At 47.5% G+C, this 545,239-nt stretch overlaps 51 protein-coding genes and 2 long non-coding RNA genes across 108 annotated transcripts in view; 24 read left to right on the top strand and 29 right to left on the bottom strand.

Annotated features, from left to right (window-relative positions):
• Positions 1-787: 787 nt before the first annotated feature.
• Positions 788-61,801, bottom strand: LOC147156229 (glutamate receptor ionotropic, delta-1-like). Of its 5 annotated transcripts, XM_086064157.1 has the most exons (18): positions 61,387-61,801; positions 58,518-58,673; positions 33,145-33,432; positions 26,781-26,986; positions 22,793-22,846; positions 20,173-20,346; positions 19,588-19,749; positions 18,645-18,764; positions 16,344-16,445; positions 14,867-14,989; positions 14,718-14,792; positions 14,294-14,636; positions 12,917-13,061; positions 11,798-11,993; positions 10,633-10,799; positions 7,036-7,276; positions 4,186-4,318; positions 788-3,617 (listed from the first exon to the last, which is right to left on the bottom strand). In XM_086064157.1, exons 1-18 carry the CDS (start codon positions 61,472-61,474, stop codon positions 3,220-3,222), a joined length of 3,171 nt encoding a protein of 1,056 aa, XP_085920283.1. In that variant the 5' UTR covers positions 61,475-61,801; the 3' UTR covers positions 788-3,219. The 5 variants fall into 5 exon arrangements, with proteins under 5 accessions (XP_085920283.1, XP_085920285.1, XP_085920284.1 ...); XM_086064159.1 differs by lacking the exon at positions 33,145-33,432; XM_086064158.1 differs by lacking the exon at positions 4,186-4,318.
• Positions 61,802-64,991: 3,190 nt separating this feature from the next.
• Positions 64,992-65,808, top strand: atoh1c (atonal bHLH transcription factor 1c). Its single transcript, XM_086064970.1, has one exon. The coding sequence runs from the start codon at positions 65,216-65,218 to the stop codon at positions 65,735-65,737; it is 522 nt and encodes a 173-aa protein (XP_085921096.1). The 5' UTR covers positions 64,992-65,215; the 3' UTR covers positions 65,738-65,808.
• An 815-nt stretch (positions 65,809-66,623) lies between these two features.
• On the bottom strand, positions 66,624-78,808 carry waplb (WAPL cohesin release factor b). Its single transcript, XM_086064863.1, has 20 exons — positions 78,507-78,808; positions 77,295-77,782; positions 76,400-77,096; positions 75,646-75,998; positions 75,195-75,355; positions 74,015-74,110; positions 73,757-73,930; positions 73,538-73,674; positions 73,337-73,448; positions 72,474-72,755; positions 72,265-72,376; positions 71,486-71,583; positions 71,323-71,399; positions 69,761-69,915; positions 69,570-69,685; positions 69,284-69,478; positions 68,969-69,188; positions 68,190-68,278; positions 68,022-68,117; positions 66,624-67,732 (listed from the first exon to the last, which is right to left on the bottom strand). The coding sequence occupies exons 2-20, from the start codon at positions 77,758-77,760 to the stop codon at positions 67,667-67,669; spliced, it is 3,702 nt and encodes a 1,233-aa protein (XP_085920989.1). The 5' UTR covers positions 77,761-77,782; positions 78,507-78,808; the 3' UTR covers positions 66,624-67,666.
• A 1,292-nt stretch (positions 78,809-80,100) lies between these two features.
• Positions 80,101-86,150, top strand: plekha1b (pleckstrin homology domain containing A1b). Its single transcript, XM_086064289.1, has 12 exons — positions 80,101-80,252; positions 81,548-81,805; positions 81,878-81,934; positions 82,045-82,090; positions 82,735-82,832; positions 83,112-83,225; positions 84,106-84,234; positions 84,853-84,921; positions 85,012-85,076; positions 85,445-85,508; positions 85,691-85,780; positions 85,855-86,150. Exons 2-12 carry the CDS (start codon positions 81,665-81,667, stop codon positions 86,014-86,016), a joined length of 1,035 nt encoding a protein of 344 aa, XP_085920415.1. The 5' UTR covers positions 80,101-80,252; positions 81,548-81,664; the 3' UTR covers positions 86,017-86,150.
• A 1,902-nt stretch (positions 86,151-88,052) lies between these two features.
• Positions 88,053-94,251, top strand: LOC147156233 (serine protease HTRA1B-like). Of its 2 annotated transcripts, none has more exons than XM_086064287.1 (10): positions 88,053-88,655; positions 90,251-90,353; positions 90,445-90,559; positions 90,619-90,708; positions 91,227-91,421; positions 91,513-91,545; positions 92,244-92,358; positions 92,427-92,484; positions 93,270-93,365; positions 93,820-94,251. In XM_086064287.1, the coding sequence occupies exons 1-10, from the start codon at positions 88,181-88,183 to the stop codon at positions 93,986-93,988; spliced, it is 1,449 nt and encodes a 482-aa protein (XP_085920413.1). In that variant the 5' UTR covers positions 88,053-88,180; the 3' UTR covers positions 93,989-94,251. The 2 variants fall into 2 exon arrangements, with proteins under 2 accessions (XP_085920413.1, XP_085920414.1); XM_086064288.1 differs by having other exon boundaries at positions 88,054-88,655; positions 90,254-90,353.
• A 545-nt stretch (positions 94,252-94,796) lies between these two features.
• c20h10orf88 (chromosome 20 C10orf88 homolog) lies at positions 94,797-100,905 on the bottom strand. Of its 2 annotated transcripts, none has more exons than XM_086064742.1 (8): positions 100,589-100,905; positions 99,857-100,010; positions 99,572-99,778; positions 99,285-99,345; positions 98,559-98,759; positions 98,308-98,412; positions 98,039-98,236; positions 94,797-95,777 (listed from the first exon to the last, which is right to left on the bottom strand). In XM_086064742.1, the coding sequence occupies exons 1-8, from the start codon at positions 100,593-100,595 to the stop codon at positions 95,613-95,615; spliced, it is 1,098 nt and encodes a 365-aa protein (XP_085920868.1). In that variant the 5' UTR covers positions 100,596-100,905; the 3' UTR covers positions 94,797-95,612. The 2 variants fall into 2 exon arrangements, with proteins under 2 accessions (XP_085920868.1, XP_085920867.1); XM_086064741.1 differs by having other exon boundaries at positions 98,039-98,214; positions 100,589-100,886.
• asb3 (ankyrin repeat and SOCS box containing 3) lies at positions 96,772-105,994 on the top strand. Of its 2 annotated transcripts, XM_086064740.1 has the most exons (12): positions 96,772-96,900; positions 99,216-101,027; positions 101,133-101,352; positions 101,635-101,805; positions 101,884-101,996; positions 102,075-102,207; positions 102,778-102,955; positions 103,452-103,658; positions 104,532-104,636; positions 104,770-104,967; positions 105,350-105,483; positions 105,662-105,994. In XM_086064740.1, exons 2-12 carry the CDS (start codon positions 100,980-100,982, stop codon positions 105,817-105,819), a joined length of 1,665 nt encoding a protein of 554 aa, XP_085920866.1. In that variant the 5' UTR covers positions 96,772-96,900; positions 99,216-100,979; the 3' UTR covers positions 105,820-105,994. The 2 variants fall into 2 exon arrangements, with proteins under 2 accessions (XP_085920866.1, XP_085920865.1); XM_086064739.1 differs by having other exon boundaries at positions 101,635-101,996.
• A 515-nt stretch (positions 105,995-106,509) lies between these two features.
• On the top strand, positions 106,510-126,541 carry abca5 (ATP-binding cassette, sub-family A (ABC1), member 5). 7 transcript variants are annotated; one of them, XM_086064085.1, is made up of 38 exons: positions 106,515-106,838; positions 107,379-107,527; positions 108,533-108,719; positions 108,801-108,974; positions 109,058-109,155; positions 109,660-109,886; positions 109,959-110,100; positions 111,132-111,320; positions 111,515-111,662; positions 111,782-111,959; positions 112,193-112,251; positions 113,222-113,508; positions 114,370-114,489; positions 114,558-114,696; positions 114,775-114,865; positions 114,934-115,073; positions 115,168-115,287; positions 115,972-116,182; positions 116,324-116,490; positions 116,553-116,680; positions 117,183-117,320; positions 117,581-117,694; positions 117,790-117,945; positions 118,859-118,972; positions 119,183-119,320; positions 119,411-119,482; positions 119,800-119,891; positions 120,048-120,183; positions 121,175-121,292; positions 121,654-121,745; positions 122,427-122,575; positions 122,824-122,899; positions 122,986-123,080; positions 123,904-124,023; positions 124,098-124,250; positions 124,525-124,604; positions 124,696-124,751; positions 125,347-126,541. In XM_086064085.1, the coding sequence occupies exons 2-38, from the start codon at positions 107,414-107,416 to the stop codon at positions 125,500-125,502; spliced, it is 4,974 nt and encodes a 1,657-aa protein (XP_085920211.1). In that variant the 5' UTR covers positions 106,515-106,838; positions 107,379-107,413; the 3' UTR covers positions 125,503-126,541. The 7 variants fall into 7 exon arrangements, with proteins under 7 accessions (XP_085920206.1, XP_085920205.1, XP_085920209.1 ...); XM_086064083.1 differs by having other exon boundaries at positions 106,512-106,838; positions 108,533-108,974; positions 119,102-119,320; XM_086064084.1 differs by having other exon boundaries at positions 106,514-106,838; positions 108,533-108,974.
• Positions 126,542-127,406: 865 nt separating this feature from the next.
• chmp6b (charged multivesicular body protein 6b) lies at positions 127,407-130,368 on the top strand. Its single transcript, XM_086064086.1, has 8 exons — positions 127,407-127,664; positions 128,195-128,304; positions 128,906-128,993; positions 129,077-129,163; positions 129,252-129,317; positions 129,462-129,542; positions 129,643-129,715; positions 130,013-130,368. Exons 1-8 carry the CDS (start codon positions 127,602-127,604, stop codon positions 130,054-130,056), a joined length of 612 nt encoding a protein of 203 aa, XP_085920212.1. The 5' UTR covers positions 127,407-127,601; the 3' UTR covers positions 130,057-130,368.
• Positions 130,369-130,700: 332 nt separating this feature from the next.
• Positions 130,701-145,229, top strand: baiap2b (BAR/IMD domain containing adaptor protein 2b). Of its 3 annotated transcripts, XM_086064300.1 has the most exons (15): positions 130,701-131,029; positions 131,119-131,384; positions 134,555-134,630; positions 136,964-137,050; positions 138,334-138,345; positions 138,652-138,713; positions 139,343-139,414; positions 139,478-139,615; positions 140,737-140,823; positions 141,611-141,752; positions 141,883-142,096; positions 142,236-142,316; positions 142,680-142,836; positions 143,497-143,540; positions 144,238-145,229. In XM_086064300.1, the coding sequence occupies exons 2-15, from the start codon at positions 131,307-131,309 to the stop codon at positions 144,269-144,271; spliced, it is 1,284 nt and encodes a 427-aa protein (XP_085920426.1). In that variant the 5' UTR covers positions 130,701-131,029; positions 131,119-131,306; the 3' UTR covers positions 144,272-145,229. The 3 variants fall into 3 exon arrangements, with proteins under 3 accessions (XP_085920426.1, XP_085920427.1, XP_085920428.1); XM_086064301.1 differs by lacking the exon at positions 136,964-137,050 and having other exon boundaries at positions 130,702-131,384; XM_086064302.1 differs by lacking the exons at positions 136,964-137,050; positions 138,334-138,345 and having other exon boundaries at positions 130,704-131,384.
• On the bottom strand, positions 144,857-147,605 carry LOC147156239 (E3 ubiquitin-protein ligase TRIM35-like). The gene has a single exon (XM_086064303.1). It carries the CDS (start codon positions 147,470-147,472, stop codon positions 146,201-146,203), a length of 1,272 nt encoding a protein of 423 aa, XP_085920429.1. The 5' UTR covers positions 147,473-147,605; the 3' UTR covers positions 144,857-146,200.
• A 1,690-nt stretch (positions 147,606-149,295) lies between these two features.
• Positions 149,296-167,505, top strand: cep131 (centrosomal protein 131). 3 transcript variants are annotated; one of them, XM_086064073.1, is made up of 28 exons: positions 149,296-149,441; positions 151,088-151,293; positions 151,368-151,459; positions 153,029-153,119; positions 153,198-153,313; positions 154,149-154,253; positions 154,342-154,503; positions 155,016-155,133; positions 155,203-155,310; positions 155,543-155,720; positions 155,866-155,960; positions 156,031-156,138; positions 156,821-157,054; positions 157,203-157,364; positions 157,876-158,067; positions 158,964-159,101; positions 159,206-159,331; positions 159,790-159,906; positions 160,583-160,612; positions 161,094-161,196; positions 161,285-161,594; positions 161,689-161,806; positions 162,359-162,433; positions 162,530-162,672; positions 163,307-163,484; positions 163,705-163,901; positions 164,650-164,710; positions 164,789-167,505. In XM_086064073.1, exons 2-28 carry the CDS (start codon positions 151,102-151,104, stop codon positions 164,858-164,860), a joined length of 3,621 nt encoding a protein of 1,206 aa, XP_085920199.1. In that variant the 5' UTR covers positions 149,296-149,441; positions 151,088-151,101; the 3' UTR covers positions 164,861-167,505. The 3 variants fall into 3 exon arrangements, with proteins under 3 accessions (XP_085920199.1, XP_085920200.1, XP_085920201.1); XM_086064074.1 differs by lacking the exon at positions 160,583-160,612; XM_086064075.1 differs by lacking the exon at positions 156,031-156,138.
• A 1,461-nt stretch (positions 167,506-168,966) lies between these two features.
• st6galnac (ST6 (alpha-N-acetyl-neuraminyl-2,3-beta-galactosyl-1,3)-N-acetylgalactosaminide alpha-2,6-sialyltransferase) lies at positions 168,967-176,094 on the top strand. The gene is made up of 9 exons (XM_086064076.1): positions 168,967-169,649; positions 169,792-170,099; positions 170,538-170,676; positions 171,434-171,599; positions 172,359-172,533; positions 172,716-172,854; positions 172,928-173,031; positions 174,205-174,288; positions 174,363-176,094. The coding sequence occupies exons 2-9, from the start codon at positions 169,972-169,974 to the stop codon at positions 174,631-174,633; spliced, it is 1,206 nt and encodes a 401-aa protein (XP_085920202.1). The 5' UTR covers positions 168,967-169,649; positions 169,792-169,971; the 3' UTR covers positions 174,634-176,094.
• A 2,138-nt stretch (positions 176,095-178,232) lies between these two features.
• Positions 178,233-192,070, top strand: aatkb (apoptosis-associated tyrosine kinase b). Of its 3 annotated transcripts, XM_086063969.1 has the most exons (14): positions 178,233-178,464; positions 180,030-180,157; positions 182,456-182,603; positions 183,800-183,879; positions 184,280-184,398; positions 184,485-184,572; positions 184,652-184,788; positions 185,501-185,585; positions 185,653-185,774; positions 185,846-185,995; positions 186,067-189,259; positions 190,046-190,169; positions 190,236-190,454; positions 191,098-192,070. In XM_086063969.1, exons 1-14 carry the CDS (start codon positions 178,386-178,388, stop codon positions 191,124-191,126), a joined length of 4,701 nt encoding a protein of 1,566 aa, XP_085920095.1. In that variant the 5' UTR covers positions 178,233-178,385; the 3' UTR covers positions 191,127-192,070. The 3 variants fall into 3 exon arrangements, with proteins under 3 accessions (XP_085920095.1, XP_085920094.1, XP_085920096.1); XM_086063968.1 differs by lacking the exons at positions 178,233-178,464; positions 180,030-180,157 and adding an exon at positions 180,227-180,854; XM_086063970.1 differs by lacking the exons at positions 178,233-178,464; positions 180,030-180,157; positions 182,456-182,603; positions 183,800-183,879 and adding an exon at positions 184,009-184,172.
• Positions 191,376-193,383, bottom strand: LOC147156243 (uncharacterized). Its single transcript, XR_015091599.1, has 2 exons — positions 193,053-193,383; positions 191,376-192,545 (listed from the first exon to the last, which is right to left on the bottom strand). It is a non-coding gene; the product is annotated as an uncharacterized LOC147156243 (long non-coding RNA).
• On the top strand, positions 192,698-195,380 carry LOC147156244 (uncharacterized). 3 transcript variants are annotated; one of them, XM_086063971.1, is made up of 4 exons: positions 192,698-192,888; positions 193,413-193,581; positions 194,395-194,779; positions 194,890-195,380. In XM_086063971.1, the coding sequence occupies exons 2-4, from the start codon at positions 193,547-193,549 to the stop codon at positions 195,313-195,315; spliced, it is 846 nt and encodes a 281-aa protein (XP_085920097.1). In that variant the 5' UTR covers positions 192,698-192,888; positions 193,413-193,546; the 3' UTR covers positions 195,316-195,380. The 3 variants fall into 3 exon arrangements, with proteins under 3 accessions (XP_085920097.1, XP_085920098.1, XP_085920099.1); XM_086063972.1 differs by lacking the exon at positions 193,413-193,581; XM_086063973.1 differs by lacking the exons at positions 192,698-192,888; positions 193,413-193,581 and adding an exon at positions 193,667-193,968.
• A 3,034-nt stretch (positions 195,381-198,414) lies between these two features.
• On the bottom strand, positions 198,415-206,544 carry nploc4 (NPL4 homolog, ubiquitin recognition factor). The gene is made up of 17 exons (XM_086065154.1): positions 206,398-206,544; positions 205,339-205,419; positions 204,775-204,884; positions 204,467-204,703; positions 203,962-204,010; positions 203,669-203,763; positions 202,572-202,695; positions 201,699-201,878; positions 201,535-201,621; positions 201,392-201,463; positions 201,173-201,299; positions 200,933-201,093; positions 200,803-200,874; positions 199,883-199,975; positions 199,673-199,789; positions 199,478-199,580; positions 198,415-198,645 (listed from the first exon to the last, which is right to left on the bottom strand). The coding sequence occupies exons 1-17, from the start codon at positions 206,410-206,412 to the stop codon at positions 198,485-198,487; spliced, it is 1,884 nt and encodes a 627-aa protein (XP_085921280.1). The 5' UTR covers positions 206,413-206,544; the 3' UTR covers positions 198,415-198,484.
• A 772-nt stretch (positions 206,545-207,316) lies between these two features.
• Positions 207,317-209,897, bottom strand: pde6gb (phosphodiesterase 6G, cGMP-specific, rod, gamma, paralog b). Its single transcript, XM_086064729.1, has 4 exons — positions 209,758-209,897; positions 208,336-208,513; positions 208,163-208,203; positions 207,317-207,843 (listed from the first exon to the last, which is right to left on the bottom strand). The coding sequence occupies exons 1-4, from the start codon at positions 209,873-209,875 to the stop codon at positions 207,767-207,769; spliced, it is 414 nt and encodes a 137-aa protein (XP_085920855.1). The 5' UTR covers positions 209,876-209,897; the 3' UTR covers positions 207,317-207,766.
• A 639-nt stretch (positions 209,898-210,536) lies between these two features.
• Positions 210,537-212,230, bottom strand: oxld1 (oxidoreductase-like domain containing 1). The gene is made up of 2 exons (XM_086064730.1): positions 212,024-212,230; positions 210,537-211,195 (listed from the first exon to the last, which is right to left on the bottom strand). The coding sequence occupies exons 1-2, from the start codon at positions 212,066-212,068 to the stop codon at positions 210,884-210,886; spliced, it is 357 nt and encodes a 118-aa protein (XP_085920856.1). The 5' UTR covers positions 212,069-212,230; the 3' UTR covers positions 210,537-210,883.
• A 1,452-nt stretch (positions 212,231-213,682) lies between these two features.
• Positions 213,683-218,494, bottom strand: gprc5c (G protein-coupled receptor, class C, group 5, member C). The gene is made up of 5 exons (XM_086064494.1): positions 218,276-218,494; positions 215,823-216,823; positions 214,932-215,035; positions 214,736-214,855; positions 213,683-214,671 (listed from the first exon to the last, which is right to left on the bottom strand). The coding sequence occupies exons 2-5, from the start codon at positions 216,799-216,801 to the stop codon at positions 214,639-214,641; spliced, it is 1,236 nt and encodes a 411-aa protein (XP_085920620.1). The 5' UTR covers positions 216,802-216,823; positions 218,276-218,494; the 3' UTR covers positions 213,683-214,638.
• A 1,014-nt stretch (positions 218,495-219,508) lies between these two features.
• On the top strand, positions 219,509-223,617 carry btbd17a (BTB (POZ) domain containing 17a). 2 transcript variants are annotated; one of them, XM_086063887.1, is made up of 4 exons: positions 219,509-219,757; positions 220,718-221,039; positions 221,134-221,836; positions 222,195-223,617. In XM_086063887.1, exons 1-4 carry the CDS (start codon positions 219,619-219,621, stop codon positions 222,564-222,566), a joined length of 1,536 nt encoding a protein of 511 aa, XP_085920013.1. In that variant the 5' UTR covers positions 219,509-219,618; the 3' UTR covers positions 222,567-223,617. The 2 variants fall into 2 exon arrangements, with proteins under 2 accessions (XP_085920013.1, XP_085920014.1); XM_086063888.1 differs by having other exon boundaries at positions 219,509-219,706.
• Positions 223,618-224,826: 1,209 nt separating this feature from the next.
• On the top strand, positions 224,827-236,678 carry map2k6 (mitogen-activated protein kinase kinase 6). Its single transcript, XM_086063890.1, has 12 exons — positions 224,827-225,076; positions 226,058-226,121; positions 227,852-227,900; positions 227,971-228,084; positions 232,075-232,194; positions 233,334-233,450; positions 233,529-233,580; positions 233,662-233,789; positions 233,862-233,939; positions 234,078-234,217; positions 234,301-234,346; positions 234,409-236,678. The coding sequence occupies exons 1-12, from the start codon at positions 224,977-224,979 to the stop codon at positions 234,487-234,489; spliced, it is 1,089 nt and encodes a 362-aa protein (XP_085920016.1). The 5' UTR covers positions 224,827-224,976; the 3' UTR covers positions 234,490-236,678.
• Positions 228,666-231,301, bottom strand: LOC147156251 (E3 ubiquitin-protein ligase TRIM35-like). Its single transcript, XM_086063889.1, has 2 exons — positions 230,816-231,301; positions 228,666-230,659 (listed from the first exon to the last, which is right to left on the bottom strand). Exon 2 carries the CDS (start codon positions 230,519-230,521, stop codon positions 229,040-229,042), a length of 1,482 nt encoding a protein of 493 aa, XP_085920015.1. The 5' UTR covers positions 230,522-230,659; positions 230,816-231,301; the 3' UTR covers positions 228,666-229,039.
• Positions 236,679-246,716: 10,038 nt separating the features above from the next.
• Positions 246,717-250,574, top strand: kcnj16a (potassium inwardly rectifying channel subfamily J member 16a). Its single transcript, XM_086064511.1, has 2 exons — positions 246,717-246,757; positions 248,895-250,574. Exon 2 carries the CDS (start codon positions 248,903-248,905, stop codon positions 250,049-250,051), a length of 1,149 nt encoding a protein of 382 aa, XP_085920637.1. The 5' UTR covers positions 246,717-246,757; positions 248,895-248,902; the 3' UTR covers positions 250,052-250,574.
• A 1,062-nt stretch (positions 250,575-251,636) lies between these two features.
• On the top strand, positions 251,637-255,860 carry kcnj2a (potassium inwardly rectifying channel subfamily J member 2a). Its single transcript, XM_086063616.1, has 2 exons — positions 251,637-251,803; positions 253,541-255,860. Exon 2 carries the CDS (start codon positions 253,664-253,666, stop codon positions 254,891-254,893), a length of 1,230 nt encoding a protein of 409 aa, XP_085919742.1. The 5' UTR covers positions 251,637-251,803; positions 253,541-253,663; the 3' UTR covers positions 254,894-255,860.
• Positions 255,861-260,042: 4,182 nt separating this feature from the next.
• Positions 260,043-262,334, bottom strand: LOC147156254 (uncharacterized). The gene is made up of 2 exons (XR_015091501.1): positions 260,681-262,334; positions 260,043-260,385 (listed from the first exon to the last, which is right to left on the bottom strand). It is a non-coding gene; the product is annotated as an uncharacterized LOC147156254 (long non-coding RNA).
• A 1,018-nt stretch (positions 262,335-263,352) lies between these two features.
• Positions 263,353-271,759, bottom strand: exoc7 (exocyst complex component 7). 6 transcript variants are annotated; one of them, XM_086063614.1, is made up of 21 exons: positions 271,518-271,759; positions 271,325-271,390; positions 270,898-271,082; positions 270,706-270,811; positions 269,719-269,944; positions 269,070-269,237; positions 267,732-267,824; positions 267,042-267,113; positions 266,080-266,225; positions 265,837-265,989; positions 265,673-265,771; positions 265,494-265,556; positions 265,356-265,422; positions 265,056-265,094; positions 264,882-264,947; positions 264,693-264,813; positions 264,506-264,601; positions 264,353-264,416; positions 264,240-264,281; positions 264,017-264,150; positions 263,353-263,619 (listed from the first exon to the last, which is right to left on the bottom strand). In XM_086063614.1, the coding sequence occupies exons 1-21, from the start codon at positions 271,575-271,577 to the stop codon at positions 263,517-263,519; spliced, it is 2,169 nt and encodes a 722-aa protein (XP_085919740.1). In that variant the 5' UTR covers positions 271,578-271,759; the 3' UTR covers positions 263,353-263,516. The 6 variants fall into 6 exon arrangements, with proteins under 6 accessions (XP_085919740.1, XP_085919736.1, XP_085919735.1 ...); XM_086063610.1 differs by lacking the exon at positions 267,732-267,824 and having other exon boundaries at positions 267,042-267,110; positions 271,518-271,757; XM_086063609.1 differs by lacking the exon at positions 267,042-267,113 and having other exon boundaries at positions 271,518-271,756.
• A 466-nt stretch (positions 271,760-272,225) lies between these two features.
• On the bottom strand, positions 272,226-275,058 carry tvp23b (trans-golgi network vesicle protein 23 homolog B (S. cerevisiae)). Its single transcript, XM_086063617.1, has 7 exons — positions 274,933-275,058; positions 274,420-274,499; positions 274,192-274,336; positions 273,436-273,525; positions 273,225-273,350; positions 272,598-272,726; positions 272,226-272,497 (listed from the first exon to the last, which is right to left on the bottom strand). The coding sequence occupies exons 1-7, from the start codon at positions 274,942-274,944 to the stop codon at positions 272,471-272,473; spliced, it is 609 nt and encodes a 202-aa protein (XP_085919743.1). The 5' UTR covers positions 274,945-275,058; the 3' UTR covers positions 272,226-272,470.
• Positions 275,059-275,419: 361 nt separating this feature from the next.
• On the bottom strand, positions 275,420-282,965 carry trim16 (tripartite motif containing 16). Its single transcript, XM_086063615.1, has 7 exons — positions 282,537-282,965; positions 281,510-281,880; positions 279,429-279,758; positions 279,125-279,296; positions 277,361-277,456; positions 276,125-276,499; positions 275,420-276,028 (listed from the first exon to the last, which is right to left on the bottom strand). The coding sequence occupies exons 1-7, from the start codon at positions 282,670-282,672 to the stop codon at positions 275,805-275,807; spliced, it is 1,704 nt and encodes a 567-aa protein (XP_085919741.1). The 5' UTR covers positions 282,673-282,965; the 3' UTR covers positions 275,420-275,804.
• Positions 282,966-283,146: 181 nt separating this feature from the next.
• fads6 (fatty acid desaturase 6) lies at positions 283,147-287,178 on the bottom strand. The gene is made up of 6 exons (XM_086064591.1): positions 286,968-287,178; positions 285,942-286,108; positions 285,232-285,412; positions 284,971-285,158; positions 283,843-284,022; positions 283,147-283,724 (listed from the first exon to the last, which is right to left on the bottom strand). Exons 1-6 carry the CDS (start codon positions 287,161-287,163, stop codon positions 283,575-283,577), a joined length of 1,062 nt encoding a protein of 353 aa, XP_085920717.1. The 5' UTR covers positions 287,164-287,178; the 3' UTR covers positions 283,147-283,574.
• A 306-nt stretch (positions 287,179-287,484) lies between these two features.
• hid1b (HID1 domain containing b) lies at positions 287,485-294,455 on the bottom strand. 2 transcript variants are annotated; one of them, XM_086064444.1, is made up of 19 exons: positions 294,251-294,455; positions 293,473-293,622; positions 292,927-293,094; positions 292,292-292,432; positions 291,624-291,730; positions 291,436-291,546; positions 291,070-291,265; positions 290,883-290,939; positions 290,670-290,810; positions 290,358-290,448; positions 290,122-290,273; positions 289,976-290,054; positions 289,722-289,886; positions 289,421-289,642; positions 288,734-288,870; positions 288,453-288,560; positions 288,084-288,175; positions 287,692-287,850; positions 287,485-287,624 (listed from the first exon to the last, which is right to left on the bottom strand). In XM_086064444.1, the coding sequence occupies exons 1-19, from the start codon at positions 294,314-294,316 to the stop codon at positions 287,561-287,563; spliced, it is 2,406 nt and encodes an 801-aa protein (XP_085920570.1). In that variant the 5' UTR covers positions 294,317-294,455; the 3' UTR covers positions 287,485-287,560. The 2 variants fall into 2 exon arrangements, with proteins under 2 accessions (XP_085920570.1, XP_085920569.1); XM_086064443.1 differs by having other exon boundaries at positions 292,292-292,435; positions 294,251-294,454.
• Positions 294,456-294,705: 250 nt separating this feature from the next.
• On the top strand, positions 294,706-298,868 carry plaub (plasminogen activator, urokinase b). Its single transcript, XM_086064445.1, has 11 exons — positions 294,706-295,622; positions 295,709-295,778; positions 295,865-295,966; positions 296,097-296,250; positions 297,216-297,307; positions 297,410-297,463; positions 297,536-297,574; positions 297,663-297,858; positions 297,938-298,086; positions 298,169-298,461; positions 298,563-298,868. Exons 1-11 carry the CDS (start codon positions 295,542-295,544, stop codon positions 298,719-298,721), a joined length of 1,389 nt encoding a protein of 462 aa, XP_085920571.1. The 5' UTR covers positions 294,706-295,541; the 3' UTR covers positions 298,722-298,868.
• A 1,359-nt stretch (positions 298,869-300,227) lies between these two features.
• LOC147156261 (DELTA-sagatoxin-Srs1a-like) lies at positions 300,228-301,734 on the top strand. The gene is made up of 3 exons (XM_086064450.1): positions 300,228-300,395; positions 300,457-300,566; positions 301,209-301,734. The coding sequence occupies exons 2-3, from the start codon at positions 300,463-300,465 to the stop codon at positions 301,642-301,644; spliced, it is 540 nt and encodes a 179-aa protein (XP_085920576.1). The 5' UTR covers positions 300,228-300,395; positions 300,457-300,462; the 3' UTR covers positions 301,645-301,734.
• Positions 301,735-302,758: 1,024 nt separating this feature from the next.
• Positions 302,759-304,422, top strand: LOC147156262 (DELTA-sagatoxin-Srs1a-like). Its single transcript, XM_086064451.1, has 3 exons — positions 302,759-302,927; positions 303,717-303,839; positions 303,942-304,422. Exons 2-3 carry the CDS (start codon positions 303,739-303,741, stop codon positions 304,366-304,368), a joined length of 528 nt encoding a protein of 175 aa, XP_085920577.1. The 5' UTR covers positions 302,759-302,927; positions 303,717-303,738; the 3' UTR covers positions 304,369-304,422.
• A 1,781-nt stretch (positions 304,423-306,203) lies between these two features.
• Positions 306,204-310,039, top strand: LOC147156263 (C-X-C chemokine receptor type 2-like). The gene is made up of 2 exons (XM_086064446.1): positions 306,204-306,253; positions 307,319-310,039. Exon 2 carries the CDS (start codon positions 307,321-307,323, stop codon positions 308,404-308,406), a length of 1,086 nt encoding a protein of 361 aa, XP_085920572.1. The 5' UTR covers positions 306,204-306,253; positions 307,319-307,320; the 3' UTR covers positions 308,407-310,039.
• LOC147156264 (uncharacterized) lies at positions 309,177-314,982 on the bottom strand. The gene is made up of 6 exons (XM_086064449.1): positions 311,644-314,982; positions 311,503-311,571; positions 311,382-311,435; positions 311,104-311,205; positions 310,866-311,022; positions 309,177-309,484 (listed from the first exon to the last, which is right to left on the bottom strand). Exons 1-6 carry the CDS (start codon positions 311,960-311,962, stop codon positions 309,232-309,234), a joined length of 954 nt encoding a protein of 317 aa, XP_085920575.1. The 5' UTR covers positions 311,963-314,982; the 3' UTR covers positions 309,177-309,231.
• On the top strand, positions 310,575-314,985 carry ccr10 (chemokine (C-C motif) receptor 10). Of its 2 annotated transcripts, none has more exons than XM_086064448.1 (2): positions 310,575-312,845; positions 313,530-314,985. In XM_086064448.1, exon 2 carries the CDS (start codon positions 313,531-313,533, stop codon positions 314,578-314,580), a length of 1,050 nt encoding a protein of 349 aa, XP_085920574.1. In that variant the 5' UTR covers positions 310,575-312,845; position 313,530; the 3' UTR covers positions 314,581-314,985. The 2 variants fall into 2 exon arrangements, with proteins under 2 accessions (XP_085920574.1, XP_085920573.1); XM_086064447.1 differs by having other exon boundaries at positions 310,578-312,687.
• Positions 314,986-315,128: 143 nt separating this feature from the next.
• On the bottom strand, positions 315,129-329,660 carry LOC147156266 (SRC kinase signaling inhibitor 1-like). Of its 6 annotated transcripts, none has more exons than XM_086064440.1 (19): positions 329,387-329,660; positions 325,829-326,088; positions 323,623-323,649; positions 322,086-322,272; positions 321,696-321,825; positions 321,355-321,532; positions 320,036-320,823; positions 319,859-319,948; positions 319,732-319,772; positions 319,524-319,547; positions 319,023-319,198; positions 318,749-318,924; positions 318,327-318,457; positions 318,023-318,170; positions 317,726-317,924; positions 317,065-317,251; positions 316,773-316,903; positions 316,556-316,693; positions 315,129-316,373 (listed from the first exon to the last, which is right to left on the bottom strand). In XM_086064440.1, the coding sequence occupies exons 1-19, from the start codon at positions 329,406-329,408 to the stop codon at positions 316,236-316,238; spliced, it is 3,171 nt and encodes a 1,056-aa protein (XP_085920566.1). In that variant the 5' UTR covers positions 329,409-329,660; the 3' UTR covers positions 315,129-316,235. The 6 variants fall into 6 exon arrangements, with proteins under 6 accessions (XP_085920566.1, XP_085920563.1, XP_085920565.1 ...); XM_086064437.1 differs by having other exon boundaries at positions 316,984-317,251; positions 329,387-329,659; XM_086064439.1 differs by having other exon boundaries at positions 316,984-317,251; positions 329,366-329,659.
• An 808-nt stretch (positions 329,661-330,468) lies between these two features.
• grb7 (growth factor receptor bound protein 7) lies at positions 330,469-335,088 on the bottom strand. Of its 6 annotated transcripts, none has more exons than XM_086064376.1 (13): positions 334,518-335,086; positions 333,863-333,980; positions 333,324-333,480; positions 333,143-333,264; positions 332,919-332,993; positions 332,589-332,837; positions 332,394-332,492; positions 331,638-331,721; positions 331,452-331,559; positions 331,321-331,378; positions 331,157-331,247; positions 330,968-331,076; positions 330,593-330,900 (listed from the first exon to the last, which is right to left on the bottom strand). In XM_086064376.1, the coding sequence occupies exons 1-13, from the start codon at positions 334,622-334,624 to the stop codon at positions 330,754-330,756; spliced, it is 1,524 nt and encodes a 507-aa protein (XP_085920502.1). In that variant the 5' UTR covers positions 334,625-335,086; the 3' UTR covers positions 330,593-330,753. The 6 variants fall into 6 exon arrangements, with proteins under 6 accessions (XP_085920501.1, XP_085920500.1, XP_085920505.1 ...); XM_086064378.1 differs by having other exon boundaries at positions 330,983-331,076; positions 331,157-331,244; positions 334,518-335,085; XM_086064377.1 differs by having other exon boundaries at positions 330,983-331,076; positions 334,518-335,085.
• Positions 335,089-335,605: 517 nt separating this feature from the next.
• LOC147156268 (ADP-ribosylation factor 1-like) lies at positions 335,606-340,224 on the bottom strand. The gene is made up of 5 exons (XM_086063975.1): positions 340,057-340,224; positions 338,201-338,358; positions 337,601-337,711; positions 337,397-337,521; positions 335,606-336,774 (listed from the first exon to the last, which is right to left on the bottom strand). The coding sequence occupies exons 2-5, from the start codon at positions 338,346-338,348 to the stop codon at positions 336,613-336,615; spliced, it is 546 nt and encodes a 181-aa protein (XP_085920101.1). The 5' UTR covers positions 338,349-338,358; positions 340,057-340,224; the 3' UTR covers positions 335,606-336,612.
• Positions 340,225-341,207: 983 nt separating this feature from the next.
• Positions 341,208-347,285, bottom strand: map3k14b (mitogen-activated protein kinase kinase kinase 14b). The gene is made up of 15 exons (XM_086063974.1): positions 347,159-347,285; positions 346,189-346,377; positions 346,037-346,112; positions 345,129-345,564; positions 344,841-344,975; positions 344,642-344,771; positions 344,415-344,573; positions 344,057-344,161; positions 343,760-343,923; positions 343,101-343,251; positions 342,509-342,916; positions 342,351-342,436; positions 342,185-342,290; positions 342,012-342,112; positions 341,208-341,906 (listed from the first exon to the last, which is right to left on the bottom strand). Exons 2-15 carry the CDS (start codon positions 346,352-346,354, stop codon positions 341,742-341,744), a joined length of 2,388 nt encoding a protein of 795 aa, XP_085920100.1. The 5' UTR covers positions 346,355-346,377; positions 347,159-347,285; the 3' UTR covers positions 341,208-341,741.
• Positions 347,286-347,914: 629 nt separating this feature from the next.
• Positions 347,915-353,185, bottom strand: grnb (granulin b). The gene is made up of 14 exons (XM_086065224.1): positions 353,035-353,185; positions 352,771-352,848; positions 352,396-352,539; positions 352,187-352,309; positions 351,791-351,904; positions 351,556-351,721; positions 351,335-351,456; positions 351,158-351,266; positions 350,894-350,985; positions 349,717-349,944; positions 349,413-349,646; positions 349,111-349,344; positions 348,849-349,040; positions 347,915-348,673 (listed from the first exon to the last, which is right to left on the bottom strand). Exons 2-14 carry the CDS (start codon positions 352,774-352,776, stop codon positions 348,572-348,574), a joined length of 1,866 nt encoding a protein of 621 aa, XP_085921350.1. The 5' UTR covers positions 352,777-352,848; positions 353,035-353,185; the 3' UTR covers positions 347,915-348,571.
• Positions 353,186-353,651: 466 nt separating this feature from the next.
• fam171a2b (family with sequence similarity 171 member A2b) lies at positions 353,652-360,569 on the bottom strand. Its single transcript, XM_086065037.1, has 8 exons — positions 360,296-360,569; positions 358,802-359,029; positions 358,626-358,718; positions 358,124-358,288; positions 357,818-357,997; positions 357,468-357,581; positions 357,046-357,172; positions 353,652-356,972 (listed from the first exon to the last, which is right to left on the bottom strand). Exons 1-8 carry the CDS (start codon positions 360,378-360,380, stop codon positions 355,634-355,636), a joined length of 2,331 nt encoding a protein of 776 aa, XP_085921163.1. The 5' UTR covers positions 360,381-360,569; the 3' UTR covers positions 353,652-355,633.
• Positions 360,570-361,479: 910 nt separating this feature from the next.
• LOC147156272 (chromobox protein homolog 2-like) lies at positions 361,480-366,316 on the bottom strand. The gene is made up of 6 exons (XM_086064539.1): positions 365,778-366,316; positions 365,647-365,690; positions 364,444-364,509; positions 364,306-364,375; positions 363,805-364,166; positions 361,480-363,336 (listed from the first exon to the last, which is right to left on the bottom strand). The coding sequence occupies exons 1-6, from the start codon at positions 365,841-365,843 to the stop codon at positions 362,415-362,417; spliced, it is 1,530 nt and encodes a 509-aa protein (XP_085920665.1). The 5' UTR covers positions 365,844-366,316; the 3' UTR covers positions 361,480-362,414.
• A 467-nt stretch (positions 366,317-366,783) lies between these two features.
• cox11 (cytochrome c oxidase assembly homolog 11 (yeast)) lies at positions 366,784-369,577 on the top strand. 2 transcript variants are annotated; one of them, XM_086063636.1, is made up of 5 exons: positions 366,786-367,033; positions 367,378-367,694; positions 367,940-368,095; positions 368,151-368,276; positions 369,109-369,577. In XM_086063636.1, the coding sequence occupies exons 2-5, from the start codon at positions 367,395-367,397 to the stop codon at positions 369,295-369,297; spliced, it is 771 nt and encodes a 256-aa protein (XP_085919762.1). In that variant the 5' UTR covers positions 366,786-367,033; positions 367,378-367,394; the 3' UTR covers positions 369,298-369,577. The 2 variants fall into 2 exon arrangements, with proteins under 2 accessions (XP_085919761.1, XP_085919762.1); XM_086063635.1 differs by having other exon boundaries at positions 366,784-367,033; positions 367,940-368,276.
• A 530-nt stretch (positions 369,578-370,107) lies between these two features.
• On the top strand, positions 370,108-378,954 carry LOC147156274 (prolyl 4-hydroxylase subunit alpha-1-like). 3 transcript variants are annotated; one of them, XM_086064641.1, is made up of 15 exons: positions 370,108-370,287; positions 371,579-371,656; positions 371,878-371,974; positions 372,054-372,205; positions 372,294-372,431; positions 373,246-373,491; positions 374,063-374,220; positions 374,299-374,475; positions 374,612-374,682; positions 375,097-375,196; positions 375,276-375,329; positions 376,845-376,910; positions 376,989-377,057; positions 377,260-377,356; positions 378,235-378,954. In XM_086064641.1, the coding sequence occupies exons 2-15, from the start codon at positions 371,581-371,583 to the stop codon at positions 378,336-378,338; spliced, it is 1,605 nt and encodes a 534-aa protein (XP_085920767.1). In that variant the 5' UTR covers positions 370,108-370,287; positions 371,579-371,580; the 3' UTR covers positions 378,339-378,954. The 3 variants fall into 3 exon arrangements, with proteins under 3 accessions (XP_085920767.1, XP_085920768.1, XP_085920766.1); XM_086064642.1 differs by lacking the exon at positions 370,108-370,287 and adding an exon at positions 371,093-371,487; XM_086064640.1 differs by lacking the exon at positions 370,108-370,287 and having other exon boundaries at positions 371,566-371,656.
• Positions 378,955-381,096: 2,142 nt separating this feature from the next.
• On the bottom strand, positions 381,097-383,619 carry ppifb (peptidylprolyl isomerase Fb). Its single transcript, XM_086064643.1, has 6 exons — positions 383,344-383,619; positions 383,169-383,199; positions 382,495-382,583; positions 382,327-382,423; positions 381,541-381,616; positions 381,097-381,448 (listed from the first exon to the last, which is right to left on the bottom strand). Exons 1-6 carry the CDS (start codon positions 383,494-383,496, stop codon positions 381,313-381,315), a joined length of 582 nt encoding a protein of 193 aa, XP_085920769.1. The 5' UTR covers positions 383,497-383,619; the 3' UTR covers positions 381,097-381,312.
• Positions 383,620-384,011: 392 nt separating this feature from the next.
• LOC147156276 (zinc finger MIZ domain-containing protein 1-like) lies at positions 384,012-444,697 on the bottom strand. 7 transcript variants are annotated; one of them, XM_086064635.1, is made up of 24 exons: positions 444,511-444,696; positions 425,609-425,709; positions 403,090-403,207; positions 401,429-401,542; positions 400,797-400,902; positions 394,785-394,820; positions 392,605-392,740; positions 392,394-392,508; positions 392,094-392,311; positions 391,715-391,916; positions 391,385-391,648; positions 391,117-391,299; positions 390,946-391,023; positions 390,690-390,858; positions 390,478-390,619; positions 389,479-389,689; positions 389,304-389,409; positions 388,987-389,156; positions 388,836-388,903; positions 388,671-388,739; positions 387,655-387,890; positions 387,423-387,580; positions 386,469-386,747; positions 384,012-386,091 (listed from the first exon to the last, which is right to left on the bottom strand). In XM_086064635.1, the coding sequence occupies exons 3-24, from the start codon at positions 403,156-403,158 to the stop codon at positions 385,984-385,986; spliced, it is 3,237 nt and encodes a 1,078-aa protein (XP_085920761.1). In that variant the 5' UTR covers positions 403,159-403,207; positions 425,609-425,709; positions 444,511-444,696; the 3' UTR covers positions 384,012-385,983. The 7 variants fall into 7 exon arrangements, with proteins under 7 accessions (XP_085920761.1, XP_085920759.1, XP_085920762.1 ...); XM_086064633.1 differs by having other exon boundaries at positions 388,987-389,409; positions 444,511-444,697; XM_086064636.1 differs by lacking the exon at positions 394,785-394,820.
• Positions 444,698-461,060: 16,363 nt separating this feature from the next.
• On the top strand, positions 461,061-479,930 carry polr3a (polymerase (RNA) III (DNA directed) polypeptide A). 3 transcript variants are annotated; one of them, XM_086064296.1, is made up of 32 exons: positions 461,061-461,251; positions 461,919-462,054; positions 462,125-462,262; positions 462,526-462,697; positions 462,773-462,927; positions 463,062-463,301; positions 464,004-464,166; positions 464,281-464,417; positions 464,489-464,592; positions 464,667-464,808; positions 465,650-465,790; positions 465,875-465,944; positions 466,099-466,226; positions 467,095-467,233; positions 467,573-467,737; positions 467,829-468,001; positions 469,164-469,275; positions 469,762-469,880; positions 469,953-470,090; positions 470,890-471,060; positions 472,920-473,033; positions 473,439-473,474; positions 473,814-473,900; positions 474,807-474,889; positions 474,965-475,135; positions 475,276-475,369; positions 475,446-475,538; positions 476,030-476,194; positions 477,116-477,280; positions 477,405-477,536; positions 478,094-478,226; positions 478,672-479,930. In XM_086064296.1, the coding sequence occupies exons 1-32, from the start codon at positions 461,208-461,210 to the stop codon at positions 478,818-478,820; spliced, it is 4,209 nt and encodes a 1,402-aa protein (XP_085920422.1). In that variant the 5' UTR covers positions 461,061-461,207; the 3' UTR covers positions 478,821-479,930. The 3 variants fall into 3 exon arrangements, with proteins under 3 accessions (XP_085920422.1, XP_085920423.1, XP_085920424.1); XM_086064297.1 differs by lacking the exon at positions 473,439-473,474; XM_086064298.1 differs by lacking the exons at positions 477,116-477,280; positions 477,405-477,536; positions 478,094-478,226; positions 478,672-479,930 and having other exon boundaries at positions 475,938-476,075.
• A 189-nt stretch (positions 479,931-480,119) lies between these two features.
• On the bottom strand, positions 480,120-485,343 carry qrfprb (pyroglutamylated RFamide peptide receptor b). The gene is made up of 6 exons (XM_086064299.1): positions 484,884-485,343; positions 484,077-484,235; positions 483,452-483,513; positions 482,770-483,005; positions 481,616-481,713; positions 480,120-481,545 (listed from the first exon to the last, which is right to left on the bottom strand). The coding sequence occupies exons 1-6, from the start codon at positions 485,284-485,286 to the stop codon at positions 481,145-481,147; spliced, it is 1,359 nt and encodes a 452-aa protein (XP_085920425.1). The 5' UTR covers positions 485,287-485,343; the 3' UTR covers positions 480,120-481,144.
• Positions 485,344-485,408: 65 nt separating this feature from the next.
• Positions 485,409-491,674, top strand: tbata (thymus, brain and testes associated). Its single transcript, XM_086064277.1, has 8 exons — positions 485,409-487,085; positions 487,334-487,489; positions 487,601-487,689; positions 488,421-488,558; positions 489,358-489,439; positions 489,531-489,660; positions 489,744-489,787; positions 490,159-491,674. Exons 1-8 carry the CDS (start codon positions 486,932-486,934, stop codon positions 490,242-490,244), a joined length of 879 nt encoding a protein of 292 aa, XP_085920403.1. The 5' UTR covers positions 485,409-486,931; the 3' UTR covers positions 490,245-491,674.
• adamts14 (ADAM metallopeptidase with thrombospondin type 1 motif, 14) lies at positions 490,766-521,059 on the bottom strand. 4 transcript variants are annotated; one of them, XM_086064274.1, is made up of 24 exons: positions 520,511-520,739; positions 518,941-518,994; positions 518,465-518,841; positions 515,211-515,264; positions 514,951-515,107; positions 513,302-513,498; positions 510,886-510,969; positions 509,000-509,147; positions 505,541-505,646; positions 505,208-505,351; positions 504,981-505,113; positions 504,778-504,891; positions 503,751-503,899; positions 503,416-503,588; positions 503,197-503,330; positions 501,195-501,318; positions 501,005-501,085; positions 498,280-498,443; positions 498,035-498,200; positions 496,849-496,981; positions 496,559-496,766; positions 495,000-495,132; positions 493,952-494,050; positions 490,766-493,592 (listed from the first exon to the last, which is right to left on the bottom strand). In XM_086064274.1, the coding sequence occupies exons 1-24, from the start codon at positions 520,587-520,589 to the stop codon at positions 493,093-493,095; spliced, it is 3,711 nt and encodes a 1,236-aa protein (XP_085920400.1). In that variant the 5' UTR covers positions 520,590-520,739; the 3' UTR covers positions 490,766-493,092. The 4 variants fall into 4 exon arrangements, with proteins under 4 accessions (XP_085920400.1, XP_085920399.1, XP_085920402.1 ...); XM_086064273.1 differs by having other exon boundaries at positions 508,991-509,147; XM_086064276.1 differs by lacking the exon at positions 515,211-515,264 and having other exon boundaries at positions 490,767-493,592; positions 520,511-521,059.
• Positions 521,060-525,567: 4,508 nt separating this feature from the next.
• Positions 525,568-545,239, bottom strand: part of pald1a (phosphatase domain containing paladin 1a) — a 31,492-nt gene continuing 11,820 nt past the window's right edge. For all 3 annotated transcript variants that reach the window (XM_086064905.1, XM_086064906.1, XM_086064904.1), the window contains exons 6-20: positions 544,712-544,872; positions 544,538-544,613; positions 544,099-544,253; positions 543,494-543,596; positions 543,311-543,415; positions 542,882-542,977; positions 542,679-542,813; positions 541,714-541,830; positions 541,428-541,607; positions 540,733-540,930; positions 539,551-539,691; positions 539,399-539,470; positions 538,579-538,719; positions 530,412-530,567; positions 525,568-527,558 (exon numbers count right to left, since the gene is read on the bottom strand). In XM_086064905.1, the coding sequence (XP_085921031.1) occupies positions 527,403-527,558; positions 530,412-530,567; positions 538,579-538,719; positions 539,399-539,470; positions 539,551-539,691; positions 540,733-540,930; positions 541,428-541,607; positions 541,714-541,830; positions 542,679-542,813; positions 542,882-542,977; positions 543,311-543,415; positions 543,494-543,596; positions 544,099-544,253; positions 544,538-544,613; positions 544,712-544,872 (1,992 nt within the window). In that variant the 3' untranslated portion in view covers positions 525,568-527,402. The remainder of the gene's footprint in view (positions 527,559-530,411; positions 530,568-538,578; positions 538,720-539,398; positions 539,471-539,550; positions 539,692-540,732; positions 540,931-541,427; positions 541,608-541,713; positions 541,831-542,678; positions 542,814-542,881; positions 542,978-543,310; positions 543,416-543,493; positions 543,597-544,098; positions 544,254-544,537; positions 544,614-544,711; positions 544,873-545,239) is intronic.

A 545,239-nucleotide genomic window follows, 5' to 3' on the forward strand; every position in this document is an offset into this window, starting at 1 on the left:
GCATGAAAACTTTTTTTTTTAAACGGATTAATTCAATGCCCATTCATTTCAATGGGGAAAGATGATTTGATTTCAAGTCACGACTGTACCGCCACGACCATTACGCCAAAGAAACAGCGCAGCACTCTCATCCTATTTGCATATTTATGTTTAGCTTTCATTTCACGCCGCATGCTTTCAGTGCCAATCGGAGCTCCTCGCCGTCGCGCCGCCGATTTACCGCCATTGACCTGTCTCCCGACCAGGCGGCGTCTCGGCCCATAACTGCCCCTTCGCCGCCGCGGCAACCGGACCAGCTTTTACGGCCTCCAGCTGCTGCCGCTGGAGCGAGTAATGAGCGCATTTACCCAAAAGGCTCGGCGTCGGGGAGACAGACGATAGCGACCGCCATCTGGCGAAACGTAAGAGTGCAACCGACGGTAAAGGGGGGGGGGGGGGGGGTGTAAAGGTGGATCTGCGCGGGGAAAGCCACACCCCCGTTCTCATTGTTAAGAATGACAAACCAATGGACTGGTCAACGGTCCGTCCGTGTCAGGGCCTTCTTCACCCTCGTCAAAGGCGTGCACAAGGACGCGGTGTTGCTCCACCAATGGCGAGTCTTCCACGCCGACCCGCTTGTGCCCCGCCCCCCCTCGTCCGCCACCACCTTCCTCGCAGCGTCCTTTTCGTGGAGTCAGCGGCCGCGTTGGCGGTTGAGCGTGAAGCCGGAGGACAGCTGACAAGCCGCGGGGAGCCTTCGCCGGCGTTTGCCACGAGCGGTCGCGTTCAAAAGAAGACCAGCGCGGCGTGTTGTAAACATATTTCTTTATTCAAGATAAGAAAGTTCAAGCAGCGTGTCGATAAATAAAAGTCCTCGGGCGCAACAGCAAAAACAAGCAGAGCCTCCCGAGGACGCAAGCCAGTGGACGTTCGGCAAAAGTTCAACGGGCGCAACTGGACCGGTCGGTGGAGACGCTTCGCCTTGAAACCAAAAAGCATCTTCAAGGTTACATTGGAGGCGTGGCTATCTTGTGAACGTCGCATCCGTTGCGTAATACCAACTATTGTTAATTGCGAAAAGTAACAAGACCTGCTTTGACTTGTGCAAGTCAAATGTGAAAAAAATGGCGGTCAGATATTTTCATACTTCTGCTCTTCGCCGTCGGGCCCGGTTCCTTTCGCTTTTGAATATTGGAGGTCCGCTATATGATGTCTTGTTGCTTTACTGCGTATGCTCGACATTCGTCGACGGCAGGACACGAAGCCCGTCAAGAAAGCTGACATCGTTTCCAAACGACTGAAGATGAACATTCCTGTCACGACAAACGTAAAGAGCTGCAAAAACAAAATGTCAAATTCATCAACACGAGACAGAAAAAGGACAGAAGCCGGCGACATCCACGCTTGCCGTCGGTGAGCAAAATGGCAGCGCAAGCGAAGACGCCGCTTTTCATCTCTCCTTGAACCCGTGACGGATTCCAACAAAGGTTAAGCGATTGCAAGATTGAGAACGTCCTCCGGGTGCGCCGCGTTGCTTCCCTCTTCCCAACAAGACCACACGCGCGGCGGAAATATGAATAGGACGACTTGCGACACACCTGAAATGCGGCAAACAAGCGCTAAGAAGAGTCCAGTTGTTGCCGCTCAACGTTTGACGGCCGACAAGCGACGCAGACATTTGGCGAGCCCAGCTCATCTTTTCCAGCTGGCGGCGGCGACGAAAAGAACCCGGCAGCCTCAACTCATGTTGGTCTCGGGACTCTCATCATGGACTTGCGGGGCTGGCGGGGGGGGGGGGGGGGGGTGTGGGGCGAGTCGTGAGGCGAGGAGGTCGCGACCTGCTTATTGAGCGGGACTTTTTTTTTTTATGCTCACTTTGTGTTTCACTTGATTCTGAATGCACCAAATAAGCCGTGCAAACGTCACGGTTACGACGTCAAAGGAGACTTTTCCGTCCTCGCGATTTCAAAGAGTTATGCAAAGGGGTGTCTGGAGAAGCGCACGAGTCTGCCGCACGTTTTGGCAACGCAGGACAGCAACATATTGTTGCGCTTTCACCAAGCTGACATCCAATGGAGCACAATTCTCCTGGAAGTCCCCGCGACGTCACAAACACGCTGCGATTTCCGCCAGCATCTCCGCCACGCCACTGACATGTGACATGTGACGGACATGTGACGTCACTACCGCGTCTCCAGCTGGTCTCGGAGCGGCAGAGACGTCTCCGCACTTGGAGACGCAAGTGGTCTTCGCCATGTCTCGAGACCGACGGTAGACTTGTAAGAAAAAAATAATTTGGGGGGGGAATTGGGGCGTCGCTGAGACTGGAGTTGCCATCGGGTCGCCAACGAGCGAGTTAGGCCCTTAAACTTCAAAAAATGTTTCATGGGAGGACTAAACGGGCTGCCAGTCTTTGAAATCAAACAAACAAAAGGACACAAACGCACTCCGTCAATGTGCCTGGAAAAAACGTAACGTTTGCCTGTTGTAAAGTGAATCCGGCCCTTCATTCCTCCAGGGCCGCAGGGGGCGCTGCATGCCGACAGATTCCTTCTTGCACTTTGGCCGACGGCGCTCGCGTTTCCTCGTCGGCCGCGATGAATCAAAGCCACGTTTACGACACATAAATGTTTAACAAGAGAAGTCGACGCAGCCAAAAGACAAAAAGCGTCGAGTGTGTTCGGAGCAGCGTTGTCACGGCAACCGGGCCGAGCGTCACAGCCTGAAATCGAGTAACGCTGACCACTCAAAACATTTTAGTATCTAATGAAGTTTGACTTTTTGATCAGGGGGAGGAAATGAAGCGAGATGAACTTTGATTAAAGATAACGATCTGTCGGTTGCCACGACGACGGTGACATTAAAAAACGAATGCGGGACAGCGGATGGAAACATTGTTTGCCTTTTTTGGCCACTTCGAAAACAATCACAATGAATTAAGCCTCATTGTCTCATTTTCAACTAAATTTAGAAAACAGTCAATGTTGGCATCATGTATATATATATATACTTTATATATGATATATAATCCATTTTTATCTGGTTTTGTGTTTTTTAGAACTCAAGGTCAAAAATGGAGAATATTCAAAATACACTTTAAGCCCACTTGGTTCTTTTTTGTTATTTACACCAGAAAAGTCAAGTCAGGAGCGCCGGATAAAAAACATCTTCTTTCCTTCCTTCCTTGAGGGCGAGACTGCAAAAGCCCCTCAGGCCTAAATGGAGGTGCTGTGGGTGGCGTCAATGGCTGCGGTTATGGGTCCTGCCTGGTAGAGTGGCACCTTGCCAGGACTCTGCCGAAAGAGCGCCCCGTTGGGCGCCCTGTGCTTGCACTGCATGTTGCCCACGAGCTGCGGCGCTAGCGTGCTGCTGCCAGCTAGCTGGAGCGGCGGCAGCGTCCTGCGTAGGGTCCCCCCAAGGTGAGGGTGGCTCACAGGCGGCGGCGGCGCCCCCTCCCTGGGCAGGAAGGTGGTCACAGCGAGGCCCGGGGGCATCAGGCCCGCCGGGGTGGGCTGCATGCTGCCGATGTCCAGCGCAGAGATCTCGATAGAGGGGCCGGGGATCTGCTTGTGGACCAAGTCCTCGTCCAAAAGACTGTTCATACGCCGATGCACCTGTTCCAGGTTCACCTCCTTGTCCTACAGGGGTGGGGGACGGGGGGAGGGGAGGGGAGGGGAGGGGAGGGGAGGGGAGGGGAGGGGAGGGGAGGGGGACACAGAGGCTGAGATTGGCGATGGGCCGCTTTTGTCGCTTGTGGCTCCATGCAGTCGCCCCGCCACCCTCGCCACAATGCTATGGGACCGCCGCCGGGCCCCGCCCCCGCCCCCGCCATGCCCCGCCCCCGCCATGCCCCGCTGACACCCCGGCGCTTGAAATCAAATTTGGCCAATTGAAAAGTCAAGATTAGCGACTCAAGATGAAGGACTATTGACTGGGGACGGATGACGGCATGTCTGGACGGGGACAATGCCGCAGTCCCGAAGCATGCACTTTGTTGGAAAAAGTCCCAAGACCTTTTGAAGATTTAAGACTCAAGACTGAGGACTAAAACGGGATGCCAGGATGGGAACAATGCCAGACTCTCGTGCGCACTTTGTTGAAAAAATCCCTTTCGAGACGACAACCAAAGATGGACTCGTAAAAACGGGAGACGTTCAAGTGTATTTACTGTACAAGTCAGTCAGTGTATGTTTGCTCTATTCTGACCTGTGCCAACGGCATGCGCTTCCTGCCAGCTTCTCCCTCTGTCTGTCCAAATGTCCCTCCTCCCCTCGGACGAGGCAAAGTCATTATAAGTCAACGGACCCGAAACCAAAGCCAGCCTGTAATCCTTAGCGACCTGCACGACAGCACACAGCAAGCGGCAATCACAGGAGGAGACATGGAAGACACAACAGCAACCGCCGCCAACCGCCGCCAACCGCCCAAGAGACCCCCCCCCCCCAACTTCACCCCCACCTCCCATCCAAACCCGCCGCCGCCGCCGCCGCCAAATTAACGGAACAAAAGAGAGACGGACGAAGCTCCAGTAAGATTTGTTGATTCCACGTCGACGATTTGCCGAGGAGTTTTGTCGTATGCTCTTTTGACCGTTTACAATTAATTAGCCTGTGACTACATTTACATGCCGTCAATATTTGGGTTAAGGTCAAAATTCCGGTTGTGGGTAAATTTGGTCACGTGATCAATCCCCATTTAAACCGTGACACGAGGACGTCATCGCCGCTTTTCTACCGTCGATAAAAGACGATATTCTCTCGATGCACGAGTAACGGATCGGTCGTCGTTGGTCGTCATCGCTGCACTGTATTTATCTCTGCGTATGTTTTTTTGGGTGAATTGCGCGCCACACGCTTGGACTTCGATTATGGACACGCACACACGCACTCGGGCATTTCCGCAGAAAAGAATGTGAAAACGGCACAGAGAAATCAAATGTATTCAAATTAGGCTAACGTAAGATGGCCGCCGCACACACAAGTACTTCCTGTACTCGAAACATCAGGATTCCAAAGCAGTGATGCGTTCAAACGAGGCATTCCAATCACGTTTATGCGACCAAACGCGCGCGTCAGAATAAACATCGTCATTGACGCTAACTTTTAATTAGCGACTGAGCCCTGAAGCGAATAGCAATTAGCCGTGGCCCCAAAATGGCGTCAAATTGCCTCTTGATGCCACGAAATGGCGGCAAAGGACTACTTGTGTTGAAATGAAGCTCAACGTAGTTTGCGCCAAAGCACTGTAGTTGCTAAAAATACGGAAGACCGGTTCCCACAACAACAAAATCGATCTGCAAATAGACCACAGCTCGCTACGCTTAAGCTAGCTCACGTTGGATGTTTTCCCGTCGAAATAGACGAAGAAAATGTTGAAATTCGTGTTTTGTCAAACTTGAAGCGAAAATGTTTGATGTCGCGCACGTTTGGAATTTACGGGAGCTGATGGAAGCCCAATAAGACGCCGGGATCAAAGTTGTCGAGCGTTGCGTCGCGGCACGTTGTCATCATCCCGCCGCACGCTAAACAATCTCGCCGTCCGCCGCGCGGCTCTTTATGAAGACGTTACGAGGATCTCGGCCGACCGCGGGAGTTTGCGAGGACCATAAAAGGAATCTTATGAAGGCTTTTATGAAGACGTGTCGGACATTCCCGGCTCAGCGCGTTTCACGGCCGACTGAGGGGAATAAAACGGGAACAATAAAGCCGCGCAGGAGGCGCGCGAGCGTTGGCGGCTTTTAAAGGCGCCCGTTGGACGGGGGGGCCTCGGGGGGGCCTCGGGCAGGCGGACGCGCGGAAATCAAGCCAAGTTTGCCGCTGCTGGGACGGATGGCGTGAAGAAAAAACAAAAACTAAGAGCTCAATTACATTTCGAAGGTAGGATGAGTTACTTTGAGGGTTGAGATGTAAAAACGCTTCCTTCGACCTTTCGTATGAAATGAGGTCGTTCGTTGAACATTTCCATCATTTATATTCGCTATTTACTTCCAAGTTGACACTCGTGGAGTCAAAATCAACAGAAAACAGAAAAAGATAAAGACATTTGTTGGGGACCGAATTTCAGCCAAAGTTTACAACAAAGTGCACAAGATTCAAAACATTTCAATCCCAGTCGAAAAGAAATGATGAGATTTGGCGGCGGTGGAACTTTTAAGGAAATTGGACGGATGGCGGGATTAAAAAGAAAAAAGAAGAATCTGATGTTTTTGTATTTGAAGTCTGATGGCATATTTGTGAATGCAAAATTCTGAATTCAATTCAACGGCTGAATTTGCATGACAGGAAGTGGACGTGAATTCATTGCAGAAACTCCTTCTGGCCAAAATGTTTGAGCAGCCATTTGCAAGAGCAAGGTCTTCTGGGAAATGAAGTGCTGTTCTCCCATCAAATGAAACAATTTGAAGGCTTTTACAATTTTTTATTTGAGTCGGTTTTGAATGTAAAAACGATTTACTGTTAATTATTCAGTCCTTCAAATAATATGTGTATGAAATTCATGTTTTAAAAATACTGTAAATCTTGAATTTCGCAGCATGAATTTCTTGACATTTCAATTCTACTTCCTGCAATTGGAACTTCAATTGCAATTCTGCTTCCTGTTTGCCGCCTCAATTCTGCTTCACGTTTGAGAACTCGATTGCAATTAAGGTCTCGTTCTCAATTCACTTCTGAATGTTGTGGTGTGAATGCGTGTTTTGGTGCCGAAGTGTGTATTGTACGGTTTGTGTGTGTGAACGTGTGTAGTGTAGTGTGTGTGTGTGTGTGTGTGTGTGTGCATAGAAAACAAAGCGCACTGTTTTAATGAGCCGCATCGTGCGATGGGCAAAATAGCGCCGGCGTTGACGGAAACCAAATGGAACGACGATGGCGTGACACAGACAGACCAAAAAGTGATTTCAAGCTCCGGCGCCACCCCGCGGCGTTACGCGGCGCCCCCCGTCTACACCTGAGCGTACTGCAGCTCCACTAAATGGCGGCCGGCTCGGGCGGGATCCTTAAAGTAGAGCGAGGCGACGGCGGCGACGGCGACGGCGGCGCGGCGCCCGAGCTCGGTCACCTCTTTGGGCGCGCGGCGGCAGCACCCGTCGCCGCTCCACCAGGCCTCCAGGCCGGCCACCAGGCAGGCCAGCAGCAGCCCGGCGGCCAGGATGCAGAAGACGCCGGCGAAGCTGTGCAGCTTGAGCGAGCGGCCGTCCGGGTGCGCGCTGGCGTGGCTGCTCAGGTCGCAGCGGCCCGCGCGCGGCCACCACTTTTGCTTCAGGATGTCCAGGTCGCCCTTCTCCTGCAGCTCCAGGATCCTGGCCGGGCACAAACCGGGGTCAGCAACGCCCGGGACCGTCGCGTTCGCACGCACAACCCGGGACGTTCCGGGGACGCTGTCAGGGATGCAAACATTAAAAATACTCCTTAGCGAGCTCCCATGGCGCTCGTTGACCTGCTAGGGAGCTAGCTAGCTAGCTAGCTAGCATCAGGGGCTAAAGCTGCGGCAGGCTTTTTACTTCCTGGACCAGGATTGGCCACCTGAGTTCCTTGAAGACGGGACAAAGCGAGTGAACGTGCGAGCGGCCGGCGACACAGAAAAACAGGCCGGTCGAACGTGGCGGCCATCGTAATTGCGCCGCGCATGAGACGGCCATAATCAATGTTGGTGAGGAGGGGAGGGGGCGGGGCTTTTCAATCCTTTGGAAGCCATCATCATCTGCCATTAAGCGGCTGACGTGTGAAGCGGCTGGAGGACGTCACAACTTCACTTTCAGTAGGATCCATTTTCATTTTTATTCTCTACTCGGTACTTTGCCAAAATCGCCATCTTGCTTTTTTCTCGTGTATTGTTGTATGTGTTGTGCTCGGTGACGGTTCGTTGAAACCAAGATTAGACAGATATGTTTTTTGATACGGATCATTAGTAGTCAAGGAGGTTGCCGATAACCGATTTTTGGAACCGATACTCAGATTTGCTAAAAAAAATTAAAACATTTTTTTTTTATCTTAGACCATATGTATCTTCAAAATTCAGGTTTAGAAACAGAAAGTTCCCAGGGTCAGCAGCGTCTCCTATAAAATGAAGTGGAAATGTTAATAATAATTTGTTCCCTGAAGTAAACACAGTTTTGAATTGATCTCTTTGTCAAAATGCCAAATGTCTGCGGCCATCGTCTCGCCCGGCCAATCATCGCAACATTCCCAACCAAGATGGTGCCAACAAAAGCACTACATTTGTCTCAATGAAGCTCCTCAACTCCCATTAACGTAGTTCCTGTGTGGCAATGTGCCACAAGGTGGCACCAATGCACAGCTTTTGCCTAAATGAAGCTCCTCAACAACACGTCGTTCTCTCACGAGCGCGACAAGTAATGATGACGGCGTGTTGCGGACTAAAACGTTGACGAAGATGAAGACGATGAAATGAAAGAAAAGCAAGCCTGGAGAAATAAAAAGCCAGGATGAAGACGACGTCGTCGACGTTGAGGGACTCGAGAGGAAGGAGATGTTTTCCATGGCGGGGAAGCTTATGGCTTGCGGGGGCGTCCATCTTTCACGAGGAATTCCCGACAGGCATTAAAACGAGGGAGCAAACTTTGGGCTGGCTCGTCCCACAGCTGCGCCGTGAACCCGGCCGGTCGCACGCGCCGTGGGAGGCGTCACGGGAGGCGTCACGGGAGGCGTCACGGGAGGGCGGAGAGCGTCACGATCAATTTGTCCCGCCCGAGGCGAGCGCTCGACCTTTTCCGCTTCCATTTGGACGACGCCCGCGTGGAGGAATTGTGACGATCTCCCGCTAAACTCTCCTGACACCAAAGTCCCATCGCTCGCTCGCACGCTCGCACGCACGCACGCACACACGCACGCACGCACGCACACACGCTCGCACGCACGCGCGCACGCTCGCCCACCTCCACTTGTTTTTTCTTTGACACTTTTTACACTTGAGGGCTGTCGCTTGTCGCTTGTTCTACTTTATGTTGCGAGCTTCGGCTGCATCGTCGATTAAGCGCAGTGAACGAAACAAAACGGTGCAGTTCAGCTACTTGAATGCGCTCGTTTACAAAACAAAATGACAACAAACACTTCATGAGAAATATGTCAAAATGATTGAAAATGGCAGCCAGTCAATGAGTTAATAAAAGCATAAGATAACGAAAACATTTTTCAGTGGCTGGAACAGATGAATGGAATTTGAAGTGGTTGGGTGACAAGCGGGTCACGGGTCGACTTGAGGTCATAAGGTCGCGGCGTCGTTGCTGGTAACTTGTTGCCATGGTAACGAGATGCTGAAAAAGTGAAGGAAAAATCTTCCATCGTCCAGAATGAAGAAATAAGAAGAGCGGAAAATGTTGCCGTCAAGTCACCTTCGAGTGGCGCTACAAAGTCGAGACGCGTTCAAGGACCCCCTCGCTGTGACACGTGCAATGCGTCCAATCCTTAAAGTTTGTTGTCTTGACAGAGACAAACTCTTACGGATTGACAGCAGAAGGTCACATGAGGCCAAACCACCCGGGAAGCCACCGTCTGTTGTTTCCATAGCAACAGTGGCCATCTTGGACGGAAACTCGACAGTGTGACGTGACGCAGGTTTTTCCATTCAGACGGCTCGTTTGTCCGCTTGGCCTTCCCGCGGTCGATACGAGACGGGTGAGAAGTTTTGTTGCTGATGCAAAGTGGAGATTTAACCAAATGATTCCTCAACTCTCTTTGGGATCAATTTGCCGGCATGAAGACGGAGCCGCTCACAACCATTTCCTCCAAATGTCCAAATTGTCACAAAGAGTCGAGCGGCACCAACATAGTCCACTTTTTTGTCAGCTTCACTAACTTTAACATCAAATTCTTCTCACACGGTAAAAAAAGCCCCGTCATTTTATTTGCCTGCAGCTTTTTTCTCAGACGTGGCACTTCTCACCATTCGTCTTGGCTGTGAGGATCTTTGACGTCGTCACGGCAACAAGGAATTGCGGTCAAAAAACCTTCAATGAATCTTTGCGAAATTCTCGCACAGACGACATGAAGACTTGCTGGCGTTTTTCTGCTTCTCCTGATGACATCCTCACAATACTGTTATGGTGCGTTCAATGACACCCTTACAATTCAGTTGCGATGTGTTCTATCACATCCTCATGATTTAGTTATGATGCATTCAATGACTTGTGTTGCATTCAAAAACTGACAAGTATAGAAGCGATGCCTTTGAGGCATCCTCACGAATACTTGTGACGTGTTCATCGATTACATTTGCGCTGCGTTCAAAGGCACCCAAACGGATAGTTTTGACGCATTCAGTGACACTTTTACAAAACACTTGTGATGCATTCAAAGGCTCCCTAAGCCATGAAACAAACTTGTGCTGCACATCGGAGATTTGGCGGGCCGGTGATGCGTTCAAGGACAGCCACATCCTCCGATAAACGTGTGTGACACGTTCGGTGGCACCTTCACTGTCAGAGGTGGCAAATCCAAGTCTTGGCTTTAGCCCCAGGTGCTAGCTAGCTAGCTCCCTTGCTAGCTAGCTAGCTCGCTAGCTAGCTCCCTTGCTAGCTCCCATGGTGCTCGTTGACCGGCAGGGTTTGGACTTTCTGGACTTGGATTTGCCACCTCTGACCACGGATACTCGCGATGCCTTCAATGACACGGTGGCGACGCGTTCCCCGACACTTACTTTTGCGAGAAGAGGTCCCTGTAGGGGCTGCCGTGCTGCATGGCGATGCCGTAACCTTTGCTGCTGACGCCGCTGCCCGACACGGTGACGGCGCAGTCGTCGTCGGTCAGCGCCGCGTACTCCAACGCCGCCATGTCCCACAGGAAGGCGTACGCGCTCTTCTTGGCCTGCGAGGGCCGACGACGCACGCGCGGTCGCCGTGGCAACCGTCAGTTTGGGAAACTCATGCCACAACATGGCTTATTTGTTGACATTCAGGTTGATTGAAATGGAAAAATAATCCCCGAATGGTACATTTTTGAGTGATTAACAAAGAGGGTGAATAATTGGAAGTGGCAATTAGTAATTTGTGACTAATTATGGCAATTTGTGTCAATGTCAGTGCATTGTGGGTAATGTTTTGAGCCTTACAGCCTTTCTTTTTTCTTTTTCTCAAGTGCTTCTCCGCCATTATGGTCACGAGGCGAGCTCGAGCGCATCACAGCTGATTTTGATTTTGACCCTCGACTGGTCACCCTAAAAAAGTATTTAAAAAAATGTATATTTAAAATTGTTGGTTTTTTTTGCATTGTATATGATTGATAATACAAAAATTACCCAATTGTTTAATACAACAGATACAAATGCTAATTTATTTTTTGTTTTATTATTTACAGTAATCCAATAAATAAAGCTTATAATCACTACAAATGTATAAAAAAAGAGGGAAATATTGTAGTTTTTTGTACAATAAATAAATTCAATTAATATAATCAATTAAAACTCTGTGTAAGGCTTTAATTGTTTTAGATTTTTATGTTTTCATTTTTTTAAATACATTTATAATAGTAGATGAAAAGGATGTTTTATCTTTTAATTAAATAAATTGAGCAATTAATGAAATAAATGACTAAAACAAGTTCAAATGTGTATGTAATAACCATTTTAAATAATCATTCATTGTGTATTTTAATCCCGACATTATTATTAAACACAATTATAATGATTGAATCATTGTTTTATTAATAAAAAATGTCGTCTGTTATTTGTTTTTAAATGAACTCACTAATTATTACGTGTGGCGCCCCTCCCACAAGCCCCGCCCCCATTCCGCTTTCCGCTTTCCGCTTTGCGCTTTGCGCTCCGGCACGCGCACGCGGCGCCGATGCAAGCGTTTGGGTCTGACCTTGCGTATGCCCTCGGAGGGGCTGGACACGGAGTAGTCCAGGCCGCCGTTCTTGCTGACGGTCCTCCACAGCTCGGCGTACGTGCCGTCCTGCTCCAGCGGGTTGGTGCCTTTGTTGCGGAAGAAGTCGTACACGGCCGAGTCCCTCACCGTGCCGTAGTCCACGTCCATCTGCCGAGACAGGTCCTGGAAGGACCTGCAATGGCAATCCAGTATGCGCGTGCGTCATGTTGCGGACCAGGGCACCGGCAACACGTGCCGACTTTGCAAAACAGTTTGCGACTTGCGACTTGCGGGACCGAATGAAGGAATCGGAAGAAGCGAGGACCGGAGCCGAGTTTTCCTTCGGTCCACCTCCCCTCGCCTTCCCTTGAGGTGGTCTTCGTCCTGCAGGTGCGAGCGCTCGTACATGACGCATAAGACGGAAACGTGAGAGGCGGCGCGCGTCGTTTCCCGCCATTAGCGCGTAATAAGAGACTCAGCATGCCGGGCGGGCGTCCCGGGAAAATCTCCACTCGCGCATTGATTGGATTCGGACGAGGTCCAACTTGACACACGCCGACATCCTGATGGCGGGAGAGCCGAAGGAGGCACGTGACCGGGAACCTTCCCGCCGCTCGCAATCGGCCACTGACAAAAGAGTGACGGAACCAGGCCGCCCGTGGACAAAATCATGTCGCCCAAGAAAAGGAAGTGACGTCGCGTTAGCTTGGATGCGACGTGACAGACGCTCGCCAGCGTGGACGCGATCAATAAACAAAACAGGTTCACGCACGAGCACTTTGGGAAGACACGAGCCCTGCAGAATAACAAGAGGCGCTTCAACACAAAATCAACCTGCTGGATTTCGGCCATGGACCCTCGAGACTTTTTTGTGCGTCTCGTCATGATGAACGTGTCCAGCAAATTTCACGTCAATCGGTGATTTAAGTGTCGGAGGCAAAAAACAAAACAAATTCTCTTCAAAATTCTGAGAGTTGTCAAAATACAAGCTGTGGAATTCACCCAAAATGGCTGACTTCCTGAAGAGTTGTGGTCATGATAAACACAGCAACGGACTAAATAGAGACGTGTCAAGTTTTGGGTTATGTTGAGGCTCCTGCAATGTGCGGCGCTCACCGTATGGCGTGGTCCATCCGGGACACGGTCAGGTACGCCGCCAGGTTGGCCGTGTATGACGAGCACACGATGAGCGTGAAGAGCCACCAGCTGCCCATGACGATCCTCAGCGCCACCGAACCCACCGCGCCGCCGTCGCCGCCGCCTGCAAACGCACACGCACGCTTGCTTACCAACGGAAAGCCGCGGCTTTTTCTTTGCGACGCGTTTCTATTCCGTTCTTCATTTGTCTTCTTCTGAAAGCCACACTCGAGTAAAAGTACGAGAATCTCAACAGGAAGTAACTATTTGGACTGTTACTTGAGTCCTAAAGCGTCTGACATTTTCTCAAAACGTTGACTTTTATTGCGGAAAAGACATCTTAGAGCGCCTCGTTGTTGGCTCTGAGAAGGTGGAAGAGCGCAGGTGAAAACATTTGTACAACTCCGACGTGCATGTCGACTGGCGTGGCCGCTTTAGAGCGCCTCGTCGTCGCAGCATTTTGTATCCCAGCCACTGGCAGCTTTATTTTCAGATGGGAAGCAAAAGTGTGCTTTTGGATTGACAGTTGAGGTGGGCGTGGCTTGGCATTTGAGAGCGAAGACCACATCTGGATGTTGAAGCCTCCTTTTATGTACGTGCTGATTGTTGAATCATTTCAATTTGCCAGGCTTGTCAGCAACTTTCCGCTTTTATGACGTGTGAAATTTTAATTTCCCTTCAATTCATTTGTGGATGTCCGATCATTTATGCGATGACGCGTCCCAATCACATCCGAGCTTTTCATTGGCCGGCTGCAAGCCGAACCGGGACGAGCCATCGCTTTATTGGCAAGTGACGGCTGGCGGACCGTCGGGGTTTCCCTACCGCTGTTAGCGATCGAACCCGTGACTCTCGTTGCAGCGCAATCTACAAGGCTGCATCTCATCACCGTCTCCTTGGCAACCTGCTCGGACAGGGACTGGATGTGCGTGCGTGCGTGCGTGTCCTTGCTGATGTCTTAAGACGCCGACCCTGGGAAACGGCAACGTTCATCGCCGAGCACCTTCCCACGACTTCCCCCATCGAAAGCCTGATTTAAAGTTCGATGATTTCACATTTTCGGTGAGAAGAAATTTTTTCATGTTTGTTCTGTTTGGAGGGAAAATGCAAAAAAATCAGTCAGGAGCATCTCGAGAGCCTTTCGATAATCGGGTCTTTCCTGACCGTGATTACGGGGAACCGGGTTCCAAATCGACCCAATTTTTTCGTTACGATTTCCGAGCAGATCGAAAGATACGTTTCGCACCTCAGGATGTTCTTACAGACTTTCGCTATCTTCGATCTCAAGGAGACAACCGGGCTCCAAATGGGCCCACTTTTCCGTTTGTCTTGTGATCATCATGAAATGTGTCTGACCTTGCTGCACGAAGGCCCCGTAGACGATCCAGATGGCGCTGTGCAGCGGTCCGGAACCCGATCCGTTGCCGGGCTGCCCCGGCGGCGCGTTCTGGCCGGCGGACGAGCGCAGCGCCTGCAGCCTGTTGAGCAGGAAGATGAGCACGCCCACTACGGGGATGGCGGCGGCGATGCAGGCCCACACGGCCAAGTCGAACGGTACGAAGAGCGAGAAGATGTTGATCTTCTCTTCGGGCTTCCTCAGCAGGATGCCCACGCTGTAGTCCAGGTAGCGCTTGCTGAAGTCCACCACGTTCTCGCGCTCCGGCGTGATGGTGATGGCCGACACGGCCAGGTCGGCTCTCTGCCGGGCGGTTTCGGGACACAACATGTGCTTGAGGCGCGCCAGCCAATCGGAGGTCAGCGTTTCGTTGCGGGGAGTCACCTTGTTGATGAGGTCGCCGATCATCCCGTTCCACGAGCCGTTGGGAAGCCGAGATCCGTATTTGCTGTCGGACACCTGCAGGAACGGCGTGAAAGGCTTCAGACCGATGCGCGCGGGCCCAACAGGAAGTGGCGGGCGGGAGCGCTCACCTGGTAGATCTCGTACTTGAAGCCCAAGAGCTTGGCGAGGGCGTCCAGCACGTCCATGGAGAAGCCTTTGTAGCGTTTGGGCTGGCCCAGGATGTTCTCCGCCACCATCACAAACGGGTCCTCCTGACACGCGGACAATCCACACAACATTGACAAGAAGGACAATCAGAAGAACATTCGCCGGGAACGCGCAGATGAAGAGCGGCGACGGGAAAAGCACCGGGGACAACATTTGACAAGATGGAGACGCCAGGAAAAGAACCCCGAGCGGAACCTCGGATCTCTTGTCTGCTGCGGATGGCGGCAGTGTACCTAATGAAGTGTCGGCTTTGATCCCTCAAGCGGCACCTTGACCAGGCTGGACAGGACCCGAGGGCCCGAAGGCTGCGGGGGTGCGGGGCTGTCATCCCGCCGAGAGGCGGGGCGGCAACGAGGTGTCGTATCTGCGACAAGCTGCTAATGCGAGTGCGAGGTTTCGTCTCGCTCGCTCCAACTCCGGGAAGGAAAAACTCCAAAAGTCATCAAAAGCCGCTCAGGCTTGAACCATCGCACCAGCAAATAGAAAAAGAAAAAGAAAAAATCCATTTTTGCTGGCTTGCTTGTTGTTTTGCTGGCGTGACTTTCCTCCTCCAAAAACGTCTTCAAAAAAAGATTGTGCTTTGCAAAAACATAACTAAATAGAACTTAAAGCATGAAAACATGCTTGCGTGTGCCCGCCTTGGCCACTGGGGGCAGCATCACAAGAGTCACAAACCAAGAAGAGTCAACCCGTTGCCGTATTTGTCATTCTTCACAGAGGATAAAGAATATAGATATCAAGTGGTTTTTTTCAACACCTCTGTCAATGCTAAACATGAGCACATCTATGACGTTTCCCATCATGTGTTAGCATTAAGCTAAGCAGACTTTTGTTGATTTAACCCTGAAACGCCAAATGTATCATCATGAATACAAGACATTTTGAGCCCTCTATTTCATGAGTATAATGTTTTTTTCCCCACCACCCTAATTTATTTGATTTGGCACATGCAATGCACAGATAATCCATTAGAGGGCAGTATCACCCAGCTGCGGGTTTTTCCAGCGACCTTGCAAAATCGCCACAATTGAGAAAGGAGAGATTAATTGTGGGAAATGTTCTTTCTGATTTTGGGAAATACTAATAAGTTGGATATGTCTGTTTATTAATATATTTTTGACAGTTATAAATGTACAAATTCACTGTGACCGGATGTATCAAATATAACACAAATCATAAGTCATATGTGGAAGTTGATTTAAAAAAAAATATATATATATATTTTTTTTTTGTTGAAAAGGACCAATAAATATTGACGAAGAATCCGAATTTTCTCGCCTATATTTCATGGTTCAGGCTTTTTAGGGTTAAACAGCAAAGATGTTTATATGTAGGATGAGTGTATTTGACAAAATGAGGTGTCAGCGACCAGTCCGGGGTGCAAAACGATTGTCGTACCAGCAACGTGACCACTTTGACGGTGACTCCCTGCATGCCGCTCTCGATGCGACTCTCCTTCAGGCTGCCGTTCAGGCCGTGCACCGGGTCCCACGTGGCCAACTGGCAACAAGAAAAACAAGACAAACGGCTGTTACGGCCCTGGCGACCAATCCGGCTGCTAACTTGGCGCTCGTGTGTTTGCTGTTTGCTGTCACGCATGTATTTTGTGATCGGCAGCTTCCTGTGAGCCGGCGACCAATCGAGCCCAGCTTCCGCTCCCCGCTAGCTTAGTGCCATCGCGTGCGTGCGGCTCGGGTTCGAGAAGCCGCGTCCGTGAGTCACAAAGCGCCCGGCGGGCCGTCGGCAGCTGTTTTGCGGCGCGGAGGCACAGCGGACCCGCGGGCGCACGACGCCTGATTGTGTGTGTCAGCTAAATTCAAACGCGTCACTGTTGCCACGGCGACGCAAGCTGACAAAATCCCCGCCATTGAATTCGATCCCCCTCGTCGTTTGCTTTGTTTCAAAGTTTGCCGGCCGGCACCATCAGCGCCTTTTGCGCTCTTTGTCTTCATTGTGATCGCTCGCAACAAAAGACAACAAAGTGCACATTAGCCGCCGCGGCTAATGAGCAACGCGAGCGAGCTGAACCGACAGCGGTGGCGTGACGCGACGGGAGTTAATTAGCCTCGTTAGCTAACGCGGGCGCGTTATTGTTCCTTAACGACCATGCCACCCATTGTTAAGATGGCGCCGCCCGTAATGAGCGCGGGCTAATTAGCGAAAACAAGCTAACCAAGACGGCAGATGGGGAAAGACGCGTCTGCTTCTTTGGCTGCGTCCGCGGTGAAAAGGCGTCGGCAAATATGTGGTTGTTGAACCCTTTCACTTGGAAAAGTTGAACCCAGTCAAGCGCGACAACACCCGCACGTTTTCTGCTGAGAAGCTTGTAAGTGATTTCCTGGCAAAATGTTTCCACACGTGCACGCTTGCCACTGATCTTGCACAACGGAAAGTCAGTGTGGTCACATGACTGCGCAAAGACGTCCTTGGGCCCGATTGGACGCCTCCGACCGGACGCGGACACTCCATCTTGATGTTGTTGACGTTGGATTTAGCAAAGCGCCAAATTGCGGCTAACCTCGGGGAGTGCCAATCAGCGGCACCTGAGGCTCGTTTCCCGGATTGGTTGGGGGGGCGTGCCCATCACGTTTGCTCGCACCGCCAAACGGTCGCTGGGCCTCCGCGGTCATATGAGATGCTTTCAATGTTGCTAACGGCCTCGTTAACGACCGTTGGCCGTCGAGAGCGGCTCGCGCGCGGGACACATTGCAGCAAAAACAAAGCAAGACAAAAGACCGACAGCCACGCATTTCAAAGGGTTCGACACCCACATTGTTCCCGCTGTTATCAATCAATGAACGTTATGCAAATGAGGGTGTTGGAAAGCGGGATCCGATCGCGGCGATCGATTATGACGCGCTTCATCGCCACAAGTGAAAAGGAGCAAAACGAAAGCTGTTCAATCAGATGAAGCACATGCTGACATGTTAATGAGCGTGCATATTCATGAGGGTGCATGATAATGAGCTTGCATATTGATGAGCAGACATGTAAAACACTTGACTGAGCACCAGCCTGCTAATAACAACAATACGTCTTGGTGCTTCTTTGTCTTTCCATGAGTGCTCTATTAAGCGTGCGTGTGTGCGCGCGCGTGTTTGTGCACGTGCGTGCGTGTGTGAGAGAGAGAAGAGGATGGCCGTTATAAAGTATAGAGGGACTCATAACTCAGAGTGAGAGGCCAGATGATTAAATCTTCATTACTGCAGCAACTCTCTGCGTGTGTGCGTGCGTGCGTGTGCGCGCGCACGCGCTGACACGCGGACCCCACAAGCCGCTAAATCATAGAAATGGTTATGCATGCGTATGAGACCGGGTGTCAATTACACGTCGGTGTTTAATGAAAGTAAGCGGGAAGGAAAACGCACGAGCGCACGTCGGCTCGTGTTTTCCATAACAACACACGCGCACACGCACACACCAAAACAAAGTCGACTATAGCCTGCGTGCGCGTGCGTGAGTGCATGCCAGGCCATCGGGTGGCGCTGCGACTTCTGACGATGGCTGTCGAGCAGGATGAAGCAATGCGAGATTGATTTGCGCTGTGACATCACTATTGCCATGGCGACGAGACGTTGATGCCGGTTCAACGCTCATCTGTCGTCTGTTGACAACGTTGCCATGGCAACATCCTGTCCAAATGCTTACGCCATGCTACGCCGCCATTTCTTGCTACACAAACATCTTTGCACTGCTCACCCTCTTGACGTCCTTGCCGAAGGTCTCGCTGAAACTGGAGCCGAGGATCTCGAAGTGGACGTGAGCGTTGGCGCCGCCATCTTTGAAGTCCATGGTGCCCGTCAGGCCCGTGATGTTGCCCTGGCCGCGCAGCACAAGTTTAACGCGGACACGAAGCGTCTCAGAGCGCCTCATGTTAGCATCGCGCTAGGCTAATGACAAACGGTCGCTCAGTTGTGAGGAAATATATTCAATGCAGCTCTGCTTACCCGTTCAATTGCATTGTCACTGGCGAAGCGAGGTCATCAAAAAAGGATTTTGCATTTTCATACACAAAACAAAAACAATTCAAACAAAACTCAAATGGAGCATTTTTGGGGGGAAAAAAAGAAGAATGAACAAATCTGCTTTGAAAATTAATTAAAAGGACCTGAATTTGAAAAACTGTGACGGAGATGCGCTCATCAATAGTCATCAGCGGCTATTAGTTAGCCGCTAATGCACGGCACGTCCGAGCGGATCGCGCGCAGCAAACGTCGTCTTTTCTTTTTCTTTCTTTCTTTCTTTCTTTTTGCCGGCGGAAAATACGACATTTCGAGGCTTCCATTTGCTCTCGTCAGACGAGAAAAAGAAAGGAAAAAAACCTTCCTGTGACAGCAGCAAAGGTTGCGCCGGCTGTCAGCGGACGGGAAAAGTCACGGCAAACGTTTGGCTCACATGCAAAGTCGCGGACGCCTCCTGTCAGACGTCGGACACAAATGTATTTTCTTCACGCGCTTAAAAACAAAACATTCGTTATGCAGCTGCAATCCACACACACGTAAAAAAAAAAAAACACACACAACAGCGATGTTTAGTTAACTGTTGACAAACGTAACCGTCACATTGATTGATGGTTCCATTTTGAAATCAAGTAGTAGCGTCGCACTTTGGGGATGTGCTACGGCGCCGCGAGCTAACAAACCTTTTGGATGGTCTCCAGCATGGACCAGCCGCCGTTCCAGGGCTTGGTGGACTTCCTGATGCAGTTGAGGCTGGCCATGCTGTGCCACTTCCTGTCCTCCAGCTTCCGGTAGAAGGCGTTGGCCAGCATCAGCACGCTGTCGTACAGGTACAGATTCGACACCTGCCGGGACGCGGCGGCAAGTCAACACGCTGGAGGGGGGCGGGACTAGATAGACTTGAGCGCCGACTTGCTACATTTAGACAGAATAGAAAACTTGACACCGCCTTTGGTCAAATTGCTAACTAGCCATTTAGTTCACTTTAAGCCTTCGGAGAGACTAACTCGACGCCAACGAGCTCATTTTCGACCACTCTGGAAAGACTTGCCAAGTTCACACCGAATAGCGCTAACCATTAGCCAAAATTGGACTCTAGCAAATTTTAGACCAACGAGACAGAGTAGCCACGTTTTGACTGACGAGCAAGCAGCTAAGTTTAGCAAGTAGCTAAGTTTAGCAAGCAGCTAAGTTTAGCAAGTAGCTAAGTTTAGCAAGTAGCTAAGTTTAGCAAGCAGCTAAGTTTAGCACGAGGCGGCTCAAGCTACCTCCAGGTTGTGCAGGTATCCTTCCTGCGGGTCGCACAGCAGCGACGAGATGCGATGGTTGTTTGTCATGCATCGAGCGCCGCTGTCTTTCCACAGCGGGAAAATCTGCCGCACCACCGTCATGCGCCCCAGTGCACTATGGGTAAGCTCCAGGATCTCCGTGTCGCTGATCTCCTGCAGGAACAAAACAGGAATTCCATGCCGTACAAAAAGGTAGAGACGTTTTCCTGTCCCAATATTTTTGTCCGCACGATCTCCTCGCGGACCGCAGACACGAAATACAAATATGGATTTTCTTTTATCGTCTTCTTCCAAACCTCACCAAGTGCTCAATAAAAGATTTCCACGGGCGCGAGGACATTAAACACACGCACACACGAGCAAATAAAAGCGTAAGCAAACATGGCGCGTCATGATGACTTGATGGAGCTGATTTCTCGCGGCATGAAAAACAAGCTAATTAGCGCATTAGCATCCATTTGGCTGCGGCAAATGGATGCTAATGTTTTTGGCTCATCACACGCCTCGGCAAAAATAAAAGTCGGGCAGTTTTGGGCTGAGTGCACTCGACCGCGGATGTTGATGTGTTGATGTGATGTTGCCATTAACGCGCAACAAAATCACGGAAACAGGTTTTTTTTTTTTGGGTTCAAGGGCAGACTAAGATTCTGCACACAAGCCAGCAGACCAGTTGGCCATGTTACTTTCTAAAAACGGCCAAAGAAGAAGCTCGGTTTTGGGAATCAATCTGCTCCACAAAGTCCGACTAAAACCGGATTGGCTGAAATCCAAAGCAATGTTTGCCATTGGAAATCATGTCAATCCAAAGAATCTGTTCCAGACATCTAAAAATGTGGACAAAAATACATTTGATTTATTGAGGGGAGCTTTTCCTTTACATACAAAGTGTGAAATAAATGTAAGTAACTCATTTATATTTAACTTGACTTTTACTAGCAATAAGGACTCTTGTTGGCGTATACAAGTGGTGCTCAAATTATGGCCCGGGGGCCATTTGCAACCCGCCATCCATTTTTCAGTGGCTGGCGGCATTTACTGAAAATCACATTTTGTCGAAAAATAAGTCGATGTGTTCATGGAATGTAAATATTAAATAAGTCGTCGTGCGGCCCACCCGGGAAAATCATCTGCCAAGCTTTTATTTTGAAGGTTTTTGATGTTGCACAGATGTTGCCTGATTGCTGCACAGCAGACCGGGAAGGTAATTATCACTTTAAGCCGCTCATGAAGGCTTGCCGTCTGCTGAAGCCGCATCGGCTCAACACGTATCGATTCCAGGAAATGGACGAGTCACGTTGCTTTTGGACAAATGTTCGAAAAGACCAAAAGCGACTTCGTACTAAATGATGCTTGTAAGTAAGACCTTATAAGATGTAGAAAACAGGACCGACGTGAACCGGGGAGCATTTGGAGAAGAAAGATATTCTCCATCTGGTGAAAGCTTCTGGCGTTTGAAAATTCTGGATCATTTGAAAAAAAAACCACAGACGTCTTTTTTTTTTTTTGTCAGTTGTTATTTTTGCCCGCATTGTCCTCCTAATTGTTTATCAAAGAGGCATTCGCCTCTTAATCCTCCTCCAGAAAAGAAGCACCTGCCCCCATCTGAGTGCCCCCCCCCCCCCCCCTCTGGTTAGCGATTGGTCTTCCCTGCACGCGTTGGCGGATGAAAGGCGAGCGGAGGAAGACCGATGAGCGATTGGTCGCGGGCGGCTGAGGAGGCCGCCAAGCAACCTTTTGCGCCTTTTGTCTGCTAATTAGCTCATTAGCGCTTCAAAGCCTCACGCTAGCAACTTCCAAACAAGACTCAGGGGTGGTCGGGGGGGGGGCTACGGTCACATGACTTGATCGGATTTACGTCGTAAGCTACGTTAACTTGACTGATAGCTGGTCAAATGGGAACTTAGCTTCATATCGGTTTTGGGCTTCATTGGGAAGAGGATTTAAAAACAGACAAACAGATAACAGAGGCTGGTTTGCAAAAAAACATATTTTTTAAATGACAAAGTAGCTAAAATGCGCAATATATGTTGGGACTGAGCAAGCAAGTATGATTTGCAACGTGCTTCGGTGCTGCTGGAGGCTACTTTGTGGTTAGCATCTTTAGCATGTAGGATATCAGGTCATAGGTTAGCATGTTGGAGTTAGCGTGTTACTGCACATGATTGCTTAGCATGTTGTCGTTTATGTCCTCCTAAATAATCACGGCTACTTTTCATATTTAAATCAGGATTCAACTTTAGCATTACACGCTCAACATTTTCTTATCAGGCATCCTCGTTTTTTTCTTGCCAATATTTGAAGAAATGAAATCTTGAGGAAGTGCGAAAAGTCCGAGGCGCCTCGGGGGAGCGTTCACTCTTCATGTTCATTAGCAAACGCTCCGTGTGATTAGTTAAAGCGTCACTTTGAAGCTGTTGCCGGCAGTATGTGGCAAAACACGCGCAAACACACACACGCAAACACACACGCAGACACACACGCGCTCATTAAGAGCGCTAGTTGGCTGCAAACATTGACACTCGGACCATCAAAGACGACAAAAATGGTGGCGTCACGTTGTGTACATTGATGACGTCATAAAAGGTATTGACGAGCGTACCTCGTTAACGAACACCCAGTGGCTGTCCTTGGAGGCCAGATTGGTTTCCACCGCCTGCAGACACACAACAAGGACACAAACGCAAGGTTTGTTACGCAAACAAAATCAAACGGGGAAAGACTCACAAGCGGCAAAAGTATTGGGACGCGACTCTTGCTCAATCAATCAACCGATGAGTCAGTCAGTCGATGTTGTGGTTTGTCTCGTGTCGCGTCGTGTCGTGTCGCTCTATTGTGTTCTGTTTGTGTGTTCTGTTGCCGTACGGCGTTCTTTTTATTGTGGGGGCTTTTTCTGGCTTTTTGAGGCGAGGGATGTTGTTTTGCAGGCTTGATATTACGTCTCAGTCCTCTAAAACAAAAGCTCACACTTTTCTATACGTCTGCCTTTTATGGCATCGACAAGCAACACACACACACGCACACACACATCTAACGCCGCAGTGGGATGAGCGCACAGCCGTAAACGTCTTGTTTGTTTTTAGACGACATCTCCTCGGACACATTTCCATCTCATTCCACACAATCAAACGCCATCTATCGAAATGATTTCTATAATGATCTATGGATTGGTCGCCAGCCAATAGCCAATCGGACGTCTGGACAAAAACACGCCGGCTAACATGCTAGCTAACATGTCTTCGCAATGTGGGAGGGGAAAAAAAACACTTGCGAGAACATGCGGACTCACGAGAACAGATTCGAACACGGAACCTGTCAAGCTGCTAACCACTAGGCCACAGCGCTGCCGACATGCAAAAGGCACATTGAAGCCGCCGGGGTCGCCATGGCGATGGAAATGCAGACGAGGAGAGTGAACACACCTGTGAGCGCGTATGCAAATCACACAGATTGAATGCGTGCGTGTCCTTGTGCCGTTACACTTGAAAGCCATTTGCACCCAAGGCCTCGTGGGAAAAAGCTTCGCGACACACCGCGCACTAATGCGTGCGTGTGCGTGTGACTCTTGTTACCATGGAAACGTCAGCCACACAGACCAGCCAATCACGGATAAACTACAAATACACACAAGAGAACGTGCTGAGTCATCACACAACCTCACACGTGCACACACACGCACACAACTGAATGATGAGTGTGTGTGTGTGTGTGTGTGTGTGTGTGTGTGTGTGTGTGTGTGTGTGTGTGTGTGTGTGTGTGTGTGTGTGTGTGTGTGTGTGTGTGTGTGTGTGACTGACTGACGGATAGGTGTCATTTTGGTGCTGATCTCACAAGTCCCGCCCCCTCAAGTGAGTCTGTTGCTAGGAGACCACCGCCCATTTGTATGTAACATTTGTTCGTGTGTCTTGTCGCCATCCTGAGGCGTCTTCTTGCGTCTTGCGTGTGCGTGTGTGTGTGCGCGTGTGTGTCGGCTGCCATGATGGCGCCCGAGTGGCTGATTGACTCTCCCGAACAATATGGCCGCAGACAGACAAAAGCTTCCAATGGCCCGGCAGCGCCAAAATGGCCTCCTGGGACAACTTCGCACCATCTGCGTGTGCGCGTGTGCGTATCTCTGCCTGAGTATCCGTTTGTGTGTCCGTCCTAAAGTTGTGACTCCCAAAAATGTCCTCACATTTGTTGTCAGGCTTAAAGTGGATGCGTGCGCGCACACGCACGTACGTGCGTTATAATTGTGTCATTTTTCAGGCCTGCTGGCGAGCACATGAATCTTCCTAACGAGTGACAGCAACGTTGCCGTTGATCGCACTTCCTGCCACACGCCAGCCACTTCCTGTTGACTTCCTTGTCTTCGATCTTCTTCACGGGATGGAAAAAAGAAGCCGCCCTAAATCTTAACGTCTTGTTTATTAGCATGTCCAATCTTGAATTTAAAGCATGTTTACGTGCTATTTTTAATCATGCAAAATTTGGAGCTACAATTAACCATTTTTTCAATAATCGATATACCGATGAATTCTTTAAAAATGAAAAACTTTTTTTTTTTGAAAAGCAAACATTATTTTCAAATTGACGCTGCGGAAAAGGTGCAAATTGACGGCAACGGTCGAAAGACGGACAAAGGCGGAGTCGCCGCCGCCTGAGCGCTCGTCGTCAGCGAGCGCAATCTGCCGTAAAACGACGGGAAAAAGTCAGCCGTGGAAAAGTATCCAGTCGACGTTCCTCAAAATGTTCATTCCATGTTTTTTTCCTCCTGTTTGTCCAAGTTTTCATTCACTCCGAGGACACTAACACGTGTTTGTCTTTTAGCACACGTGCAAAAGTCCCCAAAAGGGATTCTTGTCCAAGACACGAGTCACGGATTGACGAGCAACATTTGCCTGGAAAGACGAAATCAGATGGATGCTGCGTTCAGGGCCCTCTTTCCAGTCGGTGCTGCTGCGTTCAGGGTCTTCTCATTGTCTGTGACACGGCATGCATGGTGGTGCGTTCAGGGTCCTGTTATCTCTACATGGCAAGTGAATGGTGATGCGTTCAGGGCCTTCTAATGGTGCGTTATCTGGTGGGGAAGCGGTGGTGCGTTCAGGGCCCTCATTGGTAAATGGTGGTACCTTCATCGTCCTGTTATCTTCATGAACCTGGCAAGTGAGTGGTGGTGCGTTCAGGCTCCTCTAATGTTCCTTTTATCTGGTGAGCGTGCAGCGGTGCGTTCAGGGCCCTGCCGGCTAACGGCCGCGCCGTGTGCCGTTGGTTGAGGTCAAGCAGGACTTTTGTCCACTCTGGAGTGTGTTTTTTTTTTATGCGCAGCCGGCAGAGGTGGTCAGAGATTGATGCCCTGTTTGTGCCCTGAACGCCTCCTTCCAATAAATCAGGCCGGCGCCTTCCCGCCTTCTCACTCGCTTGCGTCCGCTCCTTTCATTCATCAGCCTGACGAATGACGGACAACCGGGACGGGAACGCAAAAAAAAAAACCTTGGGTTGTTTTGGTTCGGACCCGCAACCTCTGCAACGTCGCAGGTTGCTTGCTCGTGTGCGTGCGTGCGAGCGTGCGCGGGCGCGCGTGTTAGCCAGCGAGCGTGCGCGGGCCAGGCTAAAAACGCGGCAGGTCTGCAGCCGATAACTCAACTTGATGTGCGTGTGCGTGTGCGTGTGCGTGTGTGACAGCAGGTGTGCAAACACGAGGCAGTCATGTGACTAATAGTGCGCGTGCGCGAGGTGGCGGTGGAGCACGTGGATCGGCGTGTGGAAATGTTTATCTGCACGGCGCTGTGAAAACATCTGCTTTTAATCCGTTTTTAATCCGCTTTGAATCTGATTTTGGTGTTTTTGTGTTTTTGTGTTTTTGTGTTTTTGGTTGTCGTGTTGAGCTTTGCCAGAAAGCCGACATGATGCCGCGTAACAGACCAGATGATGGACAGTCGCATGCTTGGGTAGGAACAAGCGACGTTCAATATCACCTTCTTTTTTCAGACCGACACAAGTACGAGTACTCGAGTCTTGAGTATTCACCGATACTAAACACCAATACAACTAATGGCCCAAAACAATGACAGAAAATGCTCATCTGTCATACAAAAATTACTTTAGTTCCCAAACAGCCACAAGAGGGCAGCCGATGCTGGCATCGGCTGCTGTCGTGAGTACGATACCTTGAAATAAGGCCGGTTATACCGATACCTGGTATCGATACTCGAAATAAAAATGCTATAAAATAACCCAAACTAAATGTGTTTACATCTCACATTTACAAAAAAATCAACTGTAAATGTAGCGAAAATATCCTTTGTTTTGGATTTAAGCGTTGCTACCTGAAAAAAATGAGCAAAAGTCGTAATTCCTACATAATATTTTCACTGACCTTTTTTTAAATTATTACTATTATCTCGCGCTCCAAAAATACTACATATATATTTTATATTATAGATGATTTTTAACAAAATGTGAGCTAATGAACCCCAAAATTTAATGAATGTAAAAAAAAAATTTTAAGAAAAAAAACGTCCCAAAAAAATACAAAGAAATGAAAAGCGTCCAAATGTCCCTCGTTGAGCAAAAGTGCGTCGTTAGCATGTTGCGCGCTCGCGTCCCACCTGCTGCACGAAGGTGTGCGCGGAGTGCGGGCTGAGCAGCAAGATGGCGCGGCGCAGCGTGTCGCGGTATCGGTTGAGCTCCTCCGTCCTCATGGACGTGAACAGGTCGCTGAACACCCGACTGATGTTCTTGTCCACGCGCTGCAGGGACACGTCCAGACCTTCTCGGCACGAGCGGTCCAGGAAGCCCTGCAGACCTCGCATATCTGAAACGCACGCGAGACACAAGACGTTATTCACTCTTTCATTCCTTGATTCATGCGCATTCAGCCGTTATTCAAGCCCGGTTGTTGCTTTCGTTGAGACGTGACTCACTTATTCATCCGTCCTTGATGAATCCATCCATGACTCGATCGCGCCTCCGTTCATCCGGCACGCAACCATCAAGTATTCATTGATTCGTTCCTCTTTCATCCATTCAGTTACATTCATTCATTCTGTTCAGCCATTCCTCATTTATTCCTCATTGATTAGTCCGCCCCTCATTACTTCATTAAACCCTTCAGTTATTCATTCACGCATGATTCAAAACATGAATTCATGTGTTCATCTGTGACTCACTCGTTCATCCAAGACCAAGTGATGAATCCACCCGCCGCATTACGTCTTCATTCATACGTGGCTCGATCTTTCATCCATTCATTTGTCACCTGTTGATCATTCAATTTCTTTCATCATGCGTTCATCAAGAAGAATTCATGAATTCATCACCCAGCCAAGTCTTTCCTGGCAGACGTCAAGCGCGCTCAGCAAAAAAGTGCAAGACGTCGCGCAAGTGATGTTGGCGTTGCGCTGCGGCGTCTTTACGTGACGTCGGTCCACGCGGCGTTCCGCTCACGTTGTTGTCGTTGCGTCTCGACAGAACCTCAATCCAATCGGCCGGAGGACCGACGCGACCTTCGACGTGAGAAGGTCACATTTTCATGCTTTCACATTTTGCCGCCTCATTAACAATTCTGCTTCCGAGCTATTGACTGCTTCGCGTTGCCACGGTTACGGCGAAGCGTTATCAACGACGCGCTATGAATGATTCCGAAGTTGCGCTAACGCCGCTCGTGAGCTCGGCGGCACGTCGGCGTGTCGTGACGCCGACGAGGCCAACGTGCAATGAAAGCCTCGCTGGCGAACGGAATGCAAAATGGCCGCCAGCCCGTCGAGGATGGAACGGTCGCCCGTCAATGTCAGGGCACATATAGACAAACTATGGATTGGTCCCCAGCCAGTTATGAGAAACAAAACGTGTCATGTCTGCTCTCATTCAAGGTCGACTGCGAGCCGACAGTGAATGGTCACACTTACGCACACGCGCCGGGAGGGGGAGGGGGAGGGGCCACATTCAGGCCCCTCACCGGCTGTTGTCCTAATCCCGAGTCTCAAGCGACCATTCGTCGACTTAATGGCGCACCTGTGCTCCAGCATGACAAACGCAAACATCCGTGACGACGTACTTCCTGACGGCAAAGTAACGAAACGAGATGACGAGTTTCTTCATCAGACGTCGACAAACTCGCTGAATATAAAAATGACAGCTGAACTTTTATCGGAGTGCATTTTTAACAGTAATGTTTAAGAATGAAGGTTTTATTCAACCATAAAATAAAAAACGCCTTTTTCAATTCCACATAATTGTTTTTCTACATGAAAAAAAACTTTTATGGATTTTACTGAACATAAATGGTCTACTTATGATTTAAATTGTCGTTCGAGACTCGACATAATATTACAAAAGCGTCTCACATATGGAACTGTTAATACTGTAATGGCAAAACGTAACATTTATAGTGCAGGCTTTATTGTTTATAAGTAAAAATAATAATAATAATCAGGGAGCAATTTTATCATCGGCGCTCGCAGCCCGAGGTTCGCATTCAAACAAGATGGCTGCATGGTTAAGAAGCACTTATTTGGACAAATGATCTGGCAATTATGTGGTGGTGCGTTCAGGGCCGCCTTATCGTCGTCCGTCTGGTGGTGCATTCAGGGCTTTCTATCGGCTCAGTAAGGGGCGGAGCGCATTCAGAAGGCACGAATCATCTTCTGTTTGGCAAATTAGCGGCGGTGCGTTCAGGACCCTCGAGTAATTGTGTCTGACAAACATGCGGTGGTGCGTTCAGGATCATTTATTGTGCTTTCTCTGGAAAGGAAGTGGAGGTGCATCCATGGTCCTCTTATTTTCCTCTGTCTGCTGAGTAAATGGCGCTGCATTCAGGGCCCACTTATCATCCTAAATCTGGACAGTATGTAATGATGCGTTCAGGGCCCTTTAATTGTTTGCTATCTGGCTAGAGAGTGACGGTGCATTCAGGACCTTTTAGTAAGCCTCTGTGGTGAGTAGGTGGCGGTGCCTTTAGGACATTTATCTGCAAAGTAAATAGTGGTGCCTTCAGGGCCTTCTTATTGGAAAGGAAGAGGCGGTGCGTTCAGGGCCCTTCGACTGTCCCCTGTCTGGCAAGTGAGTGATGATGTGTTCAGGGTCCACTTATCGTCCTCAACCGGGCCAGGATTTAATGGTGCGAGTGCAAGTAAGTGGTGGTGCGTTCAGGTCCCACTTATCCTCCTCCATCTGACAGGGAAGGAATGAAGGTTCGGATCCGGGGTTCCGCCCCGAAAAGCTTGTTCACGTCGGGTTTGCTTCTCAGTGGCGAGCGAGCCGATTCGACGGCCGTCGCCTGTCAATCAAACTGCTCGCCGCCGAGACGCTCACGGAAAGTTTTCAGCGAGGGGCGCCCGCACGCTGTTGATGGGCCGGCCGTGGTCACAAAATGGCTGCCAGTCGCACCTCCAACGTACGTCAACGGCCGCTAATAACGTGCTAGCATGTTGTGCTGTGATGTCACGCGATTGTTGCTCAATGTCGGCCGAGCGCGACGTTGTCCTTGCTATGACATCACAACACCACAGCTACGACATTGCGAGCTACGACGGTGCTCTCTAACGCCCACGTGGTGTGAAGGTTCAACTTCCCTGACTGAGACCAATTCAATTGCAATTGTGCTTGTTGGCTCAAACCCGCTAAAACCTTTTCGCACGCACGCACGCAATCAATTGTCTCTTTGGTCCAAAGCACAATTAGGCACGAATGACCTGCGTGAACTTTAGCGTCAGGTGTGTTTGCGGCGGCTCGTAAAGCGTAAAACATTCAATTAAAAGGTCAGCGCCGTAAAGCAGATTGGCGGCGCGCTCCACTGGAGACCTTCCTGATAAGTCACGCGCCGGATTTGGCGCGGCGCTTCCCGCAAGGGCGCGGCGCGGCGAGGACACGAGAAAACGCTCTCGCACGAAAAGCTACACGAGAGAGCAAAACAACGAGGCAGCGTGTTGATTGGCGGATGGACAACGGACGCTTCCTCAACTGATGATTATTAAAGAATGTGCAAAGCGACAAACTTTTGGGGACGCGAAAGGACCGTAAACATTCCTTGACAATAATATCTCGTATGCGACCGAAACACGACATCGCGATCAATACGACATTTGCGGAATATGAATTATCAAGCAAAATGCAGCCGTCGCCTGAAGATGACATCACTGTTGCTCAGGCAACCACCAATCGGAGCTCACCCTGTTTTCTGAAGCTGCGCTGTGATTGGTTGGTACCTGGCACCAAAATGGCCGCCGCCCGAGATGGAGAAAAACGGCTGGATTTTGCCGCTTAACTCGTATTCCACTCACGCGACATGAAATGAAATTTGCATATTTCGACGCGTGGGAATGCGTCGAACGCGTTATTGTCAAAAAGACGTTTTCGGGTTGACTTGCCCTCTAAAATGTTGCGGGTTGACCAGGAACAAGTCGACATTGAACAACTTGAGGGCGCAGATGTGCCTCGTCGACGTCGAGACGAGGAGCGCGTTGACGTCCGCTAGCTCGCAATCGACTCAACATGATTAGCAACATCGCTAGCGTCGCTGAGCTCAGGCAGTCTTTGCCATCTTGGGTTGACATTTTGGTCTTGAAAAAAGGAAAACCAAATGACGACAAGATTTTTGAACCATAACCCAACGATGGGTCAAAAATGGACCGATCCGCTACTTTGAGTCAATCAATGGCTCTCCTTTTTTTTAGTGCAAATATTGGTCAGATCCTTTACTTGGGTCCAAAAAATGGGTCATTTTGTATAAAACAAAAATTGGCAGAAAATGGGTTCAAATTTTTCATCCATAATTGGGTTACTTTTGACTTTTTCCCCCCCAGAAATATCCCGGCACACAAATATAGATATATAAAGTCGACTGCTTCTTCTCTTTTGTGAATTGTGAGCACCTTGGAGAGCATCGAACCAGCATCTCTCCAACCCCGCCATCAATAACGGCTAACGCACACGTGAACTGGCTGCCGGGCTTCAATTAAGGCCAACGTGCCGCTAATTGACTTCCTGTCTCCTCCGCAGTCGTCACCTTGAGCGCCGCGCGACACGAAAGGCGAGCGAGAGCCCGGCGAGGCCATCGGGACTTCCGTCGCCATCCATCGCCATCCATCGCCACTCGTCCCCATCAACGCGCGTTAGCCTGACGCTACGTCAGGCTAATGCGCGGAATACATTTATGAAGACGTAGCGTGGCTCCGTCTCACCCGCGCAGCCTGACTCTGGTTTCAAGGAAGGCGGGACGCGCTTTTGTTGCGCACACAAACATGAAAACACGCGAGCGGCGGCTAACAAATGTGTTTGAAGGCGAAAAGACAGAAAGAGCGAGTCGAGTCTCGTGAGTGGTCGCTCCATTTCAAGCAAAACGCTTCGTTCCAGCGCAGAATCGGGGAATCGCTCACAGCCCAACGCTGACAAGGACGTCCGTCCCCCCAAATTCAGAAAAGCCGGCCCACTCGGAACGCCATCCGTTTGCTCCGTTAGCTCGTTTGCTTTTGCAAGCTTCAACGCAATCAGATCTTGAACAGCCTCAACTAACTCGCGCAACTCGACACATTGTTACTCCCAACTAACTCTACTGACAACGACAACGTGATTGACGATTGGTTTGCTCTGGTATGTTCGGTATCGGTAATTAGCACACTTTGTAGCGTTTGTAGCGCTAGCCTCGCTTGTTATTGCATTAGTGGGGGTCAGAGGTCAAAAGGGGCCCCCTACGGACCCCGATCATGGATGGCATCTGTGCGGTGTATTGATCTCCAATCGCTGGATCAACCCATCGAAATTCCTCACCAGGAAAAACTCACCGCGAATATTCTTGGATTAGCACGGCACCAAAAAAAGGATAATAATAAAGCGGAGAGCGATTTCCGCTGGTCCTTCATTTTCAGTTTGGCAAAAGTATTCCAGTTTGCAGAAAAAGCAACTCTTCAACTATTTTTCAAGGAGAATTACAAAACGGCGGCACGCATTCATGCTAGCTAACAAGAATCGCAGCGAGAGAGTTGCTAGCGCACAAAATGTTTACTAGCGCATCCGGGCAACATTTGAACATTTTTGTAGCGAAATAAAGTCAACCAAATTTTGGGACAACTTGTCCAGGACGATGAGCAGCAACACAATCAGATCGCCAACAAGTCCAAAGGTCACTTGGACACGAAGTTACTCACGACTAAGTCTACCAACTAACTCTACCTTGTCTACACGAAGTTACTCACGACTAAAACTTCTGTAACATTCTCTTTTAAATGACTTTATGGAAAATACAAATACAAAAAAAGAGAATCAAACCCAAAATCAAGAACGTGCACGGCCGCTAGCTTTAGATGTGCTTGTGGCGAGTGACCAACCCCCAACACCCAACCGCCCCCCCCCCACCGACTTCACCCCCATGCGACCCCCCGAGCCCACATCAGTGTGTCTATGGCGTCCCCAGGGTTGTGAGTGACAGCTGATGAAAGGCGCTTTTCCCAGAGTGCATTGCAGCGTGTCCATGTGTGAGATTTCCCGTGTCACGCTCAGCCGAGCCTTGCGCTATGCGAGCGTGTGTGCGTGTGTGTGTGTTTGTGTGTGTGAGCTAACCCGTTAGCTGCTGCGCTACGTCCTCAATCTGGGCGCCTTCATGCGGACGCGCCATTGTTGTCCGCATCGATCCCGCTCGGAGATCCATGCGGCCCCGCGTGATTTCCGTTACGATTTCCCGCTGCTAAGCTTTTTTCCCCCCAACAAAGACTTTGCGCCGCAAATGGGAAAAGTGAGCAGCGGGAATCCGTCAGCGGCCTGCGAGGGAAGCTAGCAAACGTTCACGGCGAGCGCGGTTAGCTTCTCTTCTGCTCGCGTACCGGCGTCAACGGGACTCCATGAGTTGATTACGCGCCGCTCAGCGGACCGAAGATGTCAACGAGACACGATTGTAACTCACCCGCCATATTTGTCCGCCCACGAACCGGCGCGATGGCGTCGACGCGCTATTGAGTGGCGTTTGTTTGCGCGGCGTACCGTACTCGATGTCGTAGAAGACGATGAACTTCTGCCAGCGCAGCTCGTCCACCAGCGTCAGCATGACGTCGTTGAGGCGCACGGGCGGGCGCGCCGCCAGCGTGTAGCCGCCGCGACCTCCGGGGCTGGGGTTGAGCTGGCAGGCGGTCCTGGGCGAGCCGCCGCCGCTCCTCTGGACGTGCAAGTGCGGGATGTGCATGGCGTCCGTCAGCGACTGCAGCGCGCTGGCCGAGGCGCATCCCGTGGACGTCACCAGCGCCAGGATGCCTTGGTTCATCAGCTCGCAGGCTGCAAGCCAACAAAACACGCACACACGCGAGCTCACGTCAAAAGGTACCATTTCAAGTGTGACGCTTCGATGTCTTGCGTTTGCCGCCGTGCTCGGCCGGCGCCGAAATGATTTTCTAAAAACTGAAAGTCAGAATGGAATAAAGAAGTCATGCAATGTCAGCGTTACATGACTTTATTCCGCGTTGGCCTGCAGAAATGGCGGCGACGGTGACCGCGGCACGCCGAAAGCGTTTCCGCCCTCCGACCTCGTTTGTTCATCTGCGGCCGACGGGTTCTCGATCCCTCGGCCGCTTGACTGCGCCGTCCGTCGTTCCGCTCGTACCGCAGGACGCCGTCGGCCAATCAAGCATCAAGCGGTTCATCTGGGATCGTAATCGACACGCCGCCCGCTTATTGCGCCGCGTGTCGGCTTCGGGTCAAAGTCGGACGGCAAAAACTCGTCATCGATCCGATTGTTGTTTGCAAGAGAACGAAGCAACGGCGAACCGCAGGCAGAAAGTTCACATCCCAAAACAAAGAGGCTAACGATCGTCCGCCGTCGTGTGATTGGCTGCGGGGGGGGAAGCCATTAAATAATAAATAAGAGGGTCGGGTGACGGGACGAATCGATCCGAGCCTCTGCCGAGACCAAGCGTCGCCGCGACTTCAACAACTTGAATGAGTTCTTCTCACGCGTTCCCGTTCAATGATCGTGACATCATCGCAGCACGATGACATCATCGTATCGTCCTTACGTTGACATATTGTTCACATTACGAGATCATGTTCAAGGATCATATTGTCGGCGGGTCCTTTGCGGGCCCCCTCGGGGGTCTCGCCTCTCCATCGCAAAAAGACAGAAAGTAACCATGACGGAGGACGAACCTCAGCGGAAGGTAAAGAGCAGGACACGACGGGATCACGAGGAGAGATGAGAAAAAGAGGAGGCGGCTTACAGAAGCGTCGAAGATCGGCGATGAAGATGAACGACGAGGAGGACGAGGATGACGGCAGCGGCGGGTCGCCTGCACGAGGGAGACAAATGATGGACAAGATGGTGATCAAGAGGACAGATGCACTGAGGAGGAGGAGAAGGGCAGGTGATGAGGAAGAGTTGCCATGGAGATGACCTGCAGAGGTCAGAGCAGGAAGGAAAGCAGAAGAAGAAAAAAACGAGGAAGATGAAGGAAGAAGAAGAAGAGGAAGGAAAAGAAAAGTCACCTGTCCTCCACTTTTGACGAGTTGCGATTGGCAGACACTTCAGCCCACATAAAGGATGATGACCTCCCCAAAAACTCGACCCGGAACCCGTCCGGACCGGAGGCTGCCCGCTCGGCCCCGGCGGCAAAGTGACGCTCGCCACATTAGCCGCACGGCACGCTAACACGACAACAGGAAGCGACGCAACCTCGGCCGACCGATCCTTTGCTTGCCTTTGCTGCTCTTTCGCAGTTGGCGACCAATCACGCACCGACCGCTTCTGGCCACAATCGTTCAAGGTGGCCTTGGATGATTTCAATAGAAGTGGATGATTTCACTTGTTGCTATCCAATTGATGACATGGATTTGTCTGGATTCTTTCCGTTTGGATCATTCAAGTGATCTGGATTCTTTCAATTGTGTTAACTTGATTCTGATTTCAATTTGCGTATTTCATACGAGATGATCCATTTCTATTTCTCGATTTACTTCATCTGGATGATTTCCATTTCCAAATTCCGCGTCCTCCTCACTTTCCTCCCTCCCACTCTGGAATGTGCCCGGGACAAGCGAAGAGTGCCGGCGTCCCGGCGGACGAGCGCGCCGGCTCTCGCGGGACGGCTCGCGTGGCGTCCGCTCGCGAAGGCGCCAACTCGCCGGCGGCGGCGGGTGAGAATGGAATGAAAGACGCCGCCGATGTGTGCGTTGTCAAGTGTCAGGAGTTTTCATGTTTTAAATATGAGACGCAAGACAACCTGCAACCTGCACACGCGCTTTCATGTCTTGGACCCGCGCTCATTGAAGGACATCAAATGATATCCTGCCGTCTGCGAATCTCAGCCGGATACGAGGAGCCCCTTTTGAAAAATTCATGCACGGAGTTCTGCCGCGTGAAACTTTTTCTCTGCGACCCGAGCGCGGGTTCCAATTGAAATGTTGCCTTAACGAGCTTCCCGATTGTGGACGGGCAAAAACGTCTCGCTTTCAAGGAAATCCCCTTCCGATGCATCCTCTCCTTTTTCCGGGCGTCGTTCCAACAACACATAGAAATTATTTAGAATGAAATTCATATGAGATTTGAAAAATAGGAACTTAGAATCCAAAGGACGAAATATTGAAATGCTTTGACTTTTTTCTGATCTTCGCCCATCACAGAAGTAAAAAAGAAAAAGAGAAGAAAGAATCCGGTTGTGTGCAAAACAACGTGATGTGGTTTCTACTTTTGGGAGGTCATTGAGAGAATAAAAGAGGACCTAACCATGAGCCTTGTAGTACACCTTTAATTCAATCAAGTGCAGAAATGATAATAATGACATCAGATACGTCCATCGAAATGGAGATCCGGTCTATTGAAATCAACGGTTGAAACGTAAAATAGCATGAAATAAATGCAAATTTTCTATTATCCGTTTTGTTCTTAAAATACAGACAATATCATGACATCAAATAAATAAATGAAATTAAAATCAAAAATCAAGTGGGCCCAATCCAAACATCTGAAATGTGTCCGATGCCTTCACTTCTTCATCGGAAAGCGCCCACGAGAGGGCGCCGAGGAGTACCAATACGTTGCAGTAAGTTCGAGTATCAACTTGATACCATACTTGGTATCGGTACACGCTCATCCACAATCATCACCTCCATTCCAATCAAAAACAGCGCTGGTGCAAGACGGTCAGGAGTCCAAAATCGGGCGTGGGAAGAAAATGAAAATGGACGCCATCTCAAATGTCCATTGTTGATTGGCTCTGCTGTGAAATAAGCCCCTCCCCCCTCTGCTCGATCCGTTGCTGCCGTTTCCCAGCGCGCGCACGCACGCACACATGAATGGAGAGCGCCGTAAATATTGGAACGCGGAGGCCATTAAACACAACACGGACGCGCTCGACGGGTGCGTTTGTTTTGCAGCAAACGCAGGAAGCAGAAAAAAAGAAAAGAAGAAGTTTTTTTTTTTCCAGTGCTCGCAGCATGCAAACAACAAGTGGCGGGAAACAAAACAGTTGGACGCTCGTTGAGAGGACAAAAACAGGAAAAGGAAATCAAAGCAAATAAAAGCTTCCTCACACATTCAAACTTGTAAACATCACACGCTGGCCTTTAACGCAATCTCATCATTGGCGACAGCGGAATGCAATCACAAAGGGGTCAAAGGTCACACAGGTGACGGTGTCGCTCATGCTGGCTGACGTTGCCGTTATTCGTGCATCACGCGAGCTTTTCTTTGCGTGTTTCCGTGACAACGGCGACACTCGGCCGCCATTTGATGGAAACCATTTTTCTCGTCCGTCAACGTGCGCGCGTGCGGCGGGCGGCGTGTCGGCTCGACGCGGGCGCGACTGACGCGGGTCACGTGATCTTTCTGCTCTGATGTGTTGACGAGGAGCAGCGGGTGAAAAATATCAAACCTAAATGAGCCGAGATGATGAATTTGCTGACGGAATTTGCTCGAGAAGCTTTTCGTGGCTTTTCGTGGCTTTTCTGCTCCTCAATTTTTCAACTGTGGGAAGAAAAACGAAGAACTTCCAAGACAGACTTTTGAAAATGGATGTTTTGATTGTTTGGTTTATGTTGATCGCTGCCTGAAATAATGAAGATGTGTTCCCACCTGAAACTCGAACCCGCATCTCCTGACGGCGAGGCAGACGTGCCGACCGCTAGCGCACCGTTTCAAAGTCAACCCGAGTGACGCCAACCCATAAAAATGCCGCCTTGTTCCTCAAGAACTACTTCCGAATGACGCCGAGCGTGCGTCTTGATCGTCCGTCTTAACGTCAGAAAACTTCACTTCCCGTTTTCGCTTTTTTTTTTTTTTCCAGGCGCAAAAGTGGCGCATGTTGCTGATTTTGGGCTTCAGTGAAGCAGCAAACAGCTCAAGTCCCGACGCGCGGCAACAACAAACACGCACGCGCGCACACGCGCGCACACGCGCACACACAGCGTACTCGTCGGCAGTCAATGCGGAGGCGCATCCGCAAACAATGAACTGTTCGCTTCCCGCCGCAGTCGCGGTCGAGGTTCGCATCACACGGGAACAAAAACAACATTCAGATGTGTGATTTTTTTATTTTGTGGGCGGCTGAACAGATTCGGAGCCGGCGGCGCTCGCAAAGTTTGTCACATTTGCTGGCGTCTCCGAGCAGCTGCTGGAGGCCATCGTCATCATCATCATCATCTTCATCACCACATCATCTTCATCATCGTCATAATTGGGGATGACGCGCCGCCTTCTTTTGGAACTTTGTCGCCCGTTTGAGCGTTCGGATGCCGCGGGAAATATGCAAATGAGGGAGCGGACGACTTACAGTGTTGCCGTCATTTTCCCGCAACGTGAACTTGTTGTAAAAAATCCCCATCGAAGATAAGGACTGATAAAAAGCAGTTACAGGAAGGAAGCAAATGTGACGGCGAGCGGCGTCCGGTCGTCACGCATAAAAAATGGTCGTCGGCAGGTGCGATTGTCGCAAATGAAACGCGATCGCATCTCCTTTCGATTTGCACTGGCCGGCCGACGGTTCGAACTTGCGGATTGATTGCTTCATTCAGGGGTTCTTTATAGCAGAATAACGGATGAGCATAAACAAATGATCAATTGTTGCGGATCATTTCTGTGAAGAGAAAAATGGCGTTTTTTGAACCGTTGTCTGAAAACATCTTGGGCGTAATCGCAGTCGGGATTTTGACTCGACGACGCGACTTCCGCTCAAGACAACAACATTTTACACACACGACACTTTCAATAGTTTGCATTTAAATCGTGTCTGAAATATAAACGATTCTCTTTTGAGCACTGATGACATCATAAAAAGTAAAAAAAAAATGAATACAAATCCATTTTGGAGATATGTGCATGAAAATGTGGCATTACAAAAATCATGTTTATTTATGATTATTATTGTTATTATTTATGTTATAGCTGACCATTTTTGTAATAAGTAACATTACTTTAAGCGCCCTCTTCAGGTCAGAAGCTGCATCGAAGCCTTCTGTATGCTCTAGCATAAAAAAAACATAATAATAAAAACATATAAATACGTTTTTGGGAGCAAATGAGTTCATAAAATGTTGTTTTAAAAAAGGTTTGAATTTTTTGAACCCTTAACGTTACAACGTTTACAATGTTTAAGATATGAAGGATAGGTTGAAGGTTTGACTGGTTTCGTGACTTTGGGCTTTTGCATTTTGTTTTATATTTTTGCAACAGGGAGAGAAAGTGGCAAAGATCGGCCATTTCTTTTTCTTATGTTGGAATGCGGCAAAGTCAAACAAAAGATGTTTGCCGATGATTCTTTTTTTTCTGCCGATGAATTATTCCGGATCCACTTTAAGCGTCATTCTCGGCTCAGCCGTTGCCGGAGTCGTTTTGCCGAGCCCGCCGCTTTGCCAAAGGACGGCGCCAAAGCGATCCGACCCTCTCGTGCCGGCCATTTGTGGGCCGCGAGCGCGTGCCGGAGCATCACTCGACCCGACTGACGCCCACGCCGCCGCCGCCGCCTCTGCCGGCGCCTCTGCCGGCGTAATTGGCCTTCTATCCACTCGGGTCGAGCAGCTAATGGGCCGCCCGCCGGCACATTACGGAGCGCGCCGCGTGGCCCTCGACGAGAGGCCCTCCTTGACCGCCATGATGATGAGGGCCGGCGTACGCGGCGTACGCGGCCTCCGCGCGGGCGCCGCTTCAGATGGTTCGCAGGTGGAGGCGATGAGAAAAACATCCGCCGGCCACTTGATGTTTTGTGCCGTTACGCTCGTCAACGGCCGCAGGGCAGCGGCTGCATTTCAATGGCTGCCAGTTATGCGGGGGGGGCGGGGGGGGGGGGGGGACGCAACAGACTGGTTGCCAGTCAAAGGGTCGACACCAGCGACTGCTGGAGGGGCCACCATTTTGCACCACTGCTACTGGGGGGCCACATCGGGCCACGCGCTTCCTAAGCAGATGAAAATGAATGCGATCTTCGACACGGACAAAATACTTTCATATATTTCATTATTCATAATACATTTTTCCTACAACAAAATAAGTACTTTTTTTTTGTGGTGAAAGGTGATATTACAACTTCTCAGTTTGGCACCAATGAATTTGCAAATCCATCTTTTCTGGGACCCCCCCCCCCCCCCCTTTAGCCCCAATTTTTCATGAAAAAAATATATATTTAAAGTTTATCTGCATTCATTAAAGGATCTTTGTTCAGTATGTGACTTTTTTACTCGCAACTGCCACCTCTGGCCCAAAACGCAACTGCAGCATCTGTGGTGCTCCGGTCGATAAGGAGAAAGCGGAGACTGTTGGATCAGAACCAGCAACCCCCAACCCACTTCAATTCCACTTTCCAAACAGAAAGAAGGCAGCCGACTAAGAACCAAAAACACGTTTGCGACTTTGCTGGACAGGTGTGCGTGCGTGCGTGCGTGCGTGCGTGCGCGCGCGTCCATAATGGATGAAGTCGCAGCCGCGGCGAGCAGAACAAGCTCAACTGGACTCATTTCAAAACGCCTCCAACGCTGCTATTTATACTCGGAGCTGGAAGGACGTCAGGAGCAGCAGGAGGAGGAAGAGGAGGAGGAAGAGGAAGAGGAGGAGGAGGAGGAGGAGGAGGAGGACACTTGTCGCGCTACGGAGCTCAGGATTAGCGTTGCGCATTTCGTACGCGAGCGCAAGAACTCCGCATTTTATTTAGCGCGTACCTTCAACGTTGTGCGTTTATTGACGATGGCTCATTTCCCTTCGCTCGTCCATGGTGAGTTCTGCTGTACGTTAGCATGAAGCTAGTGGACTTTTGTTTTAGAATTTGCCGACGAGCTTCATGCTAACACGTCGTGGGAATGCCGTAGCATCGATCGTGTTGGATGTCAAGACAAAAAGTGGACAAACTCCGTGACAATCCTCACAGGCACATCTTCTTTATCTGCTCGGACAGCGTCTCGCTGCGTCACAGGACAGTTGAGAAACGCTTTGCATGGCTGAACTGCTCCACTGCCCCCAGTGGCCAGGATGAGTACACCAGAAGGAGCAGGACAACAAATGGAAGCATTATTGAAGGCATTTTACTTCTTGTGAAAAATCTTACCAAACTTATTTGACACTTTATTTGAAGAATCTTATCAATTTTGTTCATTTCATCGGCAGAAATATTTTGTCCCGAAATGAGGAACGAAAATTGTAATGAGTCTGAATTGACTTGATAAGATCTTAAAAAAAAAAAGTCTCAACTGCCAGATGACGACTGACGGGTTTTGAACTCCATCACACGTGCCGGTTCTGACCCGGGCTCACCGTTGACGTGACCAGGCGGGACGGGTTCGAGTCCCGTTGCAACAAGAAACATTTCATTGGCAAAGTCACAAAAGCAGAAACGTGCGTTTTGCGTTGGCGCTCCACTGCGGCTTCCCGCATCAAAGCTTTCGCTCGCTCGCTTTCGCTCGCTCGTCTTCTCCGTCTCGGCCGGTTGATTCCCGCCTGACGCTCGTTAATCGGTGGCAGGCGCCGATAAGGAGAAACGCGGCGCCGATCGGCGGTCTCGCGCGGCCGCTTCCCCGGAACATCCCGCTATCCTATCGCGCTTGACGCGATGCGTTCACGGGCCGCGGTTATTTGCGGGCTCCGGCCGGCCCGACGCGTTCCGCCATGCGGCGCTTTTCCCGCCTGTGGCTCATGGAGGCGGATCGACGGCGATTCAACGGAGCGGACCTCTTCAGCCGCCGCCGAGGTCGCCCGGTTCACTCCCGCGCCGCGCGATCCGACCGGCGTGGAACGTTTACGAGCGCCAGCGGATGCCGGCCCACGCAAAACAAACGACACGAGCGACGGACGCGCTCTAATGGCTGCCTTCAAAATAAACAAGTATTTGGAGTGTGGGAAGCTCGCGCCGGTCCCTGAAGAAACCGGGCCGCAACTCGCCTCCATCTTGACAGCAGTTTGGCAAAGAACCAGGCTGGAAATTCACCCTGGAAATGGCTGCCTCCACCTAAAATGGCCGACTTTTGTGCTTTTTTCGGGTGTGACGGCAAATTTGCTTAAACCGGCAAAGTCGGCTCTTTTGATTTGTTTCCAATTTTGAAGGCTCGCGTTTCTAATTTGTTACGACGCATTTGGGAGGTTGTGAATCTTTTTGCTTTTTGGATCCTATCAAATAAATCATATATATTTATTGGTGCGCTTGTTGGTGATCCCGCAGGCTTCGATTGGGATCTGCCCAACCGTCACTCCACAAGGTGTTTCGGTGGGCTGCCTCGTTTGCCTCCTCGTCGTTCACGTCGTCTCTCTCGCTTTCCGCGGCGCCGGCGGCCCACAATGCACCTGGGCGGAGGCGCCGCCTCGCTGGGGGTCGCTCGGGATCGCTCGGGATCGCTCGGGATCGCTCGGGTTCGATGGCCGCGCCGTTTGTGCCACCTTTGATTTCGATGCTCGCAGGCCAGAAGCACAACAGACAAAAGACGCTCTCGCAGGAACACTCGGAGACAAAGAAAGAAAATCTCTCTCACACAAACAAATCCAATCTCACTATCTTGCTCTCACACACACAAATTCTCTCTCTCACATTTACATGCACTCACACACAGCAGGCTGGATGGCAGCCATCAACAGGGCAAAGACTTGTCGGACAATTTGTCCACTGCAGGGGGTCAGCATATCTGCATACTGCGCCACAGTGACTCTCACACGCGCGCACGCACGCGCTCACGCACGCACGCACGCGCGCGCACTCAGCCGACTGCAGCAAAAAGATACGATATCTGTCTGAGCATGTTCTTGATAAGAAGCCGAAATCGGGCTACTACTAAAAATGTCAAATTCTCTTGCTGTTGTTTTGATTGTTTTTCTTCGTTTTTTTTTTCTTGTCTTGTTTTAAAGTTGAGAATCCAAAGAAGAAGCGCGGCCAACTGCCTCGTACGTATTTATGTATTCATGTCCTCTTTTTATTGCTCATCCTGCCGCTGCAGTGGGAAAGATTACGATAGGAAATGTCGAGCGGCTCGCGCGCGCACGCGCGCACGTGCACGTGCGCGCTGCACGCGCTGCAACGAGGGGCTAAAAGTTGGTCCCAATAAAAAAAAAGTGTGACTTGTGTGTGCGTGTCAATGAAGGCGGCCGAGTAGCAGAAAGTTTGACTGTCATCATCATCATCATCTTCATCATCATCATCATCATCATCATCATCATCATCATCATCATCATCATCATCATCATCATCATCATCATCATCATCACTTTTGACTGACGCTGAAGCCTTCATTTGACCCCTCAAACTAATTGACATTAAGGACGCTTATATTAAAATTGTTTACATTACGGATGTCACATCGTTCCAATCTAAGTGAAAACAAGTTACATTGCAGATCAGAAGATTACATTTCAAAATAGTCGTGAAAATGTCTTTCAAATTGCAAATAAAAGAAATCCAATTCAAATCTGTTAACCTGAAAGTCTGACGTTTCCATGACAACGAACGCACGTGGACATGAGAAAAGAAATTCAGGGAGCTCGCTGGACGTCAAGGTTGTTTTCATTTCTTGTGAGCGCGCGTCGCCTTTTGCAAATGCCATTTAGCCACTTAAGCTAATCGCTGACGGCGGCACTTTTATTAGCCGCTCTTCAGTTTTGTCTGCGTAACAAACAGCGAAGGATCTCGCGTGTGCGCGCGTGCGTGCGTGCGTGCGTGTCATCCCGACGCCGCAGCCTGCTAAACGCCCTCATTAATATTCAGAAAATTCGTAGCCTGGAGCTCATGAGCAGACTTTTGACACTAGCCGCTATGCTAAGCGTTACATTGGCGGGGGAAAGTTAGCATCGTGGCAGGCTGTCCAAACGTCCTGATTTTGAGCCTTGGGTCCAAACGTCCTGATTTTGAGCCTTGGGTCCAAACGTCCTGGCCGGCGGATTTCGCCAACCTCATTGTTTTGTCCTGATATTATGCGGGACCCGCTTTTTGTCCTTTTGCCGTCTTGCGCACGTCGATCACACACGCGAGAAACCCAAACGGATTCAGTCACTGTTTCGGTCGTTGTTTTCCAAAATAAAAGCAAATGTTTACAAATGTCAGTCTTCGTATTTTGGAGAGGCTGAAATGGGACGATTTGGACAATTCGAAGTTAAACAACGTCTCCGAACGATTGCTCGATCGTTCAAATAATTGTCAATCAATTTGATCGTCGATCGCTTGTCGATGAATTGCTTCATTTCGGAAGCGTCGGCACAGAACGAAAAAGGTTGCCCGCTTGCTCGCTTGGCGTCGTTGAACTGTCACACAAGATAGCATTTAGCATTAGCGATGACCATGCCCGGCCGTCGGCCATCTTTCATTGACGAAGATGGCCATTACATTGGACGACAATCGTTTTGTACTGAGCCGTCCCGCTTTTTCATTTTGGAAAATCTGCTCACCTGAAGTGGCAGTTGACTAGTGCTAGTAATAGTAGTTAGTAGTTAGTAGTCATGCTATCAGGCCTCAACTTTTGCTCGCATATTACAAGCCATCATAACACTGTCATAATATAGAACGCTGTGTGCGTGCGTGCGTGCGTGCGTGTGCGCGTGCGTGCGCGCATCTCATCTGGTGAACGTCCCTGCAAGCAATCTCACTTTCATTTATTGGCTCGCGCTGGACAACCCGATTGACATTTAACAACGGATCACACGCACACACACAATTTAATCATGGACCTGGCCTCGGTCTAATCCACATCAAAGATAAAATGATGTCTAATGCCGCCACTCGTAAATAACACGCACACGCAAGCAGGTGAGAAAAAAGTGCGTGCGCGCGCGTTGTTGATTATTGACAAGCGAAAGCTTTTAGGAAAGAACGTCACGATGCATAAAATTAAAAAGTAAGGTTTCAAGTTGGAAGACGTGCTAAATAAGTAAATGCGTGCGTGCGTGCGTGCGTGCGTGCGTGCGTGTGCGCTGGCTATATTTAACCGCCACTGACTGACGTCCGCTTTGACGGCGACGCGAGACGACGTGACCCGTCGTGTCGTCGTCTCCCGCCTGTCGCGTTTCTTCTTCGTTGCTCTCGTTGAAAATCTTTTTTTTTTTCAATCTGATCAAAGTCAGCAAAGCCACTTGAAGTTATTTGCGTCGTTGACCAAAAAAGACGACCAGAATAAAAATGGCGTCTTGGATTTGTGAGTGATTTGAAGGCCGCTCGCTCGCCTGCTTTTCTTTTCTTTTCTTTTCTTTTTTGGAAAGCTGATTTTATTTCGGTCCGATTTGTCTTTCATCCTTTTGTTGACTTATTTATGAGCGCGGCGCAGGTGGGCCTCGTGGGGGCGGAGTGACGGGGCACAGGGGACATCAAAACAAAATGGCTCCCCTACATGCGTCTCACTTGACTTTCATGTGGCGCCTTAAAAATCGTCGCAAAACAGCGAGACAAAAATGGACCAAAATATGCAAATGAGCCAGCACGCATTTTGGCGAATAATTACTGCAAAGCTTTTCTGCATAATAGCAACGTGCAGGTATTATTTTTGTCCACTTGGTGTTGCCGTCCTCACATTCGACCTAATGCGTGGCCTGGTGAGTGACGTGGGCGTCAGAGGAGAAAAATGTGCAAAATGATGGCCACTTTTTTTCCCGTATTTTTGTTTCGTTCCGGCTGCCGCTGGTTGTCGTGACGACTCAAGTGGGAAAAAGTCTGGGGAAATGTGTTGCCTTTACGTCCTCCATTTTGTGAATCTTTTCCAATTGGAGTGCAAGAAAGGTGGAAGGACGGATGACATTTGGACATTTGGACATTTGAATTTCATTTGCCGACGCGTCTTTGTGTCTTTGTGTCTTCTCGACACTTCCTGCTTCCAACTTCAAACTTCTTCTTCTTGTCTTCCATTTTTAGCCTCTTTGCACTTGTCAACATCTTCAAGCGCTTGTGGAATATTTCGGGACATTTTTTCCTTTTTTTAATTCAAAGGCAGAGGACGGTTCCGTTTCATTGACGGAAGTCGGGCTTTTGAAAAACACACATCATAATAATTGCATACTTTTGGATGTGTTTAAATTTGCCCCCCCCCCCCAAAAAAAAAATCCCACACCCGAACCTTATCTTAAATCTTGACTAACCCTGGTTTCAAACTCCAATTCTTTTTTCAAACTTCCTGACGCTCGCGTGCATCCAAAACGTTGTCACGAATAAATTAGAAACCTTACTTTGAACCTTTCTTCACGTTGACCTGACAAATTGCGTTCGTCCTTCCTTGACTTGAACATTTTCCTTCCAAGAAACCGAATGGTCGGCATTCGAAGGAGTCATGCTAAGCTAACCGCTAACGGCAGTGCGCTATCGTGACCTTGTCTGTCCGACTTTCGACTCCCTCGAGGAAAGAAACGAGCACCGAAGTTGTTTTTCCCTGCAGACCGTCGTCACGCACGCACGTGCACGCACACGCACGCACACGCACGCACATGCATGTTCATGTAAGTGGAAGAGCTCTTGATCTTCTGCAGTTTTTTGTTTGTTTGTTTTTTTGTCATGAGGGAAAAATATGAAAGTTGAGAGGCTGAAAGGCTGAAAGGACTTCGGGGGAGGCCGGCGGGCTGCTGATAAAACACGCGCGCACACACACACACACATACACGTGCATGTGCACACAAGCATGCTGCATGCATGTGCGTGTATGAGGATGTTCACTGGCTGCTTGCCTTGTTTCGAGATTATCCGCATTCACTGACACCTAAATTGACCGTGTGTGCGTGTGCGCGCGCGCGGTGCGCGCGTGTGTGTGTGTGTGAGCTTTCCAATCTCTGTATGCAGACAAGAGCAATAATAAATTGCAAATTCCTTCTTTCAACTTCCTGGCACACACACACGTACTCGCACACACACACGCACACACACGCACCATCATCAATACACCCCCCCCCCCCCCCCAGTAGGTAATTGGATTTAAAATGAGGAAAAGTCAGGCGATTGATTACAAAGGCCATTAAGTGTTGCAGCGAGCCGATTGGTTGACGGGAGGCTCCCGTGATAAGAAGGCGGCGGCAACAATGGCGGCGGCGGCGGCGGCAAAGTTGCTGGAGGTTCAAACTGAGGACTTTGCAAAACGCTGCAAAGCTTCATCGGCATTTCGCTGCCGTTGCCGTTAGCCTCCTGAAGCTAACAGCGCTAGCTCAATGCTAACATTCAGCAGGAAACACCATTTGCAAAGCTAACAGAACTTAACATATTTTTTAGTTTTTTGTGGGGTTTTGAAGGAGCAAACGTCCGTTTATCATGAAAAACACATACAGACAAATAATGATAAATATATATATTTATATTATAGACTTTTTTTGGACCAATTTTCCCAATACATTGCAATGGGCATAAATATGCAGCTTTTCTCCATTTGCGGCCCAGTACATATTTGTCCATATTTAACATTTTTGTCGTCCATCCTGTTAGGATGCGTGCGTGCGTGCGTGCGTGCGTGCGTGCGTGCGTGCGTGCGTGCGTGCGTGCTGTTGTGTGGCCCCGCCCAGTGGCGGGCGCTGATGAAAAATTGTCATTGCCCCTCCGCCATTGAATTTGCCCACCTTGGTCTTCTTCTTGACTGACACCGTCAATGATCTTGACCGGTGGCCCACTACTGCCCCCACCAGGCTAAGGCATGCAACACTACTGTACGCAAAAGGGATGCCACTTTCTCGTCAGCGCGTTTTCCATCGCATCGTCAATAAAAACAAAAGCGGCAGCTGGCAAACATGACACAAATAAAGTTCAACGCGGTCCGCGTGCGCTCTCAGCCCTCGGACAGGAAAAAAGCGGCGGCGGCGGCGGCCGGCGGGCTAAACGCCGCAGAGGGAAGCCCAGCGCCGTCTTCAAACGCGGCACGCGTCCCGGCAGAGGTCAAAAAGTGCAAGCCAGGCGGGAAAAAAGCTCCCAGCTGGAGTTGGGTAACGAGAGCCGGAGCGTGAAAGACGGAAACGCGCGCACGCGAGCGCGGGAATGCAAAAAGATCGCGTGCCAGTCTTCAACATGTCACACCAGGCATCCAAAATGGCGGGAAAAGCCTGCAGAGTCACAATTTTTTCGGATTTGTTTAAATAAATCATTGAAATTCAATTATTAAAGCAAAAAAGGGAAAGACGACTTCCCGTCCGACTTCAAAGATTCGTTTTAAATAAATCACAATTTGATTCCACATTCATTTGAATTAAAAACGCAACCTTGTGTCTGGACGAACACATTTGTTGGAATCAAATCGAGAAAATGTCATTCATGATATGAACTCCAACTTTGTCAAATAATTCAAATGTTCAAATGATTTTGCGAATTCAACGGTCGCACTTCATTCATCTTTATTCATTTCCTAATAATTTAAATAAAATAAAAAAATCCTTTCAGACTCAAGTCATCGAAATTGACAATAATAAGAAGATCATGGAAGCGTCTCTCAATTCATGCCTCTCAAATAAATTTGATGAAAAATATATTAAAACACAAATGTACTATTTTCATAAAATAAGATTTTCTTCATTTTAGAAAAATCATTCCATTTAAATGCATTTGATTTTTTTCCAACAATGCAACATAAATGGAGTTGAAGTGCTGATGCATGGAAGCTCACTGACCTCAAGTCGTACGGCCTCATTTTGCACTTTTATTTCAACATCCATCATAAGAACTTCACACGAGCGCACGAGATATTTGCAATATTATTGTTATGATGATGATGATGAAGAAAAGTCCAGGTGCTGTTCAAACACACTTTGAGAACAGTGGGCGGTCCATATGCGTTGTAATTTGCATATTTGACCAACATTTACGTCATCGTCTTGCTTGCATTAAAGTGTGTGCGTGCGTGCGTGCGTGCGTGCGTGCGTGTGTGTGTGTGTGTGTGTGTGTTGAGGTGTCAACAGCAGTGAGTTAATGTAAATACATTCATTAGTATTCATGAGCGTGCACACACACACACGCACGCACGCACGCACGCACGCACACGCAGCCCGGCGCACACGCTGGCGAGCCGAGTTGATGATGGCGAGAATAATTGCGAAGTGGATTGTCCGAACGTGGAATGAAAGCAGCTGAAGAGAAAAGAAAACAATCCGTCTTTTTGCTGTCAGCATCACACGCACACTTTTACTTCTTTTTTTAAAATTTCTTTTTCATCTCCAAGTGTTCTGTTCCCTCAGTCCAAGTAAAAAAAAAAAAAAAGACATCAATGAAATGTAGCCCCGTAGCGCAAGAGTTAGCTTTTAGCGTGGTACATTTACCGTCGAGCCGTTAGCGGGCGTTTAGCCTTTAGCATTAGCATTGAATTGAATTGCAGCCTTGTTTGCTCTTTTGCCCGAAGGCGTTTACCTTCCGCGAACTCGTCCCGGCGCACTTTGACGCTCGCTCTTTCCTGTGCGCCGTTAGCCGTTCGCCGTTAGCCACGGCGCTTGAACGGGCTTTTGTCTGCCGGTGGTTATTCAGCCCAACGTACGTCCTTTTCTTCGATCCCTCACACTTTTATCGGCTTTTTCCTTTGCTAGCTTAAATACGTGCCGCGTGTTCTTCTTATCGCGCTGCTGCTGATAAGAAGAACAAAGCGCGATGGCGGCGAGTTCAACGCGGGGAGAAGAAAGAAGGAAAAAAGAGACACGGGCCGCGTTGGGAATCCTTCCACTTTTTCTTGACTTCTTTCTCATACTTTTTTTCATAATCCTGATTTTGTGAAATCAGTCGAAGTGAACGCAAATGAGCGTCAATCCATCCCGATCAATCCATGCCCGGCGCGACCATTCATTTACTTTCGCGCTAACGAGGAAACGGCATCGATTGGCTGCCTTCGACGTGTCTTTGTGGCGGGAAACGCGCGCGCCCGTCACGTCTCGTCTGCACGGGAAAAGAAGATGGCGGCAATGAAGTCAGCATCTTTTTTTCGCGGCGTGTTTGTTCGGATGTCGTTAACTTTGTTTTACGACAAAGCATCGATGAGCAAAACGTCGACAACAGTCCGTTGATTCAAGCAAGAGCGCCGGGACGGGAGCTGGCTTCAGTCAAAAAAATGGTTTCCTTCGAGTCGTTTCGTGCGCGCACAAGCGGCTGAAGGTGCGATTGTGAAAAGAGGTGCGAAAATTCTGCTGTCGGAAGAACGCGCTTTTCATTTGCTGACGAACGCCAGCGCGGCGAACGTTGTCGGACATCAACGGGACTTTGTCGGGAGGTCAAAAGGTTTGCGGGGATTTCAACAGAAGGCGCCGTCGCGGCCGTCGCGGCCGTCGCCGCAGCTTCTTATCTGCTGTCGGCGCATCAAAATCTCTTCAACGGCAACAAGAAGAAGAAAAAAGCAAAGCCGCTTAGCTGGAATAAGAAGAAGCTTTGTTGGGCTTTTCTTTGCTCTTTGGCTTCCGTTCCCGCTAAGCGCTAACATCGTTTCACAAAGGACAGATAAGAACAAAGTCTGGAGCGACAAATTCAAGCCTTGGACGCAACCTTCCGTTCCCTGCAGGATTGCCGCTATACTTGCTATATAACATATACTTTACATGTTAAGCTACGTTGTGTTACGCTAGGTTGACAATTTGTCCCTTTGGAGAAAACATTTTTGACTAGCAAACATATTGTAATTTCATTTACAGTTCCTAATGATCTATTTGAAGAAAAAGCCCATGTGCTACGTCGCGGGCTAACTGGTGCCCACAAAAATGTATACTTTTTTTTGGGGGGGGGGGGGGGGGCTCGGATGCCTAAAAATTCAGGACATCTCTAAAAATATGTCGGCTATACATTTGAAAAGGGAAAAAAAATCTTGGGATGCTTGGATTTACTTTGGGGGGGGTTCCGCGCCCCACAAAAACGTGCTAGACACGCCTCTGCACATGATGTTGTGTGTCATGCTGGATTTTGTGTTGCGCTCGTTTGTGTGTTACTTTTCCAGACTTATTTCCTTGCGGTGTGTGCGTGCGCGCGTTAAGCGCACCCTGATGAGATTAGTGAGCTCGTTTCCCCGTGAAGAGTCCCGTCATTGTTTTTCCTTTTCCGCTCATGAGTCTGTCCCTTTTTTTTTAAAGGCCAAGCTTTTATTCGGGGGTCGGCTGCTAACGTTGGCTATTGTGCGCGCACAAAGGAGTCACGGAGGTGTAAAAGCGTTCATTACGGCGGCGCGCCGACTATCGGGAAAAAGGAGACGGATGGCGAGCCGGCGACCTTCCGTCGGGCCAAAAGAAGTTTTGCAATTTCCATCTTGGCCGGGTTCAAAATCGACACGCTTCGGTGGTCGTCGGTCTGCCGCGCGTTGCCGCGGCGACGCTCGAGGTGACCGAGAGGTCGCTGCCGTTGACCCGCTGTGATTTGGGGCCGTGTCAGAAACGCCATCTGCACATTTCACGGAGGATTTCGTTTCTCTTCTGACGATCGATTGATCGTTGACGGCAAAATTCCTCATCGTTTCCCGACAGTTTCGCTTTTCAATGTCTGCAATGTTACATGAAAGCAGACGTTGAATCCAAACTGCAAACATCTGCTTTTATTTCGGAAAGCAATCGGCAACATTTTTTCCGATTTTCACACGTTCGGATGTTATTGTGATTTTTTAGCATCCGCACGTAATTCTTCGGATTTACAGCGTTTGAATTTCCACTTGCTTCAAAATGTCCCGCCTCGTCTGATTTCGCGTTACTTGTAATGTAAGCTTTCATTTTATTCATTTGTCACTTAAGTCAAAACTTTTCATATCATTGATCTTTTCATTTACTTCCCACGCACACGCATTCAAATCGTAGCATTCAGCTTTTCGGCATTCCCAAGAAAGTCCAGTTGTTTCGTGAAGTGCAACGTCGGTCCCGTCGAGATTCAAACATTCATCGAAAAGATCATTGACAACGAATTCATTTCATTGTTGGAGGACGAGTTGTGAGGAAAGTCAGTTCAACTTGTATCTCAAGGCATCGCCGTCGATGAAAAATTCTTGATACGACCAAGATTGGCCAAGTGGGCCGCCGGCCCAACAGAACCAACTGACGGCGCAAGCGACACTTTTTTTTGTCAGTGCGGTTTTGTGGAGTTCGGCCGTGATGATTCCCTTCGCTCAATTATTCATTCCGCCGCCGCCGCCGCCGCCGCCGCCGCCGCCGCCGCCGCCGCGTGCAAAGCGAATGAAGACACGAGGCCTGCTTGAAAAATGCAAGTGACACAAAACACAATAAAAGCCTCAAGTGTGCATTATTGAAGGGCCGACGCTTTTAGCCGCGGACGCGTCGATAACCGGCGGTAAATAAGTCAGCCGGTAAACAGCAGCTAAGCGGATGTCGCGTGTCGTCGCCGTGACGACACGCGACATCAAAAGCGGAACAACAAGCGAGAGACGGGCAACGTTTTCAGGAACTTTTCAGGAAAGTTGCTTTTGCAAATTGGAACTTTCCGCATGTTGGAAAGCCGCTGCAAACATTCCCGTCCACGCGGCCCGTCAGCAATTGGGGTTTTTAGGACAAAAATGCGGTTTACGATTTCCTTTTTTTGCCAAAAAACAACATTACTCTTTTGTTTTTCCCGTCTAAATGTTTGCTTCATTTCATCTGATACAAAACTTGAAATTTGCATCAACTGCCACAAATCCTTTTTGCCATTAAAATGAATGGAAATGACGTTCATCCCTTCCAACCTCAACCCCCCCAAAAATTCGAGAATTTTGCATTTTAAACAGTAACAAAAGCACCGACGTCATAAAACATACAAAAGAATTCAATAGAAAGTAAGGAATGAAATTGTTTTAGTCACACTTTTTGCTTCGTTTCAGTGGCCATTGTGCTGCTCCTAATGGTGTGCGTGTGTTGGCCACCAGGGGGCAGCACAAGACAAATAGGGACACACGCAAGAGAAGAAAGGAAAGAAGGAAGAAGGAAGGAAGAAAAGGATAAGTTGCCCCTCTGCTGCCAGGGTAGGATTTTTTTTTTGTTACTTTTTATTTTTGTTCATCTGCACAGTTTCCAGTTGATTTGACGTCGTTCCTAACGAGTCGCTCAAGAAGCCATTCACGCTACTTTGCAAGCTGCAGGTTGACGGAAGGGTCGCTGTGCACGCCCCCTTGCCACTGGAGGCAGCGGAGGGGGGGGGGGGTGTTCGACGGCGATCGCTCCCGAGCGATCGTCACGGCGATAGCGCGCCGCTTTGTTGCCGGCGCCGAGACGGGCGCGATCTGCTGCGGCAGATCGGCCCGCCTCGGGGCTGCATGAATATTTCATGGACGGCGTTCCGCAGAAACAAGAAGAGCAAGAAGAAGATGACGGAGGCAAAAGTGACGGCAAGGAACAACAACACCAACAAGACAAGATGGCTACCGAGACCAGCGCAACAACACCTGCGTGACTTTTTGCTGAGTCACCATTTTCAAAGGGATGTTTGGGGGGGGGGCGGTTTTGACTTGTGATGCCCTCATAGGTGGGAAAGGAGCACCACATTAAAAGAGGCTCCTGAAAACGCTGCTGTCAACCACACTCGCACCCAGACGCTCACGTCCACTTGCTGATGTCACACGGCAGGCACCGCCTCTTAAAGGAGGGCACAATAAAGTGCTTGCTGTTCACGTCATGTCGAAAGTTTGTTTATTTGCGCCTGACAATTGATTGGCGACCAATCCAAGGTGGTGCGCGTTTCCATTTTAGCCGCCAGATCATCACCACAAACCTTTTACTCGCAACCTTTCACACCTCATTTAGCATGTGTGTGCGTGCGCGTGCACGTGCGTGCGTGCGTGCGCTGTCTTGAGCAGAAGTTCACACGCACGCATAAACATCTTATCTGTATCCTCAACCTTTATCCAATCACAGCAGAGTGTGATGACGCCGCCCATTAGCACGGAGAGACTTTGCTGAGGTCAGCAGAAAATCGCACGCGCACGCACGCACAAAATGTCCTCAGTCGTACCCTTGGGGCCTGATTAGCAGATGACAGAAGATGTAACCTCGGCCGCGCGGCAGCTAGCATGCTAAAGCGTCAGGAGCAGCGGGTTCGTTAGCATTTTAGCTTCCGGTCATCAACAAAGCGAGCGTTTGTTATTATAAGTTATTTGTAGATGAAAAATATCTTATTAATGTCAATCACACTTGACGAGCAGTTATAAGAATTAATCATGATTTTTTTTTTAACAAAAAAACTCCCCTCCGCCTCCCCTGGTCTCATCTCCACGGCGACGTCGCCATGGCAACAGGCTAAACAGTGATGCATGGCTCGGACAACCATCGCGAGCCATTCGGGTTTCATTTTGTGTCCCGGTGGCCCGTTAGCGCTTCTTCTTTTTCTTGTAAGGCGAACGTGGTGCCCTTGTGGCTGACGAGGGCGCCACACGGGCAGATTTATATTTATATATTTTCATCAGATGGGATTTTTCATTTTGGGACGATGAAGAGTTTTGGGGAAAAGCACGATAAGCAACCGATCGGATTGATTGGTGACTCGCTCGTCAACATGAATGAGGATAACGAGTGCTGAACTCGGGTGCAAGTCCAGCCACGAAGGAATGTAGAAACTTCATCTTTCAATTTCCGCACATCTTATTCTTATAACAAAATGTTATTATATTTCAAAATAAAAGCTTCCTTCCTGCCGGCTGCATCACATGTTGCCGTGGCAACGTCACCCGTCCGGCCGGTCGGTGCGTGTCCGCGCGGCGACCCGGCGGTCAGGCGGCCGCGTTTTGACGGATCGCTCCGGACATTCCGATAATGAGTCGCCAGGGCTTGTCGCTTCCGCTCGGCGAGGCTCGTGATTGGCCGGGCCGGGGAGGGGAGGGGAGGGGAGGGGAGGGGAGGGGAGGGGAGGGGAGGGGAGGGGGGAGCAGGGGAGGGCAGGGGAGGGGAGGAGGGGAGGAGGCAGCATGTGCGACGGCGATGGCGCCCGCTTCGCTTCGCTTCGGTTCCGAGCGACTACTGGGCCACGACGTCGGACCCATTTGGGACATAACGACTTCATGGGGAACCTCCAGCCAGTGCAAGACTCGTTATGCGAGCTCACACACAAACCAACACACACACATTGAAACACCCACGGAGACTCTTCACAGCGTGTTGATCTTTCCATGCGTGGGAACAAAGCATCATCATATCATATCACAGCATGAACTCTTGCATCACATGCACGCACACACGCACACGCACACACACGTGTATAAATAACGTCGATGTTTTGACTCTTTGGCTAAAGCTACAATGCGTGCATTCGTGTACGCGTTCCAGCGTGTGTTTAAATGTGTCGTGTGCGCGCGCGCGTGCGCGCTTGGTGGCGTGCAGCGGCGCGACAGGCCACCCTGCCACAAGCACATATTTCATTACAAAGTGTCCAAATGTGAGCGCTAGCCTGCATGCTAACTCGCTGCTAGCTGCCAGGGTTCATCTGAGGCCGAAACGACAGACGCACGCGCGCACCTCGAACCTTGCGTACGCGTAACCAGTGAGCAACAATGAGCTGTTGCCGTGGCAACACGCCGTTGTGACGCTTCACCTGCTTATGAGTCGGCCACGTGGGTGCGCGTGCGTTGTTGGCTTTTCTCTGTTTCCGTTTTGTCGCGCGCGCTAACGAGGCGGTCGTCGAAGCTTGTTCATAATTCATCAACGGCCCATCAAAGACACACGAGCGCTTATTAGCCGCCATCTTTCTTTCATTTCTTCCGGAGGCGCCGTGTCGTGTTGTCAACATATTGTCGGCGCGCGCGTGCAAACAAAAGCAGCACTCCGGCTTGTTTGTGCTAAATTTGCTCCATTTTTGGAGCACCAAAAAAACTTGCGAGCGTTTTCAACCTGCGCGCGTGCGTGTGCGTGTGCGTGTGGTGACGGTGCAGTTGCGCGCTTTTAACACAGTTTAATTGAAGGCGCGCTTGCGGAGGCATCAACAGGTGTCTCGCACACCGGCCGACTGCAGGCCACGTGGTCTCCCGGCGGTTGTCATGTCAACCGCAAACGAGCTTGATGTGCGTGCGTGCGTGCGTGCGTGCGCATCCCCCTGAGGGCTTGCCAGCGTGAAGATTGAGGCACTTGAGGAGCAAAAAGGGCAAAAGAGGATTTGCGGCGAAGGTTGGACACGCCAAAGAGGGGAGGAGCGCGCGCATCAGCACGCCAAGTGCGCGTGACGTGCATGGCAGCGCGGTGGGCACGTGATCGGCGGGACATCCGGGTTTCAATCTGCTCCTCCCACATTACAAAAACAGCCTAGCATGTTAGCCTCATTCAGGACCATAAACACATATTTATATATTTATATATATCCAGACATTCCGATAATGATAAATATATATATATGTAAATTTTTAATGAATCAGCCAATGAATCGTTTTTTTGTGTCTAGGCCCGCCCCTTTTTTACCAATCATGCAGCCTAATGTTTTACTGGCAATTATTTTGCGGACCCCAATCCACACGTTGGGGTCGGCCAGTTTGAGAATCCCGCCATGACAGAATTCAACACGACCGAAACACGCAAGCGCGCGAAGACGCCGCGAAGACGCCGCGAAGACGCCGCGAAGACGCCGCGTCGCCGCAGCTCAGGTGTCGCTTCCAAGTTGAGCGCAATTGCGAGTCGCGCGTCAACACGAACGAGCGCCGCGGGCAAACTCGGCACAGAAACTGGGACGCGGCGTCTTATCGAGTGGAAATCTCAGACCTGCCGAGATTTTACCGCCTTTGATTCTCCGCCACCTCAAAGTCAGAGTCACGCAGCGCTCGCACCGCCGGCCAAATGAGGTCAGGTGACGTTCGCCGAGTCACTCCAACCGAAGTCCATTCGCAAGATGACGCTTTTAAACTTTGCCTGTCAATCATTTTGCACACGCGAGCTTCATGATGTCATCACGATGATGTCATCACAATTTGCCCAAAAGTCAAAAGTCTTTCTTTCCCAGGCACATCAACAAGCATTTTGACTTATTGGCGGACGATTTGATCGCGTACCAGGTTCGATGCTGCCACATGAAAAAAAAAGAAGAAAGAAATTGCAGTCGAGCGCATTCCAATCAAAGTGCGTAAGAGATCCGCCATTGGTCGACAATGGCGGTTTAAATCCAAAATGTCAGACACACGCACGCACGCACATACACAAAAAATAAATAAAAAATAAAAATAAAGAGCAATGATGATGACATTTCCGAATGAACAATACTGAGCTCTTAAAAAAAAAAAAATAATAATAATAATAAAATGTCCGATTTTGGCTTCAATTTAGGACACGGGTCCCTGAGACGTTTTTATCCGTCCTGTTAAAATGGACGCGTCCGGCCAATTGCATGTGGATCGATCAGTGACCATTTTCTAACCTGTTCAGTTCCCGACGCGGGTCCTTGAGACTTTCCGACATTTCTCTCAGTTGAAGCGTTTGCTTGCTTTACCTGCCAGGTGACGCTTGAAGGATTTCCGGCTACGAGCCAAAAAGGCCTTTGATGGCTTAAGAATGACGATAAACACGACATTTCCGAGACAAGAACACTGTTGAATTTTTAACGTGGAAAATAAATTCAAGCGGCACGAAAGTAAGTCAGACAGTCAACAACGCTCACATCACCAGCCGGCGCGTGCGTGCGTGCGTGCGTGCGTGCGCGCGTGCGTGCGTGCGTGCGCGCGTGCCGCTCATGGCTACATTTCGTCCTTCCTGGTCTGCCTCAGCCACGTTGAAATGCGCAACGGCGAGACGTCTACGTGCGCCGGCGGAGGAATTCAACGTGCTAACGTGCTAACGTGCTATCGTTTGTCCGTCGATCAGCTTTTGCACCTCATCAGTCGCAAATTGTGTTGTGGAACGCGCACGGGCAACAAACGTTGACAATGCTGGGGAAGCCAAAAAACCATTTAGAAATAATCATCATCATCATCATCATTTCCACGATTCCATTTTGTGTTGCTTCAAATATCGAAGTGCCTTTTAAAAGTCGTTACGCGGCGTTCTGCAAATTGTTTTTTCTTTTTGTCTCCAAATGTTGATAATATTGCTCACAATTGTGCGTTGAAGGGCGAAGAAAAAATCGTGTGCTTCTTAAGGAGGTGAAAAAGAAAATGTGCAAACGTGTTCAGGTGGAAGAAAAAAAAGAAAGATTTCATGTTTGCTGTAATTGGACCCTAATTGGCTCCCGTCACACGGATCAGGAAGACAATTAGTCTCCTTTAAGCGGCCATTTTATCAAACCAAGCAGCTTATTAGAACGGGGGGGGGGGGGGGCAGAACTTTAGGGTTTCGGTACCAGTGGATGACATCGTACAAAAGCTCATCACATTTTAATACAGCAAATAGTTCGTCCTTACGCAAATAACGGAAACAATTATTGAAAGGATTCGATTTATGCGCATGAGACGGCGCCAACATTCGTATTTGGTCAACTGGCCACCAGGTGTCGCTATCACCACAAGATTGTCATCGCTGCTAGCGTGAGAAGCTCGAAGCTCATGGCCGTCACCGTGGCAACATCATCATCATCATCATCATCATCATCTTCATATCATCCGCCAACTTGCATCAGCAGAATCACCGGCAAGTTTCCACCACAGCAAAAACCGCAGCGACGGCCGAAACGAGTAAAAACCAGGACAAGAAGCAAAACCGAACCCGGAAGCAAAATGGAAGCTAAAAGACATTTGCAGCAAAATCAACGAGTCTCCTGTGAGGATGAAAAGTTTGCAAAGCGGACAAAGCACCGAAAGCCGTCAGTCTCTCGCGCCACTTGCCGGAAAAACAAAATGAGCCGACGGAAAACCCAAACGCAGACAGCGGGACGTTTCCGGGCGGGAAACGCAAACACTTTGGGGATGGGGTGCGAGTGCTCGGGCTTCACATTCATGATTGAGCAGATGGCACGGCGGCCATTTTGCAGCCACTCGCGTATTGTATCGACTCAATCGTTTTGCTGCTCAGCGCCAAGCAGAACTTTAACCACAACCAAAGTTAGGACCAAAGCCGAATCAGAACCAAAGCGGAAAGCACGACTGGAGCCAGAAGCAAAACGCAAGCAGAACCCAATCCGTCCGCTTACCTTCTTGGACGGCCTGGAAAGGGTTGTTGGGTTCGATGAGTTTGATGGAGTGCGTGATCTTCTCGCTCTGCAGGACGTCGTCGCTCAGGCTGAGGTCCGACACGGCCAGCTGGAACACTTCGTCGTCCCGGGCCGCGTTCTCCTCAAAGATGGCACCTGGACCACAGAGAAGCAGAAACCTGAGCAGCGCGACAAAACGGACCGCTTCTTAGGTTCTGACACCACGTGGTGCCCAAATCGTCATCGTCATCATCATCATCGTCATCGTCATCGTCATCGTCATCATCATCATCGTCATCATCATCGTCGTCGTCATCGTCATCATCATCGTCGCCATCGTCATCGTCATCATCGTCGCCATCGTCATCGTCATCGTCATCGTCATCATCATCATCATCATCATCATCATCATTGTCATCATCGTCATCATCATCGTCGCCATCGTCATCATCATCATCATCGTCATCATCGTCATCATCATCGTCGCCATCGTCATCGTCATCATCGTCGCCATCATCATCGTCATCGTCATCATCATCATCATCATCATCGTCGTCGTCATCGTCATCATCATCATCATCATCATCATCGTCATCGTCATCGTTATCGTCATCGTCATCATCATCGTCGTCGTCATCGTCATCATCATCATCATCATCGTCATCGTCATCGTCGTCGCCATCGTCATCGTCATCATCATCATCATCATCATCATCATCATTGTCATCATCGTCATCATCATCATCATCATCATCATCATTGTCATCATCGTCGTCGTCATCGTCATCATCATCATCATCATCATCATCATCATCATCATCGTCGTCGTCATCGTCATCATCATCATCATCATCGTCATCGTCATCGTTATCGTCATCATCATCATCGCCACCAACGTTTGCTCTATCCGAGCAAGTTTCTGAAATACAGAATTTCTGCTTTCGTAAAAAAAAAAAAACGATATAATAACATGAAATAAATAAATAAGACATCCAGTTGGTTACAAGCGTAAAAGGAGAGAGACGGTTCCAAGGTCAAGAGTTCAGCTCGCACTCGTCATCTTCGTTGCTATGCTAGCTGCGTGTTTGCCGATTTTGTTGTAGCGACCGATTGTGAACTGCACACAAACTCAACCGCGATTACACAAACAAGTTGTCGGCTGTCCAATCGGAATCAGCTCTTCTCGAAGCTCATCATTTGAATTGTGCTTATCTGGAAAAAAAAGTGGACGCGCTACCAAAAAAGTGAAATCGGCTTTGGAAGCAGCAGCACAATTTTTGTTGAAATCAGCATAAAAATCAAACGCAACTGATTTTCTTTTTCCAAATTGTCAGTTTTCAGAAATGGTCAGAAGTAGTGAGAGAAAGTTTTGCAAGTGTGAGTGATTTATGAATTAATTGCCTATGACGAGTTAACTCCGCTCGCACGTGTGACAAAAAGCAGACATCGTGTGACGGACAACGGACAGCGCTTCACCTCCCCGCCACTCGCGGCAGCAAACCCCATTCGTGTCATCATCACACTTCCTGTCCAAGCCCCGCCCCCAACCCCCCCTTTTGAAGTGTGTTTGATGACAAAGTGTGCCCGAGCAGCTCGCCAGGCGCCAACAGGGGCCGTTTGTGCTCTTTGTCATCGGCGCATTAAGATGAGGCGCACGTCCTGCTCGAAGTTGCGCCGAGCGAGCGAGCGAGCGAGGGAGAGAGAGAGAGAGCGGGACTGACGAGGGGCCGCTCCGTTGTTTGTCCTTATGTGCCCGGCGACTGACCGAGCGACCAATCGGGAACGAACTCCGCCACTGGCCCACAAGCTTGAATCGACGAGCCGACGAGCGGAAAAAGTGACTTCAGTCAAAATAATGGAGTCGCTCGTTAACAGGTCGCCTGTGTGGATGACCAATCTTTTTTTCGGCCTTCCATTGACGTGGTGACCAGTCCCAGGCGTGCGTTGCCTCATAAGTCGCGACTATTGCAATCATCACAAATATTCCGATGATCATCTTGCAACGACGGTTTATGTTTTTGACGAAAGATGATTTGGCGGTTACCGTGACGACGAGAAACACGCTCGCATCATCATCTTCTTTAAGAAATATGTCGCTCATGAAGCAGCTTGCCAATTTCAATTTGTTTTTATTTACATCTTATTTAGTACCAAATCAAATGTCATATTTCGACATCATGCCGTAGCATATTTGCATGCTAACTTTAGCATGCTAACTTTAGCATGCTAACATTCTATTCCAGGTTTGTGCATCTTGACATCGATTGTGGCGTAATTCCGTCATATTTCTCGTTTATACATTTGGTATGTTGATATCATAATTTCTGGTTTATACAACGAATGTGTCTTGTCTATGTTGACCTGATATGCTTGAAAATAGACTTTTTTCACATCCTAATTTGCATCTTTTTTCCGGTTAACACATTTGCAGCGATCGTATTTCAACACGTTTTCATATTTCAGCTTCAGACGGCAAATGTGGCACATTTTGGGGACTCAACTTGACATCTCATGTGTTGTAATTCCGTCACATTTCCAGCATGTTGACCTTCGATTTTACATGGCATTTGTCCCGTTTCAGGTTTAGACATCAAATCTGGCATGATGACGTCATGTTCGATGTTTCCACGTGACGTGCGTCTCATTCACATTCAAAAATGATGTTTACAAAAACCTGCAAGACTTTGAATGAAGCTGAATGAATGACTGAGCAACAGCTTGCCATCCTCATCACGCGCCAAAGAGGGGGGGGGGCATACTTCATCATCCCCCCACACCTCCAACCCACCAGCAGGCAGCATCAGGACCGCACCGCATGCCCCCCCCCCCCCCCCCGACCCCCAAATAAGAACAAACGGCGCTTCCTTACCGATGTGAACGATGGAGTCGGCGTGCAGCGTCGCTCCGCGCAACAGCAACAAGCACGCGCGCAGCGCAAGCAGCATGCGGAGATCCATGGCCGCCGCGTGCACGCACGCACGTACGCGCACGCACGCACGCCGACGCCGACGCCAGCCGCCGCGTCCTCAGTGCGCAAAAAAGAACAAAAAAAGAAAAGGAAGGAAGAAAAAAGGCAAAAGCAGGCAAGGAAAAGGAAAGCAATCCAAAGTGAGGCTGCGAGGAAAAGGAAGGAGAAAAAGATGCAGAAGAAGAAGAAAAAGAAGAAGAAGAAGAAAAAGCTTCCGGACTGCGGAGGAAGAAAAGCAGCTGAGCCACCAGGATGAGGAGGAGGAAGAGGAGGAAGAGGAGGAAGAGGAGGAGAGGCTTGCTCCGCATGCTGTGCCTCTCGCTACACTGACGAAAAAGAGAGAGAGAGAGAGAGAGAGAGAGAGAGAGAGAGAGAGAGAGAGAGAGAGAGAGAGAGAGCGAGCACTCTCTCACTCAATGGCTCACTCGCATCATCCTCACATTTTCGAGCTCACGCTCTCTCTCTCTCTCTCTCTCTCTCTCTCTCTCTCTCTCTCTCTCTCTCTTTGTCCTTTCCTTCTCATTATTTTGGGCAAGTAGAAGCGTTCGCCCAGGATTGGTCGCCAGCCAGCAGCAGGGCTCATGCAGACACATAACGGACTGGTCGCCGTGAGCTGCATTGATTGGCTAGCGCCGTGCGCTAGCGGTTTGCATGTGTGGCCCGACGGCTGAGAGGTTCTGCAGGGATCCGATCTGGGCCCAGTGCGGCTTTCGTTCAATATTTGCGTCCTAAAGTGACCTGTCATTGGCTGGCAGTCAGTGCTGTGTTGCACAACAGACTGGCGACAAGACCGCTCGAGTCACCTCGGATCAATTTGTTTTTTTAAATCAGAGCTTGAACGCCAAATGGGAACAAAAAGGACACAAAAACAAACACGAACGTTTAAATATATTTTAGAATATCAAATCAAATCTGGTGCCACACAGATTTGTGATGGGGGCCGTAGCCCCCCGAGGCCCCCCTGTCGCGCCACCCTTGGTCCAGTCACACGCGTTTCTTCGTCACAAAAATGATTTTGCTGAAAGTACGTCGCATAAAACAAGTCTTATTTATCCAAACGATCCTTTAGTAAAAGTCACAGCTAACTTGCTGGCGACCAGTCTTTTTATTTTCCATTGGCCCAGCGACCAGTCCAGGTTGTAAACTGACTCCCGCCAAAATCGTCATCATCATTATCATCGTCAATTTGATTCTAAAAATGAATGATGAGCATTTTCAACTCATCGGGGAAAAAAAGCATGAATTGTTTGGTTGGCAGAATGACGAGAGGACGTGGTTACCATGACAACAAGAAAGCGCATCATCAGCATCCACGTGGACCTGACGTCATCACGTGACCTTTGGCATCTTCATCATACGTGAAATATTTCACTAGCAACTTGACAGCAACACAAAACAATTTAAAAAAGCAACTTGACAGCAAAACGCTCACACGCTGTTGTCTTTTGGTGGAGACGTGCTCCCTCTGCTGGCCACAAGTTGGTATTACATGAGCGTCGGTCTCAACTTGCTTTGTTTACTTGCTTGTGTTTCAAAAGCACACGAGCCCGCACACGAGCCCTCACACGCACCTAACGCACGATTTTATCCAGACAACATCTCTCAACTTTTTGTCCAATCCTAAAAAAAAAATCCTTTTTTTCTTTTGCCTAAAGTTTTGAAGTCACACATCGTTCACTAAGACGCGATGTCAGGCTTGCATGGCGTCATCATTTCATTTGAGAACTTCAGTTGATGATGTCACCTTATGAATTCATGATGTCATAAAGTTGTGAAGTGACAAAGAAAGCCAGCACGAACCTGAACGTCATCTCCTCCTGCGTGACGTCAAAGGCCCGTTTTTTAGGAGGTTGGCCTCTGCTGCCCCCAAGTGGTCGGACACACAAACAAACAAATACACGGGCACACATTTAATTCTAATTCAATTATTACGCTCACGTTTTGTTGGTTGGTTGTTTTTCACGAGGCGACCGAACGGCTTGACGACGACTTGACTTTTATTTCGAGCTTCGACGTCATGCAGGAAACAAAAGTCCCAATCATGAGCCGAAAAGCTTCACAGAGCGCACACAACCACACACACACGCACCTGACACCGGTCATCTTAAATTGTAACCTTTGACCCTTGCAAAAGGACAAAACCCTGAAGTGCAGTAGCCACACCTCGTCAGAGGGGGGCGTACTAAACAGAAAGTACCGTGCGAAGGTGGTCGAGGCGTCCACAGTCGAACGACAACAAAAGCACAAATGACACAATCGTGCATCTCGATTACACAACAACACATTTGCTTTCTTTTCCTTTTGGACTTATTTGATCTCCACACTGCAAGATGGTTGTTTTCAGCACCGCGTGAGTTGCTGTCGGTGCCGGTTGAGGTCGCCCAACGTCTGTTGCGAATGACGTCAGCGGATCTGATGAGTGTTTTGTGTGTTTAATTAAAAACGGGCGCGGCGTGGCGACGATGAGTGACAGGAAGTGGGTTTTGGATGGAGGCGTCGTGAGGGGATTACAGACGCGGGCGTGTGCCAGCCCACGCGGGCGACAGGGGGGGGGGGGGGGGGGGTCCTTTACAAAAGCGAGCAGCGTGGAGGCGACCACAGCAGACGGGAGGACCCCCGACCCGGCAGGATTTTGGCTCACGCTTGTCGGGCCGCCAATCAAACGGCTCATTGGCGGCAGCGGCCGACGCGGGCGGCGGATCAAAGACATTGAGAAAGACCCCCCCTCACCAGAACCAAAACCAGCAAGCGGGTTGGGGTGAGGCCGCCGACTGGAGTTTTCATGAGAGAAAAGGAAAAGTTGCTTTTGCAACATCCAGGATGTTTGGCCAGCAAAAAGACGGCTCAGGGTACACACGCGCACACGCACACACGCACACCCCTCCTGTGGCGTCACGCCCATGCTTGATTACAGCCAATCAAACGGCTCATTGACAGAAGACTCGCATCACAGATCAAACCCGAAAGTCCACAGACGGGCTACTGCGCCTCGGACCAGGACAAACCATAAAGGATTGATAAAGTCCATTCGTTTGATAAATTTTGACTTAATTTCCGCATGATCATGTTTTTGTGTCAATTCGATAATTGTCTCAATACGTTTGGCAACAAAATGTGAACATCAAGTGCTGTGGCGTTCGGACGCCAGCAAAATAGTGAGGAAAAATGAAGTTAGGGACGCGCACCGAAACATCTCAGAGAATGGAGAGAATTCAGACAAAAATATTGGGACGTCTACAGACTTTTGACAAAAGTATTGGGACAGCATCAGTAAAGCAAAAGTAAAGAAAATGAGGAGTAATAAAGTTGAGACGCATAAAGAATGTTTAGTTTGGACAAAAATGGGACTGTTAGAGTGCCAAAAAATGCTAGCATGGTCAAAAGTATTGAGACATCTACAGAAAGAAAATTAGATTTTTTCTACCAAACCAAATCCCTCAAGAACGAAGATTTCCCCACGTGACGTCACGAGACGCTTGACTTTCATCGCTTCATCTGGTGGCTTTCCAAGGCTGCGCGTGCATGCGCAACCTCTAATCCCCTTTTGATGAACTCTCCAAATTGCGCCAACGGACTTCCTGCGGAGCGAGCGGCCGCCCTTCGGCTGCTGGACCCGCACACGCCCACCACCACGCGGCGGGCGGCAACCTGGGCGGGCGGGCGGTCGGGCGGGCGGGCGCAAGCTTAATTGTCACATCGGCGCCGTCCCCAAGGACACAAAGTTGACGACATGCCTCCGCGCAGGAGCCTCCTGACGCCTTTCTTGTCGCTCTTCCCCGACCAGCCGGAGCAGCTGCAGCGGCCCAAAGCCCAGGACGACCAGCCCGGCCGCCCCGCCCCCTGGGCTCCGTGCGCCATCGTGCATCTCCGGCTCGGCCAAATCGGCCAAATCGGCCCGCCGCAGCCGGAGCAGCGGCGGAGGCGCCTGGCCGCCAACGCCCGCGAGCGGCGTCGCATGCTCGGCCTCAACGTGGCCTTCGACCGGCTGCGCAGCGTCATCCCGCGGCTGCACGGCGACCGGAAGCTGTCCAAGTCGGAGACGCTGCAGATGGCGCAGATCTACATCGCCACGCTCAGCGAGCTGCTGCAAGCGAAAGGAGCGCCGGAGGAGGAGGAGGAGGCCAGCGACGGGGAGGCGCCCCCCCGGGAAGAGGGTCCCAGGCGAGGCGAGCGGACGCCAAACTGTGCGAGGAGCGCGCGCGCGACCGCGAGCGCGAGCAGCCCAGCGCCGCAAAATGACGTTTGGACTTGACTTGCTGCTGGTTGACGTGCGTTTCTTCATCGACTTTGCATTTCTCCTTCTGGGTCTTCGTGGGACCTGCTCGGTTACAAAGTGGGCACTTCTGAAAACGGAGCATCCACACTATCAACAGGTCTCAACTATTTGTTGCATTAACAGACATTTACGGTGAAAAGCAGATATTTGCTGACATTCCCGAAATGTGGACAATTTGAAGATCTCGACACCATGAAATCAATAAATCATTGCACCACGGCAACTTGAGTCATTGCTTGGTCCATTTCTTTTCTTTTTTTTGCTTTTGTATTGTGAGGCAAAATTCTCACAAACTTCACAAGCACTGTAATGCCCTGGCATGTGGGCAAGGAGAGCCGAAATCGCAGATGCGTTTGGGTTTTTTGGGGCTCTTTATTGTGGGACAAACAAACAAAATGAGAACGCTCGCAGGGGAAAAATGCTAATGTCTTTTTCTTATTTGCAACTGCAGCTCTGGATGTGACTCACAGGCCACGCCCCTTAAAGACAACATTTATTTATTTTTACTTTACATTGTCTACCATGTTTTTCTTATTTAAAACTTGACAATAAAGCGCTTTGTGAAGAAGAAAAAAAAGTCACAAAAATGTGTGGGGGCGGGGCTAAAACTTCAATGGCATTGCAATTCACTTCAATGGCAAAAAATTGTTATACAATTAAACTGATGTTGCTTGCTTGGTCACGGAATGACAAACAATTGAAGATACCACGGTACATTTGACAAATAATTGCATTGAACATAAGAGTGATTGAAATTAAAATGGGAACAAATTTGTATTTCCTGGTGAAATTAACAAATTCTACCGACCCTGACCCGCCCACTTGATTAATTTTCAAGCAACGAAAGGAAACGAGCAGAAGGTAATGAAAGTAGCAACTTTAATTCTTTTCAAAGTATGTACACGTAAGCAAAGACGGGTACAAACGCAGTCGCCCTGTTAAGAAGCCTTCAACTCGCAGGAGGAAACCACCACCCCCCCCCCCACCCAAAAAAAAAAAGCTGTAAAAAATTCTTAAAAGTAGTCCAGGCCTCTTCCCGCGCGGCCCAACACGCCCACTTCCCATCATGCACCGCTCCTCCGGCAACGTATGTACAAACTGTACACAAACATCCTCCATAAAGCTCTTGTAAACGTTTGTGCGTGTGTGCGTGCGTGCGTGCGTGCGTGACAATGACGTGAAGGAAATGTTTCAAAATGAAGGGAACAATCTGATGTCATGAAAAGAACCTTTAAGACCGTGAAAGGGTCGTTCCGCCATTGGAAGGAGAAATCTTGTCGGGGCGCGGCTGCCGCTTGACGCAACTCCGAAAGTTGCGCGCGCAACTAACGAGCCTGTCAATCGTGCTCGCTTCGTATGTGACGTTACAAGTCACAAAACTTAAGTTTGGTGCACATCCAACGTTGTAGGTCGCACGTGTAACGAAGTATGTTGCGCACGCAACTTACTAAATCAGATGCACGTCATGCGTTTGACACACGCAACCTACGTTGTAAACGATAAGCGGCAAGTGCATGTTTTAAGTTCCTAAAAAAAAGAAAGACCATAAAATCATCTTACAAAAAAAAAAATGTTCAAGCGGTCTTGCACTTTGTACTCACGTGTTCAAGGGCAAAACCGAGAGGGATGGGCGGGGCCACGCGACCCTCCGCATGACAACCAAGAGACATCAAACCAAACAGATTTGGGACGCGTGGACGGCGAAGACGACGCAAACCGAGCTGAAACAATTCGGAACTGACCTCAAATGTAACGAAAGACGAGGCGCTCAAGGAGGAGTCCAAATTTTAAAAATGACTTAAGTTGCTCCATTGATGGGAGGGCTGAAAATACTGACTGGAGGTGGACCGTGTGTGTGTGTGTGTGTGTGTGCGTGTGCGTGCGCGCGTGTAAGCTTGTGTGCATCTAGCAGTGCTCCAGATAGTCGATGACTCTGGAGATGGACTTTTGTCCTCCGGTGCCAACGTCACACTGCAGACACGAAGACAAAAAAACGAGTTACACACACCACAAACGATGACACGACACGTGACGTCACGACAAACGGCACCACAGGGGACGAGTGGGGGGGGGGGGGGGTTCGAGAAGCAGAATGAAAAGGAGTAAGACTGAGGAAAATAGTGCGTAAGCAGGAGGAGGAAGGGAAAAAGGAGGAGAGAAAGAAAAGGAAGGTAGGAGGAGGAAAGAAAGGAGTGTGTGGAGGAGTAGAAAGAAGGAGGTGCAGAAAGAAGGAGGTGCGGCACGCTGGCACGCGACTCACTGTGAGGTTCATGAAGTTGAGGAACTTCTTGAGCATCTCCGTCATGATGGAGAAATCCCCCTGAGGCAAGTTCTCTCGCACAGTAGTCACATTCATCTGAGACGCACATTAGCATTAGCGTTAGCTCGGTCCGGGCAAGGTAGACGTGCGCGCGCGCAGGTGACTCACGGGGCTTCCTTGGCAGAGGCAACCCAGCAGCAGAGCCGTGTAGGAGGCCACGATGCTGTCCTCCATGTGCTTGCCCGCATGCTGCAGGGCTGCAAAACACAACGTGGCACACTTAGCTTGATGCTACTAATTGTTAGCTTCATAATATGCTTACAGCTTGTCCGTTTGACATTGTAGCTTCCAAGCTTTCAGTTTGCAGTTTGTCGGGGCTTTTGGGTCCGATTTACCCCTTAAAAATTGTCAAGTTGAACTTTTTGCTCCGAGCTTGAATGATGGAGCTTTTCATTGCTACTTTTTTTTTTTGGACAGTATGAGTTACATGGTTCAGCTTTTAGCTCGTTGCAGTAAGCAACTTTCAGCTACGGCTTGTACTTTTTCGCTTGCAAATTTCTTTTGTGGTGTCCACAATATGTTCTGAGGGCCGTTTTTGGCCCACCATCTCTTTTCAAATGGCCAGCAGCGCATGCTCAAAACGACACCTGCTACGAAAACATTTGTTTTCTAAACTGTAGAGCTTTTCTCAATGTTTATATTTATAATGAAAAAAGTAACACCATTTCTCTTCATGGCACTGGTGACTAAAGGTACTACATTTTCCCTCCACTTTGTCTTGTGCCTTCGCGTTCGGTGCCTTTCATGAATTCTTTTGGTGTGGTTGATGAATGAAAGCAAAACAAATATTCAAGTTATCTTTTTGAGCTTGGAGCAAAATGTTTTTGCTTTTGCAACTGCAAGATGTCATTTTGCAGTCGTTTGAACGTTTTGAGCCGGCGTCTCGCCTTTGTTGAGGTCCAGCTCGCCGTCTTCCTCCTCCTTCTTCTTGTCGTCTTTGTCCTGGAGCGCGTTGTCCTCGCAGTGGTTGTCGTTGGCCACCCACTGGATCTCGCCGCCCGTCTCCTGCCACTCGCCGCTCTTGTCCGCAGGCTTGACCGGCTCCTTGATGAGGTCGTCGGTCCGAGCCTCGGCCTGGATGGCCGCTCGCTCGCGCTGTAGGAACAACTGAGGACGCACGGACGGACGGACAGAGACGGCGTCCTTCCTGGTTGAGGGGGCCACACCAACGGGTTCCATTTTTGGACGCTGCCGACACGTACCTGCACGAGCGCGGCAATGGCGCAGAGCGGAGCGCCGCCGCCATCGATGACGTCGCCGATGACGTCGTCCTGCTGGGGCGTTGGGAGCAGCACGGTGGAGTCGCAGGGACCGTGACCGCCCTCGGTCTCCATTTCCATCAGACAAAAGCGGTTCCTGGCGCTGTACTCCACCAGGTTGATCAGCAGGCCCAGACCCTACAACACACGCGCGCGCAATTGAAATGTGCTGACACGAGCGCACGCACACACACAAGCGCACACACACAAGCGCACACACGGGTCTCACCAGAACGCGGATGTCGAACCTCTTCTCCTGAGGAAAGTACTGAGGAACTCTGAGAACGCAGTTGAGCGCCGTCTCGATCAAGTGGTCCTGCTCGCCCGTCTTGGTGCTGCCCCACTCTGCACGCACGCACGCACGCACACGCATACGCATTTACCACCCGCTGCACTCGGCGTGTGCGAATGTGCGCTGACCGTTGTCGTGCGTCAGGTTGAGCAGAACTCCGATGACGGCCCTCATGCAGTTCTCCACCGCTTTGTCGACCATCAGGCCGCCGTCCGTGCTCACCTGCACGGTGACGACCTCCCTGCTGTAGCGCCGGATCATCTCCTCGCAGCGCCGCAGTGCTCTGCGGGGGGCGGCGGCAGGTTAACTTGTTTAGGTTTTCATTTCGTTTTTAAGACAGACAGTAATTTCTGGACTATAAGGCGCACCTGACTATAAATCGCGCTTGCTAAATTTACTGGAGTTTGTTCCACATATAAGCCGCACCCGACTGTAAGTCGCAGGTGTTTTTAATGTTACCGCACCGGGTTCCCGCTACTTTCTTTTCCATAATGAGGGCGCAAATTGTCTGTTGTTTGTTTTGCTCTGACGGACGCTCTTGCGCTTCCTTTGCAGTGCGCCCCCTTGTGATCTGATGGATAAGCCGCACCTTCGTATAAGCTGCAGGGTCAAATGCAAGTGAAAAAAGTAGCGGCTTATAGTCCAAAAATGACATTTTTGTTTGTTAGAATTTTAAAACAAATATGATGATTGTCTGAGATTACAAATAAAAATCGACATTATGCAAATCTGAAAAGTTGTTCAATAAACATATGCTATAAAGCATTCCAACAAAGAGTTGGAATTTATATGATTTTTTTTCTATTTTTTACGCAAATATTTTCTCCCTTTTACTGAAATTAAATATCAGCTCCAAATATCAGTTATCAGTCTCCTTGACTAGTAATAATCGGTATCAGCCCTGAAAAAACATATCGGTCTCTCTCTAATGAGCACTTGTCTGTTGTAAAAAAATAATAATAATAATAGCTCACCGTGAACGGAGACTGCGACTTACTAATAATTTAAACACAAGAAGAATGTTAACATTGATTTACACTTAACATGGTGCAATATTTCCTCTGTACCATTTTTCATTTTGTTTAAAAATAAGAAAGGTTGTGTTGAATTGCAAAAATGGAAGTTTTATTTACCCAAATGTTTAAAAAAGAAAAGGTAATTTTAGAGCTGCAATTTCAATACGGTGATTTGTTTGCTCTCAGTTATCATAGTGTCAGAATTCAATATGGTATGAGTGACAGCTGCGTATGTGGTGAGGACAATGATGATGATGAGGAGGAGGAGGAGGAGGAGGAGGAGGAAGTCAAACTGAAATTAAGTTAAAGAATTAGGAAACACTGCCTGTGTGTGTGTGTGTGTGTGTGTGTGTGTGTGTGTGTGTGTGTGTGTGTGTGTGTGTGTGTGTGTGTGTGTGTGTTAATGGCATTAAGAGCTCATGCAGCTGAAGTGGAGCAGAGCAGACGCGGCCCGCGTCACCCGCTGACACTGAAGCTCTTTGTGGATGCGTTCGAGCTCTTCATCCTCCTCCTCATCCTCAGGCGGCCTGCGGAACTTGCGGTTCAAAGGTCAAGTCACTCACGGGGCAAAACGGGGGAGACGTGAGCCGGCGAGTGGACGGTTAACGTCAACGTGAATCTCAAATATGACGATGGTTTCTCAAAAGCACCGAAAAGACGACTTGTCGACTCACTTGGCGCAGGACACGATGAGGGACGAGTCTTTGTAGGCGATCAAGTAGCTCTGATTCTCCACGTTGTGCACCGTCACCTAAACACACACACACACACATTTAGGCTGCGCTTGACACCCCAGGTTAGGTGTTGGGCCAACATGGCCGCCGCTGTCACGCTTACACTATCCAGCACGCGGAGACATCTCTCGGCTCCCCACAAGGAAGACACCAACTTGTCCTTGTCGTCCTCCGCTTTCAGGTTGCACACACACTCCTTCACTGTGGTGCCACACGCGTCGTTAGTGTCACACGTGCACACACCGAGCACCAAGTATTTGTGCGCGCACACACAAATGCATGTTAGCACACACACGCGGAACGAGACACACAAAACAAAATAAAAGCCCTCACACTGATACACGGAAATTAACAACAAAAAACTACAAAACATTTTTGTTAATTACATAAAATACCAAAAATATGCTTTTTTATAATAAACCTGAGACTAACTAAAACAAGCTTAATAATAATATAAAAATTAGCTTTTGATGTTTATTTTTTTTATATGGAATTATAATGTATTTTACTTTATTACACAATACTTAATTTATTTAAATTACTTTTTTATTTGTACTCTTTTTTTTATTTTGTATTTGACAAATACTCCATATACCTAAAAAAAAAAAAACTAATATCACAATTAAAAGCAAAACTAAAGTGAAACATTAAAAAAAAACTAATAAACTAATGCAAACAAAAATTTTACTCCATATATATATAAACTAATAATAAAAACCAAAGTGACGTCAAAAAATAAAACTAATAAATACCAAAACTTCCTCTAAAAACAAATGAAAACTGAGTTACAAAAAAAAAAAAAAAAGTCTAAATAAAATAATATAATGAACAATCCAGATCTACTACAACACACGCACGCACATGCGTGCGAGAGCGTGTCACCTTTATCCACGACGTGGTCCAGGCCCCCCAGGAGTCGCAGCTCCTCCTTGAACCAGTCCCCCGCCCGCTTGGACGTCAGCGACAGCAGCGTCTCCATGGCCAGGTGGCCCGTCTGCCGGAAGGAAAGCGGGACCAATCAGGTCACACACACGAACCCTCAACCGACGCGACGTGACATGCGTGTGTGTGTGATAAAGCGTGGGCGGCACCGTGATGTTCTGCAGGTCCAGGTGCTTGTTGTGCACCGTGTCGCAGAGCTTGCGGATCTTCTCCTTCATCTTGCAGATCTCCCTGGCACTCATCTGCGACGTGGAGTCGCCGCCGTCGCCGCCGCCGTCGCCGCCACCGCCGTCGCCGCCGCCACTGCCGCCGTGGTCCTGGTCCAGCTCCAGCAGGCGGATCATAAGGTCCAGGCAGGAGCGGTCCAGGTCCATGTTGAGACGGTCACGGCTCAGGATGTACATGAGGGAGGCCGTGCACATGGCCAGGTTCTAAACAAAAAATGTCAACAATTATTCTGAAATATGCTAAATGTCTCGTAAATTTCAGTAGTAAAAATGTGGTGAGGATTTGTCGTATATTTTGTTACATGTTGTAAAGGAGCTGAATGTTTACAAAGTACTACTTGTAAGACATCAATGGGGGGGTGTAATTGCACATCCACTACAGTAGATGGCAATGGCGTTCTCATTGTCAGAGAATGCGAAAGGAATATTAGCCATCTGCAGTGGTGTACTTACAACAAATTGTATCGACAAATGATCATATTTATAGTCGTGGCAGAGAGTTGGGGGGGGATATTTTCTTCTTCCAGGAGGGGGCGCAACAAAAAATAATTGAGAAGCACTGGCTTCTAATGAAAGTAATCAGAACTTTCATCAATGTGTTGAATTAATTAATTAATTATTAATTTAAAAACATTAAATAAATTATAATACTATGTTAACATTAATTGTAATTAATAATTAATATTAATTAAATTAATAATTTTATTTTAAAATAATAATACATTTAATGATGAAAATGTGTTGTTTAATTGTAGATTTTGCAGTGAGGAGACGAATGGACTCACGTGATGCTGGGCGGCGTCGTTGAGCGTTTTGAAGACCTGCGCCACCTTCCCTCGCGCCCTCAGGTGCATCCTGAAGCTGGGCATGGCGCAGCGCGTGGCCAGACTGATCACACTGCACGCACGCACGCACGCACACAGACAGTGTGAAGCAAAAGAGAAACGCGTGCAAGCGTGTTTGCCCGCTCCTCGTCCTGCTCGTACCTGAGGCAGCGCGTATTGAGCGGTTGCCCGCTCTTCAGACCGGCGGCCAGGTACTCAAAGTCGTCGGTGAACTCCTGGTTCTCGCCAAACTCCACCACGTCGTTGAAGTGCTTCACGTGCTGGACCACCGTGTACAGCTGACGCAGGCCGGGAGGTCAAAGTTGACAAGACCACACAAATACGCGCACATGCACGCACCCCCAACAACGGTCGCCGTACCTCCTTGTGCTCTTTGCGACACTTGAGGGTGGTGACGGTGTCTTGGTAGGGGTCGCTGGGGACATTGACGCACTTGGTGACCTTGGGAGGAGGAGGCGGCGCCTTGAATACACCGTTGTCCTTCTGCGCATTCGCCGGCTCGTCGGCCGACGCACCCACCGACGGCCGAGCCGCCTGCGGAACATACGTGGGGCACGGAGGGTGATTTGAGCGGCGGGGGAAAAGCATCGAAGGAGCCCTCGCGTGTCGCCGTCTTACGGGAAGTGGCGGCGGGCGGCACGTGAAGGTCGGAATGGGCTCCTCTTCGCTTTCCAGCGTCCAATGGCGAGCGTTGTACACTGCTTTGGTGGGAGACTGCAACACACACACGCACACACACACATATATATATATATATATATAGACATGGGCTGCCTCGAACTCTAGTGGGATTCGTAAGAACGCCTCAACGGACAGGACATCCGTCTGTCTGTCTGATACTGCCCTCAGGTGGCAAACCAGAAAGAGTGGCACTTCATTGATGCGGTACAACAAAGACGCTTTCATATTCTTTTGAACTCTGATCTGACTATATGTTTTTCAAAAGTTCATTTTAATGGAGATCTTTTGTTCCGTTTATATTTATTGCCATAAATTCTTGGATTCCAAATCGAAACGCCCGCCGCAGTGAATGCGTTCAAAGTGGAGGCAAAAGTCCACTGGGCTTGATTGGAGCCCATTGCAATTTGTGTGCCCCCCCACCCCCACCGCCACCCCCACCCCCACCCCCAAGCATCCTTTCTTTGCTTTGGCTGCCATCTGTGCGTGTCGGTGCCAAGCATGCGCTCGGTAGCTGTCACTCGTCACCAGAAACAAAAAAAAAATGTGGCAATGAATATCAGCGGGTGCGTAGCAGGGTTCATAAGTGGAGACAAAAGGAGCAGTGTCCTCACATGAGCCGCGTTGGACCGTGAACATGCTGCATGGAAGACACTCGCCACAGGAGAAGAAATGGCATTTGTATACAAATGTACTACTTGTTTCACTAAAAAGTATTTTGTCAAAATACACATTTAGACATCAAGAGTATAGAACTAGTAAAACACCAAAAGTCCTAAAAAAAAAAATCCAAAATACTCCAAAGTAGCTCAAAGCCAACCACCAGAATAAAGTAGAACAAGAGAAGTGCAAAATAGGAAATGAAAGCAGAAGTAGAAGAAAAGTTTAACAAAGTAGAAGTTTAAGAAAGTAGAAAAAGAAGTAGAATAGAAGAAGAAGAATGTGGAGATAAAAGTCGAAGAAAGTAAAAGTCGAAGAAAGTAAAAGAAGAAATTAGAAGTCGAAGAAAAGTTGAATTAAAAAAACAAGACGTAAAAGAAGTAGGAAATGCAATACATGCTCGTGGTGAAGGTCTTCATGAGAGTTTGTTTGTCCTGCAACTTCCTTTCAGGCGTCTCACCTTCTTCTGTGCGCTGAAGATCCTCCGCTGGGTGTCCTGGTTCTTGTCGGCCATCTTGGCCTGGGGGGGCCTCCTGGGGCCGGCGGCCACCACCCTCAGGTCGTCCTCGCAGAAGTTCAATACGTCCGCGGCGAAGCCGTCCAAGAGCTGACGAGTCGACTCTGACGACGGTGACATCAAACGGCATGAAAAGGAAGAAAGGGAAAATAAAACCGCGCAAATGCGCCATAGAAAGCCGTCCGCGTTCTAAATATAAACTCATGGACGCCGCTCGTCTTGCAGTATTCACGGAATGCCGCTCGACTCGAAATCATCACAAAAACGAATGCGAGGGGAGCTGAAATCGACATCGGCTAACGGAAATGAGCATCATTCTTTGCATTGTTAGAAAGCGTCAAACTAATTTGAAGACAAATAAGGAAAGGATGAGAAGCACTGAATTTGGACTGACCTGCTTGTAATGTCGCGTCCGGCCTCTCCAAGCAATTTTTACTCCGCTCGGCTACGCGTCCGGCAAGCACGTCGCAGTTCCTGACGGGCTCACGGTGCACGACAACAGGTGGCGTTTCCTCGGCAACCGCGGCCCTCTTGACCCTCGTCCTCACTTTCAGTCTGCCGCTGCCGCCGCCGCCGCCGCCGCCGCCGCCGTCGGCTCCGTCGCTATCACTCATGTCGTCGAAACCAAAGTATTTGATTTTGTATTTGGACGAGCCGTCCTCGTCCTCGTCCTCCTGACAGGTGTCGACTTCGTCGAAACCAAACAGGTCCGCTTTGGTTCCCTTCTTTGATCTGGACTGGTCCTGACTAAAGAGCAGACAAACGAGGGTGCGCTCACATTTTTTTCCTGGACATTTTGCACAAGAGCATGTTTCAAATAAATGTCCAGGTCACAAAACGCCTTTTCGGACATTTTCCTGGTTTCATTTTATTCCGGCTTCTTATGGACTAAAAAAGGCTGTGGAAAAATAAATATGAATTATATTGCTTTTACTTAACCAATTATTTAAAAAATGATATACAAAAAAATTCCTTGTATGTTAATAAATTTGTACTTAGTTTTTAAGTATTAGAATAAATAAATTAAGTAGCGCTATATATGTACAATTAGCCAATTTGAGGAAAAAATACAATATACAAACATATTGAATAAAATATAAAAACAGGCCTGTAAAAACCATCGCGCTGTGCCTGCGGGCCGTCAGTACCTGTTGTGCTGTTGCTCGTCCCTCTTTCGCTGCCACGCGGCGTCCACCTGCTCCACAGCACCGCTAAAGCTAGCGGCACTCGTAGCACTGGCGGGAGCCGCTTCACCGGTAAACTCCTTCACGCCGCCCACCTGATTGGTGACGTTACACATGGAAGCAGAGGATGGGTGCAGCACGGTGTAGTCCCTCGTCCTGCCACCACGAGTCAAAGTCATCATTGTGTCGGCGCCACCGGATGCCGACGCCAGCGACCCCTGCACCGAAACTCCGCAGTCCGAGGCTTTGGAGGCGTCGCGCTTGCCGGGCCTCCGGTAGGTCCGACAGTTCGAATTCCGCACGAGCGGCGACGGTGACGACGTCGTCGTGGTCCGGCAGTAGTCGGCCGTCTCCAAGCCAAAGTCGCCGTCTGGGTCAAAGCTCTCCGCGGGGCTCTGCAGGCGAGGCGGCGATGGCAGCTTGTCGCCCGCGACCGCCGAAGTCCAAGACAGCGCGGGGGCGGGGGCGCGCAGCTGCCGGCTGGGCGAAGGCGGTCGGAAGCCCATCAGGGCGTCCCAGGAGCTGTAAGTGGACTCGGCCTTGGCGGAGGTCTTCAAGGTGGCGGTCTGCGCCAAAGGCTTCCGGTCGCTCTCCGAAGCGTTCTGGTACCACGCGTAGCTGTGCTGCTTCTCACAAGACGGTGAGGAGTTCTGGAGTTTTCCTGGGTGAAAAGAAACAAGACAATAGGAGTGCTGATTGTTTCTAGGATTTTTGCAAACATCTGCTTTTACTTTGGAAAACAATTAACATTTTTGCCGATTTCCCGATGAAGATATGTTGATGCCGAGAGGTGCCAAAATGTCGAATATCAGCGCCGATGAGAAGCCCGACCCAAAGACGGCTTAGCCCTATGAATTACCTTTGCCGGCATGGCTGCTGTTGAAGAAAGGACCGCTACGCTCCGTCCCACTTGGCCGTGACGTCTCTTGCAAGGAGGCGTGGACTCCCCCGCGGGAGCTAGACCAGTTTCCAGAGTCCAGGGACAGTACCACTTTCTCCACCCGAGGGGCTTCGGCCGAGGAGGCCGCCTTGGCAGGTGACGACTTGCCGCCGCTGCGAGAGGACACCGGCTTGGACTCGTCGTCGCTGTCGAAGCCAAACGGGTCGTCCGAGCCGCCGCCCCCGCCGACTCGAGCTCGCTTGTGAGCATCCGGGAAGGAAGAGCCCCTCGGAGCCCCAGGGCGCTTGGATGCCACCTTGGCCTTGTAGGTTGTGTCGCCCCATTTTGTGCTCAGGGTGCCCCTCTTGGTGGACACCACTTCGTCAAACTTGGACGTGCCCTCTCCGCCCTTGCGGCTGTAGGTTTTACCAAATCTGGATGTCATTGTTGCGTCTGGCTCATATTTTCTAAGAAAGTAGAAAGATTGCAAGATTAGACGTAACCATGTGTTCAAAAACATCGTTCTTCACAGAATTTGGAGATACGTTGACCAAAAAACGATTCCTGGCAACCGACATATGGCGCTTAAATGACCTATGCACGGTCAACCTACTGCAGCCACGGTGAAATAGCCGGCCCGATTTACGGCAGGCAAAGAATTCCTCACTCCGGCGATTGACAAATTAGAGCCGTTCACGGCAAAAATAACCGCTGCCTAACATTAATGAGCGAATTTCTACTATCTTAGTTCCGAACCCTCGTTCACAGCGAGGCTATCGTGGAATGCGTCTTCTGTGTTTTTTTTAAAGTGAGTCAAATGTGTAATCTCAAATACAAAAGAGAAGAAACTTCCAGATTGGTGGGGCAAAGCAAAGCTAGCATTAGCAACATAACTAAAACTATTAAGATGGCGTCTTCTCCCTTTGGTTCTTGTAGTTAAGGGTAGTTAAAGGACCAGACGAGCGAGAATTGTGTGGCTTTTAATCGGTCATTTGCACCACTTTTCCCACCGCGTAAATTGTTAGCTTGAGCATTAGCACTCGAGCGCGCTAACGGCTAACAATAAACGCCATCCCGTCGTTCCGGGCCGCAGCACGACAAACACACAGCACAGACCAGCACTTGAGTTTCAAAAAGAAAAGAAAAATGATTTAAAATGGAGGGGAGGAAACAGAGTGTTTTGGAACTTACTTGGTGAGCTAATGAGCCGATGGGGACAAACCAGCGGAGGCGTTAAACTGGCATCAGACCGGACCGGAGGCCTGCTTGGCTGATCCCAAGCGCAGCATAAACAAGGCCGGCCACGGACACCGGCAGCGGCCAAAGCGATCGATGGCAAACGCCGCACACGCTTAACTCAAGTGCCGAGGCAGTTCGGTGTCATTTAGAAGCAAGAAGGCATGAACAATCGTCCGGCCTGGAAATTAAATTACACACAATTGTTTCCTCCGGCTTGGGCGACCAAAGCCTTCCATTCCATTGGACCCACTTACGTCAAGTTTGACAGCAAACCGGAAATTCCGTCAAACCTCTTCAAGAATTAGGTGGAGAAAACCTCAGAGCGACACGAAGCGTTTGTTATATTTAACCATGTCGATACCCGTCAACACACACACATATATCAAAAAGAGAATTACAGGCATGAAAACATGATAAAATTCCACAGGGGAGCAATACCACAAAATAACTTGGGACACTTATTGTGACAATTCCCACCGGAAGTTCTTGTTTGCTCTTCAGCCTTACATCAAGGATGGCGATACTATTGCGGCGTTCAAGTGCTTGAACAACATTCGTAAATTATCTCTTACACATGACTGCATACAAATGACGAAGACGTACACAGAGTTGGAATTCATTTGATTAGTTGATCTCTAGGTATATTTTTAGGGCAGTATATATGATACTCATACTTAACATTGTTAAGAACACGGTATACATTTGGGGATCAATTAAAAAAAAAAAGGCAAAACTACATTTTTCTCTCTTAATCCATAATATGTAGCTAACTTAATACATAATTATGTTTATTGTTACTTTCTTCATATACAGTATGTATATTAATATTACTGTACAATATTTTTTTCTAAATCTCCAACATCATCACTGACTGTGTCGTAACATGAGATGTAAGTGGAATTCTTTTCAGAGCACTTCAATCGGCTGTGAAGTAACACAATTTCCTGTTAGCAGGCAGCAGGGGCATCACAACTAAATGTGGGCTCAGGCACCCCAGCCCCCAACAACAACATTCAATGACAGCGGAGGGGTCGCTGAGCGGTATTTTCCCGTTGGCGCAATCATGATGATGATGATGAATCTCATTATGTTTGCTACTAATCCACTGGTCGGGCTGGGCTTCCCTTCTATATGTCGATACTGATAGATATTTGACAAGTCAAAATTGCTTTTATAAATAAATTGTTCGTTTGGACGGGAAGCAAACGAACGTGTACGTATTGGATGCTGCTGTCATATTTATGTGTTGTGGGGCATCTTTAATAAGCGAAGTGCGCGTTACGTTTGCTTAATGCTAACATTATGCTAAATTATGAGGATAAAAATAAAATAGGCGGAAGGTGGTCCGAATTTGATGGGAGAAAAGTCAACATTTTAAAGGGGAAAAATGAAAATGGAGTCATCATCTTATCAAAACAAAGTGGGACCATTGCACATATGGTTCTGTCCATCCATCCATCCATCCATCAATCATATACCGCTTATCCGGGGACGGGTCGCGGGGGGCAGCCACTGGTAACGATCATCGCGCTCCGTCTACGGGCAGCGCGTGCCACATCCAACATGGCGGCACCATCCACGCACCTTTCGTCAGTCAACACCACATCTACACTTGTCGTGTGCGTGTCTGACTTTGATGTGACGCTGCTACCTGTTCAGCTTTCATCAAACCAAGTCAAGTCGAAGTGAGCACAACTCGTAAGTTAACGAAACTCGGATGTTTTATGGACTCAACATCCATTTGATGACGAATTTGCTCGCTTTTGTCCAGCTCGGATGAGATACTTGCTCATTGTTTTGTTTACAAGTTTTTCTTTCTTTCTTTTTGGAAGATGCTAACACTTGCTTTGTACAGGTATGGAAAGCCCTTTGAGCATTTTATTCTAATTTCCAATAATCGTGTACGAGTGCGCTCCTTGGCCTCACTATTTTTGTCCTTACAATTTGTAGCGTACTAGCACAACTACAGTGCAACTAGTAACGTTTTTTTCCAGTCGGCACGACATTTCTACACGCGAGTTCTAGCAGAACTGTCGAACGCCTACGTTTTCATGTTACTGGTTTGTACTCAAGTGATCTGTGTACGCAGTACTACTAGTACGACTAGTAACATGTCCAAATGCAAGTAGTTGAAATCTCGCACTTCACTAGTAGTAGGACAAACAGGCGTACTAGTTCAAATGCTCAAAGGGCTTCCTGTAAGTCGTAGGGCTGGTAGAACGACGACTAGTTGTATTTTAGTGAGGACGAAGTGTGTACTTACTTGGACTTGGACTATTTAGCAAATTAACAACTGTTAAGCTAGTGAGGCAAAACAAACTACTATACACTAACAGTTATTTTAATCATCAATAAAATTGTCACTTATTGTTTTGATTCGTCAGTGATACAATGTAACTACTTTAAAAAAAAAATATATTTTTTTATTTTATTTATTTCCATCACTTTACTAAAAACAACAACAAACATGAATTAATTCCGATTCAGTTACTGGTTTGGTCCGTAACATCTGTCGGATAATCTGCAAAAATGTTCAGTACTTTTTCCATAAGTAAAAGTATGCAAATATCTTATTTGGATAGCGCGCAAAAATTATCAGGCAGGAAATTGGACAATATTTCCTATTGAGACGCTCAAATCCGAGCATTTAATTAAATTTTAAATTCAAACAGGGCTCTAAATCAGGGGTGCTCAAGTTCGGTCCTCAAGAGCCCCTACCCAGCCTGTTTTCCATGTTTCCCTCCTGCAGCACAGCTGAATCTAATGATCAGCTAATCAGCAAGCTTGGCAGAAGCCTGATAACGATCCTGATCATGAATCAGGTGTGTTAGTGGAGAGAAACGTGGAAAACAGGCTGGATAGGGGCTCTCGAGGACCGAACTTGAGCACCCCTGCTCTAAATGATTAATTATCATCCAAATAGTTGTCAATTAATTGATTAATTGTTGTGTCTGTAAGCCACACACGTACACACAAATTTGCTGTGCTGTCAGTTTCCCGTTTGGCCGTGATTGGACGTTGTCCCGGCGCGTCGTCAGCGACCTGTGATTGGTGCCCGGCGGCGTACCTGTGATGTCACGGCGTGGGCGGAGCCGTCAGACGTGGTGGCCATGCCGTACGTGGACCGACACAATCGCATTTGCGGCTTCCTGGACATCGAGCAGGCGGAGGGCAGCGGGAAGTTCCTGAGACGTTACTTTGTCCTCGGCGCGCAGCGGGACAGCCTCGTGTGGTACATGGACAACCCGCAGGTGTGTGCGTGCGTGCCTGTGCGGATGTTCGACGACACCATGTGACACTATCGCGTGTATTCCCTCGCTCAGAATCTTCCGGAAGGAGCCCAGCATGTCGGCTGTCTCAACCTGTCTTACATCTCCAAGGTGAGCAAGCACACGTAGACGACAAACAGGAAGTTCGGCAGCGTTTGGACTTCCTGTGTGCTGGGTCCGTTTTCACATCTCTTTTTTTTTCTCTTTTTTTTTGTCCACAGGTGAGCGACGGCACCAAACTGAGGCCGAAGGCGGAGTTCTGCTTTGGTGAGTTGCTGTCCGGAAGTCGCGGAATCTTCCGGAATGAATGCGGACGTCAAGGCTTTCTCGTTCTTTCTTTCCGTTTTCCATTGGCAATTTTCTGGCTGTAGGTTGAGGTTTAAGGTTGTCTTCAATTGTGTTATTTTATTTTTTCATGTGCCGACCACGCTCCGAATCAAAACATCTTAAATCGTATCCCTCCATTAAAATGAATGGAAATGCCAAAAATCTGTTCTATAAACTCGATCAAATTGGCTGAACCCTGAAAATGCAGATTTTTTTTTTCCCCTGACAAATACTCTTTGAGTCTGAGTGGATGAAATGGAGGATCCCCCCCCCCCCCCCCCCCTCGCGTTCCTCCTCGCGCTTCCTCCAGTGTCCGTCCGTTACTCAGTGGGACAAAGCAGCACAAACCTTCCTGACGGTTTTGCGTCCTCGTGCCAAATGTGCTCCGCCCAGTTTAAATGAGCGTCTTGATGCTCGTTCTCCGGTGGCGGGCAACGCTCGCCAATTGACGGGACTCCAGTCAGACGGATGCAAGTTGCTCATTTTAGGACGTGAAACTTGCTTGGCTAAATGTTCTGAAAAGTTGACTTTTTCGTACCACCGGTGTGACTCATTTGCACCTCTGACGACGTCTCTCTGTACAGTTATAAACGCGGGAATGCGCAAGTTCTACCTGCAGGCCAACGATCAGCAGGACTTGGTGGAGTGGATTGCGGTTCTCAACAACGCCATCAAGATAACCGTGAGCCTTGCATGTGCACGCGCCGTTCCACCTCGCACAAACGACATTTAAGGACAGCATCCAGGATGTTCCGTCTCACAAAAGTCCACTAGCTTAATGCTAACATACTGTATAATCAAAATGATCATCAATTTCATAATAATTCTAAACCTTCAATTAAGTGTTACTTTAACACGCACACCGACCAGCAACACAAACACTGGTAGTTTTTCTCTGAATTTTTTTAAATTTTTATTGTCATTTCCAACCAAATGCGTTTGATTTCTCGGCTGCTGGCAGGTGCCAAAGGTCACCGAGGGGGCCGACCCGCCTCAGGAAGTCTTGGGAAGCTTGAAGCAGGTCTCCTACAAGACGGAGATCGTCGGCGGCGTCCCCATCGTCACGGCCACTCAGGTGAGGCTGGGCGGGTCCCGACCTGTGCGAAGGAATGCCGCGTACGCACGCCGCCGCACGCAAGAGCGCACGCCTTGAATTCCAGACTTCACCACGACTCCAACAAGCGCTTTGCGGCCGGGTTTGGAAACACTCGCCAGCCCAACGCTAACTAACGATTAGTCACCGTGGTTGAGAAAGTTGCAACCTGTCTTTTATGCTCAGACGAAAGCCATCCAAATGTTGCTTTGGTGCCATCTAGTGGCACCTACTGGCAGTTGCAGCACGGCGTCAATATTTGTGTTTGTTTTTCTGGTATGACAGCTCCTCGCAGATTGGCGCCATTTACGTCCACTTAAAGGCAAGTTTGGGGAATCACATGATTGAAATATGGCCAAACAATTATTTCATTTATCAGTCTGTGGAATCTTTTTTTTTCAAACTGTTTTCAACTCCAAAGTGGTATTGTGACCCGTTTTGCACTCGAAAAACAGTTGGATCAAAAAATGGACCGATCCTCTTCTTGGGTCTATTTGACCCAATTTTGAGTCAATAAATGAGTCTTTTAGTGTAAACGACTCCTAAATATTGGTCAGATCTTTCAGGAACCCAATTCCCAAAAAGTTGGCACACGATACAAATTGTGAATAAAAACTGAATGCCAAAATGTTGATTGTGGTTTTGCAACGTAAAAGCAAATGTTTGCAAAATTCTTATTTTGAAATACCACAAAGACCGTCAGTCTGCTTTCATGGAGGATGTGAGAGATCGGAGAATGTGTTTCACCTGAGATCGATTTGGACAAATTCCATCAGGTTGAACGATTAATCGCTCATGAAAGTAGACGTCGAACTGAGTTTGCGACGTTGGGCTGAGCCGTTCCTGTTTGTCTGCGTGGCAGGAGCTGGCGGACGGTCCGAACGGAGACGAGCGCGAGCGCGCCGCTTCCGGCAAGGCCTACTTCCTGTCCAGCCAAGTCCAAGAGCAGGATGTCATCAAGGCGGGCTTCTGCGTCAAACAGGGAGCTGTGGTGAGATCCTACAGCAGGAAAGTCCCCTTAGCTTAATGCTAACAAACAATGGAAAACACCATTGCCATGCTAACAGCTTTAGAAACGGTGACTATTTGAACACAAACAGTGGCGCGACGCACATCACTATTTGATCAATTCTTGCTGTAGCGTGGTGCCTTGAGATACAAGTGACCTGCACTGTCATATTTTATTTTTTTGTGCTTGGACCCACAAACAAACATTTGAGACGCAAGCGTTGGAAGGTGGCGACTCACTTCATGACAAGCAATAGTTTGGCAGAGGGAATTAGTAAACATCCATCCATCCATCCATTTTCTGTACCGCTTGTCCTCACAAGGGTCGCGGGGTTGCTGGAGCCTATCCCAGCTGGCTTCGGGCAGTAGGCAGGGTACACCCTGTACTGGTTGCCAGCCAATCATGTTTTTTGTTTTTTTATATAATTGCTATGTAAAAAAAAAAAAAAAACCACAAAATAACCCCCAAGACATCGAACGTTCACACAGCCTTCGCTAGCTTAATGCTAACACATCATTTAAATCAAGTTGAGCTGAGCATTCGATCATTGTTGAATTATGATGGAAGGAATTGTCATTTCCAAATGTGCGTGTTTGTTAGATGAAGACGTGGAAGCGGCGCTACTTCATGCTGGATCAAAACGCCCTCAGATACTTCAAGACCGACTCGGTGGGTTGCCGACTGCGTGCGCGCGCGCGTGCGTGTGCGTGCGTGTTAATCCAAAGCATCTGCTGTACATTTGTGTGTGTGTGTTGGCAGGACACGGGTGCGCTGCGCGTGATTCCCCTCAAGGATATCTTCAAAGTTCAAGAGTGCAAGCAAAGGTGATGAATGAAAAAAAAAAAGTCCATTAGCTTCATGGCAATTTGAACATTTCAAACCCAAGGCCTCCACTACGGGAACAAAAGCATAAATGTGAAATCTTTTCTGGGAAACATTTTCATTGCTGTGACTTTGAAGGCTTCACGTGGTCGGGAGACGTTTGGATTACGAGGGAGGTCCTCGACCTTGGACCCCAAACGTTTGACAAGTCTTGTTGACGGAACTTTTTTCTCATTTTTCACTCGCAGCAGCAGAGGGCGCTGTAAAGATAATCGTTTGCCGCAAAGCAGAAAATGACAAGTACAAGCGCGTGCGTGCGCAAGGGATTTTTTTTATTTTTATTAACGAGGCGTGCACGTTTTGCTTGCAGTGAACTGATGATGAGGGACAACCTCTTTGAGATGCTCACATCCTCCAGAACGTTCTACTTGCAGGTAAACACACGCACCTGAACAAGATGCTCTCTTGTGCAGGTGGGTGTGTCTTTACACAAGTGTGTGTGTGTGTGTGTGTGTGTGTGTGTGTGTGTGTGTGTGTGTGTGTGTGTGTGTGTGTGTGTGTGTGTGTGTGTGTGTGTGTGTGTGTGTGTGTGTGTGTGTGTGTGTGTGTGTGTTAGACCGACAGTCCCGAGGAAATGCACAGCTGGATTCAAGCCATCAACGGCGCCATCGTGGCCCAGCGTGGACCGGGATGCTCTACCAGCTCGGTGCGCCTCTCCCTCGCCGTCGCCATCTTCATCGTCATCATCATCATCATCATCACTTGCTCTCTTCTCTGCAGGACGACAGCTCGCCCGCCGTCACCTCCTCGTCCACGTTCTACTTGGACTTAGATGAGGAGCTCCCTTACCCACAATCCTCAAAAGATGCCCAAGTCCAGCGGATGGCGGCGGGGGACGAGTCGCTATGGAAACGGTGCAGCAAGGAGGAGATGGATCTCTAACCCGAGTGATTTGATTTGACGACGGTGGGGACTCCTCAGCTTCATTAACTTTTTTCTTACTTGGAGTTTGCTCTGCTCCTGATTTACATTTTATTTTAAATCATGTATTTATTATTAAAATACTCCAAATAACACCCAAAGATGTCGCTTTGAGGTGGTAACTCACTCTTAGGTTTTTTCCACATAGAGAAAAAAAAAAGTCAAAAACCGCAACAACCGGGTCAGCAACAAGTAAAAAAAATAAATAAAAAAAGACTCAAGAATAGAAAAATAAAATTTTAAAGAATGCAAAATTCATCAAGTTAAAGACAAGTCAAAAGCAATATAAAATACTGAATAACAATTGAAAACCCAAGAAACAAGAAAATGATCCAAGTAAGGAAATGAATGGCATGAAAATGTCAACCAATAAAAGTTTAGAAGCACAACAATCACGTAAAAACAAAGAAATGATCAAAATAGAAAATAAACAGGAAAAACTAGGAACAAAATCAATGACATAAAAAGAAAGCAAAAAACTGCAAATGAAGACCTCAACTCCACTTTCGTTAAAAATGAAGGTCGAAAAACGTGTCGAGAAGCAGAAAAAGTCCAAAAGCAACAAAAAACCAACAAGCCACAAAGAACAACATGAAAAGTGGAAAACGGAGATGAAGAGTGGCTGACAGCAGCTTCAATGTGGCACCTCGTCCATCTGAGCACGACGACGACATCATTGCTGACTGGAATTTGATGTTTTCGCACGCGCACGCACGCACGCAGGGTTTCTGGGAAGAAAATGTTTGGACTGGCCTTCAACACACGTGAGGACTTTTTGTTGTTGAAATCTTGGATTGGGGGGGGGGGTCATCTGCAGACCACCAAGTGGGCAGAGGCAGGCCGCGACGGCGGACGTGCATTCAACAGCCGGAGAACATTTGGAGGGTCCGAGTGGCTGTCAGGAGCGCGCTTGTGGGCGTGGCCTCTGTTGAGGACACGATTCGCCCTCATTTACCGGAATTGGTCCGGGTCGGCCCGCTCCACAGCCAAACAGCTCGTGACGCCGACGCCACACGGCCTGGAAGTGAAATGACACACGCACGGCACGGAGGACAGGGTGTTGTCTTGGCGTGCGCTGCATCGCTAACTCTTAAAATATGTTCACTCGCACTGACTGAGCTCATTAAGCACAACATGTACTGTGTGTGCGTGTGCGCGTGTAGCAGGATTACACAAGTGTAATAAAAACATAGGACGTCGTGAAATAGAATGTCGACAATTGAACTGTTTTTGTCACATGTTTTGCTTCAGTTCAACAGACGCAACAGACGTTGTGCTGCTCCTTTTGCTGTGCTCACCTTGGCCACCTGGGGGCAGTATAAAGGTCAGTTCATACTTGACGCTTCCTCTCCTGACTGCATGCAGCAGACGTGCTGTTTGTTGGCTCCAAATAAGATGAACATTTGCTCATTATCTTATTGCAGAGTAATGTGATATTTAATAACAAAAATGACAGCAAAATGATTGTATCCAATTGAGTAACACACATTTCAGAAAGTCATTTAAGCTGAGCATGCATTTTTATGCATGGGGGAAAACATTCTAGTGGGGGGGGGTGCTTGATGTAAATGCAAATAAGATGTACACATCATCAATAACCTGTTTGGGGGTGGGGGGTTAGTATGTTTCCTCTCCAAAAACAGTTTGGAGTGAAAAATGCTTTAAGAAGAAGAAAATACTCATGCCAGTAGTTTACACAAAACACAAGGATGAATTCCGCCTCGGAAATATTTAGAATTGCCGTGACTTTCCCCCCCTGAAAAAGCTTAAATAAGTTCGAAAATACTTCAAATAAGCATTTTCTATACACACCCAAAATGTCACCCTGCCCCCAAATTCAATTTGAATGTTAATAGGTGAATCCACGGAAAGTGAGCCGCGAATAGGCGGGGGTCCACTGTATAGTCGCAATGAAGTCGGTGGTTCGCAGCCCCACCCTGACTGGAAACGTCACAGGCGGCAGCCAATCACACGATGTGTTTACTCGGCGCTTTAAAAAGTGCACCGGGGCAGCCCGGCGTCATTTGGCCGCCAGCTTTGAAAGCTTTGACAGTTGCCTTCTGCGAGCATCCGAACTTCGTCTTCTTTCTTTCCTTCCTCGCGCTCTTTTTTCGTCCCACGCAAGATGATTGCGCTCGCGCTCGTGCTCGTGTGCGCGCTGCTCGCCCCCGCCGACACCTCCAGGCTGTCCAAGCGCTCGGCCGCCGCCGCCGCCGCCGCCGCCTGCGCGGTGACCTGCGAGCCGTCGCGGTGCCCGCCCCCGCCCTCGCCCGCCGACTGCCCGGCCGGGCTGGCGGCGGACGCCTGCGATTGCTGCCGGACGTGCGCGGCCGGCGAGGGCAAGCCGTGCGGCGGCGGCGGCGAACGCCGCTGCGCCGAAGGGCTGACGTGCGCGGCGCCGGACGACGGCGTGGCGCCCACGAGCACGGTGCGAAGCCGCGCCAGGGCGGGCGTGTGCGTGTGCGCCGTCCCCGAACCCGTGTGCGGCAGCGACGGCGTCACTTACGCCAACGTCTGCCGGCTGCGGCGCGACGCCGTCCGAGCGCTTCAGGCCGGCCAGCCGCCGGTCATCCTCATCCAGAGAGGCGCGTGCGGCCGCGGTGAGTTGAGTTGCGGCTCGTGGGCTCGAGCGCATGCGCGAGTGATGCTCGACACAGGTTCGACGCCATGTGCGTGAGGTGTCACACTAAATGGAATCAAATCAAGTTTGTTTAGCGCAAGTTTCTCGCTAAGTGCATTTGTTGTCATTTTGCGAGTAACTTTGCAATTGTTCTTGGCTTTAACTAACTTTAACGAACACTTTCTTTCTTTGTTGCCAGTATAGTGTGTTGCTCAGTTGCTAATTCTTGCAAGAACAAAAAAGAAGTTAAGTTTGTGTCATTCCTCCTGGAATGTTCCACATAGTTGAACATGGCAACATGGCGACGTCGCTTTGTCATCTCACAAGCCAAAAGTGTCTTCAAGCGAGTCAGCGAGCTTCTGCGAGCTGCAACGAGCCCGAGCCCAAAATCATTTTGCAAGAAATTGCACATTTCAAATGTTCAAGCGTGGAGCAATGAGCCAATCAAGCAACGAATGGAACTCCTGAGCATTGACCCAAATAAAAGCGCTTGACCTTCCTGCATGGGAACAGTTTTGCTTCCGTTGCCAAACTTCATCTTTGAAATGGCTGATGTTGTTTTGTGGACCGCAAGTAGGTCTGGAACACGTTTGCCGCCGTGACTCATGGCTGAGAGACGATTGGTCGCCGGGTTGAATGTGGGTCAGACGTTATTTAACCCAGATTGGAGCGACTGCGAATGTTTTTCTCGGCGCGCAGACAAGCTGGGATCCGCCGGCAACGCGGCAACGCTTGCCGCGCTGCTGACTCACCGCTCTCAGGAATCTTCCCCAGTCCGGGCTCGTCCGCTTCCTGATGGGATCGGAGAGCGCCGTCGATTGGCTGATAATCCTTGTTGGGAAAAGCAACGTCGTGGATACCGTTGAAGCGTTCGCCAAGTGCGTGTCCTCATTGGACCTCATTTTAGCGCACTCTCGCCTTTACGAGTCACAGCACGCCGCTAACCCACGTTTCATCACACGCCCGCCTTCTCACAATCAGTTAGCGCGTGCTACGTGCTACGTGCTACGTGCTGGCCAATCAGCATCGAGTAAAAAGTTTGATACCGCTAGAAAGACTATTAGAAATGATGCCATGAAGTCAAGTCTCGTGGTAGCCAATAGTTAGCTCACTTGTCAGTCTTTCCCGTTCCGACCAATCGCGTCTCACTCGGCCATGGAGTGTGTGTTTGTCTTGTCAAACATTTGGACGGACTTCTGCGCGTCTCCTGAGTGGTCGCAGCTGTTGGGAGCGGTCGCGGATGTTTTCAGCATTTCTCCAGCGTGAGCAAGCGCCAAGCTTACGTAAGACAAGACTTGACTCACATCCTTTTCGTTCTTGTTTGCGCGGCTGAAACCTGTCACAGCGCCGCCCTGCTGCTGCGGGAGCGACATGACACTCCAAGTGTAGAAATGTGGGCCACACAAAATATGGGGGGGGGGCTTCTTTTATATTGATTATGAATCATCGATGCGCCTACTGTTGTCAAAACTAACAACAAAATTTGACCTCTGTTGACCTTGAAGTGCTCTCCGGGGCCCCCTAGTGGTCGCGGCGTCGTACGCGTCGGCGCCCCTGACGTTCTTTTTGCATCAGCAGGACAGAAGAACCCCGACAGTCTTCGCTTCAAGTTCAACTTCATCGCCGACGTGGTGGACAAGATCGCGCCGGCCGTGGTCCACATCGAGCTCTACCGCAAGTACGACGAGGCGGCGGAAGTCAGGAAGTCAGGAAGTCACGCGCGACTCATGGCCAAGGCGTGGCAATGATTGTTTTCTCTGCGCGCGCAGGATGGTTTATTCCAAGCGGGAAGTGGCCGTCGCCAGCGGCTCGGGTTTCGTCGTGTCGGAGGACGGCCTCATCGTCACTAACGCCCACGTGGTGGCCAACAAGCATCGGCTGAAGGTGCGTAAATGGAGTCCGGCTGCGCGACGCAGATGTCACCTTTGGCGTCGTGCCCGCAGGTGGAGCTGAAGAGCGGCGCCACCTTTGACGCCAAAATCTTGGACATCGACGAGAAGGCCGACATCGCTCTCATCAAAATCAACGTCCACGTGAGTCATAAGAACAAGAATAACCTTGACACGCACGCAAAGTCAAAGATGAAATGAAACGATGCGTTCAAAGTCACGTCATTAAGAGGTGAAGGCAAACAGGCAACTAAAGATGCTAAATCCAACGTGAAATCGCCAAAGATTAAATGAGCCTTTGCGTTGGAAATCAATTCAAAGTGAGGGAATCAAAGATCAAGTCAAGCAAAGTGAAATCAAAGATCAAGTCCGAGATGCATTGAGTGAATTTCAATTCGCAAACTTGAAGGTAAAGTCAAATGCGAATTCATCAAAGGGGATTCAATCGCAGATGCCGTCGCATTTAAGTCAAATCAAAGATGAAGTCAAAGAAATAATCTAAATAATCGAAAGTGAAATCAGCAACGATGAACGCAATGATTCAATCAGAGAAGTCAACGTGAAATCGGAAGATGACATCAAATCGAAGCTGATTTCAAGCTGAACGCAAAATGTGAAATCTGCGTTCCGACTCGATGATTGCGGCTTTTGCGGCCTTTCAGAACAAGCTGCCGGTTCTGCTGCTGGGCCGCTCGGCGGAGCTGCGCCCCGGCGAGTTCGTGGTGGCCATCGGGAGTCCCTTCTCGCTGCAGAACACCGTCACCACCGGCGTCGTCAGCACCACGCAGCGGCAGGGCAAGGAGCTGGGCTTGCGCAACTCCGACATGGACTACATCCAGACGGACGCCATCATCAACGTGAGAACAAAACGCGAGCGGGCGAGCGAGCGAGCGAGCGAGCTAGCACGTCGCCCGCGTTGACGCTTTTGCTCGTCTCTTTTGCCGGCAGTACGGCAACTCGGGAGGGCCGCTCGTCAACCTGGTGAGTCCTCGGGCGCCGCTCGTCGCCGTAGAGTCGAGCCACGCCTCCGAGCAGACCACATTGTTCTCCTCGTTCCGGCAAAAGCAAAACTGCTGGAAAGAAGATTTGGAGTGCTAAAGCGCCTTTTCCAAAGCGTTCGCACGTCTTGACCTTTTGACCCTTGGACATTTACAGTCGCTCACGTTACCTCAAACACAACTAAATGTTTGGGGAACCGCAACTTTAAAACAATTGTTTGTCAATTTTTTATTTACAAACGTGGAGCTGTCTAATATTTGCATTTTAACTCTTCAATTAATTAACTTTTTAATGTAAAAATTATGTATTTTAACAATTTAAAAAAAAGGCTTATTTTTGAAAGGTATTATTAGTCAAATAGTTTATTCATAGCCAACTGAATACGTAATTAACCAGTTATTCAGTAGAGTAGAACACATTTAAAAATACCAGTTTTATATCAAATAATTGATTTGAATAATTCATTCAAATTCTTAATTTTTTATCTTTATTTTTTAATAAGATCGAATCACTCAATTGTTTAATTAAGTAAATAAAAACGTTGTACAAATAAAATAGTCATGAATGGTCAAGTTGATCATTTATAATCAATGTTATTTGTATTAATTAACCAATGACTTTGTTAAAAAACACACACGCACACACACACACGTGTAAACTAGTTGCGTGTGCGCGTGCAGGACGGCGAGGTGATCGGCATCAACACGTTGAAGGTGACGGCGGGAATCTCCTTCGCGATCCCGTCCGACAAAATAAGAGAATTCCTGGCAGAGTCGCACGTCCGACAGGCCAAAGGTAGCAACAAACTGTTTTTACGCATTACAATCTTGTTTTTATTGTCTTCATTTTTATTTTAATTTTAGGCAGTAACAGCGGCAAGAAGAAGTACATCGGCATCAGGATGATGAGCCTCACGCCAACGTGAGCGACACACGCACACACGCACACACACACACACACACTTGTCTTTGTCTCATCATTGGGACATCTCATTAACATAATGCCTTTCCTAGCCCCGCCCCCTAACCCCAAGCATCAAAAAATAATTGCTTACCCTCAACCATAATTCCAACCTAAAGTCTTGACCCTCAAAAAGAGCTCTGATCTTGTGGGGACCACCAAAATGTCCCCACAAGTTCAAGTCGGTCCCCACAATGATAGTTCAACCTGGAAAAACACGCGTGTGTGTTCCCCACAATGTCGCAAAGACAAAGGCACACGTTTTGTGAGGCCGTCAACGTGGCGGCGGGAGGAGATTCTCCAAAACGCAAGAAGAGCACGTGGTCAACGCCACCAGCATGATTTCTACTTCGAGCGGCTAACATTCGGACCTGTGTTATTACCGGGCCGCACTCGTGTCTAATGACAGAGCGGGCGAAATGTGACACAAATGTTCTTTGGACGACATGAACGTGCGAGCGGTCATCACATTTGTCACAATCGTGCAAGCCAACACGAAGCAAGAACCTTTTTGTGCTGGACGATCGAAATGGAGTCGAGCAATGCGGTGGGAAATGGAAAAAACATGTGCATGAAAAAAAGAAAAAAAGAAAAGTCGCACATGGACAAAAGTCAAACCTGCTTAATGTTATCGAAATGTTATTTTTCCCATGAAAATCACACAAATGATTATTTCTTGTTGCAATGATGTAAAAGTGACTCATTTCCTACCCCCCACCCCCCCCCCCCCTCCCTCCCCCCTCCAGTCTAGCCAAGGAGCTGAAAGACAGGCAGTCGGACTTCCCAGACGTCACCTCAGGCGCTTACGTCATCGAAATCCTCAGCCGGACACCTGCCGAGGCGTGAGTGCACGAAAACAATCGGCGTCGGCGAAACTCGATTCGAAAACAACATGGTCACGAGTAAACAAACAGACACCAAACATAACAATGATCACCGATGGAGCAAAAAAAAAAAAAAACGGAGCAATCAGCTCAGCATGTACGACGGCGTATTAGAATTACGTGTATTTCTTCTAACTTTCTGACTTTTTGTCCTCGCAAATCTGCCACTTTATAAACTCACAAAGTTGCCTCTTTATAAATTACGAGGTTTTTTTTTCTTGGAATATTGCCCCCGTCCTCCAATTTTTTTTTTAATATATATATATATATATACGTGGCCCTAACACGCCGTTGTATCATGGCTACCGCATGTATTTAGTGTCGTTTCATGTTTTTCATTTTGTTGTCAGATTGAACTTTGACGCATATTTGTAGTAAGAAAACGTTGACTGGCGTCTTTTTTCCGACGCAGCGCCGGCTTGCGCGAGAGCGACGTGATCATCAGCATCAACGGCGAGCGCGTGACGTCAGCCAGCGACGTGAGCGCCGCCATCAGGCGCGACGACAGGCTGCGGCTGGTGGTGAGGCGCGGCAACGAGGACGTCATCGTCACCGTCGTGCCCGACGACGTCAAGCCGTGACCGGCGCCAACGCCCGCCCGCGCTTCCGCCGGCCACCGACGGGGGGCGCCAACGCCTGTTGACTTTAAGGACCTTCCGGGCGGACTCTCCAGACCACGCGTCGTCACGAACGCACAGCGAAGACGCACACGCAAGCAGTTGCTACTTGTGTGTCCATCAAGTGGTTGCTAGGTTACTGTACCTTTTGGGACTTGTATTTTGGAAGTTGTTTTTATGTGTATGACCTTTTTTTCTAAAGAAAATACAATTATTTTTTAACAGAATCCTACTGTGTCTGTGTTTGTTTTTGCTTTTTTGTGTGTGTGTGTTCGCATATTGTTTCTTTTATTGTCTGCAGGTTTTTGTTGTTTCCATTGTGCCTTTGAAGCGTTGTTTTTTGTGTCTTCACACTTATGAAAAGGCACACTCGATATGATTTTCAATGGACATTGCAAACTTTCTTTCGCAAGTGGAGCCGCCCTTGTGGCCCGGGGGTACACATTGCGCCCTCCTGTAACATTTGATATGAAGTAACAACAACATGTGTACATTGGATTTGTGGTGAATGTGCTTGCAGTGATTTAAGCAAACAGGAAGCTGCCCGGCGGGCCCAAATAACTCAACAGAACCATTCGGCCGGCGCCAAGCGAGCTCGCCAAAGCTGCGACGGGTCAGAAGTGCAAGAGTGAGTATGACGTCATGTTTATTTCTTGATGCTTCCGACATGATGTCACTGTGCTTCAGCTCTTGCGATGTTTTGGCGTGTCGCTGTTTCCGAAACATTCAGTGATGGGAAGTAACCAAGTACAAAAATACTCTACAGTGTTACTGTACTTAAGATTTTTTACTTTGAGTATTAATTTTACTGTGACATTTTTCAACCTCTGCAGATAACAAGAAAAGATGAAAATAATAATTTAAAAAAATACCGTTTTAATTGATATGCCTTTATTAAAAAAAAAAAATGCATCATTTGAAATTGGCTAAAAGGCATAAACATAAATTATTATTCAGTTCTGTAACATCTGTCAGGCAATCGGCAAAAATGTCGATCGTTGTGATTTCCAAAGTAAAAGCAGCCGCTTGCAAATGTCTTATTTTGGAAAAACACCTATATCATCACTTTGCTTTTATGGAATTGAGAAATTGGAGAATACTTCCTGTTGTGAGGCTGAAATTTTAAGTTCAACAGCATCTCGAAGTAATTAATCGATTTATCAAAAATAGTGATCGATTATTTGGGTAATCAATTGGTGGTTGATTAATTTAGAAAGTGGCCAGCTTCTGCCATTTAAAAATGGAATCTGATCATTCATTTGATTTTTGTTTCAATTGTTATCATTTGCTAATGTAGCAGTTTTGGTTGGTTAGTTGACATGGTTAGCAAAGCTACTGTGAGCAGTGACCACCCCCCCCCCCAGCCCCCCAACCCCTTCTGAATATGAGCATGATGCAATTTACCACACAGTTCGTTCCATGTGAGTGTCTTCTCCATGCTCCATGCAAGTGTGTTCATTTCGTATTTGTCCCGTTCGAGAAATGTCCCATAAGTCAAGTTAGCGCAGAATTCCACGTACGTTACTTGAGTTAGTGCACACGTTTGGCGCCGTCAGCTTTGCCGTGCTAGGACTTCTGGCCGTCAGCCTCACGCGGGTCCGAGGGCGGCGCTGCGGCAGACGCCCCCTGCTGGAGGGCAGCGAGCAGCACTTTGTCCAGCTTGTGCTCCAGAGCGTCCAAGCGGCGGTCCACGTGCTCCTTCAGACGCCGCTCCATTTCCTCCAGGCGACGCTCCATGGACGCGTCTGCAGTCCTGAGGGACAAACAACAAACAAACAACAAACAAGTCCACTGTAAGACAGTTTGCTGTTTTTTTCCAATGAGTCTTTGTCGTGTCTTCACGTGGATTTGAACATGTCTTAGGTGTTTTGTTCTGTGGTCGGCGTGTTGTTTTTCCAGGTATTTTTATCGTGTCTTTGTTGTCCACGTGCATCAGTGCCAAGCAGGGATGCTAAGCTAACGCTAGCTTACAAACAAAGTGCTGATGTTTTAAGAAACGCTCTGTCAATCGGTCCACTTGCTGACTCGGAACAATATATTCTTGGACGTTTTCTGGGTTTGTGTGATTGACGTTAAGCTCAAAATAAAACACCCGCAGGAAGCCATGCTGACCAGCAGTCTTGGCATTCGCAGAACTTGTCACTCGCTGACCGCCACAAAAACTCTTTGGAGAGACCGCCACAGATCTGCTTCCAGCTGTGGGACACTTGAAGATGTACAACAAAACCTCACGCCTGAAAAAACAACAAGAAGAAGGCGTTCACATGAAAGGAAGACTTGAAGCAGATGTCAGAGTTGATGTTCCTCCAAAATGTTTTCACTTGGGCAACGCATAATCCCTCACAAAGGCGGAAAAGACAAGTCCAAACAGATGTGCTGAGCGATGAGATCAGCATGTAAAAACACACGCACACAAAAGAAAATCGTGTCAAACAGTATACTAGCCACCAGTAGAGCTGGAAAAAGAAAAGAAAAAAATACTCAGTTACTCAACTACAAAAATAGGTGGAAACAACATTTCTGCCTCGAAGATTTGCCGTCATTGTTTCCTATGCGGACATTTCTTGCAAATGTGAGCATTGCGATCAAGTTAACTATTTATTCATTTTTTTATTGCTCATTTATGAGTACACGGAGCTCCCCCAAAAGAGAGCGAAAAAGAAATGTATCCTGGATCTGCCACGAGCAGCACTCGAGGCTTTGGCTCGGTTTTGGATGTTCACCACTTTACCAGTGGGGGGCAGCAATGCGCCAAACGTGCCCAGTCTGTCGGAAATCATGAAGAAGAACAAGAAGGAAGCTCATTACCCGCATTGTAGCTAACAGGCTAACTATGATTTCTTCTGGATTGTTCTTGTGGAAGCATCGTCTGTAACGTGAGTTTGAAGACACAATTCCAAATGTAAAATACAAAATATACTGTACATATGTGAATGGTAGTTAGCGTTTGCTGACCTAAAAGTTATCACTAGCCTGCTAAATGCTAATCGCGATTGCTAACCGTTTAGCAGAGGCTAATTTTAATGGCAGAGAAGAAGAAGTAAAAGGTAAAAAATGCACTTCAATTCATGTCCAACCTTAATAAGGAAAAAATATGTATATTTATTCTAAATGCATAAAATGAGTAACAGTCACCAGGCATTGACAGGCCACTATAGACAAACACGGACTGGTCGCCAGTCAATGTAGGGCACTTAAAAAGAAAAACTGGACTGGTCTCTGTGGTCAGCATCAACCAATCACAAGTTGAACAGACAAACAATCCCATATAGACAAACAACAGACTGGTCACTAATCGGTGGCAGGGGACATATAGATAAGGAATGGACTTGTCATCTGTCAGTCACCGACAAACCACGGAAAGGACTAGTCGCCAGTCAGCGGCAGGGGGCGCATCATAGGATGACATCCAAGCACTACGTTTGTCACAAAGTAGCACCTCAACTCACTTCAAAATGGTTCCTTGGCCTTCTTGTTCCAAGATGCCGCCAAAGTACTCATGTAAATCAGTGCTTAACAAATAATGGAACGGTCGGCAAACAGATGAAGCCAGTACGTAAATGACAAACACACACAAGAAGCAAAAAAGCAAGACTCACGCTTGAATTTTGGACGTTAGTGGGGCGTCCCTTTGCGGTTCTGAACTCGTCCGGGTGCCGTCACGCTCGGCTGACTCGCCCGCTATCAAAGCTCACATTGTGGCGCCACAACCACATCTTTTGTTCGCCGTTTGTCACGGAGGAGGTGGGTTTCCCGTCACCATGGTTACCAGAAAAAGCGACACAATTCAGATGGAGTCTATCCTCGCAAACTTTGGGTTACGCCCTGGATTGGTCGCCAGTTAATCACAAGGCACGTGCAGACAAACAAAGCACTGCTTGACAGTCAGTCAAGGGACCAAAAGATCAGATTTTTATTTTCCTGCCAACTATCGGAATCTGCGTGAAAAAATCTCCACCAGTCTGACCCGAACTGAACCTTGGCATGTGTGTGCGCGCAAGTGGCGTAACTTACTGTGCGTTGCTGTGGTCCACCTTGAGTCGCGTCAGCTGAGCGGAAAGCTCGTCGTGCAGCATGTCGGCATCGCGCCCGCTCGACAGGAAGCGGCGCATCAGCTCGGCCAGCCGGCCGTCCGGCGCCGGCCCATTTGGTGCCGTTCGGGGGGCGGGCCCGACCGAGTCCACTGGGGGCTAACACGGTGAAATTAAAATGCTGAATTCATCGGTTAGTAGATCAAGTTGACATCCACGTTAGCGTGTTCAATACGTGTGCGGTAGCGGTACCTGGACGGCGGCAGCGGCGGCGGCGGCGGTCCCGACACTTGCCGGGGGGCCCAAAGCGGATAAGAGGCCCCCGCCCATCAGGAGCGGCAGGAAACTGCTGTGGTTCTGAGTGGGGAAGGGGCAAACAGAGTGTTGTATGTCACCATACGGCGGCCATATTGGAGGGGGCAGGCCCAAATAAGAGCCATGGCTTTAACAAGCTTGGATGTAGCAAACAAGTGGCAAGCAAAGTGTCGCGTACGAGGACGTACCTTCTGCTGGAGACGCACCATGTCCATCAGGTTCTGAGCCCCCGGCGAGAGGCTGCCGCCCATCTCGTCCACCAGACTCTGGACCTGCTGCAGGTCGATGGCGCCGCCGCCGCCGCCTTGGGCCGGGCCGGACCGCAGGGGCCGGAGCGCCACCACCAAGCCGCACAGCAACACGCTGCTTCGACCCGCCAGAGAGAGCAGCTGAGGGGGAGCCAGGTTTTGCAAGCCGTTAACAAAAGTAAATAAATCCAAAGGAAGCTTTCTTTGGACACTTGCAACAAAAATGGAAGAAGAAAAAAATCTTTTTTTTTTTCAAAAAGGAGTTGCCAGCAATTGGTTGACGTCATTTCATATTACAGGGGGAAAAAACAACAAAGAAAATGACTTGTCTCAAAAATATGCAGCTCAAAAAATTGGGGACATTGGATCGAAGTCTTATTTGTGTGTTTTTTAATTTTTATTTTATTGCTCTTTTTTGTTCAAAGTTTGAAAATATTGGAGAAAATAAAACATTACTGTAGAGACAACAGCATATGTTTACTTCGTTCTTCTTCAGCTATATTTAATAATTTACTTAAAAAAAAAGGTTTGGTTTGTTTCGGGTTCGATGTGATATTTTCTACCTCACTTGGTGGCTTTTTTCAATTTGTGTTGCAGGCAAAAAGTTGGCTGCGCCAAGAAATTTTTGAAAAGGTACAAACAAAGCGAGCGCTCGTGCTTCGTCACCTTGACGTTGCATGACGACAGCGCGTCGTCCAGGCTCAGCTGCTTCCTGTAGAAAGGTCCTCTGCACACACAACGACAAAATAAAACTATTTCACGATATTTCAACAGTTTTCTCACAATAATGATTGATCAACACTAATAAACAATGTAGGAATGATCAATATGCAACACTTAATTCCACACAACCTCCGCAGGTGTTTACATTTTCAATGATCACGTCTACAACATTCCTAGGAAATCACAATGTCCCATCCCTGTAGTAATTGGAGGGCTGGCTTATTATTGACCTGTCGTCGTGCCGGATGTGGTCCTGCTTGTGGCCCCGGACCGTCGCGCAGTACTCGCCCGTGGGCAGGTACACCTCCATGGTGCGAGCCTCGCTGACCAGCGCCAGGCGGCCAATGGCGGCCAAGCCGGCGGGGACGCAGCTCAGCGTCAGGACGCAGGGCTCGCCGCTGTCAGCGTCCGCTCGCTCCAACAGGACTCCCTCGCCCCTGAGACATGGATGTGGGGAGGGGGCTCCTTATAAACTTTTACTTGGAGCCCCAACTTGGTCCGCGGTGGCTTCCTACCCAAGTCTCTGCCTCAGCTCGTCTTCTTCTTCGCCGACGCCATCATCCAACGCCGTGACGTCAACCGCCAGCAGAATGTCGGCCAGGCCGAGGCCTTCGCTCCGACACCGCCACGCCGCTCCCATCGTCACGTCCACGTTGGCACCAGACGCCGCTTTGACGGGGAGACGTCACATCATCATCATCGTATCACTGTCATTTTCTCATCATCAAAAGCTTTTTTCAAAATAATAGTCACCATATTTAAAAAATGATAGCAGGCCACAAAGGGACAAACTGATTGCTGGTAAACGGGAGATGAGGACAAAATCTATGATTTAGTCAAATAAGCTTAGCAAAACATTGCTTTTGACTTGATCCTGCTTTTATTATGAGTGTGTATTGTGCATTTGTTTTCATGAAAGCCTGGTTGTTGATGGGATGACAAACAAAGACTTCTCAGTTCCAGGAGGGGTTGTGAGCATTGCGCGGGCCGGTCCAAAAATGCCGGTGCCCATTTTTTGTGCCAGTCTGTCCCTGGGCAAGACACACTAAACAATCAATGGACTGATCATCACAGTCAATCACTAAGCACATAAAGAAACACAATAGTTAGGTCGGCGGTCAGCGACGAGTCACATGAAGTCAAGCAATGGACTGGATTTGGTCTCGGTAACATCAAAATCACATATCGAGCACGTCCATTCAGATGATTGACAAGATGAAGCAGTATATAATATTCATTCCTAGTACCTGCCATGTCTCCCGCTTCAAAGTGTTAATGACGCCGATTTGTCCTATTTCATCTCGGAATGTCTTCTGGCTCGTTCGATCATCAATCGACTCCGCTGTAATAGTTTAATCGTGGAAAGTAAATAAAATCGGAGGCTTTTCTAGTGGATTCTGTTCAAGCTGGGGAGAAAACGCGTCTTGCTGCACTTCCGGGGCGTTGCGGTGACGTATTAAAAGCGCGACTGTTTGTTTTTGATAGCGCGTCTTATGACTTCTGGAATCGTCGATGCCGTGCGTTTTCCCAACCATTTCGCCGTCAATGCTGCCGCGTTACAGGACGACAAAGTGACACCAAAAAAAAGGCGACTTGACGTCAAACGTTGAATCAAAACTTCACCGACTGAGCTCGCTGATGGCTTCATTGAGCTGCCGCAACTCACTTCAAGCTTCTTCCGCTTCGGTAAAGTCGCATTTTGAATTTCAAGTACTGCGTTTTGTTTTTTGTTTTAATTCACATGCAACATCTCCAGTATGGCGAACGTAACGCAAAGGTGTCTTCGTTTAGCGTCGCTTAGGGATGGACTTCAGCGAGTGCTACGAGGACTCCGTGTCCAGCGTGGCGGCCGCGGTTCGCGGCGGCTGCAGGAAGCTCTTGAGGCGGCTGATCCGCGAGGGTCGCAGCGTCGACAGCGCCGACAACCGCGGCTGGAGAGCCGTCCACGAGGCGGCCGCCGCAGGCAGGTGGGGCTGCCTCAAGGAGATCCTCTCTGCGGCCGCCGTGACGGGTAAGCGCAACCGCAACATGCATGCTGCTATCAATGTCTTTCAAAACGTCAAGGTCCCAGTCGAAAACAAATCTTTTTGACAGCCTCTGGTTTTGATTTGCATCCTGAGGACCAAAATGTCTCATTTTGGACGGAGAGGACACACCTGCACCTACCAGACTCGTGCACTCTTTGTCCTCTTCTCCAGACAACGAATTCACCTGGAGAACAAGGGTGCACTGTTGTCAGGCAAACTCGGCATTGGTTCCTTTAAAAGTGTGCTGTTTTTTTCCTCCCATGCAGCCGGCTCGTCGTCGGGCTTCCAGGCGTACGTCAACTCGGCCACCCACGAGGGAGAGTCGGCCTGCTTCCTGGCGGCGAGACATGGCCACTTGGACGCCGTCCGCCTCCTCCTCAAAGCCCGGACCAACATCGACCAGCTGACCAACGACCTCTCGTGTCCCCTCTACGCAGGTAAATGCAACCTTTGTGTTTGGGTTGGTGGCGTGCGTGTTGAGTCGAAGCCGCTAAGTCGCAAATGCGCTCCGGCAGCGGTCAGCAACGGCCACAAGGACGTGGTGCAGCTGCTGGTGACCAAGGGCGCCAAGTTGAACAGATGGCACACGGCCTCCTGCTGGACGTGCCTTCATCAAGCCGTCTATCAGGTCGTCCGCTCACACACACACACACAAAAAGTTCTCCATCCTGCTTGGAATCTTTAGCCCCGATGTTTGCTCTTGTAGAATCACGCAGACATCGTTCGCATCCTGGTGCAGTCGTCCGACCTGGAGGCGCGCGACGACTTCAAGATGACGCCGCTCTTTGTGGCGGCGCAGTACGGACGGCGGGAATGTCTGGAGATCCTGGTCCGCGCCGGTAAGCTTCTCACGTTCTGTCCGCTTTGTAGTAAGGTGGCCGTTTTGTAAGGCTGTTGTTGGAATGAGCTCAGGTTATTCTGGGGTGGCGCAACTTTTGCCTTTATTGGCCACATCTCGAAAAGTGGAAGGATTGTACGTCTTGCTAATGTTTTAGGAAGACTTTTTTGGGGGGGGGGGTGTTGACTGACTGACTGACTGACTGAGGAACTCCTGAAGCTTGTTTTGTTTTTGTCTCAGAATTGTAGGAAAATGTATGCTCTGTAAACACAATCATGAAACCACGAGTACCTTTTGGCTTGTTGGACACTCTAAAAACAGTTGGGTCAAAAACGGACCGATCCTCTACTTGGGTTTATTTAACCCCTTTTAGTGTAAAGCAACTCATAAATATTGGTCAGATCCATTACTTAGGTCAAGAAATGGGGTCATTTTGTATAAAACAACCCAAAAGTTGGGTCAAATTGACCCATAAAGTGCATCGATCCATAATTGGGTTACTTTTGACCCAACAGTTTTTAGAGTGGAGGAAACAGAAATGTGTGTTTGTTTTTGTTTGTTTTGTAATCAGGCGCCAACGTGAACACGCAGGCCTCGGACCTGGCCTCGCCGCTCCTGCTGGCTTCCCAGGAAGGTCACCTTTCTTGCGTGAACTTTCTGCTGGACCACGGCGCCGACGCCAACCTGGCGTGCAGCCGCCACTGGCCCCAGCTTCCCATCCACGCCGCCGCGCAGTTTGGCCATCTCGGGTAGCTGCTCGTTCCCGCTCGAGCAAACGGCGAACTCGGGCCTCTGCTAAATAATTTGCAGTGAATTATGTGCCGTCATATTCAAAAGCGCACACCTGCATGTGGGCACCGCCGAGATGAAATAAGGTATTATTTGTGTGGTACCAAATGTCACCAGATGACGTCAGCGATCATTTTGGCTTTGGCCTGACAACAAAAATAGTGAACTGCTTTTAGGATTATGAGGAGTTCCTTGAAAAAAAACGTCTCTCTTGGTCCCAGAATTTTGAGAGATTCAAATTGAGAAAACTTTATATTTTCCTTTAGGACAATTAAAGGAGCAGAGTTCACACCATTCAATTAAGGCTCAGGGCGTGGCTAATTTTGGGGTGTGGTGGAAACGATCATCAGTACGTTAATCTCTCAAATGTGTTGACATTATTGGCCAGTCACTTCTTATATGCTGTATTTTTCATTTGTCCTAAGTGCGTTTAGTATTGTTGGACTCCGCCCACAGGATCCTCAGGCGGCTGGTGAGCGCCACGGAGCGCGCGTGCGACCGCGGCGCGGGCACGGTGAGTCCGCTCTACCTGGCCGTGCAAGGCCACCAGGCGTCCAGCGTGGAGCTGCTTCTGGCGCGAGGCTTCAGCCCCGACGCGCAGGACTGCAGCGAGCTCTTGGGCCTGCACTCGCCGCTCTCCCTCGCCTTAAGCAGCGGACTCAGGCAAACAAGCGCCCGCGCAGCGTACACACACACACACGCCACCGCCACCAGGGGGCGACCTTCCCGACCCCCTCTTGAATGCTGCGTTCCAGGACGCTCACAAACTCGGTTATATCCGCGTTCCGACCTGAAAGCGTTTGTGGTCGAAAGTAAACAATCAAAATGGCGGATAGCGATCAATTGTTTTTTATTTTGGTCCTCAAAACTCATTTTGGCCTTCTCGCAATTTTGCTTCATTTCTTGTTTTTATCTTATTTCATAAGGATTTCAGACAGTTCAGAAGTATTGTAGAGTGACGTCACTGAAGTCGGGGGTCTTCCCCCAGCCCCCCCCCCCCCCCCGACTTCGCAAGTGGAATTTTTGAGTTCCCGTACACACTTCCCGGTTTGAACTCTGAAAAGTCCGACTTCCGACCATCCTCGAATGCATTTTTTGCATATCTTGGCATTTTTTAAAGAGCATTAAGTCATTAAATGAGATCTGCTAAGTTCAAGGCCTTGAATGTAATGAAGGAGCGTTAAATACGATGTCGAGAGGCATCGCAATTTTTAATACAATTGTTGCTTATGCTTTATTTGACATACGTTGTACAAAGGAGTCGCTATAACTCAATTTAGCAATAAACATATTTGTGGGGACTTTATTATAATTTACAGTGGACAAAATGTCCTGGAGTTCACAAGTTGCTTCATGTTCCAAGTACCAATTGCTCCGAATTGGATCATAGAAAAATGTACTGTTCCCATCACCAACATGAAACAATATTGCCGCCTAGTGGCAGAAAATGACATCAACACAAATGTGTGACTCAATGTTTCACATTGGTTTGAAACGTAACTGTTAACTTCATGAATTACTGTGCGCTCGCCACAGCGAGGCGGCCATGATGTTGCTGGCGGCGGGCGCTGCGCTGCGCCAGGACGAGTGGAGGCTGGTGTTGGCCCGGAACGACCTGCTCATGCTGGTTCTGGATCACAGGTCAACAATAGTTTTCAAAAACAATTCTTCCAAACCTTAAGCACACGCCCAGTCGGGGGTGAGCAGAAGGCGGGGCCAATGGGGGCGTGGCGTTGATCCTCCGAATGAACAAATGGGGCTTCCTGCCTTGCAGGTGGATTTCCCCCCCGCGACTCTTGAGCGACGACTCTGCGGCGGCGGCGGACGTCGGTCAGAGCAAGACGGCGTTGAGGCCGTCCGAGTTCAGCGACATGTTGACGACGGCGCTGGAGCGGCCCGAGTTTGCCGCCAGCTGGCTGCCGGCGCTGCTCCGTGCCGGACTGAAGCCCGAGTTGCTGCTGCACGTCAGCTTGTGCGTCGCTCGCCTCGTGTCGCTTTCAACGCCGCTTCCGACGTTCGCTTGCTTTGCACAAAAACACACGCAGAAATGTTCCACATGCTCACACGACCATCTTTTCTTTTTTCTCATGGTAGTTTTTCTGCAGTGAACAGTTTCCGCTTCTGAATTTGAAAAGAATTGCTGAAAACGTGCAGACAAAAAAAAAAAACTAGGGCTTTAATGGATCATTTTTTTAATTAATCAATTTGTAATTTTTGATTCAAGTGAATTAATGTCTTCTTTATGGAAGAATTGAGCGTTATTTGAAATGACAGGACAAACGCACTGCGCAGTCACACATTTTTGCGCGTCCAACATCATTTCCACAAATGAACGTACATTTTTGTGCTTCCAGACTGTGTGAGGCGGACAGCGAGATTGTCAACTTTCTGCTGCAGTTGGTCAACTGGTCAATGTTGGCGCCCCCTTTGAAGGGCATCCTGTGCCAAAGACGGGCCCAGTTCACCTGGCAACCATTCCCACAATTTGGTAGTCCCACTTTTCCATGACATGACGATATTCCATTGCACGTTGTTTTCCTCAGACTTCCTCTAAATTGTCCCGAGGGGTGTCTCCGTGTGTCCTTGTCTCCGTGTGTCCGTCCCCGTCCCCTCGGCAGCATTGGCTGGTGATTAACATTTTCCCTGCGGTCTCCTCCTCCACACAGACTCCATCCCCGACCTGTCGCACCTGTGCCGGTTGCAGATCAGGATGTTGATGGGACCGGACGTGGTGGCGAGGACGGACCTGGTCCGGAGGCTCCCCGTGCCAGCGTGCGTCCAGCACTTCCTGCAGTTCCGTGACATCATCGAGCATTCCCTCTAACGCACTTTGGTTCCGTGACCTTTTGAGGATGATTCTGCTGCAGTGGCCGGATTGAATTGAGGATAACGTTGTTGGTGAATGTTAAATAAATTCCTATTGAAATTTGTTACAAAAGAATTTGCATTATATTTTTGTTCTGCGTCTTAAATAAAGTGTTGCTTGTTATACATTTGGAGCAGGCGTCAAGTGTGAATAGTTTTGATCAAACTAGGTGTTACACTGATGTTCAAAGTGCTGGAATTTACAGTTACTTTAGGGGGGGGGGGGACTCTTGTTTTCATGTTTGTCACGTTTGTGATGCAAACTTATTTCTTAATACTCCTTTATTTATATAAGGAAATAATGAGGGGGGATTTTTTTCTGGAGGTCAAAATGTGTTGTGATAAACCAAAACAATTGATCGAAATCAGCCAACTTTGTTTACATTACAGAGAACTCCGATGTCCCACTTTCCTCCAATGCAGCATCACGCCAAGAACGGACAGCTGTGATTATTGAATGCAACAAAAGGAAATAAAGCTGGTTTCAACACATTTGCAGCGCATTTATGGCTGTGTGAGGTTTAAGGACTTTTTATTTTATGTCACTACGGCCTGTTAATTTGCGTCTTTTGTTTTTGTTTTATGTCACGTTTATGACGTCAAAACTTGAGCTTTGCCAATCATACAAAACAGCTCTGCTTGGTTGACGTCGTGGGAATTAGAAAAGACCAAACTTTTTGGATTCAACTCGGAATACATCGACGACCCTGTGAGGGTTCAAGCGAAACACTGGATGATTTTTGTTCCACGTTAAATTTCGTGTTTCTTTCCCGTAATGTCACGTTTCGGACGTAGCTTGAGACGATTGGCGGCAGCCTGTGTCAATCATACCAAGAGCAGCTCTGATTGGTTGACGTCGCATTTTTGGGACGTGCACTTTGACAACAGGAAGTGAGTGACGAACGCTACGTGAGACAAATAAAAAACAAAGATCCCCTCGCAAAGGCTATAAATGTCTTAATAATCTTGATGTGCTACGTGAGTAGGTCAAATGTATTCCTTTTTTTCTTTTGTCGCGAAGATTTCGATGGTGTATCAGACGTTTGCTAGCTTGATTGTTGTTTTAGCTCAGTGGTAGCAAAAGAAACATTGATGACATTATTATTATTATTATTATTCTTACTATTATTACAGAAATTAATCTGCTGATAAAGCCAAGAGGGCAGTTTGCACAGTAGCTGCTTGGCGGGCCTAACGTTTGTTTATCTTGCTATGATTATAATATATAGTTCGAGTGAAACCAGGCTTGGTGCTTGCTTTATCCAATTTCTTTTTAAAGAAGTGCGAGTGACCAAAAAACAGTGCGTGTTTGCTTACTGCTGGGTGAAAACATCAAAGGAATGAACTCGCATTCTTCTCTTGGTCTTTCTGTGCGTGCATTTATGCATTTGTGTGTGTTTGCATGGGGATGGATGTGTGTCTTGTGTGTCTTGCGTGTCTTGCGTGTCTTGCGTGTCTTGCGTGTCTTGTGTGTCTTGCGTGTCTTGTGTGTCTTGTGTGCTTTTGCACGTGTTCCAGGTGAGGCCAGCAGTTGGCAGACGAGCTGTGACGTCATGCACGCCAAGCACGCCGGAAGGAGCAGAGATGCTGCAGTGTGGCAGCAAACCCGAAGTCTCCTGTACAAGAACTTGCTCATCAAGTGGAGGACCAAACAGCAGAGCTTGCAGGTGTTTTCTTTTGCACCCCCGTCATTGAAGCCACGGCAGAATCGAGGTCATGACCTGCTGGTGTCGCTGTACAAAAACCATGTTCACTTCGCGCCTGTGAGTGACTTTTGAAGGGAATTGAAGTGCAGAAGCCGCGTTTGTGAAGGCGAGTTGGGCTTGCAGAACTATGAGCTGAACAGAATCAAGTTTGAGTGGTTTGAATCGGTCGAAATCGGTAGTTAAAAATAATAATAAATAGGGACAGGCCAATTATCGACGTGGCCTTTTTACGAATCTGAAGGCCGATAAAGCTGGCATCTCGCTGAGCGGCGAATGCTTGCGAACGTAGCAAAAAAATAAGATGTTCACAGACACTTTTTACTTTTCGCAAAACCATTTTGAACATATTCAGACCGATCTTTTAAAACCTTTTACGAACCTTGACGGAAACCCCAAATTTGCATTTGCATGCATTTGTCGCTCAGTGAGACACTGGAAAGTTTTCATTTATGGATTGATTAAAATTTCCACTTTATACAAAAACTATGCTGATACACTAGGAACTCCCTACACTTTTATTTTTAAAAATAAAAACAATAAAATTCAATTATGTTGACATTTTGGAAACCATTATCTCCAGTAGAAAACTTTAGGGAACTATTTACTTGCTTAGTTTTTAACTCGGTGTAACACATGCTCATGAAAAATGTTCATGCTAATATTTTCTTTTTGACTGAAAATGAATATCGGCATGAAGTATCGGTTATCGGGTGTCATTGGCCACTAATAATCTGTATCAGCCAGGAAAAAACACGTATTGGTCTATCACTAATATTAAAAGTCCAACATTTCTGGATTGGCCGGCAAGCAGTTGAGGGCGTAGCCCGAAGCCAGCCGGGATAGGCGCCAGCACCCCCCGCGACCCTTGTGAGGACAAGCGGTTAAGAAAACGGATGGATGTATACATTTTGAGTGTTACTTGGAAGGGCCGCGTGACGACGTTGCGCTCTCCCGCCGCGCTTGCAGGAAGTGATCCTGCCGCTGCTGCTGCTGGCTCTGCTCATCGTCATCAGCATTCAAAATCCGCACGTGTCCTACCCCGGCGTGCCCACCGTGGAGCTGGATTCGTACTTCAACGCCTTCGCCGGCCTCGGCTACACGCCCGTCACCAACCTCACCAGCCGCATCATGGACGAGGTGGCCCGGGAGCTGCGTAAGGCGCGCACCCGCGTCGACAGCAACGCGCGCGGGCGGTCAGTGGGGGGCGCGTTGATGTTTTGCATGTCACCGGCAGACCTGCCGGACGGTTTGGAGATGTTCAGCAGCGAGGAGGAGCTGGAGAACGCCAGCGCGCACGAGCCGTCCAGCTTGGTGGGCGTGGTGTTCGCCGAGGCCACGCCCACCGCCTACAGCATCCGCTTCCCCTACAGCCAGCTGCCGCAGCCCAGCGACTTCACCGAGGCCGTCGGTAACGTCCGGGGCGGCGTTCGGGGCGGGGGCGGTCCCCACGCGGCCCCTCCCTCGCCATTCATCCGTCCTTTTGGTCCGCAGGCGACTGCGTGAGCGGCGAGGGCAACTGCCGAGCGGCAAACTACTGGCACTCGGGATTTGTCCGCCTCCAGTTGCTGATTGATGCCGCCATCATCCAGGTGAGGCGCGCCTGGCAAAAAACAAACTACAACAAAACAGCGTATGGAAGGAAAAATGCAAGTGCGTGTCTGCCGTTGAGAGGCTGCATCAAAGCCTTCTGTATGCTCTAGCATAAAAAACGTATAAATATGTCTTTGGGACACTTAAAATATAGAACGTTTTTATACGTTTTTGGCAGCAAATGAGTTAAGTAGAGTAGTAAGTAGTAGTGACATTAACCAGACGATTACTTTGATGCTCCTGTTAACTAACATCATGACTATGTTTTAAAAACACATATTTAACAGTCGGTTAGCTAATGACGGGTTTTTAACCGGCGGTTAGTGTAAAATAACCGAGAATTGACTTTTTTTTTTTTTAATTTATATAAATAAAGGGATCATAATGTTTTATCGTTAAGCAACAGAATAATGTCTAATTGACGTGATGGTGAGTTTCAGGTTTGGCCATCGAGCCGACGTGTTTTTCCGGCGTTGCGACTCCGCGTTTGCGTTTGTGTCCAGCTGCAGACCAAACGTCCGGCGTGGAGCGAGCTGGACGTGAAGGTGGTGATGATGGGTCGGCCCGGCGCGGCGGAGGAGCACAAGTTCCCGCACGCCCTCATCTCCGTCTACCTGGTGCTGGCCTTCACGCCCTTCGTCTCCTTCCTCATCATCAACGTGGCGGCCGAGAAGGAGCGGCGCATCAAGGACACCATGACCATGATGGGGCTTTATGACTCCGCCTTCTGGTAAGCCGCGGCGACCGCTCGCCCGCTCGCTCGCCAGCCGGCGCCGTTTCAAGCGTGTCGACTCGCCGGCAGGATGTCGTGGGGCCTCCTGTACGCCGTCCTGGTGAGCGCCATGTCCGTCCTGATGGCCGTCATCGCCACGTGCACGGCGCTCTTCCCCAACAGCAACTTCCTGCTCATCTTCCTCCTCATCTTCCTCTACGGGATCTCCTCTGTGAGTGGCGTCCAGCGGCATGAAATGCACTCAGTGGCGCTTTTGCAAATCAAACTTCAGTTCATTTATGGCCTAAAGATGGCAGCATAGCACTACTTTTATCAACAATTTACTTCGACATACGCAAAATGGCGTCAGTCGTACCTTTTGTCTAAAGGAACCTCCCCAACTCACTTTGATAAGACTTTCCTTTGCGTCAAGATGCAATCCGACAGCGGCAAAGCACTATTTTTGTTATGAAAAAAAATAATAATCAACTCATTTCACCGCTGCTCAACTTTTGTCTCTGAAATTGCTCAATTCACAATTCACATATTTTATATGTATAATATTTTTAGATTTCGATTCACAATTTTGATTAAAAAATGATTGATTAAAAAGAGAGGGAGAGTCCACATTTATTAGAGAGACACGTAAAAAAAGGTGTTCAAAAAAGACCTACAAATGTAGAAGAAGAAAAACCCACAAAACGATCACATGCAGTGAAGATCTCTGAAAAAAATATTTAAAAAAAAGGCAGAAACGAAAATGTTCAAAAATAAACCATAACATGTCCCAAAAAGGAAGAAGAGAGCAGAATATGTGCCTAAAATGTCAGAAATTGGACAGAAAGGTGTGACAAACAAAAGTATATTAAAAAAATCATCCAAAAACAAGAGGAGAGGTCGAAGAAAATGAATCTGTACGTGTTAAACGTTGCATATTTTGTGACCTCACGACACAAAACGCAATCTTGCAATCTTTTGCGTCTCCAGACAGATTTTGTGTTCTGGCTCTCAAGACAGGAATGTTGGCTGAACCCTGGTCTAAAGGAACCTCCTTGACTTTCCTTGGCACCAAATAGTGGCGCGGCACTCCTTTTGTCCAAACGGAATGCGTCGGCTCACTTGAAAATCGTTGCTTGCCACCAAAAGGTCACAAGATGGCCTCCATGTAAACCTTTGGCAATTTTCCTGAAATACGCATTTGGGGTTGCCGTCCACCTTAACGAACCCATGTGAAGGCGTGCGTGCGTGCGTGCGTGCGTGCAGATCTTCTACTCGTTCCTGATGACGCCGTTATTCAAGAAGCCCAAGTTTGCCAGCACGGTGGGCTCCATGCTGACGGTGGTCTTCGGCTGCCTGTCGCTCTTCACCATCCTGATGGAGGATTTCCCGCAGCCGCTGGTCTGGATCCTCTGCCTGCTGTCGCCCGCCGCCTTCTCCATCGGCATTGCGCAGGTGACGCCGCACAACATTTGCTGCTGTGACCAAACGTTCCGATTCATATGAACGTGCACTACTAAACTGACCGCCAGAGGGCGCTCGAAACTGCACAAGTGGGATCCAAGCATTTTCAATCATGCGAGCTGTTGCTGATACGGCGCCGACCCGAGTCGCCGCGCACGTTTGATGTGTGATTGGCGCGATGTCAGGTGGTGCACCTGGAGGCTCGAGGCGACGGCGCCGTCTTCTCCTCGCTGTCCAGCGGGCCGCATCCGCTGTCTGCGCCGCTGCTCATGCTGGTTTTGGACTGCATCCTGTACCTGCTGCTGGCCGTCTACTTGGACCAGGTGCTGCCAGGTGAGCGCTCGCCTTTTCGGGATCAAACTCTTGATCCGACGGACGCGGTCGGCTGATCTCACGAGACTAAAACGCCGCATGGCTGCCGCCCCCCCCATTTTCCGTGGATCGTGCCGCAGGCGAGTTCGGGAAGAGGAGGTCCTTGCTGTACTTCCTCAAGCCGTCCTATTGGTCCAAGCGCAGCAAGCGCTATGTGGAAGTGAGCTCGCTGTACGACGCCGAGGTCAACGGCGCTCCCGGCGGAAGCCAGTCGGAAGAGCCCGTCTCGCCCGAGTTCCGAGGCAGGGAGGCCATCCGGTAAGTCTGCGTCCGTCCTGGGGGCGAGCGGCGGGAGGCCCAATCGCTTTTCTCACCTTTGGACGCTTGGATCACTTCTTTTGCCAGGATGACATTTTTGGTTTGTCTCAAAATCAAATTTCTTTCAGTGGAAGCAAAACAGGACACGAATCAAAGCAAGTGTTGACTTTTCTTTCTCTTGCGTGTGTGTGTGTGTGCGCGCGTGTGCGTGCGTGCGTGTTGCTCTCTGGCAGCATCACCAACATCAGCAAAGTGTACCATGACAAGGACAACAACGTTGAGGCACTCCGAGGTGCGTTACACTTTCACAAAGCATCAAAAACGACCAATATTACGTTGGTGGAATATCAATGAACTCATTTGCTCCCCAAAACGTATAAATACGTTCAATTTGAAATGTTTTAAGTGTCCCAAAGACGTATTTATACGGTTTCTGTGGGTTTTTTTGTATGCTAAAGCATACAAAAGGCTTTGATGCACGGTTGAAGAAATGGTTGTTATTACACAAACGGCCAGCAGGTGGCAGCAGAGCAAAAGAGATCAACCAGGGCCATGTTGGAAAAAAAGCTCTTTTACTCACCATTTCTAAATAAATTTGTGAATAATGATGAAACTTTATTCTATATGCTAATTGCTGCTAAACGGAAACGGATATTAATGTACTTTTTTTTCCTGATGAAAGAAGAGACTCTCATCTTTCTCTTGGTAGGTTTTGATAGCAATCAAACACAATATTTTGTGGGCCTTGCAAAATCAGTCCAAATCCAGTAAAACCGCCAGGAGCGAAGGGGGTTGCTTCAGTCAAAATGGCTGCGAGTGAATGAGTTAAGAAGCAGAATCCAGGGGGCGGCCATTTTGCCGCTTGCTGTCGACTGAAAACGACATCACAGTTTGCAAACGTCACATGACCAAACCCAGAAAAGAAAGTGAGCCGCGATCGGTCGGTACAGCAGGTGGCAAAATGGCCGCCCACTGCATGATGCCTCTTAATTCATATTCCACAAGCGTAATATTCACCCGAATGCTGTCCTTGCACAAGTCGGGTCGCATAGAACATACAAAAGGTTTGACTTTTCCTGCAATTAACATTTAAAAGGCGAAAATGAAAAAAATGAAGGCCAGCTGACAAACTCGAAGCCATTTTTTTTCTTCTCGATTTTCCCACTGGTTAATTCGACCCGCAAGATGGCAGGAATTCAAATCATGACAAAACGCGTTGTCCCAATCGTTGTGATGTGAAATTGTGAGCTTCCCGTGCGCAGGTCTGACCTTGGACATTTACGAGGGCCAGATCACGGCCCTGCTGGGCCACAGCGGCTCGGGGAAGTCCACCCTGATGAACATCCTGTGCGGCATCTGCCCGCCCAGCGCCGGCCGGGCCGCCATTTACGGCTCGCCGGTGAGCGAGATCGCCGACGGGCCTGAGATGAAGCGGCTGGTCGGCGTCTGCCCGCAGTTCAACATCCTCTTTGACGTCCTCACCGTGGAGGAGCACCTCAGGATCTTCGCCGCCATTAAAGGGATCCCGCCGGCCGACGTGGACGCTGAGGTAATGGCGACACCTTTGTTTGTCAGCTGCAGTCAACCGACAACATTTCGATTTTTTTTACTCGCGAGGAGAACGGACGGAGAAGTGCTCAGTTACAACCTCCTACCAATCCAAGGCACTCTTAAATCTCTCGTAACGTGGAATTTTTTTTTACGACACATACGCAAAAATGAGCCAAAGTTTGGCTCACTATTGGAAGTGTGATATCAAGTTTTTTCTGAATTATTATTTTTTTTAATGTTCAGTGGCATCAGACCAATCCATACATATATAGTTTTTATTTATTTGTTTTTGATGCCGTCTATGGACAATAAAAGCAATATTGTCCAAAGAGCACATCACATTCATCACATTGCTGCGTCCGCACACGCTCACGGGCCTGAGCTCTCGATCACAACCGTGCCTTCTTGTTTTGGTACGAGAATGGGGGCAATAGGAAGCACATAAGTCAGCCCAACCAAAAATGATAGTTAGCTCTCTAGTGCCATCTGGTGTATAATGGCTTTTATGACTCTAAAGCCCCCCCCCCCCCCCCCCCCCCAACAGGTGTACAGTGCATCAAAAAACATGAAAAATTATGATTTATAATGGGGGTCCAAATTTGGACATTTTTCCTCATGTGTACTATAAAAATTTGTTTCCCACATATAATAATGAGAAAAATAATTTAGAAATTTTGGACTGCCATTTTGAAGCTCAACATGTTTTGGACAATCGGGTGCAATTTCAGCTCAGTCAGTGATTATTTTTTTTTTTCATATGCTTTATATTTGATATGAATTTGAACAAAAGGCAAACATGTGACATTTTCCTCCCGAGGCTCGATTGCTCACGAATGTGTTGTCGTCCGTCCTGGGGAAGGTTTCCAAAGTGCTGCAGGATCTGGACTTGGACAAGATCATGACGGCGCAGGCCAAGAATCTGAGTGGCGGCCAGAAGAGGAAGCTGTCAGTGGGCATCGCCATCCTGGGGGACCCCAAGGTACGGCGGCGTGCCAGCGCCGCACGCGTGTCACGTGCGCGGAGGTGACGCGTGCGCGCGTTTTGCAGATCCTGCTGCTGGACGAACCCACGGCCGGCATGGATCCGTGCTCCCGACATCAGGTGTGGTCTCTCCTGAAGAGTCGCAGGGCCGGCCGAGCGCTCGTGCTCAGCACGCACTACATGGACGAGGCCGACATCCTCGCCGGTGCGCACGCACGCACGCACGCACGTCACGCCGCGCGTCGAGAACTGAGAGTTTCAAACGGCCTCTGCGTGTGTGCAGATCGCAAAGCGGTGATCTCGCAGGGCCGTCTGAAATGCGTGGGCTCGTCCTTGTACCTGAAGACCAAGTGCGGCGTGGGATATCATCTCAGGTACTTTGCGCTCGCGTCGCCTCCCGCTCGCCGCTCGCCGTTTCAAGCCGCTCGCCCCCTCCCGGCAGGATGTCCATCGGCGAGCGCTGCGATGCCGAGCAGATTTCCTCGCTGGTCCAGCAGCACCTGCCCAAAGCCAGGCTGACTCGCCGGCAGGAGGCGGAGCTAAACTTCACGCTGCCTTTCGAGAGCATGCACGCCTTTGCAGGTACGCCCGGATGGCGGCCGGCAAAGTGCTACTTTCCTATTTGACAGGTCTACGGCCTGGCACTGGATGTTTTTCCGCGTGTTTGTCTGGGCAGGTTTGTTCTCGGAGCTGGACTCTCGATCCGACCTGGGCCTGGTCAACTACGGCGTTTCCATGACGACGCTGGAGGACGTCTTTCTGCGTCTGGAGGAGGACGCCGAAGTGGACCAAGCGGGTGAGAGCGCCGTCAAAGCCGCGACATCCGCGACAGCCCAAAAACAAAATGGCTGATTTGAATCCATTTTGTTTTCCATCCTTCATAAAAAAAGAGAAAGCTAATGAGCATCACGTTTTCCAAAACAAGTTTTTTTCTGGATACGGGCTCCCGGGGACCCAACTTGAGCACCCCTGTGCTCGAGCATACAGAAGGCGTTGACGCAGCCTCTGAACTGAAGAGAATGCTTGAAGCAGTGGTAGTTATTACATAACTGACCAGCAGGTGGCAGCAGAGTATAAGAGATCAACCAGGGCCATGTTGCAAAAAGCCGTTTCCACCCACAATTTTCAACAGATTTGTGAATATTGATGAAACTTAGCTATATTCTAATGCTAATTGCTGTAAAACGGAAACAGATACAAATATACTTTTTTTTTCTTGATGAAAGAAGAGACTTCCATCTTTCTTTTGGTCGGTTCCATGTTTTTATAGCAGTAGAACAGAATATTCTGTGGGCATTGCAAAATCAGTCCAAATTCAGTCAAACAGCCGGGAGTGAAGGGGGTTGCTTCAGTGAAAATGGCTGAGAGTGAATGAGTGAATATTTTCTTCCCGACGGAGCATCCGTAGACCGTTTGCATCGGGACCCTCCCATTAGTTTCCAATGAGTCCAACTGTTGTTGTCCTGTCGCTGGCTGGCAGAAGATTTCAGCGTTTTCAACCGCGAGGTGGAGCGTGACGGCGCGGCGGCGGCGGGCGGCGACGACGGCGACGAGACGGACCGGCGGCTGCTGATGTTCTGGGACAAGTCGGAATTGGCGAGAGGCGGCGCCTTGTGGCGCCAGCAGTTGAGTTCGGTGGCGCGGCTCCACGCGCTCAACTTGTGGCGGGAGAGGAAGGCCTTCGTTTACATGTGAGTCCGCGCGCGCTAGCAAGACGCGCTAGCAAGACGCGCTGCCCAGCCGCTCGCATTTCTTCTCGCTACGACGACATTGACGCCGCCAGTATTCATCACGAGCACAAAGCTAAGGAGGGCGTGCCGGTTGTCCGGCAGTCTGTGTCTGGTGCTGGTGTTCGTGGTGGCCATGCTGGTTCTGTCGCTGTCGGTCGGGAGCATCCTGACGCACGCGCCGATGCGCCAGTTCCAGCCCGTCTACCTCCTGGGCAGGGACCAGCCCCCCCGCAGATACGCCAGCCGGCTCCTGGTTTGCAACTCCACAGGTGAGCCCTCGCAAAGTGCCGGCGAAGATTTGCGCTGGCTCAATATTTATTTATATATTCAGGGACGGACATTTCGGACTTGATCCGCAACCTGGAAGCGCAGGACATCGCGGTGGAAGTGAGGAAGGTCAGCGACTACATGGCGGCGGCGCCGCACAGCGCCGCCATCAACGTGACGGGATCCAGCAAGGTCACCAGAGGATATTGTTATTTCTCGCACGTTTTGGTCTTGCTTTCAACATGTTGCAAAAATGTTCTGCATCGGCGCTACTATTTTTCTCATTCCATAAATTCCCGGTTTTCCCAAAATGTCACCCCCAAATTTTTTTCAAAAATTTCAGTACAGACGAAAAATTCTGATAATCTTTTTTGTTTTTCTCGCGACTGCATTTTTAAAAATGCAAAAATGAAGATCATTTTTTCAAACCTTCATGTGTTTTCCCAGCAGCAAAATCCCTCATCAATTTTTTTCCCTCAACCGATTTGAACATGTTCCATCGATTCCAGGCCGTCATTTTTATTTCATTCAATATCGTTGCGCAATTTTTGCCTGTCAAAAAAGCCTTGACATCAAATTGCGTTCTCTGGTGAAAAACGCTTCTGCCGGCTGTTTAGTGTCTAATTGGGCGTCGGCCGTTGCGTTGCTCGCCGCTGGTTTGCGCTCGCCTGACTTGAGCGTCGTCGCGCTGCAGGGCTTCAGGTTCAACGTGGCCTTCAACAGCACCACGGTCCACTCCTTGCCCATGACCGTCAACATCCTCAGCAACGCTCTGCTCCGAGGTCGCAACAGCAGCGCACGCATCCAAACTTGGACCAAACCCTTCAACTACGTGAGTTATTTTGCATGTTGAGGTCTTTTTCCTTAAATTTGGTTTTTATTTCCTGAAGTCCAAATGAAGTCCAAATGAAGTCCAGGGATCCTTATTTGATTGGTGGGAAAAAAGAAAAGTTGCAGGATTGTCCGTTTCGCATTTCGGCCGCCTCTCTCCTGTGCTCCAAGTAGTAGAGTGCCTCGTGGTCTGGCTAATCGGCGGCCGCTTGGCAAACATCCGTTGGGGACGTTATTGTCTTGTTTGCGTCCGTCCCTCAGAAAATCCCGTACGCTACGGCGTACATGCTGGGCTTCATCGAGTCGGTGCTGCTGGGGATGCTGGTGGCCGGCATGCCCGCCTACTTCGCCATGGAGCACCTGCGAGACCGCGAGGTGAGCGCCGAGCGCAGTTTTACATCCGCGACGCTTCCAAAATCGCTTGCTCTGAATGTGTTTTTTTTTTTATTTCCGGCCGTTCGTCTCCGCAGCTGAAGTGCCGCTCGACCCTGCGCGTGTCCGGCCTGCTCCCGTCGGCGTACTGGTGCGGCCGGGCGCTGGTGGACGTGTCCTTCTGCTACCTGACGTTGTTGTGCATGAGCGTCGTCCTCTTCTCCTTCCAGCCTGCCAGCCACCTCGGCGCCGTGGTCCGTGCCGCCTTTGCGCGCCACATTCGCACCTACGTGCCGCTTTCCCGCTTTCTCGCTTTTATTTTCTGATCTGCTGATAATGTTGAGGACGCTTTTTCCAAATGCACCGCGAGGTGAAGCGCGCTTGCCGTTTATTGTCTTTCTTGTCAAAACAAAAGCATATCAAACATTCTAATCTTGAAAGCGGAACGCAAGTTATTGAGCGCGCTTCTCCAAACGTTCGACATTTTGATAGCATAAAGCATTTTGGGGGCAAATCCTTTTTCTTTTTTCATGTTATTGAGTTTTTAATCACAAAACTTATTTTGTGAAAAATAATTAGACAAACTTAAAATATGTCTTTTGTGTGTGTTCAGACTTCCATAATAAACCGATTCTGACTGTTTGGGAGAAAAATGTCAAAGAGACTCAAACGATGCCGATACTCCAAATAATTCAAGAAGAGCTTCAAATGTACTTGAGTGCAGCTTTTTTAGGCATTTTTGGCAAAAATGGCAGGAATGATAAAGAGGTTAAAAACATTAGTATTCTGTTGTGATAAAATAATCATGAATTCACAATTAATAAAAACATCAAATGTAGATAAGTCCAAATTTAGTTTTATTTCTTATCTCGCATTTGTCTTTCTTTTTTCTTTTAAGAATAATGTTCTTGCTGTAACCCGAGCCCTTTTTGAATTCTGACACCTGAATCCGATCCATAAAAAAAACATACACAATTGCAAATTAAAGCAAAATCTGCTTGTTCGATGTGTTAATTTTTTTTATCATTCTGAGTTACTGAGAACTAATTCCTAAATGTATTTCAAAAATGTTTTCACCAACACAGAAAGTGTCCTAACGTCTGGAATATTAATGTTTGTCAATGGTTTTAAGAATGACCCGTGGTGACCTCTGCGTCCGTCTCTCAGGTGGGCTGCGCCGTCGGCTTCGCTCCGGCCGTCGTCCTCTTCACGTACGTCTGCTCTTTCGCCTTCTCTCGAGTCCAAAGCAACAGAGACTTCTTCTCCGTCATCTGCATGATGGTGAGCGACGTCTGCCGGCCGGGGCGCTTTGCTCATCAGGGTCCGGACCACTTGCTGTAGTTGTCGCGGCATCAACGTCTTTCACCAATGTGCTTTTTGTTTTGTTTTTTTAATTCTTTTTAATGTAAGAAAATGAGGAAGGGGGAGGGCCCAATGTTTTTCCCCGCGCCACTTCATGTCTCGTCATTGACGTCCTTGGCAACACGGCAGGTGTGCGTGGTGTCGGCCTCGCTGGTTCACCTTCCTCTGGTGAGCAACAACCAGAAGGTGTCGCAGTGGCTGCACGACGCCCTGTGCATCTTCAACCCGCTCTACCCGCTCATGGGCTGCCTCAACTGCATCATCAAGGTACCCGCAGCCGCACGCGAGCGGCGGTTCGAGTTCGTATAAGCAACAGCGCGCTTGATTTCTTTTGTTTTTCTTTGCTTTTCTGGCCAGGCCGACTTCCTCCCAGCTAACAAGTACGACCAGGATTCCGTGCGGAACAGTCTGCTGGTCTCGGTTTTTGCTGTAAGTCAACAAATCCGCTACCGAAATCTTCATCGTCATCATCATCATCATCATCCAAAGCGCCACATTCCAAAGGAAAAAGAAACCAGTGCGCGCGCGCGTGTTCGACATGTCGGAGGGTTCATTTGAATAAGAAATGATTTGCTCATTATCAAGGTTTTTTCTTCTGATATTTCTATTTTGAGGCGTCGTAAAAAAGAAAGAAAGTTCTCCGCAAATGTGCTGATGTCGCACGTTTGTCATTTCCGTGTTTTTGCGCGCTGAAAGTGGAAATGACGCCGCCGCCGCCGCGGTTTTGTTTGTTTGCGTGCGCTCAGCCGTACCTGCAATGTCCGCTGCTGATGTTTGCGCTGCGCTGGCTGGAGCGCCGTCACGGCGGCAGGACGGTCAGGACGGATCGCTTGTGCAGGTCAGTGGCGCCACTTTGGCAAAGACGTCCTGGTTTTGTTGTCTTCGTTGTCCCGTGCATATTTCAAATCAATCAATTGACCTCACGCTTAATGCGAAGACATTTGGAACGCATTGCAAACCTTTTTCAAGTCAACTTTGGTGTCCGCCGTGTTAGGTTGTCACCGGCGACGAGGCCCAAAGTGGAGCGCAACCCGGACGAGGGCCCGGACCAGGACCGGGACGAGGATGAGGACGTGCAGACGGAGAAGGCAAAGGTCAAGGAGGCGCTCGGCTGCCAGTCCTGCGACGAGGTCAACAAACTATTGCAATGGCAAAATCTTCCACCAAATCACTCAATTTTGTTGTCCTTGGCTTTGAGATGTATTTTGATTCATTTTTTACTTTGTGCTTCTTCTTTTTTTTTTCATTTACCTTCAAGTGTCACATTTTCAGTTTGCATTTATGTACACTACGCTCAATACATACATTTAATTGATTTGATTTCTGAACATCTGTTAGCTTCATGCTAACATAGAAAAGGCTAAATGTAAATGATCCAACACGCAAAGACCAGAACATCAGAAAAAGTCGCTACATTTGTGGCTTTTGACAAGAAACTTCTTCGGAAAGTGGTCAAGTTGGCAACTCTGACGTCCTGCTCTGCTTCTTCTTGTCTTCATTTTTGCCGCCTTCAATTTCTGTTTGAGCTCAGTGCTGCCAGACATGTTGTGGCACAATGCGGTACGACACCAATGGCGCTCCAGACTCAAAAGTAGGACCTGATTTGGCTGAATAATTCATTTACAACATATATAATGAATCAAATCCTTTTTCTTTTCTTTTTTTTGTCCCTTAGTGCTTACTGTAGAACAATCAAGAGATGAATGACAGGCAAAACAATTGCCCGTTTGACAAGACTTGCTGTGTCCTGATGTCCACGCTTGCCCCCCCCCCCCCATTTTTTTTCATACTTGCGTTGCATCCGCTTGAGTCAACGTCGATGTTTACTACTTTTCAGAGTGCATTGTGGGTCATTTTGAGTGCATTTTTGCTCCCTGGACATTCGGACGCCACTACAAAATGGCGTGACCGCTCAGGAGCACAAATAGGGAGCAGGGTGCACATTCAAACACAGCCTTTGTCCTTTGGGTTCAAAATTATTATTGTTTTCATTATCTTTGTCTAAATGTGTGGAAAAAAACAATTGACAATAATCAGCCCATTTTCAAACGGAAATTCCTGCTGCCGAATTTGCCGGCGTGCCGCTTGAGCTCCAACGTTGTTGTTTTTTGTTCCCCGCAGAAGCCGCTGCTGGTTGCCAGCAACCTGAGGAAGAAGTACAAAAGTCGCAGGGACGGTTTGGCTCTCAACAAGAGTGGCAAAGTGGCCACCAAGAACGTCTCCTTCTGCGTTCGCAAAGGTCGGTTGCAGTGAAAAGTCCAAATGATGAGCATGAATGTCAACAACAAAAAAAGGAGATTCATGCTCACAAAATCAAACAAATGCGACATCCGACCAAAAGTTTCGCAATTACTTGCGGCAGCAATACTTCGATCAAAATCAATGAATGCAGCTCACTTGAACATTTCGGCAAAAACTGAATTTGTATTGCTTCGGTCTGAACACAAGGAGAAAATGAAAAGAGTCCTTTCCAACGATCTGTTGGTTTAAAGGTTTCTTTTCTTTTTGAAAGTGTAATTGTAACAAGATTTCAAGCTGACAGTCTTGACGATGCAAGTCGTCGTCGTCGTCGTCGTCGTCATGTTGCTCGTGTTTTCCAGGCGAAGTTCTGGGCCTGCTGGGCCCAAACGGATCCGGCAAAAGCACCATCATGCACATGCTGTGTGGCGAGACGGAGCCCACGGCGGGACAGGTGCGTGCGTGCGTGCGTGTGTGCGTGCGTGTTTTTTTAACATTGAATTGTCAAGGCAAAAAAAAAAAAAAGTCATATATCCTATGAAGATGTGCCATCTGAGTTTCAACTTAATGAGCTTTTTCTTTTCTTTTTTGCCCTGAATTTTTTGAAATATTAAATTAAATTTTTTATAAAAAAAATACATTTAGCATTTAGATTGTAAGAAATGTCAGTGTTGAATATTCAATTAGAATTTCTCAAATCTGTGACGTCTGAATTTGAATTAAATTGACTTAAAATTTTTCTGACGTATTTTTTTTCTACATGATTTTTTTTTTCAAATCATTTTAAATATGCCAAATTTTTCAATTGGGACATTTAAGTGGTGAAAAAAATTCAGTGTTGAAAATTCAAATGGAATATCTGAAAGTGTATCTAAGACTTTTGTGCATTTAATTGTAAATTTATTCTTCATCTTTTTTAGCATGCATTTGTAAAAATAAAAAAAAGTTAAAAAAAAATCTTTGACAATTGAGAATAAAATGAAAATTCCAAAATCCTTGAAATTTGACAATATTAGACGGCTTCAATTGAAAAGTGAACGTTTGAAAGCTTTCAATGTGGAAAAGTTGGAATACGATCAACCGGCGACGTTGTTGCGATGAGCCACTGCACAAGTCTGGTGTGAGGTGCGTTCAGGTGCTGATGGGCGAGCCGGGCGCGGAGCAGGTGGGCTACTGCCCGCAGGTCAACCCTCTGTGGCCCCGGATCACGCTGCGCGAGCACCTGGAGATTTACGCCGCCGTCAAGGGGCTGCGCGGACGCGACGTCCCCGGCATCATCCAGCGGTGGGTTCCGGACGCACTTTCCACGCTTTTCGCACTTCTGACTTGGACTTGACAAATGTCGTCGGTTCACGTTTGAAAATGTGCCATTTGCAAATGAATGGCACATTTTCAAACGAACAGACCGCGTTGATGACATTTGTCGTGCGCGATCGTTAACGGTCGTGGATGACGACATATTCAAATGTTTTGAGTCCAAGATGCCGATGAAGTGCAGAATGTTTTTTTTTTGTTTTTTTTGTTTTGTGCAGGGTGGTGAACGCTCTGGAGCTGAAGGAGCACGTGCACGAGCAGGCCAGGTCGTTGAGCGCCGGACTGAAGAGAAAAGTCAGTGGGTGGACAAAAGGCTGACTTTGACACGGACGGACGGACGGACGGACGGGCGGGTCCTGACCTTTTGCTCCTCTCGGCAGCTGTGCTTCGCACTGAGCATGATCGGGAACCCGGAGACCGTCCTGCTGGACGAGCCGTCGTCCGGGATGGACCCCAAGTCCAAACAGCGCGTCTGGTCCGATTGCACTTTACACACTGTCATATTTTTATTCCTTCATCAAATACACACAAATGACATTCTTCATTGTTCTCTGAGATCTTAATATGTATATTTTTGCAATTATTTGCATTAGAATTCTTTAACCAGTAATGTATTTTTTTAAATGGGAAAATGCGTATTATTATTATGCTCATTATTATTATTCTCATTGTTTTTGTTTTGATGTATAATTCATTTCTAATAATTAACCATTTTACATTTAAACTATTTAATATAATCCATAAGTGTTAAATGTCTTTGAAATATTTTAATAGTGAATTTATTTATTTATAAATTGTTTCTTATCAAAAAAATTTTTTTACTTTCTTAGACTGAAATAATTCTTCCTCATTTTTATATTTCTACAATATAAAAAATGTTAAACTACATATGCAAAGCAAATTTTTTATATTATTAGTGACAAAATTACTGACTCAAATTAATTTAACAGGTTTGAATCATTTCTTACTATTAAATGAATTAATTTGAATGTTAATTATTTATGATTATGATGATTTAACAATTTAGTTATTCAAATCAAAATATTATATACTATAAATGTAAAATAATTGATGTGATCAACCAAATAAAATCCATTTTCTTAATGTGAAATGAAAACAAAACTATGCTATTGAAATAATTTTCCAAAATAAAAGGGCGCCTTCTTTCTGTTTTGTCCATTTTTTGAGCAATTATGGAATTAAATGTATATATATGTATGTATATATGTTTATGTTTGTTGCTGTGATGAGCGAACGTGGAGCGGCGTGTGCGCTGCTGATGTTGCGTGTGCTCTTAGGAGGGCCATCCGCGCCGCCATGAGGGAGCGTCAGCGCGGCGCCGTGCTGACCACGCACTACATGGAGGAGGCGGAGGCCGTGTGCGACCGCGTGGCCATCCTGACGTCGGGCCGGCTCAGGCGCGTCTCGTCCCGTCTCGTCCCGTCTCGCCGTCCGAGCCGCCAGAGTTTCACGCGCCGTCTTGTTCCCGCAGGTGCCTGGGCTCCATCCAGCATCTGAAGGCCAAGTACGGCCGAGGCTACGGCCTGGAGATGAAACTCGGGGAAGACCTGACGGGGCTCCAGCAGGTGGCGCTGCTGCACAAGGAGATCGTCGCCATCTTCCCGCACGCCTCCAGGCAGGAGAGGTGAGGCGGATATTGAATTTGCTCGTGTGGAAATGCCAACATGGCGTCAACGTTTTGGACTGGCGAGGACGTTCGAACCTCGCAAGTACCTTTAAATGGATTGAAATACGGATTTGCTTGCGCCCGTGCAAAAAGCAAAGGAGAGGGAAAAAAAAGCCTCCCTAGTAGTATTAATGGTTGTAGTTCGAGTTGAAATGTTGAATCCAGAGCAGCCGGCAGCGACCCGACTCGAATTTGTGTTCGAGAAGACAAGACTGCTTGTTTGTTACGGCAGCTTTACCACGCTGATGGCGTACAAAATCCCCACGGAGGACGTCCGCTCTCTGGCCGCCGCCTTCTCGCAGCTGGAGCGCGGTCAGTTACGCGCGCGCACGCACGCACGCACGCAATGTGCCGCATGCTGTGATGTCATCAGCTGGATGTGATGTCGTGTTTGTTTGTGCAGTCAAGCAAACGTTCAAGATTGAGGAGTACAACTTCTCGCAGTCCACGCTGGAACAGGTGACACGCCCGCCCGCCCGCCTGCGCGCACTACACGAACGTCGGCCTCGTCTGTGTCAAATAGCGAAAGATCATTTCTGACTCCTGAAAATGTCAGACTTATGATCAAGAAAATTCTCAACAAGGTCATAACATCTATTGAGTTTATTTCCTAAAAAGTACTCGTACTCGAGTATTTCTTTCGGTTACAGTACTGCATAGAGATACAAAATAATGCGTTCTGTTAGGGCTGTGCAGTTAATTGAAATACAATTTCAAAATCAGCTTAATTAATGAATACTCATTTTTTAGGCGTTTAAATGTATACATTTGTTCCTTTTTAAATTTTTAAATAACTAGTACATTTTGTTTCATCCAAAAGGATTTTTTTTTTTTTTAATGTATTTTTGTTATTATATATTTATTTGTATTTTATTTATTATATTTGTTATTTTATTTGTATTTATCGTATCCCATGATGTGTTAGCATGAAGCTAACAGGGTTTGCTTGGGGAGCCGGGAATGAGTGAAGGATTGGTTGCGGATTTGCGGTGGACGTTTGAGTGACGCGCCCGACGAGCGTGACGCCCCACAATGTGTTGTGACGTGTCCGCAGGTCTTCCTGGAGTTCGCCAAGGAGCAGCAGAGCGAGGACGAGGAGGCGGGCTCGCTCAGCACCACCTTCCAGTGGCGCCGTCTGACAAACGACCAATCCCTCGCCGACCGCTCCCTTAGCGACAACCACGGCGACAGCGTCGTGCGACAGCTGTGACCTCCCACGCGCAAATACGCATCTTGAGCACCCCTTTCACGCTGACCACCAAAGCATTTGTGTCGTCAACGCATATCCGCCACGTTTGGGTGAAAGACAGAAGGTAAAATGCCGGCTCTACCGTTTCACACCGATAATGCGTCACTTTTGCCGACAAACAGCAGGAAAGGAGGTGTTTTTTTCTTTCAAAAGAATTGCAAACCGTCCAGGAGAAAAGCACCAAAGCAGCGTGTGTAAGACTTCTTGAGCCCCTTTCACACTGCCAAAAAACTACCCTTGAGTGATTGTTGCTGTCACGGCCACTATGGACGAAAACGTGGCGGTTGAATAATAATATGGTGACAGGACAGCGTGAAAGGGGCTTTTACTATTGGTAGGAAGCCATTTGAAAGGGAATGCAAGTTGTCCAGAGGCAGCGTGAAAGCTTTTTTGTTGATGTTCCCACAAATCCACAAGAAAATCCCCTTTCTTGGCGTTGTTTGAAAAAGGGCAGCGTCAGAGGGGCCTATTTCGTGTTGTTTTTTTTTTTTAATGTGAGCCGTCCAAGATGGAAGCATCGTCAACACGTGACGGCATGTCGGTAGCATGATCACCACACTGGACGCTTTCACAGCCACACGGACGGCGCGCGGGAGGCGCCAGCTGACGTCGTCCGTGTAGCACACGTTAGCCGGGACGCACGCCTCGGAAGAATTGATGGCTTATTTATTATTTATACCAAGGGTGGGCAAAGTATTTGGGAGGGGCGAGCGGGCAATGCTTGATGTGTTTTTGTCTCTTTCCCCTTGAATTGGTGAATTAAAATGTATTTATTCCATTTTGTTGATTTTGCCAAATTGGACTTGTACGGCACATCCCCTTTTTTTAACCCCCCAAAAAAGACATTTCAATTGATTGAAGCTTCAAATGGAATCTCTTTTTTTTTCCTTCTAACAACATAACATTTTTGCAATTGTCTCATTGGTTGTGGCAGTAGGCAAGTTGCACCCGGAACCGCTTGCCAGCTGATGGATGAATAAAATATTTGTAATAATCTGAATATGTGCTTTCAATTCTATGAACTAATTGCTTTCACCAAAGTCATTCTAATGCACTGAAATGTCCAAATTCTGGTCAAATGTACTTCTCAAATTTGTTACACCCACCCAAGAAAGAAAACTTTTTTTAATTGTCCTAAGTACGTCTCTTCATGACAATGTATACTTAACAAACTGTCAAATTTGGGAAAGCATTGTAAGCGCATTCTACTGCAACACAAATGTAGTCCGTGTCTTGAGGCGGCCATTTTGTCTTGAAATGACATCACACTGCCAAGTGGGCTCAGGTAACAACGACCATCACGGATGACCTGTTTTCCTCGTGACGTCATTTTCAGTCGACAGCAAGTGGATCTCCTGAGTTTTTATTGATTGATTTTAATATCTGCATTTGTGAATACAAAAAAATCCCTAAAAGCAACAAAACATTCAAAACAAATTCTAATTTCTGTCAGGGGGAAATCAATATTTTTACAATAATTTCCAATAGAGAAGGGCTTGTTGTAGAAAATCTGACAGTTTGACCGGTAACGGTCTACACTCAAAAGTCACATCGCAACAGAAATTCAATACTCCCCACTTTTTTGAAGATTACATTAGGAACAATAAACCAAAATAAATCCTGATTCGTAACAAAAGATTTCAGCCATTCTAACTTCAAGACTCCATTCGTAACATCAAAATCAATGGCATTTATACCGCCTTCTTCATACCCTTTGACCACGTCATTTCCCCCCCTTATGTACAGGCATCTGTTCCTCCATATGAATCTAAAATGTAGTGTTTATCATCTTAATTATTTTAGACGAAATAGAAAGTATGAAAGTTTCCATTTCCGCTTTCGTTTCAGTCATGTTTTGTCCCCGCGCGGCCTCCATCTTACTTCCGGCTGTGGGTGTGGCCCTCAGGTAGCGGAAGTTAGCATTTAGCTAGGTAGCATTTGCTGCCTCGTCGCTAGTTTGCTTTTTGTGGAGCCGGAAAACGATCAAAACGATCGTGTCAAGGTGCCGCACGCTGATTTTAGTGGCCGGCCGCCTGTTGCGGCTGTGATGCTTTGTCACGATGGGGAATTTGTTTGTGAAAAAGAAGCAGAGTCGAGTGACGGAACAAGACAAGGCCGTCTTGGTAAGTTATGGCTGAGCGCGAAGCAGCTTTGGAAACTCCCCATTTTAGACTTCTTTCTTACTGTTCGCGCATACATGAGTATTCTCACGAGACGTTTATTGCATATTACTACGTTTTTGCTGTTGCTTTATAATTCGGCGAAATGCGTTTTACCATTTCTGTCTGTTTCTTGCGCCAATCTGTGATGTGTTCGACTTGTTTTCCGGAACAAACATGATTTAATTGACATGGGACCAACGTTATGAGGTAGAACTTTCATTTCCAAGACCAGTCAAGATTGAATTTACAGTGCATAATTTTTTTCAAATATGTGGTACGGACATTTGTAGTTCATGCAGTTCATGAAATTAGCATTGAAAACTGTTGTTTTTTTTGTATTCGCAGCAAGTCCCAAAAATCACACTTGGCGAAATAACTGATTGTCAACAATAATTTTCGATCAACGTTGCCGCGAAGGCGAAGTACAAGCGGTTTGATCGCTGTTGGTAGACTTTCGAGACGTTTAACAAGAAGTTTTTGCACCTTTGCAGCAACTGAAACAGCAACGAGATAAACTGAGGCAGTACCAGAAGAAGATTGACCTGCAGCTGGAGAAGGAAAGACTTTTAGCCAAGCAGCTGCTGAAAAATGGCAGGAAAGAGTAAGTGGCGCTGGGAAACGTGCACCAGGAACACTGGCTGGCTAGAAATGCGATAAGAAGCTCACAACCGTTTTCAAAAAGAATCTAATTGTGAAACAATTTGTCATGTAGGCAATACATTTATGTGTATTACAAATAAACAATATCAGATGTGTTTTGGTCTTAGACTAATATGAAAACAAATGAACCGTGGATGAATATGAAAGCGTACATTTGTTGTATTTTGTTTATGAAACGCGCTGACTTGCAGTTTTTGGTCCACGGTGACAATTTGACCGAATTTGAGCACGCACGTGTAACCTGAACACAAGCCAGATTATGCAAACAAATGTGCTGCTTTATCAAATCAATAAATTCATTAAAATATGCATAGAGGTCAAAATAAAGCCAAGTGACTGACTAAAAGCAACTTCTTTTTTTTTTCATTGTAGCTTTTGCGATTTGCGAACTGCATTCGACTACGTTGCCATGTCAGTTTGAATGTCATTCATTATGTATCTGCTTTATGATTTCAATATAACGACAAATAATGGTGATGGGTTTTTTTTTCTATACTGGCCGAGTCGTAAAGTGACATTTGTCGTGCATTTGTCATGTTCAGCAAAGCGCTGCTCCTGCTGAAGAAGAAGCGCTACCAGGAGCAACTGCTGGACAAGACCGACAACCAGATCAGCAACTTGGAGCGCATGGTGGGTCGGCGGCGGCGGCGGCGGCGGCGGCTCAACAACGTGGCGCTCGCTCAGCCTCACCTTCTGTCTTGGCAACGTTTCAGGTTCAGGACCTGGAATTCGCCCAGATTGAGAAGAAGGTCATCGACGGCCTCCGAGTCGGAAACGAGAGCCTGAAGAAGATGCACGAGGTGAGCGGGCCGCGATGATGTCATCATAACCGATGATGTCATTGCAGGCCAATCAGGCGAAAGACCACAATTTTTGCTTTCTTGCAAGGTGATGTCCATCGAAGAAGTTGAGCGCATCTTGGACGATACGCACGACGCCGTTGAATACCAACGGGTGAGTGGACGCGGCGCGCCGCCTTTGAAATATCAAAAGAAAAATCTCTTTATTTATGATCAACTTGAAATATGAGCACTTTTTTGTAATTCAAATAAATGAACGTATGTTTTTTTTGTGTGTGTAATCGTCTTCTTTGTGCAGCAAATCGACGAGATGTTGTCTGGCTCATTTTCCCAAGAGGACGAAGACGCCGTCCTGGCCGAGCTGGAGGCCATCACGCAGGTTCTTCATCATCTTCATCATCATCATCATCGGCTAATAATTCTGATTGCGATGCCGACGATGCGTGTGCGTAACCCGTTTTTCCGTTGACCTGCCGCAGGGAGACGTGCCGCTTCCCGACGTCCCCTCGCATCAACTCCCGGACGCTCCCGAGGCCGCCGAGGACAAAGCAGGTTTGTCATCGGCGCCGCCTTCTGGAAGGACGACGCAAAAACACCAACAAAGATTCACTCGTACCCATGCAGGACTTTTGATATGGTGGAATTGGAAATCCTCGGTCGTGATTAGGAATGCGCTTGGTCATCATTCGCTCGGTCCCGACTGCCGAATTACGGCGGACACGTTTTCATATCGTGAACTATGTTTGGAAAGACAACAACTCTAATTAATAACTTTAATAAAATAAGTTTGTACATCAAGCGATGCGAATTTCATGACGTAGCACGTGACTGACCCGTGTCTCCTTTTAGCGACCGCCGGTCCACGGAAGAAGGCGGAAATGTTGGCGGCGTGACGGCGGGGAGACCACCTGCAAACGACCTTCGGCTTCTGCACGACCTCCAGCGCCGAGCGCGACGCGGTCCTTACGAAAAGGCTCACCGCGCTATTGTTTGGTCAAATCCAGACGCACGCACGCACATACGTACACAGACATTTTGTTTTTTAACTTCAAAACCTTTTTAATGGCATGTGGTGCCAATTTAAAAGAAAACAAGTGGACTGGAAGATGGACGTTCATGGAAGCATTTTTTCTAAAAGTCCAACTGGTGCGAGAAGCTCATTAAGTGGATTGGTTTTACAATAAAAATGCGCTTTCCAAACGTGTCTTCTGCTGCTGTTTGTTTTGACCACAAGGGGGCATTGTACTAGTCCTTCATATCATTACTCAAGTAAGCGGGTCAACTCGTTCACAATTTTGGGTCACTAGTAACATGCAGTCTGACCAACTTCTCTTGCTACTGAGGACAAAGACTGTACTAGTAGCAGGCAGCAGTCTACTAGGGCAGCTTGTTGTTCTACAAGTTGTAGTAGTGTTTTGGACCTCCAGGGTGCAGCATAGGCGCGTTTTGTGTTTTTCTCAGGTGATGATGAATGGCGCGACTGCCACGCGCGCGTGGGAGTGGGCGGTGCATGAATCACGCGCGTGGATGTGGACGTGGACGTGCGTCCTTCAGGTGACCTTGGTATTTGATACCTTTTTGCCGGCATTGTATATGTTGGTCTGTGACGTCATCGTCAAGTTCAGCCATTCACGCGTTTGCTTGCTTCGGCGCCGACTCGTGTAACTTTGACAGCTTGTGTGTGCGTGTTTCTGTCACGTGTCACGTGAGTGCATTGTGTGTGTGTGTGTGTGTGTGTGTGTGTGTTGCGTAAAAGGTGCGATGCTCCTCATCCATCTCGTCGAGGGACGCAGTGCAGTGGGCGTGGCCAGCGACGCCGACGCCGCTTTGACTGACGCCGTAAAATCACATTCAAAAAATGAAAATGTAAAAAAATGTGGCCACCCGCGACTTCCTCGAACCTTTTGCCTTCAAAATCTGAACAGTCCAAATTGCAATTCGGTTCTGTTTGTTAGCGTGTCTGGGCAGCGGCTGGTACGTCATCAGCGTCCGCCTCTCCCAGGGTCCGCGAAGGGGGCGGTGCACGCGCGCGCGCGTGCGGTCGCGCACGCGTGGGTTCGCCGGTGCGGTGTCGGCGGGACTTTCCTATAAAAGACGACAAGGACGCACCGGCTGAATTCTCGCCACGCGTCCAAGCCGGTCCATGAACGCGACGCCGTTTCCCGCCAACAACATGTCCAGAACCGACGAGGTCCACCGGATCACCGAGAACGTCTACAAGGTAACACGCACGCCATTCATTCCTGATTGATTATCGATGATTGATCAGTTCTAGTTGTTCTTTATCTTATTATATGTTTTGTGAGTTGGACTTTTTTATTTTTTATTAGATTTTTGCTCCTCTTAAATTAGTACAGTCTATCTGCTTATCATCTAAAGACGGTGTTTGTTGTTGTTGTTGGAATTGATGTCAAAATCGTGGTGCGGACTATTTAGGGCACCGGTGTCAAACTCAAGACGTGGGGGCTTAATGCGGCCCCCGCATCAGTTTCGGGTGCACTAGCGTAAACTGAATATGCATTGGATTATTTTTTTTTCATTTGGTCATAAAATCTCCAGCAAAATGAGATTATTGATAATCTTGTAGATTACAATATCATCTCTGACTTCTTTAGTTTCCAACTAAATTTGTTGCAAATCAATTTTGACATAATGGACAATTGTTTATTGCATTTCTAAAATGGTCACCAAACGAAATCTCTCATTCTTGCCATTTCTTTTACAACAGAAGGCAAAAATAATGAAACTCAGACTCCCACCCCCACAACTCCTAGGACCAGACCCTAGACCGAGTCGCAAACCTAAACCTCGCACGAGGACCGCAATCGGAGAGAGCGGTCCTCGTTCTAAGAACCACACTGTAGCCCAAATAGCAGGGCTTGATCTGGAACGGAACTTGATCTAAGACCAGAATTCAAATGACAAATCAGTTCAAATAGGACAAACAAAAGTACCAGATTTACAGTAGATCCACACCTAAATCTAGACCAGGTCCAGAGCTGGCATGAGATCCAGAGATGTAGTCCATACCAGAACTAAAAACAGGACTAGTCCAAGTAATAGACAAAGATCAACAGTTAGATTCAGGACTAGATTAAAATCTAGATGCAGGACTTGGTCTCAGGACTAGTAGGAGTCTTGTACAAGGACTGAACTAATAGTCGTAGTTTTCGGACTCAATTATGAGCTGGATCGAGTGTTGCTTTTGCTCTCTGTGGTAAAGTTCATCAAAAATGCGAAATCGAGGTAACGTCCGCCTGAGGGGAGCGTAAACGGGGGGAAATTGATTTGGACACACCTGCAGCAATGGGGGTCGAAGGTCAAGTTGGCAGCACAAACGCCAGCGGCATTGTTAGCCCCCCCCCCCCTTTCATGCAGGCAAATTCTTTCCATTGGGACGGACCAGCAATTTGGACACATCCAATAGTTTGGAACCGTTTGGACCCGAGTTGATGTCTGCCGTCGAGTGGGTGGAGCTTCATGGAGATGCGTTTTGAGTTGCGTGTTCTTGTGTGTGTGTGACCTCGCGACCTTTCTGCTGTCAGTTTGGTGGCCGGCAGAGATGCAAACGTGCACACTTTTCCATGACTCATGCTGCGCGTGTGCGTGTAGGCTGACCCACTGAATCGTGATGATGATGATGAGGAGGAAGAGGAGGAGGAGGAAGAGGAGGAGGAGGAGGAGGGCCCGGCCAGTGTGTAGGGAGTTTTGTGCGCTGGTGGAGGTTGTTATTGTTGTTGTGACAGAAAGACAAACAGACAAACAGCATCTGCGCTCCCTCGCAGTGCCACTCGAAATCCCAGCATGCCGCACACACGCACACGCACACGCACGCACACACGCACACACACTTAAATTGACTTCAACTTTGAGAAGATGAAAAGCAAACGTCCTCACTCTCACATTGTGCCAACTGCCCCCCCCCCCAACCGGCTTGTGGCGGCGCCACTTGGCGCTGCAGCAATTTGCAACCCAACATGATGCCAACCTGCTGATCTTTATGTAAGCGCTGACTCATCACGCACACGCACGCGCGCGCGCACGCACGCACGTACACATGTGCATACACACACGCACGCACGTCGCTCCTTACATAAGATTCGATTCCCGCACACGTCGCTTCGTCCTACTTTTGTTGTTTTCTTTGCATGTCACCACAACGTTTGCGGTTTTTCTCAGTCCAGAAATCCAGCGGGGGGGGGGGGGGGGGACCTCCATCTAGATCTTCATCAAATCCTAGACCGAGAGCAGCTATAGGACAGGCGACGTAGTCTTACAGCGAGAACGAGCTCCGGTCCAGTTCCATCATGAGTTTCTGCTTGAGGTTCTTCTCATATCGAGACGAAACCCAACAAAAGGTCCAGGACTAAAATTCAACGTAGTTGCAGTGCGAGCTCGAGAAATAAGACGCGACGGAACCAGACCGAGGACGAGAAAAGAAATCTTCCGTTTGAAACAGAATAGAACTTGCACAAGCACTGGACTTTAAACTCGACCTAAAACTAGTCGAGGTCCAGAGCGAGAATTAGATCGAGATGTGTCGTACTAGAATTACAAATAAGATTAAGTCCTAGACAAGGATCTACAGTAGTACTAAGTCTAACATTAGATTCAGGACTAGAATTTCACGTAGACGCAGAACTACAGTAGGTTCGAATAAGAGGAATAATCCGAATACAAGAAAAAAAGTATATATTATATGAAGATGATTTGGTTTTAGGACTAGATTTTCAAGTGGAACTCGTGGTAGGACGATAGTCCCTAAAATAGGACGAGTCCAGAGAACAAAACCAAGGCTGGGACTAAATCTTGCATAAGATCCAGGACTAGTATTAGATCGAGTTGGAGACCTACATCTTGTGTAGAATTAGTCCAAGTCCTAGGACTAGACCCTAGACCTTGTCGCAAGCCTAAACCTAGCAACAGTTCCAGGACTGCAATTAGGACAAGCCCGAGTGCCGGGACTCGATCTGGAACGGAACGAGAACTAAATCTATCAGGTACGCAATTGGAATTAGCTTGAGGTGGAGGACCAACACAAGAACTGGACTGAGTCCGAGAGCTGAATCTCAAATTAGGTTTAAGGCTAGAATTAGATTAGATATGTAGAAAAAAAAAAAAAAAAGTCCGCCTCGTCCAAATAACAGACGAATGTGGACGACTTGACGTCGTGCTGCGCTCGCCAGTCACGTGACTGGCGATATCCAGCAGCAGGCGCAAATTAATTAGCAGGCGCGGCGGGTGATTGGGCAAGGTCGCACGCTCGCGCAGCCCCTCCTACCGTGCGTGCGTGCGTGCGTGCGTGCGTGCGTGCGTGCGCGGCCCAGTAAAGCTTGCTGAGGAGATTTTGTTTCTGCCTGCCTAACTTGCGCACGCGTGTTGTCGCCGCAGTCCATCATGGAGCAGTTCAACCCGTGCCTGAGGAACTTCGTGGCCATGGGGAAAAGCTACGAGAAGGCGCTGACCAGTGAGTACCGTCGGCAAGTGGGCGGGGGGTCGGGAGGGGGGGGGGGCGTCTCCCTGTCCATCCGTCCGTCTGTGTCAACTTGTCCAATGTCCTGTTGCATCACTTCTTCGGCTTTCTTTCATGTGTGTGTGCGTGTGTTTTGTCATGAGCGCTAAGCCACCCTAAGCAATCACAGAGGAAATCTCCAAACGCGTTTTCAGCTGTCACTTTAGACCAAACCACAACAAAATGCTTTACAGCTCACAATACTTCAGCAGGAAGTTGGTAGGGACGTTCGCGGGGGGCCCAGAAATCTCATGTGCGTGCGTGCGTGTGTGTGTGTTTCATAGTGAGGCCAACATTTTGGGATTTCACAGACTTGTGGGGCCCACCCGTCCATGTGGGGCCATTTTGCTGCGCCCCGCAAGTTAAGACCTCTTTTTGAGTGTCAAGACTTGGTTTAAGAGTTTAGGTTTGAATTGCTTTGGGTAAGGAAAAGGGGTAGGCAATCATTTTTGATGGTTGGGGTGAGGGGGAGGGGCTAAGAAATGCATTATGGGTATGAGATGGCCCCACCAAGATAGTAAAACAAATCCCTGTGTGTGTGTGTGTGTGTGTGTGTGTGTGCACATGAGTGCGTGTGACAAAAGACTCGCATACGCCGGCAAGTAGGACAGACGGCGTCGTGAGAATTGGGAAACGGGAGCAGGAAGCGCGGAATGGCGGCCGTTTGGATGTCGGGCGGCCATTTTAGGCGACGGCGACTTCGGCAGCCATCACAACTAAGGGCAGGACGATCATAAGTGTCATTCGATGATGGGCGTTTTTCCGGCAAAATAACGGTTAGCATCATTAGCATCAGATTGACTTTCCCCCCAAAAATAAAAAACATTTATTTTGTCATTTTTTTCTTTAATGAACCGTTTCACGATGATGTCATTCACCGGCGTGGGAGCGTTCTCAACTCCAGGTTTCTACAACCACCACAACGATTGACAGATGCCAGTAGATGGCGACGTTGTCACTTTTGGTTTTGACAACAGCTTTTGCCTCGAAGATTTTCATCTCATTTCAGCCATAACAAGTAAAAACAAAGTTGAACAAAATGGATCGCATCTAACATATATTTCGCCATTTTTTCATGCCGTCTTGTTCTTCTACTTGTAATTGTCTCCCGTACTGAAACGTGTTTAAATTCTTGTTGACAAAAAGTTGTTGATGATTTGAAATTTGAAGCGTTCACTGGCAATCGTGAGTGACTTTGTTGGTCGACTCAAACGGACTTTTTGCATCAAAACATGCAAATCGCGTGAGTTGCGCAATTAGCATGCGTTGCCCTTTCAACTCTAAAAGCCGTTAGGTAGAAAAACGTGGCGGACGAAGGTCACGCTTGTCCGTCGGGTCTCGTCGGAGCGTTCGCAGCATCTCGCGTTTGCGTTAATCTTCTTTTGCAAATCCGTTGGTGTCGCACGCCTCCGAGCCGCCCGCTCGCCGCCCGCCGCCGCCTCCCGTTTTGATTGACAGCTGATGTTTTGTTTTCGCTGAGCTCCTCGGCCGTCTCCATTTTGGGAACGTCGGATGTTTTTGTCGCTAGCTTGGCCAGCCAAGAACAAGAAAAGTTTTTCCGGGAGTTGAAAGAGGAACAAAGTCATCCCAAGAATCAAGTTGAGGAGGAAAAAAACAAACAAATAGTTGGCATGAAAAAAGTCCAAATAGAACGAGAGAGAAAAAAATGAAACAAAAATAACCCCAAACTTTACAGGGAGGAGATATTTCAAGAGAAAAAAAATCTGCATTATCAAGACTAAAGTCAGAATATAATAAGAATTATGAAGTATGCCAAGAGTGAGTAACCTTCAAATAAAACCCCAATTAGGTCATAATATTCCATGAAAAATTTTTTTTTTTACAAAAATATTATGAGCTCAAACTTGACAAGAATAAAACCAAACTTGATGGCAACTCAAACTTTTACATAATAACAAATAATAATATAAAGAAACAATATATATATATATATATAAATGATTCTAATTAATTTTTTCAAATAATAATAAAGGTTTCAAGCAAATTTCTCTAAATGCTGAATTGCAAAATGGAGTTGAATACACGTGAAGTGTGCTTAGCCTTTTGTCGTAGCATTAGCATGCTACCTGCCGCGCTAACCGCTTTGATAGCATTTATGACTTCATGCGGATAGCCTAGCGGGCTCAAAGAACCTGACGAGCGAGACACATTTGTACTAGTGCGCCGACTCGTCCTCTGGTTTGGGACACGCGGCGTACTAGTAGCCGGACCCGGGCCTGGATCGGGATATGACGGATGTGGACGTTTTCCATATTGCGTGTTTGCAGGTGTCACGTCCGCGGCAAAGGGTTACTTCCACGCTCTGGTGCGGATGGGCGAAGTGGCGAGCGACAGCCAAGGCGCCAAGGAGCTCGGTGAGTCCTTGTGCTGGCTGGAGTCGGACATTTGCGCTTCTCACACCTTCCAATGCCGGCGGCGCCAGCGTTCCCGCACCCGCCTTTGAAAGCATTTTCGGCCCGCAAGGAACCATGATTTGAAAAAGTCCGCTCATCTGTGGATTATTTCATCCATGATTGGGATTTCAAAAAGCCTTTTTATTTCATGGTTTTCGAATTGACGCCAAAACATCAATTCAATCGGATTCAGTTGCTGGTTTGGTCCATAACAGCCGCCATGTTGTTGTCACGGGGGGAATTCTTTGTACTCAATCCAACTTATTACAAGACGCATATTAGCAAGCTATCATTTTGTTGTTGTGGTTTTTGGGGGGAAGGGGTTGATGACATTTGCAACCTTTAGAATGGGGGAAGCCACCACTTCATTTTGCCATTACGTGTGCGCGCCATTCAGTGTTGTCATGCGTGATGGCGACTGAGTGAATGTGAACGGCGTTCCCGCCCCCCTCGTTCCCGCCCCCCCTCGTTCCCGCGTCCTCATCTTCGGCGCGTCTGCCTTCGCCCCCGCTCGCTGAACGCGCTGGCCGCTAAAAATAGACGAGTGGCGCTCCTCTGGACCAGGAGGAGGAGGAGGAGGAGGAGGAGGAGGAGGAAGATGGACGGCTGCAAGCGTCGGGTCTTCCGTCGCCGGGCCCGCCAAATATGGTCGCGCAGGGGAGGGGCAGGCAGAGCGGGAAGCTCCCGCAGTTCCGCTTCCCCTCGTTGACCGTATAAGGAGCCGGAAACATCCGCTAGTGACGTCACTGGCAAAAGATGGCTGGCAGCCTCGCCAGCGTTTTCGTGGCGAGAAGAAGACAAAGATCGGGGCTGCTGCTCGTCACCCCCGTCGCATTTGCTCTCATATTAAAAAAGATGTCCAAAATGTGTGTGTGAGAGCATTTCAGTTGCGTACATGAACGGAAATGAAATGTCAGCAATGTGTGAGAGTGCTTGAATAACGCGCCTGAGAGCATTCGGGTCATGTATATGAGAGGTCATCCCGATGTCATCCCATCGTGCGACTTTTTCCAGTTGCACGTGTGAGCAAACATCAAAAGAAGGCGTGACTCTCATGCATTCCCGCAGGTGCGACTTACAGGTTGCACTCATGCGATGACGATGACGTGAAAGTCGCCGTTGTGATGACGTGAAAACTTGCTGTCACGCGTCACGTCGCCTTTCGTGTCAACTGGAGTAGAAAGTGGGAAGAAATATTTTTTTCTAAAAAAAATGTTTTTTGTGTTTTTTGCAACGCATTTCAGAAGAAACAGCATGTAGGTAACACACGCACACGCACACGCACACGCATGCGTCATGCTGCACTGTGTGGATTATTTGTCATCATCATTTTTGATTGGTTTGCACATTTGTCCTCATCTTCCTCCTGCTCCGCATCCTGCTTTCACCTCCTCTTCCTCTTTTCTTCCATCGACCCTCCTCCTCCTCCGGCCGAACACTGAGCCCCCCCCCCCCCCCACACCACCTCCCCCCCGAGTCATCTCTCGCATCTTCTCCCCCGCATGCCGTCGCCGAGGTTTCCCGCCGCAAATGTGGCCTGATGGCGTTTTTGTGGCCCGCAGGGGAGGTTCTGTTCCAGATGGCCGAAGTCCACCGACGGATCCAGGTCCAGCTGGAGGAGATGGTGAGCGCATGCGGCAGCCATTAAAATAAAATAAAACTAAACAAAAAATGTGGCCTTTAAGTCATTCACTGCCATTGACGCCTATAAACGTCAAAAAGTATTTCTATTAGTTTAACATTTTTTTTCCCCACTTTTGTTAACTAGAGTATGAAAATCTAGGCATTTTTTTTAATAATCTTTTTTTTTCTGAAAAAAGAAATGAAAAGATGATTAAAAATTAGGGGCTTCAGGCGATTAAAATTTTCAATTGTAATTAATCACATGACTTCAATAGTTAAGTCACGATTAATCACAAATTTTATATCTGTTCTAAATGCACGAGAATTTTTTTCTAGGTTTTCATACTCTTGTTAACAAAAGTGGAAAAAAAGTTTTAAGCTAATGAATTTTTGACGTCTATAGCTGTCAATGGCAGTGCCTGAGTTAAATGAATACATGGGGGGGGGGGGGGGGTGAATTAAAATTGGAATTGAAAATCATTCTAACTTTCTTGTGAAATGATCTCGCATTCATTTTGAAGTAGCAATTTTCTGTATTTGTTTGGCATTAGCAATATTAGCTTGATTGATCGGAGTTGATTGATCGGAGTTGATTGATCGGAGTTGGCTGCATTTTGTGTTTGTTTGCAGCTGAAGTCGTTCCACAACGAGCTGCTGACCGAGCTGGAGAAGAAAGTGCAGATGGACGCTCGCTACCTCAACGTAAGCATTTGGCGCTCCGTTTGTGTCGGCCGCCGACTGACCGGCGCTCTGCTGCCCCCGCAGGCGGCGCTCAAGAAGTACCAGACGGAGCACAGGAGCAAAGGCGAGAGTTTGGAGAAGTGCCAGAACGAACTCAAGAAGCTGCGGCGCAAAAGTCAGAGCGGGAAGACGCTGGTCAAGTACGGCGACAAGGACGTGCAGGTCGGTGGCACGCGGCCGCAAAAAACGCCCACTGGTCGCCATTTTAATGTCAGGTCACACGTAGACGAACGATGGACAGGGTTGCCTGTCGACATAGCGTAGCTATGCAAATTCCAATTGGAATATGCTAATGAGTATGCAAAGGAGGCGCGCGGGTGTTGCAAAACAGTGCGTCGTGATCTTGCTGATTGGTGCCTTATATAAAATAGTGTGTGCGTGTGCGTGCGTGCGTGGGCCGTGAGTGGCGCCGTCTCACACTCGAGCGCCACTCGCTGTTACGTGACACATTTCCTGTTGCGTAACGACATCCAGGAACTTTTTCCATCCCTCATAAAGCATACCTTCCTCCACGTTGCCCTCAGGTCAAGTTTCAAACCTGTGACCTGCGAAGCATATGATTTCAAAGTCGGGTTTCAAACCGGGTCAGGATTGGAAGGAAAGGTTTCAAGCCAAACGTTTTGGGTTCAAATTGGTTTCAAACTCAAGTTAGGGGTTTGCATTAGGGTTGCTTGGTTAATTAGGGCACCAAGTCCATGTTAGGCTCTTAAGTGAGGGTTTGGGTTTCAAGCTTCTGTTAAGGTTTTCAATTAGGGTTCCAAGTGAGGCTTTTCGGTCAAATGACAGTTTGATAAGATGATAAGGTTAGAGTTTGTCTTCCAAAAAGTAAGGATCGCAAATGAGGGTTTCCAATTGTCGGTTGACTGCCAAATGATGCGTTCAAGCGTGTGTTAGGGTTCAGAATGAATGGTCGCCCGTCAGTCTCTATATGTGCCCTGCGATTGAGCGAGACTGGTCTCCCCTTGTTGGAAGTCGTCCGGGTGGGCTTCAGCGCTGAAACGGGAGGCGGGCGTGAAGTTTCACAGCCCAAACTTCCGTTTGGGGTGGCCCGGCATGCTGACCTACTTTTGGTGTTCGCGTGTGCGAGCGCGCGTGGGCGGGCGACGCTGAGATGGAGACAGGAAGTACACAAGGCGATGATGTAACTCTCAAGTCTTTCCCGATCTGGAGGAGACGGCGTTGTCATGGCGACCAGTCTGACGGGAAATCCTCTGTGTGCGTGTGCGTGTCTGTTTGTGTCGGAGCGAGCGGCCGTTTAAACGCAAATGTTTGCTCTGTTGCAGATGAGCGGCGCCATGCCAGACGCGGGCGCCAAAACTCTGGCCGGACCTCCGCAACTGGCGGCGCTACGAAGCGGCGGCGGCCCGCAGGTGCCTGAGTTCAAGTCCACTCACTGGTCGCTTGATTAGGGACACTAACTAACGGACTACTAATTAGTTAGGTAGTTAATGTCCCTAACTCATTAGGGACACATACTTAATAATTTCTAGTTAGTTAATTAGTTAGTAAGTTGGTTAGTTATTGTCCCTAATTAACTAGAGACTAATTAACATACTACTTGCCTTGCTAGTTATTAGAGACATTAACCTACTACTCATTAGTTAGTTAGTTAGTTAATGTCCCTAACTGATTAGGGACACAAACTTACTACTTTCTAGTTAGTTAGTGTCCGTAACTGATTAGGGACACTAACTTACTACTTTCTAGTTAGTTAGTTAGTGTCCATAATTGACGAGGGACACTAATTAACTTACTACTCGCCTTGTTAGTTATTAGAGACACTAACCTACTACTCATTAGTTAGTTAATGTCCCTAACTGATTAGGGACACGAACTTACTACTTTCTAGTTAGTTAGTTAGTGTCCGTAACTGATTAGGGACACTAATTTACTACTTTCTAGTTAGTTAGTTAGTGTCCGTAACTGATAAGGGACACTAACTTACTACTTTCTAGTTAGTTAGTTAGTTAGTGTCCGTAATTGACTAGGGACACTAATTAACTTACTACTCGCCTTGTTAGTTATTAGAGACACTAACCTACTACTCATTAGTCAGTTAGTTAGTTAGTTTCCCTAATTAAGTGACCTGCGAGTTTCCTTCCTTTAAGTTTTTTATGATGTGAATTTGCTGACCGTGTTTGTCACGCGTGGCCGCAGAGGCTGATGGAAGTCGGCGCCGAACACTACCAGCAGTGGCCCGAGTCCAAAGTGGCGGCGGTGCCACCGCAAGGCAAGACCGCCTACTCCAACACGTTGCCCATACGAAGGCCGGCGCCCGCCAAGAGCAAAACCTCGCTGGGTAAGTCATCACACGACAAACAAATCCAACATGTTTCAAGTCACATGACACGAGAAACACGTGACGCCACGAGACGTGGCGTCAAACGAGCCATGTGAAGCGTGACGTGCGTTTTTCTTGCGGCCGGCAGCGGAGCCTCGCACGCTGCCGCGTTCCAGTTCAATGGCGGCGGGCCTGGAAAGGAAGGAGCGCGGCGTGCGGACGGCGCGGGTGCGGGCTCTCTTCTCGCACGCCGCCGGCGACAACAGCACGCTGCTCAGCTTCCAGCAAGGCGACGCCGTCACGCTGCTGGTGCCCGAGGCACGCGACGGCTGGCACTACGGCGAGAACGAGAAGACGCGCATGTGAGTTAGTCCGCCCACCTGCCCGCCCGCACACACACACACACACACACACACACACACACACACACACACACACACACACACACACACACACACACTGGCACACGCCGGCCTGACGCTAACCTCTTGACCTCCTCAGGCGAGGCTGGTTCCCCTTCTCGTACACGCGCGTCATCGCGGAGGATGACGGAGACGCCGACAGCCGACTTCCTGTTCACAAGTACGCCATTTGAGTCCAATCTGACATGAATTTGAATAAGTGTGATTTTCGGAATGAAGCCTCCCTGATATAAAACTGTTTGGTGTCATGTGACATGTTTTTTTGTTTTGTTTTTGTAACTCTTTATTTTCCATATTTTTTAACCTACAAAAATGGAAAACTCACAGTTAACAAACAAGCAAACTCGCAGGCAACAAGCGCTCAACATTGCAAGAAATTACCAATGTATCAAATAATAATAATAATAAAATACACGGGGTAAAAATGACAGCATGTTTTTAAGATCACGTGTGTGACGTGTTGTGCGTCGCATAACGCTCGCTACGTGCCAGCAGTGAAAGTCTGACGTCTGTTTGTGCGCAGCCTCCATCCTGGGAAGAGCAGCAGCACGGGAAACCTTCTGGACCGAGACGCCGCCGCCGCCGCCGTCGCCGCCGCCGTCACCTTCGCCGACTACCACGTCCACCCGCTGGCCAGGCAGCCGCGCCCCTACGGCGCCACCGCGCCGGGCTTCTCGCAGGTGCAAAACACGCGCCGTCGCGTCATGTCAGCAGAAAAAAAACCTCACAATGTCACACCAAGAAATCGTGTCACGTGATCAGGACAGCGAAAGGTTGACGTGGGAACATACGAGATGAATTTAGGCCGTTCAAAACATGTCAGCTGACTTTTGGCAACCAATCAGAGCTTGGAGTGCTTGACTTTAGTTTGCCGCTTCAGCAGAGTTACATCAAGGCTTGAGGGTGGGGGGGGGGGGGCGTGTGGTGGGGGTGGGGGGGGGGGGGGGTTTGTTATCAGGTGCGTAGGAGCGCACGGTGACACGCGTCAGCGGCCGACAAAGACGCTTATGCAAGCGCACGCTTGGCGCGCGCACCTCCGCGCTTTCCTGACGAGCTCAACACCCGCCTGATGAATTCCTTCCGGCAAACACGGACCAAAGAAAGCCACAAAAATAAGCAGGGATGATTTTGTCCTATGCCGAGCTCTTTTCCACCATTCAGGAAAACGGAAATGTCCAAACATGTCAAGAACGTTTTGGGCTCAGCGGTTCTTGTCGTCTGCATACGTTGACTGTCACTGCGTTCTGACCTCCGTCATTCTTGCCGATTGATTGATTGATTGATGGCTCGATTGATTGCGTTGGCCTCACCTTTCTCCCCGTTTGCGTTTGTGCGGGCAGGCAGCAGCGGACGAGTATGATCCGGCATCCCGGTTTGCTGGCAGGTGAGCAACTTTTGCTTCTTGTCTTCATATCAAGTCAGCACTTAAATATGTTTTGCATTTTTACCATTTTTCTTATTGTTGTTGTTATTATTATGGCTGGAAATGTTTTGAAGGCTCTTTGATGATTTTTTCTGTACGACCTGCGCCGTTGTTGAATCGGACCCTTTGATATTTTACGTGACTAAAAGTGAATATCTTTTGGGGACTGTTGGTCAATTAAATCACATTGATCTATTTAATTATCTCTCTATTTTTAAATTAATTTATTACAGTGAACATTATGATAATTGATTTTTTGTAAAAAATAAAAAAATAAAAATGGGAAAAAAATGATCATGTCTACATTTAACCTTTGATCATAAAAGTAACGTGAAAAAGTCAACATTGAATTCATGATAAATCCTGCAATTAAAAAATGAGAGTGACTTCTTATGTTATCAAAATAAAACGAATAATTTTGCATATCTCACATTACAAATGCGTGTTCCATTGTTGATGATTTTAACCTCATTTGCGATTCAGATGCTTTCTGGGCACAAAAGTTTCAACAATTGTATTTATTTTGGTATCATTTTCCATCTTTTTCTTTTACGTAAATTGCATTAGCAGTAGTAGCATTCATTTTTTTGTTTTTGTCTTTTGTTACCTTGACTCATTTACATTGAACTCTTTTGATTTCCTGTGTGTTTGTGTGTAGCGCTTCCGAAGTCAAACTAATTTCCACGGTGTGAGAACGACCAGACAAATCGACCTGCTGATTGCCAACAGGAACAGGAAGTGACCTCACCAGGAACCAGGAAGAGGTGGCGTGGCGGCAGTCGGTCGGTCGGTCGGTCGGTCGGTCGGTTTCCTACGTAATGTGCAGGTGCAAACGTATCTTTCATCCAGGCACTGAATGACCAAATCACAACAATATTCCAAAAAGTGTATGCGTTGCTATACATGACGAGCGCGCGCGTGTGTGTGCGCGCGCGTGTATAATTCCACACACGTCACGTATGTTGTGAATTTCCATCATATTTATCTTCTATGAGCACTTTTGGAAATTCTGTTTACGTTGATGATATTCCCACACTGTGATGGCTGAAATTCTCACATGGATGATGTTTCATGATCAAGACATTTATTATGTCCACTGACGTCATGCACGTGAAATTTCCGTGATTATGTACAGTATATTTATTTACTTGATGATGTATTGTGGCAATATTACGTGTTACGATGACTCGCCTTGAGTTACACATACATTCAAATCAGATATTTATTTATTAATCACTTAACGATGCCCCCCCCCCCCCCCCCCCCCCGTCAGCACCCTGAAAGATGAACGGCACGTCCTTTTCTTTCGCAAGTCTGTACAGAGGAAATGCATGCTTTTGAAGGCAAAGCCACAACAACAACATGTAAGGCTGGTATCAATAAAAATTGACAAATGTCTTCACCCTAAACGATCGGTGCCGCGTGTCAATCGAAAGAAGTCATGAAGTGGACAAGTTTGTTCTCGCTGTGCGACTTGAAGACGGACGGGAAGGTGCCGTGACGCAATCAGAGCCTGGTGGGACTCCGCTTGCCTATGTTAGGATTCATAATTCTTATACCAACGATGAATGTATTTCTTTAGTTCCTTTTTTTCAGATGTTTCTCATGTATTGTTTACAAAAAAATAAAGTCACAACTAACATAACATGACATTATGTTATGTATCTTTAAACAAAACATTTTCAACGCGCCTTTCGCTAACCTTGGAGGAAAAGGTCACGGGTTCAAGGCCATATCCTTTGCCGGATTCAGAAGGTTTTCCTCACATCCGGGCCTGCTTGTCGTCAGCCCGGAACAAACTTCAACTCTCAAATGTAGTTCAAACATTCTCTGCGTTGAGTTACACTCATTGTGCAATACATAAGCCAGCTCAAGGTGAATTGTTATGGATGGCAAGTGTGTGCCCCCTAGTGGTGAACATTGCATACAACAAAATCATCATCTGAGTCACGAAAGATTTTGTACACCGAAGAAAACAACACGCGTGTGCAGACAATTCACAAATTGACATTTTTGTTTAGAAATTTGTCTTAAACTGTGATTAATTTAAAAATGGTTACAGTTCTTAACAGGTCTATTTATGCCAAATAAACATCCCAAAATCTCATACAAAATCACATACCATATTTCATTTCATTTGACACCCCCCCCCCCATTCCCTAAACTTAACCCCTTGCAACTTTAATTTCAAGTGTTGCTTTCTGTAAGACAATTCTTGAAGTGAAAACACTTCCAACGTCATCATTAACTGCGTCGTAGCGGCAGGTGGAATCGCTATTATTTTCAGAGGACTTTTATCCGTGGTATAAAAGTAAGGATTCATGTTGTCAGAAAAACGTGGCCAATCAGAATGCTTCTTTCTTTTGTATAATTGTGCGCTTGTAAGCGCATCCGAGAATAAAATTGACCTTTTTTGAGTGTCTACGTGAACTCGGATCCTCTGCAGTCCTACCGATGGATTCCAGGATCCATATTGGGATGAAAGTATTTTGTATTTGCCCTCACAAAATCCAATGGTCCATTGTCGCATGCAATCCGGCAAGCAAGGGTTCACGTAAGCCACGCCCACTTGCCAGGTTGTGTGCCAAAGCAGAACCCAACACCGCCTTCCACTTGAACCTTTAAGGATTCGTTGGACGTTGCTGTCCATCTTGACGACTCACACTGGTCTGACCTTCAGGCAGACTCGGTCCTGGAGCGGCCGTGTTTGGTTCCGGGCTGACGGGACAGGAGACCTCCAGCTGCTTCATTCGCTTCCGCACGCTGTCATATTTTTGTGGTCTATCTTTCCTTTTAGACATCCTCACCATGGAGTGGGCGTGTATGGGTCTAGGAGGACGGGATGGGAAACGAATTGTTTCTTCAGACATCCTCACCATGGGGCGGGCGAGTCTGGGTCTAGGCTGGCGGGCGAGTATAGGAGGACAGGATATTAAACTAATTGTTTCCATTCGCTCCCACACCCTGTCATTTGTTTGCCATTTATCTTTTATCTCGCTGCAAACGTCCAGTTTGGGATCTGCAGACTGCAGGACTTCCTGGCGTTGCGGTTGGTCGTATTCTATTTCCACCATGCTGTGGATATCCTCTTCAGACAGACTCAGTCCTGGAGCGGCCGTGTTTGGGTCCAGGCTGACGGGATGGGAGACCACCTGCTTCATTCGCTTCCACACCCTGAACTTGAGGTTGCCCACGTGCTTGGCTTCGTCCAGCAGAGTTCTCCGTGGGATCGGCACCGGGTTGTCGGTCAGCTCTGGGAGTCTGCCAATCTCATACTTGCAGTCCTTCATGGGGGAAGCTGGCTCGGATCTCAGCAGCTCCTCTGTGCTTCTGGTCGCGTTTGCGAGAGCGGCCATCTTTCTGTCAAGAGCCTCGATCTCCTCCTCCATCATCTGACTCTTCTTCTGCTCATCCTCCCTCACGGCAGCCAACCTGGCCTCCTCCTCAACCTGCAGGAAGAGACGAAGCTCTTCAAAACCCTTCTTAATCTTGCTTTCAATTTGCTCCCTCTGCATCTTGATGTAGTTCCGATTTTTTTGCCATTTATCTTTTATCTCGTTGTAAACGTCCAGTTTGGGATCTGCAGACTGCAGGACTTCCTGGAGTGGCGGTTGGTCGTATTTTATTTCCACCATGCTGTGGATATCCCCCGACAACGGCGAGCTTCCTTCGTAGACCTTGCAAACATCCTTCAGGGCAAAGTTGGGCGGCGCATCAAGCGAGCGAGACTTCGCCCGGCAGACTGGACACCATCGATCTTCTTTCTGCTCCTTCCGCTGCTGCACGCACTCGCGACAGAAGCTGTGACGACATCGCAATACCACACGATCTTTCTCTTTCAAGACTCGCAAACACTCTGGACATCGGAGATTCTCCTCAACGTTACTAGACATGGTCCTTGTGGAGACACGTCTCAGTCCAAAAATGTAACGCTCACTTTCAAGTAGCTGGAAAAAGTCTGCTTTTGTCCGCTTGCATCTGCCTCCGAGTGTTTTGTTCAGTGACAAATGTAGGTGTGCCGCCCCCCTCCCGAAATGGCGTCCAAGAAGAGTCACATCAGCCAAGCAGACATTCAAGTTGTTCAGGTTCAGGTTCAGGAATCTCTCAAAGTTCAAGTTGTTCTTTATCACGCACACGCGCGCGCGCGCGTGCACACACACACACACACACACACACACACACACACACACACACACACACACACACACACACACACACACACACACACAGAGGAAAAAGCCCCTCTCACAGTATTTATTTGGTCAATGTGATAACTTTTTTCCCCCCACAGACAGACTTGTTTTGTTTTTATTTGATGATCAAAAATAAATGCATGTTCAGATGTTGGTGTGTGTCATGTTTTGGGTTCTGTTTTCCTTGTGTGTCTCCCTTGGTCTTGTTTAAGTGTGATCCTGCCCTTCCTCGTGTGATCCAATCAGTGCCCTCAGCCACGTGTGTCTTGTTTTCTGTCAAGAAGGGGGAGCTTGAGGACCCAAATGCGGGAAGACAGGGCAAGGAGGCAGAGGTTCGATCAAAAAAAAAGATTTTAATTTCTTCAAAACAAAAGGCGAGCTGAGCTCTAAATTGCACGGAAAAACATAACATGGAGAAAACAACAAGGCAAAACGGGCAGCATCACAGGGGGAAATACAACAATGACCCGACACAGACAGAGGGGAGGCAGCAGACTAAATACACAGACTAACGACACAACAAGACACACCTGGGGCAAGACACAAGTGGCTGAGGGCACTGATTGGATCACACGAGGAAGGGCAGGATCACACTTAAACAAGACCAAGGGAGACACACAAGGAAAACAGAACCCAAAACATGACAGTGTGAAAGGGGAGTGAGAGTCTCTCAAGCATCTCACGGCAGCACTGATTTTTTTTTAAATAAACAGATTTTCATCCATGCTTTAAATTTAAATGTTTACCTCATGACCCATATGTCGTTTAAAAAAAATGGAATGTGTCCCGTGGGTGCAAAAGTTTGCCGGCTTTGTTATGGCGTTTCAAATGACAAAAAAAAGTAGAAGCGTGTCAATTGTGTTGTGGCTTCCAGTCTAAAGGAATCCTTTCTTTCTCCAGCGAGCTTCCATCAAAGTGTGCCGACCTCCCCAAAGCCTTTTGACTTGCACGACCCCCCCCCCCCCTAAAAAAAAGGTCACCATCTGCCTGCTTTACTCGTGGCCTGGCAGCTGGCAGGAAACTTTCCTCCTCCTCCTCATGACCACCTGACACACAAAATAGTGAAAACAATTCCAAAACAAACATTAAAAATCTCACCCACTTGAGCCGGTGTGGCTGGGTCAACTTTCATGCTCCATTTTGAAACTGGACAGATGGCCCATGTAGCTTCACATGTGATCAGAATATGTTTTCCCCCTAATGTGTATGTAGAATAGTTGATTATATTAATGCAATAGTAACAATCCTAATTTTAATTGTATTTATTAGAATCCATTAGTTCAAATATATAAACCAAAAAATATCAATATCAACCCCCCTCTTCTGTTTTTGGCGTGAGACCACGTTCGCCTGAGCTGTCACGCCTCCTCAGTAAACTACGGAGACAACCAAACCCTCACTCGTATTCCACGCCCACTCGGCTCCTCAGTAACGTACAACTGGGATCAACTAATCAGAAGCAAGAACGAGAGCTGATGCCAACCGCGAGCCAATAGGCTCGCGCAAGAGGCGGGCCTAACGGGCGTCTTGGTGAAGGGAAGATGTTGACTTTTAGTGTTTGCTTTGCGTTCTTTTTTTGTCGCAGTTGACGGCCGGAGCGAGTTGATTGAACCCTCAAGTGGACATTTAAATTCTCATGTCAGAGTTATGCTGATATTCCCACGCTGAGGTAAGTTCTATCGACGTTTTTCGGCGTCGAAGACTCGAGGGAGCGTTAGCTTGAAGCTTATGCGTTCGGAACGTTAGCTTGTGCTATTTGGCTTTTTTCCCCCTTTTTTAAAAATTCGTTTTGGAGCACAAAAGATGAAAAATGTTCATCTGGAAACTTGTGTGCAAGTCAAATCTTCTCTTTTTCGCCATTTAACGTCACCGTGTGGTGGTCATCGTCGTTGTTAGGAACATTTGATCATTTAGTATCATACAGGTTGGCTTACTGACTTGTTTTTTTTTTTAAATGAGCGCGTTACTTTTACATTTCGTTACGTTACACTTTCACGTTGCCTTTACTGTGATTGCTTTGCAATGTTGTCGTAGCTGACTTAGATCATTTGTGCAGCTTTGCATCCACCTGCTCTGGAAATACTGTCAAGCCTCGTTACTCGCGATCAGCGGCCAAGAACCAATGCAATAGCTAAGACAAATCGCGAAGAGTTGACTCCCCCACATAAACAAGTTTTAATTATGTACTACATACACCCCCAACTATGATCCCAAAGCACTTTGTCTTGGGGGAGGGGGGGGGGGGGGGGGCTTAATTTGTCCAAAAATATTAAACCACAATAGTTAACGATTTAACGTTACCAATGTTTTGAAATGTAACCAAAAAAATGAGGCACATCGAGCACATTATGTCATTAATGCTCCTTGTCCACATGGGGACCGTATTTGCTGAGGAGAGCGCTGAAGTGAGTTGCAGTAAAACTTTGCACAGGGCTGTGAAATTATTTGAAATTTAATTCCAATTCCAATTATTACACTCCACAATTACAAAATCAGCATAATCGTAAAAAAAAAAAAAAAAAAGGATTATTAATACACATTTTTGAGTTGTTTAAATGTATGCATTTGCACCTTTATTATTTTTTTTATTTTAAAATAACAAATTTAATACATGTTGTTTCATCCAATCGGAACTTGCATAATTATAGTGTTTCAAAGAATTGTATTTGTCTTAATATGTTTTATTTGTTTTGTTTTTTAAAGTTTTTGCAAACATAAATACGTTATTATAAATAAACATTATTTATATTTTTTATGTTTATATTATAATAATATTATTATAAATTCGGTTTGGTCCAAAAGGAACTTACATAATTATAGTGTTTCTATATATATATATATATATATTTTTTATTAATTGCTGTTAATATTTTTAAATGCTTAAACATTTTCCTGTTTTGTACCAAAAAATACATAATTGTTTGAATAATCGTGATTTCAATTATTGCCAAAATAATCTTGATTCTTAGTTTTTCCATAATTCAGCAGCCCTAATAAAGAATATATGCGTGAATATTGTTGTATGGTGTTACAAATGTGTACAAATGTTTGTGTCGACAATTCTGTGACTTAAAGGCTAACAACACCGCCAGCTAAATGCTAATTGTCAGTCGGTGAGTTTCCTATTGGCCCATTTGAGACTGACCGTTCGGCAGCATTGAACCGGTTATGTGGAATTTGTCTCGTTAGCTGCACGCTAACATGAGTCAAGATTTCACCAATATGAGCAGAATGCAAAGATCACGTTTGTTGTTGGTCGTCATGGTAATGGGAGTCGCTTTGTTGTCAACAAATGGCCTGTCGTCTTGTGCGTAGGTGATAAGTGAAGGATGCACGCCGCGCGAAGCCCCTCGTCCATCTCAGCCACCCCGCCGGGGGACGCCCTGGACCTCAGCTTGTCCGGCTCGCGGCTCTGCTTCTTCAAGAGACCCGGAGCCGGTATCTCGCCCGGCGGGAAGTTCTTGGCCCGCTCGGTGTCCGTGTCAGCGCCGTGCGAGGCCCGAGGGAAGCGCAACACCTTGGTGAGTAGCTGCCACTGCGACGTAATGAAAACTTGCGCCCGTGTTCTGGTGAAAGCGTGTTTCTGTCCCTGCAGGGAGACGGCGTTGGAAGCCCTCGCTCAGTCAAGAACCTGCGGCGCTCCAACAGCACCACGCACGTCAACCAGCAGGCCCACTTTGCGCTCAGGTACCAGAGTCAGCTCACTTGACACACCCACACTTTCTACTTGACGAGTCCTTAAAAAAAGTATTTATTATTGTATTATTCTTTTAAAAATTTTTTTGCAGTACTAAAACATTTTTACAAATAAAATATTTTTTACAAAAAAATCTATATTCACTGGAGTATTATTGGAAAAAATATTTTTACTTGAAACTTGTGGCTGATTTTTTTATTTTGATCTTTTTTATTACCCAAAATACTATTTTGAGTTTTTTAAATTTCAAAATCTGTATTTATGCGGAGAAAATGATTTTTACAATTTTTGTGTGTACTATTTTACAATTTTATGTACAAATTAAGTCCCACACAAATAATCCATCCATTCATTTTAAAATAAAATGAAATACACATTTCTATGATTATTGTTAAAAGAAAAAGTATTAAAAAATAAATTGACCAAATAAATATTAGACACTTTACCCTAGAAAAAAATTACTAAAGGGGTTAAATATCAAATATAATTCCCCATAAAAAAATTTTACAGTTTAAATATGTAGACATTTAATTTTACACAAATATATTTTTTTCTTGTATAAATTTTTTTTTTTTTTACAAAAAGTGTTTCAAATTTTCAGTTTTGACAAAAAATGTAGTTTGACAAAAAAATACAAATTAAAATGTTTTGTTTTTTTACAAAAACAACCAAATCATCATATAAGAGCTCAAATATCTGCATGTGGTTCCTGGCGGGTGCGAACAGCTGGCAGGCGCGAGGCCTCGGCATCCGTGCTTGTGGACAACGTTGGTGTGACATGATAAGCTACCCCGACCGTAACAATGGCGTCAAAAGGCCATAATGAGATGCCGCTGAGGTCGCAGGGTGCACTCTCTTGTTTTGCGTGGGCTCCGAAGGGAGGGGAGGGCCCTCGGGGTCAAGTTACCCTCACCCGCCCCCGCCCGGGGGAGCCAGTGAAAGACGAAAAGTGTGCGCTCTGTGCACTTATTGTCCCGCATCTGTTAACACCAGGAGCCGAGGCGCCCCCCACGCGCAAATCTTCAAGTTGAGGAATGTGCGGACTGAATTGCGTTACTTTGGGTAGTCGCGTTTTCAACCCCTCCCCCGAAATGTCCTCAATGCAGAGTTGCTAGCCGTTCGCTCGGGTTTACAATCCCAACATGATAAAAAGGGTGGGAAATGTGGGGCTTATGTTTACATGATTTGTTCTTGTAGGTCCAATGCCATCTCAAAATCCATTTTGTCCACTTTTTCTGCACACCGTCAGTCAAAACGAGTGTGAAACCTGGTCAAAGTTTGACATCTATGCTATTGTATGCGATAGCCGCTAGAAGGCTAAAGGCTAGCAAAACGAGCCGCTCAGATTTTGTTGTCACCGTGACGTGAAGTGGACACTCCTTATTAAGTGTCCGACCACTTGCTGGCTGCTACGCGCCTTCGACGTCTTCGGAAAAGTCAATTTTAATCACTTGCAAAAAATTAAATAAAATAAACGAGCGAGTGAGACACCAAGCCATGCAAATACATGAAAAGTATATATTTGTTTGTGCATGAATGTGATTTGCACTTCCTCCCAGTCCAGACCACCAGAGTGGCGACTACCTGACCGTTTTGGACAGCGGCGCCGATGGCCGAAAGAAACCAGACGGAACCACCTGGAACATCTTGGTACCGACACACACACACACGCAAAATCCTTGTCCTCCAAACATTTAGTTTTCACACGTGTCCTTGCCATGACATCAGGACGAGCAGCCCCGGACGCCCGGCCCGCTTCCGGGCGCCCGCAGCAGTGCCAGCGCAGACCCGCCCACCGCCATGAAGAGACGAGACCCAGCCGCATCATTCACTGCCAACAACAGGTGGATTTTGCCTCAGAACATTTTTTTGGGCCGTCAAACGACAGTTTTAAGGAAGGCAACGCTTTCTAAAGTCTTAAAATGATATCAAACGCGAGGGACGATTTGTTTCTAAATACATTCTGCTTCTTTGAAGAAATCAATTTTTATTTGAAAAAATAATAATAGTGAAATCATTTAATACAATTAAATGATAATTTTTGATTAGTGACAAAAAATTTAAAAGACTAAATATAATAATATAATTTAAAGACATATATTATTATTGAAAGACAAACTATTTTTATGAAAAAAATATTTTCTTAAATAAAAAATATTTACAGTCCCCCCAAAAATCTATTTAAAATTTTTTTCCAATTTTTTTTTTTTTTACTAATCTCTTTTTGTTGTCAGTTATTGTTACAAAATCTATTTTCATGGGAAAAAAATCATAAATTTTTATTGTAATCGGTATAAGATATTGCAATCAGTTTGATTTCAAATATTGTTGCATTCTATTTTGGTATATTTTACAACTTATGAAATCAAATCTGTTTTGATGAAAAAAAAATCTGGTTTATTCCTGGGGGATGTATAAAAATAAGAAATTTTTTGGTTTACCAAATAATGAATCATGCATTTTTTTAAACAATATTATTTTATAAAACATTTTGAATAAATCTTATTTTTGCAAAACAAAATTCTTACAACAAAAAAAGCAATTTCTATGGCCGTTGCGAAAAATCAACATTATTGTTATTTTTGGTCCCTGCAGTGCAAAAGTTTTGCCAGGCCTGATGGGACACACAGGCCAAATTTTAACTTTGTCCCCAACTTCTTAACACCTTTTCTCGGTCAGGAGCAACAAGGGCGCCGTGGGGAACGCCGTCACCACCATCTTGCACAACAACCACGGCGAGAAACCGCTGACGCCCAAAAGCTCCAACCAGAGGCCGGCCTTCAAGTACGCCGCCCCGCGCCGCCCCCACCCCAATGTCAGTTGGCACCTTCCAGCTTGTCTGCATTCAGCTCTCGGACGCTTTTTGTTTCAGCAACCTCCTGAAGGCCACGGCCAATGACGACGTCCCTCTAGAGAGCGGCTCCCTCACCAAGTCGCAGAAGAACTTCTCGTCCACGTCGTCCAACAACAAAAGTCCGGCTGGGCGAGGCAGCCCACAGCGCCGCAACCAAGTCTCAGAGGAGGAGGCGGAAAGGTATCACCATGCAACCTTCAGATTCAAGCTCCCGTTTCTCCCACGAAAATATAGATATCTTTTTTATTTTAATCAGTCATTATAGGGAGACAAATTTAGCAAAGTTAAATTAGTCATTAAAAAAATCACCAATACAGTTAAACTGCAGTATGGTGAGGGACAACAGTAAGTGTAAAACTGAAACAATTACCGTCATTTCTGGACTACAAGCCGCTACTTTTTTTCACTTGCGTTCGACCCTGCGGCTAATACAAAGGTGCGGCTTATCCATCAGATCACAAGGGGGCGCACTATAAAGGAAGCGCGAGAGCGTCAGGCAGAGCCAAACAAACCAAGTGAGCCCAAATAAAGTAGTAGAGAATACATATTTTCAACAATTTCTTATGAAATGAGCTGTCAAAATAAGCTCACCCCCCAAAAAGAGAAAAATCAGTGGTCAGGTGAATTTGCATATTGTGAACCCTGAATTTGTAAATGTCCTTCTAATTGCAACTGTGCGCCAAACCTTGCAGGTTCATCCAGCAGGTCAATCAGGCGGCTGTCACCATCCAGCGCTGGTATAGACGTCACGCCAGGCGGCGCCGTGCCAACCGGGAAGCACTGCGACGCATCCTGGACAGCAAAAGAAAGGTCTGCAAAGAATGAACTAAGCTGGATATGAAGGATGCGGAAAAAAGCTCAAAGTTGCTGCGGTCGCAGGAGTGGCAGGAGCGAGCGGAGGCCGACGGTCACCTGGAGATCCCCCGAGACGACAGGAAGCTGATTCGGGAAGAAAAAGCTCGCCAGGCGCGACTCGTTGCTATCCAGGTCAGCACCAGCATTTCTGGAAATCACAAAGGAATTCTTTATAAGGTTTAGGATCTTGTAATTGAGCTGCAAGTAATCAGCACCAATTATCATGTCATGGAAAATGAATAACTGAAATGATTTACTCAATTGAGCAGTTATTTAATGACAACAATTTGAAACAGTTTTTGAATAGAATAATACGTTTTTTTTCCTTACTGTGCTTAATGTCTCCCCCTGATGGTCACTGTAGGAGCTGCAGCAGAAAAGAGCCCAGCAGCATCATCAGGGCGCAGAGGAGGACGCGGAGCCGCCCCGGAGGCCGAGCGGCGCGACGGCGAGCAAGAAGCAGGCCAGGATTTTCCCAAGCAACGCATCGCCAACCAACACCGTCAACATGTCGCCGACACACGGCAAAACCAACAACACAGGTGGCCCCTTTTGCTTGGCGCGGGCGGGGGTGTGCATGTGTCAGACGTGTGCGGGTGTGAGCTGTGCCAGTTTGAGACATGCATGTGTGTGTGTGAGACACGCATTCAGTACCCGCATGCCTGCCTTGTGTGACCATGTGGACAGACCTCCATGGCAACTTCGCGGCCGACGTGAGCGAAGTGAGCTTCAGGGCGCTTTCTCCGACGCTGTCCAATCACAGAGCTTCGCCGTGTGCGCAGGTATTACGTCATCTCCGCTTTCTAGCGCCTTTGTGGGCCTGCGGCGCTTCTCACCTGTTTTGTCCTTTAGGAGCGTGGCGCCGTCGCCGAGGGAGAAGGCGGCGATGACAGGAAGTCCATACGTCAGGCGAGACCTCGATTGTCTCGCCTGACGATCCCCGAACCCAACGCTTGTGAAGTACGTACGTACGTACGTACGTACGTACGTGCGTGTGTCTTAGAAAGCGCCATCTTCAGGTTTAGGCCAGCCGTGAAAAAGCAAATCTGGGCCTGTAATAGTTATGGCATTCATTTTAAGTAAAAAAATAAAATAAAATCTAATTAATCAAATTCAATAATTATTTCATTTATTTTTTGGGATGTAATGCAGTAAAAAAAATAATTTTTTTTTACATATACTGTACATTTGACATCTATTAAAGTTATTAAATATTTTATTTCTTGTGAATAATATAATATAAAATATCAGTAAAGTTCACAAGTGTGTATACTTATTTTATTGGTTTATTTTCAAATAGGTAAATAAAGCATATTTACATTGAATTTTAAAAATGCATTTTACTAAAGTAACTTTTTAAATAACGGGAAAAATTGAAGAAAGCTATTTTTCATTGGTCAATTAATGTATTTGTCTTCTTTTTAGGTACTAAATATTTGTTGTTAAACATGCATTTTAAAGCAGGCTGTCATGAAATAATTTCCTCATCATTATTATATTTAAAACTTATTTATTATGACTGTATAATGTTTTATGTTTGATGCAAAAAAAAATCCAAGTACAAATTGCGAGTAAACAAGCACGAGTGTCTGTCATGATGCTGATTGGTGCGATGTCTCCCCCTGTTGGTGGTGTTGTGCAGGACCTGCTGTTGTCTGCCCAAGCTGAGCCAGAAACCGTCAGGCCGACCACGAGCGCCAAATTTTACCCGTGCGCCAGAAGTCTTTCTTCGCCCAGGAACATCAGCCCCGTGTCGGCGACGGCGGACGTCAAGGCCAAGAACGGGCGGAACCTTCCGGCTGAGTTTGTCGAGCTGTCCTGTTTCCGAGCCGTTTCGCCCTCCCTGTCCAGTCGCGGAGGTTCTCGGTGCTCTCAGGTGAGCGGCCGCGCCAACCCCCCGTCTTAAATATACTTTTGCTTCTTCCCACTCTTTTTTCTTTTTCCCCATCAAATATACATTGTACATTTGTGTTTATTGATTTTTTTGTTGATTCAATCGGTGTCCCTTATTGCACGTGGTCCAGGAGCATCCTCGCAGGCTTTTGAGCGGCGAAGAACGATCCTACGTGGCGTCCAAGTCCACCCTCAACGACCTGCTGGACACGCTCAAACTGCTGGAGGAGGAACCCGAGCGCCTTTCCGAGGCCAAAAGTTACAACAAAGACAAATACGCTTGGCTCGACCAGGTGAGACCGCGTCCTTTTGGAAAGCTGACTTTTCAATGTCTTGTGCAGTCACGCTAGAGAACTAAGACCTGCCGCAAATTGTGAAAATCGGCCAGTAGTGTTTGCGCCAAACTCCCCCAAAATGTTTATAATTGCTTCCATTAGTGCAGTGATGCCTTGAGGTACGAGCACTTTTTGATAGTTGTCAACTCGCAATTAGCAAGTAGGAGTTTGTCATATAGTGAACAATTCATCATCAAAAAAATCTGCAAAAGCTGATTGCTAGTGCTAACGGCTCCGCCGTCTCTCCATGTGTATCTGCACATATGTATTATACTGCCCCCATGTGGCCGTGGTGTGCACATGAGAAGGAATTACACATTGTCCATTGAATTGAAGCCAAAAGTATAAGAAAAATTCAAATAGTTGGGCTTGAATCAAACTCTCAATCTTTTTGCTCAAGACGGATTTCAAACCGTTCAAAATGCGGTGGGCAAACGAGGTACGTAAGACTTGCGTGTCTTCTTGAAAGGACGACAATGCGGACTCGCTGACGGCAGACAACCTGGAGCGTCACGTCCAACTCAGCCTGCCGCTGCCGCCGCCGGCCCCGGACGGGGCGGCGCTGCTGTCGGAGGCCAAACTGCAGAGCATCATGAACTTCCTGGACGAGATGGAGAAGTCTGAGCAGGAGCGGCCCCGTTCCACCGCCTCGCAAAGGGAGGTTGGTCACTCGCAGGCTACCTGGCGACTATTTCGATTCCCCGCGTGGTCAGGCCACTTGAGTCTCGGTTGGCCAATATCAATCTATGAAACTATAATCCATTGTTATTTCCCCTCATTGAAAATACATTAGAAAGTTGTCAAACCCAGCTCTATCGCAGTTCAGCTTTTGCTGCCTCTGTATTATGCATTGTTTCTTGTAAAAAAAATAAATAAGAAGAAATAATAAATAAATAAAAACTGCGGGTCATTAAATGGATTTTGCTCAAATGAAGGCTTTAAATGGCATTAAGAAGCGTTAATACAATGTGGTTCATGCTTTATTTTGCATACAATGTTGTGTAAAGGAGTCACTAGAATGCTATTTAGCAGTAATAAATGTGATAAATATATATGTATTTACGTGTGAGGACTGGCGACTAGTTGTCATTTCCACTGAACAAAATGGCCTCATGTTGCAAATCCCAATTGCTCTGAATTTGAAAAGAAAAACACACACTGGTCAACACAAATCTGTCTCAATGTTTCACTCTTTAGTATACCTTTTTAATGTCAAATATCTTTATGAATTACTTACTATAAAATTACTGTATCAACGGTTGAAAAGATAAAACCACAACTATCAATGTGTATATATATATGTGTGTGTGTGTGTATGTATATGTATTTATACACACACACAGCATTAAATTCTTTTTAAGTTGCATTAAAACATCATTAAATTAGTGTTGCTAATACCTGCAGAAACCCTTTTTGAACTAACATACATGTTAACATTTATTAAAAAAAAAAAAAAAAAAAAGCTTTGGATGTATTTCTATTATCTATTTTCTGATAGTCCACCTTATGAAAACCCAAATCTACTGACACCGAAGTTTCTTCTTGGCATGTGTTCAGGCGGCCTTTTTAGAGGAGGCGGCGCCCGCGTTGGACCAGGCCTCGGCCACCGCCGCCCAAGTGTCGGGCTCCATCATGAGGATCAAGATGGAGCTGGAGGAGAAGAAGCGCGTGGTGGAAATGCTGCAGAACGCGCTGGTGAGGACTCGCCGGCGGCCCATCGGCTCGCGCCTCCTCCGCTCGTCGTTGCCTTGCGTTCACGCCGAAGCCCCGTCCCGGGTTTTCCTTGGCCTCCTCTTCAGGCCCAGCAGAGGGAGCTGACGGTGCAGCACGTGAAGGAGACGGAGAAGGAGCTGAGCCGGAACCTTCAGCTGCAGAGGGACCAGTACGAAGCCACGGTGCAGAGACACCTCACCTTCATTGACCAGGTAGACTTCTTTCTGTCCCCTTTCGTTTCTTTTGCTTTACTTTGAATTTGAATATTGCTTTATATTGGCTTTTTCATTTCTATTTACTGTTGACAGAAAATGTAAAAAGATCTTTCAAATTTTAATTAGAAAGATCTTTTTACATTTTCAGTTTGAAAATAAACGATGACTCAATTATCAAAATAGTTGCAGGTTAATTTGATAAACATTTAGTTTTCGATTTAATGGCTGAATTTGTCACCGTGTCCTCACTCTTGCATTTCATTTCGTCTGCTAACTTCTCTGATTGGCTGACGAGCTTTAGTTGAAAATGTCCACCAATAAGCTGTTACGGATGGAAAACTCGGCTTCGATGGGCCGACACAAATCAGCATTGATGTCGGCTCACGTACAGCAAAAGAGAAAATTCAACTTTGTCTCTTTGTGTGAAATTCGTGCGTGCGTGCGTGCGTTCTCAGCTGATCGGCGACAAAAAAGCTCTGAGCGAGCGCTGCGAGGGCGTCATCGCCGAGCTCAAGCTGGTGGACCACAAGTACACCAAGAAGATCTCGCAGATGCAGGAGCAGCACGAAATGGTGACCGCCGCCACCGGCTCGCCGTCGCCTCAATGTGGGAAACACTTTCAGCATTTATGTCCACCTTCACGAGTGCACGCTTTGTCCTCTCGTCGGATGACTGCAAGTTCCTAGTGAGGGAACAACGGGGCACGAGTTGAATATTTTTTTGCTCTTCATACCAGTAGGGACATTAAGAAATTGCACGAGTTGACATATCGCACTCAAGTAATATTACTCCTTACGTTTACATATCACGTGAGGGTGAGCGGCTAACCAATGGGAGCCAAGCTCATTTACATATTGAATATTCATGAGAAAAGGGCCTGTTCGAAATTGGAAGCAAATTTGACCAACAAAATTAGTTTAGAATCGTCCTTGGCAATTTCCAACTTTGAAATCTGCTAAAAGGATATCAAAGTAGATTTATTTATTTTTTTGTAAAAAAAAAATTGAAATGATGTCATAAGAGCGCTAAGCGTGTTTCTGATGCATTTTGAATAAATGCGCAAAGTGTTTTTCACAGAGAGTCTCCGTCTTCTGCTGCGCGTCTGTCTTTCTTCTTTGCTTTAACGGCCTCTTCCTCCTCCTCCTCCTCCTCCTCCTCCTCCTCCTCCTCCTCCTCCTCCTCCTCCTCCTCCTTGTCATCGTCATGATCGCGGCCGCCGCTGAGGCCGCTTCTCCTTTCCCGTGTCAGGTTTGGCAAATCCTGGGCCCGCTGTGCGAGGTAACGCTTCCGCTGCGCCTCCTCCATGCCGCCATCTTTTCTCTTTTTCCTCTTCACTCGTTTGTCCCGCACGCCGTCCGTCCTGCCGGATGCTCGCTGTGCCTGTGAGTCTTCATCTTCACCATCGTCATCGTCACCGTGGCTGAGTCTTCATCCTCACGCCTTGTTGCATGTTACCAACACACACGCGACACCACATGAGCGTCCTCTCGCGAGTGACATTGCGTCCTCCTTGTCTTTTATCTTCTTTTCCTCCTCCTATTTCCTCTCCACGCCTCTCTCCTTCCTCATCGCCTCCCAATCCTACTCCTTCTCCTCTCCTTCCGCTCCTCCCTTCTCCTCCTTTTTGTTCATCCCGCTGCTGCTCTTCCTATTTGCCTCCCTCCTTGTGCTCCCCTTTTCTTTATTTCTCATTCCTTCACCACCATTTGCTCCTCTTCCTCCTCATCCTCCTGCGCCTCCTCCCTCTCCCCCCTTACAGGAGATCAAGAAGCTGAAGGAGCTGATGAGCGTCACGGAGAAGATCCGGCGGGAGAAATGGATTGATGAGAAAACCAAGAAGATCAAAGAGATCACAGTTAAAGGTAAAAAGAAAAAAAAAGGCGTGCACCTCATGCGGGTCCTCCATCCTTACATCTTTCTTCTCCTCCTCCCTCGCCTCCTCCTGGGCAGGTTTGGAGCCCGAGATCCAGAAGCTGATCTCCAAGCACAAGCAGGAGCTGAAGAAGCTGCGCACGCTCCACGAGGCCGAGCTGCTCCACGCGGAGGAGCAGGGGGCCGAGCGCTGCGCCCGGCAGTGCGAGGAGCTGCGCCAGCAGCTGGAGAGCGAGAAGGAGGAGCAGTGCCGCAAGGAGCGAGACTTGGCCCGCCGCAGGTTTGAGAAGCAGCTCCAGGAGGAGGAGCTCTCACTGCAGCAACACAAGAAACGCGTCCAGAAGGAGTTGGCCGAGGAGAAGGAGCGGCTGGCGCAGCTGGCGGCCAGGTACGAGCCGACCACCAGCGGGCGTAGACGGCCGGGCGCCGGGTTCGCCATCGGCCGCATTCAAAGACCTCCGCCCTTCTTCCGGCGTGTGCAGGCAGCGCTCGGAGATGGAGGAGCTGCGTCGGCGCATGGAGGAAAACTCCAGCGTGGCCGGACGCGTTTTCAGGGAGGAGCTGGACAAAACCCGAGAGGAGCAGGAGAGGAGACATCAGGTGGGACCGCCGAGACGGCGACGTTTTACAAAAAGCACTCATCAGTGTTTCCGGTAACAGTTTTGTCAACGGCGGCGCTCGATGGTGGTCCGTGGGGGGGAAGTGGGGGGTATTGTAAGATGTCTGGCGTTAACAAAGTAATTGGTTCACGCAGCCTGGAATGCCGACGGACACTTAACCGCTGGTTGACGGTATTTTTTGATAAGTCTTCATGCACAAATCCATCTTCTGTATCCAAATTGACCAGCAGAGCAATTTCTCCATCAAACATGTCAGGTTCCCCCTCGTCATTATCGGAGTCTCGTTGCCGTGCGGCTGTTTAGCAATTTTTTTAGGGGTGCCAAACTTCTTTGGCACAACACCGGCAGTATTTTGTTATCTGTTCCTGCTCGGTCTCGCGGCTGGAGTAGGGGTCGACCCCCGCAAGTTGCCAAAAAGGTGGGGTCCAAACGGGGTGGACGGAATAATAATAACTGGTTGCGCTCCGTAAAAAAAGCGCTATGACCTGAAAGCCCAATTAGGCATTTGATGCGTACTTGATTGTGTCACCAGGCGGAGCTGAAGAAGCTGCAGGAGCGTTTCGACCAGGAGAAGATGAGCTGGGAGGAGGAATACAGGAAGAAGCAGGTGAGACCCCCCCCCCCCCCCCCCCCTTGCACCGCACCTGCCCATGCCCGTGACGTGCTCCTCGCTAATGATGCGCACGTGTGTTTTGGCGCTTAGGAGGCGGGGCTCCTGAGGCACGAGCGCCAGCTGCGAGAGGAACTGCGGCAGGAGCGCGACAAGGAGATCCAGCTCGCCATCTGGACGCTGGAGGAGGAGACCAACAAGGACAAGGAGGAGTGCGAGAGGGCCGCGCAAAACAGGTACCTGTTTTTCTGTGTGTCATCCTGGGCAATCTGGCTATATTATCAAATATCTTCTTTTTTTTCATACACAAAAATCGAATTTCCATTTTTCTTAACAGTTCTTTTTCCCTTCACTTACAGAAAAGTAAATGCCAATATTATTCAAAAGCTTTTTTTCCCCCCAACTTACTGTGTGCGATTTTTAGACTTGCAGGACTTTACCACAGAAATAAAAGAAATAAATATTTCTATAACATGAAAATAAGTCAGTCGTCATGGAAAAATGTCCCTTTGGTCAAAATATCAACAGTGTTGAAAAATGCTGTTCAAATGTCAGATTTTGGTTTTGTTTCCACTTTTTATTTTTATATTTTTTTGGATCTCGTTTTTTATTTATTTCTACTTTTTTTAATGTATGTATTTATATATTTTGTGTTTTAATTTCCATTTATATTATTTTCTTGTATTCATTTAAAAAAAAAAGTTATGTCTGCTTTTATTTTCACATATTGATTTATTTAATTGGACATTTTTGGTCGTCCATAAAAGGCCTGCTCTGCTGTTTTCAATGCTGACGAATTTTGTAAAGCAGCTCGTGTCTGTCGGCAGCCGCGGGACGCTCTTCTCAAGGTTTGTCTTGCCGTGTCGTCAGGGTGAGTCGCGCGCGGGAGTCGTACGAGGCGGAGCTGAAGGAGCTGGATCGTTCTTTGAGGGAGGCGCTGGACAAGCAGCAGGAGCTGAGGAAGCAACTCGTGGACGCGCTGCAACAAGTGGACGCGCTCAAGGACGCGCTGCGCCACAAGGAGCAAGACCTGCAAATCGTCACGCAAGTGAGAAGCCACACATTGCGTGACATGTTGACGACGTGACATCACGGGATAGCACATGGCGCTATTTCATCAATTAATTGACAACTAATCCATAATCAAGTTAATGGAATTTTTTTTATTTATTTTTTACCGATTCAGCAAATAATAGAAAGTTTGATTGTCAGATGAATGGATGATTAAAGCAATCCGCTAACCTGAGTCGTTTGTTGGTCGTGCTCAGAACCGGGACCGGCTCCTGGACGAGCGCCACGGGCTGGCCTTGGTGATCCGGCAGGAGTTCAGCGCGCGCCTGCTGCTGGCCGAGGAGGAGGCGCAGAAGGCCAGGGCGGAGGCGGAGGAGGTGCGAGCGGCGCTGCAGGCGGAGGTGGACAGGATCACCAAGGAGAAGGAAGCCGAGCTGCGGGAAGTGCACCAGCGGTAACCGACCGGGGGAATCGCGCCGTCTCCAACGCTGTGTAGACAGTTGTCTGTTTTCGAGTGCTGTGTCGTGACTCGACTGGAGGTTGAGCCGTCAATCAGCAGCGCCGAAACAGTCCAGCAGCTGCGGCACTTACAAGGCGAGCACATCCACGGCACACCTGGATTGTCATTGGGGAAGGGAAGGCGGTTGAGCGAGAGCCAACAAAGTACCACTGATTGAGTGAAATTGCGTTATGTGATGCGCACGTGTCGATTGTCCCAGCTCTCACACGGTAACATATTGTCTCGTTGCCATGGAGACGGCCTCGGCTGGCCTGATCAGGAACACGAAGCGCAGGGCAATACAAAACAAGCTTTAACTTGTTGCAAATCTGAAAAGTGGTTTAATGAAAGAATGCCTGAAGGCTTTGAAACGAGTCTCTCGGTTTGTATTCTACCAAATTTTAAGGCCATTATTTTCCCTTTCACCATAAGTGAGTCTACCCTCGATGTAGCCCACAATTCATCTTAAATTTGCGATGCCTGGCTCAGATTGGAAAAGATGATACCAAGCAGATACATGCCATATTTGCCCACCCCCAAAAAAAAAACTGCTGTTGGCCAGCAGGGTGAAATGAAAGTCGATGATTTTGTGAGATAAGCATCAGCACTCCAAAATGGACAGCTCACAGTGTAGCAGATAGGAATGTCTTTTTTTCTAAAACGTCAGCCGTGGCGCTCACTGTGATGACATCATCACCTGCAGAGTCAAGTCGGCCATCTTGAAGAAAGACGAGGCGGTCAGCGCTCTGCGGAAGCAGCACGAGGTGAGCGGCGCCATTGAGACCTCGCGATTGGCTGGCGGAGGACGGCCGTTAACGCTGCGCCTTGCTGTCGTCCGATAGGCTGCCCTGAAGAGGGCGGAGCACCTGGAGGCCTTGTGGGAGGAGCAAAGGAAGCAGCTGATGGAGAAATGAGCGCAAGACCGTCGACCTGCACTCCTGTCGATCCAGCTCCCACGTAAACGCATACTGACGTCATACTGACACTCAAGCGACTCAAAGTGGGTTCAAGTCTTTTTTTGTGTGTGTGTGTGGACATCACAGAACTGTTGGACAAACCAGGCACGTTGCTGTCAGTGTTTTTTATGCAGCAGATGACTGTTTTTATTTTGTCCTCTACCGCCCCCTACTGTCATGTACTGAAATTGCGGTCAAGTGCCCTCAGGTTAAACGCATTGCCATCTTCGGGGCTCACCTGCGCCATTCGCAATACGAGCCCGACGGCCGGCAATTTCCGTCACCAACAGCAGAGGGCGGTAGAAGACCAAAATGGCCGCCAAGGGAGATGGATGAAAACGGGCGGATTCGTCTGCTTTATTCTTATTCTACAAAAGGCAATTTTCATCCGAATGACTTTGAGTGACTTGAAAGCGTCACGTAACGCAAGCCCAAGTCGTCTCTGTCAAGTCTGAAGTGACACGAAGGACCAGCTGGAACTGACTGAAAAGACCCCCCCCACCCCCCCCCCCCCACACACACACACACACACACACACACCCCCCACACTCCGCGACCTCTCCCCCAACGGAGCAAGAATGCCTCCGTGTTCCCCTCAGATCTTTTCCAGATGTTTCTGTGACCAGCCCGGGCAGGCCTGCGTCCCTGAGGGGGTGGGGGGTGCGTAAATCATAGTGACTGGTGTTTTGTCTGTGGCGAGCGAGCACGAAACGAAAGTTAGTCGAGCGTTTTCAAGAGACGAAGTGAAAGGAGGAGACGAGGACGTGTCGGGAAGGACGGCGAGTTTTGAGGTGGCCTGATTGCAGTGCGGCCGTCAAGACACGCCAGCGAGGGCCGAGAAGAATGTGCGGGCGGGAAGTGGAAAAAAGTTTGAAGCGAGCATGCGAGGGGGGGTTAGCGGGGGCTTTTCCAATGCAGGTCACGTGACCGCCACTGTTACGAAGCAGACGAGTAAATGGCAAAACCGAGGCCTGGTGTATATATTTTCACTCGCTATTTATTGGGGTAAGAAAACCATTTGGACCACCAAGAAAGTGTGTGTGTGGGGGGGGGGGGGGGGGGGGCTTCTGTATTCGGGTCCATCCTCTTAAGATTTGTTAACACTTTTTCATTTGATTAAAAGTGTATGGATTCTTTTTGTACTGTAATATCTCAATTTTATGTAAATAATCGAATAGCAAACTTTCATCGGTACAAAATATGAATATAGTGATTATTGAATGAATTCCAGTTCAATAATAAATGACCCCGAGACAAATGATGTGACTTTTGCCGTTACCGAGTCAAATGTTTGCTATGCGAATGAAGGAATTGGTGATCTTAATTTCTTAACTTCCAGTTTGAAATGATTCTCGTACTCATCGTACTTCGTTACTTCATTTCAAACCTGATTTAAGATATCGGAAAAGGAACAGAAATATGGACATGATCACAACGTGGCTCAACGAGGTGCGTTAAATGGCTCGTAAGAACCATTTTGCAGGAATCTGTATTTGAAAATATCTTCAATTCTCCGGCCTTGTTGATATCTGCAAATGAATTGTTGGTTTCTGTTATGGCAAAAACGTTTCCACCTGAACGGCAAAAGTGACATTGGTCATCGACGAAAACTGAAATGTTAATTATGGATGGGAAGAATGTAGTTGCGGATTTGTCAAACGTTCCTTTTTGACTAACAAATGTGATCGGTGTGTGCGGGCCAGCAAGGCTTCGTTGCCGTTTGCACCTGCTTTTCAAAATAAGACTCGAACTCAAGGACGTCAGGGGGCCGCTCTTTCAAAGCACCTTAACAGGACTGGATTTTTGTTTTTGAACTTTGGAACCGGCAGCTGCTCTTTGCCGCCTCCAGCAGGACAAAGCGAGACGTGAGTGGGCGGGACAAAACAAAAGTGTTTGGAGTCTTGTGACCCACTTCGCTGTCAAGCTGGTCTCGTCTTTCAGGGGATTTCCTTTCTGCCGATGAAAGCTCAGATGGCTGTCGGGCAGGCCGCCTCGACGCCACACACACACACAAACAAAAGAAGCTCTGTCGCCACGAGCAGGTTGTGACCCAAACTCCAAAGACTTGCGAAGAAACACTCGCGACTGCCTGCACGGCAAGAAGACGACTGGTGCAGTTGATTTTCAGACGTGGAAGTTGCATCATCAAAAGGCCCTTGTGGTTGTTTTCCCCCGAAGATTGCTTGCTTCAAATGGACTTTTGTTTGTTTTTTTATCTTCGTTCTTAAAATTTATTTCTCAAATCATTTGTCAATTTATTTAATATCATACACATGTTTTAGTAAAATAATTTTTTTTGTTTTTTTTACATTTTATACTTCATTAAATTGTTTGATTAAAATACAATAAATGTAATTAAGATTAGCATATTTTATTGGACATAAAACAATGACATACAATACAGTTCAATTCAAATGTAAAATTAAATAACTGAAGAAAGATTGCTATAAAAAAAATAAACATTGTTTTGTTAATTTTGCCATTTCCCGCTGATTGTTCAAATACATTCCCCTTTTTTTATTATTGATATCGCTTTGTCAAATTGATTATAATGTTTGAAATAATAAAATAAATGTATTAAAAACTATTTTACATTACCGTAACGAATTGCATTAAAGAATTGGTACATTTATTTTTATTGGCGATTTAATGATTCAAATGAAGCAGGTTATTTGTTGCATTCATTTGGAAACGTTCCCCTAAAATTGACGATTTCAAGTATTTCGTCCCTTCCCACCAAGAGTAGAAGTCAGCTTGAGCATCCGCGTCCACAAAGACGGGAGACAAAAAAAGAAAGAAAAAAAAGAAGAAGAAAAAAAGAAGTCCTCCCTCGGAGTCACCCGCCCGCTGCGCTCCCATTGGCTGCAAATTGTCCCCTCCCCACTCCTTTCCCACTGCTGCCAGCAGCTGTTGCTCTCTCACAGTCAGTGGCCCCACCCTACGGGACAAGGCACCCCCAAACCCCCCCCAGAAGGCGGTCCTGGCAGCAGCCGGGTGTCGTCGAGTGCCTCCAACTCCTCAAAGCGCCTCCAAGTCCTCGGAAAGCTTGGCTGAGGGACCGTCGAGGACCGTCCGGACCAGGTGAGGCCTTTGAACACCCCCCCCCCCCCACCCCCACAACCCCCCCCCCCCCCCACCCCCTCCCACCACAGACGCACTACGGCAATCGCAGAGCACTTGAATTGTTCAAATCAGGTTGGAATCATAATGGATTTGAGATTACAGGCGTGATCAAAACATTTCAGATTCCTACTTAATATTCCAGATAAATGCTTTGAATCATGGTTAGAATGATCTTGTAATGAAACTTTCAATCTTTGTGATTTGTCGTGTTGAAAAGTCATCCATGAAATCGTATTGCAACCCTTTCAAGTCCATGTTGGGAATCAGATTGGAGTCGTGTTGGATTTGTGCTTTAGAATCATTTTTCATTGTCAGAATCTTCTTGTTGGAATCCTGTTGGCTTGATTGGAGATCATGTTTAATTCCTGGGCTCAGTCCTTCAATTCTCGCTTATTTTAACCACCGTTTAACCCCTAACCGGCGGTTAAATTCTTAACCCGCCGTTAACTAACTGGTTAAGTAGATTTAACCAACCGCTAACGTTAATGGCGCTGTTATCTTGTTGTTAACTTTAACCGGCTGTTAACTTGCTGTTAAAGTTAACTTTTCAACAGTGTGGTTAACTCCTGTGTCTATCGAGGGCTTAACTTTGACATTGTTGATTATTCGGATGACGAGTTACGCGCACGCTACCGCTTAGCACTAATACAATGCCAAGTCTCATGCGGAGTCCAAAGAGAAAGAATAAAAATGCTTTTTTTAAGATGACTTCTAAAAATGGACAGAGGCAGCTTGCCCAACATTTAGTGGGAGGTGATTCCAAAGAGAGGTTAAGTTCACCGGCGGTTAAATCGACTTAACCAGCGGTTAAGTTTTGAACAACCGGGCTCTGGTTGTTAAGCAGTCTGAGGTAAACAAACAACCGCTGCCTTGCCTTCCAGTGTACTTGATTGTTCCAGGAAAAGGACGGGGGGACGCGGGGGGGGGGGGGGCTGCGTCAGGCTGTGTTTCACTCTTAACGACTCTCGCCAGGTAACAGTGACGCACGCACGAGTGGAAAAGCCGACACTTCTTGGAATCAGGTTGCCTTCATGGTTACAATCGTCTTAAGAATCATTTGAAATTCTTGTTGGAATGAATTGTGGAGGAATCCGATTGATTGAATGGGACAAGAAACACGGAGTCGTGGTGAAAAAGAAAAAAAACAAGTTGGAATCACTGAAGGATCATGTTGGAATCGGCCCTTTAATCCTTGTAACAGTGATGTAGAAATCATGTTCGATTCGTGCTTGGAGCCATGTTGACTTTAAGAGTCAAAATGAGTCGGAATCATATTAGAAGCAGCTTGCAGTCGTGCTTTGAGTCGGATTCGAATCCCAACAGATTCAATTCTGTTTAGCGCGCTTAAGTTCTTGTTTTTGGTTTTGTTTTTTTGCTCCGTTTCTGCTTCCCGTTCTGCGCACGCGCGCGCGTGCTCATCGCCACCACTGCCACGTTTGTCACGGCCGCTATGTGTCGACGTGACTTATCAGCACTCGGCCGAGCAACAGGAAGCCAAGCTGGCAAAACAGGAAGTAGATAAAGGACGCGGAGAGTGAAAACAAGTGGCTTCGACACTTTGAAGGGCACGTTTGCGGGCAAATAGTCCAGCGGATGGAATGAACCATCGTGTCAAAGTCGGAAGGTAAGCAGATCTGCGTGTGCTAGCACAGATTAGCCTTAGCAATCAAGTCAAGTCCTCTTCATTTCTAGCGCTTTCAAACAGCTGTAGTTGTTTATGACGACCAGTCTGCTGATTGTCTTCAACTTTTTCTTGTTGTCCGCAGAGAATTCCACCAGATCTTCAACTTTCTCCATCGGCCCCAAGGACGCCTTCACGCCTTCACGCCTTCACACGTACACAGAGCACACGATGCACCCTCAGTGGAGTCGGGGCGGGGGGGGGATGCATTGAAGCTCCCAACTTGTGAGTGAGTGCGGCCGTGCCAAATTGCGTGCCGGCAGGGATGTCGGTGATGCGGCAGCTGGCTCTAGCCGCCGTCACCGCCGCTTCCGTGCTATGCGTCTACTTCCTGTCCGGGAGCCTGGAGACCCCCCTGGCGCTGTCCTGGGCCCACCTGGGGTCATCGTGGAGGTCAGTCTCACATCACCGACTTTTACGCTTGAGTTTGAAATCGGACACGTGCACAGATCAGCTTAAAACATAGAATTGAATGTGGATATAAAAGAGTTGAATGATGAAATAATTGTGTTGTATTTTTACAATAAATGGAATTGGATGAATAAATGTTTTTAGAATGTTTTAGAATTTGGGGGAAATAGGTTTTATTTTATTGACAATTATTTCATTAGATAAATGACAAATGATGAAATAATGAAATATAACATTTGAATCAATTGAATGCTAATATTTAATACAAGTTCTGATTGTCTACTTTCCAACCAATCACAAACGATGTACTCCGAAAAATGTATCGCAATGATGAAAAGCAAAAAATAACATAACATGTCGACTCTCCTCATGATGTCATCAACGTGCGCCGCCAACTGACCAACGTTTGACCTTCCGCAGTGAACCGCGAGACTTAGCGCTGCGGACGACACCGGCGCCAGCCGCTCGCTCCACCTCGCGTCAAAACGTTTCCCCAAAGCCCACCGAACCCGACTTCATTGGAGACGCGTACACCAGCGAAGACGTACCGCCGCAAACTGTAAGTGGGGTGCAAACTTCCTGTCGTCTCATTGGTCCAAAAATCTGCTTGAATTCATGATCACAATCATCATTAAACTCCTGTGAAAATCCGCTTGTAATCAAGAGATCCAATCATGTTGAAATCTTGATGGAATCAGGCGAGATCCCAATTCAAAATCGATTTGGGAGGAGCATGTTGAATTCATGGCTGCTCATCGTGCTGGGATTAGCTTGCAATTATGTTTCAAATCATTTTAGAATTCATGTGAAAGTCATGTTGGAATTGTGTTCCAATCATTTTAGCAGCCAACTGTCACATGGTTGCTGCCTGTCGCCTCATGCGGTTCACCAAAAAGTGAACCCACGCCCAAAAAAAAGCTGTTGACTCGTTTGGTCTCCATGGTTACAAGATGATGTCACAGGGCGGCGCCGTCATGCCGATGACTCGAGTCGAGCGGAGCCCGGCGTGATGTCAGAATAAGATGCAGTTGAAGGTGTCGCAATCGTGCTTCGAGTTGCGTTGCAATCGTCACCAAAATCTGCTTGATTCTTTGTTTTCAAATGACTTTATGATCGTGGCTAAAATCATCATGTCGGATTCAATGTCAGAATCGTGGAATCGTGCTTGGAATCCTGTTTTGTTGTCATGCCGAGAATCCTTTTCGAACCTTGCTGAATTCAAAGTTAGACTCTTGTTTGAGATGCTGTTGTTGGGATGGTTTGGAATTGATGGTCGTTCGTAAGGATGAGCTCAACGTGCCACTTCCTGTGCGCAGGACTGCCCCGACGCCATCCGAAGCCGCGTCCCGAAATCGGACGTGTCCGGGCTCTTCCTGAAGAACGTCCCGGTGCTGCAGTGGTCCAAGCACGCCACGCCCGCCGAATACCGCCGCCTCAGTCCGTACGTGGGCGCAAACGGCTGGGGGAGCCTCACCTACCAAAGTCAGTAGCAGCACGAGTGCATTTTCAAATCTCTTTCTGAATCATCAAACGCGCCAGAACAAAAAGAACGGTCGCCGTCGTCGTCGTTGACGAACATCTTTCAAACATTTCCTTGAAACAATGAATGCGTCGTCTTCATTGACTCTTAAATGTACTTTGAAATGAAGACGGTCATAAAAAAAGAAAAGTCTTGAAGTCGGTCCAGGACTCGAAGTGCTCGGAGCAGTAAAAGGTGCAGTTGGGCGTGTCCAAGATCAATAACGCGAAAGCTGCTCCTTTGTTGGATGTTTGAGAAACACGCTTCTATTGACACAAGGCTTGACGTTCGAGAAATGCCACAAAAAACAACAACGTCAGTACTTTGACAGAAGACTGCCACAACTCGTTTGTTCTGCATCTTGATTTTGGGTGCCATTCCATTGTTGGCCACTAGATGGCAGCAGACTGTTTGGTTTCAAACATTTAAAAGGAGAAAACAGGAAGTATTTCAAGATCAACCATTTTCTGCTGGAGTTTATTCAAAGTTAAATCTGCGTCAATCTCGCTTTTTAGAAAGCTTTTTTTTTTATGTTCGTCAGCATTATACATTCATGAATAATATGCAATGAGGAGTTTGAAAAAGAAAAAAACTGCTTCAAGTTTATAGTTCAACAGATAAGTTCTTCTCTTTTTGCAACGGTCCCATTGATATTTCGTTTAGTATGTGATTTCTGCTGCAGACTTTCCTCCAAGTAAGGTTTTGTTTTTACTTCTGGACAGCGTTGTCAGACGCGCTGGCGCTGCTCAACTCGTCCGCCAACGGCGCGATGTTGGACGACTGGGATGGTCGCGACAACTCGTCCGGCTGCATCCGCTGCGCCGTCGTCGGAAACGGCGGCATCCTCAAGGACTCCAAGAAGGGGAAGGAGATCGACGGGCATCACTACGTCTTCAGGTGACTTTTGGGGATTTTGCACGTTCACATGGAAAAGAAAATCCAGCCAAGTCCTAAGTTTCAGTTTAAGTGGGACAGTAAAAGTTTTCGTCTTGAGTCCAACATCAGCGACAAAGTCGAGTCATCATCGAGGTTTGCGTTGTCCTTCCTTTTAACGATGACGTGACACTTTGGTGTCGTAGGACGAACGGCGCCATCCTGGCGGGCTTCGAGGACGACGTGGGGACCCGCACCACCCACTACACCTTCTCCACCAACACGCTAATGAACTCCATGAGGAGCTACGCCTCGGCCGGCTACCGAAGGCCGCCTCAGTCTCAGGTGAGCCGAGCGCTCGCGGAAGTGGCCATCGGACCCATGACGCTGACATCCCCCCCCCCCCCCCCCCGGACAGGAAACGCGTTACGTCTTCCTGCCCGACCACGACCGCGACTACCTGCTAATGAAGGCGGCGGCCCGGCGCACCCTCGTTGAGCAAGGACGGGAGCGAGGCAAAGAGTCAGTGGCGCACACCGGCATGCATATCGCTAATTACATCTTTGCTGTCAGCTTGTGGAGCTTCTGGAATGAATATTTGCATCAAGTCACTCAAACGCAAAAACATGTAAAAAAAAAAAAAATTTTTTAATACCTTCACCCCCAAAAACGTTTTTAAACGTTTTTAATGCAAGGCTTTGATGCAGCTTCTGACATGAAGAGGTGGCCTAAAGCAATTGTAGTTATTACAAAAACTGGCCAACAGGTGGCAGCAGAGTATAAGAGATCAGCCAGGGCCGTGTTGCAACAAGTGTTTTCAACAGATTTGTGAATAATGATAAAACTTAGCTATATTCGAATGCTCATTGCTGCAAAACGGAAACAGATAGAAATATACTTTTTTTCTGATGAAAGAAGAGACTCTCATCTTTCTTTGGGTAGTTTCCATGTTTTTATAGCAATAGAACAGAATATTCTGTGGGCCTTGCAAAATCAGTCCAAATCCAGTAAAACAGCCGGGAGTGAAGGGGGTTGCTTCAGTGAAAATGGCTGCCAGGTAATGACTTAACTAAGATGTTTTTCTTAATTGACTTAATGTGACATCAATCTAATCAAAGTGACTTTGAGCACCTAAATGTGACTTGAAGGTGCTTAGAGGGACGTCAAGTTGTGAAAAGTGACTTAAGGCCGACGCCCCCAACCAAAAGTCCAATTCACTGCTGGGCCGTCAGATTCCCACTTTTTAAATGTTTTTATTTTGCAGTGAGGCATGTCGTACCGATTGGCAATAATATACGACAGGAATGCCGACAAATTTAAAACAAGCACCGCTCTTTTCTCCAGATGGAACAATGAAAAGAACTGAGGCCCCACAATTGAACCCTGTGGAACACCAAACGTTCTGTTTTACATGTGAATTCATAATGCAAATATTTGTGCCACCACTTTCTTTTCTTTTAATTTTACTTGACATAGTTCGTACAAAGTCAAACACCTTGAATGGGCATCATGTGACCCAAATGGGCCGAAATGACTTCAGAGTGGCTTGAAGTCATCAAAGGTAACTTGGATTATCACCTGATGAGTCAATTGGCCCAAAGCTGAAAGAGTTTGTGTTGCTGCGGTGATCAGTTTGTACGTCCTGTTTCTGATTGGATGCTTTTTTTATCCGGCGACGTCATTTTCCCCGCTCAGTCCGACCGCGTATTTCGGGAAAGACGTGACGGCGGCCAAGCTGAAGATGTACCATCCCGACTTCATCCGCTACGTCCGAAACAGGTGAGCAAGCCCCGCCCTCCCGACCGCTGACGGCGGCAAACCTCCAAGTGAGCACGCAAATGTTCTCCTTGCAGGTTCCTCCCGTCCAAAATCCTGAAAACCAAACACAAGAACATCTACCGGCCGTCGACGGGCGGCGTCATGCTGCTGGCGGCGTTGCACAGCTGCGACCGCGTCAGCGCGTACGGCTTCATGACGCCGCAGTACAAAAAGTACTCGGACCACTACTACGACAGCAAGTACCACCCGGTGGGTTTCTTCATTAACCACGACTTGAAGTTGGAGTTGAACTTGTGGCAGCGGCTGCACCGAGCCGGCCTCATCACGCTCTACATGCGCTCTTGAACGCGCACAAGTTTCGAAAGGCTCTTCAATGCTCCTCAGAGCTCCTGAACGTTACTGAACACCGCTCAAGCTGCTCAGTGCTCCTCTGAACGCTCCTGAAATCTTCTGAACGCTCTTCAACACACCTGACTGAATGCTCCTGAACGTTACTTAACGCCCCGTAAGGCTCTTGAACACTCCTGAATGAATTCTTCTTGTGGGTCCCTCAATATTTTTGACCTCTCCTGAACGCACTTCAAATCTCCTGAATGCTCTTGAATGCCTCTGAGCGAATGAACATGACCGAACACTCCTTCGTGAATATTTTCAACCACTTGTGAACACGCTCAAGAAGGCTTTTGAACGTGCTTAGTGCATTTTTCGGAGTGCCCTGAACATTTCTGTCGACTGCTGAACGTCCCTCGGTGTTCCCGAACGCTCCTGTACACTCTTGAACGCAGCCGGATGAATGCTCTTGAATGTTTCTGAACACTCTTGAGTGCTGAGTAACAATCCCGAACACCACCTGAAGGTGTCGTTTACTTCTTATCAGCAATTGTGCATGTCCTCAACCACTCGTGCTGGCCACCGACGGCTCGTTCACAAGGAGGGCAAGCAGGCGCCTCCCGAGCTAAGCAACGTAGGCAACACGCTAAGCTGAGCGTGTGTTCGCCATCTCACGTTGTGCTGCAGCGGCTTCCACGTCGGCCAGTGCCCGTTTTTGGATGCGCGCCGACGGAACCGCAAGCAAAAGCAGCCTGCTGAGCCAGACTGTCTGCTGACCGGTCGCCGTGGCAACCGCCAACTGGACTCTCCTGTTGCTAGGATAGCAGCAGATTGGAGCGCTAGCCGCTAATTAAAAAACGTTTGCTTGTTGGTTTGCTTTTTTTTAAAGGTTTGTTTTGAGATGTTTTTTTTTTTCTTTTTACATGTTTCTACTGAGACAAGTGTTTATTTGTTTTTCCCAAAAAAAACGTTTTAACATTTTTCTTTTTAGAAGTGCTTTTAAAAGAAAAACGTTTAAACAAGCGCTTGACATGATTTTAAGATGTTTCCTTTTAAGACGTTTATTATATATATATTTGTTTTTTATGTGTAAAAACATGTCCTTATGACATGTCCAATTTTTTAAGCATGTCTAAAAATAAAAATAAATCTTCAAGCACAAAATATATATATATATTTTTTTATATATATATTTTTTAGACATGCTTGTTTTAAACTTTTTTTCTTTTTCTTTTTTGGGCAGTTTTTTTTTAAGTGCCTTCATGACTGGCAGTGAAAGTCACGTGACTGAAGTGACGGGATGCGGCGAGTGCGTTTTATTGACTGTGACTTCCATCATCTCGGTAACTTATTATATTTTGAATGTTCCTGTTTTGTGTGTAATGAAAGAATTAGAAACGCTTTTCAAGTGTCAAGTGAATGAATAACTGGAGTGCGCAATAAAAGCGCTTGTAAAAGAGCGCGTGTGAGGGCTGACGTGTCACACGGCAAATACAACAAAAGTTAATCATAAAACTTCACGGGAAATCCAGTAAGTCTTTACTCAAAAATGTTGCCATGTGTGTTTAAAGGAGGTGTGCAATCTTATAGCAAACAACTTTTTAACATCACACGGGAAAAAAATGGTTGGGGAAAAAGTCCATTTTAGAGTAATAGATTAATTTTCTAAGTGATCTGAAAATGACATTTCTGAAAACGCGTGTATGAATAAAACCTTGGATAAAGTCCCACAGCGAACTTAGCCCGAAGCACAATCATGTCAAAGTCCAAAGGTAAGCAGAGCTGCAGCGTTTGCACAGATTAGCATTAGCTTTGGCTAAAAATAGTCAATGACAAATTGTGTTTGCCATGTCGTGCGCCACACCGCTACATTATTTGACAAGTGTCATTGTGATGAAGTGCTGCCTCCACAAGTCACCAAAAAAAGGGGGTGGCAGGGGCACGTATCTTCTGAGGTGTAAGAATTCTGATGGATGAAGAAAACGTACATATTTTTAAAAATCCATACTGTCTTGTCTTTAGTGTCTGAAGTAGTTTGTATAGATTCCTTTTTTTTATAGGCTTGACTGGGTCGCCGTCTAGTGGCGATTGTATCTCACTGCAGCTCTGCTGCCTTTCCGTGTCTTTCGTGCTAATGCCGCGTTCCATTTTGGGTTATACATTTGCTTGCAAATGACCCGGAAGTGAATGTAATGCTTATGAAATCTGATATGACGTCTCCCCATTTTCGTGTTTGTTTTCTTCCTCGTTTTGCTTTCGTATGGCGGAGACAGGCAGTCAAAATTTTGGACACGTTGTGATGTAACTTTGCTGCCCTCTATCGATCACCACGAGCACTGCTGCCTTCAATTGCTCGTCGGACTTCATTTCCCATAATGCCTCTGTGCTTTCGTCAGCTGGATTGAGACGTTCAAGTTTTTTTTGTTTTTGTTTATACAAGATTTCAAACTTTATTAAATAATCTTAGTTCACATTCAAACATAAGGTAATCAAACTTAGAGACGTTCAAGTTTGTTCACTTGACTGAAAACAGGAAGTGCACGCGAAGCGTCTATCGTTAGCATTAGCCACACAGCTAGCGCGTCCTTTGAGGACACTCAGCTGGTGTGTGCGTGCGTGTGCGTGTGCCTGTGTGTTACACAAATTTGTGTTTAGAGGGAAAATAGAAGGTGATGTTCATCTGTATGAATTATAAATGCGCTGATGATTACATAAGAGTAAAGGAAAGGCAATCATCCTCATTGTGTGTACGCGTGTGCAATGTTTCTGTCTGTTTGTATTTGTGTTACCGGTTTCGTGTTTGTGTGTATCCTGCTGCAGGACTCCTGCAGGTGCCGAGCTATGGTGGCCACATCGAGAGGGACATTTTGCTCTCTGTGGCTGTCCTCCATTTTCATTTTCATGGATGGATTGTTAGAGATAATTAACCACACTGCAATTATACAAAGCGTGTATTTAAAAAGCACGACTTACCTCAATGCAAACTCTTCACAAATGGGCCTTTAATGAATATTATTGATTTGATCCTTTTTCAAAGTCAATGAAGATCGTGACTTTTCACAGCATAGCAAGCTAACAACATGGACACGTAAAATAGAGAAACGTTTACGATTTTTGCGCCATTGTGCTTTTTCCAAAGGACTCAATGAACAGGCCAAGCAATCAAAGTATGCAAAATCGATCACTCTGATTGGCTGTTAGCGAGCAAATCAGTGCATGAGGTAGAATTAGATAGTACAAGCGACGGATAACGAGTGAATGAATCTGATATAAGAATCAAGTTACAAGCAGGCGGCCAAGTCAAATGTTGCGAAATCCCGGCTGCCCCCCCCCCCACGGAAACATTTCTGCGGAGCGTCTGCGCGTGCCTACGCAAGTGTGTCTTTCCATTTTTGTATTTTGTGTGCGCGCGCGCGCATGCGCGTTAATGCCCCTCAGCATCCCCCCTCCGCCCCTTCCCCCAGCATTAGCGAGCAAGATGGCGCTCGCAAGCAGGACCGCGGACAGCACCAGCAGCCCCCCACCCACCCCCCACCCATCCTCCTCCTTCTTCTCCCCGACATCAGCGGACCCAAATCACGCAAGCCCGCGTCTGATTGATTGACTGATCACCCCCCCCCCCCCACTCTCTCCCCCCACGGGGAATGTCCTGCTCCACGGAACCTTCCTGACTCCTTTGAAGCTTTCTTCCTTCCCGGAGATGGACGCGCCAATCGGCAGCTGGCCGGGCTCGGTTCGGAAAGGTTGAAGATGAGGATGGAGTGAAGATGAGGATGAAGATGAGGAAGATGCTGATGATGCTGACGTGCGCCGCGCTTTGGACCCGCGCCGCCGCCATCGGCCCAGGTGAGACAAACATTCCAGCACTGCGGTTCCGTTTCGGTGTGTGTGTGTGTGTGTGTGTGTGCGTGCGTGCGCGTGTGCGTGCGTGACAACGTGTATACGTGTGTGTTCACGTGAGCGTCTTCTTGCTGTCGCACGCGCACATGCAGCGCTTCATTAAGTTGATTAAAAATCCTGTTTTCGTCCTCATCAGGAGCTAATGATCCATCCTGTCTCGTGATTACGCAACAATGTGGTGCAGCCGGTTGCCATGGCAACCGCAGCGCCGGCTTGCTAACAGAGCAGAAAAACAAACCATTTCTATTTTGGGCATCCTGTCAGTCACCTGACGGTGATGATGACGTCATCATTATGTGACGTCATCATCCCGTCATGTGATCCAGAATGTGCGAATTGAATGAATTTGTTAGCTCACTCAGCTAACCGAATGCTAACGTTATCCATTTCAATGCTTGCGCTACATTTGAAGGCCAATTTCGTATTTTAATGCTCGGTCACATTTCAAAGCTAGCAAAACGTTAATGCTAAAATCACTTTTGAAGTAAACAGAATGCTGTCAAATGAAAAAACAAACTAAACATGTTAGCATAAAATTGTGACGTTACCTTTAAAATGTGACATTATTTTTCAAATGTGCTGTTAGCATTAAATTGACATGTGATGTAAACAATCCAAATGTCAAATTAAGAAAAGTCGCCTGAGTTTGTTGATGCGTCTCTATTGCCGTGTGCATAATTCATATGCTAAATTATTGATTATTGCGAACACATTCATATCAGCGGCTAAAAATAGACTTTGCTCACGTGCGCGTCTTGGCAAAAACAGCAAAGGAAGTACACGTGGTCACATTACGACTCCTCATTTGCATGCAGAAAGAAATGCCGCGCTGATGATGAGCGCGTCGTCGTTTTTGCAAAAGAAGCCGAAAAAGGAATTCATTAGTTTTCTTAGAAATTCATTTTATACAATAGGAGGGGGGGAATTGGGGTTTTAGACCTTTTGAATGATAACAAGTGGCAATAATTCAAATATCTGTGAAATCAAATGTTTTTGACCAGGAATTTGAAATTGAGTGTCGAATGTTTTCCGCTGATTGAGCCCAAAACAATTTCATCTTGAGGATGACGCTCGTCTGAATGTGGAAGACGTTGGAGGCATCCACGCAGGCCGTCAGACGAGCTGCTCAGTCGCCACCCTGCAAAATCCTTCCCTTGAGCCTAGCCTAGCCTAGCCTAGCCTAGCCTAGCCTAGCTTAGCTTGGTTGATGCATTCGAGGTGGAGGTGGAAGCACAAGCAGACGCTCGCAGGAAGGAAGGAGCAGCCCGCCCGTTTCCATGGCAACTGCATCCTCCGTATCCGCGACGGATCGCCGACGGATGCCTCAAGAACGTGACGACGATCATCTCACAAGTGCATTGTGGGTCAGCGCCAGGAAAAGAACTCAAGTGCACACAAGTGCAAGACGCACTCGTGTGTGCGACTGTTTCATAAAACACACACACGCACACACAAAAACGTGTAGTTTGGCATTCCTCGCAGTTTGTCCTGATTGTCGATGCGTCCGGCAGGTGCGGACGAGTGGGCGGAGCCGTCGTGGGCGTCGGCGGCGTTGGCGTGGGCGTCGGCCGCGTTGGGTCTGCTCGTGGTCCTGCTGGCCTGCTTGTGCTGCAAGAAGAATCGCGGCGCCGCATTCAAGGTCAGCGCCAACACACGCGCGCGCGCGCGCACGCACGCTCGCCAACTGATGCTAACAAGCACCAACGCGCCGTGCACGCTTAAAGGTGGTGTCGCACGCACACGTTGCTAACGATGTGACGGCTGTCAATCAGCATCAACAACAAACACACACACTTGCATGTCATCAATGTGTGTGTGTGTGTTTGTTTGCAGAATGTGTTTGTTTGTGCGTTTCTTTTGTGTGTGTGTTTTCTGTGTGTCTGCATCATTCTTCATGTGTTTGAGTTTTTTGTGTTGATGTGTGTTTATTTGCGTGCGTGCGTGTGCGCGTGCCTCCCTATTTGTGTTTTTGGCTAGTTTGTCTCTCCTCATGTTTATGTCTGTGTGTACGTGTGTTTCTGTCATCTTGTGTGTCTTTCTGCCTGCATGTGTGTGTGTGAGTGTTGCAGATGTGCGTGTGTTGTGCTGATGATGATGTCATCCTAACACTATGTGGATCCCCCGTCCTCTCCCCCATTTTTTTCTCCCTTGAGGGGAGGGAAAGGGAGGAGGGTGGTGCGACCCCCAACCTCTTAGCTCCTCCCACTTCCGTCCTGGGGTCTTTCTCAGCCTTCCTCACACGCTCTACTGTCCTCTTCGTCGTCCTCTCAACACTCCGACGTCGGACGACACCGATTGCGTGTGTGCGTGTGTGTGTGTGTGTTGACTTGAGGAAGGTAAGTCCTTGTCACACTCCGGAACCTTCTTCACTTGCAGGTGTGCTTGTGTTGACCCTCTTGTTGTGTGTGTGTTACCTTCTGAGCAGGTGAACTTGATGTATGTGCACGTTGTCTTCTCGACACACACACACACACACACACACACACACACACACACACACACACACACACACACACACACACACACACACACACACACACACACACACACACACACACGCACGCACGCACGCACGCACGCACGCACACACGCACGCACACACACACGCGCGGCCTCCTCTTATGCACGGCTGTTTCTCAAGCGCAGTGTGAAAAGTGCAAGTAGAGAGAGAGAGAACATGTTGAGCGAGGGGCGAGCGGGGCGTGTGAACTTGCGTGTGCGTGTGCATGTGAGGGTCACAAGAGGAAGAACAAGAAAGATGAGAAAGAGAAAGTGAGGAGGTGAAGGAGGAGAAAAAGTCAGAAAAAGTCCAGAAGAGGAGAAAGAAAAGAAGGATCCAAATGTGTGTGCGTGTGTCGGGTGTCGTCAGGTCGCATTCTTGAGGTCTTTGGGGACCTGTCCGAGTTTCCCGCAACTTCCTGTGCGGACTCCAGACTTGACTTTGCCATTCGAGGCTGACGCGCAAAAAAACTCAACAAATCAAAATCTTCCAGCCATCGTGTCAGCAATTTTTGGCAAAATGTTTTCTTTGTTGTCTTTGGCGTTCCCCTGTGTGTGTGTGGGGGGGGGGGGGGGGGGGGGGGTTGTTCTGAGTCCCGGGGCCAGGCCTGGCCGGCTGGCTGGCCAGAAAGCAGGTTTTGATTTTTGTAGACTAGAAAACTGTTTAGTTTTTCTCTCGTTACTTGCTGGCGTCTTCTCAGAGCCAAAACTGCAGACATTACCTGCCAAGTCCACTAGGTGGTGCTAAACACCAAACGCAAGGAATCCGCCAGAAAATTCAAAGAAGAAGAAGAAAACGGTCCAACGAACATCTTATGGCTTCATCCGTTGGATTTGATTGAGCGATTGATTGATTGGTCAACTGGTTAATTGGTTTGGTCGATTGGTTCAGTGGTTTAGCAGGTCAGTTGATTGTTGTTGTTTAGGCGTTCGGTCGGTTTGACATTTGGTTGAGGACTCATTGATTTGATTAGTTAGTGATTGCTTGGTTGATCAGCTTGATTGCTATATTTCTCATTTCATTAATTGATTGCTTGGTTGGTTTACTAGCTTGGCACCCTTAATGATTTTCTTTATTATCAATTGGTTAGTTGGTCACTTAATTGATGGATTGATATGTCAGCCATTTGATTGGTTGGTTGATCAATTAATTGCTTTTTTTGGTTATTTGGTCACTTGATTGATTTAACGTCAAATGGGTTAATTGGTCACGTCAGTGATTGGTTGATATGTTAGGTCAGCCACTCGATTGGTTGGTTGATGAATTGATTGGTAGTTTGTTTGATCTGTGGTGGGCGTGTCCCCCCATTGGCAAAACGGCTCGTTAATGTCCAATCTTTGGCGAGATGTCAGAAAATGTTTGCTCATCGATGCTAATGTCGCGTCATCAAGCTACGAGTGCAAGAGAAAAGTGTGACGCGTGTTGCTGTCGTTTCAGGAGTTGCGCAACGTTGCTGATGGCGAGGCGTACCACGCGCACGCGCACGCGCACGCGTCCACGCCGGCCTCGCCGGCCAGCCCGGACGTTTACGTTCTGCCCCTCGGCGAGGTGGCGCTGCCCCTCGCCAGGCGGACGGCGCCACCAGGTGAGTCAAACGCTCGCCGGTGTGGAACGCGTCACTGCACACGCACACGAGCAACACCCATGAGCAGAGATGCGCGCGCGCGCGCACGCTGGAATGTGCGTGCGTGGTATGCAGCGCGTTTCCTCCCCGTTGCAGTTGCGAGTGGGCGCGTCTCCTCACGAGACTCGTCGAGCGTGAGAGCCGTCGTGATCTTGGCGGACGCGCCCTCATGCAGCTGCTGCGGGGAGGAAACGCGGGAAGAAAAAAAAAAACAAACTCAACAAACGCGCACGCTGCACCTCCGCGGAAAGCACTTTTGCATCAGCACACAATTGCGCGCCTTGTCGTTGTGCGAGTGCAACTCTTATTTTGCGACTGCGCTTCTCTCATGTTGTCTTATTAGAGAGGCCAATGCACGCACGAGTACGCGCACAATTCGGACCACTCGTAGGCACAAACGCATTTGTGAAGCGCCTCAGCTAAAAAAAAAACAAACAAAAAAAAACACTCACACGGGATAATGGCCGGCCGGTCCTAAAAGCAACGCTGGGTCCATTTGGAGGCTTGCGCTGCTCATCCCGTTAACGACTTCCTGGCTAGCACGCCGACGAGGCCCGACGGAGGCGGCGGGCGGCTTAGAGCACCCGCGCAAGTATTGATTAGCAACAACAACAAGACAGCGGCCCTCAAAGCACACACACACACACTAACACAACATCTTCGCTTAGCTACATGCTACATGCTTAGTGAATGATGGCGTCATTGCTGATGGTGCTAGCTGGCGCTTGCTAGCCGGTGCCAGGCGGCGCGGGCCCCAAAGCTACCGATTCCAGAGAGGACGTGGGCGGCTGTGAGGAATGAGCAGCGTGGGGGGGGGTGACGCCATGTCCAGGATGGACAGTGGCTGGACTGTGTGTTCTTTTAGGGTGGGGAGGGGGGGCTTGCACGATGGGAGGGGGGGGGGGGTGCAATTCACAAAGGTCTGTTTGTCTGCTCCTTCACCCACAATGAAAGACGGATGGACGGACTGAGTTTTTGTTCAAGGACGTCGACTGCGATGCATCACGGAGTCCGACAGTCCGGCGTCACTGGCGGGTGGGGGGTCGGACCTTGGACATTCTGGGATGTTCCGCGTCGGAGGCCCTTCAGTGGACACTTGAGAAAGCCGATGTTGTCCGATTGACAGCCCTCACGTGGACTGTTCTGTCTCCTGGCAGCGCATCACCTGAAATGGTCCAACCTGAGCCGCCAGAGTCTGCTGTACCTGAAGGAGATCGGGACCGGCTGGTTCGGGAAGGTAAGACCGCCCGCCGGGTGCGCACGCTCCGACGGTCGTGACTACGCTTGCAAAACCTTCCGTGGGAATTAACAGGGAAGCCCGCGAGCCTCACGAGGCAGGTCAGCATGAAGATTTGTGGGAGTCTCTGATTGGTTGACGTTGTACGGGAAAGGGGCAGTTCCTTTCAAACTCCGGCATGAACATTTGCAATCGGAATCACGCCGTCTCCAATGTTTGCAAGCAGATAACATCTTCTTCTCTCCATCCTCGCTTTCCACATTCATCAACATCCGCGTTATCTTCATGGCCGGGTATGTCCATCACTGTGTCCCCCCCCCCACCCCCACCACCCATTCCAAACGACCTATTTGTCCGTGTGTCCTCCTGGTGCATTGGTGTCCATATGTCCATGTGGCAGGTTCTTCTGGGGGAGGTGAACGAGAACCTGAGGACCAATCAGGTGGTGGTGAAGGAGCTGAAGGCCAGCGCCAGCATCAAGGAACAGATGCACTTCCTGGAGGAAGTGCAACCCTACCGGTATACAGTCACCCTCTTACTTTTTGATGGTTGTCCCTGACTGATGACATCACTTCCTGTGTGGTGCCTCGCTTCCCGGTCCTCAGGGTGCTGCAGCATTCGGCTCTGCTGCAGTGTTTGGCCCAGTGCACCGACGTCACGCCCTTCCTGCTGGTCATGGAGTTTTGTCCGCTGGTACAGTTGTGCTTCCGCAGACTACGCTGCCCCCCAGTGGCCATAGGTGGTAAGACGTAATGGTGTGTTGCATTACCAGGGTGACGTGAAGGCTTACCTGAGGAGCAGCAAGTGCGTTGACGGCGTTGGTGTCCCCGAGCCGTTGATCCTCCAGAGGATGGCCTGCGACATCGCCTCAGGACTCAAACACTTGCACGCGCACAACTTTGCTCACAGGTACCACATCCATCTGTCCGTCCGTCCGTCTATCTGTCCATCAGTCCCCGTCTGTCCATCCGTCCATCCATCCAGTTGTTATTCTTGTCTTGTAGACGGCCACTTCCTGTAACAACATCCTGGTGCTGCCCGAGTGTTGCTGAAAAGACTCCAGCATCAGTGATTTTGTTGCGGGCGGTGGACCCTGGCCACCAGACTGCAGCGCCCTCTGCAGGTCCAATCGTGGATGTCGTCACGCCACGATTTCCAGGATGGGCCAGAGTTCATGACTTGCTTGTTAGCCGTACTTCTGCAGTGGCAGGCCGAGCATTTGGTTCCTTGAGTGGGGACGAACCCATTTTTGGGGCCGTTGCTGGATCTCCGAGAATGCCAAGTTGAGAGTATAATTTAATACGAGTGCCACTTATGAGCCAACAACGGCCATAACAAAGACTTGCTAGGATTGGTAAGTTGTTTGGTTGTAAGTGTTGTGGACCAGAAAGACCGCGACGGCTAAGATCCGAACAAAACCACAGTCCGCTTAAGAAGTGAGTTGGACACATGGTCTCAGGAAAGTCATCAAGATTGTTTATCAGTCGCGCTTAGCGTTTCTTTGATAGGATTTTGTGCTAAAAACCAAAATCGAGTGAGTGATGAATTCTGTCCGGCTCTTGACATGTTTGCAATTTGTGACATGCGACATCTCTAAGTATGTTGTCACGTGGATCTACAGCGACTTAGCTTTAAGGAACTGCCTGCTGACTGCCGACGTCACCGTGAAGATCGGCGACTACGGCTTATCCCGCACCAAGTACAAGGTAGAACTTGCACCATCGAAAAGCAGCCATTCAAAGAGGGTTCATATTCCTCCTGCTTTCCCGTCAGGACGACTACATGGTCACACCCGACCAGACGTACGTGCCGCTTCGATGGATCGCTCCTGAGCTGGTGGACGACGCGCACGGAAACCTGCTGGTGGCCAAGCAGACCCAGCAGAGTAACATCTGGTAAGCACCGCTGTCCTATCACGGGTTTGGGACCGTGAAGAAATGCGACTTAGTCCCACCTGTGGTGTCAGGTCTCTGGGTGTGACCATCTGGGAGTTGCTGGAGCTGGGAAAGCAACCCTACGGTCATTACTCTGACCGGCAAGTTCTGTCCTACGCTGTGAGGGAGCAGCAGCTGCGACTGGCCAAGCCCACACTGCAAGTTCCTCTGGCTGAACGCTGGTTAGCGCACGAACACTCCACGCATGCTGCAGATATCTTTTCCACTCTCATCATTTGCGCGTGACTTTCAGGTTCGAGGTGATGCAGTTCTGCTGGCTCCCACCTGATCAGAGGCCCAATGCTGAGGAAGTCCACTTGCTCTTGACCTATCTGTGCGCTAAGGGGGCCAGTGAAGCCGAGGAGGACTTTGAGAGACGCTGGAACTCCATGCGGCCCAGTGTCGGACACAACGTCCGTCGCGGCCCCCCGCTGACGACGCACCGGCAGCCCTCATCCACTTTGTCATCGTTCCCTCTCCTCCAGCAGTTCTCACCTGCTGATGGCTACCACTCAGAGTCCGGGGATGACATTCTGACTATCACCGAGACCAGCCACGGCCTCAACTTTGAGTACAGGTGGGAGCAGGCCAGGGCGCAAGAGTCCTTCAGAGGCCCGGACTCCTCAAGTGCCCTCAGTCAAGTCAGTCATCATGAAGCTTTTTATCCGCCAGCGGGCATTGTGGGAGGCTGCCCCTTGGAGAGCCAGAACCTCAGAGCTTCTCCCACTTACTACCAGCCAAAACATCTGCATGTCCCAGGTGTACTTCCCATCTTCAGCGCCCACAGTCCGTCAGTCAACAGCGAATTTTACATCCGCATCGAAGAACCGGTGGACTTCAGCATTGAGCCTGACTACACCATGTGCTCCTACAGCCCAGACTACCAGAGCAGTGGGAGCTTCCTTACTGGGAGCGCCGACTCCGGGGACTGCATGGTCTGTCCGTCGCAGGCTACGAACTGTGACACCTACTGGTCAGCAGATATCCACGACGTGGACGTCTACGACTCCAATGACTCCAGTCCTGCCATCTCCCTGACAATGGAGCCCCTCTTAGGACAGGGGTGTGATAACAGCCCTCTACCACCCTGGGAGTCAAGTCACTACGTGTCCTACAAAGACCGAGATGGAGGTTACTATTACGAGCACTCCCCACCTGTGGACTTTGAGCACTACCTAATGGGAGATGAGCTGGCCAACGAGCATCTTCAAGAAAGTTGGGGGTCAAGGAGCCTTCGCCAGGCGTTGGGCGAGCTAGAGCACCCAGCAAGAATACCCCCCTCCCTCAACAGTTCATCGGAACAGGTCTACGGAGACTCATACTTGGACTTGGACACGGGCCATTCGTCCATCATCAGCAAAACTGTGACCGGAGGCTACTACGACATGATGGGCTCCCTGAGGAAGACCATGCCGAGTCCCGGCAGGCGCGGCTCGGTCAGCATCAACATGGACGCAGAGAGGGCGCTCTTCATGGGGCGCAGGGAGAGCGACTCGGGGGAGGAGGAAGACGTATTCATCGAGAAGCACACGTGCAACACGTGGCCTTCCAAACATCGCCATCGAAGCGTCGGCCACCAAAGGCGAGCGAGTCAGACTTGCAGACAGGAAAGCTACGTGGACTTTCACTACACCATGCCGAGCACAGACATTGAAGACTCCTGGCCGGAGGAACTGGGCCTGCAATACCACAGCCTGCCTAAGAGTGTCACCTACCTGGAACCCCGCCAGGCTAAAGACAACAGCAGCCGTCTGAGCGGACACCCGCCCATGGTGTCGCCGGACCGCTGCGACGCGATGGGGAACTTGCGCCACCAGAGCGACGCCCACGTGGCGCCACCGCGGGAGTGCTGCCACGCACACTTTGTGGACCCGCTCACAGGCTTGCCGGTGAGTAACGGCTACAGCTACAGCCACAACAAAGTCATGGACATCCCGAGCAGTGACGAGATGATCAACCTCTCACCAGCGCCAGGAGGTCCAGTTGTATCCAAACCTGCCTCGATAAAGCCTCAGCCATATCTGGATCTTAGAGCAGAAGACGCGATAAAGCAAGACATCATCACAGAACATCCTCTCGTGACCAAGCCCAACATGGAAGACGTGAGCCGAAGTCCTCCAGCGCCCGGAGACAACAAACACGTGATGATGGTCCCGACGGATCCGCTGTCAGAGACAAGTCAAGCAGAAGATAGCGGGTTGGACCGAGGGGGTTCCAGCGTCAGCCTCGCCGACATCCTTGACAACTGCAGCGACAACGAAGACGATGACGTCACTGATATCACTTCAGGGATCTTTGCGGAGGAGTCCGGCGAGCGGAGCGCTTCCCCTGCATTCAAGTCACTTCAGAAGCAGGTCGGAACGCCAGATTCCATCGAGTCCATGGATCTACAATGCGTTTCCGGGTCCTGTGAGGGCTCCAGCCCCGCCTCACGCCCTTCCTGTTCCCCCAAAGCCATGGACAGCGGCTACGACACAGAAAATTACGAAAGTCCCGAGTTTGTCCCAAAAGAACCTCTTGAAGCCAAAGACCAAGACGTGCCTCAGCCAGCCGTCCACGCGAGCCTGGAGGAGGACCGCGGTGTCGGTGCCCTGAAGGACGAAGCGTCTTGTGAAGACCTGTCATTAGAGTCATGCGAACACACCTTCTCACCACTCAGTCAAGAGACACCTTACAGGGACTCCGCCTACTTCTCCGACTACGAGAACGAACGCCAGATGAGGAACGAGCAGGAGCACCAAACAGACGGTTTTAAAACTGACGATGAAGAAGCACTGACAGACACTGTGATGACTTCAGCAAGAGAACGAGGAGAAGATGGTTTGCCAAAACCAAGCGGGACAAACCAAACGGAAGACTGTGACCATGAGGACTTGTTGGACGCTTCAACGGCTGAAGCGGGCCTGGATGAGTGGCCGTCCCAGGAGGAGAGCTCGTCTCTTGAAGACTGGGCGGCAGAAGTGGTGGGAGCCATGGAGGAGGCTCTCGATGCCCTGAATGAAGGACACAAGTCCATCGGCCTGTTAGAGGAAGAAGAAGCAAAAGTGAAGGACAAAGCGCCGGTGCTGCACGTCCTACCCAAAGACGAGGTGGCCCTGCAGCACGCGGCCAATTCCAGAAGGTCGTCTTCGTCTTCTCCTCCGCCTCAGCCAGCTTCGACACAGGACCGAGATTCTCCTCCGGGTGGGGACGACGCGGACAGGGAGGACGGCGACTCGGACGACAGCGACGCGTCGGACGAGGACCCGCGGACCTTCGGCGTCCGGGAGGAGGAGAGCGAGGACGAGTGGCACCCGGTGCCCGTCGTGGTGAGCGACGACAGCCACGCCCACGCCCTGCGGGGCCTCCTCAAGACGGCCGCCGTGCTCGAGATGCGCGAGGAGCTGGAACGCAAGAAGAGGAGCGTGTCCTTCTTTGACGACGTCACCATTTATCTCTTTGATCAGGTGAGCAGTCATTAGCGGCAGGGGTGGGCGACTCGGACCAGACTCCACTTTTAGGACTTGAGACTTGCTTGGCTAAAACTCACTTTCGTCAGGATTCCATCCAATTGTTTGGAATTGTTCATGCAAATTTACTGAAAATGCGCAAAAACGGACATTTTTGCGAATATTGAGAGGGGACTCCACCGCTGTAGGTGGCGCTATACACCATAGAGATGTGATCCCCAAGTTTGTCATTCTTGACCGCAACATTTCTTTGCTGTTTTCCGTCTAAAATAACATGAATATTCGTTTCTTTAATTCATTCCAAAAAGACTTCCGTTTCGAACACAACCGACACAGTGTTGAGTGCAGAGGCCACTTCGGGGTTTGGGGTTCGAATCTTGACGCGGACCTTCCTGTGTGGCGTTTGTGTTCTCAAGATACTCCAGCTTCCTCCCATGTTCCAAAAACATGCACGTTAGCCTCATTAACGACCTCAAATTGTCCATCGGTGTGAATGTGAATAATTGTTTGTTGACGTGTGACGAGCTGGCGACCAGTCCGCGGCGTTCCCTGCCTGCCTTTCACCCAAAGTCAGCAGGGATCGGTTCCGGCTCGCCCACCATGTTAATGTGGACCGGCATGTAAATACGCTTAACTCAAGTAATGACTTGATTTTTTTCCCCACAATTGCTTGAAGGTGAAGTCTTAAGACTTAATTATGCGCCTTGTGACCCAATTAGTTTGTAATCCAGCCAAAACATCAGGAAAGTCTGGAGCTTCTAACGTGAAAACTTTGCGTCCCAGGAGAGTCCCACCAAGGAGCTGACGGCACACGGATTCCCTTTGACCGTCGAGGGCTCGGGCAGCAAATCTCCCGAGAGCGCCAACGCGTCTGACGACTCCTCGGACGGGAACGTCTCCGAAGAGAGTGAGTGCGCCGTTCCCAAGTGTCGGCTTTCCCGGAACGCGTACTCAGCGCGCGTCCTTGTGGCAGGCGCAGGCTACGAGTGGGAGGACGACTTCCCTCTGCTCCCGCTGCCGACATCTTCCACCGCCTCCGACTCGCCGTCCCGCGCCGCCGCCGCCGGCGCCATCGGCAAACCCCAGGAGACCAAGTCTGCCGCTCGGTTCTCCCGCTTCACCGTGTCGCCCTCCAGCGTGTCCCGCTTCTCCATCACGCACATCTCCGACTCGGATGTGGACTCTGCCGGAGGTGAGGATGGAAAAATCGGAATTCCAAGTGGCCAACATAACACGATGAGCTAAATTTGCATGGATGTTACGTCATTCTAAAGCAGTGGTGTCAAAGTCCGGTCGTGGAGGGCCCGAGTCCTGCATATTTTTGAGGTTTCCCACGTTCAACACAGCTGATTCATATTTGAGCTCATCAGCAAACTCCGCAGGAGCCTGATGAGGATCCTGATGAGGATCCTGATCGTTGAATCAGGTGTGTTACATGCGCAGCATACAACAACACCGGAGTTGGGGAACCCGGGTCCAGAAAGTAAAAACCCTGAAACCGTTTGTCTTTAGTCACAGACGTTTTCAAATCGCAGGTAAACGAGCTCGTCTCCACCTGTTGAGTAGAAGCACCTGTGGCTAAAACCAAACTCTGGCACGGTTCTTACTTTCCGGACCAGGATTTGTCATCTCTGGTCTTGGTGCTCTGTGGAGAAAGCAAACATTAAAATGGCAAAAGACGCTCCTGGGTTGCTCTTCTTCTTCCTGCTCTGAGCTGAACTGCATGTCTTCCAGTGCAGCTCAGTGCTGCCTGGCATGCTGTGGCACAAGGTGGTACTACACCGAGCACAGCGCCTCAACAACAAAACTCCAGACTGTGTTTGTTTGCTTGGCAGGAAGCAGCGAGGACGGAGACAAGGAGTGAAGGACGGACATTTACAAACAAATCGGGAACGTCCACTCAATGGACAACGAGACGGTCGCTCTCCAAGCGTTGCATTGGGACTTTTCCAACTGAAGACGACAAGGTGACCTTTGCGAGACTCGTACGAGGAAATGGAACACATCGAAGGCGGACGTTTTCAAGATTCATGTAACACGTGCATGTTTGAAGACGAGGACGACAAAAGACGCACAAGTTTGTCTGACGGGACAAAAGCTTCAAGGTCGCTGCTTTGAAATTGGACTTGATATTTACGATGATTTATTTTGACAATCTCCTGTTTTGCTTCAAGTCTTCAAATGGAACCACGTGAGACGTATTTGATCAATATTTATGATTGATGGAGGCGTAAGCGAGACTTCTCAGTGAAGTGAATACTTTATTGACAATTTGTCACCCTGCTCGTTTAACTGCTGCACAATAACATGAACGACATCACCATCATATGAATAATGATGACAATAATAATAATAATAGTGTTGAGTACTGTCGTGCAATTCAGGGGTGGGCAAAGTCCGGCTCAGGGGCCTCTTCCGTTCTTTAATTAATCGGGCCCAGCGAGCATTTATGTATTATTTGTGTTTATATTTATTCGTCCTTGATTTTTGCAGGTAAATGAGTTGCGATTGTCGTTTGCGAAGCCGATTTGGCAAATATCAACATCCAGCAATAGCAAGACGACTATTTCTTAATATTTATTGGATTGAATTAGCCATTTTTCCCTATGTTTTTTTTTAACACACATTAATTATTTTGTATTCAATCATCTAATTAAATGTATTTGTTGTAAATAACAAAAAAAAAGACATATTTAGCATTTTTTAATTAGTGTGGTTAAATAAGTAGGTTCATTAATTACATTCATTATGAGATCAAACCACGAGAATGAATTATTTGATTAGTTAAATAAACCTTTACATATTCAACATGTATTTATTTTTTATTACTCTCATTCAGTCATTGGTTAATAATTGTAATGAAGTAAAAAATGGGAACTAAATATCTTCACTAATACATTTAGGAATTTGCATTGACAGCGTTTTATTTAATGATTGGTTAAATAATGATGACGTAATCAAACGGGGGGACAAATGAGAGTAAACTATTTTATGGAAAAAAAGAAGACATTTACAAACAGCATTTCAGGTTCAGGTGACTTGTGTAACTTTGAGTTCCAAGCTGGCAACATTCGTCATGTTTGCCTTTCTGTTGTTTGCTAGCGCGCTGCTAACCACGCGTTGCCTTGGCAACAGGAAGTAGAAAGCTCGTCTACGTTTTGCTGATGTTTCAAAGCTCGTCATTTGCTTTTCTGGACACGATCCTTCAAAAGACGTTGTTGTTGCCGCGGAGACCAAAACAGCGGCGAGGCGCGAACGCCACATCTCGGAAGACGGACTGGACCTGCAGGACGCCAAGAAGGAAGTTTGTTTGTCTTTCGGCAATTGCTCCCAAACATTCACACGTGTGTACCTTTGATTAAAAAAAACAAAAACAAATAAAAGTCCCTTTTACACATCTGAACAAATTCACATTTCCCTTCTTGAACTGCAGCCTCGTGGTCATGTGACTTAGCTAGCAGGCTAACTAGCATGCCAATCAAGCTAGCCCACTTTGTTAATACACAGTTAACCTGACGGGGGTTGGGGGTGCGAGTGATGGAACGCGACGCTGAATTGTGAAACACGGAAGTCCGTGGCATCTACTCCAAACATCCCGTGACCTTCAAAGCCGAGATGGTCGAGTGGTATACGACTTTGCCTTTGGTTTACTTGTTTACTTGGTTTGCTTAGGGGAACCCCCAACCTTCACCCCTCCTCACCAGCCATTAACATCAATAGATGCTTTTCTCTTTCTTTCTTTCATTTATGTATTTATTTATTTATTCTTATGGGTATTACTTTCACTTACCGCATCCACATCCTGGTAGTCGGCTATGTCATCTACTAAAGTATGAAATCAACGATTGTTTTATATATTAACAAGTCACGAACAAGTCAATCCTATTCCCACCCTGAATGTAGTTACTCCAGTTATCCACAGGAGGGCAGTACTGCGCCGTATCTCAGTTGGTTCTCCGTTTTCTTCACCACGACTTTGATTGAATGACCAACCACGCGGATTCTCAACGATTGTTCGTTTTTTTTTGTTGAACTATATTTCATTGGCGGCTTTAATGATGCGCGTCATGCTTATTGTTTTATCACATTAGTGAACAATTACAAACGAGCCGAAACCCAGATATCCTAACCTGAAACGTCACCTTTCGAGGGAAAGCACCATCTGCTGGGGACAGGTGGTACTGCATCCAAGTTACTTCTGTGTGGAGGTCCCCCCCCCCCAACTTTTCAACCCAATTGCATAGAGCAGTGTTTCTCAACCCTGGTCCTTGGCGCACACTATCCATGCCTGTTTTCCATGTCTCCATATTCCAAAGCAGGTGAGGATCATGATCAGGCTTCTCCAGAGCTTGCTGATGAGCGGTTATTGGAATGACATGCGTTGGGAAAAGTGTTGGTCAACATAAAGCACAACACATCATGATAGATGATTTTTTTTTTGTTGTTGCACAAAACCGAGATCAGAAAAAGTGCATGAGGTGAACACAGAATACTTGAAGAAACAAAAAAGTTAAGACGACGCCTTTGGCCACACCCCTCAAGGAGCTTTGTGTCTTTGATGCTTTGTGACATTTTTCTCTTTTTGGCGAAATGTGTTTGTAGTCACGCTCCCACTCGACGCTTCTTCTTCTTCTTCCTATGTGACTTTTTTCTTGCGGCTTTGCTGTTTTTCCGGTCGGGTTTCAAATCAGGGTTAGCGTTTCAAGGTAGGGTCTGAAAGTCGGTCCCGCTTGCAATCTACAAACTCCAGAGCAACTTTTGGACACTCGGAGCACAGCGAGCGCCAAAGCTAAAATGGCGTGGCCGCGTCAATCTGGACATTTTCAAGATATCGACCAGCTGAAGTTTGTCAATATGAAAAATAATCTTCCATATTTATTTACTGGTTGCGCGTGTGCAAGTAGATGAAAAATTCAGATTTGGGGGGCAGGCTGGAGCCCTAATGTATATACATACGGTAGGCATACAACATGGCGTATAGAACGACTCCGCAAGCTAACGCGCTAGCACTCCTGTGCCCCGAGTTTCTTTTGTCCACCGACTGTCCAACATTCCAAAGCGTCCATACAGTGCAAAAGTGGGGAAATATTTCATCTGTATTCTTTGTGTCCTCCCTCACGTGACGTTCTCAGCATGGAGTCCAGCTGCGAGCCGCTCGCCTTTGCGGGCGACAAGACCAGCTGGACCGGACGGCAAGTCGGGCAGCTGCTCCGGAACGCCGTTCTGGCCCATTGCGCCGATCTGGACCGGGTGCGCGCCTTCTGGATGGAGCAGTTCGCCGAGTTCCAGCGGGCCCAGGACGCGGTCACGAAAGCGGCGCTGAAGGCCGTCCAGGACGAGTGGGTCCGGCGGTGGGCGCGGCGCGAAGACCACCTTTCCCGCCGCCTCCTGGCCATGAGGGAGAGCGTCCGGCTGCACGTGGAGCGCCACTGGGACAACATGGAGTGGCATCTGGACCGGACCGCCGACGACTGCGAGCGAGAACTGCGCAGCGTCAAGGCCGCAATGGAGCAGAAGGTACGGAAAGACCTTGATACCCTTCGGATAATGGACGGCTTTGCACGCCTATGAGTTATGTTAGCGGGACTAAAGCACCTGACCGACTTTCCCGGCTTTCCATCGGGAAGATCCGGGAGAAGGAGGAGCAGCTGAGCCAGCAGAAGAAGCTCAACGCGGGCGTCCTGGCCAGCCTGGAGGAGAAGAAGGAGCAGATGGGAACCGTCAAAGACGTCCTGCTGCTGCTCAAGTCGCGGCTGGAGGAGCAGGAGGAGCAGAAGGAGGAGCAGAAGCGGCACCTGCGGCGGCTGCTGGCCTCCGTCGGCCGGCGGCTGCGGCGGGAGCGGCGGGAAAGCGCGCGCTGGCGCGGCTGCGCGCGCGAGCTGCGCCGGCGTCTGGACGCCGAGCGGGAAGCCGGCGCCGACGCCAAGATGGACGCCCTGCGCCGCCAGCAGCGGCTGCTCCAGCGCGTCGACGACGTCAAGAGCCTCGTCGAGGGCTTCGTGGGACCGAACGCCGCCGTCAACAACAATCAACAAACAAACTTCGCAAGTTGACTGTCAAACTAAGCAGACACACGCAAGGAAAGCCCGCTTAGCTTGATGCTAACAATGCCGCAAAATGCCATTGACGTGCTAAAAGAGAGACGATGCGCTGTGGCCTGACAAGCGATTGGTTGACAGCTGTGACGTCTTTTGCTTTTAACAGGACGACGAAGACGGCGGGAAGGACGACGCAAAGCAAGAGAGCCAAAAGAACAAGCACCGCGACGGAGAGAAAGAAAGGAGGGAGCGGGAAAAGCCAGTCAAGAAGAGAGAGAAGAAAGAAAGGAAGGAAGGAGCGCCAGAGGAAAGAAAAGAAAGAAAAAGAATGACCACCGTGAGATCGAGCAAGACTTGGAAGATGGAAAATACGGAAACGCTGACGAGTTTGGTTTTCAAAAAGGAAAAGAGGATGTAACAAAGCACGAACGGAATGACAAAGAAATAAAAAGGCATAATAAAAGAATGAAAATACATTTGAATTGATAAGACAAATGAACGTATTTATGGTGGCGGTGGAGAGCTGGTGGTGCGAAATGGGTCCGAAGAGAATTGTTGATGCAAAGGAAGGCGAGTAACGCGTCGCTGGGAAGCACGAAAGTTACCTTCGGAAACATAAAAACAACGGAGTTGATTTTCACTGCCATTTTTTTATTTCATTGGTATACTTCCAATCCTTTAAACCTTTAAGTAATAGCGATAGAAAGTTTTAAAAGGATTCATCTCGGTCTTATTTTGAAATATTACAACAAAAGGTCATTCAAACGTGTGTCAACTTTTTATACACACAAGCTTCCTTTCATCTCCTTTGTTAATAGTTGTGCGTTGTGTTTTTCTTTTAATGGAATCATTTGGGCAATCTGGTGGGCGAGTGGTTTTTCACGTCCGCCTCCCAGGGCAGAGGACGCGAGACCGAGTCCGGGTGGAGTTTGCATGTCGTCGCCGTCCGCGCCGGCGTTGCTTTTCTTCCGTTTCCTTCCACATTCAGAAAAACGTTGTAAAAAGAATTGAACCAAAGTAATTCAGTTGCATTTTTAAATTATATTCTTTACAAATGACTTTTTTTTTTTAATGGAAATTAATTTCCACACAATGACACGTATAAGACTGAATTATTTGAATGAAGCCATTTTAGGGGAAAACTGCAGAAACTAATGCCGTCATCACATTCATGTTTCTTGATCACGTCAAAGAGCCACAAAAGCATCAGAATTAAGACTTGAATTCAATATTTCATCAACACTTCAAGAGGAAGACCAAAGCAATTTTCAAATTTGAATTTTTTATTCCTTCAAATGAAAATCACGTCAAGAGGAAGCTGCCCACTCATGTGTCAAAAGCAACAAATGTCCAGAATCACCTCAACTCAAATATTTTCTCACATCAACGCAATTGTGGTCAAACTCGCCAAAACGCCACTTTTGGACTCGGCAAAGTTGAGCCCAAGCGCGTCCGTTTCCTTCCTGCTTTTGGGAACGTGGCAAATCCTGGCAAAAGCACGTCCCTTCCTCAGGGGGCGCTAGCGAGTCGCAGGCGGCACTCGGCACATGAATTAGCATGTCTTCTTCAACTCCATTTAGAAAAGGAGCCGCGCTGAAGTGCAACTTCGCAAGTCAAACGCGTACTTGACGTATTTTGCAAGCTCAACTTAGCAAGTCATCATTTTCATTTATCTTGCAAGTGCGACGCCGCCTAAAAATCTTGCGCAATTGATGTGACAGCGGCGCGTTGCGTAACTCTGAAAGCGAGGGAACCCTTTTGCTGCCGTGCGACGTCCTCAATTGTGAGCGACGTATTCATTTGAATATCGCAAGCGTAACTTCGTCCTAATGAATCTCGCACAACTTCCAAATCTCACGAGTGCAGCTTAATAAGTCGCCTAATTTATTCACGTGGAAGTCAACCTTAAACATTTCGTGACAACAATATGTTATATGTGACCTCACTAGTGCAAATATGACATTCTGATTAAGATTGTATAAATGAATATTATATTTGTGGAATGTGAGGAATGAATCAAAGTCCAGCCCTTTTTCTCCATCTCAGGGGGGCGGCCATTTTGCCACTTGCTGTCGACTGAAGATGACATCACAGCTCACCTGCTTTCTGAAGCCGAGCTGTGATTGGTTGCTGTGATGTGACTTTGACTGGGACAGCAAGTGTCAAAATGGCCGCCTTCTGACATTGATTCCAAACTGCTGGATTGCGCTGCTAAACTCGCATTCCACGAACGCAATATTAAACAAAATGTTGACTTTAGACGAGTGGGGCTGCCGCTGCGTAGAATAGAATACTGTCCCAAAAAATCCAATTGGGATCGTTGACATTCCCCTCTAAGTCCAAACCAAGCTTAAAAACCCGTCAATTGTAACGAAGTTGAACATTTGCGTATCTCATAAGCACATTTTTTGCACCCATGCCTTGTTAATAAATTCCACGGGTTCGACTTGCAAACTGGGCACGTAACATTCAAGACGCTCGCATTTGTGAGATTTCCTTGCGAGTTGTATTTGCAAATTGGCCGACGAGATTCCTGACAGTGCTGCCTTGAGATACGAGTACCTCCATTTACAAGTTTTGCGATATGTGCACTTCAGATCCCCACCACTAGATGACAGCATTTCACAACAGGCAAGATTGATTTCCCTGCAGTGGAAGGACAGTGCCACTTGATGGCGCCATTTAGCTGTCTTTTATTGTTGGGAGTGTTAAGGGATCAAAAAAGAAGTTATTTTATTCGTTACTGTATATAGTTTTCAAATGAAATCAGATTAGTTATCAGAATTGTTGCCAATTTATTTTGCCCTTGTAAAAATAATTCTTATGAAAACACATTAAAAACAAAATTAACTCGATTTGTTTCTTTAGATGAGCTCAGCGGACAAAAGCGATTTGAGATCAGGAAAGGAATGGAACTTGTACCTCAAAGCAGCACCTTTGCTTTTTGGGCTCGTTCAGATCAACCAAACGTTGAGACCAGGAAGCGGCGAGCACTCGTTGAGTGAAGATGAAGACGAGCGACGCCGTCCAATCACACATCAGATGAGCTACAGTACGCGTTTGGCCCCTCCCAGTCCAAAGCATCCCAGCAGGAAGCGCTCAATACTGACAGCACAAGGGACCATCATCTTTTATTAGAAAGTAAAAGGGAGGCTTGGGGGGGGGGGGGATTGTTGGTGTGTTGTTAAGTGCGGGGCAGCCTGCACATTTCACAGTGCTCGGTCCCGGGCTGGTTCATGAAGGTGCAGTGCACGCACGACCACATGGCGGAGGAGGACGGCGGCGCCGACGGGTCGCCCATGCTGTCGAAACCCACCGATGACGACGGCTGCCCCCCCACCGTGCCTGTGGGGAGGGGATGGAGACCACAAACGTCACGGGAAGGAAAACGCTTGTCCACGTTACACAACCCGACTTTGCAATTTGGGCATGAAAACAATTTCACATCGCGTTTTTTGTTTTTTTCTTCTTTTATGAAATTGCTGTTTTAAAAATAACAGCAGGGAAATTCGACATCAACTAGTCAATTGTAAAATTAATTGCCAACTATTATGATTAGCGCTGCTTGATTATGAAGAAAATATTAATCACAATTAATTTGGTCATAATTGAAATCACGGTTAGGACAATCATTTTTTTGGGATAAAAAATAAGAAAATGTTTAAACGCTAAGATTAGCAAGACAAATACAATTCTTTTAAACACTATAATTATGCAAGTTTATTTTGGATGAAACAATTATTATTAAATGAGTTGTTTAAAAAAGGTACAAATTTAAACAACTCAAAAATGAGTATTAATAATGTTTTTTTTTTTTTAATTATGCTGATTTGAGTGTAATAATTGAAATTGTAATTGATTGTTTCAAATTGTACAAATGTTGAGATTTCAGCCTCTCCAGCGTTAATCGGCTCCGATTTGTGTGGGACAAAGATGGATTTTTTTCCCCCAAACATCAGTTTTCACATTTTTGACGCTTTTCCCGATGGATGTTACACAACAAACAAGGAACACAAACAACAATTGATCTTGCTATCAATTTGAAAGCAAAACATGTTTAGTCTTATCCAATTGATTAATTGAAAAACGAATCAACGGGTTTATAATCGGATCTACGCGATGTCATATTTTGACAGCTGAACGTGCGCTTTGCGCGCCTGCGAGGAACTGAACTTACCGCACAGCTGCTCGATGGTGGCCCACTGCTCCGACTTCTTCCACGTCTCGGCGAGGTCCTGGTCGCGCGTCCTGACGGCGTCCAGCAGCAAACCGATGCTGTCCTGCAAAAGGAGGCCAACGCGTCAGGCGGCCGACGGCGCTCACCGGTCGCAAAAGGCGGCGGCGGCGGCGGCGGCGGCGGCAGCAAACGCACCCTCAGAGGCATGACCTCGTTGGTGACCAGGAAGAGAAGCAGATGGAAGTCGGACACGATGTCCAGGAAGGACGTGGAGGCGCACTGCGACAAATACGTGGACAGGCTGTGGAAGTCCTGAGGAGAAAGACGAGGGAAAGGATTGGCGCCGTTGGCTTTCTCAGGGTCGACCGCCAGCGAGCGAGCGAGCGAGCGAGCGTGCGTCCTTACTTGCGTCTCTCCGAGGATTTCTCGGTTCTCGATGGGGAAGCGGTGAGCGGAGGTGAAGGTGAACTGGGGGTCCTTGGGGAAGGTTGTGGTGATCTGGCAAGCAAACGAGACCACGCAGGCCACAAACCAGCTCGAGGAAGACCACAAATACAATCTGGGATTTTCGTTTTCCCCAAACGTCTCTTCAGTTGCTTACTTTTTCTTATGTATACGCGCTGCCGTCCGGCAGTTTTCGTGCTGTCACTATCCAATATTTTAAGAATCGATTAACCATCTTAATCTGACTCATTTTCATTTTTCATTACAAAAAGCTCTGATGAGTTTATGAATCAGTGATTGGTGTATTTTTATAATGATTAAAAAAAGGGGGTTTGAGGTTTGTACGATGTTAGCAGTTCGGTCATTGTTTTCCAAAGTAAAAGATGTTTGCAAATGTCTTATTTGGATCAAACACAGAAAATTCTTCTTTCATCAAGGATGACAGAAATCAGTCAACAACGACTGTTGATGGAGCATTTGGACCAATGGAATGAATAAAATGGCTTCAAACTGGATTATTAAAATAGTTTGATGGTCGAAAACTCCCAAGAATTTTGACAGCTCTAATAATGTGATCATGTGACTTGGTGTTCACTGAGCAGCCAGAACATTGTGGCGGCAAAAATAAACTTGCTTGGGAAAATATTTGTTGCCGCCTGGAAGGCAGGCAGACGCCATCGGGAGGACATTTTGCTTTTGATGGACAACCGCTTCCTTATTTCTTGTTTGCGAGGTCGACACGTGAGCAGCAAAAATGATGATGTCACATTTCAATTTGTGACACTCGACCTTAAATATCTTAGTGGAGTGAACGTTTTCACAATGCGAGCGATTTGATCTTTGCGTCTGACAGTCAAGAGATGAAGCGAGAAGGGACTCACATCGATGATGAGATACTCGACGGGAAGAGGTCGTGCCAGGAAGGTGACGTCGTTTCCAAATTTATCTGTATCCTGTTGGCAGAAGGCCGCCTTGAGCCAAAATGGCGACCGGCGACGGGACGAGCGTTACCTTGAAGAAGACGTCCGGGATGTACTGCTCGGGACTGGACTCTTTGGCGTAACCCAGCTCGGGCGCGTCCTTGCAGGGCAGCAGGCACTCGTCCCTCACCAGTGCCATGCACTGATTGGACACCTGGTAGCCCTCAAAGTGCACCTGGTTGTCCGGACCGCCTGAGGAGCAGCGCGACAATCGTGACAAACGGGCAAACGGCGCTCGGGCCGGGCGGGGCGACGGCGGCGGCGGCCTGACCTGTGGCGACCACCGTTACAAACTTGGATCCAAAATGCCCGTCGCGAGAGAGCTTGCAGGGGTTGGAATGTTGATTCTGGAAGAAGCCCGCCGTGATGCACTCCTCGGAGCTCAGGAAGTGAGAGTCCTGTCGCCAGAAGGCAAAATCGGTCATCTTTCTGAGGAAGCACGGCGGCGCGACTTTTGACACGCGTCAGCCGCCTCGGGAATGTTGGCCACCTGGTTTCTGGTGAAGTGGACCGTCCCGATCCTGGTGTCCTCGGAGAGCAGGTCGGAGAAAATCCAGCCCACCTGCCAAAAGCAGTTTGAGGCGGAGGTGAAGAAAACGGACAGCGAGCGAGGCCGGCGCCAAGACGACCGACCTTCCGAAGGCCAAGTTTGGCGGCGATCTCGTCCACGGCTGCGGCTTTGGGGTCCTCCAGCAGTTCCAGACTGTTCTGAGTGGCGTTCTGAAAGCGAGCACGCCAGCGTTGGCAGACTTCTAACGGAAGAGGCGAGGGAGCCCGACGGACGGTCGCTCGCTCACCTGCGGCGGCTCGTAGATGGCGGCCACCTCGGCTCGGATGCCCAGCGGGATGTCTTTGTGCTCCGTGTACCTGCCGTACAGGTAACCCATCCGCTGGCTGCCCGTCTTGCGCCAGAAGTCCAGGAAGCGGTCGGCGATGGTGTGGTTCTCAAACATGATGTTGTCCACGTGTCGGTATTTCTGAGGAGCAAACGCGCAAACTGGGACGCATGGAACGTGATGGAAAGACATTCCACACTTTTGCGCGCATGCTCACATTCGAACCCACCGCCGATCTCAAAACCAGTTACAAATCTCAGCCCAAAGTGGGGAGGGGCAATAAATCAAAGGAATTCGATTCATCGTCATTTTGAAAATTTGATAAATTGTGATATGGAATTTTGTCTTGTGGATTATTAAAAGGTGTTGTTGGTTCTGTTCCATCCAGATGTTATCGTCACGTGTCAGAATGCTGGTTGGGTGCTTTACAAAGACACGTTAGTAATAGCTAACAACTACTTCATTGTGACAATCAAGCAAAAATCGGATTTAGAATCAGCATACATTATTGTTGTCTGGACGTTTTGCACAGGAATTATTTTTAAATAAATCTTGGTTGGGTTTATTACATTAAAATCAATTTAAATCGTAATCATCCTGAACGACTTGGAAAAATATATAAAATATCATCCCAGCCCTGCGCAAAAGCTAAAAAATAAAAAAGCAAGACGCAAAAGGAGCACAAAAAGTGCCGATTGTTCTTGCGCGATGTGAGCCATGAGCGTGAAAAGTCCTGCCGGCAGCCGCTATTTTTTCAGCAGCGCCATGACTCGCAGGATGAAATCCGCATGGTGGACTTTGGCGGGGACGTGCCGACGGCGGCGTTTGTGGTACCTGTCTGTTGAGCGTGATGGCGCTGGGCTGGCATTTGGTGCAGATGCCCTCCGGCCAGGGCGGGTGACCCTCGCAGCCCGACTTGATTTTGCAGCTGATGTTCTCCAGGGCGGCAAACTTGCCCCTGAGACGTACAAGATTCAAAAGCACGCAGGTGAGGGACACAACATCAAAATGTTGGGTTGTTTGTTTGGGGAAGGGGCTTGAACGAATTGGTAGCATTTCGATTCGATTTCGACAACTCGGCAATGGCAATTTTCTTCCTTCTGAGATCTGCTTGACGTCTCCTGACACCAAAGTAACTTTTTTCCCGAGTGGTTAGCGCGTGTGGCTCACACACGTGAGGTTTTGCCTTCCTGTGCACGTTGTGGGTCCGCTAAAGATGCAGCACATGCGTGCTCGATGCCGGCAGCAAAGATATTTTAGTTAACAGAAAAACGAAAACTAAAATTGAAAAACCAATTACGTTAACAAAATGAAATAAAGAACGAAAACTAGCTGAAAGTACATTTTATGTTTACAAAACGATAGCGAAAACGTCCTTCGTTTTAGTCTTGATTTATTTGGATATTAACCAGAATAAAGACGTTTAAAAGAGTGTCACACAGAAGTGATGTCATCTAGCAGCAGCCAATAGAAAAGCCCCTTCCGATGATGTCGCTCCTATGGGCAACACATTTGTCTGCTGGACTGTTGGCTCGCATGCTTTTTCATTTTACTCAGCCAAAATGCAACGCTAGGTCAGAAACGTGTTACTTTTTTCTTTTCTTTTTTACCATGGTGTTTATGAAATATTGCGCACAAGTAATACACGTTTTAAAAAAACAAAAGCCAAAATGAAAACTAATACTGAACCGAACTAAAACTAAAACCGAAAACGAATTCAAACTAAATTAAAAAAACAAAATGAAAAGTAACTAAAAAGAAAATTCCCAAACTATAATAATCCTGGTGATCATGCGCTCGCCCCCTGGTGGTCGGCCGACTACATCGCAAGTATAGGCTTGATTGCGCATGATGAATTTCCCATCGTGATCACGGTCACTAACGAAGGACAACGCGATGAAGAAAGTGGCACGAATGGCCGATGCGCTCACTTGTCGGCTCCTCCGGTCAGCTTTCGCAGGTACGCGTGGAACGACATGTGCTTGACGGGCGGGTCCAGGTGGTTCAGGTAGTCTTCGTCAAAAGGCTGCCGGAGCACAGACGCCGCAAGTACACGTCACCATCCAGACAAACGAGGAGAGGAAGAAGAGAAAGAGGAGAAGCGAAAGGAGAGCGAGAAAGGAAAGGAGAAGGGAAGAATGAAAACACGGCAGACGGGAAAATGGAGAAAAGGAGGTCGAGAAGCAGGAGCACAGATAAAGAAGACCATCAGCGGTTGTCTGACCTCCAGCGGCACACAGTGAACGCACTTCCCCAAGGCGCCATGGCGACATCTGCAAGCACAGACGACAACTTCAGTGAGCTGAGGACCTTCATTCGGACAAAAGTCAAGCTTTGCCGCATTTCTTTAGCATGGCCACTTTATGGGGAGGGCATTTTTAAAATGCACAGCAGAGCTGTAGTTCCACATTGTGCCACAGCGGGCAGCACCGAGCTCTTCTAGAAGAGCCATAGCGTCATTAAAAGTCAGAAGAGGTAGAGAAGGTCCCCAACTCAACTGCAGTAAGACTTGTTGTTCTTACGTTGCAAACACAATTCACGCTTGTGAGCATTCGTCGTATCTCTGCTTGTGTGTCTTGCGGCTCCGTGTATGTCAAACTTGTTTGAATGTTTACAAATGCCGTAACATCGATGCTAATTTCGGCTAGCTTGTGTACAGCTTTTCACATTGTATGTTAGCATTAAGCTAGCACTTTGCATGTATCTGGATGTCGCGTGCGCCTCCTCACAACTGCGCGTCTCGGTTCCTGTAGATCTTGCCGTCCTGCTTGGTGAGAAACTGGTCGATGTCGTCCTCCTGGATCTGCGGCGCCGGCTGGGGGCGGGGCAACAAGAAGGAGGAGGAGGAGGAGGAGGAAGCGGCCGGCACGGACGAGGACGAGTGCGGGGCGGCCGTGTCCATCACCTCCGTGGACGAGGAGGCGGCCGGCGAGCTCGAGGGGAACAAGAAGAGCATGTCGCCGTGCCTGCGGCGGCAAAATGCATCTTAGTGACATCACTTCCTGTCCGGCAGACTTTCACGTCAGCCGATGCTCACTTGATCTTCAGCAGGCTGAGGCTTTTGTTCTGCGAGAGGATCTCTCCGGTTTTGTTGCGGTTCAGGTAAAGGGAGAAGCGGTTGGAGTTGAAGCCAAATTCTTTGGCCACCTGCGAACGGAAACAAAAAACGATCCAACAAGTCAACTCGCACAAACGGCAACAAACTGGAATTGCGCTGGCGGGAAAAATAAAGAACACAAAATTCCTGAATTGATCAATTCAATTAGGAAAGAAAAAGGATGGCTCTTTTTTTTTTGCAACCAAATCCCAAGTGAGCAAGACCAGAAGGAGAAGCACAATGTTCATGGAGCGCCAACAGAATGTTTGACTAAAACGCTTGAAAATAATAAGGATTCATTTAAAAGTGACATTAGAAATTGTAGAACATGTGATGTGTGACATATTGGGATCTTTATGAAAACATTGATGTCCAAATAATATCATTTTGACAAATAGCAGCTCGGTTAAAAATGTTGCAGTTATACGATTTGAATCGTTTCATCTGCATGAAAAGTGAAAGATGAAAAACTGCAAACGTTGTGATCTACTGTTCGAGTCGTACCTTCTTCAAGAAGGCAGCAGCCGTCTCCCGCTTGCTTGAAGGGACTTTCTTCATCCCGTCTGGGGACTGGACTCGGATGACCTAAAAAGACAAATTCTTTTACGCTCATCTGACGACATTTAACAGGTGATCCACTGCTTCCAAATGTCCACCATTTCCCAAAATGTTGCCCTGCGATTGGCTGGCAAGCAGTTAAGGGTGTAACCCCGCTGGGATGGGCTCCAGCCTGCCGCGCGCCAGCCACCCTCATGAGGATAAAAGCGGCTCACAAATTGGATGGCTGGATGGATTTCCCAAAATGTCCGCTTGACAGACGACCGTCACAAACATCAAAGACAAGTCAAATCGTCTGCCAAATGATGGATTTGCGCGCTCAATCAAAGGCCTGCCTGCTTGTGACTTTGCGCCTTCGATTTTCTGTACTAACAACTTGGTTTTGAATGAAGGGATGATTTTTTTTTATGTATAAATTAATCAAAATAATCAACAAAATAATAAAACTAATTGTTACTTGCATTCTTAGTCAAATGTTGTGCCTGTAATTTAGCTTCACCTTGCAAGTCTCAAGTGAGTCATAATAACAAGTACAACAACAGCACAGTATGGCAACGATGACAGTGCCACAATAAAATAAAATAAAAATAAAATGAGTTTGGTGACTAGTTTGACGAGGAGTTCATTGAGGTTAATGACACCAAATGCGACCAAAAACAACTTTCCAAAAGGCGGAACGTTCCAGCTGGTTGTGCTAAAATCGAAATAATTTCCACTACAACAAATGGACGTTAAAGATCATTTGTTAAACACTCTCCAGACTCCAAGAGACATTTGTGTCGATGAGTCCAAAGCCAACATTGCCTTTAGCCGGCCGGGCCCGTCTACTTTGAACGGGCCGTCACGTTAGCCAGCCAGCTAGCTAGCTAGCTAATTGTGCTGCCTCATCACTACAAACACTTGCCGCTACGGCTAATGCTAACCCGGCTAGCTCGCCTTCGCCGAGCCCAGCAAGCCACAAACGACACTTTTTCGTGAGTTGCTTGCTTGTTTGTTTCTACTTACGATGGTTTCCGCCATGCTGTTGTCGTTTCGTCAGCTGCTACAAATTGAATGGTGGACGCGCTTTGACGCTGTGTTTGTTTGTCAACGAAACTCCATCACACAGCGGGTGCAACCAACATTAGGGTCCGTCCGATGCGGCACCGCTGGTCAACCCGATAACCGTCCCCCTGAAAACATGTTCATTCAAACGTTCCGGTCGTCTTAAAAGAATAAATAAATAAACTACATACATACATACACATTACCAAACACTTTTCACACGTCTTATTATTCATTAGTAGAGTTTAATGCAGCCAGCTTTATGTACAGTATATATCAAAATGTCAAAATGAGGTGACGTCAGCTTGTCACATCATAAATATAATATTAGTCATTGTATGTATTTATTATAACGTTGTTGTTTTTTTAAACTGTAGGTGTAATTTGTTTAAATATGTCCATTATTTGTAATAATTTTAACCATTTACAATGAGATGATGAAAATTATTTGTCACGTGTCATTTTATTGTTTTAAATTAATTGAATTGTAATGATTTCCTCATTTAATACAATAATTCTTAAATAATTATTAAATGTTTTAAATCCATTTAAAACGATTGGACTTATAATAAATTCATCAATTGTTTAATACAAAATATTTTAAACCTTGAGTTTTATCTTCTTCACTAAATCACAATTTGATTTATTTTTTCCAAATGTTTATTTTAGAAATATATTTACTGTATGATTTGCAAAAATGATTTAACCTATTATTGCAATGAGATATAAGAAAAATGATAGACTGTAAAAATATATTCTCATTTATTTCAGTAATAAATATTAGTAGATTTTTGACGCACCCTTGCCATTAACAAGAACAAACAAACATTTGAATTCTCCTTTTTTTTATACCGTAAAGAAGGCAAGAAAAGAAAAGCTCTCCATCAACAATTGTTCTTTTATTGAACCTGTCATTTGCAAAGCCAACCAGGCTGCAGGAAAAAAAAAAAAAAAGCACAATGAAAGCATTTAGAAATAAGCGGCAAACTGTGTGAGTTACTCTGCACGCATAAACGACGACGATGATGATGATGATGAAGATGGCAGTAGAAAAGGAACACTTCAGCATAAAACTGAGGATGCATGCAAACACGCTAACGACAAAGCAACAAGTTCAGAGTTGACTGTGAGGAAAGACGGACAGACGGACAGACGGACAGACGGACAGACGGACAACGACAACACAACGGCAGGCAAAGTGTGCAGAAGAAGATCGCATCCTAGATACGAGCAGCTGCTGTGCCATGACAACAACATTAAAAAATATATGTTTTTTTCTCTCTCTTTTTTGTGTGTGTTTCAGTTTTGTGTTGACGAGTTCCGCGTGAGCTCAGATGATTCCGTACTGGGCCAGCTCGTGCAGCTCCAGATGATTGAAGGCCTCCCACGGGCAAATCACTGTAATGTCTGAAACAAACACACACACATCAATGTGTAACATGCATGTGGACGACATGTAAATATCGTAAACTATGAAATCATGCATTTCACAAACACTCGAATGTATTTCACGTTCATTTTATTTTGCCAATTTCAAGAATATGCTGGGGGAAAAAAATCTCTATCGGTCGGGCCCTATTTTAGTTGAGTCACGTGACTCGACTTGATGTTGTGTACTCGTCCGCGCTTTGTCATGACTAGTGAAAAAAAAAAGGAAGCAGATGCTTCCAAAAAACACATTTGAACATTTTGCCAACATGGCGTCCGTGCGTGTGGAAAGACTCACCGGTTCCTAAGCCTTCCATTCCCGGGATGTCATCGCCGAACCTGCGCGCAAAGGACCACCATGGTGACAAGACTGACAACAATTAATCATGACGAATTCAATTGCTGATTCAATTCAATCGTTGATTGCCGAAATTGCTACTTTTGCAAAGAATGCGGCACGCACGCACGCACCCCTGCACGCCCTTCTTGGGGGGCTTGCTCTTGAACTGGCGCGTCTGCCTCTGCTTGAACTTGGGAGGGCCCTTGCGCGGGGTGGCGGGGCCCCCGCTTACCCGCGTGGCCGACTTGATCTCAGCTTTGGGCGCCTCCAGATTCATCTCCGTCCGTCCGTGTGTGGGCTGATGCTCTTCTGGGGAACGTTAACATGCGCGTAAGCACACGCACGCACGCACGCACGCACACACACACACACACACACACACTAGGGCTGAGTATCGATTCGATTTCGACTCAAGTCACTTAGTTCAACCCTATAATGAATAATTATGGAACATCAAACCTTCTTAAATAACAAGGACTTGATAATAAAAAAAAACATTAAACATTAAATTCCAAATTATTTTTTGCAGAGGCAGTTATTAATGAAAATAACGTGTTACAATCACTTACACAAACATTGACATCAGCAAGGATGAGATGAAAATGTTTTCATAATTCCAATTCAATAATCGTAAATGTCAATTAAAAATATTCTGAATTGTGATAAAGTGCAATAAGTCTGATCTTTCATAAATGTAAGAAAATACTTTTGAATTCACGTAAACAGCAAATTTCAAGAAATGAAATCAAATACAACAAAATTGACCCTTAAAATTCTACTTTCTTGTTAATTTATGGAAAAAAGAGATCACAGATTCATTGTTACATGAATCGATATCGTGTTTGAAAAGGAAAATCGATTTGATATCGATTATTGTATTTTCTTAAACCCAGCCCCAACACACACACACACACATAAAAAAAGGCATAATCTCATAAATCAGCAAAATGTGTCTTTTTACTTGGACTTGTATTATGAGTTGTGTTGATCGGATTTGAGGATGCGTGCATTTGATTTCCTGAAAGGCTGCCAGAGGATGTGCGATAACAAACAACGACTTGCATGTGCACGTGCACGTGCACGTGCACGTGCAGCAAGACAAACAGTCAGGGCGTTTTTGTTGTTTTTGTTTTCTGCGACAACGCAATGTTCTGTCAGCGTGACCCCGAGACAATACGAGCTCATCCTAATCCCGGGCTCACTTTACTAATCTGCCTTCAATCTTGTTAGCGAGGACGAGGAACAAATGCTGAGCAAACACTCGCGCTCTTAAGCCTCGCGCTAACATCTCAATGACAAACGCACGACAACACAAAACATTTCCTTCGCCCGCTGAAATGACAAAGTCGTAAAACTACTGTCATTCTTTTGACAAAAAAAGACCTTCACAAAATGTCAATGAGCGTGGTTATGTGCTTACGGGAAACGTGCGCATTTAAATTAGACAACATTTTTTTTAATATTTAAAAAGTGCTTCACAATAAAATGTGTCAAGCGCGCGCGAGGACGGAAGGTCTGAAAAACGGTTCCTCGGGCGGACGCGATCTACTCACGTGCTGCTTTGCTCGCGTGATCGATGGCCCGATGACAAGACGGCAGATGAGCGGAAGACGATGACGAGTCGCTCTTATACGGCCGGGATGAGCGCGGACACGCCTCGTGTCGTGTCATCGCTCGCTAGATGGTCGGAGGGGCGGTCGGATGCATCACGAGGGAGAGAGACGGGCGGACAAACAAACGGGGCTCCAGTTTCATGAGTGGCAAATCTGCGCAGGGGCGGGTTAGACCAAACGTTGGTCATTTCGCCGAGGCACGTTTGAAAAAGGGAGGTTTTTGCCATTGTGGGTGCGAACACAGCCGAGTGCTCCTTGGAAATGTGCCACAGCGGCAGCATCACGTGGACAGAAAACCGATCAGCAATCTGTGGTGCATCGTCCATGCTTTTGCCGGAAGAGAGCAATTATTACAGAATGAGCTGCTGACTACTCAGATACGTCTGCGGACTTCATTCCGGACGGAAGGACACAAATGGAAGGACAGATGAACAGAAAGATGGAGCTGCGTGGATGACCCGATTCAAAGATAGATTTCTTTGATGGATGCAAAGACAGACAAAAAGTAGAGAGAAAAAAAAGTCAACGACCACCGAGGGATGCAAAGTGACCTGAGGTAACCCTGCCTCTGCTCCCGATGATGACGATGTCACTAATCTGTCATTTTCCGTCACGTCATATTCAGCGGCGGCGTAATCCCGACAGTTTCGCGTTGCCATGGTGACGAACCATCAACAACAAACAAGTTGCACCTGCCACTGTTTCATTGACAACACAAGTGCAATAAATACGTGCGTGTTTTATTCACAACAATAAATAAACAATGGCAAACAAAAGTGCAAACAGACTTGATGGCGAGCGGTGGACCGTCTCCGGTGGCGCGCTACTCCACCGTCTGTCGGTGGTTTTCCGACAACCTCCGCACCAGATCCAAATCCTCCCTCCTGCTTCAGGCGTCTCCGTTCTGGAAAGTTCTCCATTTAGACGATCGGCCACGTCATCGTGACTGATCGACGAGCAACGGTCGACGTTCCCACGCCAGTCGGACCGTCGCGCTTTCATTGTCAAAAATTCCCACTGGAGGTTGCGAGCAACGGCGGCCTCCCAACTCACCACAGGGGGGCGCTCACGTCTTCTTGAGCAGTCGGATCTCCATCTTCAAGAAGGCCTTGAGGTTGTCGTCCAGCACGGTCTCCTCGATGGCGGCCAGCGCTCGCTCGCCGCCGTCGTTGTAGAAGGCCAGCAGCTGCTCGGCGTGCTCGATCCACACGCAGTTGTGGCAGCCGCTCATGCAGCAGTGCGTGGGGGCGGCGGGGGGGCCGCCGGGTGACCCGCTGCTCTCCGGGGGGGGCGGCGGCGCGCGGGGAGGAGCCACGTCCGCGCACCTGCTGCGGACGTTCGGGTTGAGCAGACCCCGCCCCCAGGACGCCATGCACAGCTGCAAAACCACAACATGAGGCAAGTTAGCCGCATTAGGGACGAGGACCGATGCCGCTGGTCTGAATCCTGCCGTGTTTCAAACATCATTCCACTCAACTCAACCTCAGATCATTGTTGGTTATTTCGACAGACAACATGCACAGCTGCGACAACATCGAGTAAACAAGACAAAATGTCACCTTTGGCCATTCTATAAATGTATATTTTTAATCTTCCCGTTGTAATGTTTGGACGATGGCGTGTGTTGATGTCGTGATGAGGCGCGACACAAGCTCCATTGCAATTTATACACAATAAAACATGATTTTAGCAAAGTTCTATATTATTATGTTATATGAACAATTGTTTTTCTCCATGATCTGTTTGAATGAAACAAAAAGCTGTGAAAACATAAAAATGTTACAATATAGCTGTCAGAGTTTTGTTAACGCTGCATCTTCTACATTTTGTATGTGTCCTTTTTTTTCCTTTAAATGTTCCCTGGCGTGTTTTGAGGAAGTTCTAAACCGTTTCGACGTTTGACCTTTCTAAATGTTCTGCATAGCATACTTTGTTTAAATAAAGTTTATTATTTAAAAGAAGAAGAAACAGAAATGGAACGGTGATATTATATTACTGATTTTGAGCTCGACTTTGAAAAGTCAAAAGGCCGAATTTAAAGCAAAGGCTGACTTTCGATAGAATTCATTCAACGTCATCTGACACAACGTAGTTTTTGTGCTGCTATGTTATCTAAACACAAAGAATACAACGAATTTATTTTTGTCACGGACGGGTGGAAAAAATAGATGATCGGTTACGTATGAGGCTAATGGAGGCAACCGACCTTTCGTAAAGACGCCGACGACCTCGTCGCAAGCAAATAAACCATTGTGAGAGACAACAAAAGTCCGATTAGGACTCGGATTTGTTTTCAATGCTATTAAACTTGTGTCCTAAAAAAAACAACAACAAACTATCTGAGGTTTCCTCGTCGTAAACGTGAATGTCCTTTCATTCTCCCGGAAGTAAACCCTTGTCAACAAAAGCATTGATTGGCCGTGAGCGACAAATATGAACCAATCAGGAAAAAAAACAATTGCCGTGCGTTACAAAACATGCTCAGCAGATGGCAGTACTGTACTGTTTGTCATCGTTTCCTTAAATTTCCGCTAAATGCGGGCCTCCATCGAAAAACACAAAACTATTATTGTGTTGGGCTGTATGTCCACCTTCTGCCTTTTAGTAAACTAATTATGTATTAGTTGTAGGAAATACATAAAAATAATTTCGGGACCAGTAAAAATAAATAAATAAAATAAAAAATAGAAATTGGATTCTCTCTGCCAAAATTTTTAATGTGCATTTTTTTTAAATCGATGTTATTGTACTTTATAAAATAATGACATCATTAAATAGAATGGCAATCATTAGTTTTTACAACACTTTCTGCTTCAATTCAATGCACTTTGGTGCATTCTAGTGTGCACATCTTTGCCACCTGGGGGCAGTATAATACAGACATCAATCATACACGGAGATAGCCACAACATTCCACCGAGAGGATAAGGAATATATGCCTACGAGTTATGTTGCACTGTACTATAAAATACATATTAAGTATCCGTTTGTATTTTTCACGTTTGAGTTCCACGGCTTGCTCGTATGTAGGAATCTTTGCGAGTGCAAGTCCAGCCACGGCTTCAGGTGTTGTTTGTCCTTAACGCGCGACACCTACCGCGCCCTAACGCCGGCCCCGGGAGCCTGCGCTGATGTGTGCTTGCCTTCCCGTGGGGGAGCCTTGCTTGTTTGCAAGCAAGCCTTCATGGAAACGCCGCCTGACGACAGAAAGAGAGAGAGAGAGAGAGAGAGAGAGAGAGAGAGAGAGAGAGAGAGAGGGAGGACAGAGACAGAAAAGAGAGAAAGCCTCTCGTCCGCATCATTTCTGAGTCAGCTTGAAGTCACGTCAGCGACGTCGACAAAAAATACATCACACATTGATCGTGTAGTGCGGTGTGTACTTTTGTGTAGTGTGCGTGTGCAGATGTGTCGCTCAGGTGTCCTCGCTCAAGGTTTTTCTCACAGCGCCGTCTTTGTCCCGAGAGCACAAAGGGAACATTGTGCTCCACGCTGCTGTTGTTGTTCCTCTTGCTGCGAGAGCAACCAAAAACTCAAAAGAAGGAAGAAGAGTCGGACTCGTTCTGTTTTCTGGGAGATGAGGAACATGCGAACTACTTTTCAAGTACTTGTGTTTGTGCAAAACAATCATTTGCCCAAGCTTGCAAGCGCACACGCACACGCACACGCACACACACACACTAGGGCTGCGTATCGATTCTAATTTCCTCAATCGATTCGATGTCAATAAAACAAAGTTCAGTTCGATTCGATTCAATTTACTTAGTTCAATCCGATATTGATTAATTATGGAACATCAATTCTTGATTTGATTAAAAAAAAAACCCACCAACATTAAATTCCAAATTATTTTTTGCAGAGGCAGTAACTGGTTAAATGGTTTATTTATTAATGAAAATAACATGTTATAATCACACACACAGTGTTTATTAAATATTTCACACAAGTAATACACTTAAAATAAAAACTAATGCTGAAACGAACTAAAACTAAAGCAAAATTAAGCATTTTTACAAGAAGTAAAACTAATATGAAAAACGAGCAGAACCACCGTGCAAACGAATTAAAACTAACTCAAATTAAAAAACAAAACACAAAACGAAGTCAAAATGAAAATTCCCAAACTATAATAACCTCGTCCCACACACACACAAACTCGCTGATGCACACACACGGGCGAGCGAGAGAGAGAGAGTTTTCCAATCAAACGTCCTTGGACGACCTCGACCCCTTTCCTGAGGCGGCATGAGTTAAAGCCAACCCCCCCCCCCCAAAAAATATGTTTGCTGTTTTCTTAAAATGTAATCTTCATGGGAATTTCAAAGTATTTTCTTCCATTCCTGATAAAACGGACTTCTTACACAATTCAGAATCTTTCCAATTTATGATTTCAATGAAAAACAAATGAAATATGATGAAAAAATGCTGTCTTTTCGAAATGCGAATCGATAGCCGGCCCCGCTTTGACTCTCGTGTGCTTCCGCCTCGTGTCGTCGTGCGCTTAAGTGTTGTTTTCAGCACAATCGAGTTGACTTGTGCAGTTTAGCGTGACCCACCGTTGCCGTGGCGACGTCAACCTGGACGCAAACTCGTGAAACTTTGAACTCCCGTGACCGCCAAAGAACGCAAAAGCCGCTCGTCCAACGTTCAGACTCGCGTCGCGCGCGCTCGTCACATGACCACAAAGGAAATACGTGGAACAAAAACATCTACAATAAGCCCTCGATTCTTGCCTCCATCACGCCGGAGAGGAGGTCAAAGGTCAAAGGTTGTCACAGTCCAGACGACGTTCAGGGAACGAGACCAGAAGCGGCGTCGGCGACGTCACCACTCACGCGTCCCGTGCGACGCGTGACCCTGATGATGGAAGAAACAAATTCAGACGAGGCACGCACACACAAACAAGTCGGCGCGAACCTACACCGCTTCCGTTTGCGTAAGCCACGTTGACCGCGTCCGCCGCGTCCGCCACGTTGGCCACGCGCACGTCTCCTCCGCCGGCCGCCGACGCTCTGGGGATGGCCGAGTCTTCCGCAGGATTCTGTCGGGGGGGGGGGAGCAAGGAAAATGCAAACCCGTGCCAGAAGGTGACCCGGGACCGAGTCGTGCGTACTCACGGAGGCCAGGCGTGTTTTGGTGATGAGGGCCAGCTCGGTGGGCTGGTACACGCAACTCCTCAGCTGGCCCGTGTAGCCGCTGTACGGGGACACCATCTTGGCGCCTGCAAGCGCAACACGACAGTCAACATCTGGCCACAGCAGCTCCACATCGCCACTTGCTCTCATTTTACAAGCCACGGGCCTTTCCCTGCCCGAGAGTGGATTTCGGCCTGTTTTACTGCCGTTTCTCCTCTGACCTCCCCCAACCTCCCCCCCCTCCCCTTTCCTGCTGTGGCAATGATTGAAGTGAGGCTGTTGCTGTTTAACGCAAGCAGGGACGCGTCACCACGGAGACCACGGAGACGTGCGGCGCCGGGACGGGGTAGGGCGCTCAGGCGCGACGATGACGCATCAAGAGGAAGCTGACGTTGTTGTGCCCGCTTCAACCTTGTCCAAGGTCAAACATTCATGGCCGTCAGCAAGAGCTCAAGTCAAGCGACCTCGACCCAAGCAGCAGGTGGCGCCATCACATTTGAAAACCGCGTTCAAGAACGGTTGCTTGTCTTCGTGACGTGAGTCGGGTCCCACGTGAGTCGGGTCCCATCCCAGGAGAGTTTTCTTCATCTTCAGGTTTGGAAGCAATCTGAGGAACTCGCAGAAACCGGACGGAACCGAGATCCAAACCTTGAACTGTCACCCCGACCACCGGACCAACACGCTGACCTTCGTTTTCTCAATCGGATTTTAGGAATAGGAAAAAAACAATCACATGTCAAATAATCAATCTCAACAACCAACTGATTATTAAGTCGTTGAATAATGCAATGAAGTCCAATCAAACCAAAATAAAAATAATCTTTGCAAAACACTGCAGCGACCATCAAAAATGAACGGTTGTAAAAAACGTACCTGTCGCGTTCTCGTCCATGCTGAAGGCTTTGTTGTCGATGTTGTCGGCAAAGACGTTGCGAGTGTTGTGCTCCTTGAGGATGTTCTCGTAGCAGACGCCTCCGCGCGGGTACGCGCTCTCCCCGCACTCGCTCTCGCTCTCGCCGTCCGCGTCTGCGGCCGAGCAGCAGACTTGCGGGACGGTGATCAGCGCCAGGAAGACCCAAGCGTTGAGCACCAGGGCGACGGCCAACGTGGGGTCGTCCCACCGGGGCCCGCGGTTCCCGTGGACGTACATGGCGATCCACGCCGCCCAGATCCCGACGGAGACGATGCCGCACGCCGCCACGAGGGCGCCCTCCCTCCTCCACCGCTTGCGATTTCCCGCCATGACGCCCAGGCCCGCGCCCAGGGCGGCCAGCAGCAGCGCCATCACGTAGATCAGCGCCATGGCGAAGTCGGCGTTGGCCACGTCGCAGGGCACGGCGACCGCATCGCCGCCCGGCCCCGGCGGCCGGCGCGCCACCGTGATGATCAGCCACTCGGCGTTGATGAGCACCTCCACCGACCACAGGGCCGAGGCGGCGAGGCACGAGGTCCACGCCCGCGGCGCGCGCTCCGTCCTGGCGAGGGCGTTGAGTCGCACGCCTTGAACCAGCAGACACGAGAAGCAGCCGGCGAAGAGGACGCCGAACAGGAAGCGACGTGACGCGCAGGTGGAGAAGTTCTTCCCCACGATGAAGGCGAAGGTCAGGCCGAAGAGGCCGGCCGTGCACGCCAGGAAGCCGGCGTGAAGCGCCACCGCGTTCCTGCGGTGGCGGTCCCGCGTGAAGGGCACGTTAGCCAGCAGCGCGATGAACAGAACCAGGCTGACCGCCACGCCCGCCGACGCAAAGGCCTCCACCGCCACGCCCCACGCCGCGTCCAGGTCGCACAGCGCAAAGTAGAGGGGCCACACTTCGGGACCGCAACCTGCCGGCTGGCTCGCGTTGGACGCCATCGTGCTCGTCGGCAAATGCTTCCTGTTAACACACACACGTCACACAGGAAACTTGCTCAGCCTGGTGGTCAGTGCGAACAAAAATCAGTCCGCCAAAATGGTGGTCAGGGTGGGTGGGGAGACATGCAACGATTATTATTCAAGTGGGGACAGACCGATTATCGGCCAGGCCGATTATCGGCGCTGATATTGTAAATTTGGACGAAACATAATTTTTTTTTTACATTTAATTTATTCATACGAATGTATTCATGAATGTAATTCATGTAATTATTATATTCTGATTTATTTTTATTATGATTAAATATTACATTAAATGTATATAGAATAATTGAATATTAATACATTTATTTTAATTAATATTCTGTAAAGAATGTAATGTATGAACATATTTAATTAGATGTTTTATTCAACTCATTTACTATTTCAGTTTTAACTTTATTGACGCTAATCACACACCAAAAAAACTTTCATATATTTAGAAAAAAACTTGATTTACTGTAGAAAACTCGAGGAAGCTATTTGACTTGTTGAAGTTTTTATTTAACTTTTAAATGCATACTAATGACCCTGAACTTTTTGTTAGAATTTAAAAACTTTTCTTTTTTTTTTAAATAAATAAAATCAACATTTTGAAAATCTGAAAAGTGGTTCAATATAAATATACTTAAAACATTTTTGACAAAGTTAATTGTTGGAGTTTGTATTATTTTTTATTTGGACACCAATATTTTCCCTTTTTCGAGAAAGTGAGGGTGGGGGGGGGGGGGGCGAAAAAAGCACTCACACATCCTGTTGACAACTGCGAGATGAGGCGACAGAGAAACATTAATGTTTAACTCAAGTCAAATATTTCAAGTTTGACGCGGGTGAAAGTGCACAAATGTGCTTCGGAAAAGTCAACACAGCGGACGTGAGTTGCTGTCCACTTCAGCGAACTCGACTTTAATGTTGATTACTGTGATTTCATCAACTGTTAAGCACTTTAATTGAGTGTATTTTTATTTTTTTATTTTAGCACTGTGTAGTTGAGTGTACTGCAATAGTGCATCCTTTTGTTTCGTACTGTTGTGTGGCGTTGTTCAGCGTTGTTGTGTAGCGCAGTCACGTGACCTCGCGTCAGCCACGCCTGGGCGATAGCAACAAGGTCCCTGTGACGGTTGCCATGGCGACGGCGCACCTTGGCATGATTGGCATTCGTCGAGCATCCCCATCCCAATGATGAACGATGCTAATGCTAACGGAGCTAGCCGCCGACCAAACAGAAGTGTGAAATAACAAAAAAATACCAAAACAAAAAACTAGAAATGAGTTTCAAATCTAAAATGTACTCGCGTCCACGTGACTTCCCGACAAAAGCTTCCCGAAAGTACAACTAAAAAGTACAACTAAAGAGACCGGAGTGACAAATAGAATTGGAAAAAATACATTTTAAAGCACTAACAAATGCAGCGCGAGTGACGCGTTGACGTACCTGACGGCCGAGCTCAGGTTGACGTGACGAGTCCAGTCAAGGCGGGAAGCCAAAGTGGGACAAACGTCACATTCAGCTGCTCTCAGGTGGCTTCACTTTCGTCTCCTCTCCAGATGAAGCGCAAAAGGAGAAAAAAAGGAAAACCCTCGGCGAGGTCCGAGGAGGGTCCTGCACGCTTGAACGCAACGAGCTGCGGCTCCACGCGAAGGCCCGAGTGAGGGTGGAGCGACGCCTGGTGGTCGCATCCTGTAATGAGGAGAAAAACGTCATTGCACGTACAGACAGGGGAAAAATGGCGACGAGCAAATATGACTATTGTTCCATTTGTTTTGGGACGTGATTTGAAAGAAATTGTTTGTAAACTCTTATTTTCAAAATGCAATTTGGGAACAGATTTTCTGCCAAAACAAAAACGACTTTAGTGTTGTCGGGTCATCAATGTACAAGAGGAGCTCAAATGTAGAAGCATTGTGATTTCCTAGGAATGTTGCAGATAGAAACAGTGTTACATATTGATGAGTATCTATTCCTATTTCACATAAATGAGTATCATTAATGAAAAATAATAACATTTATAATTCAAACAAGTTTCTTAATGGGCTCTCTACACAAATCCATCACTTCCTGTACCTTCATTTGCATTTCCTGTCTTTCAAGGCGATTCATTCAGGTGTGCCTGACCTCCGTAATTACGACGACTTTGGCCAGACACACCTGGATTAATCAGTTTGTCCACTCATGAGACAGGAAACAAAGAAGTGGTGTTAAGTTCAGGAAGTCGTCGAGCTGTGCAAAGAGCTCAAAGAGACGCACAGGAGCGTAACTGAGTAGCGACGACTTGCTGCTCTCTAGTGGCCACCTTGTGTAAGTGCAAGCAGTTTGAAAGCCACTCACGCTCTATTTTTATTTTATGTTCATCGATTTAAATTTCATCTGAATATATTTGAAGGAAAATATACTGTATTGAAATGTATTTCTATTGGCTAATATGACATACAGTTTATATGTAGTATCCATGATGTATTATCCTTTATACAACTTTTACCATACAAATGAAGGGTGCAATGTTGTCATGGCAAACGCGCACGCGCACGCGCACAAACTTACTTTGGGCGCGGGAACTGCCCATTCAAGTTCTTCCGTTTGAACCCGCGCGTCACGTTCTGAACTGGAGCCGTCGTCCTGCTGAGCGCCACGGTGGCGTGCGCGCGCGCGCGCGTGTGCGGCCCCCCCAGGACAGGCTCCACCCAGGAAGCGGGCACGGCCGATGACCCACATGCAAAAGTCCTCATCATCCTCATCTGCATCAGACGCAGGCAGGAGAAGGACGCTCAGAGAAGAAGATGATGAAGATGATGAAGAAGATGAAGATGATGAGGGCGGCGGTGCAGCTGCTGCTTCAGGCTGCGTGCGTGCTGACGGCGGCAGCGGGTGAGACGAAACCTTCAAATTGGCAGCACGTGACCGACAAAATGGGTGCAGGTAAGTTGCGCTCGGGTTGCGGCAATCTCCAACGTTCATGTTGGCTTCATCCGAGACGCCAACTTTGTCCTTTGGCGTGAATGCGTTTGCGAACGTTTGCCATGTGATTGGTCGGCGACCCGTCTGGGAGGCGGAGTCCGCGCTCCAGTTCGCTCCGGCTGGAGAAAAGGAACGACTCCTGCAGTTGATCATTTTGGAGTAGAACTCGATCGAGTTTTTCACCAGGAACCCAAAGCATGAATGTGCTGATCGCGCCGGAGATGAGCCGCGAGAAGCCGATCAATAACGACGCGGGGGGCCGAGTTTTAATTCGATGTGACCCACAATCAGTCAGCAGGCCAGCGATCGATGACCTCATGGCTGTCCTCGTCACAGCGGGCCGAAGATTGTCGCTCAACGCTTTTGCGACGAAACAAAAACTCGAGGCAGAAAGGACAAGTCGTGCTTTTGTGTCTCGGATCTCGTCCCGAGATGAGGTCCGAGTCCCCGGAGAAGGTTCTAGTCCGGAGCTCACGTTCCCAAGTGAAGGTTCTACAACAAGTCCGTTCATTTCATGCTATTTTACTTCACCGTCAACAACTTCCAAAACAAATTGCATCCACTAATTCAGGCTTCCCCAATCCTGGTCCCCGAGGGTGGGAGGAGCCCTGCAGGTTCGAAACGTTTCCGTCCTCCAACGCAACGGATTCTAAAGATCGGGATCGTTATCAGGCTTCTGGCTGCTGAGCTCATTATTTGGATCAGGTGTGTTGGAGGACGGAAACATCGCAAGCCTGCACGACTCCGGCCTTCCAGGACCAGGATTGGGGAAGCCTGCTCTAATTCATCCCGATTTCATCCCGATTTCATCCCGATTTCATCTTGTCACTTGATCTTGTTCTCAATCGTTATTTCCGAGACGTTCTCTCTGGATTTGCACCACGGCGCTCTTCAAAATAACCTTGTCTTGCCTCGGCTCAGGGTCCCTGAAGGTGGACGGCGGGCCAGACGGCGGGCCGGACGGCGGGCCGGACGGCGGGCCGGACGGCGGCGTGGACACCCTCAGCCACTCTCTGGCGCTGGTTCAGCGTCTGGAGGCGCTGCTGCTGCAGGGCAACGGCAGCGACGTGACGCTGCGGGTGGAGACGCCCAACGCCGACGAGGTGAAGCTGATGGCGGTCCACGCGCTGGTGCTGTCACTGCAGAGCCCGGTTCTGGAGGACATGCTGCGGAAGCGAAACGACAGCGCGCTCACGCTGCGCGAGAGCCCGGAATGTGCCGCCGTCTTTGACAAGTTCATCAGGTTGGAACCCGCGCTGCGGACGAGCCAGCGTTGACAACTGCAGACAATTTAAAGTCTTCAGTAAAGCTAACGTGTCTTTGGCACGCGGTTGCAGGTACCTGTACTGCGGCGACCTCTCCCTGCGACTGGACCAGGCCAGCGCCTTGCACCGCCTGGCCAGCAAGTACCAGGTGGTGGCGCTGCAGCAGGGCCTGACGCGCTACATGACTCTCAACTTGGCCCGCCAATCGCCTTCGGGCCACGTGGCGGGTTGGTACGAGTACGCGGTGGAGGCGGGCGACGCGGCGCTGCGGGACGGCTGCCTCCAGTACCTGGCCTGGAACCTGTCGTCGGTCCTGCGGAGCGCCGAGTGGACCGGCCTCAGCTCCCAGCTGCTCATGACGCTTCTGCGCCGGTCCGATTTGGTCCTACACAGCGAGATGGAGCTCTTTGCCGGGCTGGAGGAGTGGATCTCGCACAACCGCCCCGACGGGCTGATGGCGGAGAATGCGCTGAGGGCGGTGCGCTACGCCATGATGCCGCCCCGAGAGCTCTTCCGCCTTCAGACCCAGTCGGCGGTCCTGGCCCGCTACCGGGAGTCGGTTCGCGATCTGCTCTACATGTCCTACCAGTTCCACGCCGCCTCCCCCGTGCACATGGCCAAGTACTTTGACGTCAACTGCAGCCTGTTTGTGCCCAGGAACTACCTGGCAACGCTGTGGGGGTCCCCCTGGGTGGTGAGCAACCCCACCCGCGACGACCGCAGCACCAGCTTCCAGACGCAGCTCGGGCCCAGCGGCCATGACGCCAGCAAGCGGGTAATCACTCATTCCGTCTCCCCGTCGACTCTTTTGCTGTATTCTGCTCATGTGGCCGTCGCGTTCCAATCGAAGGCCGTTGCATTCCACTCGAAAACTGTCAAAGTGGGTCAATCAAAAGTATTTGTCAATGGTCACAAATATTTGTTGGAAGCCGCTCCAGGTGATATGATCCGACCTGGATTTAGTCAAATGTTCTGGCTTTACTGGGTCATCCAAGCCCACCGTAAAATTCCTCCCCCCCTTTTCGGCTCAAAGACCCCAAATCGAACTCCCGCCTGTCCCACTTTGAGAATCTGTCAAAGGTTGCGTCAATTTCGTGCTGCCGAGCTGAAAATGGAACCCTGTAAATGTGCAGGTCACCTGGAACGTCCTGTTCTCGCCCCGCTGGCTCCCCCTCAGCACGAGGCCCGTGTACACCGAGACGGGCGCCATGCAGCCCGCGCGGGCCGAGGGCGGGCGCCCCCGCGTCATCGTCACGCCCGCCACCTCCAGCGCCGACTTTGCCGGCGTGAGCTTCCAGAAGACGGTCCTGGTTCTGGCGCAGCAGCAGGGCCGCCTGCTGGTCAAGCACGTGTACGACTTCCACCAGAGCACCGAGGAGAACGGGGACTTCCTGCTCGACGCCGACCTGCACCGCCGGACCTCCGAGTACCTGGTGGACGGGTCCCTGATGCTCCACGTGCTGGTCAAACCCATGTACCAGAGCCTCGTCGCCAGCAAGGACTAATCACGCGCACGTGCCAATCGAACCCTCACCCTTCCCGCCTATCGTTGACTTTTCCGTACGCACAAAATCCGGCATGGACGGCAAATCCAGGTTCGCAAGGTCAAAACCCTGCCACCGTTTTGGCTTTCGTCTCAGGTGCTTCTCTTCAACATGCTCGGGGTTTTTGCTTTCTGGACCCGGATTTGCCATCTCCGTCTCTACGTCGGCAGAGATTGTCGGCGGTCGTGTTAAGTCGCAAAGGTTGAACGCCGGCAACGGGAATCCTCGTGTTTATTGAAGGCGGTTGACCTCGAACCCAAAAAGAGGCTTCTTCACCTCCGGGGAGGGACGTGTAAAACCTTCGTCACGTCTTGTCTGCTCGCAACAGTCCTAATAGCACAAAGGTTGACCCTCATCACGGGAAAAGCGGACGCCAACCAACCATTTGGCCACCAGGAGGGTGAAAAAAACGATCGCTATGCAAAACGGTCTTTCGCCAGCCGCACAACAAAGACGACAAAAAAGTCCATTTGGATCACCACCAGGGACAAAGAGAAAAGTCCCAAATGAGGAAGTGAAGAAGCCTTTTGGTTTAAAAGTCAAACGTTTTAACGACCAACAAGACTCTGGTTGTCTCCATCGAACCTTTGCAGTTGATCTGGTCTCATTTTCGTCCCTTTCGTCTTGAGCCAGTAAGGTCAACCATTTGCCTTCGATGACTATTTCGGAACACGCGCCCCCCCCCCAAAAATCCCAGTTCACGAACAACTGAGCAAAACATGCGCAGAACTCTCAGGCAGCCGAGAGGGTTCCGAAGAAACGCGGCCTTGGCAGCGTTTCCGCTCCACATTTGCATAATCGGACGGGAAAGCAAAAAAGGCGGGTTGCCGATGGACACGTTTGCGCTCTCGATTGTCGTCGTTGTCGTCTTCCCGCCACGTGGACGTCGCGTTGCCTCTCAAAAACGTCTGGTGCTATTATTTACTTTTGACTTTCATTGTCGATGTTTTCCCTTCAACTCGTTCTACATTTATTTAATCGTACACTTGAAACCGTCTCTGAATTTGACAAAAGCAAAAACAATAAACTTGTTGAAATTGAATTCATCCATGAAGTTGTCCTGTTGGATTCTTCCAGAATTTAGAGTGAGTTAAGTCAATAAGATTTTTGTTGAGTTCGCGGCTCTTTTCAAATTCAAAACTGATCTCAGTTTTTCTCGATCACGTCAAGTTTTTGAACGACAGAATCAACGTTTTCTTGGAAATATGAAAAATACCGAAAATTCCACTTAACAGGCTTGTGCTCGTTTGATAAAAATGAAGTATGAATGCTTTTACAAAGGATGTGTCCTAATTGTGTGCAAGGTCAAAAGTTCAACTTGAGGACGATTGCGTTTGATGCTAATCGGTTGAATTGTGTTTATCTGGAGGCTAAGCTGCGGAAACATAATTGACGTGCGGGAAAAAAACCGGATTGCAATTTTGGAATCAACATAAAAATCAAACTCAACTGAATTTTTCAAAATAATTGTTTCCCAGTGTCATAAACAATTCGGGATGAGTGAGTACCGATACAAGGTACCGTTTTGGGGTCGAACCCTGGGCCTTATTTCAAGGCATCAGGACTCACGACAATATCGGCCGCCCTTTTGTGGCCGTTTTACAATCAAGACCAATAAACAAAAAAATTGAAGAATGGAAAATTGCCATTGATTTCATGCAATTTGAAGGGCAAATGCTATATTGGGAGTGTAATGGTATCGGATCGGTCCTTGGTTTTGGTATCTGTGACTATTCAAGAGTTGAGTACTGGTAGACTCGTACTGGTATCGGTCTGAAAAAGTTGGGATCGAACATAAATAATAATTAGGGAGTGAGGTATCAGTGCAGCCGCTTTTGATCAAATTCATGTATCGGGTACTGATGAAGGCTGCTGATATGAGGTAGTGATACTCAAGGCAAGAAAGAGGAGTAGGTCCTACGTGCCAGGAGATGGCGCTGCTACGCTGCGGCGGTCTCATACATCAGCGCATGTCACAAAGGAAGAAAAGGTTACGCATCACAAGCATGAGCGGTATCGGTACTTGGCATCGGTAATCAATGGAGAGGATCGGTCTGAAAAAAGTTGGCTCAAGTATCCGTCCAGCCATGACAAATAATAATCCATAAAAGTTAACATGACAAACATACAAAGTCAACGTTATTGTTGTGGAGAATTGTCATCATTGTTCTTCTCCAGTGCCAGAAGGTGAGGACTGCATCTCCCATGATGCCTTGCGGCCACCGGAGCAGGAAGCAGCTCGCCAGTTGAGGCTTGGCAGCAGCCCCCGCCCCTCCTGCGCGCGCGCTGCCTTCTCTGCAAGATTCCTTCGTGCACGAGGCGCAAATCCGAGCGGCCGACGTGCACGCGGATCGTCGTGCACGGTGCACCTATGTGCGCCGCCAGAAGCTCGCTGCAGCAGGAGGAGGAGGGCGAGGAGGGCGGCCCCCCACCTCCCTCCGGGGGGCCCCACCCCGGCAGAGCTAAGGGAGGTAAGCGCGACGTCGTGCGGGGGACACACTTCCGCTCAGATGACATTTTTGCGCGTGCAAACCTGATGCTGCGTTCGCTCGCTTGCACGCGCGCTGCAATTGGTCACGGGACGTGCATTAAACAAAAGTGTGTGTGTGTGTGTAGGGGGGGGGGGGGGTTGGCGCATGACCCACTTGCTGCTGTCAACTTGACATTTTTGGGCGTGCACATCCTCTTCTGCACGTACACTTCAACTGTTACACAACTAGCGCGCGTGCGTGTGCGGTACCTCCATAACACTCAGGTGAATAAACACACACGTACACGTGCAAATGCACACTTAAACTCACAAATATGCACGTGTATAACGCACGCACGCATGCATACGTGCACATCACGCAAATACAAAAATGCAAGCACACACACTGCAGGACGTGACCAGGTAGGCCCCGCCCCTTCCGGTGCTGCCAATCAGTGTTGACATTCGATTTGAAGTCCTTAAAAAAAAAGTTAACGTTTTTCTTGACGCAAGGAAACCGTCGGGAACGCGCCAAACATCTTCGCTCGTCCTTGTGGAATTCCTTGGAAGAATGTTTGGAATTCCTTCTGACTTGCACGCATGTGACTCACTTGGCACCTTGCCCATTGCTTCACATTTGAACCCTCAACATCACGCTGCGTTTGTTTGTTGGTGACAAGCAACAAACATTCAAGCTGCCACCTTTGAGGCGCGCCGTTGCCGAGTCAGCGTACACCCTCGATTGGTCGCCAGTCACATATAAGCAAGCGATTGACTGGTCGCCAGTCACAACAGCTCAGACAAAAAACAATGGATTGGTCGCAGACTTGCGTTAACGCTCGAGCAGTCGTTTGGTCGTCCGGTGACTAACAAGCGAGTCCAGCCGGGAACCCAGAACCTCCGACTGCGAGCCGCACATCCAAGCCACGAGGCCGCCGTGCCGAGCGACTGGACTGACGTTGTGTTTTGTTTACGTTGGCAGGCAAGCGGAAGTTGGTCCTCGCCCTCCCCAGGGAAGTCTTCCAACGAGCGCCCCCTCCCGCACTGTAAGCTCATCTCGCCACATTTCACTTGGCACCCGACACCTGACACAACAAGACACGCCCACCGGACAACGCTCCGCTCTCATTGGCAGACCCCCACGGCAATCACCGGGCCAGGCCCCGCCTTTTAAAGCCGCGCACGGTCAAGACGGTGTCCAACGTGAGGACAGAAATAAGACATGACCTTTAACTGAGATACGTTCATTGATTTTTCATTCTTTTGTATACATCAATATTTAATTGATTGAATAAGAAAGATAAAAAAAAAATACATGTACATCTTTAATCATTCATTTTTTAAAGCTAATATATCCAAATAAATACTGTCGAGGTGGAACAAAAACGATTTGAATGAGGAAATTCGTTTTGACTTAAATGAATGAATGAACATTTCATTTGGATCATTGGCAAGATTAATGAAGAATTCAACATAATAAATATGCAACCGAAAGGGTGACGGCGGAAGCAAAAGCTTTTCATTTCTGTGCCTGCGTCGCGAGCGCTACAAAATATAATATTAATAATTGTACATTTGATGAAGCGCCAAATCAAAACAAGCGGCTCCGCGGCGAGGTCTGACCTCTGACCTTGCGTGTACTGACTTGACAAAATGAAAGTCATTGTTACACTTTTAAAATCGTCCCACGGAATCCTCTCCCATCCCGAGTATCGACAATCCTATTGAATCCTATTTGTTCAATAATTTGACCTTCTCCACTTTCCATTAAACTTCCCATTTTTTGGTTACATAAAAGTGCTTCATTCATTATAATAAAATTAACTTTGGAAAAGAAACCCAATGGTCATCACTCGTGTTATTATTAATAACAAACTACTTTGTACATATATTTTGCAGACACGTGAACATCATGTCACATCATCAACTCATTGACTGGCAGCCATTTTGACTGAAGCTCCCGGCTGGATTTAGACTGATTTTGCAAGGCCCACAGAATATTGTGTTCTATTGCGATAAAAACATGGAACCTGCCAAAAGAAGGATTCGAGTCTCTTCTTTCATCAGGATTTTTTTTTAAATATTTCTATCCGTTTTCATTTTGCAGCAATTAGCATTAGAATATAGCTCAGTTTCATCATTATTCACAAATCTGTTTCAAACTGTGGAGAAATCCGCTTTATTGCAACGTGGCCCTGGTGGATCTCTTATACTCTGATGCCACCTGCTGGCCGTTTCTGTCAAAACGACCATTCTTCAAGCACACTCTTCAGTTCAGAGGCTGCATCAAAGCCATCTTTATGCTCAAACATAACAAACGTAGAAATACGTTTTTGGGACACTCAAAACATGTCAGAACGTGTTTATACGTTTTTGGGAGCAAACAAGTTCATAAATGAGCACCCAAAAATAAATGAATGCGGCATCAAAAATTGATATCAATATTTGTCAATATTTAAAGATTTATTTTAAAATGTAACTATTTCAAAATGTACCGATTGAACTATTTAAGCTTTAGCTATTTAAATATTTATTATTTCAACATTTAACAATTTAAAAAATATTTATTTTAATATTACCATGAATGATTTCACTATTTAGTTAATTCTTCTTCTTTTCCTTTTGGCTTTTCCCTTAAATGAACGAATTCAAGTTTAGGTCCAATTTCAAACTAAACGTGTGACCATTGGTAACAAAAGTCTGCACACCCTTGCAATAGTGTTGGGACACAGCCGTTAATCAAACGATCAATCAATCATGTTTTTGTGTGCTTCAGCCCGCCGAGAGATTTAGACTCCAAAGCGTGCGTGACCATCGGCGACAAGGTAACTTCCTGTCTGTCTGCCTGAACCTGCTTGACTTCCTGTGCCTTCACCGGGTTTTGTCGCCGGGCAGAATTTCGAGGTGAAGGCCGACGACCTGGAGCGCATCGGCGAGCTGGGCCGCGGCGCGTACGGCGTTGTGGACAAAATGAGGCACGTGCCCAGCGGCGTCATTATGGCCGTCAAGGTGGGCCCGACCGCGGACGCCTTCAAAATAAAAGTCTGCATTCTTTTCACCACTAACTTTAAGACCATGAAGACAATTACCTCAGAGGTGGGCAATGTGGGTCCCGGAGGGTTTCGGAGGTTTCTCACTTCCAACGCAAGCTGATTCCAATCAACAGGATGCTTATCGGGCTTATGCAGAACTTGCTGATGAGCCGATCATATATCAGCTGTGTTGGAGAAGGGCAACGTGCAAAACCTGCACGACTCCGGCCCTCGATGCCCACCTCTGCATTAACTCATTGACTGGCAGCCATTTTGACTGAAGCAACCCCCCTTCGCTCCTGGCTGTTTTATTGGATTTGGGCTGGTTTTGCAAGGCCCGCCGAATATTTTATTCTATTGCTATAAAAACACAAAGCAGAAAGATGAAAGTCTCTTCTTTCATTAGAAAAAAAACATATATTTCTATTTGTTTCTGTTTTGCAGCAATTAGCATTAGCTAAGTTTCATCATTATTCACAAATCAGTTTAAAACTGTGGGGAAAAGAGCTTGTTTGCAACATGGCCCTGGTGGATCTCTTATACTCTCTGCTGGCTGTTTTTGTCATAATTGCTTCAACCGTTCTCTTCAGTTCAGAGGCCGTATCGAAGCCTTCCGTATGCTCTAGTATTAAAAAAAAACACATACAAATGTGTAAATATGTCTTTGGGATACTGGTAATATTTAAAATAAAACGTATTTATATGTTTTTGGGAGCAAATGACTGTGAATGTTATGCTGAAGCGAGTGGAGGAACTTGAGCGTATCATTCACATTCAATAATTGTAATCATTGACAAGAAAACTCTTCAAATAATTTCCAAACAACATTTTTTCTTACATGGTCCAAAACATCTTCGACAAAATGACATTTCAAATATCTTATTCTTATCTCGTACATTTTAATGGTGCATGTGAAACGATCAATCTCATAATCACGGACTTGAGGTGGTAAGACGAGGCGGAAGCGGAATTATTTGCAACGGAATCGTATCCGTCGTGTAAAAGTACGGATACACGTTCATGTTGTCCGATGAATGTGGCCAATCGGAAGGACTCCTTTTGCACAATATTGTGTTTGTTTGAGATTCTGAGAACGTAATTGATCTTTCGTTAACGTCCACGTGAACTCGGATCCTCCGCAGTCTCGATGACGGATTCCAGGGTCCGAGTGCGTCGGCCAATATTCTGTACTCTCCGTTACAAAACCCAATACTTGATTGTCGCATTCTCCTTGGCAAACAAGGGTCCCCCCAAGCCACGCCCACTTTCCAGTCGGCGTTGTCCCCCACCTCGACATCCCACTTGTGTGCTGCCGAGACCAAGGCAGAACCCAGGACCACGTCCCCCTTTAGCCTCTCGGCGTTGCTCGGACGCTGCTGCCCGACTTGAAAACTCACGCTGGTCAGATTGTCGGACAGACGGAGTTTTGCACCGGCCGTGTTCGGGTCCAGAATGACGGGACTGTAGGAGAGCGTCTCCTTCATCCGCCGCCACACGTTGAACTTGAGGTTGCCCACGTGCTCGGCCCGGTCCAGCAGAACTCCGCGCGGGAGCGGCTCCAGCTTGTCGGGCAGCGTCTGCGTTCTGACCGCGGCGGTCTGGAAGTTCTTCACGGAGGAGGCGGGGTCAGAGGTCAGCTGCTCCTCCGTGCTCCTGATCACGCCCGAGAGAGCGGCCACGTCTCTGCCGAGAGCCGCGATGCTCTCCTTCATGCGCCGACTCTTCTTTTGCTCTTCGTCCCGCAGGACAGCCAACCTGGCGTCCTCCTCGGCCTGCAGGAATCGGCGAAGCTCCTCGAAGTCCTCCTTGATCTTCCTTTCAATTTGCTCCCACTGGACCTTGATGTATTCCGCTTGCTCAATGCACTTGTCTCTTTCCTTTTTGGAATATTCGAGCCGTCTCCTGACATACTTGAGGTTTTTCCGCAGTTTCTCCTGGCGACCTTTCACAACTTCCTCGACGGGACGGAACTTGTGGCCGGCGTGGATTTGCGAATCTCTGCAAATGAGGCACACGCGTTCCTTGTGGTCCCAACAGAAGAGTTTCAGTTTCTCCTTGTGCAGGCCGCAAAGTTCCTCCGACTCCAGCGAGGCGCTTGAAAAGGCCTCGCACACCTTCCTCAGCGCCAAGTTCAGGGGCGGGTCCGAGGACTCGAACTGCGTCCGGCAGACTGGACACGATCGGCGGCTGTTCTGCCGCCACCACCGCCGCACGCACTCGCGGCAGAAGCTGTGGCTGCACGGCAGGATGACGGGATCTCGGAAAATGTCCAAGCAGGACGGACATTGGAGATGGTCCTCGACTGGGTTAGCCATGGTCCCTCGTGAAGACACCAGCGTCTCGCAGACTTTGAACGTTCGCTTCAAGCAAGTCAGTCCGGTTGTGGCCGCCTCCCAGTTTGGCCTCGTCTTCATACAGGTTGTGTTCTTCTTGTTTCGAGAAATGACATTCGAACCAGTCTATGGCACCGGGAAGTCCATCGCAACCAACAAGCAGATATTCCAGTTGGTCAAGATCCTTTTTCACGCACAAAAAACTCGTGACCTCACCACCTTCAAAGAAAAAAAACATCACGTTATCAGCTTGTTTTTTTGACGCGATGCAATTATTTGTCTCAGTGAGACTTTTTTTTTTGTAATCGGTGAGAATGTTCAAATTGGTGTGCATGAATAGAAGCTGAACACAGAAAGCGAAAAGCTATCTCAAACCTTAAATGCCAGCTGCCATAAAACGAGTCCCATCCTCGGTCTCCTCGTCTTGCGTGTCTCGCCTTCAGTTTGACAACGAAGACGAGCTTCCGCCTCCAGTTTGTGTCCCCCGTCGTCATTTGTGTCCGCACGTGATCGGGTTAGGACTTTAGCAACACTGTTCGTGTCCTCCTATTGTACAAGAATACGCCAGGAAACGTGGGACGGCGGTCTGCGGTCGTGGGGGCGTGGCCTAACACAATCGGTATTGTGCACAAGACCAGGAAGACGTGGACAAACCGGTTCAGACTCCAGATCCTGTTCTCACCGTTGGCTCGGATGAAGAAATTCAACAGCTTTACTCGAGCCGCTGATGTAAAGTCATGTAAAGTTTGTTCCTTCTGTGTATTGTCGTGATTGAAGTGGTCCGGCTCACGTGTGTCGTGCATGGGTGCCGACGTCACGGCGGCTGGAAGGAAGCGTTCGTACGGGAATAGAAATTGCTAGTGTATGAAATGTATTCATTTCCTCCACAGTATGTAAATTTCAACACGGGTGCCAGCGCAAAGTCCAATTAGTCGATGGAGATTTTCTGCCACCAGGTGGTGATCTTTGCACTCGACAAAATCTCAAATCACAAAATCCATCAACTTTCAATTCATCTGTAATCGTCCATCTTTTCCTGACAGCGCGTTGCTGCATGTCAATCAAATTCCGTCGAGCTTCCACAGGAGGTGCACGACCGCAGCATGTTCTTGAGGGCGTGACCCGAGAACGGTCCGTATGGCGTTGCAGGTTTCTTGCAAAAACAAGCCTTTGCCTTGGTTGTCCTCTTGTGGGATTTCATTCTTCTGACACCAAAGAAACTCGGAAGCGTTTGATTTTCACACGAACTTAACAGAGAACTGAACTATTTCAAATGATTGTGTGGGAAAAAAAAAGTCTCTTTTGTCAAAATAGGGTTTGTAAACACGATCCTTAATGCAGGAATACGTGAAACAAGTTTGGATGGAATGAGCTGCCAAACGGTCGCATGCTCTGTTCCAATTTCAAGTTGTGAGCCACGTTGGCAAAATGGTTGCAAGCACCGACCTTGGGTCAAAGGTTCCCAGTGGTACTAAATGACTGCTTGAGCAAAAATGCTCAAAATAAAAAAATCTTACACGTAAAGAAAGTCAAACTAATCAATACACTTCGCATTCCTCGGAAGTCTTTTCTGTCTTCACCAAAATAAAACTTGCTGATGCTGTTGATGTGTTTTTTTTTTTTTTCTCTCTCAGCTGATCCGCGCCACCGTCAACACTCAAGAGCAAAAGAGGCTGCTCATGGACTTGGACGTCTCCATGAGGACTGTGGACTGCTTCTACACCGTCACCTTCTACGGGGCGCTCTTCAGAGAGGTGACACACTTCCTGTCCAGTGACCAGATGTCCTCGTAGCACTTCCTGCTCACTGGGACAACGTCCTTGGAAGACATTAGCTGTGTCCGAATTCATAGGCTCGAGCCGAATTTGTCTGCCATGACGTAACATCTGGCACAACTCGACTGCAAGTCGGCGTCCAATTTCACGCTCCCTGGAAACCGGCCTTCAAACCTGGTCTTTGTTTCCATGGAGACGGGCCCTGAGAGGACGCTACTCTGCTCCTCTTCTAGGCCAACTCCTGCGTGAATCCCAATTAAATGACAGTACCTTCAGTCAAGTCCCTCCCCCCTGCCTGACGCTGGCTTCTGATTGGTCGTCCGCAAAGATTCATGATTGAGTGACAGACTGCATTTCTGTTTCCGCTGCCAGTGGACACGCGCATCTGAGATCAAATTAACAGAAGGCCTTTCCAAATTGGCCACGACTTAAGCAGTCCACAAAGGCTACACGGGGGAGGAGCCTTCGAAGGGCCCGGCAGGCGAAGGGTCCTTCGTGGACCCAGACCATGAATGTGGACACAGCTTCTTCCTGGCTCATTGGGACAGTAAGAAACTTCCTGTCCAGTGAGATGATGTCTTCGTAACGCTTCCCGTGTTGTTCTGTAACTCACTTCCTGTTTATTGGGACATTGTCCCGGTAAGAAACGTCCTGTGTAGGGACAGGACGTCCTTATAACACACTTCCTGTCCAGTGAGATGATGTCATCGTAACGCTTCCTGTGTTGTTCTGTAACTCACTTCCTGTTTATTGGGACATTGTCCCGGTAAGAAACTTCCTGTGTAGGGACAGGACGTCCTTGTAACACACTTCCTGTCCAGTGAGATGATGTCATCGTAACGCTTCCCGTGTTGTTCTGTAACACACTTCCTGTTTATTGGGACATTGTCCCGGTAAGAAACGTCCTGTGTAGGGACAGGACGTCCTTGTAACACACTTCCTGCCCAGTGAGATGATGTCATCGTAACGCTTCCCGTGTTGTTCTGTAACACACTTCCTGTTTATTGGGACATTGTCCCGGTAAGAAACGTCCTGTGTAGGGACAGGACGTCCTTGTAACACACTTCCTGTCCAGTGCGATGATGTCATCGTAACAGGTGAACATGTGCGCTTGCCAGGGAGACGTGTGGATCTGCATGGAGCTGATGGACACGTCGCTGGACAAGTTCTACAAGAAGGTGATGGAGAAGGAGCGCACCATTCCCGAGGATATCCTGGGAAAGATGGCCGTCTGTGTGAGTACGCGCCCTCGCCGCCACCGCGTCTCATCCTTCTCCCTATCGTTGCGTCAGGCTGCGCCGGTTTGCTTTCAGATCGTGAATGCCTTGGAGCATCTTCACAGCAACCTGCGAGTCATCCACCGAGGTGGGTCACGGCGGCGGCGGCGGACTGCTCGCGTGTTGTTGCGTGCGGCGTGTGGTCACGCGGCGTGTGCTCACAACGCAGACGTCAAGCCATCCAACGTGTTGATCAACAGCCAAGGGCAAGTGAAGATGTGCGACTTCGGCATCAGCGGCTACCTGGTGGACTCGGTGGCCAAAACCATGGACGCCGGCTGCAAGCCTTACATGGCGGTGAGCGCAAAACGGGCACGCGCGCGCGTGCGCCGGACGACGTCCCTCGCTGATGTTGTTTGCGTCCTTCAGCCGGAGAGGATCAACCCCGAGACCAACCAGAAAGGATACAACGTCAAATCCGACATTTGGAGTTTGGGGATCACCATGGTAACCAAAGACAACCCTTACTCTTCCTTTCTTTCTCCTCCTCTTCCTGCTTCTCCTCATCCTTCGTCCTTTTCTCGCCCGTCCGGCCTTGACACGCCGACGTCCCGGCTGGTGTCCACGTCGAAACCGCGAGTCCAGCTGGAGTTGGCCGTCCTGGGCTTCCCGTACGACTCTTGGGGTACGCCCTTCCAGCAGCTCAAGCAGGTGGTGGAGGAACCTTCTCCTCAGCTTCCTGCCGACAAGTTCTCCCCAGAATTCGTCCAATTCATTTCCTTGTGGTGCGCCACGTCTACGTCCTTATTTTGTCTTTCATCAGCAAGGTTGTTAAATGTCCTTTTTCTCCCCCCGCCTTCGTGTTCAGCTTGAAGAAAGTGTCCAACGAGCGACCCACCTACGCAGAGCTCATGGTGAGTGCGCGCATCAGACACCACTGGGGGGCGCTGTCGCACCAACGGCTTGTCCTCCTCAGCAACATCCCTTCTTCACGTCCCACGACACCAAAGACACCGATGTGGCGGCCTTCGTCAAGATCATCCTGGCAGACTGCTGAGCTCTGGGCCAATGGCAGCCCTTCTACCTGCGGTTATTCCGTCCCCTTCCGACAGGAAATGTGTCAATTTTCAACACTTGTGTTTGTCACGTTTGTCCGCTGTCACCTTTGGTGGTTGTAGAAAATCCTAAATGGATTTGTCGGATAACGGATTGATTGTACGCATGTCTTTCTTATCAACGGCTCTTATGTGAACGTCCCCAATGAGCTGGATGTCCACATACTGTAAATTGGTCCTAAATTGTGACGTGACTTGAGAGAAAGTCACAACAATCGACGACCTAAATGACGAGCACGCAAACAATCGTATGTTTTCCATGTTTTTGTTGAAATGGAAACGGAACGCCGGTTTCGTGACTTGGGAACTTAAATCGTCCTTCAGCAGCCCCGACCTCAACCAAATGTTTCCTGTAGTGCTCACAAACAAATTTGGACCATTCCTCCATTCCTAGTTCAGGCAGAACACTGAACAGGTGGTTCAGTTCTGAGGTTCCGGGTTCAAATCCCGACTCTGGATGTGTGTGGGTTTTCTTTTGGTAGCTTCCTGCCATGTTAGAACACGTAATGTTCGCTTCATTGAAGACTCTAAATGTTCTTATGTGCCCTGTGATTGGCTGGCAAGCAGTCAGCTGACAAAGGCCTGCGCTCACTAACGAGGACAAGTGCTGTTTGACTTGAGCAATATTCTCGGCATGCGAGTCGCTCCCTTCGGCTCATGCCGCAGCATCTTAACAGGGTTGACTTCAGAACTCTTACCGGGCCGCTCCTCAAAGCCTTTTTGTTGTTGTTGTTGAAATGTTCGTTACTCATTTGCTCCCCAAAACGTATAAATACGGGCTATTTTAAATGTTTGCATGCTCCCAAAGACGTAGACTGAAGCGAAAGCAATGGTTGTTATTACAAAAACGCCCAGCAGAGTATAAGAGATCAACCAGGGCCACGTTGCAAAAAGCTGTTCTCCCCACTGTTTTAAACTGATTTGTGAATACTGATGAAACTTAAGCTAGATTCTAATGCTAATTGCTGCAAAACGGAAACAGATCGTAATATACAAAACAAAATATGCAAAACGGAAACAAATAGAAATATACTTCCTTTTCCTGATGAAAAAAAGAGACTCTCATCTTTCTTTTGGTAGCTTCCGTCTTTTGATAGCAATAGAACACAATATTCTGCGGGCCTTGCATAATCAAGTCAAAATCCAATAAAACAGCCGGGAGTGAAGGGGGTTGCTTCAGTGAAAATGGCTGTTGCGAGTGAATGAGTTCAATTCTGCTGCAAAATCTCTCAAATCATTTTGCTCTAGGCCCGAGGAACCAAAAGCAGCCCCACACATTTTACGACACAGTTTGGATGAGGTTTGAAAGGAGGCGTGCTGTGTCTTCTTTTTGTTGTTGTTGCTTCTTACAAACAATTGAAGACACTTGGACACAATAGCTTGAAAATAGAGCGTTTTTTGGGGACAGAAATGGTGTCCATTCACATTTGACTTATAATAGATTTGCCAACAAAGACGTTGGCATGTTCTTCATTTCTGTACATTTTTAGCTGACAGATCTTTTTCTCTCTCCATGTTCAACACTGTGGACGGCCACTCTGATCACTATTTATTTCCAAACTGTCTCACTCACTCACTGTCTCAATTTAGAGAGACTTTTATGACCTTTCCCAGTTTCACAAAATAGGTTTTGTTTGTTTGGTTTTGGTCTGGGGTCAGCTGGGGTCAGCTTTAATCAATGCTGACGGAAACGTGACAATCGCGCCTCGCGTGTATTGTTGTGACTTCTCACAATTTAGGGCCAATCGATGTGAAATCCAGGAAATGAAATAACCCAATTGCGATCGGCTGCTTATTGTTTGCGTCCTGACATTGAATAGCGAGCAGTCTCACCCGCAACCTAACGAGGATAAATGTCGTCGAAAGTGAATAGATGGCCGCTAGTTTGAGTTTTTACTTCGAAGCATCTCTGACCTCCTCCAGGGAGTCAAATTGCTGCATTTGTCACTCGTGTTTGTTTTGCCTTGCGTGACTTTCAGACATCTTGTTGTTTCGCTGCCCGGCGTTTCCTTCCCAAGACTCTCGACTGTTGACCAATTTTTACTCTTCTTGCTGATTGCGCGTGCATTTGTAATCAAGATCCCCCCCCCACCTCATTTAAAAACAAATAAATTTGAAACTGAGGAGATGATATGGACTTTTTTTTTTTTATGTCGCGCATGAGGTATTTCTCGTAAAATTCACTTTTCTTCCATTTCATCCCAAAATTCTTTTTAAAGCAATACTTGATTCATTGAGCCATTTTCAGCAGTAAAAAGTTAATATTTTGTCCAGAATTAATTTGATAACTTCATATTTTTTAAACATATTTTTCCACCTGCAGTTGACTTCACCCGTGCTGAGAAAATAAGTAACGACCAATCGCGGCTCACCTCTGGGTTTCTGGGTTTTGTATAAGAATGATACATTTACATAGAATACAAAAAATACTGCTAACAAATCTTAGCAGATGCTGAACGTGCTATTCCACAAGTTCGCCACTAAGTGGAGCAACAGCACGGCATTCATTTTCCCAAATTGGGAGTCCTCTGGACTTCTGCTAAGTCTTTTGGACCCCTCCCCCTCACGTCTTCCACCATCATCATCATCATCATCATCATCATCATCATCATCATCATCATCATCATCATCACAACAATCATGGCCATGCTTGGGATTCTTCCTCTTTCCAACTGGCAATAGAACACATTGATGGCAATTTTGTTGCGTCCTGAGCCTGATGGCAACGACGGACCAAAACGCCAACGAGCAAACGAGCAGCAACAAAGAACACACTTTACACAAACAAGCATCTTTTGACTTAAGAGGCAAACATTTCTTACCTGGCTGGTGTCTTTGGCGGACGGAGGAAATCTTGGCAAACGCGTCCGGCATTTTAAATATGGCCCACGTGTCCGCCGCTAAGTGGGTCCCAGCAGAAACACGCGCTACAAGAAAAGCGCCCCGCCCCCCCCAAAAAAAAAACTTCCCCAAAACGGGACAAAAGAAGAAAACGCATCTGCACAGTAGACCTCATCATCATCATCATCATCATCATCATCATCATCATCACTTATGTGTGACCGTGCGTGCGTGTGTGTGTGTTTACTTCCTGTTTGTGTTTGGGGTGCTAAGAGGAAGGAATCTATCCCCTTCCCAGCCGGACGGTCATACATCAACAATTGGTGGAAAGGACGGCGGCGTTGGCGCGCACGTGAACGTTCACGTGACGTGAACCTTTCAACTTGTCCCGACCTGCCGACGGCTGCGAGACGGACGGACGGACGCTTTCAGACGTTTCAAAGGCGGCCTGGCAGGCTTTTGGCCTTCGCCGGCTTTTCATCAAGGGGTGGGTGGGGCTAACTTAACCTAAACTACAAGCCCAACTTGAACCCGGTAAGGCAACGGGTGGCCATTGTGTGCCCCATCGTCATTCGGAATGAGCCCCAAGGAATGTGTGTGTGCATGCTGTGTTTGTGTGTGCACGCGTGTGCGTGTTTCTTGGGCTTACGATCAGCACGCGAGGTTGACGTTTCTCGCCAATTTCTCCGCAGTGGCGTGCGCTGGACCCGCAGGAAGCCGACACGACGTCACGCCGACGAACGAGTCCTGGCAGCCGAACGGACGCATCTTTCAGCGGCTCCGTCTGGAAGAAAGTTCTGGAGCCGAGTAAATGTTGTGTCTGCGAGTGCGCGCCAGAATCCGTGCGGTCGCGCCAATCATCGCGCGGCGGACGATCCATTCCACACGCGTGTTGCCGTTAACGCACGCTTGGCCAGGAATCGGACGGCCGCAAACGCTCATCAACATTCGCCGTCACGGAAGCCCCAAGCGCGACCCGGGCCGGGTCAGCGCCGTATGAGACGCACAAGAGGAAGTAAGCGGCCGAAGCTTCTCAGTCGTGTGCGTTTCTGCCGTTTGTGACGGATGTATTCAGTATGTGAGTAAATAATTCTGCCGTATTTTTTGTGAGAGAGCATTTCAGTATTGTATGCGAGAGCTCGGCAAGCATGTCTTGATGATGACAGAAGTTGTCCCTCACCTGTCCTCCACGAGTGTCCCGGGGCCAATGGGACCCGAGGGACCTCAGCGGTTGGTGTTGATTCAGTTGCCTGGCCTCCGAGGGGCCCGAGGGGCCTCTGGCGCTCGGGTCCTCCCGGAGGTCACGCCCCCTTCCAGCTGGGGACCGGAGCGGCGTTGGGGCCCCCCGATAGAACTTGATTGTTGACCTGCAGCGGGACTTCCTGGAGTGCGGCACACCTGACATGGAACACGCCAAAAACAAACTGAAGAAAACACGGCAAGATGGCGTGTTTCTCGTCACATTTATGTCCTGCCGTGTCGTCTCTTTTCCTCTCATTGGGTCAATAACGGTGAAATGTCAAAAGTTTGTCTCATTTTGTTGTGCTTGATGAAGTCAAAAAGTTGCATCCTTTGACTTTTATGAAGGTTTTTCTGCCATAAATGATTGTGGAAAGAGATTGAAGTCCCCACAAGCGCAGGATTAGCAACACACACACACACACACACACACACACACACACACACACACACACACACACACACACACACACACACACACACACACACAATCCATCAATGAGCAGTCAAATGTGTGTGAATGTCAGAGTTGAGTTTAGCGACCGCACCTGCCCACTCATGTCCCAAAAACGTGCCTAAGAACTAACAGACAATCCAGATAAAACACAAGCCTGTGGCAGCCCCCCCCCCCCCCCCCCCCCCTGGGAGGCCAGCGAAGTGTACAGGAACACACTCGCCCAAGTGGACAATGGAGTGCGGGCCATTTCCCAGGATGCAGAGCGGCGCCGCACCAATCGGCGGCCTGGGAATCGGCGTGCCGAGTTTCCTCGACGCAAGCGTCACATTCCTTGGTGAAAGAAAAGAAGGACCGCCGCAACCCCGCCCGCCACTGAGCCGATCACGTTACTCACACACACCACCACAATGTACACACTGATTGGTCATATTCTCGACTGGAGCTCAACTTTGTGTCCGTTCCAGAACGTTGAACAGCAAAAGTGTTTTGAGTCTTGTGAGCAAGGTTGACCGTTTGCCGGCATTTACCGTCAATCGCCGGCATTCCAAATCGTCGGCTTGTCTGTAAGAACGTTGACATTGTTGACGCATTTGTTTAAATAGAGTCAATAAAACATGATTATTGGCAATATTTGCATTTTGAAAGGCCATGTGACCAAAATAAGACCCACTCAAATATGAATATGAAACAGAATTTTGACCTTAACCCAAATATCGACCGCAAGTAAAACGTAGTCACCGTAAACTTCAAGCTAGCATGTCATGCTAAACGGCATCGATGCAAATTAGCGGCGATGCGAAGCGTGATTTGGCAACTTCAAGCAACTCCTCCGAACAGATGGGAAAGGAGAGCCAGGAGATGTAGCGGGCGGGACAACGCCGTCCTTTCATGAAGAGCAAGTGTGGAAAGGACGCGGGGTCACGCAAAACGCGACCCCCCTTTCGCACTCATCTCGATCCCATCGCTCAACTATTTTCTATCGAGCCGGAGACGAAGCTCAGCTGCGAGGGATCACAACAATCGCACGCCGTCACGCACACGCCGCGGGATCGGCATGACGACATCTGCAGCGGGGGAATCTAAACACCGCCGATTACGATTCTCATTCATCACATGACGTGCGTGCGTGTGTGTGAATGCGTGTGCGTGCCAAATAAACATTTACAAGAAGTGGACACACAAAGTCGAGCCGCGCAAACACGAGAAAACGTTTAAGGCCGGAACGGTCGGAAGCCGCGTGTCAGACATCTGAAGGCTCCTGACTCACCGCCGCCGACGCGCTAATTCAACACACACGGCGCAAACACGCACTCGCTCACGCTGGATGGATGCAACTTGTTCAGGGGTCAAATGGAGGTCATGTGAAGGGCATGGCTCCTTTCCTCGCATTCTGCATTTGGGATTTATTTGTTTCGTCCCAGCTGTGGAACAGCGGACTGGCTCCGCACCCTCAGTAGGGTTCTGGAAGGCAAAAGGGGTCTTAGCCAAACAGTCTACAAGTTTCATGGACTCGGAGAAGGTTTTCGACCCCTTAAGCAGTTCTGTGGTGGGACTGCCCTGGGAGTGCGAAACCCGGTACAGGTTGTCCGGTTCCTGCACGACCGGCATCAGCGTTGTAAGTCGGATCCAGTGAGGGTTGGACTGCCCTTTGTCACAGATTCTGTTCAAAACCTTTGTGGTCACAATGTGTAGGTGGAACCGAGGTGTCCAAGGGGTCCGCTTTGGGGACCTCAGGATTGCGTTTCTGGTTTTTGCAGAGGATGCGGTTCTGTTGACTTCAAGCTCAACTTTCACTGGAGCATTTTGCGGGATGAGAATCGGAACCTCCAAATCTGAGGCCATGGTTGGTCCTCAGTCAGAAAAGGGCGGAGTGCCCTTTTTCGGGATGGGGGACGAGATCCTTTCCAAGTGGATTTCAAGTCTTGTTTACGACTGAGGAAAGAACTGGGGAGGCCACCGCAGTTATGCGGGCTCCGTATCACATCTCCGGTCCATGTTGATCTCTAAACACCAACTGGCAAGACCCCCCCCCCCCCCGCCCAGCCATGGCTCTCTGCTCACCATGCATACCACCACTCTCTGTTCTAGCAGTTTTATTAGTCTATTTGTTAGCCATATTTTTTTTTCTTTCCCAAATGACTAGAAAAGTTTTCCACTCTCACCTGGTCAGGAGCTTTGGGCCATTTTGCTTCATTTCTTTGTTATTCCTTTTGAACAATGTTTTGGTCATTTATTTTAACAATGTCATTTATTTGAAACATTGGTATTTATTTGAGGTACGGCGAGCATGTTAGCGACGAGCTCCCGTGGCTACAAAAGTGGCCGCGTTGGAAATGAAAGCGAAATCGCTTTTGGCTGCACTCAACCACAGACGGGACTTGGCAGGACTCACCGTTACTTGGCCGTACTCTGCGATACCGGCACAAATGCGAACGTCCCAGCGTTGGCGAACGTCCCGGCGTTGGCGAACGTCCCAACGTTGGCTCCACCGCCACGCCGACTTTTCCGTCAGGAGCCGGACTGGCGTTTGTGCATTTTACGAGGCCGTTAGCGCCTGAAGGTGCCGTCTGCCGTGGGATTAGCGTCTGCGGCTAATTAGCTTACACTCGACCATCGTAAAAACAAGAATGGCGATCACAAAATACAAATGAATAAAGACTGCCCACAGATGGATGACTTTTAGCACACAGGTGTACAAAGGGATGAGGAAGAAGTCAGGTCAAAAATAAAAAAGACGTTAGGCTGACCAGATTTTCAAAGAAAATCGAACACACACATTTATAACGAGTCCATCTGGTGACAGACTGGGAAGTAAATTCAGCATTACCTTAGCTAATGCTAAATGCTATCTTGGGTGACAGTTCAAGGGCGTTAAACAATCAATGCACTCGCCATTCTGCAACCTTTTTTTGCTCGGTCCCGGCAGCTATCGGAAGCCGGCTGTGCCTCGCGCCGGTGCCGCATCGCAACATTGCAAATATGCCGCCAGAAAAGCTCAGCTTTGCGTTGGGTCTGATTAACGACCGCAGCATTAGCTTAGCCGCTCGTCGGGCTGCATTTCCCATGATTCGTAGACAGGCGAGTAGTTTGAGTTCCAGTGCGACGAAAAGACGCCCGTTAGCAATTAGATGCCGATGAGGAGGACGTCAACGTAAATGCAAATGGGAAGCTTAAAAGCACGAGGCGGGCAGCGGGTGCGTCATCACTGAAGACATTTTGTCCTTTTACACAAGCATGTGTTAGAGTAGACAATATTAAGTATTGTACTCTTTGCGTGTTCAATTAACTGAATGGTGAAATCCTGGTGAAGAAGTCCCTTTGCAAAGGTAAATAATTATCAGAAGCTTCTGATGACAAAAGGCTGACGACACTGAAGCCGTGTTCCATCAGGTTGTCTGTCTCGTCCAACGTGGGGCATCAATACTTATTCAAAAGTGGGAGAATAGAAATCTCCGCCCATCAGCCCACAGTACATTTGTTTACCACTCAGTGAATACAAGAGAATCTGTTCCCATGGGTACAAATCAGATTAGAAGAAAAACAATAAAAATAAGCCTGACTCCCTTCCGACCGGCAGAGACCGGTCCTCCCATTTAGAGATAGCGAATGAATGTATGAACTCGTTGCCCTTCTTCTGAGAGTGAGACAAATAATACAATTCTATTCATTGAGCCATACTCTATAACTAAATCCAAAACGGCTAAAATATAAATTAAAACTGAAAAACAATGTTAATAACTCATCACATGTTACTGCTTAGTGGTTTAACCCATTATACACTTTTCTCATCGAGGCGTTTACATTTTCTCACATTTCTCTCTTGTTTAAACATTCATACATTTTATATAATAGAAACATTACTGTAAAAAAAAAAAAAAAAAAAATCTGCCATACAGCGAGTCCGCGAAAAGTGAACTTATTCATTTTTTAAAAAATGTCCTCTTTTTTTGACCTTATGGAAGTGTCCACCCTAATGACAACTTACATGTGGCCCAAAAGTGGGACGCCGGCATGCGACCTGCGCAAAAGTGCGGCAAAACAATGTAGCCGTCGAAATTCACCAGGATTTGGGACACAAGGCTCAAAAGCAGGACTGTCCCGGATGAAACCGGACGTGTGCTCGCCCTAACATACATTCAACGTGCGCACGTTGGCTGCTGCGCATGTGCACACACTTTTACAACACTCACACACACACGGTACACGGGGGTGCATGTACGTTCAACACAAACAACAATTTCTCACACACACACACACAGGAAGATGCTAATGAGCTGTACTTAGCTGAACGGAAGAAGCTAGTTTGTTAGCTGGTAAACAAGTTAAGAAGCACAGTTGCCAAATAAACAAAAGTGTCACAGCTGCAGCGTTTACGCGCACGCTCGGCTGGTAATGAGCAGCTAGCACGTTAGCAGGACACAACATGGCAGACGCACAAAAGGCCACACACACACACACGCCGCGTGTGCGTGCGGCTCCACTGCTGTTGTTGTGACACCGGCACACGTGTGGTCCATGTGTGCGACACACAACGGCGACAACACACACGCAGCCCATCCAACACATTCTGCTTCTTTTCCAGTCTTCATTTGTGATGTGATTAAGGAGACAGGAAGTGGTCACTGCGCTGACAGGAAGTGATCGGCCAGCTGTTGATGCACACGCCTCACGGCGCGTTAGCAACAGGCTAACGAGTCAGAACAGGCGTAATCGTCAGCTTCCACCGTTTGGATTGGCTCGTTCCCACAAAAGTGCAGGACGCGTCCTTCGGCGCCAACATTCATCCACGCCATGCGCTGCTTTTCCCGCCAAACAGCACACACGCACGCACAGCAGCTGCAAATAATAAAAGCCGCAGAACACGATAGTGAGCCTTCAGGTGTTCCACAAGCGTGGGAATTTCAGGACCCTGGCCTGTTGGCTTTTTTTTTTTTTCTTCAAATAAAGCGACTTTGACATTTTGGGAATTGGCAGCCAACAATAATAAACAAATGGCTCCTCCCTGTCTTAGCTTTGGGCTAATTAAATGCGCGGAGATTTGATTGTGACAGATCAGCCCTTTTTTTGGTGTGACCACCGGCCCCCCCAAAATGTCCGCACACTTGCCCGTTAACTCTACCGGCCGACCGTAATCGAGCGAGCGAGCGAGCAGCGCTTTCAAAGTTCAAAAAGTGGCACATAGCAAAGCGTTCCACGTGACGCGTACGCGGCGAAGGTGTTAACGCGCAACTGGCGGCGCCAGGCCCGGCGTGCGTCACGGTTTCAAGGTCAGCGTGACCTTGTTTTGCGCCCGCACCCGAGTTTGCGCGCCCCGCCGAGCATAGCGGGACGCTAACGAGCGCATGCTAACATGCTAACGCTCCTCGTTAAAAGCTACATTCATAAGGCGCGCGAGTTTGTGTGTGTGAAAGGTTAATAAGGCCGTTAAAAGGCAGCGGCGGCGGCGAAATGTTGAGGAACGCAAAGCGATGACAGCGCCTGCAGCCACGCTGGAAAAATATCATGGAAAATATTAGAGCATCGGAAAATGTTACAAGCGGCTGGAATATTGTAACAATATAATCAATGACGCGCGCACGCACACACAATTTCATGGCAGCAGATGAGATGGGCACCGAACTTGGCCCCAGTGCACCCTGGGAGAAAGAAAAAAGCCGTTTCTCGAGGTTAAAAAAATAAATAACTTGTGTACGAGAAAGTTTATTTGAAATATATCAATATAACAGATTCATGTTCTATACATTGATTTTGTATATACTTCCAATACTTTAAGAACAGTTTTATCAACTCAAATTTATCGAGTGTAAAAAAATAACTGCAGACTAAGCCAAGTGATGTTTTTTTTTTTTTTTAAAGAAAACAATAAATATACTTTTTATACTGAAATATTACATGACTATGAAATAAAAAATAATTCTCATTTGTAATTGTATTATTTCTAATGAATTTGAATATAATTGTTGGATAAAACCAATTAAAAACAAAAATGCGTATCACGTAAAAGTTTCTTTTGACCATGATCATCATTTTATCATGAAGTAATTTTGGATTATTTAAATAACTGATTAACCAATTAATTTAAAAAAAAACATCAACTCCAGTCCTGAGGGCCCCCGTGCTTTATGTTTTAGATGTTTCCCTCCTCCAACACAGCTGATTCAAATGATCAGGATCGTTATCAGGCTTCTGCAGAGCTGAATGATGACCTCATCATTGGAACCACCTGCGTTGGAATAGGAAGACGCGGAAAACAGGCCGGATAGTGTGCCCCGAGGACCAGGGTTGAGAAACACTGCACTCGAGTACAGTTGTACTCGAGTACGTCAGAGTGCGAACGCGCTGATGTGACGTCACGGATACGCGCCGCTAAGCTCAGCCAGGCCTTTTGGTCTTGGACTTCTTTTGACGCCCGACGATCTTTGTCACGATCGAGCTGAGAGGACGAGGTCATCGGGTCGAGGAGCGCCGGCTCGTTAGATTTGCAATATTCGAATGGTTGCTAAATGATTACACAAGTCCAGTCAGACTTTGACCGCGCGTCGACCGCCTGATCGCTCGCAAGCGAGCAGATCGTTCAGACAACCGCTCGAACGTCCGCCCAAACGTCCGCACCAACTGCGACAGCGGCAAAAAAGCCAGAAGCGACGCCGGAACCGTCCCTGGAACGACCACCAAAAATGAAAAACACCTGAGCGACCGCCTGAATAAGCGACAAGAAAACTTTTCCCAGAACCAGAACTTTCTGCCTACAAACCAACATCTGGTAGACCTCCTGCCTGGAATCTTCTATCGGAACGTCATAAGTTTCTACTTGAACGTTCTCCTCCTAACTGACCAGAATCTTCTATTAGAAAACTTGTACGAAAACCTTCAACACCTGAACAAGCAAACGACCATCGGAAGGAAGGACCGCCTGCATGACTGCCTGATTGATTGCCGCACAAACGCCGAAAACCATCTGAACAAAAGGCCTCAACAAGCCCCTCAAGAACCAAATGAGTGTCGGAATGACCGCCGCAAGAACCTCTTGAACGATTACCTGAACGATTACCTGAACGATTATCTGAACAGACACCCGATCAACCGGCACTGGTTTTTCGCTTAACACGCACCAACCTTTACCAGGTTAGTGACACACGCAAACCCAACAGAACCTTTCACTAGGGCGAAGGTCCCGACCCGAAGAACCGCGACGTGACGGCGCTTTTAACACAGAAGAGAAAATCGTTAATCGGCGTCACTCCAGAGCTCCGTTGTTGGATTTTTTATTGGGAACAAAATATTTTTTTTATTTTAAGGAGAGTCCACTTTGTGCTCTTGTTAGCTTGCACGTGAAACTTTTTTTAGTTGGCTAAATAACCGGACATGTACAGACCAGAACCCGCCCCCGCCGTAAACCGTTTTTGTGAGAATTTCAACACACTGACTGATTTATTAGTTGCGCAACACAAACCCACGCCGCAAAGAACAGGCCGGTTTGTAGCGAGCTTGTCACACGATGCGAGTCCGAGTAGCTGTTGAGGTTTATTTTGAAAAGCCGGCGAGGGCGTGTCCTGTTGGGGGTGTAGCCGGGCCAGGTCACCTGCATTTTGGGAGGTGTCACTGTTGCGTTTTGCCACGACAGGTGTGTTGTTTCATTCCAGCACGCCTGCGGAGGCACGCGCAAAGCTCAGGTAGCACTTGTTCTCCTCATCCTCCTCTTCCTCTTCTTCTTCTTCTTCTTCTTGTGCTCGGTTTTTGTTTTGAAATGAGCCGTTTGGTCACAAAAAGTTGACGTCCGCCAAAAGATTTGACTTAAAAACTTCCTACCAGAACTTTCTACAAGAAAACCTCTACTAGAGGCTTCACTCGAACCTTCTACTAAAAAACTAGAACCTTGATGTCCTAACCTTCTACCTCTGCTGGAAAACTGCAACTTCCCACATAACCTATCAAAACTTTCTACCAGAACTTTCAGCGAGAAAACTTCTTGAACCTTTTAGAATAGAACCTTTAATAACAAAAACTTCTATTAGAACCTTTTGCTTATAGCTTTCTCTAGAAATGTTCTAGTAGAATCTGCATCTTACCCTAGAACTTCATGTCTTAATAGAAGACCTTTTAATAGAATTTTCTAGAAGAAAATGTTTGCTCGAACCTCTTCATTTAAATTGACATCTTCCCTTGATGTTCTACAAGAACAGGTTTTACGAGCACAAAAACCTCCGTTAGCGATTGAGTGTTCTGCTCGAACCTCCTACTTCAATAATATTGCGGCCTGCCTGGAGAGGTTTGTGTATGTCATGTCCAACATGTGTTGGCGACCGGTGTCATGGCGACTGCTTGCTAATGGCGTGCTAATAACATGCTAACATGCTGGCGCGCTCAGCAGAGCGCGAGACGACCAGCGTCAACTTGTAACGACGTTTTGCAACACTCGCTGTTTGCGTGAAACAGTTGAAGGTCGTCGTAGAAGGTGGCCGCGGGCGAACTCGCAGCTTATGTTGTACTCAGCCAAGGATGGGGGGGGGGTGGGGGGGGCACATTTACCTCCCCTGCCTGGGGGGGCACAGCACCACTGGCAGCAAGTGAGCATGTAATGGCGTAATAATTGAGGGAATCACGCAGTGTCCAGGACTGCGGAGAACGTTGAAGGCTGCAGTGGAAAGTTTGCGGGGAAGGTCAGCATGTGTTTTGTACACAGCGGCGGCGGCGGCGGCGGCGGCGGCGGCGACTTTGAGGTCAAAAATGCGCCTCAAAGACACGCCACCCGCCGCCGTGTGGGGAAAACAGCAGCACATCATGGCCCAAAAACATACACAAACCTTCTCACCCCAGGGGGGCAAATCCAGTATTCAGCATCGTACAAAGTCAACTTACAGCCCGGCAGAACTGAGACATGCGATGGCAACACAAGTGCTAACGTCCAATTTAGTTTCCGGGTCTAGCTTTCACACAAATGTAAAGAATATGACAGATTGGAGCGTAGTACAAGCGGTCCAAATATAATGTTGTCCAAATGTACGTATAATGTAGTAGAAAAGTCTAGTGCAGTGCAGTGTTGTAGTTCTCCAGACGGGTCTTGGTCTAGAGCAGGGGTGGGCACACTCGGTCCTCGAGGGCCGGAGTCCTGCAGGTTTTGGATGTTTCCCTTCTCCAACACAGCTGATATATGATCAGCTCATCAGCAAGCTCTGCATAAGCCTGATAACCATCCTGCTGATTGGAATCAGCTTGTGTTGGAAGAGGGAAACCTCCAAAACCTGCAGGACTGCGGAGGACCGGAGTTTGACACCTGTGGTCTAGAGACCCCTTTTTAAAAGTCTGGGTCCTGTTTCGGAATGGAAGGCATTTTTATTCAGGCTGGTTTTGGTCTCGGACAGGGCGGAACTCTCTGGATTTTTGATCAAGACCGGTACTGCTGTGATCAGTGAGAAATGCAGAATGCAGCTGCTGCGAGTGCCACGCCCCCTAAATGCCAGATTATTTTCATTGTACTATTTCAGGAGCAACATAACAGAATTTGTTGCAAAAAAAAAGACGCCATTTTGTTCTATTATTTGGGTGATTTTTTTAATTGAATTTTTTTTTATTTTTTTTATTGTACAGTCTTAGCCTTGTCTCGGTCTCGACCTCCAAAAGTCTTGGTGTTGATACTCGATAATGTCCTGGTTTGCATACGGTACAAAGGACGAGTAGCGAGCAAAGCAATAAAGCCACTAAAACCCAAACTCAAACTCAACTAAAAGCCCGGAACTTGCAGCTGCGTTAACATTTTTTGTTGAACGGTGCGAACGTGTGACTGGCGTGTTTCTGTTTTACGTTTGCCAGCCGCCAAGATGCACAAGTCGTACCGAAGCGTTGACCACGGGGACGACGTGACGGCGGTGAAGACGGAAAAGGGTCCCGAGCGGCGCAAGCAGCGCTACGTGCGCAAGGAGGGCAGCTGCAACGTGGTTTTCCGCCACGTTCCCGAGGAGTGGCTCCTCTTCGTCACCGACATCTTCACCACGCTGGTGGAGATCCGCTGGCGGATGATGCTGCTCATCTTCGCGCTGTCCTACATCCTGTCCTGGCTCTTCTTTGGGATCCTCTTCTGGGTCATCGCGCTGGCTCACGGCGACGTCCACGACCTCAAGACGGCGCCGTGTGTCTACGAGGTGCGCAGTTTTACCGCCGCCTTCCTCTTCTCGCTGGAGACCCAGACCACCATCGGCTACGGGTCCAGAGGGATGTCGGAGAACTGCGCCGTCGCCATCGTGGCGGTGATCATCCAGGACGTCGTCAGCTGCTTCGTCGACACCTTCGTCATCGGCATCGCCGTGGCCAAGATGGCCTCGGCCAGGAAGCGAGCGCAGACGGTGGGATTTAGCAACTGCGCCGTGGTCAACCTGCGCGACGGCCACTTGTGTCTGTCCTGGCGGGTCGGCGACTTCCGCCGCAATCACCTGGTGGAGGGCGTGGCCCGCGCGCAGATCGTGCGCACCGACGCCCACGCCACCGGCAGGGTCGACGTTAGCTACCGGGACCTCGACATCCAGCAGCCCGAGATCGTTCTGGTGGCGCCCACCACCATCTGCCACCGCATCCAAGATGGCAGCCCGCTCTACGGGATGAGCCCGGCGGAGCTGCAGCACGCCGACTTGGAGGTGGTGGTGTCCTTCACGTACACCGACGACAGCACGGGAACGCTACACCAGACGCGGACCTCCTACACGCAGGACGACATCCTGTGGGGTCACGTCTTCCAGGAGATGATCCGGGCCGGCAGGAGGCGCTACACGGTCGACTACGTGCTCTTCAACCAGACCGCCAAGGTCCTGGTGCCCCAGATCAGCGCCGAGGCGTACCAGAGGCTCAAAAGGCGGCCGCGGCCCTCCCCGCGGCCCTCCCCGCGCCATGAGGTCCCGAGCCGCGCGGAAATGCTAACGGCGCCGTCAGATCCCCACCGCCAACATCTTGACACGCCAGCTCGTGCGGAAAAGTAGCTGAGGTATCAAAACATACGCTAGAAAACCAACGGAGACGAAAACAAGCTTGCCACCAACACGTGGAAGACTTTTAAGCATATTATTAGATCCTTCACCGAGAAAATGTTTCTTCTTATGGAGTTCTGTACTATAACCTTCCACTTTTTACCACAACCTCCTCCTAGAAAACGTCTACTCGAACCTTCTACAAGTTCAAGTTAACCTTCTACTACCTGCTAGAAAACCTGTTAGAATTTCTTATTACAGCATTCGACAAGAACTTCTAATAGGACCTCCTCGTAGAACCCTAACCAGCAAACATTTGCTAGAACCTCCTACAAAAACAAAAAAATCTAATACATGACAAGATCGAAGCTTAAGATGAAAAAAGTAAACGTGCGGCTGCTTTGCTCATGTAGCTCGAGCTTGTTAGCGCGTTTGCTACTGACTTCTGTTTGTCGTCTCATCAAGACTACTAGTTTTGAATCTTTTTTTTTTTTTTATCATCATAATAAAAGTTGAGAAAGACTTGAATGAAGAACTGAACCAAGTGAAACTTTCATTGTGGGCTCACATAAGGTGCGAGTGTTGACACAAAACAAAAGCGCACTCGCTTGATATGAAAACATCACCTGCACGTGTGTGGCTTACTGCACAGGTGAGTGAGTGAGACAGACGGACAGACGGACGGACAGACAGACAGGCAGGCAGGCAGACAGACAGACAGGCAGACAGACAGACAGACAGGCAGGCAGGCAGACAGACAGACAGGCAGACAGACAGGCAGGCAGGCAGACAGACAGACAGACAGGCAGACAGGCAGACAGGCAGACAGACAGACAGACAGGCAGGCAGACAGACAGGCAGGCAGGCAGACAGACAGGCAGGCAGGCAGACAGACAGACAGACAGACAGACAGAGATTGTGAGCGTGTGTACTGCATGAGTTCGTTTGGAGGGTCAACGACCTGCAAATTTCACTCCACAGCACCTCCTTGTGGCTAACATACGCACACACAAACACGCAAATGAGTAGCACATGAGTTGTTTTTAAGACGTTTGACCTAAATATGCAACATAATAAAATAATGACAGCAATTATGTTATATTAATTTAAAAAAATAAATAAATCTTATTGCTATGGCAGGGACAACGCATAATTAGCATACAGGTGGCAGGTGAATAAAACATAAACGACATTTCAACAAGTAAGAAAATTCTTCAATAATTCATACTTTCCTATTTCATCAACAATGTAAAGCACATACGTGCAAGTGGTAAAGTGCATATTTACAAATAATTGAGGATTATCAATCATCATCATCATCATCTGCCTTTGGAAACAGAAGGTGCACCTGTTTTCATCATTTGCACGTGAATGAAGTGAAAAAGAGGAACATTTTGGAAGTCAGCCTGGTGGTCACCTTGCCTGTGCGGCGCGTGCACGACCAGCAACGTCATGCACGCGCACAGCGGCAGTATCATCGGGGGTTGGTTACGGGTGGGGGCTCGGGGTAAGGGAGGAGGGGGGGGGGCGTGCCCAGTCCGTGCCGTGCGTTTAAAACGCTTCGAGCCGGACCTGCGAGACACAGCAAAGGCAGACACACACGCGCGCACACGCACACACACACTTATTGGCGCGGTTCCGGAAAAGCGGGTGGGTTTTATGTCGGTGCGCTGAGCGAGAGAACCCTGGACAAGCACAACAACCTGGATGAAGTTTGCCGGCTTTGACGTGCACCAGCAACGTTTTGGACCCAAGTCCGCTACGGTGAGCCCCACACACACACCTCCTGCGCGTGCACGTGGACTACGTGTTGGATTGCAAGGCCGCCGCGAGCGCGCACCTGTTGTCAACATTTGTCGCGGGCATTTGCGCAGCCTCGATCGGCACGCGCACACGTGTCGGGTACGAACAAGATGTGGATGGCGACGAGGAGCAACTCGAACCAGTGCACTAGTCGAAGATCGATTTACTTTGTTGTTGTTTTTTCTCTCTCTCTTTTTTTTGTTGCTGTGTTTTCTCCTCGTGGAGCTCGACACCGACTGAAACAAATGGAAAAACTCAAAGAGGTGATTTTCAAACCTTATTTTTTTTTTTTTGTCCCTCTTCAAGTTGACTCGGGTTGAAAAAGGGACAAACTACCTCAATAATTGATTTCAAATCACACTTTTTATTTATGGCAATTACTTAGCAAAAAAGTTAACATTTAAAATGTAAGGCGGCATTCGTACCATTTTTTTTTCCTTCCAGCACAACTCCAGTTAACAATAAGGCAAAACGGAACTTGATGACATCTGTATGCAACTAGTAAAGCATTGGACGTTCACTAGTACAATTGCATGATGTCACTAATAGTGTTAGTAACAGTTTTGGATTACTAGTCCTCCTAGTTCACGTAATTGTTTTACTAGTGAGGACAAATCATCTACTTAAGCTGGATACGGGAACAATTTTCATTTATTGCGCGAACGACATGTTACTACAAGTGCTAAAGTGTTTTACGAGTGAGCGCAAAGAGCGTTGCAGTACGTGGACCTTAAGATATTAAAAATATGGAATCAAAGCTCAAAGGCGTTCCACGTGAAACCATTTCCGCATTGAATTGAGAAGGAGGGTGCGAGTGCTTTACACACGCCGACTCGTCGTGTTACAAGTGCGGGGACAGTCGCTTACTAGAAAGGTTTGTTTGCATACTAGACCAAAAAGTGGCAGTGGGAAAAAAAACGTCACTAGTACGACAGTCATCCTACTAGTGCAGCCCGAAGAGCGGATGCGGGAAAATGCTCTCACAACTTTTGCCATCTTGAATGAAGCAGAAATGAAGTCTGGTGGAGCGGCTCCGATTAGGGCCCGGTAGCCATGACGACGGCGCCTAATGAACAAGTGTTGCGCAACTCCACGGGGACCAGCGAGCGGCTCTTGAGGAAACCTCAAAGGCGTTGACAGTCAACAAGTCCCTCTTTCTCTTCATCTTCCTCCTTTGGATGGACGGGAAAGAATTTCATGGCAAAAAGCGTTGATTCCTCGCAGGTCGGACCTTCTGCCCTGCAAGTCCAACACCGGCTCACTTTAAATGCAGATGTTTGTCTTGTAGTGCCCCCGGTGGCCAAGAGGAGCAGTACAATGCATTTCATCCAAACAAGCTGAAGGTGCAAGTGCACGCTTTGCTCCTTGCCAAGTTGGAAGATGTTCGACTCGGCAGCGGTGACCCGCAATGTCAGTCGGCGCATTTAACAGGCGAGTGATGTCAGAGTGCTTACGAGTGGGGGGGGGGGGGGGGTCAGGGGGGGGGGCAGCCATGCGACTTCCTGGCAGGCCGCTAAGCCATCATTTCCAAATACGGGCAAGCTCGCACCCTGCCCCCCATGGTAAAAACCAAGAAAAGCAAGTGCAGTGTGAAAAGGCCTTTACACTTGAAACATGTTGTCCGTGGCACCTCCGAAACGGCGGCTCCGATCCTGGCGTACGGTCGTTGTGTTCCTAATGATGTGTCCTCCTCCGCAGACGGCACCCATGACGGAGCAGTGACTCCCATCTCATCTCCCGGCATCGTTTCCCCGAAGCGAGCGTCGTTCCTCAAGCGATTCCAAAGTGTTCCTGCGCAAACCGCGACTTTGGGCCCGGGCCATGGGCCGCTACGGCGGTACGGCGTCCTCCGAGGAGGCGGGCATCAAGCCGGCTAACGGCTACGGCAAAGTGTGCACGCGCCCGCGCTGGCCGAGCCGCTTCGTGAAGAAAGACGGCCACTGCAACGTTCGCTACGTCAACGTGAGCGAGAAGGGCCAGCGCTACCTGGCCGACATCTTCACCACCTGCGTGGACGTGCGCTGGCGTTGGATGCTGCTCATCTTCTGCTCGGCCTTCCTGCTGTCTTGGCTCTTCTTCGGGTGCGTCTTCTGGCTTCTGGCTATCTTCCACGGCGACGTGCAGGTCCACGCCGGGCACAGGTGCGTCTCCAACGTCAGCACCTTCACGGCGGCCTTCCTGTTCTCGGTGGAGACGCAGACCACCATCGGGTACGGCTACCGGTACGTGACGGACGAGTGCCCGGCCGCCGTCTTCGCCGTGGTCTTCCAGAGCATCGTGGGCTGCGTCATTGACGCTTTCGTCATCGGCGCCATCATGGCCAAGATGGCCAAACCCAAGAAAAGGAACGAGACGCTGGTGTTCAGCCACAACGCCGCGGTGGCCATGAGGGACAACAAGCTGTGCCTGATGTGGCGGGTGGGGAACCTGCGGCGAAGCCACCTGGTGGAGGCGCACGTGCGGGCGCAGCTCCTCCGTTCCCGCACCACCGCCGAGGGCGAGTACATCCCTCTGGACCAGACGGACATCGACGTGGGGTTCGACAGCGGCGTGGACCGCATCTTCCTGGTGTCGCCCATCACCGTGGTGCATGTGATCGACGAGGACAGTCCCTTCTATGGTGTGTCCAAGCAGGACCTTCGCACCTGCGACTTTGAGGTGGTGGTGATCCTGGAGGGCATGGTCGAGGCCACCGCCATGACCACGCAGTGCCGCAGCTCCTATGTGGCCGGCGAGATCCTGTGGGGGCATCGCTTCGAACCCGTGCTCTTCGAGGAGAGCAACTACTACAAAGTGGACTACGCCCGCTTCCACGCCACCTACGAGGTGCCCGGCACGCCGCGGTGCAGTGCCCGCGAATTGGCGCAGAACAAATACATCATGTCCGCCTCGGGATCGTTTTGCTACGAGAACGAGATGGCGATGGACCCTCGGGAGGACACGGACGAGGGCAACGGCGGCAGCGTGGGACCCGACGCCGCGCAAGACGCCGATCACGACGGGACCCCCGCCGCGCCGACCGTGCCGCTCAGGCGAGAGTCGGAGATATGAACTGCGTGAACCTGCAGCTGACGGCCGCGCCTTGGAAGGCGAGCTTCGTTCCGGCTGGCGGGACGCAAGGAACGCCCCCGTTCCGCCATGGTGCCGGACCAGACATGTGACTATAATAGGGGGCGTGTCTAATGGCGGTACAAGCGGAGGGCACCATTGGCCGGCTGGTGTCGAACCTTGGTCAACGTTGTTGTACAATTTGCTGCTAGCGCACCTCTTCTTTGCCTTGCACTCCTCAGCCTTCTTTTTCTCCTCTTCCTACCGTTTCGTCTCCTTTTTATTCTTCTTCTCCTCCTACTCGTTTCCTCTTTCCCTCCTTATTCATCTTTCTCTTCCTACATCTTGTCCTTCTCCTCTTCCTCTCATCAGTTCTTTCTTTTCCCTTCCTCTCCTTCTCCTCCTGCTCCTCTTGTCATCTCAGCTCTTCCTACTTTTGCACTTTTCATCTTGCTCCCCCCTCCCCCCCTTCTTCCTCTTCTACTTACTCCTCCTCCTCTCCTCTTCTGCTTTTTCTCCCTTGTCCTCCTCCTCCTCCTCCTCAACCTTTTCATCATGCTATTTTTTCTTTTTCTATGCTGGATGCGAACGTGCCAAAGACTTATTATGAATTCTGATTGTGATTCATATTCATAACGAACAATCAAACGTGTTTTTTCTTTTGCTTTGGGAACGGTACAAAGACATTTCTTCTGGTTTCCGGGACTTTTCTTCTTCATCTTCAGTCCTAACAAGGTGACCTCCGCCAAGGCGCTTTTGAATCTGAAAAAAATATTCATGCCATCGGTAAAAAAAAAAAGTTCATGGAGGATTTATTATTCCGGCATCTTGGGATTTTATATTTAAGGACAAAGCGTGTCCTTGGTGGAGGTTAACAAACAAAAAAAAACAGTTGTGCTTGTTAGTGAGCAGAACTCCAATCAGGGGTTGTGTCACGTGGAAATATCTTCACAGTCTTCCAAACGTTCACTTTTCTACCAGAAATAATATTTTTATTATTATTATCATCATGATTATTTGTGTCTTATTTCATCATGCCTCTTTTTTTCCAATAAAAAAAAAAATCTAAATAATGTTTGTCATTACTGAGTTGATATATTAAAAAGGTGGCCATTTTCAAGTGGCCTTTCATTGTGGGCAGCCTAAGGCACACCTGTGCATGAATCCATCCTGATGTGACATAACTGAGTTGCATTGATTATCTCATAAAAGGAAAAGGCACATTTACAAAATATTTTCAATAGCTTACCAAACTTAAATGTTGCAGTCATCAAATTAAATCATCATCATCATCATCATCATCATCATTATGACACAATTAACAATAATGTAATAAAAGAGACTAATGCTAATACAAATTATCATCAATAATTCAAATGATACAAATAATGATCATAAATATAATAAACAAAACAAATGCTACTAAAATAGAATACAAAAATAAACTGAAAATGACCACTTTTACTACGACTACTATGATTTGTCACAAACAATAATATAGCCAATAAATGATAAAAAGGCTAATGTAAACAAATTAAGATAGATAAAATAATAATAAATAATAGACATAAACAACAAATAAAAGACACTGCGGTAATAATGATAGTAAAAAGTATAATGAAGCTAATAAAGATGAAACATTTAGCATGAAGATGATGAAGATGATGATGATGAAGATGATGATGATGAACGGAAGTTGACGTGAAATTCTCGTCAAAACCAAATCACGAAACGCTTGGTCTGTGATTATTGCTGTGACTCCGCCCACATTGCGAGGGCGGAGTCACGTGAGCGTCACGCTTTTGCTTTTTTGCGATGTCGATGCTGCTCTCGGCGCTTCATTACGCTCTCACACAAACACAAATGTTCTGCTTTTTTTTTTTTTTTTAGCCCCCATCAAATTGGAAAGTTGTGAACAGGAAGGGCCCGTTCAGGAAACTTCCTGTCTGAAGGGAAGCATTGTGCGAGTGTGCGTGGGAACACGAGTGTGAAAGGCCCTCGCTGACATAATTCAAGATGACCTCTCACACGCTGCTGAAATGCTCTCATATCGCACTACTGGCAAATATCTGCTCACATTCACTACTGAACTCAAGCCAAGATGGAAAATGACGTGTTGAACGGCGAGCACATCGCTGGCGTATATTTTTACGTATGGAAAAAATATGTTGTCAATCCCAACATGTGTACTGCATATTCTGCATTTGTTTGTCTCGATGGCCCATTTTCTAAACGTTGCCGTTGGAACGCCGAGGCACTTGCGGCACTCGCTTTCGTACCTGCGGCCGAAGCTCAGCTGGGAGCGCAACGAAGCTTCCAGAGTTGGTTGACCAAATTCCAGGCGTGATCCTCCTTTTATGTCGCGGCCGGCACAACAATGTGCCCCCCCCAACCCCCCCCCCCCCCCCCACCTCGCTGGCAAAGCAGCCCAAGAATGTCTGCCGTTGGCTTTTTTGCCACTGCGGCAAAAGATTGACAAACTTGACTGTCAAATGGCATTGGCTTGCTTTTGTCTTTCTCCATGTTGGGATTTCTTCGTCCAATCAGATTTCAGCCTATCTGTGTTGCCGGGTCAATGTAATCTGCCTTCAAATTCATCCAGCCCAGGGACTGTTGTTGTCATCAATCCCGGCTTGCGATGTCCTCAGCATTTTCCTGCCCTTCAATCGGCGCAAAGGAAATTTGCATTTGTCGTCAAGCAAAACGTGCCTGAAGCGAAAAAAGCAGGCGAACTTCTGGTTTTCGTTTGCTTTGCTGACATTTTATTCACCGATGACGTGAGAGTCGCATCGCATTGTTTTTGTCTCATTTGGCTGCTTCGTAAGGTTCTGAGGCGACGGCATTGGCCTGGTCTCGATCGCCGTTGTCCAAAAGTGGCGCCGGGCCAGCATTGGCGCCGCGCGTGCCGGTACGAGCTTCGTTGCTGCTCAGTGTATTGACCGGCGCCAAAAAACAAAACAACAGCTGACGCCTTCTGCCTTCTCCACTTCCAACTTGACATTTAGATCGAGTTACGCAAAACACAAGGCAGCAGGTAGCTCCGGCTAGCGGCGCCACGCGGGACAACGTTTCATGACCTTTCCCGTGGAGGGTCAGCGAGCAATATTGGACACGTGGAAGCTCGGCTGAAGAACAACCAAGATCGACAAACATCTCTCCAATCAGAAGCGAACATCACTAAAGGCCTTCTGGTGGTTCTGCTGATGGTTCAGCTGATGTCCAACGCAGACTCTTGATTTGATCGCCGTGTCTTTCTGGTGACCTTTTTGGCGGTTGTGGCATCGAACCACATCAATTGGTGCGTGATCAAGTTTTGAAAACCTAAACTGCATAAAGTGCGTTTTGCACGCCACGGCTCCTGGCGGTCTTTTCCCGGTGGAGCTTCATCTGGCGTCTAACGCAGACTCGTGGTGGCGCCGTGTCGTTCGCGCGATCTTCCTGGTGAGTGTTGTGACGGGCCGCTGGCAGCGTCATGGCAACGAGCGCAACGAGATCAAGAGTCCGCTCGGACCTGAGACAATGTCAGGAAGCCTTTGGCTTTCCCGCCATCCCAGGCCAGCTTTTGTTGTTATTAGGGCCGCCTGTGGTCCAGGTGTCGCGTTGCTGGCCCCGCACCTTCCTGCCACACGCGCCCAAACACTTTGGGGCGTCCTTCACATGGCAACCAGGCGCTAAAAGCGGACGCCGGCACGCCCTTTTTCCCCTGGCAGCTGCTCGAACAACTGCCCGGCTCGGCTGGAAAAACTCAAGTCAAGTCAAGTGTGGGAAAGCCCGGCCAGGATGAAGATGAAGAGCGTCATCGTCGCAATAGCCTCAAATCTGCTCACCTTTGCCGAGATACTGCTCATAAAGTCACTACATGACTATTCAAAAAACACACACACACACACACACACACACACACACACAAGTAATCCAACATTTGACTGCAGCAAAAAAATAAGATTTAAAAAATATCAATATTCATCAATTGTCTCAAACCAGAGTTATCAATAGCCTGTAATAGATTGAAATTGAATGACATGTAGACGGCATTTGAGGTCAGATTTGAGCTTGTGGCCCTTGGAAAATTGATTCCAAATCAGACTTTGATCAGGATTTTCAATGCTTGGCCACGGGGGAATTGGATCAAAATCTGAATTCAATGAGGCGACATGTTTCACAATCCGATCGTGACACATTTCGCACGGATCGGATCAGATTTAAGAAAAGTAAGCGCCGAATCCTACTGAATGCGATTGTCAGTCAGTGTTCATTTCAAATCGGATCAAATCGGGATTCATGCCGCATCTTCTCACCTGCATACACAATACACATTTTGCACAAATCAGAAGAAAAAAATGCAAACGATGCTGATCATCCTGAATGGGATTTAGACTCAAATTGAATTCAATTTGGACTGAATTTGGTTTCATGTTACAGCTTTGGACCTTGAATACAAAAAGGCAAAATGTACAAATTGGATAAGATTGAAAAGAGATGTATGGTATGATCGTGTTAAACGGGATAGTCAGAGGTACGTGTGTGTGTGCGCGAGCGATTGAAATGAAATGGGATTTGTTTGCGGTGTAAATAGTCGGCAGTGAGGACGAAGCCCAAAGCCGCTGAGCGGCTCAACGGCGAGCCTCCCGTCAGCCTGGAATATTTTCCACCTTTGACAGCTGCGATCTAAATTTACGCCAGCGGCAGGAAAAAGATTTGCACATCCTGCCGTCCGCTTCCTGTCACAGTGACCTCCACGTGCGCAAAAAGTTGGCGGACATGGAGGTCAGAGGGACGGCGGGAAGCTGCCGCCACCTGCCGTCTTGACGTTCCCGCGTGCCGACGCCAGACGCCTCCTCGCGCTCGCTTCCTGACACTCGCCGGCCAAACACAAAGACGACTTTTGGAAAAACCTGACGCAATCTTGATCTGACATCTTGCATATGTTTTGTTTGGTTTGTAGAAGTGCCGTTGTAACGCTTTAATCAAGGTGGGGCCACCTGAGACGGGCTCCGCCCTCACACATTTTGCGTGCACGCCGCCGTCAACGTAGCGACGTACTCGCTTCTGCGTGACGTTTTTTGTTTCAAACTCGTTTGAGTTGATGGGTCACTTTGACCTAAATTGACCTCAAGTGGGCCGGACTCGAATAATTCAAACCAAATCAATGTTACAATAACAGCATTATTTATGTGGTTGACAAAAATAATAGTGACACGATGCACACAACTCGAAACCATTCAGCAAAAAAACGCAATGAGTTCAATATTCAATGTCTCGTGTTCCAAATGTTGGTGTTCTCCTTATTGATTGTCCACAATATTAAATCCGGAGTCTTTGAGAGTCCGCTGCTGTGTAGCAGAGAAAAACTGGAAGATCCTACCAGGTTTGAAGAAAGGACAAAACGCTGCGGCGCGAGGCACACTTCAAGCGGTTCGCGGGTGGGTGGCTCGCCATCTTGGTCCTCCAACTCCGCGATTTGTTCACAGGTTTCTCAGTCAAACCTTAATAGCCTATCATAACAATAAAATATGCATAAATAACCCAAATAGTACATCTGATAGCTTAAAATACAAATAAATGTTTGTACAATTACAATACAATTACAATGACGCAGTTCCAAAATGGCGGTTGGGAACAAAAAAAATCATGTACTACGTCCCGTCCCACATTCAATTGAACACAAAATCGCCATTTACATCCATCTTTTTAACATAAAACAACACCGTAGCTTCTTTCTCATCATTTGACCAGTACAATATGATAACATGTTTGTTGCATAAAAGAAAAATACCAGTCGAAACTCACCAAGTTCCGCTTAGCAAAGTTATGTCACCAAAGTAAGGATAGAGTGAAAAACTCGAAAATAGCTCCTTCACGGTTCAAAAACTCCTCAGAAAGCTCCTTTTCTTCCATTTTTCACTTTCAATTAGCAATTAGCTCCTCGCTAACTTTACTGCACAGATTCGTCTCTCGTCGTCAAGTATGGAGGGAAAAAATAAAGTGTACTTTTACGTTCACATTCGTCACGGGCCTTTCAAAATTAGAGTGTTCGTTTGACCAACATGTTGCTGCTGTTCCAGTTTTGTTATTTGGTCTTGCTCTGACTTTTGTTCTTGTTTTGGCTTTGAAATTTTGTCGAGGAACTGTCTCAATTAAGTCCTAAACAGACATCAAAGTTTAAAGGTCATTATTTACCTTAATAGTTCATCTGAGCTCCTTTAAGCTACAAGTTCCTTAGGGCCAAACATCCACTTCCTGTGTCAAACATCTACTTCCTGTGTGTACATCCAAATTCGGGAGACCCCCTCCCCCTCCCCCTCCTGAGTATAGTAGCTGCAATGCTTTAGTTTGATCCCAAAACAAATGATGATGTTTTAAGTCGCTGGTCTAACGTTTCAAAATGGAGGCAGGTGGCCTCCGCTGCCAGGCTATTTGCAGACCAACAAAACAAAGTGACGTGCGCGCGCACACACACACTTTGTTTCCAAGCAGGCCTTCACCAAATGAACATTTATATACAGTAGACAGTGGTGCCTTCAGGTAGCCACTAATATTCTTCATATGTGTCATCAGTTAGCCATTAGCATTAGCACGTGTCATCAGTTAGCCATTGAAATTTAGCATGTCAATCTTGTTGTCTCTGTTGTGGTTTTTGGGCTACAATGAGCGTGCGAATCTTCTTTTCACGACAGCGTACAGGAAGTGAATTGCAAACAAAAAGTGACACACGCTCTAAATGTTACAAGCTGTGTGCAGGATGTCCAAGCACGCACGCACGCTCAAGTCATCGACTTCCTGTAACAGTTCAGTTGTATTGAACACAAGTACAGTGACTAAAACCTTGGCTTGGCCTCACTGTTGAAAAACACTTTTGTATTATTATTATGTATTATGGTGGGACTTTTTTTAGAGTGATTTTTTTTTGGGGGGGGGGCATAGCCTACTTGGCGTAAAACATTTGGTTTGAGAGCCGCTTGTCATCCAAGTGACAAAACTGTTCTGGTGTTCAAATGCAGAATTCCAGCCTTGGGGCACAGAACATCCATCCAGACATCCAACCATCCAGCCATCCATCCATCCAGCCATCCATCCAGACATCCATCCATCCAGACATCCATCCAGCCATCCATCCAGACATCCAGCCATCCATCCAGCCAGCCATCCATCCAGCCATCCATCCAGACATCCATCCAGCCAGCCATCCATCCAGACATCCAGCCATCCATCCAGCCAGCCATCCATCCAGACATCCATCCAGCCATCCATCGTTTTTCCGAACCTCAATAGTGCCAATAAAAGAAACATACTGTAACAGTAACCCAATTTGGTGTTACGGCAAAACGTTTTTAGTCCAGCATCACGTCCACATGCACATGGAACAGTTTGCCTTTTTCTGGAGTAAACCAACCCCTCGAAGGGAGTAGCCTACAGAAAATGGACCTTGGACTTATTTTGGGGACTTTTGAAATGTGCCAACTGCCAAGCGCATGTTAAGACCTGCAGAGAAACAAACCTGTAAACACGTACTATGATGACAAAGCAACAAAATTCCAGGTCTTTTTGTGTTGTTTAAAATGTATTTATTTTAATCTATTTTAAGTGAATTTCCTGCTCTTGAAAACTTCCCAGCAGCGACAAGAAGCTGACTCAGGATTTTTAGCTGTTGTTGACTATTTTTGTGACGGAAGGAAGCAGGAAGTGATGAAAAAGATGAATGGACGGGAATTTTGTGTCTCTGTGTGTGTTTATTTTGAAGTACGTGTGTGTATCGTAAAGCGTATCTTCAGAGGATGTTGTTGGACTTTCAGATCCTGTTTGTTCCCATTTCCCAAACGCAGGTGCGCACACCGAGGGCCAAATTCCTCTTCCTGCCAGAGGGGGGCGCCAAGGGACGAGGCTTTAGTTTTGTGTTTTTTAAACCTGTTGTTCCTTTAGTGGCTAACTAACGACCGCGGATTTTCCTTCAATGTAATACGGAAAAAATAAACAACACATCAAAAATGTAAAATAAGAGAGAAAAAGAAAACACGTGATGCTTCGCACCTTGTCAACGTTGGGCTGCTGTACAGATCTTACGTCATACAGCTGCCGCTTCTCCTCCTCGGATTCCTGCTGGGATTAAAGCGGGTTGTGCTCACGTCACGTGTGTGAAGGTCGCCGCGTGCGTCGTGTTCACCTCGACGTCACACGAACAAACACCTGCCACGCGCAGTGCTGTAATAATTGAATACTTGCCGACGCATTTGATCATATATTTAATGAGACCTTTTATGTCGCTCATTTTGCCATCCTGGTCCTCCACAGGTGAAGGCAAAACGTGCACCTGCTTTGGATGGAGCGTTTCTGCCACCTAGCGGTGAGCATTGCACACACAATCTGTTCTTTGAAAATAAATCACAAAAAGGATTTGGGTCTGGAGGAGTCATTGAAAAAAAAAGAAGAAGAAAAGATTGTTAAAAAAAGACATTTTGCTCAGATTGTTTTTTTCCTTCTAACACGGCTTCAATCTGTAAATATGTTTTTCTAATTTACTAAACCAGTCAATCCATGTCAAATATCCCTTTTGCAGGAAAATATCAAATATGCAAGGGACACTTTGTGACACCTTGCTGATTTATTGACGGCGCAAAAAATCAATCCCTCAAGCCGACGTGTCGAAGAGCCGGTCGATCATGTTCTCCACCTCTTCCGGGCGGTACTTGTGGTACTTCTCCGGGTTCTTGGTGAACGGCAGGTTGGCGCATCTGCAAGCACGAGGCAAAAGTTCACATTTGCAAAAGTCGGGAAAAGACGAAAGAACGCAAGCTAAGCGTTAGTAATAAAGTGTTTTTTAAAAAGTACGCCATTTGTCAGTTCCCCAATCAAACATTGGCGGGCGGACGATTGGAGGGAGGGGCCAATTCCTTGGACTGCCTTATGACCAAGATCCAATTGTAAGTTGAAGCAAAAGATTTGTGATGTCATCGACCGCATGTTGACGCACGTGGCAAGAAATGGACTTCTGTCTCGATGGGCTTCGTGCAACAAATATTAACAACCCATCACAGAAAAACACATCAACTTATCAACTGCCTTTGTAAGGAATTCGTACAAATGATCCACGACTTTATGGCCGTATTTGTTTGTTTTGTGTGCGCGCACCTGTGCAGGAAGCCGATGTAGGCGTGCGTGACGGCTCTCTTCTGAGCCAGTCGGATGAAGTCTCGCTGCTCCTTGTCGGGGACGGCCCAACCCTTCTGGATCTTGCACAACTCCTCCAGGCCCTCGTTGAAGCCCTGACACACGCGCACGCCACCGTCACACACGCACGCACGCACGCACACACGCACGCACACACACGCGCCAGGCCGCTCGGTGCTCTGACCTTGAACTTGTCCTTGATGACCTGCCGTTCTTTGTCCTTGAGCTGAAAGGAAACAGAGTGGGTTGCCATGACAACGCATCCCGGGCCATATTGAGATATTTGGCGAGCCTGACCTTGGCGCCGGGCTGGAAGGCGGGAAGGTTGCGCTCCGTCAGGTGCTCCGTCACTTTTAGCCAACTGAAAAAAAAGAGGACAAATTGCCGGCGGCTTCGGCAGGAAAGAACGCCAGGAAAGAAGAAAAGGAGGAAGAGGAGGATGAAGAGCACCTGCGTTGGTAAACGTGTATTTGCTGCTCAATGAGTTCTCGGTAGGAACTCTCGGCCCGCTTCTGCGTCACCGTCACCAACTGGATCAGCTCCGATCTACGCACACACACGCGCGCGCGCATTAACACGCGTGCTCGGTCACGTGAGGCGTGCGAGTGCGTGTGCGTGTGCGTGTGCGTGTTCGGACTTCTCGAGAGACTTGAGGATGTAGTTGTAATTGTTGTGCAGGAAGATGGCGCTCAGAGCCGAATCCTCGTACACTTTGGACTTGCTGAGCAGGTTCAGCTGAAGGTTGCCCAGAACTTTACCTGAGCACACAAACACGCCCGTCAGGCCGCGTGTGCGCGCGCATGTCAATTTGTGCGTGCGTACGTACAGATATACGTGCTGAGGAGGCGCTTGTTGAAGTCCGACGTGTAGCTGCTGGACGAAGAAGTGGACTCTGGGAAAACACAAAGGCAGCATGAGTGTTACGGTTGCCATGGTAACGAGCCGTCCCCTCATTTGCCGTTGCTGCAGAAGCACAAAAGGGGGGGGGGGGCGTGCTTACCTCGCGGGTCTAAAGGGATATTGTAAGTGTCCCCCAGGACTAAAAGGGGAAGCACCCGACCCGATAGTCCAGAAGAAGAAGAAGAAGGAGATGTTAGTGTACAGGAAGTAGAAACATCAGCAGCGGGCGGAGGACAGGAAGTGGCATGCGGCAAGCAGGAAGTGGAAATGAGGACGAGAGATTTTGCGGAGGTTGGGTCCACACGGGGGCAGCAGAGGGCGGATGCTAACATGCTAATGCTAACGCATACCTTGTGGGGCAGCGGAGGGCGGATGCTAACATGCTAATGCTAACGCATACCTTGTGAGGCCAGCATGGCTCCCGCCGTCTCGTGGAAGTCCAGCAGCTGTTGCAGGAAGAGGATGGCCTGCAGGGGGAGCCACAGAGTCAGACAGGAAGTGGACGTCAGCCGGTGGACGGCAAAAACGTTGCGCTTACGTTGCTGGTCAGCTCGTGCACGGTGCCGTCCTTGGGCATGTTGTACTCCTTGTCGGGATCGTTCTGAGGACACGCACACACAACACCGTGAAGAGGAGGACCCAGAAGAAAGACGAGGAACAGGAGATGAAGGATGAGAGGATGAGGATGATGAAGAGGCAAGGAAGGCGCCTTCGTGCCTTGATGCTGTCGGCGAACTCCTCGAGCGCTTTGGCGCCGATGCTCTCCATGGACGTGATGAGCGCCGGCAGCTTGTTCTTGGTGCTCGCCGCCGTACCCTGGACAGACAAACAGGAAGGCGGTCAGCACCACAGACCGACCCCGCCCACCCGCCGCCGCCTACCTGCAGTGTGGCGTCAAAGTCGGCCTTGTTGATCTTGAGGTGCCTGAGGACGGGGAAGATGGCGAGCACGGCCGAGTAGTCGTGGCGCAAGATGGCGCGGCGGGCGGCGCCCACGATGTTGTCGCCCTCCAGCATCACGTTGTCCAGCGCCTCCTGCGCGAGCGGCGCCGACGCATTCGCGTTTAAACATCCGCTGGCGTTCTCCGGTAAAAGATGCGGCGTTGGCGTGCGAGGCGCCGTCACCTGAATGAGCGAGTCGAAGGTTTTCTTCTGGTGGTGCTCGGGGATGACCTCGCTGAGGAGGGCGTACTCGCTCTGCGCCAGCTTGACGAAGGCGCTGATGCAGTGCACGTACGCGTCCATCTCCGCGTCCAGACCGTCGTCCTTGCCTGCCGAGCACACGCGCACGCGGGATGAACACGCGTGACACGAAGACGACGGCTGCTCTCGGAGCAAAACGTGTTTTTTTTTTCTCATCATTTGGTTGCTGGATTGATATTTTGAAATAAATAAAATGGAAATCAACGTCACACATTGAACAACTACATCATTTGTAATAATATACCATTAATAAAGTTTCAATATTACACAAACTATGATTCCAAAATGGTTGAATATTATTTCAAACTTGTCTCATTGTTTTTACTTCATCTTGTTTATTTAGACTTTATGTGTACGTCTTTTTTTTTTGTCATTCGTGCAACACGCAATTAATTACGATCCATTATTCAATTCTATTGAAATTATTTGATTAAAAAAAAAAAGAATTATGTCTGTGAGTGAAATATTAATATTCATTGTGGCATTCACTGTAATTGATTAAAAAATCATTATTGTATTCTGACAAAAAAATACCATTCAATTTGATGTCTATTCATTCAGCTGAATAATTATAGTTAGTGTAAAAAAATGTTTTTGTTGTGAATTATTTAAAGATATAATTTTTCATGTGATTATTTCTTTTATCTTTCACTGATCTCATCAATAATGAATTTGTGTTTAATTGCAATGATTAAAATGAAATCATAACATTTAAAATGAGAACAAATCATTTGGACTTCTTCTCCATGAAACCGTTGAATTTTGTTATCATCCGAAAGTGTCAAGTGTCCCCTGAGGTCCAAAGTTGGCCCCCGTGCGCGTCTTATGCTAAAGTCTGTCCGATAGAGAAAGGCTGGGCACGGGCGGGGGGCGGGGGGACTCACCTGGTGGGCCACCGTGCTTGTCGGCCAGAGCCTCAGAGATGAGTCTGACCCGCGGGTCGTGATCGAAACCTGCTGAGACGGACCTCGTCAGACCGCAGTGCCAACACGAGGCCCTTGGGGGAGGGGCAAAGCTAAACTCCACACTGGCCCACCACCGAACCGAGCACCCAGCCGTAAGGGGGGGGGGGGGTGAACGCAGGTCACAACAGCTCGGCCGCACCACCACAGCCCCTTTTCACCTCCACTTACCGCAAGCGCGACCACAGACGACATGCGTGAGGGACGAGGAGGAAGAGGAGGAGGGTGACGACGAAGAGGAGGAACAACAACAGTAGATAAACCAATAAGAGGAAGAGGAGGAAAAGGTGGAGCAACAATAAGATGAAGAAGAACAAGAGGAGGAGGAATAGTGGGAAGGCAATAGGAGGTGGAGTAGGAAGAACAGGAAGCAGAAAAGGAGGAGGAGCAAGAACAGGACGAGGAAGAGATGACGAAGGAAAGGAAATTTTGTCTCCTCTCGGACTGGCACCAAATCTCAATCCGACAATCACAACAAGAAGGCCGAAGGGGCTCAAGTCCAAGTCTCAAGTCTAAGGTCCAAGTCCCCAGTCCCAAGTCTGCCGTCCCGCATCAACGCTGTTGTGACCGTCACACCACGAGAAGAAGATAAAGAAGACGTGCGCCGGTTACCTTCCAGAGGTGCCAGGTTGGACCCCCCCTTTTTGCCATCCAGCCCATGCTGTGAGTACTGTTTCAGAAGGTTCTGAGCCTTGCGAATGGTCCCTGGGACCCCAAGAGCAGGAGGAGGAGGAGGAGGAGGAAGGTCAGCAAGGTCAGGAGGGTCCCGACAGCCAGAAGGAAGAAGAGCAAGTAGAGAAAGCACAGCCGCCCAGTGAGAGACCACCAAAGACCACCAGAGGGCGCATGCCGCCGAACACCAACACGCACTCGCCATTTCGACAGTCAACCCTCGCCTCGTTTGCGTGCGCGAGACTTTCCACACTTGCGACAAAAATAAACATCGCTTCATCTGGCCAGCAATCGGATCATAAAAACACTTTTTTTTACTTTCCATCCCATCAATCAAAACAAGACATGATTTCGAGCAGACATACTCTTCCATATCTTGAGTTTTTGTTCCTAAATATTCATTCATTCATTCATTCGTAGCTTCGTTGAGGACCTTATCTGCCTTTTCTGTCTTCCAGTGCAGCTCAGTGCTGCCCCACATGTTGTGTGGCACAACGCGGCACTACACCGAAGAGCCGCAAGGCAAAATTTACATTTCACGATCTGGCAGGCGAGGGTTGACTGTCGTTTTTATTCAACTCATGCACGCATGCACGCACACGCATGCATTGTCGTCGTCACCATGACGACTGAGGTGGTCTCCTCACAAGAGACAAGTGTCAGGAACACAAACTTGAGAGAGGCAAGCCAAGGGTTAATAACACGCCGCATCGCGCGCATCACGAGTACACGACATCAGCGTTGACGCCATGTTGGATGTGGCAAAGCGGAAAGGCCGGTGCTCATTTCACGTCAATTGAGGACGACAACTACTTGCACGAGTTGACCAATGAGGTTGTAAGCTAGTTGCCATGTGCCGCACTTGTAGCGTTACCAGCACACAAATGTCAACTATTGTCAAGTCTGTCCTGGTGGTGGGCAAAAATATCAATGAATGTTTGCATGAAAATATTAGGAACTTCCAAGAACTTTTTTCCTCCAGACCGCTACTAAAAGTATTCACTCTTCAGGACTTACAGCGGGTACTTATACCGCCAGAACTTTGGATCCGCCTGCTTCTGGACGTTAGTGCCCCCCCCTTAACCCCCTCCCTTCCTGTGCCCCAATTAGGTGGCCGAAGGCTGTCTCCGTGGCAACGAGACGATCTGCTTTGGTGTAACTGACATGGACACACATTGATAATAACATACGGAAAATGCACAGCCTACCCCTGCCACATCCAATATGGTCGCCATATGGTAGCAATAGGCCAACCAGCGAGAGGAGACGGCGTCTTACCGGGCCTCTTGGGAACCCTCTTGGTGGGCGTGTCTTTGCGCTTGGCCTGGACGGCGGGCGAGTAGAGGACGCCCGAGGACGCGCTGTTCTTGCGAAAGTGCTCCTTTAGACCTTTGATGGAACGATCCAGCTGACTGGAGCGGATTTGGAAGTAGACCGTCATGAAATCTGCCAGACGGAGAGCAGGGGGAAAAACACTCACCACGACTTTCTTGGGTTTTGGAAATGTAACCCAAATGCCAAACTTGAAAGTGGACAAAGTTGAAAATGGACCGAAGCACAATCATGACTTCTTTTCATATTCAATATGAAATTTTTCTTAAATAAAAATCAATAAATGTTAAAATGACTGATTATTTGTTTTATATATATATATATATATATTATATATTTGAATTTTTGGCTTAATCTGCGTGTCATTCATTTCACTTCATTCCTATTTTCAACTGGCAATCGAAAAGCAACTTTTTTTTTTGCCACTTTTGTTGTTATTAGATGTTCTTTTAAAATGGAGCATTCAGATTCCACAAACACAATCAATCCTTCTGTCCATTTTTCAAATTCATATTTCAGATGTGAGCCCAAAACCCCAGGATGAGATTTGGAGCGATCGAAGGCCCGAGCGTGCGTGCGTGCGTGCGTGCGTGACCTTGATTGCGTCCGTATTCCACCAGCCAGCCGCCGATGCAGATGATGTCGTGGAGGACGGCTTGCGGCAGGTGCTCCAGCACCACGTCCTCCTGGACGTCCAGTTCGTCGTCGGCCGCGCCGATGGCGTCCAGGATGAGGACGGGCGGCACCGGCTTGCTGTAGCGGGTCAGGAGGCTGCGGAACTCCGCCTCCAGGAGCTCCTTGCCCTTCTCGAAAAGTCCTTTCTGCGGCGACATCGCAGTTTAAGAAACATTCCTGCCTGCCGCGCAAAAGCTGCGCCGGCACGTACGGCCTTCAAACAACAGCTGCCATTTTTTTCCCCACCGTAGAGGGGTGGCAAACTTCAGTGCTGCCTCGCTATTGGTCGAAGGCAGGGGAGGAGCCTATACTGTAGCCAAATTTGCAAAGCAACTCAATTTGGCAGCAAAGCCACAATTTTGTCTACATGGAGCTCATCAACTTTCCTCAACATAGTTCCTGGGCAGCAACGTAACATACAATGACAGCAAAGCACTACTTTTGTCTCACTGAAGCTCATCAATTCACTCCAACGCTGTTCTTTGCCACAGGATGGCGCCAAAGCAATACTTTTACTCCACGAGGTGACATTGTGAACGGCAAACCACGCATGTAAAGGTTTAAGGTTATGATCACTTTGGGATTTTTCATTATAGTATTTTGATCCCATTTTGACTTTTTTCTATTCAGTTGTTATTCGACAGCTTAATTTTGATTCGTTTTTTTAATGGAGCATTTGTCAAGTCCACAATAAGTATTGTGCAATAACTTGCAATACATTTCAAATGAAGCCCAAAGCTATTGTATGATAATTATTGGCAGAGAAAATTTTTGCTATAACGTTTCAGTTTTAGTCTTGGTCATCTTGTTAGGGAACGGAGACACACTTTCAAAAGGAAAAGGTTGGCGAGCCGTCAAGCGAGATTCCATGAGAAAAGCGTCTGAAAGCGCGAGCGGCGAGTCGTACCACCGTGTTGAGTTCGGGGCTGTCGGGATTGTTGTCCTGGAAGTACTCCACGGCCTTCTGGATCTTGGCGATGCACGCCAGGTACTCGTCCAGGCGGCCCGTCGGTCTGGAGTGCAAACACCACAGCGTCAGGACGGGCACCCACCTCTGTTAAGCCAACGCCCCCTTCACCGCCACCCCGCCACTCCTCACCCCTCCCTGACGATGCGGTCCGTGTCCTTGGCCACGTGGTAGTAGCTGATGACGTGGTCCATGCAGGACAGGGTCTTGTCCACGTTGTCCTGCAGACGCTGCAGGTTCTCCGTCTGCTTGTGGACGGGAATGATGGAGTTCTCCAGCTGCATCAGCCGGCTCTCGAACGACGACAGGATGGACACCTGACACGCCATCACCATCAAACACAGTTCACAGGTGTGGTCACTCAAAACATGTCTGACGCACACGTTGGGCAAAATATGCCAAGGATCAACAAGTCTACGCGAACAGGACACAAGCATACAAAAAAAGCAATTTGCTCAGTGTGTGTGTGTGTGTGTGTGTGTGTGTGTGTGTGTGTGTGTGTGTGTGTGTGTGTGTGTGTGTGTGTGTGTGTGTGTGTGCGTGCGTGTGCGTGTCTGACCATTCCATTGGTCAGCTGATCACTCTTCTCCAGGTTCTCGCGGATGAATGCCAGAGTCTCTTGTTCCTGTACAAGAAGACACGAGTGGTCGCGTTAGTTTTGCTTGTGAAATGAAAGCGAGTCGAGGACAATCACACAATTCCAACAACAACAGTGAAAACCATCACAGTTTCAATTTGTGAGCTCGCGCGACCTGCTTGAGTTTCTCCTCGATTTCTCTCTTCCTGGCGGACGCGTCTTCGGTGGGGATCATCTTGGCAACAAGCCGCCGTCAAAGGACGCCCACCTGCCGGTTGAAAAGCAACAAACTAGCCCACTTGGATGACCAAATTCATTATTTGGTCCGAAGATTGCGTCGCGAGAGGATAGGCTGCTCGAGCTAGCTGTAGCTTCAGACGCTTCCGGGTGCGACTTCAAAGTAAAAAAAAACATTTCTACGAAAAGTAAGGTACGCTAATGAACAACATGTCAAACAATTGCTGAGTTCAACTATAACGGACAGAATTTATTATCAGCGCGGAGGCATTTATATTCACGTTCTGTATAGGGTTGGATTCCGATTATACTCTTATTTTGAAAGCGCAATACATTTTCTTCCGACAGGATGCGTTGCGCTCATGAGGAATCAAGTTTTTTTTTTTTATTGGCCAAATTGATTTAATTCTGTCGTGGTTTCGTGGCAGAATAAGAGCAAAAATGGCCCAAATATGATCTAAATTCATTTTCGGTGTACGTCACGCGTGAGCAGTTACCAATTCCTCCACATGGGGTCGCAACTGCTACGGATTAATCAGGGTTTGATCATAAATTCACCAAAACTCAATTTAATTTATTTAATGCCTGTTTAAACACAACGTTTGACTGCATTACTATGATTTGTATAAATAATCAAGTTCATGAATGTATGTACACAAAAATTGTTTTATTTATATTTTTACATAAATAATGTCCTGAACTACTTCCCAACGTAACCCTACAAACTGAAGCATTGGAGTCAAGAGGAAATAAAACACAACGATGTTCTTCACCCAAATCATTTCAAGAAGACAAGTAACACAAAGCAACAACTGGAAAAAAAAAACTGGAAATAAAATGATAACGTGCGTTCCGTTTGTGATGAAATGAACTTTAAAGAGCCGCCACTCTTTAAGATTCCTCCTCCTTGGACAAAGTCTGAGGAGGAAAACACAAAAACATGGGCCACATCAGGCAGACAAAAAAACAACAACAACCTTTGAATCAATCAATCGATGAAACAAATGAATCAAATCACCTGTTTGAGGAACTGCCTGCCAAAGTAGTTGGTGGCCATATTTTTGAATTCCGTCTTTCCTCCCACTTTACACCTGACGTATCCGTAGAGGTTCGCCCCTTGCAGCACCAGCCCCATCAGCACCACAGGCTGCACGCGAGACAAACGCATTGCCATCACGTACACCACCAGAACAACAATTCAACTAAAAACTCGGGCACATTTTGAATGAAAGCCGCACTTGCAAAGGCTTCGTGGCCAGTTCAACTATTTCAACCTTTGTCAGACTCCTTAATGTAAAGGAAAGTCCTTCAATGCTCTAATATCAAATGAATACAGAAGATAAATGTGTTAAAAAAATCCTTTAAAATGTGAAAAGTTCTAGGAATGGGAATGAGCAGATGTACAAATATCAAAGTTGAAATGGTTTGAATCAGTTAACATATTTGTATTTGTTTTAATGGGAATGGTGTGGACAGAAAATGATGTCAAATCTATTTGTGTAAATATGGGACTTTTGGCAGACTATTCCTTCTCAATGAATTGGTTGTATTTGGGGGGGAAATGCGTTGCTGAGGTAACACATCATTCCTAAAATAACAATCCTAAAAAGAAGAAGAATGCCCCCCCGGCCCGCAGCAGCCTCACCAGCCACTTAATGTTGATCCGAACGAGGGCGCTGAAGGCGAACACGACCCACACAAACGGGCACACGATCAAACCCAGCCAGAAGATGCGAGATTCAGAGTTGGAACTTTGTCTTTTCCTCGGCCCCTGCACAAAAGCAAAAACATTTTGTCAGCAGCTTGTGAAGCCAAGCGGCGGCCGCGCGATGGCGCCGGCGCCGGCGTCACGTCACCTTGCGCGACTCGAACACCCAGTGGCTTTGGCCGTCGTCGTCCACTTTGTTCCACCAGCGCAGTGCCACCATCAAGCGCCCGCTGATATTCTGCACCAGCACAACAGCGGAAAGGCTCCACATGTGACTGACAGCCAATGTTATTGACACACGAGCTGGCAAAACGTGCACACACACACACACACAATACGTAGACCAATATATATTTTTAGGGCCAAGTCAATACCAATTATTATTAGTGTCAATGTTACTGCTATTTGCAGGCAATATTCATTTGCAATAAGGACGCAAAAGATGGTGTTACAAATTTGAATAATACAAACTTGTTTTGAAGGCCTCAGAGCTTTGCGGATTTTTTCAACACATTTATTTATTTATTTAATCTTAAACACAATAAATCTATCACAAAGTGCAAAAGGGAAGCTCTCAGGCTCAGTAGCATGTCTTATAAAGTTAAATGAAAACTTAAAAAAAACAAAAACTATCAACTCCAGTTTACGAAAGAAAATAGGCAAAATTTCAATAGAAATTTAATGTTCATCTTTCACTTACCTTCACCCCTAAACTAAATTGATCTCTTTGCAGCAATCAGTTTTGTTTTTGAAAAAGGCCAATACAACTACGTGTCAAAATGCTGCCAGGACGCTAATCGGCCTATCCCCAAAAACACACCCAGAATGGCCACAGACATGCTCACGTGCATGTGGGCAGCAGGCAGCCACACGGGCACGGACGGGCACGGACGGGCACGCCCACCTTGACGGTCCAGAAGTCACAGGACAGCAGAAGGATGATGGCCACCATGCCACCGATGGAGTCATTGCTCAGAGCCTCGCACAGCAAGTAGACCAAGATGGCGCAAACCCTGAAGAACAAGTGGAAGAAGGATGCCACCGGATGCCTGCGAAGAGCGCCATCATCATCATCATCGTCATCATCATCATCATCAACACTCCATCTTTTTGACGAGGCAACTTGACTGACTTGAGGTTTTTCTTCTTGGCCACTCTTTGTCCGGCGTCCTCCTCGGCGTCAAAGAGAGCAACATCTTCATCGTTGTTCTCCTGAGGGAGCGACGAGGACGGAAGACACAAATCATCAGCTTTTCTGCGTGACAACTTCACAGCATTCCCAAATGCACTTTCGCGTTGTTTCCAATTCCATCGCTTTTCTCCTTTGCCGCAATAAAGACTAACAAAGCCCCGAGTTGAACGGCTAAATGATTGTGTTTATAGTGTTTACTGATACAATGCAAGCGTGATCTTAAAAAAGCGATTGTAAAAAAATATATATCTAAAGCTAATTTCTACAAATGTATGATACTGATATGTACCAGTGGCATTTAACAACAAAACAAGCATTAGCTAACTATCTTTTTCTATCATGTTAAACGTCACACTCGGTGAGCAGGAAAAATTTTTCACCATGTTCTAAACATCGCTTGTTATTGGAAAGGAACGAAAAGTTTCCTTTGTAAACATTGAAAGGTTCACTTACGCCTGTTAGCATATCGAAGCTCGAGCCAACGCTTCCTGCTTACATGCGAGTCTGAGGACACGTCACCGGTCGGCATTGCCACGTGACTCGTGCGTGCAAAGTCACGTGACCGGCGCGGGCTAGACGAGCGCATTAGGCGTAGTAGTGACGATTGACAAGACAAACTAAACTTGATCGTTTTTAACACCCGATTTCATTAAAAGCACACGCGAAATTGTATGTTGTCTGTTAGCATGTTGCCAGCCGAGCTAACACTTCCTGGTTACAAGTTTACACTGGACGCCGGCGTGCTCACGTGACCTGAGCGTGCCCATGTCATTGGCCTAACGCTAACGAACGACAACGTAAACACACGCACACCAAAATACTTAATACGTTGTCAAATCCAGAAATAAGTCGTTATTACTGTGCTCTTTTTGTCACATTTGTTTAGTACGTGTTGAAATTAAGTGCTTTCATTTAATAAAAAAAATTAAAAAAACAGGACGCCCATACTGTATCATTTTATTTGAATCATCTTCAGTCAGTAAACGTTAGGTTGAGCTGTTTTTCTAAAAAAATAAAAAATCCATTTGAGAGTGTAAACTTTTTAATAAGATCATGCCAAGTTCATGTAAGTTTATGTCAAACACGTATGTAGGCTAAATGTGTCATTGTCATGTGAACCCTGATACACATAATGTATATTTGATTGGTTTGTCCTTGAAGTATCTGAAGGTTTGAGCAGGAATTCTCATTCTCTGCAATTCCATGGAGAGATGCAGGAAGTGTGTGTGCATGACAGGATATAAATAGACAAACACTTCCTGCCGGGTCACAAGTGACACATGAGGCGGGAAGCTTCCCGGACGCCAGCCGGCGCTTCTTAGCCTTTACGGAGGAGGGACGCCGTTTGCGGGGGACGTGGGCGGAGAGGGGCTCTTGAGGGGCAAGGGCTCGCCGGGCGGCACCAAAACCACCACGTTCTCCTTCTTGGGCAACCAGAAGGCGGGATAGAGCGGCTCCAGGAACTCGGCCTCGTAGCGGTGGATGAGCGTCATGGTTTCGTCCACGCCGTAGAAGGCCAGGAGGCCGCCGGCCGAGTCCACGTACACGCCTGAAGGAACACGTTTAGTACACAAATTGCTTCCAGTTTGCACACGACGCTGGCGTATGTGACCAAAGGCGAACGGACGCTCTTTTTCATACAGACCGACTCGCGTGAACTTTTCCACGCTGAGGGGCGTCTCCACGCCGCTGTGCCAGGCCGAGAAGGTGCGTCCGTTCCAGTGCAGGCACCAGGAGAAGTTGTTGGCGGTGATGCAACTGCTGCTGTCGTCGCCTTTGCGCTGGATGCTCTTGTAGGTCAGGCCCACGTGCGTGCCCTCGCCGCCGATGTCCGCCTCGAAGTAATGGCGGCCCAGGTAGAAGCTCTCCACCGCCAGCACCTGCCGCCAGTCCTGGAAGCGCTCGGGGAGGTCCGGGTAGGGATGCTGCCAGGGCGTGGTGTTGGTCACCTTGCGGTTGTCTTCCGTCAGGCGCAGGAAGACGTGAGCCGTGTCCGCGTCCAAACTCACCGAAACGCCGTCTGCGACGCACAAAAACACATTACGCTCTTTTCACCCGATTTTGGTCAAAGGCTGTTTTGAGAGTCACAAAAGTTTTGCGTGATTATCTTTTTGTCCCGTTATGGTAGTGGTGTCCAAACTACGGCCCGGGGCCAGTTGCGGCCTGCCGACTCTTGACTTGGAACAGGTACACAGTTAATCGAGTAAATCCCGAGGCACAATTTTCCAAAGCATCTTTCAAATTCAATTTGTTGGTAACCCACTGCATTGCCGTCTTGAAGTGAAAATATGAGTTGACAAAATATTTTAGTGATTTATTTTTAAATTATTTTATTTATTATTATATATTACTTTTTATTTTATTACTATTTAGTTTTTTTAAATGATATATCATTTTTATTATTATGTATTTATTTATTAATATTTATCAATCCGATTTTTCACCATCATCACGACCCTCTGAGGGAATCCAAAACTATGATGTGCCCCGCGACCAAAATGAGTTTGACGAGATGGATTCATTTCATACAATAAATGAGATGAAATTTGACATCAGACAGGCTGCTCGGGTTCAGAGGTAGCAAATCCAAGTCCAGAAAGTAAAAACCCTACCCAGTTTGCTTTTAGCTCCAGGTGCTAGCTAGCTAGCTCCCATGGTGCTCGTTTACCTGCTAGGGAGCTAGCTAGCTAGCTAGCTAGCTAGCATCAATGGCTAAAGCCAAACTATGGCAGGGCGTTTACTTTCTGGACCTGGATTTGCCACCTCTGCTCGGGTTCATGACTTTGATGAAAATGTCCAAAAAGACCAAAAAGGTCAAGTCAGGTAATGACGTAACGGTGCCACCTGGTTCCGTAAGGTTTGTGTCTTTTGTCACACTTACACTTGAGGAAGTCGTCCCGCGTGACCGGCTTGGGAAGGCTCATGTGCTGTTTGGCCGCAACGATGGCTTGGACCGTCGTCTTGATTCCGACCTTGTCTGAAAAGCAAATAAGTCGTCCTTCACACAACCAGCACGTTCACATGGCAACAGCTCACATCCACAAAACAATACAGACTCTTTTTTTTTTAAAGGCCATTATTATGATAATACGTTCACATTTTTGTGAGAAATATCGTCATAGTTTCTTTTCCAGATTAAAAGTTTTTTTTTTTTTAATTCACTTGTTCAAATATGACTTTCTTTAAACATTGCTATATATTGATATTATATCATAATAATAATTGTATTTTCATAAGATCACAACTTCTTATCCCCAAATATTTTCCCACTTTTATTTATTGCAAAATAATGACTATTTTCATAACATGACACATTTTCTTCCCTAAAATGTTGAATTTGTTTTTGCAAAGTTACAATATTCTTTCCCCAAAAACTGTACTGACAACGTTTTCATTCTGATGCCGTTTCGCACGATCGTTACAAATCTGGACCCAAAAAGTTGCTTTGAGTCTTGATTGAAGCGAACGTGCCTTTTGGAATGCGGGAGGAAGCCGAAGCATCCGCAGAACACGCAACGCCACGAAATATGGAAAGGCAGAGTCCGGATTCTGGCACATGACCTCTGAACCAGGAGTCACACGTGCTAACCGCTAGCTTGGAAAGCCAACGCAAGTTGAATGGAGACTGTTTTTGTTTAGTGAAAATGTTTGTTTGTTGCCGTGACTTCAAAAACGTTGATCTTCAACGAGCAACGAGTCGACTCGCCTTCATTCAACCTTTTGCAAACTAGCGCGACCCGACTTTCTTATGGCAAAATGCTCCGGGCGGGTTCCGATGGTTTTTCAGCCGAGTGACGAGATCTTTTTGGACAGGGGTGACGCTCCACACCTGCGTGTGGCCCCTGACACGCAGGCGCAACATTCCACACGTGCAAGAACACGCCTGCGGAGCTTCAAGCTGCGTCGGGAATCATCGCTTGGGTCCAAATCACTGCACACGCATTTCCATGGCGTGGACGTACACTCTATAAACACTTGGGGTCAAAAGGAACCCAAATTGGGTCAAAAAAGGACTGACCCAACTTTTTGGGGTTATTTAATTAACCCAAAAAGTTTGGTCAAGTGAATAACCCGCAAAATCACCCCAAAATTGGGTTGATTTATTTCTGGGTTATTCATTTAATTTGACCCAAAATTTGGGGCTAAATACCTCGAAAAAATGGGTTCATTTTTGTACCCAATTCAATTGGGTTAGTCAACTAACCCCAAAAAAGCTGGGTCAAAAGAATAACCCAACCCAAAGGGTCGATTTGTGGGTTTACTTTATGGCTCGGTTGATTTGTGACCCAATTCAATTTAATGGGCTAAATGGTACCCCAGAAAGATGGGTCGAATGAATAACCCGCACAACACCCAATTCATTTAATTTGCCCCAACTTTTTGGGTTAAATAACAAAAAAAAAAGTTGTGTTGGACCATTCTTGACCCAATTTGGGTTATTTTTGACCCAACTGTTTTTCGAGCGTACAGTCGATGTTTGGTTCCGAAACGTCGACGCGACTGCACTCGTAATCATTCCGATTCCCAAACCCACAAAAAGAGATTTTTGAAGGAAATCCTGTTTTGTTTTTGTGTGTGTGTTTCGGTTGAAGCGCTTGTTTTGTTTTTGTGTTTTGTGGCGACGTGAGGCGAGTTGCCGACTGACCGGCGCTGCACGTCTCCTTGACCTTGTCCATGTAGGACGTGGCCAGCGCCTCGCACAGCTCCTGCGTGACCTCGGCGATCACGCGGCTCACCGACTTCAGGCCGTCCATCAGCCCGATGTAGACGCCGGGCAGCGAGAGGTCCGCCGCCGCCTCCTTCCACTCGCAATACTCCTGCACACGCATGCACACATCGTCAGTTCCCCGACGGAGCCATTCTGTCTTTAATTCTGATCGGATGCCAAAGTGTCCCACTTGTTGGAACGTGTGTGACTTTTTGCGTGAGAAATATTGCGTGCGCGCCACCTGCAGGAAGTCGACGTCGTTCTTGTTGCGCGAGAGCTTGTCCAGGTGCGCGCGCGCCTTGTTGAGCTCGCCGCACCTTTGCTCCAGGTGGGCTCGGATGCCCTCGGCCTGGCCCAGCGCCTGCTTCTCCTCGGCCTCCAGGAGGTCGCTGACCTCCCTCTCCGCCTTCTCCACCGCCGCCCGCAGCTGCTCAAACTGGGCGCGGACGACGGCGCGCACCTCCGTCACCGAGTTGTGGATGGAGACGATGTTGAGCTGCAGCTTGTCCACGGCGTTCTCCGCCGCCGTCACCGTCTTGCTCATCTCGCCGCCTTTCTCCTTCAGCTCCCTCTGAGGAGGAGCACACGCACACGCATTATGGCATATGATTTTCCTGTTTATGAACATGTCCTGACCCGATATAAATATATGATGAAATGACGACAAGGCATTTCGAGCGCCCCGACATTCACAGTCAAAGGAGGAAAGCGAGCGTGTGTCCCGCACATTTGACACCCTTTGTGGAAACGATCCTGGCTCAGTCACAATCTTTAGCACATTCCTCATTTAAGCCAACGTGCGCGCGTGCGCGTGCGTGCACGTGCGTGCACGTGTCATTGGCGACGACGCGAAGGTCAGCGACTGCCCCGAAGAGACGCAAATAGCCGAAGCTTGATCTTGTCGCACGTCAGCAAAAGCTTCTTGATGCCAATCACTCAATTTAACGATCCACCAATCAAGCAAACAAAAAGTCAATCATCCAATCAATCAACTTGAAAATCAATGTCACAATCAGGAAGAGGTCAAATTCCACTGAGCTCGTCACATTCGAACATCAAACTTATCACGTTGAGAAGTGAAACGTAACACGTTTGGAACGTGTGACACAAAACTTTCCACGTTACGTTAATGTTGAAATTCATAATTTGTCACATTTGATTGTTGACCACATTCAAATGTTTGCAATTTGATAGTGAACTTTAGTTTTCCTTGTGCGGCAGCAATACATTTCCTCAGTTGTTTTTCTTTTTTCTTCTCCCACGATGGATGCGAGACTTTTCATAGATCTGCTAAATCAGATTTTGTGCCAATTTTCCTCAACTTTCCTTCCTTGCGAAACTCGTAAACAAGCCGGCTTGAAATGTTCCGACCTGTCAGGTGACCCCGGAAAGAAACCCGCCAACGGCCACAATCACGCATACTCACATGGAAAGTTTCGTTAGTATACACTTTTAAATGAGTAAATATTTTTCAAAATTACAAAAATAATGGAAATAAATATTTTTTATATAAAATTATGATATATAATGTATAATATAATACAAGAATCTATATTTATATTTTAATATTTTTTTAAATACAAATTGAAAGAAATATTTTTATATGAAAGTAATAAATATAATATATATTGTATAACAGAACAATCTATACAATTATATTGAAATTAATACATATTTATAAAGAATTACAAAATAATTCAAATCAATATTTTGATATAAAATTAATATATAAAATATATGCATAATAGCACAAAAAAATCGATACAATTATATTTGAATAAATCAATATAAAAAAATATTTAAATAAATATTTTTCGATATAAAATATACGTATAATAGAACAAAACAAATGATATACAGTAAATAAACAGCCATGTGGCTCTGTTTCGAATGGGTTATGTTTTTTTTTTTAAACGGATGATGTTTTTTAAGACCCACATTGTGCTTCACACTTTAACAAAATGTTGCCATATTTGCCAACTTGCACAATTCGTCGGTACTCTTTAATTATTTATTATTATGTAGTCTCGTTTGTATGTGCCTTTTGATTTCGTCATGCTTGCACGATGACAATAAAGATTCTTGATTCTTGTTTTTTTTTTTAAACTCGCCGATCGACGATTGGCTGCCGTCGAACTCCGGTGGCGGAAGGCCGCCGTCTCGCATCTTTGACATACCAGATTCATGAAAAGGATCCTGATCATTGGGTTTAGGTGTGTCGGAGGAGGGAAAGCTCAAAAAGACGCAAGACCGCGGGCTTCCGCCACCGGAGTTCGACGCCTGCCGAGACACGAATGGGCCGGCGCCGGCCCGGCGACCTGCCTCGAGCTGCGTGCGCGCCTGCGCGACGGGGACGGTGCGATGTCCGCGGTGCTCGTCGTCCAGGCAGTCGCGGCACAGGCAGCAGGCGTCGGCGCGGCAGAAGATCTCCAGCGGCCACTTGTGGATCTCGCAGGTGCGGCGCTCGATGTCGCGCAGCGGCGCCACCAGCCGGTGGTTGTGGAACTTGGCGTTCTCCAGGTGCGGCCGCAGGTGCTCCTCGCAGTACGACACCAAACATGTCAGGCACGACTTGAGCGCGCGCCGCGGACGCTCCATGCACGAGTCGCACACCACCGCGTCCTCGTCCGACACCTCCTCCTCCTCCTCCTCCTGCTGCTCCTGCTGCTCCTGCTGCTCCTGCTTCTCCTTCCCTGCCCAAACAGCGACAAGCGTGGCTCGCGTCTATCCACGTACTAGGAGCTTCTTCGTCCGCACTAGTAAACTATTGCAGGCTCCATATTGAATAAATGCAACAACTAGTAGGACATGTTACAAGTGAGGCAAAATCACTAGTAGCATCTCGTAGGGTCCACTATTGCATGGCAAACAGCAACAAGTTGGGACTCGTAATGCTACTAGTGCAACACTAGTATCTTGTTCCACTAGTGCGCTGACTAGTGAGGGTAAAGAGCTTGCTAGTACATGGTTTTAGTGCACTAGTGCAATAAATGTGTCTTACTAGTAAAAACAATTTCCACTATGACATTTTACCATGGAGGCAAAACAGTGCACTAGTGTACATCTGTCTACGACTCGACTTGTATGTGCAAAATTGTACACGAGATGCCAACTAGTGTACAATTTTGTCTCACTGGTAACATGTCCCACGAGTTGCTCTACTAGTTTTACAAAACTGACAGTAGCGGAAAATAAAATTTTGAGTAAAAAAAATGATAAAATAAAAAAAAGAGGTGCTCTACTAGTTTGAAGGTTTTGTGTACTAGTCGCTAAAGAGTGCACTAGTCCATGGATATGAAGGATGTGGAAGAAATGCTTCCGCCTTCACTCGCACTTTCTTGCTCCTCACCCAAGTCCTTGTCAGGAGCTCCTTCCACTTGGGGGGTTCCGTCTGGGGCGCTTTGGGGGTCCTCCTGGTGGACCTCTTGAGGGTCTCGCTGAGGAACCACGACCCGCTGCTGGGGCTCATCTTGCGCGGGCTCCATGTCGCTGCTGCGGCTCCAGCTCGTCTCACTTCCTGACTTGCGAGTGGAGGAGACGCGAGGCGGCCACACCTCGACGACGTCAGCCACAAAAGTGGAGGAGCTCGGCCCTCCGACCGGCCCACTCGCCTACCGCGCGGGCGGGCGGGCGGGCGGAGCCCAAAAAGCGGCTGCCGAACCGGCTGACAAGATTCCATTCCGCTGACATTCCTGCACTCAGGTGGAAGGCGTGCGCGCATGCGCAGAGACAGTCGGCACAAAAGTGCCCCGCCCAGCCCGTCCGCTTGCTCGCGGAGATGTTATGGAAGACAAATCGACTTCCGGTCTGAAGGCTCTGACTTCCTGTCAAACACACGTAGGAACTACAAAAACAAATACTTCAATACAAGAACATTGACACGCACACAGCACACAAATAATTTTTAAAAAGCACAATAATACACAAATACACAAGCTTTATTAATTCATCATGTGGTTGTCAAAGCAAAAAAGAAAATTATTTCATCTTATTATTATTATTATTTTTTTTTTAAACAGTTTCCAGATCTGAATGTTTCATCTAGCGACAGCTGGGGATTTTCCACATTTTTTCAAATCATCTACTGAGCGTTGCAATTTGGCGGAGTTTGTCCCACCAACTGGTCAATTAAAATGTCTGTAATGTATTTGTTTGTCATTTCATGCATTCATCACAGAATTTCATTTCATTGATGCAAACAATTCTTTGACACGGACAACAAAGTAGCTGGCCAAACCAATTCTCATTTGGAAGAATCCAATTCAACCTCTGAACGCAAACGTCCGCCCACCAATCATTTCCAGTGACAAACATTGCAATTGTTCAGCGGTGACGTCCAATTGAGCAGCAAATGTGGATGGTTTGCTATGTGGCGTTCGTCCCGTCATCACTGGATGCCAACCAGCTGGGTGATGGGCGGGGCGGCGACCATCAGTTCCTGATACTGGTGGAAGAAAAGACGAAGGCGGGAAATGTAGCCGTCCTGCTGGTACGGGAGATTGCGATCGGACAAGTAGCGACACACCACAGGTTTCACCTGACACGGGACGTCACAAATCAACACGCACACAAACAAAAGGACGTCTGGCTTCTATCTATCAAATGTGGCCGTAGCAGCAGGCGGATGCTGCTGTTGCCGTGGCGACGCACGCTACCTTGAGACACATGTTGTCGGAGAGGAAGGGGAAGAGGTGGTGCTCCACGTGGCAGCTGATGAGCGAGTGTCCGAAGGTCCAGTCCAGCAGGACGTTGCGCGGGAGGTTGAGGGCGCCGTGAGACATCTGCAGCAGACGCGCCGGCCGAGCCCAACGGCTGAACATGGACAAGCCGATGTGCTGACAAACAAGCACAAACTTTAGCCAGATTCAAATCAAATTGCAACTTCTGACACCAATTTTATCCAGCCAGCGTTTGGTGAATTCTGCTTCCCAGTGATTGGAAGACTCAACATGGCCGCCAATCAGGGGGAAGATGTTAACATCATATTGTATATTGATGAGAATTTTTTGACATTCAACTGGAATGTCTCGAAAAAGGCCATCCTGAGCAATTCCAACACAAATCTTTTAAATCCAATAAAAGGACATCTGAGATTGTCATTAAATAACAAAACAAAAACAATAGCGAGGGCATGGGAACTTGAATTCAAATCTGGAAAATCATTTGCTTTTTTGACATTTTCAAAAGGTTTGCATGCAGATTTTAGCCTGAATAGTTTGAAGGTGCGACGTGTCAGCCGACAAGAAGACGCTACGAGAGGTACGAAGACAAAAGTGTGTTCCGAATTGATTCTCAAAGTGTGCCACGAGGTGCCCTCTAGTGGTCTGCAAAAGAATCACTGATTTACTACACCAGTTGGATTTTTTTTTTTAATCTACGTTTGCATCACATCTTTACATCTTCAAAAAAAATAGTTTGAAGTTTGTATTAATTTATTTTTCACTTTTATGTGCTATACATTAAAGTTTTGAAATTTTGGTTTTAGAGTGGCTTACGTGATCTAAAACATTTTTTGAACTAATTTTCTCTTTTCATTTAATATTTAGATTTTATTCTTGTAAAATTGTTTCCTTAAAAAAAAGAAAAAAACTTATGACAATTTATTCTACATTTTGACGTTTGTCATGTAATATTATGACTTTGTTGTTTCATTTGGAGTTTTATCTATCTTGGTGTCAAAATCTTGAGCGATACCTTCTGTTGCTCTCAATGCATTCCATTTAATTTTTATTCCGTTTTTTTCCTTCGTATTCATATTTCAAGCAAGCAGGCCGGCGACTCACCTGGAAAATGTTGACGTGTATGAAGGGCAGAGAGAACATGGCCCTGGTGACCAACATGCAGAGCGCGGCGCCCAGCGGCGAGCGGAAGCCCGACACGGCCAGCAGCAGCCACAAGTGCGAAGCCACGCCCAGCAGGATCAGAAGAAGCGTCCTCAGCGCCAGCGCAGCAGACGCGCCGCCCACTTCAGCTGACGGCAACAAGACGTCCGTCAATTGCGCAACTCAAACGACGGCAAACGCAGAAAAGTGCGGCACACTGACCCAGGGCGACGAGGGGCGTGATGACGGGCATGGCCAAGGGCGCCACGAACAGGTAGAGCAGGCGGGGGAGGCGCGGGAGCTTCCACGTGCTGGAGTCGCCGAGGCCCAACACGTTGGTGTGAGCGTGGTGCAACTTCACGTGCGCCGACGACGACACGTGCGCCGAGAAGGCGCCGCAGATCTGCGCGCCGCGCCGTCATCAACAAACAAAACAACATAAAAAATATCGTCTACACAACAGCCGTCAACGACAACAAATACAACACGCGGAAGTTCTCAGGTGGTGGCGAGCCAACAACGTTTTGGTCAAAAACTGTTCCTGAAAACACATGTTGACTATACGTTATATTCTCAAACACGCCGTTTCAAAGGAGTGTGACGTACTGCCGGAAACATTTTGCTTGTTTTTTTATATCGGCTTTCCAGAGGCTGAGCTGCTCTGCATTTGTTTACTGGTGGCGAACGCACGAGGCAGCTTTCCGGTGGTTTGCCACATTTGTCCCAATTGGAAATTTGCTATGCTTCTGCGCTCTACTGCAAATACCCAAATAAGAATGTTGGGGGGGAGGGGGGGGGGGGGGTTCTACTCGCAACCACGACACACCAGCTGAGAACCCCGCGGAAGAGCATCAAGACGAACAACAAACGCATAAACTCAACGGAACACGACCATCATCATCATCATCATCATCATCAACGAAGAACGTGACCTCGATGAAGAAGAGGGCCCAGAATCGGTTGGCGGCGGGCGATTGGCTGAGCGCGCCGTGACTGGCCAGGTGGCTCCCTTTCACCGTGATGACGGCGTGGGCCACGCCCATCAGCAGCAGCCCGCACGTGAAGCGCAACCAATCGGAGCAACGCAGCAGCAGGAAACCTGAAAGGCGCGAGCAACACACACGTTGGCGTCGCCACGCAAAAACACCAAGCAACAGACAACTTGTTGAAATCACGTGAACTGAAGTTCGACAAAAGTGAAGATCAAGTCAAACATGCGGAAGAAGAGGAAGAAACAGGAAAGAGGATGATGGGAAAGTGAAGGAAAAAGGATAACGCGCGATGCTTGGTCAGCCATGGATAGTAAAAAAAATGTTAAAAAAAAAGAGGGCAAAAAGGATGGGCCGGAAGTCGACAGGCAACTTACTTTATTAATGGGGGGGGGCTTCTTGGCGCTACCACGAGTCACAATCAAGCGTACTATTCTGCATGCGACCGCCCAAGTCCACAGCATCAAATACGTATGACGTGCACTGACGGGCAAAAAGAAGTGCCAACAATAACAAGCAGGCGCCACCTTGTGGCGCGGCGCCATACTGCGATTTGTTACAATAGACAAGGACAAGAAAGAATCAGCAAGCTTTTTAAAAGCAGAGGTGACCAATCCATGTCAAGAATGTCAAAACACTCCCACATTTGATCTTGTTTATCTGCCGCTTGAGTCGAAAGAAGCGCAGGCGGCTAATGTGGCTAAAGCTAAACTGTGGAAGGGGTTTGATTTTCTGGTCCTGGATTGGACACTGAAAGGGACAAAAACAAAATAACAAATGAGCTTGCTTTCAAATGATGACTTCAACAACATTCCTAGAAAATCACAATATCCCACACTGATCCTTAGGGGCAACAGTGAGCACCACATTGGTGACTCCTGAAAGAGAAGAGGAGGAATCAAGGAAGGCGAAGAAGGAAAAAAAGAGAAGAGGAAGTAAGGAAGCGTCAGGACGGGACGAGTCACCGACCGGCTGGCAGGCAGACAATGAAGGCGCCGGCCAGGATGGCGCAATCCAGGCCCCTCCGCTCCCACCAGCTGCTCGCCTTCACCACCTCCTCCACCTTCCTCTTCAGATCCTTCATGCTGCCTTCCTCTACATCCTTCTTCACCTCCTCCTTGCCTTGCCGGCTCCTCGCGCTCGTCGTCTCGCGTTTGCCGTCCATGTCGTCTGCTGTTTGTCTGCTCGCCAGCGCAGTGCAAAGTTCAAAGGTCAAAAGTTCACGTTGCCAACGACATTCATAAACACTCCCCCACGATCCCATTGCCGCTCTTTGACGTCTTCTTTTCTCTGGAACTTTGCAAGACAAATTTTTTCCACACAAAAAGATTTCAAATAGTCACGTTTGACACACAAATGTTATTTTTGTGCCTCATCTGCACGAGAAAAAAAAAAAAAAGTCATCTACTCGATAACTAAGAGCATAAATAATGTCTTATTGATTTCTTCAAGTAGACGAGAGGAAGATTAGGACGAAACAAGCGAGCCTCTTTGATGACATTTTATTTCACAACTTTTTTTTTGTTTTTACACGTCCCGAAGTTGATGATGAAGATGTGCTTTTAAATCTTCTGGATCTCAAAGAGTCGGATGTCGGTGTCGTACCAGACGGGAGGATCCAGGTTGCTACGGCGACCAGAAAAACAAGTCAAGGCCAGGCCTCGTCGTCCAAAAACCCCAAAAAAACTCTCACCGCAAGTAGACGACGCCCCACGTGTGCGTGTGGAACCACGAGGACGTGATGGCGTTGACTTGGTACTTGCGGATCAGGATGGGGTGCGGCACGGGCAGCAGGCCCACCAGAGTCCCGTGCTGGAGGAACTTGAGGATTTCAGACTCGTCCGTCAGACCCCTGAGCAAAAAGAAGGAGGAGGCTGTTGACGTTCAAAAAAAAAAAAGTAGTTTGCTGCACCCACATAATGTTTACAATTCAATTCACAAACGTTCATCAACTCACCTGTTTGCCAAGGTAAACAAATCAAATACATTTGGACATTGGTTACTGACGATTTGATCTGATTTGAGCAAGGCAATAAAAGTACAACTTTGGCGCCATCTTGTGGCTAAAGGATGGAAGTGCGTTACTTGTCAATGCAGATTTTCTCCACTTGAGGCACCAAAACCTGCAAAAGTCGCATGATGGTCTGCAGAGGAAGTTTGGACTTCCACGACTGCACCTGAAATCACAACCACGTCTCAACTTTGGACACACATTCGGCTTTTTTCTTTTTTTCTTTTTCAAGGACATGTATAAATTTAAGAGTTCTTACTAAGATTATATTCCTGTAGCACTCGATTGATGTTCATATAAAGTGAAATTCAGTTTATTTTTGCCCGTTTAGTTGTTCTCACGTTTGAAATAGATTTCTTTCATTCAATGCAATTACATGAAAAACGTCAAAGGTACGATAGGTGAACAATAAATGACTTTGCTGAGAGCAAACGCAGACCGACCCAGTCCGGCGTGGCGCTCCAGGCCGCCGAGGCAGATGGCGGCGAAGAAGATGGCGGCGAGGCGGCGGCGGGAAGGCCAGTGGCCGCTTCGCTCTCCGTCTGCGTGTCCTGCCACCAAAACACGCCAGACAAGTTGATTTTGGAAGCAGATTTCTTTGCTTTCCGTAGGAACAAAACTCAAGTGAGTGAAAATGGTTTCATTGAGACAAATTTGCCGAAATGATTCCAAACGCGGTCACGGCGATGGCGGTCCGGTATATCGTTAAGCGGAATTTTCGGACCTCGTGGTCTCTCTCCGAGTTGGACTCGGTGTCGCTGGCCCCGCCCACGACGCTGCATTCAGCGGCGGCCTGCGGGGCGTCCGAAGGCAGCGCCACGTCGCCGCCAACTTGAGGCACTTGGCTGCTGTTGTGGATCCCTGAAGGAAGAGAGGTCAGAGGTCAGAAGGGAACCTTCACTCTCTGTCATCACGAGTAAGACTTCTCCTTGTGTACTAGTAAAGTTGTGCCTCGAGGTACAAGCGCTTCAACTCACTTAAAAAGCAGCAGTTTGGCAGAAACTATTTGTGAGCAAACTAAGCATGAAGCGATTACATGTTATTTAAAACAAATCTTCCGTTAGCTTAATGCTAGCACGTAATAGGAAAGTCTATAGACGGGCTAACAGTTAGCATCTATGTGGCAGTGTAACAATTGTGAATCGCGGATATTTAAACACAAAATAAATATATTCTTGATCCTCTGCCAAGAACGACTGACATTCGTGAGGAATGAGGACCATAAAAATTGAAGTGTGACAAAAACATTTGAATTCTTTATATTTGATTTAAATAAGTACAATACTATGAATTGCCTTTAAAATGTTTTTGTTTTTCCAGGAAAGTTGAACAGACAATTTCTCGTAACGCTATTCGCCACGTGTCAGACACAAGTCGCCTCCCGATGAAGTGCCGAGCGGGTTTTCCATACGGGTGCGATGCAGATCCGGCACGTCCTCGGGGGCGCCGGGTTGGGCCGACTCGTCCCGTCGGGGTCTCGGCCGAGCGTCCGCGTCGCCGGCGCTCTTTTTCTTCTTCTTCTTCTTCTTGTGCAGCAGAGCCGCGTGGATGGCGTCGGCGTCGGCCTGGAGGTTGGCCAGCTGCTGGAAAAGGTTCCGCCTCCGGATCAGCGAGTACACCAGGTTGCTGTTCCCTGCGAGGAGGTCGACGCAATGGGTTGGGGTTCGAGAGGGTTTTGCTGCACGTGAGACTCCGGTTGAAGCTTTTCTGACCGTCAAACTGGTACTGGATGAGGTTGTTGAAAACCTCCAGCAGGAAGAAGACCAGCTGGTGGTTGCGCGGCGCCGAGAACAGGAACCACGGCCAGGTGAAAACCTCCAGCAGGTGCAGAAGCTTATTGGCCGACACCATGGACAAACTCTTCAGGTACGGAGAAACTACAACAAGCGGCGGAAATGGTCGGCAAAACGACGGCCGCGCGACGCAGCCGGGATAAACAAACGGTGGCCACAAAATGGCCGCTCACCGTTGACGATGACGGTGAGCAGGCAGTCGAAGAGCGGCTGCAGTCGCTGATGTCCGCACGTCATCATCCTGTGGAAGATCTGCGGAGGACATCGCAAGCAGTCAAAGTGTCCCGCCCCTCCCGTCCGTCTTTGGCTGCGGCGTTACCACGATCAGCAGGTCGGCGTGCGTCCCGCTGAAAACGGGGACATCCATGGGTACGCGCAGCGTGAAGGGTTTGTTGAGGCGCACGCCGAAGTTCCTCTCGCCGCTCAGCAGCAACAGGATGAAAACGCCCATGTGGACCAGGCCCGCGCCGGCTGACCGAGACACGCAAGCTGTAAGCGGGGTTCCCGGGAAGGGAGAGGGGGGTGGGGGGGCTCGGGTTCGGTCCAGCCACTCACAGGCATCGGCGCGGGCTTCGTTGAGGTAGAACAGGATGGGGACCAGCACGTCCAGAACGTCGCTGCTCTTCAGCACGAAGAAGAGGAATTTCTGGGCAAGCGCAACACTAGCATTAGCATTAGCATTAGCATTAGCATTAGCATTAGCATTAGCATTAGCATTAGCATTAGCATTAGCATTAGCATTAGCATTAGCATTAGCATTAGCAATAGGGTTACCATTAGTGTTAAGGTGAGCATTTACATTAGTTAGCATTAGCATCAGGGTTAGCATTAGCATTCCAGTTAGGTTAGCATTAGCATTAGCATCACCTTGTTGAAGTCGCAGAGTTTCCAGAACAGGACGAGGAGCTCCTGGTGGAAGGTGATCTTCTTGGCGGAGTTGGGCAGGTAAGTCTGCACCAGAGGATTGCTGAGGAGGCGACTCACACCTTTTAGGATGAAGCTCAAGTCCTGAAAGACAAAAAAGGAAAGAGAAGAAGAAAAGCCTGCCTGCGGCGATCGACACAAGCCTCACCTCCTCACCTCTTCTCGGTGGATCCTGGACAGGAAGTTGACAAACTGGTTCTCAGGACCACCAGACTTCAGAAGGCAAGATGGAGTCCAAATATTCGTTCAGTTTCACCATTAAAAAAAAAACAAAAAAACAATTTTGGCTGTATTGGGAACCAAGCTGCAAATCTTATCAACACAGCGCCGGCGTCGTCCTCACGTCTGTCTCGTCCTCGACGGCGGAGGCGACGTGGGGTCGGCGCTGCTCCAGCGCGACCATGAGAACCTGAAGCGCTTGTTCCACCAGCAGCCGGCGCTGGTCCGAGAACAGCAGGTGGTCGTATGGGAGGCCCCATCCCGAAGGCTCGTAGGCGCACACCACGTTCAGCAGCGACGTGAACAGCGGCAGCGCGTGTCTACGTGCGCGCGCACACACACACACGCGCGCGCGCACGCTCAAGCATTATTTGGCAAACGCTATCACTCGCTAACAAAATGAAACGCTCGCCGACAACAATCTCACATACGGCTCAACGCACAAATGAAATGCTCTAGCAGGGTTAGCGTGCGTGCGCGCGTGCGCTACCTGTTGGCGGCGGAGCAGAAGAAGCGCACCCAGGGGTTGTGGCGATGCTCGGCGGGCGCCAGGTAAAGAACCTCGGAGAAGCACGTCAGCAGCAGCTTGAGAAGCTCCGTCCTCAAACGCACAAAAAGCGCCATTGACGCAAACAAACCCATGGCGAGGAGAGGCGTCGGGGGCGGGGCCTCGCTCACCTGTTGCTGTCATGGGCGCAGTTGAGCGGCGGCGACTGGGAGAAGCCCACGCCCGCCTCCCAGATCAACTCGCAGCTGTCCACGCCGTCCGCATCCACAGCAACTTCCTGTTAGCCGAGAACATGCGCTGTTAGCGGTTAGCGTCAAGACTTGGCGGATTACGCTGAGCAACGCCAGTTTTGGTTGACTTTGACTTTTGTTGACATGTTTTGAACTCATTTTTGGGTGCGGAACCTAAAACTGATATCAGCTTTTCGCAATCACGTCAAAACAATGCGAACAATGAGATGGAATATTTACAAACTTTTTAAAAAAGCAGTATAAAAGTCATTTCCAAGGTTAAGAGTTCCTCTTCATTGCTACTATGCTAGTTTTGGGGGATTGCCCCCCCCCCCCCCGGGCTCTTAGTATGTTTACTCAGGTTGTTGAGTCTCTCCGCCCGCTAGTCAAACATTTCTGCTACTTCTTGACTGACTGCGGAAGGCGCAAATGCGATAGCCGCTAAGCTAACAAGTAGTTTCGTGATGTGAGCAAACAAACACGCCTTGTTAGCTTTAGCTGCGGGGCTTCAACAAAATCAACTGAAAAACAGCCTCGTTTTGCTCAGAGGCTACGCTTAGCCTAGCTTCTGGAGCGCAGTGCATTGTGGGTAGTGGGGGACAACTCACCTGCCCGACACGTTTGCGGCCCTGAACAGTGAAGTCGGGACAGAAGAGAAGGTCGGCGACGGACAGGAGGAGCGTCTCGGCCAGGGGACGACTTCCGTCGGGACCCTTGTCGTCGAGGTCGCCGTCGTCGTCCGGGCAACGCTGCTGGAAACAGGAAGTGGACGCAAACGAGATGCTGGGAATGGCCAACGTTTGACGTGATCAGAACTCTTTTCGTACAGATCAGGGCGGGGTGGGAGGTCTTTGGGGGGGGGGGGGCACAATACAAGCTGTGTTTAGACTGCCCCCCCCCCTCCTCCATCAAGCAGGTAACCGGAGAACAGGTGTTGGGGAAGAAGGGCCCAGCAAAGGAGGAATAAAAGGGGACTAAAGTAGTGTGAATGGGTGCTGAAGGAGGGAGTGATGACATGTTGGAGGGGGGGCGAGAAGGGGGTGAAGGAAGAGTTTAACTTGGGGACAAAATGGGGGCAAAAAGGGAAGTGAAAGGGGGAGCTTGGAGAGTAAAACTTGAGAAAAGATTTAAAAGGGGAGGAAAAGGGTGGATGGGGACGTAAAGGGAGAGTGCAGGAGGTGTTGAAAAGGGTTTCAAGGTCAATTCCGGATGGTTGGCCCCGGCAACGTGTGGGCAGTCGTACCTGCTTGCGAGCGGCGGGCAGGCCGGCCCACAGGAAGCCTCGCCAGTCGGCGTCCTCGAAGACAAACGGCAGCAAGCGCGTCAGCAGACGCGCGCAGTTCAGCACGGCCACGCGCTCTCGTTCCGACGGGCAGCCGCGGGCCGCCGCCCAGGACAGTTTCTCCACCACCTAGCCCACACAGGAAGTGAGGTCACGCGGGTCGGCCACGGCAACTAGCGCGCGACCCATTCATCGCCATTTTATGATCGGCAGGAAAATAAAAAAAGTTCATTCATGATGCATTTTTTAAATTAATTGTCCGATGAATCGGTTCCCGCCGCGGGGCCGACCCAAGACACGCTGGAGAAACGTCTTTATCTCGGGAACGCCTTGGGATCCCGCCAAGGAGCTGGTTGAAGTGGCTGGGGAGAGGGAAGTCTGGGCTTCCCTCCTAAAGCTGCTGCCCGCGCGACCCGACGCCGGATACGCGCTAGTAAATGGATGTTTCAGTTATCAGAAATGTCTTTGGCCTCCAAAAATCCCATGTCTCGATTTGCACGCACGCACCTTATAGCACAAGGTTGCCAGGTTGGACGGCGACTCCTCCCTCAGCGCTCGAATCTCGGCCGCCGGAACCAAGGCGAAGATGTCCTGGACCGACATGCACGGCTCGGCCCAGAACTGCTCCCAGAAGACCCCGTCCGACGCTTCCACGGGCTACACACACACACACACACACACACACACAAATTGAAATTGTTTTGATCACCGATTAATCGTTATAAGCAATTTGTTGAACTTAAAATGGTCAAAATCTTCCAATTTCTTCATCCTCCAAGAAAGCAGACCGATTATTTTTGTGTTGAATCCAAATAAAACTTTAATTAATTTATGTTTGTGCGTTTCCAATGCAGAAATGAAAACATGTTTCATGTTCATTGGTTGACACATCCTTGAGTTATTAAAATAATTGTGACTTGCAGCCATATTTTCATCATTCAACAAATGAAACGGTCCAAAGTCGAACAGTGACTCGAAGCCGTCCATCGACACATTTTAGTCACGTGTTTGGGTGGAAAGCGACACATTTCACAACACAAAAGTCCACAAAAAGTGCGTTGCGCGTGCGTGCGTGCGAGATGATCACGTGGGAATGAAATGAGCGTCAAGTGCATCACAGTCCACTGACTTGCGCCTGTCAACATACGTCGTCGTTCGTGTGACAGGTGCAAGTCAGTCACGTGACGCTTCGCTTGCCAAGCAAGACAAACTTGGTGTTTGTCGTGCCAGCTGTTGGCGTCCTGTGCCTGATCCGGTTCCGCGGTTTCGTCTGACCTGACCGGACCTGAGTGGTGCTGGTGAGCTGGATCACAGCCTTCCTGAAGTGAAGTTTGCTGTCGCCGCTCCCCATTTCTCGGCGCTGTCGGTGTCGGTGCGGGTTCGGCTGCAGGTGCCTTGCAGCGACTGACAGCAGGTCCGCTGATGAGGAGGCGTTCAGGGCCCGCTCGGACACTAGACGACTCTCTCTCTCTCTCGGAGGCCAGCTGCTCGCCCTTCTCCTGTCTAATTAGTAGCACGTGACTGAACCACTTGTCCTCACTCATGTGTCCTTAAAATGTATATGTATATAAATATAAATGTGCTTTGTTGTACATGTTTAAATTATATCACATTTGTAAAGTGTTTATCAACACAGCTTTAGAGAAGTGTTGAGTGGTCTAAATTCCGATGGCCGTAGAATGCAGCACCATCCCCCGAGCAGGAACTCAGCTGGAAGACTTCCGGGATCTAAAAGTTTTTTTTGTTTGTTTTTAAAACTTTCCTCCGCTCCTTGGTGACGTCACTCTCAGCGCGCCTCACGCGGACGTGCGGAGGTTGTGGCAGCCGCAGCTCGGTGAGGGGACGTGAACGCCTCACCGGCCAGTCACGTCATGCAAACGGGAACGTTTTGGCGCGTATTATTGGGACGTTAGCAAATTGACGTCACAGTGTTGCTACAGGGCCACGCATGGACAGAAATGTGTGTGGCTCACAGTGGCGTTCAGGTGTGTGTGTGTGTGTGTGGACCATATTCCGGGGTTTTAACCATCATTGTGGGGACCACTAGTGCTTTGTAGACATTTTGGCCGGTCCTCACAACAAAACTCTTTTTGAGGGTCAAGATTTGTTTTTATAATTTAGATTTGAATTTGATATTTTGTTTGGGGTTAGGATTAGGCAGGGCTGGACTTGCCATTTGGCATTCAGGGCACATACCCGGTGGGCCCGCCTCTTTTTGGGGCCGACTAGTGCTTGAATCCAGTTCGGATATCGATAGCAAACGTAAACATCATCAATAAACATCAGTGGCAGAACGACACGTTAGGCAGGAGTCAAAATGCCGATCGGGTCGATTTATTTATTTATTTGTTGTGTCAGTCCAGCCTTGGGTTTAGGCAATCAGTTCTGATGGTTAAGGTTCGGGTAAGGGGCGAGCAAATGCGTTACGTCAATGGGACGTCCATATTAGGCATGACGTGTGTGCGTGTCCACATCCGTGCGTGTGCTTTTTGTGTGCAATTGTATCTCCAGTTTGTGTGTGCGTTTGAACTTCCTGGGAGGCCCCTCTGGTCCCCCCGCCCACAAGTTGGGTGGTTATGGAGGACGTGAAGCGGCGCGCTGTAGCGTTAGTTCTCCTGGCGTTGGTGTTTTGCTCCTCATCGGCAGGTGGCGCCAGGGTGAGCGTCCCGCCGCGTCCGTCCTCTGGCCGCCGTTGCCCGACTTTGGCGTGAAAACGTCTTTTTTTGTCCTCTCTCACCTTCAGGGCCGGCGGCCCGAGCAGCCGAGAAGACGGCCGCGGCGGCAGGCGTCTCCGTCGTCGCGGTGGAGCTCAGGTGAGCCGGCGTCAAGTCGGGACGCGTTCAAGCAGGAATGAGGCCGACGGGCTGCGGTCGGTGAACGTGCTGTGATGCGTTGGCAGGAATCTGCCAGAACGGAGGGACGTCCGTCCCCACCGTGACGACGGGCCGTCACATGTTCTGCTTGTGTCCCGACGCCTTTGAGGGAACCTTCTGCCAAACGGGTGAGAACGACGCCACCGCCGCTTGTCCTGCAAGGACGACAAGCCCGCCGCTCGCGTCGGTCTTGGGAGGTTGTCCTGTCGGATGGCGACCTGTCTCAGACAAAGCGTTTCCTCGTTTCCTTCCTGGCAGCTAGCGGCGCCGACTGCTACGAGGGCGTCGGCGTTTACTACCGAGGCTCGCGGTCCGAGTCGGAGAGCGGTCGGCCGTGCGAGCCCTGGGACGCCGACACCAGGCAACGCTACCTGACCTTGGACGTGGACGGCGGCAGACACAACTACTGCAGGTCCCTCGCACAAATGCGTTGCCGCGGCAACAGCGCACCGCCGCATACCCGACTGCGAGTTGACACACTGAAATGTTGGAGAACGGAATTGAATTGAATGGCAGCCATTTTCACTGAAGCAACCCTCTTCGCTCCCGGCTGGATTTGGACTGATTTTGCAAGGCCCACAGAATATTCGGTTCTATTGCCATAAAAAAAAATGACCAGAAGAAAGATTACAGTCTCTTCTTTTCATCAGAAAAACTTATATTTCTACCTGTTTCCGTTTTGCAGCAATAAGCATTAGAACATAAACAAGTTGCGTCATTCTTCACAAATCTGCTCAGAACTGAAAGTAAATCAGCTGGTTTGCAACATTGGCCTGGCTGATCTCTTATACTCTGCTGCCACCTGCTGGCCGTTGCTTTAAGCCACCTCTTCATGCCAGCAGTTGCATCAAAGCCTTCTGTATGCTCGAGCGTAAAAAAACGTAACAAGTGTCTAAATGTGTCTTTGGGACACTTAAAACATTTATAACGCATTTATACATTTTTGGGAGCAAATAAGAAGTAGAAGATGCAAATTCCGGAGAAAGTACAAGAACGGTAGACCTAGCAAGCTGTTTTCATGGACTTCCAAGGCGCAGGGTTGAACCTTTGGCTTCATTGCGGCGCAGGATTCTACGTAGCCTGGAAAGTTCTTTGAAGAGACAAAAAAGTTGAAGCGGACGTTTCAGCGTTTTTAGCGGCTTTTCTTCAAAGTCACACCCGCTCCAAAAAATGCCATTTTTTTGGAGGCAAAATGTGTTTGACAAAAATCGAAACTCCCGTTTGGAGTTCGCTCAAAACTGCGTGAGTTCTGAAGGTTGCACGTGCGTCCCGTTCGAGAAGTACGACGGGATAACGAAGCAAAATAGAAAGTCGGCATCTTCCGGAATTGCCGGCGCGCGTGTTTGTGGGCTAACCGCATCGTCGCGTGTCCAACAGGAACGTTCGCTTCAAGCGCCGTCCGTGGTGTCACGTGTGGAAGGAGAGCCGCCTGCTTTGGGAATATTGCGACATCTCTCAATGCCACTTGTGTGAGTTACGTTGGTGTTTTAGCGCCACCTGTTGGCACACACTTGCAATTAAATGTTTGCCGCACCAGAATATTCCAAATATTTTGTGATGTGCTCTCGTAGCCCAACCTTTCATGATGCCGACGCCCGCCAACGCCCCGCACGCCACGGCAACAGGTAAGCCCCGCCCCCTCGTCTGTGTGTGTTGTCATGTTTGTGATGCGGGAACATTTCCTTGCGTTGTTGTAGTGCCAACAATCACTCAGCCCCCACGGACCACCCCGCCAGGTAAGCTCCGCCCCCTCAATGATGCGCGTCTATTTGTGCGTGAGAGAGCATTTGTGTTGTCGTCGTCGTCGCCGCCGCCCCTCGCCAGCGTCGGCCGCGTGCGGACGTCGTTCGCGCCGGAAGCAGATGCGGATCGTGGGCGGCGCGGTGGCGCCGGTGGAGTCACACCCGTGGCTGGCGGCCATCTTGTGGCGCGGCAGGTCCAAAGAGAAGGTCTTCCGCTGCGGGGGGAGTTTGATCGCCACCTGCTGGGTCCTCACCGCCGCTCACTGCTTCCCTGACGGGTAGGACATCCGCGACATCACTTCCTGTCCAGGGGCAAAAAAAAAAACGCGTCAAGCTCCTGGCCAACGTCTACTTCAGATCCCGCGTCAACGAGCGTCGCTTCCTGGTGTCGCTGGGAAAGAGCGCCCTCAACCAGAGCGACGCCCTGGAGCAGACGTTCCGCGTGGACAGGATCGTCCTGCACCCCGACTTCAACAACCAACAAGGAAACTACGACAACGACGTCGGTAAGCGGCTCGTCTCTTTCGTCTTCTGCCGGGACCGCTTTCGATGGACGCCGCCGTCCGTAACGCCTGACTGACTGCGCAGCGCTGCTGAAGCTAAAGTCCAAAAAAAATGGCCGCTGTGCCCGGGAGAGTCCCGGCGTGCGACGGGTGTGCCTGCCCGAGGAGGGCCAGAACTTCCACGCGGGTCTGACGTGCGAGATCGCCGGCTTCGGCAAGGAGAAGCACGGCTTGTGGTACCACTCGCAGTTTTTGCGGCGGGCGCACGTCAACCTGCTGGACGCCGGCGTGTGCGCTCGCCACGATTACTACGGGGACAAGATTACCGGCAACATGTTGTGCGCCGGCCGGGACGACTGGACGCAGGACGCCTGCGAGGTAATCCGGCCGCAAGTCAGATTTGTCCCAAACGCCATCTTTGCTCCTTCCGCACGCAAATATTTCCAGTATCACATTTTGCCGTGCCATGTTGCGTTCAGGGCGACTCGGGCGGTCCTCTGGCATGCCAAGTGGACGGGCGTTTTGTGGCGGTGGGCGTGGTCAGCTGGGGCGAAGGCTGCGCCCGCCAGCGCCGGCCCGGCGTCTACGCCAAAGTCCGCAACTACAGACAATGGATCCGACAGCACGCCGACATTTGACCACTAGGGCGGCGACATGCGCATGCTGATGTGTTACCGTAGCAACCAGTCAACACTTTTTCCATGCTTTGTGTTCCTGGTAACAAAGTCAAACGGGGTTTTTTCTCCCCATTTCAAAAATTCTAACATTGAGTCCATTCCAAATATATTTACAATTTGAGCATTTTTTTTTACTTTACTTTTTACTTTAAGTGAAAATAAAAAGCAAATAAAAATTTCTTTGAAAGTGTGACTTTTTCTTAATTCTTATTACTAATTTTAAAAAAGTATGACAAAGCTACAAGTTATTAGTATTGGTGTAATATTTATTTTCTTCAACAAAAATACAAATCCAAGTTTATTTACAATTGTAAATAAATAAAAGGCAAATGTTCTTTTTTTTTTACCTTTTGAAAAAATAAAAAGTGAGGATAAGTGATGTCGTAACATTCAACTTTTGTTGTGCAAGTCAAAAAACATGACTCAGACGTTTGTCAAAGAGCAGGTAAAGATTCAGCTAAACATTCCAAAGTAGTCCTTTTTCCAGTGTCTCTCTTCCTTCGTCAAGACATTTCTGGATGGACGCAGCGCACGCGAAGGCGACCAGTTGTTCTTTCCGTTTTGTGTCTGTTGCCCAACGCAGTCCTCGTAACAGGAAATCCGCAGCAACGACAAACACGCTTCGTTAAATCCTCAACGTTCATGCGCTTGAAATGGTGTCCATTGACTCCTGTTTGGTCTCCGGGTAACGCCCCCCTGCCCACAATGCACTGCGCGGTCCGAGATGCGCCCTTCGCTTCTTGCTCGCTGAATATTTTATATTTATAATTATATGAAAAGTAATATAAGAAATGCTTGTCATGGATCACGTGGCCACCGCAGGAAATGACGCCGACGACGAAGAAGAAATCATTTTGCTCACCAGTTGGATTTGAAAGCAGGAAATTCCCAAGCAAGCGAATGAGAAGTAGCTGACATTGTCCAGCAGAGGGGAGTGTTGCACGCAACAAGCACAAGACGGCAGTGAGCAAAATGTGAAGAGTTGCCCCAAAAGAAACGGGTAGTGGTTTCTTGCCATGCCCAGCTGAATTTCAAACAAGTTAGCCGCCTTTCAGTTGCTAATGCTAATTAGCCTCTATGTTGTGGCACTCTAACCCTTTACGCAACAGATTGAACACTAACGGTGCAGTAACACATGGAGATAGAAAGTAGCAGGAGTCAGTCAGATATCGTTTATCCTCCACATAGAACAACCAACAACAAGTAAGCAGCGAGCACTAAAGACGCCTCAACGAATCGCACAACCGCCTTCTGCTGCCCCCAAGAGGTCAGCGCTACAATGACCTTACAGATTGCTTTTTTCCTCTCTTGAAAACACAAAATTCTTTTGCCGTTTTTTTTTGGGGGGTGGCTCGACTGTCTGGATCTGAACAAACGGACGCGGACTTTGATTTGCTCCCTCACCTAAACTGGTCGGACCTGTGTGCATACCAAACCCGTCTGAGAAGTTTTCTACGTTTTCCGTATCCTCAACGGCAGAGGGGAGCGGCCGGACCCGCCCGTTCGGCTGAGGCGTGTCCTCTGGATCGTTTCCACGCGGACCGGCAAGGCAGCTTCGGCAGACGCAAACCGCCGCGTGGGACTCAAACCGTCTTTGCTGTCGTCTTTGCCGTTGTTGTCGTGACCTCCATCAAAGTAAGTAAAGGGATGATTCGTGATTCTTGATTGATGGTGACGACGACGATGATGATTTTAGGCCATCATGCCCGAGACGGCCGAGTCGCACGCCTTCCACCTGACCACCAACCGCAACTGCACCATCGAGGTCCTCAACCTGACCTCGGCGTTCTGCCTCAACAACCCCGTGTGAGTTGCGACATCTTCTTTTCTTCAGCAAGTCGTGGGAAGGGGGGGAAAAAAATCATAAGGAAGACATTTTAAAAAATGCAAGTCAGTGAGCGGGGAAAGCTGGAAGGAAATCCAAACAGACAGCAAGAAATGGAGAGAGCTGATTGGACGATCCAGACAATCAGCTTCTTTTTGTAAAACGAGGTTTGACCTGATTGATCCCGGCGCAGGCAATCGTCCGGGTCCAGACGGATGCTCGGCCTCAGCGAACACTCAACACGACAACGGGGAAAAGAAATAAACACATTTGAGACTTACGAGTCAATCGAGTGGTTTTCAGCACAGGACAAAAATGTCCTGCCAGAATTTCCGTCATTCAAATACAATTCCTTGAACTTATTTGTCATTATTATTCATCCATTATAAAAATAAGCCACTGAGACATTGCGCAACGTGCGCATTTGAATCCAGTTGACTAAAAATCCTGCTGCCGTTCAAATATGCGGTGGCTGAAATTCCATTTCAGGCTGCTTCCAAAAAAAAAAAGAAGAAAGAAGTTGAAACTCTTTCAACTCCTTTGCAACTTCCCTAAACATTGCAAGTTTCCTTCTGAACAAAAGAGAAGCATTTTGCTCAGGTGATGTCTGCGTTGCGGTTTAGGGTGCACATGGAGAGCGGCTTCCCGTACAGCCCGCCGCAGCCCACCGTGCGCGTGGGCCGCGGCGAGGTTTGCTCCTTCACCAAAGACGACAAAACGGCGTCGGGCGCCGTCGGCGTGCTCACCTACGAGCTCTTCCACATGCACAAGAAGACCTGCGACCAGATGCTGGCCGTCATGTTCTCCGTGCCCTTCGACTTCAACATCTACAGGAACTGGATGTCCGTGGGCGTCTTCCCCAAGGGCAAGGTCACCGACCACGACCTCTACACCACGATGTACGAATCCAAGGACGCCAAGGACACCAAGTACTTTGTGCGCCACAAGGCCGACGGCTCGGGCGTGGAGCACCGCGGCAACGATGTGGACTTGGCCGCCTGCATGTCCGACGAGGGCCACGCCATCATCAAGCTGGAGATCCACGACAGGAGGGCCTGAGGGGGCCCTGGGGGGGGTCTGAGGGGGTCCGACACCACCCAGCCCGCCCATCTTCATCTTGCTTCAATAAAAAAAAACATGTCAAAGCAACGCCCGGTCTCTTCTGTCACGCATCGTTAACGTGCGCCCTCCAAACATGACAAACAACACGCTAAGCATGCACTAAACACATCAAAGCCAAATTAAACATGCACCAAACACATCAAAGCAGGCAATAAGCACATGATGCGTGTACTAAACATGCATGGAACAAACACACGAACATTTCACGCTAAACATGCTTTTAACACACAAGCAAGCAGTTAGCAAACACATTCAACACGGAACACCCGAGAAACAAATGGCAGAACCCAAACATACAACATGAATTAAACGCGCATAACACACACTAACAATTCATCAGCAAACATGTAACTAAACATGCCTGTAACATAAATAAAAAAACATACGCGGACACACAAGAGGCACGCATAAAAACGTGCAAAACATTCAACTAACATGAAAAACACGACAACACAGAACAGACACAAAACATAGGATACATGTACACATGTGAAACATGCATTACAGACACAGAACATGCATCATACACACTAAAAATACACTAAACACACGTGCACAAACACCAACTTAACATGCCTTGAACATGCGGTTAAACAAGGCAAAAGAAACGTACGCTACAAAACATGCTACATTTAGCATTAAAGATGTACGAACGCACATTTAAGACACACATGAAATAAAGCTCAGTCTGGACTTGTTTGTTTCTGTCCCGTCTGGTTTTCCTTTCATGTTTGAAACTGTTTCTCCGTTGTTGGTCATCGTTCGCTTCTTTGTCTTTTCCATTTGGTTGGAACACTTTTGGGATTCCGTTCGGAATGTGACATTTCTTTCGCATAAACGTGGACCGAACACGCATTGAATGCGATGAGCAAGTCAACATCGAGTCCATCCGCAATAAGATGATGGAATGCGGTCTGATGAGACCGCGCCGGGGCAGGCGAGGCACACCTTGGCCACCTCATTGCAACAATGTCCCCCGTCCGGTTGCGTGCCGGTCGAGCGGGACCTCGCAAACGGTCGCCAAGGTGCGGCACAGCCGGCAGGAATGCCAACACAACCGGTTGAGCATCGCACACAAAAGTCCGTCTGTGTGGCCCGACCGCGCCCCGCCGTGGGCGGAGTCAACGGCGGTCCCGCCGGCAGCAGAGGAAACCAGCGGCGGCGGCGTTTTGCTCAGCAGTTGCCGAACCAGCCCGCCAGCGCTTGTGCCGTCGTTCCAGGTAAGCGGCTTTTGTGACAACCAAACACTTTTCTGTGAAGCGAGAGATCCCGATGATAGGTCGCCGGGCAGACAGCGCGCGGCGTTGTCCCTGCACGCTCTCCAAAACGTTTGTCACGTCGAGATTTCAGGATGAACACAAACGCCGACAAAATGTTTCAGACTTGTCGGACAACCGGGAGACGCAAATTTCACCGGCAAAGGACCAATTGGTGTCCTGGACGGCTTCCAATGTGGTCTTGGTTTTGACCAGAGGCGGGGCTTGGTATTTGGACTTTTTTCATTTGCTCAGCAGTTACTGAAGCTGGCGCTTTGGCGGAGTGACTTGCCACTTTGCCTTTTTACGCTTTTGCCGTTACGCGCAAGCAACTCGAGCAAAACAGCTTGAAAGGCTTGAGAAGCGGGACGCCTTTTTTTCTTACTGCTCCACTTCTGTGCTTTCCCTCTTTTGTTCTCTCCAGCACGGTTCGACGGGCGTGGCTTCACTCTTGCCCCCCGACTGGTGCACGCTTGCTGAAGCAGCCAACACACATTCCCGCTTATTCTGAAACTCAGATTGATGCTAATTAGCGAACCGTTGCTAATTTACAGATCCCGACGAAACGGTTGGCGGTAAAAACAGAATCTCAACGCTGCCGCTTGCGGGTCTGGGCGCGTCCGAAACGTCGTTTGCCGATCACCGCTGCGCAAAATTCATGAATGTTTTTTGTTTTTCTTTGGGCTCGTTCCCAACGCGGACGAACTATCGAGCTCCGTTATGTAAAAATGGCGACTCATTTTTTCCCCCCAGAGGTCACCATCGCCATCCATCCATGGAGTCCGCCGAGGCTTTAGCGGCCACGCAGAAGAGCCGCCGCAACGTCACCATCGAGATAACCAACCTGACCGGCGGCTTCGTCCTCAGGCACCCCAAGTAAGACTCACGCACGCACATCCAGAGATGGCGACTTGGCGAGGACGTCGGCGGCGGCCATTTGCTGGTTTGCGAGTGTTTTGATGGCGTGTTTCCATCCAGGGTGTACCTGGACAGCGGCGACTGCCACAGCCCGCCGCAGCCCACCGTGCGGCCCATGCGCACCGAAGTGTGCAACTTCAACAAGACGGACGCCGCCGCCTCGGGCGCGGTGGGCGTGCTGACCTACGAAATCTTCGAGGGCGCGACGTCCGTCGCCAAGCTGGCCATCATGTTCTCGGTGCCCTACGACTACACCTTCTACAAGAACTGGGTGGCGGTGGGCATATTCCCGCTCAATTGCGAAACAGACGAGAAGCTCTACAAGAAGATGTACAATGACAAGAAGCAAGATGGCTTCGTGCGCCAGCAGGCCAGCGGCACCGGCCTGACCTTCGAGAGCGGCAAGATGGACGTCAAGGTCACCATGTCACCCATGGGCAAGTGCATTATGAAGGTGGAGCTGTGGGACTTGCACTTCCACCCATGAACGCCGCAAACACGGCCACTCAATCCATGACAAATTAAAAACAAGTTGCTCTTTTGTCTGTTTTTTTGCTGGATGATTCCGACAAAACATTCAACACGCAACAAGCACACAAGAAAAGGCACACAAATGCACCAGGGGGGGGGGGGGGGTCAAAGTTGAAAAGCACCTCATAGAACTTTTGAGGGTTAATATGAAAGGCATTAGAAAATAGAACAAGGCAAAAAGAACACAATTAATTGCAGCGTCCTTGCATTCGTCCACTCATGCCGCCATGTTAGGTTAGTTTTGTTTCCACGCTTAGGCACTTTCGTCACGGCTGCAAATCCCGCCCACAAACACAATAGTTGCTTTGTGATTGGTTCGGATCGGTACAAGGTGAAATCTACAGTTTGTGAACTCACAAATACCACGAGAATTCAGGATTCAAGGATAGAAAAATATTCTGTAAAAAAACACAAATATCCGGATTTTCTTTCTCCAAAAACAGCAAAAAAAAAAATACTAAATAAATAAAAAAGCCCACAAAAATTACTCTGGAAAAAAATATATCTTTTTTTTTTCAAGTGAATGCAATATGCTTCCGTACAATTCAAACAAAAGAGCTTGAGTTTATTTCCCTTACCACAAATAAACATCGGCACTGGGAAAAAGAAAAAGAAAGCTCACATATGATGTCGACGTATCTCCTAATTTGTCGCTCCCTACTGGACAATTGGGGAAACGCATCCAAGCGCTGAGGTAGAGGGCGGGGCTAAACCCAACGGACACAATCGCTTCCTCCTCGAGACTCCTGCAACTTTTCCATGCTTCAGCGGATTCATACAATCAATCAGCTCATCCGCAAGCTCTGCACAAGGCCGATAAGGATTCTGGTTTTTCGAATCGGCTGTGTTGCAAGTCGGACTGACAACAACAACAAAACCAACTCCGAATTGCGCCTCTTGGCTCGAGGGACACCAGCAGCCTGGCAGATGTTGAGGGTTGCTCATGAGAATTCCACACAAATTGCACGCGCTCGTGATATCCACACGGCCACAAAATAACATCTTGGGGTCACAAATAAAAACAATGAAAAACATGCCGGGGCTCACATTTCTTCTCTCAAGGTTTTTTTTTTTTACTCCTCAGCGCAGGAGATCGGAATCAATAACGACTCTACACTTCCGTGCGCACGAGTCAGAATTCTTTTCGCAAAGTGAGTGAGCAGCCGGCCATTTTGAAGTTTGTCCACGACCCTTCATGGCGGTGACGGGAAAACAAGATTGGTCGCGGCACGTCGGCAATCCATTTGGAAAGAAATGCAACTTCCGGTTTGTTTGCTGCTCACCTGCAACGTCATCGTGGGACTCCAACACCTGTTGAGTGATGCATTCAGGAGCAGCTCAGAAATGTGTCCAGTCACATGATGAAAGCAAATCCAATAGCTTTGGAGGCTGTAAATGAGAAGGTGGGGAGGCGGGGGCATTTCTGGTCATTGCTCGGGGTACGGGGGCACGACTGGGCCATCGCGAAGAAATCACACAAAAAACACTTATTTTCAAAAAGCACAAAAGAAAAATGTCTGAAATGAGAGGACGAGAACAATTTGAAGTTCAACAGTGGCTCCAAACGATGATCAAAATGGATGCTCATGAAGTTACTGATTAACCAAATTTAAAAAATCGTAACCAGATTTTTTGCTTGAGAGTCAAACTGATGATTTGGAAACGAGCGTCTGATTGCCAGCGTGGCGCGTCGCCACGGAAACACATGGCAGGAAGTGGGCGGGTCTTGGAGGAGGAAGTGTCACGTTGCATAGCAACAGGAAATTGGGAAAGGCGGCAGAAGACATTTCGCACGTCCAACTGTCTTGCTCGTCAATCGTCTTCTGGCGACACATCAGCAGGTGAGTTGTTGCTTTCTGTCTGCTTTTTTGCTAAACGGCAATCCGCTTCCTGTATGCCGACAATAACATAAACTTCCTGTTAGCCTTAATCCGCTTAATCCCAAGCAAAAGTGAATTGCTACTAAAAATACTGACAGCTCTCCTAAAAAGAATCAAAATGGCCTTATAGATGCCAGAAGATGGGAGCAAAGCACTACTTTTGTCTCAGTGAAGCTCTTCAACTCAAATCTGTTTCGTTGCTTGACACCAAATTGACCTTTGGGATATTTTTCTTTGGTGGTGGGCAGTGACATTTGTTTTCTAATGTGAAATATCGGTCTTGACTCAATAGAGTGGCGACTTCCTGTGCAGCCCCAATCAACTTCCTGTGTATTTTAATCAACTTCCTGTGCAGCCCCAATCAACTTCCTGTGCAGCCCCAATCAACTTCCTGTGTGTCCTAATCAACTTCCTGTGTATTTTAATCAACTTCCTGTGTATTTTAATCAACTTCCTGTGTATTTTAATCAACTTCCTGTGCAGCCCCAATCAACTTCCTGTGTATTTTAATCAACTTCCTGTGTATTTTAATCAACTTCCTGTGCAGCCCCAATCAACTTCCTGTGTGTCCTAATCAACTTCCTGTGTATTTTAATCAACTTCCTGTGTATTTTAATCAACTTGCTGTGCAGCCCCAATCAACTTCCTGTGTGTCCTAATCAACTTCCTGTGTATTTTAATCAACTTCCTGTGTATTTTAATCAACTTACTGTGTATTTTAATCAACATCCTGTGTATTTTAATCAACTTCCTGTGCAGCCCCAATCAACTTCCTGTGCAGCCCCAATCAACTTCCTGTGTGTCCTAATCAACTTCCTGTGTATTTTAATCAACTTCCTGTGTATTTTAATTAACTTCCTGTGTATTTTAATCAACTTCCTGTGTATTTTAATCAACTTCCTGTGCATCCCCAATCAACTTCCTGTGTCCTAATCAACTTTGTGAAGATACCAATAAACGTGTCCGTCCCTTATACTTAAACTTAAAGCCTCGCACGCCCCCCCCCCCCCCCCCGCCCCCCCGCAGCCATGTCCGACTCCATCATCGTGCCCTTTGATTTTGGCGATTACGTCGACGTGCTGAACGACTCGCACGGCCCCCGGTCCAACCTGTCGGTGTTTGTGGTGGACCCGGACACGCTCGCGTGCGAAGCGAGTCCGCTGGGCCGGACGGCGGCGGCGGCACTGAGCGCGCTCCTGGCGGCCATCTTCATGCTGGCCGTCCCCGGCAACCTGCTGGTGGCGCTGGTGATAGCGCACCGTCGCCGGCGGCTGACGCCGTCCGACGTGTACCTGTTCCACCTGACGGCGGCGGACGGCCTGATGGCGCTGACCGTCCCGTTCTGGGCCACGGCGCTGACCCGCGGCTGGATCTTCGGCAACGGGCCGTGCAAAGCGCTCAGCCTGATGTTCGAGGCCAACTTCTACACCAGCGTGCTGTTCCTGGCCTGCATCAGCGTGGACCGCTACCTGCTGATCGTGCGCGCCGGCGGCGGGGACGGCGGGCCGCAGACGAGGAGGCGCTGCAGCCGGCTGCTGTGCGGCGGCGTGTGGGCCCTGGGCACCGCCCTGGCGCTGCCGGCGCTCTTCAACGAGGCGGCGCGGGCCGACGTCGACTCGGACAGGGTGACGTGCGCCGAGAGCTTCGACGTGGGCAGCGCCCAGGCGTGGCGGGTGGCCACGCGCGCCCTCCGCCACGTCTTGGGCTTCCTGCTGCCGCTGGGCGTCATGCTGGCCTGCTACGGCGTGACGGTGGCGCGGCTGCTGCGCACGCGCGGCTTCCACAAGCACCGCGCCATGCGGGTCATCACGGCCGTGGTGGCCGCCTTCCTGCTGTGCTGGACGCCGTACCACCTGGTGCTGATGGCCGACACGCTGATGAGGGCCCAGCTGGTCCCCTTCGACTGCGGGGCGCGCCGTTCGCTCAGCGCGGCGCTGGTGCTTAGCAACGGCCTGGCGCTGCTGCACAGCGGCATCAACCCGCTGCTCTACGCCTTCGTGGGCCAGAAGTTCCGGCGGAACGCCAAAGCGCTCCTGTGCAGGGAGCGTCTGCCGGGATCCGGCTTCAGCAGGTCCACGTCGCAGACCTCCGACGGCCAGGGCGCCGTGGCATGAAAGGCGGCGTGGCATGAAAGGCGCCGTGGCATGAAAGGCGCCGTGGCATGAAAGGCGCCGTGGCATGAAAGGCGCCGACGACCCGCGCGGCTGACTGGCAGCTCTTTTTGGCCCGACGAAAGCCAGACAGATATTCTGTGACGAAAGCATTCAACGGAATAAAACATTTGAAAAAAAAAACATCTGACCGATCGCTTGAAAAAGCACAATTCAAATATCACCAGTCAAAAACGAAGATAACAATTCGAAAAACAACGAGTCCGAAAAAAAAAACACTCAACGATCACAAATCGAAAAATGACAATTCCAACAATTCCAAAACTATGACTCAAACAATTGCAACTCTAAAACCTACGGAAGAGGATTAGGGCCAATGAAGAGAGGAAAACAAGTTTGGCAGAATTCTGACTTTAATCTCAGAATTTTGTTTTAAAGTGAGAATTTTGACAATTCTGAGAATAATCCTCTACCGTAAAAAGCGACAATTGGGACTCAAAAACAATCACTAAACAATAAGTATTCGAAAGCTATCACTCAAAAACCACAATTCAATAACCCCGAATTTAAAAAAAAAAGGTCCAAAAACACTTTTTTTTTAAAAATTACAAAAAATTCAGGAATCAAAAAATGACTCAAAAACCCTGAATGAAAAATCACCCATCAGACAACCACAAAAAGCAACATTTGAAATCCTCAACCAAAACTAAGACGACAGAAAACGCCACCGTTGAAGAATGCCGGACTCCAAAATAAAAGTGCGACTCAGCCAATCAGGTGTCACGTTTTTTTATTCTTGCTTTGCGGCAGCGACGCCTTTTTTGGCGGTCATTTGTCCGCCTTGCTCCTCCTGCCGACGGCGTAGACCAGCAGCGGCACGAGGGCGACGGGCGCCAGCGTCAGGCCCAGGACCAGGTTGAAGGGCGCGTCCTCCGGGTGGCGCTCTTCCGACCGCGGGGGGCAGCGGCGGAAGAAGGCGGCGTGGACGCGCAGGAAGGCGGCGTGGACGGCGGCGTTGGGGTAGTAACACCCGCACCAGTGCGAGAGATTCTCCAGGCACACGCTCAGCTGATTGTAGGCGCTGCGGGCGACACCCACCGCCCTGTCACGCTTGATGACATCATCGCCACCCAAAGCAACGCACTCGCCGCACGGCTCGTTCCCGACTCACGAATGGCGACCGCGAGCTTCCTTGCGGAGGGACGACCTTTTCGGCAAATCCGCGAAAGGTCGTCGGGCCTTGACAGACGAGTGACCCCCGCTTGGTGTACGCGCCAAGATTTTGCGATCTTCAAAGAATTTTCATCCTTGACAGAAAAAAAGGGTTTTGCTCGCATTGAGTGGCGTTCTCCAAACGCAACGCCGCACGCGCGGACATTCCGTCCACCTGCGGCAGTGCCGGCCTTTCCAGGTACTCTGAGATCTACAAGAGCTTCCGAGATCCTGCAAGATCCTCCATCAAAAATAAAAAATGGCACGTAAAAAATCACAAATCCAAAATGATGAATCCAGAACCTTAAAAATTCATATCCTGAATAAAAAAATAATGCCTGGAATTAAAGACGCAGCACAAAATAATCACAACTTTAAAAAAAAATTCCCTTCAGATTCAGAAACAAAATTATGAAAATTTGAAAAAAAAAAATTTCCCTTCAGATTCAGAAACAAAATTATGAAAATTTGAAAAAAAAAATTCCCTTCAGATTCAGAAACAAAATTATGAAAATTTGAAAAAAAAAATTCCCTTCAGATTCAGAAACAAAATTATGAAAATTTGAAAAAAAAAATTCCCTTCAGATTCAGAAACAAAATTATGAAAATTTGAAAAAAAAAAATCCCTTCAGATTCAGAAACAAAATTATGAAAATTTGAAAAAAAAAAATTCCCTTCAGATTCAGAAACAAAATTATGAAAATTTGAAAAAAAAATTCCCTTCAGATTCAGAAACAAAATTATGAAAATTTGAAAAAAAAAATTCCCTTCAGATTCAGAAACAAAATTATGAAAATTTGAAAAAAAAAATTCCCTTCCGATTCAGAAACAAAATTATGAAAATTTGAAAAAAAAAATTCCCTTCAGATTCAGAAACAAAATTATGAAAATTTGCAAAAAAAAAATCCCTTCAGATTCAGAAACAAAATTATGAAAATTTGAAAAAAAAAAATTCCCTTCAGATTCAGAAACAAAATTATGAAAATTTGAAAAAAAAAAATTCTGTTAATTCAAAGTGTGTAGAAGAAGTCGCGAGCGGGGTCACTCGTATGTCAAGTTGCCGCTGCAGAGCGCTTTGGATGCTTCCCGACTCGCCAGTCAAGACGCGGGGATTCTTTTTCTTTCTTTTTAAAGCTTAACGTGGAGATTGTTTGGGAACAAAGCAGGTCCGCCGCTACGCCAATCCCGCCGCGCCGCCATCTATTTGTGGCCGCACGTTGATGACATCATCACTCAGCGCAGACTCTTACCCGATGGTGTTGTCGAGCACGCAGCGCGCGTCCGCCTCCAACAGCGCCATCTGCTGCTCAAACGTTGAAGCGCAAACGGATGCGCTCAGCTCGGCCAACTCATCCGCGCGGCAAGCCACGCCCAGCGGCGCAAATTCCTCAACTTCCTGAAAGTTTTCTGCACACATACGCACGCACGCGCGTGACGTCAGCGAGCGGTCGCGACTTCGTCACGTTTTTTTGTTTGCCGTCAACCGACCGTCATCTTCGGTGGTGACGTTTTCCTTCTCAAGTTGGTCCTGGATTCGAGTCAGCTCGTCTTCCGATTGGCCGGCGTTTTCCTTTCCCACCTGCGGCGCATCTGACCGCCCACGAGCAACAAACAACACAAACGTGACTCAAAAGACAAAATCAGCACTGAAAAAAGCACAAATGAGAAGAAAAAGATGTCGGACGGCAGACGAGAGACGAAAACGTCAATCATGAAGATCGAAGTCGAGTCGCGAAGATGAAAAGTGCCGACTTTTCGATACTCACGTGTGCTCGCGTGATGCCGGCCGGCGGACGCTTCTGGAAGGTTCCGGACGGTGGCTGGAAGGAGACATGTGACATCATGACATCATCGGCCCGTCAAAGAGACAAAAGTGGACGTTTTTACTTTGCTCCAGGATGCTTTCGTTCGCCGGCAGAACTTGCGTCTGTTGGAGCGAGCGCACACTCAGCAAACCTGCAAACGCAACAAGTCAAACGAGCGAGCCGGCGCAAACGCGGCAAAGCGTGCGCGCGCGCTCGCACTTACTTGTGACGGCAAACACGACGAGCTGCGCCGACGCCATCGGGATGCCAACATACAATCGCAAAGAAAACGCAGACGGCCGTCGTCGTCTTCGGGAGATCGTCTGGAATGTGGAAACGTCCGGCCGGGCAAGCGGACGCCGGCGCCGGCGAGGGACAAGCCCTGCCCTCTCTGCTGCGTGTGTGTGTGCGCGCGTGTCTTTATGTGTGTGTGTGTTTGTATATTTGTCAATGTGCAGATGTGTATCTGGGTGTGCGCATGCATGAGGGATTGACCGATTACCGGCAAGGCCGATAATCGGCATTTTCATCAACATCGGCATCGGCCTTTGATGGCCGATTTCAAAGTGTGAACTTCAACTCAACTTTTGACATTTTCAATCAACTTTCTATGAAATCTGGTGTCGTCGTCGAGGATGACAGCGTGTAGCGTAGCATGCTAGCAGGAAGAAAAAAACACCACCACAAAGTCTGCGCGGCGGATAAAGTGGCGTCGACGAGGGCCAAGGGCGGCACCTCAACTTCCTGTTGGCACTCAGAGACCCCGACAACCTCTTTAGGGATTTCCTCCCTCGTCAAGTGGCTGCACAGTGTGTGAGAAAACACACACACACACGCACGCGCACACGCACACAGACGTGTTGCCGTTTTTCAGGAGCAGGAAATTAGCGTGCGGCTAATGGCAGCAGGAAGTTGCGTTGGCCTCACGCTGAAAGACAACTCGGTCACTTTGTTTGTCTCAACTTCCTGGGTAATGTGATCAACAAACACACACACACAAAAGTACACACACAAAAGTACACAACGAGCCGAAAGTTTCAACTGTGGCTTTTTTTTTTTTTTCTGCGGTGGAACGCTCGCTTGGGTGTGACGAGCTCGAAGGCCCGTCTCCGAGGTTGAACGCAGGTTCAACTTTCGGAGGTCAGAGGTCAGTGAAAGCCACCGGCCGCCCTACGCAGCCGTGTCCTGATTGGCTGACGGAGTGGGACGAGATTGAAGACGGCGCCGACGTCCTCGACACAACTCGGCGCGACTGCACAACGTCAAGGTCAGGATGACACGCACTCGATACACACTGGAAATATTTTTGGACGGACGTCGTGCGCTTGAAAACTTGCTTTGTCTTTTTCCGTTTGTATTTTGGGTGCGATTTGATTGATTGACGAGGGACAAATGAAATGAAAACAACTCAAGTCACTCAAAAAGGTAAACAGCAGCTGTAGACATTTTTTTGAATTTAAAATTTGCTAAATGTTTGTAATTAAAAAAAATATTTTCATAATTCATTCATAATTCATCACAACACACAAAAAAACAGAGATGGCAGACATAACCAATACATTTACAACTTCCAAGAAAAGAGATCTAATATTGGGCTAAAATTTGGAATAGAATTCAATAGGAAAGCCATCCGCTCCCGGGGCCTTTTTTTTTGTGGAAATGACTTTCAAGCTCATCGCCAGTAAATGCGTTACGTTTTTGTTGTTGTTCTGATAAAAAATTGAATTTGACAGACTTAATAAATGATCCTGGACCGTCACCTTGTCTATAAATGTTTATAAAACTTACATTTTGTATTAACTATATCATTATTTAAATATCACCTGCTAATGTTAAACTTGCGCAATTTATAAATGTATCATTTTTTTTAGCTTTTGGCATTCTTGATACCAATAAGTTGCTAAATGAAGTTCGTCATTCGTAATTTGTACTCCGATTTTCGTGTTCGTCTGATGTCATTACACGCACGAATCAACACGTTCCGAACTTGCGAACACGTTGAAATGTTTTGGTCGTCGTGTTTTGGCGTGTCGTAGTGTCATGTGACGAACATGACAGCGGCCGGCAAGACGCGGCGAGATCGTTAACGCGCACGTGCGCTGTTGGCAGGATGTCGTCGGGGGTCGGGGAAGAACTCGCCGACGAATACGACTTTGCCGAGTACGCCAACTGGTCGCTGGACAATTGGCGGCCGACGGAGGACGACTACAACTACGACGATGACGGGTCCGACTGGTGCGAGGCGAGTGAGCAGGAGTCCGCCATCAAGGTGTTCCAGACGTGTCTGTTCGCCGCCATCTTCCTGTTGGGCGTGGCGGGAAATGTTCTGGTGATGGCGACCTTCGTGGCGTATCGCCGCCGCCGCACGCGCTCCGCGACCGACGGCTTCCTGTTCCAGCTGGCGCTGGCCGACTTCCTGCTGCTGCTGACGCTGCCGCTGCAGGCGGCCGACACCAACGTGGGCTGGATCTTCTCGGCGCCGGCGTGCAAGGCGGTGCGCGCCGTCTACGCCGTCAACACGTACTGCGGCCTGCTGCTCCTGGCGTGCATCGCCGTGGACCGCTACCTGGCCGTGGTCCCGCGCCAGCGCTCTCCACGCCGCCGCGCTCGGACGGCGGCGTTCTGGAGGTCAATGGCGGCGGCGGCGGTCTGGCTGGCAGCGGCGCTGCTCAGCCTGCCCGAGATCCTCTTTTCTGGCGTCGCGGGCTCCGGAGGCGACGCCTACTGTGGCACGCTGGCCGGCGCCCGGATCAAAATGGTCGCCGACGCCGCCGCGATCGGCGTTTTCGCTCTGTCCTTCCTGGTGATGGCGGCGTGCTACACGAGCATCGCTCGCGTCCTGTGGGCGGGGAGCGGCGGGGGCGGGGCCAAGCGGTGGCATCGCCAGCGCACGTTAAAGCTGATGGCGGCGCTGGTGGCGCTCTTCCTGCTCTTCCAGCTGCCGCACAGCGCGGTGCTGTCGGTCAAGATGGCGCGGCCCATTTGCGCCCTGCTGCTGGAGTACGTCACGCGCAGCCTGGCGTACGCCCGCTGCTGCCTCGATCCCGTCATGTACGTCCTGGCGGGCCGGCGCTTCCGCGGGGACGCGCTGCGGCTCCTCTGCCGCGCACGCCGGGCCCACGTCGCCGCCTCGCTCTCGTCTCCCACGCGTGCCACATAATCTGACCGACAGTATTTGAGCGCGTGCATTCGAGTCGTTTGATTGCATAATTTTCTGAAGCCATTTCATGCATTGTAATCTGATTTTATGTAACGGAAAGCGATTCCTTGCATTCCATCTGTTTTCATCTGGTTCTCATCCCATGCATTGTAATCTTAAAACCTAAATTGTAGTCTGATTACATGATGTAATCCGATGCAATCCGATTACATACGTTGGAGTTTGCTTCCATTTCTTGTATTCTGATCCAATCTGATTTCACGCATTTAGATTGGAATTCATTCATTACAATGCAAGTCCATGCATTGTAATCGGATTACAGGCATTGTAATCGGATTACATGCACGTATTCTCAGGCAAAATGCTTCCATTTGTTGGTATGAAATCATTAAATGCTTGGATTCACACCAGATTCTTTGACTTCCGCTGCCTCTGGCGTCAAACTCGTTCACGCCATTCCCACGTTCGCACCGGATTCTCGCGGTGTGAAAGCGGTTCAAGTTGACGGTTGGTGTGAAGGCGGCGGCATTAAAGAGCAGACAAGCGCGTCAGACGAGCCGGTTACTTTTATTGTCACAAAACACGAGGAGGACGTAGAAAAAAGTACAAGGTTTCGTTTTTGTCCGGCGTTGCGACGCGTCACGAGGGACCCACACGGCGAGCATCACAATTTCAAGTTTCACAGCAAACTTTTTTTTTCTTTTATTCCCACTTTGATAGCGATGAATAAAATTCTATCCGGCCGTACACGGGACACTCAAGTTTTGACCACAGAATTGGTGACATTACGATCACGATGATGATGATGATGATGATGATGATTATAGTTGTCGGTACGAGTATCGATCGTGCACGTGTACAGTTCGCATGCCGCTTGGATTGGATTCTTGTGACGAACATCAAGTTCATGGAAGCTACTCGAGGAAGATGATCAACGGACGGACGCTCGCCATTTCACGCTGCAAATGGCCGACCCGCAGAGTTTGACGGTTGGCCCAAAAAAATAAAACATCTCTAAATCATAAAAATAATCCTTTACACAGTCGATGTGTTACGTGCGTATAAAAATAGAAAACAAGTAGAAAACATAGATGGCATTTGTCTTTTCTTTTCTTTTTGTACATCTTCGTAGCACAACAACATCGAAACGTTCTAAAGTCTAAATCAACACCGCTGCGTCGCCGGCGATGTCATCGCCGAGGACATCGTCGGCGGCGATGACATCACCGAGGACATCGTCGGCGCCGATGACATCACCGACGTCGCAAGATCGCCGAGGTTAAAGGTCAGCGGGTCATCACGGGCCGACGTTGGGGCTGATTATGTGACTACGGATGAATTGTCATGCAAATGAGTTGAAAGGTCATCCGAGTCAGAAAAGCGGGAATGACCCCAAATGACCTTTTGTGCTTATTATCGAGGCGCAAATGAGGCCAAGCGGGGCTTAACGTCTCTCGTTGCCTTTTTTTGTTTTTTTACTTGGAAGAAGACGACGAATGTTGAGAAGTCGATTATTGCACGTTAGCATGAAGCTAATTCCAAACAAGACGCAGAAGGAAAAAAGAAGCCAGTTTGCTTCGGGAAGGCAAAGAAGAAAAAAAGCGGCAAAAGCAACGACGGCGCCCCCCGCCTGCCGCCGAGCGCCACTGCGGCTCCTAGAAGTGGAAAACCTGCTGCTGGCCTCCCGCAAACATGTGGACGTCCTCTTTGGCCTTGCGTCCTCCTTGTTCCAGATGTTTGAGGCGGGCCGCCACCGTCGGACCTTTGATGGACGCCGGCGAACTGCCGACAATCTGCAACACAATCGCACATTTCACTTTTTGGCAAATATCTTACATGAGCGTTCAGGGCTTCATTCGAAATGGACTTTTTTTTATTTTGGACTCCTCGCCATGATCGTACTCATCAACGACGTCACGTGCGACGCGGACGACGTTCATCAGCAAACAAATCAAGAATGTGGACAAAACGCTACCTCCTTCTCCGCGCCGTCGTTGTCGTCCCGAATGCCCGACGGCGCCACGGCGGGCGGCGTGGAGGCGGGTCGGGGCGCGTCGGAGGGGGCAGTCCGCCTCAGCTTGACCAGAGCCGCGGGCAGCTCGCCGTCCTCCATCTTTCAAGGCGACACGGACAACGGCGTCACCTAAAAGCCGGCAGACGGCGGCCGGCCTTCAAACGGCCCCGGAGCTCACCTTGGCGCTCTTGTTGTCGTCGGCGACCGTGCGGTTGGCAACGAGCGCCGACGGGAAGCTGCGGCGAGGCGGCGGCGGTGGCGGAGACTTGGACGGCTTGTCCGTGCGGCACCGGGACACGCCGGCGTCCACTGCAAACATGCCCACAAGCAAACCAGCAATGACACAATGTCACATGACGCGTGTCAGTTCTTGTTTTCTCTACCCGAACCTCGCTGGGAGGCGGCGCCCTCCATGCTGTTGAGCTTCTGCGCCGCCAGCTGAACTTTGCCCGGTGGCAGCGTTGGCTCACCGGATGCGGCGGCGGCGAGGAGCGGTTTGGGGGGCACGGCGGGTTTGGTGACAGTCTTGGCGGCCAATTCCAGGTCGGGGATGGCCTTCAGCAGCTCGGCCTGCGTCTCCTCCAGAAGACGGTTGATGTCCTGAGCGCTGAACTGCGTCAGGCTCGCGCGCTTCTCCGCCCAGTCGCGCTCCGCAGCCTGATGCGCATCAGCTTCATCATCATCATCATCATCATCATCATCATCATCATCATCATCGTCGTCATCATCATCAGCATCAAATATCTACTGCTTGAATGGCTATCAACACCGTCACGCAGATGCTAATCATTAGCCTGTCTATGTCATTTTCTATGACGTGCTAGCATGAAGCTAGTGGGAGCGTTCCTATCTAATACACAAGGTGCCAATTTTTGTTGTCTAGTTTTTGAGTCAACTTCAGCTGGGAGTGGCAACAAGCAGCTTGAAGACTCATTGTTGGTAGAATTGAGTGGAGTTGAGTTGACTGCCCCCATCCAGCGCTCTTCTCAAGTTTGACCTCACAAGTCAAGGTAAAGAAAAAAATTGGACAGCTCACATCTCAAAAATGGAAAAACGGGCCCCCCAAAAAAGTGGACTCAAAAGTCAATGACTCGCCCGATGCCGACCAGCCGATCTGGTCATGTGACTCACCAGCGTGACGTCAGCCGACACGTGCGCGTTGAGGCCCTTCTCTGCCCCAACGCGACTTCGGAAGCTCAGCGGCGGCGTCTTGTCCGGCTCGGGAGCGCCGCACGCCACCCGCCCGTCTCTCGGCTCGTCCGGCAGGCTGAGGGGAGAACTCGTCTGCGATTGGTCGCCTGCGACTTCCTGCTCCTTCTCGCTGGCCTGCCTGCGCCGGTTGGTGGGCGACATCAGGAAGGAAGGATGCGAGCAAGAGCGGCGTTGCGGTTGGCTCGGTGGCCGTGGTGCGTGCGCAGCCTCGCTTACCTTCGAAGCGTGCAGAGCGTGTCGCGGACGTGGTTGCAGCGCTGCAGCAGCGCGTCCAGACGATGAGGCTCCTCCTTGAGGAACTTCACCGCCTCCACCTCCACGCGCAGCACCACGCGCATCTTGCTCTGCAGGCCCGGGAACTGGCCTGGCGCCGGCGACCAATCGGAAAGAAAGGACGAGCAAGAGGAGGAGGACGAGACGACGTTTCATGCAGTGGTTTGAACCGGACGCACCGACGCACTTGAGTCGTGTCTGTAGAGTACTCGAGTCGTCGGTCCCCTTTGTACTCGAGTATACTCACTCTTGAGGCTGCCGAGCGTGTCGGCCAGCGTTTTGAGTTCTTGCGTCTTCTGCTGAAGGTCCTGCTGGCTCACCGGGAGCCTCGCCGCGCTGGACTTCTTCTGCAGGTCGTCCACCCACCGCTCCAGGTCGCTGCCGGCAAACCGGGTCAAAGGTCAGAGGTCAACATCAGGTAAGACAAGAAGGGAGGCAGGAAAGAAGAAAGAGAAGGAGGGCACACCCTTAAAACGGCTGTTTTCAAAATAACACAACTTTGGTCAAAAAAGGAAGCAACTCGCTGCTTGAGCCCATTTTGGTATAAAACAAAACAAATTGACCCAAGTTGGGTTATTTTTGACCCAGCAATTTTACGGGTGTAGGAAGGGAAGCATTAAGGAAGGAGGGAGGGAGGGAAGGCGGGTGCGAGGCAGGAGGTGAACCGACTGCAGCTTGTGCACGAGCGTCTCCTCCTGGTTGAGGTACTTGAGGCGCTCCTCCTCCACCAGGAGGCGCTGCCGCTGCAGGGGATCCTCTTGAGTGCGCGCAGAGTCCTGCATCAGCACGCTAAGCTCCGCCTCCGTCTGCCTCAGCAGCGACACCACGCAGTCCTGATTTTCCAGCTGGCCGCGCGCGCACACACAAGCGACGCTTTAGTTAGGAACGCGCACACATGCATGCGCGCACACACACACACGCACACACACACACACACACACACCTGCATGTTGCGCAGCTGCGAGAGTTGCGTCCGCAGCGCAATGGTGCTCTGCTGCAGGCCCAGCAGGTGGCGCTGCATCTGCACGCGGGACACGCTCAGCGGCTGGTCGCCGTCGGCGGGCGCGGGCGCGGACGGGGGCGGCGGCATCAGTGCCAGGGGGCCCGACGGCGTCACGGCTGCCGCAAATCAACATTTTGCGTTTGCCAAACACACAATCTCGCTTCTTTTTGGGGGTTTGACAAATGGCAGCCAAAACGACACACTTGTTTTTTTAGCATTTTCATTTTTTTGCTGGTGGACATTTTCAAGTCATGCACGTTTGCGTACACAGTCTACACACACACATACACACACACACACACACACACACACAGAAACAAATACATGCTAACAGTGCACAACACCCACTAACACTCTTCTACACGCACGCACGCACGCACGCACGCACGCACGCACACACAGCAATGCAGGCATGCTTGCCAAACGACAGTTGTTGTGTACCTTTCTTTTTTTTAGCGGCTCCAGCTGCAACAAGAAGCATGAGCGGCAGTTACATGCTAGCAGCAGTTAGCAGAGTGGAGGTGCGCGCGGGTGCGCCGCACGTTAGCCTTTACAAGCTAGCAGTCGGCAGTTGCACACTAACGGCAATTAGCAGCTACAAGCTAGCTGTCGGCGGCTACATGCTAGCATCTCTGTTCAGTTGACTTACGCTCGGTTCCGGAGCCGTCGCTGGCCGACTCCATTTTGTCCCTGCCGGGAAACGCAAAGGCAAGGATGCGATTAGGGAAGGAAGGAAGGAAGGAAGGAAAGAAGGAAGGAGGGAAGGCGTGTCTTACGGGCTGTGGTCTTCGGGCGCTCTGCTGAGAACTCGCTGCAGCAGTCCTGTCAGGCTGGCGATCTGCTTCTCCATCACCTCCATGCGCTCCCTTCACACCCACGCACATCATCATCATCTTCATCATCATCATCATCATCATCACCGTCCTCATCCTCCTCCAAAGACTTCACCTCACCTGGTTTCTGTCTCGTCTCCTCTGACCCCGCCCCCGTCGCCCACCGCCGCCGCCATCAGGCAAAGCTGCTCCGAGGTCAACCCTCGACCTCTGGGACTGTCGCCGCCCACGGACGACATCGCTGAATCGCGCCGCCGCTCGCCCCTGGCGGGAGAGCCGCGAGACGGCAGCGTGCTGGCGTAGGCGTCGCGCGCGTCGGGAATCTTCTGCGGCGAGGAGGGCGGCGGCACGCGCAGGCCCACGGCCAACATGGACGCCGTGTAAGCGTCGTTGTAAATGGCGCCGCCCGCTCTGTAGAGGCCGCCGCCGCTGCCCTCCATCAGGGAACACACCGCCCCGCCCGCTCCTCGACGGTACAAGGAGCCGTACGGGTCGCTCCGGCCGGCAAGAGGAGAATGCGGCGCCCCGGCGAGCCCGACGCGGGTTTCCATACCCAGAGAGTAGGGGTCGGCGTAGATGCCGCCCCCTCCGCGCTCGTCGGCCCGCAGCAGCACCACGCCGTCGTCCGGCTTCACGTCGCGACGTTCCAGGATGGCGCTAGAGGAGGAGGCGCCGAAGGCCGGCGACGGGGGCGGGGGCGAGTGGTGCGCCAGCGACGCGGCGTGGTGGTGGGGCGGCGCCCCGGCGTACGAGGAGGGACGGACGCCGCCACCGCCATAGAGGAGGCGCGTTCGCGATGGCGAGCCCTGAGGCGGCGAGGACGACGCAGAGCGATGCTGAGAGGACACGGCCGACGTGGCCAAGCGTCGGCCCGGCGGCGAGTCCTGGGGGGCGTACACCATCTCGCGCTGGAGGGGACAACAACGTACAACCTCTTAGACCGCAACAGGCCGCCGTCATGCAGGAAAGAAGGAAGGACAGAGGGAAAGACGGCCAAGGATGTCACGCAAACACACAAAGAATTTGTCTACACGGTCCGAGAAACATCAAAATAAAACAAAAAGATGAACAACAGAGGGAGACACAGCAGGAAGCCTGGCGGATCAATAATTAGTGCCCCAAATTTCTTACATTAAAAAAAAAGGATACATGAGGAAGAAGTGAGGAGGGGAAAAAACAGAAAGGAAGAAAGTGGGCAACAAGGTAAGAGAGAAAGGGAAGAAGGAGTGAATGTGACATGGAGCAAGAAAAGAAGGGAGGAAGGAAAAAGGCGGGACAAGCGGAGTGGCGGAAAGAAGGAGAAAAGGAGGAAGTGAAGCGCTAGCAAGACGAAAGCATGAGCGGACGGTAATCAGACCTTGCGGAAGGTTCGTCCTTGATGACGCGATGGCCGTCAAAGCAGGCGGCAGTGAGGGACGGCGCGGCGCGGCGTCACTCACCCTGAGGTCTCCGTTGGCCAGCAGGTGCGAGTTGTGGCGCTGGCCCGGGTATGTGCCGTAGACGGGCTCCTTGCAGTAGATTTTGATGACGCAGCGGTCCCGAACGTCCCGCGGGTCTTCCAGCTCGTAGAAAATGTTGCGGCTCTCGTCCTTGATCAGAAGCGCCGTGCTGGGGGACCTGAAAAGCGGCAGGAAACGCCAGGCAGGCCCGCGTTGACAAACGTTCGTTGGTTCGCGCGGCGGACCCTCGCCCCAAATGTCCGCCAAGAGTCCAAATGTCCGGATGGGGCCGAAGGGAACGAGCCAACGGACCGGCGGACGAAGACGAAGGCGGAGCCTACCTGAGCGTGGCCATGCTGAGCCTCTGCGGGAACATGTGCACGATCAGCGCCCGCAGGGTGTCCAGGCTGCTCAGCTCGTGCGTCAGGTGCACGCGGCGAGTCTCCTCCCCCAGCTGCAGGAACAACATACCTGCCAAAGGTAAGCAGGGAAGGAAGGCAGCAGTGGAGGAGGGATTGAAGGAAGGGAAGAAAGAAGGACGTTCAGATCGGAGGGGGTAAGAAGGAGGGAAGGAAGAGAGAAGGGAAGGCGGAAAGGACGGAAAGAAACGAGGAAGGAGGAAAGGAAAAGAGGCAAGAATTGAAGGAGATGAAGGAAGGAAGAAGGCAAGGAAGGAGGAAAGATTTGAAGGAAAGAAATAAGACGGCGCGGTGTCGATTTTTTTCTGGTACCCGGCGCGTGCAGCTTGGCCTGTCCGGCGGAGGTCCGAGCCAGCGGGAGACTCTGGCGCAGGCGGTTCATGCGGTTGAAGGCCACGGGAAGCTCGCGGTCCGACATGACGTCCAGATGCTCGGCCGACGAGAAGGAAACTCTGCCGCCTCGCGTCGGGCTCAGCCGGCTGGCGCGCGGCGTCCGACTCTGCCGCGGCGACAACACAAGCCATTTGGGTCACTCGGCAACGGACGCAGGACGCACGCGGGCCGGATCTGTGTTCTCGTTTGTGGCCTTCCCGCAGCACGGACCGCACCGCCGGACCGGCGCCGACAGTCGCAATGCGAGCCTCGGGAATTGCGATTTACGATTATCAGCTGGCGAGCAGCAAGACAAATCCAAATCCTTCAATCCTCCAGCCGGCTCGCTGGGACCGATGAGTCCGGGTCGAGTCCTTCCCAGACAAAAGTTCTTCCGGGTTCTGAATGACACTCATTCGGAAAACATCGAAAAGCATCCTGCATGCAGAGTGCACGGGTCCCTGCGGGGGGGGGGGGGGGGGCGGCAATGTTGTTGCGGTGTTGACGTTAACAAGCACCGGCAAAAGCTCACAATAGAGGAACAATTATTGATGGACGCGTTCGCCATCTACACTCTGGGAGCCCCCCCCCCCCCCCCCCCCCACACACACACACACAGGTACAAAATGGAGCAAAGAAGAGGAAATCCTTTGCTCACTTGACACCATCTGTGGTAGCACACACCCATCCTGTGTGTGTGTGTGTGTGTGTTTTAGCAGACATGATTGCAGCTCGCCTGCACGGCCGTTGCCATGGCAACAGCGGTCACGGTGCCATCTTGGCGAGCCGAGTGAAGGATTTGCGTCGCTGGCTTGTCAAGTCATGATTTTTGTTGAACTGCGGCGCTTGTGGATGCAATTGCGCTTTTTGTTTTTTTTTGCATTCTTGTGTGACGAGACGTCAGAATCGAGTGCAGTACCACATTCTGCCACAACATGCGGGGCAGCACTGAGTTCGACAACAAGACATGCAGCGGAATAAAGAGCAAGAGGAAGGATTTGTATTTATTTTTGTGGTCAAAGTCCACCACATTTCTTTTGTTTTATGAAAGAATTTGTCTGCCACATCAAAAAAAGTTGAGTTTGATGTTTTAATTGAAACCGTTTGAAGGTTTGCCGTGAAAATGGGATCAATATGAGCGATTGCTTGCGCTTCTGCACAAACAATTCGGATCTTTCTGTTTTGGACTTGCCAGCAGAATGTATGCAACTGGAAAGTTTGATTTGCGAGAGTTGAAAAGTGAGCAGAAGTGAAAAGAAATTCTTTGTGCCAAGTTTGATTTTTAACGTCTTTGAACGGCAAATTGTTCACTTTGGACATTTTTTTATCTTTTTTTTTTTTTATTCTGCTATGGCAGCTTCCGGAAGTTGAATAGAATCAATTTAAAGGTTTGAAAAAGTGTTGAATTTGTTGATGCGGTCCGAGCGCGCTCGCGTCGCATGTAAATGAGATGAAGATGAGGAAGACGAGCGCTGACCTTGAAGCTCCAGTAGTTAGCTTGTTGCTGAGGAACAAAAACAAGAAAGCAGACAAAAGTCACTCAGCTTCACTTGCTACTAGTGCAAGTGCGACAAGGCAAGCGTCGAGGCTGCGAGTGCGCCTCGTCAGACCGTTCAGAAGACGAGTCGAGCGTCCGCGCTTTTCACGCCAACTTTTCTGCACACTCGTAAGAAGGACGTGCGAGTTGAATGAACGCCAACGAGTTGAAACAAGGACGACACAACTCCAGCAACCGGGATGCACTAGTAGCATGAAAGTCAAGTGCACTTTTTTTTAAATGAGGTTAGCTGACCGGATCGAATGTGTGTAACGTTTGCCATCGAATTCTTCAAGATAATATTCAAATGCCAAGCGTCCATTATTTTCAAGTATTGGGTACTCATGCAGGCTGCCGACACCAGTTACACCGATACAAAAATGGACTCCTTGCCAGTAGTTGGCGCCATTTGACACATCAGACCATCATCGGAAAGCGAAGACCTTTTTTGGACAATTATCATTTCATGTATCAAAAGTACTCGTGGTATCGCTACTTGGTATCGGTGTGCACACTCGTCTTGGTATCATTTTGAAAAACAATCCCCATCATCAGATTTGTGCATGTTTTCGTGCACGCCAGGAAGTGACATCATTGTCAGCACAAACACACACGCAGCACGCAAGCAGCCATCTTGGTACACACCCTTGGTCTTCCTCTGCGGCCAAAGGCGCGCGCGCGCGCGTGCGCGTCTTCACGCCAACATGACGCACACGCGCGCCATCGAGACGACGGCGCCGGCCGTCCTTCGTCCTGCCAGTGCGTGCAGACGGTTGCCGTGGTTACTCAACGAGCACGCCTGCCGCATCCGTCGTGCTCTCTCTTCCTCTTCCCGACGCTCCATTTTTGTCCCCGCTGCGGCTTTCCTCCTCGCTGGTCGCTACGGCGGCGGCGGCGGCGGCTGGGAGGAGATCCGCATCCTGTTCGCCTCCCTCGCTCTCTCGCTCTCTCAGCCGTCTGTCACCGTCTCTCGCCCCTGACAACAAGCCCCTCCCCCTCCCGCTGGCCAATCCCATCGCGCCAACGCTGGTTCTCGTTGGCGCGGCGGCCATCAGGTAACGGACGTCGTGCAACAAACACAACAGCGCACTTTGGTGTCTTCGCACGACGCTAATCGCATCGCTAGCGCGTTTGTCACTTCGTACCAGCGTGCAGAAAAGTGCCCTGACGCAAACGAGATACGCTCAATTATTTTCTCAGGAAGAGGAAAATATTTCGCATTCGTGGTATGTGGTCCAGGGTCACGAGTCGCGTCGAACAAGGCCCGGTATCAGGTTGATACCGATACCTGCTATCGGTACTTGCCGTAAATACTAAATAAATAATCATTTGGAACATTCAAGAAAACCAAAAACTCAACTTTCTTACACCAAAGAAAAACTTGAAAGAAAATAAATACTACAGAAATGAAAGCACTACTGCCACCTACTGAGCTGGAGGTGCAATTACTCTTCGGTAAGGGTTAGCCATAAACCCACCCAAATTCTCGGGCTGAATTTTGGTGAAGTGCGTTCCTGGTCCTCCCCAAGGTGAAAAGTGTCTCGCAGGGCCGTTTGATATCAGATATCAAAATGATTGGGATATTTCACATGCTACTAGTTCACATCCTTCCTTCTCAAATAGTGGGGGCGCATGGAACTCCAGGGGGGAAAAAAATTATGTTTTTTTGGCCGTAGTAGAAAAAAGCTAAATTGCACATCCACTCCAGTAGGTGGCAGTGGTGATCTCATTGTTTGAGTTTTTGATCCTCTCCATGGACATTTTTACAGACAAACGATACTAAGTAGTGGCAGCAAAAAGTTTGGGGGGGGGGGGGGGGGGGGACACAATTTTCTGTCTTCCACTTGGGTCACAAAAAAAGAATTGGGAAGCACTGACTTAAGGAAATGACATTTTTATTATCTAATGATTTTGTTTTTGTGGGAAAATCAGCAGGCCTGGCGAGCTAAACAATAATGAATGTATTTCAACAGGAAGTGACCCGGAACACGACGGCTGCTGCAAGCCGTCATGCGGCTTTCCACCTGGCAAACGTCAGCAGTCACATTCAACATTTTCACACGTCATTACGGCCGTGACGACATCGCTATGATGCGTTAGTAGCAAACGGTCTCGCTCGTGAGAACTTGAGCGCGCACAAGCGTACCTGTCGTCCTTGAGCGGCGCCCCCTAGCGACATGGCGTTGTCGGCATCCCTCCGCCGCTCGCCATCGGCCTGGCGGATGCCGTTCAGGTTCTGCGGGCTCCCGTCCGCCGACGCGTCGCGACGTCGGTCCGGCGACGGGGACGCCGACCTCCCGTTGGCGACGAAGCGCCGGCCCCCCCGGGATCCGGCCGGCGCGTGGTACTCTGGCGGGAATTCGGCATCACTGGCGGAGATCATGGAATTCTTTCTCTTCTCTAGACCTGCGCGGGAGGCGAGAAGGCCACGCGGCGCCGTCAGGTGACAAAACGTCAGACAAAATGGCGGCCGTGGGGGCCCGCTGAGGCATTCAGCCTGCAAAACATATTTTCAAAACGACTGTCCATGTGGGTTGAATGGGTTGTGTAAGCGTAAAAAGCAGGATTGAAGATTGCTTGACATTCTCAGATCAAACTTCCTCTTTCCTTTCCTTCTTCTTCGTCTTCTTTCAAAAAGTAAGTTGCACCATCTAGTGGCCAAAAGTGTCATTACACAAAGAAATTGGGGGGGGGGGGGTTGTGCATCCAATTGACAAAAGGGGGGGTGACGCCCCTGTTGGCACCCCTTTGCGCAACATTGACCAACTCCCGCATACACACACGCATGCCGACGTTTTCTTAAGCCAACAGCCAATCAGATTGCAGGACGACGTTGGGCTCGTCTGTCGTAGCCTCGCTCTGCTTTTGATGTTAACGAGCGTGTGCGCGTTTCTCATCTGCGGACGGGCTTGAAATGAAAGTCGAGTGCACGCACACGCACGCGCGCAGGTAAAGATGTCAGCAGGTGCATGACGGATGTTTCATCCGCAAAACCGCGAGCGACGGCTGCTCTCGGCGCTTCTCGTATTTCAAACACGCTGGAGGACAAACGTGCGTGCGTGCGTGCGTGCGCGAACGAGCCGGGCGCCATCACTTTGCTTTTATGGCTTGATACGGCCGGCTGGCTGATCCGCACTGCCGGCGGGGCGTCACGCAAACGTCCGAGTTTCCTTGAACTCGCCGCCGCCGCCGCCGCCGTTCAGCAAAATGTGTTGCCAATCCTCGAGGTCGTTTGAAGGACAAACAGCAACTTGAGCTTTCGCTTCATTTTGGAGCAGATTTGATTGATGATGATTGACTTCCTGGTTGGATTCCACCGGCAAAGCGGCAGAAATGTTGCTGATGTTTGCAAATGTCTTCTTTCGGAGAAGAAGAAAACATTTATGATTTATTTTTGCTCTAACGACTTTTTGGAACTCATTTTGGCTGCAAATCCAAAACGGATCTCGCCTTTTTGGCCAAACTTTTCTGCCACATGATCTCAAATTTCCGAAGAAATGTGAAATAAAAGATGAAGACGCATGAACGGAAACTTTGATCCAACGCAACCAACCAATTGTCTTGATTGCGACGATGTTGGCTGATGTTGCTGCCGTTGACCTCCTTGACCTCTCTGTTGACCTCTTGGCAGACGCACGCCAACGCTCACTCGTGACCAACCAGCGCGATTGCGATCGTCAGGTCCAATCGGAATCGACTGAATTTGGCTTATGTGGAGAATTTTGTTTGTTGCCGTGCTTGAAAAAAACGAGTTCAGTTTGGGAATCAGCAGGCAATCGATCAATTATTCAAATGGCTGTTGATGATTTGGATCATCAATTATTACCGACGATTCAATTAACCGCCGCAGCAAAAAGACAACAAAAGCGTTTAAGGAAAGGGAAGTGTTGGCGCAGCGGCGGCGGCGGCGCTCCGTCACAAGCCTTTGATTGTCCGCCAAAAGTGCCGGCGATCCCACCGGGATCGCGCGGCGGCGGGACGCTCGTTCTTCCGGCATCGCTGCTGCACATGAAGCATCCGCGTGCACGCTCGCCGCCGCCAAATCGTCTCAGCGGCTCGCCGGACTGCGTTTGTGGCGGCCGCGTGCAGATTGAGACTTCAAAGGGAATTTTCACGCAGGCGGGAAAAAAGAGCGACCAGTCACGTTGCGTTTCTTCACGTCAACGTCTTCCAAACAGCAAATCACGTGACACGCGTCCAGCATGGCCAACAAGTTATGGCAAGATGGCCGCCGCACGTTTTCCATGTTGGCAAAACGCGTGCACACTCAGGTATGCGCGGGTTCGAGGTGGCACGGGAAGGCCTGGCGGCACACGGAGGGGAGGGAGCGGGTCGGCGCCCCCCGCTGGCCAAATGTCTTCTTCATGCGTGTTGAGTGAGGACGACTCGCCGTCCTCTCCCTTGCCGCCCGCTCGCTCGCTCGCTCGCTCGCACCCGCCCTCGCTCGCCGCCTCTTTAATCCTCTCTGGCGGAGAATGAAGCAAAGCTTCTATCTCTCGCTCCACTTTTCCTCCTCCTCTTCTTCTTCTCTATCTGAGCGCCGCACATGTGCCCCCAGCGGGCGCCCCCCCTCCCTCCCCCACGCCAGTCAATGATGCCGCTTGCTCGCCGTCTTGTGCGATATCGCAGTGCTTCTCGCTCGCTCGCTCGCTCGCCCGCCACACTTCCAAAAAGATGTGGAGACGCCAAACGACTTTCTGGAAGTGCGGCGTCACAACTTTTGCTAACTCCATCATCAAATCAAATGGTGCATTCAAGGAAACTGGGAAGTTGGAGGACTGTCACCTCAAAGCGCTCGAAGCGAACGTCAACAACAAAGATGGTCGATTCCCAACACGTTTGTTCTGCTGAATGCGTTGAAGAACGTCAAGTTATTCATTTTCAATAAGTCAATGAATCTTAAATTAACTAAAGCGACCAACGGAGTCAATGATACGAGGGACGCCATTTTTGAATGGCGTCGGATTGAAGGCCGTCTCCTCTTTTTTTTCTTTTCTTTCCAAGTTGCCAACTGCGATCTCCGAGTTCAAAGGGGCGTTCCCGTGCAAATGTGGGAAAAGTCCAATTTCCCACATTCCTTGAATGCAGCATTAAGAAACTTGCCTCCATACGGTCGCACAATTTCGTTTCGTACTACTACAAAGTATTTGTTTATGTTGGGTGTAATGACACTTTTGGCCACTCGATGGTGCAACTTCCTTTTTGAAAGAAGACGAAGAAGAAGAAGGAAAGAGGAAGTTTGATCTGAGAATGTGAAGCAATCTTCAATCCTGCTTTTTACGCTTACACAAGACGACAGCGGTTGCTTTGATTTTTTTCATTTTTTTTACGCAAATAATTTGTTAGTTGTTTTTTTTAAAGGTGATTTCTTTCCTGTCAACGGGATTGCTGGCGTCGCGCTTTGAACAACATTCTTCTCAATATCAAAACGTTCAAATATGCGAGCATTGTTTTCAACGTGCGCTTCGAGACCGTCACATGCAAATATTTGCGGCTCTAAAAAGATCCCGAGCGAGTATTTGCAGAGCGCTCGTGAGGTATCGGCGCATTGGGACACGAGAGTGAAGCAAGACGCGGCAGACGAAAACTGGCTGCCGCAGCAAGCCGCGGACGGCGGGGACGCGCACGTGAGAGCGCACGTGAGAGCGGGAAAAGTCCCGAGCGCCTGCAAAGTTCACAATACCTGCGGCGGGCGGCTACATGCCTGCGAAGGACGAGTTGCCCATGCCGGGGAAGACTCCTCTTCCTCTTCCTCTTCCTCCTCTTCCTCCTCCTCTCGTCACTGTTCACGCCGCCGCCGCCTCCGCGCTCGTCATGGTCTCGCCATCTTCACGCAGCTCGTCTGCCAAGACGATGGACGCGGGATAAAGTCGGCTTTTATGGATGCGCATGCCCCCACCCACACGCGCGCGCGCGCGCACGCACGCACACACTGCAGCCTCTTAAAGGGACGACACCCCAACTGCACCAACTTTCATCTCGGCACCAGTGTATGCGTGTGTGTTTGCACCTGTGTGTGTGTGCTTCTGCGTCTGTTGATGCACGTTTGTGTGTGTCTGCGTGCAGGTTTTTGTGTACGCTCTTAGTGTGTGTGTGTGTGTGTGTGTGTGTGTGTGTGTGTGTGTGTGTGTGTGTGTGTGTGTGATGTAATCTGGAAATTGAGGTGAGTGTATTTTTGGGGGGCTTTCAGCGCTTCAAGCGCTTCGCTGGCAATAAATAAATAATAAATTGCAGCAAAAACCAACATGTGTGTGTGCGCGCGCGGGCGTCAGATTTCTTACGTCTGTGATGTCATCATGGCGGCGTCGGCGATTGCCAGTGACATCACAGATATTGTGGCGTCCTCGTCCAGTGGTGCGGGGTCAGAGGTCATGGACGCATGGTGAAAGGGGAAGATTCCATCCAGCCAATCCAAAAGTCACTTCCTGTTGGCCTTGCACACCAACCACACGCACACGCACACACGTTGCAATGGATATATATCATGCGTGTCAACTCGCCATAGCGTCTCCCAGCCATCCATTCATTATCATCTTCAGTCCATATGATGTGAACGGGCAAGTATCGATACCGGATATCGGCATCGGGTCGATACTTGTACAGATGGCGGCAGTCGTATCTTGTTCACAATCAGGAACGAGAAAGCACACATGACAAGAATAGAAAATTGATAGTAATTGAATTTGGCAATCGTGATCGGCCCCAAAGATCCTGATTGTCAAAATATCATTTGTACGGCTCGTTAACATATGAAGACGTTTGCTATTGTTGAGCAGAGGCAGGAAATGAAGTTGCGGTAACAAATATTTTATTTATTTAGTTAAATATGAAAAATGTGTACGCTTCCATTTACAAAAGTGCAAAAACATCAACAGGATGTGGGAGAACTTGAAGTCCGTGTATGACGTCATCGCGTGTACTACTACTTTCCTGGATTTCCATTGGTCACGTGACCCTGCAGGAGGTCCACTCGCATGACGGGATCGCACGTGTGTCCGTCCGTGCGTTCGTCCACGTATTGATGCAAGGGTGGGCGGGGCCTAAAAGTAGGCGTGGCGGCAAGGTCAGAGGTCATAGGGTCACGCACACGCACGGGTGCTTGAGGCAGACGGGCAGGATGCCCTTGTTGATCTGATGGAAGTCCACCAGCTGCAGCAGGTCCGAGAAGAGCGTGGCGCCGTCGTCCATCGTCACGTAAGCGCGACCGCCGTCCTCGCACTGGAAACACACGCGCCGTCAACACGCACGCGCGCGCACACATGCAAACACACACACACACACGCACGTGCGATGCGCTCACAGGGATGACCAGGAAGTGTTTGGTCTTCATCTGGAAGCACAACGACAACACGAAGCACTCGCCGTGCTGCTGACTCGTGCGGATCAGGAACGTCCTGCGCGCACGCACGCACGCACGCACACAGCGTTAAGTAGGGCACGGCGATGCGGTTGCCGTGGCGACCTGGCGGCTCACCCGTCGACGAGGCCCTGCCTCTCCATCAGCCTGTGCGCTCGCATGCGGGACACGGCGCCGTGGAACCACGGCTGGCCGGCGTGCAGCGCTGCTGCCGGCCACAAGGACAAAGTCAGACGCAAAAATCGCCGGCACCCGGACGGACGGCGGTGACGGCAACTTACGGGCCGGTCGCGAGGACGAGCTCAAGTTGGGCAGGCTGCAACGAAGAACTTCCCGACGCTGACGACAACAAAACAAAAGAAAACAGGTTGTTTGAAGACAGCGCTAGGGATAGGCCACGCCCCCTCCTCACCCTCCACGCTCGCCCCTCCTCCCACTCGGCTTCGCTCGGGTCCTCCATGACTCGACCGCCCGAACTTCCGGAAAAGTCCATGGCCACCAGGCTGGCCTCCGACTTGGCCTGCACGCACGCACAAAAAGTCCCCATCAGTGTGTGCGTGCGCGCGCAGCGCGCGCGTGCACGTGCGTGTGCGCTCACTTTGCCGTCCGTCAGGTTGGTTGCATCCAAACTCTGCCGGTTCCAATTGGACCGTTGGAAGTTGCACTGGAGCTGCTTCCCATACTGACAAACGCACAAAACGGGTCACATGTCATCCATGCTGAGAGCTGATTGGCCAAAAGGAGGGAAGTTCCATTGCACTTTTTTCACACAAGTATTAAGTAGTCATCAATACTGATACCAAATACCAAGACCAGTAGTACATAAAATTACCCCAAAAACAACGACAGATCATTTGAAAGAAAGAATCTAAATATATTATTCTTCCATAAATGAATGGAAATGTTCTCCTTGTAGTATTGTAAACCAGCCACAAGAGGGCAGCTACCATTGCGAGTACATACTCTATTCTTGACGCAAGCTCAATTTCATGTATGGCAAATTTTGAAAAAAGTTTCAAAAATCTAACCCCGTTTTTCAAAATTTTGGAAACAAATTTGTCATTTTAATTAAGTTTTTAAAACTAAAGTACAAATCATATCATATTTTAAAGAAATCCCCTCATTATGTCATTTCTTGTCTGAAATGTCATTTAATTATTAGTGTTTTATTTATTTTCTTTTTCTTTTATGTATGTAATTTACAATTATATGTGTTTGACTTTTTTTGTGATCGACTGTATGTCTTACAGCAAATAAACAGTTTATTTAAATAAAAAGAAAAAAATTGAGTCGATGTCGATACCGATACTTGGCTTGGGTACTCGCCCATCAGTCAAAAGCATCCGCGACCAACCTTAAACAATCGGAAGGCCGACGTCCAGCACGTTCGGCTCTGCTCGCTGTCAGAGCAAAACATCTTCACGTGGTGAAGGCGGACCGGACTTCCTGAAGGCTGCACACACGCACACGCACACGCACACACACACAGATGAAGCCTTGTGGCGTTTTGAAACGGCGTTGACGTGCGTCCATGTTGAAGGTGACCGACCGTGACGGCGAAGCAAAAGTGGTGCGGCGCGGCGTAAAGTTTTTGCGCGTTGACGACGTTGTAGGCGTGAAGGTCGCGCAGGTCGGCCACGCAGTGCAGATGTCGCGGTTCCTTGGACACGCCCTTGGACGAGCAATAAAGACCCGAACGGCGCAGGAAGAAGTACGCGCGCTTCCACGACTTGCGTGGCGAATCCTTCACGTGCAGGAAGCCTTGAACCTCCGGACACGAGCCCGACTGGACCAGGTCCTGCGGGGGCCGCCAAAGAAAACCTCACACACACACCAGGTGTGTGTGTGTGCGCGCGCGTGTGTGTGCGCGTGTTGTGACCTGCACGAGCTGTTGCGATGTCATCCGCTTGCCGCCGTCGGCGCTGTCGGAGATCATGGCGTCTGGAAAGAAAAGCTGAGAGAACACAAAGGGTCACCTGACCTGACCTGTCAATCGCTCAGCTGAGCACCATGACTTCATCATGATGATGTCATAATGGCGCTGATGTCATGCTACGTGGTGAAGATGCGGTGACGATGATGAAGCGGCGAGGTGGTCCGTACCGCCGGTTTCCGGAAGAACTCGTACTTGGCGTAATTCTTGCAAAAGACGAGCCGCGCGTCGGCCTTGACGGCCCAGCCGGCCTGAACCTCCAGCGCCGCCTCGTGGTCCTCCAGGCACCTCTCTGGCGAGACACGTCGGCTCATTGGTGCGCTCGTACGCGCGAGGGTGGGCGGGGCTTACCCAGGCCGAGCGCAGGATGGACCTCCATGAGGGTCCAGTTCTCCGGCTCGCTGCAGCGCGCCGTCGTGGCCAGCATGCGGCAGACGTCCAGCGCCGTGACGCCGTCCTTCACGTGAAGCGAGCGCCCGTGATCGTCCTCGCCGAAAACTTTCAGCAGCTGACGCACAACAAAAACACACAAACAAAAAGGTCACACGTCATTCCTGCTGAGTGCGGATTGGACAAAATGGTCTCCTCCAATTTGCCGCTCGTCTTCCACTCACGTGATCTTAAGGCACCATTGCGGCCATTTTGTTTAGCTGGTGAGAAAGAAGGCGGGGCCAATGTCAGCCAATACAAAGACGGCGACCGGAGAAAGGAGCGGCAAACCGGCCCGACCAGGAATTTCAGGCAGCCAGTCACGTGCCCAACGCCGACCGGTTGGATGAGTGCGTGCGTGCGTGCGTGCGTGCGTGAATGTTTGTTTGTGCAAAACCGTTGCCAATCATCAATGAGGATTGGTCGCACATCAGACAAACAACAACAAGCAAACGACTCACATGTTTGTCAGCAGACGGTGGCGAGAGCGTCGCCATGGCGACGGGAGAGCAGGGGGTGCCGCACAACTCCGGGAAGGGGTCGGGGACGGGCGGAGCTGACGACGACAACCGCTCGCTCCTGCAAGACAAACGGCAACGTGCGCCATGGGAAAGGTCGCCACAACTCCAAAAACCAACAAGCAACAGACTGCTAGCCACTCAAAGCGAAAGCATGAAAAGATGCCGCAAATAAGGAATGGTCGCTGCTCACTGTCAGGGGACTTATTATTATCATGATTATTATTATTATTATTGAGCTACACTGTTTGTCCTGCATGTCATACCAAATAAAAGAAAAGAAAAACAATCAGGCAAACTCACGTTTGAGAAGAGCTAATGTTAGCACAACTAAGCCATGTCTGCCTTCTAGTGGTCACTTGTGATATTACAACTTCAAACGACAGTCCCGCAGACTCAATCCCCCCCAGTAGTATTGCATATTTTATTAATATTTTATGGCATATGCAGAATTTTCTTCCCCATTTCTTGTACAAAATGCATCATGAATGTTTAGCAGCATTCTTTTTTCTTTTCTTTTTTTATAAAAATAGTGATTTTCACAAAGGAGTGGTCATCACGTGCCACCCAATCAAGGGTCCGTGACGTCATGACGCACCTGCTGTTGCCGGACGTCCAGCTGGCGCAGGCGATGCTGATTGGCTGGGAGCGGCGCACTTCCGGCCGTGTGACGTCGTCCTTGTCCAAACTTTTCTTTTGGGACATCCTGAAAAAGACCAAAGTCCTCGCACGCTTGCGAGCGGCCGGCGACCACTCACTTCTCGCGGCTTTCCACGTGACGTCACCGCGCAGCGGTAAACGCCACCTGTGAGCGCGCAATAAACACAACACGGCAGACGCTCGACGAGACAAACTACACGCAAACAAACAAAAATACCCGCGCGAGTCAAGTGGCGTCTGTCTCCGTTTGGTGTGCGGCGACCTGTCCTTTCGCTCGCAAAAGAACGTCGGTCGGGCGGCTCGCACGCACGCGACTCGCCGCCGCTCAGCTGTCAGTCATCATGGCGACGTTGACGTCACCTTTGGCGGGTCGGCTGCGGGGGGAGGAGCCACACGCAGGCAGGTGAGCACGTGACGTGGCAGCTGCCGACCCTCGAAAACAAAAAACGAGTAAACGACGACCGATTGAAAGTCAAAACAACTTAAATTAACTTTCAACCCAATACAAAATAATGGTTGTCCAAATAAATATTTGAATCAAAATAATTACAAATTCCAGCCATCCATTTATACTATAAAAAAATAATTAAAAGGAATCAGTTATTTACTAATAGTGTCTTCAAGTGATCGATGCAAGTGACAAACTTACAATTGATTACAAATGACTGGCAAAGCAATGAATGTTAATTATGATTAAGAAAAACGTAAGCTCTCGTGCATGATTTTCTGACCTGTCGATTGTTTGAATAAAGTATTCAAACTCTTTATTGAAAATTAGTAGGAATTGTAGTCCATATTTCTAATCATGAAAATTGTAGCAACTTGTGAAACTTACTAAAATTGTACAGAGGATGAAAAATAAATAAAAATGGTATAAATGTACATAAAAAAGGCCTTAGCTGCACAAAGAAGCATTTATTATAACAAATAATGTCATTAAAATGTTCTAATCATATAATCGACTATTTAATTTCTAATGCAAAGTGAGTCAAGTCAGTCATGTGATGTGAAATGAAGTGAAAGCACTTGTGTGTTGTACAAATAAACATTTATTCGGATGAAAAGTGATCCAAACCAAATGAAAACGCAGACTGTGGTGGTCCAAATGAACTTTTCCAATCATTGGCGCCACCTGGCGGCCCGATTTGGTACACAACCTGTTGGAACGGCGTTTGCGGTGCGTGATGACGTCATGCGCGTTTCTTTCTTTTTCTTTTTTTTGGATCAAATCATGTTTTGATGTTCTTTTTCTGTGTTAAGGAAAGCCCACACAAACAGTTTTACACATTTACAATCAGTGCGGCGGGCGGGCGAGGGACCGCGCGTGCGGCCCCTGTGACTCCGCCCCCGCCCGCACACCTGGTGCCCGTCCGTAGCGGCCGTCTCGTCGGGTGCCCAAATCCTTCATTGGCACCAAACGGCGACCGCCGGCCGGCGACTTGAAAGCTTCCTGTTTTGTTTGGTGGCGGTTTGTTAGACGCTTTTGGTTGGTTGCGCAGTCACTAGTACAAATCAAATCAATCAATCAATCAATCGACAGGAAGAACAAGAAGAAGAAAAAGAAACAAAAGTTTGTCTGAAATGTTTTGACAATGAAGCTCGTCACAGTCTTGTTGACTCCTCCACAAACGCGCCTTGTGCTAGGGGGGGGGGGGGGGGGGGGGGTTATGATTCCAGAGACAGCATGATTTTCATGATTGACAGCAGGGGGAGGTGGGAAGGGGGGTTCGTGAACTCTGACCTGATACAGGTTAAATGCTTCTTACAGGACTGAAATGACATCTAGCAATCAGGCGCTTAATACAGTGAAGGGGGTGGGCCGTTGAAAATCATGCTCCCTCTGGGTGGGGGGGTCGCAACGTTGTTTCCCATCCCAGCCCACAGAGGACCCCCAAAATGAAAGGGGAGGGGGGAGCGGCCGGCCTGGGGAGGGGCTCAGGCCGATCGAGGGTGGGCGGGGTCGGGACGGGCGGGGCGCCGGCGCGGTGAGCGGAAAGAGAAGAAAGAAAGAGGAGGAAGAGAAAGAAGAAGGCTCATTTCTGGTTCTTGAGCTGGTTGGAGAGCCAGTCGAGACCCTCGTAGAGGCCGTCGCCGCTGGTGGCGCACGTGGCCTGGATGTACCAGCTGCGCTGGCGCAAGGAGTGCAGGCCCAGCTTGTCCGTGATCTCCGCCGCGTTCATGGCGTTCGGCAGGTCCTGCAGGCGGACAGACGGCGCCAAGCGTCACTCCACAGACAGAAGGACACGAGCAGCTTTTGTTTGCTCCCCAAACATGTCGTCATAACATTGCAAAGATTGTCAATGATCAGCTCAGTGACAATATTGATCAAAACTACAGGTGCAATGATTAATTGACAACTAATCTATCAAGTTAATCAATAATCCTTTTGAATTTAGTAATTGTCCCAATGCTCTGAATTTCAGATCCTCAACAGCATTTATTCTCCAATTATTATTTTTGATCTAAAATAAAACAATTGCTTTTACTTTGGAAAACAATAATCAACATTTTTTGAACTGGTCGACGGGTTTCGTGATCTCGTTTAACATGAAAATGTCCAAACGTCTTTCAGATTCTCATTGGAAATATTTGGATTTGTTTCCTCCTCCATGAAAGCAGATGGATTATTTTTGAAGACATTTGCAAACTTTGCCATTCATTCCACAAGTGAACCCTCATCAATTTGTATTATGCAAAATTGATTTCATATTTTCTGGACAAAAAATGAATATTTGGCCAATTTGAAATCATGTCCTGATGCTATTATTAGTTGCCATCAAGTGGCCAAATGACGCGTGTGTGTTGTTGTGGTCGTACCTGTTTATTGGCGAATACCAGCAGGACGGCGTCTCGCAGCTCGTCCTCCGACAGCATCCGGGCCAGCTCCTCGCGAGCCTCGTTGACGCGTTCCCGGTCGTTACTGTCCACCACGAAGATCAGGCCTGCGCACGTTAGCACACGCACGCGCACGCACGTTAGCACACGCAAGCGCACTCACGTCAGCGCACACGGCAACCTGACCTTGGGTGTTCTGGAAGTAGTGGCGCCACAGCGGGCGGATTTTGTCCTGGCCACCCACGTCCCACACGGTGAAGCTGATGTTCTTGTATTCTACCGTCTCCACGTTGAAACCTGCAGTCAACACCAAAATGTGACGCGCGTCCAAACATTTCCAGTCGCTCGTCGCAAATGAAGCTCATGAACAACACAAAACGTTTGAGGAGAATCTTTGGCGTGAGGGCAACATGTGGCACGAGGGCGCCCCCTGCTGTTACGCCAAAGACTCACCATTCAATGTGTGCCAAGTGGCTTCAACTTTTTTCTTTTTTGTAATCCACTTGTCAAGTCCAGTCCAGTTGTATTGAGCTCTTTCATACAATTTGCAGTGAATGTTGCTTAATGTTTCTCTGCAATGCATCGGAATTGAATTATTTGGGACGTTACAGTGTCTAACATAAAATAAATTTTGCATCATTTTCGATGAACACGTTTGACTACCTGACTCAATTTCTGCTCAATCTAATTCAAAGGAGTCATTTGACAACTTTTTTTTTTTTTTTTTATCTAAATGGAGAGTCGGACTCTCGACAATACAAGCGTTTCCTTGGTGTGGTGACGTACCGATGGTGGGAATGGTGGTGACAATTTCTCCGAGCTTGAGCTTGTAAAGGATGGTGGTCTTCCCGGCGGCGTCCAAGCCCACCATTAGGATCCGCATCTCCTTCTTGCCAAACAGGCTCTTTAAGGCGTTCGCAAACATATTCCCCATGGCGACGGCGCTGCAGGGAGGACCAGAAGGAAATCATCAGGTTAGCGGACCGACCCACATGACAGACAGGAAATGGAATTCATTCATCGTTTGACACTTATAATCTCCACTTTTTAAATTCAGCAGTCGGAAGCAAGACAAATTCTTCGTGGTGGCGACGGAACGGCTGCGTCCTAGTTTCAACCAGTGTCGGCAAGATTTACTGTTATTTTTGCCGACTTATGTACGAGTAACGGCATGAATAAACGATTCAAGTTTTTCTCTGCTGCGCGTCCTCCTCCTCCGTACAATTGAGCTTACTTTTGCAACAACGGAAGACATCTTGTGGAGGTGCTGTCTCACTGGCAGGCTGCAAACTCTCCGTTTTTACGCCCCGGTAGGCTTCGACGTCAGCACTTCCAAATATTGGCACGCGGGAAAATGCTCACTCGTGTTTCTGTGACTTTTTAATACTGAGCAAGTGCAGTGTGAAAAGGGCTTGACGGCTTTTGGCCAGGTCCCTTGAGATGTGACTCAGAACTGCCATGATGGCTCATCTTTTCCATCGCTTCCAAGGCTAATTTCACAAACAACAAATGCCTCTAAACTGTGTTATATTTATTCTTTCCTGTATTCTTTTTTTTAATAGCGCGTTTGTTCTTTTTTTCTACATGTTTGAGTGCCAAACTTCATCACACTACACACACACGCTACGTTATTTTGTAAACTTGTGCCGTTATCTTTCTTGAATTATTTTAAGAAACAACATAACATTGGCCAAAGGTGACTTTGTGACCAAATGTGTTTGGGAGTCTGGCTGAATTAGCCCCTTCAACTTGTGGACTTAGTTCCCTAAAATGTCCACTTTCGTGACGATCGCGATTAAGGAATGAGTGAATGATGATGAGTGGATGAATTATCGACGTCCTCGACTACTGATCATCGGTATCCGGTAGTCCTGCTGCTCTCGTGCGAATCTTTGACATTTGGCCCACGCGCCGACATTGTTTACCTGTCAGCTCCAAACAAAAACCTTACAACTGATTGGCGTCACGCATTTGCCGGCCCGCCGGCTGTTCAAGCGTGACGTTCGTCGTTGACGTCCGTCCACGCTGACGAATCGTTTAAGCGGCCCGCTAGCCCACAATCGACCCTTGAACGTCACCAAACGCCTCACGGGCAGCGCAAAGCACAGACGGAGCCTCAAATGCTGCCTCGCATTTTCTACATTTTATTACAGCAGGAGGGGAAAGACATATAACTGTGGGTCATTTGTGTCCTTTTAAGATTTATTTTTAATTTTTTAAAGATGAAATTGTTGGGCGCTAGCCGCATTAGCTTCCCTCAGGGCGGATACGTTAGCTGTTAGCATTAGCTGCCCCATAACTGGCGTCATCATGAAAAATAAATCACGTTTACCAAACGCGGTGCTGTTTGATGGCGATTGATGCATCGGGTAGGGACATTTAATCACAGCACCACTGGACGAAGCGAAGTGATAACGAGAAAAAGAAAAAGAAAAGCTTTCAAGACGAATATTTTCGAATGGCCGGTTGAGAAAGTGTTAGCCTAGCCTAACCGCTAAATGCCGCGTCACAGCACAGGCGAGCGTCACCTCACGCCAAACCCTCAATTAAAACGCGGCGTTCGGATGCGTCGACATGTCGTCTGGCGGCGGCGGCGGAGGAGCGTCGCGGAGCCGCCGGGGGTGTTTCGGGTGCCGATTTACCTTGTCAATGGCTCGCTTGCGGAGCTTTCGGTTCTTTTCCGTTAGATTGGCCGTTACTCCAAAATGGCGTCTTGCGCAACCGGGTATACGCCGGCGCTCCAGTGCGTCTTACTATCGGATGGGAGCCAATCGCAGAGCGCGTAGAGTCCCTCCGGTCCCGCCTCCTCGACACCGCCGTCCAATCGCAGCGCGCCCGCCAGGACGTTGTCTTGAACGTTGCACAAAATGTCGCGGAAGCGCACACAAGAAACGTTCTCAGACTCACGATTTTGATGACTGAAATACTTGTGTTAAAAAAATAAGTCATTCAATTCCTGAGTAAAAGTACAAACACTGAGATGTAAAAAGTACAAAATTACAAATATTCGTTTACTCTCGGTAGAGGAATAGCACGGAGCGATTATTTGAAGGGTACAAGGCTACATTCAAGGGAAGTGAGAACAAAGTCGGATTTGCGTCACTCGGAGCGTCCCATTCCGGTCTCAAACCGTTGGAGGCCAACATAAACAACAAAGATGGCTAATTAATTACGATTGATTGTTGTTCTGGTTCACACAGTCAATACAAATGAAATGACGCTGTGTTCCGTGAAGTTAAATATTTGAAATAACTAATGTAATAATAAACAAAAGCGATCAATCGTGTAACAGGTTTGCCATTCGCGGTCTTTGTCGAGTAATGTCAGATTGAAGCTGGTCTGGATCCTTTTTTTTTTCCCGATTTAGCAAGTCGGACCTCCCAGTTCAAAGGTTAATTACTAGTTAGTAATTTGTATTAGTTAATAACGACAGCCGAAAAAATACTTTCCCAGATTAGACATAGAATTTTTGAAGACCAGGCAAAGGTCATTGCATCACTCAGGGTTGAGATGAGGGGATGTCGTTAATATTTGTCAACTGGCCTGGGAAGCCCTTTGAGACTCTTAATTGTGATTAAGCCTTGGAGAAATAAATTTGGCTCTCGACATGACTTTTTCAACAAATGAACATTTTGGGAGCCTAAACATTAATCCCCCAAAATGTGGACATTTTTGCTCGTGTGTGTGTCCTGGTGGTCTTTGAGTGGCCCCCACCCCTTCTTCCTCAAGTTCCCTCAGAAGCAAACCCCCCCTCCCCCAGAACGTTGGAAAAAGGATCCAGTTTCACGCATCAACACCAAATTATATGTGCATGTTTACAAAATGGCTTCAGGGCACGTGCCGCTTAAACAGTTCATTCTTTCTGCTAATGGTTCGAAGTCCGGGTGCATTCATCTCTGCTTGTAGAATAAATTATTATTATCATTATTTACATTTATTCCAAATAATTGTCTTACGCAACAGTTGAAGCAGGTATCATCACAAACACGATCAATAAGATGTTGCCATTTCCCTCAGTTTGACACCTTATGAGGTGACGAAAAAGTCACTTGCTCTTTCAAAATGCTTCAAATGAGTGTCCAGCATTTGACTTAACAATTTGAAAAAGGCGAGTTCCTTTTCAAACACCCTGAATCACGTTTGCACATTGAATGTCACAAGCTAGGCTACTCGCTAACCTTCTTGAAATACAAACAAACTAAAATCCGCATCTTTGGACATTTATGGCAGCGACTTTGATGCTAAGGAAGTTAGCATTTGTTCCTTTCCTGCCGTAGCTCAACGAGACGGCGCCCTCTGCCGGCCTGGAGTAAAACATCAGTCCGGGTCATTGGCGGACTTCCAGTTTGCCGTCTCGAACTCGCCACGTCCATCGCGGGCACGAGTCGGGCGCGTCCACGCAGCGAAGCCACAGACAAGACTCGCAGATCTCCCGGCGGAAGCACACCAACTTCCTGTCCAGCATCTCCAAGGTGAAGGCGTTCGCTGACATCTGATTGGACAACAGCAAGTGATGTCACCAATCACCTCATACTGTCCACGATGAAAGTACGATAAAACTTCGTGAATGGGGACCGAAAAATTGCGTGGTCGTCACCTGCTCGCTGATTCCGACGGCCACGTGCCCGACTCGTACCTGCCGCCGTTCCCGAATCCTCACGCGCTGCCCCCGAGCGTCCTCGATCCAAACGTCCACACCTGACGGGGTCACATGACCAAACGTGACACTCGGACCGCATCCCGCCGTCGACTGCTGTTGTGTGGCGTTACCTTCCAAGCGTGGGGGGGACCCCCGTGCCCACGCCGGAGTGTCGGCGTGACCGCCGCTGGAGGAGAAGACCCCCGAGCTGACGTCGTCCGACGAGCCCTCCGAGTCCTGCGTGAGGCGGAAAAACATTCAAATGGATCCAGCGGACGCACGTGTGTGCGCACGCACCTTTTGCGAGGCCTGTGACGAGCTGCTGAAGCAAGAGGGGGGGTCGTCTCGCGGCTCGGGCGAGGGGGTCCGCGTGTGGGCCACGCCTACGGGAACAAAGGTCACGTGTGAGAGCGAAGGGCGCTTTAGTGATGTGTGCTTTTCATCTGCTTGAACACCTGGAAGGGTTTGCGGCTCGCGGTCCGAGCCGGTCCGAGCGCCGCCCGTCCACTGGCCTCGCCGCAAAACTGGGAAAACATCCAGCAGGGCTCGGAGGTATCGCGTGGATGACTCGTCCTCGTCGTCCTCGTCCTCCTCGTCCTCGCAGTCCCCCTCGTAGTCCTCGCGCTGGCCGTTGTCCTCCCCCACGTAAATGTCCTCCACGTCCGAATCCGAGTCCGAATCCCAGGCGGGCCCGTCCCGCAGAGACATGGGCCGGCCTTCCCGCTCCAAGGCCAGCGAGTCGTCCTGGTCCTCGTTGGCCGCCGCCGTCCGCCAGGTGCTCACCCAGCGCATGGCGGGCGCCGTCCGGGACGCGGTGAGTTTGGCACGGGCCGTTTCCAACGAGGCGCCACTCACGCCGCCGACTGCGCAGCCAAGAAGAAGACAGAGTGATCATGTGACATCTTTCGGCAACCGCCGATCAGGTTGCAGAAGCGCCTTGGAGATCTCACACGTGCCAGCGAATCAGAATCACAATCAGATTTGAATTTAGCAAAACCCTCGCGGGCTCCTGGAAATGTTTTTTCTCACGCACGCACGCAGACAGACCAGCTGCGAGGGCGGCGGCGGTTTTCCTCCTGAGCTGCGCGGCCGAGGCCCGCCTGTCGGGATCCTTGCGCAGTCCGGCACGGAAGACTTTGAGAGTGAAGCGGTCGCAGTCGGACGGCACCTCCCACAGCGGCGCCGGCTGCGTGACGATCTGACAAACAAAACAGGCGGCGGGTCACGCGTTTGGAACGAAGGAATCGTTTATTTCGCCTCCATACGGACGACCAATCCAATTTCCCTTTTTCGAATTTTCTAAGTTTCCTTTCTCAATCTAGCAATTTGCAATGATGTGGTGGTGAATCGTTCAATCGTTCTGCCTCCCTCTGCCAGAGCAGCTGGCAGGGTTTTTACTATCTGCAGCTGGATTGGCCACCTCTGCCCTCTGCTAGTCTTTGTTTTTCATGTTTGTTGAACAAGCTGTGCCTGTTAAGTCAATTTTGTTACTCTGTACGCTTGTGCAATGACAATAAAGATTTGTCCATTCAAAATGCGCTTTGGGTATCAAAAAAGTCGGGCGGTCGGGTTAGCAGTTAGTTTGGTATGTTCATGTTCCTTGCAAGTGTTGTCATTTTCTATTTGTGCCTTTGTCCTGTTGTTGCATCGGTAACTGTGGCTCTCCTTGCCCGCATGTCAGGGCATCTCGTCACATTTTGTCTTACGTGCAGACAGAGCGGCTGCGCGAACCGCCGAATCCACGGATGTCGCCCGTTCAGCAAGTGCAGCAGCATGCAGCAGCCGCTCCAAACGTCCGCCTTGGCGCTCGGACGCTCGCCACGCGCCACCTCGGGCGCCATGTGACTCTCCGTGCCCGGGAAACACGCCCCTGCACACGCACACGTTTGCAAGAAAGGAATTCGTCTTTTTGTCTATTTGTGCTCGGCAATCGGCTGGCGACCAATCCGGGGGCTCGCCAGTCACATGATCACTAAGGAGTCATTTCTGTGTGTGCGTGTTACCCATCATGTCGTTGGCGCTGCGCTCACTCTCGTCCAGCACACGAGAGAATCCGAAGTCACACAGGAAGCATTTGGTCAGGTCAGCTGACAGCAACACGTTGTCCACTGCAGCGACACGCACACACACGATGAGACACATAATAATAATTAATAATAATAATGAATTGAATTTATTAGCACCTTTCAAGACACCCAAGGACACTTTGCAGAGCAAAGAAAACTAAGAGTTACAAACAACCCCCCCCCCCCTCCAAAAAAAATTGGGCAGAATATAAAAATAAAATAAAATAAAATAAAAGGAAACATGATGTTAGGATGAAGTTGTGAGATGATGAAGTGGAGTCGTCATCGTCGTGACCTTTGACATCGAGGTGCAGCACGTTCCTGCTGTGGAGGTGTTGCAGCGCCCCCAGAGTTTGATGCAGGTAGTGCAGGGCCAGGTCTCGGGGCATCCCACCGCCACCGCCGCTGCCGCTGCCGCCGCCGCCGCTCGCCCCGAGCAACTGAGCCAGGCCAGCTGAGGAGCGAGCGTTGCGCAATGGCTTCAGTCAGGTGAGGGGAAGAGGGGCAAGGGTCAAAGGTTACCTGGCTTCATGTCCATGAAGAGCATGACGTTGGGACCCTCCCTCACGGCACCAAACAGATGGACCACCCGCGGGGACGCCGCCAGACTCCACGACGTCACTTCCTCCTGTCGGAAGCGACTCACGGGAACCTGAGACCACAAACACACAAACTGAAGGACACGTACACAAACACACACACACACACTGATGCGGCTGACCTTCTTTGCGGCACACGTGAAGCGTGTTGCGCAGTCACGCACGCACACGACATCGCCGTATGCGCCGCTGTGGATGTGGCGCAAGACGTCGTACTCGCAACCTTCTCTGTACCGGCCCACGACGGGACGCAACTTCTACACAACACAAACACACAGCAACACTCGTGCTCAGTGCTGTTGTTTTGTGTGTGCACGTGTTGAATGTGTATTGTGTTTATGTTGGTGCGTGTGTGATGTTTACGTGTGTTGCATGTATGTGTGTTGTCGTGTGTGTTCGTTTTTGCCGACCTTGTGCAAGAGGAAGCCTTGGTTGAGTTGCGCGTTTTCACTCCAGTCCAGCAGGTGGCGCATGTCAACACGTGTGAGGGAAGGTCCAAGTGACACCACATTGCCTGCAGGCAAGGGGGCGGAGCCAAACTCTCTGTGAGCCAACAGGGGGGAGGAGGAGGAGGAGGAGCTAAAAGTGCCAGACGCCCTTGCTTCCACACTGGGCGACCAATCACTTTCACTTTCACTTTGGCTTGGCTGGGACTGACGGCCGCCAGTCAGTTGATGGGCGCGTTGCGATGAGTCGCCGCCGTCGTCACGCGAGTCCTTAAACTGAAGGTGCGGAGCGATGATGTCACAGCACGACATCATCACTCCGCCGTCCTGAACCGGCAGACTCGTGAGCACGTCTCCTTCTTCTGTTCGTGCCTGGAAAATCGCTGGCTTGGCTTCTTTCCTGCGTACGCGTGGAAACACAACAGGTGACGACCGGTCGCCCGCCACTTTCAGGGCACAAATGATGTATCGAGTGGTCGAACTGCCACTGAGTTTTGGACTCCAATAGGCAGGGCTGGACTGGCACAAAAAAAAAAATCAGTCCTGGCATTTTGACTTAGGCCCACCGGCCCAGCCCGGCCCGACTCCTGCCTAACATGTCGTTCTGCCGATGATGTTTCCCTTTGCCATCTATATTCAAAATGGATTAACGGACTGGTCTCTAAATTGTGGGCCAGTCTCTTTGGGTAAAAAATAGGAAAATAATATTTAATAAGTACTGCATCGGCCCCAAAAGAGGCCGGCCCACCGGGCATCTGCCCTATATGCCTATATGGCAATTCCAGATCGGGACCCGGAACCTGCTGACTGCGAGGCAGACTTGCACGCCGCTTGGGCCGATAGCATCAAGTGTAACGCGTGACGTCACTTACGTGAACAGGTGGAGGAGGCCAAGTCGCGAGTCGCAATGGCGGACGTGCGTCGGGCTGAACTCCTGAAAGTCTTCGCCTGTCAACACAAGTCACGCTCGTCCCTAAGTCACCAATTTGTGTGTGTGTGTGTGCGCAGCGTGCGTGTGTCTCACTCTCAGCCTGCGCCACGACGGACAGAGGCAAAGGTTCCCCGGACGCTTGCCCGGACGTTTCCGGCGGCTGTGCGGCGTCCTCCAACAGTTTGGCGGTTCCTAGCAGCATGGCCCGTCCGACCCGCCGCCGCCACTCGTGTCCGAACCCTCGACCGGGGTCCAGCATGCCCCCCAATGTTGACTTCCTGCCTGCCGCGTGCCAAACATAAGAGTGACGTCATCATCGGGCCGAGAATAGCCGCGTGGGTTTTGACGTCGGTGGGCAGCTGTCCAACTTTGTCTTGACCGATCAGTTTGCTTTTTAGACGGTGGACCCAAAGTCGACGGTTTGCAAACGTGGCGCTGCTTTGAGACCCGAGTGAGCCCATTTGGGATTTTGCCAATTGCCGCACTTGGCTCTTTTTTTTCTCTTTCCTTCAAGACGCGCGCGCGCTCCAGACTCGACGACCGGCCGCCGTCAATTCACGTGAAACGTCACTTGGTGGCGCTGCTTTGACAACCGCCAAACAACAAGGGAGGACAATACATTAGGTACACGCGTGCTTTTCCGTCTCAGCAAGTTTCGCCGAGAGCAAACGTTCTGTTTTGTTTTTTTAAGCCGGTGAATGTCTGCCAATTCCAAGCGGGAAAGACGATTTCACGTGTTGAGTGCGGTTACGGAATAATTTCAATTCCTATCTCGAGGCACAACTGCATAGCCATGTCTGCTGCCCCCTTGCGGCCAAGGAGCGCATAGCAGGAGCAGCTCAATGTCCATTGAATTCACACACACGAAAAAAACAGGGCAAAAACTTTAGATTTTTTTTTTTAAAGTGTTGTATTTAATTATGTGTTGTCTAAAGTAGAATAGGGGGCTATTTTATTTATTTCATAACATACTGTAAACAAGACAAATGTTATTAACGTAGCGTAACGTCATCATTGGTTTTGCAACGACGCGGTTGCCTCACTTTGCGTTTCCTCCACTTACCCGTACGTCGTCGATCCTCCACGTTGGGCCGGAGAGGTCGCGGGGGGGTTCTTGCGTGTTTGTCAGGCTGGACCGGCAGACAAGTTTTGAGGCGCTGGTTCTTCCCAAGTGTCTGGACGCGTCTTTGTGGGTCAGGTGTCACCTCGTCGCTTCCTGCCCACCACCAAGGCTTCCCATTGGCCCAAACAACTTTTGACGTCCTCAACAAGTCAGCCCCCCCCCTCGACTAAATTTTTGTGCACCCAGTGACACTGATACATGTGCATGTTTTCTTTCCTTGGCAACATGCAAAGAGGGCGCTTTGGTGGTGGTGGGGGCCGCGAGGGGGGGGGGTGCTGTTGGGGGGCAGAGCAAGGGGCCAATGGAGACGCTCAAGTTGTGTCAAACGTCAGCGAGTTGTCGCTTTGCTCAGCTGTTCAAAGTCCCTAAACTGCTTCTTCGCTCCAGATAATCTCACGCTGGCTGCTCAAGCTAAGCTAACAGAAGCTAATGTTCAAAATAGAAAGAATTTTAAATGTACAGAGATCATCTACCTAAACATTTGATATTGTAAATCAATCAATCTTTATTTATTTATATAGCACCTTTCATACATTAAAACGCAACTCAGGGTTCTGAACAATTAAAACATCCATTGTACAATAAAAAAAGATAACTCGGCGTCCTCATGCTCAAACACACACAAAACACAACATGGCGGGGCACAGAAAAACCCTGTGAGGAAAGGCACCCAGGAAGAGCTCATCCACACAGCACTTAATTAGTCATTTGTTTATTCACAATTCAATTCAGGATGCTGTGGAAAAGCAAGACAGCTGTTTAAATACAACTAATCAACTATCACTATTGTTAATTAAAATTTTGGGGATTTTCTGCCAAATGTTACGTCACAACTGCCTCGGCATCGCTCAAATCATGTCCTGCTTTTCATTCAATGAGTGGAAAAACAACAACAAACTAGTCAAGGTGTCACCGATTTGTATTGATCCAGGTATTGTCGATGGTTTAATTGCGTTGCAGTGCTTGTATAAAATATTGTTTGCCGCATCACGAGCCCACTTCCTGCCACAATATCAAGAAAAACCAGCAATGTGCAACAAACTTCAAAAACTGAAGTGGGCAAGAAACAAACTCATTTCACTGTGGACAGAAATGTGATGCAAAACGACACGTGTTTTGATGACGGTCCCACACGCCTCAAAACCCGTTGAAATTGTCAAAACAAAACAAAACGCTTAATCTGTGCTGAGGCTCGATTTGATTGGAATTCAACTCGGATCGTTTGTTGTGGCGACGAGCGGAAGCTGATTGGCTATCAAATCATAACATCAAAGCAGTCTAGACTTCCTGTTGCCGAGCAACACAGAGGAGGCGTGTCCGGTTGGCCTTTGCAAACAGGAAGTGGCGCCCGCATCAGACGTGGGCCCACGTGGGTGCCACCCGCACGCAGCCGGCGCTCGGGTCGCACGAGTAGTGGGCGGGACAGCAGTGCTTCATGTCGGCGCAGCACACCGCCTGCAGACACCAACGCCGCGTTAGGACACGCCCACACCCCGGCAAGCGCGGCCGCCATATTGGATGTGGCAGGTCTGCCCTGTCAAGTCGTGCGACTAAAGCGGCGCCTTGACTTGCGAGTTCAGCTTGTTGCTTCAGTTAGTCGGATGTCAAATCCAAAAAGTTGAAGCGGTACCTGGGGGGAGGGGCAGCAGGCCCATTGGGTGGCGGAGCTCCGACAGCACGTCTCTCGCTCAGTGCAAGCGAAGGCCGCCGCCGCGTCGCAAGGGACCATCGTCTTCGTCATCGGCTTCTCGCAGGTTCCCGTGGCCATGTTGCACGAGTATCCTTGCGGGCAGCAGTGCTCGTGATCGTCGCAGCAAACGGCCTGCGGACGCAAAAGCCACTCACGCATCCTACTTCCTGTCTTGAAAAGGTGGCGAGAAAATACGGCCAACCTTGACCAGCGGGCAGCACCCCCACTCTCCGCTGGGCAACTTGCAGCAGGTGGTGCCCGCCGCGCAGCTGCTCTTGTCATCGCACTTGACGTCGGCGAGGGCCGGCGGCCGCGTGACGGCGGCCGTCTTGGCGAGCCAGGGGACGTCACGCTGTCCTCGGGAGCAGGACGAGCGTTGCGGCTGGCACGTGTGCCCGGCGGGGCAGCAGTGGGACCCGTCCTGGCAGCACACCGCCTGGAGGCGGTCAAAGCGCGTCAGGCGACGTGACGACTGACACGCCGGTGGACGTGTGGCGAGCTCACCTGCGGCAGCGGGCAGCAGCCCCACTTGCCGGCACTCTTCATGAAGCAGCAGCTGGCACCTTTGGGGCAGCTGGTGCGCTCGTCGCAGGCGTTGACGTCCGGCGTCACGGCGGCCGTCTTGGCCAGCCAGGGGAGGGGCGGAGCCACGCCGGACGGGTCGTCGCAGGTCTCCGCCGCCAGGTTGCAGCGTTTGCCGTGAGGGCAGCAGTGGGCGCCGTCGTCGCAGCACACGGCCTGCCGGGCACCAAATCATTGACGGGCCGCATTAAGAGGACGCGGCAGCCGTGGCGGGCGCCGTCTTTACCTGCTTGAGGGGGCAGCAGGCCCAACCGCCGGCCACGTTTGGGCAACACGTGGACGTTCCGGGACACGTCATCGACGCGTCGCACTTTGTATCGGGGGGTGAGGCGGCGCGGACGGCGGTGGCGCGGACGGAGGCGGAGCCATCTGCGGGGTTGTCACATGTGCTGGCGGCTAAGTTGCACACGGTGCCGTGAGGACAACAGTGAAGGTGGTCCGAGCAGCACGTGGCCTGCACGCGCACACACATCCGGAAGGCGTCAGTCAAACGTTTGGCTTTTCAAAACATGCTCACACAAGCAAGGAGAAAAATAAATAATAAAACACATTCATTTAGAGTTGTCATTTTCATTCTATTTAAAATGATACGATTCCTTAAAAGAAATCCAGTCAACAAATTTGAAGTCCGATACATAAAGAAATAAAATGCAATGTTAATTGCAGAATTATTATTATTTTTTCTCATTCTGTAACTGTATTATTTATAATCCACTAAAATGACAAAATTGTGTAGAAATAAAAAGAAAATGCTCATTGTATGAGCTTAATTTACTCATTAATAAAATTAATTAATTAAAATGAATAACTCAAGCAATAAAAAGTACATTTAAATTGGAGGGAGGGGTTAATGCAACAAAGCAAATAAAAAAAAGATTATAATTTTTTTTTCATGCTCATTTTTAGAAGACTTAAAATTCCGTTCATTAGAATTCCTGACGCAATCATTTTGTACAATTACATTTTTTTTTATACATAATACTTATCTTACTGCTAACCATAAATCAATAATATATAATTTGATATGTTAAATATATATATTAAATGATTGAATACATTAACTTACTTCTAGAAAAAAACCCTCTATATTTCTGTAAGAATAACATAATTGAGACTCATTTTCATTTGAGTGTGTATGATTGGTGGCCAGAGAGGGCGCTGTAGTGGAAATGTGAGGTGAAGAAGAAGAGCGTGTGAAAAAGGATCATGAAGACGCCACGTGACGATGTTGCACTCCAACGAAAGCGAGATGAGGACGCGTCACTTTTTTGGATGTCGAACAGTCAATCAGGTTTGTTGATTTTGATTCTCTTCACGCCATTTTTTTGTGTTTTTTTTTTTTTTACTTTCACGTTCGGGGCGGATTGATGTTTGCGTGTCAAAGATGGCGAGCGTCGTCTTACGTCGGGCATGGGGCAGCAGCCGTAACCGCCCGAGCTCAGTTGGCAGCACGTGCTCTCGTCCGGACACGTCGACTGCTTGTCGGGACAATCCACTGACGCGCGCACACACAAAAGATCACACGTTATTCTTACACAATGGCAGCAAAACCGCAACGACGGGAAAACCTGGTCTATGTCATGGTTCGGATAACGATTATGAGGGAAAATGTTGACAGCTCACATTCGCACAAAGTAGGAACAAAATAATGTTTTCTTCCTGCTTACCGTCTGTCGGCAGCGTCGGATGCCCGTGGGCCGGCCGGCAGATGCCACGTTGCAGGTCGCACACGGTGTCGCTGGGGCAGCAGTGGGCGCCGTCGTCGCAGCACACCGCCTGCAAGATGAGCATTTTCACAGACGCTGCCGGGAGGCCAGCGTCGCGGCGGCAACCGGCTCACGTACGTCGTGGTAGGGGCAGCAACCGTAGTCGCCGCCGGGCTGCAGGCAGCAGGTGAACGTGTCGGGACAGCTGCTCGCCCCGCCGGGACACGTCACCGACGACGCGTCGGCCGGCCTGCCGCCGGCTACGCGGGGGCAAACGAGAAACATTTTCACTCGTCTGTTCCAGCCTCGACGACCGGCGATTGCGGCCGATGTCCGAAAGTCTCCGTCCATTCACCTACCAATCAATTTCCTGACTGGAGCGCCGGCACGAGGCCTGGCGGGAAGTTTGTCCATCAAGGGTTGCCAAGCTCGCCAGTCCGTGCCGGCCGACACGCATCTGTACTGGGCCAGATCGCAGGTGGTTCCCTCGGGACAACAGTGCCGGTTGTCGTCGCAGCACACCGCCTGCGGGGACGAGGTCACGGGTTCAAACGCATGCTAAGCGAACTGCGCTAGTGAGCGCCGGTGCGTCACCTTCGCCATCGGGCAGCAACCCCAGGAGGTGTCGGGAAGTTGGCAGCACGTGGTGGCGTCCGGACACTCCGAGTGCTGGTCCGGGCACAGCACGGCCCACTCGCGCCCGCTCGGCTAAAAACACACACGCAATCTGATTTTGTGCAATTTAAATGAAGTCAGGCGTGCCTTCAGTGTAGTACCGTGTTGTGACACAACATGCCAGGGCAGCACTGAGCTCTACTGGAAGCATCATCAACAACTGCTGCACTATTTTTGAAGCATTCAAGTAGCACAATAAAACTAACATCTATGCTAATTTCATGAGCCTGTCTATGGCGTTTCCTTTATAGATGTTAGCATTGAGCTAATGTCACTGTCATTTCCTCCTGGCATGTGTTCAACTTGCGCCCCCACCTGCTCGGCAGGAAGTGACCTCCTCCAGGGAATAGACAGTGTCTCGTTGCGACAAATGGCGTGTTGCAGGTCACACGTGGAGCCTTCCGGGCAACAATGGAGGCCGTCCGAGCAGCATACGGCCTGTGCCACGCACGCACGCACGCACACACACACACGCAAGTCAGGGCGCCATGTCTGAAGACACGTGCGGCCCTGTGAGGACTCACGCTGGGCAAGGGGCAGCATTCGAATCGTCCCAGGGCATCCTTGCAGCACGTGCTTCCGTCCTGGCAGGCGCCGCCATCGGGACACACCAGCGACACGCTGGCGCCGAGCAGACTGGACACCAACACGCACCACCACAGCAGCGCCTGCGTCAAGGAAATCACAATAACTCTCCTGGCCTGGCTTCAGATGGCGACCAGTCCATCGTTTGTCCTGACAATGGCTGGTGACCAGTCCAGGGTGTAACTCACCTCTTACCCAAAGTCACCATTTCAAAATGTTTGCATTGATTTGATTACTTTGAAATTCAAATTTGGTCTCATGCTAGAGGGGACTTCTTATACGCTCACCGATGACGTCACTGGGCGTCGACTTACCATCATGTGACGCAGATGGCAGCTGATGACGTCAGTGATGCTAAAAGTTCCTCACGCTCATGTGCGCCCCTCAACTAGCTAGATAAGATAGAAAACAGACAAATAAAACATTAGGATGTAGTGTAAGACTTTTTTGTTTCCGTCTTATGTCCTCGCTGCGGCTCGACAAAGTGCGAGCTAACGGTGGAAGTTAGCCTAGCATGTTAAGTAGCTAATGGCCGAGCTAACAAACAAAGGAAGAGGTTGAATGAATTAATTTCGTACTTCACGGCTCGTTGGTCTCATCGGAGTCAAATCGGATCAACAGGGCGAGACGACGCGGACAGAAAAAACACAAAGGCGAATGATTGACTTTTATGTCGCTCAAAGAGGTTTTGTGTGAATTCCACCAGGGTCACATGACTCCGCGCCGGCACGTGACACCTTGTTTCCGCTTCTTAAAGAGACACGAACGCATTGTGAAAGTTTTCTTTCTGATGCATCTAGAAAGTTAAAATTACTGCTTTATTGATTTGTTGAAAATAGTTGAACACGCAAATATAAACCATTTTCCAATTTCCTGCATTTTACAAGTTTACAATTTGTTTCCCTCAATTTAAAATTCATGTGCCACATTATATAACTGAAAATAAACAATTTTGGATAAACAGACAGTAATGCAATGAATCTATGAAATGATTGGCTACTTAATGAGTGTAATTATTACAACTAATAATCGAACTAATTATTTTATTACTTATTATTAAACGTGTTTTTTTTTTTGGTCCATCTGAGATTTAAAAAATGAAATTTTGCCTTTACAAGCGAAATGAATATTTCATCCAAAGTGTTCAGCACGCTTGTGTGTTGTGTCCTTTCACAATAAAATGTCCACCAGCGAGTGAGTGAGGGAGCACATTTATTTTTCGTTATACTTCGTACACAAAGGTTACACTTGTCACGTGATGAAGGCCCGCGGGTGGCTCCTCATCCTCACAACCACAAGAAGAAGTAATAAACAAGTGCAGCGGTCATTGAGGTTGATCGAAAGTCGTCAACACAAACACGACAAAACAGCACTTGAAAGTCAGCAATACAAGTCCAAAAAGTTTGGATTTCCAACACGATGAAGACGACGACATGAGTGTAAACTTTGATGACCGGAAGTCAACTTGGTTACCTTTTCAAAGGAAACATGCACGCGGGCGGTCAAAAGTAAGATTTGGCGGGCGGCGGGCGGTCCACGGTGGGAAAAAGGTCGTACGTGCCGACCGTCCGGCAGGTGGCGCCAGACGCTAGAAACCTCCAGGCCAGAGGAGAAGGCACTTGGACGGAGGAGACGGCTGGTGGGCGGGTCACGACCATTCAAATGAAGGCGTGTCTTGGCACAGGGGGGCGTGTCCGGTACATTGATTGACATGCAACCTTGCAGACTTCTGATCGCAGAGTGAACCGACTTACGAGTTTTTCAAATGGCGAGTCCATTTTTTGCTTGGTGTTGTTCGCTTGCGGCTCCAAGTAAGGTTCAGGCACGCTGCCGCGCGGGTGAAATGGAAAGATGGTGCCATGCCCTGGCATGTGGGCAAGGACACAAATCCAAAATGACAACACTGGCAAAGGCGAAAGACAAAATGTGAAAAAACGCAAATAAATGAGTCCAGCTTCAACCGGTTCGCACTCATTTGCAGGACGAGCCAATCCAGTTGGGAGGTTGCTCGGGACTCGCTGGCGCCTCGTGAGGAAGGAGATGGCAACCACACCAAAGTCACAAGTGCTTTGAAAATGGCCGCTTCTTGACCTGTGACCTGTGGTAGGGTGGGGTCAAAGTGCAAAGCCCCTTAGCGCAACCTGGCGACCAATCAGGACCCAGCGTGGCGTGCTTGTGCTTCTTGTGACTGAGAAAATGGAAAGTCCATCCAGCACTACTTCCATAGCCTACTAGTGCGCTCAATTGTCCTATACTAGTACGCACTTTGTCCTCACTCGTAAGACAATTCCACGCACTCGTAGATCATCTCACTAATGATGTTTCTTCCTCTCCAACATGTTTGTGTACGAGCACTACATGCTACAAGTGAGGGGAAAACCCTGTACTAGTTGACATCTGTGCACTGCTAGTACGGCTTACAATATGAAGCACCCGACTGCTTCGAATTTTAGAATGTGGCGAGTACCGCAAGCAATTCTCTTACGTCATTTGAAGTTAAAACAGATACACCAAACCGTTAAAAGGAGTCGAGTCCTACATTTTTGTGTTGAGGTAATTTTCTGCGGCTAGGTGGCATTAGTGTTTCATGTTGGGCATTGGTGACAGGAACAGTACCTTTTCTCTTTTCCAATTCTGAGCAATCGTGATTTGGACCACGAAGTAACTCGTGGATGTTTTGTTCATTGTAAAGGACAACAGTCCCCACAAAGACGTCCTTTTTTTCCTTTTTGAATCACATTTATTCTTGGCAAATTGGGTTCTAAACGACTAAAGCATGAACTGATGTTTTTTGATGACATCGAAAGGTTGAAAGCCTCTGGACATCGTATTTCACGCTTTTGAATCCATTTTAGGCTTTCGTTTGATCAAAATCCGTTGAATGACTTTTAATGACCCGTGGAAATCCTGTTGAATGTCACGAGTCGTGCTAGCACGCTACGCTAGCACGCTACGCTAGCACGCAGTTGTCAACTCGTTTTGACCTCAGACGTAACGCCGAGTTGTGGGACGAGTGAGGACGAGGATGTGTCCCAGGAAGGGAAGGAAAAAGTTTTGCGACTTTTTCTACGATTGTGCCGATGACGAGTGAGCGGTTGTCCAAGTGCTATAGAAGAAGGTGAAAGGTCGTAAAGGGGCCAACGGGCTTTGCAGAGCGCTAAGGCGGGCGCCGCTTTTTCACTTCCTGGGATGGAAGACCATGAGCGGCCTGTCCTCGATCTTCTGCCAGGGACTCTTCCTGTTCTCCTCCTTGTCGTCGTCGTCGTCGGGACTGGTGGGCGAGTGGCGGCGGCTCTCGCCTTTCCGGGGGCCGGCGCAGGCGCGGGAGGACGGGCCCTGGTCCAGAAGCGGCGTCAGGGAGTTCTCCTCGGGGGACACGGGCCGGCCCTCGCCGCCGCCGCCAGCGGCCTCGGCCAGGTCGGGGTAGGCCAGCTTGGAGTAGCTTTTCCCCGCCCCGCCCTTGCGTCCCGCCTCCCAGCGCTCGTCTTTTCCCTTGCGGCCGCCGCCGCCGCCGTTCTTGCGCTCGTGAGCCTCCAGGTTGGCGTCTCTGGGGGAGCTTCCGCTCAGGTCGTTGCCGGCCTCGATGTAGGAGTGGCGCACGTGGGCGTTGGCGCGGCCGTCCAAGGAGATGAACCAGGCCCGCGGGTTCTGCTTGACGCCGAGCTCCAGAAGCTTCTTCTCCGTCAGGGCCTGCAGTTCTCCGTTCATTTGGGCCATGGTGGAGTCGTTGAAGAGCACCGGGATGGTGACGGCGCCGCCGGGCGAATCCGACGCCCAGCCGGGGTCCTGCGACTCGTCCCCGCGGGGGCCTCCCTGCGGCGGCGGCTGCTGGGCTCCTCCCCCGGGGACGCCGTCCTTGTCCCCGTCCTTCTGCTCTTTGCCGTCCTTGGCGGCGAACTCGGACGGCAGACGCATGTAGTGGGCGGGGATGACCAGCGTGGGAACCATGCTGCGGTACATGTTCTCCTTCATCTGGTCGATGGAGCTGCAGAAGATGATCTGACCCGGTTGGGTGTTGAGGGAGGTGGGCCGGGCCAGGCCGTCGGCCGCCGCCGCCGAATATTCCGGAGGTTTGTCGGGCTGGCTCGGCACGTAGCCTTGGAAGCGCGGCGGCGACGGCGGGTCCGACGAGTAGCCGCGATTGTCGTTGGCGCTGTGGTGCCGGTGATAGTCGGACTCGCCGCCTTCCATGGGACCGTAGCCCCGCTCGTAGTCTTCGCGCAGCAGCGGGTTGTCCAGGTTGTTGGTGTCGGTGGCGCGAGTCACCTTCATGGCGAAACTTTCGCCGCGCTGGCAACCCGAAGCGGTTTTGCCGTGCCGCAGCTTGTGAGCGGCGACGTGCTTGGTCAGGTCGTCGCGAGACGGGGACAGGTCCGACTTGGCGTCGGACGGACCCGACTCGGCCGGGCCGCCGCAGATCAGATTGAGGCGTGACGTGGACGTGCCCTGGTCCCGCTTGGCGCCGTTGGACGGGAGGGGCTTGCCCGGCTGCCGGCGAGGTTTCAAGCATCTTCGCCTGCGAGCGACAACACGTTTGCGTTTCAGTGCAGTCAAAAGCGCCGTTTTGGCGCCCGACCGGCGGCTCGCACCTGCAGTAGTAGAGCAGGACGCAGAGCAGGATGAGGACCAGCAGGGCCAAGGACGCCAGGATGGCCAGCAGGAACAGCGTGTGGTAGCTGGTGATGTCCCTCAGGCCCGGGTGGCTCGGACCCAGTCCTGAAAACACAACGGCCAAAAGTCAACACATTTTCTTGCTGTTTTCTTGTTTTTGTTGACACTCGTCCCTCGCCATAACTAACGCCGTCGCGCTTTTCGCCGTTTGTCTCACACAACTGAGCTCGACGTCATTCGCTAGCTTCACGTAGCCGAGCAGCAACGATTTCAGAGTCAGTGAAGAAGTCCAATCGGTACCAGAGTCCTTTCTCAACACAAGTATCTGTACTTGTTATTAAAAGTACTCGAGTACTTTTGCCCACCCCGAGGAAGAGCGCAAAGGTTTTCCTCGGCTTACCTGAGGAGGCGGGGAAGGCGGCCAGCCAGTAGCCCGTCTGAGGAAGCACCGCCTTCCACACAAAGTGCGAGCCTTCCTTCTGGATGTAGCCGGTTCCGTTGCGCACCCACAGTCCTGTCACGCACACGCACACGCGCGCGCAAGAAATCATCAGACGCAGAGCGAGAGTTGAACAACACATTGAAAATGGAAACCATGCGCGGAATGAGAAGGAACATTTCGGTCAGGTGAGAAATATGAAATATGAGGTCCGACATGTCCGGAATGTTGCGACTATTTTCAAACTGCCTTAAATGGGAATTTTCCGAAAGGCAAATCTTTTTGGAAGCAGGCAAGAAAAGTTTGCTGACCGCTGCGCTGCCGATACGTCCACGTGGGCACGCTGGTGGCCATCTTGTTGCGCGTGTCGGACGGAAGCGGCACGGAGACGCGGATGGAGTCCGACACCAGGACGGGGCGGCCGTCTTTGTCCGACAGCTCCACGCCGACCAGCGCCAGTGGCGTCAAGTCAGTCCAACCCGAGTCTGCGCCTAAACACCAAAGCCAAAAAAGCACTCTCAGCGCTGCCACCATTTTCAACGGCAAGGCGTGGACGCGGCAACGATCAACCGACGCCAGTAGAGGGCGCACTTGGGGGCGAGCGCGGCTTTTCGGACCTGAGCTGTTGGTCTCGCGGCCCAGCATGAAAGGGAAGCCGCCCATCTCGTCCTGAGTCCTGGCGGCGGTCAGCGAGGCCGCCAGCATCGTCCCGTTGGAGTCGGGCGGCAGGCGCAGCGACTTGCGGGGAAGCTGAACCACGGCGCGCTCGGCGCCACCTGCCACTGAATCGCAAAAGCGCACTCCGTCAACGCCGAACGTGCCACTTGCCATCGCCGAACACACACTCAACTCGCCACATTGAAATGAATTGACGCGCAAAGGTCGATCATTGCCGACGGGTGCCGACGGGTGGCGTCAAGGCACTACTTCTCACTTCAACATGTTATAATGGCGCCAAGACACCTTAAGGTGGCAATGCAAATATTGCCTCGGCACAAAAACAACAATTACATTTTTCTAGCGACTGAAAACAAAGTCCACTTGAGACAGAATTTTTTGTTATGTTTTCAAACAACCAACAAAGTGGAAGGTTGGATTTTTGATTAGGATTTTTTTTACCTGGCGAGCCGGACAGAACCTGAAGGACGTCATCGTAGAGAATCAGCGTGCCGGGTCGATGAACCAGAAGGTACAAACTGACCGAGGCGTACACTGGCGGAGAAGAAGAACGTAAAGAAACGTCAACGTGAGCCGGGCGCCGCCAAATAGTCGGGGAGCGGGCGAGCCTGTCTTACGGGGCGGGCGGCCCGAGTACCAGGGCACCGAGTTGGTGACGTAGTTTGCTTTGGTGGCGCTGATGATGACCCAGGTAGCGGCCCGGTAGCGGAAGTCCACCCTCACCGCGCCGTCGGCGCCGGCGCGAGCGCTCGCCAACACGCTCTGGTTGCCGTGGACCTCCACCAGGGTGTCGGCCAGCGGAGACAGGTCGCTGTTGTCAAACACCTGGACTTTGATTTGGACTTCTGCAGCGCAACACACGTGACAAGTGACATCACATTAGCATGGAATGTTCTTATGTACGCTCATTAGCTTGAGGTTAGCTTTTAGATGTTAGCTTTTAGATGTTAGCTTTTAGATGTTAGCTTTTAGATGTTAGCTTTTAGATGTTAGCTTTTAGATGTTAGCTTTGCCGCGTTAGCGTCTACTTGTTAGCTTTATGGCAGCTTTGCGTCATGTTAGCATTTAGATGTTAGCATCTTCGCCATTTTTAGCTTCATGCTCGCTTCTTCAAGTTTTAGAGACGCATTCGCTTCACATGAGTTTCTCCGCATTCGCTTTTCCTCATTAGTTTCATGTTCAGTTCGTTCTTTTATTTAAGCAGGTGAGAAACTCATTGAGAGTCAAAATCACACTTCCAAGAGTGACCCGTTGACAGGTTGCGACAAAAGGTTCACTTCTCCTCAGAGCTGGCGGCACCCGGCTGACCTCACTCTCAAGTCTCCCAATTGACTTTTGAAAATGATTACTTATTAAAAACGACTGTAATTGAAAATTAGAAACATGTTTCATCGACCGTACCTGACTAGCTTTAAGTTGTAATCACGGCGTTCGTCACTAGATGGCAGACATCGCTTAATCGGGTTTCAAGCTTACATGCGAGTGACTCGGCCGATCAATTTGGGGATTTTGAATGATATGCGGAACAATCGATTTTGTTTTCAAATCTTTCAGTGAGCTGACTAAATTCTTGCACTTTTGGTGCCATCGCTAAATAGTGTTTTTTTTTTTTTATCAACAAGAACATTTTACACTGGGAACAAAAATAATCACAAAATATGGCCATTTTTTGTTGACTTATCCATCAGTGTTGTCATGTTTGTGAATATTACTGTGTGCTATTGTGACGCCGTGACGTCACCAAGCACATCAACCGCCATTTTAGCCTCCCTCCTATTTTGCTCTTTGTGCTTTGGCGCGCGTGCACGTCAGAACGCGACCCAGCTCCATCATGACGTCATGCCCCCACAAGCATGAACACAACATGAGACTGACGACGATGAAGATGATGACGAAGATGATGTTGAAGCCGATTATGGCGGCGTAAAATAATTGAGAAATCGCCCACGCGCGCGCACACACGACGGTCCCTGCGCGTTCACGTTCGCAGGACGAAGATGAAGCTGAAGATGAAAATGAGGCTGAAACAAAAGCGAAAGCGAAGCCTCGCTTGGTGCTTGCGACCACTCCCATGGCGTGCGCGCGCGCGTGCGCACGAGGCGAGAGCTTACCAAAATGCTCGTGCACGGACTTGGCCTCCCAGAGCGCGCACACGCACGCCAAGACGAGCACACGACACACGCGCACGGCGGCCATCGTCGCAGCTACATGTCATGACGGACGGACTGACTGGTGGCCTCCTCGGTACCGCCCGCCCGGGGGGGTTCTGGTGGTTCCGCTCACGCTCCTGGTCCAGGAGGCTGCGACGAGCTGCCGGTTCGTGTCTGGGCCGCGCCGTGATGCTGCAGTGCGCGCGCGAACGCACACTGACGCGCCTCTTGTTTGGATGGCAGCAAGAGGCGAGGGCCGGCAACATGGCGCCCTCTGGTGGTCGCCCCGCGAACATGTCGCACACACTGTAGTGAGGTCATTAGCCAGCGTGTGTGTTTCTTCCGGTCTTTCTGTCCTTATGACCACAAATCTCAAACTTTGCATTTATTTATTGTAATTTTAAGCGCCAATTAAATTTCACTCGTTTTCAAATGGGTGAAGTTGATTTCATTTGGAGTCACTGAAGTTATGAGCTTGGCCAAAAACCTCAGCAACAAGATACCACAAGGTAGCGCCAAAGCACTACTTGTCAATTGTTGGCACCATCTTAGGAAGCGCAAAAAGCAGCAAAAAGGCGACTTTTCACGTGAATAAAGGGAGGATGCCCCAAAATCGTGAGCCGCAGACTTGTGAGTGTTTACGCAGACAAGCTCGCTGTGAAGTCGCCGCTTTTCACGCAAACTTATTTGAGGAAAATCCAACCTCTGCAGCAGCAACAGCTCATATATCATCATTTAATTTCATTTAGTTCGGATATTTAATGCTAATGAAGATCTCTCGTCTTCATTTTAAATATAGCAAATCATGCCTTTTTAATCAAACGGCTTATCACACCAATTTGATTGTGCCCACCACACATCAAAACGGAAGAAATAATTGAAATATTATTTTGAATTTTGGTCTAATTTGAATGTTCATAAATATGAAAAAAAACAAAAACATTTCGAAGTTAATTGTAATCACGATGTTGTATTCGTTCCACATTTTGAGCCGCTTATATGCCATCAGTTTGATTCTGGCAATAATCAATTTTCCAATTTTCGATCTTTTTGTCGTCTTTGCAGCTCGACAGCGCCCCCTGCAGCAGCAGCAGCAGGTGAACGCCATCAATGATTTTTGAAATGTTGAAAAATGAGGCACACAGTTGAGGTGAATAAAAAGATATTTACAGTATAAATTAAAGGATCAATCGTGTGTGTGTGAAATACTGCTGAGGAGGAGACAATTAAATAACATTCATTAGCACCTTTGGTCCAAACACGCAAACAACACAAAACAGTCAAATTGGCGATCACAAGAGTTTTTGAGGCACTGATGACTTCCTGTTTGCTCAACTTGAACGGAGAAAAAACCCGTCCACATTTGAAGATTTGGCGTCTCGGTCTCCGTTTCCTCATTGGTCCGTTTCACGCCGTTCTCCCGGCAAATTGCCGCAAAAAACGGTAGAGCCGAGCTGGCGTTGGTTGACTGGCTTGTGCCGCTGCGGGTTCGCTCATTTAGATGACGACATGCCAATTAGCTGCGCGCGTCGCTTTCAACGCAAAGCGGCCGGCGAGTCGCGGCTGTTGATCTCCCACTTGTTACAACGCTGCGTTCACTCAGCCATTGCGGCTTCTCGCGTTGAGATCGCTGCTCGGCAAAATTTGCTTTCAACACAAAATTGAGTCGCAAGTTTGAAACTTCCAACCGCCATCCCCCGTCGCTACTGAGAAAAAACGCTGGTGGGCTTCGGACCTCACCCAGCCGTCGCGGCTTCACACATTCAGATAATTAGATGCGTGGCGACGTTTGCCTTCGTTTGGATCTGCTCGCTCTCACAACGTTGCACTTTTGTTCCGGTTGTGTTGAAGATGGCAAATTGGCAGATTCCCGCGTCGCGACCTTTCACGCAGGACGGTGAGCTGGGATTATTATTATTTTTTGCCGGTGGCATGAAACGAGTCAACGCCGTTCCCAACAGATGAGTCTCGACTTCACGCTCTGGTCGCAGTTAACCCCTTACACGCCGACAGCGCAAATCAACAAATTTGCAGGTGGACTGACCCCGCCCCCGCGGCGGGGCGGTCAGCGCGAAAGGGGCTAGTGGTTGCGCGGGTTGAAGAAGCCGACGCTGGTGGGCGACTCTTTGACGGTGACGGTGATGAAGTTGGCGGTGACGTCGGTGACAAACACGTGTTCCAGAAGGTTCCGCGTGGGCCGCCAGTCCGTCTCGGCGTCCGATTCGGTGGCGGCGTCGCCCAGGCTGGGCCGTCCGTGGCCGGGATACGAGGCGGCGTCCCGCTCCCATTCGCCGCTGCTGCTGTCGTCGTCCGAGTCGCCGGTGCTGAGCTCGTTGAGGCCGCGGTTGGACTTGCGCTCGTCCGGAAGACCGGTTTCCTTCCTGCCCTTGTCGGCGGCGGCCCCCGCAGGCAGGACGGGCCGCTGTCCTCCGGGAGTGACGCAAGAGTCTCTGATGACCACCAGGCTGCCGCTGCGCGAGCTGGAGCGCACGGCGGCGCCGCTGTTGCCCTGATGGCCAGCAGGCGGCGCCTTGGTGACGTTCTGCAGGTTGAGCACCCGCAGGCCGAGCGTCTGATTGGTCGGCCGCTGCGAGGACGACGACGGCGCCTTGGGGAGCGCTCGCTTGCGTTGGAGTAGCGCCGCGTGGCCGTCCTGCCTCCTCGGAGGCGGCGCAGGACGCCCCGCCGTCGCCTGGCCGCCCCCCAAGACGGCTTTCACAAGGGGCGGCGTCCCTTTGAGGGCGTCGCCGCCCCGGCCGCCGGGACCCGACGCGGAGCGTTTGATCTCGCCGTGCGACGTCTTCCTTTGCGGTGAGCCGAGGGACGGCGAGGAGGCGGGTGGGGGGCGGTTCCAAACGCAGCCCCCTTTGGACGGCGCCGACAACTGTGAGAACGCCGAGCTGTGGGCGGCGGCGTGGTGGTCTCTGCCGCTCCGGCCGAGTCCGGTGTAAGTGAAGCTCGCCGGCTGCAGCGGCTTCTTCATTCCCGGCCGAGGCTCCGCCCTGCCCAGGCACAAACGACACGTACGGACGTCAAAATTGGACCTCGCCAGTCTAAACGTGACCTTCTGATTAATATGACATTTGCGGAATATGAGTCATGCAGCAACAACCAATCACAGCTCACCTGTTATCTGAAGCTGAGCTGTGATTGGTTGTTACCTAAGACCTGAACAACTGTGACGTCGTCTTCCGCCGACATCGATTGGCAAAATGGCCGCCCCCTGAGATGGATAAAAACGACTGATTTTGATGCATAACTCATATTCCAGGAACGCAATATTAAACAGAATAACATATTTAGACGAGTGTTGCTGCATACAACAAATTATTGTCAACAACAAAAAATTGGGAGTTGACTATCGTCCAATAAACGGCGCTTGTTTGTCTGTTTACGTTCAAACTCACGAGCGACATCATGCCAGGGTTCGCTTCATTTGGCCCGTAAACATAAGAAACCCGATTGCGTACTTTCCATACTTGCGCAGGAACCCGGGCAGCATCTGGTGGTGGCTCGGGGCCGAGGGCAAAGGCGGCGTCCTGCTTTTGGCGCGCCTCAAGGCGCCCACGTCGGCATGAAGCGCTTTTCGCCCGCGCTTCTTGCGAGGAGGCTCGGCTTTGGCGGGGAGGATCTGAGGCCTCTTTTGGGGGGCGGGGGGCGGGCGGGGGGCCGCCGACGCCGCCGCCGACGCCGCCGGCTCCGCCCCCTTAGCTTTCTTTTGCTCGAGATCCGCCTCGTCGTCTTCCTCTGACGACGACGCCGCTGACGAAGACGCGCCGGAGAAGGACGACGAGGACGAGCGGCTGTCCTTTGCGGCGGGGGGGGCAGGAAGCTGACAACAAAACACGGTTTCAAATCAAAGACAAGATTCGAACTATTATTCTTACGGTGCTGGCACATTTCAAATGACACAAAGACAGGAATCTTTTTCTCTCTCTCTTAGTTTTGTGACAAAAACAATTGTAAATTACCGGAAATTTGCGTGGTCGTCCTCTTGGCCTCTTTCCTTTCTTCTGGAACAAATCTTCTCGTTCTTGTTCCCTAAAATTGAAGACAGAATGAAATCAATGCGTCGTCATTTTAGCATTGGAGTACAATCGGCCGCTAACCTTTTGTGAAAGGCTGCCAGTAACCTCGGGTCCAAAATATTCTCCTCCGGCTCCCAACTGTTGTGCCTAACACAAAAACATCACGACGCATCAGTGAAGCGCCATCCATTAAAACTCACAGGAAAAAAAAGGAACAATAACAACAATACCAAATATGCATGTGAGGTGCTGGTATTTTTTTTGTCCACTTGTTGGCGCCATCCTCACGTTTGTACACAGTAGTCAGCGAATGAGAGCGTAACGGTGGCTGTTGTCAACGGACTAGCGATGCTAGGCTATACCAAATTAGCGAAGCATGTTTCCAACATAGACGCGCTGTCGCGCAACGAACTTTGTCATCTTCTTTTAAGTGGTTTAAAGAGGGTCTGTTGTGTTGTGTTTGATGTTTGAAATATTGTTTCTATCTATATGTGGAGGAAATAGACACTCATGTTGACATATGTACATATTGGCTCAGGTACTGTATCATGACGTAATAATAATAATAATAATAATAATGTCTTTGCAATTGAAATACTGCTTATGCATTTACGGTTCGATCCGATCAGCATTTTTTGCTGCCTTGTTCATATGTCTCGTGTCAATAAAGTTAAGTGTCCATGAAAGACCGCCAGTGCATAACAAGCCTGTCATAGCAACAAAACAACACAATGCACGTGAAACAGCAGCAACACACGGCAAAAACACCACAATAAGAGGAAAATGTCATATTTGATCACGCATTTGTTATTGTTATTATTAATTGAATAATGCTTATTATCGTTTTAGTGCACCAGAAGAGGAACAATATGACCGAGTAATGTAATTCCAAATAAAACCGCTGTCGGTCTGCATGTAAACAGAAGCATCGCGCGCTTTTCGTTTTCTGTAAAAGCTTCAGTCGTCGAATGAGTTGTAGGAAAGCAAGCAGCAAAAAAGATCATGACAAAACGAGCAAAAACGGCGGAAGCATTTATTTTGTTGTTGTCTGCTGAGCTCGTCGAGACAAAAAGAAGGCGACACCTCGCGCAAGGTAAACCCTCCGCACGACAGCCGAGAAAAGCAGCGGAAATGTTGCCGATGTTTTGCTCTTTTTTCCTTTTTGTCATAATGTTTACTGGCCGTTTTGTCGCCTTGCTAGTTTTACGTGCGCGCGTGCATGCGTGTGTGTGCGTGCGTGCTGGATTAGCCTCGGCGGCTAGCTGAGACATGCTAGCGACTTACTTGGACGACCACCCTCTCCACTTGACAAGATACTCGTACTTGCCCTGGGAAAGAAAGCACACATGCGAGCTTAAACGAAGCTCCGGGAGAGCCGCCGGTTCCGTCCCGAGCCGCCCGGGCAGCTCGCTCACCTTTCTCGGCCGCTTGCTGAGGATGCATTCGGCATCAAATACCTGGCCCACTGTCACCCCCTCCATTGCTCGCCTCGCAGCAGCAGCAGCAGGACGGCCGGGAGGGGAGCAGATTGCAGGCGCCTTCTTGGCCACGCGCGGCCACCGTAGGCGCTTGACGCTGCTCGCGTTAGCGGCAAAAATGGATGTTTTGTTAGGGCAATTCCGTAGTCACACAAATGTACTCCATGTTTTAAGGTATTTTTGATTTATATTTCTCTCTTGAATCTGTAAAAAACAAGAATGGTTTAAAGAATTTGGAAATATATTCTCATTTTTTATTTGAAGTCTCTCTTTTAATTGTATTTTGTGTTACCAAATTAATTTGTAATTTTGCTTTATGATGATGTGACATTGAACGGGAATGTCTGAGTTTCTCATTTGTTGTTATGTTGACAAAGGATTTGTTACTGAATTGTCAAATTATATTTTTTGTCAATAAAAAAAAGTTTTTTTTTTTTAATCAACTGTCATTCATTGTCGTTTTAATACAACCCACACATTATTAAAGGTGACATTGTTGCAATTGTGTTGTAATAAGTTCATAACGACTAATACATAATCGCGCGGGAAAACACAAAGGAAGGTTCCTATTTTTGGACGGGGAAAAAGACAGGAGATCAAAGTGTTGCACGCTCGGTAATGCTGCACCAGTTATTATAAAATTATTGAAAACAGGGAAATATTGACATTGATGAATTAAAATAGGCCCAGCGTAACAGACTGAGTGTGAAAACTACATGCTTTATGAGTTGATTAATCCTTAAAAAAGAATAAAATATTTTTTTGTATTCTCTCACAGAATTTTGTCCAAAACGACTCGAGAAACTAGGTTTTCATTTTAATTTACTGAATCCATGCACCAATAGAAAAATACATCACTTATTTCCACGTTTACGCCACTATACCAACCAATTTTGTTGCCAACTTGTCAAAACGGAACCATATTTTTGTGACCGCTGCCGTTGACGGAACATTTTCTGCGTAGCACGCCGGTTACTTGTGTAATGTGTTGCCCTCAAACATGTCCGCTGGTTTGTTCTCCTTTCCTGCTGAATGACAACAAGCTTTATTCGGAGTTTAATCAAAATTAGCACGTGATGGTTTTATTATGTAAATTGGGTGTATTTATTCCGTGATTTAATTCACGTACGATTTTTGTCCCCCCCTCCGTGCCGAGCGATCGGACGAGCTCGACCGTCCGTGGACACTTTCAGGTCAGAAATGTCCTCATGCTAACACCTCGAATGTTAAATTTCAGCAGCGCTTTAGATTTGTAATCACATTGTAAACCTGAATTATTTCCATTGCATTTGTGTGACTTGAAGGCATAGATAATGACGTCATCATTGACAGATTTAAGCACAGTGTGTGTGTGTCAACAATATGTGTCCTGATCAGTCCGTTGTTGCTCTGAATGTGCCCTGCGACTGCACCGGCGACCAGGTTAAGGTTGGTCAAGGTGCACTCCGCCTCTGAGCCACTTGGGATTGGCTGCATCGCACCTGCAACCCTAACGACGACGTAGTAACAACGACCCTCTGTGTTGTCCATCATGCAGGCGATCCACCTCCTGCCATGCTGCTCTCCTCGCTCCTGCGCCGGTCGCTGAGCGGCCTCGGGGGCTCCGTCCTCCCGCCTCCCACATGCCTAAGGGCTCTTCACTGCGACGCCAGGCGGCCGCTGCACTTCCTGTGGCGGAGGCTGCCCCTGCGCCCTCACACCCAGGGCCGCGGGCTCAAGAGCAGAAAGCGCCCGAGCTACGAGGAGCAGCGGAACGCTCGCAACAAGACGGTGCTGACGTACGTGGCGGCCGCCGGCGTGGCAATGCTCGGCCTGTCTTACGCCGCCGTGCCGCTCTACAGGCTCTACTGCCAGGTGAGTGCGCACGTGAGGGTTCGAGGAAGGGATGCTTTAGGTGTGTCCGGAAAGTTCCAGGACTGGCGTCAATCTTGTTGTGTGGTCTTGACGTATAGCATTTGTGACACCAGCCCTGGAACTTTCTTGGGAAGAGCCTCCAATACTGTAAAAAGTTAAACGCATTCAACGAATAAAAAAAAGAAGAAAAGAAGCGGTGCACCGCGGCCGTCGTGTTTGCGACGCTGATTTTGCGTCCCGGGCAGGCGACGGGACTGGGCGGCGCGGCGGTGGCCGGTCACGACTCAGACCTGGTGGCCAGCATGGAGCCGGTGAAGGAGCGCGTCATCAAAGTCACCTTCAACGCAGACACGCACGCCAGCATGCAGTGGAACTTCCGACCTCAGCAGACGGAGATCTTCGTAAGGCGCCCGTCAGACCGCGTTTTTGGCCCAACGCCGACGGCTTGTCTTGCAGGTGGTCCCGGGCGAGACGGCGCTGGCCTTCTACAGGGCAAAGAACCCCACAGACAAGCCCATCATTGGCATCTCCACCTACAACGTGGTGCCTTTCGACGCGGGACAGTACTTCAACAAGATCCAGGTCGGCCCGGCTCGCTTAACTTTTGTGCTCAATGGCTGCATTGGATTCTTAAAATGGACGCATCGGCAACATAAAAAGAAAAGAAAAATAGCTATTATGTGAAATATGTATTTTTATTTTCATTTTTTTAATGACTAACCAATTGCATATCTATTTTTTTTAAATATCTGTAATATACTTAAAATATTTTTTTAATATACATTTTTTAATTGAGTAGCTTTTTTTATTTTGCTAATATTTTGTAGGCAACTTTATTATTTAAAATAAGATCACAGTCACAACTTAATGAAATAAATGACTTCATACTTTTACATAAAAAATTAATTGTTTGTTTTAATGGAAAAAAATGTTGCTATATTTTATTTATAGTTATTGAATTGAGCATTTATTTAATTAAACAATTTGTGTGGGCCAATTCATTATTATTATTATTTTTACATTTGTAATATAATAAATAGTTCAAATATGTTTTCATATCTATTTTTAAATTGACTAGCTTTTTTTAAATGTTGCTAATATTTTGTAGGCAACTTTATTATTGAATAAAAATCATGTCACAACTTGGGTAAATTATATAAATTGCTTCATACTTTTACATAAAAAACCCTCAAATAGTTCGTTTTAATGGGAAAAAATGTTGCAATCTTTTACTTATAGTTATTGAACTGAGCATTTATTTAATCAAAAATTTCGGGTCGATTAAAAATGGAAACGCGGCGCCCGAATGTGTCCGACGTACGCGCGTGTCGTACTTTGGAGGTCGCGAAAAAGAAGGTTTGCCGAGAAGCTCGCGAGCGTCACGTTGCGTCTCGCCGCTGGTGTTTCTGTTCAGTGCTTCTGCTTCGAGGAGCAACACTTGAACCCTCACGAGGAGGTGGACATGCCCGTCTTCTTCTACATCGACCCCGAGTTCGACACGGACCCCAGGATGGCTCGCGTGAACACCATCACGCTGTCCTACACGTTCTTCGAGGCCAAGGACGGCCACAATCTGCAGCTGCCGGGATACGGCCACAAATGAGCGCGACGCGTTCGCAAGCAAGACTTTTTGAGCTCCGAGTTCGCAGACTGAATCGAGTGAAAGTCGGGAGATCATCGTAAACAAAATCGAATGGAGCGGAAGCAGAGACGTTTGACGACATTGGACTTTGCGTCACTGACAACTTTGTCATTTCGTGAAAAGACTCCATAAATGATATCAAAATATGTATCCGTTGAAGATGCTGAATTTTGTCATCAAATTGCAACTGTGGACATGTTGAAGTTGAAAACATTATAACGAAATCTTTTCAAAAATGGAATGCCTTTGTCTTTTGAGTGTTTTTATTTTTTTATATGAACAAGCAGACCTTCGAGTTGTCGGGAATTCTTCGGACATTTTTACTCAATTGTGACTCATCTTTCAAAATTCCATTTTTATCTCAAGGCAAAAAAAGCTCCAACAACATATCCAGAAAAACGTGTAATTCTTGCCGTATTGTCAAGATTTTTGTGGCGCCGCGCAATCACTTCTCGGCATCGACAAGCAAAACAACAGCAATGCGTACTAAGACGACCTTGACGCGGATCGGAAAGATGAGCCGATCATCGCCATCGATCTTGAATCAATCAAATTGATCTTGAATCAATCGAATTGATCTTGAATCAATCAAATTGATCTCGAATCAATCAAATCTCGAATCAATCAAATAATCATAAGAATGATGTTGCTTCGTTGAAGAACGCGATGACGTCACCAACATACTTGCGCGTAGGTGTGGCGTGCATTTGGCCGTGAGCTGTGACCAATATGCAAATATGAACGACAGCCAAAAAAGGTCCACCTTGATTCAACCAGCGCGAACAAAAGCTCCCAAATTATATTGAATCATCTTCTGCAACAGGTAAGTCCAGACAAACTTGTTCCTGGACTTCTTAAGTCTCAGCAAACAGCAAAAGACGCAGAAGAGCAGCTGCGACCGACGGACGACGATCAACTTCATCGAACGGCTTCAAGTCGGCAGGAAAGAAGGTAAACATGGGAAAAAAAAACGCACACTGGAATTTGTTGAGCCACTCGAGCGGCGCTTGCGACTTTGTTTGGAAACACACCTGGCGTCATTTGGCACAAATGAACATCAACCTGGCCGAAACCCGAGTTCGTCTCTCTCGACGTTTCATTGCCGCGACGCCTGATTTCAAAGTGGAGAGCATCATTTGTTTGTAGACTTTTGTTATGGAACGGATCCTGATGGTCATCGCACACGCACCAAAAAGTACAGAGCAACCACACGAAGCGCTGCAATTTCGGGGGAAAATGCGCGGGAAAGCGGAACGCTTCTGAAGTCAATTGAGAGATCAATTATGAAATGACGACCTCCGGGTTACTGGACCTTTGGACAGTTTAAGGGAAAGTTGATATTTCATGTTAAATGGTGGGAATCAGACGATGTAAACCCGAGAGACGTGAAGTGTTGAAGCAAGTTGAAATTGGAACGGTTGAAATCGGACGTATTACGTTGGAGTTGTTACGCGGCAAAAAAAGTGCGCAGAATGAAAATCACAAGAACAAAATTGATCGTCCAAGAAACATGCAAAATATTGCCCAGCAGGGGGAGACAGAACGGAAAAAGCGCGTCCATTCGCCAAGATGCTGCCTCCAGTTCTTACATTTGACAAAAGAAATCACGAGTATGTTGTAGTGGACGTGTTTGTGTTAACGTCCCGTTGCCATGGAGACGCCTTTCTCAAATATGTTGTCACTTTTTTTTGCTTTCATGTCTTTTAACCCTTTCATTTGTGCAAAAATGGAGTCATTTGTTGAGAAATTCAAGTCAAGTAACATTTCACTTGTTTGTTTTCTTTGTGGCTACATTTCGTTCATTTTTCTTTAGTTTTACAAGCAAGAACTCTGAACTGACACGATAGCGGCGCGGCGGCAGAGAATCATTTGAGGTTGCGTCCTGTCACTTGTCACGCAAGATTCTTGAATGACAAAGTGGACGAACTGGGCCGGTCGCCTTTGAAGACAAAAAATAAAAGCGTACACGCCGATCTTCACGCCCAACCACATCGGCCCGTTTACGCTCCCACTTTCAGCAGCTCAGGGAGGATCGAGCGTGAGAAGTGGCCAGGGTGCGGAGCTCGAAATGTAAAAAAAGCAGATCCTATTCGTCACTTTTTCAGCCAATTGGAGCTGGCGCAGGTTGAACGTGCCTTTAATGAGCCCAAAGTACGATTGGGCTCTTCTGCGAGGCTTGAACAATTATTTATTTATTTATGAATAATGGTCCGAAAATGATGACGGTCTATGTTGCTTGTAGATATGGCGGTCAGTTGCTTGTTGCTGATCTTCATCAGCTTTTCCTTCTCGGCCGCCAACGAATTCTTCACTTCCATCGGTGAGTCTGCTCAATTCCCATTTTTCACTCCAATGCAATTCTCCTTCTGTTGTACTGATGCTTTATGATCCTCTCCATCAAACGTTGATGCCATCAATGCAATGGGTTTATTACCAGGCCATAGGATTCTTCAAAATGGCCGATGCCAATATTTGTCTAAATGCCGAAAATCGGCCCTACCGATAATCGGTCCGTCCCTTGCGACGTGCGTTTGCCATCAGGTCAGATGACGGAGCTGCTGCACACGGAGCGGGAGCTGTTGGCCTCGCTCGACGATTACATCCACGCCGAGGAGAACAAACTGGAGCATGTCAAAAGGTTCGAGACCACCACGCGCTGTCAATACCTTGTCGTTTGGTGCCGCTGATTTCTTGCGCGTGTGCGTGCGCGTCCTCAGGTGGGCTGCGAAGCTGTCCAACCTGTCGGCGTTTGCCATCCGGGACCCCGAAGGCTTCCTGGGCCACCCCGTCAACGCCTTCAAACTTCTGAAGAGGATGAACCGAGAGTGGAGCGACCTGGAGTTGCTGGTGCGAAGCAACGTGTCCGACGGTGAAAACACGCAAATCATGTCCTGAAATGTGAACCGTCGGTCCGGAAAGTAACGCAGAGTTTGGACGTGGCGTCTGTTGTGTTCCAGGTTTCGTGTCCGACCTGACCGCCAGGAGGGCGCAACTCCCCAACGAGGACGACCAGATGGGCGCGGCCGAAGCCCTCCTGAGGCTGCAGGACACGTACGAGCTGAACACCGACACCCTTGCCAAAGGGCAGCTGCCGGGTGAGAAGGCCCGACGAGCTTTGCTGACGTTTTCGCACGTGCCGTAATTTCAATTCGTCGTAGAGCCACGCGCTTTTTTTTCAAGGCCGATACTGATGCCGATTACTGCGAGTCAAGGAAGCCAATGAGTGAGATTGCAAGCCGATATTCATTTGCAGTAAAAGAGAAAATATAAAAAAAATCTTAAAAAATAAAATAATAATAATAATAATAATAATAAAATAAAAAATAAAAAGAGAAAATATAAGTGTCAAAAAATAAATACGTTCTTTTAATGTTAATCACATAAAGAATTGACATATTGCTTAATAAAAAAAATTGCAGGGAGCTTGCAGGCTCATCAACGTGTGTTAAGCAAAATTAGAAACTAAGCAAGTAAATAGTTTCTTAAAGTTATCTACTCTAAATCAAGTTTCAACATAATTAATATTTTTAATTTTTTTTTTAAATAAAAGGTGTAGGGAGTTTCTAGTGTCAGCTTCATTTTTTATAAAGTGGAACGTTAAATGGATGGAACGCATGCGAATGTAGCTCATTTGGGGTTTTCGTCAAGGTTTGTCAAAGCTTTCAAAAGATCTTTGCAGAAACTGTCTGAATATGTTCCAAATGTAGTTACAAATCCTGATGAAAACCCGAAATCCGCTATGTTCACAATAGCTCAGCGAGTTACCAGCTTTATCGTAAAAAAGGCCGATATTGATCAAAATGCCAAATATCGGCACCGATAATCCGATATCCGCAGTGCGAATGCACGTTGCCACACGTTTGTGCTAGAATGGAAGGTTCCTAAATACGCTTGCCGCCCGTCGCACAGGAACTTCTGGGCTCGACGTCGGACTGACGGTGGACGACTGCTTCGACGTGGGCATGGCGGCGTACAGGAACAGGAAGTACCACAGCACCGAGCTGTGGATGTCTCAGGCCCTCAGGCAGCTGCAGGAGGGCGAGATGCCGGCAAAGGTGGACGCCGTCACCCTGCTGGACTACCAGGGCTACTGCCTCTACAAGCGAGGAGATCTGGAACGCGCCTTGGTGTCCGCCAAGCAACTGTTGGAGATTGGTGGGTGGAGGTCTGCGAATTTCTCAAAGCAAGTTGAAAATGCTTGGCTTTTATTGCAGCAGGTACAGAAATTAATATTAAGAGGCAGACCGATATGTTTTTTGCAGGGTTGATTAGTCGTCAAGGACGTCGATATTTGGAGCTGATATTCATTTTCGCTCAAAGGGAAAATATTGGCCTCAAAATTTGAAAAAATACAAACTCCAGCTCGGAATTTTTTATTTATTTAATTTAATTAAAAAGAACAAGTCAAATATTTAAACAACTTTTAGAGTTGAAACTAGAATATTGGTTATTGGAAACAATTCTGTTTTTGTATTAAAAATCTGACAAAAATGTCTTCAGAAGTTCAATAAAAACTTCCATCCATCCATTTTCTTTCTCCGCCTTCTCCCATTGGTCTGTCGTGGTCGACGCCCACCTTCAACGTTGGCTCCTTTCCAGCTTCAGTCGCAGCGCCGGGGTCCGTTTGGATCCTCGGGCCGGTCGAGCGGGTTTTAGCGAACTTCGGACTTCTCCACGAAGGCTCCTGTTGGGGCTGATGCTTTTCTTTGTGTTGCTGTTTGTTTAGATCCAGAAAATGAGCGAGCCCTAAAGAATCGCAAGTACTACGAGCACCAGCTGGCGAACGAGTCGCGCGAGAAGATGCCAATGGCGCCCGAGAAGTCTGCCACTTCCTACAACGACACCTTGTACAAGCAGCTGTGTCGCGGCGAGAGCTTCGAGTTGGTGAGAAGACGGCGTGAAATCCCCGGCGTGGGTTTCAAACCTTCAACCTGAAAACCTCTCGGCTGGTCTTTGTGACAGACGCCGCGCCGAGAGAGCCGCCTCTTCTGCCGTTACCACGACAACCGCCGCCATCCCAACCTCCTGATTCGTCCCGCCAAAGAGGAAGACCTGTGGGAGGTCCCGCGCATCGTCCGCTATCACGACGTGGCGTCGGACGACGACATGGAAACAATCAAAACCTTGGCCAGACCAACAGTCAGTACGACATTCCAGCAACATGTTGATGAACATGAGATGGATTGGGTTTTTTTTTTGGGACTGAAAAGTGAAAGGGACTTTGCCTCTGTGTCTCTGTCTCTGCTGGTCAACAATGGCGTGGCGGGTGAGCTAGCTGGCGCGCTCCAAAGTCAGAAACACCACCAACAACTCCAATTACGCATCTCGGGTCCGAATCTCACAGAAGTAAGGACGACCGACGGGACGCGAACGCTCACACGTTCGCGGAATCGCGACATTTACTGTCCGTTGCGCTTACTTGAGTAATTGTTCAGTAATTATAAAGCAATGAATAAAGGGATCAGTACATAAAAACACAAGCCGGGAAAAAACTATTAACAGCCTAACCATGAACCGCTAACGTTAGCCACAATTAGCGCTAAGACTGTCAATTCCAAATGGCCTGCTTTTTTGTGCTGCTTTTAAAAGTTCATTTAAGAACATTTCTTGCAGATACATTTGCCCTCGTTTACAAAGAAATCTAATGTATGCATTGTTTTAGCCCCGCCCCCTTGGAGGACGACTTCTTCTTTTTGCCTGTGATCAGCATGACTGGAGTACTTGCCGTAATAGAAGGCGGTGTTTCCTCTTCCTCCTCAGCTCGTGGCTGCAGAACAACAAGCACCCGGTGGTGGGCAAGCTGATCAGGAGGGTGGGTTACGTCACCGGCCTGGAGATGTCCACCGCAGAGTCCATGCAGGTCCGGTCTTCCCGCCCTAAATGGAAAAAAGTAAAAAAGTAAAAATGGACAGTGAGCATTTCCCTTTGTGTTTGTGCAGGTGGCCAACTACGGCGTGGGAGGAGTTTATGAACCTCATATCGACTTTCAAAGGGTAAATATAAGCTGTTGCTTCTTCGTCAGTGACGCAAACTATATTTTTAAAAAAATAAGTCATTTTCAACATAGCCTTTATTACTGGCTACAGACCGATTATCGGCGCCTTTCTATTTTGGATGGCCGATATTTTATTCATATAAAACGGCGTTGGCCTCAGGAAACAATTTATTGATTGATTTCAGTTAACTTTATAAAAGATTCTTCTGAGCCCACAAACTCTCTGCCTCTTTTGTTTTTGTTTGAAAGTCAAACAAAGATACCTGAAAGTTTGAGTTCTTTAGAAATTTTGGAATAATGTATTTATTGTAGAAAACTGTAGCGAGCGACGACATTTACTTGTTGAGGTTTTCATTTAGTTTTTAAAAGGAACCCCGACTGTCGTGACAAGTTTGCTCTATATTATTTATTTGGTTGTTACTAACATAACGATGAAATTCATTTTTGAAAAACATTTATTTATTTGGACCTACGCCTCCATTGTTATTTACGTGGCAACGCACTTAGCGCATAGTGACGTCGAATGGCGGCTGGCTCTCTGCCAGGAATGTGAACCGCGTATAAAGAAAGCAAGGTAAGCCTCCGTAGCGTTCCTAAAGGGACGATGAAAACTCTTGAATGTGTGAATGGCGAGAGCGCGGCGTGCGGGATGGTGACTCGCCCCATCGCATGTTGTTTCTTTAGGAACGCTACGAGGCTTACCTTGCTTTCTTTATATGCGTTTCACATTGCTTGTTTTAAAAAATTTTTATTAACAAATTGAAATTTAGAGCCAAAGCATGGCAAACACTAAGCAAACATGCGTTTCACATGCGACGTAAATAACAATGGCGGCGTACGTCCAAATAAAATTTCTACAAAATGTATTCAACTGGAAAAAATTGTTTTTAAGTTATGTTAGTACCAACCAAATGAATAATAAAGAGCAAACTTGTCATGACAGTTGCGTTCCTTTCAAGACATACTTATGACCCTGAGAGCTCCCTGAAGGTTTTTTTTTAAAGACATTTTGCAAATCCGAAAAACTTGTTCAATAAACATATGCTTTAAAGCATTCCAACAAAGTTAAGAGTTTGATTTTTTTTTTTTTTACACCAAGAATTTTTCCCTTTTACTGAAATTTAATATTGGCTCCAAATTTCGTTCATCGATATTCCTCGACTAGTAATAATCGCATCGGCCCCGAAAAAACAACAACACATGGCTCTATCTCTACTTAATACATGTTAATAAAACCTTTGAAATATTGGACAATTCAACATCAGTGACCGAACAAAGACTTAGCGACGGGGAGCTATTTCCAGTCAGTATCATAAATGATGATGGCCAAATGATTTTATTCTGTAATGTTTGGTGAACTTCCTGACGCTTTTATTGCGAAGTCACACTTCCGTAAGTAGTCTGATAAAAAAAATGTACAGTCAGTTTGTATGTACCTTTCGACACCAGCTGCTCCCACAGCCATGTGGATAACGGACTGCTTTTAAACAAACATCGTGTTGTGTCTTCACAGAAAGAGGTGAAAAATCCTTACGCTAACTTGGGAACAGGAAACCGAATCGCCACCTGGCTGCTTTATGTCAGTAAAGCCCACTTCACTTCACTTGAGTCACGTTTAGCTCCGCTTTGAATGCTTTCACTGTTATTATGCTTGCAGTTAAGCCATGTGCCGGCAGGGGGCGCCACCGTCTTCCCCAGAGCGGGCGCTGTTTCTTGGCCCATAAAGGTTTGCTCTTCTTCTTTTCCCGAACGACACGACACGCAAGCCCCTTTGCAGTTAACTGGGCTCTTGTGAGATCATAATCAATAAATAATCAATTATGACACAACGTGGTCGAACGTCACTTCAGAGTGTACCTAATCAAGTGGCTGCTTGCGTCAAGGGTTTCAATGACACGTTGCGTGTGCGTGTGCGTGTGCGTGTGCAGGGCTCGGCCGTGTTCTGGTACAATCTTCACCCCAACGGAGAGGGAGACCATTACACCCAACACGCCGCCTGTCCTGTGCTGGTGGGGAGCAAGTGGGGTGAGTTTGGGGTCACTTTTTTGTTTTTTTTTATTTAGGGGGGGGGGGGGTAATAAAATTTACTAACATGTATTACTGCCACACCAGAAAAAAAGTTCTGTAACAAGTTATAACTAGGGGTGTCCAAATGAGTGCGTTCATTTTGAGTTCATTTAAAGTTCCTTTCGTGCCATTCATTTTTTTTTAAGCACAATTAATGAGCGCCCTTGACTTGGAAAGCCGAAACTTTGGGAATTCCAGTCACAACGCAGCAGACACGTACACGTCAAAATGTAGCAGTAATAAACGGAATAATAATGCATATATTTGTGGAGAGATTGTATTTTTGTTTTACAATTTTAAAAATGTGCAGAATTTCACAAGTTACTTCAAGTTAAGATGGGATAGCTCTTCGTATGAAAGGAAAAAAATGCACTGAGCTGTCATCGTCTTACTGCAATGCAAGTATGCCATCTAGTGGCAGGGAAAACGACCAACACAAATCAATATCATTCTTTATCATTTTAACTCAATTTTATGAATTATTATGAAATGATTGTTTCAATGAGTAAAAAAAATGCTGCCATATTTCTATTAGTTTCTTTTCCCCCCCATTTTTGTTAACACCAGTATAAAAACGCACTTAGAAAATAATAATTTAATTGTACATTTAGAACAGATACAAAATGTGCCATTAATCGTGCGTTAGCTATTGAAGTCATGCGATTAATTACGATTAAAAATTTGAAGCGCCTGACACGCCAAGTTATAATTCGGGATGTCGGGAATGAGTGGATGATTTCAGAATCATTCACTCATTGCCATGGAATTTTTTTCTGGAACTGTCAAGATCCACTATGTAAAAATGTTCTGTTTTTTTTTTTTGTCTGTTTGGTCAGTGGCCAACACGTGGTTGCACGAGAAAGGTCAGGAGTTCAAGAGGCCCTGCGATCTGCAAACTCACACTGAACTCGGGTTGTTAGTCTGGGAAGGCGACAACTAGCCGCGCTGCCATGACGACCATCAACTGTAGTGCTTTTAAAAAGCATCGCATGTTCAACTTCAGCTCCTCAAATTGTTGATAATATTCATAATGCTGTTGACATTGAATTGTACCTTTTGGCAACTTCTGCCTTTCCTAATGACATTGTTTTCATTTGTTGCTGGTGACAACTGCCTGCGTGTTACACTGTCTTGACTCACAATGGACTCTATGCATGCACCATTTCTGCATTTGGGGCACGACTGTATGCTCATTTCCGGTTGCTAGGCTAAAGCTAACAGTAAGCCAGTAACGACGACAACATCAAACTCTTCAAAATATACTTCATGACTTTATGGTCACGTCCAACCTAAACTCAAGTCTTAGCGAGTGGCAACGCAAAATGGCCGCGAGTGGCAACGCAAAATGGCCGCCAGCGGCTTCAGTTTTTGCTAAAGCAAGTAGGCGGCGTTAGCGTCTAGGGTTATTTAAACTGTTTAAATTAAATTCATCCGTGGCTTGGGCCGTCGCCCATTTTTGTTTCAAGGTGAAAGTGTCTCGGTGAATGTATCAAATGTCAATCTCCTTTGTTCACTGGTAAAGGTGTTCAAATAAAAACCGTAATTGACTCATTGAACAGGGTTACAGGGGCTCACCACAGTTAGCTGGATGGACGAGCTAACCTCCTCTCGTCTTTAAAAGTTGAGCTGAGTTCTTAAAAGGAGAACTTTGGATGACATTTCAACCTTGAAAAGCAAGCCCACGATATTACACTTGACTTATAACGAATTATATCATTTTTCTTCCAGAGGACGACCCAGGAGCTTGATTCATGTCAAAACCGGAAATACGTAATTTTTTAGTTTGACCGGAAACGCGTCATATGTGTAATGTCGCTACGCATAGGGTTCATTTGGCTAAATTGTGGATAAAGTGGTCTAGCGGGCACATAATCAGTGTACTTGGGTTCGAATTCAACTTTAACCACTCACGTACAAATATGGCTAAAAATATATATTTTGTTCTCACTGAACATGTTTAAGTTTTTCTGTTTTCTTTTAGATGACATCATTCAACAATAGTTGGACAATCATGTGATTCTGTCTCTAAAATGGAAGTTTAATGGTGATTAAGTCACGAATCATTTGACTCATTTCATGAGTCAAAAGGTAATGTTTTACTTATTTCTGCTGCAATATAATCTTTGTTATTCTTGATTATTTGTGCTCCTTGTGAAAAAAGTAACTCTGGAGCTTCAAACCTTAACTACGGTGGCCCTGAAGTGGAAAACGCAAAAACAAAAACGTGAACACGACTGCAAAGCACAAACCAAATAAAAATACACAAAAACCCTTTGCAATTGGTATGTTCCATCTCCCTCATTCCCCGCGCGAGCAGATCGCTCTGTTTTGGAGGGTGCTGTCAATCAAACAATGAACTTGTAAGTGGCTCTTAAGCTCTGAAAAAAAAAGAAAAAAAAAGGACACATGCTCACTGAACACGCATGCTTTATGCCATGGCATGTTTGAACACAACGAATCACGATTGAAAAGTTGACTCTTTCGGGCTTCGGATGGCGCAGTGGTACCGTCACGATGCAGATTGGCGTGGGTTCGCTTCCCCGCCTGGGAATTGACTCATGATAAGGTAAGCTAAGGTAAGACTTTCTTGTATATAAGCAATGTACACTTTGGGGCATCGCTACGGTGGTCTTGAAGTGCAAAAAACGGGAACACATCTGCAAACCAAAAAACCCAAATAAAAGTATCACGAAAAACTAAAAAAACATTTAACAAAAAAAGGGAACACATAAGAAGCAAACAATACAAAATATGAAACAAAAAAAACCCCAATAAACCCAAAAAAAATGAAACAAAAAAGAAATGCAAACATAAACAAAATAAGGAACACAAATAAAACAAAACAAGAAAAACTACACACAAAAAAATGAAACAAAAAAAGTAAACTAATCAAAAAATACAAACTGAAACAAAAAAACAAAAACAAAAAAGGAATGCAAACACAAAATATGAAACAAAAACAAACAAAAAATAAAAAAAACTAAACAAAAAAGGAATACAAACAAAAAATGAAACAAATACAACTAAACACAAAAAAATGAAACAAAAAGCAATTAACATTTTATTTGCAGATGTGTTGACTTTTGTTTTTGCACTTCAGGGCCACCGTACTTAACCCAATGTTCAAACTCTTCCTAGATTAAAACCCCAATTTCCCTTTTCAAATCCTACTTTGAAACCCTGGCCTTACTTTGACTCCTCCTTTAAAAACATCCTTTGGTACCTCCACCCTACTTTTGAAACCCCGGTTCTTTTATTGTCCGACCCGAGTTTGGAACTCTACTTTAAAACCAAAACACTCCTTTGAAATCGCAACCCTATTTTGTTGACAGGCTTCCTCCACTTTCAAACCCTAACCATGGTTTGAAACCTTAACCACGTGCGTTTGGTGCGAAGAATCCGTTGAGGTGAAGCCTTCCAGAAGGATGCGGAAATGGACGCCAATTCAAAATGGTTTTCAGATCTTGTTACATCAAGCGATTGTACAGATCCCCTTCCAGCTGCAAATTTCACACGTGAACGAAAAAAAACATTCCGGTCCGGCCCACTTGAGATCAAACTGGGCTGAACGCGGCCCGTCAACTCTAATCAGTTTCGACGCCGCCGTCGGCTTCATTCTCATGCGCGGGCGCACACACTTAACGTCACATGACATCCTGCTGGTCTCATTCTCTAAAATTAAAAAAAACAAACTTGAATGTTTTCAAGCAAAAGTCTCTTTTGTTTTAAACATAATGGCTCATGTTCACATTTTTACGGCAAAACATTCAAGCACGTCAAGTGGTCCGTCGTCCCCTGACCTAAAACCGCATTTGACGAGAGACGGCCTTCCCCACCGTGGGGTCGTGGGAATGGTCCATCAGTCGGTTGGTCCGTCCGTCCGTCCGTCCCGTCCCGTCCGTCCGTCCGTCCGTCTACTTGAGCTGGCCGCAGTCGGTGATGGTGATCTTCTTGGACGTGCGTCCCGAGCGCGAGCCCAAAGACTCCACTTTCCTGACCACGTCCAGCCCCTCCTGGACGCTGCCGAAGACCACGTGTTTGCTGTCCAACCTGCGAGGGGAGGGGCCCCCCCAAACGGGACGTCACACACGGACCAATTCTATTCGGCGCCTTTTTCCCCCCCCTTTCTGGTCAGCACGTACCATTCGGTCTTGCCGGTGCAGATGAAGAATTGCGATCCGTTGGTGTCGGGTCCGGCGTTGGCCATGGACAAGATGCCTGCAGGAAGAAAGTAACAAAATAAAGAAATAAAGAATCTTTATCTTTAAAGTTTTTGTTTTGACTCATCCACTTGTTGCATTCCGAGTCATCACAACAGGTGGAAACAGTCTGTCAATTTCAAAAGCACAAGTTTTTTCATATAAGGAAATAAAAATAAACTTGCGGGAATATGTGGTGGAAAAATCCTACTAGAACATCCAAACTTTAAACGATGTGCGTGTTGATTTTCGGGCTGCAAACAATGATTGTTTACTCGATTTATCTCTAAATTACTTTTTAGATTGATTAGGTTAAAAACATGTTTTATTTTCCATCCTTTAATTAAAAACAGGACATCCAGAAATATGAGAATTTTGAAGGTTAAGAGGCTTTGGGCAATTTCAGGTTCAACGAGTTCTTGAAACAATCGATAGCTGCCGATTAATGAATTGCTGCACCTCAAATGGATTCCTTTGAACATGAAATTGAATGAGAGTGTTTGGTTTTAAACAAAGCCCCATCCCCAGTGAAGCGGGTGTGCACACTTTTGCAACGGTATTGTCAGTTCATTTTAATTCCCCTCTCATTTTTGTGTGTGCGCGTGTCATGAGTGGCGGAAAAAGGTTTGGAAGGATTCATCTTCTTGGTTTAACTTGTAAACAAAAATTGCTGTCATTTGAACAGGGGGTGTGTAGACTTTTCATTTCCTTAAAGTAGGCGGTACCGACCAGGTCCGGTGTGCTTCAGCTTGAAGTTTTCATCCGGAAACTTCCATCCGTAAATGGACTTGCCGCCGGTTCCGTTGTGGTTTGTGAAATCGCCGCCCTTGGAAAAAGATTTGTATTATGATTATTTTTTGGCTATTAGAAGAGGTCGCAGCAGGTGCGCGCACCTACCTGGCACATGAACTGAGGGATGACGCGATGGAAGATGGAACCCTTGTAGCCAAAACCGTGCTCCCCCGTGCACAGGGCCCGGAAGTTTTCTGGCGGAAAGAAATTCATTTCTTAACTAAGCGCGGACAAAAAGAACACGCGGCAAGAATGTTGCGCAAGGCCACGGCCGCAGGATGTCCTCCCATCAGAGGAATCAACCAACTTACTGGAAATATGTCACATGTCATGACTTACAACAAAAGTGCTTGAATCATTGGACACGGACAGACAAAAATGCTCATTCTACTCCAAATATTGTTAAAATTCACAATATACTGTATATTTGTATTCTCGACCACACAAAGTCATACTACAGTAAGAAAAACAATGTTACACACAAATAGCTCTAATCTTTAGAGACATACTGAAGTAATAGTTCAAGAATTAAATAATAATTTGACAAGAAAATTAAAGATGAATAGTAAAATAATGTTACAGCAAGAAAAAAGGGAAAAAAAAGAGAACTAATTTTTGCTCTTCGCTGCAAGGCTCTGTCGATTCCATGAATAGTTCGCTCAACTCACACTTTAACCGCTTAAACAACATATGAAATGTACCCAAGTGACAGACTGGCTTCAATACTAGCATGTAGCCGTTAGCGAGCTACAAACAAGCGTAACGAGCGGCCAGCTTACCTGCGGTTTTTGGCACAACTTCAGCGTTGAGCTTGGCGAACAAAGGAGACAAACCGAAACAAGATGGGGGAAAAAAATCGTTAGTACACGCGTGAGAGCAAACAAACAAACAAACAATCATCTTTTCAAAGTCAAGTAAAGGTCAGGGATAGTTTAGTTGCGCGTTCGTCCTCACCTCGAAGGTGACCCTGCCGAGAGGCTCGTTATCGGCCGAAATGTCGAAATACACCGTCGGGTTAATGTTGGCGGCCGCCGGGCCGCTGCTGCAAAGTCTCGCGGCAGTGAACGCCAGCGAGCACAGTTTCACGCGGTTCGACACTAGCATCATTTTATCGTCGAAAAGAAAATGAAACTTTTTGAATTTTCTTTACAGCGTGGCGAACTGCCTAACGTCATTCAATCGCGTGCCAAAGTCACGCTGTTCTCCTTGTGTGGACGGAAGCAGGAAGTATTTGCCGACGAACCCGGAAGTAAACACCGGAGCGAGATCACTACAGTTGTAGTCGAGTGACATTTATTCAATATCTTTTCAAATTTCTCTCTCTCTCTCTGGTTAATATACACGTTGTGGTTAAATAAAAGAAAACTTTGTTGTGCTAAATTATTATTATAATCATCCATTGATTTGATGACATAATGTATATAACAGGAAACGTTTCCTCCAAAGGTTCATGCTACAAACTGTAAAACAGCTGAAATGATTGTACGTAATCCCAACCAAAACAGAAACATCTACATTTTTAAAATGATTAGTTTGTAAATTAAATGTGATGATATCCACTGTTTGTTTATAGCATTAGTTTAAAAATAAAAACAACAAACTTAACAATTTTCCACTTCCAGTAGAGGGGTTGCAAGCTTTTTTTATTATTCGGAGGAAACAATGCACATTCCCAGGGAACATGAATACATTTCTGTTCACGTCTCTATATTCATTTACATATATACAAATATCCTTAGGACACGTGACCTCGCTTTGCCATGGACATTATTGCCAGGCTATTCACGTTTCATTTTTATGTATTTTGTTATATTTTTCTTTAAAACAAGACCCTTTAATGTGATTGTGCAACTACAGATTGAGGTCACACAAAAGTGGCTCACCTGTATGCAAGGAAAAAAAACATGAATTCATCCAATATTTCCATTCAAACAGTATATAAAATATAAAATGATGTGGCAGTGTATAGTCTTTTGTTGTTGTCAGTGTGCTGAACTGGAAGAAGTGATTTAAATGACATTTTAAAAAAGAGGCTACAATGAGAGACAATTGCTTTCTAGCCTTAAAGATGAATAAAAAAGTAAAAAAATAAATTACAAAAAAGAGTAAGAGGGTGAAATTTATATTGTAAAAAAGACACATTTTTTAAAATGTCAAACAAAATAAACAATACCGTGAATTGCTTTAAAATATGCTCTTTAAAATACCATTGACAATAATGATATTCACATTACATTGAAAGCCAGCAAGCACAAAAAAAAGTGTGTAAGTACAAAATAAATTAACAAAAAGAGGGGGAATTTATATGGCAACAAAAATGGCAATAACAATAATTATGACAGTGAGATATTGAATTTCTAGAATTACAGATGAATTAAAAAGCAACAACAAAATACATTAAAAAAACAAACAGGCGACACCATGGGTCAACAAAAAGGCAGAACTTTCATGACGCACAATTTATTAATTAAAAAGACAGGCTACAGTGAGAGACATCAACTTTCTAGCCTTACAGAAAAAATATGAATAATAAAAAAAACACACAAAATAAATTACGACGAAGAAGACGATAGGTATGACCTCCACAACTCCCCGACATCTTTTATGACAAAAATAACCATCTTAAATGCTTTTTAAAAATATTCTTTTGAAATATACGCCCGACACATGTTGAATTATTGTATTGACAACAATTGTGATTGCACTGAATACCAGCAAATAAAGAAGGATTTTCAACAACGTTCAGTATCTCTGACAGGCTTTTGTGTTTCTTTTAAACAACTACAAATAAAAATAATAATGTTGCTTTGTGATCAGACAGACAGCAAAGAACTTTTGTGTGGTTCATGTGAGGAACGACGGACAAATCAACTTTTTGTTTTGTTTTGTTTCTTCATTGACATGATAGAAAAATATTCACATTGATATTTACAGCCGCAATAGTATTTTGTAGAAAATAATACATTTGCATACTTCTGCTTCAAACGGACACAGTGAAGGAACGGTGGCACAAATGCTGCCTTTGCCACGGGTCAACTTCAAACACGCACGCACGCACGCACGCTTTGGTGAGCAGTTTCCCAAAACGGGAATGCAACAAGAAGGAAAGAACGAAAAATCCCGAAAATGGATGCGCCGGCCAATTGCAGCGACGTCCCGCCTTTCACGTTTTAGTGTTTTCAAAAATGCAATAAATGTTTGGCACATCATCGAGAAGGCTGGCAAACTTTCTTTTGGATTTCCGCCCATGTCAAATGAATCCAAATATTTTGGAAATTGGGCGTCAACGGCAAAAAAGTGCTGCCAACTTCAACGTTTTGTGACTTTTGGAGGGCAAAACGAATGAGAATGCGTACGTTGTGCTTTGGAAGTGAGACGCGCTTCCGGTCTCGGATGATGATTGCGAACGCTACAAGTGGCCAAGTGGAAATAGCTGCACACGTCAAGTCTTTGTTTGTTGAAATGTCTTTTTTTGAAGCAAAACTATACAAGAGGAAGAAGAGAAGGGGAGTGCATCTTTGTTGTGTTTGTCAAGTACGGAGCCTTTTTGTTTGTTTGTTTGTTTGTTTGTTTGTTTGTTCACGGCGAGCCTCCTCAGTTGTTTTCAAAGAGCGACAGGAGGTCGTCGTTGCTATTGCTGGGGAGGTCCGGGGGGTCCAAGTAGGACAACAGCTCGTCCGGGTTGGCCAGCTCGGGAAGAAGCTGCGGTGGGGTGGGAGAAGAGGAGGAGTGAAAACCAACAACTGACATATTGTGCTTGCAAAAGTGTGCACACCCGCACGGAACAAGGGAAACCGGCTGTGTTCGGAAGGAAACGATAACTCACTCTGAACAGTTGGGTCAAAAGTAACACAATTATGGATACAAAAAAATGGTACCAATGCACTTGATGCGTCAATTTGACCCAATTTTCTGGGTTGTTTTATAGAAAGTTTTGACTCAAAGTTGGGTCAAAATGAGCCAAGTAGAGGATCTGTCCAACGTTGACCCAGAATTGGGTTATTTTTGACCCTACTGTTTTTAGAGTGCATCCAACTACTCATCCATCCATCCATCAATAACACACCGGTGCGACTCACGTCTAAAGAAGGTTCTGGCATGTCGGAGCCGGCTTGGCTGTCCAAACTGCTGGAGGTGTTGAAGGTGAGGTCGCCGTGGGGGTGCGGGTGGCTGTTCGGACCGGGCTGCTGCTGCTGAGAAGGAGGGGGGGGCGGCGGGGGTTGCCGCGATGGGGGCGGAGGGCCGCCGTGGTGGAGCTGCTGTTGCTGCTGCCCCGATTGGCCGCCCGGATGCGGCGAGCCGTGCATGCTCTGCTGCAACGTGCCATGCGACGGCTCGTTGACGGACGAGTGAGGTATCTGCAAAGGGGCGGAGCGGAAGAGGAAAATTGCAAAAATACAAGACACGCTATTAAAAATGGATGAAGATGTACAGTACTTTATCCATGAGGAGACTAAGGGCAACAGTGAATTTCTGACTGGTCAAAACAACAGTAGTAGCGCAGAACGAGGTTTCCTGTATTTATTTCTCCACTATGAGGAGACAGATTTTATCCAGGAGGAGACTAAGGGCCACTACAAAATTGTGAAAGCCACTTTGCATTAAGCGTATCAGTCGGACAGAGACATGCTGACAACGGTGGTGCAAAATGAGACTCCTGCATTTACTTGTCTACTCTCTACATTAATGTTTACCTTTCCTACAAGGGGAGATTAAGGGCAACTGTGAAAATCAAATAGCCACGTGGCATTGAATCATATTTGTTGCATCAAGACACACTGACAACAGTGGCGCAGAACAAGGCGTCTCCTAATTTTCAGAAACGTTATCCAAGAAGAGACTAAGGGCATCAAACTGAAGACTGTGGCAAAACGCAGTTAGGACAGCCTCCAAGGGGAGACTAAGGTAAGCATGCGGCATTGAACTGAGACACACTCACAATAGTGATACAGGACAAGCATCTACAATATTTACTTCCCCATGGTAGCTGGAAATGTTATCCAAGATGAGACTAAGGGCAAAACCCAACTCACCGAGTCGGGCACGGCGTGACAAAGAGGCTTGTCGGAGCTCATCAGGCCGCCAGGCATGTCGGGCGGGTGCGACAATTGGGGCCCGTGCATGAAGTCGTTGACAGAGGTCGCGCCCGGCGTTCCGTGCGGGAATTCAAAGTTGCCGTGGTAACTGTTGCCTAGGAGAGCGCGGCACCACAACGTCAGACCACTTTCAAGCTGCGCGGGGTTTGTTTGTTTGCGGACGTCCTACCTTGGGCGGCGTATTCGCCGTTGTTGGCCGCTTGCTGCGAGGGGTACGGCGAGGGTCCGGGTCCCAGCTGGGCGATCATGTCGGTCACGTTGGGCATGACCATCTGGCTGGGGCTCATGGTCTTGAAGCGCTTGGCCAGAGGAGCGTCCGGGTCCTCCTTGATGTGGATCTCAGACTTGACGGCCACCGGCCGCCAGCTGCACGTCGGGTCGATCGTCACCTCCTCCAACTCCGAGCTGAATCACGCAAAGACAACAACGCGAGTAATCGCAAACCATCGGAAATGCCGGCGCAGGGTGGGCGGAAAACGCACACGCGATACGATGAAATCACGTTTTTAGAACAATAGACAATATCATTTTTTAAAAATGTAAACACAACAATGGAAATACATTCATATAAATCATACATAATATTGGCGATATATATGTGCGTAAAAATATATACTTAATAAATAAAACTACTACATAGTGAGACATTTATAATGCAAATGACATGTCAATGTATTATGCAAATTTAATTTAAATATATGAAAGGACATAATTATCTATAATTGTATGCAATAATAATAATAATAATGACAATGGTGACATGTATAATAAATACACATTTTTATTATAGCATTAGAGTTATATAAGTGATGCAATATGAACACACCCTACATGAGCAATAAATAAATAAATAAATGATACGAACATAAAAAAATAGATATATGTATTTTTATTTTGTTCTTTAATATTTAGGATGAATATATTATTTTCATTTGTTTTAACTTTTTACATACGTTTAAAATAATGAAAAAAATGAATAAAAAATTACTACTAATAATAATAGAGGTTGCATAACAAACAATAACTATATTGTAAGCATACATAAATCCAAATATGTCAAATGTCCAATAAAACATGTGCATTATATTTAAATATTTATTTTATTAGCATGCCACCATATGTCTATATTTTTACAGAAAAATGTGTGGATTATGAAAATTAAAAATGGATGATTTAATGCCTTACTTCTGAATGGCGTTCAAGATGCCCCACATAAACTGGTCCACCTCCAGCCCTTCCAACAACGCCGTTTTACTGAGGAGAAAAAAAGAAAGAAGACCAATTGGAATCCATCATTCCTAATACGATGCTGTTCTTTTTGGGGGATTTCTTTTGGTGCCGTAAACGTACTTGCACACAGGACATCGCCACGTGCCCCGCTCACAGTTGAGTTGGAGATACGATTCCAAATCGAAACACTGCAACAAGTCACCGCGATGATTTTAGTTGTTGTTGTTGTTTTTTTTGATGCTGCCGTGTCATTTGTCGGACCGGACGTCACCTGAACGTGCTTGCAGTCGTGTCCTCTGGCCGGCAACTGGATTCGCCGGAAGGTGATGGGACATTTAAGCGACACCTTGATGGCCGTCTGCTCCACGCCGTCCTCGCCGTTGAGGGCGGCGTTGCCCGCCGCCGACGACGCCGCCGCCACGCTGCTAAAGTTCCTCTTGACTGTGAGAAATAAGAATGAGAAGTGAATGAATGAAGTGTCACTCGAGAAGCGGTTGTCCGTTCTCGGTGTCCGTTCGTGGTCCGTTCGTGGTCCGTTCGTGGTCCGTTCGGTGTCCGTTCGTGGTCCGTTCGTGGTCCGTTGCTTACCTTTGGTGATGCAATGTTCTGCTGGCAAGAGCCTCTTCTTCAGCAAACCCTGGAGGACGGAGCGGACCGACGGTCTGTGGACCAGCTGCAGCACGAACAAGTGCGACTGCGGGAGGAAACGCAAACGTCAGCAAAAGCTCGGCACGGGAGCCATTTTTTCTGTTTGCGCCCTTACGCAGCAGCAGGCGGTGACGGTGATCTGGATGGTGTTCCTGCCCGGCTGGCAGACGTGCTTCAGGTGCAAGGGCTTGTGAGAGGTCTTGTTGTCGCCGCGCTCGATGGTGAGCGGCGTGGCGTTCACGCTGACCTGAACCGAGGCCGGCCAGTTGGTGTTCATCTGCCGATCCTCGTGGTGGTAGCACTTGAACTGCAGCTCAAGGTCCGACCTGGAACCGGGAGCGCAACGGTGCGTTCATGCTCAGGACCTCGGTTGGGTTAAGCAAAAAGTACAATGAAACGAAGGGACAGCCGCCTGTGGTTTGACAAGACCAGAATTCAAGTATTGGGACACGGACCAGCAAATATTTTGATGGTACTTTAACCTGGTCTTGGTCTGCCTCCCTGGGTCTTGAACTTAGTCTTGACTCTTGGTTTGGTCTCAAGCTGTCTTCTTCACGGTCTCATTATGTATTGGCCCTGTTTTTGACTTGGCATTGGTCTCGACCCGTTTTGTTCAAGACCCCGACTTGGTCTCACATTGCCTTGTTCAGGCTTTTGGATCCTTCTTGTTCTCTACTCTGTCCTAGCAAGTCTTGCATTGCCTTGGTCTTGGTCTCGATCTGCCTTGGTTTTCTTCCCGACTTTGTTTTGGTTTCTCCACTCGGCTTAGTCCTGGTCTTCTTCTCATCTCACTTTGCTTTGGACTGGGTCTTGATCTGTCTCACATTGCCAGGGTTTGTTGTTTGGTGTAACATCGTCTCATCTTGGTGTCAATTCATCTTTGTCTCGCTTTTAACTCTGACTTAGCTTTGACCTCTCAGTCTTGGTGGCCATCTTCCTTCTGGGCCTAACTTGGATTCAACTCCTCAAAGTCTTCCAATTGTTTCCGTCCCGTTTCACGCACTCTGGCCGACGGCGGTCACCCTCAACGTGTCCTATGAATAAACTTGACTTCTCGCACAAACCGTCCCTCAATCCAAAGCCTCGCCGTTGACCCGATGACACGCGGTCTTACCTCCACATGAGCGTCTGGTGCACCGAGGGCCGTAAGTGGAAGACGTGATTGCTGACCGCGAGGTTATGCTCCAGCCTGAAGGGCTCCAGGACCACCCCGTCTCGCACCGGGAAGGTGAGACGCAGCTCCTCGCTGTGGTTGGCTGCAACGCAGGACGAGCGGTCAGACTCATCACAAAATGTCCTCTGTGCAAAAAAGGAGACGTTACTAACCGGGCGGTGGCGGAATAGAAGTCATATTTGGTTTGACGTCAGGAGGAAACGGCGGCTTCACGTCCTGATTGGGTGACAGATACGGAGGGATGTTGCTCCCCGGGGTCATTGGGGGGGTGGGGTTGCCCGGTACCGGGGAGTGCGGGTAGTTGCCCATCGGTCTGGGCGGCTGAATGGCGGGAAAAAAAAAATGAGAATGTTGAAAATCACAGGACTTCCCAAATGCATAACTTGAGAGTGGATCGTGTGCACTTACCCCGCTCATGTTACCCTGGTTGTACTGGTAAGCACTCCCGGGAAAGTTTGTGGTTTGGCCATTGAAAGGCGGCTCTTGCTGTTATTAAACCAAAAAACGGAAGCAACAATATTAGAACTTTTTCCCAGCAGTCGGTACACGTCCCCCAAAAGGGCGAATCGGCCGGCGTACCTTATAATATTGTCCCATGGGGCCAGTGGGCGGCGGATATTGGGACTGGAGTTGCTGCCCCGGCATCCGTTGCCCGGGGTAGTTGCCGGGCGGAAGCGGCCTGGAAGCGTTGGGTGCGGGGTACTGACCCTGCTGGCTCGGGAACTGGCTGTTCGGTCCATACTGCTGCCCGCCGTAGTTCGGCTGAGATTTAGAAAGAAAGTCAAGATTGAGCAAAACAATTGGGGAAGTAGAAAGCAATTCCAGGCTGGGGGGCTTTCGCACTCACCTCCCCCGGGTAGGGTCTTTTCATGGCCTGCATCGGCACGCCTTGAGGTCGGGGTCCCGCGTAGCCTTGCTGGGGCATCCGTTGGCCGTGACCTCCAAAGGGCCCCATGCCTTGGCCCCTGGGCTGGCTCATCCCCATCGGGGGGCCGCTCATGCCGGATGCATTCATGTTCCCGGGGAGGGACGGGGGCCCACGTGGTCCCGGCTGGTTGATGAACTGGCTGTTGTAGGCCTGGCTTGGTCCCATCTGGAAGGAGGAGCTCATCTGGAAGACAAAACGCGGCTCGGTCAGCATCGGAGCGGCGTCGAACGTTTGGTCACTGCCTCTTACTGGTCCGTATTGGTTCATGTCCTTGTTCTGGGTCTCCTGCAGGGCGGCGACAGTGGCGGTGGCAGTGGCGGTTGCCGTGGCGGCGGCGGCGGCGACGGCTGCGGCAGCGGCCGCCGCCGCGGGCTGGCTGAAGTCTGACGGCGGGCGCGAGTGTGGAGGCATGCCCATGCCGCCGGGGCCAGCGTTGTGGCCCCCGGGGTAGCTTGAAAACAAACGCAACTTACTCAGTACAACTTACTCTTTCACCGGGGGGGGGGGGGGAAGAACTCATGTGTTACTGGAATTTCCGTTCTTTCTAAAATGTGATTTGAGTTACGAGCATGTTCACGGAACAAAATCAAATGAAACTTTAAATTGAGCATGCCCAACACCGACTCACTTGCCAGCGAAGCCCCCGCCGCCGGCGTAGTTGTGCCGTCCGTACATGCCCTGCTGCATGTAGGACTGGTTGGCGTTGCCTTTGCTGGGGAACTGCTGCTGAGGGCCGCTGAACTGAGGCGGGTTCATGCCAGGACTGTTGGCGGACATCCCCGAAGCCATCGGGTTGCCGCCCGGGTTCATGGGATTGTTGCTGTTGCTCATGGGATTCCCCAAAACCTGCGGAGGGTCAGCGTGGACAGATTACAGGACGGTGTTGGTCAGCGCCGGCTGGCCAATCGTTCGGGAACGGAGTTGTCACCTGACTCTGCGAGGTGTTGGTGACGCCCCAGACGGTGGTCACCACCGACAGAGAACCCGGAGGCTGGTTGCTGTTCGGTTGCCAGGGGACCGAGTCGTAGGGAAAGGAGCCATCTCTGCGGGGGAATCAAATTGGTCATTCCTGCACACATTTGCCGCCTGATGCAAATCCGGATCTACGAGGAAGGCAAACGTGGGGTTGCGGGACCGACCCGTGCGAGAGGCCGGGCTTCATGGAGCTCATGGGGGGCTGCATGGGCACTTTTCCCGGCGGCTCGTTCTGTCGGCTCTTTTGGTGACGCAGCAGGAGGAGGCGTCCCAGTTCTTCGCACCACGACGACAGAAGAGCTGCAAAGGAAGCAAAAGACAACCATCACACGCGTGACCTCTTCCAAGGCACAAGATTGTTTTGGAGCATCATTGATAATTGCCTTTATGCATCATTTATTGATAAATCCAAAGTCATTCACTGCAATGAACTGGAATCCAACGTTTCACTACATCTATGACTCCATTTGGCCACTAGGGGTCACTGGAGGCCTGAATCCTGCACACCCCTCTGCCCCCACTTCCTTCCTCTTCTCCAGATGACTAACTAATGGACACCTGCTCTCTTGTCAATTCCACCTTAACCGGCCCCTTGCCCGACCTCCACCCGCCCGCCCGCCCCCGAACCCGTGTCCTTTCTGGGTCCTGACACAAACAAAACACCTGCAGCCATCACCTCGCACAACACACAGCCCAAGAAGAAGAAGGAGAACAAGAAAAATAATTGTCAAATGTAACCAATTGAACCCCAAAACAAACACAAATTGCTAGCGTAAAGGTAAAACAACGCGACGCTAATTAGGCGAGGCGCAGATGTGCTCGCCGTCTACCTCGGCTCACCTGAGGCCCGTTCAAGGCGGGCGGCGGTGGGATGAGGGCCCGGGGGAGGTCATAGACCGAAAGGGTCGGGTTCAGGCACCCTGCGGGCTCATTACAAGCGACCATATGTGCAAGTGCGCCGCCACATTTGGAAACAAAGTCGCCTTGCTTGAGATAAATATGGGAACGCCAGTAATTTCTTTTGGAATAAAAAAAAAAAGCACTCTATTATTGTACTTAATAAAAACACACACTAATGACACAATTAATCAACATTTACACATAGTTTTCGCTACCTTTTTTGCTTCAGTCGATTGGGCATTGTGCCCCTCCTTCTGGTGTGCACACCGTGGCCACTTGGGGGCACTATAAGACGGATATAAGGTGGAACCTGCGTATTTGTGGTTCAGCATTTGCACGTTATTCGCAGAAACACCTGTTTTTTGTTGATCCTTTTGGGTGGGCCGTTTTTCCCTACGACAATTAATAATGAGAGGGATCCGATTTTGAGTCATACTCTGTTGCAAAGAAACAAAAACGTGACTGGAATATGCGCCATCTTTCACGGAGGAAAGTGAGTCTTGTTTTATTTGCATGTTTGTGTTCAAATGTTCATGGCTTAAAGGATCACGAGAGCGCCGCACTGATGCTATTTGTTAGCCTGCCTGCTGTTTTGCAACGTTTTGCTAGCATTACGCCACGCATACGGCGCTCGTATCTTGAAACTTAGCTTGAAAAAAAAAAGGCATCTCGTATCTCAAGGTGCCAGTGTGCAATTTGTTGACACATCCGGTTGGGGTTCAAGTTGATTTGTCATCTACTCGATTACACGGCATTGCAGATATGACCAGTGGCGAAACGTTTCAGCAACTTTCCAGTGACTCAACAAGGCAACAATATCAACACATTTGTCTTCTGCTTGGATTCACGTGTGTTTGTTTCCCTACTTTGCCACTGAAATGGAAAATCAATAAATCATCATTTCTATTTTCAATAATTATATTTATTTATAATTTGTAACTTATAACTACTTTCATTCATTTTTATTATTGTTTATGATGATGTCACTGTGCTGATGAGCTGTGGCAAACCGCATGATTCTCCTGCCTTGTTCTATTTGCTGTGAATATGATGATGATTATAATTTCTGATGAGTGATACTCAGCAAAGTGATCAAAATCTAGAGTTTTTGTATGCGTCTCAATGAAGGCCCTTTTATGGCCAAAAGCTGAATAACCCCGCAAGCAGAAACTTCTACCTTCCTTGGACTGCTTGGGATGAAGCATGAAGCAGGCAAAGGCTTTGGACACACAAGATCACGCGTGTGACATGCTCCACACTGCAGCCGCAGCAGCACAATCATCCAAATCCAACAAAAAGCACAACGACAGCAATACGGCTCATGGCATGGTTGCACGCGGTCACACTGTACACACGATGACGATGACGATGATGATGAAGAGGAGGAGGAGGAGGAAGGAAGGAGGGAAGTGTGTATGACAGCTTCCTGACACACAAGCAGTACCTGAGTCAGACTGACACCTCCTGCAGCAGTTGGTTTCTGTAGGGTTCAAATTTTACATTTTTACTGGACTGCGCATGCACACGCACACACAAACACGCTATGTAGCGATCTACTTTCTAAGTCATACCCGAAATGACAGCTGTCAAATGTATCATTCTCGAATGTCTGGCAAAATAACAACTTTGTTTGTGTTCAACAATATAAGCAGGGGTGGGTGAAAATATTGATCGTTAATACTCTTCTACCTGAATTCCGCAAATCCTCAGAATCAACTCGCCTCCTGGCCATTGGGGGGCGCTGTTGGTGTGATTAGCATTATTTGGACAGACGCCGCATTCGTTGTACATTTTTAAAAACTGTTAACTTGTACTCTATTATTAATTAGTATTTCCACTTCTTACGGGTTTTATGTCAAAGTATTTAAATCAAAATCAAATCAAATTGAATTCCAACCTAAAGAATCAAAATCAAAAAAGTACTGTGCTCTGGTCCGTTTTGTCAAGTAGCGCCAGAGGGCAAACGCTAGCCATGCCAGTTATACAAACCATACAACACACATGTATTTGTGACATTATCGTGAATGTGTCAAAGAGTTGTGCTCTTGTAAAAGTAATTTGGTTTCGCAAGCACCAACAAATGAACGTTCACAAGAAACACGGCTTAAAAGTGATCCTTTCACATCCAACTGCTCCAAAATGGCCGACAAATCGTTGCTAACCGCAATGATGCAATCGTTCAATGTGAAAATGACGGCAAAGTAAATTGAGAAAATTCCCTGGAAGGAATGTTGCTTGCAACAGCAACGGCGAGACATTCCCCAAAAGCCAAATGTGTGAATTCCTCCCGTGGCCGGCACCGACAGTATCTGCGGGCTGACGGCTATAAAGCCATCAAGTGGCAAGAGTCTGGCTGGAAACGGCGCCTCAAGTAGGTCAGCGCGACTCCCACAAGATAATGGAGGCCATTTTGACCCCTGGTGCGCAAGTGGGTCAAACGCGGCAGTCAGCTGTTGCCGCCATCATGCCGGCGGCGGCCACTCAAACGCCGTCACGCTCATTTGGAGACTTTTTTTTTTGACCGCGATCAGCTTCCTGCTTGCTTGATTTTCTTTGCAAGCCCACTTCTAGGAAGACTATTAAAAAACAACAACATCAATATTGTCACGCATTTACTGCGAGACAAATGTTCAAAGTGACAATCGACAAATGGATTGATTTTGGTGTCAATTTTAGAAGCACTAAAGAAAAAGAAAAGAAAGAAACACTGCTGATGCTGCACTATTTGATAATTAAATCTAACTATTAACTTTATACTTTTTGTAGCATAAATTGGGTTGAATTAATTGTTGAATTAAACTCAAGTTTAATGCCTGCACTAACATCGAGAACCTCTAGGGGCACCTCGTTGGATCCATTTTCTTAAGCGCTTGTCCTCACAAGGGTTGCTGGAGCCTATCCCAGCCGGCTTCAGGCAGTAGGCGGGGTACACCCTCAACTGGTTGCTGGGTTCTTTTTAAAAATAAAATAAAAATAGACAAAAACAGGCAACTATTAATTATGGTACCATCCTAAAAACAAAACCAACTGTTGATGTTACACTTTCCTAAAAAGAAAACAAATTGATCTTTTTCAATGGATTTGCTCAAAAGTAGACAATGTTGAACTTTGCTGAAAGGAACTCCAACAATACATGTTCACTTATTCTAAAAGTAAGACCTTTTAATGTTGCACTTTCCTAAAATGAAGACAAATGACCGATGCTTTATTTTCCCAAAACAAAGAAACTTTGCTGTTGAAACGTCTTCGAAACAAGACATGTTGATGTTACACTTTCCTAAAAAGCTGACAAATTCATGACGTGCTTTTCCTCAAAAGAAGACAAACTGCTGCTGGATGATGCACTTTGGCAAAAAGAAGAAGCCACTAATTGCTAATAATTTGTAATCGTGTTGAGCAGGTCGCAACAAACGGCGGCGGCCGCTTTTCCCTCCGCTGATGCCGGCAGCTCATTTTCAAACCCTTCCGTAACATTAACATTCTTCGCGAAAACCCCCCGCTGCCCCCTTCCGCCTGGTTTCCCCGAGCATCCCGAGGCAATGCCTCCTCCATCGCTCTGACCGCCTGCTGCACAATGAGCATCAATTATTCATGGCTGGCTTGTTTAAAAAAAAAAAATAATAAAATAAAGAAAGGGAACAGCAAAGCCAATCAGAGATGGAGTCGTCGTTACACTCGCTACCGGCTCCCGTGCACATAAAAGACCCCCGAGAGAAGCCGGGAGGGAATAACAGCAGAGCAGCAGAGGGCCGCCATGTTTGTAGTCCAAGAGGAGGAGGTGACAAATGATCTGGAAGGTTTGAAGATGAGGAAGGAGAGAAGGAAAGAGAGAGAGTCAAGAGAAGCTTTACCTCCTCACCTCCGTCTTGATGCGGCTTCCTTTTTCCTGTCTAGTGATCCATTGCACGCTCTGGCAACGCACGCATCCGCTCTCACGCGCACTCACGCACTAGCAGCGAAGCCTCCTCGCCAGCAGGCAGGCAAAAAAAGCAGGCGAGGGGAGGGCAAGAAGGAGCAAAGGAAGGAAAAAAATGCAGGCGGCTCACATTTCAAACTTGCAAAGAGGGGGTGGTGCCTAATGTGCTCGAGTCAGACTGTCTGCGCTTTGGCTGCGTTCCAGTTACCCGAACCAACCCCCGCAACCCAATCTGATTAAAAAAGAAAAAAAGAAGAAGAAGCAACATTTAGCATAAAAAAAAAGAAAGAAAAAAACAATCGTGACTGACTTCATCCATCACAAGAGTAATTAAAGGGCAATGCAGGCGGAGGAGGAGGCGACTTCCTGTTGGACAAGGGGGAGGAGCCAATTACAGCTCATGAGGCTTGGATAAATAATGACACAAGCAAGAGCAACATGGACGCAGCAAGCACCGCGGGCGTCAAATGTCACGCGCACTCTCGGACGGCGGTGGAATAAGAATTAAGCGTGATACATGCCTTGTCATCCATTTTGGCGATAGAAATTGACGTCAAAGTGCCTTCGGGCTCGCATTGCCAACGAGGTGTGACTAAACTGGAAAGCAGGTGAGCCCTGATGTTTGCATTGCAAACCTGGAGGGCTAATTCTGTTAGCCTGCATATGGCATTTTGCATTTTATGTTAGCATGAAGCTAGCTGACTTGTTATGATACACGGGAAAAAACGGTTGGGTCAGAAATAACCCAAAGTGGGTCAAAAAGGGGTATTGATTTTGTATTATTGGAACGACAGCAGCCGGGGACGATCCGCTTTTTTTGTGTTTTTGTAGTTCAAAAAAAGATTGATAACTCATAACGAAAACAGCTGGCAAACCTTGGGCGGTTATTTCCACATGTACGAGCCTCGGCCCGACCAATTACCACGCTGAAAAGCTTGTTTAGCCGCCCTTGTTTGTAGAACAACCCCCTCCCTCCCTCGCTTCCCCCCCCCCCCCTTCTTGTCCTTTCACTCTTCAGAAGGCAGAAATTCCAAGAGCCAGTTGAAGCGCAAACAATTGGGAGTGTACCATTCCCCAAAAATGCTAATGAAGGTTTTTGTTTTGGGGGAGCCCAACTGACAGCTATGGTGAGTGTACCCCCTGATGATGATGATGATGATGATGATGATGATGATGATGATGATGTAGCGGGCGGTTGTGAGGAAGGAGCCTACTTACTTTGATGCCCCCCCACGTAATCACGGATTAATAGAACCGGCTAATCTCGCTCACAAAGGGGTCACTGCTGGCAACCCTCCCCCCTCTTTTCCATCGCCCGCTCCGGTGCAATGCGCCCCCCCCCCCATCCCATTCAAGCTATCAGTTGTTCAAGTCACTAAATTACATGGCGGCCTTTTCTGGTCTTGTCAAGCGCATCTCCATTCAACAGTAAAAAGCAATTACACTTAAAGTAACACACACACATCCAGAAAAAATGGTCGTGTATGAAATGAAATATTTGCCTCCAAAAAGTTGTGCACACGCAAGCAGCAAAGGACGACCTCAACATCAAACAAAACAAAAAGAGGGCGTGAGCATTGATTTTCCACCCGTCATATTGCAGCGGCTGCCGACTGAATTTCACTAATTTGCCCAAAATGAAATCTGATTTGGTAAAGTGTGACGTTCCCAAGCGGTGTGACGGCAGCACACACTAAATAAGCCGTTAAATAACTCAAAAAGTTGGGTCGGTTCATTTTTGAACTAATTCAGTCAGGTTAGTCAATTAAGCCAAGGTTGGGTCAAATGAAAAACCCACAACACAACCCAGAAAATTGGGCTATCATGCGGCTTTATTCATTTGACTTCAGCCTAACTTTCTGAGTTGCTTAACCCAAAATGTTAGGTTCAGTTTGGACACAAATTAATCCGGTTATTCAATTGGCCCAAAACCGTTGGGTCATGAATAGCCCACAAATCAAGCCCAAAAATTGGGTTTTGATGAACAACGTCTTGGATTTTGCGTCTTGGATAAACAATGAGGGCTGCCGCATTATTAAAAAAGTTGAGCCCCCCTTTTCTCCTGCCACCTTTCTGGCCCTCGTCATGTGACTCCGGTTGCTGGGTAACGCCCCCACTGGGTGTCAGGGGGTCCGGTTCCTGGGGCCCTGTGGGGGGTGGGGTGGGGTGGGGGGGTTGAAGGACCATCTCCCTGGCTGCCACACAAGCGCCTTAACAACCTCCTTGACGAGCAAATGCGGGAAGGAGCCGAGGTCGCCGCGACGCTCCGGCAAACATGCAAACACCACACACAGGAAGCCCGGATCCTGGACTTGAACCCCCAACCTTAGAACTACTAATCTGCTTTGCCGTTAGACGACTTCCACTATTTCCGACATGAAACACTGGAAACATACTGTGAAGTTCTACCGATTGGCCATCATTTATTTATTTATTTTTAAAGGTGAGAGGCAGCTGACTGTCACATGACTGGAGTCACATGACTTGACTCAAGTCACATTTAGGTCACCAAGTGGGAACTTGGCTGAAGTTAGGAACGCCTCCACTCGGCTGAGATTTGAAAACAGCAACTTGGGACGAGCTTGAAACTTGAAGGCGAAGATGTGAACTTTCTTGTGACTTGCACACGCTGTCAAAGGGAAAGCGCGAATGTCCAAATATGGTCAACTTCACATGTTTTCCACTCATGGACTTTATGAAGTGGTCCGCCACGCCGTCTGTTATTTTCTCACATTTGAATCCATTGAAAAGGTTGACAAAAGCTTGAGAACAAAACGAACGTAAACTCCGCCTCTTTGCGGGAGCCGCGCCGCATTATGTTGCCTAATGATTGAAAGTCTGGGTTTTGTTGAAGTGAAAATAGGTTCGATACATTTGATCATCGGTTTTGTTAAAAAATACATAATAAACGTAAACGTTTTTTGGTCTGATCGCGGGAAAGCTGGCACCAGCGACGCGTTTGTCATTTCAATCAACTGCGTTTCTTTTTAGCGAGAAAATGATTTTGAGGTCATCCAGACTTGGCCCAGGAAGTTTTTGTCATTTTGGAGCATTCTCGCCGACTGCGAACGATACGGGACCCGTTACACGCAACAGACGATGGAAACCTGTGAGCGCGTCCGCAGATTTGATTTCCTCACGGAGCATTTAGCAAAACCGGCAGCCAAAGTTCATTTGGGCAAACGTCAAGAGATCGGAGGCCTCATACGTACAAAACCGTGACGGTTCAATCAGGAAGAGGAAAAACTCAAACGATTTGCTGCTTTTGAGGCCAAACAGGCGCAAACCACAAACCAAACAACTGAAAAGGAGGCAAAAGAAAAGAATCCGCCTCCACGTCCTCATTAGCATTCCCGACGCCTCCTCGCTAACGACATTAAAGCGCTCAAATCATCTTTCAGGGAAACCGGCGTGATGGTCCTCGTCACGCCTGTTGAATTTGTTTGCGAATGATCTGTGCCGGCACGAGGGCGCTCGACGGAGACGGCGGTTTGCGGCGTTTTGGAAGGTGAAGGTGGGAAGCGCGCAAAACGTTCTTACCTGCTGACTTGGGCGTGAACTTGTCCCGGTTGGCGGCGCACACGGCCAGGAGGCGGTAACCCAGGTCCAAGTCGAAGCCCTGCTGCGCCGCCACGCGGCTCACCACCTGAAAGCGGGCGCCACAACGTCACTCAAACGTGCACAGAAAACTGAAAATCCATTTTCAACTCTGCAGAGGAAAATTCAAATCACACAACATATGAAATATGCATTCCAGTCGTGTACATGAGAGCATTTTGCAAAATGCAATTTGGGAGTGAGTGTGAGAGTGTTTCAGTCGCTTCAGTGTTATGTGTGAGAGCGTTGCCTGCAAGTGCTTCAGAATAATTTAAGAGAACACGTCAACGTGTGAGACTTCCATTAGAGCGAATGAGAGCATTTCAAGAGTATGTATGAGAGCGCTTTGATCGTGATTGTGAGACTGTTTCACGAGTGGGATTCAGTAGCGCGTGTGAGAGCGTTTGGTTTTGTTGAAACGATGCACAAAACCAAATGAAAAAAGAAGAATCGGTTAGTAAATTTTGCGATAAACATTATTATTTTTTTAATCCAATTAATGGTTTCGATGAAACAATGGATTGTAGAGACATCGGATAAACGGCGAGACGCGATGAGGTGAGACGCGCGCTTACCGTGAGACATCCCATCAGGCTTTGCTCGAAGGGCCGCTGGAAGGCTCGCGGGTCGCCGCACCAGTCCAACAGCTCCGTCGCCGCCGTTTGGAAGTTGGACGGATTTTGTAAGTGCTGTGCAGCGGGACCACCCAAAAAAAAAATAATAATAAAAAGACAAAAGAGCTTTGCTTGTGTTATTTTGACATTTCTTTTGGTTTGTTTCATCCTTTTACCGTATTTAATGAATGAATCGGTCAAACCGACTGGCACCATAACGCTAAAATGAAAAGTCCTTCAAAACAGACTTTGTCCACGTTGAAAACAATTTTTGCACGCATTTTACAAAACCTTAAGTTCGCTTCTCAAGCGATTGTCTCCAAATGAAATGAGCCTAATTCGTCAGCACGGAGAAATTAGCAGCGTAATGATTTGGGATTTGGATTTTCAGGCTGACACGTTCCAATTTCCTCCACTTGATCGTCCCGTCGGCCGCTCATTCGTCATCGCTGCCACAAAATCAATTTGTCCTGAGCACCAAGAGGAGTTGGGGGGGCGGATTTGAAGGGGTATCAAAGTGTGGGGGTGGGGGCTACTTCGTGTCACCCTTCTCACACACAATGAGCTCAACGTGATTTATATTCCGTGACAACAAAAAAGTGCAAGTGAGCGACGACAGCTGGATTTCTTATTTGCGGTCCGTCTCATAAATATTGGGACATGGACGCGCTTGTCACCTTGCCGTCCCCAAACGAAAGCAACACGTTTTAAATGGAATTTGTTTGCAGACAACAAAGTAGTGTCCATGTCACAATATTTATGGATTGAATTTCTATTTTTGGACAGCTTGGATGCGGCATCATGCGGACAAGAGAAAGAGAGCTCATTGTTCCGAGTGCTCTCATTTGAATCATAATTGTATTTTTTTTAAATGGAGACCAATTGTCCCAGGTACAAGACGTCCTCAATTAATGGCGGTGGTTTGAAATGACGGCACATGCCCAATCACTTCATACCCGCTACACATTCGGCTAACTGGCAAACGCCGCTAACGTGATATTTCAATATTCATTCGTGCATTTAATGAATTCACTTGTGTTTACATCTTGCGGCTGTAAGCTATGCCATTAACAAAGTACAAAGAATTCAATTCATTGAAATCAGATTTTATTTTATTTTTTTAATTGGTTAAATGTGATTTTAATCATAAAAAATAAAGTTGGCATAATTACTGTCCATTCTGTACTATTCAAGTGTTGGCTGTGTGCCTTTAAGGGGTGTGGCCTGCTAATCACAATGACCACCAGTCAAACGTGGAGTGCCCCAGGGTTCTGTGTTGGGTACCCAAAATTTCCTTTCATTCTATTTGTTTTTCTGACTGTTTACATGCATGTTAAAAAGTGCAACATGTCTAGGTCAGAGGTCATCAGGTAGCCCTCACCCCGCCACTTCTACTAGTTTACCAATGATTTAGGACATTATGATTTACTAGGAATGTTGCCTAATCGATCATTTGAAAACATGAACATTTAACCATGACAGAGATTTATCCAACTGAAGGGTTGCATATTGATATTGATCTGTTTTGTAATAATGATGAAAACATGATCAGCGCCTTGACATAAATCAATATCAATAAAAACGTGTAAATGTTTTACTTCCAGTTCAACGTTTGCTCTCACCTGTTTGATACACTGCAGCCGGTCATTGGTCTGCTGTATGTGTCTGTCCATGGACTGGATGGAGTTCATGCTGATTGTCCCTCGGTGGCCACCTGCCGCTCTACCTGCCGCCCATCAACTGCAACACACGCACACACGCAGCATTGGCACAGGTGATCGTCGGCACACCCGCGCATATCGGGTTGAGAGAGTACTTTGTTGCAACGGTCAAACATGGTTTGCGTGGCGTAAACGTTGTAAGGTCAAAGGGCAAGGGTTAAGGTGAATGAAGTCATTTCATTACCGGTATGTTAATTTAGGGCCACTTTAAATAATTGCTTCGCTTCAGTTGAACAAATGATCGAGTTAAAAACGTCCGGTTGCACTAAATGAATTAGTGACATCACTCAAAGCTAAACTATTAGGTTGACAAATTGCTTCGATTTTGGGGAATTGCTCCGCTGTTTGATGCCTGCGTGGTCATGCTCCTCTGCGGCCAGCAGGTGTCTCCCTCGGCCCTCCCACAAGCCGGATGTTGCTCGCAGCCTTTTTACAAATCCTGGTCCGCCGCCGCCGTCGCTTGCCGACCGACCTTGTGCTTATTGATGAGCGCCTCCCTCTGCCCTTGCCCTCGCTCCCTGCCGCGCCTCTTCGCGCCTCACCCCAGGCTGAGCTATCGGAGGCCCCGCCCCCTCGCATCCATGTCGAGCCGTTTCAAATGCGTTCATTTGGCTGCTCATTGAGCTCTTTAAATCAAGGCTGGGAGGACACTTCAGCTTCAAAAAATGGAATAACACACAAAAAGATGCCTCTCGCTGAAATAAACGCCTGCTCCTCAAATAATGCCTGCTTCAAAAATAAATGATTAACCTTTATAGATACGTCACATTTAAATACACTCCTCCCCTTAACTTGATCATGTATCCCCTAAATAAACGCCTGCTCCTGAGAAGAAAAAAGTCCTCTACTCAAATGGACGCCTCCTCCTCAAATAAAAAAAAAAAGTCTACAAATTAGCACCCGCTGTTCAAATAAACACCTCCTCCAATTGATACCTTCCCCTCTAACACATCTACACTCACATAGACACCTTCCTCTCCAATAAATACCTGCTCCTTGAATAAACACCTCCCCTTCAATAAACAAGCCTGTCAACATACACACGAGCGTGCGCGCGTACACCTGTAAGGTGTGTTGACACGGGAGCAAGATGGCCGTGTCATCATCAGCGTGTGAGCATGCACGCGGCCAGTGAGAGGCAAGGTACGATTAATCGGCACCATCGCCCGCTAAAGCCTCGTGTGTGCGTGTGTGTGCGTGTGTGCGTGTGTGAGCACTTGAAGGCATGAAGGATCCGGCGGGAAAGATCCAGGTGTGTTTTCATGAACCATTGCCACATTTGTCGCAAGCAGCAAAAAGCGTCTGCAAATGTGGATGACTTCTATTGTTGCCTGACAGAATGCGCTCTAATCCCTCAGCAGGCTCCATCCAGATCTGCCACCGAGGAGAATATGAGCCCCCCCCCCCCCCCCCCCTTACGCACACTCACACCTCCCCACGCGGCTCCTGAACAGGCCTGGGAATGGATTTCTTTTATTTTATGTGGCTGGCGGTGCGGTGGCAAAATGTGAGTGAGGGCGGGCTCACGGGCACACACACTTCACTGATCCCGCCCCCCCCCCGACACCCCCCTCCTGAAATTCCTGCGGGAGCCCCACACACGTTGGAGAAGCACACAAGAGATTGTTCAGACATCAGGCGCATCTGCAGCGTGATTGCAAAAGAAAAATGGAGCACAGCGCTGGTGGTGGGGGTGGGGTGGGGTCGGGGGCGATTCCCCCCCGAGCCACCCCCGACTATTACTAGGCAAGGAAAACAAGACGGGCCAAAGCAATGTCCTCTCTAACCAAGTGTAACGCGTCACATAGCCCCGCCTCCTCCACGCCATCTCAAATGGTGAGCACGAAAGTCGACCAAGTGGATCACGCGTTCGCACAACACTTCGTCTCAATGGAATCATACAGTGCGCTAAAAATAGCATCAAATAAATACTGTATGCAAGGATGGGGGGGGGGGGGCATGTACAATTTCTGCTGTCAAATGAAGCAAATAAGAAGCCCTTCAGCGTGCACAAATACGCCATTTGTGCTGTTTTGCTTTGCAGCCACATGCCACAAATTGGCCTTCTGCTGATGACACGCAGTCAAAATGGGAGCATGCCGCACGACACAGATGGAAAGGACAGATAGCGAGTAGTTCATTCAAATGAGACGCAGGCCAAGAGAATTTAGGAGGAAAAACAAACAAACACCACAACAAACATGACATCATAAGAATACAATCGCATGGAAAGAAATAAAGCAAACTATGAAAGGAAAAGTGAATTTGAAAGAAAAATGTAAAAAAAAAAAGGTCAAGATGATCATATTAACAAATGATGATTTTGGCAATGTTTGAAAAGGTGCCGGCTGTGGCGACAGCCCGTGAGCCCGGCTAGCCATTGTGTGGCTAATCTCATTAGCGAGCGCCGACTGAAACCAGCACGTGCGCAAACACATTCATATCATGTAATTACCACAAAGCCGCTTTCAGGCCTTTTCTTTGCCTCCCTCCATTCATTGTTTTTCATGAACCCGCTCATTTTTGGGGTGACATTTATGCGGAAAAAAAAAAAAAAAAAGGAATAAAAAAAAAATTGATGCAGTTAACAGAGATGGAGAAAATGATGGAGAAATGTGACAAATGCTTTGCAAAAATATTACACTCCCTTCATACAAACTGATTTGTAATTGCCTTACAGATGCCACAAAATGGCGGAAAATGACTTTTTTCAATTAGACAAAGCTACGGCCTGATTCACGGAAGCTCCTCCCTTCACCTCAACATATTGTTTTGCCACTAAGATGCCACAAGGTGGCGCCAAATATTTTAAAACATTTCTTCTTATGTTGTGTTGATATGCTAAACATGACACAAAATGTCCTCCCCCAAGGAAATTGTTTGCGCTTGCTGTTACAAGGAAGAGTTTTGGTGTGCTTGTGCCGGTTCTTGTTGGCCAACTGAGCTGCGGATAGCAGCTCGCCATTAGGAGTCACTTTGTCCCCACGTAACCCCCAACCCCTGCCCCCCCCCCCCCCCCCCCCCCGACCAGCCAGACTTCAGCCTCCAATGGCCGTCGCCATGGCAACTGCCTTCATTCAACACTTGCAAATAATGAAGGCAATGCCTTTTCCATTTAAAGAAGATATGAGAGTCCATCGTGACTGTTTCATTAGAAGGGCTTAATAGTGCGATTGGTCCTCGGCGGAGCGCAGTCGCACGTTCAATTGCTCCGCGGGGGGGGGGGGGGGGGGGGGGTAACGGCGATACAACACACCTCATGAAATACGTTCGAGCACTCAGCGCGAGGAACTTGTTTTCACACATCGCATTCGCCGCCGACGTCAGTGTTGGTCAAATGTCGACCACGGAGAAAGGAACTTTGACTTGGACATCCAGCGCTTCGCAGTGCAGATGGACAATAACCCAAAACAGATCGTAAAAAAAGGAACCAAAGAGTTTTTGAGGGCAAAGAAGTGGAATGTTATGCAATGGCCAAATCAATCACCTGACCGGGATCCCATTGAGCATGCATTTCACCTCAAAAAGTCATCAAACGTGAAAAGGTAAAAGCCCCAAGCAGGACTCTTCATGGATCCCACAAGGTTTGGTCCCTGAAAAAGCAGGAAAGCGGCTCATAATCAAACGCTCATAATTGATTTAATAATTCTGTAAAGCCACTTAAATGAAAGCGCAAAGTCTCAAATGAAAGTAAAACACGTCTCGTAGTGCTCACATCTTTATCCATGTATTTATTATTGTTTTATTTGAATGAATTTTATTGATTTACTTTTTTGTCTTTGTTTTATTTTATTTTAATTATTTTTGCTTTTTTTGTGTTTTGGAAAACTTGAAAACCATTAAAAAATGGTTGTGTTTGTGGTGTTTAGGGCCAAAAGAGCATTTTTGGGGGCCAATTGCTGATCCCTGATCTTGAAAAAGTGTGTCCTGCTGATCTCGAATGTTGCCCATCCAGTTTTGATTTGTTTTGTTTTGGCAACATAAGCAGCATATTGTGCACCTCAAAAAGATATCAAATGTATTGAGGCGTTACAATTGTGAACCGAGATGTCTTGTTTCTGCCTTTAAGGCCTTTTGACGTAATTTGTGCGCAAGTCCGGAAGCGAGGAAGGGGGCGGCGTTGCGCTTCCATTTCTTCTCGCAACACCCTAATGAGGTGATTGTTTTCGCGGCAGCTATTAGCATATCAACACCTGCGTTATCGCCCACAATTTCCCGGATAATTTAGCAAAAGATGCCAGGGCCGATTCCCGCGGAGGCGGCGCATACGTGCCAGATATCTTGATTTGCTCTGCAGCTGGCCACTTTGCAGACTGTGCCCGCGACGCTTGCCAGGGTGGGCGGGGCTTGATACGCCAGCTAGCGAAAATGGAAAGAGGGCCGTTTGGGCTTGAGAGGAAAGCAGTACCGTCGGCAATCTGGATCAAAAGCTCGGGGCCAGGCGGGAGAAGAAAAGGAACGCTGGCGTAACGCAGGAGCCTGATGTTACCCCCGCAGAATCGGACCACTTCTCTGGCTCTCTCTTTTTGCCGCTCGCCCACCGCCACCCCCTCAACCCCCCTTCGCCTTCCCCGGTCACAGTCACAGGAGCCGGATTGTTCTGCTCAGGCCTGCTTGGCAGAGGTCACGGATGGGAAAAGTGCAGCGAACACTTCCTGCCCGGCTGAATCACAGAGTCAACCTTCAGCTGTCGTTAGCAAAAACAAAACAAAAGCAGCGCTGTCGCCAGCCTTTTGCCCGTTTGCTCGCCTCCCTTGTTGTCTTGCCCGCTACAACTGCGACTTACAAACTGTCAGGGCCGGAGAGAACAAAAAAGTCGACTTTGAAAAGAGGTCGACCTAAATTTTCGACCTCGAAGCTCCGCCGGAAACATGTTTATACACATACTTTTTTTTTTTTTTGGGCAGATGTGTTCATCACTTAACCAGTAGAGGGCAGTCATGCTCTGAACGTGCTCAGAAGAAAACAGGAAGTTATTGACCTCATGTAGCTAACAGCTAGCTCTACCCTTGTTTACTCATCGCATTATGTTGAATCATCGTCTGTAATTAACTTTTAAACCCGATTACACGTGTCATGTAGATATAATGATGTATGTGTGATCTAAATAGCAGTTAGTGTATGTTTACCTGAATTGCTGATCGCTAGCGCGCTAATGCTAATCGTGATGGGCTAATTATGTTGGTCTTTAATAATGCATATGCATAGTAGGTAATAAATGACGCGTACTTACATCCACTCAATTCTCCATCTGCTTAATAACGACGCTAAAGTTGTCCTTTTTTATCTTAAAATGGCTTCCCTTGGCCAGAATCCCACGCCGCCTTGTAGCCTAAAGTACAATCCATGTTGCCATGACTGCTTCCGTACTTCCGGTGGAACTTCCGCCCCTTTTTCGTCTGTCATGGCAACTTGGTTTCTTCTTCTTGTAGAGTTTTATGGCGGTTGGCAAACAATTCAGCTAGCTTTACTAGCTTTTTTTTATGATTTACAAGGCACATTAATCCGCCAGGATTGATTGTACCTTAGGCTACAATGCGATGTGCCATTCTGGTGAAGGTAAGTCATCTTAAGGTAAAAAGGAAAAGTGGAAGGTTAATTTTGCAATGAATTATTCTTCATTTTGCATTTTAAAAGTGACATTTATGAAGCGTAACGTGCGACGCTACCCGTGCTAGCCGCTTGCTAGGTTGGTCAACAAAGCGGCGCCGGAGGTGAACTCAGGTCGGCCGAGAGAAGAGGAGAGGTGGGGTCGGGTTGACCCCTGAGCTCGGGGTCACGACTTTTCGACACCGAGCGCCATCGAGTCTGGAGAAGGCGATACAGTGGCTCTCTTTGAACACCAAAAGTGGCGCATTCCTTCAAGTGGTCAGCAAAGCCTCGTCGGGCGATTCCGTCAATGACTCAAAGCAAATAAAACGCTTCCCGCTCTCGACCCTGCAAAACGTTTCATTTCCTGTCCTTCTCCAGGTGCCAGCTGCAAAACGTTGAAAAAAAGCTCCAGGCCAACAATCGGACACGCATTACCAGCAGAATTCTTCCGACATGTCCTCTCTCACATGTTCCCCTCCGTGTTGTCCAAAATGGGGGGTGTTTACTACACTGCTTCTCAACTTGCGTTAACGTCACACAGCCTTTTTGAAGCGCAGGTCAAATTTCAGATGCATGTTTTTATTGTTTGCTCGTTTCCAAATTCATCCTGAAATAATCAAATGAACAGCGTGATGATTGCAGTAGTAGTTAAGGGTCAGGTGGTGTGTTCCCACATTGGGGAAGGTTCCTGAAGGCACCACACGTGCATGTCTGGATGGGATGGCTAGTGATTGGTGGAGAACCAGGAAGTGTCAGCTTGGAGCGACATGCGTGGTCTGATGACAACCGAGGATATAAAACTTAAAATATTACCCCAAAAAAGTACTTTATATATATATATATATATATATATATATATATATGGCAAAAAATCCTAAAAAAATAAAAAAATATATATATTGGAAAGAATAAAAACAATTGATTTTAACTTAATAATATTAAAATGATATATTTACCCCAAAATACAAAAATATGAATTAGAAAATATCAATAAATATGACAAAAAGTTTTCAGAAACAAAACAACATATTGGAAGATGGCTTTAAAAATGTTAGATGATTTTTTATTTTTTTTTATTATTTTTTTTTTAACATGCTTGTATTAGATAAGGTCCACATGTCAGACGGTTGACGGCGCAAGACAACGACAAAATCCAGTCGAGGTGATAACGTCGACTTGAAAGTGCAACGTCACCAAAGGCGCACCGGCGCTCATTTTGGCTTTTCATCCTTCCCCGCCGCTGAGCGGGTGACAAGGTTAACATGTCCTTTCTTAGTGAAATTAAGCAAGCAGCAGGAAGGCTACGCGAGGGGGGGGGGGGGGGGTGATATAGGGTGGTCTGTGTCTAAAGAGGCCACATTGAGCAGGAAGTGCGTAAAAAGGGGAAGCAGTTCATGCAGACCAACATCTGTGATATTTCTTCACAACGTAGTCCAGCTGCTGATTCCTTCCCCCGCAGCCACCAATGCTAGACCCCGCCCCCTTTTTTGTGGTTAGAAGCATCGACTGCCATCAGTGCCATGTGCCATGTGCCATGTGCCATGTGCCCAGGGCCCCCCCCCCCCCCCCATACAGTCATAACAGTTTTTGTCACTTTTTTGGGGGGGGAATGTTTTTGCTTCAATTCAATGGACGTTGTGCTGCTCCTGCTCCTTCTGGTGTACACACCTTGGCCACATGGGGGCAGTATGAGTCACGAGACATACTTGAAGGTCATAATAATAATAATAATGTATTAAAATAAAAATACTAAAAATAAATAAATACCTAAAGAAAATATACATGAAATAAAATAAATAACTAAAATAGTAATACCATAATATATAATATTGATAACAGGATGGTCACAATTTCTCAGTATTTAAGCTGCAGTAATATTAGTCATTCATCACAGAGGATAAATAATAAAAGGTGCAGAATTGTAAGGCGTCATTTCATCATTTTGATTGGACAGCAACGATGTGATTATCCGAACCAGATTTGTCTTTTTTTTCTTCTTTTTGTGATGATCTTGCAAAAGAACAAACAATTGAGCAATTTAGCCGCGAGAAGCAATTCGGGCGTCACGCTCGGTGCAGTCAGGCTTGTTGGGATGTGTTTACCAAAATGTCTCATTAGTATAGCGCTAACCTGCTAAGCAGCTTCACATCAGCTAGCAGGGGGGGGGGGGTGTGGGGCGAGGGCGGGGGGGGGGGGGCGGTTGTATTGGAGGGGGCACGAGCACATATCAACTGGCATTTGGCTGGTCGGGTTTGCGTGTTTAATGGGGTTTGTGCACGCTGTTCCATGTGTTCCGGCTTAGCGGCTAATTAATTAAAACCTGCTCCAGAAGACGCCCCCCCCCCCCCCACACACACACACACCCCAGCCCCAAACGCATAATGCAAACCAAATCTGTTTGTGTATCCTTTTAACTGACAACAACAACAAAGATTGTGAAAGACGTTTTTGTGCACTTTTGATGAGCTCATAAACGATTATGACTCTCAAGAAAATGTCTCCGATGATTGCGTCCTCCCCCAATGTTGGTCCAGCCATGCTTGGGCCCCCCACCAGGGGGATGAATCTAATAAAGCTCCCTCAGCCACATGCTTAAATGTTATGCAAACGAGCTGCTCCGTCTGTTTGGTGACCCCCCCCCCCCCTCCCCGTCCAGCCAAAAGAGAGAGAAGGAAGGGGAAGGGGGGACATGGATTTATTTGATTAGGCTTGCTTGTGGCTTTTTGATTGAAAAAGCTCTAATGATGATTGTGATTAGGATGAATTGATGACATGAGCAACAAACAACAGGAGCGCGCGCGCACGCAGGAAAAAGAGACGCACTTGAACCTGCCAAGGGCTCACTTCAATTACACGCATGCAAGTCGGCTCAAAATGTATTTATGCGCCTCCCCCTTTCACACAAAACACAGCAGGAGACAAAATGAAAATAGATAAATAAATGTAGATGCTCGTCTTCGACTGAGAAATTAAGAACAATTTAGGAAACCTTAAAAAAAACATGAAAATAGAATTGTTTAAAATCAGTCATCTGATGTAATACGTTTAACTTTATTTCTAGTAATTCTTGTTAGTAATTAATTATTGTTACTTATTTTATATTTTTTAAATATCAGTTTTAGTTTATGTATTTTTAATGAATTGCATATTATTAAAATATTATTGATACATTTACTGTAATTATAACTATTTTTTTATTTTATTAAAATTGGGCCTCATGTTTCATTGAAAAATCCAGAAAAATATGAGGAACATTATTTAAAAACTAAAATATGGGAACATTTTATTTGTAATAATTTAGTTAAGTACAATTATTTTAAATGTATTTATACATTATTTATTTTATTTTTTTAAACTTGTGCTTCATACTTCTTAATTTGTGCTGTTGTATTTTATCAAAATATTAACATCATAATTAAAATAAAAAAAGTCAAAATAAATATTGAAACAACACAAAAAAAAACTGTGAACATGAAAAAAAACCACTGCATTATTACCCAAATGTAGAAGTGACAAAAATAATAATAATAATTGAAAATATTACGTTAAAATCAAGCTTGCGTGCAAAATAATATGTTTCTCTAATTATATATTATACACATTTAAAGTAAAATCAACTAAATGTTTTATTCTATAGACTTTTTTTTTTTGGGCAAGAAAAATGTCAAAACAGCCACACACTCACACACACACACACACACACGCACACAAAGAAAGTGGGCGGAGAGGAACTCCACGCAGAGGAAGCGGGCCAGGGCGGACGCGGCCCGGCGTTTCCTAGCCGCTTCCTTCTCATGTAATCGGCTCATCTCTCGTTTTCCTGTGTCGCTTCTGCTCGATTGTTCAACTTGCCACCACAAAGTCAAAAAGTAATCATTCTGATGTTTGGCTGCAACCGATTAATGGCCCCGAGCCAAGCAGACGTTTGGCAGATAGTCAACAAACGAAAGGATCAAGTATTGCAAAACGTACTGCCTGTCATTTATATCTTGTACGCGTTCTTTGACCAAAATCAGAAATTGTTATATTCGTGATATATATTTTTCAATAATTTGGCCAATTCAATCGGTTATTAGAATTTTATTCTGCCAAATACATATCAGAATCGACCTGAAATAAACCACATCGTCGGGCCCTTTAGTTTTGGTTTTCCTTACGGATGAATGGCATTTCAATTTGATTTCAAAGAGCAGAATTGATTTGGCCAACAAGTCAATTGAGTTGAGAAATGCACCGCGGGGATCCAAAGTGTTGCGGACTGCTTGGCGGGTACAACATGTTGGGTAAATGCAAAATGGCTGTCGCATCCTGGCACTACAGATCCCAGATCCCTCTGGTGTATTGTAACGAGGCTCCCTCCAGTGGCAAACACGGGAAAGACAGCTTGAGTTCATATCGGTCAAACTAATGAAATTGAGTGGGGTATATCTTTATCTTTATCTTTATCTTTATTGATCAAATCATATGAAAATGACTGATGTCCTTTCCTCTCGCAAGCCGCGCTACATTCTCAAAGGAGTGGACTTTTTGGACAAGGTGCAAATCTCACATACATCGGCGTGCGCTCCATCGACTGCCACCTGAAGTGACGTCATGGTGAAAAGAAAGAAAACTTCGATCGACTGTCGCCAGACGGACGCGGACGCGCCGGAGACACTTTTGTCAAAAGAGGACATGAAGTCAATGGCAGCAGGAGACGATTGTTGTCCTGACCTTGAAGTAAGCGCCACTTGTGCCACGACAGACGCGGATGCTAATATCCCGTTTGTAGGCCGGCACATTGTCGCTCGGCGCACAACTTCCAAATGACCTACTTGCAGCTGCACCGGCGCAAATTCGCTTTCAACGCCTTTTGTGTCCACAGCCAAGACGTTGTATGGATCCTTTCGCGCGTGATGTGAGGCGGAGGCGGCGGCCGACTTGACTCGACTCAGACCAAAATGGCCAATTTTAGGGACTTGCTTGATTTCAGCCTGCGATTGTGCCAGATTACATTCACGTTATTCACATTGTTTGCGCTTGAAAGAAAAACTTTGTTGTTGTAGACAAACGGGAACATGAATCGGCACAGTTTTGGGAGTAAACAATACAAATATGGCGGTGAATCTCAGCTTGTTTATAAATGAGAGAAATGCCAAGACATTGGATCAATTGGACGAGATTAGGCACCCGACACTCCAACAGAGTTTGAAAATAGACCGATACAGATTTTTGGGGGCCAATGCCGATATCCATTTTTGGCAGAAAAAAAATACTCACCGTTCAATTAGCTGAATCATTAAACATTTTTTATATAATGCACAATTTCCCCCTTGCCAATTGCAAGTCAACAGTAAATATAATCTTCCTTTTCGCTTCACAGTTTTTTTTAATTCTGGTGCAAAGGGCAACCAACAACCAACATTAAGAACTCTTTTTGTACATTTTCCCACGCTGCGTTTGTCCTGCATATCATTCGAAATCTGCAAAAAACGATTATGCCTACTCAGAGTAGTGCAACAGTCCTGTCTGCCATCTAGTGGTAAATGGTGGCATTACAAATTAAAACTACCCTCAAACCCTGCATTTTCGCAGTTCCGTACCCGCAGATTTATAAAGTCTGTGGTTTTAAAAAAAATCCACCAATATTTTTTTTCTTATTTTTATTTTTTCCCGTCTATTTAAGTGATTTTTATCGCAATTTCCCCCAGTTGTTCGTGGAAAACACTGACTAACAAATATTTACCGTTTATCAGCGTTTTTCAAGGAATATTTATGGTTTGTTAAAAACAAACAAATCTGTGTTGCAATAGGTCACGTCACTTTCATGGAGTGAATGACAAACGCACTGTAAAAAAGAAAATGACATTCAACTTGAATATGCGTCACTAACGGCGTGTGTTTGTTGAGAGTCGTGCGAATAAATGATTATTTTGCCCTTTCTCAGTCTCGATGTTTCAAAAGCAAACAAATGATATGAGCAGCAAAGTTGCCGTTGGGCTTGACAGCCTGCTTTCTCTGTTTTCCAGTAAGAAACCAGCGTTTTTGGAGAAACCAAAACACGTCCAGCGGTGGATTACGAAAGATGGGAAAAAAGCTCGAAACGAAGTTGAAGGTCAAGACTTCAGACTCGTGACTCTGCTCGATCGGACCTGGATGGAGCCAAGTAACATTATTGGGTTGGTGAGGTCATGTTGGTTCTTAACGCAGGGTGGGCTATTTACAGAAACAAGCCCCTCCCCCCCCCTCCCCCAACCGACTCACTGCTATGCTACAACCCCCTCGAGCGGATCCACCGCCACAAAGCTCCGTGTTGCGCGCAGTCATGCGGACAGATGGAGGGACTATTCAGAGCATCCCGCTACGTCCTCCATAACTGTGACATATTTACCCCCCCCCCCCCCACACACACACACACACACACACACACAAACACACAGACAACCCCCCCTTCCCTTCCACTGCAACCTTCTGACTTCTCGGTAAATGAGATTGGCTGAGGCTCAATGTGATTCTTGGATGGCAAGCGAAAAGGCAGACAGACGTGAGTTCATGAATGCGGAATATGACGTCACATCACATCATGTGGCGTTCAAAGCAATTCTTTTTTTGTATAAATCGGGAAAAAAAATGCTCCACCGCAACTATAAAAAGCATCATTTGTCAACAAAATTGATGTAAGTACACCTCTGTAAAAGAGCCTGCACACTCTAACAATGAGGGCGCCACTGCCACCTACTGTAATGGATGTGCAATTACACTTTAATCTAGTAGAGCAAAAAAAACAAAACTAAACACGTTCCCTAAAGTCACAGTCACCACCGGAAACTTTCTACGGGATTAACGGGAATTTATGCGAATGAAAAGCAATCAAGCAGGAATTTACAAAATGGAAGGTTTGCTCTTGACTCCATTACTGGCGGCCATTTTGGAATATTTTAAATCATCTTTCAAGACCAAAAGGATCATTGTTCCGTGACAAAATAACAACCAAACCTGATAAAAAGAATTAAAAAATAATAATTCTAACAAGAAAAACAATTCTGGCTTCTGACCAAAAAGAGAGAAAAGAGCGCTTTTTGTGAAAATAACCCTAGTCAGGCTGCTTTTTTTTTCTTTTCTTTTGTAACACCTAAAACTATAAAACAACAAAAATAAGATGGCACTCAAAATGTCTTGTGATGGCAAAATAATCCTTTTTGTAAATAGCTTCAGGAACATCGAGTGAAATTGCAACCATTTTTACATAATTGTTCAGTTAGTCAACTCAAGAATCAAATGTGTTTTTCTCGCTCACTGGGCCACGCCTCCTAAAGGCACACACCCAACAAAATCAGCCATTGCAAGTGCATCAAAGCGGTCGATTCCAAAGCGGCAACGGTCATTGTTAAACTTTTTAGGTGGAAGTGTCAATGATTCGCGTTGTGTAACCAAACTTGCCGTCTTTATCACTCGGCGCCCAATCAGAGACTTCCTTCGCCCTGGCTGGTCTGGGGTCAGGTTAAAGGGGAACAATCAGCACGACGAGCGTCGGCGGCGACGTGACGGGTGTCGCTCGAGGCGTCACGCTCGTCTGACAAAAGACCTGCAAAATGCGTATCTGGCTCAACAAACGGGGATTACAATATTAGAGGAAACCGAGTCTTTGGCTTGACCCGCATCCCCCACACGCGGTCGCCATTATAATCCGCGGCCGTTGAATTTCAACATTCTGGAGGCCCAAGCATGACATTCTCGAAGGATGGCGACCAGTTCGTCAAACGCTCGCTTGTGGAGCAGCCACCTGACAAAAGCGGCGAGCTCGCTTTCTTTTACAAAGTATGTTCAGGATTTGGACTTGGGCCAAGAATCGCCTCCACATCAGAGATCTGCAACCTCTGGAGACACATGTGGCTCTTTAGGACCTCTCCCAAGGCTCCCTGCGGATCTCTTAAAAAATCAGTCGAATATATATATTTTTTTTACATATTTATGGTTATTTTTAGATAAAATATTCTTCAAATGAATTCATGATTTAGATCAAACAAATAATAATAACAATTAAATATCCCAAAAATGTCAGAGTCCAAAATTTTAAGTTGTCAGAAAAAGAGAGTTCAAACTTGATTTTGGAATTGCCCAAAAAGTCAGAAAATTGATTTAAAAAAATAAAAAAGGCACAAAACGTTAAAAAAGAAACTATAAAATGTGCAAAAACAAAAGAAGAAATCTTGAAAATTACCATAAAATGTACACAAAATTGCCAAAAGAAAGAAGAAGAAAATAACCTCAACCCTAAAAGAAATCCCCCAAAATTACCATCAAATGTCCACAAACTTGCCAAAAATGTCAGAAAATAGACAAAAAGGCAGAAAAATTTAAAAAGTATGAAAACAACAAAAATCCCAAAACTCGATATATGAAAGATAGAACAAAAGGAATCTTAACGTATTGGATGCTGCATTTTTTTTTGTTCTAACTTCTCGTCGGGCTTTAATTAGCTCTCAGTTGGTTAGACTAACACTAAGACACGTTGATCACAACGTTCAAATGTTTTGCGGCTTCCGACAGATTTTCTGTTAGTTATTTGTCCTAAAATGGCTCTCGAGACCGTAAAGGTCGCTGACCCCGGCTCCAGACAATTGTCTCGGCTTTTTTTCAAAATGTATCAGCACGCAGCCACATGATGTTAAGAAATGGATGTTTAACGCTTAATCAATAATCAATAAGTCATAATCGCAGTAGTTTGTAGTATTTACTGGTGGCAATTTTCTATTCTCTGAATTTCTCATTTCAATTGACTTCAATTTGCTTATGAAATGAGTCAAGTCGAGTTTTCTGCGACCAAACGCCGCTCGTATCTCAAATTGGAGCTGGAATGTTCTTGTTTTTATTCCGGTTTGATCATTTCAGCCAAGCGAACAAGGGGGTGCGTTTGTTTATAGAACGTCAGGAAATACCAGGACAGGCACCATGTCTCTCTGTGTCTCTCTCTGTCTCTCTGTGTCTCTCTCTGTGTCTCTCTCTCTCTCTGTGTCTCTCTGTCTCTGTCTCTGTCTCTGTCTCTGTCTCTGTCTCTGTCTCTGTCTCTGTCTCTGTCTCTCTGTCTCTGTCTCTGTCTCTGTCTCTGTCTCTGTCTCTGTCTCTGTCTCTGTCTCTGTCTCTGTCTCTGTCTCTCTCTCTCTCTCTCTCTCTCTCTCTCTCTCTCTCTCTCTCTCTCTCTCTCTCTCTCTCTCTCTCTCTCTCTCTCTCTCTCTCTCTCTCTCTCTCTCTCTCTCTCTCTCTCTCTCTCTCTCTCTCTCTCTCTCTCTCTCTCTCTCTCTCTCTCTCTCTCGTCCGGCCCATGTGACGGCAAACGCACACACAGGCCAGATTGTTTGCGTGTTTGCTCCGAGGCCGCCGATAAGAACGTTTGGATAGCCAGAAATGTCAAAGCGGCGCGAGGAGCCGGCATATTTGCGGCCAAAGGTGGGAGGAGGTCACATACTGTGCGTGCCACTCACAAGTACAAGTCCGACCTTCACCTTCCACTTCAGTCTCGTCAGCGCTCACGTTGAAGAAAGTCGAGTCATAACTTGCTTCGCGAAAGTCCGAACTGCCGTAGCACAATCTTTGGCAGTCACAACATAAACGCAGCGCCACAAATGTTGCCGCGTGGACACAATTTCTCATCTTTTGGCCTGAAAACAGCAACACAAGCAACAACACAACGTTCACCAAGTCTGAATGTGTGATTATTGCCTCCGACAGGTCCCAAGTGGAACAACATGACTCAGACTTGTACTATCGAGCGTTCGTGCTCGCGCTTGAAGCCCAACGTTCGGTTCTTACAAAATATTACAAAAAAAGAAAACTGACGCCGAGACCAGAAAAACAAAGCCCCTTTATTCATTTCAATGGGGCCTTTGTACGAACGGCCATTGGGCGTGAGGGGAGAAAAACATTTAAAAGTGGGGTGGGGGAGGAAGTTGAACCTTTAACCTGAAACATCTTCGTACAATGAACTTCATCATTTGTCCAAACAGTTGCTAACACTTGAAATGGCTAAAACTGTTATTTGCTTAAATCCCGATTTCAAAACAGTTGATGCATTTTTGTGTGTGCGTGTGTAACTGCGCACATGACAACAAACGTCGTCAATATCGAAAACGTGGAATAAAGCAAACAAGATTGAGGTCGGCCATCCGGTGCCGCCGCCGCCGCCGCCGCCGGTCATGAAGTCAACGAAGACGGACGGGAATCCAGCATGAACAATGGCGGGAAAAAAGGAAGACGGTCATGGCTGGCGCGAGCGGCAACAAAGACGGCAAACAGAAGATTTGCAGTCGGGCCAAGCAGAAGATTGTGGACTCTTGTGACTCGGCCCATCGTGATCGGCGCCTTACACAAGGCAAAAGTGGCGTGTGAATGGGGCCAGTCAGCTGTCATGCGCTACCTCAAGGCCGGCGCATGTGACCGAGCGGCTCCCTCACGCCAACTCGCGGACGGATGCGCTCCTTTCACATGTCCCGATGCCTGACGCGGGTTTTAAGGAGAAGCCGATCACGATAACGTAGCTACTCAGCCACAAGACCCTTTGAGTCCAAAATCTTGGGGTGCTGATAAGACTCAGACCGGAGCTTTTACCATCTGAAAAAGATCCCCAGACTAACGCAGACCAGGAGAAGCTCATCCCAGCTTTTCTCTCCAGGAGAACGGTCTTCGACTGGACTCTCTCAAAAGAGCATCAAACAGCTGCGGCTTTGGACAACGCGATCACGTCAAAATAATTCCAGTCCGAAACTGGATCTCAGTCAGCTGGAGAACTGATTTGAAAATTCTGCTACTGGTCTATCATTCACTGAACGGTTTGAGTCTTGAAGACCTTGCAGAAATTCTGATTGAACATAAACCCAGTGGGGCTCTGAGAGCTGCAGACTTGGCTCAATTAGTGGAGCCCCAGAGTTTAAAGCAAACACGGTGAAGCGCAGTTGAGCTGTTATGCTGCATTCAAATGGGAAAAGATACCAAAGATGCAGAAGAAAGTGAAAATGAGTTTAAATCCAGGTCAAAAACGTGAACTTTTTTCCCTCCATACTGTATTTGTTTACAGTCAATAATATTAGACACCTACTTTTATTTCTTTACTTTTAAGTGCTTTTAAATGTTGTCAATATCATTTTAGTAAACTACACACTATGGTGTTCCACAGGGTTCAATTCTGGGGCCGCTGCTGTTTTCGCTGGCTTCCATCTTTAGAAATCGCAGTGGTTGCTCTACAAAAATAGAATGGAGTTGAGTGACGGGAGTCAGCGTCCCGACCGCGTGATTTGCCATCCAGCACAAGTTGCACAACTAACTACTAACTAACTAACTAACTAACTAACTAACCTTAAGCTGCATGGAGATACGAAACAAAAGAACACAACGTTTTGTGACTGACTACAACCACACCTCACATGAGAAATCATAATGTTGTAACGCTAGATCCGTCGCGTCCGTTCTGAGGCAAAACACAGCTGTTTACGCCCCCCCCCCCCACAACCACACACACACACACACACACACGCACACGCACACACACACAACCAGCCCCTAGCCTCCAGAGCTGCCGACAGTAGCCAAGTGTAAGTGAGTGCAAGTGACAGCGGCGTTTGAGCGAGCGTCCTCGGGGGAGGCGGGAAAAAGGCCGAATGCGGAGCGCGCAGGAAGCGGCCAGCGGGTGGCCATGAATCTTTCATGCACCTGGGGACTTTTTTGCATAAGGGTTGGGGGGGGGGGCTGAGCAGTAATGAAGCAAGGAGCAGCTCACCTTTTAATGGCTGTGCCTGTTTTTTATTCCATTCAAAAGACGGAATTAATGGCCTAATTGACGTGAGAACAGGAAGACAGTTTGCATTTGAACAAGAAAATAGCGGTGATACGAACAGATCGATTTTGAAAAGCGTGAATATCAGCCGATAAAATTGGCAGATTGATGAATGGGTTAGGCGCTAATATTTTTTACGCTAGTCTGTTGCTTGTTGTAAAAGTCTCGATTGCTTAAGGCTCAGTGACTCGGGATACACCGATTATTGGCCAGACCATAATCGGTCCCAAAATTTGGCATTTTGACAAATATCGGCATCGGCCTTTTTACGAATCTGAAAGCCGATAAGCGAATTTATGGTTTTCCAATTTTGGATCAAAAATGGAGCGATCCACTTTATGCCTCAATTTCACCCAACTTTCTGGGTTGTTTTATACAAAATCACCCTTTTTTGACCCAAGTAAAGGATCTGACCCATTTTACGAGTTGTTTTGACTTAAGGTTGGGTCAAATCGACCCAAGTAGAGGATCGGTCCATTTTTGACCCATAGTTGGGTTATTTTTGACCCAACAGTTTTTAGAGTGCACATTACCTTGTTGATGTTAAAAGGTAATAGATAAAATCCCCCCCCCCCCCTAAAAAGGCAATGAATAATGTTAACTATCGCTATCCAGAGTGTCTTCCATTACTGGCAAAACAGCGCCGCGATGGCTCCGACGCTGCTCCTTGACCTCGACCCTGCAGCTCCCCCATCAGTGGGAGAGCTGCCCAAGATTCCCGGGCCCCGGCTAAGGGCAGCCTATCTCGACGGGGAAACGCACACACACGCACACAAAAACAAGGTTTGATGGATGCCACGTTCGGCCCGCTCGTTCTCTCGCTGGTGACGAACGGGCTAATAATTGATCCGTCGCCCCCGGACGCTGTTGTTATCTTGTGCTTTTTCGCGGAGGGAACGCCGCCCTGGAACACGGCCCGCGTCAGGGATATGACGGAGAATCCCAAAGTGTCGCGCGCGTGGCTGCCATTTGAGTCAATGTTGTCAACATGGTGTCAACATGACTGGACGGTGGCGGAGAACCGGAAACGGCGGAAAATCAACAGAAACAAAAGCAGGCAACTTGATGATATCCTGCACGAGAGGATCGTTTGTTTTTGTGTGTGTGTGAACGTGACTCGGAGCGAAACTGGAAACGTCTTGTCAAGTCACATGCTGAATGTTTATCTGCAAAATCAAACCAGTTGAGGAATACAAGAATATCCAAGAAATTCCCACTATCTATCCAGTTCACTAATTCCTCACAAGAGGAGTTTTGTTCGACATAACTTACGCCAAACATCTTGTCAAGTCACCGGTCGGGCCCTCCTCGTACTCTAAAAGAGAAACGTTATGAAAATGTTTGGCAGTGGATCAGTTATGTTCAATACATTTGCAAAAAATTATATTTAAGAACTGTTTTTTTTTTTTCATTACTTATGTCCAATTGTATTGATCTTTAAATGAAACATTTTTGTAACTGATAGATTAGGCCTCTTCATGGTTAGATAAGTGACTTGAGCTTGACCATTAAGTCGCTGTGACCTGTCCTGGCTTGGCATCTTCCTATCTTTCTGCACTCGGGCACACGTATCCATTTGAAACAGGTTAAGAGCATTTTGAATAGATTAGACCTTCTTCCGCATTCAGCAGAAGTGTGGCACACAAAAATAAGCCAATTATGGATAAAAAATGGACCGATCCAATTTGACTCAACTTTGAGTCACGAAATGGCTCTTAGCGTAAAACAACAACAGTCTTGCTCAGATCCTTTACTCGGGTCCAAAAATTTTGTATACAGCAACCCAGAAAGTTGGGTCAAATTGAGCCATGAAGTGGATCGGTCCATTTTTGATCCAAAATTGGGTTACTTTGGACTGTTTTTAGAGTGCATCCAGTAAATAGTTGCTCTGAGAACATGCAGTCTCCTGGTTGTTATTATGAGTATAGCGACTAGCGAGCATTCAAGATAAAAGAGCCGGTGAACGTTCCCATCTGAACGTTACAAAACTGTTTTGTTTTTGTTTTGTTTTTTTTGCTGCTGCAGTGTTTATGTTCAAACTGTACGTAATGTTGCAGTAGCTAACAACGAAGCATATTTCTCGAGGCGTTCTGGAACATCCGAAGAGACCCGTCTTTGGTCCTCGGCGCCGACGGTCGGCCCGCGGGCTCGCGCAACGAAGGACTTTCACTTGACTTCATCCTCAGAGTGGAAAAGCCCGCTCGCAACAATAACAGTAAGCCTTGCTTGGCTGTTTTGCAAGCTCAAGTATGGTGGCGGGTCCCACTGCTTTTTGTTTGTGCAGCCGAGGTGGACATGTGTGCAGAGGCGGGAAGGAGGGGGCTCCAAGGCCGGACCCTCTCTATCCTTCCTGTTGGCTTACCAGAGGCCTCTCGCACTTATCAGTTCCAGATCTCACCAGGACAGAACAGAACAGAACAGAACAGAAAGAGAGAGCGCTGACAGGAAGGGGATTTTGAACTCTCCCCCCCCCCCCTCCTTTTCCTTGAGCAGAATGTCTGTCTGTCCCTCGCGTTTCACAGAGGAAAGCAATTATTCATTAGGCGTACACACGGCTGCCGTCCGCAAACAGCCTGGAACGCTTCAGACGTCACCAATCAAACCGAGTGCCACTCGCAGAGGAAAGTGGGGGGGGTCATGAATAACAAATGAAGTCATGCGTGACAAAAAGCTTGAAAGTGAGATTTACAAGTAGGATCTGGTGACAAAATCGACCATATTTGCAAATTAGGGGATGAACAGAAAAATGGGGTCAAATGGATGGAGAGCCTCCCGTCAATCTTTACGGCAAGTTTGGGAAATACTCCAAATTGCCAGCTTCCCATTGAAATTAAATAGGAGTGAAATGAATTGAATTGAGGGTCATTCAAAGGAGGGGGGGGGGTCATAGGGGTCATTTTCATTCATTTCCATTGGTAAAGACTAACCTTTGTGGTTAGGGTTAGTGAGTTCGCAAACCTCAGAAAATCCATCTTGTGCCGAGGACGCTGATTTTCTCCGAGTTCGTACCGATCAACGCAGCAAAGCAACAGTGTGTCTGGGGGCGGAATATGCGGCTTTGACGAAAACAGGAAGTGCCCAGGCCGAGGGAAACAAACAAAACAAACATCGTAATACCAGTGGACGAATGCGTGGATGCCGCACTTCATTCTCGTCTTGCAGAAAGAAAGAAAAGCAAGCATCAAGCATTTTTAACTGGTAAACCAATGTTTGTGCTTTTTTTTTGTTTTTTTATCTGCAACAACAACGACAACAACATTTTGATCGGCTAAGTTCGCTAAGCGTGCACAAGTTGCCGCATCGCTGTTGTTTAATGTTGTCTTAGAAACAATTAGTACTTTTTGAATGATGGCAACAAATATGCCAATAATTCAAATTGATCTTCAGAAGTGCATGTCTTTATCGTTATTGCTCAAATTATATAAAAATAAACCACTGATATGTATCATAGAGGCAGTAGTAATTCAGTAATACAGTGGTTTAGAATTTTGTGCTGAATTCTCCAGGGAACACAAAGCGCAGTAAAGGAACAGAAGTTGAAACCGGACCGGACAAAAACAGGGAAATAGTCATTAATCACAGTCGGGCGCATACTTCATTTTCCGGAGACAGAATTTCACAGACTGCAGCCGTCCGTCGCAAAAAAAAAAAAAAGGGGGGGGGGATGCTGGTTCTACCTCGCATGACATTTTCCACAATAATCGCTTTGGTTTATCCCACTCAGGCAGATGTTTGTCAGAACAAGTGTATTATTTCTCAGCAGCCATCAAGATTAACTCTCATCTACGCGCTGGATGCCCCAATTCTTAATCCATGAAGCCGTTGCTGCTATTGTATAATACACAGGACAAACCAATAGCAACAAAAACTCCCTTTTGCGCAGCATCTTTTACATTTTTTAAACATTTATACATACAGTAGTGTGCTCAGCAAATTTCAGTGAAAGCTTTCGTAAAAATTGTTCTCGGCTCTAAGAAATGCTGATGAGTAACCTGTTAGCAAGCCTATGCCAGCTAGCTAGTAAACGCAAATTCCGACATGATTCATAACAAGCATACCGATAATTATTCATTCAAATTTATTTTCAGTTTTTCCTTGAGGTTAATTCAACTGAAACATTTTAAAAACTAATCCTCATTAGTCATAGTCAAGCTGGCATGTTAGCAAGTGAAGATCGCATTTGCCAATGAAACCACAAACATTTGCGCAATTTATTCAAAACAAACAAACGTTTATTCCATCAGTGAATTCGATTTGAGTTCCTCTCAACGCTAATTTGAATGAAAACATTCACAAAAACTTAACCCAAGTAAAAGATAGTCACTGCGCTAGCATGTTAGCCAACCAAGCATGTGCTAGCTCGCTAATCAATCACAAAGCCCTTAGAATCCATTCCAAAAACTGAACTGTAATATCAGATGATCCAGTTTTTCTTAACTTGGAATATTAGCTTCCAACGTCATCTCAGCTGCTAACTTACGTTACCGCTAACGTTAGCTCCAATGTTAAGATTCCAAAGTTAGCTTCTGTTGCTTCTTAATAATAGCTTACAATGTGTGCTACAACGTTAGCTTCAGAGGTTAGCACCAACATTGGCTTCCAAACAAAGCTTGGACATTAGTTTACACTAAGTCGCCTTCAAGCTTCCAAGATTCAAATCCTGCAGTTATCTTACGTTGGTTCTAATGTTAGCTTTCAATATTAGCATCAATATTAGCCTTAACCTGCTTTCTCAGTCTTTAACCTCCTCATAAGGAGCAGCCAGAATCTTCTGTTTACTGTCAAGCTGAGCCGCAACCAGCCATTGGTCGATGCAAGCTACTCATTATTATTCCAAAAGTGTTAAATGTAATCAAATAATGTTACAATAAAGCAATATATTTGTTGACACCTCTGGGCCAAAACACAGCTTCTGACCAACAACAAGAAACATTCATTAGCACATTTATTTCAACTACTCGACACAGTGGCAAACAGACGACTCAGCCAAAAAACAAAAAAACAAAAAAAAAAACACCTCACCTTTGTTGACGTTAATCCTCGACTCTTGACCTCGGAAGACCCCTCCCACCCATCCACACAGCAGCAGGAGAAACACCCCAGCACGACAAGTCTTTTTGGTCCTACGGAGAAGAAAAATAGAAGGTAAACAATTGAGATTGAGACCTCCTCCAAGGCTTTAACTGTTAACAAAAGTGGTACAACGACAACAAGGAGGCCATATTTGAGCATTTTAGGCACTTCCTGGTTCACGGGAAAACGATGAACAACGTACGGTAGCATTAATGATGCTGTAATTGCATATCATCTCCCCAACATTTCTACGACTAAATCTAACTTCAGTTTGCATTCGTTCGAAATTCACATGGATTGCATTTTTTTTTTTATCCGCCGTATTTCTGCTAATTCCCACTCGAGCTGTAGCCTGTTGAGACGTCAAAGCTTGTAAAAATCCATCCAAGCGGATCACTTCGGCTCAAGGTTGTGGTTGACGGGACAAGGTGAAAAGCTACAAATAGTATATAAAAACACACACACACAACAAAAACCATCAGAAATTCCTTGTGGTGGTCTACCCTTTTTTATTATTATTATTGTGGCGAGTTAGTTTTTTCCTCCCGAGTTGAAAAAGAAAGTGGAGAGGGGTCACTGGGGGGTGGCTCAATGGGTCGAGCTGCACAGGACGCCTGCTTTTTAAAGCCAGACTCCCCCCAGACACCTCAGCGCTATTCATCAACAGCTTTTCCCGAGCGTGCGTGTGCGTGCGCGCGTGCGTGCGTGTTGGGGAGAATCAATGCTCTGGGAGCAGCAAACAGTTTATAATAACACGGGACGGAAAAAGCTCAACTGCAAGAGAATTGATTTGTTTAAGCACAATAACACGGCTGAGCGGCAGACTCGAGTGACGTGAACGATTGGCAGCGGCAGTCACTCAACGGCTGAATGCTGGCAAAGCGCTTGTGTGAAACACACACACTTGTTATTTCATTCAGGGAGATTTGTTTTTAATTCCCCGACAGAAAGATGCACATTGAATGAGCGCAATTAAAGATATACCGGCACATGAAGGGAAACACAACATGCGACTCAAGGGTCACATGACTTCCTGGTCAGGAAATTAAAAAAACGGTTTTCCCCTTTTAGCTAATTTAAAAAATAATATTTAAATCGATAAAAAGAAATCCCCCCCGGTCCCCCCAAACATATGTATAGTCAAAAGTTAAAAAAAGAAAAGAAAAAAGCTTATGTCATTGTCTTTGGATTTCATACATACTTTAAAAATATGTATTTAATATTATTTATATTGTATATTATACTGTACTGTATATATTCTTGATTTAATATTACTTATGAAGTGCCTCAAAAAGAGAAGGAAAAACAGAAATATAAGTAACCTAAAAATAAACGTGCTTTTTTCCATCTGCAAATTATGCTGAGATTGACTTTGTTTTTCATTATTTCCATTATATAATTGTCTTTTAAGATGTGATGCAATCGTTAAAAAAAAAATAATAATTCCCCTAATATTTGTACATGTTCCACACATTTTTTTAATATAAAGTGTATCTCTGATAATATTTCATATTAAATAATTAATTTACATGTTTTGATTCTTTCTTATAAAGTATATAATGGTACATTGTATTTTTCATAATAATTTACAATTATATTATAATTGTAAGATTGTGTCATGATGTTTTGAACAATTTATATTACATGTATTTAATCAATATAGTTTCATTTCTTGTATTTTTTTCATATTTCCTGTTTTTCTTACATAATTTAATTCAATATAACAATTTAATTTTAAAATAATAATTCAAGTTATAAAAAAAACAATTTATATAATTGAGGGTATGTTGTTTATTTCTTATATTGTATGATCTTATATTGTATATATAAATGAGCAAACCCGATGAAGAGGTCATTTTTGCAAAATCTCTGAATGCAAACATCCAAAGCGCTTCCCTGGATATAAGTCGGAGGCTGAGTCTGGTGCGATTGTACCCATAATGCATTGTGACTCAGACAACAGTGGGGGGTGGTCCAGGCAGGCCACATATGGAAAAAAAAAAGTCGCTGCATCCGGAGCAAACTGCGATATGATGCCGCATAGTAGCGCTAACTCATCAGAATTCCTTGGGAAGCTTCCATTTGGAATCTCCTGATGTGTACAAAAGAAGAAGGAAAACAACAAATCAGAAAAACAGAAGCCAGGGATAAATTATGTGGAGACATAAAACATCTCTGCCTGCCTCGAAAGGTTGCCACAACGGTGCATTTAGCATTGTTATGATCCTTCAGAGAGGCCCTCCTGTGTTTAATTGGCTCCTCATGGAGGCTAAATCCCCGCTGGTTGACTTTGGCCACAAGCGCTTTTACGTCGGGGCTTTTTTTGCTGGCTGAATGAAGAGCAGTCATCCCGAGCAAAGTGGCCGCGAAAACCTCTGCTCGAGAGACGGATGCTATCTGATAGCATCTTCACTCACAAGTAGAGAACTTTTCCTGAGCTTGGAAACAGGAAAGGACATCGTATCTGTCTGGGATTTTGCTCTCAATCTCAATGGAGGAACATCACATGTGGGGTCCCCCAAGGGTCAATTCTTATCCCACTGTTTTTCAATCTCAAGTTCAACTGCCTCAAACATTGCAAAACGGAAGCAAAACAAATGGCTGTAATCATTGGCAGTAATCTTGATTTCAAAGACAAAAATCACCAGGTTTTCTCAACCACTTTGAGACTCGTTTCTGCCGTGGAAGCCATTTTGAATTTAATACGTTTCGATGCAATCTAGGCAAAACAGAGTGCGCTGTTGATTTCGTCTCGAAGAGTTTGCCGTCCAACGAAGTCAACTATGGAATGTAGCAATGAGCATAAATTGTTGATTCTGTCCGAATATCAGCAAAAATGTTGATCGTTTGTTTTCCAAAGCAGAAGCAAATGTTTGCAAATGTCTTATTTTGATTGAACACAAAAATAATCTGTCTGCTTCGACAGAGGACTCCAGAAATCTGAGAATATTTACTGCTGAAATTCAGAGCATTTGGAAATATTCCACTAATTGATTATCAAAATAGTCGATGATTAACTTGATAATTGATCAGTAGTCGATTAATCGATTGATTTTGCAGAATCATACAAAAATTACACATAGTATATATCATTTTTTAAAGATAGCTATAAATAGCAAATAGCAGCTTTTTTCTTCCAGTGCCGAAGGTAATGAAGCTTGCATCCGGGTTCAGCAGTGGAGTGTGATGACCCAATGTTTCCTAAACACACGCACACACACACACACACGCACACACACACACCCACACACACAAAGAGTCTGCAGGCCTCTGACGACATGAGCGCGGCCCGATTAGATAAGACGGAGACACGCACGCGGCGGCAACATTGTGTAAAGCCATCAAGGCAAAGTGGGACGGCTGCGGTGCCGATTTCAGGTTTGCTCGCTCCGTGTTGATGACCTCCAAAAAACGGCCATGCCTTTTTAAGCACTGCTTTCTGTCATTAGACAAAGTCCGACAACGCGTGTGTAAAAAACTACCACATGACAGTTGAGGTGCCACACCAGGAAAAGAAATCTAAACAACCATAATGTGATAATCCATGAGTTGCCGATGAGTCCTCTGATGGGCAACTCCACAATTCACCATTCACATAAAATCAAATCAAAAATACAGTGGATTACAAGTGGAAAGTTGCAAGAACACCTGGTGGAATCTAGCCATATTTTCTTGTGGGGAAAAGAAGAAGAAGAGGTGGGGGTGGTTGAGGGGGGGGTGGGGGGTGCATGTCCTCCGAGGAATCCGGGGCGGGAAAAGGCAGCACATGACTATTGGGAGGGAAAATGATTAAAGGCTGAGATGAACACAATCTGCTGGTGCCAGAGGAAAGGAGGGAGGAATTTCCAGGGCCTATAAGTGAAGCATTGTGGGGGGGGGGGGGGGGGGGGGATCTACCTTTCTCTGCTACTCAACCCTGACCGTGCTGGCCGAGGCACATTTCTTGAAAATAGCCTTCAGCGTGCATGCTAACGCTGCTCGACATATTGATTTTTTATTTTATTTTTTTCAACAGTCCTGCAGCGTTCGTGTCGGAAGCTTGATCGAATCTCCAAAACGACTTTGCAACGTCATCACTAACCATACGTTTCAATTCTGCTTCCGGCGGTCATTGTGGAGAAAACAGGATGGACGTAAGACATCGCATGGGGACGGGATAGGAAACCATGACAGACAGATTGCTGTGAATGCCTGTTCAGATTTGGAAAGTGTCCAAAACAATTGCCACAACCAGTTTCAGTGCATATTTGAAACCTAGTCCACCATCGTAAAACGGGATGAACACAAAAACAAACCTGAGAGCATATGTTAGGCCGTAACAGGTTGGAAGAGGTCCGTAGTGGGACAGGAAGCATATGAAGTACCCGGTCCACGGTCCTTTCAAGCTTTTGCACAATCTACGGGCTTTAGTGCACGTTTCATCCCGTTTCGTCGCGGTTCTCGAGGAAAGCTCAAGTGTATGGGTTTACCGTTTTGTCGGTTTCAATCCCAGCATGCGACGGTTTACAGGCCCGATGCAATGCCACGCATTGTGTTCTACACTTGGGTATGAAGATCCAGCCCGGGAGCTTTGTTGGAGTCTGCTGCAACCACAAACGGGCTCCGTAACTTCCTGGTGTCCCCGCTTCTTGGCTAGAAAGCCTTGAAAACCGCGTCAGCCCGTGATCAGGACGTGACGGGCTTGGAGGAAATGTACTAGAGTCCGTAGTAGACCGCGGTCCGAACCGTAGCGTGCCTTGAGCCTTGGGACTCAGTAGCCTGTTTAATTGAGCATGAGGAAAATTTGAGACTTGAAGAAGGAATTCAAAACAACGCGTTCAAGCAAACAGCATTTCCGAGGTCGCCAAGAAAATCCTGTTAATGACGCAGAACCAAGCGAAGGAGCCGGAACGTAACAAAAAAATGAAACAGAAAAGAGCCAGACCGTCTTGCTGCATCAGTCACTAACGACAATCAATTAGCAATTTCTCATGATGTCGGCGGCGAAGGTGTCTTAATGAGTCCCATTTCCATTAGACGCACCGCAAGGAGCCTTCTTGCACTCACTCCTCCGTCTCCGTGTCTAATGACCGCAAGAGTGGATTACTGCCGTCACTTCCTCGCTTCTCTTTGTTTATCCGCGCTGTAAATAATCGTCAGCCATCATGAGACATTAAACAGAGCACTTGAGACGGAGAAAGAGGAGCGCTCTGCAGTCATCTAAAAAAAAAAAAGAATTCTGGACTAGCAGAGGGCGACTAACATTCTGGATGAAGTAAGCGGTTTGGTATGTCGGTTTTGAAGTCACACGTTAGTACAAAATGCATTTTCTTGCGCAGACAAGAACATATTTAATGACAGCGTTGCGCAGTTAGCAACATTTTTTTTTTAAAATCTTTTCATTTTAGGAAAGTGTAGCCTCAGCAGCGTGTCTTGGTTTTAGTTTCTGATTCAGCATTCGTATTTAACGGCCAACTCGCAAATCGTCGAGTCGTGCACTACGGATATAAACCTGCAAAAGGTTTTCTTTGTAGTACAACCTCAAATTTGTCTTGTGTGATCACTGAGATTGGAGAATTGCGTGTTTCTGGATGGATTAACAAAAGGTCAATTGTATATAAGAGAACAGACTGCAGCGCTTTTATTTTGGCGCTTCACGCCTGGGCTGAACTGATCAATATGTACTCACCCAAGGCGCCATCACTCTCTTCCTCCGTTCTCATTTTCGAGCTCGATCAAAATGAAACGCCTCAGCAAAAAAAAATACACACAAACGGAAACGATCCACGGCCGGCGGGGTCGCGAAATGGGCTCAATGTGCCGCCATTAGTCTTAATCGTGGCGCTTGCGAGGGGGTGACTTCTATGACATGCGCCTCCGTCCGCAAAATCAAACAAGGAAAGCATACAGCAAGCAAGGCAACACTAAATTTGTAGAGGGTGAGGGTCTTTGAATTGACCATTTTCAAATGGGACTTTGTTGGTAGTTTTGTTCATATTGGGCAGAAACCTCATGTTGTCCAAATACAGTTTGGTCAATAAAACATTTGTTTTTCACAAATCAATATTAATTGTCTGTCCCCACCTTGTATGTTATTTTAAGCATATTTACTGAAAATAACAAAAACAAATCCATTAACTCCGCCTCTTCCCTCACTGTGCGGGAGCAGTACGGCATTTTTTTCACTTCAATATTGAAAGTCTGGATGTGTGTTTTGATTTCTTAAGAGTAGACCAAAGTGAGTATTAAAAAAAAAAATAGGTTAGAAACATCTGAGTAAGCCTGTTATGTTAAAAACGTCAAACACAAAGGTAAGGTTTGAGCCGATTCAATCACTTCCACCTGCTCAATTCCGTCATGGCTCTAAAGCCTTTGAAAAAGGGTTTTGACTGTCGCCACAGTCATTTGCTTTTGTGCAATATTAAGCATTTTGTCTGGTTGTGAGCTCGGGATGAGTAGAGACTTGGATGTGGTAAGCTTGAAAAAGATGCATTTCCCAAATTCCTCAGCTGAACCGCCCATGTCAATTTTATGGAAACTTTTCAGAAATCAGCCGGATATTTTCCAGCCCTTTGCAACACAGTGGCGTCAAGATGACACTTGGATGGCGGATCTATTTTTAGGGGAGGTTTGAGGAAAACTAATGAGGAAAGAAAGACAGTGATGAAATCTCGTGTTTCCATCTGACACTAAAACGCTGAAAGTGCCCTTCATTATTAATGTCCGGGGGATCAGGAGCAGAAAGCAGCCGCTCTTATCAATCATTCATCTGCTTTCCATTGAGAAACGGTGCCGCGCCATTTGTGACTTGGAGCAGCGGAAACAACAACAACAAAGAGCACCCAAAACAGGGATCCAGCAAATCTGCATCACTCTATTCAGTAAAAGTGATTTGCGGTTTCTTTTTCACCCTTTCATGCAGCGAAATGAGTCGACCAAAACATTCGTAACACCTCAAAAATGGTGGCAGCGCAGCTCAGCATCAATGAAGTCAAGTGAAAATTTCTCAAGGACATAAACGCGTACGAGGAAAACATCACTTTAAAACTGAACACAGCGATACATTTTTGGCCCACAATGTCTGAGTGGCTGTGTATTGTGCATAATAGATGTCCCGACTTCAATGAAATGAAAGACAGGGACACCATTTTTCAATCTCAAGCACTGCCCCAAACGCAAACATTGAACGAGATGCCAATGAAACGGTGACTTGAACGCTATGCGCAAAAAAATATCCGAACGATGACAACTTCATCAACATTGAAGACAGAAACTGCATTTTTAGTCCACATTGAGACCTCAAGTCTTTTCAGAAACAGTCACAATCTGAACTGGATGCCACTAAAATTGTGACCTATTCCCTCCGCACAATATAATATTTGCAGACTATGCATCCTGCGAAAAGATGTCCTAACTTCATCCAAGTTGAAGACTCAAGACACCAACGCTGGTCCACATTAAGAGCTCAAGAATTGTGACAAACAAAATTTCAACAGGATGCTAATAAACATGTCCCGTGTTCTTCACACATATACAAGTGTACTGTATATCGTTTTAGGCCCAAAGGGTATTTCTACAACATGCTTATTCAGGTATTCCAACACTTTTATCATAATTGTGCGTGAATGTGTGAAGCCCTTCAACTATTCCATGAATCCCCTCAGGCAGGCTTCCCCCTTCTTTGAATTCTCACCAGCAGCAGCAGCAGCACAGCAGATTGTGTCATCTGCACACCACAGGGGAGTCCAGCAAATTCCTCATTTTGTCCGGGAAGAAAGATTCTATACAAACCACAGGTGCGTACATGAACCAGTTCTAGGTTTTCCACAATTACTCGCAAGGTCAACTTTCACACCCCCAAGCGTCTTTTTCAGAGTCTTGGGATGCTTCCTCTTGACCTCAACAGGAAAGGTTTCAGTTTGCTGCCTTGCGCTGCGAAAGCCACTAATGCAATTCTTCCCCAGCTTTCAAGTGGGCTTTGGGACACCAAACTGCCGGATTATGTGATCCAGCTAACATACAGTCCAGCCAAATCCATACTAATCATTGCCGAAACATAGACAGAAAACATTTTTCCCACCTCTCTGACCCAAAACTTGAATGAATGAGCACTTCCATTCAAAGTACTCTACTTGGAAGCACCGTATCTGCCGCAACAACAGCCCGGCTGTCGAAACGAAGGCTGAGCAGGAGACGAGTTTGGAAACGCATGAATGAGCGTACAGGAAATACGAGCTGAAATCAAATTTGGTCCCTGAAGATTATAGAAGAATATCAGACCTTTTTTAATTTTTTTATTTAACCTTTATTAACGCAGCTAAAAGACCGGAGGTATCATTTACGACGGGCTCAGACCAGGAATACGTTTCGGAGTTATGAAACAGTACATAAAAGAGTTTTGCATAAATCAACAGATTGCAGGAGTTGTGACTTTAGCAACAATTAACTGTCCTTTGAAATAAAGCAATAATTTACAAATGAAAGTAGAATTATTAGTTTCTTTTCTGTTTCAGAGAGCAGATGTCCGGAGGTGGTACTTGGTGTCAAACATTTGAGAAGCGCTGCCTTAGTGACCGTTTTCCGCGGACGGCTGGCTGAAGTCTGCCACCCGTATCCGGGCCCATGAATATTGAGCGGAGTAAATGAGGCATAGCACGCTTTGACATGTTGAACATCCACCTTTGGCCCGTTGCCTCCACAAAGCCAACAAGGTGAAGCAGCAGAACAAATCTGTTAGTTTGTCTGGGGGTGGAAACAAAAGGCCGCAGTCTCTTCACAACAAAAGACAAAATCTTCATAGGTGCGCTGCATCACAGGGATCGGATTTCCTTTCTGCGGGATTCAACTTGCTGCTATTTCTTTTAATAGATGCAACTACAAACTAAAGAAGAAGAAAAAAAGATGCACCGCATTCTGCCTAGCAAGATACTGACATTCAAATTCTTAGAAGACGAAAGGGGGAAAAAAAACATGTTTTCCCCTCTACGGTAATCCCTGCTGGTATCAAAATGTTTGCTCTCTAAATATTTACCCACCCAGAGTCACATCTCCAGCTCAGCGCACGCACCTTGAGACATCTTTTTCTGAGTGTTGCGTCCCAGAGGAGATGCAAGGAAAGCGCTGCCGGCAGTTTTGCCAGCGACTCGAATCTTCTGAGCGCAAGGCAAACACAATCCTGCCGGCATCTCAAACAATTTGGGGTGAAAGAGATATTTGCCACCGACAAATGGGAGGGGGGGGTTTAAATCCCTGCGAGAGGGACGGGTGGAGATTCATCTGCACTGATATCAGTTTGTGAGTAAATATTGAGAGACTTCATCTATGGGGTCAGAGGATTGCGGAGAGGATGAACCAATGGCAGCGCATGGTGAACACGCCACGTACTCCAAAAAGAACTTCAGTACAGAAAAATAAGACCATTCAAGTCCCTGTAAAATGAAAATAAACGTCCTCTAAATTTGTCTCCCGCGCTTCTCTTCACGGAGGAACTACAAGAAGAGGTGTGGCTTATTGCGAGCCGATCTGGTCACTGGTGATTGTGCTGCTGCTAACTTCCTCACTCCCCGTTTTCCAAGCCGGCTCTTTCTTGGCTCAGTCCCAAGCGGTATGGGAGCCTGACTGTCTTTATGCTTCCCCCAATGATGTTGTCCTACATTTTTTTTTATTTCACTACACTGTTGGGCTTATGCCGCTGCGTGTGACGTAGTAAGTACGTCATTCTCGACGAAAAATGCAAAGAAGCAAAATTGTCGTTCGTCCATGCAACCCGGCCTGCAAATGCATCTGACTGTATTGATTATATAAGTTGGCGCGCTGCCAGAAATGCTTAGCTTGCGTTCGGTCTGTCTGCAGCCTTAGGCCCAAGTCGCTGTCCGTTAATTTTATGTAAACTCATCTGCTAGCTAAAAGATGCTGACTAGGTCTCAATCAGCTGATGATAAAAGTAGTGCTTGTAACGACTGTTCAATCAGTCTCAACTAATCTGCTAGCTGAAGGGCTAAAGAAGCGGTCGAAACGCCTTTTGATTGTTTCTCAGCGGCGGTAGTCTGCCGGCTAACTGATAAAGAAGCAGTGGTTGTCAACTTGCAATGCCTGTGAATTTGGTCTAAACTGCACTTCTGCCGAAAGAAGAAGTGGTTTTGGCGGCTGTTGGTTCAGTCGATGCCCCCCCATCCCCCGTGTGGACAGCTACACTTTGGACCTCTCATTGGGGGTTGTAAAGCTCGCATTGTGTCTCTCTTTAGGCCATCCGCTGTGATTCATCTGTAACCTGCCAGCCACATGCTTTGAACACCACACTGAGGACACGTGAAGATTATGCAACTAAACAGCAGTCGTGATGTGGAACAAGATGTGATACTGACCTTTTACCGGGCGTTATTAAACATAACAAAGCTCGGGTTGATTGCCATTCTTGAGTGTATTTAACTCAAAACAGCAGCCGAGCCGGCAAAATAACCTCGCCGCGCTCAGAAAAAGGTTATCAATCTTAACAATCGTCTCAGTGTCTGTCTGCTACGAGGCTACCTTGGCAGAGGCTGGGACAGAATTTTAAAAATGTGCAACATGTTGCGGAGAGGAACAAGAAAAAGGAGAAGGGGATGCTTTGGATGCTATAGTCTTAAGGACGTTTATGAATAATAGCCAAGTCGAAGCCTAACTGATAGCTCAGTATGAATTTTAAGGAAGTCGCTGCTGGCTAAAGAAGTGGTTGATTTGGTCTAAGCTAATGCTACAGCGGTTGCAAGGGCTGTCGATCTGTCGCGCTGGCAAGGACCGTATGCCAGTTTGCTGGCTCAAGTTGCAACGGGCTGTTGATTCAGTCTTAAATATTTCGATGGCTAAGGAAGGCGTTGTAAGGAACGGTTGATTGAAACTCAACAGTCTAGTGGCAAAAGAAGCGGTGATTTCTAAGGGCTGTTTAAATCACAACTAATCTAGTAGCAAGGAAAGTGTTGGTTGTTATCGCAATTGTGGTTGGAACAACTGTTGATTTTGTCTCAAATAGTCTGCTATCTTATGAAGATCTGGTTGTTGATTCAATCCCAAATAGAATGCTTGCATAAGAATGAGTGATTTTAAAAGACTGTTGATTAGGTATGAAATAATCATCTGGCTAAACAAGCGGTGGCTGTGTCGTCTGTTGATTTACTCAACTATTGTCTCCTGGTTAAAGAATTGATTGAGGCGCAACTAGTCTTCTGGCAAAAGACGTTTTGGTGGCAACGGCGGTTTCAACTAAAGGCCTAGATACACCAATCAGACGTTGGCCAAAGGTGACCGGCGCCTTTCCCCCGGCCCAGACGTCGGCACGTCGCGTAGAAAAATGACGTAAATGCACACCGCACCGACTATTACGTACCTTCAGCGCATGCGCGAGAAGTAACTCCCCTCCATACCATCGGCGGCGGTAGTCATTATTCCTAAAGACAACCGGAAACCTCTTTACGGGGGCGGGATATAAAAACGTAAACAATTGTTGCGGGGGGGGGGCTAAGATTTGCTTGTGTGTGACTAAGGGCTGTGTAAGACGGGGGAGAAAGGAGCGGAAGAGAACAGTGAGCATTATGCGAGAGTTGAGAGCGATCAGGGTACGCGACGGAGGAGATTAAAAAGGGTGTCGAAAATCATAACCAAGGAAGACTGCAGCGCGACTCTCTGTCTCCCGGTTCTTCCTTTTGGGCGACGTGCAACGGGAGTTACTTCCGGAGGCGACTCCGGCCCTGCAGGGAAATCCTCCCCTGTGTCTCCCGACCACCGTAAGGAGGCCGAGCAGGAAACGGTAACACAATGCATACACGATGTGCTCCCACGTGAATGAAACCCTCCGGCTTTTTGCGCCAGTATCGTATATAAAAATAAACCCAACCTGCTGTATCCAGTCGCGTCCCCATGTCATGCCATAGTTTGGCTTTCATACCTTTGTCGGCGTACCCTTTAACGGTAATATCATACAATGCCGGTCTCTCTTGAATCAGAGATGAATTCATCTTCCTGATCTTCTGTCCAGACACACATTGTACGTTCAAATGCGGAGGGTATAAAAGCGGGGTGAAAAATGGTCCAGGCTTTCCATCAGTCCAGTTCATCCGCGTTCATCACTTCCTTTAACTAACTAACAGCCAATCACAATGATCAAATGCCCCGACGCCGATTCAACATGTCGAATTTGCTGGAAAGGCCCCCCCCGACGTATTCCAACTCAGTCCGACTTTACGACAGTAATTTATACACTTATCAGACGGCGCATGCCGTCGGCCCAACGCTGTCCGACTCCCGACGTCCGATTGGTGAATCTCGGCCTTAAGTCTGTTGGCTCAAGAAGTAGCGGTGATTCACTCTCAATGATTCCGCTGGCTAAAGAAGCGCTACTATTGTAGAGTGAGGTGTTAAAAAAAAAATCCGATCTCCAGACACAATCCACATATTTAATTGCGGCTCTCAAGCGTGACGAAGATTTCGCCGCTCGCTTTCCAAACGCATTTGCTCGGATTTTATGACTCTGGTTCAAAATGCAGGCGTTAAATATTCATGCTGCGTGAGGGCTTTCACCCGTGAAGCAGTCTCCCACGCCGCCTCATCTTTTTTCTCCTCACAGAAAGTGAGAAACTTTTTGGGGGAGGTGGGGGCGGGAGTAATATGGGGACAGATGAGAGAAAGAACTGTGTCTGGCTGCCCTTCCCCCTTCACTAAAGAGTCATAAACTACCACAAGTGGCGACTCACAAGGGTCACTCTCCAACAGAACCCCCCCCCCCTTCTTTTTATGCCCCCCCCACTCTATCCCCTCCACCCTGCACAGATTAGGTTTCACATTCCAACCTCACAAATAACACGCACACACAGTGAGAAGGAATGAGACCTCCACTTTTGTTTGGGACGTTTGTGACCTGGACACGATTTGATCAGTGAGCACATTTGTAGCGTCAATCAAACCTCAAGATGCGCCTCGTCGTCCTCGCTCTCCCCCACCCAGCATGGGTGCCGTGTGGATGACTAACAAATGACTGGTGCTTATTAAAGCAGCAGACGCTTGGAAAATCGAGGCCGGCCGGTGGACGCACAACTCGCAGCTCAACAGAACTAAATGCGTTTGTGTGACATAGCGTAAAACGAGCTTAAGCAAAAAAAACAACAACATTCAAGTCACTTTGAAACTGACCAAATGTTTGTCTAAAGAAGTCGTGTCTCACGGCTGTTGAGACAGTATCAATTAGCCGGATGGCTAAAAGAAGATTTGGTAGTTATCCCTGTTGTAATTACTTGGTTGAAGTCTCAACTAAGTCTGCTGGCCTGTTGATTCCATCTCAAATAGTCTGCTGGCTAAAGAAGCTGGCAGTCTCGGGTCAAGGTTCAGACACCACTAGCCTGCTGTCATGTCATGTCATGCTGTCATGCCTGTTGCTTCAGATTCAACTAAGTCTGCTGAAGAAGGGCCGGTTGTAATGGCCGTTGATTGGGTCTCAACCAAGAGATCTGGAGAAAGAAGTGGCGGCTGTCACGGTTGTTAACTCGAGTCTCCACTCGTCTCCTGGTTCAAGAAGAATCATTGCACACCTGCTGATTCAGTCACGACTAAATATGCTGGCTAAATAAGGGTTGGTTTTAATACCCGTTGATTCAGACTCAACCAAGTTAGCTGGCAAAAAAAAGCAGTAGTTGTGATTCAACCCTAATTTGCTGGCTCAAGAGGCGCTGGTCGCAATGGCCGTTGCTTCAGGCTCAACTAAGTCAGCTTGTAAAAGAAGAGTTCGCCGTCATGGTTGTCGATACAGTCTCCACTCTCAAGTCTGTTGATGTAGACTCAACTAAGTCTGAAGGATCAAAATGGCGATGGTTGTGAATCCTGTTCATTCAAATCTCGACTCCGTTTGTTAGGTAGAAGGTGCGGTGCTGACGTTCATTGATTCCATCCCAACTAGTTTGTTGGCTAAAGAAGTACCGTAGTTGTAATGCCTGTTTGACTCAATCTCAGCTCATCTTCTGGCTAAAAAAAAGTTGTCGGGTACGAATGCTCCCTGTCCTCAAACTCAACACGGCAGCAAATGATTGCACTTGAGCGGACACAAGTACGCCTTGTGTCGTGAATTCCGTTAAGCAGCCGACATACCGTAGCATCCGCACCGTGCCAATTACTTTAAGCACTTGAAAAGCCAGCCTTAGCATATCTTCCCAATGCTAGCTGGAAGTGTCAGCTAGCGAGACGTGCGTTTGTTTACAACGCTTAATCACAAGCGTGTGTGTTCTGTGTTCCCCTCCGGCACGGCTGCAGCTGTACGAGCAGGCAGCTCCATTGTGGCCGCTAACAAGGGGGCGCCGAGGTCACTCGCATTTTCACAACAGCTTTGCCGGAGGGCCGAGCGGCACGCTAGTCTGTTTGGTATGGATCTGCGCTAAAGCTCCAGTCTATAGAGTCACATCATCGCCGCTCTATTATCGCGGGGGGATAGATTAGATTAAGTGAGATTATGCAGCCAAAGGGGCTCCCTTAAAAAGAGCAAAAATAACACACTCAGGGTTTAGCGGGCGAGTCAACAGCAGGATTAAGGCGAAGAGCGCCGCGTTCAAATCCAATGCTAATATGCACAAGTGTCCTCTTTGAGGGCAAGAGCAACAAATGTGGCCACGTCGTACCCGGGGGAGAGCCCCACGCTTAACCAGCAACAGGACTGGGCGCAACTTGTGGACTTCTGAAACCCGTTTGCAGTACATTTTACACGCTGCAGGTTTTGCAGACCATCAGCAAAAAAAAAGAAAGGAAAAAAAGATAACCAATCACTGATCCAATCAGAAGATGGACCAATCGATCCTGGTCTACGAATGGCCAAGCACTCATTTTCTTGCTGGCCACATTCAAGTTACGGTTTGCGTCTTATGTTTACTCTCCTCATATTATTACAGATGATGGATAAATGGTTTTGAAATCAGATTTCAAGCACTCTGAACAGTTGGGTAAAAATAAACCAAATTGGGTCAGGATTGGAACGACCCAACGTTTTGAGTTATTAAACCCAAAAAGCTGGGTCAAATTAAATGAATAACCCACAAAGTGACCCCATTTTTTAGGTTGTTTGTGGGTTATTCATTTCACCCAATGTTTTGGTTTAATTGAATAACCCAATTAAATTCCGTCAAAAATGATTCCAACCAACTTTTTGAGCTATTTCACCCAAAAGGTTGGGTCATATTAAATTCACAACCCACAATGCAACCCGTTTTTCAGCTGCTTTAGAGTGTACAAAGTAGTACTTTGTTCAACTACTCAAGTTTCTGTGAAAAGGGGCTTGGTAACACAAATTGTTTGCAATCTCTATGTTAGTTGGTAGAGATTTTCGCAAGAATCATGAAAGGTGACGCACAAGAATTGCGTCCGCAGTTCAAATGAAGACTTAGTGGTGGGCCACACCGAGTTTGACACCTTTGAAACCTTCAAAATAAGGTGTCTTGGTTTGGGTTTCTCAAAGTGCAGTAGCGGGAACTGTACGTACAGTTATAGTAAAAAAATAAAAATAAAAATAAAACAAGTGCTATCAGCGAGCTAACCCAAAATATACGGCAAGTGTTTGCACACTCCACCGCGATGAAAGGATTGTGTGGTCTGGCCACATTCCCTGCCGCACATTCTCCTTCCCTCAGCCCTGTTTTCAAAATAGAAGCTTCATATTAACAGTCAACAGGCAAGACGGCAACACTCCTCCTTTGTAAAAAAAAAAAAGAAGAAGAAGAAAAAAAAACTCAGCAGAGGGAAGGGGGGCGAAGGGGTGGGAGGTTTGTACAAATCTCCGCCAAAGCGCACACATGCCTGACATGTACTCACACATGCAAGATGTATCCCCTGCCGTCGGGAGATAAATCAGACGCACTTTCTCCTCCGACTGGAAGGATTTATTCCGACGCTGACATTTTAGCCGTGAAATCTTCAGGAGTTCTGATGATAAAGCGGAGGGCAAAATGACACACCCTCACGTCAAATTGACGGGGGACGTTCGCAACCACCTGTTTCATGTATCGTGACAACTAGTAGTACAGTAAAATAAATAAATAAATACAAAACTTGAATCACGGTTGACAGCTAAATCCATTACTTGATCCATCCATCGCGCTAAAAACGGCAACTGAACGGTCAAAAATGTGTCCAATAAATCACGATCATGTACTTTTCCACGGAAATTGGCCAATTACAATCGGTGGCCAATCGATCAGAGTACCGCTGGTTGGAGATTGTGAATGAAATGTGCAACAACCAGAATGGAAACCAGGAGCACGGTTTGGGTGAGTTTCAGCATTTTGGTGTTTTATAAATGTATCTGTTGTAAAGTAAACAAATAGCTAAGGACGAAGAAGAGAGCCTGTCATTCTTCTCATTGATGTTTTAAGTGTTAAGGGACAAAAACAGACGTTATTCTTTCATTAAACGTTTCCTAAATCAATCAGTCGATTAGTCGGTTAACAGAATCGCTTTTTGCCAAATATCGCAATCAGCCACAAAAATCTGTATCCGTCAGGCCCGATATTATCCATGCGTGGCTCGCGTGTCAAGAAAGTCCCAAAAAGTTACTTTTAACTGTCACCAATTGTCCCACAGATCAACTCGGCACTTGAAGGCAGCATCTTCAGCCACCTTTTTGCAGCTCAATATCACCATCAGGTGCAGGATGAAACCAGCCCAGCAAATTCCGGAAGGCCAAACATCCCGACTGAAGACCTTCCATTGACATACTGTACGTTTTTGGCTTGTTACTTTTTGGGAAGCAGCCTCAGACGGCGGCGTCCTCCCGGAGCGCGTGGTTCATCCCAGGAGACGAGAACCTTCGCAAACCTCCCACAAGCTCGCGCCAACAGACCCATGAAGGTTTATTTCATTTATTTTTAAGGAGCGCTGAAGAGGAGATCCAAGCGGAATTCCCAGGACAAAACCAAGTCAAATGATGACGGGAAGACTCAAAACACATTTGCTCTTCAAAAATCTCAAGATTTTTTTTTAAATTTCAAACAAAAACAGAAGGTGCAGAGAGTTGTCAGGGTCAGCAGCATCTCGTGTAAATTGAACTGAAACTGTAAATAAATAGTTCCCTAAAGAAAACACAGTTTTAAATTCATGCATTATCAGCCGCATGATTCTTCAAAAATAAAACATGCTGAATATCGGCGCAGCTATCCCAATTTTTAAATTCGGAATTTCAGCCTGTCAACAGTGAATATTCTCTGACTTCCGTAATCGATTCTCGAAATACTTGATAGTGCCAGATGTTCCCACCACATTTTTTGGCACCCGAGTCCAAGTCAGCAATTTGTGTTGCTTTGTAGCCCTTAAAAATTAAATAAATATATATTTTTTTTAACCTTAAAAAACAGATGTTTTGCCCCCGATTTCAATCAGCTGACAATGACGTGATCGGGAACGATTTCCGATCACATGATCGGGACATCCCTACAAGTTGAAAGTCAGACAAGTATGTAAGTGAGTACGGATCAAAGTCAAAATTTCTATTCTACTTGACATCCTTTTAGCTTATTTTTGGCCCTTTTTGGTAAAAAGGAGTGTTTTTTGGTGAAAGCCACTCATGTTGTACTGCTGATTACAAAAGAACGGAAAATCCTGGAAAGAAACTTTTTTTTATCTGGTGAAAGAATTGTCTCTACCCCTTCTTTTGGTAGATTGATATTGACACTAGAGAACACAATATTGTGCACGTCTTGAAGGATCAGGAATTGCCGATGTGTAGCATGTAGCTAACACTTGCCAGTGTTGGGACAGGAAGTCAAGGAGTTAATAAATAGTGTTGGTTGGGCCAGACGCACGTGCTGCGTTGCAGATCGGCGCCTCAATGTGCCTTTTGTGCGACGGCTGGGCTGGCTGACTGGCTGGCTGGTGTTTCCACACGCTTGACTTGAATGGAAGAAGGTCAGGCCCGGTGGGCTCGGCCCCCGTCGCTTATTCAGGAGCCTCGCAAAAACCTGCTCGTGGGGCCCCATAAACGCTCATTTATTATGTTAATCAAGCCACTGCAAGTTTGACTGTTGCCAGTCATGGGGGCCAGGTGCACAAATCAGAAGCCATGTTTAGGGGTTGGGTGGGGTGGGGGGGCGTTTTGGGGTGACATGATGGCATAAATGTAAACAAGCGTAGAGGAAGGACATTTGCGGATGCTGCAGCATCATCACACAACAACAAAACAAGGCAAATATGTCTGCAAATGTGTGTCATTGTCTGGGAGTCAGCAGTGGATGCTGATGTGCACAAAATGACACCCAGTCGTCATCCTTCATTACAAACGATCAACTTAAAATGAAGCATAAAGACAACGGCGCAATCCACTCCCTCGTGTGTATCATAACTCTCCGCTGGATGCATGCATGTGCTGCCAAATTAGGAAACAAGCATTCAATTCCAGCGCAAATCGTGCACTGCGGTGACCACACTATTGAGTCTTTTCCAGTCCATCCTGCAGCGTGCACGCATCGGCTCAATAGCACACAACAATAAGACAAAAGGTTGTGATATGGAAAGAAATACCCCCACCCCAAAATGCTACCTAAAAAAACAGCGTGGAGTTGTTTTGCACATCGCGGAGTGTAAATGAATCACGCAAGCGTTTCCCCGGTCGAGCCTCCAAGCCGGAGCTCGGAGCACCAACCGCGGCTAAGCCGAGAAAATGCCCGCCTTGTCCCCGGGCAGCGAGCGCCACGGAGCCCGGAGGAAGCAAGAGCCACGCCAGCGGAGGTTTTGCCTCCTGGGTGCCGGTCGCTCGCCTTTTGTTGGACGTCGGAAACAATCTGAGCCCAAGTGGAAGGGAAGGACAAAAACAAGACAAAAAGCTCCGCGAGCCTCGCGGAGCCGCCTCGGCTGCGGCGAAGTTGGCGACGACTCACCGGCGGCGGAAGCGGAGAAAGTCCTCGCCGATTGTCGCCTCCTGTTTTCAAATAGTGTCCCCGCGAACGGCTCGACGTCAGCGGCGAGTAAAAGTGGAGAGACTCCGGCGGAGCGCAGTAAGTTGAAGTGTCAAATTACATCGGCTATTCTATTACCGCTGGGACTCGAGCGCCGCGGCGAAGACAAAAACCCGGGCCGGACTTTGGTGCTCGATGCGCGGGGAGGACGCGGAGGTGGAGCCGGACTGACGACTGGAGGTCAGATTGTTTGTTTGTTGTTGTAGTTCGGCTCTCGTGTCTCAGTTGTGGGAAGTCGTTTTTTATTTTCCAATTTACCCCCCCCCCCCCCCCGCAACCCCCACGCCCCCCATGTAAGGTGCCTTAAAATACGAATTGAACGTGACAAAAACTCAAAAGTCATCTTTCCCCATTTAAATTCATGGAAATCTTGACAATAATATCTCATATGCCTCCCACTAATCTAAACACTGCATTCTAATTAATATTGTGTTTGTGGAATATGAGTTTTAAAAAGCACAATCTACCTGTTTTTAGCCATCTCAGTTGGCGGCCATTTTGCCACTTGCTGTCCACTGAAAGGGATATCACGGTTGCTAAGCTATCGACCAATCACGGCTCAGCTTGCGGGTGTCACATGACCAAACTCAAAAAAACAGAAGGAGACGTGATCGGTCATTACCTGATCTCTTCATTTTTAGTTGACAGCTGGTGGCAAAATGGCCGCCCCGAAATGGCTCAAATCAGGTGGATTTTGCTGCTTTATTCATATTTCACAATTACAATATTAATCTGAATACTCTGAAAAATTATTGTCAAGAATAGCTTGGGGCTGACTTGGGTTGGACATTGGCCACACGGGGGCAGTTGTATGTATGTTATGTGCCCACGCGTTTGTGTTCAAATGTCTGTTGTTTAAAGCGTTATAATGTCACCAAACAGATGCTATTTGCTAGCCCGTCTAAGGCGATTTGTGTTGTTTGTTAGCATGAAGCCAAACTGATTTGTTAGTTGAAGCTATGTGTTGTCTTTTTGAATACACAACGTGTGTTTGCGATTGTATTGGCCATTTTCAGCCTCTTTCAATATAATCGTCATTGGCGAGAGTTTAGCAAACAATTACAAGGAAGAGTTATCAACAAAATCTAATCTTACCATAAAAAGCTCTTTTAAGAAATATCTTATCTTTTATATTTGCGTGAGAGTAGAAAACGACTTTCAATCTAGAATAATTATATCTATATAGTTAAAAAAAAAATCCCTTGTAATGTACGACTGAGGCTTTGCAGGAAACACTGTCCTGTTGCAATACCCCCCCCCCCCCCCCCTCCGCCTCCCTCCACGGTGCTCCCCCCTCGGGCTTGTCCATCCTCCATGTTTTGCGGGTGGCCGCTCTCTGATGGAAAGCTCTGAATAACAAAGACATGTTTGAGAGCAGCAGCACACTGCACAGGCATCGGCGGCGGCGGCGGCGGTGGCGGGCGGTAGCAGCGGCGGTGGCGGCCATGACTGTGCCAAACACAAGCTCATCACGCTGCTGCCACTGGATGAAAAACAACCCAGCCTGGCTTCACTTTAACTCATACTGGGTCAAAAAAGGACCAACTACCGCTTGGGGTCATTTGACCCACAAATCTCAACCTACAGAATCCAAACTATTGGGTTAAATGAATAGCCCAAAATGTTGGGTCAAATGAATAATTAAATTTTTGGGATCAAATTAACCCGAGTGGAAGTCAATTCCTTTATGACCCAACTTCTTGGGTTAACTGAATAACCCAAGAAGTTGGGTCATATGACTAACCTTTTTTTTCCTTTTTGGATCAAATGAACCCGAGTGGTAGTCAATCCCTTCTTGACCCAACTTCATGGGTTATTCATATAACCCACGAAGTTGGGTCAAATGAGTGACCCATTTCTTTGGCTCAAATGAGTGGAAGTTGATCCATTTTTGACCCAACTTCTTGGGTAAAATGAATAACCCAAGAAGTTGGGTCAAGGAGGGATTGACTACTACTCGTTGACTACCACTAGGGTTAATTTGAATAAAATAAAATAAAATCGGTTAGTCATGTGACCCAACTTATTTTGGGTCAAATGAATAAAATAATCTTTAGGATCAAATTAACACTAAGTGGAAGTTGGTCCCTTTTCAACCCAACTTCTTGAGATAAATGAGTAAGCCAAATTGGGTTCATTAAAGTACCCCAACGATGTACTTTAGAGGTTGAATCAATACATCGACAACTAATCGGTTATCAAATTAATCGATACTTATTTTTGATGATATATTAATCGAGACTGAATCCTCATAATTTCAGCCTCTCCACAGTAAATATTTTCAGATTTCTTTAGTTCATTTGCAAACAATGATCAGCATTTTTGCTGATTTTCTGACATGTTACATGCGTCTGTTTTCAATAAAGAGGAATCAAAATATGTTTTTGTTGTATCGTATTCATCAACTAATCCCCAAAATAATTTGATCATCCATTCCGCATTGTTGATTACAAAAAAAACTCAGTCAGACAACCTCTGGCACTCTGTGACTAACCTCGAGTGCCCCCCCCCCCCCCACACACACACACACATGCACACAGACACTGACTCATTGACCCACTGTGCCCCCTTTAGAGCCAATCAAAAGTTACAAACCAGCCTGTGTTGCTGTCATTGACTTGAAATTAGGGATGGAAGGAGAATGGGGGGGTAGATTTGTATGTTTCAGCACCCCCCCCCCCCCCACCCCCCCTCCTCCCGTTGGCCCGTGTGTCTACCCCAGCTGTCTAAAGTTAGGGGGAGGGAGAGGCCCGGGACAATAGACGCCATTTGTCCTGCTCAAAGGTGACAGGAAGCATCGATTTCAGCCAGCGCGTGCGTCTGCGTCTTCCAAAGCATCTTTAGCTTCCCAAATGGAATTATGACACAAAATGATCATTATTATTGACAAATTCCTTGCAGGTTTTAACATACTGGAAAATTCTGAATCGGACTGATCTGATCATAGAAAATGGACATTTAAATGCTCTTTGCATAGGATAAAGAATACATGTCTGTGGGTATTGTGATATATTTGCTCGCCCATCTATAGCCTTTCTCATTATGTGTTAGCATTAAGCTAACTAACATTCCACAAACATGTAGTGAGGACACTAAATTGGCTGCCTCAGTCCAGTGTGTATCTTTTTGCCGAGAAATAAGCCAGTTTTGTGTGCGTTGAATGATTTGTTATTGTGCTGCACTAAAGCGGGTCTGAACTTTACAGACGTTTGATAAAACTGGTGCAATTGTTGATGTTGTTGATTTGCATTCGGTAAGGCCCGCACGGCATCTCGCAGTCGGCGTCCCACCGGCGAGGTTTGGGAATATGGCGGCGTGAATAAATGTGTTTTTCTTTCTTTTGCGCTTTACCTGACAGGAGGTTAACAAGCTATTTCCCGCCCCATTATGGCGCCGAGTGGAAAGAAAGTCAATTACGCTCAAAGCCGAAGTGTGTTTGTCAGCCCGCTGATTTACTCTTGCTGCAAATGGCAACTTTTTATTACCGGCGAAGTCATATTACGTTTAATGAGACCAGCAGAGAGAGAAAGAAGAGTTGTTGACGTGCATCTGAGCTTTATAACATTTGAATAAAGACGCAAGCCTCCGCGCTCTTTAAAACAAGCAAATGTCACATTCTTAACACTTAACCCTCCTGCTATGTTGCGGGTCAAAATGGCTTCAAAGTTAAAGAACAAATGTTAGCTTTTCGCTATCAAACTTAGCACCAACAAACCATTTTTAAAAGATGGTTCGTTTCCACATATTTGCAATGCAAACAGTTACGTTTGGGAACATTGAGCATTTTCCGGGTCAAATTGAGCATTTTTCCGGGTCAAATTGACCCAACACGGGTTTTTTTTGCTATGAAACTTCACATCGAAAGACTAAGAAATTGCCAACTTTGGTGTTTGTGCAATGAAGCTATAAACCATGTTTATTGCGTTTATTTTGGCCTTTTGTAATATTAAATATTCATGGTCAAATTGACCCATTTTATGAGTGAAAAAATATAAATACTAGTATTAAATGTCGCATCGACATATTTTCAATTAAAATGGTTGCTAATGTTTATCGGAATTCTTTTGGAACATTCAATATAGCCCGGGTTAAATTGAACCATTTTTCAAATGTAAGAACTACAAAATGGTCGTTTTTTGCAACTTTTCATCAACAGACAATTAGAATTGTTCATTTTGACCTCAGCAGAGGTGGCAAATCCAGGTCCAAAAAGTAAAAACCCTGCCACAGTTTGGCCTTAGCCCCTAGTGCTAGCTAGCTAGATCCCTAGCAGGTGATGAGTTATTAACATTGTTTTTTAGTTTTAAATTATATTTTAGCCGTTTATAATTATGTTAATTTAGTATGGCTGTATGAATAGACCTATATTCTTATCTGTGTTACTTTCATGAGAAAGAGCAACGGGTCTGTCTATTCATTCGTAATTTAAAGGGAGGTTCCGGGGATTTTGCTGTGTCGGAAGGGAGTCAGGCTTATTATTATTGTATTTTTTCTAATCTGATTTATACCCATGGGAACGGATTCTCTTGTATTCAGTTGTAACCAGGTGTGTTGTGGGCTGACCTTTTTATGAACCCTTTTTGTGAATAAATAAAGATGTGAGCTGGAAAGAAAGATCACATTTGAACAGAGACATCGCTTGGATGGTTTGTCTTATGTGGACCAGAAGCTTCTGGTAATTAAAACCTTTGCAAAGGAACTTCTTCAACAGAATCTCACCATTCAGTTAATTGAACACGCAAAGAGTACAATACTTAATATTGTCTACTCTAACACAGGTAAACGAGCACCATGTGTGCTAGCTAGCATCATTTCAAAGTGACAGTGTTGAAAATGCACATTATAACTTGATGAAGATGCACTTCCTGTTTGATGGTTGTGCTTTTACAAAGTAAAAGCAGATATTTGCAAATGTCTCATTTTGTGGAAAGTAGAATTTTGGAGAATTTGAATTTTTGTTTGACATTTTGATGATTTGGACAATTTTAAGTTGTATAATGTCTCTAAGCAATTAACCAATTATTTTTTTAAAAATCATTAATTAACTGATCAATTGTTGCACGTTAAAAAATAATAAAGTTGGAAGATTCCAAGAAATAAAAGGAAACGCTTACAATGAAAATGAATAGTTTTCCCCAAAAGTCACAATTATTGACAATAAAGTTGTAGTTGTGACTTTATTTTTCTAGTGTGGTTGAACGTGCACGAGCGGACGCGGACGCATTCCAGTTTGCCCGCCGGTCAAACGCCAAAGCGTAATTTTAGAGGAAGTGCAACTGAGTCGAACATTCAGACACAAATAGAGGAAGTGCAAGGTGGGAAGTTGCAGGCATGAATAGATCAACGTTTGCAAAGGAACCGGAAAAACAAAAGGATTATTCATGTGTCATATAGTCTATGAGTTGCATCACATTTTTATTTGTTACCGTCTCCATCAATAATACAAACGCATAATCTCATGTTTTTAGACTTCTCCCTTGGGACTAGAAACCAAGAGAAGAATTTCCCAAATACACGAGACAGTCGAGTACGCCAGGTAGCGATTAGCTCGCGTTCTAGCCTAGCATTTGGATTTTTCCCTCGGTGACTTCAGCACGTTGCCATAGCGACCGGCTTTTTCCGCAGAGTGGACTTTTCAAGGAGAGGCCGGCCGGGCCCATTGATCTGTTTCTGACAAAGGACAGAGCGGGCGAAAAAAAAGCCAGATGGATTTCATATATCTATTACCTGACGCCACTCGTCCCCTTTAGCGGAATAACGATTTGCTGTCAGCGGCGGCGCAGGCGTTAGCGAGGGCCCGGGAGCCGGAAAAGGTTGCGGCGGCGCCCGCTCTTGTCTTGACGCTACGTGGAGCATACAGTGGCACACTGACAGCAAGTGCAACGATCAATTGTCAAAATCATTGATTCATCGATATTGATCATCAATTAATCGTTAGTGAAATCCTTGAAATGTCAGCTTTTCTACTGGAAGTTTTCTAAATAACATGATATTTACATACATAAACAATACATATATGTATATATTAGTACCATCCATCAATTTCCTTAACTTTCATTCCGGTCAGACTTAATGTTGACATCCTTTTATGTAATGCGACGGCGTATTAGGACCACGTACAAATACAATTTTGGGGGGTAAAATTGCGAGTTTATTAAGTGGTGTATTTGTTAGAAAAAAACTCAGAAACTTCCAAGAAATACACGTAGCGTAGCGTAGCTATAGTCTAATGAGAGGATACCTTGGTGCTTAATGGAACACAGTTTATCAAATGAAAAGGCAGGATGGAGACCGATTCATTCTTAATTTAAACTTTACTCGTCATACACGGCAGCTAGAGTGACAACACTTCCTGATCAGCTGACTAACACTAACCAATCAGAAGCTAGTATACTTTAGGCACACGCAAGCGAATGATGGAGAGCAGTAGATTCGACACATCGACTTAGATACTTGTACAAACAAAAAAAAAGGTTAATAAAAAAAGAATAAATGTGTAAATAATACTATGGCGTATTAGAGCCATGTATATATATTAAAAAAACATTTTAGAGGGTGGGCGCAATATTCTGATAAAAAAAAAACTCACAAATTTGCCACATTTGCAAGGTTTTTTTTTTTTCTATAAAGTTTTTTCTCTGAATATAATATAATTTTCTTTAAAAAGTGTTTATTTGGTGTGTGTGTGTGTTGTGGATAATCCGGCTCATGTTTAATGTGAAACGAGTCGAAATCTAAACGGTTCTTAACTGAGCGTCGGATTCAGTTCTAATGTTGAGGCTGCATCATGAAAAGCTTTGAGAATCTTGGACGGCGCGTGACCCGAGGTCGGCCTGTGCGGTCATGAAATATTCAACATTTCTCAAAGCCGAGATCAACGTGATCATTTTCTCTCTCATCAAGATCGTTTTTTGTTGTTGTTTTTTTGTCTTTACTGCAGCCACAAAGTTGCTCTGCAAGTGACGTCTCACTTGATTGACCATAATCGGGAGCTGGCGTCTGCTTCCGCCTCCAAGTCAGAGCTTGCTTGCATTTGAGTGCAGAAACGGTGAGAACGCCACACGTTTATTAGCCAAATAACAAAAATCCATCAGAAATAAACGTTTCTTATGACCAATATTCATCTCTTTAACCAGCCAGTGTGTCGTGAGATTTCATTTCATTCAGTCAGCTTCAGATGCGGCACTGCTTGATTGAAATTGGAGACATATTGTACAGTGCTTAAACATCATCTGTGGTGTTCCACAGGGGTCAGTCTTGGGACCCAAACTGTTTATTTTATGCATAGATGATATATGCAAAATTCAGTTCATAATGTCAATCACTAGGCCACCCCCTCTAAAGGCACACATCCATCACACAGATACTACAGTATGTAGAGTCATTGTTTGATAAAAAGCGATTTCTTTGTTGGGATCGTCTCTCAAAATGAAACTCGTGAAACTAAATTGTTGTTAGTGATTACGCTAAACTTTTACACTGGCGGCGGTTCGCTGGAGTCCAAAGCGTGTTGTGATTAGTCGGCGGTGCTAAGAGGCATCGCAGTGGACCCTGGAGAGGATCCGCTTTCAAGCCAAAATGGGTCCCAGCTGTCAGAAACCAAAAGTGGGATTTGGGGGGGGGGGTGTGGGGTCACACGCCATGCCATTGAGTCTTCACATCGGAAATTTGTCTCTGTGGTAAATGCATCAATGACACTCAATATTCAATGAGACTTTTCATCACAGAACCCCCCCCCCCAAATGTTTGTATTTCTGATAAATATTAATTTTATAAATATTACCCATATTGATATCGATGAACTAATGGCGTCGTTGATACTTTTCCAGCAGAGTACACGGTTTGACGAGATTATGCTTTGTTTGTATCGCTCAGGTGGGAAATACATTTCAAAATAAAACTCTTTACGTTTCAAACTTTATTGTTTTCAAATGAGTTTTTATTATTTCAACTGATATTATTGTGTTTTTTTCTGTGCGATTTAGCCACGCGTTATATGTTATGTGAATGTGTTCATATTTTAATTATTCCTTCCAAATTGGGGGGGTTCCCACTTTTCTCCCCCTCTTTTATCCCTAAAACCAAGATGGTTTCCATGAAAACCCAAAAGGAATGTGTTTCATTAACATTCTTTGTGGAATGCATATGCAGGTTTCTCTTCCTCCTTCTTCCTGATGCCGGGCCAGTGCCACCCCCCTTCATGAAAAGCAGCGCCCCCCCCCACCCCCCCCCCCCCCAGTCACATCTCATAAGTGGGGCTCAAGTGTCCTTTAGCTTTTCATCCACGGACGCTCGTGGATGTTTGCACCCTCACTGAAATCTTCTCAACAAGAGCTGATCTGCTAAGCTTGTTTGTTCGCCAGTGGTGGGAAGTGAACCATCAAGCACAAGGAACTTCATGATTGTTCTTACATTAAGTCGACCCGTTGGACCGATGAGCAGGATATGTAGTCCACCGTATTAAAAATCCCCTTGTAGTTGTTTGGGAATGAGGAATGACTGAGGTTGGACTCGTTCTCTCATTCCGTCCATCCATCCAGCGCTTATTGTAACCCCGCAACCTTTGTGAGGAATAAACGAGTGTGTGTACTTGATTACTTCACTTTCCTAACTCAAACATAGGAGATGATGATGATGATGATGATGATGATGATGATGATGATGATGATGATGATGATGATGTGAGTCAAACTCGGAGGGGATCCAGAATGATGGAAACTTGGGTAGGGGGGGGGGGGCTCTTGCAGGAGGAGACCGGCGCGTCCCACCTCCTCGACAGGAATCAGCCATTGAATTTGCCGTGACGTCCCCAACCCCCGCCTAAACCCCGCCCCGCCCGCCCCGCCCGTCTGTCCTCTTCAAGAGTCAAGACGGCTGGCGTGGGGAACATACGTGTCACTCCGCCTCCTCCAAGCCAATGAGCCCCCTCCCTGCCCTCGACGCAGACCCCCACCCCCACGCATCCAACCTCCCCCCCCTCCCCCCACCGTCTCCCTCGCTCCTCCCGTCTCATTTAGGCCTTTGCCGAGCAGCTGCTGCCCACAGAACGCAGGGAGCGAAGCGGTATTCACATGTGAGCACATTAGTCACCAGATGTCACCTTTTGCTGCCAGCCCGCTCACATGCGGCCACACAATGAGCACACATGCGCGACATTGGCGACGTCACACTTGGAGTGGACACTGACACCTACAGTCCGCTTGGCGTCTTCACAGGGCTGTCAAAACTGGAGTGCTTCATATGTGGGGATCAAAATAATTTGGGCTCATTAAAGGAAAAGTCATTACATTTAAGGGTGAAAAAAAAACCTGACATTTATGGTATTTTCACTTTCAAATGTCAAAAAACGCTTGACGCAAGCAGTATTTGAGGGTTCATTAAAAAGCACTTTAGAGTGCCTCGTTGTCTGCTGTGAGTGTAGACACAGAACAGAGAGAAGGCCAAAGAGTCGGGAAGAGGAGTTTTTTTTTTTTTTTATCTTTTAAGTTTACATGACAAGCCAGCATGTGGCTTTCGGCTGATGTGACTTAGAGCGCCTCGTTGTCTGCTGTGAGTGTAGACACAGAACAGAGAGAAGGCCAAAGAGACGGGAAGAGGAGTTTTTTTAATTTTTTTATCTTTTAAGTTTACATGACAAGCCAGCATGTGGCTTTCGACTGATGTGACTTAGAGCGCCTCGTTGTTGCAGTGTGGAAAAGCCCCGTGGCGATCTGGTGGGATAGATTCCAGCCACTGGAGGCTTTAAGTCGCTTTGACTTTTGCAGGACTAGTAGCAGCAGAGATGGCAAATCCAGGTCCAGAAAGTAAAAACCCTGCCACAGTTTGGCTTAAGCCCCTTGTGCTAGCTAGCGAGCTCCCTAGCTAGCTCCCCCGTTGCTCATTTACATGCTAGGGAGCTTGCTAATCGAGGTAAATGAGCACCGGGGGAGCTAGCTCGGGAGCTCGCTAGCTTAGCTAGTTAGCGAGCTCCCTAGCAGGTAAACGAGCACCCCGGAAGCAAGGGAGCTCACTAGCTAGCACCTGGCGCTAAAGCTAAACTGTGGAAGGGATTTTCTTTCTGGACCTGGATTTGCCACCTCTGACTTGTAGTAGTAGTTTTGTTAGCCTATAGTAGTAGCCTACATATAAAAATGATGTTGTTGTTGACTATTATTCTCATCCTGCTTGTTGTTGTTATGATGATGACTTAGTATTGTTGCTTTCCAGGCCGAGTGGCAAGCGTCCTTGTTTGTGTCCTTTTTCCTATTCAGGTCAGCGCTCTTGCGTCCATTTCATGTGCGGTTGCCTCCGCACTGGCCAGCAGGCAGGTGCCACCATGGCCGCATTTTGTTTGTGATCTCAGCAGCCATGAGAAGAAGTGACAGCGCTAGCATCGCTAAATGCACTTTGCCTGTCTGTCATTTCCCCGGGAAAGACGAAAAAGCGCCGGCGGGGAGGCTTCCATTAAATTGATATTCAACCTCCTGCATGTTGCGGGGGGGCCTTCAGCTTCATTAGCGTCGGCTTCACATGACGCGCGGTGGCACGATACGCTTGTAGGAAGACGCGTCCTCCATGTTAATTGGGGGAGCATGTTAATGATTCAAATGGTATGATTAGAAGAGCATGTATTTTTCAAATGGGAGGAAAAAGAATTCATGTTGGGAGGGCGAAAGGACGCAGTTGACACGCGGGTGGTTCACAGGAAGTGTCAGGCCACATTAGCAGGGATCAAAACAAAGCGCGCCTTGAGCTAGCATTACAACAACACTTCCTGTCAGCGGTGACCGCAATAGCTAAATAGATCGCGTTGACATTGGACACCCCTGCCAGAATATTTGCCGTTCATAGATATTATTTGTTTTTATAGTTATAGTTTTATAGTTTATATCTTATTTCTTTTTTTGTTTTGTTTTCATTTTATTCCTGAACAGCGGCAAAATCTAACTCTTTCATCATATATATATATATATATATATATATATTTTTTTTTTTAATTACAATAAACACAGAGCAGCAAATGAATGAAAATGATGTAATTAGCATGTCAGGCCAGTAGGTGGCGATGTCAATGTAACTCCAAATTTTTAAGCTTTTTTTTTGGCGTTTGGAAAACAACAAAAATGTTTCTGTATGTTTCAGATACAAATTAAAAAAATTACGACATGAGGAGACACGTGTTTGTTTTGAGCAGAAAAAGAAAAAAGCACATTTTCTTTATATTCCATTACAAAAAAAATCAGTTTAACAACAATATTGCATCCACAATTGTGCAAAATCATTTAATTTATAACTGAAAAAGACCAAAACATATTTTGTGTATATCTCAAACACTATTTAAAAAAAACAAAAAAAAACATTTTTTCTGTTTCAGCAAAAGAAAGAAAGAAAAAAAGGCAACTTTACGCCTTTGAATCCATTAGCGAGTAACGATACGTGAATTAGCGGTCCAAGATGGCGCTTGGCAGCGAGCAAATATTGAAAGGCGCTGCTGAAGACATCATCAGCAGTGCAAATAAACGAAGCCAGCTCCCTCTTCCCACCCGCTACCTAAACGGATACTTGATCCCCGGGGACCACCTTTGCAATCTGCGCCGGCTTCCTGAACACCCCCCACCTCACCTAAATGTGCCCCCCCTCCTGTCTCTCCGAGAAGCAAACGCTGACTTTGAAGTCTGTGAGGCTGATGATAAATATGCTAATAGGTCTGGGGGAGTGTGTGTGTGTGTGGGGGGGGGGGGGGGCTCCATGTAGCAGATAGCGCTGTGAGGGGAAAGTGCCACCCATGGTTCAATAATAATATGCGCATGCACAGAGGCCAGGCGCGCTTCTGACAATAAACAGGTCGACTAAACAGAGCCTTAGTGCATAAATGTCTTGTCAATTTGACTTGAACGCTGTGGGCGTGTCCCATGAATGCGGGGAAACCATGTCCTGCTTCAAAATCTATACGTTTGAGGTCGTTTCCACGCCGTGACAACGAGGCGCTCTAAAGGAGTCACGGCAGCCCGAAGCCTCTTCCGCACACTGGCTGCTGTTTTTCTTAAAAAAATTCTAATGCTAATACTTCTCTAGCTAGCACTAAGACATGAGGTTGGAATGCAGGCCACAATGAGGAAATGGACACCGTATCCAAAAGCGAGTGTCGTGAAACGGGTTAGCGTTGATCCTAAAAAATACATTTCGCCTTTTCTCATGAACATTGATTCAAAGAATAACTGTCCATTTGTTTATGTCAATACAAATTTGGATTTCATCATTTGACCCTGGTCAGAATTGACGTGGAAAATGAAGAGGACGTCAGGGTTAAATAAATACTTTCCAGTGGCAAAGAAATAGATAAAAGCAAGAGTTCATTACCTCCACTCATACAATTGAATTGCTTTGACATAATCCCTCCTTGTTCCTCAAGGGGGGGGGGGGGGCAGCGACAATGATGGGATTGGTGTTAGCTGTGTGTGTTGCAAGAAGAGAAAATGTGTCACTGGGGAACTAGCGCCACCTACTGTGTATGATTGTCAATATTACAAGCATGAAATCTCCGTAGTAGCAAAAGTACAAAGTACCTGGTTTGTTCCCGGTAGACTTTTGTCAGGCCTTCAAATATCTGTTAACATTGCAATGCTAACACGTAGCCATTAGCCAACTAGCGTTGTGAGAAGGGGACCAGACATCTCGGTGTTCTCGGGACAGTCACGATTTGAGCCAAGTCCCAAATCCCAAGCAGATTTCGCCAGCCCCGTGGGTTTGTCGCACTTTGACAAAGGTACTGTCCCGGCGTCCTGTTTTTTGTTTCTTTTTAGTCCAGCAAGCCATTGGGCCTTTTGTATGTCAATCATACGGATGTCAAAGCATGTAGTACTATGAAATTCCTCAAATAAGAAATGTCATTTTATAATAAATTTTTCCGCATTCTTCTTCTACGTTCAATAAATGCTTAAAAAACAAACAAATGTGAAATTCCTTCCTATTTACTTTTACATTCTCATTTGCGTCGCACCGGAATCTGCAACCATAACTACTTCCTGTCTCCATGTCTAAGAATCATGGGAAATGTAGTCAGACGGAACACGAGCCGATCATTTCTGGCTGTGCATTTGCGAAATATGTTACACTGGGATCGAGCAAATAATGTTTCGCGCTGTTGAACCGTCAACCAAGATAGCATTTAGCATTAGCTAAATAATAACACAACCACCGATCATTGAATTGAATAGCGATTACATTTGTTATAGATAGTTCTGGGTGAGAATGTATTGTATATCTGATTTTCAGTGAAATTGTCGTGTCTCAGTTTTGAATTTTGAAAATCTGGTCACCCTAATTATGACAAGTCCGGCTGGTTTCTTGGAAGCGGTCGTTCCACGAACTGGGACCCCGGCTAATGTTAAACGCGCTGCTTCAGCTGAAGCCACCTAGCATTTAGCCACTCACTAAGGAAAAGGAACCAGATTTGATGGATGCGGCGGTGGGTGCGCTTTGTCCACCCCCGACCCACCTGGCGCCAGATAAGGCGTGAAGACGAAGGCCATGCTCCTCCATATCAATCAGCGGCTCCCGTCTCACGTGACAGCCGAGCATCCGGAGACGAGGCGCCGCCGTGAATCCTAATTGCTCCTTTTCCACGCCACATTGTGGCGCTTTTCTATGCAAATCTGCCCGTGGAGGGGGGGGGGGGGGGGGGGGCTCATTTATGCAATGTGCACAGGAATCCGACAATAACAACAAAATAGAAGAAGAAGAAGCCTTGGCTGGTATTCTAATTCATTTTGGATCAATTATTCATGCGGCTCTCCGGCGTGAGGGGCAGTCCACGTGCGAGGCTAACGCTCGCCACGTACGCATTTCGCGAGCCTGCCGTTAAGATGTATGGCTTTAATAAGAGTGACAGCGATGCACAAATAATGAGATTATATGCCAGATGACAACATTACTCTTCACTGTTTCAGCATAATCGGCCACATTTTACAAAATGCGTTTTCAGATCCATCGGCGAGTGCTCATTTTGTGCGGCGCCAAGTCGCCCGCAAAATATAGAGCCAGCCTCATAAATATTGGGACGTGCACACAATTCTCATTGTTTTGGGCTTTAAACCAAACCACAATGGATTTGAAATGAAACAAACAAGACGTGCTTTAACTGCACACTTTCATCTTTCATTTCAGAGTACAGTCGCCTCCATTGCAGGGGTTCAGCTCCAAACCACGCCCACAATAAGTGAAATCTGCACATTTTGTTTTGTTTTTTTGTCCTGAGTTTGAGGTTCTGTTGCTCGAGAAATGTATAACCAAGAAGTGGAGAAAAAAAAGGGGTAGGATTATTATAAATTCTGTGAACTTCTACCTGCTCCTTTTGAGTACAACCATCGTGTAACTTTTGTTGTAATTGTTTTATTTTCTTTTTAACCTGATGTTAATCAAATAAACGAGAGAGAAAAAATCACACATAATATGAGCGAAAGTAAAAACAATGGATCAAAGAAAAACAATGTGCAAACACTTGATGCGTTTGCAGTAAACGCATCCCATCTCTTCCCGCACACACACACGAAGTGTCTGATTGCGTTGCGCTTACTCTTGCCTGACCCTCTGCGGCATGTGCGAAATTGAAATGGATTGCGTCGCTCAATAGTTTATTGACAATCAACTTCCAACAATGTTGCCACGGCGACACCGGGGATAATTATTTGCACCGCTTTCACGTCGCTCCTTCTTCCTCTCCCCCCCCACTCGCTTTCTTCCACATATCTTGCTCTCTTCCTGTGGCAAATTAGTTCTGCATAAATTACCCGCTGGAATATTGAATCAGTCTGCAGCCACCAAAGGCTGAAAGAGAGAGAGAGAGAGTGTGTGCGCGCGTGCGCGCGCGTGCGCGTGCGCGTGTGCAGGAGGGAAGAGGAGCTGACACCATTGGAGGAAACGTGGACGGAAGAGGATGAAGAGCCAATCTGCATAGCATGTGTGCGGATGTCGTGAGCGAGGAATCGATACGCTGTCGCCCGTCAATGTTTAGCGGGGCTATCGTGAACCTTGGCTGGCCGTGGAAAATCAAGCACACTGATTAGTCGTGTTAATTACACCAAGATGCCTAATTGTCTTCTCAAATTTGTGCTATGGACGCTATCGTACTTTGGCCTTTTCAACTCATCAAAACATTAGCGTCATCGTCATCATCAAACCAGAACCATTAAGAATGCTTAATTAGGAAAAAAACGTGAGTGTATTCCTTGTTACTAATTGAATTACTACAGTGACGTGTAGTGAGTGTAATTGAGACGCACACACCAATCACAAATGTGTGTGTCGGCAGGCGAGTGTACAACGTATCCTAGGGTGACCATATTTTCATTTAAGAGAGGACAATTAGCCCGACCTCTAGATACTTGATACTCAGATACAAGATGCCATACATCCAAACTATTTAAACATATGCCTCCTCCGTATAGGTAGAAAATAAAACCCCAAAATATTTTTTGCTCTGAAATATTTTTTTTTTTTTACCTCTTAAACAATATCAATGAATCCACAAAAGTCCTGATCGAAAGATTTCATTGACGTTCCTGCACAGGAAATTCTCCTTTGTGTCTACATGAAGCTGATCTGTTACAAACATTGTCATTTGTAAGCTTGGCAGTCCCTCTGGCGTCTTTAGTAATGCTTTCGTCAATTCATTTCTGTGTAACATCTGCATCGCTCAATGACTTTGTTAGAATGAATTTGGCGTCATCTAGTGGCAAGATGTAATTTAAATTTGTAATTTGCAATCACCTAAACTTCACTCCATCGAATATATACTGAAGTGTAACTGCACAAATATAAACATTAAAGATAGTATATTTTCTCTTAATTTCAAAATGTATTAAAACTGTCCGACTCCCGGCTATTGACCTTTTGCACGTGACGTCACAGCCCTCATGGGAGTAAATATTGCGCTCTATGAGTCCCGACTAAATGTGCAACTTCGACTGACAGGCGACCTTCGGTTGAAGTAATAGATTCCATGGCTCTATGCGCAATAATAACTTTTAATTTGTAAAATAACAGTCGCTAAGTCACTAAGTCGCTCCGGGTCACGTCCACTTCCATTCAAAAATCATTTCCTTCCGCCGTCCGTCATAGGGCAACCACGTGATCACGTGACGTCGGTGCAAACGGCCAATAGTGTGTACAAAACGCAACTCATACAGATAAAGTTATTATCATTAATTTAAAAAAAAAGAAAAGGAAAATAAATCGTGTGCTGCGTTCAAAATCCTCAGTAAAATTTAAATTCCACTATAAAGTTAACTGCAAGTTGTTTCACAATAGACATCTGAGGTGCTTGATTTGTGTGTTTTTGAATGACAACCACTAACAGTACAGCTCGTATAAAATTACAGAGAAAAAAAAACATTCTCAATACATTTCATTCTCCCAATTGTGTGGAAAACTTGAAAACAACAGGTAGTTTGTGAGAAATCCCATTAGACATTGAACGCCCCACCAACGTGGAATGGTAGCGTGTGTTTGTTTGCTCGGCTAGCTCGTCCACAACATGTACAAGTGAAGTCTCGTTTAATCTTGCTGGCTGGAATGAGAACATAATAAAACACGTTTAATTCATTTAGATACATTCGCGTGGGAAGCGAAGCGCTGCCAAAATGGTGAAAGAGCAGTTCAGAGAGACGGACGTGGCCAAAAAAATGTGAGTAAGTTTGCTAGCGTTAGCTAGCTAGCTCGACGGCTAAAGCGAACGCCAGTGACAGTTTACAAGCTTGTGTTTGTTTTGTTTTCTGTCGTGTCATTCAAATTCACGGAAGTGGACACTGAAGCAGTAACGCACATACAGATTGGGTCAAAAGTTGATTCGATTCCCTATTTCCTTACATTTTTTAAATGGATGGATGCGTGTAAAACCGATTACAGATACTTTAATGCCGATTCCAGTGATATAACTAGGCCTGTTATTTTCAGAAGACAAATTTAACTATGACTTTTTAAAACTAATGAGAATGCACCCATTTCTGGCCAACGTCTTAATGCAAGTCAACGGGGATCAATATTTTAGATGTGACCTTTTTTTCAAATCCGTGTTTCAAACTTTCATCATAACTGTATTCATTTTTATTATTTTTCCAAAAGTGTCGCATCATTGGAAATATTGCTGAACACAGAAACAAAGAAAATATGAGCGCAAAAAAAAAAATCTAGAAAGATAAGGCCACAGATTTACCCAAAAAGTAATGGAAGTTGTCAAGTTGTACAGTAGTTGCTTGATGTGTTTCCTTTCACAATAATATCTGATTTGCTTGGAAAAGTGTCTGCATTTTGTAAAACCTAAATCCCTATGTTTTTATTTCATCATCCTACAGAAGCCACATTTGCTTCGGCATGAAATCAGCTGACCAAATGCGTCAGCAGGCCCACATTCAGGTGGTCAGCAAGAACCTGTACAGCCAGGACACAAAACACTCGCCTCTGCCTTATGGAGTGTTAGATCATCGCATGGTATGGAAATGCTTGATTTGAACCATAACAAGTCGCATGTTGATATATGTTCGCAATTGTTGTCACACAGGGGACCAGCGAGAAAGACCGGCCGTGTTTAACGTGCGGGAAGAATCTGGCTGATTGTTTGGGACACTACGGCTACCTGGATCTGGAGCTGCCGTGTTTTCACGTCGGCTATTTCAAAGCCATCATAGGAATATTACAGGCTAGTTCACTTTGTATGAAATTGGTATGAATTCTTTGGAATATTAATTGAGAACAGATTCTCTGTATCTGAAATGGAAAAAGTGGCCCTTTTTTTTTTTAGACCATAAATGTGCTTGAGTACATAATACTAAATCACAAAATAGTACCAAAAGTAAGAAAAAAATATATAAGTGAAAAGTTATTCTAATAGATTAATGAATTAAAAAAAACAACCTAAAGCAACATTATAGATGCACTGAAAATGTGTTCATGTTCCTGCAGATGGTTTGCAAGACGTGCTCGAGCATCATGCTGAGCAAAGAGGACAGGCTGCAGTTCATGGACATGTTGAAACGGCCCAACCTGGCCTACCTCCAGAAACGAGGGCTGAAGAAGAAGATCTCCGACAAATGCCGCAAAAGAAGCGTTTGTCTCAGTTGTTCGGCGTTCAACGGTGAGGAATCCCGCAAAGGCGTTCCCCGGTGGACTTGTAGGTGTCGAGCGCTTCTATGTCTGTCCTCTTCCTCAGGCACGGTGAAGAAGTGCGGCCTGCTGAAGATCATCCACGAGAAGTACAAAACCACCAAGAAGGTGGTGGAGCCTTTCGTGTCCGAGTTCCTGCAGTCCTTTGACACGGCCATCGAGCACAACAAACTCATGGAGCCTCTTTTGGCGCGGGCACAGGTTCAAACAACTTCCCTTAGATATGTCGTTTCTCCCCACCTGTCAATTTGTCCTTTTCATTTTTTTTAATCGGCAAACAAAAATCAGCCAATTAACAAGTGCGTGCTGAGGTGATGCTGACGTGTCCTCTGTAGGAAAACCTCAACCCTCTGGTGGTGCTCAACATCTTCAAGCGCATCCCCCAAGAGGACGTGCCGCTGCTGCTGATGAACCCCGAGGCGGGCAAACCGGCCGACCTCATCCTCACCCGCCTGCTGGTGCCCCCGCTCTGCATCCGGCCATCCGTGGTCAGCGACCTCAAGTCGGGCACCAACGAGGACGACCTCACCATGAAGCTCACCGAGATCATCTTCCTCAACGACGTCATCAAAAAGGTTTTTTGGTCTCTTTTTCATTGTTGCATTACAGTAGGACGGTAAGGGACCGAGCCCTCCTGTTTTTCTTTTAATGGTTGTTCTTTTGAGTGATAAAAGTCAGCATTAGCGAGTCAGACTGGAGTAGATCATGACGTTTCTGTGCACATCTATAAATTGAAGCAGAAATCATTGTCAATCAAATCATTTTGAACCGAAAATCGATCCTGAATCGTATCGCAGGCCAAAAAAATCGGAATCGAATTGAATCGTGGGCGGCACGGTGGCTGACTGGTTAGCACGTCCGCCTCCCAGTGCAAAGGTTGTGAGATCAAGTCCGGGCTTCGGCCTTCCTGGGTGGAGTTTGCATGTTCTCCCCGTGCCTGCGTGGGTTTTCTCCGGGTACTCCGGTTTCCTCCCACATTCCAAAAAACATGCATGGCAGGTGAATTGGACACTCCAAATTGTCCATAGGTGGGATTGTGAGTATGGTTGTTCGTCTCTGCGTGCCCTGCGATTGGCTGGCAACCAGTACAGGGTGTACCCCGCCTACTGCCCGAAGCCAGCTGGGATAGGCTCCAGCAACCCCCGCAACCCTTGTGAGGACAAGCGGTACAGAAAATGGATGGATGGATGGATGGAATTGAATCGTGAGCCAGTCAAAGATTCCCACCGCTGGTTCTCACCAAGTCGTCAGGCTGGAATTGACATTTTGTCCTCCAGCATCGCATGACCGGCGCCAAGACGCAGATGATCATGGAGGACTGGGACTTCCTGCAGCTGCAGTGCGCGCTCTACATCAACAGCGAGCTGTCGGGCATCCCGCTCAACATGGCGCCCAAGAAGTGGACCAGGGGCTTCGTGCAGAGACTCAAGGGCAAGCAAGGTATGCGACGGGCTTCGTATGAAGGATCCGCTTTTAGTCTGCTCATATTTTTTTAGAATCCTTAGCAGTGTTCTGTGAAATGTTCCGTGAAAATCAATCGCTGTGATGTCGCAGGTCGTTTCCGAGGCAATCTGTCGGGCAAAAGAGTGGACTTTTCCGGCAGAACCGTCATTTCCCCTGACCCCAACCTGAGGATCGACGAAGTGGCCGTCCCCGTGCATGTGGCCAAAATCCTCACCTACCCGGAGAGGGTGAGCGCCGCGTCCGCCCTCGACGCATTTCTCCCATCTCGTTTGCTGAACGTCCGAGCGCGTCCTGACAGGTCACCAAAGCCAACCTGGAGCTCATGAGGAAACTGGTTCGCAACGGCCCCGACGTTCACCCCGGGGCCAACTTCATCCAGAATCGACGCAACCAAATGAAAAGGTGACGTGAGAAGCCGACGCTCGGTCGTCGTCGCGTGGATTTTCAGCGCCGTCGTAACGTCTGCTTCCCGGCAGGTTCTTGAAATACGGCAACCGAGAGAAGATTGCGCAGGAGCTGCGCTTCGGCGACGTGGTGGAGAGGCACATGATAGACGGCGACATCGTTCTTTTCAATCGGCAACCCTCGCTGCACAAGCTCAGCATCATGGCTCACATCGTACGTCTGCTTCATCCGTTCATACATTTCGCAGAGACCTTTTTTTAACACACTCATCCAAACATTCAAGTTCGGGCTTGACAAAATGATCCTCATCCCGCAGTTCAACATTGCACCAAGTTGCCACCAGGTGGTGCCAAAGCAATGTTTTTATGTGCCATGGCTTTGGCTTTTCACCACTAAGACTATTAGGGCAACGTATGAATATTTTTCTTAGAGGAGGGGTAATATTCATTGAAAAAAAAATCACAAATCTTTGAAAAAAAGCTTGGCTATTTGCTAGATTATAAAGTGGCAAAATCTTGAGAGAGAAAAAACACAAATTTGTAAGAAATCAATTCACAGAATTGTGAGGGAAAAAACCTCAAAACCGTCACAATTCGCAAGTGTGCAAAATGCCTACAATGGAAGAACTTGTTAAATTATACTTTTTGGTCGGGTTTTCAAATAAGAAGATAGTAATTGCTTTAGCAGAGATGAACAATATCATATCAACACGCGCTGCCTCCTCCATCCAAAGGCACAAATATCGCAGTTTATTTCTTCAACATCTTTGAGGGCTTTTTTCTTGCAAATTTGTCACTTTGTAATGTCGCAAATATTTGAGTTTTTTTCTCAGAGATATGTGAGTTTTTTTCTTGCAAATTACCACCCTATAAATTTTTTTTAATTTATACATGACTCTAATATGCCCTCATATAGCACAAAATAGGCAATTATTCAACATATAATAATGGTGACTGTTTGACCCTGGAAGAGATGTTTCTAGTTTCTCCTTTAGTTTTTAAATTTGACAAGTGAAACCTGCCGGTTTAGTGTCAGTGTTTGTCCAAATCCGCAGGCCCGAGTCAAGCCTCACAGGACTTTCCGCTTCAACGAATGCGTGTGCACGCCTTACAATGCTGATTTTGACGGCGACGAAATGAACCTCCACCTGCCTCAGACCGAGGAGGCCAAAGCCGAGGCTCTCGTCCTAATGGGGGTACGTGACCGCGGTCTTGAAAGTGGACATAATTTTCCTCAGTTGTCATTCATTCCAACACTGCCCTTTTTCCCCCCCCCCCAGACAAAAGCTAATCTTGTCACACCAAGAAACGGTGAACCGCTGATTGCTGCAATTCAGGACTTCCTGACAGGTAAATTGCAGGCTTTGGTCAATGACCTCGTTGATCCGGTCCATACCGTGTGCGCACGTTACACGAGCATTATACAGAGGATATATAATCATATGGCATCTTTTTGCCATTGTCAAGTGAAGGAAGCGTTAAGGAGCATGTTCCTCCCTCTTAGCGGCCTATCTTCTGACACTGAAGGACACCTTCTTTGACCGATCCAAAGCATGCCAGATCGTGGCGTCCATCCTCGTCGGCAAGGATGAAAAAGTCAAGATTGCGCTCCCTCGACCCGCTATCATGAAGGTATGCTTTGGTCTGCAAAGCCGGGGGGTTTTTTTCAAAAAAGAGATTCCAGACACATTGCAAGGGAATCATTTGTGTCTTTACATCCTTTGTAGTGTGTGTAAGGCTGGGCAATAAATCAAATTCATTTGATGAATCATCATTTAAAAAAATCAAATTGTTGAAAATTTGCTAAAATGCAAAATGGAATTTTGTTTTCTGGATAATTAAAAGCTATTGTTCTTATGATTTGTTACATCCAAATGTTATTGTGAGTTGTCATTTTGCACAATGCTGGATGTGTGGTTTACAAGACGTTACAATAGCTACCAACAACTTAATTGTGGCATTTAAGCACAAACTATGAATGTTAAGTTGATGATAAAACTGATTTAGAATCAGTATACATTATTGTTGTCTGAACATTTTGCACAGGATAAAAAAAAAAAGAAAAGAAACCTATAAATACATTTTTGTTGGCTTTATTAGATTAAAACCGTTTACAATCGTTATCATCCCGAATGACTGAGAAAAATGGAGATGACTAAATGTGTGCTGTACTTGAAATGACCAGCAGGGCACACGGTGCACTTTTCCAAATCTTGATTATGTCTGCCACAATGCAGCGCCAGCTTCAGCGAGCTTCCTGATTGGCTATCATTCAGCAGGCCTTCATGATTGCTGGTCCTGACAAATATTTTGGAGAGGATAAATGAGTCACAATACAGGCCACGCCGCAGGATAATTGCTTGGGGGGGGTCATCTTTGAGACACCTGGACCTTTTTGCGCTTTTGGATCTATTGTCAATATATGTGTGTGTGTGTGTGTGTGTGTGTGTGTGTGTGTGTGTGTACCCCCTTTCATTTTGCACGTGGTGCTGTCGTCCAGCCCATGGCTCTGTGGACGGGCAAGCAGGTATTCAGCCTCATCCTGAAGCCCAGCAAAGACTGCCCCGTCAAGGCCAACCTGCGGACCAAGGGCAAGCAGTACTGCGGCAAAGGCGAGGACCTCTGCCACAACGACTCGTGTAAGCGTCCAGAAATGCACCCCCACACGATTTAATGCTACCGCGGAGCCCTGCATCGGGACCGAACCCTGCTGCAAATGTTAGGAGGTGACTCAAAAACATTTGTAATTGCCGATAGATGCCATGAGATGGCAGCAAAGGACTTTTCCCCCAATTAGACATGGCTATGGCCTGATTAAATGAAGCTCCTCACGGGAAAAACTTCTTATGGTTGTAAAAAAATGTCGCTAGAATTGATGTGAATATGTAAAATAATGACAGTGAAGAAGCAGAGATTCACTGTTTGGATCTTTCCCTTTTCTTTTGGTTTCTATTCTGGGTCCTGCCAATTGTTTCCAGTCGTGGTAATCCACAACAGCGAGCTGATGTGCGGCAGCATGGACAAGAGCACCTTGGGCTCGGGCTCCAAAAACAACATCTTCTACATCCTGCTGAGAGACTGGGGACAGCTGGAGGCGGCAAACGCCATGTCCCGCCTCGCGCGACTCGCCCCCGTGTATCTCTGTGCGTCATCGCTTCCTTCCCAGGGCTGCTGAAAAAGCTTTTGGTTTGGTATTTAGGATGATTTTTTTTTTTCTTCTTCTATGACGTCCAGCTAACCGAGGCTTTTCAATTGGTATCGGCGACGTGACGCCGGGCCAGGGTCTGCTGAAGGCCAAGCAGGAACTGCTCGATGACGGCTACCACAAATGTGACGAGTACATCGAAGCCCTGAAAACGGGCAAACTGCAGCAGCAGCCCGGCTGCTCGGCTGAGGAGACCTTGGAGGTACGCCACGCCGCGCCGCGCCACGCCGCGCGACATCTTATGACGCACAATGCACTCCCAAGTTGTACTACTTTTACTCACGATATATGAATTACATCCTTACTTCTTTTTTTTTTTTTAACACATACGAACAAAAAATAGGGCTGGATATTCCGATTTAATTCACAAGGGCCCACTTCGATTCACTTTGATTTATTTTTGATTCAGTTAATGATTTCAAGCAGTACTTACATTTTATATTATATGATGGATAGATATTTGTATATTTTATACATTTTATTTTTCTTTCATTTTGATAATTGTAAATATACATTTGAAAGATTCTGAATGGTCCTAAAGTGCAATAAGACAGGTCTTAAATACTTAAATTACTTTGAACAGTACATTTCAAGATACACATGAGGATACAAAAAAACATTTAGGCATGTAAAAATTCTACTTTAAGTATATGTAGTTCTTATTTATGGGGAAAATACATATGGCTATGAAAAGGAAAATCATTGGATTCCTTTTTTTTTTTTTAATAATTTTTTTTAACCAAACCCCACTGACGAAGCAAAGCGTACTTGACATATTCATACATATTCATTCACATCATAATTGTTGGATTCCAACTGATGAAAATAAATGAGGGATAACAATTTATTTATTTATTTATTTTTTATTTTATTTATTTTTTTGAAATTTGATTTAAAATCAGAAGTCATGGAAGGCATTTGGTGAAAAATATTTTTATAATATTCGGTAAAAGGGAAAAATGGCAATTTCAGTAATTCAACAAGAAACATAAAATAGACACTTTACTTGCTTTAGCGGGCCACATTAATAAGTGCACTCCATGTTTTCGGAATGCCTGAGAGCGGTGTTGTGAAGACTTCCCCTCTTAACCTTTGCCGAGCACGTCAACCCATTGATTGCCAGCTATTATAACGCCATGAATGAATCACGTGTTTCTATTGAACGCTAGCATGCTGTTAGCGTTCAATGATCGGCTGTGACATTTACAGCTGTTTGCATTGGCTTCACTGGTGCCCAATGTTTACGGTACCTGAGTAATTGCCAGCATTGACTCTCGTGGTGCACATTTCCATTTTCTGCTTGGAGATTGGATGCGCGTGTTTTTCATGAGTATTTATTTATTTATTTATTTATTTGTCAACAGGCGCTTATCCTGAGAGAGCTTTCGGTCATCCGAGACCGTGCTGGCAGCGCCTGCCTCAGGGAGCTGGACAAGAGTAACAGTCCTCTGATCATGGCTCTATGTGGCTCCAAAGGCAAGTCTCACCGACTTAAAAAAAAATAATAATAATAATAATTATCCCTCATCTCCACGGTGCTACCTTGACTTACAAGTGTCCCAATTTGGGAGGCAGTGTACATAAGAGCAATTTAAAAACAATGACCTTAATCTATTTAGCACAATTTATTTTTTTTATAATGTGTAAAAATGCAGTCACTCAAATATTCAAATTATTGCACAGTGTAAACAATAAAGTAAACAATAAAAAAATGCACAGTGTGATTCACAGATTGTGATGTTATTCGATTTATGAACCGTTACTGAGTGGAATTGTTTTTCTTTTTTGTTGCGAGCATAAATCCGGCGGCCTCCATCACTTCACTTGGTTACCTTGGGGTGAAAATGTCCTTGTGGTGTTAGCATGCGTTTTGTGTTTTTATTTTGTGTGTGTGTGTCGTTTTTGTAAACTGGTGTACTGCCACACACTGGAAACCTTCCTCCTCCTTTGTTGTGCACGCAGGATCTTTTATTAACATCTCTCAGATGATTGCATGCGTAGGCCAGCAGGCCATAAGTGGATCTCGAGTACCTGATGGTTTTGAAAATCGCTCCCTGCCTCACTTTGAAAAGCACTCAAAAGTAGGTGCCAAAATAGGATCAACCCCTATTCGTGCTTTTCCTGTTTTTAACAAAGCTCTTTAATTTCCCCAGTTGCCCGCTGCAAAAGGCTTCGTTGCCGACAGCTTCTACTCTGGCCTGACGCCCACTGAGTTTTTTTTCCACACAATGGCCGGTCGCGAGGGCCTGGTGGACACAGCCGTGAAAACCGCAGAGACGGGCTACATGCAGGTAAAGTGGAAGGGCGGAAACGCTTCCCGTTACTTGACACCGTTAATTGCTGCTTTTGCACACCAGATTGTTGGGCAGAATATAGAATCCAGCTTCTTAGCCCCTTTGTTCACGTTAAAGGTAAGTGGGTGAGCAAACCGGTGCCCGTCTACTGGACGTACTCAAGCTGATTGCAAACTTTGGACGATTATTCGTCGGAAATGCTGTTGCAGTCGTCGGGATCAAAGGTTCCACAGCAGAGAAGGAGAATGATGGGCAAAGACGAGCAGTGGTTTTTTTTAAATTAGAAAATGACTCTTCTGGGGATTTGACTGACATGCTGTTGAAAATAGATGTTGCAGGTGTGAGGGGGAGGCAGAACGGTTGGAATTGTCACTGGTGAAGGACAAGCGTTGTGTGTTGTTTGTCAGGCAATTGGGACCAATCATGATTACGTGTGAGTTTTTCTAGTTGAGTTGAATGAGGTTCGCTTGCACCGATTATGAAATGTCAGTGAGACAAATGATCAGGCTGGAGTGCGTTTGCTTTTGATGGCCGTTGTCGGCGGAGATTTGGAAATCGAGTTTGTGACGGCTTATGATATTTCCAAGGGGCAGCACGAAGAGGAGGGGCTCAAGCATTGAACCCTGGGGGACGCCTTGGGACAGAGGGGCAGTTTTTGATGTGATCAACTATTGTCCGTTGTTGAGATGTTAACTTATTCATGCTGAGGGAGGCTTCAAGTTGTGGTTATCTCGCCTCCTTTTAAACCAAGCACCCGCGTCTAAAACCAAAAATGACGTCTGCCTTTTTGTGGCAGCGGCGTTTGGTGAAGTCCCTGGAGGATCTGTGCTCCCAGTACGACCTGACGGTGCGAAGCTCCACCGGCGACATCATCCAGTTCATCTACGGCGGCGACGGCCTGGACCCCGCCGACATGGAGGGCAAAGACGAACCGCTGGAGTTCAAACGGGTCCTGGACAACATTCGGGTAAATATGCAGGACGCTCGCTTGCCTTTGACGCCGTCCGAGCTGACCTGTTGCTGCTTATGCAGCAGGATTTTTTTTTATTCATTTGACTTTCACTGAACTTTTATTTTCTTGACTGTTAATGACCTTTTCTGCCACGCTTTTCTCTCTTTTAAACAGCGTCTCCGTCTTTTCATGGGCAGTGGTTGGCTGCTTAGAAACGATTCCAACACTCTTGGCTGACTCTCGCAGCCTCAACTGCTTCCTGCTTCAGTAGAAAGCTTAGAAAGAAAGTTGCTCACCACACGGATTTTTTTCTCTATGATTCAAGCTTTAGAAAAAGAAAATAAGTGAAATCTGGCAGAACACCTGCACATAAAAAGAGAATATTTGCACACAACCCAACAAATAACTTTCACGTGAACTGATGGTGAGCCGTGACATTTTTTCTAAAAAGTCTGCATATTAACTCATTCAAACCCAAAAATGTGTAAACACATGTTTTTAATACAGCAGCTTCTGACACGAACAGTTCGCTTAAAGCAATGGTAGTTATTACAAAAAACGGCCAGCAGATGGCAGCAGAGTATAAGAGATCAGCCAAGGCCATGTTGCAACAAGCTCTTTTCCCCAGTGTTTTCACCAGGAATGTGAATATTGATGAAACTTAGCTATGTTCTAATGCTAATTGCTGCAAAACAGAAACAGATGCAAATATTTTTTCCCCTGATAAAAGAAGAGACTCTAATCTTTCTTTTGATAGGTTGTATGTTTTTTTTTTATAGCAATAGAAGACAATATTCTGTGGGACTTGCAAAATCAGTCCAAATCCAGTAAAGCGAAGGTGGTTGCTTCAGTGAAAATGGCTGCCAGTGAATGAGTTGCAAAGAGTTCGGGACTTGAGTACCTGAGTGTTGTGGGGGCGTTTCATAACAGTCCATCATCAGCATGTAATGTCGTTGAGTCTGGTAATTAACTTTTGACACGCCTGAGTGAGTAGATGATGGCGCCGCCATTGTTGCGGTCTGATACCTTTACATTGAAACAAGGAACAATTATAGTTCTCAGCATTTGCTGGATTACTGCATGCTGACGAGATGCAGAGGTGGCAAAAGTTCTTAAAATCTTGGGCTGATTTAAAAGTATACATACTTGTGTAAAAAAAACAAAAACTGGTAAGTGTAGTTACTTCCCTCCGCCTTAAAATAAAGATGTCAGCAGGCATGGAAAATGTAAATACAATTGTTATTTATGCTTTATTTCACATACAACCTTGTGTAAAGGAGTCACAATACCACAATTTAGGAGTAATAAATACGATGAATATATGTATTTGTGGGGACTGGTGCCTCGTTGTATTTTACAATGAACAAAATGGCCTGGAGTCCACGAGTTGCTTCATGTTCCAAATGCCAATTGCTCTGAATTTGAAAAGAAAAATGTACTTTTCCCTGTCACCAATGTCCAACATAGAAACACTAATGCCGCCTAGTGGCAGAAAATTACCTCAACACAAATCTATGACGCAATGTTTCACACTCCTGTTAAAGTTGGGGTGGGACAATAACCGTAACTGTTATCTGTAACTTTATGAATGACTTACTATAAAATGACTGTCTCAACGAATGTCAAGATACAAGCACATTTCTATTTGGTAACCATATGTGTATGAAAAACTTTAAAAAATATATTTTACTGTGCATTTAAAACATATATAACGTGCGATCAATTTACTTTATTTATTTATTTAATTGCGAGTTAACTATGAAAATCATGTGTTCGCTTACGTGTATTATAACGTTGGCATTTAATTGGTTTTAAGTTGCATTGACAAACGGGATTAAAAAGATGTGGTCACGTTGCCCTTTCTGTCCCCACAGGCTGTCCACACGTGTCCAGACGAGCCCACCCTCAGCCAGGGCGAGTTGGTCCTGGCGTCGGACGCCATCATGAAGAAAGCCGACTTTGTGTGCTGCAGAGACAGCTTCTTGGAGGTACTCGCACCTAAAGCCATCTGTGGTGCTGCCATAACTAATGAAGTGCCTCATGTTGATTTTTAAACCTCTAGTGATAGCCTTAATAAAGAATTGTCATGAAGTGCTCGCACCTTTGGCTCAGGGGAAATAAATAAGAAATCGATATTGCTTCACATACAGTTTGCATCTGCAAGCTTTTCACACTTTTGCACTTGACTTTTTCCACATTTTGTTACGTTTCGGCCCTATTCCAAAATGGATTTGATTAGAATTCTAAAAGTGAAGCCTTGTCAAGTATTCATGTAAACAAACTCCGTACTGTGACCTCTTTTCTTATATGTTGTGCTCACAGAGAAGGCAATGATGTCATCAGTTCATGACGCGAATGACCGTGTGGTAATTCCTCTTGAACTTTTTGTGTAGGCGCTAACTGAGACAGGCTCAGAGAAGTACCTGGAGGTAATAGTGAAGTGACTGAGCATGCTGGGATGTGAATGGCGTGTCATCGCTAACGCAACGGCGGCCTGATCCTCAAAAGGAATTTTCAGTTTTGAGTTCAATGATTTGCTTTTAATCTTCAACCGTGTGCTTCTAAACATTCATTTAGCTACAATTTTACACTTGAATCTCACATTAAACATTCGCGGCTAACGGTCGAGCTAATGTTGCAAACCCCCGCAACATAGCAATGTCCAACGCATGGCTTGGTTGTGTCGCATCTTAACGACCGCATGCGAAAGCGCATCGCCCGGCGCCCGCCGCCTGCCTCCTCTCACGGCTCCTTTATGTCATCTGCAGGAAATTAAGAAATTCATCAAGGCCGTCTCTGAGAGGATCAAGAAGACCCGAGACAAGTACGGCATCAACGACAACGGCACCAGCGAGGTAGAGGCCGAGATCTCAATATGCTCCAATCGTTAAAACTATTATTTAATTTTTTTTAATCACCTGATTTTGGTCTGAAAATGTAAATTAGCCTTCAGCTATAATTTGGTCTTTTTCTTTCTTTCTTTTTTACAATGTTTTCTCAACATACTTTGTCCCTAAATTCAAATAGAATCTAATTAAAACGTTTTGTTTATTGCGCTGGAGAAAAAAAAGGGCCAATATTAAAGTATCTTACTGAGTCGCTTACAGTAGTTGTGAAACTGTTCATTTGTTCGTTTGACTGTATCATGCTGCCCCCAGTGGCCGGAGTGGGCACACCAGACGGAGCAACACAAAAACTGTTTATAGTCTATTTCATGACCACAATACTCTGATTTTGTCAAGTACAATATTATGGAGGGATAATTTCATGATTAAACACAAAACAATTTTTAGGAAGGACTTGAACAGATTAAAGGCAGTCCAAGAAGGAAAAATGATTTGCAATACGAGTACTTTGAGTTATGAGCGTGGTCACTCAATTAAATGAACCTCGTGTTTCAAGGCACCGCTGTGGTTTTCCTTTATTTGGATTTATATTTCCATTTATACTTGAATGACGGTTAAGAATGTCCAAATGGGATCATTTCACTTGACAATTTTTTTTGGGATGAATTGCATTCAACTTTGGAGGTTCCACTGCACACTACTCTACCCCAGCCCCCCCCCCTTTTTTTTTTTAAAGCTCATATGCATAATGTCAATGAATAAAGCGTGTCAGAATCACACTTGAAATATGCTTTTAGCTTCCTTCCTTCCCTTCATTACATCAGAATATTTGTTGAATATTTGATATATATGCTCCAATCGTTAAATCTATTATTTATTTATTTTTTTAATCACCTGATTTTGACCTCCCCGCAGCCCAAAGTGCTCTATCAGCTGGACCGCATAACCCCCACGCAGCTGAAGAAGTTTCTGGAAACCTGCAGGGACAAATACATGAGGTTGGATGAGCTGGTCACACGCTGGTGGGGTTTGAGCGCCCCCTAACGATTGCGCCGGCGGCCCCCCCCCCGCAGAGCGCAGATGGAGCCGGGTTCGGCAGTCGGGGCCCTTTGCGCCCAGAGCATCGGAGAGCCCGGGACGCAGATGACCCTGAAGACCTTCCACTTTGCCGGCGTGGCGTCCATGAACATCACGCTGGGCGTGCCTCGCATCAAGGAGATCATCAACGCCTCCAAGAACATCAGGTCAGATGGCGAAATGATGCCTGGGGTCAATTTGTGAAAAGTAGCCACGCAAGAATGCTGACATTTACACAAACATCTCATCCAACTCTCGAATATCCTGACGTTGCTGCTTCTTCTGGATTTGGACGCTCTCCACTCAGCACTCCGATCATCACAGCACATTTGGACATGGAGGACGACGCCGACTTCGCCCGGCTGGTGAAGGGGAGGATCGAGAAAACGCTCCTGGGCGAGGTTATTCGAAAGCGACCGGCAGGGAATTTGAGGAAGCAACAGAATGAAATGAAGAGCACTTGTTTTTCCTCGGCAGATTTCGGAATACATCGAAGAGGTTTTTGTGCCAGATGACTGTTTCATCTTGGTCAAATTGTCCCTGGAGCGACTACGATTGCTGCGGCTGGAGGTACAACAAATAACGCACCGTGTAGACCTTAAGTACTTCCGGCTGGATGAAAGCGGATCTTTCTACAAAACCACTAGTTAAAAAAAGGGGCCAAATTTAACTTGAATGACGATTTGATGATGTCCTTTTTTTCTGCCAGCGTAATTTGAATGTGTGAAGGGTCAGTCGAGGTTAAGTGAGGTCAATTGATAGGAAGGGAGACAGAACACGGGCTTTAATTTGCATTTTAGCAGGCTAAGTTCATTCATAAATGGAGAAGCATTTACATCATTTAACCTCCTGGCTCAAAGGTTACGTTCAGTAAATGAATATTTTTAATCAATGAAATAGCAAAAGGAAGAAAAAAACTTCTGGGAATGTTTTTTTGTTTTTGTCTGTCGCCACTCACTTTCCCACCAGCCGGAAGTACCCTGGCAACTTTTACTTCCAAACATTTTGCAAAGCTTTCTTACCTTCTTGACGGCGTTGCCGGCCGGGTCGTCCCTCCTAAGGTGAACGCCGAGACGGTGCGTTACTCCATTTGCATGTCCAAGCTGCGCGTGAAGCCCGGGGACATCGCCGTGCACGGCGAGGCCGTGGTGTGCGTGTCGCCGCGGGAAAACAACAAAAGCTCCATGTACTACGTGATGCAGTCGCTGAAGGCGGAGCTTCCCAAGGTGAGATCACGCGCGGGTGATGAAGCAACACTTCTCCAGGAAAGCAATTAGCAGCAACATCATAAAGGTGATGGTGAAAGGTGTGAAAGGTGTGTCGCCACTGCAAAAGCTTCTTTTTTTTTTTTTTTTTTTAGGGCTATCAAAATGAGTCCGTTAATTTTGTGTTCATTTAACGCCACTGATGGAAAAGCCTGTACTGGGGGAATTCCAGTCACAACGCACGTCCACGTCAAAATAGCAGTAATGTGTAATAATAATGCATAGATTTGTGTCGACGGGGGTCAAGTTGTATTTTACAACTTTAAAAATGTGCAGAATTTCACAAGTTACTTTATGTTAAATATTATATCGCTCTTCATATAAAAAAAAAATGCACTGAGCTGTCACCGTTGTCTTACAAATGCAATTATGCCATCTAGTGGCATAAAAATGACCTAAACACAAATCAATATCAGACTTCTTTTTTTTTTACAGTACAGTACATCTTTTGAATTTCAAGTCAATTTGATGAATTATTAAGAAATTACTGTATCAATGACTAAAAGATGCAGCCGTATTTCTATTAAGTTAGCATTTTTTTCCCACTTTTATTTTAACAAGAGTATGAAGACTTCGAAAAACATTTATTGTACATTTAGACCAGATATAAAATTTGCAATTAATCGCGAGTTAACTATTGAAGTCATGTGATTAATTACAATTAAATATTTTAATCGCCTGACACCCCTATTTTCTTTGTTCTTTTTTTGTGTCCTTGCTAGATAGCTTGATTTGCCCTGCAATTGGCTTTTTTTGCATAGAAGAAACGTGTACATTTACAAACGTTTCTACACCCATACATGAACATAAGAAACACAAAATATTCCATCCTGAAAGTGGAGTGTTTTATGTAAAACACCGTCTTGTTTATTTTCCTCCCAGGTGGTGGTTCAAGGAATCCCCGAGGTGGCCCGCGCCGTCATCCATATTGACGAGAAGAGCAGCAAGAACAAGTACAAGCTGCTGGTGGAGGGCGACAACCTGCGGGCGGTCATGGCGACCCACGGCGTGAAAGGAAGCAGGACCACCTCCAACAACACCTACGAGGTGACGACGAAGACAAGACGCGGCGCCTTGCGCGCCATGTACGAGACCCGAGTCTCTTTTGGCAGGAAGCCTCTCGTGATGAGTTGGCGATCCTCACACCGATGTCATCTTTGATTTTGCACAGGTGGAGAAGACGCTGGGCATTGAGGCCGCCAGGTCGACAATCATCAATGAGATCCAGTACACCATGGTCAACCACGGGATGAGTATCGACCGGCGCCACGTCATGCTTCTCGCCGACCTCATGTCCTACAAGGTGCCGGCGCTCGTTGCTTGTGTTTGAGGCGTGAGCCGTTCATCCATATCATTGAATTCAAATTGAATAATGATGTATATATTTGTAGAGACTGGGTTCAAGTTGATGATAATGATAATGACCAACACAAATCAATATCACACTCGTTTTTTACAGTACAGTGCGTCTTTGGAATTTTACCTCAATTTTATGAATTTTTATGAAATGACTGTATCAATGATTAAAAGATGCAGCCATATTTCTGTTAAACATTGTTTCCACTTTTATGTAAACAAGACATTGTGAAAGCTTAGGGAAAAAAATGTAATTGTACATTTAGAACAGCTATCAAATTTGCAATTAATCGTGAGTTAACTATTGATAAATTACGATAAAACGTTTTCATTTCCTGACACCCCTAAAACAAATCCATCCATTTTTAGCAGCGTCCGTAGTTCAGAATGTGTTTTTGCTGATAACGTGACGACCGGAAAGGAGCCCAGCGGAAGGCTGTCGTACATTTGATTCAAGTCATGTGACTCAAACGGACTGTCCTTCCCTCCCGCCCCAAAAAATAGGGGGAGATACTTGGAATCACCAGGTTCGGCTTGGCCAAAATGAAGGAGAGCGTCCTCATGCTGGCGTCCTTTGAGAAAACGGCCGACCACCTTTTCGACGCGGCCTACTTTGGCCAGAAGGACTCGGTCTGCGGTAAGCCAATCAATAATGCTTGTATTTCTTTTCAGCACGAATGTTGAACTGTTGCATTGCGATTGCTGAGCGACTTTCAACTTGCATTGCCAATGGAACTGCTTCACTTGCACTTGCGCAGACAAAAGCTGATGCGATTGTTCGTTTTTGTCCCGTTACTTTTGGTCTCTCTCTCACCCGATTTGGACCTAAATTCCCTCAAATTCAAGATGGACGTGTGCTGTTAAAACTCATCTCATGAGTTTCATTTCAAATCCGTTGCGGTGGTGTCGAGTGCCCAAAAGGGAAGAGAGAATTGTGTCCCAATTTTTATGGACCCGACTTGCGTTGCGTGACCGCAACCTAATATTTCTATGTCCCGCGTACACGTGATGAGAACGGAGAATGCATTGAAGGAAATGCAATTTGTTGTTGACGACGAATGACGACGTGTTCTCGGCGGCAGGCGTGTCGGAGTGCATCATCATGGGCATTCCCATGAACATCGGCACGGGTCTCTTCAAACTGCTGCACAAGGCGGACCGGGCGCCGTCCCTGGCCAAAAGGCCGCTGCTGTTCGACAACGCCGACTTTCACATACCTCTCGTCACGTAACCGCGACGGAATGAAAAATGAAGATGCCAAACTGTAAGTGCCTGCTTACGTTGCGTCATTTCTCAGAAGGTGCTTGAGCGCACGTGGACAATTTGGTCGTTGACGTATTTATGAGATGACGTCATGTATAGCGATGATTTTTCTTGTTTAGTGTTTTTTTACTTGACGATTCCCTTGAATGCGTGGACTCGAGAAAATGCCTTCGGGCTTCTGTTTGTTTATGTCCAGTGGAACGTCCAATGTTGCAAGCAACCACAACAATCAAAACTGCTCCCAGAAAGGCACCGCGAGGTAAATGCTAAGGTACAATGGGAAACGCCATTGGCATGCTAACAATTAGCATTGATAGTTGCGGTTTTAGAGCAACTCATGAAGATGGATAATATGGCAATACTGTACGCACACGCATATATGGGTCTGAAAATGTCAATTAGCCTTCAGCTATAATTTGGTCTTTTTTTTTTTACAATGTTTTCTCAACATACTTTGTCCCTAAATTCAAATAGAATCTAATTAAAAAGTTTTGTTTATTGCGCTGAGAAAAAAAGGGCCAATATTAAAGTATCTTACTGAGTCGCTTACAGTAGTTGTGAAACTGTTCATTTGTTAGTTTGACTGTATCATGCTGCCCCCAGTGGCCGGAGTGGGCACACCAGACGGAGCAACACAAAAACTGTTTATAGTCTATTTTATGACCACAATACTCTGATTTTGTCAAGTACAATATTATGGAGGGATAATTTCATGATTAAACACAAATATTTTTTTAAAGGAGGACTTGAACAGATTAAAGGCATTCCAAGAAGGAAAAATGATTTGCAATACGAGTACTTTGAGTTATGAGCGTGGTCACGCAATTAAATGAACCTCGTATTTCAAGGCACCGCTGTGGTTTTCCTTTATTTGGATTTATATTTCCATTTATACTTGAATGACGGTTAAGAATGTCCAAATGGGATCATTTCACTTGACAAATTTTTTTTGGGATGAATTGCATTCAACTTTGGAGGTTCCACTGCACACTACTCTACCCCAGCCCCCCCCACTTTTTTTTTTAAAGCTCATATGCATAATGTCAATGAATAAAGCGTGTCAGAATCACACTTGAAATATGCTTTTCGCTTCCTTACCGGCCCTTCATTACATCAGAATATTTGTTGAATATTTGAGTTGAGTCACAGTTTGAATTGGCCACGCCTCCATATGCAAATTTGACTCACTCGTGTTATTTCCATTTTTATGGCGGTTGATTGTAGAAATCAAGATGAACACGATCCTCTTCAAATGAGGACAGACTCGTTTTAGTATGACAACATTTTTCAGCAACAACAAAAACATCTAAACTGATCAACTCCGTAGCAGTACAAAATATAAAAAAAATTCAAATACCCACAATAATAACAGTATCTACGTCGCAGCTCTCAAAACAAAGTTCTGGGCACAAAAACATAGCAACATGATCAAATACAAGAAGAAGAAAAAAGAAGAAATAAAATGCACTAAATAGGACAAAAGCACCCAAAAATTGAAGTGGGTTTTAAGAGATTTCAAAGTCGATGCAGAGTTTGCCTGCTTGAGATCTCCTGGAACAGGGTTCACCAATTCCGGTCCTCGAGGTCCGGAATCCTGCAGATTTCCGCCTACCAACACACCTGATACGAAAGACCGGCACCAGGTGTGCTGGTGGGGGCGGAAACATCTAAAACATGCAGGACTTCGGAATTCGAGAACCCTGTCCGAGAAGAGCCCGTGCAATAATACGATGACGGCTTCACCATAACACACAATAACAATGAATTCACATTTGTCTCGCAATGTCACACACATTGTCAGCTGCATCCATGAAGGAACACGACAAAGAAACGACTGCTGGTCACATTTAGCCCTGAAAACTCGACGATGCCGGTTAACTCGACATCTGGACTACGACTGGGCCCGCCTTGCTTTCAATTCATCCTTTCAAAACAGGATCATTAGAAAAGCGGATCTCACTATGCTTCATCTATCCCTCCTACCTTCCTTTAGTCTTTCCTCTGGTCTCCTGAGGTCTCCCTAATCTGTTGGAATTGAGATGTTTTTTCTGGGGTTGGTGAAAGATTCTGGTTTTGTAACTCTGTGGGTGGAAGGTGGTGGTCTGGGTGGTGCTGGATTTCACTTTGCATCAGCTTTCTTTCCTTTGATCCTTCCTCTGGTCTCCTGACAACTTCCCGACTCTGGCGGGACTCTGAAGCATCCGGTTAAGGTGAAGGGTCTGGGATTTACAAGAGTTTTCAGGTGAATTGAAGAGCACAAACTCTCACGCGCAATTGCAAAGTCACTCGATCTCATTTCCCCTGAGAGTTGGAGTTTGCGGCGAGCTCCGTTTGGACGGTGGAGAGCTTTTCCTCGCCTTCCCCCCGCTCGTCCTGGCCGCGCGACGAGCCGGACGGCGCCCGGTCGTCCGCCCGCCGCCGCCGCCGCTTGGAGTCGTCGGCCGAGTCCAACTCCAGGAAGGCCTCCCGGGTTTGCGGTTTGATGAAGTGCACGGGCGGCGCCTGGACCACGGCGGCGCGCGAGCGGCGCTGCCGCGCGCACTGCGAGAGCGCCGCGACGCAGCTCGTCTTGAAGTTGTCGTTCATGAAGGCGTAGACGATGGGGTTGTTGAAGCTGTTGAAGAAGCCGACGGCCTGCACCACCGCCACCGTCATGTTGAGCGTCACCTCGTCGTATTTGTTCTCCAAGTCGTCTGAAGGCAAAGCAACAAACGTGTCGTCACGCGGCAGGAAAACGGCCAAGGTTCGAGTCGGACTCTTTACAGTATTCGAAGAGCATGTGGACGGTGTGGAACGGCGCCCAGCAGACGGTGAACAGCGCAACGATGATCATCATCATCTTCACAGCTCGCTTCTTTTTCCTGAGGACGACAAACTCAAAAAGTTCATCAATGACGACAAATCCACTTCGGACCGCGACACTTACCGGACCTCTTACAATCCCGACGGTCCTCCTTTTTAGACTTTGTAGACTATAAGCAAGATAGACTCTCAAAACGGTTGGCTGAAAAGGAACCCAATTAGGGGTCAAAAATGGACCGATCCTCTACGTGGCTCAAGTTGAGTCAAGAAAAGGATCTTTCAGCGTAAAAGGACTCGTAAATATTGTTCTGATGCTTCACGTGAGTGCATGTTTGCAAACTGCTCTTTGAGCTGACGGCTCCCTTTTTTAATATTTCTGACTTACATCTTCAAGTTCTGTACTTTGAAGTGGAACATGGCATCCTTTTACGAGATCCAGATGAGCTTCTGGAATTGCCTTTTTTGGATAAACCCGAGGGTGGGGGAAAAAAAAGGATATGAATGAAGAAGAAAAAAACAGTTTTGCCTGACGTCCGTCCTGAGCTACGCAAAGCTGGAAAACGGAACGCCCTCGTTTCCATCATCACGTTACACGCTTGCAAAATGAACTTCTCATCCCTGACGAGATCCAGATGGCGTCAGTGGGCTCGAGAGTACGAACGAAGAAAAACGCCTTTTGTTGGAGGTCGTGACCTCCAACACAGGAAACGGCACCCTGACCATCCCCGATTATGTCATCTACAAACATCCCAAAGAGTCCAAACGTCCAAACATTTCTTTTTCTCCTTTGTCATTTGTGCTTAAATTTCGCGGGAAAAAACATATGTTGGAAGACAAACCTTTTGGTTGAGGTTAAGGATAGACCGATTATCGGTGCCAATATTTGGCATTTTGACAAATTTGACATCCCTTTAATGTCCCTGATTGGGCCAATCAAGTTCCATTCCTGGTCCTGCAAAAGCAAGCAACCTTTCTCGGTTGGTTTTCCAACCTTAGACTACGTTTTTCAGCAATCGGCGTTTGTGTCTTAACAACGTCTGAAAGGATCCAAAAAAGAGCTGAAGAGGAACCTTAAGCCCGATCTCGCCGCATTCCAAAGCCCGCCTGGTCCCTACCTGTCCATCTTGACGAGCTCCCGCTGGTTCATGGTGTTGAGGACGGACGAGTCGCCCACCCGCTTGCGCACCCACAGCTCAAAGGCGATGCGGGTGTAGAGGAAGAGCATGGCGGCGAGCGGCAGCAGGAACAGCGCCGCCATGATGAAGGTGGTGTACGCCTGCCGCTCGCCCGCCGAGCGCCACGTCTCCTGGCAGCACACGTGGTGGCGGTCGTACACAAAGTCGTACTTGACCTGCGTCGGCAAGGGGAGACGCGTTGTCATGCGACGCAGACGGACGGCCGCGCTGTTCAAACGCGGCCGACTTTTAAATGTCACGCGTTCGTAGGCTCGCGTGGCTTTGAGACTAATCACTTTTTTTTTTTCAAACGGCTTTTTGTGTGACAAAAATGATCCTTCCAAAAGCTTCTTCTCACCCTTTAATTCTTCTCGAGTCTTTTTAGGACAGTCCTTGATTGCGGAAAAAGAAAATGAGTTCTGAGTTTTTGGGCTGTTTAATTAAAGGTGACAAAACCTTCCCGATCCAATTATCCCCGAACGTTGTTGTAAGCGAGGAAAAAGCAGCGAAAATGTCTGATTGGCTTTTTTTTTTCAGTTCATGTGACGCCGCTTTCGAAGAGCGCCGCCAATGGGACGCATTTAGTGTTTGTGCTCATTTGCATTTGGCAGGCGTCACTCACTTTGAGCTGCTGCACGAACAGCATCGGCGAGCCCACCATCAGCGAGGCCACCCACACCAGTCCTGCCGCAAAAAAGGCGTTGGTGCGAACGTGAAGCAAAGCAAGATCAAGCAATTCACACGGTGTGATTTCAATGAAAACGTTGCGACAATCGCAATCTTCTACAAACACTCGTTTTCCCAAACCGGCAATTTCATCTCTGATGAAACTTCCGACGTGTTTTTTTTTTTTTTTTAAGCGCCGAAAACAATTTAGTCTCCAAGCAATTGCAACGACGTTATGTGCATATTTGTTATCTGGAGCCACACAGCGGTTGGGAAGGCAACATTTCAAAAAAGGATTACGTTATTTCTTCGTTTTATATCATCGGATCCTGAAAACGAAAGAAAATAGAGAGTACGTGAACATTTTATTAACATCTGAAGTATAGGAGTATAAAATACAATTGAAAATGATTGATGGAGTAAATATGCTCACGATGGACCTCAAATCGATGATCACGAATCGCAATCGATGTCAGCCTCGTCGGGACGCTCCCGTTGCCTTTCGCCGAATATGATCCCAGATGGAAGGACTTTGAGACGGGAAATCCGATGAAAAGGAGGGAAAGGCTAAAAATAACTACCCAGCATCTTGTATGCTCTCTTGCACGTGGACTGCCGCCTCATCCGAAGCGGGAAGACGATCCCCAGGTACCTCTCGATGGCGATGCAGGTCATGGTGAGGATGCCCGTCACCACCGCCGTGGTCTGCACGAAGGGGACCGTTTTGCAAACCAGCTCCCCTGCAAGCAGAACCACACGCCGGACGGACGCTTTTGTCGGGAGCAAAGATGGACGACGGCTCGTATGCCAAAATGTCTTTAGCGTTTGTGCCCCAAATGAAATATCAAGATTTGCAACATGTTTTCTGAAGATGCTAATTAAATTTGTGCGTATATAGGATTTTTCTCCTATTGTTTAAAATGCCGTTTGCATTTAAAAAAAAATAACAACACAAATGTCTGAGGAGTTTTTGTTTTTTGTTCGGCTCATCTGCAGAATTTGAAGGGCAACACGTCAATTGTGCAAGTTACATGGATGTTATCCTGAAGAAGTGGCGTTCGTCAGATGACGTTTGCCCTGAAATTGATGTAGTCATCTTTGAATTTTATTTTTTTTTTCTACTCATCGCATTATTCACAATCACAAATGTTTAGGTGTAAAGCCTTTACGTAAAGGATTGTCTGAAAATGTCTTTAGAATTAAAAATAAAAAAAAAGTCAAAGGAAAAATAGTCGAGCATGTAAAAGAAAACTCAATCCCAAAAGTACAGGATTTAATTTTTTTGGACGTCACCCACAAAATAGTAGCTTTTTGAATGATATTGTTCTTTTTTTTTTCCCGCGGAGAAAATAATGTGAAAAGCAAAAGGTGGCAACGCTTGCACTGACCTCCGACCCACTGCGAGGTGATGTTCTGCAGCAGCGTGAAGGGCACGCAGAAGAAGGTGATGAGCAGGTCGCTGACGGCCAGCGAGCAGATGAAGACGTCGGTGGCGGTTCTGGTTCGGACGCTGCGCTTCCTGAGCACCACCGACAGCACCAGGCTGTTCCCGCCCAGCGCCAGCGCGAAGATGAGCGCGTAGATGACCACGAAGGCCGCCTTGGCGCCGCGCGGCAGCTCCGCCACGTACACCAGCGGCGGGATCTTGTACGTGCTGATGAACTCCTGCCGGCTCAGGTTGAAGTGCAGCAGCGTCTCGCGAAGCACCTCCGGCGTGATCCTGAGGACGGACGCGGAGGCTGCCGGTGGCGGCACCGGCGGCCGCCAGGGATCCGCGGACGGTGCCGACATCGCCACCGACGACGCGCGCGCGCACGTGGATCAGATGACAGTCGACTGCCCTGCATGCGCGGGATGAGGAGGGAGAGATGGAGAGGAGGGTGGGGTTGGGGGGGGGGGCGCTTAGTGCTGCCTCCTCCTCCTCCTCTCCTGCTGCTGGACAGAGCTCGGTGACAAAAAAAAAAATCACACTTTTGTATTTAAAAAGACCAAAAATCTGGTACTCCGTTAAATAACACGTACAGACGCTTCAAAAATGAACCCAATTTTTTTACCCGAGGCGGCAAAAATAGAGTCAACTCTTTTACTTCAGTAAAAAAGTATTTTCAAATGCTCGTAGAGTACAAAAAAAAAACTATGGTAGCAAAATAACTCGCACTGTGTACTTGAGTATAGAAGTACTTTTACTACAGACACCTCAGATGTACACTAATTCTTAAGTACAAAAATGAACCTGAATTTTTTACCTGACTTGGCAAAAGTACTCCCGCGTACTTTGTGCTTACGCCAAAGATTAAAATCTGAAGTAAAAAGTACACATTTTCAAATACACGAGTACAAAAAAAAAAAGACTTTTACCTGTGTTTGCAAGTACTGATACTAAAAGACTGGTAAAAGTAGCAATTCGTTTTCAGCTTTAAGTGAAAGACTCTGAAAAACGATTCTGGCATATGAAAACAAGACTTCCGTGTTGGCTAATACTTGCTGTAGTTTAAAGCTAGCTTCAAACAGAGCCGTCGTTGAGGCGTGACAAGATGCCCGAATCTCTCCTCGAATGATTTGCTGCGAGAATTTGTCTATGTACGTACGACGCCTGTTTTGAAAATATATGAAGTTGAAAAAGTTGACTTTTGGTTGTGCAAAACGCAATGTGCTCTTTTCTTCTCAAACAATACACAACCCCTGACCATTTATACGAAGAAAACTAGCGTTGCACTTTTTCGTTGCGCCCTCTGGCGGAGAAGAAAATTGCAACGTGACAACTTAGCCGTCACACAACTAGCCCCGATCGCTCGTACTTAAGTACAAAAATTAACCAGATTTAAAAAGTACTTGAATTTTGAATCCCTTCTCTTTCCTCCTCATCTTGCCCTCCTGCTCCCCCTCCCCCTCTTTCTTTCTCCCCCTCTTCCACTCTTGTCTTCCTCTGCTCTTCACCCTCCTCATCCTCATCTTTCTCCTTTTTTTGCTCACTGCTCTCTGACGTCATTTTCCTTTTTTTTCCCCCCTCCTCTTCTTGATATGAGTGGATTATTTTGAGGACCACGGTTGAAGCACAGTCCCAATTAATGATGATCCGATCACGCGTGTGGAATTTCAATTACGCGCCGTACAATTAATGAACATGCAAACCGTGGAATTTGCGCGAAGTCATTAAAATTCTGGCGAGGCCGCTAACGCGACGGAGTTGCTTGAGTTTTGGAGCCGCAACCAAAGCGACGCCTCGCACAAAAGCCATCAAGCGCATTGTTGTGAGGATGCACAATGTGCCGCTTAGCTGTTGTTTCTTAGCGACCGTCACAATGAACTTGACACCGCGGGTGCGGATCCGCTTTCCGCCTTTTTGCTCCCCGATTGTTTTTTTTTTTGGCACCGCGATGTCAATTGCAAACAATCGGCAGCGTCAAAAAACTTCGCAGGTGCCTTTTCCACTAACATGTCCGGCCAGCCAAGCGGGGGTCCCGACTGGCCCCCCCCGGAGTGGAACAAGACGCCGGTGGCGGGAGGCACGCCGAGGTTCGGCGCCCTCAGCCATCACTCCTTCTTCTCCAGGCACAACCCGCACCCGCATCGCGTCAGGCACATTCAAGGTCAGCGCATTCGGCGGCTTTATTTGCCTTCTTGGCCAGAAACTCTGAAAGAAGTGACTTTTTTTCCAAGTCACTTCTTGCCATTCGCATTTACGTTGCGCGTGATGACGTTCACGTTTTGAACTGAATTTATTTATTTATCAGCGTCTTTCCTCGCCATGATTGTTTTTTGTTGCAGCAAAACGGAAGTGACAGCAACGCAAGATTGCGATATGTGTTCCCTTGTAAATCACGTTGTCCACACTCAGGCCTGAACGGCAAACCCGTTTGCTCGGTGAGAGACGACTGGTTGGTCAGCTCGTCCTTCTTCCCGCATCCTCTCCTCAAGAATCACGTCCAGAGGCCAGCAGGCCCGCCGGCCTTCGCTTGGACACCGCGTCAAGCGCACGACGGTAGCAAAGCAGGTAGAACGCAAACAAACAAACAAACAAACAAACACAAACTATTTTTCTTATATTGTGCCTTTGAGCAATGCCGTTGAAGAGGTTTTTTTTCTTCTTCTTCTTTTGGCCCAGCAATGTTTTCCGAGGCTTGGAGAGACGAGCTCAGATTGCTGGCAGCCGAAGTCACTTTGTCTTCCCAAGCGCGAGAAGGCAAACACGAGGTACCGATTCGGAGTACGTACGTACTTGGGGCCCTTTCTGATCGCTAACCGACTTCTTCGGCTCGCGGTCTTCTGACCGACAAGCTCCGCCCCTTTTGAAATGAAGCAAACCGATCATCGAGTCCGGAGTCGGGCTTAACGGAATTTGCTAAGACAGTTTTTCACATTCAGTCCATTTCTGCTGTCTTTAGCCAGCAATTTTTGGGACCTATAACACCCCTGACAAGCCCCGCCCCCTTTTGGAATGAAGCAACCCGATCATCAAGTCCGGAGTCGGGCTTAACGGAATTTGCTAAATACAGTTTTTCCACATTCAGTCCATTTCTGCTGTCTTTAGCCAGCAATTTTTGGGACCTATAACACCCCTGACAAGCCCCGCCCCCTTTTGAAATGACGCAAGCCAATCATCATGTCCAGGATGTTTTTTTTTTGCATTTGGACCCTTCCTGCTGTCTAAAAAGCTCTTTAGCCAGCAGTTTTTATGCAAACACCAAACAGACTCACTCAAGTGAACCGACAAAATTCCGTTTTCTCACTTGGGTTCACTTTGAAGTCCATTTCCATATTTAGTCCTTTTCTGCCGTCTAAACAACTTCATTAGCCAGTATTTGTGCACATACTCTAAATAAAGTCAAATCCATCTGAAATGGTCTCCATGAATTTCCCTTTGTGCACCTGAGGCCGCATTTGTCCTCCAACCAATCAGAATGAGTTTCCTCACTCTCTGGCAGGAGGAGCCGGTCCGACGGCAAACCCAATACTCGGCCCAAACCGGGCGACTGGTCCCTCCGACCGCCAGGTCTCACCCCCGTCGACCTCACTCGCACCGTCCGGACCACCACAAAGCGTTCCACGATCAAGAACTCATGGTACGGCGGCGTCTTTCTTATAATCCTGCCGGTCATGCATTTGCCGGCAGGTGGCGAAGCGCTTGGGCGGGTTCCTCATGAAGCCTGAGATGAAAATGAACGTAACTTGAGTATTTTACAGATTACTTGATTTGACAAGTAACTTGATTATTTTACGGATTACTTGACTTGAAAAGTAACTTGAGTATTTTACAGATTACTTGATTTGACAAGTAACTTGATTATTTTACAGATTACTTGATTATTTTACGGATTACTTGACTTGAAAAGTAACTTGATTATTTTACGGATTACTTGACTTGAAAAGTAACTTGATTATTTTACGGATTACTTGACTTGAAAAGTAACTTGATTATTTTACGGATTACTTGACTTGAAAAGTAACTTGATTATTTTACGGATTACTTGACTTGAAAAGTAACTTGATTATTTTACGGATTACTTGACTTGAAAAGTAACTTGATTATTTTACGGATTACTTGACTTGAAAAGTAACTTGATTATTTTACGGATTACTTGACTTGAAAAGTAACTTGATTATTTTACGGATTACTTGACTTGAAAAGTAACTTGATTATTTTACGGATTACTTGACTTGAAAAGTAACTTGATTATTTTACGGATTACTTGACTTGAAAAGTAACTTGATTATTTTACGGATTACTTGACTTGAAAAGTAACTTGATTATTTTACGGATTACTTGACTTGAAAAGTAACTTGAAGCCTGAGATGAAAATGAGCGCAAGCGTGATGAGCGAGGCCACGTTTGACACTCGAGCCGACTTCTTTTGTCCGCAGGTGCTGGAGCTGCTTTGTCAGATCCTGCAGACGGATTCGCTGCAGGCGCTCCAGCGGTGGCTTTTGACGGCCGGCCGCAGAGGTGACGTGACGTCACGACGCAAACCCGCGGCGATGCCGCGCCCTCGGAATGACGCCGTCAATCTTTGCGCGTCTCGTTGATGTCCCCGCAGAGAAGGAGCTGGCGATGGCCATGATCCAGCAAGTGGACTTGTCGGGCCGCCGGCCGCCTGACCCGGAGCACCTTCTGGCGTCTGGCCCTTCGTCTTCCCGCCCACCTTGGAGGACGGCGCAGCGAGCCAGGTTGGGTGGTCGTTGATGTCGATTCCGCTTACTTGAGGTCGTTGACCTTCACGTTGGCATTTATTGCTTGTGTGCTTTCTCAGGTCGTGCCAGGCGAACCGAACATCCGGCGGCGGCGACGAGCCAGGTAGGCTTCCTCAAGGCCTCCGAGAGAGAGAGAGAGAGAGAGAGAGAGAGAGAGAGAGAGAGAGAGAGAGAGACCACAAAATATTGATACTTGACTCAATATTCATCTGGACATTTTCACATGGAGGTGCACTCACTTTTGTTGCCAAGGGTTTAGTCTGTGTGTCATTTTTGTGAGAAATGTACGTTCATGTGATTTCTGAGTTTTTATTTTTTGTCATTTTGTTATGTGTCAGATTTTGAGGCGTGAGAGGGGAAAACAACAAAGTGCTGAGAATACTTTTGTTCGGGCCACAATTCCTTTTTTTGACCATTTTTCATTCTGATGTTGCGTTCGATGTTGTGTCAGGACTTGCTTCTTCTCCTTGGCAGAGACCATCGGGGACGCGGAGGTCCTCGAAATCCACGGATCGGCCACGGATCAGCAGCAAGCCCAAGATCAATTGCAAATCATATAGAACGGATTTGGCGCCTTGTCGGCCGTCAATCAATTCGCGTCACACGCAAGTCACGTAAAGTCATCCTGGTGGGCACAAACGTCACATGCGGTCTGACGAAACCGAATGTTCTACTCGTCGCCAGGACAACGGCAAAAAAAAGTCTCACGTGTAAAATGGTGCTTTTCTGTTGGGGTTTACAAGAAATGGCAAATAATTCATGCGTGTTGATGACATGTAAAACATTTCTAATGTGAGTGTAGTAGTTCTTTATTTTGTATTCTTGTAAATTTGTGACTCAATGACACTCACTTTATAGAATAGGCAATAATAATAATAATAATAATAATAATCCTGGAGATTCTGCCTATGCCTTTTTCCGTTAATTGATCTGTTCAAAGGGACGCTTGCTTTTTTATTTCTTTTTTTTTTGTGTGGTAGCCGGACAAAAACAAACTATTCATTCATTCATCCAAAATCGGCAACTTCATCCACTGAACCGTCCAAACGCTGCATTTCTTAGTCTGTGCGTGTAACGTGGCTCATTATGGGGGTTTAATCATAATAATAATAATAATATTAACAATAAAAACCCTTAGCATCATGCTTTTTTTTTTTTATAACAAAAAAGACTTATGCTGCATTTGAGGACGGTCGCAAGTCGGAGCTTTCCGACTCCAAACCAGGAAGTGCGTACGGGAAGTTCAGCGACGGACTACAAGTGACGTCACTCTACAATGACGACTCCTTTTGGAAACACAAACCGTGAATAATAAAAAAACAATTTACTCGAGTATAAAACGAGATCGCCTTTTTCATTCATAAATATTCGCCATAACTTGACGTAACAAAACGGACATGACAGGACGCCGCAATCTCCCTGCATGGAATCATAAGGACGTCAAAATAAAAAACAATTGATCACTTTTTGGTTGTTTACTTTCGCCTCAAACACTTTCAGGTCGGAACTGGGAAAACCCAACTCGGGTGTTTCCGACTTGCGACCATCCTCGAATGCAGCATTACTGGATTGGAACTTTTTTTAATTGAAAAAAAAAAGCCTGTTTTTTGGTTGTTTATTTTGAAAGCCTTGCTTCTTTTTTTTTTTTTAAAAAGCTTTACTGTACATCTTGGCTAACCCTATTTTGAAACAATCTGATCTTTGTTGTGAGAGATGTTTGCCGTTAAAGTTTGTGTTTGTGTTTGACTTGCGAAGTCGCTCGTCAATCAAGTCGCCGCCTCCAGCTCAGATGGATTTCACAATTCGTCCGCCGCCTCAGCAGGAGGAAAAAGTTGTGTGACATTTTGCTCCTCGCTCGTCCGATGACGTCACGCGACAGCCGCACCAAATCAACACGACGCCACAAACCCAAAGTCTCTCTTGTTTTTTTTTTGGCAGCTTTTTTACTGTTTTCCGAGTCACGTAAAAATTCAATAAATATTTTAACCTTTTCAAGCTTTTCTTTCCCCCGCCGAGCGTATGTACAGCAACTTTACAACAAAACTCACCTGACACACTTGAAATGCGGCATGCAAGCCACTCTTTTGCCGTTTCTGTTTTGGTACCTGACGGGCTCATTTACATTATGTACATTATTAGCAGAACAAAAAAAGTGACAACAAGAATCCTTGTGTCGTTTTCTTGAAGTGTTTTTTTTTTTGTGTTTCCCGAAGTTGGTACCGAAGCGTAAGCGAACCCGAGTTGAAAGAGCACCAGGGACGAAGAAGCTTCCTGACGCTTCCTGTCGGGAACGACGGAAACACCCGGGTCATGATGGACTTCGCTAACCAATTTAGCAGCACCAAATTCTGCCCGGCAACAGCTGAGCAGTGCGGAAGGTTTACGTGGAAGCGCCACTCGAGCCCCCCCCCCTTTTGTGGAAAGTCGAGTTCTCGTCGGCACTCTGGCAGTCTCGCGTGGAAGTTGGGGGTCCAGTCACCAATCTAGGGTCTGGTGCAGAGGTTAAAGGTCGAACCACGACTCAAGCAGTCCTGTGTGAACATTTTCAGTGTCGTTAGTGATCCAAAAACCTTAAGTGATCTCGTCGGGATGCTAGCAGTCTCGGTTGCACTCTGAAAAGTCTAGTGTGGAAAGTCAGACTCTAGCGGTCTATCTAGTATTGAAGGTCTCGCCTGCACACTAGCGGTCTTGTGTGGAAGGACAAGGTCTAATCGGCACTCTAGCAGTCTGGTGTTAGAGATTACAGGTCCAGTTGCAGTTTTGTGTAGACGTTGAAGGTCTCGTTAGCGATCCGGAAGTCGGTCGAGGTTTCGTCATCGCTCGCAGGCCGAAGTGTACGTTCGAGGTCTCGCGGCGCTAGTAGCAGCCACTAGTAGCAGCCTTGTGCGCAAGGTCTAGATCTCGTCGGCCCTCGAGCAGTCCAACACGGAAAATCTCGGTCTCGTTGACATTTTAGTAGTCGAGTGTGGAAGGAAGTCTTCGGTCTAATCAGCACTCATGAAGTCAAGTGTGTCAAGGTCAGCTTTCTTGCCGTCTGAGGTCTCGTCGGCGCTCGAGCAGTGTAATGTGGAACCGAACCCAAAATTCCAGTTTTTCGCTTTGTCCCTAATTCCAATGGTGGCGCACGTTGGACTCGCCGCCGTCACGAGTCCACAAGTAGTTCTGCTGCACTTGGAGTTCAAACACAGAAACAAAACACGGGAGGACGTCACATTTTCAACGAAAGCACCGAGGACAGAGCGACCCCGCGTCGGTCGCTCTTTGGAGGTCGGATGAGGTCACCATCGGCGGTCGGATGAGGTCACCATCGGCGGTCCCGAGAAAAGTCTTTGTTAAAAAAATGCAGTCTTTCCAATGCCGCATTGCTGGAGATGATGTCGCGCCACCGCTTGGTCACCGCTCAGCTGTTCATCTGTGGCTGGAGTCCCTCTCGGATCCTAACTGGTCCCTTCTTAACTTTGCGGCCAGTGGGCCTAAAGTGCTGTTGGGCCCGTGCTCCTCGGGGGGGGCGTCGCCTGGAGGTAGTAGAGGCCCCGGGTCGGCGGGCGCCGGGGCGAAGGCGGCGGGCGTCCGGGTGGGCGGCGCCCGGGTGGGCGGCGCCCGGGTGGGCGGCGCCCGGGTGGGAGGAGTCCTGGTGGTGAAACGTGGCCGCCTGCTGACACCTTTAGTGGTTTGCGTGGGATCCTGAGCAGGAGTGGGTGGCGGAGGTTTGAGGGAGGCCACGTGGGAATTGCTGGAGGTCTCGGGTTCCGGCGAGGCCTTGGTGGCGTTGGAGAGGTCGGGAGAAAGCGTGGACGGGTTCCTGTTGCACGATTCGCAGCAAAGCTTGTTGTATCCTGGGATGGAGCAGTAGCGGGCGAGAACTTCCATTTGGCAGAAGATGGATTTATCGCCCTGGCAGGCCTCGTCTAAGAAAAAGCAGAAGGTGAGCATCGCGGACGTTTGGTCAAGCGGCTTGGAAGCGTTTATTGAGTCGCGGTGACGGCTTGAGTGAGCGTTCGCCACCACAGGTGGCAAATCCAGGTCCAGAAAGTTAAAACCCTGCCCACAGTTTGGCTTTAGCCCCTCGCGCTAGCTAGCTAGCTCCCTAGCAGGTAAACAAACACCTGGGGAGCTAGCTTGGGAGCTAGCTAGCTAGCACGAGGGGCTAAAGCCAAACTGGGGGGGGGCAGGGTTTTTACTTTCTGGACTTGGATTTGCCACACGAAAGGAAGCACGTCGAAGGTGGACATGAAGTTTTCGTCCTGCAAATGGAAGATTTTCTTACTTGACATGATTTGAAGCACGGGACGACCAGACACCGTTTGGTGCAAGGCGTCATCTTTGATGGTCACATTCTCCAAGCCAAAAGGGGGCGTCGGTTGTCCTGGAACAGCAAACACAATGTCGATAGCATCCGCCGAAATGAACCCAAAAGACGCCAAAGCGGAACCATATTTGGTCACTCAAATTTTTTTTCCTCTTTTATAAAGATGGCCACTTGATGGAACCATTGTTGGTGACTTAATAGAATATTTGCCGTCTAAGTGGAATCTTCGGTCCAAAGTGGAACCATATTTGGTCACTCAAGTTGCCACTTTTTTTTTTTTTTTTTTTCCTCTTTTATAAAGATGGCCACTTGATGGAACCATTGTTGGTGACTTAATAGAATATTTGCCGTCTAAGTGGAATCTTCGGTCCAAAGTGGAACCATATTTGGTCACTCAAGTTGCCACTTTTTTTTTTTTTTTTTTTTCTCTTTTATAAAGATGGCCACTTGATGGAACCATTGTTGGTGACTTAATAGAATATTTGCCGTCTAAGTGGAATCTTCGGTCCAAAGTGGAACCATATTTGGTCACTCAAGTTGCCACTTTTTTTTTTTTTTTTTTTCCTCTTTTATAAAGATGGCCACTTGATGGAACCATTGTTGGTGACTTAATAGAATATTTGCCATCTAAGTGGAATCTTCGGTCCAAAGTGGAACCATATTTGGTCACTCAAGTTGCCACTTTTTTTTTTTTTTTTTTTTTCTCTTTTATAAAGATGGCCACTTGATGGAACCATTGTTGGTGACTTAATAGAATATTTGCCCTCTAAGTGGAATCTTCGGTCCAAAGTGGAACCACATTTGGTGACTTAAGTGGTCACGTATTTGGAACCTTATTGCTCACATGAGTTGCCAGCTGTGCGGAATCCTATTTGAGCAGCGGAACTATATTTTGTCACCTAAGCCGTGGTTCGGGGGAACCGTATTTGGTTACTTCACGGAGTTGCATTTGTCTGTCCGAAAACCGTTTTGGCGATCCGAATGCGCTACGTTTGCGCGAGCGTACCTGGACAAGGAGCCGCGACCTTGCAAATGAGCAGCGTCTCGGGTTTGCCGCCCTGGCACAGCGCCGCCGTGTTGTCGCTGGCCTTGCACACCACCTGCCGCTGCTGGATGCCTTCGCCGCAGCTCGCCGAGCACTGCAGCGCGTCGCGCGCAAACACATCGTTAACAAGCCGAGATCCGATTTCAAATCGCTTCGCGGGTCTCGTCGGCACTCGAGCGGTTTCTTGTGGAAAGGTTGAGGTTTTGGTCTTACTCGCGGTCTAATGCGGAAGGTCCAGGTCTCGTCGGCACTTTGGCAGTCTTGTTGAAGGTCCGCGTCTAATCTCGTCAGCGCTCTACAATAGCGTCTGCTGCGGAAGGCCGACGTCTGCAGTTTCTCATTTGGAAAGTCTCGGTCTCGTCCTCAATCGAGAAGTCAAATGCGGACGGCGCGGCTCGAGTCCAGTCAAGTTTGAGGTCTCGTCAGCACTTTTCCAGTCTCGTGTCGAAGATCTGGGTCTTGTCGAGTCGGCCCTCTCGATCGAGTCAGAACTTATTTGGAAGTTCTACTTGTCACTTGAGAAGCGCAGGTGGTCCAGGTCTCGTCTCGTCAGTGTGGAAGACGAAGGTTCGAGTCCAGTCAAGTTTGAGGTCTCGTCAGCACTTTTCCAGTCTCGTGTCGAAGATCTGGGTCTTGTCGAGTCGGTCCTCTCGATCGAGTCAGAACTTATTTGGAAGTTCTACTTGTCACTTGAGAAGCGCAGGTGGTCCAGGTCTCGTCTCGTCAGTGTGGAAGACGAAGGTTCGAGTCCAGTCAAGTTTGAGGTCTCGTCAGCACTTTTCCAGTCTCGTGTCGAAGATCTGGGTCTTGTCGAGTCGGCCCTCTCGATCGAGTCAGAACTTATTTGGAAGTTCTACTTGTCACTTGAGAAGCGCAGGTGGTCCAGGTCTCGTCTCGTCAGTGTGGAAGACGAAGGTTCGAGTCCAGTCAAGTTTGAGGTCTCGTCAGCACTTTTCCAGTCTCGTGTCGAAGATCTGGGTCTTGTCGAGTCGGCCCTCTCGATCGAGTCAGAACTTATTTGGAAGTTCTACTTGTCACTTGAGAAGCGCAGGTGGTCCAGGTCTCGTCTCGTCAGTGTGGAAGACGAAGGTTCGAGTCCAGTCAAGTTTGAGGTCTCGTCAGCACTTTTCCAGTCTCGTGTCGAAGATCTGGGTCTTGTCGAGTCGGTCCTCTCGATCGAGTCAGAACTTATTTGGAAGTTCTACTTGTCACTTGAGAAGCGCAGGTGGTCCAGGTCTCGTCTCGTCAGTGTGGAAGACGAAGGTTCGAGTCCAGTCAAGTTTGAGGTCTCGTCAGCACTTTTCCAGTCTCGTGTCGAAGATCTGGGTCTTGTCGAGTCGGCCCTCTCGATCGAGTCAGAACTTATTTGGAAGTTCTACTTGTCACTTGAGAAGCGCAGGTGGTCCAGGTCTCGTCTCGTCAGTGTGGAAGACGAAGGTTCGAGTCCTGGAAAGTCCGTCTCAAGTCAGGACCGGCAGCCTCGCAATCACCCTGCAGCAAGAACAACACAAGCGTCTCACCTGCGACCACGCCCCCGTCCTCCACTGGGCGGGGCAGGCCGTGTGGTTGCAGGCCCGCTTGGGCTCGGGCCGCCGCTCGGCGCAGTGTTTGCTGTGGACGGGCCGGCCGGTGCCGTTGAGCGGCGCCTGCACGCACTGCACCGTCCTGGTCTGGTAGCCTTGCTTCCCGCAGGTCTTGCTGCACGCGCCCCAGCCGTCCGCCACCCACCTGCGGGACACCACACGGGAGGGACGGTCTTCGGTCCCGGCGCCGTCCGCAAGGCGTCTCCCGAACCCAAGCGGCGACTTACGTGGGCGGGCTGCACTCTTGGACGCTGCAGCGCTTGCGGACGGCTTTGGGCTTCTTGTTGCCGTCGCAGAAGTTGCGATGCACCAAACGGCTGTCGCTTTTCCGCCTGCAGCCGTATTTGGTGTACTGCACGCCTGGCGGGGCAAAAACCGCAGGGAAGGAACCGGACTTTGCGACTCTTGAACCGTTTGGGGTTCTGAGATGACATTTGAACTGCGCAACATCTGCGGGAGTCTTATTTTTGCAACTTTGGAGGATTTTTAAGGTTGTCTCACTTTACTTGAACAGTTTTATTTTTGGGGGGTAACGCGGTTTCGTGGTACCCCAACGTTCGGGTTTTTTCTACTGGTCTTTTGGGGGATTTACGGTAGTCTTAAGTGTAACTTTAGGGGATTTTTTTATGTCGTCACATTTGCAACTAAACAACTTTGTGCTAATTTCTGGGTGGTCTTTAAAAACAAAAACTTGCCAACTTTTGGGGCATTTAATGTCGTCTCATTTCATGAACTGCGAGACTTTGGCCGTTATTAAGGTTGTGTCGTTATGTTTTGATTATGTTATGATTTCCAGCAGCTGTATTTTAAGATGTGGAATTTTAAAGGGATTTACCGAAATCTAATTTTAACCTGCACAATATTTGTTTTTTTTTACACCAGTCTTATTCTAACCTGTACGACTTTTGGCGATTTGCCGTAGTCCTTTTTTAACATGTGTAACTTGAGGGCAGTTTTAAGGTCGTCAAACATTATTATTATTTTTTTTTTACCAAGACAATTTTTGGGGCATTTACATATCTCATTAAACTGCACAACGTTGGGAGTTATTAATGTAGTCTAATGTTGACCAATGAAATTTGTGCGGCCTTATTTTAAGATGGGCAATTTACGGTAGTCACATTTTAAGATGCGCAGCTTTTGGGCAATTTAGGGTAATCTGATTTTAACCTGTGCAATTTTGTGGAGATTTACGGAAGCATGATTTTAACCTGCATAAGATTGTGCTGTTGCCATGGTAATCTTATTCGAACCTACACAACTCCGGGTGTCTTTTAACTTGCGTAACTTTAATTTTTATTTTTTTATTATTATTTTTTTTTTTACAGCCATCTGATCTTGAAGTGGACTTCACGAAGCGAGTTTTGAGGACCCCCGATATTTCTCGAAGTGTCGCAAGACCCTCTCACTGACCTCCGCCGCAAGGCTTGGAGCACAGCGACCAGCTTTTCAGCGCCCACTCGTACGAATCCAATTCAGCCAGAAGAACGTTGTTGTTGGTGATGAGAGGCAGAAGGTCCTCGTGGATGATGTACTTGTACGTCAGGCTGACCTTGGCGTCGTCTTCCCGCGGGACGACCTGCACGCCGTCAAGCCAAGTCAGCGAGAATGCAGAAAGCGCGCAAAGCGGACGTGCGCGGGTTTGCCGGCTGACCGACCAGCGCGGAGATGCCTTGGTGCAGAGGACCGGACGTGCGCAGCGTCTCCTTGCCGTCCTCCAGCGTGTACTCCCATTGCAAACCGTCCTCGAAGAAGGTTTTGGACTCGGCGTCTTCCATTTTGCCGTTGAGGATGAAGTTGCCCGTCACTTGATTCTTCACCGCTGTCGGCAAGAAAATCACAATCGCCTTGTCAGTTTTTGGAAAGAAAGCGGCGAAGGCGTCCGTGCGTCCGTTACGTCCCGAGTACGGACGACCAAAACGGCCAAAACCAGAAATGAATATATATAAATATATTATTTATACTTTAAGCGACGGGAAAACTATTTGCGGATCCCACAGAGCACATCATGCGCCCGTTTGGACCTTCTTACACGGCAAGCAACGGGTACTCAAAGTTTTTAACTTGATTATGTTACGGATTACTTGACTTGAAAAGTAACTTGAGTATTTTACAGATTACTTGACTTGAAAAGTAACTTGATTATTTTACGGATTACTTGACTTGAAAAGTAACTTGATTATTTTACGGATTACTTGACTTGAAAAGTAACTTGATTATTTTACGGATTACTTGACTTGAAAAGTAACTTGAGTATTTTACGGATTACTTGACTTGAAAAGTAACTTGATTATTTTACGGATTACTTGATTTAAAAAGTAACTTGATTATTTTACGGATTACTTGACTTGAACGTAACTTGAGTATTTTACGGATTACTTGACTTGAAAAGTAACTTGATTATTTTACGGATTACTTGACTTGAAAAGTAACTTGATTATTTTACGGATTACTTGACTTGAAAAGTAACTTGATTATTTTACGGATTACTTGACTTGAAAAGTAACTTGATTATTTTACGGATTACTTGACTTGAAAAGTAACTTGATTATTTTACGGATTACTTGACTTTAAAAGTAACTTGATTATTTTACGGATTACTTGACTTTAAAAGTAACTTGATTATTTTACGGATTACTTGACTTGAAAAGTAATTTATTTTACCGATGACTTGATTTGAAAAGTAACTTGATTATTTTACGGATTACTTGACTTGAAAAGTAACTTGAGTATTTTACGGATTACTTGACTTGAAAAGTAACTTGATTATTTTACGGATTACTTGATTTAAAAAGTAACTTGATTATTTTACGGATTACTTGACTTGAACGTAACTTGAGTATTTTACAGATTACTTGACTTGAAAAGTAATTTGAATATTTTACGGATTACTTGACTTGAAAAGTAACTTGATTATTTTACGGATTACTTGACTTGAAAAGTAACTTGATTATTTTACAGATTACTTGACTTGAAAAGTAACTTGAGTATTTTACGGATTACTTGACTTGAAAAGTAACTTGATTATTTTACGGATTACTTGATTTAAAAAGTAACTTGATTATTTTACGGATTACTTGACTTGAACGTAACTTGAGTATTTTACAGATTACTTGACTTGAAAAGTAATTTGAATATTTTACAGATTACTTGACTTTAAAAGTAACTTGATTATTTTACGGATTACTTGACTTGAACGTAACTTGAGTATTTTACAGATTACTTGACTTGAAAAGTAACTTGAGTATTTTACGGATTACTTGACTTGAAAAGTAACTTGATTATTTTACGGATTACTTGACTTGAACGTAACTTGAGTATTTTACAGATTACTTGACTTGAAAAGTAACTTGAGTATTTTACGGATTACTTGACTTGAAAAGTAACTTGAGTATTTTACGGATTACTTGACTTGAAAAGTAACTTGATTATTTTACGGATTACTTGACTTGAAAAGTAACTTGATTATTTTACTGCTTTCTTGACCTTCGAATTACTGATACTTGACTTTAAAAGCAACTTAGCCACTTTACCGATTGATTGATTCTTCACCGCTGTCGGCAAGAAAATCACAATCGCCTTGTCAGTTTTTGGAAAGAAAGCGGTGAAGACGTCCGTGCGCCCGTTACGTCCCGAGTACGGACGACCAAAACGGCCAAAACCAGAAATGAATATATATAAATATATTGTTTATACTAATATTTGCGGATCCCACAGAGCACATCATGCGCCCGTTTGGACCTTCTGACGGGGCACGGCAAGCAACGGGTACTCAAAGTTTTTACATTTGGTTGGAAGCGTTTTGGCCAAGTGATGCCGTCGGCCAATGAAAAGACGGCAGCTTCATTTTTGGGAACGACCCGCGTGAACACATCATGTCGATTTCTGCTTGGATGCTTTGTTGATGTTTTTGTTAGTGACTGCGAAATCCTTTGAGACTTTTTGTGATTGAATTGAATACAACTTCACTTTTGAGGCGACCCAATTTTTTGTCATTGCGTAAAATGTTTGGCAAAACGTTTTCAATTTGACGCGATTATCCAACAAACATTAGAATGTGAATAACTTTTTTTTTAAATAAATTTTTTATCAGAAAAAGCTCATCAGCGGAAAAATGGTGGCCAATTGCTTCGTGAGTGTCATTTGAATGACTGAGGTCATCTAAAGTAGCTCTTGACCCCCCCCAAAAAAACGCATTAGTCCTAACAACCGATGTGCCCTTGAGATGAAAAGCGAAGCAGCAGGTGGTCTCTGACGGCTTAATGGCATTTTTTTCCTCCTCCAAATGTTTCATTGATGCTTTTGCACGAATTTCCGTCTCCGACTTTTCCGCCAAACAAGTCAAGTGTGCCTTAAATGCACTTTGAAAAGCTTCCATCTCACCGATGACATGAGGGGACGTGTCGTTCTCCCCGATGACGATGTGCCGGGCGCCAATCGGGATGTCGAACATTTTCAGCATCCCTGCCGACAAGCCACTTTTTTAATTTCTTAACATTTGGATGTCATTTTCACAAACAACAGGCCTCCGAAGTGAAATGCGCAGCACGTGTTTTGTTTAACGAGGCCTTACCGTTCTTTTTGGGCGTCTTTGTGAGCGTCAGCTTGACGGTGCGACAGTGCGAGTTGTCCCCCTCGCACACGCCGCATTTGTCCTCCTCCTTGTACGAGCCCACCTCCTTGTCGCAGCCGACGTGCTGCTCGCGGGGGGGAGAGCAAAGACGGAGGTCAGAAGGTCACCGGCTTTTGAGATTAGCGTCTAGACGTGATGACGTGGGAAAAGAGCTCATCGGAGACGCTGCAGAGTTCAAGTCAAAACAAACCAGCGGGAGTCAACCTTCAAAGTCGGACAACATCAAAAAGAACGACAACGTTGCTGACGCGCGATCCTGCAGTTAAGCTTCTTCTTCACCGGGAAAAATCAAAATACAAACACACACGCATGCCTTGAAAAATCGAACATAGTTGCTTTGCTGATTACTTGACTTTCAAATGACTGATTATTTGACTTGAAAAGTAGTTTAGTTACTTTTCTGTTACATGACTTTAAAAGAAACTTAGTCACTTTACCGATGACTTGATTTGAAAAGTAACTTGATTATTTTACGGATTACTTGACTTGAAAAGTAACTTGATTATTTTACGGATTACTTGACTTGAAAAGTAACTTGATTATTTTACGGATTACTTGACTTGAAAAGTAACTTGATTATTTTACGGATTACTTGACTTGAAAAGTAACTTGATTATTTTACGGATTACTTGACTTGAAAAGTAACTTGATTATTTTACGGATTACTTGACTTGAAAAGTAACTTGATTATTTTACGGATTACTTGACTTGAAAAGTAACTTGATTATTTTACGGATTACTTGACTTTAAAAGTAACTTGATTATTTTACGGATTACTTGACTTTAAAAGTAACTTGATTATTTTACGGATTACTTGACTTGAAAAGTAATTTATTTTACCGATGACTTGATTTGAAAAGTAACTTGATTATTTTACGGATTACTTGACTTGAAAAGTAACTTGAGTATTTTACGGATTACTTGACTTGAAAAGTAACTTGAGTATTTTACAGATTACTTGACATGAAAAGTAACTTGATTATTTTACGGATTACTTGACTTGAAAAGTAACTTGATTATTTTACGGATTACTTGACTTGAAAAGTAACTTGATTATTTTACGGATTACTTGACTTGAAAAGTAACTTGATTATTTTACGGATTACTTGACTTGAAAAGTAACTTGATTATTTTACGGATTACTTGACTTGAAAAGTAACTTGATTATTTTACGGATTACTTGACTTGAAAAGTAACTTGATTATTTTACGGATTACTTGACTTGAAAAGTAACTTGATTATTTTACGGATTACTTGACTTTAAAAGTAACTTGATTATTTTACGGATTACTTGACTTTAAAAGTAACTTGATTATTTTACGGATTACTTGACTTGAAAAGTAATTTATTTTACCGATGACTTGATTTGAAAAGTAACTTGATTATTTTACGGATTACTTGACTTGAAAAGTAACTTGAGTATTTTACGGATTACTTGACTTGAAAAGTAACTTGAGTATTTTACAGATTACTTGACATGAAAAGTAACTTGATTATTTTACGGATTACTTGACTTGAAAAGTAACTTGATTATTTTACGGATTACTTGACTTGAAAAGTAACTTGATTATTTTACGGATTACTTGACTTGAAAAGTAACTTGATTATTTTACGGATTACTTGACTTGAAAAGTAACTTGATTATTTTACGGATTACTTGACTTGAAAAGTAACTTGATTATTTTACGGATTACTTGACTTTAAAAGTAACTTGATTATTTTACGGATTACTTGACTTGAACGTAACTCGATTTTTTTTACGGATTACTTGACTTGAACGTAATTTGATTATTTTACTGCTTTCTTGACCTTCGAATTACTGATACTTGACTTTAAAAGCAACTTAGCCACTTTACCGATGACTTCGCCGAGAGAAGTAACACACCGGATGCGTGGCTGCGTGTTCGCCGTGTCACGCCAGAGCGGGCTTGCACGCACGTACCAGACACTCCCCTCGCGCGCACACGCTGAAGTGGTCCGTGTAGCTGCAGCGGGTTCCGTCGTGCATCACCTGGTTCATGAAGACCACCTCGCCCGTCTCCTTGGACCTGCAGCTCAGCTCGCACTTGCGACTCTCTGCCCACACAACAATGCGACTCGTGTGTGCGCGCGCTTGGCACGATGTCAGCCGCGTCGCCGCTTTTGCCGGCGCGGCGCTTACCGTCGGGGTGCTCGTGAGGCAGCCAGGTGTGCTTCTTGTTGTTGTGATATTTGTTGCTCCTCTGGAGGCACTGCTGAGCGCGGAAGTCCTCGAAGGGGCCGGCGCATTCCTCCGTGTTGCACATCTGGTAGTCGAAGCCGGAGCCGGGGCATTCGCGGCCGCCGTAGGCCGGCCTGGCGCAAAGCAACACAAAGCACGTGTACGCTATGTCCCATAGGTGACGGGTTCGCAAACTTGCGGGGTCCAGTGATCCCGTGACGGGAAAGACACGCCAATTAAACATGACGAGCAAATAATAAGAAATAATTGTCATGATGTGAAACGCGGCCACTCACGGGGGGTCGTTGCACTGCCGGCTGCGCGAGCGAACGCCGCCCCCGCACGTCCGCGAACACGAACTGGACTTGGACCACGAGCTCCAGCTGCCGTCGTGGCCTTGAGGTTCCTGGCTGGACCTCCAGATGCAGTGGCCCTTGAAGCACCACTTCGCACACACGCACACACACGACGACGAGAGTTTAAACGCACCACTGACGCATTTCCGGCCTCGACTTTCCGACCAAAAGGCTTCGAAACGTCGTGTTTGCGTGAAGAAATGAGCTTGACGTCGTGTTGCTTTTGCTGTCCAGTCAAAAGCAAGCATCTCCTTTTTGCTTTCAGTTAATAACAATAAAATACATACACAAATAAAATGCATGCAAAAAAACCAACATGTTTAATTGAATTGTATCGCCAGGCTTTTTATTTTAAGGTTATTTTAAAATAAAATGATTGTGAAATGATGTGTTTTTTGTGTTCTTAAAATACATTTTTTGTTACTTAATTATAAATAAAAAAATCTAACCATAAAAAATGCATATTAGTAGCATATTTATTTTGTTTTCAAATAAAAATAATTAAATATGTATGTAATTGAATTGAATGGTTTGATCTATTTTGTTTTACTTTATTTCTTGCTTTATGGGAAAAAAGACATCATTATTAATTAACCTTTTTTCTCGATTAAAATAAAAAAAAGTTATTGTTTTGTATATATTGTTTTAAGAAATAAAGTATTTTAAAAGCGCTGCAATAAAAATGCGATTTATTATGTTTTTTGTTTTTCACATCAAAATCCAAAATAACAAACATATGTGTGTGTGTGTGTGGGGGGGGGGGGGTCAATAGAAATGTATTTTTCTATTTAGTTGTATTTATTTGTATTTTTTAGGTTTAGAAACATAAAATCAACTTTAAAAATGAAAGTGAAGCGCTGTACGTTTGTTTTTTGTTTTGCTGTTGTTATTCTCAAATTCGCCGACATTCGCCGACATTCGCCGACATTCGCCGACATTCGCCGACATTCGCCGACATTCTCCTGACCTTCCCGGGCGCGCATTCCGTCCCATCCACCGGCGGGCCTTTTTTGGTTTTGCAGAAGTACTGGTTGTCGGGGTGGCTGCACCACAGCTGCTTGCAGGGGTCGAACGTGCGGAACTGCACGACAAAGCAGTGGCAAGTTTGCACGTCAAACACTCGATAACGGACCGTTTCGGGGTTTTTTTGTTTGACTTTGTCGTCCTTACGGCCGTGCACATCTTGTAACCCACGCCAAAGTCAAAGCGGCACTGCTCGTCCATGGAATAATTGATGCCGGGCAGCTCGGGAAGTTTGGGCCACTTGTGCTCGAAGGGATCGTCCAGCAAGCAGTCGTAGGAGCTGAGGGGCGAAACGCAGCGCGCGTGAAAAAAAGGAGCGGGCGGGGGGGGGGCGACGTGGGCGGCGGCGGCGGCGGCGGCGGGGGGGCACGCACTGGATGTAGCGAGCCAGCTCCTGCTTGCTGCAGCGCGACCAGTGGTAGCGGTGGAAGGCGGCCTGCACCAGCGGGGCCATGATGCTGCCCATGCCCGTCTCGTCGGCGCAGCGGTTGCCCTGCCCGTCGTGCTCCATTCCGAGCCTGCCCGACCACACAAGGCAAAAAAGCCATCAAGCTTCTTCTTACGCCAGGTCGACAACGAGGCGCTCTAAGGGAGCGCGTCAGCAAGACCGCGAGGGACTCGGAATGAATCCGATGTACTGGTCTGGGAAATCAGTAAGGCGTCGAATGGCCGGCGGCCATTTTGTGGCGGGCGACGCATGCACTCACACGTGTCCGGTCTCGTGGGCGACCACGAAGGCGGAGGAGAATCCGTCCTCGTGGTTGAGGGTGCAGCTCCTCAGCGGGTGGCACATTCCCGTCACCGGAGCGTAACCTGGACAACGGCAAGCGCCCACAACGACTCATGACCTCAGCGATGACACTCGGCACCCTGATTGGCGTTGGGACCGCAGGTAACCACGGAAACGCATCGTGTCCCTTTCGCTTTTTTTTTCAAATCCTGCGTACGCACGTCATATTGAAAAGCGTTTGCTCATGTGCAGCCGATGTTCACGCTGCAGCGACGCGGCAAGCCTGTTCAGTTCTGGACTTGATCTTCGCCTCGAGGCGACGTTCGCGGACAAACAAATGAACAGCTGGCAGAGTCAAAAAAGCGCCGGCACATCAATCAACTCGATCAAGAGGCGTGCAGCGATGCCGCTTCGGAGATGTTTTTGGCATGCAGCGAAAAAAAGCAGAAACAAAAAAGCCAAGCGGACAGAAAAGGCCCGAAGGCCGAGCGCCAACCAACGCCGGCGCCGTGTTGCTTCGCTGTCGAAGGGATCCAGCGTTGGGCGGGACAACAATGCAATTTCTTTTATCCGGCAGACGGATGAAAAGACTTCGGGAGGATGAAGACGTTCTGCCTTTGCACAGAAAAGCCACATTATGAGAACGACGCAGCAGCAGCAGCAGTCAAAATACGTCACTTTTCTTTTTTTTAAATAAACAACACAACCAGTGACGCTGTTGTTGTTGTTGTTTTTTTAGCTTCATATCCTACAAGATGAATGAATACCAAATAAGGAGGGAACAACCACCAAACTAACTAACGAGCCACATAAATAAAAAATAAATAAAAAAGACATTTGAAGACGAGCCAAATAAATGATGAACAAACACATTAACAAACTAAATAAATTTGACTAAATGGTTAAACATTAACGCTACGGCTAAAATGAGCTAACTATAAATGAGACCGTTTTATCCTCTGGCTGGCTGAGCTTTATTATTATTATTATTATCATCTGCTGTTTTACCACGTGTCGAACTTCCGAATTGTATATGCTAAGTAACTTGCAAGTAGGTTTGATTCAATGTTTTCACACTATGCAGCTTTATTTGCTAAACAAATTGAGGGTGGCTAACTACACGCGCAACCAATAAACAAGCTAACTAAAAAGATGCATAGCTAACTAAATTGGACTAAACGGTCTGGCAAGCTTCATTACGGTTTCATCGCTAAACAGCTTGCTAACTTGCTCAGTGATAACAAACAAGCTAACTAGATTTGATTACTAACTAACTAACTAACTAACTAACTGTTTTAATTAATAGTTTAAGATGCTAAACAAATTGCTAACTACCCGCGCAACCAATAAACAAGCTAACTAAAAAGAACCTTAGCTGACTTTTACTTCCTCTGGATAGTCAAGTTTGATCGTCTTCTCGGCACGCCGCCGGCGAGGACCTCACTAAGCCGTCCAATCGGTCGTCGCGACGGGCGGCGTGTACAAAGGGCAGGACTTCATCTTTGAAAATAATCTGTACATTGGCTGACTTTGAACATTTCTGAGAACCGGCCGGGGAGGGGCCAAATGTGGTCAGGGAGGCCGCCCCATAGCGCCCCTATGTGAGATATGACAGGCGAGAGAGCCCCCCCCCCCCCCCCGTCTCCCCCCCCCCCCTGCAGAGGCTCCGGAGGTGGCACTCTGAAGATTGGCTGACTTTGAATATTTGTGAGAAGCGGCTTCCGTAGGGGAACCTGCGGAAGATCATTACTGAGAGACGAAAGGGAAAACGGGGGGAGGCCTCCTCTCACCCCACCTTTGGGGGGCCGGGGGGGCGCGGCTGAACCTCCAGAGGTGGCACTTTGAAAATATTTCTGCAGGGGGGGCTCTCGCCTGTCATATCCGACATAGGGGCGCTATGGGGCCCCCTCCCTGACCACATTTGGCCCCTCCCTGGCTGGTTCTCAGAAATGTTCAAAGTCAGCCAATCTTCAAAATATTTTCAAAGTGCCGCTAACTAAATTTGGTTAAACGGTCTGGCAAGCTTCATTACGGTTTCATCGCTAAACAGCTTGCTAACTTGCTCAGTGATAACAAACAAGCTAACTAGATTTGATTACTAACTAACTAACCTTTTCATTAATAGTTAAAAAAAAATTGCCAACAAACGACAGAACTAACAAGCTATCTAAATGTGCTTAATGAAAAAGTTTGAGTTAAGTCTAGCTAACTAACAAGTTAACTAAGAAATGAGTTGAATGCGATGCAGTTATGCTTGGTTTAATCTTCCGGCTCACTAAACGGTTAATGACGCAAGTCATCGGGGACGCGTGCTCGGGCAAATGTTTTAGAAGAACGAGCAGGGAGCGAGCGGGCGCCAACCAGGGAGCGAGCGGGCGCCAACCAGGGAGCGGGCGCCAACCCTCTCCCAACTTTCCTGGGAACGTCGTGTTGATTTCGGCTCCGAAGCGCCTGCCGAAAAGTCAAACTTTGACAAGCCGGTGCAATGTCTATTCAGCGCGGGCCGGACCCCCGCGGCCGGCGCTGACCTTCCCCCAAAATAGTTGCCCGGCGACCCCAATTGTTGTGATCGCAACACGGCCGTCGCCGCGGCAACGGCCGGCCGGCAGGTAAAACGCGAGCCGGCCTTCTAAACATGACACGTGCGCTTGAAAAGATCACAACAAGTTCAGCCGCCAGACGTGCAACTCGAGCACAGAGGACGTTTTGTTGCCGCTGGGCACGCTTGGGAACGCTTGGGAACGCTTGGGAACGCGTGTGATCCCGAACGGACGACTGCATGCATGTGAAGGCTCACTTTTGCTCGGACAAACAATTTCTGATTTTTCGCTTCATGCCAAAAACGTCGGACGATCCACTTTTTTTCACTGTTGGAGGGGGCGGGCGTCAAACGTCCGGTCCGGGGTTCCGGAGAGCCGCTCACTCAGTTGACCGATCGCTAAATGCCGCGCCGAGTATAAATTCACAAAAAAGCTTCTTTACTTTTTTGTCGTTTGACAATTAAAGGTTTGATATTTTCTCGTTCAACAGTCGGATGCCGCACGTGTGACGCAAAGATTTGTTTAGATAAAAAGATGTGGATTTTTCTAGATAAAAAACTTCTTTTTTTTTAAACGTTTATAATTATGAAAAAAAAAAATCACCATTAAAAGTAGTTTTGTAAAAAAGTGATCATGTCTTTTAGAAAAAAAAATCTCAGATAAAAAGTGCGTTCTATATTTTGAGCTCAAAAGTGTTCCGTTTTCCATCTTGCTACATTAGCTTGTTAGCGAAAGGTCAATTGCGAAGCGGGCGGCAGGAGGGCAAAGGTCAGCCTCCGTCCCCCCCACCCCCCGCGGAACCTCCGCTTGATGCCGGCCCCTTGTGAAGGCAAGCAGAATTCGGCAGTCGGTCCGCACGGGCCTCGATCGAGAGGAGAATACAGTACCTTGCATACCTGCGGGGCCAAAATCTTGCCTGGTGAGGAAGATGGCGTGGTCGTGGTAGTCGGCGTGGTCGGGGTCGGCGCGCTGCTGCGTGTTGGCCCAGCGGCAAACCTGCTCCAGGCTGCGCGACGGGTTGCCGCGCTCGATCAGGTTGATCGACTGCGCCCGCGACAGACGACCAAACCAAACGAAAAGCAGTCATGACAACAAAACAAGCTCCATTTTCATTCATTTCTCGAACCCACCACTTATTTCACGAATGCCGAGACATGTCAAGGAAGGGACGCGATGCAATGCCAGGAGAAAATAAAAAAATAACGTGTAGTTGCATTCCACTCCAGTAGGTGGCAGTGTACAACATGACTCGCTCTGGAGTGATATTGCGCAATTGCTGTTTGGTTGGTTTTGTTTAGTCATTAAAAAAATAACAAATAAACAACAATAATCACTTCATAAACGATTTTCCAGTAAAAAAAAAAAAAGTTCCATTCATCAACGGGAGAGAAGAATCACTTTTCAAAATATTTGACAGCGACGGCCGCTAAAGCAGTTAAAAGTGTTGGCAATTTGAGAAGCGGGTCTTGAAGGGTCTGAAACGCGTTTTTACGCCGTCTCCGCCTCCTCAAGTTTCAGGAGCCTCAAGTCGCCTTCAGATCTTTTCAGACGACAACGAGTGAAAATAGTTGATTTTGTTTCAAAATCGAGAGCTGCAGTAATTCGGTGCGGATGTCAACACTGCTGCTTTTTGTGTGATTTGATTAATTGCAATAAATCAATTACCGCACCGTTTATTTAATGACATGTCATTTAATTACTGTTAAATAATTCCAAATCAATTTGAGTAAAAGTAATGAACGCCACAAATATTTCTGCACTTGTTTCAGCTTTGAGGCGAAATGTGCGTGCGTGGTAGAAAAGAGCAGAAAACTTGACGAATAGAAATTGGCACGCGGGAATATTTCCACAAAAAAGCAGACGTCACTTTTGCCTTTGAAATCCCGGACGAGCCTCGCAAACTGTTTGGGATCCGCAACAACAAAAAAAGAAAACAGCTCGGAAAAAAAAGTCAAGGAAAGGCAGCTGGGAGTGAATGGTGAGTGGGCGGAGGGGGGCGGGGCTAAGCGGGGGAAAGGGGGGGGGGGGCGGAGACAGGTTGGAGCTCATGGCAATTTTGGCAAACAAACGGCGTTCTGCTTTGACAACGAGCGGCAGGAAGCGTCCCCGCGAGCGTTTTGACTTCTGGAGCTCGACTCTCTTCGCGCTCGCTCGCCACATTTTTGCGCGCCAACGAGGACACTAATATACGTGCATATGAATGATGTGTATTTTCTGCTCCGTCAACCTGAAAGGGATCGACAGGCTTTTGCATAAACGGATGCGAATGAAAAAGGTGTTTTTCCAATTCAACGATGAATCCAAAACGAAACCATGATTCAAACCTTGGTTCGTTGCGAACCAAAATAAATTATTTGGTTTGATGCAAATTAGCATCCGGGTTCGACCAAACAAAATGTTGCTCGAACACGCGGCAATGAAAAATCGGCAACATGTCGCGCAGCGGATCCCGAGCCCAACTCAATTATCGTCGTTGCCGAGCGCAAGGTTAGCGCCCGCAGCTGCTGTCATGCTAAAGTTAGCATGATGACGACAGCAGGAAAAACACTCGAGGAGGTTTTTTGCAACATCATCGGCGGCCATGAAAATTCAACGTTGGAGATATTGGCAAGTGATCGGGACGCGTGTGAAATAAAACCAAAAAATATGAATCATTTAAAGCTTATAATAGAATCATTTGAAACTTTAAACTTTAAATAATTTGTCGCCGCTACTACTACTTTCCTATTAGCCATTCGGTGAGGTGGACTGAACGCTCACGTCCATTTTTTTGCTGCCTCACCTGTCGGTAGCCGACCATGATCATGCGCACCAGGACGATGTTGATGTTGCTTCCCAAAGACTCGTCGTGGTAGATTTCATCAACCTGCAAAGTAGAAACGGGTTTGAAGGATTTCAGTTTATTGATCCAAACAAAGTCGATTCGTCCGAGCCGTAATTCCGTCAATTGGGGACGGCGGTCACGAAACGACATTCGTTACAAATGAAGGTTCGCCTTCAGCCATTTTTGAAAATGAAATTGAAAGCTTGCTGATCTGCTGGCAAGGCGCCAGAGCGGCAAGCGATGTTATGCGCGGGCGGGGGGGGGGGGGGGGGGCGAGGGGGGGGGGCGAGGGGGGGTCGCGGCCCAGCTGACCTAGAAACGTGTCAGCTGCTGCACACTCGATGACGCTGTGGCATGCGCAATACGCGGCGCCGCCGTTCCGACCCGTTGTGACCTTGACCTTGTCTTATGTTGGACAAAAGGTCGCTGGCTCCGCGTGACTCGGGTCGGGGCAAGGTCACGTTCGTTCACCTGAGTCGGAATAGGAATGAAGACCGGTGGAGGTTTTGGATCCAAATCCTGGTCCAAAAGAAAAAAAGTCTGTCTTTTCCCTTTGAAACGCTCCCGGCGCCGTCATCGCAAACGTCGGCCGTCATCGCAAACGTTTGACAAAAGAAACGTTCGCAAATGTCAACGTTTGCGCTTTTTCCAAAATGTTTCCGCTTGCTTCGAAAAGAACGAAGCTGCCGCTGAGGGTCAATTTGGCTGAAATCGAAAAAAGGAGAAACGATTGTTGCGTTCCTGGCGAAAGGCGCTTTTGTCTCGTCTCAAGCGTTCCTTCGCCGACTTCGGCTTCTCGGACTTTTTCTTCCATCCAAAATTCTGCACTTCACGTTCAATAAAATAAAAACTTTTCAATAAAGCGTTTGTGATGATCCACATTTTGGGTCACTTTGACCCAATTTTATGGCTTGTTTCATACAAAACGACCCCATTTTGGACCCAACAGTCCTCCGGTCTTTAACTCTTAAAGGGGGACGCAACCAGTAGACGAGCAAAATGCTGAAGTTGCAGATGATTCCTCCCCCCCCCCCCCCCCCTCCAGGTGCAAGTTCCGGGTCTGTCCTCGGGGGCCACGTGCAGCCGCATAATTGCAAAGCCAGGAGGAACGCGCGCACGCGCCGACGGACTCGGGGCAGGAATCCGCCTCCAAATGAGAGAAGCAGCTGCGGGCTGCAGGCGCGAGCGAGGGCGTGCGCGTCCCTGGCTCGCGTTGGCGACATCACATCGCGCTCGGCCCGCCGCTGCAACAACGCGGCCATTGTTTCGCTCAGGCTCCTCGCCGGCCACCTTGGCCTCGCAAAGACAGGATGTTGCGTCATCAATCCCTCGGGGGGGGGGGGGAGAGTTCCTCCGGGTGGTACAATGGCCGCCCGGGAGGAGCAGGCAGGGGTGGGGGGGAGGATATTCCTTTTTTTCAACATGGCCCCAGTTGATCTCTTATACTTTGCTGCCACCTGCTGGCCGTTTTTGTCATAACTACCATTGCTTTAAGCAATCTATTCGGAGGCTTCATCAGAGTCTTCTGTATGCTCTAGCACGGCGGTTCTTAACCTTGTTGGAGGCACCGAACCCCCACCAGTTCCATATGCTCATTCACCGAACCCTTCTTTAGTAAAAAAAAAATAAGACTAGACTGAGGGGTGGACCTCTGCGGCGGAGTCTCCACCGAACCCCTGAGACCGACTCACCGAACCCCTATGGTTCGATCGAACCCAGGTTAAGAACCGCTGCTCTAGCATGAAAAAAAAACGTATAAATACGTCTTTGGCAACACGGTAATATTAAAATAAAACGTATTAAAACGTTTTGGGGAGTAATCAAGTTCAAATCAGCAATAAAATGAGTGGCAAAATTTGGCTGATAGTGGATGAATTAAGCGCAGGCGTTGAATCAGTCCTCATCCTGACAAGTGTATGTACTCCTCTTCATCTTCATCTTCATCTTCATCTTCATCTTCATCCTTAACGAGGCAAAGTCAAGACGGTGGAAATATGAAGACATCATTTCTTGTCAGTCCTCTGAAGCGTTGCAGCTTTCAACGATGGAAGTACAAGACTAACACCCCCCCCCCTCTCAGCGCCCCCCCCCCCGTCGACTCTTTAATTGGGCCGCTGCAGCTTATCAGACCACCGTGAGGGTTCGGGCTGGTAACTGTTACCGAGTGAAACCAGCGCCCTGCGAAAATCTGACTTGAGGGATTTGGGACACGTGAGGAGATTACGGTGGAAGGAGCTGCTGGAGTCCGCAATGAATGAACTGAAGACTTTTTTTCTTCTTAACCTCTCGTCTAATCCGTAAACAAAATGGAAAGAAAAAAAAAAACACAGCGGAGGCGCGTTGGCAAAAGCGATACTCGACGGCGCCGACTTACGATGTTCATGAGGGTCAGCACGTAGTTCTGGACGTGCTCTTTGCCGTGGAATCGAACCACCGAGTCGTCCACGGCGAGCAGCACCTCCATGTTGTAGTCGTCCTTCTTGGCGTGGCGCCGCCGGCGTTCCGGCCGCGACGCTTTGCGCTGCAGCAAATTCACCGCCGCCGGCAGGGACGCCATCCCGAAGTTGGACACTGCGGCGGCGGGCACAAAGGAAATAAACCCAGTCAGCAAGTCAATCGTTTTTTTCTGCAATCGCATTGAAAGTTGATCAGAAATCAATTGCGTATCCGTTCGAATTTCGATTCCGCTTTGATTCACAAGAGTTCAGTTTGATTTGGATTTTTTTTTTTCGATTCGATTTTCTTCAATTCAATCCGATATTGATTCATCAATGCATCAATCAATTCTACTGAAATATCAATTCCAAAGTAAAAGTTTTTGTTGAAATGATTTAGTTCATTCATGAAAGTAACACGTTATAAACACGTTACGCGTTACACAAACGTTGACATCAGCAAAGATGAGATGAAAATATTTGGTCTTAAAATGTAATAACTTTTATTACTTTTTGAAATGTAATTTCGTAATTGTAAGAAAAGTCTTTTCAATTCAAGAAAATCACGTTTCAAGGAAACTGAAAAATGTGGCCGTTCAAATTCTTTTTTTTATTTTTTTATTTTTTATTTTTTATTTTTTTTTATTTTTTTAAGAGCTCAGTATTGTTCATTCGGAAATGTCATCATCATTGCTCTTTTTTATTTTATTTTTTATTTTATTTTTTTTTCAAATTCTATTTTCTTGGGAAGAGATCATCGAGTCACGGTTTGATGATCGATTTTTCGATTTTTTTCAACTCTAGAAACGAACCCCCCCAAAATGGAGTGCATCCAAATTGCTTCTCCTTCTTCCCACTTTGTGGTAGATTGCAGCAATTTGTTGCCCCGGCACATTTTCCAAGACGAGGCTGAAAGCAACGCAGGAAAGATGGCGGCTTTGTGAGCGACAAATGAAAGAAGCGAAATTAATGGCGTTCTCAATTTTCAGGACGTCCTTCAGGTTTCTGTTGGCAGGCGACGAACCTTCGCGTGACATTCTTTGTCGCGCGCTCCTCTAATGCATTTTCCTTTTCAAAAGAATCTCTTCGCTGTTATCGGTTGTTGAGTGACTGTTAAGTGCAAAAGAAATCCTCGAGTGCTTCGTGACGCAAAGCCTCGAAAAAACACACGAACTGCAGCAGGTTTCCGTCCGTCCGTCCGTCCGTCCGTCCGGGTCCGTCCGTCCGGTCCTTCTCGGTCTTTTTCTCGGCTCGGCGTCACGAAGCACTCAACGCAAATGCGAGCGGCCGACGCCGATGGAAGCGCTCGCCTCCGAGTGATAATCTACAAATAATGACCGCGTTGGCGCGAGTCCAAGGATTTGCGAGGTTGCAAATTGTTAATACTTGAAATTGTTCCCACGTCGCATAAAGAACCAAATGCGACCTTTCATGTGTTTTTTGTATCCGTCTTTCTTCTTCTTGCACTTCCTGACAACTTCGGCGAATGTCGGTCAAAGCAGTTTGCAGTGAAAAGATTGCTTTTTTTCTTTTTTCTTTTTTTTTTCCCATCTCGGTGGTCTTTCTCCGCCCCCTTTCTAGTCCCGACCTTCGTTGTGGAGCCGGTCGCCGCGTTGGCCCGTTTCCCGCTTGACGGCCGAGCGGCGGTACACGACGTGCACGCGACCCTTCGCCTCTGCGTCCTGCCGGCCCTTCTCCAGAGGTTCGATGAAGAACTCGCCGTTGTCGGTGCGGATTAGGCCCGCCTGCAGATTACGGAAAAAAAAAGAAAAAGAAGAAGGCACATGTCATCATCATTGCTTTCTTATTTATTTATTTATTTTTGTGCGCTTGTGCTCTTTAATTCACCTGAAACCAGTTATAAACCCGACCCTTCACCTTAACCGGATACTTCGGGTCCCGCTAGAGTCGTGAAGTTTGGAGACCAGAGGAAGGATCAAAGGAAAGAAAGGTGAAATCCAGCACCAACCAGACACCACCTTCCACCCACAGAAATACAAATCCAGAATCTTTCACCAAACCCAGAAAAAAACATCTCAATTCCAACAGATTAGGGAGACAACAAGAGACCCGAGGAAAGACTAAAGGAAGGAAGGAAAAACGCCAACCTCCACTGATCCAGCGACCAGCGGGGGGAAGCAAATTCTTTTTGAGTTTCAGTCGATGCTGGCGTGCACGCGAGCCTCCAGCGGAAATCACTTTTCTCTAAGGTAAGAAAGAGCGTCATCCAATTTCTCACGGCTTCCTGCCAATGCGGCGACCCGAAGTGCAATCAATATTTCCCATTCGTGTCCATTCGTGTCCATTCGTGTCCCGCGCGTCCTTTCGTCATCTTGGACTCGATCCCCGACGAAACCGTCTCATTTCCTGTTTCCAGCTTTTCTCCGCTTGCTCATCGGCGGAGTGTCGCATGACGCTGCTGCAATCATCACCGACCAGGTGCGAAGGTCGAGCAGTCAGACGCCCCCCCCCCCCCGCCACCCCCACCCCCCCTTGAGAAAATGCGTCAGCGGGTAAGAATTGGGATGCCTTCAAACGAGCCTGCGGTGGCGACGAGCGGCTGCGCTGGGAAAATCTGCTTTCCTTGACGGTGACGTCATATTTGCGCTCCGCACCTGAAGCCAATTTGGGATGTTTCGAAAATCTTGCATAAGCAGGATTTCCCGTTCCAATGGCCGCTGTCGAACCATTTCCACCAAAACCGGCAGACGTTGTCACGGTCCACAGAAACATGCTAAGAAAAGAACCTTGAGCAGCCCGAGCAACGAAGACAGACTGAAAAGCGTGCACTTTTTTTTCTGCCGTCTGACAGTCGAACCTTCAGCCAGAGAACAACGGCCCCCCCCCCCCCCCCCCCCGCAAAGACGACATTTTTTCATCTCAAGACGTCCCGCGGCAGAGCGGAGGTGAAAAAAAAAAACACCTTGCAGGAAATGCCAAGTAAGACTTCCTCTGCATTTCATCGGGGGGGGGGGGGAGGCGGGGGGGGGCAACATCTGGAGAGCGGAGCAGAGTGTAAACACAACCAGACCGACGAAGGAAAGTCGGCTTTGGTTGCCGGGCTTTGGGGTGGGGGGGGGGGGGGGTTCAAGGCAGCCGGAGACCTCGGCAAGAAGTGAGTGCCAACGTCGCTGGTGCGCTGACGAGAATTTCCCAACGCAAAACGTGATGACTTTCATGGCGGTCCTCACATCCATGAACTCATTCGCTGCCATTGACGGCTATACACGTCAAAAATTCATTTCAACTATTTCTATTTAAAAAAAAACATTTTTTTTTGTTAACAAGAGTATGAAAACCTAGAAAAAAATGTGGGGGGTACGTTACAGATGTAAAATTTGTGATTAATCGTGAGTTAACTCGTGAAGTCATGCAATTAATTACGATTACGATACCATGTCTCTCCTTCATCAAAGTGTGTGAGAAGCCGTGAAAATAAGATGAGAGCGCTCGAGATGGGGAGCGTCCCGCACTTCCCTCCTTTTCATCACGCAGGTTCAATTCGTTTCCCGGCCAGATCTTGAACCGCCGACCGCGCAAGCAACACCCCCAGCGTGCACAGACACGTCCGTCCGTCTTTGTGTGACTGCGGATGTGATGAGACGGGCGGGGGCGGCGGGGGGGGGGGGGGGGGGGGGGCACCAAAGTGTGACTCAGGCGCCGAAAGTGTTCATCATACTGTACGTTGTCTAACGTGAGCTCCAATGGAAAGTAACCCGGGGCCGATTGCGCACGTCACTTTTTGAGGCTGGACTTTTATTCTGCGCATCTGAAATCAGATGGTTGCGCATTCGTCTCCTTACGTTGTCCACATTGGTTCATTTTTCAAACCGCGCGGTTGACAAGATGACAACAAATAAAATGCGTCAAATCGAAAAAAACGGCACAAGCGTCGGGCTTTTAAAAATGTCATCTGAAAAAAACACAAACGTCATGTTTTTTTTTTTTTCTCCGGCCGTTCTCATGAGCTCATTTTTGTTAGCAACGTGAAGAAGCTTTGAACGCATCAAATTCCAGCCAAGATCGCGACATTGCGACGCGATTTGTGTCTTCTTCTCAGTGCGAACGCTATGAAAGTCAGCCAACTTGTTTTTGTCTTTTTGTGCCACGTTGTCAAAAGACATTTTCAAGCGCGCTACGTCGAGCGCCACGCCGGCTCCCTCTAGAGGTACGTCAAAGAATCACTGCGTGAAATCCATGTACCGTTTACGCTTCGGCGTTCCCGACAATAAATGCACTTTTGAAGAAAAAAAAAAGGGAAAATGTATTTGACTTTCAAATGAATCTCTTCAAGTGTTGAACGTTTCATGAACTTTTTTGCGCAACTCTCACAAGAAAAAGGAAGAAAAAAAAACGAATCAGTTTGATGCTCAACAAGGACGTCAACATGTCGGCCATTCGGTCACGCCGCGGCGACACTTTCAAGCCAACTGAAGCTTTTGCGATGACTTCATAGATTTGAACCCGACCTTCGCAACTGCGAGCCACACATGCTAACCACTTTTTCGCCACCGCGCTGCCTCGTATTATACGACAAATAAAGTTTTGGGCAGTAAATGAAGTCTTACAAAATAAAATGTCAATTTCATTGAAATGTGAATATTTGAATGAATGAATGAATAATTGAAAACATTCAAGTGAAGCCGCGTGACCCATCGAGTAGAGCGTCGCCAATTAGGGTACAAAACGGCATCTGGATCTCGCGCGGGAGCTAATTAGCACCGCGGCGTCATTCAACATCTTGACTCGGGAGCTAATTAGCATGAGCGCTACTTAGCGTTGTACTTCATCAACATCAGTTTTGCATCTGGTGACCGAGTTAGCGTCAACACGCTCGAAAATCACGAGAGCGAGCGCACGGACCTCGTTTGTTTCCAATGAATGACCTCCGCCAAGGCCTGCTCTTTAGCGAGCAGGCTAATTCCGAAGTCCGGCATCTGCACCTTCGTTTGGATTTTGCTCATTTCATATTTGCCGGCGAACGAACGCCCTCGGAGGCGGCTCTTGTCGGAATCGAGTGGAAATGGATGCTGTCGTCTTGCATAATCGGAGCAAAGTGACCTCCCCCAAGGCCGCTCCCAGGGAAGCGGCGCGGTGCTTACCAATCCGTCGCAGTTGCTGATGGCCACGGCGGCGTGCGGCATGTCGCTCACGCCGCCGGTGAACACGCAGTCGGCGCGCAGACGCTCTTCGGCCTCGGCCCGGAAGTCCTCCTGCCACTCCAGGGAGGCCCCGGGTCCGACCAGCCTGCGGTTGGCCCTCAGCCGCAGGTGCAGCTCTTTGCCGAAGACGGTGACGTTGAAGAACAAGACGCCGGCGCCCGGCGCGGGCTCGTCGGAGACGCCGCGAGCCACTCTGCGGGTCCCGCCGCTGCTTCCGTCCTCGTCCACGGAGAGCACGTGAGACTTGAAGCGGCCGCGGGAGTCGGTGCTGAACGGAACCATCAGGCCGTAGTCGTCTAACTTGCCGGAGAGTTTTTCTGAAAGGAGATTCCGTCAACGCCAGCGACATCCTCGCGGGAAAAATGTTGCACGCGATCAACGCGGCGTTGATGTCCATTGATTTGCCGGCCACTTACCGCGTGGCCCTGCAGCCGAAGATGGCTCCAGCGTGTCGGCACCGTTCGCTGGATCTGCACCCAAATGCAATTTGGTGGAAATAAAATGCATGATTTCCTTTTTGACCTCCGCCAAGGCCTGTTAGTTTGTTAACAGGCCACCAAAGCCAAAAGGTCATTTTGTGGACTAACTAGGTCATGCCTCTTTGGTGTGTATTGCTAGCTAACTAGCTAACGGCTAACCCTAGCTAAATTTGACCTCCGCCAAGGCCTGTTAGTTTGTTAACAGGCCACCAAAGCCAGAAGGTCATTTTTTGGACCAACTAGGTCATGTCTCTTTGGTGTGTATTGCTAGCTAACTAGCTAACGGCTAACCCTAGCTAAATTTGACCTCCGCCAAGGCCTGTTAGTTTGTTCACAGGCCACCAAAGCCAAAAGGTAATTTTGTGGACTAACTTGGTCATGCCTCTTTGGTGTGTATTGCTAGCTAACTAGCTAACGGCTAACCCTAGCTAAATTTGACCTCCGCCAAGGCCTGTTAGTTTGTTCACAGGCCACCAAAGCCAAAAGGTAATTTTGTGGACTAACTTGGTCATGCCTCTTTGGTGTGTATTGCTAGCTAACTAGCTAACGGCTAACCCTAGCTAAATTTGACCTCCGCCAAGGCCTGTTAGTTTGTTCACAGGCCACCAAAGCCAAAAGCTCATTTTGTGGACTAACTTGGTCATGCCTCTTTGGTGTGTATTGCTAGCTAACTAGCTAATTAACTAACGCTGCTAACTTTACATGGCACTCTGCACCTTTTGTCCGGATCTGATCGAACTAACTCACTAACTCTCTCTGCTAACTTCCCATGACGTCATAAACTTAAGGCCCGGATGCGCGCCCTTCTCCGGGTCAGCACCGAAATGTGATTATGTGGAAACGCTGAATTTTTTTTGCGTATCCCGAATTAACTCGCTCGCTAACTAGATAACTAAGCTTTGCTAACTTCAGATGGAACCTTCAAATAATGCCTCAAATCTGCATTCTTATCCAGATCAGCACCAAATTAAAAATGTGCGGAAATATGTCAAGTAATGTCGTTTTGCAAACTCGACTAAGGCTTTTGTCTTGAGCTAGCGGACCGCTTTCGATGTTGCCGTAGCAACCGAAACAAAAACTAAAGTGCTGGATCGCCACCAAAATGTCATTTGGTGGAAATTTCGCCGAGTAAGCAAAACTCTGCCAAGGCTGGTTCTGAATTAACCGGAACGTGCATTATAGCGACCAAAACAAACAAAAAATCCCAAATGCACTTTGTTGGAAATCGGGTTCCATTTGTTTCCCGTTTGCACCTGAACCTCTGCCAAGGCTTGTTCTTTGGTTAGCAGGCCGCTTTGGTGATTAAAACACGACAACCTGCACTTTTTATCACCAACATTCTATTTCATTCATGTCTTTTGTTCTTCCCTTTTCTTTTCTTTTCTTTTTCTTTTCGCACAACCTTCCTGACTGTAAGAAACCCCGATACCAAGGCCTGAAGATCAAAGAGTTCAGAAACATTCCACTTGGGCCAAAGATGTAAACAGAATGAAAAAAAGCCACTCACCAAATGTCCTTGCAGCAAAACAAAGCTCCAGCAAAAGTTGACTGAGGGAAAGACACACGAGAAAGTGCACGCGCCCCATAGCGGAGGCTTTCAAGCTCCACTTTTTGTGTTGTTGTTTTTCTTTTCCCACCGGTTCGAGTCGCCAAAAAACGATCGCCGGCAAAAGGACGCGGCGGCTCGTCCCGGGGTCCGAGTCCGCAAGTTGCGCGCAGTCTGTCGGCCTGTGCTGAGCGCCACAGACCGACCATGGGCCATCCGCGTGGGGGAGGGGGGCAGGGGGGGGGGGGGGGGCAACCGGCGGGGAAGGAAGGACGAAGAAGAAGGACGTCGCCTTTTGCGGCAATCCGGCGTCCGAGTTGCTGCGGCGAACTTTTTCACAAAGTGAACAAACTCGCTCCGTCCGACTGCGGCAACATCTGCAAGTCGTGCAAGCGCCGGCTGCGCGCTCTGCTCTGCTGCTGCGGCGGGACACACGCACGCGCACCCAAAAAAAAGTGTGCGCGCGTTTCACAAAAAAAAAAAAAAAAAAAGAAGAGAGAGAGAGAAAAAAAAAAAAGCAGCGCCTGCCCGCCTTCCCTCCTCCTCCAGACAAGCACGTTATTTAAACATGCACGGGCCCCCTACCGCACTAAAAACAAAAACAAAACAGCCCCCCTGCCCCGGAGAAAGCGTAAGACGATCACATCCTGCAGCAGAAAAAAGCAAAAGATAACAAAGTGCACGATCATGCACAAGAGCGGAATGGAATGCGTTCTGTTTCAACTCATTGACATATTTGAAAGCATCACTTAAAGGAATTGAACTTGCTCCCATTTTTCAAGGTTGCGCGTGAAAAGGTTTGAACTTCCGGGGTTCACTCGGGGGGAAGTTCAGGGGGGGGGGGGGGGGGGGTCCCATGACAGCAGTTTGACCGATCGAAGTTCAATTTGGCACGCGAGTGAAATAAATACAAAATAAAGTAAATACATCTCAAGGAGTAAAAGGTCCGACATTGAACAGGAAGTGAGCCACTTTTTGGTTCGAAGCCGCCATTTCAGGACTCCCGCAGGATGTTTTACGTTTTGTGCTCTTTTCTTCTTTTTTTTTTTACTTTCCATCCAATGCAAGCCGCGAAGAGCCACGCGGGAAGATGAGCTGACATTCCGCCATGTCGGCGAGCATTCAACGAAAAAAAAAAAGGGCCGCGTGCACGCGCTTGACAAATAAATGCAAGCGCCCGCCGCGGTTTGCTCCAAAAGAAGAAGTTTCTCATCTGAACTTCTCGCGTGTTTTAATTAGCGACACTTTCAGGCATCTGAATGCCCCCCCCCAGCCCCCCCCCCCCCCCCCAGCCCCCCCCGGGATGTCATTAAGCCCAGCAATTTGGAGGAGTTCGGTTCTGGGCTTGATTAGCAACAAGCGAGCGTCTTCCACAATGCCGGCTGCAATCTGACAGCACGCTGAGAACACATGCACATTTTTCTCTCTCCTTCTCTTTTTTTTTTTTCCCTTTTTCTTTTTTGGAGGAGAAGATGCGAAGCAGCTGCTCGTCATGTTGTGCCGAGCGTGGCAGAGCCAGCGGCTTGTGGAACTTGTTATTATGGCTGCCCTTGACCTTTGCTCGCTTGTCTTGACGGCTTCAGTGGAGGAAAGAAAAAAATTAATAATAATAAAATCAATCAATAAATAAAAACATCTGCAGGGGATTTTTTTTTCCATCCATTTGCTGCACTTTGGACACTTTTTCAGAGTTGACTGTCAGTTTGGGCAAAATATCAGGTTGGCGTGTTTTTCTGCCACCCACAATTTTTTCTTGTGAGCCCAAACAATCAAAAGATGCAAAAGAAAACGAAGCGCTGGATTCGCAGCGCTGAACTTCATTGAAGTCACTTCACAATAAGGAGCCGTTTTTGCAAATAGAAATTCTTCAAAAAAGGAGGAGCGGTTGAATGTCAGGTTTACGTGAAAACTCAACAGAAAACAAAAGACAACCGCACTTTGTTTATTTAAATGAAACAAAAAAAGTGTCAGCATAAGAACTTAATGCTAACACCTAGCAGAAAATGCCATTGCAATGCTAATGCTAATGGTTAGTTAGCACTGATATTGAAAGACGATAAGCTAATATTCCAATTTCTGTTTGAATTAAAGATAACACAACTGAACACTTTAACATTTTGTCACACTTTTTTGTTTTTGCATATCGGGGCGATTGTTGTCACGTGTCGGTATGAGTTGTTTTGCCACCTTCAACTGCATCCCGCTCTGTTGTTATAAAGATTTACGAGACCTTTGGGCACATTTTGGCCAGACTTTGATGATGAGTCTTGCTCAGAAAAGGGCAGAGCACCAATGGCAGATTGTTGGCACGTATAGGAAATGGCCAACCGTTGCCGGGAACTCCTGTCGCTGCAATGTCTCTGAGCTTTGATTTAGTTTATTCTAAAAATATTTTTCCTTTCAGACTTCATGTTTTGGCAAAATGTGCACTGATGTTTGCCTTAAATACGAAAATGCGATACCAATTGGGGAGATTGTTGTCACTTAGAGGGCAACGTTTTCTCGTTTTGCTGCCGTAAACTGCATCCCTTCCTGCTTATAAAAAGATGAGGAAGACTTTTGGTCAATTTTGGGCAGGCTTTCGTGATGATTCCTGGGAAGAGAACGCCGTAGCGATATGGCAGATTGTTGGCACGTATAGGACATGGAAACAGCTCAACGGATATATTCCAGCATCTCCCGATCAAGTCGGCACCCGGCAAAGGTTTTTCATTAACTTGTGCAGCGAGGCGTGTAATACTCGAATTTTCGCATCTCGGCTTTCAGATTACGATCATCTCTTGAAAAAATGCTGACGTGCGTCGTGAAGCCTGCGAGGCGATTGCGCCGGGCCGCCAATCGCCTCCCCCGTCCGTCCGGGCTTCTTTTTTTTTTGCTGCCACATCCTCCGGCCGCCGCTCATCTCTCAATGCTGCTCTTTGTCCGCCGTAATCTCGAGATCCTTCACGACGTCCGGGTCGGGTTTCGCGCCAGAGAGGATCGCAACGAAGCTTTCAAAGGGAAGGAAGCCCCCCCCCCCACCCCCCCCCCCGCAGCATCCGAGACCCCCCGACCCCGCCCGCAACCCGCGCGTCCTCAAGCTTATCTCGACTCGGAGTTAAGAAGTCGGCCGGCCGCCATCGGCCTTTTCGTGCTTTCACGCTCGCGTCGCTTCAAAGTTGCAGGTCAAAACATTCCACGAAAAAAAAGTCGTACACTCTAAAAACTGTTGGGTCCAAAGTAACCCAATTATGGATCAAAAATGGGTCGATCTGCTTCAACTTTCTGCCTTGTGTTATACAAAATGACTCCATTTTCTGACCCAAGTAAACGATCTGACCAATATTTATGAGTCTTACACTAAAAGGCCGATTTCTTGACTCAAAGTACAGGATCGGTCCATTTTTGACACAACTGTTTTTAGAGTGTCATTTCACAATATATGATTACAAGAATAAAGTTATTCATTCATTCATGATATTAAAAGAAAACAATTAAGAAAAAGGCATCCGTTTATGGGAATTAAAGTCATATTTTTGTAATTAAATCAATAAAAAATTTTTTTGTACCATTTCAAGAAAAAAATGTAGCAATCAAAGTCTGAATTTTAATGAAACAAATTTATTTGGTGAGAATAAATAATGTGGCAAACACTAAAAGCTGTCATTTTAATGATGAAAAAAGGCAGTTTTTTAGGAGAATGTGATCATTTGACTCAGCAGGTATCGGTATCAAGCCGATATCGACCTGATTTTAAGGTATTGGGTACACGTGGAGGCTGCTAATACTAGCCACAGACACTTTGTTTGACATATCGGCCAATCCTCATCTGCGTCAGAAAGAAATCTTTTTCTTTTTTTGGGCCGTCACTCTGTTAAATGATATCAGTACTTGATATCGGTGAGTATTTGATAAGATTAAAGTTGTACTATTACCAGAAAAAGAGTTGTAAATTTACCACAAAAAAAGGTGAAAAGAGTTGCCATTTTTTAGAGAATAAAGTAAAATATTTTTATTTTTTTACAGAAAAAACTAAAAAGTAAAACAAATTGTAATTTGACAAGAATGAAGTCCTCGTATGTTGCGGGCGCGCGCGTCTTCAGGACGAACAAAGCAGGATTTTTGTTTCTCATCAACCGCGAGAGAAAATGCCGTCGTGGTTTCCATTCGTGAGAATCCTGGAGTGACGCAATACGACAACTTCCGAACTCCCAAAGATAAGACGAGACGGGAAGCGATCCGGGATATCAGACTTTCAAAGGGTGCGCCGAAGCGTGAGCAGCCGTCAAAAAATGAAAATGGCCGCCCGGCCAGATGAGCGGCTTTCGTCCGCCCAAACTCGTCCTTTCCAAAATCAGGCCCGAGTGACAATGCATCATCTGTTCGCCCTCGCGACCTTTCAAATCTCCGAGACGAGAAAAGGGGCCGTCCAATTACGCCAGCGGCCTTCCCGGCGGCGCCGGCGCGGATCTGGAGCGCAAGATGACGAGGAGATAAGTCGGAAGGGAGGGCGGGAAAAAAGGGAGAAGGAAACCCAGGAAGCAGAGAAGACGGACGATTACTTGGCTTGGGTGCCGAATAGAAAAAAAAGTTCCCAGCGGAAAAGCAACAAAGCCAGCATCCAGGTTGCGCAAATTCTTGAGCCCCCCCCCCCCCAAAAAAAAAGCACACTGAATTGGAGCAGAATACATTTTCAGAAGGAGAAAGGTGCAGTTTTATCAAAACAAATTGGGACATTTACAAGAATTTTTCCAAAATAAATAAATTACATAAGAAAAACAGGGTGCCGTCTGGCGAGCCGTCAGGCTTCCTATTCTGTCTTTTATTTGGGGGGGGGGTCTCTTGGACAGGTTGTAACTGTTAAGTGAAGTTTGTTGGTCTATACTTGTGACGTGCGATGACAATAAAAAAATCAAATGTCCATTTTGACCCCAAATTGTTGGTTTTGTGTGTGTGTGTGTGTGTGTGTGCATGTGCGTGTGTGTGTTTGTTCCCTCACTTGTGCTGATGATGAAACGACAAAATAAAAAGCAGACAACCTGAATGTAAAACTTTTATTTGAGCTCTTAAAAAAAGAGAAAAAAAAAGCCTTCAATGACAAGAAATGATGTGAAAAATGGAAACTTAAAGGATCCTTTTCAGTCACATTTTTTTTCAAGTGCCTGTTTCCGCCATTATCGTTAAATGGTCGTTTAAAAAAATATTGGAATCGGTAACTTGAAGGCAACATGAGACGACCATCGACGCTAACTAGCATAAGTGTTAGTGCGCGCAGTTTTTGGGTCACTAAGAAGTGATAATAATAATAATAATAAAACAAATAGTAAGAAAACAAAAAGTTTTAATTTCATCAGAAAAAAAAGTTCAACATGAAAATTCTATGCAAAATGAAGGGAAATAATTTTACAAGAGTGAAGTCAAAGTTAAAAAAAAAAACGTTTTTAAAGAAAGAAGAATTTGACAAGAATCAAGTCGAAAAAAAAATCACATCTGAAATTGAAAAGGTAAACGCTGAGAATTCCTTTCGTAAGTCCTTCCGCTCATTTGCATGACTTCATATTCAACATCTGGACTGCCTGTCTTGAAAATAAACAGTTGCAAATGGCGACTGTCTGATTCCAACGCGAGAGTAAAATTTAGACGAAGGAACGTTTAAAGGAAAACACCAAAACTTCGTTTGGCGAGCAAAAGGCACGGCGACTTCGATCGGCGAAAACTGTAAACAAACGTGGAGGCGGCGTCAAGTCACGCGAGTCTCCGGACGCTCAACTTCAAGTCACATCGATATTTCAAGTCAAGTCACTTTAGGCCTGGTACGCGCACCGGGATTTTTCAAATCTGAAAAAAGTGTTGATCTGTGACAGACCACACACGAGAGGACCGATATAGAAAAGAAGGCGCTTCTTTGATTGGCTGCATTCCGTCGACGTCAGACATTTTGAGAGTCGTCGGCTTCCCACGCACGTCAAGATTTCTGGTCCTAAATATCGAACACGTTTCATATTTAAGACCGTCAGGCCCGACCCGATGAGGAACAAAACTGCCAAAATTAGTCAATGAATAAAAGTGAAAATAAAAACGGATATAAAAGATGTCATTAAAAAATAAATATAAATGGAAATAAAAACAAATAAATGAATAAAAGTAAAACATTTTTTTTTAAAGAGAATCAAAAAATTAAAATAACGACTTGTTGTCGAGCAACTCGAGTCGCAAGTCAGCGGAGTCCAACCCAAGACGCTTAGGACCGCCCCCTCATTTGAATAAAATGTCAACCTGACACAGCATCTGCAGCATGAAATCAATAAATGCAAGAGCAGAGCGTTTTCATTGATTGATTGATATTAAATTGTATTTAAATATTTATTTTGTATTTATTTCGACATTTATTTGTATTTTTTGATTCTCATTGTCATTTTTTTACATTTATTTTTTACTTTTATTTATTTAGGGATGTATATCATTTTGTTGTTGTTTTTATTTCCATTTATATTTCATTTTTTGTATGAAATGTTTCAATTATATCAGTTTTTATTTTCATTTGTAGTCGTTGACTTATTTGTAATTTTGGCAGTTCCGGTCCATCGTAGGACCCGTTTTGGACTCCACTCTTGGGACGAAGCCGCTTTTAATACACCTCAAGGATCATCTTCGAAGACATAAGTTCGTTTTTTGTGCTTGTTTATCAAGTGCAAGTACAAAATGGCGGACGACGTTGACGGCCTTCAACTTGAAAGCGAACTTTTAAAACGGACAAAAGTCGAGTCTTTCATGTCACGTCGCACGTCTTCAACTTTCCATGTTTGGACTTTTTGGAAACTTGGACCCGAGTCCCCTCCTGCAGCCGCGTCCTCGCCGGCCGGCGCGCTCGCCCTCAGAGGAATTGCCCTCGGAACGGAAGGTCCGGACGAAGGTTGGGCCGCTGCCAGCGCCAGCGCAGCCGGCCCAGCGGACCGCCGTCCGTCGGGCTCTTGAACTCGCAGAAGCTCAGCCGGTTGAGGACGTCGTACACTCCCGCCTTGGAGGCCACCTGCGGACGACAGCGCAGCGAGCCCACATACAGTCAAGTCAGGTTCCGGAACATGCGCACACACCGATCTCGTTTCACTTGACGCCATATTGGATGGAGGCGTGCGACCGGGCCGGCGGGGTTTGACTTTGCGCCGGTCGACTGCAAAGTCCCCGCGGGTGGCGGCGCGGCTGTCGGACGGACTCGCGGGAGGAAACGCCACGGACGAGCGCCAGCATCTGGCCGCCGAGTCGAGACCGGCAAAAGGTCCCGGGATGAAATGCCTCGTTACCAGCTTGACCCGTTTACCCTCAAGGAAGTTTACAGGATCTTCTTGACCAATCAAAAGTTAACAAACACCACAAAAAATATCCTATTAAGTCTCAACTTAACAAGGTCAACGTTAGCAGAAAGTCAAAAAAAAAGTTGGGATTTTCTTAAGCGCTTATTCCTCACTCGGGTCGCGGGGCTGCTGGAGCCTATCCCAGCTGGCTTCGGGCAGTCGGCGGGGTACACCCTGAACTGGTTGCTGGCCAATCACAGAAGTTGGGATTTTATGAGAATTACATTGGAATTTGTTCGATTAGGTCAGGTGACGCGAGCGAAGACATTGTCGCTGTGACCTATCCGGGTCACGGCACCAATCACACCGTTGTGGAATCTTTTTGTGGAACCGCTGAAAGGTCCTATCAGAACTTCAAAGTCAATGTTATGAGAAACAAGTTGGCGTTTTACTAGAAAATAGGCATCATTTTCAAAACATAAAGTCGGCAACAAACATAATTTTCTTAATTTTACAAGAGTGAAGTTTGACTCTGACAGGAGCAAAATTAAATAGATTTGCAACTCTGGATTATCGTATCTCGCTCTCATTCTTCATACTTTCAGTTCCATCTCGAGTTTTTCTTTGTGTTTTCCGATTGACTTTAAAAAAAAAAAAGTTTTGTTTTTCCTACTTTTTCGAACCTTGTGTCCATTGGATTCTATTTTGATATTTTGTACCCGCCGACACTTTTTTTTGGTACGTGCGTCCTTCATCACATGTGAGATTGCGTGCGCGTCTCGTCTCGTTCTTTCTCCTGCAAATCCCTTCAGCAATTCTTTTTCTTTTTCTTCTTTCCCTCCCTGGGAACAAATGAGTCGTCACGTCGGCGCATCAGCTGCGAAGGCCGAGGCAGCGGCAGCCAAATAATGGCTTCTTTTTTTCTTTTCTTTTTTTTTCTTTTCTGCAAGAACATCAGAAGTGTTGCGACCCAAATCGAGTGCAGACGGACATCGAGTCGCGATGATTCTGCCGTTAAAAAGCACGAGGTCGCGTTTCGGAGGCTTTCAAAACAAGCTTGCGCAACACGTCAAGGTTAAAAGCAGGGAAAAAAGATCCAAGTCAAACCTGCAACATTAAAATAAGATAAACAAACCTTTGGTGACTGACAGTCGCGCGTTGTGGCCACAAAACAGCAGGAATGCAAATCGGTTGAAATTTCCTTCAGTTTGATTCGATTTGATTCCCTTCACTTCAATCCGATATTCATTAATGATGACAAATCAATTATTTTTAAATGTCAAGGTCATGATCAAAACTCCATAAATATGAAATTCCAAAGTACATTTTTGCAAAGGCAGAAACTGCTCAAATGATTTCGTTTATTCACATCAGCAGGAATAAGAAATATTTTTTATAATTCAAATTCAATAATTGTAAATATCAATTCAAAAGATTCTGAATTGTCTTAAAGTGCAATAAGTCAGGTCTTTCATAAATGTAAGGAAATATTTTTTTAAATTCACGTCAACAGTAAATTTCAAGAAAACACGAAGATACAAAAAAAAAAATCATCCTTTAAAATTATATTTTCTTAAGAATTATGGGATTATGGGCAGGCTGAGCAGCAAGCGGATGACGGCTCAAAGCGCAGAAAGAAAAAAACGTCCTTTTGTCAAAGCTCATCCGTCCTTTCGTCCGTCTCAGTCCGTTACGAGCGTCGTCTGCAAAATGACGGCGAAAGTGCCGGCAAAGGTCACGTTTTGATCGACGGAGATTTACGCCGGCAGATTAGCGTGACTCGCTGCTGCATGCGAAAAGCGTCGTTTGCTGACCTTCTGTCGCGTGTTGCGAAATGTATCCCGCCGCCATTTTTCACGGTCAGTCGGGCCAACGTTTAAGTGATGACGATCGTCGCCGTTATGGAATACGACGCGTTTGCCAGCAAGTTCCTCAAAACATCCTGCGTCTTTTTCTTGTTTTGATTTTCAAGCCGGCATCCGCGGAAGTGCCACAAATGATTTGCAAAAGAAAAGAAACGTTTTCAGACACGAGCGGCTTTCCTTTGTCGCGCGAAGGCTTCCAAGTGGACCGAGACCGCGGGGGGGGGGGGGGGGGGGGGGGTGGAGGGGGGGCTGCCGGCGTATTTCTTTCTTCCGTGCGGCTTCCCGGCGTGAGCTAACACATTTCTCAGACACGTTTGTCATCATAACAGGAAGATCGGCGCATATTTCTCTGACAGCTGTTTTCTCACTGCTTGTTGCCGTCCATTTTGGAATTCCGCCCCGCTTTTATGCCGGCCCAATAAGGACAACAAGATTTCCGTTGGGTACATTTCTGACATTCTTTTGAAAGCTCTGCCGGCGTTTCCTGGGCATATTCACATTCATGTATTTATGTCGGTAACAACTTGTTTGCAGACGGAGGCGCGTTCCAGAAAGCAACTCGATTTGATATTGTGAAAAAAAGAATAATATCGATTTGAGAAAATTGCGAAATGGATCCTATCGGATTGCTGATGCTCATTTTTTTCTCACCGGAGCGATTCGAGCGGCGCGTTCCGGCTGCGCTCGTCCGTCTCCGCGGCGCCGGCGATGCGCGACTTTCCTCACCTGCTGCATCCAAAGCGCGAAGGAGCGCTGCCAGGAGTTCTTCTTCTCCAAGTGCAGGTACGCGTTGAAGAGGATGAGGTAAATGTAGCGCTCCAGGTACTGCAGGCTCTTCAGCGCCAGCTGCTGGCACTCCTTCTCCGACTTGCCGCTTTTGATCTGGACAAAACGCGCCGCCAAAAAAAAAAGGGGGCCAATTCAAAAGCCTTGGCAGTTTGACATCTGCAGTTTCGCAACATCAGGAAATGAGACGGCCGGCGGAATGAGTGCGTTAATTAGGAGTTCATGTTCCTTTAACGCCGCCATGTTTTTTTAACGTGCGATGAATAACCGCCTCTTACGACACCCCTGTACTGCGGGAAATCCAGTGGCAGACTCATCCACGTCAACATTTTGCATTAATAAATGTCATAATAACGTTTGAAATTTGTTATTTACGGATTACTTGACTTGAAAAGTAACTTGATTATTTTACGGATTACTTGACTTGAAAAGTAACTTGATTATTTTACGGATGACTTGACTTGAACGTAACTTGAGTATTTTACAGATTACTTGACTTGAAAAGTAACTTGATTATTTTACGGATTACTTGACTTGAAAAGTAACTTGATTATTTTACGGATTACTTGACTTGAAAAGTAACTTGATTATTTTACTGCTTTCTTGACCTTCGAATTACTGATACTTGACTTTAAAAGCAACTTAGCCACTTTACCGATGACTTCGCCGAGAGAAGTAACACACCGGATGCGTGGCTGCGTGTTATTTTAAAAATGTCCAGAATGAGCTTTCGTCACTTTCTTCAAACACGAATTGTGTTGTCAACGTCGTGATTTGCTCTTCATGCAGAAAAATACCCACTAAAATTTGGAGTACTGATGTAAGTAAAAGTAAACAAGGTGAAACTCTGAAATGTACTTTTATTTATAAAAGTAAGAAGTAAAAAAATGAATTTTTTTACAAGACCTGTACTGATAATAATAATAACAAAAATATTTCTGGCAACAAAAGTTTCCCTTTTATTTAAGGTTCGTACTGAGATGATGAAAAGGTGTGTCGCATGCTGCATGCTGTTGTTTATGAGCTGCTTACGCTGGCGCCACTTTTATGCTATCATAACATGCTACGATCATTTTGCTAACGTGGCAAATCCAGCTACAGGAAGTAAAAACCCTGCCACCGTTTGGCTTAAGCCCCGGGTGCTAGCTAGCTAGCTCTTCATATAGCTCCCAATCAATCAATCAATCAATTAGTCTATCTAGCTAGCTAGCTAGCTAGCTAGCTAGCTATCTCCCATGGCGCTTGTTTACTTGCTAGGGAGCTAGCTAGCTAGCTAGCTAGCATCAGGGGCTAAAGCCAAACTGTGGCAGGGTTTTTACTTTCTAGACCTGGATTTCGTCACCTCCGCTTGACAAAAACGCTAAATTAACAAATGTTAACTGGGATTTTTTTCAAATAATATATCGTAACTGTGTTTACCACCGAGGACAAGCCAACGCAACAGGAGGGTTCGTGCTTGGCGGCCCTTTTGAAAATGGGCGCCGCTCGCCATAACACAATCCTTCCCGAGCGCATCGTCACCACAAGGGGGCGTTTCCTGCCCATTCCGTGATTGAAGGCCAACATTTAGACCAACGGGAGAATTTGTGCTGACTGACTGTCAAACGTTGTCAAAAGGTCGCAGTGCTCGCGGCTCGGGCCAACGTTGCGCGCTTTTCTTTGCTTTGCACGGAGAACCCGATGACCTTGTGCGCCCTTGGAGCCTCGAGAGATATTCAGCGTGTCAACAACATCAACAACTTGACATTCCACCGCTGCATAAATGCACAGAAAACGACAGAATCCTGATCGACAAAATGTTCGTGCGTGGGAGGCAACATTGTTTTCCCAGAAGGGTCAACATTTTTGAAATGCCAGAAACGATAAATAGCGTGACATAAGTGACATAAGCGATTTTGGACATTGTGAATGCAGCTCACAAGAAGGTGTCATGCAATATCACCGATGACAAAACATTTCCTTGCGTTTGGGTCGTCTCAGCACAATAAGTGCAATTGTGTTTGTTTTGTTTTCTGCCGACACTTTCAATTTCCGTCAACGTCAAACTTGACTTTTGCAATTACAAGATCCAAACGACCGTATGAGCAAAACAGTCTTTAAATATGGCGCTGGTCTTCGGCTCCACGGGAACCAAATGAGAAGGCTAAAAATGGCTTCTCCATTTCGCTCGTTATCTCAATCTGCCAACCAGAAGCGCGCGTTGCATGTTGAAAAGGTCAACGGAGGTTGAAGCGACTGAAACCTGCCGCCAATTAGCGGCCGACGGCGGGAAACGCGCGAGCCGTATTGGCCCGTCCAGGTTCGCACAAGCGGCTGTTCAGCGCCTCCCGCTCAAATCCCAAACCAAAACCCTGACCCGGTCTGGAGCGGACAGGCAACCCCCCCCCCCCCCCCCCCCATTTTCAAGCGGGCTCCCAAGTGGAGCCGAAGCGCAATTCGTCGATGTGCTTTGGCTTGCATGGAACGACGGACGTTTTTATGTTTTCCCTCGCACGGGTCACGAAACAAACCTTAATCCAAGCAGCGGAAAAAACAAAAAACAAATCCCGAGCAAATGACAGACGGAGGACTCGAGCCCGATTTAAGTCGCCAGTTTTAGGACTTTGGATTTTGCCTGGTTAAAAAATGACGACAGACTTCACTTTTTGTGTTCACATTTGAAAATGTGCATTTTCATTTCGAGTTTGTGGTGAAACGATGGCGGCGGTTTACAATAAATCCAGTCGATTTGACTCGAAACTAATTTTGGAAGAGACTAAAATATTCAGAGTAAATGTTACTCAAAGTACTTCTAGTATTTTTACGAGAGAATTTGCCATTCCCATGAAAAAACAACAACTATTAACTCATTCACTCCCTGCCATTATTTTCACCGAAGCAACCCCCTTTGCTCCCGGCTGTTTTACTGTATTTTGCCTCCGTGTTAATGTCTTCTCCAGATTCCACTCATCTGTCTTTTTTTCCAGAGGCTCAGCCATGTTGTCACCACCAAATCCCCCCCAAAGTGGATTTCTTGGAGCGGGCTTTGCTGGAAAACCGCATTCTGTATAAGAAGGAGCAAAATGAAGGCAACTCTGCGCTCTTGTGGTTAAGACGCTTTTAAGTCTCGTGCGTCACGACCTCTGCCAGAATATGCATATCCGACATACCTTCAACATTTCCGCGGCCAAGCCGGCCGGCACCGGCACCGGCACCGGCGAAAAATAAACACAAATCCAGATGACCAGTTGCGTCGTTTGGATCTGCGGACGAAAGTGCAAAAAAAGGTCTCGAGAAAAACGAGATTGCGAAAGTCGGAGAGCGAGACGACGGACGCTTTCAACGCTAACTAGAGGTTCGAGGATTTGGCTCAAATTTCAAATGGATGTGCTCAAATTGCCAGCATTAAAAGGAAGGACGCCGCCGTGACCTTCACCTGATCACTCATTTTCAAAGTATCGGTAAGGTTTTTATTTGTAGGGTTCGAGATTTGGAATGACGCAAAAATATTTCGGGATCCTCATTTTTACAGGCTAAATATTTCATTCAAACAGATCCGAAACATTTTCAGAGGTCTGTTTTTTTGACCTGCCATGGTACGAGCGCTGAACAAGTTATTAACGATGAAGCGGTCAAGGCAAGAAAGTCAAACCCCAGCAAAGTGACGGCAATCAACCGCTTTGGAATCATTACAATCGGAAAAGACGCGTTTTCTGCCCAATCATTTCACGCACTGATTGCGTCCCCGGGACAAAAAAGCGCCAGAATAATCATCCTGATCGAAACGCTGAATAATTGAGGCGGCGTCAATTCAGACCAGCACATTTTTAGACACGTGCAAAGTCGCAAAACGCAAAGAAAAACGTGATGATGAAATGGTGTCGTTCCAAAAGGGACGCGTGCTTCCTGCTGTTAAGAGAATAAAAGTATTTCAGTTTGCTTCGTGCGTTCACACCCGTTTTGGCGGCAACAAAGCACAAGCTTTTCCTCGACTTGTTTTCTCAATCACAAATGACAGCATGTGTCAAAATTCAAATTGGTCAATAAATAATGTTGAGAATTGAATTGGCCGCCGGTGCTTCCTGCGAACGAACCCTTGAATTGACGTTACGAAGGTGCGTTACTTTCCAATTCCGGGCTGCATTTGCGTCGCAATCAATCAAGCCAACGAAGGCCCAAAACGCGTCACGCCGACGGGAGCTGAAGCGCATCGCTCGACTCGCAGCGAAGGAAACTCCCCCGAAAAATGAACCTGCGACCAGGAAGAGCAGCTGACTGCTGACAGCTGCTTCGCACCTCCCACCCTCGCAGAAGTCCCGTGAGATGACGACTTGCCCCCCCTCGTACGTGCCGTCGCGCGCTCTTGTAAATAAACACGCGCGGGCAACTGCGGCGACTTCAACGCTGCCTGCTTTCTGGGATCAGGCACAAGTCAAATGTGAAAAAAAATCGGAGCTGCTCGCACCTGCGGCCGCAAGTGGAAAGCAGCCAAGTGCAAATATTTGCAGCTACTCAAAGTCCATTTTTCAGGTATGCCTCATAATTGAGGTACAAAAGATGGTATTTCATTTCATCAGTTATTTCTTTTTGGAAACAAATACACATGCATCTGTATTTCCACTCAAGTACAGACTTTGAGCACTTTTGCTTCCTCGGCACGTCCAAGGTTGGAAGTCAAAGAGAACGGCGCGGGTTTGCCTCCCACGCCGCCTTCCACCAGCAATATTGTTTTTAGCTGTCAACAGCTCTGGCTTGGGAAAAGTTGGCCCCCTCCTACACTTTGTTGAACTCATTGACCGGCAGCCATTTTCACTGAAGCAACCCCCTTCGCTCCCGGCTGTTTGACTGGATTTGGACTGATTTTTGCCAGGCCCACACAATATTCTGTTCTATCGCTATCAAAACATGGAACCTACCAAAAGAAAGATGAGAGTCTCTTCTCTCATCAGGAAAAAAAAAGTATATTTGTATATGTTTCCGTTTTGCAGCAATTAGCATTAGAAGTTTCATCATTATTCACAAACCCAGTGAAAGAAAAAAGAGCTCGTTGCAACATGGCCCTGGTTGATCTCTTATACCATGCTGCCACCTGCTAGACGTTTTTTCTAATAGCTACTATTGCTTTAAGCCACCTTTTCATGTTCTTGCATAAAAAATATATTTTTTTTTTGAAACGTCTAAATACGTTTTTGGGATTGAAGGACAAAAATATCGAAAAATGTGTTTACACGTTTTTGGGTTTGAATGAGTTAAGGAAAGCAGAAAGGCTCGCCGCTCATTGGCGTCCTCCTGTCTTTTGTATTGCATGGACGGACGGACGGACGGAACAGAAGTGAGCGGGAATTTAAAAAAAAAAATCACATTTAACCTAAGTAAGAAGAAAAAACTGACAATTGAGTTGTAACATGTTGGTCGGTTGTAAAGAAAAAAATGTAGCCACATTTTGATATATTAGTGCAATATTGAAAAGAATGAAACAATGATGAGTTTCTAACTGCACAGCCAATATGTACAAAGTGTCAAATGCGTGTGCGTCATGTTCCTCTTGAAGCGTCTGGCGCTCGTCCCATCCTCCGTCTTTTCCAAAGGACGTCTCCCCCGGCTTCCCCTCGGAGAACCTGCTCACTCGCGAGGCTCCCCTTTCCCCAAATATTTTTCCATTCCCCCGTCCAAGCCGTAGGGGCCCGTCTTTTTGGACGCACTGCGATTTGCGCTCATTCATGCTTAATTTGTGCATATCAGGATCGTGCGAGTGTGTGGGTGGGGGGGGGTGGGGGGCTGGGGGGGGCTGGGGGGGGTCATTAGGCAGCTGCAACGTGCGCTGAAGTTCTCCATTATGTGACACTGATTGGCGATGCAACTTCTACACGGTCCTCCTGAGCAGCTGTTTGATTACAACCGAGTGTGGCGGGAAACAAAGAGCGCTTTTTTTTTTTTAATGATAACTCTGCCAAATATTGACGCCGTTTGGTAAGTAAAAAAAAAAAAAAAAAAGACAAAATAGTAAGTGTGGTTGGAATGGCCACTTCAATCACACCAAAAATGTTTAACAAATGGAGAACGGGATGTGGAGAAATGTTTTTTGGTGTCGGAAAAAAAGCCTTCAAATTAAGAGTCTCCTCGACTTTTTGGTTTCGAACCTCTTCACTGATTGGCCGCCAGGTTTTTTTTTTTTTACCAGTAATCTTGTACAGGCTCAAAATCACAAATAAGTGCTGACCTGTTTATGTCTTGTCAGTGATTTTGAAGCGGGTGCGAGAAATGGCAACCGTCGGGGCCATTCGGGCGTTTGAATGGAAGGCGGACAAAAAAAGTGGCCGCGGTGACAAGCGGGAATTGAAATGAAGCCTTTTGGTGAAACGTTGATCATCGTTGCTGTTAATCATCGCACAAATACCAGCTCGGGTGCACATCCCTAGAGGGGGACAATTTGCATCAGCCTGGGGATTTATAACCCCGCCCCTCCCACACCCCCACACACACACACAAATCCCTCTGCCCTCCCCCCCCCCCCCCCTTCCTTTCGTGGGCCCCTCTGGATCTTTCAGCTCTCAGAGTAAATATATGTTTTTCTCTATGGAAGACACATTTTCCAACCACTGGCGAAATGGAGGAAGGGGGCGGGGGGCGGGGGGCGGGGCTTTGAGGCAATACGGGTGCGGGTGGGGGTGTTCCGCTATAAGAGAGACAGAGTGGTGGTGAAATTTTCCCCTCTTCCAGCAACATCTGGCACTGTTTATCACCTGGCCTGCTGCTTTCGAGCAAAGAGGAAAAGGAGGGGGCGGGCGGGGGGGGGGGGGGGGGGGGGTTGTAAGATGGGAGGGGGGAGGGGCAGTGCCAACGTGTGGCCTCCGGATAAATCAAGCCTCGTCTAACTTTGGTAGCTCATTTGTGTCAGTTATAAAAAGTCCAATCTAAACATTACGGATCCCGAAAAGGCGCCTTTCAAATGGACGCGTTCACAAACGCGGCAAAATCTTTCCAATGTTTCGCGATGTTTAGCGCTTATGGTTACGTTAGCTTGTAGTTGCCGATGGTCGATGTGCTGTTGTGGCGGCTGGCGCGAACGAGATTTTGCTTCAGCCTGTTTTGTCGTCAAAATTTTTCAATGAATCGTTGCTGCCTTAAACGATAGCACATTGCAAATCGCTCGCTCGCTTCCATCGATCATTTTATGAACTTCTTGTTGGCGCGCCCAATTTTGTCTTTCTGGACGGACAGAAGTGGCAAATGCGGGTCCAGGAAGTAAAAATCCTGCCACTTTGGCTTTAGCCCTCTAGCGTCCCAGCAGGTAAACAAGCACCACGGGAGCTGGCTTTGCACCTGAGGCAGGGTTTTCACTTCCTGGACCTGCCTTTGCCACCCCTGCTGATGGAATGTGAAAAAAGCCAAAGTTGACCTTTTCACAGTGACGCAACGGAGGCTTTTCATCAGCGAGTGCCAGACACGGCGCCCCCGATGTCGGCGGAAGACAATAAGGCCCATTGACGGGCCTGCCGAGCGGGCCCCGGCGCTCGGGTCCGGGCGTCTCCGGCTCTTCCGGGAGCAGCTGACGGAGCGCAGGGTCGCGATGATTGCGGCGTTTGTTCGAAAAAGGCATAAAGCGCGGCCTGTGTTCTCTCACAAGCTGCTTTTTGTTCTCCTTCAGCTTTTGTGAGTTTGCACATTGAAAGAAAACCAAATTGAAACGACACATCTTAGCGTAACGCTAATAAAGAGTTCCCCCTTTTTTCACGCCTCTGCAACAAGCCAGGACTTTTCCATCCAGCGACACTGGACATCGATAGATGAGCTATCCGAAATCCTGTGACGGATATTAAGGAACATTTCATTTCCTTCACTGCTTCTCTTGGCTCCTTCTCATCCAAGCGGCTTCCATTAAGTTACATCATAATCAATTTTTTCCACGCTCGGCCCCTCGTGCCCCGCATTCCTCTCATTCGTGTGCGCTGGCCACGAGCGGAGCTGAGAAAGAGTCAGCAAAACAGAGCCCCTTGTCGCCCTCTACGGGCCACTGGCAGCAAGTGCACCCACTGGTTCATTTTGTATGCTTGTGACCGACAAGATGCCCGCCGGTTCTTTCCAACCGCAAACTGCGGTCGTGCGACGGACTTCCTCTCTCTCTGACCTGTCTGTAGGTGCAGATGATGATCTCCCTCAGGTGGTAGTGCATTGGCGTCATGGTCTCGGAGACCGAGTCCAGGGCCATGTCCACCTCCCGCTTCATCCGGTGGCCGTCGGGGAGCAGACGCACCAGCTGCATCACCAACTGCGAAGAAAGAAAAAATGAAAAAAAGATGGAAGCAAAATGTGTTTGTCGTTATGTCGTACTTTGGCGCCATCTTGTGGCATCTATAGACAAATATACACCATTTTTGGGGGGGTGGGCTTGGTCCCTATAAAAATGTAACACAGCCCACCTTTAAAGGCTCCCCCCAAAAAAAGGTTAAAATGTTCAACAATATTTTTTTTATTGTCCATTTAAAATGTGACAAAATGTGAATTTGCGTTTATGGCAGGCACAATTCTGCAGATCCAAATCTGAGATATCGACATCTAAATATTTGGAGGGGAGATTTACCTTCTTGTCCGAGCTTGCTCTGAGTGTGCTTATTGCAACCGTAGCTCTCCTTTCCCAGATGCCAGCGGATTACATTAAGGATGCAATTATTATTATTATTATTATTTTTCACGCTCACGTGTTTTGCAACATATCGCACTTGGTTATTCTTTACATCCAAAAGTTCAACTGGTGGCCTGCCAGGTTTCCATGGCAACCCCAACCCCCCCCCCCCCCCCCCCGAGTGCACCACGGCTCGCCATCTATTCAGAGACGGCGCTTTGCGTGTGAGAAATTGTTTCCGTCGAGGCGCAGCAGAAGAAAGCAAACGCGGAAATGATCGTTTTACCAACCGATGTCTCATTTGAATAAGAAGGTGAAAACGTACCTGAAATTCCCCTTTAGTGTACTTTGCATCAGGGACGCTGACAATCTCGTCTTCGGGGAACTCGGGAAAGCCCTGCGGGCGACAAACAACTGCTGCTTGAGTCCAATCGGTACCCGAGCGGCGCGGGGAGGCGAGGTGGGCGCGCGCCGTACGTTGAAGTGCCACAGAGTGAGCACGGCGAGCACCATGGCCGCCGTGGTCCTGCCTTTGCCGTTGGAGCAGTTGAAGACGAAGGCCGAGCGCGAGTCCTCGGCCAGCGAGCTCTTCATGGCGTCCAGCAGCTTGTCGAAATCCTGCGGGAAACACCGGCAGCGTTTCGGGGGAGGTGGAATTTTCCTGGTTTCGGTATTTCAAAGCGCCGCTTAACACCGACGTTACCGCTTTTCTGATTCTCTATTGCGGTGATTCTCAGTGTGGTATTAGTAGTACGTTGGCTCCCTCTAGTGGTATTCAAGGTTATTTTAATTAACAAAAACTAGTAAAGAAAACGAAAACTACAATTCAAAAAATTATTTAATTAACGAAATAAAATAAAAACAAAAATGCGACCTGAAACTACATTTGATAAAACTATTAATTAATTAATTTAATACATGAGCCTTAGAGGATGATTTTAAATGTGATTCAAGTATATTTATTTTTAAATGAACCGGAATAAGGACGTGTGAAAGTGTCACACCGAAGTGACGTCATCTCGCAGCAGCCAATAGAAAAGAACCTTCAGATGAGGCGACCATTTTGCCTGCTTGACTTTTGGCTTAGCTCGTCTTTTTCATAAGAAATCTGTTACTTTTTTTATTTTGCCATGTTGTGTATTAAATTAAAAAAAACGAAAAAAAGAAAAAAAAGAAAACTAATACTGAAACTAACTCAAATCAAGCATTTAAAAACAACTAAAACTAATCAAAACTAACAACCACCCTGAAAACTAATTAAAACGAACAAAATAAAAAAAAAACTCAAATTGAAATAAAAACCAACTCAAATGAAAATTCCCAAATTATTAGAACCCTGGTGTTATTCAATTTGGTATGTGACAAAGTTCTTCACAATGAATCCAGGATGCATTATTTTATCCGTCACCCCATTACTTGAGTAAAAGCAACAAAAATAAAAAAAAAATATGCATATGAGGTGACGATATTATTTTCCTTCGCTTAACGTTCTCCACTTTAGTATGTGTGACGTTGAATGTGTGCGACTTGAAAAAGACGAGGCCTAGCCTGGTGAGTGACGTGGGAACCAGAGTGCAGATTTGGCTCTTGTGAGCTCAGGCGAGCGACTCGTCTTTAGCCAGTTTGCATTTTTGTGAATAAACACGGGTCGGCGGTAACCTCCTCTCGGGGGGCGGCGCAGTCGGGGAGGGGGACGCGCTTGTAGGCGAGGCCCGGCGTGGCCTTCTTGTGCTGCGCCAGGATCTCCTGCGCCGTCAGGACGCTCTTCAACATCTTCATCTGCTTCTCCTGCTCCAGCGTCACCTCCAGCCACTTCTGGGCTCGCACGATCTCCTCCTTCAGGGACGACTCCAGGTTCTAAAATCAGAAGCAAAGTCCAAGCGCAGCAGTGTTATTTTTTTTCCTGGAATTTCAAGGTGAAGGGATGACATTCAAGGTCGTTTTCATGCTGTTAAAACGGGTCATATTTGATACAAACAGTTTTTCACTCATTCACTCCCAGCAGCCATTTTCGCTGAAGCAACCCCCTTTGCTCCCGGTTGTTTGACTGGATTTGGACCACAAGACAGATTACAGTAGAGTCTCTTCGTTCATCAGGAAAAAAAGGCATATTTGTATTAGAATAGAGCTAAGTTTCCTTATTATTCACAAACCTGTTGAAAACACTGGCAAAAATAACTTGTTGTTGTTGTTCTTATACTGTGCTGCCACCTGCTGGTCGTTTTATGTAATAACTACCATTGCTTTAAGCGACCTCTTCATGTCAAAAGCTGCATGCTGTAGCATAATAAAAAAAACATATGTGGCTTTGAATGAGTTACGGGTTCAAAAGAAAAAAAAGTTTCCCTCTTGACCTCAATGACGAGCGGGTCCGACGCCGGGACGGCAATGTGCTGATCCAAGCACGAGGGCTCCCTGGGGGTGAAGATCTGCCCGTTGGCTTCCAAAAGCAGCTCCTCCTGCAGGTTGACCCACAGAATGCGGCTGTGCTGGCGCTTCTCATCCGTCAAGTGGGCCAGCACGGCTCCGGCCGCCTGCGAAACGAAAAAACACAAAACATTGATTTTGAACCAGGGATCGAATGAAGAAAATAATAATAATAATAATAATTAAAAATAGACAAAGAAAACACGTGGGCACCTCGGACGTGGGCTGCGCCATCCCGTAGACGGGCATCTTGGGCACGCGTCTGAAGTTGAGCGCTTTCATCTCCTTGGCGGTGCTCAGTACGTCGGGTGCTAAATACTCGCCGGCCACCTGCGCGAGCGCAAATGGCGGGCGGGACAAAAAGTGCTGCTTTAACTTTAAACGGTCAAATGAGGAAAAATGGCATGGAATAAAAAGATATTGCGTTTTCAATGCACAACTTTTTTCCTGGTGATATTGTGATTATTCAATAAAGTTGTTACTCATAAAATTGCTTCTTTTTTTGTGTGAAAACTTTATTAGTTTTTTTTCCTTAAAAATTTACACTTTTAATGTTTTTTTTTATCATAATAATACATACTGTTTTCTTAAAATTAAGAGTATTTTTTATCACCAAAATACACATTTACTGGTAAATAAATCTTGAAAAAAAATAGTAAAAAAACCCACAAAAACAAAATGAAAAAAATTAAGGCTGTTTTAATGTAAATTGTTTTTATACGTTATTATGAGTTGGAATATTATAAGAATAAAGTTAGAACAAAAACTGAATTACAAAATCAATGAAATCATAATTAATTAGAATTTTACAAGAATCACAAGCTTGTGAATACAAAGTCATAATTTTAAGTCAACATTATTACAAGAAAAATAAATAAATACCGGTCGTCTCAATTGTATGAGAATGAAGTCATAACATGAATGGAAAATAATAACCTTATGAGTTTTAGAATAATAATAATAAAAATCTAATTTAAAGGAATAAAAACACCTGAAAGTAAAAAAAAAAGAAAACATTAGCCCGTAACCCCCCACCCCAAACCCCCCCCCCCCCCCATTAGCCGGTTAGCATTGAGCTAGCTGACTACAACTGGTGGTGACACTAAACGGCTTGAAGCAAATTCCAAGCGAGCAAGTAAGCAAGCAAAGCTCGCTTGGTGGATGCACTCGTTACTCACCAGGACTCGGGCCCCTCTGGTAACCAGCTCGGGCGGCGCCGACAGCTCGGAAAGGTCCATCCGGGCCAGCAGGCGGTAGAGCCAAGTGTGGCGGCACATCCACTGGCTGAAGTTGCAAACGAAGGCGAGGGGATGCTGCAAAGGCCACACGCGACTTTAGCTGCCGGGCCCGGCCAGTAGATGGCGCCATCCCTGACACTCACCTGCTCGTGGAGGTACGCGTTAAACACAATCAGGTAGAAGTAGCGCTCCAGGCTCTGCCGGGTTCTGTTGAGGAAGTACTCTTTGGTGCTGTTTCCCTAGCAGGCGACACAAGCAGGATATTTGTCACCGACTGCCGGCGACGTTTGTATTCGTCAACTGGAATTCAAACGTTCACTGCCACCGACGCACTCATTTGCATACAACTCTTTTTTTGGAGGCGTATTTATTGTTTTTATTTAACTAAAGACACATTTGAGTTTTTTTTATGCCGACTTGGTTTAATGTGTAAATGTCAACCATGTTTGATGTTTTTAAATTGTTGGCCAAAGATCATGAAAAAAGGAATACACTAATTAGGTGAAAATGAGCCGCATATTGTCACGTAGGATTTTTTTCCCCCGCATGTGAAAATGTGAAAAAGCACCAACCTGAATCTGGAAATCATCTCCGATGCCCTCCAGCTTCCTTTTGTTCTCGTATATGGCCTCTTTGATGTTGTGCATTTGCGAGCACAGCGCAATGGCCTGGTCCACCTGACGACAAACACGCACGCAGCGTCACCATTTGCACCCGCGCACCATCCCGCAATCAACCCCGTGAGAGAAATTCACCTCCTCCAGGACTTGCTGGCCATTTGGCAGCTTGGCGATCACAGACTGGATGATGCGGAAAACGGGTCTGGGTTCCGGAGGTGCCTCTGGTGCCTCCTCAATTCTGCAAAATTCATGATGTGACAACCTACGTTACCCCGCTAGGATGATTTTTTTTTTTATCTTCCTCAATTTGCTGAAAACTTTCTATTCGCTGTGTTTGTGCTCAGCCCAAAGCTAGGCGTAAGATAAAATGTTGCATTGGCGCCATCTGGTGGCATATTGGTGTAAAAGCAAGTACTAAGGTTGCGCAATTAATCTAAATTCAATTAACTCCACAATTACAGAATCAAAATTATTAATACTAACTTTTTTTCATTTTAAAATAACTAATTGAAAAAAAAATTGTTTCATCCAAAAGGAACTTGCATAATTATAATGTTTCAATTTTTTTTAATTGGTCTTAATATTTATAACATGCTTAAACATTTTCTTGTTTTGTACCAAAAAATTATCGTTTGAAGAATCATGCGGATAATTTTTTCCATAATCGAGCAGCGCGAGCAAGTACTTTCAAAACTCTCTGAAGCGAAAACAAAGACCGGATGACGACAACGATCCCTTACGGAGGCGGCGGGTGCGAGTCGCCCCGGAGCCGGTTGAAGGCCAGGGCGCCCAGGATCATGGCCAGGTTGGTGCGGCCGACGCCCACCTGGCAGCTGAAGAGCAGCGCCGGCGGCTTGGTTGTCACGTCGCGTTGTAGGGACAAGCCGGGACTCTCCTGGGAGGGAGGGGGGGGGGGGGGGGGATCGAGTCAGTCACGGGAGTGCAGCAAGTACGAGTATTGAGTACCCGTCACATTTGAAGCAGAAATACTGGGACGCAATTCTCACCTTTTTGGCTGTAAAATGACGAGTTGACAATATTATATATGAAATATTTATATGTCTTCTCATATTCAGCCAAATGCTTCCGAAGTCTTCGGCCGGTGCGGGCAAAAAGATGAGAATTGTGTCCATGTCGCAATATTTTTGCTATTGTATAAAGAAGGAGAGTTGGACGCACCCTCAGGATGTTTATGAAAGCGTCGAAGTCTTCTTCCAAAGGCGCGCCTTCCACAGGCAGCGCTAATCTGTGATAGCTGCAAAGGAGAAGGCAACAAATGCGCTTGCTGGTTTCCGAGCCACGCCCACAAGAAGAGCGGCGAGCGGCGAGCGGCGAGCGGCGAGCGGCGAGCACCTGTAGGCGGGCATGGTGAACACGGGCCGCTTGTAGACCTCCTCGGTCACGTGGATGTCCTCCTCGCACGCGATCGTCATCTCGTCAGGTTGCTCTTTCAGGTACTCGATGTCGTTGTAGACGTAGCAGATGTTTTCGTTGAGTTTGGCAAAGTCGTGCAGCTGAGGGGCCAAAAAACAAAAAAAGGGACTGGACCACTTCGACAAATGTTTATAGCAGGGGGGGGGACGGTCAAAATTATTTTGTGTTAAAGTTCCATTAACGCCACTCTTTTTTTTTTTTTAACAAGCGATTCATGGAAAAGCCCGTTACTGGGGGAATTCCAGTCGCAACGACGTCAGAATGTTGCGTTCATAAATGGAATAATAATCCACATATTTGTGGAGACGGGGACAAGTTGTATTTTACGACTTTTGAAAAAGTGCAAAATTTCACAAGTTACTTCATGTTAAAGACGAGATGGCTCTTAGTTCATTTTCACTGAAGCAAGCCCCTTCGCTCCCGGCTGTTTTATTGCATTTGGACTGA

The sequence above is a fragment of the Leptonotus elevatus genome, chromosome 20 (genome assembly GCF_054856555.1).
Source record: "Leptonotus elevatus isolate MCC_2025b chromosome 20, RoL_Lele_1.0, whole genome shotgun sequence".
Taxonomy (NCBI): Eukaryota; Metazoa; Chordata; class Actinopteri; order Syngnathiformes; family Syngnathidae; genus Leptonotus; species Leptonotus elevatus.

What these genes read in the sequence shown, in the direction of transcription:
- aatkb (XM_086063968.1), top strand. Translation starts at nt 180,588, where the DNA reads ATGTGCGTGTGTTGTGCTGATGATGATGTCATCCTAACACTATGTGGA. An exon ending in GGACCGGCTGGTTCGGGAAG is followed by an intron (nt 183,880 to 184,279) that starts GTAAGACCGCCC and finishes TCCATGTGGCAG; the next exon opens with GTTCTTCTGGGGGAGGTGAA. An exon ending in TATCCCGCACCAAGTACAAG is followed by an intron (nt 185,586 to 185,652) that starts GTAGAACTTGCA and finishes CTTTCCCGTCAG; the next exon opens with GACGACTACATGGTCACACC.
- plekha1b (XM_086064289.1), top strand. Translation starts at nt 81,665, where the DNA reads ATGCCGTACGTGGACCGACACAATCGCATTTGCGGCTTCCTGGACATC. An exon ending in CCATCGTCACGGCCACTCAG is followed by an intron (nt 83,226 to 84,105) that starts GTGAGGCTGGGC and finishes TCTGCGTGGCAG; the next exon opens with GAGCTGGCGGACGGTCCGAA. An exon ending in GATACTTCAAGACCGACTCG is followed by an intron (nt 84,922 to 85,011) that starts GTGGGTTGCCGA and finishes GTGTGTTGGCAG; the next exon opens with GACACGGGTGCGCTGCGCGT.
- adamts14 (XM_086064273.1), bottom strand. Translation starts at nt 520,589, where the DNA reads ATGGGGCGCGTGCACTTTCTCGTGTGTCTTTCCCTCAGTCAACTTTTG. An exon ending in CGGAATGCGCGCCCGGGAAG is followed by an intron (nt 503,900 to 504,777) that starts GTCAGGAGAATG and finishes GTGTGTGCGAAG; the next exon opens with TGGTGCTTCAAGGGCCACTG. An exon ending in CTCCAAGCCTTGCGGCGGAG is followed by an intron (nt 496,982 to 498,034) that starts GTCAGTGAGAGG and finishes TTGCCCCGCCAG; the next exon opens with GCGTGCAGTACACCAAATAC.
- fam171a2b (XM_086065037.1), bottom strand. Translation starts at nt 360,380, where the DNA reads ATGGCCGCCGTGCGCGTGTGTCGTGTGCTCGTCTTGGCGTGCGTGTGC. An exon ending in CGCCTTCCCCGCCTCCTCAG is followed by an intron (nt 357,173 to 357,467) that starts GTAAGCCGAGGA and finishes TTGTGTTTTCAG; the next exon opens with GACTGGGTCCGAGCCACCCG. An exon ending in GTCCTGCTCTACTACTGCAG is followed by an intron (nt 356,973 to 357,045) that starts GTGCGAGCCGCC and finishes TGTCGCTCGCAG; the next exon opens with GCGAAGATGCTTGAAACCTC.
- tbata (XM_086064277.1), top strand. Translation starts at nt 486,932, where the DNA reads ATGTCCGGCCAGCCAAGCGGGGGTCCCGACTGGCCCCCCCCGGAGTGG. An exon ending in TCCACGATCAAGAACTCATG is followed by an intron (nt 488,559 to 489,357) that starts GTACGGCGGCGT and finishes TTTTGTCCGCAG; the next exon opens with GTGCTGGAGCTGCTTTGTCA. An exon ending in TTTGACGGCCGGCCGCAGAG is followed by an intron (nt 489,440 to 489,530) that starts GTGACGTGACGT and finishes ATGTCCCCGCAG; the next exon opens with AGAAGGAGCTGGCGATGGCC.
- LOC147156264 (XM_086064449.1), bottom strand. Translation starts at nt 311,962, where the DNA reads ATGCCGATGTTGATGAAAATGCCGATTATCGGCCTTGCCGGTAATCGG. An exon ending in CGTCGTGTTTGCCGTCACAA is followed by an intron (nt 311,572 to 311,643) that starts GTAAGTGCGAGC and finishes TTGCGTTTGCAG; the next exon opens with GTTTGCTGAGTGTGCGCTCG. An exon ending in GTGCTCGACAACACCATCGG is followed by an intron (nt 309,485 to 310,865) that starts GTAAGAGTCTGC and finishes TGTCGCCCGCAG; the next exon opens with CGCCTACAATCAGCTGAGCG.
- grnb (XM_086065224.1), bottom strand. An exon ending in GCTGCTGCCCGCTGCCGCAG is followed by an intron (nt 349,345 to 349,412) that starts GTGAGCTCGCCA and finishes GACCGCCTCCAG; the next exon opens with GCGGTGTGCTGCCAGGACGG. An exon ending in CCTGCTGCCCCTCCCCCCAG is followed by an intron (nt 348,674 to 348,848) that starts GTACCGCTTCAA and finishes TGGTGTCTGCAG; the next exon opens with GCGGTGTGCTGCGCCGACAT.
- waplb (XM_086064863.1), bottom strand. Translation starts at nt 77,760, where the DNA reads ATGACATCCAGATTTGGTAAAACCTACAGCCGCAAGGGCGGAGAGGGC. An exon ending in CAGCAGCCATGCCGGCAAAG is followed by an intron (nt 77,097 to 77,294) that starts GTAATTCATAGG and finishes CTTTTCACCCAG; the next exon opens with GAAAACTCCAGAACTCCTCA. An exon ending in GTCTCCGCGTGCTGGATAGT is followed by an intron (nt 71,400 to 71,485) that starts GTAAGCGTGACA and finishes GTGTGTGTTTAG; the next exon opens with GTGACGGTGCACAACGTGGA.
- btbd17a (XM_086063887.1), top strand. Translation starts at nt 219,619, where the DNA reads ATGATGAAGATGATGAAGAAGATGAAGATGATGAGGGCGGCGGTGCAG. An exon ending in GTCTTTGACAAGTTCATCAG is followed by an intron (nt 221,040 to 221,133) that starts GTTGGAACCCGC and finishes ACGCGGTTGCAG; the next exon opens with GTACCTGTACTGCGGCGACC. An exon ending in GCCATGACGCCAGCAAGCGG is followed by an intron (nt 221,837 to 222,194) that starts GTAATCACTCAT and finishes GTAAATGTGCAG; the next exon opens with GTCACCTGGAACGTCCTGTT.
- st6galnac (XM_086064076.1), top strand. Translation starts at nt 169,972, where the DNA reads ATGTCGGTGATGCGGCAGCTGGCTCTAGCCGCCGTCACCGCCGCTTCC. An exon ending in CACCTGGGGTCATCGTGGAG is followed by an intron (nt 170,100 to 170,537) that starts GTCAGTCTCACA and finishes GACCTTCCGCAG; the next exon opens with TGAACCGCGAGACTTAGCGC. An exon ending in GGGCATCACTACGTCTTCAG is followed by an intron (nt 172,534 to 172,715) that starts GTGACTTTTGGG and finishes TTGGTGTCGTAG; the next exon opens with GACGAACGGCGCCATCCTGG.
- nploc4 (XM_086065154.1), bottom strand. An exon ending in CCATCACGCTCAACAGACAG is followed by an intron (nt 201,879 to 202,571) that starts GTACCACAAACG and finishes TTTGCTCCTCAG; the next exon opens with AAATACCGACACGTGGACAA. An exon ending in AAATCCTCGGAGAGACGCAA is followed by an intron (nt 199,790 to 199,882) that starts GTAAGGACGCAC and finishes CTTTCTCCTCAG; the next exon opens with GACTTCCACAGCCTGTCCAC.
- LOC147156251 (XM_086063889.1), bottom strand. Translation starts at nt 230,521, where the DNA reads ATGAAGACGAGGCCAAACTGGGAGGCGGCCACAACCGGACTGACTTGC.
- pde6gb (XM_086064729.1), bottom strand. Translation starts at nt 209,875, where the DNA reads ATGACACGACACGAGGCGTGTCCGCGCTCATCCCGGCCGTATAAGAGC. An exon ending in CCCAAGAAGGGCGTGCAGGG is followed by an intron (nt 208,204 to 208,335) that starts GTGCGTGCGTGC and finishes CTTTGCGCGCAG; the next exon opens with GTTCGGCGATGACATCCCGG. An exon ending in AATGGAAGGCTTAGGAACCG is followed by an intron (nt 207,844 to 208,162) that starts GTGAGTCTTTCC and finishes TGTTTGTTTCAG; the next exon opens with ACATTACAGTGATTTGCCCG.
- tvp23b (XM_086063617.1), bottom strand. An exon ending in GCCAAGAAGAAAAACCTCAA is followed by an intron (nt 274,337 to 274,419) that starts GTCAGTCAAGTT and finishes CGCTCTTCGCAG; the next exon opens with GCATCCGGTGGCATCCTTCT. An exon ending in GTGACTTCTGGACCGTCAAG is followed by an intron (nt 273,526 to 274,191) that starts GTGGGCGTGCCC and finishes GTGCTGGTGCAG; the next exon opens with AATATCAGCGGGCGCTTGAT.
- hid1b (XM_086064443.1), bottom strand. Translation starts at nt 294,316, where the DNA reads ATGGGGAGCGGCGACAGCAAACTTCACTTCAGGAAGGCTGTGATCCAG. An exon ending in TGCCCGCCGCTCGCAAGCAG is followed by an intron (nt 292,436 to 292,926) that starts GTACGACTGCCC and finishes TCCTGTTTCCAG; the next exon opens with CAGCGTTGCCCGGACGACGA. An exon ending in GCTCACCGTCATCGTCAACG is followed by an intron (nt 289,887 to 289,975) that starts GTGAGCGGCCAT and finishes CGCTTGTTGTAG; the next exon opens with TTTCTCCGTACCTGAAGAGT.
- cox11 (XM_086063635.1), top strand. Translation starts at nt 367,395, where the DNA reads ATGCTGCTCTCCTCGCTCCTGCGCCGGTCGCTGAGCGGCCTCGGGGGC. An exon ending in TCTACAGGCTCTACTGCCAG is followed by an intron (nt 367,695 to 367,939) that starts GTGAGTGCGCAC and finishes CGTCCCGGGCAG; the next exon opens with GCGACGGGACTGGGCGGCGC. An exon ending in AGTACTTCAACAAGATCCAG is followed by an intron (nt 368,277 to 369,108) that starts GTCGGCCCGGCT and finishes GTTTCTGTTCAG; the next exon opens with TGCTTCTGCTTCGAGGAGCA.
- chmp6b (XM_086064086.1), top strand. Translation starts at nt 127,602, where the DNA reads ATGGGGAATTTGTTTGTGAAAAAGAAGCAGAGTCGAGTGACGGAACAA. An exon ending in GCCTGAAGAAGATGCACGAG is followed by an intron (nt 129,164 to 129,251) that starts GTGAGCGGGCCG and finishes CTTTCTTGCAAG; the next exon opens with GTGATGTCCATCGAAGAAGT. An exon ending in AGCTGGAGGCCATCACGCAG is followed by an intron (nt 129,543 to 129,642) that starts GTTCTTCATCAT and finishes GACCTGCCGCAG; the next exon opens with GGAGACGTGCCGCTTCCCGA.
- map2k6 (XM_086063890.1), top strand. Translation starts at nt 224,977, where the DNA reads ATGTGCGCCGCCAGAAGCTCGCTGCAGCAGGAGGAGGAGGGCGAGGAG. An exon ending in CCCCGGCAGAGCTAAGGGAG is followed by an intron (nt 225,077 to 226,057) that starts GTAAGCGCGACG and finishes TTACGTTGGCAG; the next exon opens with GCAAGCGGAAGTTGGTCCTC. An exon ending in GCGTCATTATGGCCGTCAAG is followed by an intron (nt 228,085 to 232,074) that starts GTGGGCCCGACC and finishes TTTCTCTCTCAG; the next exon opens with CTGATCCGCGCCACCGTCAA.
- LOC147156261 (XM_086064450.1), top strand. Translation starts at nt 300,463, where the DNA reads ATGCCCGAGACGGCCGAGTCGCACGCCTTCCACCTGACCACCAACCGC. An exon ending in TTCTGCCTCAACAACCCCGT is followed by an intron (nt 300,567 to 301,208) that starts GTGAGTTGCGAC and finishes GTTGCGGTTTAG; the next exon opens with GGTGCACATGGAGAGCGGCT.
- LOC147156268 (XM_086063975.1), bottom strand. Translation starts at nt 338,348, where the DNA reads ATGGGGAATATGTTTGCGAACGCCTTAAAGAGCCTGTTTGGCAAGAAG. An exon ending in CACCACCATTCCCACCATCG is followed by an intron (nt 337,712 to 338,200) that starts GTACGTCACCAC and finishes TGTTGACTGCAG; the next exon opens with GTTTCAACGTGGAGACGGTA. An exon ending in TGGTATTCGCCAATAAACAG is followed by an intron (nt 336,775 to 337,396) that starts GTACGACCACAA and finishes GTCCGCCTGCAG; the next exon opens with GACCTGCCGAACGCCATGAA.
- LOC147156276 (XM_086064633.1), bottom strand. Translation starts at nt 403,158, where the DNA reads ATGAACTCCATCCAGTCCATGGACAGACACATACAGCAGACCAATGAC. An exon ending in GCCTGATGGGATGTCTCACG is followed by an intron (nt 400,903 to 401,428) that starts GTAAGCGCGCGT and finishes GCCCGCTTTCAG; the next exon opens with GTGGTGAGCCGCGTGGCGGC. An exon ending in CGGCGAATACGCCGCCCAAG is followed by an intron (nt 387,581 to 387,654) that starts GTAGGACGTCCG and finishes GCGCTCTCCTAG; the next exon opens with GCAACAGTTACCACGGCAAC.
- oxld1 (XM_086064730.1), bottom strand. Translation starts at nt 212,068, where the DNA reads ATGGTTTATTTGCTTGCGACGAGGTCGTCGGCGTCTTTACGAAAG. An exon ending in CGTCGGCGTCTTTACGAAAG is followed by an intron (nt 211,196 to 212,023) that starts GTCGGTTGCCTC and finishes GTGGTTTTGCAG; the next exon opens with CTGTGCATGGCGTCCTGGGG.
- LOC147156239 (XM_086064303.1), bottom strand. Translation starts at nt 147,472, where the DNA reads ATGTCTAGTAACGTTGAGGAGAATCTCCGATGTCCAGAGTGTTTGCGA.
- atoh1c (XM_086064970.1), top strand. Translation starts at nt 65,216, where the DNA reads ATGCCTCCGCGCAGGAGCCTCCTGACGCCTTTCTTGTCGCTCTTCCCC.
- cep131 (XM_086064073.1), top strand. Translation starts at nt 151,102, where the DNA reads ATGCACGCCGCGCGAAGCCCCTCGTCCATCTCAGCCACCCCGCCGGGG. An exon ending in TCAGAGGAGGAGGCGGAAAG is followed by an intron (nt 154,504 to 155,015) that starts GTATCACCATGC and finishes CAAACCTTGCAG; the next exon opens with GTTCATCCAGCAGGTCAATC. An exon ending in CTGCGGGAAGTGCACCAGCG is followed by an intron (nt 163,902 to 164,649) that starts GTAACCGACCGG and finishes CATCACCTGCAG; the next exon opens with AGTCAAGTCGGCCATCTTGA.
- ccr10 (XM_086064448.1), top strand. Translation starts at nt 313,531, where the DNA reads ATGTCGTCGGGGGTCGGGGAAGAACTCGCCGACGAATACGACTTTGCC.
- LOC147156244 (XM_086063971.1), top strand. Translation starts at nt 193,547, where the DNA reads ATGCCTGTTTTCCATGTCTCCATATTCCAAAGCAG. An exon ending in GTCTCCATATTCCAAAGCAG is followed by an intron (nt 193,582 to 194,394) that starts GTGAGGATCATG and finishes TGACGTTCTCAG; the next exon opens with CATGGAGTCCAGCTGCGAGC. An exon ending in AGGCCGCAATGGAGCAGAAG is followed by an intron (nt 194,780 to 194,889) that starts GTACGGAAAGAC and finishes TCCATCGGGAAG; the next exon opens with ATCCGGGAGAAGGAGGAGCA.
- fads6 (XM_086064591.1), bottom strand. Translation starts at nt 287,163, where the DNA reads ATGGACGGCAAACGCGAGACGACGAGCGCGAGGAGCCGGCAAGGCAAG. An exon ending in GGGCCCTCTTCTTCATCGAG is followed by an intron (nt 285,413 to 285,941) that starts GTCACGTTCTTC and finishes CGCGGCGCGCAG; the next exon opens with ATCTGCGGCGCCTTCTCGGC. An exon ending in CACGCCCCTCGTCGCCCTGG is followed by an intron (nt 285,159 to 285,231) that starts GTCAGTGTGCCG and finishes TGTTGCCGTCAG; the next exon opens with CTGAAGTGGGCGGCGCGTCT.
- asb3 (XM_086064739.1), top strand. Translation starts at nt 100,980, where the DNA reads ATGGCTTCATTGAGCTGCCGCAACTCACTTCAAGCTTCTTCCGCTTCG. An exon ending in GCCTTAAGCAGCGGACTCAG is followed by an intron (nt 103,659 to 104,531) that starts GCAAACAAGCGC and finishes CGCTCGCCACAG; the next exon opens with CGAGGCGGCCATGATGTTGC. An exon ending in ATGCTGGTTCTGGATCACAG is followed by an intron (nt 104,637 to 104,769) that starts GTCAACAATAGT and finishes CCTGCCTTGCAG; the next exon opens with GTGGATTTCCCCCCCGCGAC.
- polr3a (XM_086064296.1), top strand. Translation starts at nt 461,208, where the DNA reads ATGGTGAAAGAGCAGTTCAGAGAGACGGACGTGGCCAAAAAAAT. An exon ending in AGAAAACGCTCCTGGGCGAG is followed by an intron (nt 475,370 to 475,445) that starts GTTATTCGAAAG and finishes TTTCCTCGGCAG; the next exon opens with ATTTCGGAATACATCGAAGA. An exon ending in TGAAGGCGGAGCTTCCCAAG is followed by an intron (nt 476,195 to 477,115) that starts GTGAGATCACGC and finishes TTTTCCTCCCAG; the next exon opens with GTGGTGGTTCAAGGAATCCC.
- baiap2b (XM_086064300.1), top strand. Translation starts at nt 131,307, where the DNA reads ATGAACGCGACGCCGTTTCCCGCCAACAACATGTCCAGAACCGACGAG. An exon ending in AGGTCCAGCTGGAGGAGATG is followed by an intron (nt 138,714 to 139,342) that starts GTGAGCGCATGC and finishes GTTTGTTTGCAG; the next exon opens with CTGAAGTCGTTCCACAACGA. An exon ending in CCGCGCCGGGCTTCTCGCAG is followed by an intron (nt 142,837 to 143,496) that starts GTGCAAAACACG and finishes TTGTGCGGGCAG; the next exon opens with GCAGCAGCGGACGAGTATGA.
- LOC147156262 (XM_086064451.1), top strand. Translation starts at nt 303,739, where the DNA reads ATGGAGTCCGCCGAGGCTTTAGCGGCCACGCAGAAGAGCCGCCGCAAC. An exon ending in TTCGTCCTCAGGCACCCCAA is followed by an intron (nt 303,840 to 303,941) that starts GTAAGACTCACG and finishes GTTTCCATCCAG; the next exon opens with GGTGTACCTGGACAGCGGCG.
- kcnj16a (XM_086064511.1), top strand. Translation starts at nt 248,903, where the DNA reads ATGCACAAGTCGTACCGAAGCGTTGACCACGGGGACGACGTGACGGCG.
- exoc7 (XM_086063614.1), bottom strand. Translation starts at nt 271,577, where the DNA reads ATGATCCCCACCGAAGACGCGTCCGCCAGGAAGAGAGAAATCGAGGAG. An exon ending in GACCGCATCGTCAGGGAGGG is followed by an intron (nt 270,812 to 270,897) that starts GTGAGGAGTGGC and finishes TTTGCACTCCAG; the next exon opens with ACCGACGGGCCGCCTGGACG. An exon ending in CCTTCGACTCGCTCATTCAG is followed by an intron (nt 265,990 to 266,079) that starts GTGACGGCGCCT and finishes CCGCTCGCGCAG; the next exon opens with GAGGCGCTGGACAACGTGAT.
- qrfprb (XM_086064299.1), bottom strand. Translation starts at nt 485,286, where the DNA reads ATGTCGGCACCGTCCGCGGATCCCTGGCGGCCGCCGGTGCCGCCACCG. An exon ending in CACCTCGCAGTGGGTCGGAG is followed by an intron (nt 484,236 to 484,883) that starts GTCAGTGCAAGC and finishes TTCTGCTTGCAG; the next exon opens with GGGAGCTGGTTTGCAAAACG. An exon ending in CCACATGCTCTTCGAATACT is followed by an intron (nt 481,546 to 481,615) that starts GTAAAGAGTCCG and finishes CTTTGCCTTCAG; the next exon opens with ACGACTTGGAGAACAAATAC.
- plaub (XM_086064445.1), top strand. Translation starts at nt 295,542, where the DNA reads ATGGAGGACGTGAAGCGGCGCGCTGTAGCGTTAGTTCTCCTGGCGTTG. An exon ending in GGCAGACACAACTACTGCAG is followed by an intron (nt 296,251 to 297,215) that starts GTCCCTCGCACA and finishes CGTGTCCAACAG; the next exon opens with GAACGTTCGCTTCAAGCGCC. An exon ending in CCCACGGACCACCCCGCCAG is followed by an intron (nt 297,575 to 297,662) that starts GTAAGCTCCGCC and finishes GCCCCTCGCCAG; the next exon opens with CGTCGGCCGCGTGCGGACGT.
- gprc5c (XM_086064494.1), bottom strand. Translation starts at nt 216,801, where the DNA reads ATGGCGTCCAACGCGAGCCAGCCGGCAGGTTGCGGTCCCGAAGTGTGG. An exon ending in CATGGACGAGAACGCGACAG is followed by an intron (nt 215,036 to 215,822) that starts GTACGTTTTTTA and finishes TTGCGCTTGCAG; the next exon opens with GCGCCAAGATGGTGTCCCCG. An exon ending in CTTACGCAAACGGAAGCGGT is followed by an intron (nt 214,672 to 214,735) that starts GTAGGTTCGCGC and finishes TTCCATCATCAG; the next exon opens with GGTCACGCGTCGCACGGGAC.
- LOC147156274 (XM_086064640.1), top strand. Translation starts at nt 371,566, where the DNA reads ATGTTGCTTGTAGATATGGCGGTCAGTTGCTTGTTGCTGATCTTCATC. An exon ending in GCGGCGAGAGCTTCGAGTTG is followed by an intron (nt 374,221 to 374,298) that starts GTGAGAAGACGG and finishes TCTTTGTGACAG; the next exon opens with ACGCCGCGCCGAGAGAGCCG. An exon ending in CCACCGCAGAGTCCATGCAG is followed by an intron (nt 375,197 to 375,275) that starts GTCCGGTCTTCC and finishes GTGTTTGTGCAG; the next exon opens with GTGGCCAACTACGGCGTGGG.
- LOC147156263 (XM_086064446.1), top strand. Translation starts at nt 307,321, where the DNA reads ATGTCCGACTCCATCATCGTGCCCTTTGATTTTGGCGATTACGTCGAC.
- ppifb (XM_086064643.1), bottom strand. Translation starts at nt 383,496, where the DNA reads ATGATGCTAGTGTCGAACCGCGTGAAACTGTGCTCGCTGGCGTTCACT. An exon ending in TCGGCAGGGTCACCTTCGAG is followed by an intron (nt 383,200 to 383,343) that starts GTGAGGACGAAC and finishes TTGTTCGCCAAG; the next exon opens with CTCAACGCTGAAGTTGTGCC. An exon ending in TCCCTCAGTTCATGTGCCAG is followed by an intron (nt 382,424 to 382,494) that starts GTAGGTGCGCGC and finishes TCTTTTTCCAAG; the next exon opens with GGCGGCGATTTCACAAACCA.
- trim16 (XM_086063615.1), bottom strand. Translation starts at nt 282,672, where the DNA reads ATGGAGCCCGCGCAAGATGAGCCCCAGCAGCGGGTCGTGGTTCCTCAG. An exon ending in AGGCGCGCACGCAGCTCGAG is followed by an intron (nt 279,759 to 281,509) that starts GCAGGTCGCCGG and finishes GCTCCTCCTCAG; the next exon opens with AGGGAGCTGAAGGAGAAAGG. An exon ending in GCGGGACGACTTCCTCAAGT is followed by an intron (nt 276,500 to 277,360) that starts GTAAGTGTGACA and finishes TGTGCGTCGCAG; the next exon opens with ACGGCGTTTCGGTGAGTTTG.
- map3k14b (XM_086063974.1), bottom strand. Translation starts at nt 346,354, where the DNA reads ATGCTGGACCCCGGTCGAGGGTTCGGACACGAGTGGCGGCGGCGGGTC. An exon ending in GGCCTCCTCCACCTGTTCAC is followed by an intron (nt 345,565 to 346,036) that starts GTAAGTGACGTC and finishes ACGCGTACGCAG; the next exon opens with GAAAGAAGCCAAGCCAGCGA. An exon ending in CCGTCGGAATCAGCGAGCAG is followed by an intron (nt 341,907 to 342,011) that starts GTGACGACCACG and finishes TTGTCCAATCAG; the next exon opens with ATGTCAGCGAACGCCTTCAC.
- grb7 (XM_086064374.1), bottom strand. Translation starts at nt 334,624, where the DNA reads ATGTCCCAAAAGAAAAGTTTGGACAAGGACGACGTCACACGGCCGGAA. An exon ending in TGGACGTCCGGCAACAGCAG is followed by an intron (nt 333,981 to 334,517) that starts GTGCGTCATGAC and finishes TTTGTCTTGCAG; the next exon opens with GAGCGAGCGGTTGTCGTCGT. An exon ending in CCATCCTGCGCTCGGCCTGG is followed by an intron (nt 333,265 to 333,323) that starts GTAAGCCCCGCC and finishes GTGTCTCGCCAG; the next exon opens with AGAGGTGCCTGGAGGACCAC.
- kcnj2a (XM_086063616.1), top strand. Translation starts at nt 253,664, where the DNA reads ATGGGCCGCTACGGCGGTACGGCGTCCTCCGAGGAGGCGGGCATCAAG.
- LOC147156229 (XM_086064157.1), bottom strand. Translation starts at nt 61,474, where the DNA reads ATGGATCTCCGCATGCTGCTTGCGCTGCGCGCGTGCTTGTTGCTGTTG. An exon ending in TTTCCAGGCCGTCCAAGAAG is followed by an intron (nt 33,433 to 58,517) that starts GTAAGCGGACGG and finishes GTTGGCTTGCAG; the next exon opens with CCTGCGAGCTGATGAACCAA. An exon ending in CGGGGCCTTCGTGCAGCAAG is followed by an intron (nt 13,062 to 14,293) that starts GTCAGACACATT and finishes GTGCGTTTGCAG; the next exon opens with GCGGCGGCGACGGCGGCGCG.
- LOC147156233 (XM_086064287.1), top strand. Translation starts at nt 88,181, where the DNA reads ATGATTGCGCTCGCGCTCGTGCTCGTGTGCGCGCTGCTCGCCCCCGCC. An exon ending in CACATCGAGCTCTACCGCAA is followed by an intron (nt 90,354 to 90,444) that starts GTACGACGAGGC and finishes CTGCGCGCGCAG; the next exon opens with GATGGTTTATTCCAAGCGGG. An exon ending in TCATCAAAATCAACGTCCAC is followed by an intron (nt 90,709 to 91,226) that starts GTGAGTCATAAG and finishes GCGGCCTTTCAG; the next exon opens with AACAAGCTGCCGGTTCTGCT.
- LOC147156266 (XM_086064437.1), bottom strand. Translation starts at nt 329,408, where the DNA reads ATGGGCAACTCGTCCTTCGCAG. An exon ending in CTCAGCATGGCCACGCTCAG is followed by an intron (nt 321,533 to 321,695) that starts GTAGGCTCCGCC and finishes GCCGCTTTTCAG; the next exon opens with GTCCCCCAGCACGGCGCTTC. An exon ending in ACGACGGCGCGGAGAAGGAG is followed by an intron (nt 316,374 to 316,555) that starts GTAGCGTTTTGT and finishes ATTGTGTTGCAG; the next exon opens with ATTGTCGGCAGTTCGCCGGC.
- LOC147156272 (XM_086064539.1), bottom strand. Translation starts at nt 365,843, where the DNA reads ATGGAGGGGGTGACAGTGGGCCAGGTATTTGATGCCGAATGCATCCTC. An exon ending in TCAGCAAGCGGCCGAGAAAG is followed by an intron (nt 365,691 to 365,777) that starts GTGAGCGAGCTG and finishes TTTCTTTCCCAG; the next exon opens with GGCAAGTACGAGTATCTTGT. An exon ending in CTGGCAGCCTTTCACAAAAG is followed by an intron (nt 364,376 to 364,443) that starts GTTAGCGGCCGA and finishes CTTCAATTTTAG; the next exon opens with GGAACAAGAACGAGAAGATT.
- abca5 (XM_086064080.1), top strand. Translation starts at nt 107,414, where the DNA reads ATGCACGCCAAGCACGCCGGAAGGAGCAGAGATGCTGCAGTGTGGCAG. An exon ending in GCGCCGGACTGAAGAGAAAA is followed by an intron (nt 122,900 to 122,985) that starts GTCAGTGGGTGG and finishes TCCTCTCGGCAG; the next exon opens with CTGTGCTTCGCACTGAGCAT. An exon ending in CACGCCTCCAGGCAGGAGAG is followed by an intron (nt 124,251 to 124,524) that starts GTGAGGCGGATA and finishes TTGTTACGGCAG; the next exon opens with CTTTACCACGCTGATGGCGT.
- c20h10orf88 (XM_086064742.1), bottom strand. An exon ending in CACATCCGGCACGACGACAG is followed by an intron (nt 99,346 to 99,571) that starts GTCAATAATAAG and finishes TTGTGTGTGCAG; the next exon opens with AGGACCTTTCTACAGGAAGC. An exon ending in GTGGACCACAGCAACGCACA is followed by an intron (nt 95,778 to 98,038) that starts GTAAGTTACGCC and finishes TTTGTCCCTCAG; the next exon opens with GACTGCAGACGCGTCCATGG.